This window comes from Sorex fumeus, unplaced genomic scaffold (genome assembly GCF_029834395.1).
Source record: "Sorex fumeus unplaced genomic scaffold, SorFum_2.1 ptg000098l, whole genome shotgun sequence".
NCBI lineage: Eukaryota > Metazoa > Chordata > Mammalia > Eulipotyphla > Soricidae > Sorex > Sorex fumeus.
The window spans coordinates 29,665,690-30,242,405 of NW_026606155.1; the positions used below are offsets into that span (position 1 = coordinate 29,665,690).

Here is a 576,716-nt window from a genome sequence, read left to right on the forward strand (position 1 = left end):
ATCCAGAGTCTTTAGGCAGATCTAACAAAAACTCTCCTTCTGATGAGTTTTGAGTGGTTTTGATTTTACATGCTAACAAGGAAACTGTACATAATATTGAAATATTAGGCACAGTATTTTCCAGGGGATACAGAGCCCGGCAAGCTACCGAGAGTATCCGATATGCCAGACACAGTAACAACAAAGTCTCCAATGGAGACATTACTGGGCCCGCTCAAGCAAATCGACGATCAACAGGAGGGCCTTTACCTTACCTTACCTTACAGATTCTGAAATATGTGTTGATGTTAGGTAAATATCTCTCTATATCTATATGTACATATAGATATATATCAGAGAGGGCAACATAAGACTAATGAATAATTATTCCTAAGTATATATGATTTAGTGAATTGATTTATTAATATTGCTAAGCTAAAATTTTAATACCTCAAGTCATTTCCAATAATATTTAGTAATTATCCGTATTCCAAGTAGCAATTAATTCTTTTGATGAGTCATGTGTTAGTTAATTTAATTGGCCTTATACCTTGGAAAAAATTATATCTTCATGTAATTAAACATTTCAATGAGCTATAAGGGCTTTTATGTGATTCAAATCTTTAAAAATAATTTAATGACCAAATTTTAAATATGATCTCATTCTACTCACAAAACAATTTTAAAGCCTTCCATTAAAGATATACAAGTCTTTACATTAGCTAATAATTCTAGTGGATATAAAAACATTCTCATTTATTCTTGATCACAACTGATGATATAAAAATAGGTCATATAATTTTAATAACTAGTGCATAAAGTGCAGTCTTATGGCATACATGCAATAACTAAGGGTGGACACCAGAGGGAGATAGACAGAGAGGGTGAGGAGCAAGGGAAAGATGGGACAGATATTGTATGTACTTAATGAAAAAGTTATGGGTTGACCCCTTGACTGTTCATTTATTGGAGGCCATACCAAGGCACATAATTATAAATATGCTGTTTAAATCATGTAACAATGAACTTATTATTTGGAAGGAGACTTGAGCATGCCAGGCCTATTTCTGAAGAAGAAAGAAGCTCATTACCATTTTCTCTCCCCACACCTCCCCACCTCATGCTTAGATAATGCATCCCAGTTCTCTAAATGATTCAAATACATTATCTTATTTGGGAGGCAATGTGGTGTAGCATAAAGAAAATTAGACTTGAGTCAGGGACCCTGACTTGTCATTTGCACTCTCTCTCTCTCTCCTACTACATGCCAGTGACCTTGGCTGAGACGCCTTAATCTGTCCGGGTCGAAACTTTCCCCTATATAACATGCCAGTGTTAGAGATGAGAATCTTTAATAACCTTTCTATTCTAAAACTCTCATGTCATGTTAAATCCTGTATTAATCTGATTGGAGGTGTGCATGGAGGTGTGATTGGAGGTGTGAATGTATGTACCCCACCTAAAACATGAATTCTTTCTAATAAAAGCACTGTTCAGTTCTGCCTCCACAGAAAGCATTTTCTTCTGCCTTGGAGGAGAATGCAAACATCAGGGAACTCCCAAGGAGTAGAACAGCCCCTCCGGGATTCAGCAAGCATCAAAATTGGGTTACCAAACCTAATGGGTATATGAAATGTTTCCATCAACTTATAAAATAAAAGTCCTATAAAGCAGCTGCTTTTTATTATTATTTAAATTTAGATCATCCTCTGCAACGTGGAAAACCCAAAGGCAACTGCCTGAGTTTAGCAGGATCTCCAATGAAATGGAAACAACAGAGCAAGGGAAATAGATGCATTAACCTTCATTGTCTGAAAAAAGTTATTGTTCTTAGGGTTTTGGAAGGTGTTTTTTTTTTTAACCCAGCAAACAGTACCAAGGCAGAAAACTCTTTCTAATTTTACAATTTTTTGACTCTACTGATCCATTCTAACTTCTCGAATTTCTAAATGATTTTTGTCTTAACTCAATTTCCTCTGTTATTTTCACTAAATTAACACAAAGTAATTCTCATCCCCAGTCTGGGAGTGATCCTTTGGCTCCAATATACTGCTTCTCTTCCATGTCTTTGCTCTTGGTTCCCACATTTCTGGGTCAAAACTAAAGAAACACATAATTAAATACATAAATATGTGCATATAATTACATATATACTTAGAGATCAATAGCACAGCGGGTAGGGCATTTGCCTTGCACGAGGCTAACCCAGGTTTGATTCCTCCGTCCTTCTCAGAGAGCCTGACAAGAGTATCCCGCACACAGGGCAGAGCCTGGCAAGCTCCCTGTGGCATATTTGATATGCCAAAAACTGTAACAAGTCTCACAATGGAGACATTACTGATGCCCGCTTGAGCAAATCAATGAACAACAGGACAGTGCTACAGTGCTTAGAGATAGGCTCCAAAGAGTGAGGACTATGCATTAGAAAGGTACCTGGCAAGATGGGAGCAATTGCTACAAGGATGATTAGGTGCAGTCCCTTCCCAGAGGAGGAGCTACAGCTCCAGAAGGGATCAGACCTTGCAGAATGATGAAAGGAGACTTCTCAAACTTGCTCCGTCCACAAAGGATCTACCCAGGGCTAGGTCTCTCTTCCCATAACCCCATTCCCACACAACTCACTCCTCAGAGACCCCAATCCAGACTCTACCTCCCCTTAACACTGGAAATGCCCACTCCTTCCCACAGGAGGAGGTGCTGTTCCCTACCCCTTCCAGAATCCTCAGACTCTAGCACCATAGACTTCTGACAGATGCCCTGTGGCCAATTCTTAAAAGAGAGTTAGAGGAGGAGGGACAGGGAGAGGGAGCATTTGGGTCAGCCACACAACAGGGGCATACTCGGCTTGACAGTGACATAGGGCCATGGGTACTAATCATCCAGCTATGGTCAAGTCAGTCCTTTGCCCTGACAAATGCCCACAATTCTTAAACTGACAGTGTGCACGGGGTGACTTCCCCATCAACTTGCCAATGAGGGCACAGCTGGGTTCCTTCCTGTATATGAAGAAGTATGTTTCTTCAACACAAACTCTACCTGGATAGAACTTTACTTAAAGAAAACATAGACTGTGAATACATTCTCCTGTATACATAGCTCACAGGAGAATATATTCCTCCTGGTAGCATTCTTTGACTTTTCCCTGAGAACTGGGAGTCTCTGCCCAGGTGGCCTCTGAGAATGTTGAAGAAGGAAGCACTGGTCTGGAGCTGAGCTGCCTGGTATGAATGTTAAACTTAAAGGTTGATTGTTACCCATAGAGTTTGTTTAACTCAGCTTTGTTGTCTGCCAGATGAGAACAACAGTTCTTGCCTTGAGTAAATTGGTGAGAAAATGCAAAGTTTAAGCCCAGTAGTGCTCAAGAAATTAAATTCCTCTCCTTGTAAAGGGGTTATCTTGTTTATCCTGGACTGTGAAAGATCATCCTAAACAGTAGAATGCATTTTTCACAATACCTGGTTGATGATTAGGGCCTAAAATCATAATGCAATGAGAATCTAAACAAGTATCTCTTTTTCCAAACCTCATGGTGGGGAGGGGCTGACAAGGGAGATGGCTATCAACAGCAATGCATCCCAGGAACTGCACCATAATCATATCACTTACATTCAAAGTACTCAGAAGAATACAATACTCGCTATCATTCTCAGGTGTTAATATTGTGATTCTTATCTCTTTCCGAGTCCATCCTAGAGAAACAAGAAGCCAACTTAACTTATCTTTGAAAAGACAATTATCATCAAACCCTTACTTTTTTAATCAATAGCTTTGGCATCCAGCCCCGCTAAAGTATTTTACTCAGAACTACATATAACCAAATAGTAAGGTTGATATGTTTCTGTTCATTTTTGAACCTCCTCCCTGGATTGTGACTTTGTTCTTTTATTCCATTTATTTCCCTTAATCTTTCAGGTAGAGTAAGAAAATTGCATCCTTTTTCTCCCAGTGAAATAAAAATGGTCTTTAGATGTTCAAATTATAGTAGAAATTCTCCTTCTTTACAAAATCACTGAGTGAATGAAAAATCATTATTGAAGATGTGTGTGGTATGTGAGGTGTATATGTATGAAAGCATGTATCTGTTTTGAGTAAGGTAAAGGTAAAGGTAAAGGCCCTCCTGTTGATCGTCGATTTGCTCGAGCGGGCCCAGTAACGTCTCCATTGGAGACTTTGTTGTTACTGTGTCTGGCATATCGAATACTCTCGGTAGCTTGCCGGGCTCTCCAAGAGGGGCAGAGGAATCGAACTCGGGTCGGCCATGTTGACCGCTTGTAAGGCGAACGCCCTACCCGTAGTATATATCTGGTATGTGTTGTGTACATGTGGTAGATATAGTGTGAAGGTGGGTGTATGTGAGTGTCTATGTGGGGTAGTGAGGAATATGTATATTATAGGTGCATGGTGTGTGTCTGTACACATGTGTGAGGGGAAAAACATATATGTGGTAAGGGGTATGTGTGTGTGTATGATGGCCATGTATATTGGAAAGACCTTTGTGTCAGAAATAGAGAACATGCTAAACCAAAGCTTAACATTGCTTTGGAACAAGCAACCCCTGACCTCTGAGTGATTTTCATACATATAATTTTATAAATATAATTTTGTACACATTATTTCATACATATTATTTATACAAATATTATTTATACATATTTTATATTATTTTATTACTTATACACACTTATACATGTATTATTTCATACACGTTATTTCTAAATGTACATCCACAAGAGTTGTAAACTTGCAAAGTAGAAAACTGAGTCTCAGATAAGTTAGGTAACATAACTTGTCCAAGGTCACATAGCCAGTCAGTGAAATTCAAACCAAAATTCAAAAAGGCTTAGGTAATTCCAAAATTTTCATTTTCTCAAATAGTAACTCATATTTCAGGAAACTAGAATATCAAGAAATTTAGTCAGTAGTATCTCACATAACAGTTCAGGAAACTAAAATATCAATAGGTTTAGTCAGTTCTGGATGGGATTTCATGGCTCCAGGGGAAGTCTGTGGGTGTAACTGCCTAGCTATTGTAAAATGGGGATCTGGGTGGAGGAGGCCCAGTCCCGATCTGAGCAGGCTTGGAGATATCAGCCCCAGGACCAGTGATGCAGAGTCTCCTGTCTACACACCAGGCTGTTTTCAGAGGGCCCCTCAGAGGTGGGCAGGTAGAGTTTACCTCCCTGCTCCAAGCAGAGCGCTGGCAGCCAAAGACCTCTGGAATCATCCATAGCCATGCTCAAGGCCACTCTCCACAAGCTTGAACTATCCTCATACATGAAGGAACCAGCAGAGAAACCCAGGTACGTGAGTCCCGGGGCTGAGATCTCCAAGCCTGCTCAGAACAGGACTGGACCTCCTCCACCCAGATCCCTCATTTTCCAGTAACTAGGCAGTTACACACACAAACTGCCCCCAGAGCCATGAAATCCCATCAACAGCCAAGATCTAGACTATAAAACAAAGCTCTCAGAAGCCTGTGGCCGCATATGCAACCACAAGACCTCTTATAGTCTAGTTCTCCTTCTCAGAGAATCTGGCAAGCTACTGAGGGTATTTTGCCCTCACAGCAGAGCCTGGCAAGCTCCCGTGGTATATTTGATATGCCAAAAACAATAACAAATGATGTGTCTCATTCCCCTGACCCTGAAAGAGCCTTTAATGTGGCACCATTGGGAAGAACATGTAAGGAAAGGATGCTAAAACATCAGGGCTAGGACAAATGCAGATGTTACTGGTGCCCACTTGAGCAAATTGATGAATAATGGGATGATAGTGATACAGATACAGTGATTAGTCAGTTGTTTTGTCTTTCATAGTTTCATTTTCTCAAAGTTTCTTTGCTCATGAATTTGGTTGTAGTATTAGGATTTAATTGTGAGTGGGTTTATAGGGAAGGGATCTTATAATACCTTGAACCTTAAAAGTAGGTAAAAGAAAACTCCCATAAATAGCTAAAGCAATCCTTGGGGGGGTAAAAAGATAGGAGGAATCACCATCCCCAACTTCAAAATCTACTACAAAATGGTAGTAATCAAAACAACATGATAATGGAATAAAAATAGACTGCAAACCAGTGGAATAGAGTTGAAGATCCTGGCACAGACCCTAAAATATGCAATAACTTAATCTTTGATAAGGGAGCAAGAAATATGAAGTGGAGCAAGGAAACCCTCTTTAACAGGTGGTGCTGGGAAAACTGGAAAGCCACAGGTGAAAAAATGAACTTTGACCTCTACTTAATGCCATGCACAAAGTTCAGATAAAAATGGATTAAAGACTTTAATGACAGACCTGAATCCATTAGATTCATGGAAGAAAATATAGGCAAAACCCTCCACAACATTGAAAGTCAAGGCATCTTCAAAGATGAAAAACCACAGGCCAAACAAGTGGAAGTAAAGATTAACAAATGGGACTACATTAAACTATGAAACTTCTGCACCTCAGAAGAAACAATGACCAAGACACAAAGACAGCCCCTGCACTGGGAGGTCCCAGATGGGGTAGGTGCTGTCTCCCTGCCTTCTCCAGATGGAATCCTGGTGACCATGAGCTTCTACAAACATGGCTCTGGCATGCGGGTACCAGGACTATTTTCTGAACTGCAATGGGGCTGCCCCGGCTCCCAGGCAACCTCTGATTCCGGAAGTCATGCCCACAACTCACCCCCAGCGCCATCTTACAGCACACAGCAGCAAAGAAAAAAACCGACTGGAGGGCCCCACAGCTCCCGGAGAATGCTCCGGGTCCCATCCAGAGCCAATATCACTAGGAGGTCCCAGATGGGGTAGGTGCTGTCTCCCTGCCTTCTCCAGATGAAATCCCAGTGACCATGAGCTTCTACAATCATGGCTCTTGTATGTGGGTACCAGTACATTTCCTGATAAGCAAAGTGATCAATGGAAAGTAAATGATCTAGCATTTGTCCCTGAAAATCAGCTTGAGTGGTCATGGGAAAATCTGAGCAAAAGATAATGCCCAACCGAAATACATCTGGACTGTATATTTAACTATGATGCTATGCTGCCTTGGGAGGGGAAGGGTGTCTGTCCCTCTGCCTGTCCCCCTTTGCGGTGGTGACATGGTGGCCTGCATCTTTTTGAGCCTTAATGAACAGCCAGGTATGAGACTGCATTGATGAGGCACGTGGGGCTTCATGGGATGGTGGTGGAATCGGCCCTGCTCCCCACCATGACAATGCTCCAGGTTGCCACCCTCAAACGCCTCCTCTGGCTTCTGACTGACCATGATCCCAGAGGCACACATACCAATATCAGAACCCAGGGGCTTCTGGCAGTATTCCCTCTATGTTTATTACTAAAATATCAGAAATCCAAATTCGTGTGGCCACTATTGTGGCCACATGACATCATATGCTCTTCATTATCAGCAATAGAAAACAAATTTTCTAATGATGTCTTTGTGGCAGGTCTGAATGTTGGGGAAAATTCCAAATAACAATGTTGGGTCTTTTGTCATAATATTGAATGTGATCAACATAGAGAGAGAGAGAGAGAGTAAAGTGAAAATCTGCCACACAGGTGGGGGGGTTGGGGGGGTATACTGGGTTTCTTGGTGGTGGAAAGTGTGCACTGGTGAAGGGATGGGTGTTTGATCATTGTATGACCAACGAGACTTGAACTGAAAGGCTTTGTGACTGTTCTCATGGTGATTTAATAAATAAATAAATAAAAACAAAGACAGCCCCTGGAATTAGAAAAACTATTTACACAATACCCATCTGATAAGGGACTAATATCAAAAATATACAAGGCACTTTTAGAACTTTACTTGAAAAAAAAAACACCCAACCCCATCAAAAAATGGGGGAAGAAATGAACAGAAACTTCCTCAAAGAAGAAATTTTAATGGCCAAAATGCACATAGAAAATGCTCTACATCACTAATTATCAAGGGGATGCAAATCAAAACAACAATGAGAGATCACCTCACAACACAGAGACAGGCACACATACAAATGAACAAGAACAACCAGTGCTGGTGTGGATGTGGGGAGAAAGGGACCCTCTTCATTGCTGGTAGGAATGCTGACTGGAAAACAATATTGAGATTCCTCAAAACACTAGAAATTGACCTCTCATTTTACCCAGCAATATCATTTCTGGGAACATACCTTTGGAGTCCAAAAGCACACAGCAGAAACACCCTCTACACTTCTACATTCATTGATGCACTATTCACAATAGCCAGAAGCTGGAAACAACCTTAGTAGCCGAGAACAGATGTATGGTTAAATCTACACAGTAGAGTACTACACAGCTGACAGGAAAAATGAGTTCATAAAATTTGCCTATAAATGGGTTAGACTTGGAGAGTATCATGCTGAGTGAAATGAATCAAAAGGAGAGAGACAGATATAGATAGAATGAATGCATTTATTTTGGGGTTATAAAAAAAGTATGACACTAATATTCAATGTCAGGGAAAATGGGCCATGAAGACTGGTCAATGGTTGGCCAATGATGTGGACGATGGATGGTAGTTAAGATAGAGAAGGACCATTATGATAATACTAGTAGGAAATGATCACTCTGGACAAGAATAAAGGGCTGAAAGCATGTAAAGGGACATACATGATAACCTTTCAGCATCTGTATTGCAAACCATAATGGCTAAAATGAGAGAAAGAAAAAGATATATATATTTATATATAGAGAGAGAGAGAAAGAGAGAGAACGAGAGAGAAGAGAGGTGCCTGCCATATAGGCAAACTGGTGGTGGAGTGGCTTAGAAGACTGGAGAGAAACTGGGAACACTATTGCTTGGAAATTACACTGATGGAGGGATGGGTGTTGGAACATTGTATGACTGAAACACAATCATGAACAATTTTGTAATGCTCTATCTAACAGTGGTTCAATTAAAAAATAATAATAAAGAGTGGGCAAAAATAGCAAATGGAAAGAGAGTAGAAACAATTCAAAGAGACCATCTTCAAGGAGGGGGCATGGAACAATACAATTTGTCATATATATACACACACACATACAGCGGGTAGGGCGTTCGCCTTACAAGCGGCCAACATGGCCGACCCGAGTTTGATTCCTCCGCCCCTCTCGGAGAGCCCAGCAAGCTACCGAGAGTATTTGATATGCCAAACACAGTAACAACAAAGTCTCCAATGGAGACATTACTGGGCCCGCTCGAGCAAATCGACGATCAACAGGAGGGCCTTTACCTTTACCTTTTACCTTTTATATAATATGTGAGCCAATGGTCATGGAGCACTAGCCTAAAATATCATGACATGGATAATTTGTGAAGGAACATCTTGACAGGAAGAGTTTTGAGCTAAACAAAGAGATTTGAAATAGAAAGTGAAAGCTGTGAAGGCAGAGACACCTAACAACAGTTTGACAAATTCACTAAGACCATTTGTCTTAAATATTTCCCATCCCTTCACTAAATACCTCAATTTAGTGAATACCTCATACATGTTATCTGTAAGGTCTAGAGTCTGTTTCATAGTGGGGCTTTGGAAGAGGCAATGAGTGATATGTACAGCACTAACTACTTGAAGCAATAGCCCCACCTCCATTCTTTCAGCTCTGCCACATGGTCTCTGCCACACAGTTGCCGTTTGTCTTCAGAGACTCCGAAATATCTTAAGTTTGGGCATACAGGCCAGAGAAGTCTCTGAAGCACATTGGAACAAACATTAGAGGGACTTAAAGTAGTTGGGAAGAGGAAGAAACAGATATTGCTTGAAACTTCTGTTTTGGAAAAATTAAACTGTGGAATTTTCATTTGAAGGAGATTGAAATGTTGGCAGAGAACTCTCAGATACTTACACTGAGGAAACACTAGAGAACTCATCCAGAAGACAAAAGCCTCATATCTTCATCGAGTTATGCTGCTTCTGCCCCACATGGAAGGAGGCAATAACTTCTTTCCCAGCAATATTTCTGCCTAGGAAAGAATGCTCCAACCAAAGATGAGAAGTCACCTCGCAGCTTCCTTCAATGGACTTTTCATTTATATAAGAATTTTCCTTAGGTCTATAGAGGAAGTCTAGGGTGGGAGGGGTGGAAAGAGTGTTGGGAGGGAAACTGGGGACACTGGTGGTATGACATGTACAATGGTGGAGGTATGTTGTTGGAACATTGTATGACTGAAATCTGACCATGAACAGCTTTGAAACTATGTATCTCACAGTGATTCAATTAAAAAAATTTTTTTCAAAGAATGTTCCTTATGACTGCACTCATTTGTAAAATATAAAGTAACAGAATAGGAGACTAACAGCCAAGGATAGTAGAGATAAGGACCAGGAGGATTGCTCCATGGCTTGGAAGCCGGCCTCACGTGCTGGGGGGAAAGGCAGCTGAGATAAAGAAGGGACAGCCAAGTAAAGGATGCTGAGAAGGCCCACTCGGGATGGGAGATGTGTGCTGAACATAAACTATAGACAGAAGGTGATGGCCACTTAATACCTACATTGAAAACCACAACACTCAAAAGGAGAGAGAGAATAAAAGGGAATGTGCCTGCCACAGAGGTGGGAGGGTGGGATGGGGTGGTGGTGGTGGTGGTGGTGGTGGTGGTGGTGGTGGGAGAGATACTGGGAATATTGGTGGTGATGAATGGGCACTGGTAGAGGGATGGGTGCTTGATTATTGTATGACTAAAATGTAAGCACGAAACTTTTTAAGTCTGTAACTACCTCATGGTAATTCACTAATAAAAAATATTTTTAAATAAAATAAAAATAAAGTTTGAAAAAAAAGAATGTTCCTTATTTGGGAGACTGGTGAGATAGTATAGTGGGTAGGGTACTATGCACACAGATCATGCATGCAGCCAGCCTGGGTTCAATCCTTGGCATCTCATATGGTCCCTCTGAACTCACCAGGAGTGATTCCTGAGCACAGAGCCAAGAGTAACCCTTGCACATTGCTGGGTATGGCTCCCAAAACAAAAAATTAAATTAAAAATAAAATGACAAAAAAGAGGGGACTGGAGAGATAGTATAGCAGGGAGGGTGCTTGCTTTACATGCAGTCAAATGACCTAGGTTTGATCTCCAGCATTCCTTGGATGGTCCTCTGAGCACTGCCAAGAGTGATTCCTGAGTGCAAAACCAAAAGTAAGCCTTGAGCACAGCCAGGGGTGGTCCCCGAAGCAAACAACTACAAAAATGTTACATATTTTGTTCTAGGGAAGTATGTATGACCTTTGCCATGAAACAGCACTTTATGAAGTTCATTTTGGTAATTGTTTCTAAGCAAACCCATTGTGCTGGTGAAAAAACTGACAGCTTTATGTGATTTGAGGGCAAAATATTCTCCGAGGCATCATTATCTGGTACAATTTTGAATGAACGAACACAAATGAGAATGCTAGAGAGTGTTTTGAGTTGGTAGAAATGCAAGGCAGGATTATTTCCCCCAAGGGAATCCATGGTAGATTGGTTCAATATGTTTATTCACTCAACAAATGTTTATGGGTACTTACTATGCTAAGTGTGGCTTGGGGTCTGGACATGGAAACAAGAAACACATCTCTGCTTGCTATGAAACTATATGTCAGTTGAAAGAGATATCACACAAATATAGATATATAGATCTGTGTGGATGTATCTGCATTTATATTAATTCTACCTTGAGATAGGTGTTATGAAGAAAATGAGCATGTGATGTGCTAGAGAACAAGCAGAGGTGGGAGGAGACACTCTTCCAGTGGGCTCTGCCCTCAGTGTTGAGTTCAAACCCCAATCCCAGCATTTGCTAATAACATGACTTTTGGAAAGTCACTCTTCCATGATTTATTTTCCTCATCTCCAAAACAGGGCTAATAATGCATGTTTGGCCAAGTGCCTATAATAGGGATAGAGATACATATGTGAAGCATTGGCAAAAAGCAAAACCTCAAAAAGCAAAAGTGATGATGAGGTTCTTGGCCACAAATGATAGGATTCACTCCAGCAAGTTTAAGCAGCAAAGGAATTTAAAAGATAATGCAATGAATAAATAAGAGGGCAGAGAATTAAGCCCACAGTCAGCAATAGATCACAACTGCACCTCTACTCTGTGCCTCTTGTCTCTCTTGGGAGCTATTGTGATTGAGCTTGGCTGTAGGACACTCTTTCACTGCAGCCTCAGAAAGCAGGATGTCTCTCTACTCTGCGTCAGACTGTATCCACGTGGCACTTCCTTCCTGATGCCCCAAATTTGCCTTGTGAGAGTCTGACTTACAGATCCAAAGACCAATGTTAAAAAAAGTTGATTCCTTGGAACACTGATGAAGTAGATTTATGGTTTCAGTCTAGGGAGGCATGATTTACAACATGTTTGCATGCATAAGGGAGGTGATCAACATTCTGAGCATTGTACATCTCAAGAGTTCAAGGTCAAGAGCAAAATGCACATATTCTTCAATGTAACCCCTATCTAATACTATTCCTCCAGTCTCATAAAAGAAAATAATCAGGAGAGCAAGAGATCTTTGGAGGTGTGAATTTTCTTCTTCTGACTTTATTAAAAAATGGTGATAAGGAATGGGAAAATCAACCACAAAATTCCATTTAACACCATCATATAAGCAAAACATGTCTGACAATAGCATGCACTGATGAGCATATGGAGAAAAGAAAATTCCCACAAATAGCTAACAGAAGTATGAACTTATATAGCATTTTGATATGCAATTAAGAAATAATCAATGAAATTAAAGATGTTCATGCTCTGCTGAGGAGGGAAAAGCAATGAGAAAAATTATAAAAAGAAAGAAAGATCTTGGGGAAAAAAGAAATATGCCCTAAGCTGAACAGTCTTATAGTTTAAGGCTTCCTGACAAGAGGCATCTGAATAAGCAGTTCTAATCAGCCATGTATGCACATTCAGAAATAAAAATTCTAATCTTCAGTTTCCTTTTGCTTTCATGACACTAAAAATACATAATAATACATATATCTGGTATTTACATGATGAGATTCTAATGATAAGTGCAATGTATGAACAAGCATGTAATCCTCATGTGCACAAGCAATCAGCACTAGCAGAATCAAGATATTCTAACCCAATCTTTATGTATATTCCTCCCTCTTAGTTAATTCAGCCCATAAAACCACTCCCCTACAACCCAGTAGGCAACTCCCTTATGAGAGCACCTGCACTCACTTCTTCACTTCTCAAGTATGTACATTCATTTTCATTAATTTTCATAAATCTCATCACTTAAGAAGACTCTGCTTCATACTTAAATTTTTCCTTGCTATGAAGATAAGAACCGGGTGCCTGGGATTTAGTATTTCTCTTTCTCATTCCCTCTCTCTTTCACTCTCTCTTGCTCTCTCTCTTTCCTGCCCTCTCTCTTTCCCCATCCCTCCAAAGAGTATGATCTCTCCTTAAACTTAGTTTACAAGGCTTCCCCAAATCTCAGAATCCAGAGTAATAGGGATTAATAAATTCCCGAGCTGATCAGGTCAAGTGATCCTGAGTGTACCCTGATGGTTGACTCAACAGAAATGACAGGTCAATTGCCTAGAACCAACTAGGAACTCATTAGGGTCTTTCCCTATTCCTGTGACTTCCCTGAGACTAGCCTTGACAACACTATGACCCAGAAATATATTCCTAAAGAAATTTTCAAATGTATATATGAATATGAGAACTCCCAAGAAAGCACTGTTTTTAATACTGGAAAATTAGGAATAACTAAAATGTACATTGGATGATATAAACAAAAAGGATAACATGAATTGATAATAAATAAAATAGAGGCATAAATGGATAGCATGAATATAGTACTGCACTGTAGCACTGACCTCCCGTTGTTTATCAATTTGCTCGAGCGGGCACCAGTAATGTCCCACAACAGATTGTGAGACTTGTTGTTATTGTTTTTGTCATATAGAAAACATCACAGGTAGCTTGCCAGGCTTTGCCATATGGGCGGGATACTCTCAGTAGCTTGCCAGGCTCTCCGAGAGGAGCAGAGGAATCGAACCCGGGTCAGCCACATGAAAGGCAAATGCCCTACCCTGTGCTATCGCCCCTGTCCAGCATAAATATATAATGGATAAAATTAAGGCTTATTAAATAACAAAGTTCTATTGGTCAGCTGTTGGAAACATTGGGTTGTCCTTACTCCTTCCACAAGGAGCTTAGGTTTGTTGTTACTCCCACAACAGTGCACCTGAGGTACACCCAATTCCAACAAGTACTATTAATCCAATATTGCTTTTCTCTTTCCTTTGTGTCATTTGCATGGTTTAGCAATGTCCCTTTTGTATGACACAGAAAGACAGTTCTTGCTATGCTTTTGTAACATGAGAGTTAACTGTCCCCAAATAATATTTACTCCTGGGCATACATACTCACTTGACTTAAGCCTATTGCCCTTAGTTCCTAGCATTCTAAGAGCAGGGTTCAGATGAAGGGACTGGATGGACCCAGAGCAAGTTGTAAGCTACCTTGGCATCGAAGGGGATAATCTAAGCACCACAAGTATAAGTTAAGAGCATGGTCATGGGACAAACTCTGTCATCACCCAAAAAGAAGTAACTGAATAAGGACCTTGCTGGGGTTAAGAAAGACTAACCTGGCCTGAGGACTGTTGTCTGGGATTATATAGCAAGATGTCTCCAGGAACAGGCAACCTTTAAACTTAATATATATCTTACTGTGTTCACACAAAATGATTAGAAATATTATAAGAAGTAACTTTTCTATGATTGTTTAAATGGATTACTAGCTGAGGAAAGCAGAAAGCAATACACCCTGGATGAAATCCCACCCTTGAATGGATCTCCTGAGAGATCCTTCAGATGAGATTTTGTCCTTGAGTTAATCCTCTAGAACTTCCCCTGAAGGAGTGGCTTTACCTGTTTGTTGTTATGACAATGTTCAACCTAACCTATATGTACCTCCATCCTTCGTGATTTCTAAATAACTATACTGTAAGGGGTAAGAGAAAGAGAAGACTTTGAGGTCTCTGAGAAGACTAGGATGATGAAACTATGATGACTGGGACTACAACCAAAACTACGACTATGATTGTGCGGTAAGGAGAGAGTTTGAACTAAGTGGGGGAGAGAGAAATAAACCTCTTTGAGTTACATGTTCTTCATCTGAAAAATGAGGCTAATGATACCTATTATGTTAACCCTTATGAAATTGTCTCCTTTTTTAGGATAAAATCAGTTGCATATCAACAGTCTCCATCTAACTTTATCCTGAGGTAAGGAGTAAAGAAAACTGATGCATAAGGAACCACTTTTTTGGTACTCAGTAAAACAGACACACTCAGTCACCTGGTATAAAAAGAAACTAAGCAGGAGACAAGGGACAATGTTCAGTGAAAAGAAACTTATAGACTCTTATGACAAAATGGGGGAGGGGAAGGAAAGGGTCTGGTGGACAGTGCAGGGGGCTATTGGCCCTTTGGGTAGGCAATGTGTTATAGCATTGTGCCCCTAGAGCACAAAAACATTGATACTCTTATAAACCAATGTTCTCTCAATAATTTTAAAAGCATACCTAAAAACAAACTCTCTAGCCTAGCCCTACCTATGAATAAAGGAAGGACACAGAAGATAGATGCCTGGAAGTTTTCTTATTCCCACTTGCCAGAATACTATGGAAGGCCTGGTATGACACAGAACATTGGACTCTTGAGCTCCACAGTGAAGGAGAGATATTTATTGGTATTGATTCATATAGCATGATGTTTTCCGTGACGTTTCAAATAAAAGTATGTGTTAAGGGAGGTCTTTGAAAGACTAGTGAGGCTTTCTCTGGTTGGTATCAGACGGTGAGGTCTTCAGAGACTGTTGCTTGGCTCCAGTGTGAGGCTGCTCCAGATGGGAGCCAGACTGTGATGTCAAAGCCAATCAACTTTGTCAACCCGCAAATAGGTGCTTTAAGGAGCCCTCCACCAGCCTCAAGCAGGAGCCTGGCGCCTTCTCCATAGAATCAAGCACTGAATCCTTCAAAACACTGAGTATATATCTTCATTATACTCAAAACATCCAATTGCCTAGTAAATGTTTGTGATGAATACCAGAAATAGCAGGACTAAAAAAGGTTGCTTTTATTCTAGGAGCAGGGATGGTGTTGTGGAAAGAGAAGGGGGGAGGAAAGAACTAGCAGGGTTAGTGATCAGAGTCTAAAGGGAAAAAAAAAACACTCCAAGCAATTTGTGCTCTCTGAAAATGCAGAACACCTTTAGATTATTCAAGCTTAATTGATGTTTTTGCAGAAAGGGAATGAAAGCTGTTTAATTCATATATACACTCTCAAAGGCCCATTACCAAACTGTCACCCCAATCAGCCAAGAGAGTAGGTTTCCCTTAGGCTCTCTGGCCAGTGCTCATACAATTCTTTCTCCTACCATATTCCAGTTCCTGGTCAACTGACCAGTCTATCAGGTTGTTTAAGATGAGAGAGTATAGAAAGAGCTTAAAAAAATCTGGACAGAGAATCAACACTTTGGGATCTGAAATTCAACAATTATACACTCTCATATGCTAACCTGAAACAGTACTGAAGAACATATCTCCAGTCATAGTAAATATGGGCAATAAACTTGAAATTTTCAGGCAGAGATTCACCCTTCTGGGTATCACAGCCCCTTCATTCATCTAAAAGGGGCACCTATAAAAGAGGAACACTCTTCAGAGTCATGGAAAGGGTTCTGAGTCATGGAAGACGTGTAAGAAACACACACCAGATATGGCATAAGTACTATTCATTTCTCTCTGGAATTTATGAGACTATATCATCAGTAGGATATATAGAAATTAGTTTACAAAAGAGAAAAAGATGTAAGAAAATGTGGAGCATGCAAGAGTCATTGGGTTTTGCTAAAGGCCTAATTCTTCCTACTCTGACCAAATTAATACAAGGGTTAATACCCTTGCCTACTCAGAAACCAAAGGGTGTTTCCAATAAAGCCAGCACACAAATGAACCACTGAATTTTACACAAATGAGTTAGCCCTTCAAATCACATGTGAACTGTCCAAGTGAAGAGCTTGAAACAAATAAGCAACAAAACCCTGTATTTTCTAGTAAGTGACGGCCTTTTAATTACAGCTGTTATTGCTAAAAGCTTGTTTGAAAGGGAGGGACAAAAACCAGCTATAAGGAAGGATGTTTGCACAATGGGAAAGGTTGTCCAGGCAGCACTCAGCTGTTTCCCCGGAAGCCCTTTCACCAGTAAAGGCAGCACAGGACGCATTTGCATTCAAGGAGAGCAGCCCCTCCAGCATCTCCCAAATTGCCCAGATGAGCATGCCTGGAGAATGCAAATTTAAAATAAAAACCCTAGAAAATCAATTGTGTTCTACAATGGGCATGTATTTCTTTTGTAATCAGAAGACAATAGATCTCATAAAAAAGAACTAAAGAAAGGCAAATTGATTAAGGCCATACCATTGAGGCAGTGTTTAGTAAAACCTAGTCTTTACAAACAGTTGCAGACAGACTGAGGGAACACACCAATCCTTCCAGCGTTGCAGTAGGGAAGCAGCCAAAACAGCGTTGATCCATGGGGACTCGTGAGGTAGGCAGGCTGGTATGGAACAGAAACACACACCTGAAAAGGTAAATAAAGAGGCTAGACCTAGGAGAAGCCACTGTGGCACTAAAAATACCCCAAAGAACAGAGAAGATTGATAGTCCATAATACAACTGCCCCTAAAATCATTTATAAACCAATCTATCCCCTAGGTCCTACCTGTTGTGCTGTCAAGAGCCACAATTGAACAGAGAGAGATAGCTCAGGATAGGACAGTGAGTTTATTAGAAGCTCAGCATTGAGTGCCCCAAGTCAGAAGAGAAAGAGACTTAGAGCTCTGTTTGCTGAGAGGGCCTCTCTTTTATCCTCTCACGGTAGGCTACAATCTATGTACATTCTTATCAGTGAAACAGGGGATGCAGAGGTAAAAAGTAAAAGAAAAACAATCAACACATCATTCCCACATGGTACAGTCTTCAGGTACTCAAAAGAGAAACAGTCGGTGTCAGTACATCTTGCCCATTTTTGGTGCGGCCTCCAGCTACCATCTCCCCTTCATTCCGATAAATCTGTTCAGCCCAGTGTGCTCCCATCAATCTGGTGGGCTGGTGGGCCCTTAAGTCAGTTCATTGGGGTCATAAATAGAATGCTTCTCTCTCCCTTCTCCTATTTAACTTAGAGGGTCAGTTTCAGTTTCCCAGTCCCCATCACATTTTCTTAATTTTCATTACAGTTTCATATTTCTTATTACATACAGATTCTTATTTGTGTATGTGAATTGGAGGTGGGGAGTGAGGTGAGATGGGGGGAAAGTGGATGATGTATTTCCATAATGCCAGGCTCTTTCCCTTGACTGCACTATCAGCTGTCACCTTGCTGGATTTCACTAGAGATACCTGTCTGCTGCCTCTTTGTATCTGACACCAGATACTCTTCACGGTCAGTGATCAAGTGCCATAGTTCAAGCCTACTAACTGCTTCTGCCAGAAGCTCAGGTCCCATCCAGCATCCTGATCTCCCTTTCCTCCTCAGAGTCCAGCTTCACCTGACCCTAGTCAGGAGCTTCATCTCCACAACCATGATGCTTGCATATTTCCCAGCCAGGAAGGAAAATACCACCCTTTCCTGCTCTACACTTTAAAAAAGTCTCCAAAGAAGAGCTGCTTGGGTTCCCCGGCCTAGTTTTATGGTTCCTTCCACTTTGCCACACAGTTTCCTCCTTGCAGGAGTATCACCTACACAGATTCTGGGGAGACAAAGATGAAGATAAAAGCATCCTTCCAGAGCACCAAATAAAGGGTGTTTGGAGGATCCTCCCAGGAGGGGAGATGCATGTCGAAAGTAGACTATGGACTAAACATGTTTGCCACTCAATGCCTCTTTTGCAGACCACAACACCCAAAAGGAGAGAGAGAACACAGGGGATTGCCCTGCCACAGAGGCAGGGGGGGATGGGGGGATGGGGGTGGGGGGATATTATCCATGGTGGTGGAAAATGGGCACTGGTGGAGGGATGGGTATCTGATCATTGTATAATCGAAACCCAAGCACAAAAAATTGTAAATCTACAACTGTACCTCATGGTGTTTCACTAATAAAAAAAAAAGCATCCTTCCTTAAAGAAGCCCAGAGTCCCATGGTAGTAACAGACACTTAGGTGACAAATCTGTCCATCAGTATGTCCTGTTTTGTCCCTCACTGTTGTCCCTCTACCATAATATCCTAACACCTTCCTGCTTCTTCCATGGCCCATCAATTCTACCTTCATCTGGCAGTCAGAGATTCTGCTCAAACATAAATTGGATTGTGTCACTGTTCTCCAAACTCATCCACAGTTCCTCTGACTCCCACATATCCACATGCCTTGGGTCATGTTCATTATCATTCTCTCATTCTCTCATTCTCTCTCTCTCTCTCTCTCCCTCTCTCTCTCTCTCCCTCGCTCTCTCATTAGGTCTTCAGCCTTGAATTACCGCTTTGAGCAAACATATTACTGTCTACAGATTTTTTGTCTTTATCTTGGTTTTGATCTATTACCCATCCCCATAATGTAAACCAATAAGCTAGAGCCTTTTGTCTGTTTTTCTTCAGTCTGTGTACCAAATGGTCAATAAATAATAATTGAATAAATAAATCAGTGAATTAGAAAAGAGGAGGAGATATTTCTGTTCTTGAAGAAGGAAAGAAAAGGCTTTTGCTACAACTGGCTGAATTTCAGATGGAATTCACAGGGGCTGTTTACTACCTAGTGGATTTGCCATGATCCAGAATCTCACGCTTAATCTTTTAAGCCAGAAACCAAATTTGCTCCTTCTCTAAAGAATCAGGCCCAGAGTAACCAAATTATAAAGCCAGAAATCCCATTCATTTCTTTACAACTTCACTTGATCACTTGACATCCCATTATTCATCGATTTGCTTGAGCGGGCGCCAGTAACATCTCCATTCACCCCTGTCACATGCTAATGTAGCCCAATGGCATCTGCTCATTCTAGGAACACAAAGACCCTCAAACCAATCGTTCAAGGTCTTGACGAAGAAGTCTGACCATCTCATAGGTGGGCAGCCACGCGATCTTGGCTCTAGTCCAGCAGGCATCTCCAAATCTCATTACGTGTCCAGCCCATCTGATTTTCTACACCTTGACAAACGAGACAGCGTCCCTGATTCTTGAGCGTTGATGGAGGTTGGAACTCCAGATTCTTTCTCCCATTTGAGTGAAGCATGATACTCCAAGCAAAGCTCTTACGATTCCTCTTTGGGAGACCTGAATAGTGTTCTCAACCTGTTTTCGTAGGACCCAGGTCTCTGAGGCGTATGTTCATGCAGGCAGAACAGTGGAATCGAAGAGATGTGACTGGAGTCAGAGGTTCTTTGTTCTCTTAGCTATTTCTTTGACGTTCTTGTAGGCATTCCAAACCACTCTCTTCCTCCTGCGCAACTCGGGTGCCAGGTCATTCGTCGTGTTGACTTCTCGACCTAGGTACACATAACTGTTGCATTTGGAGATGTTCATCCCGCTGAGAGTGAATGGAACGTCAGGAACAAGACCATTTCTCATAAACATTGTCTTTGTTAGATTCAGCTGTAGTCCAACCTTTCCACACTCACAGTCGAAGTCGGCCAGCATTTGTGCTACTTAGCTGATGTTTGGTGTTATAAGAATGATGTCATCAGTGAAGCAGAGGTGGTGTAGTTGCCGACTGTCTATCTTCACTCCCATTCCTTCCCATTCCAGTCATCTCATGACATTCTCAAGGGTGGCACTGAAGAGTTTCGGTGAAATAATATCACCCTGACAAACCCCTCTCTTGACATCAATGATCACCTCCCTGTATAATGGTGAGATCCTGGTAGTGAATCTGCAATACAGCTCACACAGGATCCTGATGTATTGACTTTGAATGCCCTGTTTGGCTAGGACCTCGATAACCTCTTCAGTCTCAAAAGAATCAAAGGCCTTCTTTAAATCAATGAACATTAGACAGAACTTCCAAGAAACCTCAATGAACTTGGTTATCGTGTGGATATGGTTGATTGTGCTAAATCCTTTTCGAAAACCAGCTTGCTCTCATGGTTGTTCTTCATCTAATGTTCTGCCAATCCTATTCAGGATGACTCCAGTGAAGAGCTTGTAGACGACAGACAACAGGCAGATTGGGCGATAGTTGCCAATGTGTGGATGTCTCCCTTCTTGTACAGTAGTACAGTCCTGCTGGTTTTCCACTGGGACGGAATCTTGCATTCAGACAGGTTGCATGTGAAGAGCCGAGCCAGTGTATTGATGAGTACTGACGGCAGGTTCTTCAGGTATTCGGTTCTGACCTTCTCTGGGCCAGGTTCTTTTCGCTTCTTTACTGATGAAATAGCATATTGGATTTTGGAAGGGAGAACTTTGGGGATGACATATTCATCCTGCAGAATTTGGTATGTGGGCAAGTGGACGTGGCTATCAAAGAGATCCGAGTAGAAGTCATGAATAATCTTCTCCATTGCCCTTCTGGAAGATGTAATAGATCCATCAGGACGTCGAAGGGCAGTCATCCTGGTCTTGTAGTTGGCAAAGGACAGGCAGGTATTGCAAATGCTTTTCCCAGCTTCTGCCGCATCTGCCAGCACTGCTGCTCTTCTCTCTTTGAGGTCTTCCTTGATCGCTTCTCTGCACTGCTTTGTAAGCTCGGAGGTTCATTTGCAGTTGCCTGAGGGTTGTGCCAAGTCATGTTGGTGAATAAGCTCGAGAGTTTTCGAAGACAGTTGTCTTTTTGTGGCTATCTCTCTCTTGGCGTTCCTTGCACAATCATGGAGGTGCTGAACCAGTTGATCATATTCCTCGTCAATGTTGTTAATGACGGCATCTTCACAATAGTGCCAAAGAGCTCCCAGTTGGTGGTCATTCTGGGAGTTTTCTTCTTAAAATTTTCAGTCCTTTCTTCCCGCTCTGTGAAGTAGAATTTTGCACGAAGGAGATGGTGGTTTGATCCCGTTTGGAATTTTGGGACAACAGCGACATCGGTCAGGCAAAATCATCGATTGAATGATGTGGTCAATTTCCACTACCCAGCCGTGGATGCCCTCCAGGACGCTTTCCGGACTGCACAGCCTCATTGCGGCCACGGAACATATCATAGAACACTTTGGACAAGATTACCGCACCATATTTGAATGCGTTGAAATATGGTTTGAAGCATGGAAACACCTATAAGGGTGATTAGAGGCCATCCTAAAAGCCACTATCCCTCTCAGAGAGCATGGCAAGCTACCGAGAGTGTTCCACCCGCACAGCAGAGCCTGGCAAGCTACCCGTGGTGTATTGGATATGCCAAAACCAGTAAATACAATTGGTCCCATTCTCCTTTACAACTTAAAACAATTTTTTTGTTAAGTCTACGAGGAGCCAGAGCAGTACTGCAGTGGGTATGGCACTTACCTTGCATGCTACCAACCCAAGTTCAATCCCTGGCACCCCAGATTGTCCCTGAGTGCAAAACCAGGAGTAAGCTCTGAGTACTGCTGGTTGTGCCTCCTGCCCCCAAAATAAAGGAAGAAAATGTCTATCAAATGTAAGTGACAAATTAGAGAAGACCAAACAGGAAAATCACAACATCCTAATAAATATGAGATAAAACTAAAGCAAGTTTGAGGAAACTAAGGGCAATTGTCAGCGGGCCTGTACCATGGCAACCAGAACTCTGTGGTTTCAAGTGTTAGTAACAGGGTAAAACTGGCCTAAGAAAATAGGGTTCTGCTGGTTCTGATACAGAAAAAACCAGGAGACATCAGAGCTGCCCTTCAGGATGACTTAACTGCAAGATCAGAGAGGGATTCCATTTCTCTCTTCATATTTTTGGTGTGCTCTCTTTCTTATTTCTTTTCTTCTATTTTTGGCAAGTCAAAAACAGTAGTATTTGGGGGGCTACTCCTGCCTGGAAGGACTATGTGCTGTAGGGGATTGAACCCAGGACTCCCACATATAAGACATGTACTCCAGGTCTTGGAGTCATCTTCCTAACCCCCTGCTCCCTTTTCCTGGACTCATTCTCAGATCATTTCCCTCCACAAGGTGGCAAGATGACTGCAGCAATTCCAAAGACACACAGCATTTTTTCTAGTACACCTGTACCAGACCTAAGATTCACATAGTATGGCCAAGGAATGGATGCTACTAACTATATGAGTCTCCTGTGCTTCCCCAAACAATCAAAAAATGTGTGTTCTTAGAAGAAGGAGTGGTGAATTTTATTAATATCTGAGGGCCAATTTTTTAAAAATGTGATGAGCTGATATTAGGAGGAAAATTTTTAAGTTGTGGGTCAGAGAGAAAGTATGGGGTAAGTTGCTTGCTTTTCATGGAGTTGACCCAGATTTGATCTCCATATATGGTTCCCCAATCATGCCAGAAGTGATTCTTAAGCATAGATCTAAGAGTAAACCCTGAGTGCTGCTGGGTATATAGATTCCTAAAAAATACACAATATGATAAATTTTTCCTTTGCAATTTCCTATCCTATGCAGTTGTCAATGGTGTGAACAAATTCAAAGTCAGCTGGGTAGGCCCATTGCAAGCAGTCTCCACATTACACATGTCTTTGTCAGCAGCCTGGGCATCATATCGATAGGCCGAGATTCCCTCTTCCATGGATAACACACTTCTTTCTTGCAGATCCTCTGCTGATTAACTCTCGCTAACACATTCAGTCAATCACAATCAAGACCTACTGGCAAAAGTCTTCACTCTCTCTTCCATGCATCACGCAGCCACGCAGGCACCTTTCCTTTAAAGTTTGAAGTAAGCATCACACTGATATGTAATAACGATTTTGCAACTTCTAGCAAAAAAAAGCCCTAAAAAAAATAAAAAAGGGAATTTCTAGGAAAGTGTGCCACAATCAGTTGCATTCACCTGACTCAACATCCATTTAAATGTGGATGAAATGCCACTCCCTGAACCAGGTGATGTGGCTTCCCAATATAGACCAAAACATTGAATTTGACCAGAAATGTTTGAGGTCTGATGTTCAAAAGTGACATACAAATGAACTTCCAAGGAGGAAAATGGAGATGTAGGGGGTGAGTCAGGATAGAGGTTGGGACTAGGAATCTAGGTAGGATCTGCCTGGTATAGGGATCTAGGTAGGATCTGCCTGGTATAATAAGAGAATTGCCCAGGGAATTCAAGGGGAGAAGAGAAAGACCTGAGGGGATCTCTGAGTAAGTACAAGAATGAGTACAGCCCCCACTGATGAGAAATAGAGAGGAAACAGAACCAGAAAGGCAGAATCAGGAATGTCTCTCAAGAGGCAGGGAAAACTTCAAAGGCTTCAAGCTCAAGAGAGGTCAATGGCATTTTGACTTTAGATTAACACAGAGTATCCAACTCAACTCACGGCTGCTCCTCCCAGATGGGAGTATAAAATGAGGCCCCCATAACCATGCCACCGGACTCTGCACCAGGCTGTTTTCAATCGAGGTACACCAGAGGGGGGCGTGTGAGAGCCCTCCCCACCCTAAGGGACCCAGCCCCGACAGCTAACCTCCACAACCCAATCACAGCCACACTCCAGGCCGCTTTCCAGACAACGCGACACATCATAAGACACTTCCTACCCATTTTCCATAATTACCACACCATCTTTGATGGAGTTCAGACAGTAGGCAACAAATCATAGTGAGAAATATATATATATACATACATACATACATACATACATACATACATACATATATATGCCTCTCAGAGAGCCCAGCAAGCTACCGAGAGTATGCCACCTGCAAAGGCAGAACCTGGCAAGCTCCCCGTGGTGTATTCAATATACCAAAACCAGTAATTATAACAGGTCTCATTCCCCTGACATTGAAAGTGCCTCCAATCATTTGGAAAGACGAGTAAGGAGAGGCTGCTAAAATCTCAGGGCTGGGACAAATAGAGATGTTACTGGCACCCGCTCAAGTAAACTGACAAACAACGGGATGACAGGATGACAGTGACAGTGATCCAAGTCAATATGTAGCCCTACCCAGCACAGAGGTTGACAAAATACCAAGGTTTACAGTCTGCTCTGCACAGAGACCAATATGCATTTAATTTCAGGCTACCATGGAGCACCAGGTACTTGGCATCATATCAGTACTCAGGGATGTCTCTTCTCTGCTGGGGGACACCTGGTTCAGTGAAAGGCCGGGGTCCTGAAGGCTCTCACTGCTGGCAACCTCCCACAATTAGTCATCTGCCTACAAACCTGAACAGAAAAAGGGGTGAGCAAGAGCAGAGAAAATTGCTATCTCTTTAAAGAGTTCTACCCAGTAGAGTTGCCGCTGGACAGGAGGCCAAAGCTGTTTCCATTCTTAAATCCTCTCCAGAGGAGACAGCCACCAGGGTGTTTCTAATGGAGTCCTTTGCCAGCAAGACTTCAAACCCTCCCTGTGACTGAGCTTTGAGCACGCAGAATAGGAACGAACAGGGAATTTGCAGGCACTTTGAGTGACTCCATATTCAGTTCTCCACAAGCATCCCTCCACTCATCTCTAGGAGGTGCCTGCACAGGTGCTGCTGGCTGCACTTTATTGAGGAGGAAACTGTGTCAGAAAAGAGTCAGGCAGAGCTGAGTAATATGAGAAGTTTTCAATTTCAGTAACAACTCAAGAGTTAACACATCTCTTCCACCCAAATATTTCCTTCTGACTCAGACTCACATTGACGATGAGACCTAACCCTGTTTCACAAATAAGAAATCTGAGGCCTCAAGAGGTTTTGTGACTTGTTTGAGATCTGAATGGTCCAGAGCCTCTGGCCCCTGTCTTCCATCTTCTGTTCAGGATGCTCCTCATTACTTTAGGGGACAGCTTGCAAAGCACAAAGAGGCAATTTTCTTATCATCGACCATTTCTGAAGTTGGGTGCTCCTTCCATGGCTCACTGCAGAATCTTTTTTTTTCTTGTATAAGAGTATATTTATTTTTTTTGGTACTTTTCTTTTTTAAATTAGTGAAACACCATGAGGTACAGTTGTTGACCTTACAAGTTTTTGTACTTAAGTTTCAGTTGTACAATGATTGAGTACCCATCCCTCCACCAGTGCCCATTCTCCACCACCAATGATCCCAGTAACCCTCCCACCCCTCCCATCCCCCAATCCCATCCTGCATCTGTGGCAGGGCAATCCCTTTTGTTCTTTCTCTCCTTTTGGTTTCTGAGGTTTGCAAAAGAGGCATTGAGTGGCAAACATGTTCAGTCTATAGTCTACTTTCAACATGCATCTCCCATCCTGGGAGGATCCTCCCAACACCCTTTACTTGGTGTTCCCTTCTCTGTCTGAGATGCCCTTTCCCCTAGCATGTGTTGCTGGCCTTCAAGCCATGGAGTAAACCTCCTGTAATTTATCTCGACTATTCTATGATGGTAGTCTCCTATTTTGTTACTTTATATTCCCCAGATGAATGCAATCTTTCTATGCATTCTGTCCCCATTCTGTCTGTCCCTCTCTTTCTGACTCGTTTCACTTAGCATGATACTTTCCATGTAGTACCATTTGTATGTAAATTTCATGACTTCGTCTTTTCTAACAGCTGCATAGTACTCCATTGTATAGATGTACCAAAGTTTCTTTAAACAGTCATCTGTTCTCGGGCACTTGGGTCACTGCAGAATCTTAAAACCAGTCAGATCAGACTCTGAAGTAGACTCACATGAGGGCATCCACATGGTAGAATGAATTCTCTGGGTTCAGCAAAGCCCCAGGTCATGTGCGATGGAGCCCACACACCTCCTTTCCATAGCAGCTGTTCCAAACCTAAGTTTCCTTAGGGTTGAGCAACATGGCTATCATGTGTTCTTAAAGATCAAGTTTGACAAACATGAGTCCCCACACATATGTACTTCCATCCTCTGAGATGGCTCCCCCCACTCACTCACCAGCTGACCATGGAACACCATCTGGACCCCTGTTCTTTGCATTCAGGATCTTCTCACTTAGTGTCTTCAATATATGCTTTGTGCTCAGATGTACTGGCTTGGGTGCAAGGTAGCAGCCTGAGTGCATTCATTCCTCTGTCACCAAACATGTGTCCACATCTAAAGTATTGTTTTTCAATAAACCTAATTAAAAGCCAAAAAAATTTTTTTTTTACTATCGTATCCCAAACATCCTTTTTGCTGCTAATTTTGAAGGCTTGTCAAAGGAATATTGCCAATTTCCTTCGGGAGCTCCTTTTCAAAATAGGCTGTCATGGCTGCTCCCACCTCTGGTCAGTGTTCAGTGGAGAACAGTAAATGCTTTGCCTTCTTCATGAGAGCATTAGCTTATCAATTAGAGTGGTAAAAATAGTAAATACATGAAGTATTTACAATAACTTTTTTTTTTCAGAAAAGTTACTGGATTTTGAAACTGAAAGGCACTTAGATTCTAATAGTCTCATTTACAGAGGAAGAAACAAATGAAACCCAGAGTAGCTAAAGTGACCTTTACCACACTTCTCAGTCAGGCCAACTCCAGTATCACAGAGAAGAAAACTGGGACAAAGAGAACCTCAAGTCTCAAGGGGCTCAGTGAACTCCATATGGGCAGAGTTCAGACTTCAGCTCCCCAAGCCCTGACAACTGTGGGCTCTCTCAGCCAAAGAACTACTGGAAGAGACTCCAAGGAGACTGAGTCATCCCTGGCATTAGATCTGACCTTGTAGGATGCTGGTGTGGAGAGCAGCTCACACAGACCTCTCTGCTCCAGGCATCTCCTCTGCTCCCACTCCAAGCCTCCAGTCCTTTATTAGTCGGCCTTGAGTCACAAAGTGTGAAAACCCCAAATCCTCTTTTAGAGACAACATTGAACTGAGAGCTGAATTGATTCCTGTCATTTTAATTAATGGTAAGGACATGTCTAGCATTGCCAATAACAGAAATCCTCAGAGATTCAGTAAACTTTCGCTCTAAGTGATGTCTTCTCTGACCTGGTATGGACCAATCCCTGTGGAACTGAACCTCCAGGGACTGCCATGGTGACAGGATGCTGGGTCCACATATGAGCACAGGAAGGGTCAGAGATTGGAGTTCAAAGGCAACACTCTTGCTTCTCAGGGAAGTCCATGTGAGTAGCTGCTTTTCATGTGGCCTCACAAGGCAGCTAATGACCCAGACCATAGGCAAGTGTTTGTGTGGCCCTCAACACAGATAAACCATTTTGGGCGGGGGGAACCTTTTTTTTTTGCAGGGTCACACCTGGCAAGGCTCAGGGATTACTCCTGGTAAGGCAACAACACTAGCTGCTGTATTATCACTCCAGCTCCCAAATTGAGTCTTAGATTCAGAATTCCAGCTTAATGAACTTACATCATGTTAGGAATTCAAGAGGTAAAAATCTACTATTATTTTTGCCTTTTTGGTTCTCCTTCTAGAATCAGGACCCTGATTTTTTTTGAGGACTCCTTCATCTCAGTCCATATGGTTTAGCTCTCAACCAACACTGCCTGAGGAACTCCCACTGGTTCCTTTAAGATACAGGAAAACTTGACCCAGGTTTAGAGGATTAGATAGAGCACAAGCTTCGCACATAGGAGTTCCAGACTCAATTCCTAGTACTAAGATACCCTGAGCACCAAGCCAGGAGTAGCTCCCAAGTGTGGTATGTGGAGGGTTGGGCCACGCCAGAGATGCTTGGGGGGTTGCTCTGTCACTCCAGGTAGCACTCACAGACCAGGTAGAGCCAGGGATAGAATTCAGGCCTCCTACATGCAAAGCATATACTCCAGCGCTTTGAGCCATCTCCTAGCCCTTACTTGACTCTCAAAATGAGTGACCCACTTTCTCCCAAACACCCTTAACACCCTCTTCTTTACATTTGCCCACTGAACCATAACCGTGTGATTGCGGAACATTCATTCTTTGAGACTCTCAGCTCTTTAGACCAGGGGGTGTCTATTGTTTCATTTTTATCCGCAGTTATTTGTACAGTGCTTGGTCCGTGGTAAGTGTTCAATAAATGGTTGATGGAGGGTTAAGTGACAGTTGTCACCCATAAATATAAATGATCATTTAAGTACCAGAAGGCGTACCAGATCCCACAGACTCCTGGATGTTGCATCAGCCTCTCTGAATTATGACATGAAGACTTCACTGCATTTGTCAGTTAAGCAAATGATACCCATGTGACAGGTCTATCTCCTCATGCATCAGATGGACAGTGCCAGATTAAGCTTCCAACCCTTGCAGTATCTTCAGCAACCCCGAGGCCATGCTGTGTCTAGAGCTAACAGGCTGTACCAGGAAGCCTTCACCCCAGAACAGGAATGCTCCCAGGGATCTTCCAGCGGCTCAGGGCTGGGATGGGAGAAGGGAGCATGCGGAGGAGGAGGCTGGCACCTCTGCCCTCAATTTCCTTTGTTTCTAGTTTAGAGAAACAAACTACTTTGCCTGAAGCAACTGAAGCTTGGGGGCTCTGTGGAACTGACAGCTCAAAAGCAAAATGCTTTATATCAAAAAACAGTTGCACTGCAAAATACATTCAGAGCAAGGGGTATCTCTCCTCTTGTAAATAGCACTATCATCAACAAACATTCTTCTTCCACAGCGAACAGCCCTGGGGCATCCTTGCCCCTGTGGACTCCTTTCAGCATGGTGAAAGAAGGTGAATTTACACACATTCTTGGGCAAATTCTCACTCAAATGCAATTCTTTTCCCTCTTTTCTTCTCACTTCCCACCCCCAATTTAGAATTAGTGTAATTTGCTGGTTCCCCCAAACAGGACTCAGAACGATGCCACAAATCAGTTCTTCATGGAGCTAAAATATTTCTTTAAATCCACTTTTTTGTAGGCCCTAGGCCAAAGCCCCTTATCTCCAATGGAAAGAAATTGTTTCAGTGCTCTATGATTTATATCTAGTAAATCCAGGCTCCCCTGCTGATTATCAGACAGCATTCCTGTCCTTGCACTGTTTTAGAATGACAGCCTATTGATCCAGCCATATCCTAGGATTTGAAATCATGGGAAAGGGCATTGCATTGCTCCCTCTCACTGTTTCTTGCACTTTGGGGTAGAAGGTTAATTTCACATTGCATGCACCTCCCCTCTCTCTAGGTTGAGGACTAATCTTGATGCCTACAAAGCACAATTCCAGTCACAGAGCTGGTCTCACGGTTTGCTGTGCTGAGCAGAGCTGAATCTCATGGCCTCTTTACTCTCCACTGAGACACTGCCCCTTCTCTATATTAAGAGGCGGGGATAGCAGGATACTGCTTTATTGGTGTCTTCTCTGTGCTTTGTAGAAGCCTTGCAGCCAGCAGGGAGGTTGGAAAAGCAAATGCTACTGTCATGCATGAAGGCAAGCCTGGCTCCTGGTTTTTAGAACATCTGGGAGGTTCAACACTGGGGATTTCCTAGGATGTTCTGGATTCAGGCCAGTACTCTTTCTTCAACCTTTTATCCTCAAGTTCCTCCCAAAACACCTTTCCAGTAAAGTCAGCAGTGTTACCCCACCTTGGCTTAAATAGCATTGTGGCTCTGCCCTCAGGAGCTATAGGAAATAAAGCAAGAGCTATCACTCAAGGCTGTTTCTTCATCTGATAACTGGAGCTACCAGTGCCGCAGTCCAGATTCCTTATAGCTAATGACAAGTGTATGAGATGACTAACGCTGATTCTCCTATAAAAAGTTCCCACTAGAGACACAGCCCTACATTCCTGCTCTCCATCCCCTCCCAGTCTCTGGTGATACTGAGCCCTTACCTGCTAACAGACTGGTGCCTTATCCACACAGAGTGCATCAGATGTCCTCTCTCATAGTCATCACTGTCACCTTTTCTTTTTCATTCATGTTTCACGACCCTTGGACCTAGGGATTTAAGAGCCTGGGTCAAACCTGGGCCAGCCATGTGCAAGGCAAGTGTCCTGCTTGCTGTTTCTATCTCTCCAGCCCCTCATGAAGTCTATGGGCCACTATGGGTGGCTTATGTGAGGCATGAAGGAGAGAGACAGTCACTTTCTCCCAATCCACCTCTACCACCCCAGGACCAGCCAGGAGGAGAAGGACTGATAAAGTCTACAATGAGCCCCTGCACAGCACATGCCAGATCCTGCCAGCTCTGGTGGCTGTCAAGCCACACCTGATGGCCACTTGGCCTTCTAGATACGGGAGTTGATCCCCATCACCTGATTTCTTGGGGAGCCACAGATTCAGATGGGAGTCATTGGAGATTTGTTTCTCCAAAAGCAAAGAGAGTCCCTACACACATCCAGCACTAGATCTGAAAGCATGAAAGTACACATCTCCAGAGAAGAGATGCGGGCACCACATGTGCTCGGCCGCGTGGGCACTAGTAGCACATGGGCTTGGGGAGCATATGGGCACACTTCCTTTGTTCAAGGTGACCTTTATAGGGTTTTTCCAACCTGCCCCCACATGTGGTTTCTACATAGGTGAAAGTCCATTGTACCGCGTTTGCCAGGAGCTTGAGTTAGGAGTGGTCCATGGACTTCTTTGAAATCCCTTTCCCGGCCTTTTTTTCCTGCTGCAGCTTCTCTTGGAGAGGGGTCCAGCCTTCTCTGGGTCTGTTGCTGGTGCCAGGGGAAAGTCTTATCAGGCCTGCGCTCAAAAGGTGGGCTCTTTGCAGTAGCCTCAGGCTGTTGGTTTTATTACATCTTAGGAATTCCATTGCCATGGGGACCCTTCTCTGTACTTACCTACATCACTAGGGTGCTCTCTTTAACTGCTTCTGTGACTATAATCAAATGAGTGACTTTACCCTTCTCATCTGTTAATTGGAAACAAAACAGACTAACTACTTAGGGTCATGCTGCATGCTGCATGTGAAATGCTTGCGCAGGAAGTTAGTTATGGTGATAATGCTGGTTTCTGAATAACACTTCAGACTAGCCTAATTAAACTTTTATGGGTTAGATCATATCCTTCAATTTTTTTATTTATGAAACGGTGCTCTTGAGTCCTATTTTATAATAAAAATGATGAGCTGTTTACAAGGGAACAATAGTAACAGGAATGTAGGACCTATCCAAGTACATCCCTACCACAAACCAGAAATATACTCATATTCTAGAAAATATGGCCATCACAGTTTTTTCCTTCCTGAAGGAAAGTTTAAACAGATTTAAATATTTTCTTTTGGAAAAACAATGTGAGTAATTTGAGAATAAAGGAGAAGGAAGAAGGGACTAACTATGTCCTGTCAACCATAAGCATAACCTGTCTTACTCGATGTAGCCACTCCCCAAGAATTTTAGCACTCGGCATCATCATGGCCCTGATAAAACCAGTCTGTGCACAAAGTCACATTTCAAATCCCACAGTCCCAGGGCACCCCAAAATGGCACCTCTCACCTTTACTTGTGTTTCACCAAGTTCCTGGAAAGTTGGTTCACAACTCACCACCACTCCTCTCAGAGGCCTGGTGCTGCCTGGGAACCCGTATCTGGGGTCGAACTCGACCTCCCACATGCCAAGTATATGCTTCAGCCCTTTGAGCCAACTCCCTAGCCCTCTGAAACTTGGACTCTTTCTCAAGTCCCAGCACCTGACTTCATTCCTCTGTCATCGTCACCCCAAGTCCTTTTCTCTCAATCCCTTATTTCCCTGTCACAATAGATTCTGGGTTAGGGCTGACTAAAGCTTTCCTTTTCCTGGAGGAGTGAGTGGAGCTGGGGAAACCCAGCATCCAGCCCCCTCCCTCCTTTCTTTCTGGCTGCAAACTAATTCCTTTTGATGGCAGGCAGTGCTTTAGTGGGCCTGTTGTCCAGGCTCTAACCCAGGGAGAAACAGATGACTCAGGTTAGGTGAATCAGACCTCCCACTGCATTCCAGGGTTGCCCCAATAGAGACCTTTCCTCAGCCCAGGCTACTACCCCTGTTCAGACCTCATCCTTCACTCTCCCTGTGGATCCTGGGATATTTCCAATTGATTTGTCTGCTTAATATCCGACCCATTTAGGTATCCAGCAGGCTGCTACTTAATGGCTATGGCCCTGGGCCACTGGAAACCTCAAATTAACTGAAATTGTTAATTGTTGTGCAAGGCCAAAAGTTAGCTTTGTTAAAATTGCTTTCTACTACTTTGTTGCCATTCCCCAACAAAGTCATTTGGACACAGCCAAAATTCCTAACTACCAAAGAACTAGTGGTAACTTAACCTTTTGCAAAACCTATGTTCACTGTCTAGAAGCTACTGGTAGTGATAAAAATAACATGAAGCAAAGAGTCAAAATATTTTGCCTCTTATTTCTCCTCTCTTCTTGAGTCTTCAGCTCAAACCACTAATCTCCCTGAGCTTCACCGAACCTGTGTACAAAAATGCAGGTGATACCATCCATTTCTTCCACTTCTCAAAGCTGTCCTGCGGTCCAAATTAGAAAATAAAATGGAGAGAAAAACAAATAGATAAATGCCTGAGAGTCATTAACTCTGTGGTACAGACAAAAATGAAAACTGATCACAGGCATTTTCTTCTCCTGTCATGTTTCTTTTCCTCTTAACCTGCCGGCTTAGTTGACTTCCTGCTTCTGTCCCTCCCTTACACTGTGACAGCCTCTGTAGGTAAAATTGTCATTGAAAGTCTGGATCACATGTACCCCAAGGGTCTATCAATATCTACAGTGCCATTTTCCCCCACGTAAATTCCTAATTTGTATCCACCCCCACTTGTTTTCCTTATAATTTTTTTTCAGTAGCTAAGTGGGGACCAGGGAATGAGAGCATGCCGTCCTTCATCCAACGAGGAGGGACAATGACAGACCCTCTCCCTAGATTCCCTGGGTTCCTGGGGATGGAAATTACCTCCTCTCTTTGATTTTTTTTCCTTATTATTAGAAATCAAGCTGGAGGCAATTTTTTCCCTCATTCTGCGCTCTTGAAAGTGAAGAATCATTACTCTGGTGCAACTTGATTAGCTAGAGATCTGGACCCAAATCTGTTACTATAAATGGTTTCTACTCAAATCTCTGTTTAAAAGAAACAATATTAAGCAGAACAGACAAGGGTGCCTGGGGGAGAGGGGCGCTGAGATGGAAGCATGAAAGATGAGGGCAGCAGCAAAACAGGAGCACAAGAGGCCCAGAGATGAGACACGGGTGGAACTTTGGGACCCAGGCAGAGCAGAACCCCTGGGCCCCACTCAGCTAACTCTCTGATCACAGAGCACACCCCAAGTCTGACTGCTTCTCTGCCTCCTTGTGACAAATAACTTCATGAGACCAGCTCAGGGCACTGTTACCTGTTCATTACAGCCACACCTCTCACTTTCAAACTCTCAGAATGTTCCAAGAAGCTGTACTAAGTGCTTTTTAAACCTTGGAAATAGGTAGGTACTGGGGTCAATCAAATTTCAAATATATGTTGTCCTTGGAGCTAGGAATATGGCTTAAAGGGCTGAAGCATCGGCTCTGCACGCAGGAAGCCCCAGCTCTACCCCTGGCAGTGCATGGTTCCTTTAGCACAGTGCAGGTGGTCCTCTTCCCCTATCCTACCCGGGGGCATTGAGGGGGAGGGGAGGAGGTAAAGGTCCCTTTCGCCTTCACTGATTCACTTGGTCAATGATTCTTTCACCCTCTCTCCCTTTACCGTTTGTCACTGGAATGGCCCTACTCAGGGGAAGCTGCTCTGTCAGCCTGAGTCAGCATGAACTGGACACGGAGCAGCCCGGCTGTGGCAAATACACATGATCAAGAAATCTGAAAAAGAAGCAGCGTTTGCAGGTGGTGCTTTAACATAAATGTGGCATTCTTCCACTGAGTTCCTAAAAAAAGGAAAGGGACTCTGGGAGGGTAGGTGCCCAAGATGACACTGCCAGCAGGGGGCAGCGTCCTTCCAGCTGCAGTGCTGCACTCTTCAGCACCTGGACTCCTTGGCCTTGACAACTCCTCCTCCTCCTCCTCCTCCTCCTCCTCCTCCTCCTCTTCCTCCTCCTCCTCCACTTCCTCCTTCTGCATTAAGTCCTAGGCCTCCCATTTTCTGCCCATGTTGGTCTCCATGGGGTGCTGTCTACAGCTTTCTCTTCTTCAAACTTTCCTTTGGGGGATCTCCATGACCTGTTCCTCCTGTTCCCTTGGTTTTGGCATTTCTCTTTTGCCCAAGACTGCCCTCTAAGGACAGCCCAGGCTTTAGAATCAGACAGAATCCAAAAGTCAAATCCTCAAGAGCTCCATGAATGTGGCCTTTGAATAAAGTCATTTTTATTATAGTATGTAATCAGAAAAAAAATCAGTTCCCTGCCAAGGCCCATCTGTAGGGAGTTTGCCAATTCTCCCATGTCTGTGAAAGAAAAAGCCTCAATTTACCCTTGACAGCTGCTGTGAGCACTCCTGTGTTTTGCTGACCCATCCTTACCTTTTTGACCTCCTGCAAATTCCTGAGCTTTTCTGATTAACAGGAAGTTAACAATTGTCCATCATAAAATTCTGACCCAGAGCTTAGGCTCACAGAGGGGCTAAGATAGTGGAAAATACCTGAGGCAGATGGCCAGAAAGACTCAAACCAGTCTGACCACCCGGTAAATTGCCTGCATTCTCTGTAGTACTTGTCCATTACAAGTATTACAGGGATAATATTGTGCTAAGAAATGCAAAGGTCCTTTGAAAAGGCCTACACAAAAGTGTTACTTTTAACTTAGTCCTATACTAAGTTTCTCCCCATTTGGGGAGAGCTCGGTTTCCTTTCCCTTCTACTTCCCAGTCAACTTTTCTACTTTCCAACTCTGAGTCTGAGCATCTTTATCACTCAGTATTTTCAATCTTGTAAACACTGAAGATCCTGGAAATCATGAAGGAACAGAGACCCTCGGTCACAACCCAGCATCATCTGCATCTTTTGCTGGTTTTCTCCTGGTTTTCAGGTATTCTACCATATTCCAAAGATGTAAGGGGCCTGTGAATGGTCCCAAACTAAGGGAATGCGTGAGTGTGGGTGTGAGGCAGCAAGTGTTGGTGTTAGAGTAGGTATGAATGTAGAGATGGGTGTAAGTACAATGAGGATGTAGGTGTGAGTGGGTGTAAGTAGGTGTGGATGTGGGTGTGAATTAGTGAATATGGGTGTGAGTGTAGATATAAGTGTGAGTGTGGGTACACGTGTGAGTTTGTGGACGTGGAATATGAGAGTGGGTATGAATGTGGGTGAGTGTGGATACAGGTGTGGGTTTGAACATGGGTGTGGGTGTGAGTGTGTGGATGCAGGTGTGACTGTGTCTTACCCCATCCAGGATAGATTTCCACCTGTACTCTGAACTTTGGCAAAGGGACGAACATCTCTGACCTAGACTGAGCTGCCTGGGAACGGAAGAAATGAAAAAATACAAATCATTGTTTAATGTTAGAGGCCCTTTGGTCATTAATTCAAAAGTTTGGTAAATGTTTTAATGGCCTAAAATAGACCCTAGGAATTTATTGCTTGTTTACATCTATTAGATTTTTTGATAAATTCAGCTTCATGTCTGACCATTTTGCATAAAATTGTACTTTCCAAGAATCTGTAGAGATCTCTACAATTTTCCAAGACAAGTGAAGACATTCCCATCTGAGTCCTTTGTTAAAGCAGCAGACTGGACACAAGCTCTCCCTTTCACAAAACCTGTCCACCCCCCCTCAACCATTCTCCCTGACCCAGGTCTTCTCCTTGCCCATTTGCCTGACAGGCTGCTGGTGCCCTTGGCCTATTTCTGCTCCCAAGTCTAATTTTTAGAGGTTGGTGTGGGTCCAACCTCAACAATCTCCCTAAGTTCCACCCATCAGTTGATACTTTGTCTGGGCAGTCACCCCAGTCTGTCCTCTCAACTAGGCCTCTTCCCCACCCTGCAAAGCTGAGTTCCTTCTCAACCGCCCCAACTGACAAGAGTGCTGTCGACTTCCAGTTCTCTGGTGAGAAACCCAGAAGTCCCACTACACCTCCATTTTCTTCCTTCCATCTGTCCACTGCACTTGTGAACTCCTCCCAAACCGAACTTGGAATGACCTTTCTTTTCCAGTGTCACAACCAGATCTTAGAACACACCAGGAAGTTCTTCTTTACCCCAGGCCCACCAAATCTCCACCTTAGCCCAGGGACCTCCTATATTTTTCTTCATAGCACTGAAACTGTTTTACAGCTCTACACTTGCAACCCCATGTTGCAAACCAGGACCAGGACCAGCAACCCCACACAGGAAAGCCTTTACTTCTTTCCTCCTGTGTGACCATCAACGCCATGAGGGCAGCTCTCACCAGGTGCTGGTGGGCAGATGGCTGGACCTCTCCTTTGTGTGTTTGTTCTTTCCTGCTTCTCCTCTCTCTCGGATGACAGTTTCTGAGGATGACGCTGCATTTATTGCTGCTGCTCATCCTGTGTACCCTAGTGCTCAGCACAGAGCTGAGTTCATCATGCCAGGCACGCCCCAAAGTACCATGTCCTGCTAACCACTGGACAGAAGCTGGGGGGAGCAGCAAGGGCTCACACCCGAGTAAGCAGTCCGGTCGCCACGTGCCAGCTGCCTTGTGTCCCTGAGAGCTGGGAATGCCTGTGCTCCTCTCCTGCCTCCCGATATGGCAATAATTAGGAACAGCAGTCATCCCCTCGCCCGTTCCCCCAAGCACCCCGCTGGATGCGCTGAACACATGTAGCTGCGAGACCACCTGCCAGGGAGAGAATAGAAGAATCATTTGCTGAACATGGCAGGGGTGATGGCTAAGGGGATGAGCCACTGCATAGCAAACAGCCGCCCCCTCTTCCCCAAAGCCCTAACTAATTTTTCCACACTTAAAAAAAAGATAAAAAAATACGCAATTAATTTTTCATGTGTATCGTCCCACTTGGAAGCTTGCGGAAGGACTGTGCATGCTAAGAGCCTGAGTGGAGACACCACAGTCCTCCGGCTCTGCCAAAGTCAAGAAGAAGGGGAAATAGAAAAGCCTGGGGCCCTGCTGATGTGAAGGCAGGGGGAGCCTTGTCATGGTTTTCTGCATGAAGGGACTCAGGCTGGGGTGGCTCTAGCCAGCAGGGGGCCAGGCAGGATTCTGGGGGCCCAGGACCTCCCCACAGGCATTGAGGGAGGCACTAGGGGTCCCTATGGGGCCCAAGGCAGATTCTCCTGCATGCTGTTAAGTGTTTGCACTGAGTCTCTGCGTCCCAGGAGGAAGAGCAACAAAGGAGGAGGTGAACACAATTTGGAGATACAGGTCCCATCTTTCACTCCAGGGTCCCTTTACTGGTTGTGTGGGCCTGAGTACAAGGCTCAAGGTCTCTGAGCTCATTTCCCAGGAGAGAGAGCAACGCTGAGCCGTGGGTGATCTAAGGCAACAAAATGCCTCCTCCTGCAGGTATGGCAGCTGGTCATGAAGCAAGGTGTCCCGAGCACTCTGAGGGAGCACGCTACACCACTCTGTTTCCGGTGGAGACAGCCTGAAATCCAAGCTGTCTCTTGATTCAGAGATGTGTCACATCAGCAAGCTCTACTCCCCCAAGCCCCCCACCCTGTCTCTGTGGTGTCTCCTTCCTTTTCCTCCTATGTCTATCACACTGGAGTCAGGACCAGCCCTACCTGGGCACATCCTCATCTTAACCAGTTGCAAACACAACAACCCTCATCCCAAATCAGGCCTGGTCAGGGGTGCTGGGGTGAGACGTTCAATTTTAAAAAAGAGGGGGAAATGCACGATTAAATCCGTAATTCAATTTCCCCTATAAGGAGAGGATAAGAACTCACCTACGGGGTGTTCATGAGGGGGCAACAGTTGTGGAAAGGACTCAGAACAGCTTATGGAATGGCATGTGAGTGCCTGGAGTATTACGATGGGTGGAAGAGTTCCGTTGCTCTGAAAAGATAGCTGAGGAAATGTTTTAATAGATAAAGAAGTTCTTGCTCCAGGAGAAATTGAAACATTCAGTAGCTCAGACTCTGGGCAATGTTGCACACAGTTCTCAGGCCAGAATTGGCAATCGGGTCTAGAGAGGAGCAAGGCGCATTTCCTAGGGCAAAGCACGGATTCTGGGGAGTCCGAGGGGTTTGGCTAGCTTTCCTTTCTCACACCACTCCTTTATCTAGTTGGATAACTCTTAATCATCTGTAAACATATTGGGAAACATACCGAGGTGAGGGATGAGTGTGGGGTCCATGAGGGTAAGAGCTCACTATAAGGAAAGCATTTCTCTCCATGGCATGCCTAGCATGTAACTGTTTGCTATTACTCCTGTGCTTTCCTCCCTTCACAGAGCAGTCCTGGCAGGGCCCAAATATCTTCTTGTTGCTAGAGACGTGTCCCTGACCAATGTGGGTTGGGAGCCTTGTTTTGTTGCCAAGCAGTGGCCTGATCCCTAACCAAGGCATAACCTCCATGACACACTCTCCTCTCCTCTCCTCTCTTTTCCAAACTCTATTTCCTTTTCTGGGAGAGTGGAGAAGGGGCTACATGTGGTGGTGCTCAGAGATAAATCCCAGCTCTGTGATCAGGGTTCATTCCTTGGCAGTGCTCAGCGGAGCATATGCAGTGCCAGGATTTGAAATGGTGTTGACTGCTTGCAAGGCAAGTGCCTTAACCCATGTTCTACCTCTTTGACCTTAAATTTCCTACCCCCCATTTTTTGCCAGAGAGATCCCCACACATATGAGAAATAAGTTTGCTCAAGATAAGTCCACTTCATTACTTCCCACTTTCTCTGATTTCTCAGCATCTTGATTAAGATGTACCTTTGTTATTCTGGTTTACATAATCTTTCCAGATCTAGTCCAGGACTCCTCCTTGGACCCAGGCTCCCTTGACAAGATGTATGAGTTAGCTTCCTGCTTCTGAGGCCAACAAAGCTAGTCACCTTTTCAGGACCCTTGAATGTATTGCTCCTATTCTCTAGAATGTCTTTCACCAATTTCCAAATGACCCATCTTTTCCTCTATTCTTTTTGTTCAAATATCCCTCCCCTCTCTAGAAAGACTTCCTTATCTGCCCACTGCTCTGATCACCACTCCCAGTCACACTCTGTCCTTCAACTAGGAGTTGTTTCTTACTCAATCACCGTTGAGCAATTTTCTTCTCTTCTGTTTATGAACTTATTTATTTTTTATTTACTCCTTATAGTACATAAACCATACACAGAAGAGATCTTATTCATCTGATTCACCTTAATGTTTCTGTGTTCTGAGTAAACCTGAAATTATATTTAAGATACTAATCAGTTTGGGTGGAATTAACAGATCTCTGCATAAATCCATTCTGAATCTGAGTACCATCACAGGGGCCGAGCTCCTGGGCTGCACATGCATTATGGGTCTTCCTGTGTGATTTCCACCTACCCAATACACCCTTAGGATGCTGCCAGACTCTGCTTCACCCTTAATATCTCAGACCACATTCCACAAGGGTGCTAATTGTCCTTTGAAAATTTTGTACCAGGTTTTGCTTCTCCTAGCCCTGGTTTATTGATGTTACCTAACTGCCAATAGAAGAATTCCTTACTTTCCATTGTAAACATCAGAATAACATTTTGAAGATCCAAAGAAAGCAAGCTAGTCTTCTCTCTCCTAAGTTCTGGATAGTCATAGAAATTCTCCAATCTTATTGTTTATTGTTGAATGTTATTATCACCCAAAGCAGCAAAATGATTTGTTTGCATAGGTTCAGATTATTCAAATGTTCCTTTATCTTCTCTGCAAAAGCAATTCTTTTTCTATTGCCTTAATTGTATCTTATTAGACATCTTGGCTTTTTTACATTATGTAGCCTTAGGATATGCTGATGCCTTTAAACAGCCTCACACATAGTTTAATATAGTGTAAATTATTTACACTCATTGTAACTTGTTTAGGAACTAAGAAACCATCATGGCTTACTTTCTTGAGAAGAAAAATAAAACCAAGGTAATTTTTCCTGCATCCTAAAATATATAGAGCCAGGCAAGAGCATAACTTCTTCCTGCTTCTCTTTGCATGCCAGTCTTCCCCTAGCATACTTCAGACAAAGAGAAGAGAGAAATTCCCTCCACTGTCAAAAAAGTTCTGAGCAGCATTGGGCTGGAGTCTCCAGGCTCCCTGAGCAGGGAGTTTTACACAGCCTTGTAATTAGAATGTTAATTGGTCTCTGGTCCCCCCAGCCTGCTAGAGTGGAGCTGGCTCTCAGAAGTCACCGGATGCGAGTCTCATGATAGTAGGTTTGCCTTAACTAGCTTTTTAAAATTTGATTTCTGTGGGTTTGGTTGTTTCGTGTTTCCTCTCTGTGACCCACAGACTGCTCAGTCAATCATTTGCAAAATTAAGAAATTGAGCTAAGGCTATTTAAAAGACATCAAATCCTGCTCTTGTGGCAGGAATCCTAACCTTCTGTGGCTCTTCAGAAGCTGTCCTGTTCCTAAGAATTCCTCTTCCTTCTGCCTCTGGAGGTGAGCATGGAGTCTGGTGTTTCTGAGACCTCATCAGGATGCACTTATTTCCCTGAATTGCAGGCAGGAATTATGGTTCCCCTCAACCACCATCTCTCTGCAGTCAAGAAGGGCGTCAGCTTAGGTTGACCTGAAATTAATTCCCCTCTCTAATGAATCATCCAGGGGACTTCTATTTTCCAATTTTCTTTCTGGTTGTATCATTTTCTTTAGCCACCTTTCCCTTCATTGTCTCTCAATTCTCCCTGAGTCTGGAGCTGGGATAATCAATTCTGAACCCTCATGGCTTATGTCATTGGTGCCAAAACCTCCCTGTGGCTGCTGAGTTCCCAACCATTTTCTCAGTGATGGCAAGCATCAGGTTTAGAGTGGTTTTCGTTGTCTTCTTTTCAAGCCAAGAATTGTCATCCTTGTGATTTAAGACCCTCCAGCACACTGCTAGGGTCTCCGAGAACAGTTGTTAGGTCACTGTGATAGTCCAGCTAGTAGATTTTGTGGCTTTGGTGACCTGTGACTCCCTTCAAAGGGCAAGTCATCACCCACTGCCTTGGGGACATTTTCAGAGCACTTGAAAATCTAGCTCCCACTTAGACCAAAGAGATGTTGATTAAAATGATCGACTTTAACATGCATCAAAGCTGTAAAAGCTGGATTTGTCTGTGAGGCTGACACAGGGAGGACTTGTAAAATCCAAAAACAGTTTAACCATTTGGCTGCAATGTAAGCACTTCGGGAAAAACAGGAAAAGTCATTTTCTTTGTCTTGTGTTACCAGGAGGCTCCTCCTACCCCCACTCTATCCTCTAATCTCTGTTAATGTACAGAGGTAATTATATCTCTGTTAATATACAGAGAATGGAAAACATAGCTTTGGTTGTAACAGACTCACTATGTCTCTCTCTCTCTCTCTCTCTCTCTATATATATATATATATATATACATCATCATCATCATCTCTCTCTCTCTATATATATCTATATACACACATATAGAGAGAGATGATAATGATGATGATGATGATGTATCTTCAGATATACCTTTATCTGAAGACTGTCTGAAGACTTCAGTTCTTAGACACTTTTTATAAAACCAGCACGTTTGAATGTAAGAGAAGAGGAGTAATTCAATATGCCAAAACCAATAAGAGAAGAGGAATGATTTACAAAAAAAAAATCTAAGGACAGACAGAAGATCAGATCATTCCTGGTTATATTTGGGGATATGATAAGACATTTCATTGCAGCACTATTCATAGTAGCTAAAATCTGGAAACAATCCAAATGTCCAAGAACAGGTAGATGGATAAAGAGACTATGGCATATTTACAGAATGAAATATTATTTGGTTATAAGAAAAGATGAAGCTATGCTATTTGCAGCTGCTTGGATGTATTTGGACAGTACTATCTTGAGTGAAGTTAGTCAGAGGGAGAGGGACAGACACATAATGATCTCTCTCATATGTGGGATATAAAAGAAAATTATAGGGTAATAGCAAATGTTTAAAGGCAATAGAAATGAAGAGCAGGAGAGCTGGTCCTTAGTAGTGAAGCTTGCTTTTGGGTTGGGGATGGAGAAAGGGGAATGAGTGAGAGAAGAGAACACTAAGACAATGGTGGGGGGAAAAGTGCCCACCACTGAGGCAGGTTGGGGATTAGAAGGAAGACTGAGATCATTGGTAGGAGGAAGTAGATACTAGTGAAGGGGTTATGTTAGAACATTTTACTGAAACTTAACAATGAATAACTTAAAATGGTTATCCAATGAAAAAAATTAAAAACCAACACAAAGATAAGATATGTCAAGGGTCATGGAGATAATCAAAGGTGCTTTGCATGTGAGAGCCCTGCATTCAGATACCCTGCACCACACAGTTTCCTAAGCACTCTCAGACTACTGGAGGGGACCCCTCTCCCTCACAGCACCATGCCAGAAGTAGCCCCCGGGCGCTGTTGAATGTGTCTCCAAAACAACAATAATAACAACAACAGCAACAGATAAGTCATGATCATTGGTCTTGCCTCTTCTGCACTTTAGGTATGGGTTTCTGAACAGGGCAGGTAGTGTGTGTGTGGGGGGGGGGGGGGTGGAGGCAGGGTGGTCGTGAGAGCTGACTTTGGTAGACTGAGCTTTCCATCTGCAGAGCTCTTAGCTCTTTCCTTAGTGCAGGTCTATACAATTCAGTTTCTGAGAATTAGTCAGCAACTCCTACGTGCCCAGTCAACTTTCAAGTCACCATTCAGTCTCAGCTCACTAAGTTGAAATCCTAAAACCAGCATAGAACTAACACAGGGGTCCAACCTAAGAGATTTGACATTTACAGCTAGAAATGGTATGACTGCCTGTATCAATTATATCACGACATACAAACATGTTTGTTTTCTGTAACTTTAGCAGTAACACAAAATTATTTTTTACATAGTTTTATTTATTTATTTATTTATTTTTCTTTTTATATTTATTTATTGAATCACTGTGGGAAAAGTTACTAAGCTTTCAGGTCGAAGTCTCGGTCATATAATGATCAAACACCTTTCCCTTCACCAGTACTCATTTTTCACCACCAAGAACCCCAACATATCCCCCTCCCACACCTCCCAATGCCTGTGAGGCAGATGATTTTCATGTCTCTTCTCTACATTGATTACATTCATTATTTCGACAAAAGATGCACCATTATTGTTTAGAATCCCCCCCCCCCCCCGCCAGCAATTAGAATTACTGAAAAGGCATTGTGAAATACTTTGTTTTCTGTAGCTGGTTATGAGAATCATATAATGATTTTGGATTTCTGCAAAGAGCCAGATAATTACGAGATTGGTTTCTGGGTGTGTGGTGTTATGGCTGTGCTAGAGAACCACTCGTGGGGGGCAACTCGAGACCTCGGTAGGGCATGAAGGACGAGTCGGTACCGCCCCCCACCTCCCATGAAACTGCAGTTGCCCCGTCACTGCTGGCTCATACCTGACTTTCCTATAAGCTCTGAGACAGCGGCCACTTTGCTGCTGGGGGGGGGGGGGCGGGGGGGGGGAAGCGGAAAGGAGCAACACCCTTTCTCTCTCAGGGAGGCATGGCGCCGTAGTTTAATGCATGGTCCATTCACTTTTCTGCTGCAAGCTGCCTGGCTCTGGATTAAGTCCTTTTGCCTCTGGAGCCATGGCCGTGCCAGAAAGCCACTCGTGGGGAGCAACTCGTGACCTCGGTAGGGCATGAGGGATGAGCCGATACTGCCCCCTTTCCCATGAGACTGCAGTTGCCCTGTCACCGCCGGCTCATACCTGGCTTTCCAATAAGCTCTGAGGTGGCGGCCACCTTGTATGTGTCCAGATGCATTTCTGTCAAAAGCCGCTGGGTTTCGAGATTTGTTTCTGAGTCTCTGGGATCATGGCTGTTAATCAGCTTGATCAGGAGCCAGAGAGGCCGTTTGTAGGCGGCGACTCGGGATCTCGCTGGGATGGGGAGGAAAGGGCCGTTCCCCCTCTGGTGAGGCTCTGCGTGTCTCATCACTGCAGGCCCAAACCTGACTGTCCAGTGGCCTCTGGAGGATGGCAGTCACTGGGCCGCCAAGGGGAACAGGCCAAGGCACAAAACCTACTTCCACCTAGAGTGGCCCAGCCCCAGTAACCTACTGCAGGAACAGGACGCATTTCTGCCAAAAGCCTTTGGGTTCCGAGATTCGTTTCTGAGTCTCTGGGATCATGGCCGTTAAGCAGTTCGATTAGGAACCAGAGAGGCCATGTCTCCAATTATATAGCTGAGCTCGGAGGTGGTTTGTGGGTGTGTCTCCCACATACCTAACTTTTGGCCATTTACTTTCTTGGTAAACTTTGCCCCAAGTTTTTGGGGTCTGGCCAAAGGCACAGCAGGAATTTTGGGGTATCTGAAAGTCTGACGGTGCCATCAGGCTGCTGATGCACTCGCCTCACAGGTACAGATTGACCTGCTGGCAGCACCATACCCCCACACAAAATTATTTTTAACAAAATATTTAGCATGAATTTTTTTCAAGTTCAATTCTTAGATTTAATTTCTGAGGTTGAATCCATTCACAAGCAGTTATAGAAAATTTATGCAAATATAATCTAAAATTCATTATTAAAGTAAAATTTTGATTTTACAGACTATGTATGAGCAATGTATAATGTGTATGTGGTATAACTTCTTGTGTCCAAAAATGAATACCTCATCAAAATTGTATAAAGAAAGATGAGAATTGAAGACTTTGAAGTCAGTCTTGGGGGTCAAATATATATTGTCATTTATGAATGGCAACTCTGGGCAGTAATGTGGCCTCTCAGTATTTTTGTTTAACTTTATGTAAAATAAAGCAAAATAACAAACTCATCTTGTACTCTATAGAATGGAGGCTTGATTGAGTTAATTTATGTGAATATCTTAAATCAATTTCTGACCTATTATAAAGCACTGAAGAAACAATAATCATTATTATAAAGAGGAACATGATAAATTTCAAATATGCCCATGATGATTATGAGGGGGTGGTGAGCAGGGAAGGGATCATGTAGAGAAGGAAATAAAGGATGCTATTCACACTAGGCTATTATGGCCCGCGGGGGTGTTACTGAGCTCGGAATGTGATCCTACGCAAGAGAAAGATGGGCACTGACATAAAAAAAAAAGTGCCATCCAGTAGAGTTAGAGATATGCTGCCAGAATTTTTGAAGGACTTTAACAATTAGACTTATGGACAGGGCTTTATTTGTGTGTGTGTGTGTGTGTGTGTGTGTGTGTGTGTGTGTGTATGAGAGAGAGAGAGACAGAGACAGAGACAGAGACAGAGACACAGAGACACAGAGACACAGAGACAGAGAAAGGAAATGTGAACAATGGCTCAGACCATGCAACCTGGCATTGGCGCCACAATATTTTTGTGGTCTCTTGGTTCATTAATGTGGTCTCTTGGTTGAAGCAAAAATATTTGCAGATAGACATCTCCACTTAGGAACACAGACTCCTCCACCCTCTGGAGCTCACCCTCAGGGAGCCTGCTACTTAGAATCCTTCACTGCATGTTGTACAGATGGAGCTGGATGTCTTTGTGTCAGGAGTTTTTCTAGGATAGAATTATATGTCACACTACTTAGTCTATCAAAGAGGTAGGCTGATACAGAATGGAGAAGAATCACTTGAAGAGGCTTAGTTTGAGCAAGTCATAAAATCTCAGACTCCATGGCTCAAAGGTGGTTTGATTGCACAGTTCAGACTTCACAAGGGTCACAGGTGACCTTGGCCAGACTCAACCTCCTACATATTCCTCTACGGTTAAAAAACAAAACAAAAAAAAAACACCTTAACAGTCATGATTACTATCACTATCATCCCGTTGTTCATAGATTTACTTGAGCGGGTGCTAGTATGTCTCCATTTGTCCCTGTCACATGTCAATGTAGCCCGATGGCAGATTGGGGGCTCTTTCAGGGTCAGGGGAATGAGGACCATCATTGTTACTGTTTTTGACATATTGAATACGCCACAGGCAGCTTTCCAGGCTCTGCCATGTGGGCAGGATACTCTTGGTAGCTTGCTGGGCTCTCCGAGAGGGATGGAGGCTTTTAGGGAATCCTCAAATCATCTTTACAGGTATTCCTAGTCAGGCATATATGCGGGCAGGATACTCTCAGTAGCCTGCCAGGTTCTCTGAGAGCAAAAACTAGACAATAAGAGGTCACATGGCTGCGAATGCTGCCATGCGCTTCTGGAGCCTGGTTTTATAGTCTCTGGATCTTGGCTGTTGATGGGGTTACACAACAGTTGGTGGGTGTAACTGTCTAGTTACCGGAAGATGGGATCTGGGTGGAGGAGACTCAGTCCCGAACTGAGCAGGCTTAGAGATCTCAACCCTGGGTCCCACACACCTGGGTTTCTCTGCTGGTTCCTTTATGTGTGAGGCTCCTCCGGGCATGCGGAGAGTGGTCTTAGCATGGCTGTGACTGGGTTCCAGAGGTCTTCAGCTGCCGGGGCTCTGCTCGGGGTGGAGAGGGAAACTCAACCTACCCCACTGCAAGGGACCCCAGTGGGGAGAGCCAGGCACGGGGACAGGAGACTGTGTTGTTCTTTAACAGTAGGATTGGGAAATTGAAAGTATATAGCTAGGGTCTCCTTCCCCAAATGACATTCATACTGATTCCATCAATATTGCTCTTAGGATTCTTCATCTATGTTCCATGAGTTCATCAGTTCCCTTTATTTAACATTTTTAATTATGTGGTTATCCTGTCATATGGACGTAAGATTTGATAGGTCTTATTGCAGGTCTCTGTGCCATCACAATCTATTAATATTAATTTTTCTTTGTTTTATGGGCCATGCCTGTTTGTGCTCAGGAAATACTCCCAAATGGGTGTTCAGGAGTCACTCTTGTAGGAGCCCAGGGGACTACACATTACTGGGGGATTATGCCTGAGTTTTCTGCAGGAAAAGTATGCATTTAACACATTAAGGTATCTTCTGGCCACTAATTTCAAAATTTAACTCCCCATGACAAATGAATTTTTTTTATGCATGACTTTTGGAGAAGAGTCTTGTAGTTCCACACACAGACAAGGGCCCCCCTTCCTGTGGGCATTATATTTTAATTACAGACCTACATGGAACAGAGCTATAAGAAGGCTGTTCCCACAGTGAAGGACGACAATCAAGTTGCAAACTCCTAAAGAAAAAAAGGAAAAATACATACATAGACTAAGTGAACATAGGGAAAAGAAAACTAAACTAAAGGAAGCCTGCAGCCAGGAGTTTTAGAATGGGGAAAAGATAATTGATTTCATAATAGAGATGAAGCTTCTGTAATAGCCATGCTGCGAAACCAGGCAGGTAATGCATCTATTTATGAATGACTCAAGAATAGCATTTATTCTGATTCACTTACTATTGAGCATGTCCAGCCAGACTGAGAGACTAAAGGGTTGCTTTTATTGAGGGACTTTGATACAGGGAGATGGGGCACCTAAGTGGAGATGAAACATTGATAATTGTTAATAAAGGCCAGGAATTGCTAGCACAATGCTGTAGGTCTCTGGGACCTCCAGTGCTTTAGAATCATGTGGATATTTTAAATAGAAAGTTCTTAGCATAAAATCTGAACATTGATCTTTGGAAAATGCAGATCTTCATGTTGCCCCAGGGGTGCTACTATTTGAAGTTAGATTAAAAGATACTTGAACAGAGAATGGCTTACTAGTATTCAGGCTTAAGTAAGATGCCAAGAAGGTCATGTGTGATCTAAGCATCTTTTAATGTTAGAAATGGCCAAGGTGTCCTCCGAGTGCCACTGATTCCCTGGTACATCTGGAAGACCATAATTCTTTTATCTCCTATCCTAATCCCCTTAGAATATGGCAGGTCAGTATGTGTTGACAGACCAAAAGCTGCTCTAACAGATAAGAAACATGAAAAGTTTGGTCATCTATGTGGCAGTCAAAAGAAGGTCAAGGCCATCTGGACTGAGGCAAAGTCACTTTAGGAAGCACATGTGCTCTCCTGGGGCATGTGCCCAGATGACCTGAAGGACCTGTGACACAAATCAGTCCTGGTTCTTAAGGATCCTCCTACTGTCAGGCTCGGAAAATAAACATGGAATCTTATCAGAAACAATATCTGTTTGCAATATGGAAGACTCCATCTATGTTTTCATTTCTCCATATAAGCAAAAGAATAACACCATATATCTCATAGATTATTTTATGAATGAAATGAAAGTCTATCTAATTGACTTTGTATAGCTATTAAGCAAGTTCATTAAATATAAAGGACCAAGGGAATTCAAAAAAATAGCTCTCATAAAAGTCAGTGATGATGATCATAAAGAGGAGGAGGAGGGAGGATACTTATTCAGTATCAACTAAACCCAAATTCTCTAAGATATTGGTCTTTTAAAATTTAGTAGAGAAAATTTTTCTCCAAGAGAAATTGATGAGAATGTAAACTTTTTTATCCCTCTGTTCAAAACTCTTAAACTTTAATCCTCAGTGATCACTGCGCTAATCTTCATGGGTGGAATATTTGCTTTTTTGTTTCTTTAGTCCTGATCTTCCACTTTATTAACATTGTCTTTTATGTCCTTTGTTGAAAGCTGCCTGAAATTCTTTCTGGATGCAGTGGGATATAAATGATAAGACAAGAATATAGAAGACATTCTATAAAAGTTTGCTGAATTTATTGAATTGTTCTCTCTGGTCACACAAACCATGCAGTTTTCTGAAAAACTAGTAAGAACAAAAGAGCATAATGCAAGAATATTCTTATTTTCTTGGTTATGTATCAAAATCCAGCTTTGGAGGGCAGTCTCACCCCTCTCACTTACTAGCCACAAAGAAAATCCCCTTTGTCTTATAAGAGGCTTTAAGAACCTGTGTGAGGACAGACACTGCAGAATTTGACAGGACAAGTAACACACCATCTGCTGGGACTCTGCACCTAGGAAGGTGTCATATCCTGTTGGGGTGCAACTTGCACAGCAAGTTTCAGCCTTCTCTTTTATCACCCTTCACTACTGCTCTGCCCTGCCTCATGGAGGGTGAAAGAAAAGAAAGAAGAAAATCACCCTGCACCCTCTTGGATCAAAAAGATCTCATTTGAAGCTGTTCTTGAGGTTGCCACGGTGATGAACCATTCTGACCATCAGGGTAAAGGAGCACCAATCAGCCAAGGAAACTTTGAGTGGCAGAGTTATGGATGGATAGTCACAGAGCTCCTGAAAAGTGCCTTATGGCTTGAGAAATGCCTGGCCTGTCCAGCCCACTCTCCTCTCTCCTCTGAAGCCTTTCTGATGGAAGCTCAGTCTCTCCACACTCCTATTAAGTATTACCTGGCCCTTTGCAATACCTCCCAGAATGTTTTGGAGCTCTAGTGAGTCCTTTCTCCATTATCTTCTAATGCGGCCCTGTGATGATGCACTGCAACTGGGATGGCTGTCCTCAGAGGGCTCTGACTTCAGACAAATTGAGAAGAGACAATTTCTCCTCTAATGGATCCCCAGGGGGCCTGCCATTCCTGCTGCACCCTGAAAACTATTATCCCAAGTCTGGCTCGAACCAGGACTAAATTTCACCTGTTTGAAGAGTGCCAGGAGGGTATTTCAGGCTGACAAAACTCCAGTCCCCTGAAAGTGGAGGGCTTCCTCCCCAGTGGCTGCCCTCCTCGCACTGACCCAGACATCTCTGTATTGCTCTGTCTCCAATACAACTATGTGCTTTTTTCATTTTGCAAAGGTTTTTAAAATCCATTAGAGAAAATTCACAGGCTCTCAAGATTGAATTGTTAGTGCTGACTAGAGCAAAGTAGCAAGGAGAAAATGTACCATGAATAGAAGGCAGGCAGAGAACGATCAAGCTGTGAAGCCCCTTGGAAAAGTGAAGTCTGGTAAACCCAACATACACTCCAAGTCTTATTTTCCTACTTGATTCTCCTACAATGTAAAATATCCCAAATTCTTGTTCTCCCAGTCTCTCTGCAATGTAGGAATGGCCATGAAACATTAGCCTGGCTAATGGTGCGTGTCAAGGCCTCCTGGAGGATTTTTGGTTTTCTCAAGAAAAAAGTACCACCTTTATGTTCCTTGCTTCTTCCTACCTTGAATTAATATTGGGTGGCTTGAACAAACAGCCTGGAGAAGAGAAGAAGAGTGTTAAGAGGTTCCTGGCTTTAGTCCTGATGTCATCAAATCTTTGAAGAACAATAGACTTACTATTCAAGAGAAGAAATTTTTTTTTTTTGCTTTTTGGGTCACACCTGGCGATGCACAGGGATTACTCCTGGCTCTGCACTCAGGAGTTACTCCTGGTGGTGCTCAGGGGACCATATGGGATGCTGGGAATCAAACCCGGGTCGGCCGCGTGCAAGCCAAATGCCTTACCTGCTGTGCTATCTCTCTAGTCCCAGAAAATATTTCTTTAAATCATTGTAGTCATGTCTTTCTTTTATTGGCAACTGAATGTTTTCCTCATTTGTATAAGTCCTTTAGCGTCCCTCTTTTTCCTTTGTCAAAATGTTCAAGATATAGGGAGAAACAGAAACCAATGCCCATGCAGATCCATTTAGGAATATCTAACTCAGAGGTATTCCAACTACATCATCTAATGACAAATAGTGGTACTCTCTGCCTTCTTTGTATACCTAATTTGCACACCTTCTTGATGCAGCTGACCTGAAGCCATTTCTGCTGTTTCTAAAAGCTGGATTGAATAGGAATTTTTAAGAACTTTAGAAATTTTACTATGTGTGGGCAGGGGGCAGGGGGTGGCAGGAGGGGTAATGAGAACATTGGTGGTGGAGAATGGGCACTGGTGGAGGGATGGCTACTCGATCATTATATAACTGAAACTCAAACATGAAAGCTTTGTAAGTCTGCAACTGTATCTCAAGGTGATTCATTAAAAATTTTTTTTAATTAAAAAAACAAAAATTTTACTATGTGCTATGAAGCATGGAGCAGTACCCCACATTGTGACCAAACCATTTTGAAAGAGAGGAGGGGAAGAGATACGGGAACATTAGCCCAGTAGAGTGATAACTTAGCTCTTTCATTTTTCTACAGGCATAAATGAATAAGCAAAATTCTTAAGTGACTTAATAACAAAGAGAGAAATGGTGCCTCATTTTCCTTTTTTATATGACAAGCCTCAAATTCCAAAAACTCAATGATGTTCTTTTGAGAAATTTCCACAAAGAAGGAAATATGAGGAAGCAAGAGTAAGTCCAACCCCTAGATATGACAGTGAAAGACATATTTTTTTCCAAAACCATTTTCTCTTCATTTATCTTCAGTGACGTTGCCATATACTATGATATTTCTTTTTTTATCTCCTGCCCTGGACACACAGCTCATTCAAAGGAAAGGGTCCTTATCAGCATGGTGACGAAGAACCCCAGGATTCAAGTGTTTCTTTTGTTTTTTTTTTCTTTGGGGGGCCACACCCAGAAGATCTCAGGGTTTACTCCTGGCTTTACACTTAAGGATCACTTCTGGTGGGGCTTAGGGAAACATATGTCAGCCATATGTAAGGCAAGAGCCCTGACTGTTGTTTTATTCATTGCTCCAGCCCTCTCCCTTACTCAAGTGTCTTCTTTCTTAACATTACCATGCTCCCAAGCCCTAGGACCTACAAGAATAAAACTGGCCCTCAAACTTGCCCTCCTCAGGCTTCTCATTGTTTTGTTTCTCCAAAGATTCTAACTCACTTTTCTTTCTTTCTACAAATGTGTGAACGTTCCCTGGAGGACCTCTACGTGTGTGTGTGTGTGTGTGTGTGTGTGTGTGTGTGTGTGTGTGTGGTGCACGCGCACGCACAAGTGCAGATCTTTTGTTCACCTTTGATCCAAACCTCTGAGAGAAATCTGGAAAGATAGAGAGCCAGCTTGAATCTCCTTCTATCCCCCATCTCAGATTTTCTCAAGAAGGAAAATCTTTTCTTTTGTTTTCTGGCACCATCTATGTGCCTTTGAAATATTACTACCTGGGGACCCAAGAGAAGGAAAGTCTAGGGCCTAAGCCATGGGGACCATTCCTCTCAGAAGAGCATTTGGAACCTGTGGTCAGAAGGACTTTCCTTTTGTAGAGAATAAAGGAAGAAATTTACATGAAATTCACTTAAAAAATAATCCTATGACCAATCCATAAAAGGAAAAGATAATTTTTCTACTACCTAATGAAAATATTAACCTATTCCTTCATTTAATTAAATATACTGAATGATGGCAGAATCTCCTGCCCCCGTGCCAGGCTGTCTTCACCTGGGTCCCTTGGATGAGGGGTGGGCTGACTTTACCTCCCAAACCCAAGCAGAGCCCCAGCAGCTGAAAACCTCCAGAACCCAGCCAGAGCCATGCTCAAGGCCACTCTCCACATGCTCGAATGAGCCTTACACATGAAAGAACCGGCAGCGAAAATCCAGGTATGCAGGACCCATGGCTGATATCTCCAAGCTTGCTCGGATCGGGACTGGGCCTCCTCCACCCAGATTCCCAGTTTCCAGTAGCTTGGTAGTCACACCCACAAACTGCCGCCCCACCCCCCACACCATGTAATTTCATCAAAGACCAGCTTCCAGAAGAGAGTGACGCAGTATTTCCTGGATCACCAGCCTCATTATACTCTAGCCCATTGATGTACATACCTAAAGCAGCACACATGTGTTTGGTTTTAACATACTTGTTGCATTCTCTTATATTCGGCTTAAATGGCCCCAGAATGAAATACAACAACCTTCATAAACTTCCCTCTTATTGTTGTGGGAGGATGCTCACTGGTTGGGTGGGTGTTTGAATATCATCTGTAATGAACTATTGTGAACTATAGCACTATAGCACTGTCCTCTCATTGTTCATCGATTTGCTCAAGCGGGCCTAGTAACATCTCCATTGTGAGACTTGTTACTGTGTTTGGCATATCGAATACATCATGGGTAGCTTGCCAGGCTTTGCTGTACTGGCGAGATATTCTTGGTAGCTTTCCGGGCTCTCCAAGAGGGGCTGAGGAATCGAACTCGGGTCGGCCGACACATGCAAGGCAAACGCCCTACCCTCTGTGCTATTGCTCCAGCCCACAACACAATCTCACATTGTGAACTACTTTATGAAAATAAAATGTAAAAAATTAAAAATAAATAAATAAATAAACTGAATGACTGGGGCTGGAGCGATAGCACAGCAGATAGGGCATTTGCCTTGCACACAGCCAATCCAGGTTTGATTCCTCCGCTGCTCTCGGAGAACCTGGCAAGCTACTGAGAGTATCCCACCTGCACGGCAAAGTCTGGCAAGCTCCCTGTGATGTATTCAATATGCCAAAAACAGTAACAACAAGTTTTGCAATGGAGACGTTACTGGTGCCCACTCGAGCAAATCAATAAACAACAGGAGGACAGTGAAGTGCTATTGAATGACTGCTACCTGCTAGGTGGTAGGAATAACAAATAAGACACAGAACTTTCCCAGAAGCTGTATGGAAAGAGTCCAATCTGATAACCCTAAAGCTTTACAGCAGTTTCCCCCCAGATAACTGGAATTTCTCTACAATTACATCAAGCCGCCTATGATAGGAGCAAAGGCCAAGCACATTAAGTCCACATGTGTGTTTACTCCACCACCTTGGCTCTCCTATGTACTATGCACCTCCCTGGACTGCCAACAGAGACAAATTTAACATGCTGACATGGGTGCCACAATTTGTGTTAATTAAGCCATATTCAAGTGTAAGTTGTGGGTGGAACATGCCAGTATAACCTGTTATGGTAAAAATATAAAAAATACCTGAGCAAAGTGGTACAACGTACTAGAAATGTCACACTTCTGCACAATCATGTCTTTAGGGAAAATGCCATTGTGTTGATATACCATACATCATTTAGCCAAATTCTCTGTTGTTAAACATTTAGGCTGTTTACTATTAATCATGCAGTGATGAACACCTATTAAATTTTAAGTGATATTTTGTATGATGTAGTCACAACCACTCTCAGCATCTATCTTTCATCTACCTTTAAAAACCTATCGTATTGGGGCTGGAGTGATAGCAGAGTGGATAGGGCATCTGTCTTGCACGTGGCCAGCCCGGGTTCGATTCCCAGCATCCCATGTGGTCCCCTGAGCATAGGCAGGAGTAATTCCTGAGTGCAGAGCCAGCAGTAATCCCTGAGAATCACCGGGTGTGACCCAAAAAGCAATAAATAAATAAATCTTAAAAAAAAACCTATGGTGAAGGACAAAATTGGACCTTCAACTGTGAGTTTTATGCAAAGAAGATGTAGAGTTCATTCATAATGATAAATCTAAAATATACAGTGCAATGTTACTTAAAGTATTTTTTAAAATTCAGCATTAACTTCATTATACTTGATCGAAATAAGTAATAGACTTCATCTCTGCCCTGTTAATCAGAGGTCTAACTTTGTTTTATCAGCTCTTCAATGGAAACATCAATATGTATGCTCTATATTTGAATTTCTATGCTCAAAATCCTTACCACCCACTCTCTACCCACTATATAGTGTGGTTCTGATTCATTTTTCTGTCTGCTTATTTGAGAGTCCTCCCCATAGATGCATAGGAGGCCAAGAAGTGCCCAGGAAAGAATTCAAGTTTGCATGCCTTGCATGCCTGGCAAGTGCTTCAGCTCTTTGAAATATCGCCCTAGTTCTGCAGAGTCGATCTTAGCAAATCCAAATCAAGAGCGATTGCCCTCCTCAATAAAAGAAACACCTGAAACCAAAATTTTAATTCTCAATAAATTCTGCCTTTACTGTCTCCTTTCTGACTCATTACCAGTTATTTTCAAGTCAGTGGTCTTTACAGCAGTAACCAATATAATCAGCTTTTCCTTAACAATAGGTTGCATTTGGTGATATTTGGGGAATCATTGTTTGATAAGATCTATACATTTTTGTATTTTGATATTCTCAAGCTGTTCTTTGGAATGTTTGTTCTAGTTGTGATTCTCACAAACACTGTACAGGACACCCACTTTCCCACCTCTCACCAATACAGTTCAGTAAACCTATCCTACATATTTGCTAATCCTCAATGTTATCTATAGATGTCTGATGAGCTGGACCATCCCCTGACCATCCTTAAACTATCTTAATCTTGATAGTCTGCCTTTGATTTCACTTTTATAAAATGGAGTGTTTTTGTTTGAGCACTGTAAGACATTTTTCAGAGAGAAGTGGGGTTTTTTTTTCTTTAAGTAAGTGAGGGAGAGAGAGTGGAAGATTGGAGAGAAAGAGAGAGAGGGAGAGAGAGAGAGAGATCTCTCAGTTGATTGTCTGGTTGCTTTACTTGCAGGAATTGGTTCATATAATCATGGACCAGAACCTGTGACTGGAGGCAGAAAGGTCCCAGGTTCTGCCATTGGCAAGCTTAAGACCCAAGGGGGCACCAGGCTAACAGCAACTATGGCAAGGTGTTGTCCTTGTCTCTATTAAAGAAAGGATTGTTGGGAGAATTAAATTATACAGGAAAGTGCTTGGTACCAGGTACAGGGCACACAAAAGTATTTAAGAAATTAAATACATTTGGGAAAATAAAATTTTGTAAGATTCTATAACAAATGTTGAGCTTAGCTTTTAACTTCTTGAAAGATTATTTCACCATTCTACAATTGCTTTAATGACATTAAAATTTCACATGATTAATCAAACAATTCTAGACCTGCTCTCCTCTAGCAAATGTGCTTTCATCAAAGGAAATCAGTGTCTGAACCAAAAAGGTGTCTGGTCAGTGAGGTGCTTCCCAGCTGCGTGGCTGGGTGGAGCTACCCACCCCACTGGGAAATAAAGAATCAATATGATGAGTTCCTGTTGATTTACAGTCCAACTGTTCTAGTTAAAGACTCAAATGGTAATTTTCTTCTAAATGCAAATCACAAGCCCATTCACTAAATGAATTAATTTGAATGACAATGTTGCAGAAGAGAGAATGAGGATTCTGGTTTTTGTCATAGGCCAGGACTCTATTTCTTAAAGGAAAAAAAAGGGAGGAAATTGAGGAAAGAAGTGAGTAGGATCCCTGATGTGTGGATTTACAGGTCCCAGAAATTACAAGAGCATCACTTAATCACTTAACTTCCCGTTAGTCGGCGATTTGCTAGAGCGGGCGCCAGTAACGTCTCCATTTGTCCCTGTCGCGTGCTAGTGTAGCCCAATGGCATCTGTTCGCTCCGGGAACATGAAGGGCCTCAAACCGATCGTTCATGATCTTGACGAAGAAGTCTGACCATCTGGAAGGTGGGCGGCCACGTGGTCTTTTGACATCCCGTGGAATCCAGTCGGTAACAGCTCTAACAAGAGCATAAGAGGACATAAAATTACAGCTCAAATTCCTTCAAAATGACCCTGAGTTGCTTCAGGGATTATTTAGGACACACGGTACACACACACACACACACACACACACACACAAGCACACAAGCACACAAATGAACCAAAATATATAGATTTGAACTTGAAATATGTTCTAGATTTCTGTAGTAAAAAATGGTACTGTGATTCCCAAGTCCCCTGCATCTGAATTAAAATTAAAAATTTTGAAGAAGAGCTTCAAACTCCACATGTCTGGCTCTGTTCCCTCTTGTCACTTCTAGGATTGAGGGAATAAATCTCCCCAAGTGCCACCTTCCTGACCACTTTTGGACACCCAGAAGCAGGTTGCCCTGGGACATGAGCTGAGTCGTGTGTTCATCAGTTACTAGACTTCTATGTCTAGTTCAAATGACACTCTATTTGGTACATTCCTTGAAGTGGTAACACTCAGAGGACACCAGGTTACATAGTTTAAAGACAAGAAAAATCCTTGGCTTTGAACATTGGGGATCAAACCCAGGACCTCCCATGTGCAAGGTATGTATTCTATCATGAAGCCACATGCCTGGTGAAAAAAAAATTAGAAATTTAAGAGGCATACCTAAAGTATTCCATTACTATTTTAACTATTAATTAATGGAGTTGAAAGTTGTTCATGAACACATCCCATTCTCATTCTCCTCTTTCAGAGTTGACTCATAGGGAAAGTCCATGGAGAAATTTGAATGAGACTAATGAGAGAAAGAGGAACTTAGAGATCAGGATTGAGAGAAAGGAGAAGTTGGAGGGTAAGGGCTTGAGCAGTTGTAAAATTAAGAGCAATTGCAAACTACTAAGTGGGGGAAATTCATATCTTCACTCTATTTTCTACTCCTTCTTGGTGTCAGTGTGGAGTCCCCAAGACAAGCCCAGGGTCAATGTTTTGCCAAGATTCATATAATTCCATTTTTAGTCACACTTATGGCCAAAATTTATTATGGCAAAGGGATATAAAACAAAATCAGCAAGAAGGAATTAAGTATGAATTTGCAAGAGTCCCATCTTTGTGTTATCAGACAGGACATATTCAATTACCTGCAACACATCGTGACAGCATCTTTGGTAGAATGGTACTGAAGTAGGAAGTCAGATTAGGGAGACCCACCCTACCCCATCATGGTAATGAAATTTCTAGGAAGTAATAAAGCCACTAGTCCTAAATCGAACTCGGGTCGGCCATGTTGGCCGCTTGTAAGGCGAACGCCCTACCCGCTGTGCTATCACTCCAGCCCTAAATCTGACCCACCTTCTGGGTCAGAAAGCAAAATCTGTTAAGACCTTCTCCAGCAGCAGACCCTGAGGAGACTTGACTCCTCCCTACAGAAAGGGTCTGAAGGAAATTTGAGAACCCTCAATTCCTCATTTAACATGTTAACCCTCAGCTAGCCCAGACCAAAGAAGGCTGGACCCACTGTCCAAGAGAAGATCCAGCAGGAACAAAGGTTAAAAAAAGGAGTTTTCAAAGAAGACCACTCCCACTGTTTGAAACATTCTTACCTAGTCAGAAAGACCGGTGTGGAGGTAGACTGGAGAAACCCTATAAAAGTCACCTTGAACAAAGAGAGGGCGCACATATGCTGCCCGAGCCCATGTGTTGCTTGTGCCCAGAGGGCAGAGCACATTTGGTGCCTGCATCTCCCCTCTTGAGATGTGTTCTTCGATACTTCCATATCTAATGCTGGGATCTGTACAGGAGTTCTCTCCACCTTTGGAAAAGCTCATGTTCTCTCTTGAACATATTACTCTTTCTCATTTTCTCTCCCTCCTTCCCCTTCCTAAAACACTGCAAATAAAATCTGTTTTTATGTCATTGCTCATCTACTCCTGATATTATTTTCTGCAAAGCAAGACAAGAACCTGGTAACCATGGGTCCTGGGGTGACAGAGGTAGATATGAAGAAAGTGACCCTCTCATATCTCTCTCTGGCCTCACATAAGCTATCAGTTGGAGGTCCACCAACTCTAGTACCACATAGACTAATAACCAAAAGTTTTTGCTATTTGGTGCCTTTATTTGCCACACTCTGAAAGCAAAATGAAACAGAAAGAAAAATACAAATACTAGTAGGAGCCTTGCAATTTGGAATCTGTGTCATTGCCATCTCTCTAAGAGAAGCCACAAGATACATTCTTTGGGCTTTGATGGGACCAAGAGAGTTCTGTAAACACTGCTGTGCTCAGGTACAGACCCTGGGCAGGAGAGAACTGCTCAGTGGAGACTGCTCAGTGGCATCCTCCTTGAGCTGGTCACCTTCCTCTTCACCTGGTGATGTTCCTTTGCCCTTTTTTGTACCTGAGGTGTATGTCCATTGCATGTTCTTCAACTGTCATGTCCACCTTTCCCACTCATAAATATGCACGCATTTTCCCAAAACACTACTAAGTATATCTAGACAGTTAAATCACCCTAACTCTATACCACGTAAAACGAGACTCCTGCTAGTCTGCTGGTGAGACATGCTTGCTAACTTAAGTATTTTATTTCTAAGAATGCCCCTCTTTTTGGTTGTCCTGTGTCCTCAAGATAGCCATGGAAGCCCCACTGCCTCACCTGACCCCAAGTGTCCTCAAGAAAAAGGTGGTTGAACATAAACCTCATTGTTCTCACAAAATTTTAAGCATTAGTTAGGGTGCTGGGGATCCTCTTGAAAGTCAATTGCCTAGAGGCCTGCTGGTAAGCAGGCCTTTCAAAAGACAATTGCTCCAGGCCTGCTTCGTTAATGCTTTCTGCATACCTTGCTGGGTCAGCCTAGTATCCCCTTCATGTGACCAAGAGTTCCACTCAGAGGCTGGGGCCACTGCCTGGACCCTTCAGAAAAAGGGAAACCAATTTGTGAGGCATTTATATAACACACATTTCAAGTGGCCACTCATTATGATCTCTGATATGATCTCTTTGCCACGTATTCCCCAACCCAGGCTCTACCTGTCTGCCTCCTTCTTGCTTTACTCTGTGGGTCTGAGCCTGGCTGGGTGGGTTTAGTTTTCTGACTGACCTTTAGGGATGATTGTGGAATCTTTCTGATGGCCCTTCCCATCCATAGGGAGACTTTGACCAGGCATTTACTGGGCACCCCAGGACACAAATGGGCCATGAAAATCAAAGAATGTGGAGCTGGATGCTGCTGGTGGGACAATAGTGGATGAGTTCCCCCGCACACATGCGCACATGCACACACACACACACACACACACTCAATCAATCAATGAATCAGTCAATCAAAGCTAGAAAGCATTGGTCTAGGATGTGGGGAGACTCTGGGGCCTGGGTTCTGATCCTGATCCCATGCTAATGTGGAGCCCCAAGTACCATTTTTTTGCAGAGTGGGGTTGATATGCTCTCCTGCCATATTTGTTGGAAAGATTAAGTGAGATACTCAACATGAAGTGTTGGTTCTCCTGCTTTTCATCATTTCACTACTGTAAAAAGTTCCGGGTTATTCCCAGTATCTCCACAGCTTGACTCCACTGTTAAGGGAATTAGGTGACAGCTCTGTAGTGTCAACAGCCAGTAAGGATTATACAGCCAGATAGGGTTTGATTGCTCAGCAGTAAAAGACTGATTAGAAAGCCACCCCCCCCCCCCCCAGAAATCCCAGACCCCCAGTAAGATAGACTGAAATAAAAAAGTTTAAACAAGTTCAAGCTTAGAGCAGATCACAGTCAATAGCTGTTCACAGTAACTCTTGCTCTAAGATGGCCACTGTTGGGACTAAAGAGAAATGGGAAACTGAAACCAGTCTCTTCTTCCCCAGGAAATCAGAGGTCTACTCAAAGACGGATCAAACTCTTGGAAAAATAAGACAATTGTAGGGAATAGAATCTGCCAAAACTTCTGCTACAGGGAAAACAAACTATGTAGCTGGCTAAAGGGTTAGGAAAATGACCTAGTATGGGTGAGGTGTTTCTAGTAGACAGTCTCTCACTTGACACCCCAATTTCTTAGGACTGTCTACTTTGAGGGCTAGACTTAGTGACTATTCTAACAGAAGGCAGTGCTGAGTATCCCTTCAACATTAGATTTTATAAGGACTTTACCTTCTCTTATGGGCATTCATTTTGCTCTTTCTCTCTTGCTCATTTGTTCTGAGGAAAGTTAGTCTTCATATTGCAAGAGGCCATAAGGAGAGGCACTCATGATAAGGAAGGCATCCTGCCAGTAGCTAGTGGGGAAGTGAGTGCTGTAATGAGCCTGTGAATGAACTGGACAATGGACCCCACCAGTGTAGATGAATCTGCAACACCTACCAACTGGCTTCTAATTTTTTGAGAGACTGTGATCTAGAGGTACCTATCTATGCCACACTATGATTCTTGACTCACAAAAGCTATAAGAGAATGAAAGTTTATTTTTTAAACCCACAGTCTTGGGGTGATTTGTGATGCAATAATAAATAATACAGCTGAGAAGGACAAACAGCATTGTAGGGGTGGATGGAGGAGAGGAAAGTTGAGGAGAAAAAGCATGAAGACAGAGAGAGAGAGAGAGACAGAGAGACAGAGAGAGACAGAGACAGAGACAGAGACAGAGAGGGATTGAATATGACTGAATTTCAACTGAACACATTAGTGAGAAAACTATTAAGGAGTTTAGCTTCTGGTGAGAAACCTGTGGGTAGCAATGAAAAATTCTTGCATGCCAGAGCTGGGGGAGAGTAGTGTTCCCACAGCAGGTCTGGTAAGCAGAGGAAGGGACAGTCAAGGACTCAGGCCCACTGCTAGTCAGGCTCCTTCCACATTTCACCCAGAGATGGATGTTTTCATTGTGAGGTGTATTTCAGAAACCTTGGGCAGAGGTGTTCGGAGCAGCTCCCCACATCACCTAGTAAGGCCTCCATTAGAGTGGGCAGAAGGGGGAAAAAAAAGGAAACTGCTTTCCTCAATCAGACTTAGTACACAGTACTTTTCCACTCCTAGGCCTTCCTCTCCCCTCCTTCTCCCTTCCAACCACGGAGCTGACAAAATTGCTGGTGATTTTTTTGGAGCTCCCTCTACAGGGAAACCACCCCCATATTCCAGTTGATCCACCTGATCTTTCACTCATGTGCCTTTTCTTGGGGGTACGATGGGACGGGGGTGTTGGCATATTTTCTATTTTTAGGCTCTTACTTTATGCCACTGCAGAAAGTGATGGAAGGTTTTGCCTTCCCATGTTCGCTTGTTGCTTTAATCCTTTCCAATATTTGGCAGCTCAGTGCCTTCTTATAACTCCACTCAACTTCTGATACTGTCACAAAGGTAGGGAGGAAGTAGCACTATGACCTAGGTTGAATTCAAGGTAGAAAAAAATAAGGAATAAGAACACCAGAAAATCGTGGCCTTTAGCTGAAGAAGATGAATTCCAGAAAAGGATACTAAAGCTTCTGGGTGGAAATGATAACTGCAAAGTACGTTCCTTGTCATCCAATAATTATTTTCAAGAAATTATCACTTTGGTATTACCCATTTTTTAAAATATTATTGAATCACCATCTGTGTTTGGGTTACAATCACACAATGATCAAACACCTATCCCTCCACCAGTGCACATTCCCCACTACCAATATCCCTTGTATACCCCCCCTTTCTCACCTTCCCTCTGCCTCCATGGCAGACATGATTCCCCATATTCTCTCTCTACTTTTGGGCATTATGGTTTGCAATACAGACACTGAGAGGTTATCACGTTTCCTCCTTTATCCACTTTCTGCACATATCTCCCATCACAACTGATTCCTCCAGCCATCTTTTTCTTTGTGATCCCTTCTCTATTCCAGCTGCCTTCTCCCCTTTGCTCATGAGGCAGGCTTCCAGCTATGGAGCAATCTATCTGTCCCGTGTATCTACTATCCTTAGGTGTCAGCCTCATGTTATGTTGTTTTATACTCCACAAACGAGTGCAGTCCTTCTATGTCTGTCCCTCTCTTTCTGACTCATTTCACTTAGCGTGATATTTTCTATGTCTATCCATTTATAAGCAAAGTTCATGACTTCATCTCTCCTGACAGCTGTATAGTATTCCATTGTGTAGATGTATCAAAGTTTCTTTAAGCAGTCATCTGTTCTAGGGCACTTAGGTTGTTTCCAGATTTTGGCTATTGTGAACAGTGTTGCAATGAACATATAGGTACAGATGTCATTTCTACTGTGCTTTTTTGCATCCTCAGGATAAAATCCCAGAAGTGGTATTGCAGGGTCGTATGGAAGCTCAATTTCTAGTTTTTGAAGGACAGTCCATATTGTTTTCCAGAAAGGCTGGACTAGTGGGTATTCCCACCAATAGTTGAACTCTGACCTCTGCCTAATGCCAAGCACAAAAGTCAGATCAAAGTGGATTAAAGACCTCAATGTCAGACATGAATCCATAGGCATTTAAAGGAAAATGTAGGCAGAACTCTCTACAACATTGAAGGTAAAAACATCTTTAAGGATGAAACAGCACTGACCATGCAAGTGGAAGCAAGCATAAACAAATGGAACTATATCAAACTAAGAAGCTTCTGCACTTCAAAAGAAAGAGTGACCAAAATACAGAAAGAGCCCACAGAATGGGAAAGAATATTTACCCAATACGCATCTGATAAGGGATTAATATCCAGGATATAAAAGACACTAGTAGTATTGTACAAGGAATAAACCTCCAGTCCCATCAAAAAATGGGGAGAAGAAATGAACAGAAGTTTTTTCAAAAAAGAAATACAAATGGCCAAAAGGCACATGAAAAAATGCTCCACACCACTAGCCATCAGGGAGATGCAAATCAAAACAACAATGAGATATCATCTCACACCACAGAGACTGGCACACATTCAAAAAAAAACAAAAGCAACCAGTGCTGGCGTGGATGTGGGTAGAAAGGGACACTCTTTCACTGGTATCATCCATTACAGATAGGTACAACCTCTGTCCTCTAGGCCCTGCTATTTTTTATTTTGCAAAGTATACTCCTTGGACCAGCAGCTGCAGCATTTCCTGAGAGCTTGTTGGAAATGCAGACTGGCAGGCTCCACTCAGACTCACTGTGCCATAATCTACATGCTCATAAACTGCCCACATGATCTGTATACACACTGATATTTCAGCAGGCTCATCCAAAGCAGATTAACAGATAACAAACAAAGAAAAATTCTAAAGTGTTTCTGTTGATAAAATTGAAAATTAAGGTCCATTAATTAATTCAATAACTCATTTAATATTTATTTAAAAATTTTATTGAACATATGCATTAGTCATCCAGAGCTAGGGAATAAAAAACTTTTCTCCTCAGAGAAATTAATTACAAGGACTGTCATACATAAGTGGCCAAAGGAAAAAAAAGCAGTGCTAAGGTACTACTACTGAAATATTTGTTAGCACAGAGCATTCATCCATTTTCCACTAACAATATGAAAATTAAAGAAAAACTCAAGTTGGATCTTGAAATAAGTGTTAGCCAGCACAGGGATGGACATTCAGGCTGATGTCTGTAGTAGGCTGACCCATTTGTCAAATAGTATATTGCAACTGGGGAGTGGGAATCCATGGTGGGTTTGGGGACCAAGAGACAGGACAAGTTTTTAAAGACCTTGAGTGTCCATGCTAAGGAATGTGAATTTTCTCTTGTGGATGGACAATATCATAAATTATTTTTGCACACAAATAAAAGCCCAACTGAAAGTGACTTAAGTTATAAGGATATTTAATGCTCTTATATGATAGAAAGCTATATTGGAAAGCTTCAGGAACTCATCCAGCTGGGTAGTCAGACTTCAAAAGCAATCACAGGTCCAAGAAGCGTGACTACACCAAAAAAATCTTCCAGCGAAAAATATGTTCCACAAAATGGGAGACTAACACCCAGGAGTGGCTGAGATTAGTACCAGGAATTTTGCTCCATGACTTGGAGGCCAGCCACATGTGCTAGGGGAAAAGGAAGCTCAGATAGAGAAGAGAGCACCAAATAAAGGGTGTTGTGAGGATCCTCCCAGGGTGGGAGAAGCATGCTGAAAGTAGACTATAGACCAAACATGATTGCCACTCAATGCCTCTCTTGCAAAACACAGTACCCAAAAGAAGAGAGAGAGAACAAGGGGGAATGCCCTGCCACAGAGGCAGGGTGTGATGGGGAGGATGGGGGTTGGAGGGATGCTGGGACCCATGGTGGTGGAGGATGGGCACTGGTGGAGGGATGGGTACTTGATCATTGTATAACTGAAACCCAAGCACAACAATTTATAAGTCTATAACTGTACCTCATGGTGTTTCACTAATAAAAAAAAATTAAAAAAAAAAAAAACAAAAATATGTTCCAGCCAAACATATTTTGTGAGTTTGTTTTATTCTATTCTATTTTAACTATATAACATTCACATTATAATGGTCCTTGGTGAAGGATCACAGTTCTCAGATGCTTTGAGATCTTTCTCAGATCCAGTTCATCAGAATTGGGACACAGCCCTTTTCCTGAGCTGTAAAGGAATCTGTGAGGGTGACTACATGTGACTTTTGGTATCTTTCACAGAAAACTAGCCCTACCAGCAGGGAAGAATAGTACTGGAAACAGCACTGGGAAAGGCCAAGAGCTAGGAAGTCAAGGTAAATGCCACCAATGGGTGTTGATCTAGAGAATCACATGATAATCTTGTGCCTGGAAGAGAGTTCTGGTGGCAGTATGGGAAAAGGATGGGGAGAGAAGAGAGTAATGGAAGGGCAGGTTGTAGGTTAAGGTAGATCAGTGGGAGATGGTGGATAATCAGTGTCCCCTGAAGGACCAATTTCTTCCATGCATCCATGGGAAACTGAGGCCTACACAATATATTGTGGGACATGTCCAAGGCAGAGATGCCACAGGCCGCAATCATGCTCCAAGACTTCTATGAGCTTCCAATGCTGACAGTCCTTTCTCAAAAGATTGCCTCTGATGCATTGGAATAATATCCCTTAGAATTGTAAGTACAGTTGATAGTATGCAGTTTTACATTTAAAAAAGATAAAAGAGTGGGAAGGTGGTGCAGGGAAAGGTAAAGACTTCCTTGCAACTAAGTATGTAAGTGTTTGAATTTATAGAATAGAATTTCCAGAAAGGTTTTCATCTCAATGTATCAACAGTTCACCTATGTACAAGTTGCCTGGAAAGATTTTACAAAAGGCAAAGACTTGTTTCAAAAGTCAAATTCCTGGTTTTTACCTGCTTGTTCCTAGTTTGAGGAATAAAAGACTTACATACATAGATGGGACAAGATAATGTTCTGGTTAAGGATGTTGTGGTTGGAAGGAACTAAAACAAGGGACAAAGAACTGGAGATCATGAAAATGCCAGCCAAGGGTTGTAAATGAAATAAGGCAGAGCCTCAACAAGAGCTGGTTTCATGACTCTAGGGAACACAGCACTTATACCCGTGTGTTTCTATTGATTCTACCCTCTTGCTTTTAAATCAGAACAAACAAAAAGCATAGATTTTCTGCTTACTGTTATTTGATCAAGGTCAAACACAACCAACATGCTACACAGATCTGTACAGCTTTCCAAGGTCAGCACCAATGCCAACTACTTGTCATTTCAGCATTGGGAACCAGGCCATGTCATTGGCAGAGGATTGTTCATTGACCAGGACTTCCAGGGTTCAGGTGTCTCTACTCAGTCAGCTGTACCTGGGGTCCCAAAAAGTGTGCAGGGAGGCGATAGGTGATAGCATCTGTACCTACTCATCTTGTCACCCAGCATCTAGTACACGCTGAAGGGGATACTCACTAGGCCTAAGAGATCTACAACAGAGTTTGTGGAGCAGAAGAGGAAACAGGAGTTTTCTTTTTTTTCTTTTTATTAGTGAAACACCATGAGGTACAGTTGTAGATTTACATTTTTTTGTGCTTGGGTTTCGATTATACAATGATCAAATACCCATCCCTCCACCAGTGCCCATTTTCCACCACCATGGATAATATCCCTCCCATCCCCATCCCCCCATCCCACCCTGCCTCTGTGGCAGGGCATTCCCTTTTGTTCTCTCTCTCCTTTTAGGTGTTGTGGTCGAAACAGGAGTTTTCTATCAAGTTACTCTAAATTAGAAATGTTAACCTTCTTTTTCACATAATCTCAGTTTTGTGTATGTTTTTCTAAGATGACAGTTGCACCCTAAACGTATAAACAAGAAAAGCATTAACTCTTCTCAAGCCACAGAGTAGGAAGGGAAGATTTGCTGGAACCAGACTACTCCCGAGGCCAGCTTTTCTATTTCAGTCATTCTACCTTCTGTACTTCATTTCTTCATCTAGGAAAATAAGGATCCTAACAGATTTCTAAGGGTCCTAGCTATATCACGCTATGACTATTTTTTTTTCTTTACGAAGGAGGAGGAAGAAGAAGAAAGAAGAGAAGAAGGAAGGAAAAGAAGCAGCAGCAGTCAGTAGCAAGTACTATCACAGAGAGAGGGCCTCATTACTCACTTGCTATAGTACAATGCTTTGCCAGAATTAATCACCTCTTGGGGTAAGAGAGATAGCACAGCAGGTAGGGTGATTGCCTTGCATATGGTTGACCCAGGTTTGATTGATCCTTGACACGCAATATGGTCCCCTGAATCCTCCAGGAGTGATCCTTCAACACAGAGTCAGGAGTAACCACTGAGTATGACCCCCAAACAAAACTAAAATAAAACACCCCTCCCCATAATTAATCTCTCATTTTTTAAAATAATGTGAACAAGATCTTAACTCTTAAGTGTACTTTATTTTTTTATTTATTTTTTTTCCCTTTTTTTTTTTATTTATTGAATCACCGTGGGAAAGGTTACAAAGCTTTCAGGTTTAGGTCTCAGTCATGCAAATATCAAACACATTTCCCTTTACCAAAACTTATTTTTTACCATGAAGAACCCCAATAAAACCCCACCCCCACCCCTCCCAGTCCCTGTGGAGCAGATGAATTCTAGTTAACACTCTATCTGCTTTGATGAGATTCATTGTTTCAATAAAAGATTCACCACTATTATTTAGAGTTTACCCCTCCCCCAAATCAGACATGCTGAAAAAGCATTGTGAAGTGATTTGCTTTCTACAGCTGGGTTCAAGAATTAAATGTTGGTTTTGGATTTCTGCTATTTTACTTATTGACCCTGGAAGTATTTCTACTGAAAGTCAAATAGTTAAGAAATTGGTTTCTGTGCACTGGAGACGTGGCCGTGCTGGAGAGCCGCTAGTGGGGGGCAACTGGTGGCCTCAGTAGGGTGTGAAGGGTGGACCGAAACGCCCCCCTTCCCATGAGGTTTTAGTCGCCCCCACACCCCCGGCTCATACCTGCTGTCCACAAGGCTCCCATGCGGCCACCATCTTTCTTTCCAGAGAGGAGAAGGCGACTGGGGCAACACCCTTTCCCCTCTGGACAGACCTGATGGCCTGGATTAACGCATAGTCCATTCACTTTTCTGCTCCAAGCTGCCGGGTTCTGCATTAAGTCCTTGTGCTTCTGGGGCGGTGGCCATGCTGGAGAGCCGCTCGCGGGGGGCAACTGGTGACCTCGGTAGGGCATGAAGGACGGACCGGAACGCCCCCCTTCCCATGAGGTTTTAGTCGCCCCCACATCCCCGGCTCATACCTGCTGTCCACAAGGCTCCCATGTGGCCGCCATCTTTCTTTCCAGAGGGAGGAGGGCGGAAGGGACCAACACCCTTTCCCCTCCGGGCAGACATGATGGCCTGGATTAACGCATAGTCCTTTCACTTTTCTGCTCCAAGCTGCTGGGTTCTGCATTAAGTCCTTGTGCTTCTGGGGCTGTGGCCGTGCTGGAGAGCCACTCGTGGGGGGCAACTGGTGACCTCGGTAGGGTGTGAAGGACGGACTGGAACGCCCCCCTTCCCATGAGGTTTTAGTCGCCCCCACTCCCCGGCTCATACCTGCTGTCCACAAGGCTCCCATGCGGCTGCCATCTTTCTTTCCAGAGAGGAGAAGGCGACTGGGGCAACACCCTTTCCCCTCCGGACAGACATGATGACCTGGATCAACGCATAGTCCGTTCACTTTTCTGCTCCAAGCTGTCGGGTTCTGCATTAAGTCTTAAGTGTACTTTAAAAATTACTCAAACAAGACTTCTTCCCTGGTACAATCTATTCTGGTGGAAATGGAGAAAAAAAATTCTTAAAAATCCTACTGGTGGTGAGAGAGACAGAGAGAGGAAGAGAGAGAGAGACAGACAGACAGACAGACAGAGAACACTCTGCAATGCTAACCGTGTGTGTTACTAGTCAGAAAAGGCTGAGGGAAGTATTGGGGATTACAGATTGGAGGCTGGCAGATATGAGTGAATAAAGCTGGGTTCCCCCACTAGAGGTTAAGGAAGAACTGAGCTAGAAAGAAGGGATTTTTGATAAATAGGAGGGCTTGTTAATGGGGCAGTTATTATGGAGGGGCTCTAAACTTTTACATGAATTCAGTCTCTCAGCTATGGCCCTGGATTCTGACCTAGAGGGATAGGTTCCAACTTTGGAGTTGCTGCGGCCATGTGACATCCATTAGAACCCAGCTGCCATTCTTGACAAGGATCTGGAATTTCCGGCATGCGAGTAAATTAGCTTGACCTTTAGGAGAAAAGGGAAATAAGTCACCTTCCTAAGACAGGCAGTAGGCAGCTGGTTCTGCCATGAAGAATCATCTGAGTACAGCTTCTCAAAGAGGTAGAGAAGAGTTCTAAAAATAAAGAGTGTGAATGAGAAGTTGAAATCAGATCAAAGGTACGTAGCACCAAGTTTAATTCCTAGTAGTTTCCCATGAAGCTCCTGTAAAGACCATTTTGTGAGTCTGATTTCTTTCCTCTGCAACCTTTCTTGGACACCTAATTAGCTTGTACTGAGAGCCAGGATCTTTGTGTCATTAAATTGGATTTTTCTGGGGAGGCCAGCAGTACTGAACAATTGAGTCATTTTAGAGGGTAGAGTGTTAAGAGATAGGGTTGGTTTCTGTTTGTTTGTTTTCTGAGCAGTGTTCAGGACATATTTTTTTTTCTTTCCTTTTTTAGTTTTCAGGACATCTTCTTTGCTGGCTTCATGGGAATGATAAAAAGGGAGAAAGTCAAATGCAGTGAATTCATTCTACCCACAACCCTCCTTATGAATGAGCATCATCCACTTGAGAAAGAAGTGGAAGTCAGAAGCCTCAGCCTTGTTTCCAGACCATCTCTCCAGCTTTGAGATAATTGTTCTCTCTTGCTGGAAGTGCTTAGTGGATGAGGAGCTAACAGAAAACTTCCATCTGCCTAGAATGTATATAACATCCCAGGAGGCCTCAAGGCAGGTGAAGTGGGTCAGCTCAACCTCCAGCTGAGATTTTGCTGGTTGCTGTGGGTGGTGGTTTGACATCTTAGAGCTAGAAGGGCTGGGTCTTCCTGCATAGAAAACATTCCAACTTGATGAGAGGTCCCAGGAAGCTTGCCAGGTGCCAAGGTGAGGTCTAAAGGTCTAAATGAGAAAGAAAGATACTAACTTCTCTTGTTTATTCAACTCCCCCTGGTTCAGCCCTTCTGTGAAACCTTCATGGTGACTAGCCCTCCTTGGCATTAATGGAGTGATTATCCCAATATTTATGCTATCGCTGGAGCAATAGCACAGCAGTAGGGCGTTCGCCTTACAAGCGGCCAACATGGCCGACCTGAGTCCGATTCCTCCGCCCCTCTCGGAGAGCCCGGCAAGCTACCGAGAGTATTCGATATGCCAAACACAGTAACAACAAAGTCTCCAATGGAGACGTTACTGGGCCCGCTCGAGCAAATCGACGATCAACGGGAGGGCCTTTACCTTTACCTTTACCTATGTGATCATAAATATTGAGACATAAATATTGGGAAGATGTTACTTAAGAGATAATATAGTTCAGTGGGGAACTGGGATGAGACTATTTTACTGATGAACAAATTGAGGCTTAGTCAAGTAGCTGAGCTGAGGCTGACTCCTGGTGGTGGCAGACACATTAGGACTCAGGCTTCCTACTTCTGCAGTCCCTTCTCATCTCTCACAGCCAGTAACAGATTAACAAAGGTCTTTTCATGAGTGACTCATTTCCAGTTTTGTGTTTTGTATGAGGGTCTTTGGGGATGCAACTGAAGGATGGTTGGGCCTAAGCAAAAGAAACCTTATAGAATGAGTTTTCCAATCTCACTGTGTGGGGGGTGGGGGTGGGGGGGGGAGAAAAACAATAGACTCAAAGCTTCTCTGCTCTCTCTAAGGAAGACCAAGTTATGGCAGCCTTACTCACAAACACCCTGAGAAAGGCTCACTAAGAGGGTTATATTCTTCATCTTGCCTTGTGGGGTCCCCCCCATCTAATCTAGCTTCTTAACATCAATCTTGGTAAGTCAGCCATATGTTTGTCAGGGTAAAATAATATTCTTTTATTGAGGGGCAGGGGGATGGGTGGGTGGAAGCAGGGATCAAACCCAGGTTTCATGCATGTAGGGAATACACTCTTACCATCAAGCCACATCTCTAACCCCATGCTTATGTTTGGATCCATAGTATTTTTGTTTGGTTTTGGTTTGGGATTTATATCAGTGCTGATCAGGATCTGCTCCTAGCTAAGAGCTCAGAGGTCATTCCTGGCAGTACTTGAAGGACCATGCAGTGCCAGGGATTGCATTGCTGCAAGGCACGTACTCAGCCTGATTACCTATCTCTCTGGCCTTGGAAGGCATGGGTTTTTCTCCTTTCTCTCACAGTCAAGGCCTGGTTTATCAGCTTTCCTGAAATGCATGGGTTATCTCTCTCTACCAAAGAAGAAAACTGGCCCCAATCTTCTTTTCTTGAAGAAAATAACTGTACCACTTTAATTCAAAGGAATACAATAATCATTGCTGGAATCTTTGCCAATCACCTACAATGTGACAAGTGTAGTTTTAGATAGTTTATAAACATTAGCTGACTGTATCTCCAACAACACGATGTGGAGGATAGCACATAATGAAACTGAGTCTCAAGAATATGAACATACAAAGTCAGAGCAAATGGCAGATCTAAGATTTAAATCCAGGCTGTCAAGTTCAAGAGTACAGTGGCTCAACCATGATTCAATTCTGCCTTGCAATACTCTTCATAATATAGCAATAATTATGATACTGATGCTGGTGATGACAACAGCAAAATTAATAATTCAAATCTCCATAGTGCAGGGCACATTATAAAAGACAGCTGGGATATTTCAGTTCTTTTCCTGCGCCAGGGTCTGAAGAGCCAGCCTGGGGTTTCTGAGTACTTCTGAGTTTGGCATCATGAATTAGGGAAACCCAGCTCTTAGCTGGGTGAGAGGGCCACAGCTAACATTTTCTGAAAACTCACTGTATGACAGGCACAATGCTCAGCAGTCCACAGAAATGGTTTCATTTATTCTTTACCACAATTTTATGAGGGGAAGCTATGTAATACCATTTTATGGATAGGAAAACGGATCCTTAGAAGTTAAGTAACCTGCCCTGGGGGTCCTCGGTTGTAAATGTCAGACCCATACTCTGAGCACTGCCATTCTACCTCCTCCTGATTGGTAGGCTGAGCAGCCATATTATCTTGATAGCTCTGAAGAGAAGGTAAAAGACCCGTGTGTTTAGGACTGACCACCTCCTAAGATTACTGTCCCTCACCCTTTCACTGATTTCCCACACTTCTTTCTTGGCTGGTTACCAATAGGGAGGGGCGGTGAAGTTCAGCCTTGGCTGTAACTGTGACTGCAACAGAGATTAATAAGCTGACTTGACTGCAGTCATGACTATGACCTTGCACAGTATCTCAAGCCAAAAGAACAAACTGATTCACTGGGGATGGGTAAGGTCCAAGACTAATTCCTTTTTGACTGTAATTCATTGCAGGTGGGCAAAGAGAAGGCAGTGATGCAGGGAGGAATATAATGTAATAGTTAAGTATAAAATTCCAGACTCCAGGAGCTTTAAATCCTACATCTGCTACTTACTAGCAGTATGATTTTGGAGGAAAACTATTTATTTAATCTTTCTGTAGAGAGAGTAAATGAGAATTAATGTTATTTGCTTCCTAATTATAGGGATAAAATGATATAGCATTTATAAAGCTCTAAAAATAGCATAGGTACATATATCCATTGCCATATAATGGCTGTTAAATAAGGAAGAAATGCCAAGCACATTTTTCTCTTTAAATTTACACCCAGGCTGAAGATAATTCAGAAGATTGGCCTGGATGTTTTACAAACAGGGTTTACCTTGTGGAGGTCAGTGTTTACTCAATATCAATGCATGACACCTTGGGCATCACCTGGAGTGACCTCCAAGCACCAAGTTGGGATAGCATCCTGAACATCACTGGGTTTGATCTCAAAACCATATAATTTATACTCAGTATTTTCTTTAGGCTTATAGGATGGTGGTGAATGCTGATGTTGGAGTGAAGAATAGAGATGGGGAAAAATGCCAATTCTTTGTGGCCATAAGAAAAAATTTGGGGGGGCTGGGAATATAATTAGTAGCAAAGCATTTGACTTGCATATGTGGGTTCCTGGCTTCAATTTTTGGCATAAGGCAAGACAAAGCAAAGTAACCTGTGTGAGGAGATGTCAATCACACATGGCCTGGGCTTGACTGGGCTTGCTATTACAGTTGGCCTGACTACCAATGCCCCCCCACTCCTTCCGCCCTTTGAAACAAAACAAACTTGTGATTGTAGAAAGGTGTTTTCCTGCCCGATGAATGTTAGAGGAAATACCCCAGATGCGGTATCCAAATCATTAATACTTGATATTGCATTGCATTGGTTTGATTTTAAGTGCAAGTAAAATGTGAAGTTGAAAGAAGAAAGAAGAAAGAAAGAAAGGAAGGATGGAAGGAGTGAAAGAGAAAGGAAGGAAGGAAGGAAGGAAGGAAGGAAGGAAGGAAGGGAGGGAGGGAACAAGAGAGGGAGGGAGGGAGGGAGGGAGAGAGGGAGGGAGAGAGAGAGAGAAAAAAAGAAAGAAAGAAAGAAAGAAAGAAAGAAAGAAAGAAAGAAAGAAAGAAAGAAAGAGAATGAAAGAGAAAGAGGAAGGGAGAGAGGGAGGAAGGAAGAGAGAAAGGAAGGGAGGGAATGAGGGAAGAGGAAAGGAAGGAAGGGGCCAGAGCTACAGTTGAGATGCTGTGTTGGGTACCAGCAAGTAGGGTACTTGCCTTGCACATGGCCTACTTGGGTTCAATCCCTGGCATCCCATATTCCTTTGAACAGCACCAAGAATAATCCCTGAGCATTGGTGGCAGTGCTTCGTAAACCAACAAACAACAAAGGAAAGGATAAGAAAGGGAAGGGAAGGGGAGGGGAGGGGAGAAGAGGGAAATTAAGTTGACCTTTACTGGTCTTTCCCACTAATCCAAGTATCTTAGAGGCAAGAATATATATATATATATATATATATATATATATATATATATATAATGAATCATTTTGAAATAGTTACAGACTTACAGACTTTCATGCTTATGTTTCAGTCATACAATGACCAAGTACCCATCCCTCCACAAGTGCCCTTCTCCACCACCAATATTCCCAGTATCCCTCCTACCACCACCCCCATTTCCTGCACCCCCACCCCCACCCCCGTCTCTGTGGCAGGCACATTCCCTTTTTGTCTCTCTTTTGGGTGTTAAGGTTTGCAATACAGGTAGTAAGTGGCCATCGTGTTTGGTCTATAGTCTATTTTCAGCACACACCTCCCATCTCAAGTGAACCCTCCAAGCAGCATTCACTTAGTGGTCCCTTCTCTATCCCAATTGCGTTTTTCTCCAGCATGTGAGGCCAGCTTCCAAGCCATGGAGCGATCCTCCTGCCCTTATCTCTATTATCCTTGGGTGTTAGTCTCCCATTCTGTTACTTTATATTCCACAAATGAGTGCAGTCATTCTATGTTTATCCCTCTCTCTCTGACTCATTTCACTGAGCATGATACTCTCCATGTTGATCCACTTATATGCAAATTTCATGAATTCATCGTTCCTAACAGCTGCATAGTATTCAATTGTGTATATGTAGCAAAATTTCTTTAACCAGTCATCTGTTCTTGGCACTTAGGTTTTTTCCAGAGTCTGGCTATTGTAAATAGTGCTTCAATAAACATTCAAGGGCAGATGTCATCTCTACTGTATTTTTTTTTTTTGCATCTCTGGAATATATTTCCAGATGTGGCATTGCTGGGTTAAATGGGAGCTCAATTTCTAGTTTTTTGAGAAATGTTCATATTGTTTTCCAAAAAGGCTGAGCCAGTCGGCATTCCCACCAGCAGTGAAGGAGGGTCCTCTCCCTCCGCCACACCCACGCCAACACTGGTTGCTTTTGTTCTTTTGGAAAAGAGTATATTTCTTTTTTGGAGGGTTACACATGGTTGTTCTCAGTTCTTGTTTCTGACTCTATACTTGTGGATCACTCCTGGTGTGTCTTGGGGTACCATATGCAGTGTTGGGGTTTGAACCTAAGTAAACTGCCTAAAATAAAAACAGATTACTTACTGTACTATTGCAACATTCCCAGGAATTGTATTTCTTATGAATTTCTTATGACCAAATGGGGAATAGAGTAGATGCATCAAAAACATATTGTGAAGAAGTCTATTTAGCACTCTTTGCATTTGTCACTGCTGCTATCACAGTTAACTCCAGCATTAAGGCATACCTAGATGACTGCAGATCTTCTAACTGACCTAATTGTTTGTCTACCTCTGCCTCTGACAAGTGCTGAACATAACTTCTTATGAATCTTCCCAGTACACATACCACTCCAGGTCTCAGAAACCTTTGACCATGTCTCCATCCCCCTCAATATAAGAATCTAGAATTCAGATTGTGCACAACTGGTTCTCCAGTGATATTCCTAAAACTGTTTCCCTCAACTCTGCTTACGGTACTAGTGTTCTAATCCAACTGTTATTCAATATCTACCTGTGGGTGTCTTCCACTTTTCTCTGTTGGACATTCCCGCATTTCTGTATGTTCATATTCTGCCCTACCATCAATATTTTTCAACAGAACCCAAACCTTTGGCCAGAAGGGCTTACATTGTCCTGAAGTCCATAGCACTTTACAAATAACTTGCATGCCTTTATTGGCCAGAGCTTAAGTTACTTAAGAATATAAGTTGTCTTTTCTTCTGCAAGAACTTAAGTCTTTCAGGTTAGGGTGGGTTTGTTCTTTGAGTCAGCTAGATGCAAACAGTTATTTTCTAAAAGGATGGATGGATTTATGGATAGATAAGCTCTAAAGTGATACAAAAAAGTGTCTATGGAAAGTTCTTTTTCTTTTTTCAGAACACACTGAATACCAGAAGTTGCATTCACTCATGGAGGAATAAAACTAGGACACTGAAATCTCAATTTCACTTGACTTGACATAAGTATTATTAAGTGGCTGCAAGTTTCAAGATGGTACCTTGAAGAGCAGAGAACTGAGAGTTAGTATCTCACTTTCAGACCTAAGAAAATTCATGGTCAATATTAAATCATTTGTCAGGTTACTGTAAATTGCCTTTGCCAGTACAGTTTAGAAAATAATAGCCTCCCAAACTAGTGCAAAGTTTAGAATTCACAATTGGGAGGGAAAAACATGGAATGTTTGTTGAATAATCACTTATGATCTTATAAAAATAAATAATCTATTTACAAAAAAACCTGATAAAACAGGAGCCAGAGTGATTGTACAGTGGGTAGGGCATTTCTCTTCTGTTTGATCAACCAGGTTCTATTCCCGGATCCCATATAGTTTCTAGAGCACTGCCAGGAGTAATTTCTAAGTGCAGAGCCAGGAGTAACCCCTGAGCAGTGCTGAGTGTAGCAGAAAAACAAATAAAGAACCTTGTAAAACAGGTGTTACTTTCCCCATTTTATAAATGAGAGGGTTTAAATGGCCAGCTTGCCCAATATCACATAGCTACACGATGAAGTTTAGATTTGAACTCAACACTGATATCTACAGTGGCACAAATGCTGGCTGACTTTAAATGTGAGTGTGAAAAGGTCGAAATACAGCTGAATATCATGAAAACAACGTTTATGAGAAACAGTCTCATTCCTGATGTTTCATTCACTCTCAATGGAACGAACAACTCCGAATGCAACAGTTACGTGTACCTAGGTCAAGAAGTCAACATGATGAATGACCTGGCACCTGAGTTGCGCAGGAGGAAGAGAGCAGCTTGGAATGCCTTCAAAAGCATCGAAGAAATAGCTAGGAGGACGAAGAACCTTCGGCTCCGGGCATATCTCTTCGATTCCACTGTTCTCCTTGCATTACCATATGCCTCAGAGACCTGGGCCCTATGAAAACAGGATGAGAACGCTATTTGGGTCTCCCAAAGAGGAATTGAAAGAGCTATGCTTGGAGTATCATGCTTCACTCAAATGAGAGAAAGAATCCGGAGTTCCAACCTCTTTCAATGGTCAAGAATCAGGGATACTGTCTCGTTTGCCAAGGTGTCAAAAATCAGATGGGCTGGACATGTAATGAGATTTGGAGATGACCGCTAGAGTCGTTACCGACTGGATTCCACGGGACATCAAAAGATCGCGTGGCCGCCCACCTATGAGATGGTCAGACTTCTTCGTCAAGACCCTGAACAATCAGTTTGAGGCTCTTTGTGTTCCTAGAACGAGCAGACACCATTAGGCTACACTAGCACGTGACAGGGATGAATGGAGAATTACTGGCGCCTGCTCGAGCAAATTGATGAGTAATGGGATGTCAAGTGATCAAGTGACTAATATCTAAATTCCAACTTCTTTTTCACAAGTAATAATCTTATACTTTTTTTTTAGTCCTCATTGCAGTATCACCTCTAAAGAGATGATAGGCTTCCTTATATTTACACCTTGGATACTCCACTGTTCTTGGTGGTATCCTGGTCTCTTTTCTTGACATTACTATTAATAATTCTAATTGCACTAACAAAACATTATTAAAATGTCAGTGAAACAATTCAATAAAGTTTATTTCTCACTCATATTATATCTGAATATAGGTGGGCAATTTTCCTCAAAGAAATAACTAGATAAGCAAACTTATTGCAATTTGATACAACAAAACCTTAAACTTTTCTCTTATGTTATATTGGTAAAAGGTTGTTATATGGGTAAAAAGTAGGGTGGAGGGGATGCATTTGGCTGGCTTGGACATACCGTACATGATCTTATTGGCCAAAACCCAGTGACCTGGACACAAGCTAAATTCAAAGGAGAATGGAAAACAATCTTCCTATGAATCCAAGAAAAGGAAGTAAGTTTAGTAAGAATTAGTACCTCTAACATACCCATTGTATCATTCAGTGCTCTTTTAAGAAACACTTGGCACATTTAACTGGGCTTTTGAATTTATTTATTTGTGGCGTTGTTAGTTGTTGTTAGTAGAGGTTTGGGGAGGGGGCACGTGGTGCCAAACCCAGGGCCTTGTACAATGCTCTACCTGGTAAGCCACATATCTAGCTCAGAGAAGTGAACGTCAATAAGGTCATTTGTAACGAATTTTGAGATGCCCAGAGACTAGCAAAAAAACCTGAGATTTGTATCACTGAGTTCAAAGCAAGGAGAAGTAGCCATGTAGCCATGTGCTTTGGTCCCTGTAAGAGCTAGAATTGTGGGAGTTCCTGTAAGAAAATGTCATTGCAGAGGAATCCAACCATTACCAGATCTGTAATACCAGAGCAGGAAAAGAATGAGGAAGAAATACTCTTCCATCCTCAGATCTTCGGTCAGTGTCTTCCAATGGCCAAAACCAACAAGACACCAGATTGCAAGAGTGCTTGAGTGAGTCAATGCACAGTGCCCAGCCTCCTTGAGCATGGAGAATACATAGTGGATCTGCAGAGCTGGGATTTGAAGGAATGAAAAGTACCTTAGCCATTTCATCCGCACAACTTTCCTCTGGAGAAGTTTCACTCTCCCTTACATTCTTCCCTGTATTCTCTATCCCCAATTCTGCCACTGATTCATTCACCCTCCCTGGCACTGCCAACTTTTCATAAATGGGATGAGTCAGAATGTGGAATGACCAAGACTTCTTCATTTTTTGGAAAAAATACTACTTGGAGAACCCAATATTAAATTTTATAGCAACTCATAATTCACTCTGCAAATTTGGAACTCTGAGGAGGGAAGGGAAGATCAAGGCCAAGGAACTCCTATTCTGAAAAGCCTTCATATTCCATGTCCTGAAGGACTCAATCTTCTACTATTTCCCATTGTCTCTCCATCCCCTATCCACTTTGGTTCTCCGCCTTGAGCAGCCACTCTGTGGAACCTGCACCAGACCTGGCTCAGTGCTGATTGTGATGAACTATGCATATAGATTGACAGGAACTCTGTGATATTGCAAGGCAGGTGGCAGCGGCTGTGGTAATTACAGTAGATTTCTGGAATGAAAATTAATGTTGCAGGTTCAGATCTAAAACACTCTTGTTCCTTTCATCATTAAAATACCATTAAAGGTACAACATGTATATTATTGGACTTCAAATCTACATTGATGAAAGAAGAAATGAAGCTGATAATTGTTCCCAAGGCTATTATCTTCAGTGAGTAAGGGCACACGGTACACCAAGTGAGTTGACAGAGGGTGTTCACTGACCCTGATCTACTCAGTTAAGAAAAATTGATTAAGCACATTCTATGTACCATCCTAATCAGATGTCTACTTCTGTGGCTACAACTTCTAAGAATTTGTACTACAGACTGAGCAGTCTACAGACTGAGTAGCTTTGCGAGCGTGGCAGGAGGGTGAGCTTTGCAAAGTGTTAAGCTATCACAAAAGTTTGCAACAGCAGCAAAAAAAAAGACTGAATGCCTTAGTGACCCACCAAGAGAGACAAAACCACAATGTTTAAAATACAGATTATAAAACCATCTAACAGAGTGCTTTGCATGTAATGGGTATTCAAACACTATCAGTTTTCCAAGTTAAGTTAATATACAAGTTACTATATATTAAGCAGTAGGGCATTTGCCTTGCACACAGCTGGCCAGGCCGAGCTGGGTTCGATTCCTCCACCCCTCTCGGAGAGCACGGCAAGCTCAAGGATTAACACTGTCAAAATGGCAATACATCCCAAAGCATTATATGGATTCAACGTTGTTCCTTTAAGGATACTCAGGACACTCTTCAAAGAAATACACAAAACACTCCTGAAATTCATATGTAACAATAGACCCTCAGGAATAGCTAAAGCAATCCTTGGGAAAAATAAGATGGGTGGCATCCCCTTCCCCAACTTCAAACTGTACTAAAAAGCAGTAGTAATTAAAAAAAGCATGGTGTTGGCATAGAAACAGATATGTAGACCAATGGAACAAGTTGAACATTCTGTCACAGACTCTCAAATATATGATCACTTAATCTTTGATGAAGGATCAAGAAATGTGAAGTGGAGCTGAGCACCTTCCTGTCCATCTCAATGCCACACCTGTTTTTTTCTCTCTCCCAGATCAGTGAATAATTGAACCCTGGACGCCACCATCTCCCCGCACCCACTCTCCAGACATCCTCTCGGACTCTGGGCCACCCACCCTTCCCGAGCATCTTCCTGTTGGTCCCAACGCCTTACCTGGTTTCACCACGTAGGGGGCGTGACCTCTGAAGAAGTGGGCGTGGCCTATTTGGGGGTCACAGTTATATTATCCATGCTCAGCAATCTGGTGTCACATCTCAGTCTTCATACCACCACCACCACCACCACCACCACCACCATCACCACTACCACAGGAAGAAACAGCACAAATCCCCATCACGAGGAGAGGACGATAAAGAGTCCAGAAAGAAGCCTCAATAGGTGTTACTCACAAATGTGAGCTCTCCAATAAAAAATTCAGAGATGAAGTAATGAAGATGTTCAATGAACTCAAAGAAACAGGACAGATATCCAGTAAATTAAAGGAGGACATAAAAGAAACAATGGATTGGACAATCGAGAAAATACAGGAAGAAATGAGAGCAGAAATATGCACAGAAGTGTCACGAATAAAGGATTCGGTAGATGAAATAAAAACTCAGTGTGTGCCCTCAACAGTAGAACGGCTACAGTCAAAAACAGAATCAGTGAGTTTAAAGATGAGCTCCAGGAAGCCTACAGGCAACAACAAACAATGGGAAGAGACCTCAAAATAGCTCTAGAACAAATCAGAATTGTAGGGGATGATTTCAAGAGGAAGAATCACTGGAGTACCAGAAGGTCAGGGAAGCAATCCCAATGAAAAAGCCACAGTTAAAAAAAATCATTGCTGAAAAGTTCCCAGAGCTGGAGAATGCAGGCATAAAGATTCAAGGAGCCCGAAGGGTGCCAGCTAAAAGAGACCCTAACAAAAACACTCCAAGACATATCATAGTTAGAATGATGAATGCCACGAATAGAGATACAATACTGCAAACAGTAAGGTCAAAGAAGGAAATCACATACAAAGGAGCACCCCTTAAATTCACAGCAGACCTATCAGAGGAAACCCTCCAAGCCCAAAAGCAATAGTGGGATATAGTGAAAAAACTCACTGAAATGAACGCTTCACCAGGAATAGTTTACCCGGCTAAACTCTCACTCAAACTCAAAGGAACAATACACTATTTTGTGGATAAACAACAGCTCAGAAACTTCACAGACTCAAAACCAAACCTAAAAGAAGGGCTAAAGGGGCTACTATAAGACAAGACAAATCCCTACAAGCACAAAAAACCCTTACAAAAAGATGACACAAAACCCCATAACAATAATCTTTCTCAATGTCACTGGTCTAAATTCACCAATTAAGAGACACAGAGTGTCAAAATAGATTCAGAGACAGAACCCAACATTCTATTGCCTACAAGAAACACATCTAAACAGTCAGAACAAACACAGACTCAAAGTCAAAGAATGGAAAACAGTCCTGCAAGCAAACAACCCCCTCAAAAAAGCTGCATGGTCTTACTAGTATCAGACAACATAGATTTCAGGTTGAAAAAGATTAGAAGGGACAGTGAAGGCCATTTTTTATTAATCAGGGGATATGTACAGCAGGAAGAAATCACACTCCTAAACGTATATGCACCCAATGAGGGACCAGTCAAATACCTACAACAACTGCTAACAGACCTTAAGAAGGACATTCCGAGCAACACAATAGTAGTTGGAGACTTCAACACAGCCTTATCTCCTCTGGATAGATCAAGAAGATTAAAACTCAGCAAGGACTTTCCTCAATATAGTTAAAGCCATCTACCACAAGAAAATGGCAAGCATCATCCTCAATAGGGAAAAACTAAGAGCCTTCCCTCTAAGATCAGGGAACGAGAAAAGGATGCCCACTCTCTCCACTGCTGTTCAATATAGTACTGGAAGTACTTGAAACAGTGGTTAGGCAAGGAAAAAATATTCAGAGCATTTAGGTAGGAAAGGAAGAAATCAAACTCTCACTATTTGCAGATGATATGGTACTATACTTAATGAACCCTAAAACCTCTACCAAAAAACTCCTATAAACAATAGACTTGTATAGTAAAGTTGCAGGCTATAAAATCAATACCCAAAAGTCCATGGCTTTCCTATACGCAAATAGTGAGAGGGACATTAAAAGCGTGACATTAAAAAAATAATCCCGTTCACAATCGTGCCTCAGAAAATAAAATATCTAGGAATCTGCTTAACTAAGTATGTAAAAGACCTGTACAAAGAAAACAACAAAACACTACTTCAAGAAGTAAAAGAGGACACAAGGAAATGGAAAGATATCCCCTGCTCATGGATCAGGAGAATTAACATTGTCAAAATGGCAATACTCCCCAAAGCATTGTACAAATTCAATGTGATATCAATAAGGATACCCATAACATTCTTCAAAGAAATGGAACAAACATTCCTGAAATTCATATGGAACAATAAGCACCCATGAATAGCTAAAGCAATTCTCGGGAAAAAGAAATGGGAGGAATCAACCTCCCCAACCTCAAACTCTACTTACAAAGCAGTAATAATTATAAACAGCATTTTTAGTGGAACAAAGGCAGAGCCGCAGACCAATGGAACAGGGTTGAATATACTGACACCTCCCCCCAAATATATGATCAGCTAATCTTTGATAAGGGAGCAAGAAATGTGAAGTGAAGCAAGGAAAGCCTCTTTAACAAATGGTGCTGGCAAAACTGGGCAGCTACAGGCAAAAAAGTGGGCTCAGATCTCTACCTAACACCATGTACAAAAGTAAGATCAAAATGGATTAAAGACCTCAACATCAGACCGGAATCCATAAGGTACATTGAAGACAAGGTTGGAAAAACCCTCCATGACATTGAAGTGAACAGTATTTTCAAAGATGACACGCCACTGGCCAAGCAAGTGAAAACAGAGATAGTCAAATGGGACTATCTTAAACTAAGAAGCTTCTGCACCTTAAAAGAAACAGTGACCAAAATACAAAGACAGTCTACAGAATGGGAAAGGATATTCATCCAATACCCATTCGATAAGGGGTTGATATCAAGGATATACAAAGCACTGGTTAAACTCCACAAGAAAACATCCAACACCATCAAAAAATGGGGTGACAAAATGAACAGAAACTTTCTCAAGGAAGAAATCTGAATAGCTAAAAGGCACATGAGGAAATGCTCTACATCACTAATCATCAGAGAGATGCAGATCAATACAATGAGATATCATCTCACACCACAGAGACTAGCCCACATCCAAAAAAAAAAAAAAGCAACTGGTGTTGGTGCAGATGTGGTGAGAAAGGGACCCTCCTTCACTGCTGATGGGAATGCCAACTGGTTCAACCCTTTTGGAAAATAAGTAAAGTAAAGTAAAGGCCCTCCGGTTGATCATCGATTTGCTCGAGCGGGCCCAGTAACGTCTCCATTGGAGATTTTGTTGTTACTGTGTCTGGCATATCGAATACTCTCGGTAGCCTGCTGGGCTCTCCGAGACGGACGGAGGAATCGAATGCGGGTCGGCCATGTTGGCTGCGTGCAAGGCAGATGCCCTACCTGCTGTGCTATGGACGATTCTCAAAAAATTAGAAATTGGGCTCCCATTTGACCCAGCAATACCACTCCTGGGAATATATCCCAGAGAGGCAAAAAAGTATAGTCGAAAGTACATCTGCACTTGTATGTTCATTGCAGCACTGTTCACAACAGCCAAAATTTGGAAAAAAAATCCGAGTGCTCAATAAAAGATGACTGGTTAAAGAAACTTTGGTACATCTATACAATGGAATACTATGCAGCTGTTAGAAATGATGAAGTCATGAAATTTACATACAAGTGTTGGTTCTACATGGAATGTATCGTGCTAAGCAAAATGAGCCAGAAAGAGAGGGACATACATAGAAAGACTGCACTCATCTGGGGAATATAAAGTAACAGAATGGGAGACAAACACCCAAGAATAGTTGAGATAAGTACCAGGAGGTCTGCTCCATGGCTTGGAAGCTGGCAGCACATGCTGGGGGAATAAGCAGCTCAGATGAGAAGGGAACACAAAGTAAAGGATGTTTGGAGGATTTGCTCAGGATGCGAGATGCATGTTGAAAGTAGACTATAGACTGAATTCGATAGCCACTCAATAGCTCTATTGCAAAACACAACACCCTAAAGGAAAGAGAAAGAAAAGGGAAATGCCCTGCCACAAAGGTGGGGCGGGTGGAGGGTGATGGGGTGTGGGGGTGGGAGGGCTACTGGGATTATTGGTGGTGGAGAATGGGCACTAGTGGAGGAATGAGTACTTGATCATTGCATAACTGAAACCCAAGCACTAAAGTTTGTAAGTCTACAACTGTCATGATGTTTCACTAATTAAAAGAAAAAAGAAAAGAAAAAGAAAAGAAAAAAAAGAACCATGAAATGGAGCAAGGAAAGCCTCTTCAACAAGTGGTTCTGGGAAAACTGGACAGCCACTTGCAAAAAAAAAAAAGAAAGAAAGAAAGAAAGAAAGAAAGAAAGAAAGAAAGAAAGAAAAAGAACTTAGACCTCTGTTTAACACCAGGCACAAAAGTCAGATCAAGAGGATTAAAGACCTCAATAAGGTAAAGGTAAAGGTAAACGCCCTCCCATTGATCGTCGATTTGCTCGAGCGGGCCCAGTAACGTCTCCATTGGAGACTTTGTTGTTACTGTGTCTGGCATATCGAATACTCTTGGTAGCATGCCGGGCTCTCCGAGAGGGTGGAGGAATCGAACTCGGGTCGGCCATGTTGGCCGCTTATAAAGCGAATGCCCTACCCGCTGTGCTATCGTTCCAGCCCTCAGACCTTAATTCATAAGGTATATGGAGGAAAATGTAGGCAGAACCCTTCATAACGTTGACACAAAAGACATCTTTAAGGATGAAACAGCACTGACCAAGCAAATAGAAACAAAGATAAACAAATGGGACTACATTAAACTAAAGAAACAGTTACCAAAATACAGAGAGAGCCCACTGAGTGGGAAAAACTATTTACTCAATACCAAGCAGACAAGGGGTTAATATCCAGGATATAAGGGATATTAGTAGAATTGTGGGCTGGAGAGATAGCACAGTGGTAGGGCGTTTGCCTTGCACGAGGCTGGCCCAGCCAACCTGGGTTTGATCCTTCTGCCCCTCTCGGAGAGCCTGGCAAGCTACCGAGAGTATCTCACCCACATGGCAAAGCTTGACAAGCTACCTGTGACGTATTCAATATTCTAAACACAGCAACAACAAATCTCACAATGGAGACTGGGCCAGCTCAAGCAAATTGATGAACAACGGGAGGACAGTGCTACAGTGCTACAGTAGAACTGTACAAGAAAAAAATCTCCAACCCCATCAAAAAATGGGGAGAAGAAACAAACAGAAAGTTCCTCAAAAAAGAAATACAAATGGACAAAAGGCACATGAAATGATGCTCTAAATCACTAATCATCAGGGAGATGCAAGTCGAAACAGCAATAAGATGAAACAACAATGAGGTCACACCACAAAGACTGGCACACATGAAAAAGAACAAGAACAAGCAGTGGTGGTGCAGATCTGGGAAGGAAGGGACTCCTTTCATTGTTGGTGGGAATGCCAACTGGTCCAGTCTTCTAGAAAGCAATATGGAAATTCCTCAAAATACTAGAAATTGAGCCTCCATATGACCCAGCAATACTACTATTGAGACTATTCCCCGGGAGTCCAAAAAAGCACAGTAGAAATGACATTGCAGCACTGTTCACAATAGCCAGAATCTGGAAATAACTCGAGTGCCTGAGAACAGATGACTGGTTAAAGAAACTTTGGTACATCTACATAATGGAATACTATGCAGTTGTTAGGAAAGATGAACTAACAAAATTTGCCTATAAGTGGATGGACATGGAGAGTACCATGCTAAATGAAAGAGTCAGAAAGAGAGGGACATAGAATGACTGCACTCATTTGTGGAATATAAAATATCATAATATGAGACTAACACTCAAGGGCAGGAGAGACAGGGCCAGGAAGATTGCTCCATGGTTGAAAGCCTGTCTTATGAGCTGGGGAAGAAGGTAGCTGGGATAGAGAAGGGATCACTAAGTCAGTGATGGTTGGAGGGATCGCTTAGGATGGGAGATGTGTGCTGAAAGTAAAGAACCAAACATGATGGCTTCTCAGTATTTGAATTGCAAATCATAATGCCCATAAGTAGAGAGAGAGTAAGAAGGAAATTGCCTGCCATAGACACAGGGAGTGGGGTCTGGGGTGGTGGTAGGGATACTGGGAACATTGATGGTTAGAAATGTGTACTGCTGGAGGGATGGGTGTTCGATCATTTTTTGATTGAAATTCAATCATGAAAACTTTGTAACTGTATCTCAAGGTGATTTAATTAAAAAAAGAAAGAAAAGCTTGGATAGCCTAATACCAAATAAAGGAAATGAATTGATTGGGTCTCTCAGTGGTTCTTAATATGATACAGAAAAATACTGGTAAGAACTGTGTATATCAAAATACTGGTTGAACTCCACAAGAAGAAAACATCTAACCCCATCAAAAAATGGGGCAATGAAATGAACAGAAACTTTCTCAAAGAAGAAATCCGAATGGCAAAAAAGCACATGAGAAAATGCTCTACATCATTAATCATCAGGGAGATGCAGATCAAAACCACAATGAGATACCATCTCACACCTCAGAGACTGGCCAACATTCAAAAGAACAAAAGCAACCGATGCTGGCGCGGATGTGGCGAGAAAGGGACACTCCTTCACTGTTGGTGGGAATGCCGACTAGCTCAGCCCTTTTGGAAAACAGTATGGACGTTTCTCAAAAAATTAGAAATTGAGCTCCCATTTGACCCAGCAATACCACTCCTGGGAATATATCCCAGAGAGGCAAAAATGTATAGTTGAAGTGACACCTGCACTTGTTTGTTCATTGCAGCACTCTTTACAATAGCCAGAAACTGGAAGAAACCTGAGTGCCCAAGAACAGATGACTGGTTAAAGAAACTCTGGTACATCTACACAATGGAGTACTATGTAGCTCTTAGAAAAGATGAAGTCATGAAATTTACATACAAGTGGTACAATATGGAAAGTATCATGCTAAGTGAAATGAGTCAGAAAGAAAGGGATAGACATAGAAAGAGTGCATTCATCTGGGGGATATAAAGTAACAAAATATGAGATTAATACCCAAGAATAGCTGAGATCAAGACCAGGAGGATTACTCCATAGCTTAGAGGCCAGCTGGGTATTCTAGGGGAAAGGGCAGTTCAGATAGAGAAGGGAGCACCAAATAAAGGGTGTTTGGAGGATCCTCCCAGGAGGGGAGATGCATGTTGAAAGTAGACTATGGACTGAACATGTTTGCCACTCAATGCCTCTTTTGCAGACCAAAACACCCAAAAGGAGAGAGAGAACAAAAGGGAATGCCCTGCCACAGAGGCAGGGTGGGGTGGGGGGGGATGGGGGTGGGAGGGATATTATCCATGGTGGTGGAAAATGGGCACTGGTGGAGGGATGGGTATTTGATCATTGTATAATCGAAACCCAAGCACAAAAATTTGTAAATCTACAACTGTACCTCATGGTGTTTCACTAATAAAAATTAAAAAAAGAACTGTGTATATCATATATGAGTGATTATTATGTAATATCTACTTCCCCATACCCAGGAGAGTCAAATAACAGCTTAAATTCACATGCCTAACACTCAGCAGTTCTATGTTCACTCTTGGAGTTCTTTCTGTCACCCAAGAACATTGGGTTGACAAAGTTCACTATATAGAATAAATTCACTAATATATTGATTGCCATGCTTGGTTTTTTGTAAATGTGTGGATCTAGAAGGAAGATGTTTGGACGGAACTTGACAACTTTTTGGAGGATGGAAAAGTGGGTTACCAGAGCAGTCCCTTCTCAAAATTGAGACTTAACGAAGCTACATGTGTTAAGCTGCTGTTAACTTCAGCATTATCAATGTCTTCTCAACTCTCCTCTGCAAAGCAGGAGAGAGGTCTCGAACTACATTTCCAAATCTTATATATATATATAAGATTTTATATATATATATATCTTTTATATATATAAAAGATTTGGAATATATAAAATATATATTCCAAATATATAAAATCTTATATATATATATGATTTTATATATATATCTTTTATATATATATAAAAGATTTGGAAATGTAATATGAAAAACAGAGCCACATATGGCTCTGTTTTTCATATTCTACCTGTGAGAAGCACTTCTGAGAGATTTGAGGCATAAAACAAATCATTTGGTTTAGATGTAAGTGGAGTCAAATACTATGGTAGATGGCAGAAGCAAGACAGACTGACTTCTGTGCAGGCTTCTGCAAATCACCAGCTTTGGCAGAGCAAGCAGCTGACAGAAAGTGATTCTTTGAGATCTAATCACATTTTGTTTCTGTAACTTCTAGAACTGTCTTCCCTGACCTTCATCTTCCCAACTTATCCAATGTTTTGAAGTTTCTAATTTTCTAATTCACTGTATTAAATCCTTCTTACTTGGAACAGTGGATTCTAATCTCTCCCAAGAAAGACATTGGATAAGAATTCTTATTCCAATGTCTTATCCAATTCCAGGATTCTTCTGGAAATGTGGAAGAGTTTTTCTTTCTTTTGGGCATTCTGCCTTCACTATTTACTGCTGAAGTATTTGTAAAGTAGCATGCTTGTTTAATTTCTTCATTTGTGATTATTTGGATCATTTTTGTGACTTAAAATATAGGTTTGTTTTTTTAATAAATACGGAAAGGGAAAATAGTATGAACCAGACATATCTAAATTTCCAGATATTAGACTTATAACAGAGTCTAGGAGGAAAGGCAGTCAGATCAATTGATAATATAAGTCATTGGTTAGTGTGGTAAGAGTCAGTTGAACAAATATCTTTGTGACCTATCAAAAGTATATGGTTTCCATATGCCATCACTCTTTGAATGTTTATCTCTATAAAGAGAATTACATGGATCGTCCATCATGCTTCAAGGTAACCTGTATACATGCACCTCCAGTATAACTCTGTTAGTTAAAAATCAAGTATAACAATTTTATCTGTCCTAGAAGACTGCTCTTGAAAAAAAAGGAGTGTGATTTACTTATCAAGGTTCCTGTATGTATAGGCTTAATATATGCTTGCCGAATGAATAAGTAATGAATGACTCTACACTTTAAACAGCTACATTCAGGATTATATGTATGTTCATCTTAAAATGGGAATTCTGTACCCTGTATATATCCTTGAGTATAAATGGTCTTTAATACATTAATTTCTACTATGTTTGACAAATCCTTTCCAGAGTCATAAAATGCCAGACTTCTCTTTTTTTGAATATGAAATTATGCTAATGCAATTGTCACCACAACTTAATCATGATGCATAAAGCTATGGATTAAAGAGAATAGGTAAAATGAAGTTATTAAATATGAATTTTTATTTTAGATGGAGTGAATTTGGTCTTTAATTTTGAATTCTTATAATGTTAAACTCTTTATTAATAAGTTTTCCTTAAAACTTGCTTGTAACAAGGGTGTCCTCAGATGCACTCAGCTACCCCATTCATAGAGGAATTAGGTGGATTAAACTCCTTTCTCTTTGCATTCTACATATTTCCAGCCTATCCTACTGGCCTTCAAAACATTCCTCAAATATGACCACTTGTCTTTCACTATAACTAGTCTGTAATGACCCACCTTTATCTCTAAGAAGATAATAGCAATAATATCTAATACAGAAGCAGCACTTGCCATGTGCCACTATTGTTTTACCTCATTCAATTCTTGTTATCCACCACCTCATGGTCACATTTACATTTAGTTTATTTAATCTTTACAGAAACCCCTATGATAGAGTTAAAATTCCATTCCATAGATGAGGAAATGGAGACACAGATTGTTTATGTAGTTTGCCCAAGGTCATCAGGTGGCATCTGAACTTGAATAATTTGGTTCTGAGACTCTGCACTTTCTACTTAATCTTTATCAACCTCGATGGTTCCAATATCTCCTAAATGGCTTCTCTGATTCTACCTCTACCCCCACAAACTTTTCTCGAGACAGCTACCAAAGCAATCAGTTTTATTATGTAATTCAGAAGATGTCATTCCACTGCTCAAAACCCTTCAGGAATTTTCCATTTCATTAAGCGAAGACTTTATGTTGATCTTCAAAGTCCTAGACATTCTGTATTCTGTGACCTCTTTTACTTCTTCTCTACATCTCTTTTTTCAGTCATAATATCTGCCCTACTCTTCTTGAAACAAGACAGGCTTGCTCTTGCCTCTAAGGTTCTGCTTTTACTCTTTCTTCTGCATGGGATGCTCTTCCCCTTGTTTGCCATGCTCCCCAATTTCTTATGTATTACAATTTTTGGCTCAAGTATTGCATTCTAAATAAGACCTTCTCTAACAACATTATATAAAATATTTACCCACCACTTCCACTGTAGCACCCTTTAGGCACCTTCTCTGCTTTGACTCTTTTATAATTCTTATCATTTAATATACATTCCCAATATTTATTTTTCTCTCTTCCTCTGTGATTAGATGCTCCATATGAGAAGAGATATTTCTTTGTCTTCAGTATCTGCACAAAGTATGTACTCAGTAAGCATTTGCTTAATAAACAGTATCCAAAGAATTTCCATATGACCATGTACCCAGTGACATCACATTAAAAAAAAAAATACCAGTGAGTATTAGATCAAACCCATGCCTCCTGCATGCAACACATTAAGCCTGTTTTAGCTCTCTCCAGTCCTTAAGAATATATTTTATGGAGCCAGAGGGTGAAGGTACAAGGAATAGGGCATACACAAGACCCTAGTTTGATCTCCAGCACAACATGGCCTGTTGATTGTTACTAGGGATAGCCCTGGAAGCTCCTTAAGCATTGCCAGGTGTGGTCCTAAATAAACAAATGCCAAATGCCACCAGGGTATCCTTGCCCTCTTTGACACTAGATGGCCTGAACCCCATGTAATGATGATAATGATGATTTGGGTTTTTTTTTTATTGTTGTTGTTGTTTTTGGTAGTTATTTCACAAAGGTTTTAGGATGTCTCCTAGAATCCACATTGGCCTTACCATCCACCGGAGCCTTAGCATTGAGAGGTAAGGCCAACTTCAGGTTTACTAATCAAAATCAGAAATAGTTTGATTTTCTTAAGAATTAGTTTTGTATAAGATGATATAAAATGAGAACAAAACATGGGCTTTTGATTACAGAACTGAGATGACCAAGCAGTGGAGGAGGGAAGTGGAGAGAAGGAAAGAGCAGACAAGGGGTGGTAGGGACAGTGTGTATAGGATGCTATTGCTAGATATGGTGAATGAAGGTGCAATGACTTTGTTCATCAAAATCATGAAAGTTAATATCATTGCAACCACACTACCTCAGCCTACAAACAAGAATTTGTATTGTTTATTGACTTAGAGGAAACTTTTTAGTGTCTTGATTTAGAGGGATTCTTATTGAAGGTAGGGCTGGAGTGATAGCACAGTGGTAGGGCGTTTGCCTTGCACACAGCCAACATGGCCGACCCAAGTTCGATTCCTCCGCCCCTCTCGGAGAGCCCGGCAAGCTACCGAGAGTATCTTGCCCGCACGGCAGAGCCTGGCAAGCTCCCCGTGACGTATTCGATATGCCAAACACAGTAACAACAAAGTCTCCAATGGAGACGTTACTGGGCCCGCTCGAGCAAATCGAAGATCAACGGGAGGGCCTTTACTTACTTACTTTACTTACTTATTGAAGGTGGTTCTAAACGGGTTTAATGACTTGGACAAGGAGAGCTATGAGATTACAGTAAGGAGCTAACGGAATAAAAAGGGGGCCAATGATAGTACATGGGTTAAGGCTCTGTCCAGTCATACAGTTTACCCAGATCAATGCCTATGGAATTGCATATGGAACTCTGAGCAACACTAGGGCCCACTCCTGAGCACAGGGTCAGGAACAACTCCTGAGCACTTCCATGTTTAGTTTCTCCCTGCCACACACACTTCCAAATAAATAAAAAACATGGAGATCATGAAAAATTCTGGACTCCCTGGAGCATCTCAAACTCTACACACTGATAAACCAGGAGTAGCACACCGGATTAGATGAGATATAATGTAGAAGGCAACCAATCCCAAGTAACAAAATATAAACAGAGAAGGCTTAACCTGTAATATTTTAGTAATCTCTTATATAAGGGCTTAATGGCTCCATGGGGAAATATAACAATTGTCACTTTCTTCTAAGGAAACACTTGTTGATCATTATTTTAGCAAGTTATTTATAGCAAGCAATATAAAATAAATTGTTGAGGGCCTGCAATGGAGGCAGGCTTAAAGGATGGTTGGGAAATCGGAAATAATGGTGGTGGGAAGATGCAATGGTGGTGGGATTGGTGTTAGAATATTAAATACTTGCAACAAATTATCATGAACAACTCTGTAAACCACAGTGCTTATATAAAATGTAAGGGGAGAATAAAATTTAAATTAAAAAAATGACATGAAGAAGAGCCACTAGGGAAAAAAAAAAACAGATGCAGCTGAACACACATTCAATTTTATGCAGGCATCTTTTTTCAGAGAAACTTTTTTTTTTTTGCTTTTTGGGTCACACCTGGCGATGCTCAGGGGTTACTCCTGGCTCAGGGAACATATGGGATGTTGAGAAATGAACCTGGGTTGGCCGCGTGCCAGGCAAATACCCTACCCACTGTGCTATCACTCCAGCCCCAGAGAGAAACTTTTAAGATATCTACTAAAAATGAAATGTGTGTTGGTCAAGGAGATATGATGTAATTAAGTCCTCCTGGTCTCTGAAAATTTCTAGCAATTCTGAAATCTCATAGGGAATTCAAGCAGGAATTGGAGTTCAATCTGTGGGATCCAGAGGTCAGCCTTCTCTACGAAGTCCCTGAGGTGAATTTATAAGGGGCATTCAGCACCTCCCCTACTCTTTCAGTTCACCTGATCAAATGTCAAAACAGAGGTGGTTTGAAAAGGTCCTATTTTTAAAATTATTTTTTTTTATGTCACTGCCACTTTAGCCTCTTCCCTCCCCGCCCCAGTTCCTTAATTTTCAATTCTATCACTTTTGGCTTCTTCTGTTCCTTATTAGCTGTAAATTGAGCAAATTACCTACATCCTTGAGTTACAGCTTCCTCATCTATATAGTGGAGAACATTTTACCTAGCTCATAGGATTGTTGTGTGGAACAAATGGAATTTGTCGAAAAGTACAGAGTAGGAACTCAATAAGTGAATAGTGGCTGGTGATGCTCATGATTATGCTCTGGAAATAACTGTAGGGTATTTCTAAAATGGATTTTAGCTCTAGTACAAGTAGATCACTGTAAGGCTGATACATCAACAAAGAAACGCCTCTGGTGTCATCCTAGTTTCCTCCTTGTGGTAGCTTCCTCCTCTACTCCGTGTACTCTATACTGCCCTGCATTACTTAATCTCACATCTTTTCCTTTTCACCACATTTCCCATAAAATCAGCAAAAAAGGTACCTCCGAGCTCTAATTGCCAAGCTTGTAGGAGCTCAGCACTGCTGGAAAAAGATGCAGTGGGGATACATAATGCTTAGTTCTGGATCTATTAATAAGGAACATGGCCAAGTGATAATAAGCAAAATCAGGGAGAAATGGAATTACTAGAGATGATAATATTAAGGAGTAAAGAAAATACCAAGACAGGGAAGAGGAGTGTGAAAGAGGGAGGTGGGAAGGAAATACAGACCTTGGCTTGATTCAGTGGAAACCTGCCCTATGAGGACAGTGGTCAGAACACAAGCTTAGACATCAGAGCAGGTGTGACTTTGGACTCAGATATCTTAGCTACCTAAATGAAGAAATGTGCTAAAAGTCAGCTTCCTCATCTGGAAAAAAAGGACTCATAGAAGATATCTCCACAAAACTACTTTGAAAGTTAAGTATTCTAAAGAGTTATGCACAATCCAGGAAAAAGGTAGGTGCTCAATAACTGTGTTCTTCTGTGTTCTCTGAATTCCTACAACCTTAAAACTAGGCCATAAGAATGTCTTGGAGCTAGTCCAGTCTCCTAAACTCATTCTCATCTGCAGACAAAGAAAGATGCAAGCTACTGGGAGAAAAACAGATAGAAAAGTCAGGAACTGTTGCTCCTAATTCCAATCAGAGCTAATGCTACTCATTCCCTCAAATAAACTGTAGTAAGCACATATAGTGCAACAGGCCTTTGTGATACAAAGATGAATAAAATGTGGATTTTACCCAAAGGAGAAAGAAGTGAACAAAAAAACAGAGAACCACCATAAACATGGGGATATTTAGTGCATGCACATACACGCACACATACACACACACACACACACACACACACACACACATTAATTTCAAAGAAGCTGCTTTGTACTTCCACCATCAACTTTGATTTGGGGGTTGGATCCGGGGAAAGACCTAACAATTGCTTCTGTGGGCTGAGTAAAGTTCTATAAAAGAAGAATAATGAATTTTGCTAAGAAAAGGCAGGAGAAGGCAATCAAATATTACCATATCAGGCACCAAATACTTTACACCTATTAACTTATTCAATCCTCACAACATCCTGAAAGATATGTGGTTTGAAAGTGGCAAAGTCGGAATTTGAAGTTACAGAGTCTTAAGATTGTACAGTCTTAATATCCTCTCTGAATCTTGAAGAATGGACGCTGTGGCCACTCTGAGATCTAAGGTCAATTCCCCCCACTTCCTTCATGGATAATAGAGGATAATATACAGGATAGTAGAGATTACATTTACTCATGTCATATTCAATCCATATGTAGTCTATGTAAAATTATGTAAGATTCAGAATTCTGAGGTTTAATTGAAGGAACAGGCTCCAAAGTCCTTTTCTCCACCCATGACCTCTGATCAGGGTATTTTTTATTGCCTCTAGATCCAAGAGATATTTTGAAGTCGAGACAGTGAGTTAGGGTTATAAACCCATCTCTGTTCCTTAATGTTAGTAATAAACCTGGAAGGTTAAAGATATAAAGGACTGAAATATGTGGAAACTCAAAGGATCTTCCAAAGTGTGGTTGTGTTTTTCACTTTTTTTGTTGAGTTTCTCTCCCCACCCCGAGCAAAGCCCTGGTACCTGAAGACCTCCGGAACCAGCCACAGCCATACTTAAGACCATTCTCCATGTTAGGACAAGCCTCACACATGAAGGAAGCAGCAGAGGGACCCAGATGTGTGGGACCCAGGGCTGAGATCTCCAAGCCTGCTCAGATTGGGACTGGGCCTCCTCCACCCAGATCCCCCATCTTCCAGTAGCTAGGAGTTGCACCCGGCACCATGTTATCCTATAAACGGCCAAGACCCTGGGATTATAAAACCCAGCTTCTAAATTGCACGGCCGCACAACCTCTTATTGTCTAGTTCTCACTCTTGGAGAACCCGACAGGCTACCGAGTGTATCCTTCCTGCACGGCAGAGTCTGACAAGCTTCTTGTGGTGTATTTGATATGCCAAAACCCAGTAACAATGATGGGTCTCATTCCCCTGACCCTGAAGGAACCTCCAATGTGGCACTTGCTAAAATCTCAGGGCTAGGACTAATGAAGACATTACTGGTGCCTGCTCTAGGAAATCGATGAACAACAGGATGAGAGTGACTTTCCTTTTCAAGAATGTAATTGTTACCTAAATGAATCTTCCTTGGAACAGGAAAAGGTGAAATGCTATGAGTTAAGTCGGGGGATTTAGAACCCCATTTATTCCACATTATTTATTTCCCCTTTTCTTCTCAGATGGTTCTTGAAGCCTTACCATGGAATGAAGTTTGAAATTCTTGTCCTAGATAATGTACTAGAAAAAGTCTTGATGGGGTCCTCTCCTTAGCTCTGCAGGCTGTTGTAGAATAGTCAGCATTTGCAGCAGACAAATAACATCAGGAAATCAGGGAGTCATGAATCATTGTTGTCTTCTGGAAGTTCAATGAGCATTTAATTGACTATTAATGAAATTTCCTGGGAGAGAGGAGGCTCTTATGTTCTGGATTGGGATCAAGTTGAGGGTGTCACAGACATGGACCAGGAAGAGGTATGGGAATAGTTGGAGATGAGAGTAGAGTACATGACAAATGTTTTCTCCTAGTGACAAGTGTAGAAAAGATCAAGGTAGAGTGGAAAAGGAAAACAATTAAATCAGAACTAGAGTGAAGGAAGTCTTTAAACTTGATTTTCTTCCATGTGACTGAGGACACTATCATTATATTCTGTTCACTAGGACACTCTTTAAGGGCTAGAGGACGAGCAGACTTTGGACCTATTCTATGTGCTGGTCCCCAGAATGGAAGTCCAGCACTGATTCTATAATTGATAGATACAATATATAAAAAATACAACCCAGATACAATTTTATGCATGTATTCATTCAAAGTACTAAGTATTGCAGATTGATGAAGAGATAAAGCTAGTGAGACAGACAACTTGAATTTTAGCTCTCTCACTTAACAAATATTTGACTCAGGCAAGTCAAAGTCATTCTTTAACTCTCATTTTCCTCATCAACAATGGGAACAATTCTATTTATTTTTTGCCTCATAGGACTATTGGGAGGAATACATTAGTTCATACATATAAAGCATTTTATACATACTGACATATCATTATTGTTTGTTATTATCATCATTATCAATGTCTCCCTACATAATTAACTATAGTGCTGGTTATCTTAGTGAAGTTGAGTAACTACTAAGACCATCTACTTATGTTGAAAATAACGAGGCTTAAACCCTGGCTTATCAGAATATGGGTGATTCAACAGTTAATTTTTCTTTTTAAAGTGGAATACAATTTTATCAGTCACACTATAGCCTACTGCAGGTTCATCAGTAGAGTGTGGGTTTTAATTCTGTGAAGTCATTCAGAAATCCACGCTCATTCTCCTAGGCATCATCATAGCCTAGAGTTTTGGATCCACTTTTTTTTTCTTTTTGGGTCACACCTGGTGATGCACAGGGGTTACTCCTGGCTCTGCACTCAGGAGTCACTCCTGGCAGTGCTCAAGGGACCATATGGGATGCTGGGAATCGAACCCGGGTTGGCTGCGTGCAAGGCAAACGCCCTACCCGCTGTGCTATCTCTCCAGCCCCTCACTTTCTTTGAATTTACCTTTCTTTCCTTCTTTCTTTCTTTCTTTCTTTCTTTCTTTCTTTCTCTCTCTCTCTCTCTCTCTCTCTCTCTCTCTCTCTCTCTCTCTCTTTCTAAGCCGCTGGCTTGGAGGGAAAGGATGGGAGGAAAAATTCGAGTCCTACAGAATAAGAGTGAAGTTTTGGAAGGGGCTTGCTACTTTTATTCAGTCTATTGGCTAGAATTAGTTACAAATTCTGACTGCAATCTAGCAATGTACTGAGAAAAAAAGGCAAAACTTCTTGGAGAATATTGTATCAGTCTTTGCTACATCTTTCAACAATATTTCTACTTAACTTGGAAAAAAGCTTTTTAATGGAAAATACTCAACACAGCTAAGAGACTGGTGTGACCCTCTTCTTCCATCCCCCCCTCCCCGCCCCGCCCCCCGTGGTATATCACTCATCTTAAACAATTTCATCTCATGGTCAATCTGTCTCATCCGTACTTTCACTTAACTTTCCCTTTTTTCCCATATTGCTTTACAGAAAATACAAGATACTGCATTATTAAATTTGTATTCATCACAGTATATTTGAAAGCATTTACTGCACACCAGTCTCTGTTCCTGTACTAGGAATGAAATAATATTAAATAAAATAGTTTTGTCTTTAAAAAGATATACCTGAGCAAAAACCTGATAGACTAAAGTTTAGGTATTGAAATACACTAGACCTAATACGAATGAGAATAGAAAATAGAATTCTCTTATTTGGGAGTACACATCCTCCAGCATGAATTTAAAAAACCATCTCTGAAGACAAGTGACCACAGTAATTAAAACCTTATTCCCCCCGACCTCCTTGCCTTACCATAAGTGTCCTCTCTCTTCCTAAGGAACTGCTCCTGAGAGCCTTTTTGTCTTAGAAGTTCTGCATATTATAAGGCTCAAGCTTACTTGTTTATCACCAGAGGTATCTGATAAAGTAAAGATTGCTAACAGTGGATAAGAGAAACCCATTTTAGTTCAGTTTCTGAGGTCTCCTCAAAGCAATGATCTCTGGATTGAACTCCATTTTTCTTGGAGATGGGAAAGTTAAATGAACTTCAGGACTTAAGAGGCAGAATCTTAATCAAAAGAAACTGAGTGTTGACAGCACTGGTGGCTCCAAACTAATCAGTACTCAGGACATCTTAATAGGTCACTAACCGGGCCTCAGATGTCCGCCCCATCTCACTGTCCACAAGTGAGTCACTCAGCATTGCCAGATCAAAAACAAAATAGAACAAAACCAAACACCAATCCCCTTCCCCTCAAAAAAACCAAAAAAAAAAAAAAAAAACAAAAAAAACAAAAAAACCCCAACCAAAAAAAAAAAACCAAAAAAAATCCCCAAAACAAACCCCATACCTTTCTGTATCATTCATCTTCATCATGTCTTCCTACCCTGATAATGTTTAGAGTATGAAATTCAAGTGCAAGTGAACTCGGAAACTAGACAAATAATCACTAGGTAAAACTAAACGCAGTATCAAGCTTTGTATAAAAAATGTGCTTTAAAGACTTAATGACAGACGGCCAAGATTAGTACCAGGAATTTTGCTCCATTGCTTGGAGGTCAGCCACACATGCTAGGGGAAAAGGGAGCTCAGATAGAGAATGGAGCACCAAATAAAGGGTGTGGGAGGATCCTCCCAGGATGGGAGAAGCATGCTGAAAGTAGACTATAGACTAAACATGATTGCCACTCAATGCCTCTTTTGCAAACCACAACACCCAAAAGGAGAGAGAGAACAAAAGGGAATGCCCTACCACAGAGGCAGGGTGGGGTGGGGGGTTGGGAGTGGGAGGGATACTGGGACCCGTCGTGGTGGAAAATGGGCACTGGTGGAGGGATGGGTATTTGATCATTGTATAATAGAAACCCAAGCACAAAAATCTGTAAGTCTACAACTGTACCTCATTGTGTTTCACTAAAAAATTAAATAAAAAAATAAAATAAAATAAATGAAATTAAAAAAAAAGATTTAATGACAGAGACTCCCATCAAAAATTGAGAAGTGAACAACATATAGCAGGTCAACAGGTATATGAAAAAGTGCTCTTTGTCACTTACCATCAGGGAAATAAAAATAAAGCAATAATGATATTATCACCTCACACTAGAGAGAGGCATAAAAATGACCAGAGGGATGTGGGAAAAAGAAACCCTGATCTGTTGTTGATAGGAATGTTGTCTGGTTCAGCCTCTATGAAAAAGATGAAGACTTCTCAAAAAATTAAGAATTGAGCTTCCATTTGACCCAGCATTTTTCTACTTCTTGGCATCTAACCCAAGAACTCCAAAACATTATTTCAGAATTTACTGTGTTCTGGGTCACACCTGGCAATGTTCAATGCTCTGTGCACAGGGCTTGGGAGATCATCTGGGGTGCCAAGGATGGAACCCTTGTTGGCCATGTGCAAGGCAAGTGGTCTACCAGCTGTACTCTCACCTCATCCCATGAAAACACTATCTAAAAATGATATTTGCACTGCTATGCTTATTGCATTGCTAGTCACATCATCAAGATCTGAAAAGAACCCAAGGGCCCACCAAACAGATGAGTGAATAAACCGTGGTGTGTTTATATATGTATATACATACAAATATACACACAATGGAATGCAACTCAGCTTTTAAAAACAAAATCCTGCAATTCACTGCTTCATGCATACAATTAGAGTATCATGCTGAAGGATACTCTAAAGGAGAAGGGCAAAAACAGAATAATCTGTCTCATATATGGCATATAAAGAAACACTACGGGAATTTAAAACAGCCAGTGTGAATAGACCCTGAGAGTTGGCCTGCATAAAGGACTGAGTTTGAAAAAAGGGAATGGAAGAGTCTACTGGTAAAGGAATGCTGGCACCCTGGTAATGGGTATTGGAACATTGTATACCTAAAACACTACTAATTTTAAATCATGATGACCAAGAAAAATTGGAGAAATCCCCCAAAACTATGTACTTTGTGCAAATTGAAGAAAAAAAATCTACGACAAACATACAATAAAACTCTTTCTAACATCAACTCTGGTCATAGAATTTTCACCTACATGTAATAGGGTTCTGTTGTTTCTATACAGAGATATACCCTGTAATGCACAGAGGCAAAAATAACATCTAGAATTCTTCCTGAATTTAGCAGCTGGGTGATAGTTTAATAGCCATTTATTTTAATTCAGTAACACACTCAGCCAGCACTCAACTTCCAAGGAAGGCTGCAGAGAGAGGGAAAGCAAAGGCAAGTACTTTCAGAGCACAGTGATAATCTGCTGTGTATTAACTTACAGAATCTTTGTCTACCTGCCCTGTCCTCCTGTTGTTCATCGATTTGCTGGAGCGGGCCCAGTAACATCTCCATTTTGAGACTTGTTGTTACTATGTTTAGTATATTGAATACATCACGGATAGCTTGCCAGGCTTTGCCGTGCAGGCGAGATACTCTTGGTAGATTGCCGGGTTCTCTGAGAGGGGTGGAGGAATCGAACTCGGGTGGGCTATGTTGGCTGCGTACAAGGCAAACACCCTACCGCTGTGCTATCGCTCCAGCCCCCTCACCTGCCCATTTATTTCAAATTATCCATAAGAAGAGAGTGAATAGAAGTGATTAGAATGAAGCATAGAATGTTGGTCCTAAGACTGTCGAAGCGGGTAGGATTTGAAGCAACTAAAGACCATGGTAAGAATTCACACTGAATTAATCTGAAAGACAAAAACTCAGATGATCAAATACCCGCTAAGATAAAGTCTAGGTCACACAAGTTGATTCTTCACTGCAGGAAGGCAAGACTGAACAGAAGGTAGAAGGACAGATTTCAGAAGCAGAAAGTTTGAGATCGAAACCTTGGTTCTACTCAAGCACCCATTAGCCATTTGCCACTCAAGTAACTTGAATTTTTAAAGCATAAATAGATTGCAGATGCCTCACAGAATGCTTTGAGCTATACTTTTTATGATAAAATATTCAAAACAATTTTGGAGCAATAGCACAGCAGATAGGGCATTTGCCTTGTGCGTGGCTGACCCAGGTTCGAGCCTGGCAAGCTACTGAGAGTATCCTACCTGCACAGCAGAGCCTGGCAAACTCCTCGTGGCATATTCAATATGCCAAACACAGTAACAACAAGCCTCACAATGGAGATGTTACTGGTGCCCGCTTGAGCAAATTGATGAACAATGGGAGGACAGTGCTACAGTGTTACCCATTGTCAGAGTGCAATCAGTTATATCACATACAACTTCCCTTGTCTTTCATTACATCATTTTAGCTAAACCCTTTAGATTTACAGAATTCGTTACCAAGTCACATATAAATGTCCCAAACCCCTCAAATTTATTCTAGAATACTAAATATTAGAATTTTCTGTCACCGTGGGAAAGATTGGAAAACAATTTAACCTGAATTTCCTCACATAAAAAAGGAATAAAAATTTATATATTTATAAATGTAGTATACTATGTAGAACATAATGAATCATGAATTCGTATTTGATTTTTACTGTCAGATGGAAAAATAATACTTATCTCTTAAGGCTGATGTGAAGATTATGTGAGAGCGAGTGAGTGTATCAACTCAAAGCTTGCATAAAGTAGGTGACGACCAAGTGTGATCCAGTACTATTTATCAGCTAATCAATGTTACATCCCTGAGGATCATTTTGGTGTTCAATTCTGCTTGGACATCTCCACAAGGGAGGGGTGTCCTGCAGCAGGCGATTTCTGTAACAGGAAGTTCCTGCAACAGGAAGATGCTACCTAAATATTCTCATGGCATCTCAACATAATAAATTCTTTCATTTATTATGTTTTCATTGTTGCTGCTTCTGCATACAGTAGACACATAGAACACATATTGTTTACTTTTTCACATAGCAGCTTCCCAATATGTGAAGATTTCATCAGAGTGCCAAACACAGTATCAAAAGTGAGGTTTAAGAATTCAATACCTTCCCTGTCTGGAATTCTGTGTCTTTGAAGGGGTGTCACAACCCATTAGGGGTCAATACTGTGTTTATGGGCAATTAATAATTCTTCAGTTACATCTCCACAGGCTGCACTGAGATACAATTGGGCTTCTGGATCTAAGAGTAAACCACACTTGTAAGTAGTACAGCATGTTAAATGCATTAGCATTATCTAATATAGTGATTCTCAATCCAGAGTATATACTGGATTATTTTTTCATTTTGATCTTTAAATAAGTTTCAGTCTCCTCAATTTTATCAATTTTATCTCCTCAATTTTTTAAGTTGGTAATAATTCAACAGCGGGTAGGGCGTTCGCCTTACAAGCGGCCAACATGGTCGGCCCGAGTTCGATTCCTCCGCCCCTCTCGGAGAGCCCGGCAAGCTACCGAGAGTATTCGATATGCCAGACACAGTAACAACAAAGTCTCCAATGGAGACGTTACTGGGCCCGCTCGAGCAAATCGACGATCAACGGGAGGGCCTTTACCTTTTACCTTTACCTTAATAATAATAAATACCTACTTTTTTTTTTAGCTTTGTGTCAGGCATAGGGCTAAAAGACTTTCAAGTTAGTTTTTCAACTCTCTCCAAAACTGTAAGTTAGCAGCATTGTTAGCAGTCCTCCCATTGTTCATCGATTTGCTTGAGCGGGCCCAGTAACATCTCTATTCATTGTGAGACTTGTTGTTACTGTGTTTGGCATATTGAATACATCATGGGTAGCTTGCCAGGCTTTGCCGTGCGGGCGGGATACTGTTGGTAGCTTGTTGAGCTCTCCAAGAGCGACAGAGGAATCTTACCTGGGTTGGCCACGTGCAAGGCAAATGCCCTACCTGGTGTGCTATCGCTCCAGCCCAAAACTGTAAGTAGTAGTTACTAATATTTTCATTTAATTGATGGGAAATGAAGTACAGAATGATTATTGCTCAGGGTTATAGTGGAAAAAAAAACCCCGAGAACCCAGGATATGAATCTATTTGAACCCATATAAATGGATGAACTTGTAATTTTAATGATTACATCATATGTTTTCCCATCAGTGTCCATTTTGGAAGCATTACTAGACTATATGAACATATGAGAATAGAGTTCTATAACAAGCCCAAAGAGACCTGAGTTAAGCAAACCCTTTGAATAAAGATAATCTTTAGCACAACTATGGTTAAGCAGTCTTCACTGCTCTGACTTATGCACCATACAATAGTTAGTATCATGCTGAAATGCCAGAGGCAGTATGCACAAAAGCAATATTGCTCAAAAGGTTAAAAGCTACAACCTTCATTGAATCCTGGCTCTATTTCACCATGGACAAAGTACTTAAGATTTCTATTATTCAGTTTCATCAATAAAATAGAGGTATTGATACTAATGACCTAATACAGTGATTATAAATTAACCCAGGCGAAGTGCTCAGAAACTCCCAGGAGCAAAATGTACTCAAAGAATATAGATATTATTGCAATATTTGTACTCAAAAGTCATATAAAAACAAGACTAATCTGCTATCTCTGGCTCTTGCAGCTATAATTTTTAAAATAATCTACTAGATTATCTAATTTATCAACCTGTATGTGGGAAATGTATCTTATTTTGATGCACATATTTAATCGTGTAGCACTCCTAGCTTAACATGCTTTCTCCTTTTTACTGAGTCCTAATAACTGTCTTAATAGTGTGAACCAGAGACTTGAGGCTTACTCTGATATCTTGATATCTGCGTGTAATGGAGAAAAATAGTACAAATTCCTTAACTTGGCACTTCAGTTTATAGATCATTGAGTCATTGCCTCTGAGCCTGAGCATAGAAAATCAAGATTGGTGCTCTGGAAAATTGAAACAGAACAGCTTTAGAACTTCAAGGACAAGTTTGAGTAGATCCTGGACTAAGAGTTATCACAGTACAGCTGTCCTTTAACACATGTTGAAACCCAGGATAAAGAAGATATTTCCAAAGAACTAGCACATGTGAAGCAACTGACTAGAAAGCATTGCATAGCTATTTACCATGTTACTAGAAACAAAATCTTGAGGTTAGAAAATAACATTCCAGACCTAGACCAGGGGTTGTAAACTATTAAACCACGAACCAAAAGTAGCTATGGGAGTCTTATTTGCCCTTCTTAGTGGTTTTTGTTAGCTAATATTTAAAAAAATCTGAAAAATCTATTATAGACTTGTATCACCTTAAAAACAAAGATCTAACAATATTAGAGTCTTAGGATAATAATTAATGTTGAGAAGTGACTATCCTCTTCAGATATGTAGAAACCAATTAGATAATTACATCTATCTCACTGATTAAATCCAAGCTATTCATTTCACATATGAAAATAATGGAACTCTGAAAAACTATTTTATCTATTCACACTTAATGGTAGTCAAATCAGAATGTTAAATGTCCTGAATTCCAGTTCAGAGCAGTGCTCTTTGCCCTAAAATATCTGGGCTCCAAGGATCTGTTTATCTGTTTATCTTTTTCCTAGAATATGAGTTCCAAGGCCTCCTTGTATGCACCAAAACAAAGATAAAAGGAACTAGGTTTTCAACCTTTGTACCCACTAGCCTTTACTTCCTGCTGGGCCAGAAATTCTCAGGGGCTGAAATCCAGTAGATAAGACTAGTGAGAAATTAGTCTCATCTTTCCTAAGGCAACTGACCATATCCACTTTCTAAACTATTCGTACTTTCTTACAAAGCACTCATAGCAATTCTTAGTTCCACAGCTCTCACATCCACCTGTGCAATAAACAAACCTGCTGCGTTTTCTTTTTAATGGCCTTTCTCTACCTACACAGGTAGAGAATACTAACGACTTCCAGAGGATAGTGATAAGGGAAAGGCTATAGAGAAAAGCTACAGGATGCAGGAGGTAACCATTCTGAATTCTCTTTCCTGGTCGCTTTCCCAAGATATCAAATAGCTCTGGCCAGTCTTATTACAAACTGTAAATTAAAAAAAAGGCTCTGTCTAGACAACCTTTACACAAAGAATGCATTAGCCATCTTCCTCTTGAGCACAGTGACCTTGATTTGCTAAACATTTTTAAATTTTTAACGTAAATGGCCACAGGTATTACTAGCTGTAGTTTCATCATACTGTTGGCCCTGGAATAGCCAAAACTCTCCAGGGAGATATATGGAGGCAGTTCATGTTATGAACGTTAAAAGAAAACCCAGGAAACAGATTAGGTGATCTATGATAGAAAAAATAAAGCCAAGAGATAAGGAAAGAATCTGCTCATTAGTGTTTAAAGAAATCTTAGATTAAGGCAAGGAACCTGTTCACAATAGGTAGCTGAGCAAAATCAAACTTGAATGATAAAACCAGGAATGCCTGATAGGATCTTTTACTGCTTTATCATTAATTTACAGATTTCTATTACTCAAATCCAATGAGCTCAAGCTAATAATTTTATAAATGGGCTTGGTAACAATAACATCTACACCTGTAGGATTAAAAATTTACATCTTTTTATGTGCTTGAACTCACTGGTTGCTTAGTCATTAAGGTCAACATTTTAAAAAAGCCTGCCGTAAGACCAAACAGCACTCCTATCATTCACTCCTATCGTTCTTTATCAAGTTTGAGTTTCACTTCCTGTACAGTGGTTCAAGCATTTACTGAAAATATCTTTAAATTAATAACAACGGTAAACTCTTAACAAAATACAAAACCAACACAGAGTCCACTGGAAACTAAATAGCATTCAAATTCTAAAGAGAGGTTGAAATTTGGGCCAGAGTGATAGCTCAAAAAGTTTTGTGCACACTCTGCATGCAAAAGGGCCAGTATGGATTTGATGTTCTACGTGACATGGTTTCCCAAGCACAAGTGTGGCCCCTGAGCATAAAGTTGGGAATAACCTCTGAGCACCACAGGGCACTGCCTGGCAAACAAAACAAGTTTTAAAAAAGAGGCTGAAAGAAGATAATGACACAAGATAAGTTTCCCATTCAAATTTTCAGGCTGATACAAAAACAGCTTTTTTGGGGGGGTGGGAGGTGGGGGTTGAAGAATTGGAGCAGTTACAACTGCTAGAAACTGAGTAAATTCTGTAAAAAGAGAATCATACATTTATTGGTTGGGCCTAAGCCCTGCATGTGGGTAACAAACTCCAGATAAAATTAAAATAACTGAATTGAGATTTGGGTTGCTGCCAACAGTTTACAGTTGGATTTAATGGAGTTAAATGCCTGCCTGCTAAAATGAATACTAGCCAGAGAGATACTATAGGGGTGTAGTATACTAAACTTAGATATATACTTAGATACTATAAGTGCTTGCCTTGCATGTAGCCAACCCTATTTTGATCCGTAGTATGACAGATGGTCCCCTGAGCACTACCAGGAATGATCCTTGAGCACTGTTGGATATGGGCCTCTCACCCTCCAAATGAAATAATAAAATCAGCAAAGACTATCACTCTTCAGAGAAACATATAGCATCCAAAACACAAACATTTACAACATCTAAATGTCTCAAATGTTATAAATACATCTAAAATTACTCAACTTAGTAATGATCAAAAAAATAGGACATGTTTTCTAGAAAACACAATGAAAGTAAAAGAAAATGTGTCTAAAATAAAAAATCTAAGCAGAGAAATATAATAAAAAGCAAATTCTGCAAGGTAAAACATTAAAAATTAAGTCTGCCTCCATTTGAAGACACTCCTTTTCCCTTACCTTTTTGTTCTTTGGACATTGGAATTTAGAACTATAGAATCAAAAGTTACTGATTTACTTAGGCTCTCGGCTCTCTTATAAGGGAAAAATGACTCAAAATTATTGATGTTCTGATATAGTCAGATTTAGACTATAACACATATTCAAATGTCACTCTACTCAGTTGCAGATATTTGTTTCAAATGACTTGCACTGCACTGCACCGTCCTCCTGTTGTTCATCAATTTGCTCGAGTGGGCCCAGTAACGTCTCCATTGTGAGACTTGTTGTTACTGTGTTTGGCATATCGAATATGTCACAGGTAGCTTGCCAGGCTTTGCCGTGTGGGTGAGATACTCTCAGTAGCTTGCCAGGCTCTCTGAGAGGGATGGAGGAATTGAACCCGGGTCAGCCGGGTTGGCTGCATGCAAGGCAAATGCCCTATCTGCTATGCTACAACTTATTTATACCAAAACTAAACTGAAACTTTTCTCACACTAAAGGAAATTAACCTTTGCTTTTTGAGAGTCCTCATTTTGGGGAAATTTGGTGGCTTTGAATATAGGTATTTCCATTTAGTGAGGATGCGCCTTATAGCCATTGTTTGGATTCCTGATTTTCTATAGCAGGACTGCTACTGATTCTTACATAAGCCTATTTTTTCTTTTAGAAGGTAGAATAATAGAATACATGTATGAAATACAGTTTCCAGGTATTCAAAAGAGTGAGGCTATAGAAAACAGTAAGTGCTTTTATATAGAGGAAAAAAGAGAGACCATGAAGAGTTTTAGCTTTATCTTCTGAAGTGATACTAAGAGTAGTTGAAAGAGACAACCTCACATCTATTTTTTACATAATCCCAAATCTCACACTAGTCATTCTCATTCCCAAATTCTACAAATTGTGAGGCATGTAATTCCTGCCTCTAAAAGTTTCTGATATTCTTAAATTCAAGACATGATAGAAAAGGAGCACAGAATGATTTGTGGATAAATAATAGCACCGAGGTCACAAAGTTTAAATGGCAACAATATAAATGTTCATCAAAAGCCTGAAATCTTGAGTTTGGAAATAAGTCCTGGGGGAAATAAGAATGACTGAATAAACTGTTCAAAATGAGACTAAAGCTCCCAGGATGTTCTTAGCAATTTGCTATGTGCACCAACTAAACTCAAATATCAGTATTAAAATGGACCAATGACTCTTTTAACTAAGACTGGATTAGTTCCTAAATCAGAAACAAAAAAATGTAAAGCAGAAAGACTATAAAACTATTCTTTTTATCACAGTTTTTTTTTCATAGTCACCATAAAGCTGACTACCATACCATGCAATGGAAAATTCTAGAAACTTTACAAAATTCCTCTTTTTAAAATTTATTTTTTGTTATCAAAGAATGTCCAGAAACATTAATTACTAAAGAATCTGTTCATGGCATTATTTTATAAAAGTTCTTAATGGAGAGTGAATATTTTATTTTTTGATGTATCCTTTACTTATTAATGATGAGGTGGATGAACTTAGGCAATTACTTAGAAAAAAAAATCCAAACAAAAACATCCATTCTCATTCTGAATCTGTTGAAGTGAATGCAGTGGTTATAATACCACCACTGGATAAGAATCAACTTCCACAGGGTAGGGAGTTCAGGTCTTCTTATTAGATAACGTAGGTCTTTCAGGTATAGGCACCATGTTTGAAGTCTCACACAAAAAACGTCTGTTACTTAAATAACATAATGTGGCAGTGTTTGTTTCATGGGGATATAATTTTGAAAGAAGGGGAAAATAGAAACAACCTGCTTGCATGTTATATGTGAGTACATTATCCAACTGTGCATGGATTGGGGCTCCAACAGCCCTTGTTAAAGAGGAATTCCACTAATGAAGCATCTGTTCCCAGTTGTTCCTGGTGCTAAAGGTGTCTATGCATGTAACCATGATTTGTATGGTCAGGGCTTTCCTTCATAAACAGCTTGGCTCAAATGATTTGAACGGAGTTGCTTTTCCATCTTAGCTTTATTTGTCAGCCTCAGGATATGTGGGGTACTTGACTGTTTCTATCTTCTCTCGGACTTTGTAGGAGGGGTATAGGCCAGTCCTTCCCAGCTTTCTGTTCACACCTTTAGAATAGCCATCCCAATGATTTCCTGCCACACCAATGACATCTCCAGGTTCCATAGGAATCTCGTCTAGAGTTCGAGGTTGGTGAGGATAAATGGCAATCTGGTTGTGGGCATTTTGACCCCCAAAATAGTAGATATCATCCAAAGAATGGAAGTTTGCAGAAGCATCAGGATGCAATGTTTGCATGATTTCATAGGCAACTCGACAGACCTTGAAAAAAATGAAAAATTTGTTAGTATATATGAGATCTTCATAACAATCTTCAAGACTCTTTCAAAGAAACTAGGACTAGATTAAGAGTACAACTGAGAGAAGGGGTGGATTCTAATCACATATTTTGGGTCAATTTGCTTTCAAATAATAGCACAAGTCACTCTTCATCACTGAGCTTTTATTTTTTTAACAAAAAATTTAAAGATGATTACAATTATGGTAATTTGAGAGAAAAATAAAGAGTACTTTACAAATCAGCTATTTTTATTTTGTGATAACATGGAGCAAAAACAGAACCTCCTAAGAGCAAAGGGCATCCTCTGAGCTACATCCCTGGCCGGTGGATCAACTAATTTTAATAAATATTTAATATTCACATAGTGTTCCATACTGGGCACTGATAGTATTACAACAGACCCCTCAGAAATTCAAGACAATATGAGAGGTTATTATGAACAACTTTACTGTAAATTGGAAATCTTAGAAGAAATGGATAGATTCTTAGAATCATGTAAATTTTCAACACTGAGAAGGAAATAGAGAAATCACAAGTAAGGAAATCTAAATGGTAATTAAGAATCTTCCCAAGAAGGGACTGGGGAGATAGTATAGTAGGTAGGGTGCTTGCCTTGCACATGGCTGACCTGGGTTTAATCTCTGGCATCCCATGTGGTTCCCCAAGCACTGCCAGGGTGATTCCTGAGTGCAGAGTCAGAAGTAAGCCCTGAGCATCACCAGATATAGCCCCAAAACAAACAAAACAAAATAAAACAAACACCAAGAACTAAGGAATCAACCTAACAAAAATGTGAGATATATTCCTTAAAACCATGTTACTTAATAGAGATAGAACAACTTAGGAAATAAAAAATTCCATGTTCCTGGGTTAGAAGAATCAATATTGTCAAAATGACCATCCTACCTAAATTATATTAGATTCAATATAGATTCAATGCAATCCTCATCCACATTCAGAAGAAATTCTTCAAGGACTGTATCAATCAACAACAAAGTTTGCATGAAATCATTAAAAAACAACAACAACAACAGCAAAACACCTTGATAAACAAATTCTAAGAAACAAGAACATGGGAGGTATCTCATTACCTAACCTGATATGATATTATATAGCTATAGTGATCAAAACAGCATTCTACTAGAATAAGGTAAGGCTCTCTGACCAATAGGTTAGAATGGAGTAGCTAAAGTTTTGTGACTGAAATTTCCAGGCTCTCACAGACTCAAGGATGGGCTACCTTCCCCCAACTCCCTGTTCTTCTGGAAGCCTGGCAGTCATGCCCATGAACTGCCTTTGGCACCAAATAAGTTCATTAACCGGCCATGATCTAGAGACTCATAAATTATAATCTTGAAAGAGATGAACAAGTTTTAGAGATGCCCTGCTAGGCTCTGTAGCTCAGGCACCCAGAGTCACCATTCAGTTAATAATTTTAACTCCAGCTGTATCACCCCATTCAAAATTTTTGAATTCTTGGAGCATAATGTCAAACTCTACAGCACTAATAAACCAGGAATGGCACACCACATTGGATGTGATGTAAAGTAGAAGGCAACCAATCTTGATTAAGAAAATATAAACACACAAGGCTTAGCCTGAAACACCATGTTAGTAATTTCATCTACAAGGACTTAATGGCTCCATGGTGAGATATAACAATATTCACACACTTTCTTCTAAGGAAATACCTTTTGATCATTTTTAGTGAATTATAACAAGCAATATAAAATAAATTATTAAGGGCCTGTTAAAGGGCAGGCTTAAGGGAGGTTTGGGAAAAATGGAAATAATGGTGGTGGGAAGATGCAAAGGTGGTGGTATTGGTGTTGGAATATCGAATGTAAAAAATGAACAACTTTATAAATTACAAAATTAAAAAAAATAATGAATGGAGCACCCAAAGACAATTCCCCAGAACTATAGCCAACAAATTTTGGCAAGGGAGTTCAGGTCGATGTGGATTAAAGATAGTGTCTCTTCAATAAACAGCACTGAAAAAGTCAGAAAACTACATGTAAAAAATAAAGCTACATGTAAATAAAAAATAAAACTACATGTAAAAAAAAATTTCTCACACCATACAATTGAGAACAGTCAATTCAAAGTGGATTAAAACCTTTAGATCAGACCAAAATCCATAAAGTACATAGAAGATCACACTGGCAGAACATGTCAAAATTCAGACCTCATGTGTTTTCCATGACATGATTCCATGGCAAAGGAAACAGAAACAAAAATAAATAAATGGGAATACATCAAATTTATGAATTTCTGCATGGTACGAGAAACATAGGCTGAAATTGAGAGACATCCAACCGAATGTGAGAAAATATTTGCACTCAACATATTAAAGGCATAATATGCAAGATATATAAAGAGCTAACAAAAATGAGCAAAATGATTCCAAAAACTCTATTAAAAAATTGGATGTGGAAATTAACAAACATTTCTTTACAGAAGAGAGATAACTTGCAAATTGGCACATGAAAAAGTGCTCATTTTCACTTACTGTCAGGGAAATTTGGATCAAGAGGACAATGAGATATTATTTCACACCAGTGAAAATGTCACATATGAAAAGCAAACAGAAACTGGGAACAATATATGTTGGAGGGGATGTGGAGAAAAAGGAACTCTCATTCCCTGCTGGTTGGAATGATGTATGGTTCAACCTCTAAGGAATACAGTGGAGATTTATCAGAAAAGTAATTCTACTTCTGGATATCTACCCCCAGGACACAAAAACATTCATTCAAAAGGAAACATACCACCAATATTCATTGCAGCACTTAGCACTATAGCTAGGGTATGAAATCAACCTAGGTGTCCAATAACAGGTGAGCAGATAATGAAGTTGTGGTATATATACGCAATGGAATACTACGCAGCTACAAGGAATGATGAAATTATGCAATTTTCTGCAACTTGGAGGGAACCAGAGGATATCATCTTGAGGAAAGTCAAAGAAAAATAAATGTCAGATGAACTCACTTATCTGTGGTACAAGTAGAGAGTAACAGGGAAAGGAAAGGCAAGACATTGAAAGGAGAATACCTATGTTACTCTGGAACCTGGACTGCTGAATTGAAGATAGGGAAGGAAAGAAAGAGGAAGGGGGAAAGGAGGAGTCAGATGGAAAGTAACAGGGACAGGGGCTTCAGACAGATAGGTGAAGAGGTACTATTCACTATATATCGGAACCATAATACTGACAAAACTGAAAGTAGGAGAACCAAACTATAATAACCAAATTAAAAAATACATCAAGGGGGCTGTCTGTGAGGTGGAAAGGTAAATGGGGACATTAATGGAGGAAGTTGACACTGTTGATGGTATAGATGTTGGAAAGTTGTATGCTTGAAATCCAACTATGAATAACATTGTTAATCATGGTGCCTAAATAATGATAAAAAGATAAAGACATTTAAAAATAAACATTTTTATTTTAATGTAGGTATATGAATATTAATAAAATCAACTGAGTTGCAAAAATACAGAAGTTCCCTAGTGTTCCATGTTGGGCACTTATAGTATACAACTGAGTGGAATAGCTTGTGCCTTTGAAGAATTCAAGGTTTAGGATTACAAATACATAAAACTGCTGCTTCTTTTAATTCAGTAACAATCAATAACATACTCTTTCCTCCTATTTTGGATGTGGTTTCGGGAATTCTTCCCAACAGAAATTCGCATAGTTACTGACAGCTAGTACTAGCAATAGGCTAAATATATGTGCTATCTGTTCTAAAGAGTTTTAAATGTGCTACATTGATAGTAGAGTATATTAGCCTGAAATAAACTGAGTTACCCTTTGAGGAAGATATACCTACCGTAGGCATTTAAAGCTACTTAATTTTTCTGTTCAATTGAAATTCCATAATCTGAGCACAATTCCTTGAAATTAATATTTGGTGATAAATTTAGGTTATAAATATCTCAGTGAAGAAATGCCATTTTAAGCAATTGATATAATTGTTATGGAGTTGGTTTTATAAACTTCTATAAGAACGGTAAAGACAAAAGAAATAATACTACCATTCTGTTAAAAAATCTTTATACATTCTAAAGTCTTCCTTTAACAGATAATTTAACTCAATTTTTTTCTGAAATATTAAACAATCCTGGAAGATGAAAAATTAAATGGAAATGCTCATTCTCAACTGTTATGAGCAAACTGAATCATCTTGACTTATTAGACTTGGAATTCCAGGAACTCGAGGGGCAATTTTTAAATGATATATGATTTGTAAATGATAGTCCACTTAGATAGCATTTAAAATTTTTCAGACAGGAACTAAATTACAAAGAGATGATCTGCCCCAATTTTTAAAAAATTTTTATTAGTGAAACACCGTGAGGTACAGTTGTAGACTTACAAATTTTTGTGCTTGGGTTTCAGTTATACAATGATTGAATACCCATCCCTCCACCAGTGCCCATTCTCCACCACCACTGATCCCAGTATCCCTCCTACCCCTACCTTCGGCTACACACAGAATCTAGATGTTCTGCTTTCAAACTTGCTACATTATTAACTAATTTTATACTGGGAATCTCATGGTATGATTACAAATATGGTACTATTACAAATATGAAACTACAAAAAATTAGGTTAAAAAATATTGGAGGGCCAGGGAGATGTACAACACATGCTCTGCCTAATGTCAACCCTGAGTTAGATCACTGGTATTTCATAGCACCTTGAGCATGGCCCGATGGGCTCTGGTGCCTACCTTACCACCCCTCCACAGGCTAGAGCATCACTGAGTGCCCCCAACACCCACACCAAACAGGTCTCTTGGGTGTGGCCTTTATGACATTTTTAATTGGAAACACACTTTACATTTATTTCACAGTCCAAACAGGATAAGCAAAATTAAGAAGAAACGAGATAAGGAAAAAGGTAAATACCTAAAACAAAGCTGCTCAAATATTAGTGAAGTACACCAACAATGCAATGAGTTTTTGATAATTCCAAGACATTTTTAGTATTATCAAACTTAATCGTTTCACTATCTCCATAATATTCTATCACTCATTTTATAGATATCAGGGGCCAGTTAAAACTATGCCTAAAGGTTATACAATAATTAGGGTATACATTCAGGTTTTGAACCACATCAGTCTGTCTGTGCTTATTAAATTGTTAAGCATATTTTTGGGGGTAGATCCTATTTTCTTTGTAACAAGAGAAGAAAAGAATATAAGGTCAAAGCCAGTCATAGGCAAACCTGAGAGTTGTCTTTTCAGGATCTCTCCACCCACTCTTCAATTACTCTAACAGCTATGGCAACACTGCATTGACCTTGTGATAATAATACCCACAGTGGCAATGAATTCTGATGTGTCATCTTTTTTCACTATTAAATATCTTACTCTCTTGAACTACAATTTCAGTACACTCTTCTTTTGTGGGATAGCCCTATCAATTAGCTTATGTTTTATTATCAATAGCTGTGTTTGTATTGCTGAACACGTATTTTCTTAAGCCAAATAAATAACAAACAGTAGAATTTCAGACACTCAGGTGGGCCACTATAACATTCTTTTTCATCTCATAAAAATGGTGATAATGACAGTAGCTGAGATTACTAAGTATTATGGCCCAAGATACTATTACATACTCTTTTTCTCAACTCATTTATCTCTTACAAGAACACTCTGGTGGTCACAATTCTTACTCAACATATCTTACAGAAGAAATTAAGCCACAGAAAGTTTATCTAAATTTAAAAAAGAAAGAGTTCTAATTATAACTCTTTTTGGCTCTCAACCATACATGCAGCTGTCTTAGAAAAAGTACCTATAACAAAAAAAGTACTTATAACCTATTAGGCCCCCAATAAGTAACTATTGAATGATTCAACATAATACTAGCCTGACAATACAGATGAAGTCCCCAGGTGATATACGTAATCCTCGAGATCAATATACAACATTCTGAGCCAATAAAATTATTTTCCTTGTATCAACTGAGGCAATTTACTGCCAAGGGCTAGAAAAATAACTAGTGTGATGTTTATGTAAAATTACTTACGCCTCCATGAGCTTCATAAATCCCTATCACTTGGCAGATGAGAGAATTTCCAGCTTATGTCATAACTTGGTTTTATACTTGACATGTGGAATGACCAAAATTAGCACTGTGGTTTACAAAGCAACGGCTTGACAACACATCACTGTATCACTGTCATCCTGTTGTTCATCAATTGCCTCGCGCAGGCCCCAGTAACGTATCCTTCATCCTAGCCCTGAGATTTTAAAAAGTGCCACATTCGAGGCTCTTTCAAGGTCAGGAGAATGAGACCCATCATTGTTACTGGTTTTTGGCATACTGAATACACCACTGGGAGTCTGCCAGACTCTGCTGTGTGGACAGGATACTTTTGGTAGCCTGCCAGGTTCTCCAGAGTAAGAACTAGATAATAAGATGTCGCGCGGCCACATGCGCTTCCGGGAGCAGGGTTTTATAGTCTCTGGGTCTTGGTCGTTGATGGGCTTATACAGAGCCAGGAGCAGTTGGTGGGTGTAACGCCTACATACTGGTAGATGGGGGATCTTGGTGGAGGAGGCCCCAGGCCTAATCTGAGCAGGCTTGGAGATCTAAGCCCTGGGTCCTGCACATCTGGGTTCCTCTGCAGGTTCCTTCATGCATGAGGCTTGTCCTAACATGTGGAGAGTGGTCTTAAGCATGGCTGTGGCTAGAGCTGGAGGTCTTCAGCTGCCAGGGCTCTGCTCGGGGTGGGGAGGGAAAATCAACCCACCCTCCTCCAAGGGGCCCTGGAGAGGACAGCTAGGCGCTTAAGACCACTCTCCACATGTTTAGACAACTCTGCAGAGGACCTGCAGAGGAACCCAGATGTGCGGGACCCAGGGCGTAGATCTCCAAGCCTGCTCGGATTGGGACTGGGGCCTCCTCCACCAGATCCCCCATCTTCCAGTCTGTAGGCGTTACACCTACCAACTGCCCCTGGCGCCGTGTAATCCCATCAACGGCCAAGACCCAGAGACTATAAAACCCTGACAACACATAGATGTTTTATTTAATTCTGGACCTATATGGTAATATGCCATATTTTCAACACTTTGAAGCATACAGTAATCAGTATCAGCAAAAGCCTTCCAAAGATTAAAACACAGATAAAACTTTTAATCAAACAATTAATCAGTTCATTTGTTTGAATTTTATCTTGAAGGTCTTCTGAGTTTGTGTGAACCTCCGAAGATTTTTTTTCAGACCAGATAGGACATTCTTATATTTTTATTTTTTGTAAAATAGACTCTCAGAGGAGGATCTCCTAGTGTGAGAAGTTATAAGTGCACTCGTGGTGAAGCTGAGATTTTTTTTGCACGTCTGAAAACTACTTTGTTTTGCTATTCAAAGAAAGAACACCAGCCGCTATCGTTTTTATGAGCCAGCTTCAATGGAAATTCTTATCCAGAGCCATCTGTCTGGAATAAAATCCATGTAGCATTTGGTTTCTCCTTCTAGATTATCAAAAATATGAATTCAAAGTAAAGGACGCTAGTTATATAGTGGATATGGAATAGATGACAGAGTGCCACAAGGATGTATTAAGCACCACAAAGGGAAGCGTCATAGAGGAAGGGAGAAAATAGTTTTGTCCTATTATGATTTAATGGTTAAAAGTACTGAACAATGTTGACTGCTTATTAAATAATACTGACTTCCAAATCCTTAAAGTGAGCACCTACAGACATTTTATATATTCAGATTTCTGAAAAAAACTGATTTTAATACTTAACAAACAATATTTTCAAAACAACTTTCTGAGATATTACCTGTATATAACTGAACTATAGGCTGCCATTAGTTCTCCAATTACAATATTTTTGCTCAAATTTAAGGTCACTGTCTGTCACTGTCCTCCCATTGTTCACTGATTTGCTCAAGTGGGCCCAGTAATATTATGAGATTTGTTACTATGTTTGGCATATCGAATACATCATGGGTAGCTTGCCAGGCTCCTCCGTGTGGGCAAGATACTCTCGGCAGCTTACTGAACTCTCCGAGAGGGGCGGAGGAATCGTTTTATTAAATAAGAAAATAACTTAAGTGACAAAACAGATGTGTTGGGAACTAGCAATTACTAATAACAGAGAATGTGATTTGGAATGTGACTGCATAGGCTTTCAAAATTTATCTGCTGCTCTTGAAAAATGTTAGTATTACCTCTCAAATATAGATTAAATCCTGAGAATTTTTTCTTCAATCATTTAAAAAAAACTGGGGATCATACATGGTGCTGAGGGTATATTCTTTGCTCTGTGCTCAAAATTCCCTCTGGGCAGGGAAAGGCAAGCAAGCACCTTAACTCCTATACGATCTCTCTGGTTCATGTTCTCATTCATTTAAGAAGCTTTTGAGACAAACTTATCTTTGAAAAACAGACCTGATGAAGAAATTTAGAAAACTAAGAGTCACGGTCACGGTCCTCTCGTTGTTCATCGATTTGCTCGAGCGGGCCCAGTAACGTCTCCATCATGAGACTTGTTACTGTGTTTGGCATATCGAATACATCACGGGTAGCTTGCCAGGCTCTGCCAGAGAGGTGGAGGAATCGAACTCAGGTAGGCCATGTTGGCCGCTTGTAAGGTAAACGCCCTACCGCTGTGCTATCGCTAAAATCAGAGAGTAGAACTATATTACTGGCTCTTGAGATTTTTTCATTTAAGGAATGAGAATTCCAAGAACTCAATTATTGGATACAAGACCCAGGAAGATCAGAAGTTCTAAGTCTGGAGGGTGGAGTTAATATGATAGAGAAAGGTGCTCTATGGATCACACCTGGTTGTAAATTCAATAAAACAGAAACAACAAAAGGATTGCCTAAATGACCTTGAGAGTGTGGCAAGAATGGACTTGAGAGTGTGCATGAATAACAAGCAGTTGTACAGTAACAGAACTGCATGGCTACAGAGTTGGGAAGGGACAAAGAAATTAAAAGGAAGCACTGCCTCTTAGCATGCAATGGTAGCCCATCTTGGAGGTAAAGTGAGTGCAACTTGTGGGTTGCAAAAGCAACCAAGCATGAAAGGTCTTTGAGATTTCCACCCACATAAGACCTAGGTAGTTTTCCAGGAATGAAAAAAGAGGATGCACTTAAAGGCACAGAAATTGATACTGGCCAGCGCATCAGGGAGAGGGCTCTGCCCTAGGTGGTGCCAGACAAACATAAATTATAGTACCCCGCTTGCAGATCTTATCTTAAGGCAGGCAACTAATTAGTTATAGAACAAGTTGAGTCAAAGAACTTTTAAGTTTTGGAAGGTGAGAGTCCCAAATCCAAGAAGCCAAAGTGAGTCACTTTTTTTTTTTTTAAATTGAATCACCATGAGATACACAGTTACAAGGCTATTCATGACTGAAGTTCGGTCATACAATGTTCCAATACCCATCTCTTCATCAGTGTATATTTCCTATCACCAATGAATCCAGTTATCCTCCTGCCACCCCCCATCCTCTCCCGAGGCTGGTTCCTCTCCTCTCCTTTCCTCTCCCCTCCTCTTCCCTCCCCTCCCCTCCCCTCCTACTGGGCATTATGGTTTGCAATATAGGTACTGAGAGAAGGTAAGTCACTTTGAACTTTATGTAAAATGAGCCATATTTGTGCTGTTAAGACTTATCAGCAGTTTGTCTCCACATAAACACAGCAGCACAGGCTCCTGGTGATGGAAATGCAGAATATGATTTCCCAGGCTACCTAGGCCTGAACAAAATCAGATGCTCATCCCTAGCCCCCAATGCACAGTAGACATAATGAAGAACCATTAAGAGTCCACCAAAATTTAAAAGTGAAGATGATAGCCTGGAAGGGTCCCTTAGTCCTCACCAGTTCTATAAATTTTAAGATGACAAATTCATATAAGAGTGACCTCGGTGAAGTTTTTTGGTGAAAGAAATGATAGCATAGATCTCCAATAAAGAAAGAGAAAGTATGAGAGAAGACATGAGAAAGTGGCAATCAGAAGTGACAGATCTGAAAAGCATGATAGGTAAAATATAAAACTCAGTGGAAAGCCTCAGTATCACAATGCCAGAAGCTGAAGAACAAATCAGTGAGCTCAAAGACAAAATGAAGCATCATAAAGAACAGAAGATGACACAATTTATGAAAAGAAAGTAATATACCAGAAAACTATGAAATTAGTTCAAGAATAACTATATGAGAATGTTAGGTGCCTTCAAGGAATAGGAAGGTGAGATTGATGAAGAACTACTGGTCAAAAAAAATTTCTATTTCCCCAGAGTCGAAGATTTAGTCACGTATCCAGATTCAAGAAGCCTCATCCAAGAGTGACCCTATTCCTGGATTGTGCAGCCTCATTTGCGGCCACGCAACAATTCATACCACACATACACACACCCATCACACTATATTTGATTGGGTTCTAAGTAGGAGACAATCAATCTTAGAGGGAATATATCATATCAATACAAGAAAATACACAAATTTTATGATCACATCAACAAATGCAGAGAAAGCATTTAACAAGATCTAATATTTATGATAAAATTCTCAATAAAAGTGGGGGAGGGAAAAGAACTTTCCTAAACCTATAGCTTACATCATACTCAGTTATAAAAACTGATAATCTTTCCTCTAAGATAAGGTACAAGACAGATGTTCACTATCACCACTATTAGGCAAGCTAAAGATATTAAAAGGATGCAGATCAAAAAAGAAATCAAATTAATGCTATTTGCAGATGACATCATCATTATACTCAGAAAACCCTAAAGACACTAACAAAACAAAAACAAAAACCCTCCTAGAAACAATAAACCTGTAGTTACATGGCAAACTATAAAATTAACACACAGAAATCCTTGGCATATCTATAAACAATGAAGTATAAGAGAGAAAAAAATCCCATTCACAAGTGTGTCCCCATAACAAGTACCCGAAATCAGCTCAACCAAGGTTAAAATGGTAGGTAAACAATAAAAATTGCAGGTCAGAACAGGATGGTGAGATATAAATATGCAGAAAGAAACAAACATCTCAATAGAATCTCAATAGTAAACAATAAAAACTATAAGTCACTATTGATAGAAGACCCAAAGAAATGGAAAGACATGCCCTGTTCGTGAACTGGAAGGATTAACGTTAAATACTCTTACCCAAATCTTACTGCACGGATTCAATAAAGATTTCATACAAATTCCCATGGCAATTTTAAGGAACAAAGACCAAATGCTGCTAAAATTTATGTGCAGTAATAAAACTCCTAGAGAAATCCTGGGGGAAAAATTTAGAAGGGAGGCTTTTCTATTTTCAACTTCAAATTATATTATAAAACTACAGTAATCAAGACTACATGATACTAAAATAAAGGCAGACTCTCAGACAAACAGAATAGAACTGAGAACCCATACAAAGCCCCTCAGGTATATGTACAGTTTATTTTTGACAAAATATCTAGCAATATGAAGCAGAGCAAGGAAAGACTCTTCAACAAATGATGCTGGGAAAACTGGCTACCCCCCATGTGAATATTTTTTTTTTTACAGATAAAATATATAAGCACAAAAGGTTCAACCTTTAACAACATGTTAGTAATCTTTTTACAAAAGGGCTTAATGGCCCCTGGGTGAAATACAACAATCTTCACTCTTTCCTCTAAGGAAACTTTTTTTGAACATTTTCTGTGGTTTTCCATAACAAACAATACAAAATATATTATTTCAGTTCTCCTTTGGGGTATGGGTTGGGGCTCAGGATGGAAACATCCAGAAATAAGGTAGTGGGAAGGTATAATGGTGGTGGGATTGGCATTTGAATATTAAATGTAATTAAATATTGTGAACTACTTTATAAAAAATTTAAAAAAAGAAAAGATAGAATCTTGCAATTTGCGGCTACATGGAGGATATTAAGCTGAGTGAAGTCAGAAGGAAAGGAATAAAGACAGAATAATCTACTACAGGTGGAATATGGAAAACACAACGAAGGAATAATAAAACGCTAAAGAGCAGACCTTGAGAATCAGCTGAGTTTAAAACTGAATTTACTAAGAGGGTGGAATGGGAACTTGAAACATTCCTTCCATCAATGAGTAAAATTGTTACTCTTTGATGGGCCCCTGGAGTTGCAACACTATATAACTCAAACCTTATTGTAATAGTACTGTAAATCCTGAGACTGAGGGGGGAAGAGATGAGTTTTGGGTTCCAAAAAAGAAGAAATCCTCTGAGAAGAGTGCCAAAACATTAGTGCCTGAAGTTTTGCAATCATCAATCAAGCCTTGCAATGTTCTTCACTAGCACAGCATTTCATTTTTCCCGGTATCATCTACAATAGCTCATGGCCAACAGATAAACTATTTCTCACTAATGATACATAGTAGAAAAGACCTCAAAACACAAGAAACTATAGTACATAGGAAACAGAAAGCTTACATAAATAAAACTCAAGATTGGTTAAGTAGTAAGAACAAGATATTAAATGGACTCTATCTCTTGGGAACTCAGAATATCATCAAAGAAAATTTGAAAATTGGTTGTCCATGTTTTATTCTGGGCTGAAATTTGGTTTTCAATATTTATTCTTTTGTCACTCTTCTGAATGTAAGTCATTATTCAGTAGTCTTTGTTCAGGTTTCTTCCATTTTCTAGAATATGTGACATCTCAGAATGTTTGCAGATCAATTTCCTTCAAATCAACACATATACAAGCTTACTTGTATTTATAACTCATCCTTTCAAAATAAAAAATTCACACTGTATGGTGATTTTTTTTCAATAAACAAAAGCTGAGTTGAGAAGATACACTAGTACTGAACTATTCAATATGCTAAATGTTTCTATCTATTCTTATTTGTGGAGAAATATAACCATTCAGTGCATGATCACTGTGAAAAAAATAACTGTCAAAAGTTTTTAGGAAGATTGTAATATATAAGCACTTTAGATGAAAAAAGGTCTCCCAGTAATATACTGTTTCTTCTTATAAAGTGCTAATCTAGTCCTAAGATCTGGAGAACACACTGAAATAAATATTATACATAAAATAGAACAAAGTTCTGCGAAAAGTATGCTCCTCAAGAATGAACAGATTTTCATTATCTGATATCTAGGTCAAAACTAACAGTTTTAAAAATCAATAATTCTACTACATATTCTTGAAAAGAGGGAGCACTGTAGCACTGTCCTCCCGTTGTTCACTGATTTGCTCAAGCAGGCCCAGTAACGTCTCCATTCATTGTGAGACTTGTTACTGTGTTTGGCATATCGAATACATCACAGGTAGCTTGCCAGGCTTTGCCATGCGGGCGAAATACTCTCGGTAGCTTGCCGGGCTCTCCGAGAGGGGCGGAGGAATCGAACCTGGCTCAGCTGGGTTGGCAGCTTGCAAAGCAAATGCCCTGCCGCTGTGCTATCACTCCAGCCCATGAAAAGAGGGAGAATAAATAATTTTCTTCCCGGAATGCTAACAATACCAAATGATAATGGTAGGTAGTATTAAGGAGGATTGGAAGAAGGAAATCAAAGCATAAAATACATTCCTGCAAGTTTTCTAAGGTAGGCAACTATTCAGATATGAATATATTTGATTTTATAGCTTTATAATAAGACCAGTGATTCTCAATGAAGGGCACTTTGCCTCCACTGCCCACTATTATCCTTGGGAATTTCATCAATGTCTAGAACATTTTAGGTTGTCAAAAATTGACATGGGGGGAGACTATTGGACAGAGCTACTAAGGACTCCTCAAAAATTTTAAAACAAATTATCTGTCCAAGTGTCAAAAATGCCTAGTCTGAGAAACCCTATACACTACAGGAACAGACGTTAGGTGGGACTAAAAATTGGGCTTACTGTAGGTTCAGAAGATGTGGTAAATCAAGAGACTATTTATTTATCCTTAACAATAATTATTTAAAACATAATATGTGGAGGTGTTACTCTTTATTTGCACTTCTGATAAGATAAGCACAAAATCCTGTTCTCCAAACATTTCAGTGGGACCAAGTATTTACAAAATACTACAAAAATATTAGAAAACTAAACCTGAGTAATAATATAATAAAATATACACACACAGATACAAACACTTTCTAACCATCTCTCAGGAAATTTCAAATGACTAAAAAAGTATCTCCCATTTGAAAAGTACCCTATCATCACTTACCTGGGATGAAAAAGTACACACTAGGAAGTCAGCCTGGGAGAGAAAGTGTATATCGAGGATCACTCCCCGAAGTGAATTTTCTGTGTATCGATTATGTAGTCCTGCTGACCAGGAGATAGAGTTATCACTAATAAATTCATAATTGGGGTACCTGAAAAAAAAAAGGATAAATTTATACAAGGTCACTGCAATTACACTCTACCACCAAGTAATATTCTGTAAGTGGAAGAAGACCAGCTCCTTTGACTAAAAGTTTCTCTCTTTTTGTGTGTCTGGGCTCACAAACAGTACTCAGGAAGTTTGGGAGCAACCTCCCCACCCTCTGCACATTATTCCAGCCTCAAGAGTCCTCTATGAGGGTTAAGGGAAGTTTTAATTATGATATTCAATAAAGTAGTTGGTGAGCATCTTTGAAATTATCAGAGGAGCAGAAATGATCTGGAGTTCTTTGTATACCGAGTGTTATGTGTATGAATATAAAGCATGCATAATTGCTATTAAAATGCATTTTCTTAGGGTCAAAGATTGTATAGATGTTAATGGATATGCCTTGTATACCTACTGAAAATGGATTCAAATCCTTGGCATCACATATAGTTTTCCAGCACCACCAGGGTAGTGTACACAGAGCCAGAAATAGTTCCCTGAGCACCTCTGGGTGTGGCCCAACCTCCTGACACTCAAAAAGTAAGAAATCTTTGGGTCAGATAGCATAGGAGGTGAGACACTTGAATGATGCTGACCTTGGTTTGAATCCATGGCATATGGTCCCTAAACCTCCATAAAAAGTGATCCCTGAGCACAGAGCCAGGAGTAATCCTTGGGCACCACTGGATGTAGCACAATACATTCCTTTAACCTCATCACACACACACACACACACACACACACACACACACACACACACACTTTATCACTTGATACCCCGTTATTCCTCAATTTACTCGAGCGGGTGCCAGTAACGTCTCCATTCATCCCTGTTGCGTGCTAGCGTAGCCAATGGCATCTGCTTGTTCTAGGAACATGCAGAGCCTCAAACCGATTATTCAGGGTCTTGATGAAGAAGTCTGACCATCTTGTAGGTGGGCGTCCACGCTATCTTTTGACGTCCCGTGGAATCCAGTCAGCAATGGCTCTAGTCCAGCGGTTGTCCGTAAACCTCATCATGTGTCCAGCCCATCTGATTTTTGATGCCTTGGCAAATGATACAGCGTCCCTGATTCTTGAGTATTGATGGAGATCGGAACTCCAGATTCTATCTCTCATTTGAGTGAAGTGTGATACTCCAAGCATAGCTCTTTCGATTCCTCTTTGAGAGACCTGAATAGCGTTCTCATCCTGTTTTCGTAGGGCCCAGGTCTCTGAGACATATGTTAATGCAGGAAGAACAGTGGAATCGAAGAGATGTGCTCGGAGCTGGAGGTTCTTTGTCTCTTAGTTATTTGTTCAATGCTCTTGAAGGCATTCCAAGCCGCTCTCTTCCTCCTGCATAACTCGGGTGCCAGGTCATTCATCATGTTGATTCTCGATCTAGGTATATATAACTGTTGCATTTGGAGATGGTGATTCCATTGAGAGAGAATGGAGCATCAGGAACAAGACTGTTTCTCATGAACATTGTCTTTTTGAGATTCAGTTGTAATCCGACCTTTCCACACTCACGGTCGAAGTCGTTCAGCATTTGTGCTGCTTGGCTGATGTTTGATGTTATTAGAATGATGTCATCAGCAAAGAGGAGGTGGTGTAGTTGCCAACCATCTATCTTCACTCCCATTCCTTCCCATTCCAGTTGTCACATGATGTTCTCGAGGGTGGCACTGAAGAGTTTTGGTGAAATGGTATCACCCTGCCGAACCCCTCTCTTGACATCAATGATTACTTCTTTGTAGAATGGTGAGATCCTGGTAGTGAATCCATAATAGTGCTCTCGGAGGATCCTGATGTATTGAGTTTGTATGCCCTGATTGGCTAGGGCTTCCATCTCAACAGAATCAAAGGCCTTCTTTAAATCAATGAACGTTAGACAGAGTGGCATCTTGAACTCCTGAGAAACCTCAATGAGCTTAGTTATGTGGATATGGTCGATGGTACTGAATCCTTTTCCGAACCCGGCTTGTTCACATGGTTGTTGTTCATCTAGTGTTCTGTCAATCCTATTCAGGATGACTTGAGTGAACATTTTTTAGATGACAGACAATAGGCAGATTGGGCGATAGTTGCCGATGTCGTGGATGTCACCCTTCTTGTACAGTAGTACAGTCTTGCTGGTTTTCCATTAGGATGGAACCTTGCATTCAGACAGGTAGCGTGTGAAGAGCTGAGCCAGTGTACTGATGAGTACTGATGGTAAGTTCTTCAGGTGTTCAGGTCTGACCTTGTCTGGGTCAGGTGCTCTTTGTTTCTTTACTGACGAGATGGCGTGTTGAATTTCGGAAGGGAGAACATTGGGAACGACACATCCATCGTGCGGAATTTGGTATGTGGCAAGTGGACGTGGCTATTAAAGAGATCTGAGTAGAAGTCATGAATAATCCTCTCCATTGCCCTTCTGGAAGATGTGATAGATCCATCAGGATGTCGGAGGGCAGTCATCTTGGTCTTTTAGTTGGTGAGGGACAGGCGGGCATTACAAATGCTTTTCCTGGCTTCTGCCACTACCAGCACCACTGCTCTCCTGTCTTTGAGGTCATCCTTGATCGCTTCTCTGCATTGTTTTGCCAGCTCGGACGTTCGCTTGCGGTTGCCTGAGGCATGTGCCAAGTCACGTTGGCGAATAAGTTCAAGAGTGTTCGAAGAAAGGTGGTTTTTTGTGGTAATCTCTCTCTTGGCATTCCTCGCACATTCATGGAGGTGCTGAATCATTCGATTGTATTCCTCATCAGTGTTGTCAATGACGGCATCTTCCCATGTTGCCGCAACAGAGCCAAAGAGCTCCCAGTTGGTAGTCATTCTGGGAGTTCTCTTCTTAAACTTTGCATTTTTTCTCCCCGTTCTGTGAGGTAGAGTTTTGCACAAAGGAGACGGTGGTCCGATCCCGTTTGGAATTTTGGGACAACAGCAACATCGGTTAGGGAAAACCACCGATTGAATATGATATGGTCTATTTCATTGTGGAACAGTACACTGGGAGACTCCTATGTCCAACGTTTAGATTCAGCCTTTTGGAACTGTGAGTTACCATGGATGGTCTTGGTTGACATGATGACACATACATATACACAAAATATTCCTACTTAGTTCATGACAAGGTTAAAAACAAATATTTATTATTTGTAATGAGTGACTTCTGTTTTCAAATTTGGCTATTGAGTTTTTCCTTTAGAACATAAACATGATGAAACTTCATTTAAATTTTTAATTTAGACTTTATGATAATTCTTACTTCTCTAACCCTTTTTAAATATATATAGTCATTTACTTATTTTAATTCTTAAGAACTTAGGTAATTAAACTTAATTTTTATGGTATCAATACACAAAATTACTGCACCCATCACCCTCCAAATTGTCCCCAACCATCCACTGCTGTCCACAAGTTACTCTGGTCTTGTCTTTATTCTCTTCCTTCACTCCCTGCATTACTTGACAACTGGTTGTGTATTCCAATGCCAATGGTTTGTCACTGTTTTTATTAAATAAGATTTTTAAATTGAATATCTGTGAGATAGACCATTACAAAACTGCTCATTGGGTTTCAGTCATACAATGATCCAACACCCATCCCTCCACCAGTGTACATTTCTCACCACCAATGTCCTCTGTTTCCCTCCCACCATTCCCCAACACCCGACCCTGCAGCCCAGTCTCTTTCTCTGGGAGGCACTTTTCTGCTATATCTCTGTCCATTTCCTTCAGTGCATTATAGTTTGCAGTACAGCTACTAAGAGGTCATCGTGTTTATTTAGGGAGTTTAGTATTTTTATCAGGATGGTAAGGTTGGAGAGGCTTTTTAACTGAGTGGCAGCTTTGGGTGTGGATATGACTGCAGACGCTTCTGGAGGTATAGGAGGGTGAGGGAAGGTAACCCATCCTGAACCCAAAAAAGTCTGGAGATTTTAGCCACAAACCCAAAATTTCAGCAGATTCTATCTCTGTGAGGTCCGTCCTGAGATGGTGGAATTAGGCTGCAGGCATGGCAGCGATTTTGGATTGTGGGAGCAAGCGGTTGCCATGGGCTTTGCTTGGGCAGGCCCCAGGCTAACCTACCCCTGATTTACTCTGGCCTGTTCAGCCTTGCATGGGTCAGAGATTAACTACGGCTTTTGATTTCTTTCAAGATTTATTTATAGGTCTCAAAAGCAAGGCTGATAAATTAGATTGTATAGCTGAGCTGGAGGTGGTTTGTGGATGTGACTCTCACATACCTAACTTTTGGTCTTTTAATTTCTCAGGAAACCTGATTCTGAGTTGTGGGCGTCTGGAAAGAGGCACAATGGCAATTTGGAGGCATCATTAGGCTGCTGATGCACTCATGGTTTGTCATTATTTAGTACTACTATTGTTTTAACTCTACATTTCATAGATAAGTGACAGCATTTAGTATTTTTCCTTCATCTGTCTTATTTCTCTTAACATAAATCTCTTCAGTTCAATACAAATTGCAGTGAACTGAATGACTAAATCTTTTCTTATAATTCCACTGTATTCTATTATTAACTTAATCCATTCATCCATTGTTGAAAATTTTGGTTGTTTACATATCCTGGCTACTGTTTTGAGCACTGCAATTTACACAGGTGCATATATATATATATATATATATGTATATATATTGGGTTAACTTTTTAAAAAAATTTATTTATTGAATCACCGTGAGAATAGTTACAAAGCTTTCCAGTTTAAGTCTCGGTCATACAATGATCAAACACCCATCCCTTCACCAGTGCACATTTTCCACCACCAAGAACCCCAGTATACCCCCCATCCTATCTCTCCCCCCAGCTGTGCGGTAGAAGATTTCCACTTTACTCTCCACTTTGATCATATTCAATATTACGACACAAGACCTACCATTATTATTTGAAAATTTCCCCAACAATCAGACTTGCCGAAAAGTCATCATTAGATGATTTGTTTTCTACTGCTGATTATGAAGAGCACATGATGTCACGTGGCCGCAGAAATTGGATTTCTTGTATTTCAGTAATAAGTCTGGAGGGATTTCTACCAAAAGCTGCTGGGTTCCAAGATTGGTTTGTGTGTCTCTAGGATCATGGCTGTTCAGGTTAATATTTTTATAGTTTGGGATAGATGCCAGTAAGTGGAATTGCTGGGCTGTATAGGTTCTATTCTTTTTTGAGAGATCTCCAAATTGCTTTCTTTATGCTGAACCAGATGATTTTCTCACCAACAGTGACTAAAGATCCCTTTCTCAATGTATGCCCAGCAACACTGGTTGTTTACAGTCTTTTTCATATATGCCATTCTCACTGTTGTGAGATATCTCACAGTTGTTATGATTTGCATTTCACTAAAAACAAGTGATGATGAGCACTTTTTCAGGTATTTTGTAGTCAATCGTATTTTTTGTGGAAGTGTCCATCACTCTGTATTTTTTTTAAAATAGGGTCTATTCTTCATCCTTAATGAGACATCTTAAGTAAGAATGGTAATTGAAAATTAATTATAATTATGAAAATAAACTTACAAATGTCTACTGAGTAGTATTTTAGTACTCTTGACTGGCATAACTGTTTAAAACATTAAAACAGATCAACTTTAAAAAGTCTATCATGATACATTTGCTCACCAAAGGATTCTTTTTTGAATTAGAGTTTTTATAATACCCTATGGTAAATAAAGCATCTTAGTGCCTAAGGCATAACTTCAGTTAAGCTGAAAACTTTGGGAATATAAAAAGGTGATAACAATTGTACTTACATTTTATAATTTCATAAAAACCAAATATACCAAGCAATGAAGGTATGCAAAGTACTAAGAAGAGTAGCTGGAATCTAAATGTGGAATAAATATTTACTGTGATTATTAAAACATCTCTCAGAAATCTGGTTTTATTCCTTACTTCTTTAGGTTACTATTCGTGCTAATACTGCATGATAGCAAAGATTTTAGCAGTCCCTATCTCTTTTACCTTAATTATTCTCAGTGGCTTTTGTTGTCATTGGATATTATATATATTTTCTATCTGCATTCTATAAAAAAAGCATTTCATTTGCTTTATTAACTTTACTATTCATGGAATTTACAAGAATATCTGGAATAAAATAATACATATTTACTAAGAGAATAGAAGTCCCTATTTTAACCCTGAAAGAAATATTTCCTACAAATTCTTGAAACATTTCATTATTGTTTCATATATAATGTTGATAAAAAAGAAACACAAGAACCTTGTTTCTGGCTGGGGTCCTTGCCCATGTGTATTCTGCAAGTTTTCTTACTGTCTCCATGGTTTTCTTCAAATAGTTTGGTTTCCTCACTTTTTATTGGGGAACCAAACTCAGAAGTGCTCAGGGACTACTGCTGACTCGGTGCTTAGGAGTTACTCTTAGCAGTACTCAGGGGGCCAAAGCCTGATGGGGACTGAACTCATGGTTCCTGTAAGTCAAGAATGGTCTAGTACTGTAACGCTATCTCCCTGAACCTTAGTGATGGGTACTCGATCATTGTATAACTGAAACCCAACCACAAAAATTTGTAAGTCTACAACTGTACCTCATGGTATTTCACTAATAAAAATAATAAAATAAAATGCACTAAAAACAAGAAAAATAAATAAAATTGATGGGACAACAACAACAAAAAATAAGCTATAGGTACTTAAAGCTGTTTATATCAATATGTTCTGTGTTAAAATCAATTTGTTATATACCACTTTGTTTAAAGTTTTTTTTTTTTCCAGAATCTACTGATCATATTAAGTGAGGATTTAACATAACAAATCAGTTTCTTTACAGTTTTCCCTTAAAATTGGAATCAGGCCTTATTTTTCTTTGCATTACAACATCTAGCACTCTACATAATAGCATGAGAATAAATAAGTGAGTGCTAGCTACATTTGGGGCTTTTATCCTAATTCTCTAACAACTGCTTCAGATTTCTCTCTGGATTGCACAGCCCCAAAGGAGTTTTTTGACACTGCCTCTAATAATGACTGTGAAGGCGAAGTCTCTGAGCACTGTATCATACTAGTATTCAGTGTTCAGATCCATTTGGCCTCATTATTTTTGACATTTTGCTCTCCTCAGCTCTGAATCAGGGAGATGAAGGAAATGTCACATTCATCCTAAAAAAGAAAAGTCCCCACCCACCGAAAAACCCATCTTAATGTTATTCCTCTGAAGCTGCATACCCAGGCAGGGGTAGAAACAAATAATTATGAAAAGGCGGAAGAAGAGGAACTGTTAAAATATAACAGTATAACTTTATTTTTGAATAAAGACTAACTCTGTCAGCACAATTTAGTTTCTCAGTAGAAGAAAGGAGTGATCCTTTTGCTGAGATATGACACTGACATTAATTCCCTTCCTAAAGTCCCCTTCCTGGAATCAAACCAAAGGTCACCAAAATTCCAATGTCTTATTGCCATATGCAAAAATCTCTTGAAGGATACCGAGGGCAGGAAACTCTAAAAACAACATAAAAAATAGGAAAGGGAGATTTTACAATTCTAGTAAAAGAACTTTATGCTCAAACATGTTTATATCTTGTCTTTGGCCCGCAAGTATCTTAGGAAAGGGATTCTTTCATTGTGAGGTTCCAAAGACTAGCAATGATAAAATGAAGGGTTTTTTTTTTCTCTCCCAACTTAAAAGATTTATTTTTATATTGCCACAAAGGACCCACCTGAAGTTATAAACACCAAATTTTATTTTCTATTGTCTTCCTCATAAGGGAAATAATGCTTATGATTTCAAGGTACTTGCTGTACAACTTCTTAAGAACACATACTGCAATTATATGCTCCATATATATTGCCTACCAGTTGAATACTCCCATAGGTAGTTCATATTATCATTTACTTCTTTTTGTATTTAATAAATGTGAAGAAATTTACCACTATTTACTGTTGATTCTTCATTTCACAGGACAAATAACTGTCTTGCTTTTATTTATTTAATTAACTTAATTTTACAGAGAGATCATCCTGCATTCTTGATAAAGATCATATGTACGTACTTAATCTGGGAGATTATTTTCCTCCATTTGTTTTTCTGTTGTTGCTGCAATGTACCAACAATTACTGTGATAGTACTTGGATTGCTGATGCTGGTCTCATTAACTCTAGTAGCAGCATTCTATTGCAACCTACAGAAACTTGAGGTGTAATACCAAGCAGTAAAGCACTAACTACTCATCTTCATAAAGAAGCATTACATATAAAACAATCTTATGATAAACAAACTGAAAAAGGATTCTTCTCTGTGTGAATCCTATGTATCATTTAATTCTTCATTTGTCTCATATTCTTGGTTTAGGGGCCACATCTGGTAGTTCTCAGGGCTTACTCCTGGATCTGTGCTGAGGGATTCCACCTGGAGGGGTTCAGGGGACCATGTGTGATGTCTGGGACTGAACCCAGGTGGCTGCATGCAAGCCAAGTGCTTTACTCGCTTCACTAGTTCTCCAGCCCTAAGTATTCATCTCTTTACTCTTTTGAAGCAGAATCTCTTCTGAGATTAATTTGTACTTTTGGACTCCAATAATAATGGCAAAGATTTAGGTTTTTAGATAAACCAGTTCTGGAAGGGTCTAAAACAGAGTTAAATCAGAACTTAAAAATGTTCATGTATAATAATGGAGCAAAAGAGCATTTAAATTCTGAGAAAAACTTAAAAATGACTTAGAAAATTAAAAGTAGAAGATTTATTAGGAGAAAAGATGTATATAACATGTTACAACTAGATTGATAAACGGCACATGGGCTATCATGGAAAGAACAGTGACTACTAGCTGTTGACCACAAAGAATGAATTTAAATTCTACTATTCCTACATTCCAAATAGATAAGAGAGTCTTTCACTTGTGACTTGTTTACATTGAGATCTTCAAAACAAGCATGTACTGACAGAAATTTAGATTCATTACACATTTGACTTGGAATTAATATTTGGTCACTGTGCATTCAGAACCTTATACTGATGCCATACTTTTTTGCAACCTCCACATTTATTAATGTAACCACACAGTGGGTTGCAACACAGTTTAAGAAAATAAGCAATAGATAATACTGTCACATGCACCACAACAGTTTATCATGCTCTCTGTAGATCAAAACTATAAGTTATTCTTTCTTTTCTTTTAAAAACTTTTCTGCACCCCACCTGGAAGTACTCAGAGGACCATTTTGCAGTACCAGAAATGGAACTAAGATTGGATGCATGTAAGGCAAACACATTAACCGTTGCACTATCTCTCTGGCCCCTAAGATATCTTTACTTTTACCTAAATACATCCAAGTCCAGAAATTGACCTTAAGAAAGAATGTGGATAATTTTTGGGAAACACTGGAGAAGCATTATTGATAAAAGTTAAATACCGAGAGTATTCGATATGCCAGACACAGTAACAACAAAGTCTCCAGTGGAGACGTTACTGGGCCCGCTCGAGCAAATCGACGATCGATCAACGGGAGGGCCTTTACTTTATTGTAAATAATCCATTAATCCAATATTAGGAAAATAATAGGAGAATATTAGGTAAAATAAGTAATGGTATATCCACATGTGGATACATAGTCATTACAAAAAGATACAATGATTTTTTTCAATAAACTTAGAAAACAGAGCTACTACTTATTAAGTAAAAAAGGAGTTCAAATTGTATATAATATAATCAGCTATTAAAATGTGTAATTATATAAATGAATGAGGAATGTCAATATTTAAACAGCTGTTGCCACTGGGTGATAGGGTTGTAAGTTAGTATTTTCTTCTACTTGCATACTTAGCGTCCTTCATATTTTCTAATAAGCACAAATTATTTTTCTGATTAAGCAAAAAAGAAATAAGGAAAAGAGCTTGCTAAATATTTAGGAAATAAGCTTGTAATATATCCAGAGACAAATAAAAAACGTATAAAATAGTATTAAATATTTTTCAATCAAGCTATAAATTCAGTATAGTACTTTATTTTACTTATTTATTTTTTGGTTTTAGAACAACACCAGCTGTTCTCACTACTGTCATGGCTCTGTGCTACGGAAATCACTCTTGGTAGTGCTCAGGGACTATACTGAACATGGGTCAGTCATGTGCAAAGCAAGCACCTTAACTGCTGTACTGTATCTTAGGCCTCACAGGATGGTATTTTAAAATAGAGTATGGTGAATCATTTTTATTTTGTTTCTATCTAATCCATCTGATCAAAAATGAAAAGCATATGTAAAAATAATGTATCACGAACAAATGTTTAATTAATCTGTAATTCTTACATTTATAGAATAATTATAAATATATAAATTGGCTTATTACTGTTGATAAATTTCTTGTCTTCTGTATAGAGGTATGTGAGAGAAAGTACTTAGAGATTCTAAGAAGAATAAAGCAATTTATATCAGTTGAACTTGCATTCTGAGAGGGGTAGAAAAATAATTTAAATGATTACTTACAGAATTTGATAAACACTTGCACTATAGTCTGGGGCTATTGCTGGCCTCCTTGCCTAATGGTTTGGGTCTGAAGGTTCACTGCTAAAGCAATGTGGTACTTGGGTCAAATGGTACTCAGAGGCAATTGGTGGTGCTGAGGGTGGGGGGCCTGTATGGCCAAGAATCAGACTCTCAAGATTTTCACACACAACTGGCACAGGTTCTACCATTTGAGCTATCACCCCAACTAGTAACTTCTTCCTACTCCAATTGTTACATGATACAAAAAATAATTCAGCTAAATAATTTAAATGATTGCCTACTAATATATATTTTAATTTGTGGGATTAAAAATATGATTTAATATTTATTGTGCACTTTTTAGAACAGAAGATTTGAGGCACTATGTTGAAAGTACTTATAATCTATAGAAAAAGTAAGCAAGTGCTAAATTCTAAGACCATCTTATATTTAGTCAAAAGATGATTTCTGGATTGGATGGAACCTAAGCAGAGCTAAAATTATGATTTTTTCCTTCATTCCCTATTTTCATGCACAGCTAATATGCTTTTAATTCATAGAGAGTAAATAAAGGGTATCTAGTCCATTCACCAACTACTTTGAAAATTCCTTGAGAGCAGAATTTCCAGAAGCCAGCACAATGCCTGAAATACAGGCATGATAAATAAATGATGATACTTTTCAATATGTACTAGAAGCTATTACTCTCTCATTAACAAAGTTTATTTTTGATTTATTTACTATTCTTTAGGGCTGGAGCAACAGCACAGCAGTAGGGCATTTGCCTTGTGCGCGGCTGACTGGCTGAGCTGGGTTCGATTCCACTGCCCCTCTCAGAGAGACTGGCAAGCTACCGAGAGTATCTCGCCTGCATGGCAAAGCTGGCAAGCTACCTGTGACGTATTCAATATGCCAAACACAGTAACAACAAGTCTCACAATGGAGACGTTACTGGGTCCGCTGAAGCAAGTTGATGAACAACGGGAGGAAAGTGACAGTGACAGTTACTATTCTTTAATGTAACATTCAAATTCCAGAAGATTTTATAAAATGAAAACTTATATCTTCTGTATGCTTTCAGGTTCCCATAATTCTTTTTTTAATTTTAATGTAGGAGTATTGCTATTTATTCAGCCATTGATAAGGCTCACTGAATTGGTGCCCATTAATTAATGAAAATAGTGAGACCAAAAAAGCAAGAAGCTGGAGTGTTTTATTGTTAGCAGTCCTTTATAGCAGTTCAGTGTTATAGATTGAATTCTTAGTTTTGCCTGGAATTCACGTTGAAGCCCTATTTCCCAGTGTGATAATATTTAAAGATGAAGCCTTTGGGAGGTAATGAGGGTTAGATATGGCTATGAGGATAGGGCTCTCATGATGAACTTAGTGCCCTCATAAGAAGAAAAATCAGAAAGTTTGCTCTCCAAGTGCACAAAACAGTCATATGAGTATATAGCAAGATGGCAAATGCCTATAAACCAATAGAAGGAGCGTAAGAATAAAGTTTCTCTTTGCAGGCACTTCCACTCTGATCATAATAATAGTTATACATATGTAATTATTTTGAATTAAAATTTCCTAGTAATACTTTAAATAAGTCATCCCTTAAGTCAAAGAAATTAAGGATTCTTTACAATAGAAAAGAGATCATCCCAGTTTAGAATCACTAGCTCATATCACTTACTTTGTTTTTGCCTCCTTTAATAAAGAAGGGTCATCTGTGGCCAAATATATTCTTTTTTTATCTACTTGCATTCTGCGAGCAAGAAGTTGAAAATGTTCTTCAACATGTACCATGTATTCTTCAATGGGATGAAAAGCTGCTTCTGTTCCCACTTTGTCTGTCCGTCTGACATGGACTCTGGAGGGTAGAGACATAGAGGGAGAAAGTCAGATTCTATGAAAAATGATCTGATTCATTATAGACTTTTAGGATACTCAACATTATGTCCCTTCTTTTACCCACATTTTTACCATTAGAAACAATAAAGCAAGTACCAAAAAACCAAATACATATATATACATACACATACATACTGCATGTTAACCTAATACAAAGAAAATGAGAAAATAAAGCCCTCAAAAATACTTTCTTAAAAATTGGCAAGTTAGTAAGACAGAGAAGGGACCACTCTGACAATAATAGTAGGAAATGATCACCTTGCACAAGAACTGAGTATTAAAAATAGGTAAAGTGATAAATACAACAACCTTTCAGTATTTGTATTGCAAACCACAATGCCTAAAAGGGGGAAGGAAAAGGAAGAGAGAAAGGAGAGAAAGGGAGAGAGGGAGAGGGAGGGAGAGGAAGCTGGAGAGTGAGAGAGGGAGAGGGAGAAAGGAGGGGGTAAGAGAGAGAGAGAGAGAGAGAGAGAGAGAGAGAGAGAGAGAGAGAGAGAAGTGCCTGCTATATTGGCAGGTTGGGGGGTGGGGTGTGATGGGAGGGAAATTGGAGATACTGGTGCTGGGAAATGTACATTGGTAGAGGGATGGTTGATGGAACACTGTATGACTGAAACCTAATCATGAACAGCTTTGTAAAGGTCTATCTCAGTGATTTAAAAAAATTATAATAAAATGAAAAATTAAGTTTGAGAGATAGCAAAAAATGGCAAATTAGAAATAAATGGGTGATTTCAGAGCTCTTCTATATTCTTGACAGTAAGATACTAGCCCTCCAGAAAAAGCTAGATGCAATTTTTAAGATTCTTGAAAGTAAATGATACCAAGATTCACAGTTTTTGCTTTAGAGCATATGTTTATAACATTTTGATGCAAGATTTTTGTTTTCTTCTTTTTATCCTGTATACTCATCAAAACTGCTAGTTTGTAAAATTTTAAATTCTCTGCAGAAAGCTCAGACCTTTAAGGATTCTTACAACAGCACTATAAAGGCAGAAAAATCTTTTAAGGATTTTCACTATTTTAGGTTAATGTAGCCATTTCAGCCCCTTTGTTATATACATAATGAATATACTTCCCTGATTTTCACTCTATCAAAAATAGCAGATACTGATCTCATCTATCCTTTTTAAGAGAAGCTTCAAAATGGGGACAAAGATTTACATTGTCGTGCACTGAATAAGGCACTGACTTACATACTATTTTTCTTCCAACTTCATGCTTCCAAAGTAATTTTAATAGAAATAGGAATAATTATAATATAGTTTATATTCATGAATTAAAACTATTCTTAAAATTGCCCTTTTCATAGGTCGGCAAAACCCTCAATGACACTGAAGCTAAAAGTATCTTCAAAGATAAAACACCACTGACCAAACAAGTGGAAGCAGAGTAAACATATGGAACTATCTTAAACAAAGAAGCTTCTGCACCTCAAAAGAAACTGACCAAGATACAAAGACGGCCTATGGAATAGGAAAGGGTATTCACCCAATATGCTTCTGATAAGGGGATAATATCAAGGACATACAAGGCACTGGTTGAACTCTACAAGAAGAAAACATACAATTCCATCAGAAAATGGGGCAATGAAAGTAGCCAAAAGGCACATGACAAAATGAACTTCATCACTAATTATCAGGGAGATGCAAATTAAGACAACAATGAAATATCATCTCACACTACAGAGACTGGCACACGCCCAAAAGAACAAAACCAACTGGTGTTGGCATGGATGAGGGGAGAAAGAGACTCTCCTTCACTACTAGTGGGGATATCGATTGGTCCAGTCTTTCTGGAAAACAATACAGATGTTTCTCAAAAAACTAGAAATTGAATTCCCATTTGACCTAGCAATACCACTTCTGGGAATATATTTCAAGGGTGCAAAAAGGCACAATAGAAATGATATCTGCACCTGTATGTTTATTGAAGCCCTGTTCACAATAGCCAGAATCTGCAAACAACCCAAGTGCCTGAAAACAGACAACTGGTTAAAGAAACTTTGGTACATCTATACAATGGAATACTATGAAGCCATTACATTTGCTTATGAATGGAAGGTCATGGAGAGTATCATGCTAAGTGAAATGAGTCAGAAAGAGAGAGACAGACATAGAATGACTGCGCTCATTTGTGGAATATAAAATATCATAATATGAGACTAATAATCAGGGGCAGTAGAGACAGGGCCAGGAAGATTGCTCCATGGTTGGAAGCCTGCCTTATGAGCTGGGGGAGAAGGCAGCTGGATAGAGAAGGGATCACTAAGCCAATGATGGTTGGGGGGATCGCTCAGGATGGAAGATGTGTGCTGAAAGCAGATAAAGAACCAAATATGATGGCCTCTCCTTATCTGTACTGCAAACCATAATGCCCATAAATAGAGAGAGAGCAAGAGGGAAACTGTCTGCCACAGAGGCAGGGGGAGGGGGTGGTGGTGGTTAGGGATACTGGGGACATTGGTGGTGGAAAATGTACAGTGGTGGAGGGATGGGTGTTCGTTCATTATATGACTGAAACTCAAACATGAAAGCTTTGTAAGTGTAGCTCACAGTGATTCAATAAAAAAAAATCTAAAATTTGATTCTGGAATCAAGTACCGTCAAAGACATCATTGCCACACACCTTCAAAAAAGGAAATATATTGAACTTAAGTGATTCAATATAAACAAAGCATAATAAGTTGTAAGCTCTGTAGATGACATATAATCCTTTGGTTATACGCCTCTGTTATTAAAACAATGTGACTTTAAAGGAGTAGAAATGATAACAATGTTCAAATTTAGCAGTGAATGATAAAATTGTTTTGTAGTACCAATCCAGGGAAAACCAAAATTACTGGAAGAAAAAGAGAAAAATTGCAATATATAAACACAAGGTTTGTGTTGAATAAAATGTGTATTTGCAAGTAAAAAAATATGGTGGAGTTTGGGCATGGAGGTAGTATGTGCTGTAATAGAAGAATATTAGGATTCAAGAATCTGAATATCCCAGATTTCAGTTTTTTTCATTAACAATGTACAGGACTTTAGGCAACTTACTTGATCATTCTGGTCCTTCATTACTCGCCACCCTTTCGTTATTTTTTTAAAAAATAAAAACTGTATCAAGTGGCATCTATAAAGATTTACAGTAGGTTTTCCCATAATTCAGTTACTGTGAACAACCTGGAATAAGTGAAAATGAGATGCTCTATCCTGAAGGAGCTTGATATATAATAGTAAAAGTAAGGCCATATGAAAATAACTGATTTCTTGTTAGGATTAAGTTGAAAGGCATATGAAAGAAATTAGGCTCGCTGCCTTTTGTTACCTTTATATTTACTAAAATACCTTCAGAAACATCCTTTTTCCTGTCCAATCAAGGAGTTACACTAAATTAAATGATTTCTAATATCCTGAACAAGCCTAACGTTGTTATTCTTCCATACATATTCCATCATTGTCCTTTCTCAAAGGCTTAGTTTTTAGTAGACATTGAGAAACTGAAGAAAATTGCTTAGTGATTCTTGGCCACTATCTAAAAGCTCTTCTAATCTCTGTTTTCCATGGCCATGGATATTATTCTTCTACTATATATATTTTTATATACCACAAATGAATGCAGTCATTCTATATCTGTCCCTAGGAGGACTGGTCAATGGTTGCAACTAACCACAAGTGTGTGTGGGACCGAGGGTAGGTAAGATAGGGAAGAGACCAGTATGACAATTATGGCTGGGAATGATCATGCTGGACAAGATTTGAGGGCTTAAAGTAGATATGGGATATTCTTGATAACCTTTCAGTATCAATATTGCAAAGCACAATGCCCAAGGGGGGGAGAGACAGAAAGAGAGAGAGAGAGAGAGAGAGAGAGAGAGAGAGAGAGAGAGAGAGAGAGAGAGAGAGAGAGAGCGCTTACCCTAAAGGCAGGCAGGAGGGGTGGTGGGTAATTGGAGGGAACCTGGGGACACTGGTACAGGGAAATGTACATTGGTGGAGGGACGGGTGGAGGGACAGGTGTTGAAATACTGTATGACTGAAATCCAATCATGAACAGCTTTGTAATGGTCTATCTCACAGTAATTCAATAAAAAAATGAAAAAAGAAAAATAAAAAACAAAAGCTCTTCTTCCTTTGATCCTTCCATTACTATAGCTCATTTATTTTTATTTTATTTTTTTCCTTTGTTTTTATTTTCTTTTCCCATTCTACATTTCCTTGGGCCTTCTTATCAACATTTTCATGAAATCCAGTGGAGTTATTATCTTCCACTTCAAATCTAGTTTACTGAGAGAAGCAGCAATTAATAAGGATGTAGGAAAAATGGTATTCAAATGATATCATTCATTTCTTTTTCTTTTCTTTTAGATGACAATGCTAGAATTTTTTTAGGGTTGTTTTTCAAATTTTATTGTATTAAAGCACTGTGAGTTATAAAGTTATTCATAGGGTCTTTGGCATAGAATATTTCTTCACCGATCCTGCCACCAGTGTCAACTTTCCTCCACCAGTATTCCTTTACCTATTGTTCCCCTCCTTTCATCCCAGTCCCAGCCTGCCAGTTTTTTTTCTTTATGAAAAGATGTTTTCAGGAGATTTTTTTCTTTTTCTTAAATTTTTATTAGTGAAACATCATGAGGTACACTTGCAGACTTACAAATTTTTGTGCTTGGGTTTCAGTTATACAATGATTGAATACCCATCCCTCCACCAGTGCCCATTCTCCACCACCAGTAGTCCCAGTATCTCTCCCACCCCCCCAATCCCCCATCCCACCCTACCTCTGTGGCAGGGCATTCCCTTTTGTTATCTCTCTCCTTTGGAGTGCTGTGGTTTGCAAAAGAGACATTGAGTGGCAATCTTGTTTGGTCTATAGTCTACTCTCATCACGCATTTCCCATCCTGAGAGGAACCTCCCAACACCCTTTATTTGGTGCTCCATTCTCTATCTGAGCTGCCTTTTCCCCTAGCGTGTGCCAGCCTGCCATTTTGACAAGCATCTTTTACGTTTGCTTATTAGAATTTGGTTCTTATTATTTCAGTGTTGACTCTGTGGTTTGGATGTTTAGCTCTCTCATTCCTTACCACTACAGATATACCTGAATCCCTTGCCCCTGTACTTCTCATTTATCTCTTCTCCCTCCTCCTTCATTCTATTTCTTTTTTTTTCTTTCATTCTCCTCCCTCTACTCTGGGGTCAAGGGTAATCTCAGTATTGTCACTTAAACCATTGTGTTTTCTCATCCAGTTACTCTGAAAAACACATATAAGTGATATCCTGTTATTTTCCTTTTTTTTTCTGGCTTATTTCATTTAACATGTTATCTTCCAGTTCCATCCATGTTACAACAAATTGCATGATTTGATCATTCCTTATCTCTGCATAGCATTCCATTGTATACCACATCTACATAATTCACTGACTTATCATTGGAAATCTAGGTTGATTCCAAATCTTAGCTTATCTGCTCACCATCACTTATTAGAGAAATCCACATCTCACACCAGTGAGAACGGCAGATAACAGAAATACTGAGAACAATCTATATTGACAGGAATGTGGTGAAAAATTAACTCTCATTCACTGCTGGTGGGAATGTCAACTGGTTCAACCTCTGTGTAAAACATTAGGGAGGGTTCTCAGTAAACTTAAAATTGAGCCAACATACAACCCAGCAATTCCACATTTGGGTATCTACTCCTAGGACAGAATAGCATTCATTCACTTTTGACTATTGTTTGGAAAGCAAAGGAAAGAATGGGAATGAAGATGTCAGAGTAGCACCAAAGAAATAAGCTCTTTAATCCAGGTTCATAGGAAAAGCTGGTCTTAAAATTTGACCTAGGACATGCCCATACATCTAAGGGCTTATAAGCATGTACTGTTTAACTAAAGGGAAAAAAATCCCCCTTTGTTCCTTTTATTCACCTATGAACAGTGAATTAGTAAGTGGAGGAGGAGCATGTGGAAAGGGATTTTTTTAATTGAAGCACCATAAGCTACACTTACAAAGCTTTCATGTTTGAGTTTCAGTCATACAATGATCGAACACCCATCCCTCCACCAGTGTACATTTTCTACCACCAATGTCCCCAGTATCCCTATCCCCCTCATCCCAACCTCCCCCCTGTCTCTGTGGCAGACAGTTTCCCTCTTACTCTCTCTACTTATGGGCATTATGATTTGCAATACAAATAATGAGAGGCCATCATGTTTGGTCCTTTATCTACTTTCAGCACATATCTCTCATCCCGAGTGATCCACCAACCATCATTGGCTTAGTGATACCTTCTCTATCCCAGCTGCCTTCTCCCCCAGCTCATAAGGCAGGCTTCCAACCATGGAACAATCTTCCTGGCCCTGTCTCTACTGCCCTTGCATGTTAGTCTCATATTATATTTTATATTCCACAAACGAGCACAGTAATTCTATGTCTGTTCCTCTCTTTCTGACTCATTTCACTTAGCATGATACTCTCCATGACATTCCACTCATAAGCAAACTTCATGACTTCATCTTTCCTAACAGCTGCATAGTATTCCATTGTATAGATGTACTGAAGTTTCTTTAACCAGTCGTCTGTTTTCAGGCACTTGGGTTGTTTTCAGATTCTGGCTACTGTGAACAGTGGTACAATGAACGTACAGGTGCAGATGTCACTTTTACTGTGTTTTTTTCCACCCCTGGAATATAATCCCAGAAATGGTATTGCTGCGTCATATGGAAACCCAATTTCTAGTTTCTTGAGGAATGCCCATATTGCTTTCTAGAAGGCTGGAACAGTTGGCATTCCCAGAAACAATAAGAGTTCCTTTCTCCCCACATCTGCACCAACACTGCTTGTTCCTATTCTTTCTGATGTGTGCCAGTCTCTGTGGTGTGAGATGATATCTCATTGCTGTTTTGATTTGCATCTCCCTGATGATTAGTGATGAAGAGCATTTTTTTCATGTGCCTTTTGTCCATCTGTATTCCTTTTTGGAGGAAGACTTTATTCATTTCTTCTCCCCAATGTTTGATGGCGTTGGAGATTTTTTCTTGCACAATTCTACTAGTACCTTATATATCCTGGATATTAACCCCTTATCAGATGGGTATTGGGTAAATAGTCTTTTCCATTCCGTGGGCACTCTCTGTATTTTGGTCACTGTTTCTTTTGAGGTACAGAAGCTTCTTAGTTTAATGTAGTTCCACTTGTTTATATTTGTTTCCATTTGCTTGGTCAATGGTGTTTCATCCTTAAAGATGCTTTTAGCTTCAATGTCATGGAACCTCCACCATATTAATGGACCCAGCACTACATGTCCTGGTCCTCTGCTTGCTCCCTGACCATTCTAGGTGAGATAAATCTTCCAGCTGACATCTACAGGCACCCTTTTTGGAACTAGAGGCAGTTTCCCCTCCCTTTCAGCTACGTCCAGCAGCTTCCATGCCCAACCTCCACCATACTAACAGGCCCAGAGGCCACATCTAGTATTCATTAAATTTCACACTGCTCACAGTTAAACTTCATTTTCACTGGGTGAAGACAGGCAGAGAAGGAAAGGAGAAACTCCCATTCTAATCTCCCAGAGTCTCTTATGGAGCTAACTGCAAAGATTCATTCTCAGTCCAGCAGGAACATAGCAAAAACAATAGGGAAGATGCATAGAAGTCCACCAACCACAATGAGTGAAAAACAATATAAAAAAGAAAGTCCAGTCAAAACTAACTCAGAATGACTTTAGTAACACCATGATGAGAATGCTTAATAGCTCAAAGAAACGACGGCACAGCATAGAAACGACAAAGCAAGAGAACTTCTACAGTCAAATGGTAGAAAAGAAGAACATTTGATGAGAAGTTAGGGAAGAAGAAATATGCTTTTATTGGATCAGGAAAGTTTTAGTAATAACTTCACTGTCTGAAAGAGAGAGAAAAACAAACATATTATAGCAGTTAAATTACTAAAATATCTTTAGCTACATTTCTGGAGTGATAGCACAGCGGGTAGGGTGTTCGCCTTACAAGCGGCCAACATGGCCGACCCGAGTTCGATTCCTCCGCCCCTCTCGGAGAGCCCGGCAAGCTACCGAGAGTATTCGATATGCCAGACACAGTAACAACAAAGTCTCCAATGGAGACGTTACTGGGCCCGCTCGAGCAAATCGACGATCAACGGGAGGGCCTTTACTTTACTTTACTTTACATTTCTCATTATCATATAACACAGTATTTCTCAATCAGGGCCCTATGGCTTCAAGGGAGCCCTCAAGATACTCCAAGGAGGCTACAGGTGAAAATGGAGCCACAACATAAGATTTGGAGTCAATAAGTAGGATGGAGGACCATAGGAAGAAAACAGGATCAGAAGCATTTGATGAAAACCAATAAAGAACAAATCAACAAGATTTCCCTGGAATTGAGGACTAAGATCCTAAAGTCCTGAAGGGTCCCAGCAAAACATAGACTCAACGAAGAAAACTAGTTGATCCACTGTACTCAAAACTACATATTCCAAATGTAGGGACAGAACATTGAAAGCAGAAAGATAAAAAAAAAAAAAGTACAAAGGACAGCCCATAATACTCACACCAGACCTATCAAATGAGACTCTATGAGCCGGAGAGAACGGAGGTATATGGCATTAAAAGATACCGAAATGAACACCTCATTAAGAATACTCTATCCAACAAGATTATCATTCAGATCTGAAGGAATGATACAGAGGTTCCTGGACAGGCAACAATTTAGGGGATTGATAGCCTTGAATTCAGTGTTGCCAAAAGCATTAAAAAAGCTTCCTTAAAAGACAGGACAAATTTCCCAGAACTTGACATTGAAAATAGTACTTAATCAGGGTGCTTATGGTTGCCCTCTACTAGATTAAGGAAGGTATAATTACGCCTAGATCACTAAGGCATTTTATATACTTTCAATAATGAATTAATGTTTTTTTATGGTAAATGTTTAAATTTTTCCAGGCATTTTCCTTATATATTTTATTTTTTATTATAATCAAAACAAATTTTTATTATATTTTACTTAATTTTATTACAATAAAAACAGATTTTTATTATAATCTTTTACTTATTAATAGACACTCAATATCTATAGTTTCTAATATATCCCTTTCTTAAATTAAGATAAAAAATACCTATGCAGATTTTCTCCTTAAAATTTTCTTAATTCTCTTCACTCTTACTAAATTTTATATTTGTAGGATTTTCCCATTTCATGTAAATTTCATAATGCATTAGCACAGAATCAAGTTATCACTGATTTGCAATTTTCTGGAATTTAGATTATCTATATTCATCTATGTATGTATTGATATCACGTCTCTATACAAATAAATAAAAGAGATCTTTCCTGTATGTAATAAAAAAGAAATATAGTGGGTTTTAGAGATATGACAGTGGGTAGGACACTTATCTTGCACTTGTCTGACCTGGGTTTGAACCCTGGCACCCCATAGGGTCCCTCTAGGCCTGCCAGGAGTGATGCCTGAGTGCAGAGCCAGAAGTGAGTCCTTAGTACTATCAGATATGGTTCAAAACCAAAAAGCAAACAAACAAAAATAATAAGGGCAATGGTCAAAGTGATCAGAACCAAAGATTTTGTCAATAGAACTGAGCTTACATGGGCAGAGGTGAGGGGTTTGGGAGGATACACGGATACACTGGTGAAAGGAAGTGGGTTCTCTGGTGATGGGTGTGGAAAAGAGGTAGATATGAAAAGGGTGAGTAAAAGCATTCTAAATTCTGGTACCTCAATAAAAATGATTAAAAATGCAATCTGTGGTACTTCAAATTTCTATACTGGGCCAGTTCTCTAATATACAGTTTATGAAAAATGAACACGGGTATCTTTCCAGCACACAAATATAGGAAACAGGGCTGGAGAGCTAGTACAGTGGGTCAGGTACTTGCTTTGCACACTGCTGACCTGAAATTGATCCTTGGCACCATTATGGTCTCCAAAGCCCCACCAGGGGTGTAGAACACCCAGCACCAACAGATGAGACCCCCAAAATCCAAAACAAAAATAAAAAATAACATACTAAATTTCAGTTCTTATAACAGTTTAAATTCTTAAATATTTATTTACTTCTTAAAGTTTTTGGTCCACATCTGGTGATAGTCAAGGCTTCTGATTGGCTCAAGGATCACTCACAGCAGTACTTGGGGTATCATGAGGGGGGGGATGGGATGGAATCTAAGTAGGCTGCAGGCAAACAAAGCATCTTACTGTCTTTATGGCCCTTTTATACCTACATATACTATATAGTAATAACTAGAACTAAATACTAGAAATCAAAATAGAATAGGAATTGAAAACAGACATTGACTTTAGAGTATACTTTTTCTATAATCATTATGCTATTAAGTCTTCGAAAAAGCAATTTTATAAAATGAGTTCTGTTCCCATAGAAGCAGGTATTCAATAAATGTTCTGTAAATAATTGATTAAATCAATATTAATATTAATAAATAGGTAGCTTTATTACAAACAGTATAAACTCAGAATGCCATATTCAGGGTCTATTTTCAGGAATTACTTAAGTATCAGTTATACTGAAAGGTATTAATATTTTGCACTGTAGATTTTCCACTAAAATAAAAAACAAGTTTTTATTATTATACTATTACATTATTATCTTTTAGGGCATAAAATTACCTTCCCTATTTTACAGATAGAAAAATTAAAGCCTTATTATGTAACTTTGTCTAGAATTAGAGAAAAGCCAAGAATTTACCCCGGTCATTTATAATCTAGTATTCCTTCTATTAGAAAGAAAACCTTTCCTATATGTGAAATCTGGCATCAGACTGAGAAAAACAATTCTTCCCATAACTTTTTATGCATGTGTACAGGAATATATGCTTGTGAGAGAAGATCCCTGCATGGATTTCTCTGGCTCCTGGGATTTCTTAATATATCTCTCTTAACATAAATCTGAGACTAAATACACAGCACATAGTATCTTCCAAGTAGTCAAAAGAGAGTTTATAATAACAATTTTAACATTATATTACAATTCATAGCCTTGTTGTAAAAATAGTTTTCATAAACACAAAATAGAATATGAAAAATGTAATGTTCAGTGATCATTACTGAAGTCTATTCATAAGGTACAACAGAAAAGTTACAAATGTGACAATCTCATCTAATGGTCTGTTAGGGTAACTAGAATAATGTGTTATATTCAAAACGAATGGCTGGAGCAATAGCACAGCAGTAGGGCGTTTGCCTTGTGCGTAGCCAGCCTGGCCAAGCTGGGTTCGACTCCTCCACCCTCTCGGAGAGCCAGGCAAGCTATCTGTGAAGTATTCAATATGCCAAACATAGTAACAACAAGTCTCAAAAAATAGAGACATTACTGGGCCTGCTCGAGCAAATCGATGAAGAATGGGAGGACAGTGTTTGTGTTTATTCAAAACGAGTAAATCTCATTCCAGAATCACCTACTTCCCAATTTAGGGTAATTCCTTTCTTTTACTTCATGGGTTTCTCTTCTCTTTCAGGAGAAACCAACATTCTTTTTTAAGCATGTTTTCTTCTCCTCTCACATAAAAAAAAAATTCTTTCTTTAAAAAATACTATTAAGTTTTTCTTTTTGTTTCCTAGAGGAGAATGATAATTTTAGAAATATGAATTTTTATTCAGTTGAATGAATAATTTAATAAATAAGGGTGAAAAAGAATGATGACTCAGTTACTGAAAGTAAATAAGGGATGACTGGTCTCTCTGAGGCTGATGGTGAACTCTGGTAGCTATATTTTTTGGTAGAGCTTTGAAAACTAAGCTATGTACTACAAAGTTTATAACTTATTATAAAGGGATATAGTTCTGCTACTACATATCACTTAATGATGAATAAATCATATTCTTACCCAATAACTGGATGTTTGAAGCCAAGTTTCTTGGTGGCTTCTTCTATCTCCTTTTCCAGCCAGGGTTGTGGGCGGATCAAGTATTTGACAAACTGGGACACCCACCACACTGCAGGGTCACCATGGACTCTCACAAGTCGATCTGCAAGGTCTTCTGGTACAGCCAGAGGTAAATATGGAGGACGAGGATGAAGACTGTCTACAATGGGGAGTTCGACCACCTGAACATTTTTGTCCTTTACTTCACCTAAGAGGATATCAAAATATTCCATCATCACCACATTATATTCCTAAAACAACTATCATTTAACAATAACTAACTCTTGGTGTTTATCCATGAAAAGTGAATGTGTGTGTCTTTCTAGTACATAAAAAATACAGGAAACAGGGCTGGAGAGCTAGTGTTTGCTTTTCACACGGCTGATCTGGATTTGATCCCTGATATCCATTATGGTCCCAAACAAAAACATACATATATATTTATAAAAATATATACATTTAAATTATAGAGAAGATATTCATTCTCCCAGACTTACCAGTTTTATAAAATACTGCTTTCCTCCCAAATGGAGAGGAAATAAATAAAAATAAGAAATTTTTTTGTTTGTTTTTGATTTTTGGGTCACATCTGGCAATGCACCAGGGTTACTCCTGGCTCTGCACTCAGGAATTACTCCTGGCGGTGCTCAGGGGACCATATGGGATGCTGGGAATCAAACCCAGGTCGGCTGCGTGCAAAGCAAATGCCCTACCCACTGTGCTATCGCTCCAGCCCCGAAATTTTAGCTTTTTATAATTTAATAATTACATATTATCATACAACATAGTAATTATACATATACAACTTAAAAATTACTTTCAAAAGGTAATTTTGCCAAGGTATGATTATAAAAGTAATGAAGGCGAGTTTTTAAACTTAGGTTGGTCTACTTCAAGTCCAAGACATTATCTTTTCTTTCATAATGTGTTGCCTACATATCTTTTCTTTCATAATGTGTTGCCTCAGATCCTACATAAGGATGATATCTAGCATAAAAAGTATCTACATAGAGAATATTTCTGGTACAAATAACCAGCTTGCAAAGTACTGCTGTTTTGTAATTGTTGATTAGAAGATAGTATTTTCATAACTTCTAGCTTGTCATTATAGCATATGGCATTACTTTCATTATAGAACATAATAAGTTGAGAATACTTAAACAAAACATATCTTTTGAAGAAAAGAACTGATAACACTAATGTCCTTTTTCCTTAGCCAACTAACACATTCTATATATGACAATAACAGAATCTGTGTTGTTTTCCTGTATATTACTTTAAAGTTAAGGCAGAGAATTGATACCAGTTGTTATAGGTTATTCATTTCATAACCTAAATTCTAGTTCCATAATCTAAGTTCTCTATATATTTTATCATTGTTAATTTTATATTGCAATAAAAAGAGAACAAAATGTAACAGCCTGATATAGTTTATTTTCTGAATTAAGAACCACATAGTTATAACTAGATAACAAAAAGATGCCTGAGAAATTTTGCCAATATAAAATGTACTGAATTAAATTTTCAATAACAGAAAATATTAACCTGAACATACAGATAGTTAAAATGCTGTCCTTACATTTAATGAATTAGAGAAAGTTAATCCCTGGACTACTAAATTTAAAAGGCTACTTATAGGGAATAAATCTAGAATAAGTTTAAAATATATTTACAATAAAATATGGTCCTCAAATTCAATTTTTTTGCATATGCAAAATATTTTAGAATAAGTTATAAGATCTGGGAATACAATCACTTAAAAAACTGTATGGTTGTTAGGAAATCAGTTTTTTCATAACTAAAATTTAAAAACTGTGACTAAAGCAGGGCAGTGGATGAAATGGCTCTTTAGGTAGCAAAGTTTGAAGATGAAGGGTCCTAAGTTTAAATAAAGCCAATGATGTATAATACATAGATCAAAGAATGGCCTGGCTAATATTATCTCTTTGCTATTAAAATTCATTTCAAGATTATTAGAAAAAAAATCTTTTAAAATATGACACTTCATGAGTCAACAGCAAAAAAAAAATTATAATATTACAGTTCAAGGATGCCATTAAGAAACATTTGGGAGCTGGGCTCCTGTCCTACAGACATGAGGCCCTGAGTTAGATGTCTGAAACCACCCACATGCCAAATGTGATCCTGGCAGCACAGTTCCTTTTGATCCCTGGTGTCATAACTAAGCATGAGATCTAAGGCATATTGAAACCAAGGGTGTGTGTGAGCACTGCAACTGAAGTGTGTCATCCTCACTCATCAGAACAACAGAAAATAATAAGAAAGGGAGGGGGGCAGGAAAACAGTTGGAAAGTGTTAAAAAATGATAAACTGAAATGAAGTGAAAGTACAGCCAGTAGGGTGCGTGGCTCTGCAGCACTGCTATATCCAGGTTCCTTTCCTGGCATTCCATATCATTTCCAGGAGTAATCCCTGAGTGCAGGCGGAGCCAGGAATAAGCTCTGAGCACCACTGGTGTGGCCAAAAAAAAAAAAAAAAGATAAACTGCAATAAAAAATATATGTGGGAAGGGCTAGCAATATTGCTCAGTGGTGGTGCACTTACCTTGCACATGTTGGACCCTGGGTTTTTCAAACCAACCAAACCCAAAGCTATGTGTGTGAATGGTATGCTGAATTAAGCTCGAAAAGAACCCCGTAGGTAAGGCAAGGCAAGGCAAGGCAAGACAAGGCACATCAGGGCACTTTATGTGGAAAGAAGATAAATGGTTTATTAGGAGAAAATAGAAGAGAGGCAATTTATATTTCATTGAAGAAAAAGAAAGAGAAAAAGACTGTAGTTTAGAGATGTGGTATTTCTGATGGTTGAGTACCTGCCTTGTATGTGTAAAACCCTAGGTTTGATCCTAGCAAAAGACCCTAGTCTCTCAAATATGACCATAAACAAAATTAAAGCTACCTTCCTTTTGTGATTTCTTCTTACACACACACACATGCACACATACACACATGCACGCACACGCATGTATATGTTTTTAATCCATACCTTGGGCTGGAGCGATAGCAGAGCAGAAGGCCTTGTGCGCAGCCGGTCCGGCCAAGCCAGGTTCAATTCCTCCACCCCTCTCGGAGAGCTACTGAGATTATCTAGCCCACACGGCAAGCATATTCAACATGCCAAAGACAGTAATAACAAGTCTCACAATGGAGACTTTACTGGACCTGCTCGAGCAAATTGATGAACAACGGGAGGACATTGCCACAGTGCAATCCATATCTTGCTGTGTTCAGGTCTTACTGCTAGCTCTGTAATCAGGAATTCTTCCTGGAGATGCTCAAAGGACTATATGGGGTAACTGGGCTTCAAACCCAGATGCATGCAATACCCACTATACTATTTCTCCAGTCCCATTTACAGTATTTTTCTGAATATCCAGTGAAACTAGTTCATAACTTTACTAACATGAAAGTATCACCCTTTTATTACCTTAAAGCCTCAACTTCCTTAAGCTATAACTTTTTTATAGTCCTATGTCAGCTATCAGAAAGAAGAAAAACTATGCCTATACTTTCAAGACAGAGAAATAAGTTTATTTTTATTGATTTTTTTGTTCATTCATTCTCTTGTTTAAATGTTTACTGAATACCTTCTATGCAACAAACGCTGGACTACTCAGATTATACATGATGACATGATACTTGGTCTCCAAGATTGGGGGGGGAGGGAAAGAACGGAGAGGGGAGGGAGAGAGAGAGAGTACAAAGGATTAAAGCACTTGTCTTGCTTGCTTACAACCCTGATTCAATCCCAGCACTGTGGTTTCCCAAGCACTGCCAGATGCAACCCCTGAACACAGATTTAGAAGTAGCTTCGAGCACCACTGAGTGTGGCCCCAAACCCCCAACAATTAAAAAATAAAAAGTGAAAAGCCTCTCCTAGAACCACTGCTCTCAATGAAAGAAAATAAAATATCACAATAAACTATTAAAAAGTAATCAATATTCCATCCTAGTAAGCACTGTAGCACTGTTCTCCCATTAGTTCATCGATTTGCTCGAGTGGGCACCAGTAATGTCTCCATTGTGAGACTTGTTACTGTTTTTGGCATATAAAGTACACCACAGGGTGCTTGCCAAGCTCTGCTGTGCGGGCGGGATACTCTTGGTGGCTTGCCAGTCTCTCAGAGAAGGATGGAGGAATTGAACCCAGGTCAGCCGCTTGCAAGGCCAAAGCCCTACCCGCTATGCTATTGCTCCAGCCCAGTGATATATATTATATATAAATGCAAAAAAACTGTCAAGACAAGTGCTCTACTCACTGTATTATGGCTCAAATAACTTAATCTAAACCAGAGTTGTTACTAAATTCTAGGGACCAAGAGATGGTTGAAGTGATTACTTTTCAAACAGGAGCCCTGACTGAGTTCAATCCCAGGACAGTACAGCCCCCAAGCACCAAGCTAGTAGCTGAAGTCCATGAGCAGAGCTAAGCATGGCCCCCAAACAAAAACAAAAGGATTTATATAGATATCCAATGCTTATAAATATCAAATTTTATTTCTATCTTTTTTTAAAAGAAACAGGTTTTCAGGGGCTGATGATGGTATTTCTTTTAAGGCCCTCCCGTTGATTATCGATTTGCTCGAGTGGGCCCAGTAACGTCTCCATTGGAGACTTTGTTGTTACTGTGTTTGGCATATCGAATACGTCACGGGGAGCTTGCCAGGCTCTGCCGTGTGGGCCAGATACTCTCGGTAGCTTGCCAGGCTCTCCGAGAGGGGCGGAGGAATCGAACTCAGGTCGGCCATGTTGGCTGCGTGCAAGGCAAACGCCATACCGCTGTGCTATCGCTCCATAAATTTGAATTCAAATTAGGAACAGGTAAAGAATACACTGTCAATCAAAATATCATCTTGATCACCAGAATGTAATTGAAAAACCTGGTCTTGTGTTTTGGATTTATAGTTTCATGGGTTTCCTAATAGTTCCCACCCAATCCTAAATTGAGTTTGCCCATCAGTCCTACTATGTGGTAAAGGAGGAGGAACATGCATTCTGAGAATGGGCCATAGCCATGAGAAAACATCACATGTTTAGTTCACTCTCCCACACGTATCAATTTTATGAAATACTGCTTTCCTCCCAAATGTAGAGGAAACAAAATAAAATAAAATTTAAAAAACACTGGCTTTTTAAAATTCTTTCTGTAGAAACTCTTGAGGAAGAGGACTCACAGTACTTGCACCCAAACTTCTGTCTCAATACCCCAAATAATTTTCTAGAGTTAAAGAAATTTTATAGGTACCATGATGCCAAATGGAGACTGTCTTTGACATAATCAGGAAAATTGAAAAAAAAAAGAATGCCTCTTAACCATGCAATTCTATGTATTGTTATCAGGAAAATGTCTGAAATTATGTCATATGCTATCTAACTAAAACCATCTCTAGTAATGGATGCTAAATTTTGAAGCTTGAGAATCATATTTAACTTCCACATATTACAAACACACTGAGAGGGTATGTGAATTTTTCAAAGGCAATTGTGATATATAAAAAAGTCAGGATAAGACTCTTAGTATTTACTCCATTATATATACCATAGTCTGCTACCTTAAATCTACATTTTCAAAACACACAACTAAATCCTTTGATCAAGAATATCTTTTCATTTTATTAAGACTTCAGTGTTGTAAAACGCATTCTAGCAATCTTAGAACAAGATAAATGTTACCAGTCATATAAAAATTATAACTGTTCATTTGTAATCAATTAGTGCAAACTAATTTTTTGGTGGGCTGGGTCTTACCTAGCAGGGCTCAGGGCTTACTCCTGTCTCTGCGCTCAAAGATCATCAGCTACATGTAAAAAATGTATGTAGCTCCCCAAGCTGAGTTCTCAGCTTGGGTTTTTTACCTGAGCTTTACCCTTAAATGGCTACTCAGTTCAACCTCAATTGATTTGGTCATTATTTTTTCAGGAACTAATTTTTGAGGTCATTTCCTCTTGGATAATCTTGTTTTATTTTATTTAAAATTTTTATTCCCCTTCCCCTTTACTTTGTTGTTGTTGCGATGACTGGAGTTTGCATACACACTTGGCTGTGGTGCTCACACATTTTTAGCTGTGTGTTCATACTCGCTGTAGTGTTCTCTGAAGTGTGCAATCTGTTAAACTGGGGGATTTGTACGTGCAGTTTTAGTTGATATACACAAGTTATGTGGAATTTGCTGCAGGTGATTGCCAGAGATCACACTTCCTGACTATGGTACTTGCACTTCTTATAAATTATAGGGCTTTCTGGGGGTTGCACCCCTTTTCGTGGTGTTCACACACCTGCATGAGTATGGTGTGGTCAGAAATCACTTGTACTTAAAAAGCAAACAGTAGAGCTGGGCCAAACTCAAAACAGCAGAGCGGCTAGGAACTCACTTAGCACATGTGAGACACCACTCATGATCTTACACTTGCAAGGCAGGTACTCTAAGCTACTGCACTATTGCTCCAGATCCAATAATCTTTTTATAAGACCATTCCTTTCATTAAGAGCAAATACGACTGAGAAGTTGTATTAGTACACTTTAAGTCCTCTGCAAGGAACTTAGATAAAAGGGGACTACCTTAATAGATGCAGACAAATGAGTATTTTTTAGAGAAGACCTTTCCCTAGCTAGTTAATTTACGGTGGCATCAGTTAAAATAGCCTATCATTAGCTCATGTAACATAAGACAGAGGCACTATCCCCAAACTGGCGAATCTCAATTACTAGCTTTCAGTATATTCAATAGAAAAGGCTTAAGGAATTTAATATTTATCATAGGTTCTGCTATAAATGTTTCAAGGGTAAAAACTAGGGTAAGTATCCTTGGGGTTTCATCCTGAATGATTTTTTCTTCAATTAGTTTAGCAACAGTACAGTTTAGCAAAACAAAGAAGTGTGAAAGAGGTTGCCAGTAGGAAAAAACAATTTCCTTCAAGACTTAACTGTCCGGATCTTAAATTTCAGTTGGAGAAGGAGGGGGTTTTGATCAGCTTTCTGGGTCTGAGTTCATGTCTCTTAAGAATGTTAAACATTTATTTTTTTTACTACTTACATAAGTTCACTTTTCCCCTCAAATAGGTTCAGAAGGGAATAAGGTTTTCATTCCCTTCCTAAAGGTTGCTTTGAATGGCCATAGCTGCTAGTTGTCATGATAGCCCAAAGACTGTGTCAACTGCTGGAACTCATGACCTTAATTTGAGGCTGGAGGAGGGAAAAGCATTAAACAAAATGGAGTAATGCAAATGCCTGTCCATGTAACTGTAATTCATAGTGATTAATAATACAGGCTTTACAGCCATAAAAATAAATGTCAAACTCATTATCTCTTACTGGCTATGCAATCCTGGAAGGTTATATTCAATTTCAACTTAGTTTCTTCATTTGAAAAACAGTACCGTACTCATCTATAAAATGGGATTGATTCTAAGTACCTAACTCACTTTTTTTTTTTTTGGATTGAATTGCCACTATACCACCAACGCAGGAGCGATAACACAGTGGGTAGGGCGTTTGCCTTGCACGCGGCTGATACAGCTGACCTGAGTTCCATTCTTCTGCCCCTCTCGGAGAGCACAAAAAGCTACCGAGATATCTTGCCCACACGGCAAAGCCTGGCAAGTTACCCATGATGTATTCAATACGCCAAACACAGTAACAAATCTCACAATGTTACTGGGCCTGCTCGAGCAAACTGATGAAAAATGGGGGAAAGTGACAGTGGATCGAATCACTGTGATATGTACAGTTATAAAGTTGTTATGATTTAGTTTCAGTCATACAATGTTCTAATAACTGTCCCTTCTCCACAGTACATTTCCCACCATGAATGTCCCCTGTTTCCCTCCCACCCACCCCCTATTCCCTAGTCTGCTTCTATGGCAGAAAGTCTCCTATCTCTCCCCCCTTCATTTTGGGCGTTATGGTTTGCAACACAGGTATTGAAAGGTGATCATATATGTCACTTTATCTCCTTTCAGCACTTAGTTCTTGTCCATAATGATAATTTCAAGTTATTATTATCATTATCATAGTGGTCTCATCTCTTTCTTTACTGCCGTACCCCTCACACTGTGGGCGAGTTTCCAACGGTGGATGGACCAGACCTCCTGGCCCTTGGGTATTGGTCTCATACTATGCTTCCCCCCCTCCCGCCATCTCTCACAAATGAGTGAAATCAGTCTGTTCCTCTCCCTCTGACTCATTCTGCTTAGCACCAATGCTCTATGTCCATCCATTTATAAGCAAATTTTATGATTTCATTTGTCCCAGTGGCTGTATAGTATTCCATTATGTAGATATACCATGGTTTCTTTATCCAGTCGTCTGTTCTTGGGCACTCAAGTTGTTTCCAGATTCTGGCTATTATGAACAGTGCTGTAATAAACATAGAAGTGCAGATGGCTTTTCTGAAGTATGTTTTTGGGTCCTTAGAATATATCCCCAGAAGTGGTATTGCTGGGTCGTATGAAATCTCATTTTCTAAATTTTTGAGGAATACCTCATATTGTTTTCTAAAAAGGTTGAACCAGACAGCATTCCCACCAACAATGAATGAGAGTTTCTTTATCCCCAAATCAGTACCAGCATTGGTTGTTCTTGTTCTTTTGATGTGTGCCAGTCTCTGTGGTGTGAGATTATCTTATTGCTGTTTTGATCTGCATATCCCTGATGATTTAAAAAAAAAGATGCAGAGCATTTTTTATATGCCTTTTGCCCATTTGTATTTCTTTTCTGAGAAAGTATCTGTTCAATTCAAATGGAATAATAAGCCCTCATGAATAGCTAAAGCAATTCTTAGGAAAAAGAAGATGGAAAGCATCACCTTCCCCAAATTCAAACTGCACAATAAAGTGGTAATAATTAAAACAGCATGGTATTGGAATAAAGATAGACCCTCAGATCAAAGGAATAGAGTTGAAAATCCTGACACAGAACCTCAAGCATATAAGCATTTAATCTTTGATAAAGTGCAAGAAATATGAAGTGGGAAAGGGAAAGCCTCTTCAAAAAGTGGTGCTGGAAAAACTGGACAACTACAAGTGAAAAATGAACTCAGACCTCTTTCTAATTCCATCTGAGCAAAAGTCAGATCATAATGATTAAAGACCTCAATATCATGCTTGAGTCCAGCAGGTACATAGAGAAAAACACTCCATGACAGAACTCTCCAAGACATCTTCAAAGTTGAAACACTACTGGCCAAGCAAGTTGAAGCAAAGATAAGTGGGACTACATTAAACTAAGCAACGTCTGTAACTCAAAGGCAATTGGTGACCATGATACAAAAATAGCCCATGGAATGGGAAAAATTATTTACCCAGTACCCATCTGATAAAGGGTTAATATCAATGATATGAAAAGTACTAGAAGAACTTTACAAGAAAACACATCCAACTCCATCAAAAAATGAGAAGAAATAAACAGAAACTTCTCCACAGAAGAAATACAAATGGTCAAAATATACATAAAAAATGTTCTTCATCACCAAGCTACTTTAAAGAATAAGAGGGTATAAGAGCTCAGCATGGTGTCTGACAAAGTAAATGCCAAATTCCCCTAAGGAGATAGCTCTAACTCCCCCAGAGAGATTATTCAAATGTTTTCCATACATGAGGTCCCAGCTTGATCCCTGGCACCACTTTGGTTCCTCAAGTACAATTAGGAATGACCCTGAGGACCAACTGGAAATAGTCCCTGAGTGCCACTGGGTGTGGTTCAAAAACCTAAAAAAAAAAAAAAAAAAAAAAAAAAAAAAAAAAAAAAAAAGCAGTACTTTATTTTAGAATAAATTCTCTAAAATAATCCTTAAAAACTGGCTTGATTTTGGTCCTTGAAAAGAGTATTTGCCAAAATATGTTCTCTGAAAACTATCAAAGTGTTACATTTCAGTGAGTTAAGATGCACTCTCAAATATGCTATATATATGAAATATATAGATTCAAAGTAAATCCAATAATACTGCTTGCCATAGGCAATAAAAAGAACAGCTTCCATAAGCTTCCATATATTCAAAATAATTAACAAACATTCAAATGGAAGAGAAGCAACTTCTAGCTTTGTGACTTGACTTGGTCAAAATTCTGTTCTATACTCAAAGTACAAAAAAGTAAGCTATTAAAACTAGTATAACTTTTGTTCTAGTATAGCGAAGAATCCTTGCTTAATTTACATATACAAAGATTACTTAGACTTCTGGTATTGTCATGTTCTTTAGTGGTCAAATACAATTACTTAAATTCTAGCTAAATTCTCTGAGATTTGTTAGAGGAGAAAGAATAAAAGGAGATCAAGACCAAAGCTAACGAGTTTGGTGTGATTTATAGAGGCCTGGGGGAGCTTTTGAATATTGTTGGACTCAAAGGTGGCCATTAAAAAAAAGTAACAAATGTGTGAGGTCTGTTTTGGGGTTTTTGAACAACGACATCATTAATATTTATATCCTCATTTAATGACTTAACTCCATTCTCATTTAAAATATGGAGGAAAGATATACTATTAAAAGGTAAACATCTGGGCTACTTTTCTTTTGTTTTCAACTACAGCCGTTCATAGAGATCTCTTTTTGAACTTTAATAAGCAACCATCATCTGTCATGAATTCTATCACTGTGCTTCTTAAGCAACAACTCAAAAGACTGTTATTACCGCTGGTTTGAAGCTTTCAACCAATTGAGTGAAAACTTCTAAATTCAATCACATGAAACAGTGCAGTGTTAGCAACATTCTTAAGAATTAGCATATCACACTATGGGGATAATTGTGCAGCATTCTTACGAGGTACATGCTGCTTTTACTCAAAACAGAAATGTTTTGCAGAGGCAACCAGATTCCTGGTTCACTGATCTCAATGATACTCTAGACAGCTCTGAATAGGGGAATAAAAGAATAGGATACAGTGGCTTAGGACAATGTCAAAAGAAATAAGACCAAAGAAATTTGTTTGTGATCACGCTACAAAATAGAAGTCTCCCTGCAGTCATTTTTAATGTTTCTGAAACTAATATAATCATTTAACTTTTATATACATAGTTGCTTTGCCAAGAGGCCCCAAGGTTCCATAGAGAGGTGCTCATTAAGGAAATATTGTCAATAGTTTTTTTGATTATTCAAATTACATAAATTCCATGATTAGAGGTTATTTTTTCCCCTAATAATTTAGAACTTTCTCCTTACTTCGGATCGCCTTCTCAGTCAAAGAATCCTCAAAGAATCCTAAAACAGTTTTTCTCATTGGCAAGAAATAAGACAATCGAGAAATGGAAATCATTTTGAAAGATAGGCTTCAATTTCATCAAATTTACTAAATAGTCAAATCTAAACCTCTTGCTCCATTTTATGATATAAACCACAACTTCACTCTCCAGAGTCCTCCTATTCCTTGACATATGTCACATCTATATAGGAGTAAGGACCTCAAGGTAATAACTGACTTTTACTTCTTGAGAATTCCTGAAAGATGTGGTTAAACGTGTAGGTATGCCAACAGGATCTTACAGAACAGAGCTGTCAGTTGGCATGCTGCATTCCTATTAATTCTATAGCTGCCTCTATGACAAGCACGTAAGTGGAATTAGGAATAAAATGTTTCACATTATGGGGCTGGAGTGATAGCACAGCGGGTAGGGCGCACGCCTTACAAGCGGCCAACATGGCCGACCCGAGTTCGATTCCTCCGCCCCTCTCGGAGAGCCCGGCAAGCTACCGAGAGTATTCGATATGCCAGACACAGTAACAACAAAGTCTCCAATGGAGACGTTACTGGGCCCGCTCGAGCAAATCGACGATCAACGGGAGGGCCTTGAGCAAATCGACATTGGATTACAGCTATTTGTATTTTTCTGCTAATTCTTACAAATTATGTTCAATTCAAAAGGCCCATTCTGACTTTCATGATGATAGGGCAAAGGTAATGCCTTTTATCTTATGAAACAAAAATTGCAGGGCCAGGGATGTGGCTCAATGGTGGAGTGCAATTGTTATATGTGGAGGATCTGGGTTTGACCCCTGGCACTGCAAGCTGGGATGGGAAGGGGGAGGAAAAAAAAAAAGAAAAAAGAACTGTAACTAGAAATTCTGGCCATTTCCTGGGAGAAGAAAGTGAAACTGCTTTATGATGGAAGAAGAACATAATAAAAATTAAGGGATTTATCAGATAACAGAGAAGATAGCTTAAGAAAGCAGTGTGCATAAGATGTACATAGTCTGTGGACAAAATGGGTAAGCATCTTGGTCTATTAAAACCAGGATCAGAGCAGCAAATCTCCTTCATATTATATGCCAGACCAGTGGTTTTCCAGTTTTGTGGACTGGTGCCCGTCTATAGAAATTTCCTGCTGGTCTGTGAAAAAGTTTTTATAGTTGCTACATAATCCAGGGTACTAAGTGTTAAACATCGATGGCTTTTTTTTTTTTTGCATTTGAAAAGCACTCTGCTAGACCAATTCAATTCAGTAGCTCCAAGAGTTACCTAGACATACTTCTAGCTTTGATATGCTTCCATCTGTGACTAAGAATCTATCTTTCCCCCCTCAGCTCTCTCTGCTTCCACTGCAGAAAAAAGAAGATGTGAGTGGGGTAAGGCTTTATGTGCCAAGACAGTACTGCTGGCAATCTGACATTAATCATCTGACCCTACTTTTCTCCTCTTCTGGGTTGTTACATTTCTAGAAAGAGAGACAATACTTTATAATTTATGGCCTCTGACAGCACAGTTGAAGTAATACTGTACAGAAATTACTCCCTTTGACCTGCCACAGCTTACCCCATGCTTACTCACCCATACAGCCTTGCTCTATTGATTCAACACTAAATCTCTGAGGATATGCAAGCTAAGCAACTAAAATTCATGGATACACAGCTAAGAGAACCAACCCCCCAGCTGAGAACTGCTGGACTCCCTCAGGTGTGGGGTAGGCCAAATCCCCACTATGCAGAACCCCAGCAGCCACACCCACAACCCACAGTAGCAGCCAAGCAAGGGCAACAATACCTCTTCACTACTACTGTCTGCCCAGATACCAAATGGTGGATGTCTTGGCTGAGAACTCCAGAATCTTTTCACTCATTATGCCAGACCACAGATCCTAAAGTGCCTGGACTCTGCACCCATGTGGCTGCAGGACCTTTCCAAATCTGTCAATACTGAAATTCTAGTAGGAGCATACCAAATTACAAGGAAAAGTGTATCAAAATAAATAATATGATTAAGAGGAGACTTTTTCTCAAAAGAGAAATAAAAAAATAATTTCTTTTGACTCGACTTGAAAAAGAGCAGGCATTAGGGCCAGAGAGATAGTACAGCAGGTAGGGTGTTTGCTTTGCACGTGGCTGACTTGGATTCAATCTCTGGCATCCCGTAAGGTTCCCCAAACCTCCCAGGAGATTCCGGAGCAGTAAGTTAGGAATTTGATTACTGAGGAGTAAGTCCTGAGCATTACTGGGTGTGGTCCCAAAACCAAAACAAGAATAGGCAATATTAATGAATAAAGGAAAAGCATTAAAAGGCAAAAAGCATGAAACCTTAACTAACAGAGGACATAATACAAGGCAATGAGGAGTAGCAAATAAGGGAAGGAGGAGACCTCTAAGATGATACGTAGAAGACTACTTTTAAAAGGAAATACTCTGTATAGATTTGCTACCTCACACTCTGGTTCCCATGACATTTTCATTCATGCTTAAGCCAGCATGTACCACTAGTGGCTCATATTTGGATATAGTTATATTATTAGTGTAATAATATAAATTATTACACTAGCATCAATTTGTTAAGATAGAGACAGTTACAACCACAACCACCTTTGCAACCTGGACTAGAATTTGCAAAGGGACATATCTGTCATTCATTTTTTTCAAGATATTTACTGTTTTTCCTCTTATTAAACATAGTTTTTCAAACTCTAGTACATGTGTGCCTGTAGGTGTGTGTTTATGTGCATGTGTGCATGCGTGCGTGCGTGCGTGTGTGTGTGTGTGTGTGTTTCTGCCAAAGGTCCATTTGGATATTTATAGAATTATTCAAGGATTTTACAACACAGGCAGATAGACCACAGGCAGCCAATGAAAAGCATAGGTATCTGTCAGTTAAGAACCATATGAAACAAGACCAGAATGAGTGATTTTGTGGGCCAGCAGGCCTGATCTTCCCACCTCTGATGCAGAAAGCTATAACTAGAAAGTCTTATCTGACAGAGCTCTAAACCATATCATTTTATCATAATTTTTTTTCCATCTCTCGACATAAATATTCAGGCTGGGATGAGAGTTCAGATCTTTCTTTCCTCCTTTACTCCTCTGTTTTACTAAATGACCCATTTTACAAGTTGTTTCTAAAATGCTCCATTTCCAGGGGCCAGAGAGATAGTATAGAGGATAAGGCACTTGCTTTGCATGAAGCTCACCTGGGTTCAATTCCTTGCATCCCATATAGCCCCCTGAGCACTGTCAGGATTGACTTGAACATGCAGAGCCAGGAATAACCCCTGAGCACTGCCCAGGTGTGGCCCAAATTAGACTCTGTTTCCATCCATTTGGACAGAAATTAGCTATTTGAATTAGGAGCTAATGTTCTTGAGCGATAGCACAGTGGTAGGGTGTTTGCCTTGCACGCAGCCAACATGGCCGACCCAAGTTCGATTCCTCCACCCCTCTCGGAGAGTCCGGCAACCTACCGAGAGTATCTCGCCCGCATGACAGAGCCTGGCAAGCTAACCGTGACGTACTTGATATGCCAAACACAGTAACAACAAGTCTCATGATGGAGACGTTACTGGGCCCACTCGAGAAAATCGATGAACAATGGGAGGACCGTGACTGTTCTTGAACATTTACTATATGCCATGTAGCACTGTCCTCCCGTTGTTAATCGATTGCTCATGCAGGCACCAGTAACATCTCCATTGTGAGACTCATGCCATGTACGACACTAAAAGTTTTTTATACATTATCCCAATCAATTTATAGTCTTGAGATGAATCCTTTCATCCCATTTTACAAATGAAGCTAAGCATCTTGCTCTGACTATCGAGCATGACTCCAGCAGTCAGAAATAGAAGTTTGGACTTAAACTGATTCCAGAGATTAAAATCTTATTCCATCTATACTCTTAAATGCAAAATAATGGCTCATGGAGTTAAAAGAAGGAGAAGAAGAAGAAAGACAGTAACAGTGGCTAGAGCATGTCTGACATGTGCTACACCTGGTTCAATTCCTGGCACCACACGCTCCCCCAAGTATTACCAGGTACAGCTCTGGAGGCCCCTGAGCAGAACTGGGTGTGTGGTTCAAGAGACCCAGAACTGCCAGGGTAACTAGGCTAACCCCAGTACTGTAGGGCCCACCCAAGCAACATACTAGTTAATAATGCACCCATAATAGTAGAATTTCAACAATGTTGCACACCATGCAAAAGTCAAAACTAGGAGAATTTGACCATACTGGGATAATCAGAAGAAAATATTTGGGAACTCTGTACTTTCTACTAACATGTTCTATAAATCTAAATATGCTACAAGAAATATAGTTTAGGGAAATGAAGTATAGCTCAGTGAAGGAGTGTATCATTTTTTATCAGTGATGCCCTAATTTTGATACCATCCACTATATAAATTTAAAAAAAACAATTTTAAAAAGCACATATACATTTAAAAAAGTTAAAGAATATGCGAATTCCAACAGGTACAGCCTGCCCCCAAGGGCCTGGGTTCCTCTCTGGGCACGCGCAGCTAGAAACAGCCCCTAGACAGCCGGTTTTCAACCCCTGATCTGCGTGGGACGGGCACAGAGGCCCAGCTCTGGGCAACAAAGCTGAACGGCTCCAATTCCAAACAGGAGACATTCCCAACTCCTCGCCCAGTGCCAGGGACTCTTTCCGGAGCCGCGGCCGCATCAGCGGCCGCGAAATATTTTCCCACTACATATGCCATAGGAACCATAAGCTAATTTCTTAGATGGAAACTTCTCTATTTTAGCTCAGCCACTAGAAACACAGTTGCCAATAACTCATAAGCCTATCTTAACTCACACTGCATATCAAGCAGAATAGTAATACTGAACGTGAAGGACTAAACCACACCTCTCACAATGGTAAAGCAACGCAAAAGCCCACCAAACATTCACATTGAAGAGTCTAGCCCAGATGACACCAACAGTACTGTAGTGTTAGACAACCTCTCTGACAAGGAATTCAGAAGGGAGCTACTTAGGATGCTTAGGGAATTAAAAGAAACAATGGAAAGCAATGCCAATAGAAGACAAGAGGATCTGAAGGCAGAAATGAGGAAAATGCAATCAGAAATGTCAGACCAGAAAAATCTCGTAGGCGAATTGAAAAGCTCAGTGGAAGGCCTCAGCAGCAGAGTAAGAGCGGCTGAGAACAGAATCAGTGAGCTCGAAGATGAAGTTCAGAGACTCTCCAGAAAAGAGCAGAAAATGGAAAAGAGACTCACAATTCGGAAACAGATGGCAAGAGAAGATCGTGATGAAGCCAAGAGGGGTAACATAAGAATTATTGGAGTCCCAGAGGGACAGGAAGAAAACCTCGATGAAGAAGAAACTGTCAAAGACATCATTGCTACAACATTTTCAGAGCTGAAGAAAACTTGTGACCATATTCAGGAGGCCCGAAGGGTACCAGCTAGAAGAAATCCGAATAAAAATACCCCAAGACACATTCTGATCAAAATGACCAAAACCTTAGACAGAGACAAAATTCTGAAAGCAGCAAGATCGAAGAAAGAAATCTCTTACAAAGGAGCATCCTTAAAATTCACAGCTGATTTTTCTGATGAAACCCTCATGGCCCGAAAACAGTGGTGGGACATAGTAAAAAAACTCAATGAAATAAATGCCTCCCCCAAAATACTTTTCCCAGCAAGACTCTCATTCATAATAGAAGGAACAACACACAGTTTCACAGACAAACAACAGCTCAGGAACTTCATAGACTCAAAACCATGGTTACAAGAACAACTAAATGGGCTACTTTAAGGCAAGAAAGGCCCCTCAAATACACCAAATTTTAACATAACAATGGGACAAAATTCCATAACAATAATCTCTCTCAATGTCAATGGGCTAAACGCACCAATTAAAAGACATAGAGTGGCAGGATGGATTCGAAAATTGAACCCAACATTCTGCTGCCTGCAAGAAACGCATCTCAATAGTCAAAGCAAACACAGACTCAGAGTCAAAGGCTGGAAAACAATCCTACAGGCAAACAGCTCCCATAAAAAAGCTGGGGTAGCCATCCTTATATCAGACCACATCGATTTCAGAGTGAGGAAGGTCATAAGAGACAGTGAAGGCCATTTCTTATTGGTCAGAGGATCTGTACAACAGGAAGAACTTACAATAATAAATGTATATGCACCTAATGAGAGACCAGCAAAGTACTTAAAACAACTACTCATAGATTTGGAAAAAGACATCAATAGCAACACAATACTAGTGGGAGACTTCAACACTGCTTTGTCACCTCTTGATAGATCAACCAGACTCAAGCTTAGCAAGGACATACTTCATTTGAGGGAAACAATGGAAGAAAGGGACTTAGTAGATATATACAGGACACTTCATCCACAAAAAGCTGAATACACATTCTTCTCAAGCGTACATGGAACATTCTCCAAGATAGACCACATGCTGAGCCACAAAACATGCCTCCATAAAATTAAGAAGGTAGAGATTGTATCAACAATCTTCTCAGACCATAATGCGCTGAAATTAGAAGTAAATCACACACAAAAACAGAAAACTAAATCAAACACCTGGAAATTAAACAATGCACTATTGAACAACGAGTGGATTAGACAGGAAATCAAAGAGGAAATCAAAAGATTCCTAGAAACGAATGAAAATGAGAACACGAGTTACCAAAACTTATGGGACACAGCAATGGCTGTGTTAAGAGGAAAGTTTATAGCTCTACAAGCATTCCTCAGGAAGGAGGAGCGAGCACACATAAGTAACCTAACCTCACAGCTTAAGAGCTTGGAGAAGGACCAAAAAAAGGAGCACAACCCGAACATGAGAAAGGAAATAATAAAACTCAGAGCAGAGATTAACGAGATGGAAACCCAAAAAACAATCCGAAAGATCAATGAAACCAAGAGCTGGTTCTTCGAGAAAATTAACAAGATCGATAAGCCTCTAGCAAAACTCACAAAGAAAGGGAGAGAGAAAACCCTAATAAACCGAATCAGAAATGAAAAGGGGGTCATTACAACAGAAACCACAGAAATTCAGAGGATCCTCAGGGAGTACTTTGAGAAGCTTTATGCCACGGAACATCAAAACCTCGAGGAAATGGATAAATTCCTAGACTCCTACAGACTCCCAAGGCTGAACCAAGAAGACCTGGAATACCTGCACAGACCTATCACCATCAAGGAAATTGAAATGGTAATAAAAAGTCTCCCCAAGCACAAAAGTCCTGGCCCAGATGGATTCACTAGTGAATTCTTCCAAATCTTTAAAGAGGACTTACTCCCAATGCTCTTTAAGCTTTTCCACGAAATTGAAATATCAAAAACACTTCCAAACAGTTTCTACGAAGCAAATATCACACTGATACCAAAAGCAGACAGAGATACCACAAAGAAAGAGAATTACAGGCCGATATCCCTGATGAACACAGATGCAAAGATCCTCAACAAACTACTAGCAAATAGAATCCAACTACTCATTAAAAAGATCATACACCATGACCAAGTAGGATTCATCCCAGGGATGCAAGGATGGTTTAACATTTGGAAATCAATCAACATAATCCACCATATCAACAAAAGAAAAGATAAAAAGCATATGATCATATCAATAGATGCAGAGAAAGCATTTGATAAGATCCAGCACCCCTTTATGATGAAAACCCTAGCCAAAATGGGTATAGAGGGGACCTTCCTCAACATAATTAAAGCCATCTACCACAAGCCTACAGCAAGCATCATCCTCAATGGGGAAAAACTGAGAGCCTTCCCTCTAAGATCAGGGACGAGACAGGGATGCCCACTCTCTCCACTGCTGTTCAATATAGTACTGGAAGTACTTGCAATAGCGATTAGGCAGGAAAAAGATATTAAGGGCATTCAGATAGGAAAGGAAGAAATCAAGCTCTCACTATTCGCAGATGATATGATACTCTACTTAGAGAACCCAATAACTTCCACCAAAAAACTCCTAGAAACAATAGACTCGTATAGTAAAGTTGCAGGTTATAAAATCAATACCCAAAAGTCCATGGCTTTCCTATACGCAAACAGTGAGAGAGAAGAAAGCAACATGAAAAAAACAATCCCATTCACAATTGTGCCCCAGAAAATCAAGTACCTAGGAATCAGCTTAACTAAGGAAGTAAAGGACCTGTACAAAGAAAACTACAAAACGCTACTTCAGGAAATAAAAGAGGACATGAGGAAATGGAAAGATATCCCCTGCTCATGGGTCGGGAGACTTAACATTGTCAAAATGGCAATACTACCGAAAGAACTGTACAAATTCAATGCAATTCCTATAAGGATACCCATGACATTCTTCAAAGAAATGGAGCAAACACTCTTGAAATTTATATGGAACAATAAGCCCCCACGAATAGCTAAAGCAATTCTTGGGAAAAAGAAAATGGGAGGAATCAACCTCCCGAACTTCAAACTGTACTACAAAGCAGTAATAATTAAAACAGCATGGTACTGGAACAAAGGCAGAACTGCAGACCAATGGAACAGGGTTGAATACACTGACATCTCTCCTCAATCATATGCTCATCTAATCTTTGATAAAGGTGCAAGTAATGTGAAGTGGAGTAAGGAAAGCCTCTTTAATAAATTGTGTTGGCATCACTGGACGGCTACATGCAAAAAAATAGGCTCAGAACTCTGCCTAACACCATGTACAAAAGTAAGATCAAAATGGATTAAAGACCTCAACATCAGAACAGAAACCATAAGGTACATTGAAGATAAAGTTGGCAAAACCCTCCATGACATTGAAGCTAATGGTATCTTCAAAGATGCCACGCCACTGGCCGAGCAAGTGAAAACAGAGATAGATAAATGGGACTATCTTAAACTAAGAAGCTTCTGCACCTCCAAAGAAACAGTGACCAAAATACAAAGACAGTCTACAGAATGGGAAAGGATATTCACCGAATACACATCTGACAAGGGGTTGATATCCAGGATATACAAAATACTGGTTAAACTCCACAAGAAGAAAACATCCAACCCCATCCAAAAATGGGGCAATGAAATGAACAGAAACTTTCTCAAAGAAGAAATCCGAATGGCAAAAAAGCACATGAGAAAATGCTCTACATCATTAATCATCAGGGAGATGCAGATCAAAACCACAATGAGATACCATCTCACACCTCAGAGACTGGCCCACATTCAAAAGAACAAAAGCAACCGATGCTGGCGTGGATGTGGCGAGAAAGGGACACTCCTTCACTGTTGGTGGGAATGTCCACTGGTTCAGCCCTTCTGGAAAACAGTATGGACGATTCTCAAAAAATTAGAAATTGAGCTCCCATTTGACCCAGCAATACCACTCCTGGGAATATATCCCAGAGAGGCAAAAATGTATAGTCAAAGTGACATCTGCACTTGTTTGTTCATTGCAGCACTCTTTACAATAGCCAGAAACTGGAAGAAACCTGAATGCCCAAGAACAGATGACTGGTTAAAGAAACTTTGGTACATCTACACAATGGAGTACTATGTAGCTGTTAGAAAAGATGAAGTCATGAAATTTACATACAAGTGGTACAATATGGAAAGTATCATGCTAAGCGAAATGAGTCAGAAAGAGAGGGATAGACATAGAAAGATTGCATTCATCTGGGGGATATAAAGTAACAAAGTATGAGATTAATACCCAAGAATAGCTGAGATCAGCACCAGGAGGATTACTCCATAACTTAGAGGCCAGCCGGGTATCCTAGAGGAAAGGGCTGTTCAGATAGAGAAGGGAGCACCAAATAAAGGATGTTTGGAGGATCCTCCCAGGAGGGGAGATGCATGTAGAAAGTAGACTATGGACTGAACATGTTTGCCACTCAATGCCTCTTTTGCAGACCACAACACCCAAAAGGAGAGAGAGAACACAGGGGATTGCCCTGCCACAGAGACAGGGGGGATGGGGGGATGGGGGTGGGAGGGATATTATCCATGGTGGTGGAAAATGGGCACTGGTGGAGGGATGGGTATCTGATCATTGTATAATTGAAACCAAAGCACAAAAAATTGTAAATCTACAACTTTAAAAAAAATAAAATAAAATAAAGGGGAAAAAAAAAGAAAATTAAAAAAAAGAGGTATTATGACTAAATGAATAAAAATAAATAATATAATATTAAAAAAAAGAATATGCATTCACACATGCAATTTATGTGTTTTAAAATTTTTATTACTTTTTTAAATTTTCTGGCTTTTAGCAAATTACAAAATAATTATGACAAATAGAATGTGTGAAACTGCCAATAAGAGAACAATAATATGATGTGAATGAAATTAAATTCAGAAACTTCTCATCTCTGACGTTTATCCAATTAACACAATCTCTGATCCTTTTGTTTTTTCTTGTCATAAATTATTTAATAAAATGCTACCTCTCTTTGGGGTTATTTCTGGAAAATTAAAGGAGACACTGCTCTTAAAATGATAAAAACTGTATCATAGAAACTGCTAAAATTATTAATTATGGAAATAAAGAAGCTATTTTTTTTTTCAAGAAGGGCCTGGAAAGGTTTCAATAGAAATCTCTAACCAACTGACAAAAATTACCAAAAATTTAGAAACATCATCAAAGGCTTAAAAATATATTTTTTTAAAGTCTGAACTGTAAGGCTACATAGAGAAATAGCTTAAATAAAGTACGTAAGTACTGAAACCTCACATCTTAGGAAACAATTTCTCTTCAGTGTGGATGTTTTTAAGTTCAAAATAATAAGAATTTTTTGGTCAACATTAATATGGACGTTAAGATTTGGTTTAAGTTTTAGCTTTTCTAAAGTTCTCTTTCTTTTATGGGAGACATACAAATCACCCTTATATATTAGTTTCTTAACCTCTCTTGATTGATAAAATTGATAGAATTTTAAAACAAAAAATACATAATATATAATGTATATAATACATATTATATAACATAAAGTAATATATAATCAAGTCCTTTTATCTACTTATTCTCAACTGTTAAGGACAAAAACAAAATCAAATCAAATCTTAAATAACAAATTCTCTATTGGTGTAATATCTATCTTTATTAAAAGGTTTCAACCATTCACTTAAGAACACCTAATCTATTAATTAGGTTCCATTATGATAATGAGCATTCTTTCACTCCAGCATCATGAGACACAGAGATTAATTTCATATAGAATTTTTAAATATGGATTCAAGAACAGTTGTTTGAGCCTAGATTCAGTACTGCATAACAGTTTTGTCAGGGGATAAGAATACATTTAACTTTTAATTGAAGAATACCAGACACCAGAGGCAAGTATCATGCAACTGGTACACCAATGCTAAAAAAAAAAACAGCTGCCTAAAAGGACAGACTTGCTGGCAATTACAGCTGTTGACCATTATGCAACAAAAACCTTTAATTTCTTGAGGTATAATGTGGACTATGGCCTTCATTAAGTTACTACATTAAGTTACTACAGCATGGCACAGAACTATATATAAAGGGAAAGGTAACTACTACCCTCTCACTCTTAAATAATCTAGAGTTAACATTCTTTTTTTCACCCCTGCCTCCTGAGTGGTGTTCAGGATAGCCACTCTCAGAAATACTCAGTTGAGGTTCTGCAGTAGGGGTCCATTATGGCTATACCCTATAATGCTCCAGAGGCTGTGTGGTCCTGGGGATTAAAGCTGGGTCTGCTGCATGCTTGGCTAGGTCCTAACCACTGTACTACCTCCCATACCATCTTTAAAATAAATTAGGAGAAAGCTGGTGTTATCATTCTCATTGTTCTTCATAATGGTGTCCAAAGAAAGTAGATGCTTCCCTATGGTGCTTCAAGGGAATGTCCAAATCTATCTTGCTCTTACAACTTTCCGTCCTTTTATTTCAGATCACACATAATGGTGTGTTAAGAGTTATTCTGGAGGTGCTCAGAGGACCTTGCACTGATGAGGACGGAAGCTGGGGTTCCCACATGCATTTGTTTCAGTCCTATGACTCATCTCCCATGTCCCCAAATCTCATTCTCTCTCTTTTCTGAAATTGAGATATTAGAAGGCAGAATAAAAAAAATACATAGTTTCATGTTCTAATGACAAGAGATTTTAAAATAACAGGTAAGAAAAGCTTTTATCTTTTCCATGTTAGTCATTAACTAGAAAAAGGATTCAGAAATTTTTAGTTACAAAGCAAATACCTCTATCTAACTTTCCTCAAATGATTTCCTATTTTTCTTTAATCTTCTTAATTAACACAATTAACTCCTGCTTCATTATTGTTTCATTATTGTTGTGTTGACTGGAAACTGCACAATGGGCTTGACTGTGGTGTGCTTGCATACTCAGACGAGGTGCTCACCAAGGTCCACAAACTTAAAGTCATTTCAATGGTACAGTAAATGTATTAATTAACAAAAGTGTTTCTTATGTTTTTGTGACCATCCCTCTTTTTCTTTAATTATATAGTTATTTCTACTCTCAGAGAGAAGGGTATATATAAATAGTCAAGGAGACTAGGGTTATTCTAGTAAAATTCAATCAGCACTTTTTAAAGTGACTAAAAAGGCAAATATAAAATTTTATGAAAACCAATACCAAACAAAATATTTGTACCAATATAAAAAACAAAAAATTTATTCTTCATGCATATTTTTTCAGACTAGAAAAAAAATGTTCAAAGAGTTAATGTTCAGACCAGTGATTTGTTTATATATACATTTATTAGATAATCATATGTATTTTTCAAAATAAATTGCTTAAAGCATTGTTAGAATATCAATGAATATAAACACCTATTTCTTTTATAATGGATGCTCTTCTGCACAAACTACACAGTTTGTGAAGGATGAAACAGTTCCTCCCTACTCTCATTTTTAGTGTCTTAAACACTAACTCACATAAATGTATCCTTTTATCCCTTTGATAAATATCCAACCAACTCTGACCATTTGATTATTTAACTGTCATATTTTAAATTATGTCAGCAGAAAACAACCCAATTTCCTGTACTTAATTTAAAAAGTACAAATCTTTCAGCATGACATTCACCATTTGTATCATTGCAACTCTTTACAAAGAAGGGTTCAGAAATAATAACATGGCAATCCTACATTTCCTCAATTAAATTTAAAAAAATTCCTAACAAGCACTTCTATATTAACTTGACCACCTTTGCCATTATTCAAAACCAGTTTTGTTAACCCAATCATTGGTAATGAATTATAAAGCTAAAGGTAAAGAATTATAAAGAAAATGATCACAAAACTTGCTGTTGTACTGAATGATAACATTGGTTTTAAGTTTCATCTACATAAGAATGTATATGCAAAATGCAAAGTTCATTTAAAGGAGCATTTTGCATTTTTGTGGACCCCAAGTTACTCCAAGGGGACAAAGTAGAGACAGAGAGGTAACAGGAAGGAAAAAAGGTTGAAAGCAGACCACAGTTGGAAAAAGGTTGAGAAACACTGATTTATAACACATCAGCTGGAAAAAAAAACCTGTACCTAAGTACATTCTCAGATAGTTTTGGACTCTCTTGAGAAACTCAACATAATAAATTATCAGACTGATTTTTTTTAAACTCACATTCTACTAAAAGCTAAATTGAGAAACAGACGGTTTAAGGGCTTTTTTTCCCACATAATTCAGCAATTCATATATATATATATATGTGTATATATACACACATATATATGCCCAGCAGTTCTGATACTTTGGCAGTTAGATGCCATATATAACTGACACTAAATATTTTTTATCATACTTTATTAACCACTTTAAGTGGGAAGAATTCTACACGTAGCATTTCTGGTCATTTCACAACTTTTCCAAGACCAGTTCGAAGGCCATTTCTCATTTTTCTGGCTGGAATAACTATATCTCCCAAGCCTTTGGAATTCTACTTTATTTTTAATCTCACTAACCACATATGAGACAGACTTTTAAAAGTCTGTGTTAATCTCCTGCTTGGAATGGGATATTCTTAAGAACAGACAAAAACTGTAAAACAAAAACTGATTTAATCATCTATCCTGAGAGTCACAAACTATAAAGGACAAAATAGTAAATATATTGTGCCTGGCAAGCCATGTAATCCTCTCACATATTCTTTTTTCATTTGTTTTTAACAACCATCAAAATTTGCAGTAAGCCTCACAATATCAGATTTTAGGAACTATAGTTTCCCGATACTCAAGTGTAATATTTTTAAAAATCAGTTTTTAAAGTCAGATTGGTGGTTTCCTAGCTTATTTATTACTATTTATGCTAAAAACATAAATTTTTCAATATTAACTATTTTTTCTCAGAGTTATTTTCATGTTTACCTGAAATATTACTGAGAAAAAAATTTAGACAGCCTTTTAATGTTAGAATTATTTTAGCCAATACAAATAGGTGTAGGTGCCAATATCGGACCAGAATCCATAAGGTACATTGAAGACAAGGTCAGCAAAACCCTCCACGATATCGAGGCTAACGGTATCTTCAAAGATGACATGCCACTGACCAACCAAGTGGAAACAGAGATAAAAGGGGCTATCTTAAACTCAGAAGTTTCTTCACTGCAAAAGATACAGTGACCAAAACACAAAGACAATCTACAGAATGGGAAAGGATATTCACCTAATACCCATCTGATAAGGGGTTGATATCAAGGATACACAAGGCACTGGTTGAACTCTACAAGAAGAAAACATCCAACCCTATCAGAAAGTGGGGCGATGAAATGAACAGAAACTTTCTCAAGGAAGAAATACGAATGGCAAAAAAGCACATGAAAAAATGATCTTCATCACTAATCAGGGAGATGCAGATCAAAACAACTATGAGATACCACCTCACACCACAAAGACTGGCACATATCCAAAAAAACAAAAGCAACTGGTGTTGGCGTGGATGTGGAGAGAAAGGGACTCTCCAATACTGCTGGTGGGAATGCTGACTGGTGCAGCCCTTTGGAAAACAATATGGACGATTCTCAAAAAATTAGAAATTGAGTTCCCATTTGATCCAGCAATACCACTCCTGGGAATATATCCCAGAGAGACAAAAAAGTATAGTTGAAATGACATCTGCACTTGTATGTTCATTGCAGCACTGTTAACAATTGCCAGAATCTGAAAAAAAAAAAAAAAACCGAGTGCCCAAGAACAGATGACTGGTTAAAGAAACTTTGGTACATCTACACAATGAAATACTATGCAGCTGTTAGAAAAGATGAAGTCATGAATTTTGCGTATAAATGGATCAACATGGAAAGTATCAAGATAAGTGAAATGAATCAAAAAGAGAGAGACAGACATAGAAAGATTGCACTCATCTGTGGAATATAAAGTAACAGAATAGTCGAGAGAAGTACCAGGAGGTTTGCTTCATGGCTTGGAAGCTGGCCTCACATGCTGGAGGAAAAGGCAGTTCAGATAGAGAAGGGAACACCAAGTAAAGTGTGGTTGAAGGACCCTCTTGGGATGAGAGATTCGTGCTGAGAGTAGATCATAGATCAAACACGATGGTCACTCAATACCTCTATTGCAAACCACAACACCCAAAAGGAGAGAAAGAAAAAAAGGGAATGTCCTGCCACAGAGGAGGGGTGGGCTGGGGGGGGGGGGGTGGGGATGAGTGGGGGGGTGGAGGGATACTGTGGAGCATGGACACTGGTGGAGGGATGGGTACTTGAGCATTGTATGACTGAAACACAAGCACGAAAGCTGTAAGTCTGTAATTGTACCTCAGGTGATTCACCAATAAAAAATTAAAAAAAAAGAAAATATTGAAGATCTAAATAAATGATGTTCATGGATTGGAAAAGTTTAAAAAATAAATAAAAAAAATAGGTGGAGGTGAAATTCTATCCGAGTGAAATTTGTAGGATATTAAAAGCGCTAATTTCATTAATTGTGTTATGTACAATAACAAGATTAACATATTAAAAATATATTCGAACATTTCCACACCTATGGATTCAACTGAACCTTAGCAGAAACCTGTGAATCACATAAATTAGACTGTATTTCCATTATCTGACAGATTTGGAAACGGAGATTAAAATTTTTCTAGAATTATTTTGCTTGAAGATAATTTAATACTTTTTAAAAATTAAAAATAAAAAGATTTTAGATATTAATATTTGGTACATAGAAGAAATAAATAAATTAGGTATGTTTCTCAGCAAGATTAAAAAATATCCCGAGGCTGGAGAGATAGCACACTAAGGTAGCTTGCTTTACATATAGCTGACCCAGACCTAATTATTAACACAACATAAAGTCCCCTTATGAACTGCCAGCAGTGATACCTGAGCAAGAGCAAAAGTAATCCTTGAACACTGTATGGTGTGGCCCAAAAAACTGAAACAAAACAAAAATCCTAAAACCAAAACCAAAACCAAACAAAAACCCTTCAAAATCTCAAAAAAGGATGTGAATGTAATATATAAATGTGTTGTATTTATAATGAATTAAAATGACTCAATTGAAGAAAAGTATCACACAATACATAAGACCTAAAAAAGAGAAACAATTCAAATTTTAAAATGAGTAAGACTTGAATAGATTAAGTTGGCTAAATTATCAAAACCCAATGAAACGTGCACTTAAGATTTGTTCAATTCACCATAAATTAATTTTACCTGAAGTCAGTAAGTACATGAAAAAGATTTAACAAATTCAAAACAACTGTTTACAAGTATACAATGGTTAAACTAAATTTGTTTTATAGTTATTATTTTAGAGGAAGAGCTAGCACATTTTTTTAAATATGGCTTTTTAAATAAGCCATATTAAAGCCATACTGGGCTTTGTATGATATGATCTGTTACTAGACTTTATTAAACAGTTCTTCCATTACAATGTAAAAATAAAGACAATGTTAAGAAATGGACATAGCCTTACTTCTAGTAAAACTTCCCTTACAAAAAATAGGTGGTATTCTCTTGCATTTAGATTGATTCACTCTGATTCAGGATTATTGCATTGGTAAATAAACTTTTATTGGAGCATAGCCATATTCATTTGGTCATATGGTCTAATGCCACTTTTACACTATAACAATCACAGAGAGTAGCTGTAACAAGGATTTTATGTCACACTCTCATTAACTTCCATTGATTCTTGCATATCACAAAGTACTGCAGTTCATCTTTTATAAATTCACAGCATTGTAAATATTATGCCTCTTACTGGGTCATATATTTAATTATTATTTTGTATTTCCAATGTACATCTATGTAAAACTGAGAGTAGTTGATCTTGAATTTTAGATTTCAAAAGAATAGAGGGTACTTTTTTCTTTTAAAAATATCATGAAGATATTGTAGAAAACACTAATCACAATTGTACCACTCACAGAAGAGCAATATTTAGAAAAATGAAACAGTTAACATTTACAACAATGTAAATAAAACTTAATACATATTGTCTGATATGTATGAAGCTCAGGAATAGGTAGATATAATCTCTTGGAATAAAGACTACCAAAGCAACTTCCATAACTGGTGTGAGAAAAAAGAATTTAGAAGGGACATGAAGGAAGTTCCAGAGGTAATAGAAATGTTGTGGAACTTAATGCATATTGATTATGCAGGTGTATATATATTAATTTAAACATTAAATTGATTACTTTAATCTGTGTGGCTCATTATATGGTAGTATATCTCAAAAAATACAAAATATTAAGACAAATAGAATGACTTGGATGTAGGTTATATATTAAATAACCTTGAGTTTCATAGCAGTGACTACATAGGAGTATTTTCTTAGATATTCTTAAATATCGGAACTATTTAGGAGTACAGTATCTTGAACTTACAATAACCTCTCAGCCAACAAAATTTTCTTTCAGGGTTGTGACTCTATGGCAAAATGTGCACACTGAATGCATTAGACTTGGTTTGGATCCACAATATCTCAAAATGAAAAGCTTTTGGATGCATATGTGTGGGTGTGGATGTATGAAAATAAAGGAAATAAAGCATATGTTTCAAAAAGTTAAAAAAATTAGGTGGCAGGTTAAGTCTGGCCTGAGACCAACTTGCCAGCACCTTTTACATAGCAAAACATTTTATTTGTTAAAGACAGATTTTTTTTTTTAGAGCTTAAGATTGTATTAAAAGCCATACACAATTCTGAGCTCTGTCATATGACACCAACTTCTATATGATAACGTGGGCAATAAAAATATTTTACTCATATGAAAAAGTTTGATAAGACCTTTTTTAGGGAAACTAACACAAGCAGGAGACATGCACAAAGATATTTATTCTACCATGATTTATAACTGCAAATGCTTAAAATAATTTAAATGACTATAAATGAGGGATATGAAAATCAAGACACAGATGTACAATAAATTATCTGAGTGATCTAGAGGTCCACTTATTGGCACACACATCTAAACAGGCACATCTAAAATTGTCATTTATATCAAGTTATGAGATTATCCTCTGGAACAGATATCATCACCTTTAAAATAGAGATAAGGGGCCAGAGTGATACTACAGCAGGTAGGGCATTTGCCTTGCATGCGGCTGACCTGGGTTCAATCCCTGGCATCCCATACGATGCCCCAAGCATTGCCAGGAGTAACTCCTGAGTGTAGAGCCAGGAGTAACCCCTGAGTATTGTTGGGTGTGATCCCCCAAAAGCCAAAATAAATAAATAAATAAAATAGAGATAAAATTTACTCAAAAGGCCTACTAACTTTCCAACTCAAACCAGCCACTAATGTCTCACATTTCCAAAGGATGCAGACTAACTGTACTATAGATTAATAAAAATTCTGTGTAGCTCCATAGTTGGATTAGATATGATCTAGAATAAAAAGGAAACTGTATAATCTTATTTCGCCAATCCTATTATTGGACAGTGTGAACTGCATGGAACAAGACTGGATGCAAGTATGATCATAAGCTATGTTTTGCTTGTTTCTATATTCACGGATCGTTCTTGGCAGGGTTTGGTGAACTACATGTAGTGCTAGGGAATGAATCCTGCTTGGCTGTGTGGAAGGCACATGCTTTACCAGCTACACTACCGCTCTGTCCCTAGATGAAGTTTTTATTTTTTAATTTTTTAATTAATTAATTAATTAATTGAATCACTGTGGGACAAGTTACAAAGCTTTCAGGTTTAAGTCTCGGTCATACAATGATCAAATACCTTTCCCTTCACTAGTACTAATTTTTCACCACCAAGAACCCCAATATAATCCCCCTCCTACCCTTCCCAATGCCTGAGAGGCAGATGGCTTCTACTTAACTCTTCTTCTTCTCTACATTGATTACATACATTATTTCGACAAAAGACGCACAATTATTGTTTAGAAATCCCCCCCTCCCACCAGTCAGAATTGCTGAAAAGGAATTGTGAAATACTTTGTTTTCTATAGCTGGTTATGCGAATCATACAATGTCACGCTGCCGTGATAGCGGCCACGCAATTTTGGATTTCTGATATTTTATTTAATAAGCCTGGAAGTATTTCTGCCAAGAGTCATATTATAAGATTGGTTTCTGTGGCTCTAGAGCCATGGCCGTGCCAGAGAGCTGCTCGTGGGGGGCAACTCGTGACCTTGGCAGGGCATGAAGAACGAGCCGGGACAGCCCCCCTTCCCATGAGGTTTCAGTCGCCCTGCCACGACCGGGTCATACCTGACTTTCCAAAAAGCTCTGAGGCGGCCGCCTCGATGAAGTTTTTAAACCAGTCCACTCTCCAATTTTCAATGTCCAATTTCAGTTGATAAAGCTAAGTAGCAGGGAAGCAGAAAAAAAAAAAAAAGAAAAGAAAAGTACCGGTGACCTACCCTTCTAGTTACTGTTTTTTCCAACTGCTTCTTTAAAGACATGGTGTATGTCCCTAGAGAAACCTATAATTTCTTTAGCCAGAGTTTTTTTTACCCTTTAGTGACCTACAAAACATTAACTCTCTTATGATACTTAGCAGAGCATATTTTTTATATTTATAGCTGTATGAGAATTAACATATTCACTGAAATTTCCTGAATTGTAGGCTAAATTTTACTTATCTTTGTAACATGTTATAGTTATTAAGAAACATCTGAACTTCTATTATGATAGCACAAATAGTTCACGTTAACTTTGTATTGATGTAAGAGTACAAATAGTATTGTATATAAATTGTGGATAGATTATTAATAAATTCTCACAAACACATTCAGATATATGCCATTCAAATAAACATACACAATATTATCAGCATTTCTTTTATGTCTCAGCCCAGTCAACATCCCCAAGATAATTACTAATTTCTATCACCATAAATTATATTTGCCTACTAAAATACTCTTTAAAATACAGTATTTTGTTATTTGTGTTGGGGTTTTCTCTCAGAAAGTTATATAGTGAGATTTATTCACTTCTGCAATAAAATAATTTAATTACCCTTTTAACTGTAAATTTTCCTTTGCATAAAGTGTAAAGGAACCCTATAATTAAAATATTATTAGTATTCCTATTCATATTTGCTCGAGCGGGCCCAGTAACATCTCCATTGGAGACTTTGTTGTTACTGTGTCTGGCATATCGAATACGTCACAGGGAGCTTGCCAGGCTCTGCCGTGCGGGCGAGATACTCTCGGTAGCTTGCCAGGCTCTCTGAGAGGGGCGGAGGAATCGAACTCGTTTCGGCCTTAGACCAAAACAAATACAAAGTATTTTATATTTTTAAAGATATAGAGCGATTATAATTCTGTCACTATCACTGTCCTCCCGTTGTTCATCAATTTGCTCGAGCGAGCCCAGTAATGTCTCCATTGGAGACTTTTGTTGTTACTGTGTTTGGCATATCGAATACATCACGGTTAGCTTGCCAGGCTCTGCCATGCGGGCGAGATACTCTCGGTAGCTTGCCGGGCTCTCCAAGAGGGGCGGAGGAATTGAACTCGGGTCAGCCATGTTGGCTGCGTGCAAGGCAAACGCCCTACCACTGTGCTATCGCTCCAGCCCATTATAATTCTAAGCTGTCATATCTTTTGGGAAAATCAATTTTGATTTAGCATAGTACTATTTGCAATTTCTTGCCTGTATGGAGCAATCTAATTGCATTAAGGTTGAAAACTACTTATATTAGTAAAGTTTTAAGTGAATCTTAAAGGCGTATCTTTTTAGGAAAAGGTGACAAATTCAACTTTGATCCTACACAAATGCCATGAGTATTTTTATTCCTTGCATTATGGGAAGAAAAACAGGAAAAGGTTCTGAAGACAGTAATGCACACATCTGCTAGTATACCCTGCTTCAAACAATAGCAAATGCTTAAGGCCCTCATGAGTGATACCTGAGCACAGCCTGGTGTAGCCCAAATACCACCTCATACTTCAAAAAGAAAAGAAAAACAGAAAAAAGGAAACATAATTGCTGAAGTACCACCTCTGGATATTTGAAATTTGTGACCTATTTTTGGCTTTCTACTGTCACTGTCCTCCCGTTGTTCATCGATTTGCTCTAGTGGGCCCATTGGCTTTCTACTAAAGGTAAGAAAATGCTAAAGAGGGAAAATATATTTTAAATATATTACAAGTAGAAAAATACAAACTATCACCTCACATAAGCTTCTTAAGTAAGTGTTCTTACTAGCATCATCCATTTGGAGAAGAAGAAAATTGATATGATTCTACCAAAGATTATCAACTATTATTTCCTATTCCATAGTATTGGTCTATAATTTGTGTAAATTTGAAGAACAGAGATAGGAAATTATAGATTTAAATCATACCAAGATCTCTGGCATATAAAAACAAATGAAAAGCCTGGGAGGCATTTTTAACTTTATTAAGAATTAGAAAAGTTTTTATTTGTAGACTCGTTCCATCTGTATTTATTTTTATTGAATCACCGTGAGATACAGTTACAAAGCTTTCATGTTTGAGTTTCAGCCACATAATGATCAAACACCCTCCACCAGTGCACATTCTCTACCACCATTGGGGAGTATACCGGGGTGGGAGGAAGAAAAAGGGGAGAAAGAGAGGAGAAGAAGCATGGAAAGGAAGGCAAAGGATGAAAGGGAAGAAAAGGAGAAGAGAGAAACAAAAGTGAGGAGGGTAAGAGGGAAAGAAGGAAGGAAAGAAGGAAGGAAGGAAGGATTCAGAGAACTAAGAGTCCATATTAGAAAAATGATTCCTTACTTTATGAAAGGCTTTCCTTTGGGAAACCTTTATATAGCTCTACCAGAATGCTTAAAACATGACTTGATTTGTAATAATTCAATTTATACCAAATATTTAAGAAACACATTAGTAACATAAGAGGTATAATAGTATTTATAAAAACACTTAATTTCTGAGATATAAAGGCTATGATGACACGATATCCAAGGAAATTAAAGCACCTGGGTTTTAGCTCTAGCAATCTTGGATAAGTTCTAAAAAGAATTAAGAAGGTTTTTCAAAAGCTTTCCAATGAAATTTTCCCATTCCACAGTAATTTTGTTAATTATGAATTGCTACTTTCTAAACTATATCTCTTTTCATCTCTGAACTCATTCTGCCTGAATCTTGTCTAAAAGGGGCAGAATATATTGCTAAAATGATTAATTCATAGCAAAATACTATTAGGAAATTCTACATTTGAGAAAAAAACTACAGCAAGCAGTTTAATGGTAATGATGTGAGATCTGGGTGGGTATGCGTCTAGATGTGTTTTGTTTCTTTTATAGTATTTATTGTGCTCTGCTTGAAGGGGTCAGTATTGGTTAAGTAACCCAAAAAAACAAACCCTGCTGCCATCTGAAGTTTCCTATAAGATAAACACTGAAAAATTCAAACACAAAATGGTGCTTCTTAGTTTTCCACTCCATATCAAAAGGCTCTTCATGTCAAAGAAGGATAAACATAGTATGAGGACATAAAGCCTGACAATTATCAATGGGCTAATGTTTTGTTTCAAGTTTTTCATGTTATGCCATTATCCATTCTGCTTTTCTGAAAATGATTCAATTTACCTACCAAAAATGAAACAGTTCCACAATTACCCTGGGCCAGATGCTTGTGTCTGAGTGGACATGGTGGTAAACATACAGTCAAAGGCCTTGACTGTGCTTTGCATTCCTGAAAGCTTGGGTCATAACTGAGTTTGATGCGGCAGGGTGAAGATGACTGAAAAAGGAGAACTTGTGTTTACCTCCTCCAATCTTACACATCTACACCAAAATTCGATTAATCCCTGTAGTAGAAACCAACCTCAAACCACAGAGAACAAAGCGTTCACAACAAAGGGCAAAAGGAAAATACTCACATGCTGGAGAAAACCATAGGCTTACCAAGAAAAAACCCCCAAAGGAGAGCAACAGTTTTCTCAACCTTGGTGCTAAAAAGTGACTTTGGAAGCTGATCATCATGTATTACTGCCTTTGTAGTGGTGTTGTATAACCACTGAAAGATACTTCAAACCACTGAACACAAAGTTTCCTATTCTGAATTACCATAGAGTCCATCTGGAAGAATCAGGCTGATTATACGTAGTTCAGGTTTAGGAAACACTTTGTGATAAAAATAAATCAACTGTTTTATAAGCAGCTTTAGGATAGAACTGACATCTACAGGTGATAGCAAAGGTTTTTTTTTTTTAAGTGGAAATATGGTCTTTAATAATTTACTTCATGTAGTTACTATAAATTTTTATCTAAAAGCACAAAACAATGGGAAAAATCAGAATTCAACAAAAAGGTGTGCATGCTGCAACTATTAAAATGATGAGATATGAGCCATGAAGAAACCGTCAGAGGAACCCAGGTATGCAAGACCCATGGCTGAGATCTCCAAGCCTGCTCAGATAGGGACTGGGCCTTCTCTATCCAGTTCCCCAGTTTTCCAGTAACTTGGCAGTCACACCCACACACTGCCCCCTCGGCACCATGTAATCTCATCAACGACCAAGATCCAGAAACTATAAAATAAAGCTACTGGGAAGAGAGCGATGCAGTATTTCGTGGAGTGCTCCGCCACGAATGCCGCATATGTGGCATATGCGGCCACACGACCTCCTACACTCTAGCCCTGATGTACCTAAAGTAACACATGTGTATTTGGTTTTAACATACTTGCTTGTATTCTTGTATATACGGGCTTAAATAGCCCCAGAATGAAATACAACAACCTTCACACACTTCCCTCTTATTGTGGTGGGAAGTTGCTCACTGGCAGGGTGGGTGTTTGAATATTATCTGTAATGAACTGTTGTGAACTACTTTATCAAAATAAAATGTATAAAAATCAAAATATAAAATAAAATGATCAGATGTATATACTAATTCTTGTATTCATGTCAGATTTAAACAGACATCAATAAATTCCTCATGCAAGTACATCTTAAAAGGGTATATGAAAAATAATAATATGATATTGGAGTTGCTGCTCATGAACGAGCCCTCTGGCTGCTGATAGAGCTGCTAATCGGCCATGATCCCAGAGATTCAGAATCAAAGCTCGGAACCCAGCGGCTTTTGGCAGAAATGTGTCGGGACTACACATTAGGTTTCTGGTGCCAGATCACCCCAGGTGGGAATGGATTTCATGCCTTGGCCTGTTTCCCCTAGAGGCTCAGTCACTGCAGCCATCTTCCAGAGGCCTAGAACAGCCCCATGGAAGGACCCGCAGTGATGAGAAACTCGAGGCCTCATGGGATGGTGGCAGAGCTGGCCCTCTCCCTGCCGTCCCAGCCCCCTATGAGACACTCCACCCCCCCCACCCCCGCCCAGTTGCCATGCATGAATGAGCCCTCTGGCTGCCAATTTAGCTGCTTATCAGCCATGATCCCAGAGACTCAGAAACAAAGCTTGAAACATAGCGGCTTTGGGCAGAACTCCCTCCAGATTTAAAATTATTAAAACTTCAGAATTTCTAAATCACGTGGCTATCATCATATGCAATAAATAATCAGCAATAGAAAACAAATTGTTTAATGTTGCCTTTTCGGCAGATCTCAGTGTTGGGGTATAATCCCAAATAATAATGGTGGGTGTTGAAATATTGAATGTAATCAAAGTAGAGAGAGAGTAACGTGGAAATCGTCTGTCACACAGATAGGGGGAGGGTAAGAGATGGGGGGATACTGAGGTTTCTGGTGGTGGAAAATACACACTGGTGAAGGGTCAGGTGTTTCATCATTCTATGACAGAGACTTAAACCGAAAACTTTGTAACTGCTCTCACAGTGCTTCAATAAAAGAGAGTAGCCCCTGGGGGGGGGGGGGGTAAATAATAATATCATGATTTTAAGTGCCAAGAAAAATAGCCTAAGAGTCTTTGTATATTTTAAACAAGTACAGATCTAGCTGATCTATGGCAAGCTTAAAAAGCTTATTAAAATTTATTTCTCTAATTCTAGAAAAGTTGAGATGGAAGCGGTCATGGAAGCCCTAGCCAATCAGGGCGTACAAACTCAATACATCAGGATCCTTCGTGAGCTCTATTGCGGATTCACTACCAAGATCTCACCAGGAGTGATAGCACAGCGGTAGGGCGTTCGCCTTACATGCGGCCAACATGGCCGACCCAAGTTCGATTCCTCCGCCCCTCTCGGAGAGCCCCGCAAGCTACCGAGAGCATTCGATATGCCAGACACAGTAACAACAACAATGGAGACGTTACTGGGCCCGCTCGAGCAAATCGATGATCAACGGGAGGGCCTTTACCTTTACCTTTACAAAGAAGTAATCATCCATATCAAGAGAGGGGTTCGGCAGGGTGATACCATTTCACCAAAACTCTTCAGTGCCACCCTCGAGAACATCATGCGACGACTGGAATGGGAAAGCATGGGAGTGAAGATAGATGGTCGGCAACTACACCACCTCCGCTTTGCTGATGACATTGTTCTAATAACACTAAACATCAGCCAAGCAGCACAAATGCTGAACAACTTTGACCGTGAATGTGGAAAGGTCAGACTACAGCTGAATCTTACGAAGACAATGTTTATGAGAAACAGCCTTGTTCCTGACACTCCATTCGCTCTCAACGGAACCACCATCTCCGAATGCAACAGTTATATATACCTAGGTCGAGAAATCAACATGATGAATGACCTGGCACCTGAGTTACGCAGGAGGAAGAGAGCGGCTTGGAATGCCTTCAAGAGCATTGAAGAAATAACTAAAAGGACAAAGAACCTCCAGCTATGAACACATCTCTTTGATTCCACTGTTCTTCCTGCATTAACATATGCCTCAGAGACCTGGACCCTACAAAAACAGAATGAGAACGCTATTCGGGTCTCTCAAAGAGGAATAGAAAGAACTATGCTTGGAATATCACGATTCACTCAAATGAGAGATAGAATCCACAGTTCTGATCTTCGTCAAGGCTCAAGAATCAGGGACGCTGTCTCATTTGCCAAGACATCAAAAATCAGATGGGCTGGACATGTAATGAGGTTTACAGACAACCGCTGGACTAGAGCCATTACTGATTGGATTCCACGGGACATCAAAAGATCACGTGGACGTCCACCTACAAGATGGTCAGACTTCTTTGTCAAGACCCTAAATGATCGGTTTGAGGCTCTGCATGTTCCTGAAACGAACAGATACCATTGGGCTACACTAGCATGCAACCGGGATGAATGGAGACGTTACTGACACCCACTCGAATAAATCGATGAATAATGGGGATTAAGTGATTAAGTGATTAACTGATAATTCTAGAAATAGGCTATTTACTCCAAAATGCACAAATATCGATAATGTACAAATAGGAACAGAAGTGGATGGTGATCATACCTTAAAAAAAATTAAAATAGCATAAACTCAGGTTAAAAAGAAAGAGTTCAATAGATTGGGATACAGACTTTGTATGCAGGAGACCCAGGCTCAATACTTGTACTGCATGGTCCACTGAGTACTGAGAGCCAGGAATAGATCCCGAACATTGCTGGCTGTTGCCCTAAGTCTCTTCCCTCCTTCCCTCGTCCCCTCCCTGCCAATTCTAAATTTAAACATAATCTTTTCCTTTTTTTTGGAGGTAAGATTAGCATCTAAATTAGTTATGGTAAGTTTCAAAAGTATATTAAAAATAATCCCTAGTTTAATCAAAGGTGTCCAACAGGCACAATATAATTTATTAGCATGAAAATGTATGATTTTATATAACATCTATAGTGATAAAGGAAAGATCTATTTAATTAAAATGTTAATTTTGTGCTACGCTGATAAATGACTAATCAGATAAATGACCAAGAAGAAAATACAATTGATAACTCTAGTGCTAGAAATTAAATGAAACCTTTGGGAAAAGTTACAAGATGGGGGAGAAGGAGAGACGACAAAGATATTAAAGTTAGTTATTTTATTTAACACCTAAACATTCAGAAAATCATTCTTCTAACTAAAACATTGCATTTACTGGAGAGGACTTAGTCTGTAAGTAGGTAGAAATGAATGTACCAGAAATATGCCATCAATAAACTGTACTACAGTGGATAAAACATAGTGTATACAGCAGGTTTCAAATTCTACACAAACGATGATTTCTACAACAGATTTAACTGTAATATTAAGAAATTCTGACTGTCTCAAAATAAAGCCATTATTAATTTACCTAATCTGCAGTTACCAATTCAGACTACTACATGTACTGAATTCAAAATCAAATGAAAGGGTCTGGTCTGGGGTAACTTGAAAGGATTCGGGTGCATACTTTTCAATGTGGGTGAGTTTAATTCCTAGGACCACATGGTCACTGCCCCTCAAGCAAACAAAATCAAACCAAGTGGTTTGTATAATCTACAAAACACCTAGTAGTGTAGTATATAAGCAGGGACAAACTATATACTAAATTTGATAATTTTAGTAAGGCAATGCTTCAGTTTTTATTAAATATCACTCACAAATTACTTCTAGAAAAAGTGACTACAAAGAACCTAAGCCTTCCACAGTCAAAGAAGTTTGAAACAATTAAGTCCACAATATAAAAATCAGCTTCAGTGAGCCAAAGAGAATTGCTTTTCCTGTATCTTTCTAACCTAATCTGTTTGTACCAGCTGTAAACTACAGATTGGATCAATGAAAGATGTAACCTAAAGCTCAGCTAGGTTCTAGTCTGAGAAGTTCACTTTAAAAACTGAAATAAGTTACAAATATAATTATTTTAATATATATATAGAATAAGGCCCCTTAATCATCCTATATAAGACCAAACTCATATCACCAGATAATATCTTTAACCCATATAAAATCTTTTATAAAACAACATGAAACATTCTATATAAATTATCCAATTCACTTTCCTAACACTTCCCTGAAGATTATCTTATACTTCCATTGGGAGGCAAAAAAGAAAAAAAGGAATGAAAGTTTGTCATACTGCCAATAACATATTTTCCTGCTCCACATCTAATACTCCATCTTATGAAAAAAAAAGTGTTCAGCACCATGAGAAATTAAATCAACTGAATGCCCCAGCTTTCTGAAAAATGTCTGATTTCTAAGTACAGATCAAGTATATTGTCTTGTTAGTCATTTCACTTAATCAATTAGTTGAACTTTGGACACTGTAAGCACTCATATATTTGCTCACACAATAAATAACATCATTAACAACAGCTAACAAAGATCACAGCTTAAGTGCATTACATACAATATTTCATTTAATTCTATCAACAACTAAAGCTAAGTAAATTACTATTCCTCATTTTACTGATGAGGAAACTATGGCCTTGGTTAAGCAACAAAAGATAAAGCCAGGATTTTAACAAAAGTTGCCTAATTTTAGACCCTTTTTAAAGATCATCATCATAATTTTCATTTTTTGTTTGTAGGACCATACCTGGTGATGATCAGGGGTTACTCCTGGCCCTGAACTCAGGAATTACTCCAAGCAGTACAAGGAAAGCATCTTACCTGCTGAAGTATATCACTCTAACACTCTCCCCAACCCCTCCCACTTATTTGTGTTTTGGGGGCGACACCTGGCTGTGCTCAGTGCTTATTCCTGGCTCTATGTTCTTGGCCATGCTCAGAGGGACCATATGTGGTAGAAGAATTGAACCTGAGTCAGTCACATGCAAAGCAAGTACCTTGTATACTATACTATCTCTCCAGGTGCAGGATCATCATGGTAGAAAGAAGAGATCAGCAGTAAATCAAACAAACAAAAAGCCGCTTAATCTACATTCTAGTCTTTGTAACACTAAATCTTTGGAAAGAAAGGAAATTTAGGCTTGGAGATGTGACTCAGTGATAAGAGTGTGAAGCCCTGAATTCCATTCCCAGGACTGCATGGTCCCTGAACACAGAGCTAGGAGTATCCCCAAGCACTGCTGTGGGGCCCCCAAACCAAAGTAGGAGGTTCTTGATCTTTATAATTCTTACAGTGTCTAGAAGAGGAGAAGGTACTATTTAGGTTTTCCTGAATTCACCAATAAGATGGAACTAAAAGAGATTGTAATAGACCAAATAGAACGTATCAGTGATTCCTAAGGTGAAGTTTCTAAGAAAGTTTAGCAAGACTACCTGGAAGCTCATTGCCCCCAAGCAAAGCCACTATTATAAGGTGTGGGAAGGCTTCCAAGATATACTCAAGTAGGGGGAATAATCGATAGTTAAGGCTGAGGGTGAGAGCTTCCATGAGCTGAAAACCTGGCTTGGAAAATTTCTGAGTTGCCTAGAGTGGAAACACCCCTTCCCATCCAGACATAGGTTGCTGACATAACCCTAACAGTTCCAGGGCAAATCTGAGAGAGAGGCTGATAAGTACACTTGAAAGCTCTGTGGCTTAGAGCATTCACGCTCAGAGAAGGCAGGAAAAAAGAAAATTTGTAGAGGAACACTAACAAATTTGTTTCAGCAAGAACACATGGGGAATAAACCGGCTTTGAGTTCAAAGAACAAATAAAGAGTTTTGGCTTGCAAGATTCAGAGACTATGAAATAAAGCTCCCAGAAGAGAACAACACAGAATGTCCTGACCCCGTGCCAGTCTGTCTTCACACAGGAAACTCAGAGGGGTTCGGATTGAGTTTCCCTCCCCAGCTCAGCAGAATTCCGGCAACTGAAAATCTCCAGAACTCAACTGCATAGCCATGGCTCAGGCTCAGATGAGCATCATCTAAGGGGAACCTGCAGAAAAACCCAGGTATGTGGGCCCTGTGACTGAGATCTCCAAGTTGGCTCAGAGCAGGACTGGGCCTCCTCCCTCTAGCTCCTGTTTTCCAGTAGCTTGACAGTTACACCTACAAACTGCCCCTGGCGCCATATAATCTCATCAATGGCCAAGATCCAGAGACTATGAAATAAAGCTCCAGCAAGAGAGCAACACAGGATGTCCTGGGCACGCCGCCACATTTGCGACTGTGCAACCTCTTATATTCTAGTCCCCTGGTGTACCAAAAGTAGCACACATTTGTTTGGGTTTAACATATGTTTGTAATCTCTTATACAAGGGCTTAAATGGCTCCAGGGTGAAATACAACAATCTTTACACACTTTGGTCTTATGGTGGTGGGAAGGTGCTCGGTGATGGGATTGGTGTTTGAATATTATCTGCAATGAACTATTATGAACAACTTTATAAAAATAAAATAAAATTTTAAAAAAAGAAGAGAGTTTTGGCTTGCTCTTCAAAACCGTATTCTCCCTTGAACATGTATCTCCCTGGTTGTGTCTCTGTTTCTTTGCTTATTTCCACTCTAAAGGAGCCTGTGTTCTTTCTTGAACAGACACTTCTCCCTTTCCCCTCACATCTCTCTAAATAAGTTTCAATAAAAGCTTTCTTGCAGCAAAAAGAAGAAAGGAAGGAAGGAAGAAAAGAAAACGAAAAAGAGTTTTACCAGTAATAGAGGTGTTTCTTTCACTGTACCCAGGCAAGGAATCTATCTCATTGTTATTGTTCATGCTGAATATAGCCTTTATTCTGTCTGACCAAGAAATCTAAATAGGGCAAAAGGGAAGCTGCCCTATATGATGACACTTGAAAATAAGAGTTTTTCACTCTCTGCAATGACCTCAACTGACCACAATTTTCAATGCACTCAGACCTGGTTTGGTCCCTAAATAATGAGCTGTTCCATCCTGTTGCACTTAAAGGGTAAGGTAAAGGTAAAGGTAAAGGCCCTCCCGTTGATCGTCGATTTGCTCGAGCGGGCCCAGTAACGTCTCCATTGGAGACTTTGTTGTTACTGTGTCTGGCATATCGAATACTCTCGGTAGCTTGCCGGGCTCTCCGAGAGGGGCGGAGGAATCGAACTCGGGTCGGCCATGTTGGCCGCTTGTAAGGCGAACGCCCTACCCGCTGTGCTATCGCTCCAGCCCTTAAAGGGCACTTAAAGGGTAGAGAAGATAATTAAAGGGCACTTAAAGGGTAGAGAAGATAATCCAGCACTTAAAGGGTAGAAAAGATAATTCATAGCCTCCACAGTCCCAGCCAATAGTAGCCTAAGCAGAGAATTCAGACAATATTAGAACCATCCTACAGCCTCACTTGGGAAAGGAACAGAACCAATAGCCCTTATTCAATTTTTCCAGTTGGTAACACATTCATTCAACCCTGTTTGTAGAGCTCACAATGGTTACATCCATCCAAATTAACTGATAACAGTAGCCCAACATTGCTGTACCAAGGACATTCCCAGCACTCACACCCAGAAATGCAAATTGAATTACTAGTAAAGAATTATTTCTGCCAAAGAAAAACTACTAAAGTCTGGTGGAAGACCCTGATTACCCAAATGTGCAGATACTAATGAATCAAAAATCATAAAAGGACAGGTAAGTAGTACAATACCAAAGAAACTAATAAAGCTACAATATATGTGACCCTAAAGAAATGAAGATCTAGGAATTAGAATGTTTACCTCATAGTGCCAGGAATCAAACAAGAGTCTTGCACATATACAAGGCAAGTGCTTTACTCATGAGTTACATCTCCAGCTCTAAATATTTACACTCTTGTAAACCATACCTTACATAGTTGAGATACTTCAACAACAATAGAAAGTTTAGTGCAGTGGTTACTAACTACTGGTTTGTGGACTGTAACTATCCATAGACATTTCTTGTTAGTCCAAAAAAAAGTCATTGCCACTTAAAACATGGTATATTTGGATCTTGTTGCAGTACTACTAGAGTGCAAATGTGTGAGTATTTATACATTGGTGCCCCAGGATGATCAATGGCAAAACCCATCTAACGGTGAGGCTTTGAGTGTGATCCCCAGTGCTGCCCCAAATGCACCGAACAATGTTCGAGTGATTCTGTGGTTTCAGACCTGTAGTGCTATGATAAAGAATATGATTTTCAGCATACCATGATTATGTATATGAGCCCTGCAATGAAGAGTACAAAACCACCAGCAAGTACTACACCAAATCAGTATGTCTGAAAAGAGATCTGAAGTTTGACCCTTGCCAGTAAAGGCTGATTATACAAGCATTACACTCTAATGAATGAATACAACCACCTAGAATGTATGTGCATATGTAACATCCCTTCCCTCCCCCCTCTGCTCTGCTACAACAAAAAGGAAGAAGGCGAGTGGAATTTTATAAATTAAACTGTGATCCAGAGAAATAGTTCAAGGGGCCAGAGCACATGCTTTGCCCGAGGGAGCCCTGGTTTCTATCTCTGGCATTGCAGGTCCCCTAACCAACTTGCAGGAGCAGGAGCAATCCCTTGAGCACTGACCTGGGAGCAGCCCCTAAATACCGCTGGGTATGGTGCTCTCTGCAGAAACAAAAAAATCACTCGTTTACTAGGGAAAAAAAAAAAAAACCCACCATGGGCACTGGTGGAGGGATGGGTATTTGATCATTGTATAATTGAAACCCAAGCACAAAAATTTTTAAGTCTACAACTGTACCTCATGATGTCTCACTAATGAAAATTAAAAAAAAAAACCACAAACTTAAAGAAAATTAGGATATAAAAATGTGCTCCCCGGACCTAGAAACTTTGTTAAGAGATGGAAAATTTCAGATCTCATTTCAGACATACTGATTCAGAAAACATACTGATTCAGAAATCAGAGTTTTAACAAGCTTCCATGTGATTCTTAAGCAAGCTGAAGTTTGAAGACTGCCTTATAAATTTAACATAAAAATGAAATACATCATAAAATACATTTAAAATATTGTTCTAGATTAACAATGCATTATGTAGAGAAAAAGATGACCATAAGTCATAGTTAAACCTAAAACTTGATAATTCTGGTCATGCATTTTGACCCAGAGATCTGAATGCCGCACAAGTTTCTTACCTGACCAGTGTCCAGAAGAGCTGCCAGATCTGTCCGTGCAGGTCTCACTTACAGGCCTAAACACAGTTTCCCATCCACCAGTAGCATAGCGCCAATTTTGAGATTCCAAGATGAGTGTCCGCTGCGTGCCATAGGCAATCATGAAGCAGTAGACCACATGATGGAGTTGACAGCCATAGCCACAGCCTTTGTTGATATTACATACCAGCTTTTTTGCTTTGCTGCAGTCCTTAGGATTCTGTCAAGGAGGAAAAGAAATAGAGGGGAACATAAGCTCTCCAGTGAGATCATATCTTATTAAGGAGAATGCAGTTTTTAGTATTAAAAGATTTCAAAGAATCCGCTGAAATTTTTATATGAATACATATGAATAAGGGAGTGAACAAGAGGCTACTTTGGAAATATCATTAAACAAATAAGAAATTAAGAAGTTACATTAAGGGCCAGAGATATTGTATGGGTTGGGGGTAAAGGTGGGGGGAGGTACTTTGCCTTGCATCGCCCTGATACAGATTCAATTCCCAGCACTACATATAGTTCCCTGAGCACCACATTAGGATTAGCCTCTGAGCAGCACTGTGTTGCTCCCCGCCTCAAAAAAAAAAAAGATTTTAGAAAAATATTCTACTACTCAGAATACAGGTGTGACCATCTCTGAATTTAGTGCTGAGATCTTTTAAAAAAAGTAAAAGAATTCATTAATTTCATTTGTCCTCTAGCATTCTCAGTTCACTTTCCCCTGTGACATTCAAACATTAAAAGAAAAACAAATTTACCTAATAACTCCATATGTCTCCAGATTCTATGTTTCAAAATAAAACATACTTTTTACAGAAGTTAAAGTCACACAGTAAAAGGTTATCTGAGTTCAACAATTACAAAATATCAGTCATGGGATTTGCTAAAAATAAACTGTAGATAGCTACTAATGCTTTTCACAATACTCATTCTACATTGGCCATCAAGTAACGGTTGTGGCAATTTTTAATCAAGACTGATATATACTTATATATTCTGATTCTGTAAAGCAAATAACAGTGCAATGGGGTAGTTGATATGAGAATAACTTTTTCCCCATTCTAAAGTTTCAATTCTGGGACTGGAGCGATAGCACAGAGGGTAGGGCATTTGCCTTGCATGTGGCCGACCTGGTTCGATTCCCAGCATCCCATATGGTCCCCTGGGTACCGTCAGGAGTAATTCCTGAGTGCAGAGCCAGGAGTAACCCCTGTGCATCATGCTGCGTGGCCCAAAACGCAAAAATAAATAAATAAATAAATAAATGAATAAAAAGTTTCAATTCTATCCGAATTTGTACACATTGTTACTAAATAACCCTTGACATTTTAGTTTTACAATAACACCTTAGCCTGACAAGTTTTCCAAGCTGTTTTGTCTGCAAGAGAAGAGAAAAAACTGATCCCTTTCAGAATGACAGCATTTCTCCATATACCAAAAAAAGCCAGGGAATGAGCTCTCAACTTAAATAAGCCTCAAATAAAGCAATTTTGGTAAATAGACTTGCCAGCTCCCAAATCTATAACCATATTCTAGTCTCTTGTCAAGTAGAGTCCTGGAAACAAAGGCTAGGATAGTGTAGCTATAAAATGATTCTGAAAGACAAGATCAGAAGGGAAAATGCAACAGTTATCTTCTGAAGTACCTCTTCACACTCATATGTGACAAGTAAGCTGGGGTTTCTCCAAACTAATAGAGCCTCAAGAATCTTAATAAAAATGGAGACATTATGAATTTTAAAAAGCCTAAATAAAATTAATCAAGATTTGGTCAATAATGTTTTCCTAACCAATAGACTTGATGATTCTTTGAGTTCTGAAATGCATGAGGCAATAAGCATTACCATTCCGGCTATTACAGTCATCAATGAGTTGAGAACAACATGGGGTGTGATGTCACATAGTATTGGAAGACAAATACAATTTATTTTCTGTATATTATCATCCAAAGATCCTTGTAATAAAATTATTCTTTTTTTTCCTGCTTTTTTATGGGTCACACCTGGCGATGCACAGGGGTTACTCCTGGCTTTGCATTCAGGAATTACTCCTGGCAGTGCTTGGGGCACCATATGGGATACTGAAAATCGAACTTGGGTAGGCCATGTGGAAGGCAAACACCTTACCTGCTGTACTATCACTCCAGCCCCAGTAAAATTATTCTTAAACTAATTTAAAGGCTCATTTGTGACTTGTTTTTTCAAGATATCAAAAGAGAGGAAAGAATTGTAAATAAAATTACATCTTAAAAACACTGACATCAGACTTTTCACTTTTTTGAGAAATACAGCACTGGAATATCTCTAAAATTCACATGAAAAAGAAAATGTCCACATATTTTTCAATAATTTTTTCTTTTAAATAGTTTACCTTAACAGTGTACCTTATATTGGTTTTCATATTATTTTTAAAGAAAAATAAGAGCAAGGGAAAATAATAATTGAAATGCTTGGCCTTTAGTTTTGAAACTATAAGTTTTTTTTTTTTAATTTGGAAGAAGACATATCTACATTAAGAAAAGAACCTCTTGGGTGGAAAGAGTACAGCCGGTAATGGGATTTTCTTTGCATGCAGCCAATGCCAATTTGACTCCTACTACCACAAAAATTTCCCTTGAACACTGCCAGGAGTGACACCTGAGCAGACAGCTAGAAATAAGCCCTGAGTACCACAGTATATATAGCCCACGTGTCCACTTTCTCAAAAATAAAAGCACTCTTTAAAAGTGCTTTTTAAAAGTCAAAGTTTAAAGCATAAGAATTGAGGCCTAAAAGAGGCTAGTTTTTTTTAAAAAAAAATAAAATAAAAAGGCTTCATTGAAGAGTCTTAAAATCTCTAGGCTTGCCCAGAGTCAGGAATGGGAGACCTTTCCCCACCTTCCTGGCAGTAATGCCCATTAACTGCCTCTGGCGCCATATAAGCTCAATGATGGTCATGATTCAGAGAGTCACAAATAAATCTCTCAGAAAAGAGCAACACAGAGCCACACACCAAAGAGATGCCTCCGGACCCCAAAGTCACCATCCAGTTAAAAAAAATGAAATTACCCTCAGCTATTCTGGTCGGCCATGTTGGCCGCTTGCAAGGCAAACGCCCTAGCAGTAGGGCGTTTGCCTTGCAAGCGGCCAACATGGCCGACCCGAGTTCGATTCCTCTGCCCCTCTCGGAGAGCCCGGCAAGCTACCGAGAGTATTCGATATGCCAGACACAGTAACAACAAAGTCTCCAGTGGAGATGTTACTAGGTCCGCTCGAGCAAATCCACGATCAATGGGAAGGCCTTTATACTTATACTTTATACCCTCAGCTATATAACCATAGTTAAAACTTTAGAATTCCAGGTACATACAACATGTAATGTACCAAGAGTAGCACGCCACATTTGATAGGGTGTAAAGTAGAAGGCAACCAATCTTGGGGAAGAAAAAAAAAGTATATATAAACACACAAGGCTCATCCTTAAACAATATGTCCATAATTCTCTTATATAAGGACTTAATGGCTCTAGGGTGAAATAAAACAATTTTCACACACTTTCCTCTAAGCAAACGTTTTTGGATCATTGTTAGTGAATTATTCATAAAAAGCAATACAAAAATAAATTATTTAGATCCTGCTTTGGGGCAGGATTTGGGGGTCAAGATGGAAACAATCAAAATATGTTGGTGGGAAGATGTAATGGTGGTGGGACTGGTGTTGGAATATTAAATGTAATAAATTACTGTGAGCAAGTTTATAAAATAAAATTTAAAAACAAAATAAAATCACACACAAAAAAGAATCTGTGTCTCAAATAAAGCTGATAAAAAATACAGATTTTTGGTTATTTCATAGGAAAGAGAAAAATCAGGCAAAAAATATCATGGGTGGTTCTGAAATGGGAAAGGTCCATACATACAAGGACCTTTTCTTTTTTAACCTAAAGAACTGATTAAAAGTCTAGAGAATTCAGTGTCAGGAAAATAGCTCTAAGGGATGGAATATATGACTTGCAACAGTAACAAGTTTGTTTGATCCCAGGTATAGATCTAATAGCTCTAGCATCCTTGGTTCAGAACAGCACTATTCTGTCAGACCAAGCACCAGTTGGGCACATACCACTGATATTATTGTGAGCGGCACCTGGGTCCCCAAGCACGACTGGATTATGCAAATTCAAAGTATCATCTTATAAAAGATTTTAAAAAGTACAGAGACAAAGAGAAAAAGAAGTGTTTTTGCAACACAAGATTGAGTTAACATATTAGAATAAAAACACCAGATTATTAATAAGGTAAAAGTAACAACAACTTTGAGATGAAATTTACTTTGCATGGAGTGAAATGAGTCAGAAGGAGAGGAACAGATACACAATGACTGCCTTCATTTTTGGTATATAAAAATACACAGTAGAAGACTAATATCCAAGGCCAGGGAAAACAAGGGCTAGAAGGACTGGTCAATGGTTTGCATTCACAAGTGTGTGGCGGAGGGTAAGTAAGATAGAGAAGAGACCAGCATGACAATAATAGTTGGAAATGATCACGCTGGACAAGAATTGAGTGTTAAAGGTAGGTAATGGGATATACAGGACAACCTTGTCTGTATTGGAAACTACAATGCCCAAAGATGGAGGGTATGTGGAAAGAGGGAGAGAGAGGGGATGGGAGGGGAGGGGAGGAGAGAGGAAGTGCCTGCTAAAGAGGCAGGCTGAGGTAGGGTGAAGGGAGGGAAATTGGAGACACTGGTGCTGGGAGACATACACTGGTTGAGGGATGGATGTTGGATCACTGTATGACTGAAACCTAATCATGAACAGCTTTGTAAGGGTCTCTCTCTCAATAAAGAAAAATAAATTTAAAAAAAATTTATTTTGATGTAAGGAAACCTTACTGAAATTTCGTATCTGAGTTAAGTTTTTGTTATTCACTACTATTATAGAATACCCAACAAACAAAAGGAGATTTACGGAAGTCTGTAAGAGTTGTTATTTAACACGCACAAACATATATAAAAATGTTAATATATGCAGTCTTCAACTTTCTAAACATCCATTATTGTTTACCATTTATCCAGAATGTAATACTTCCCAAAGATCTGGTTCATCCATATATAAGTACAGAAGACCCACCAGTAAAATATTTTCTTACACCATATTAAATTCCTTTTTGGGTCATACCCAGTGAAGCTCAGGGGTTACTCCTGGCTCTGCACTCAGGAATTATTCTTGGCAGTGCTCGGGCGACCACTAAGGTATGGGTCAGCCACATGCAAGGCAAATACCTACCTGCCATACTATCACTTCAGCCATACATAATATTACAATTCTTTAACATAGATATTTTTGAATAAAAGCTGTTTTTCTATTTAATCTGTACATCCAATGCTACTATACTCTTTACTATTAATTTTATCTTATGTTGCAATTCTTATCAATCCCCCTTCTCTGTCTTTTGTGTGTGTGTGTCATTGCCATCTTCTCTCACTTCACTTCCCTTTACACTGAAGGAAGTTTGTTAGGGGCTAAAAAACTGTACTATCACTTTTCTTTGGGAAAGAATCTAATTTGTTTTTCTCTGTTATTGTAAGTATAGATGAGTGGGCATCCACGGCAAGTTTTCCTTAAAACTTACCACTAAAACAAAGGTGTAATTAAAAATAAATTACCTGACTAGCCATGAAATAGCCCAAAGGCATGAAAACCACATCCCTTTGGCATGCAAATACTGAGTTCTTAGTAGATGGAGAAACTGAGGCACCACCCGAAGAAGGGAGGATTTGACAAAACAAAAACAGTAAAAACAAGTTGCTAGAGAAATTAAAAATCATGATAAGAATATGAAAAGGCCTCCATCTTCCTGAATTTATTGGAAAATCCAGCAGTGACAAGCAGTGACAACACATGCCTGGCCTCACGGGATAGGGGAGGAGCTGGTCCTTCTCCTTCCCCACCCCAAGGGGATCCTGAGATGCTGCCCATAAACAGCCCGCCCGTCTACTTATTAAATTCCTTAACAATCATGATCCCAGAGACACACGAATGAATCTCGAACTTTGAATCTTGGAACTGAGCTGCTCTTGGTAGAAATCTCTCCAGACCTAATTATTAAAATTTTAAAATTCCAAGATCTTGCGGCCATGTGACATCATATGCTATTTATAACCAGCAATAGAAAACAATTTGCCTATAATGTTGCCTTTTCAGCAGGTCTGAGTGTTGGGGGGAAATTCCAAATAACAGTGATGGGACTGTTGTCAAAATACTGAGTGTGATCAAAGTAGAGAGAAAGTAATGGGGAAATTATCTGCCACACAGGCATGGGTAGTAGTGGGATCAGGGGAATACTGGGGTTTTGGGTGGTGGAAAATGTGCACTGGTGAAGGGATGGATGTTTGATCATTGTATGACCGAGACTCAAACACAAAAGCTTTGTAACTATTCTCATGGTGATTCAATAAATAAATAAATAAATAAATAAATAAAAATATGAAAAGACCAGCTAGAAGCCAAGGCTCTTCCTCTTGACAACCTAGCAACAAACTCTTGTATAAATCCTGATCTTCCCAGCCTAAGGTTAGCTTAAATCCAATGAAAAGTGCTCATCTATGCTCCCTTAAAAAGATATGAAAAAAAGAAAGGTTTCACCTTTGTAATCTTCCATAGATGTGGGAGGCTTTCTGCTCTTTATCCCATTTTTTTGTTGTTGTTCTCTTTAAAAACTCTTCTGAATTTGGCAATTTCCTATTGTCTCTCATTCCCATCCTGACTACATAAAGATAAGAATCTGAGTATTCTGCAATACTTGTGTGCCTTCAGTTTTATTCAATGATTAAGCATAGGTCATTAGTAAATATATATACAAGGGAACTTGGGAGATGACAATCCAGTAGAATAGTAAATCATATCCACAGGGGATGAAGAGACAGTAAAGGCGCTTGCCTTGCATGTAGCTGACCAGGGTTTAATGCTTGGCATACCAAGCACTCAAATGGTCGCCTCAAGCAGTCCAGGAGTGATCCCTGAATAAAGAGCTAGCAGACAATTTGAATATTTAAGGACTGGTAGACAAGGAATTATGAAAGAGGAAGAAATCATTTTCAGGTGGGTTGAAAAGAGCTATAAATAAAATTACATTTACCGAAAAATTATATAAGGAAAAACCTTAAAAGATATAATAAACTGAGGCTGGAGTGATAGTAGAGGAGTTAAAGCTGGTTAAGGTGGCATGCAGATAACCAGGTTTGATCCCTGGCATTCAGTATGGTATACCCTGAGCACAGTCAGAAATGATCTATAAGCAGAGAGTCAGGAATAAACCCTGAGAACCAAAGGTATAGCCCATTACCTCCCCCCCCCCCAACGGTCACAGTCCTCCCGTTGTTCATCGATTTGCTTGAGCGGGCCCAGTAACGTCCCCATCATGAGACTTGTTGTTACTGTGTTTTGGCATATCGAATATGTCATGGGTAGCTTGCCAGGCTCTGCTGTGCGGGCGAGATACTTTTGGTAGCTTGCCGGGCTCTCCGAGAGGGGCGGAGGAATTGAACTCGGGTCGGCCATGTTGGCTGCTTGTAAGGCAAACGCCCTACTGCTGTGCTATCACTCCAGCCCTAACATTGTGAGACTTGTTACTGTGTTTGGCATATCGAATATGTCACGGGTAGCTTGCCAGGCTTTGCCTTGTGGGCAAGATACTCTCGGTAGCTTGCCGGGCTCTCCGAGAGGGGCGGAGGAATCGAACTCGGGTCGGCCATGTTGGCTGCATGTAAGGCAAACACCCTATCCGCTGTGCTATCTCTCCAGCCCCCCCCCCCCAACAATAGAAAAAAGATAGAAAAAAGCATAGCATGCTTAGAAAATAGAAAAAAGCATAGCATGCTTATGGAATGCTGAGTATACCTTTTCATTATTGAACTGAAGTCCCAGTTGTAAAGAATAATAGTGAGAAGCAAAATTAAGTAAAATTTTACTCAGTGTAAGATTTTCACTTTATTAATATGAGATTTCTGTATACAGGGTTTTCTTAAAGTGAGACTCATTGACAGACACATACATTTAAGCTTCATGCAATGACAATGATAATTATTTTAGAATTATGAGGTAAATTTGTCAAAATTACATGAGACATATTTAATTAAACAGCTCTGCACAGGATAACTTAAGATACAATTTTGTTCTAATTCAGCCTCTGTTATGAATTCAACTGTGTGATGTCGCTTCAATGTGTTAATTTAAAACAGAGGCAAACATTTTCTTCTTTCATCACAACTCCTCCTTGGCTATGCATCCTTCCTTTTAAGAAATACCATGAAGCTGCCATTGTGTATGCTCAGAGTTAATTTAGACATACTATTTTTCTTCATAATTTCCAAGAGACGCTATTTCATACAGGCAAAAATAAAACTTTGGTAATTTTAACTGCATTTTGTACAAGTCACCTTTATGAAAGTGATTATAAAAATTATAGCATTTTTACAGTTATACTTTTGTGACAAAGTTGACACCATTGAATACATAATCAAGGAACAAGGACTTAAGATAAAATAGAATTCTGCCTTGAGTATCTTATCCTTCAGTTTTTTTCCTTTAAGGCTTGTCTTCTGATAACTCTTATTAGTTTCTAAAAATGATCCTATCTCACTAGAACTAAAAACTTAATATGTTCTTAACCTAATAATCAACAATGGAAGTATTGAATCAATATTCCTCTAAAATGTTATATTAAGGTAACATCATGTCCTAAACACAAATGATAACTAAATCAGTAAAGATAACAGAATTATGGTGACTAAGCATGACTACTTATTTAATTTTCCATACAAATAGAAATCCCTTTAGAGTAAACATTTTTCCAACCACTAAACATTTTCCAACCTCACTTATCTACCTAGAATTACTACAGACAGGAGCAAGAAGGACAAGAACAATAGACAATGAATTGAAAATCCTGATTTCTAAATTCTGGCTTGCTTCTACACATTTAATTCAGTAAAACTAATAGTTATTATTTTTGTAAGAGATAATCAGAGATATGTTGTTGATATATGCTAATTCATCAGTTCTCTAGAATTTATTGATTCTGCACAACACATGCTGTATATTAGATCTCAAGATTTATTCATTCTGTACAACAATCTCTGTACCCTTTGACCAACATCTCTTTATCCTATTTCCTTACTGGTAACCACTGTTCTTTCCATTGCTATTATGAATATGACCTTTTCAAACTGCATGTATAAATGAGACCATGCAGCACTTTTTAAAAATCTTACTTCGCTTAGCACAATGTACCCCAAGCTCACACATGCTGTTTCAAAATAGTGTCTTTTTTAATGGTAGAATAATATTCCACTAAAAGTATATATATATATATATATATATATGTACACACATATGAAATACATTCATATATGTTGTACATGCAAAAATATGTATAATAAATATCGTACATATGTATGGATAGACATTGTACCCATTTATTCTTCTATTGAAAGACATACAGGTTTTTTTTTTTTACTTTGGCTTACTGTAAAATAATGGTGCAATGAAAATCATGGTGCTGATCTTGAAATACTGCTTTTATTTCCTTCATATATACACCCAGAAATGAAAGTGATCATATGGTAGCCTAATTTTAATTTTTTCCTTTTTAATTTGGGTTTCTGGGCAACACCCAGCAGTGCTCAGGATTTACATCTGGTTCTGCACTCAGGGATTACTACTGCAGGGCTTAGCGGGCTATATGGATTTCAGGACATTAAACATAGGTGAGCTACATGCATGGCAAGTGCACTAGTCACTGTACTATTTCTTCGGCCCCATTATAATTTAATTTTTAAGAAACCACTAACTTCTTTTTATAAGGGCTATATCAATTGTTGATATTTCATTTAATATGCAGAAGCTTTATAATTTCATGTAGTCCAGATTATTTTTATTTTTTTGTGTGTGCTTCCAGTATCACACTTGGAATATTGCCAAGACCAATGTCAAGGAGCTTTTTTCGTTTCTTTCTAGAAGTTTATAGTTGGGTGGGGTGACAGGAGAAGACTCCCAAGCCATGGTCAAAAGGCCTGGGGTCACTTAGTGCTTGGCTGTGTAGGTCAAGATGGTGAAAACTTAGGCCCAAATTGATGGTGTAGTGTCAGGCGGGCACCAAGAACCTTACTTAGCAGTGCTTAGGGAATCAGATGGTGTCAGGGACTGAATATAGGGCATTCATATACTAGGCATGTGCTATAGCCCTTGGTACTATCTTCCTAATTCCTCTCCTTTAGTCATTTTATGGTTCTCTTCAGCTCCCCTCTAACAGCATTCATTATACAGGAAAATTAATCTATAGAAACCTTATTTCCAAAGGAGAGAGGTGTGAAAAACACCTAAAAGAATGAGTCATGTTATGTTAAATTTTATTTTGCTCTCTGACTGTCCTAATCACAAGACTCGCACTTTTTATTTAAAATGAATCGCAACATCTAGGTTTGTGTTGGCAATGAAGAAAAAAATCATTATTAGTGTGGTGAAATATTTCCTTGTATTGAAAACAATCTGATTTTATTTATCCAAAATTATTTTCAGAATCAAAGCGGAGAAGGTAATGAGGCAAACAGAATTGAAGTACTGCACAGTGGTAATTAAAATGAAGACTCTGGGCATAGTTAATAACCATAAAAGAGAAAGTTAAAAAACATTCTCATTCTTAAAGCCAAGTTCAGAAATTATTGTCTCTTAGTATATTAAATGAAAATATTTCACAACAAAATTTAGATAATATCCTTTCCCCTTCCCTTAGCAAAAAACAATCTTGTTTCAAGTAGTAAGGACAACACAACTGTTGAGGTACAAGTAGTTACTAAGTGCTTCAGGAAATCCGTTTCCCTGTGGGTATTTTACAATCATTTTAATTGTAGAAACTTAATGGAGGGACCAGAGAAATAGTACAGTGTGCAAGATGCTTGCTTTGCAAACAGCAAGCCCAGGATTAATCCCCCGCACCCATTATGGTTCTCTGAGTACTGCCAGAAGGGATGCCTGAACTCAGAGTCAGGAGTGGCCCTGAGCCCTGCCAGGTGTGACCCGAAAAACAAAACCAAAAGAAAACAAAACCTTATACATAGTTTACAAACTGTTGTTTTAACAGATTAAGGTATAAACTGCTTTGGAATAAAAGATTATTCTGGAGCAACAAATGGTACATTCTAAATGGTTTTTTTAAAACGTTTGCTCCTTGCCTAGGAGCCTCTACTTCATATTTTAAGTCATTTTTTTAAAAAAGAGATGGAAATTTTATAAATCCAGTATTGTTACAAATATATATATAGGAGGTATTTTTTTTCTATTCAGGTCTACAAAACAAAGTAATCCAGATAGCCACTTACAGCTCTACCTGGATGTAAGAGCCATGTGGAAGATTTTCTGCTACTCTAAAAGCCACAAAGGCAGAGAAAGGGCGAGAGGAATCCAAGTCTTTCATCTGAGATGTAAATAAAACCCTGACCTGAGAATCTAGATTCTGCTAAATATGCATAAATGCACAGATTAATTTCCTTAAGCACCTTTGATTTTTGTCACTAAATTTATAGCCTCATTCCCAGGTCTCATTAAATAGATTTAAAACCTGGGGATATGGGTCATTAATAAAGTGCATACCTCACATGCAAGAGACCTAGGTTCAATCCCTTGCACCATAAAAAATTTCTTTTTATGCTCACAAAATTAAACCTGAATTTTAGAAAATCATCTATCATCATTTTACTTCACAGAACTCATCACAGTCTCCTCAAAACAAAACTACAAGTGTGAGAGGAGGGGCAGTATGGAAAAGTTACTAAAATTAACAATAGCAACAAAACTAGTTCATATGTCTAAAAAATAAAAAAGCACCTTGAGACTCTGAAGTAGGCAGCCTTAGTGGTTTCAACTTCCTGACAGAAAGAGGACTTTGGATAACCAGTTCCAGTCAGTCGGTGGAACTAGAAGCCTGATCTAATTTCACTTTCCCTGAAGACCAAAATACGTATTAATTTATATACCCCTAGCTGCATAATAGATGCTAATGATACATGGTATATATGAGCAAGCATGTAGTCTTTATACACATGCAAGTTTAGCACCTCCCCTTTTATGCTACTATTTCCCAAATCATGCATATGCATGCCTTGGCCAGATCACGTCTTATAAACAAACACCGGTAAAGAAACAAACAGCACCCGGCCCAGATAAGGTCAGACCTGAACACCTGAAGAACCTGCCGTCAGTACTCATCAATACACTGGCTCGGCTCTTCACTCGCTACCTGTCTGAATGCAAGGTTCCGTCCCAATGGAAAACCAGCAGGACCGTACTACTGTTCAAGAAGGGAGACATCCATGACATTGGCAACTATCGCCCGATCTGCCTATTGTCTGTCATCTACAAGTTGTTCACTCGAGTCATCCTGAATAGGATTGGCAGAACACTAGATGAAGGACAACCATGCGAGCAAGCAGGGTTCCGCAAAGGATTCAGCACCATTGACCATATCCACACGATAACCAAGCTCATTGAGGTTTCTCGGGAGTTCAAGATGCCGCTCTGCTTAACGTTCATTGATTTAAAGAAGGCCTTTGATTCTGTTGAGACGGAAGCGGTCATTGAAGCCCTAGCCAATCAGGGCATTCAAGCCCAATACATCAGGATCCTCCGTGAGCTGTATTGCGGATTCACTACCAGGATCTCACCATTCTACAAAGAAGTGATCGTTGATGTCAAGAGAGGGGTGCGGCAGGGTGATACCATTTCACCGAAACTCTTCAGTGCCACCCTCGAGAACATCATGCGACGACTGGAATGGGAAGGAATGGGAGTGAAGATAGATGGTCGGCAATTACACCACCTCCGCTTTGCTGATGATATTGTTTTAATAACACCAAACATCAGCCAAGCGGCACAAATGCTGGCCGACTTTGACCGTGAGTGTGGAAAGGTAGGACTACAGCTGAATCTTACGAAGACAATGTTTATGAGAAACAGCCTTGTTCCTGACGCCCCATTCGCTCTCAATGGAACGACCATCTCCGAATGCAACAGCTATGTCTACCTAGGTCGAGAGGTCAACATGACAAATGACCTGGCACCCGAGCTGCGCAGGAGGAAGAGAGCGGCTTGGAACGCCTTCAAGAACGTCGAAGAAATAGCTAAGAGGACGAAGAACCTCTGGCTCCGGGCACATCTCTTTGATTCCACTGTTCTTCCTGCATTAACATATGCCTCAGAGACCTGGGCCCTACGCAAACAAGATGAGAACGCCATTCAGGTCTCCCAAAGAAGAATAGAAAGAGCTATGCTTGGAATATCACGTTTCACTCAATTGAGAGAAAGAATCCGGAGTTCTGACATCCGTCGACGATCAAGGATCAGGGACGCTGTCTCATTTGCCAAGGTGTCGAAAATCAGATGGGCTGGTCACGTAATGAGATTTAAAGACGACCGTTGGACTAGAGTCGTTACTGATTGGATTCCACGGGATGTCAAGAGACCGCGTGGCCGCCCACCTACCAGATGGTCAGACTTCTTCCTGAAGATCATGAACAATCGGTTTGAGGCCCTTCATGTTCCCGGAGCGAACAGATGCCATTGGGCTACACTAGCACGCGACAGGGACAAATGGAGACGTTACTGGCGCCCGCTCGAGCAAATCGACGACTAACGGGAAGTTAAGTGATTAAGTGATTAAGTGACTGTGACACTCTTGAGAGTCACCCACCCTCTGGTTAAACTCTCTCCTTAATAAATCTCTTCATGTTATCTACACCATCTAGTACTTGAATTCTTTCCCAACAAAAGACCCAGGTACCACACTTCTACTCCTTCATGTCTTTTCCCAGTACATCTTTTGATGCCATAGAAACTTAAGATTGTTACCTAGACTCCTGACCGAATTAGTATTTTTTTTTCATTTTGTGTTTTGTGTGTATGTGTGTGTGGGGGGGTTGTAACGGGGGGAGGGGTGGTAAGGTGGTAAGTGGGGGGAAATCATACCTCTGACAGTGCTCAGGTCTTACTCCTGGCTTTGTGCTCAGGGATTACTCCTGGTGTTCTAAGGGTGGTGATATTAAGTGTCAGGGATCAAACCCTGGTCAGCAGTATGCAAGGCAAGTGCCTTAACCCCTGTACTATTTCTCAGGTCCCTGAATTATTTTCTTCAGAAAGACAAGGAACCTGGTTTCTTTGGGTGGAGGCTACTTTCACATCCTTTATTTCTTGATGTGGATGAGTTAAATCTCATTAGAACCTAAATTCTAAAGCTGTTCTAAGATTCAGGGGTATCACAAATTTATCTCCTCCTCTCACTCCCTTGAAGTCCAGAGGTAAATAAGTACTCACCCTGAATGTCCCCTACATGTATTTCTCCTCCAAATCTTATTCCTGATAATGAAAGGATGATAAAGCAAGTACTCAGGATTAGGAGGGAAAAAGGAGGAAAAACAGAATGGGGATAGAGGACATGAAGGGAAAGGGGAAAAAAAAGAGGAAGGAGAGGTAGGGAGGAAGATGAGAGAAAAAGAGAGGGATGGGTAAGATAAAAAGAGAAAACGGGGAAAAAAGTAAAAACAAATCTTAGAATAGTTAATGTAGTCTTAAATAGGATGAAAAGATGCAGCAGAGGGCTCACTGGGCTGAGCAAATGTTTTGCATGTGGGAAGTGCAGGCCCAATACCTGGCACTGCATGGTTCCTGAGCTGTGGACCCTGCTAATCCCCCTTAGGAAAAAAAATAGAAAACCCACAGACACAAGAAGAGCACTGTTGAAATGCCTTTTTTAATGCAAAGACTGCTGCAGATGCTTTCTTTAAAATAAAAGTCTGAGTAATTTATACTGCTTTGCCAGTTCTTCTACTGTGCAAAGTGTTCATTCCTGAGTAGTACTAGTACTTTTGACATTTGTTTACACTCTAGCTTTAAATTAAACCATCAAAATAATTAACCAAGTATCAAATATTGCTAACTTTTCTCCCAGAGAGGCTTTGTTCCATTTCTTTTTACAGATAGTCATGCACTGAAAATCCACTATAAGCTGAACATACACTTCTTTGAAATCAATACCATTTATAAAACAAACTCTTCAAACCACTTTTTTTCACTGCCATAGCTTAATAATGCTTTACCAATTCATGCTATTTTATTTGTTTCTAAAAATCTTCGGTACTGCACTTTTGCTGATTATACTGAAATAATTAAAGACCCACAAGAAATCACAAAATACTTTCATCAGTGAGAATCTCTGATTTAATCAACTCAATTTCAGGAAGCTGATATTATATGAAATTATTAAGTAAAATATAGATCTTATTTTCATTCGGTTTTCACATTACTTTCTGTTTTAGGAAATCCTATAAAATTTTACCACAGTCAGGATACAAACTGCTGCCTTAGAACAGAGAAATTCTCATACCAACATACTTCAACTTTTTAAAACCTGCAGATTGGCAACTGTCAGCATACTGCTCAACAAATTGGCAGCGATAGTAGACCATTGGTTTTCAAACTTTCTACACTTGTAAACCTGCACAGGTCCATGGCCCAGTAGTTGAAAACTCATCTTATATTACTTCCTTCAGAGTCACACCTTTCCCCAAACCTTAATCCCTGAAAATTACTGATATGTGCTCCAGGGCTATAATTATTTTGAGTGTACCAAATAAAATTATATTAATACTTAGCTTTTTAGATTAAATAATCATTTGATATACTACTACTCAAGATCAATCCAAGTTGTTTTGTATATCTACAGCCATTTACTGAGTGGTATTCTGCTACATTGATTTTACCAGTTTGTTCACCCATTGAAAGACATTTGGGTTGTTTTCAGTTTTGATTATGCAAAGTGAGTACTTTTACACATGAAAAAAAATTTTTGTGTAGGTATGTTTTCATTTCTATAAGATAAATTACAAGAGGGAACAACATGGTATATATCCAGAAGGCTGAATCTAAACGTTGGCCTTGGGAGTCTCCCGGTGAACAGTTCCACAACAAAATTGACCACATCAAATTCAATTGAGGGTTTTGCCTGACCGATGTCACTGTTGTCCCAAAATTCGAAATGGGATGGGACCATGTTTCCTTCATGCAAAATTCCTCTTCATGGAGCGGGGAGAAAGGGCTGTAAACTTTAAAAAGAGAACTCCCAGAATGACCACCAATACAAGTCAATACATCAGGATCCTCTGTGAACTGTGTTACAGACTCACTACCAGGATCTCACCATTCTACAAAGAAGTGATCATTCAAGTCAAGAGAGGGCTTCGGCAGAGTGGTACCATTTCACCGATACTCTTCAGTGCCACCTTCGAGAACATCATGCATCGAATGGAATGGGAAGAAGTGGGAGTGAAGATAGACATTCGGCAACTACACCACCTCTATTTTGCTGATGACATTGTTCTTATAACACCAAACATTAGCCAAGCAGCACAAATGGTGGCCGACTTCGACTGTGAGTGTGGAAAGGTCAGACTCCAGCTGAATGTCACAAAAACAATGTTTATGACGTTCCATTCACTCTCAACGGGACGAACATCTCCGAATGCAACAGCTATGTGTACCTAGGTCGAGAAGTCAACATGACAAATGACCTGGCACCCGAGCTGCGCAGGAGGAAGAGAGCGGCTTGGAACACCTTCAAGAGCATTGAAGAAACAGCTAAGAGGATGAAGAACCTCCGGCTCTGGGCACATCTCTTCGATCCCATTGTTCTTCCTGCATTAACATACGCCTCAGAGACCTGGGCCCTACGAAAACAGGATGAGAACAGTATTTGGGTCTCCAAAAGAGGAATCAAAAGAGCTATGGTTGGAGTATCACGCTTCACTCAAATGAGAGAAAGAAGCCAGAGTTCTGACCTCCATTGATGTTCAAGAATCAGGGACGCTATCTCATTTGCCAAGGTGTCGAAAATCAGATGGGCTGGACACGTAATGAGATTTGGAGATGACCACTAGACTAGAGCCATTACCAACTGGATTCCACGGGACATCAAAAGATTGTGTGGCTGCCCACCCACAAGATGGATCGACTTTTTCGTTAGGACCCTGAACGATTGGTTTGAGGCTCTTTGTGTTCCTAGAACAAGCAGACGCCACTGAGCTACATTAGCACATGACAGAAATGAATGGACACGTTACTGGGGCCCACTTGAGCAAATCGATGAGTAAAGTGAGGTCAAGTGATAAAGTAACCTGATTCTATACCAAGACTTCCCTCCACCAGTGTACATTTCCCATCACCAATATCCTGTTTCCCTCTCACTACCCTCCACACCCCAGCCTGCCTCTATGACACGCAGTTCTCTCTCTCTCTCTCTCTCTCTCTCTCTCTCTCTCTCTCTCTCTCTCTCCTCTTTCTCTCTCTCCTCTCTCTCTCGTCTTCTCTAATTTTGAACACTATGTTTTGCAATACAGATGCTAAGAAGTTATCACATTTGTTCCCTTACCTATTATTCAGCAAGATTTATAAGGCACTGGTAGAATTTTACAATAAAAAAAAAACCTAAACCCATCAAAAAATGGGGAGAAAAAATGAACAGAAACTTCCTCAAAAAAACACAAACAGCTAGAAGGCACATAAAAAATGCTCTACATCACTAATCATCAGGGAGATGCAAATCCACAGAGGGTGGCACATATCAAAAAAGAACAAGCATAATCAGTGTTGGTACAGATGTGGGGAGAAAGGGACTCTCATTCATTATTGGTGGAAATGTCAGCTAATGTTTTGTCAAGAGTTCAGAGCATGAAATGGAATAGACAGTCTTTTCAATAAACAGTGCTGGGAGAATTGGATAACCACATGCAAGAAATTAAAGCTGGATCCATATCTCACACCTCAGATGAAAATCAACTCAAAGTGGATCAAAGACCTTGAGATCAGACGTGAGTCTATTAAGAATATTAAAGAAAATATAGGTACAATGCTCTAAGGAGTTTTCAACAGTAAGTTGCCACTGTTGTAGTCAATATGCCAAACACAGTAACAACAAGTCTCACGATGGAGATATTACTGGGCCTGCTCCAGCAAATTAATGAACAACAGGAGGACCTGACCATGACCATTAAGTTGCCACTGTCAAAGGCTATAAAATCAAAACTAACAAATGGGACTACTTCAAAGTTAAATGTTTCTGTATGGCAAAAGAAACACTAAAACTAAACAATAGCTGAGTGGGAGAAAAATGTTTGCTTTTCTTTTCTTTTGCCACTTCCTTATCAATGCAGGCTTGTATTTTGTCTTCCAGTTTATCTATGTGGTTCTCTATGGCTTGCTATTGTATTCTTTTGTTCATTTAATGGAATCTCTCATTTTTAAAATCAGTTCTTTGAGTTAGTCTAATTTCCTGTCTAGTGATTGCTTAATTTCACTGGCCAATGCTTGCATAATTTCTATTGCCAATGTAGGGAGTGTTGATTTCAGGTCCTCACTGACCAAGAGTTTTAATGGTCTTGGGGATCTCTAACTGAAACAGTAGCTAGGCTCCTAGTTCCCTGACTGTTCTTTGAGTTTCATGTGGGTTAATAGTGGAGGTTTAGATTTCCAGTTACTTAAGAACTGATCTGTTCATTTGTTTATACCAGAGAGCTACTGATAATGCCTCTGTTGTTTGGATTCTTTCCTTTACCATATAGTGCTATTTGAGTGTGACAAGGGTTCTTCAATTGTCACTCTATTAAGTTAACTGGACAAGGGGTTTTTCAACTGTCACTGTTTAATTTACTGAGATTTATGACTGTATAAGGTTCATGAAGTATGGTTGTTGCATTTCATGGGCTTCAATATGATGAGTGTATTCTGTAATAATTTTGCATGAACACTCTAGCATTCACAAGATTTGGGGTTTGGATAATTAAAGCTGATGTCAAATGGTATAGTTTCCTGATCTAGGGGCTGAGAGCCATGAAGAGGAGGTTCTCAGGGTCCCAGACACAAAGCCATTTGGAACCCTGCCTCGGGGAGAGGAAGGAGTTTCCAAGCTCAGTTTTAAAATTATTTTCTATATTGATTTTGATCAGTCTCATGCATAAAATGTTCAGAAATTTTCTTATATTTTAAAGATATAGAGAAATATTTTTCAAATTCTTTTCTTTAACTCCCATCATGACCCACCACTACCATCACCACTCTAGATGGGAAGGTAAAGAAAAATGCTTCAATTCAGTGTGGCTATGATAGTTAGGGCTATGCCTAAAGTGTGTGGAGCTATGAAATTTGTTGAAATGAACTCACACTATGCACAAAAGTCGATTTAAAATGGATTAAATACCTTGACATCTGACTTGAATTGATAAATTATATTGAAGAAAACACAAGTAGAATCCTTCATGACATTTAATCTAGAGGCACCTTGAATGACTCAACACCATAGGCCAAGCAAATGGAAACAAAGATAAACAAATGGAACCTTAGCAAATTAAGAAGCTTCTATACTACAAAAGAAAAGATGACTGTAATTACAAGACATTTCACAGACTAGGAGAAAATACTCCTCTAACATTCATCTACCATGAGGTTTATATCCAAGGTATATAAAGTAACAGTAAATCTTAACAACAAGAGAAAAAATAATCATATTTTCAAAAACTGGGGTGACTGGATGAGTAGACACCTCCTTGTAGAAGACACACAGATGGCTTAGTAGTACATTTTTTAAAAAAGTTTTACATCACTTATCATCAGAGAAATGCAAATCAAAACAACAATGAACTCTACACCAGTGAAAGTGCCACAAATAAACAAACAAACAAACCAGAGTTAAAGTCGATGTGGTAAAAAAAAAAAAAGGAACCCTCATTCACTGTTGGTAGGGACGTTGACTTGCACCTCTGAGTTTAAAATCTACCTTGCATGTAATTCTTCATTCTATCATCACTAAATCAGTCATTTCATTTCATTTCATTTCATCATCCTGTTATTCATCGATTGCCTCGAGCAGGTCCCAGTAACGTCTCTTTCATCCTAGCCCTGAGATTATATTCAAGGCTCTTTAGGAGAATGAGACCCATCATTGTTACTGGTATTTGGCATATTTGGTACGCCATGGGGAGTTTGCCAGACTCTGCCCTGTGGGCAGGCTACATTCGATAGCCTGCAAGTTTGTCCAAAGTAGGAATAAGATAATAAGATGTCATAAAAAGATGTCCTGATAAGATGTCGCGCGGCCGCAAATGTGGCCGCGCGGTTCCAGGAACTGGATTTTATAGTCTCTGAGTCTTGGCCGTTGATGGGAATACACGGCGCCAGGGGGCCAGGTGGTGGGTGTGACCCCCACCTACTGGAATTTGGAGGATCTGGGTGGAGGATGCTCGACTCCAATCCGAGTAGGCTTGGAGGTCTTGGTCCCGGAACCCGCGTGGATTTGTCCCTCTGCCAGTACCTTCATGTGTGTGGAGAGTGGTCTTAGCATGGTGGTGGCTGGGCCTGGAGGTCTTCGGCTGCCGGAGCCCTGGTCGGGGCGGGGAGGAAAGCTCAACCCGCTCCCCTCCAAGGGGCCTCGGCGAGGAACAGCCAGGCGCGGGGGCAGAAGACTATCAGTCATATTTTTTGCAATTCACAGAAAGAAAATCCCCTATTATGATCAGAGAGTAGCACTGTCCTCTCGTTGTTCATCGATTTGCTTGAGCGGACACCAGTAACATTTCACAACAAATTGTGAGACTTGCTGTTACTGTTTTTGGCATATTGAATATGTCACGGGAGCTTGCCAGGCTTTGCCGTGCGGGCGAGATACTCTTGGTAGCTTGCCGGGCTCTCCAAGAGGGGCAGAGGAATCAAACCCAGGTCTGCCATGTGCAAGGCAAATACCTTACTCACTGTGCTATCATTCCAGCCCAATGAGAGAATAAAACAATTATTTTAAAAGACAAATTCCCATACAATTTCCACATCAGCAATCCTTTTGTCCTTCAAACTTATTTCAGGTATGTGTTGGGGGGAGAGTCCATACATTCTGTGAACTATCTCAGATTTCTGTATTTTCACAACAGATAATTTCTAAGAATGACAATAAACTGTTAATCACCATATGTTGATAAAACCCACATCTAAAGAACTTCATATTTAATGGTTCAATTCATTTAGATATTTAAATTTTATACTTTCATCTGTCAACTAGATATACGAGAAATGTGTCTAATCCTTTAAGGTTTCTGTTGCGAGATATGAGCAGACACAAAAGATGATGTGTTCTTCACAAATCAATAACAAAAGCAACTCTGAATATTATATTCAGTCACCTTCATTATAACACCAGGAAAAAAATAGAAATAAAAGCCTTCAAGCTATTTGTGAATAGTGAATAGAAAGATCTAAAGTTAAGAGTATATCCTCCTCCTCCCCTTTATAACACATGGTTTTACAAACACCTTAAGGTGTTTACAAAACACTTTATTCTCCTTATAAGACAATTTATTCTCCTTAATTATGCATATGACAATTAACTTGCAAAGCTACTTAGCATACAGAAAAGGCAAACATTCATTCCCAAAACTTCCTTAATATATCAAAAGCAAAGCAGTGTGTGAAGAAGAGGCGAGAATGACCCCTGGACCAACCAAAGCCTTTGCACCCCACGTCCAGCGCCCACATCCTGCCACTGTAGCCACCATGCCCAAGAGAAAGGCTGACGGGGAAGCCAAAGGAGATAAAGCCAAGGTGAAGGATGAACCACAGAGAATATCTGCAAGGTTATCAGCTAAACCTGCTCCTCCAAAGCCAGAGCCCAAGCCTATAAAGGCCCCTGAAAAGAAGGGGGAGATGGTACCCAAAGAGAAAAAGGGTAAGCCTGATGCTGGAAAGGATGGAAATAACCCTGCAGAAAATGGAGATGCCAGAAGAGACCAGGCACAGAAAGCTGACGGTGCTGGAGATGCCAAGTTAAGTGCGTGCATTTTAGATAACTGTGTACTTCTGGTGACTGTACAGTTTGAAATGCTATTTTTAATCAAGTTTATAAAAATGCAAAATTTTGTTTTACTTTTTTTTTTAAGCTATGTTGTTAGCACACAGACTTCACTGTTGTTTTGGGGGAAGGGCATAAGTCACCAATGGGTGGTCTCCAAAACTGGATCGCCCTGGGGAAAAACAACTTTTACCCACTAGTTTTGAGGGACTTTGTCTTGACTTCCAAGAGGAGGGATTCCTTGACTTGACACGGTAGCCACCCTGGCACCCAATGCCGTGTGGTGGGGAAAAACTAAAATGTGTTTCTATGTCCTGTCTCCCTCTCTGCCTTCAGCATAGACTTGACTCCCTTTGCCCCAGAGAAACCTGTTTAGCCTGGACTCCAAAAAAGTAGTTACCAAGATGTCAGGCCATCTGGACTTTGCAGTGCCCTGACAGCCCTCAAAAGAACGGTTCTTTTTTAGATTGTGGGTCTTCAGATTGATCATTCTGCCATTTTTCTTTCATTTCTTGAAAGTCAGGGTTGGCTTGTGAAAAGCTGTTAAACAACATACTAAATGTGAAATGTCAACCGTCACTCTAAACTTTCACTGTTCAGATCATCAAATGAAGATGTCGCTGGGTTTGATAGTGGCTTTTTGATTTTGGTAGTTCATTGAAGAAGGGAGTTTGAAAGTTATTGTACACTGTTAATGATTGTCTGCTCATGTCCTGCCTGAAATACCATGATTGTTTATAAAAAGTATCTTTAATAAAGCTGGATAAGGTTTGGCTTGGAAAAAATAAATATATATAAAAGAGACATATTCTTTAAAATTACCAACTAAAAGAACTTTAATAAGAAATCAAAATATGTTTTTAAAAGGAGTCAAACTTTTGAGTGTAATATAAGACCAGTGTAATAATTTGAATGTCTTAATTTTCCATAAAATGGAGAAATCAGTGAAATGGTTTTCCAAAATGAAATGAATTATGCAACTGCACATAGTTATCACAAAATTTATTATAATTTGGGAAAATCTGGGTGACAGTTCACATAAAATACTCAAACACCTAAGAACTTATTTTTTTCAAAATTTAATCACAGTGATTTAAGACAGCTATCAGAATTCCCTTTCGTCTCATATGGTCATTGAAAGTACTGTGTGACAATGAAATGGCCATCAGCAATTATGGGGTTCTTCTATGAAAAAGCTAAGCTGAAGATTCATTTGTTCAATTTACAGTTGCTTTGTACAGCTATTTGGGGAACAAGTAGGTGCATGGTACATAAGGCTGATTTGTGATGTAGATTGTGCCATAGTAATTCCAGCATAGGAATTACTAGGAAATAAGAGTCAGATCTCAGTGATGTCTATTTCACAAAGCTCTTTTCTGTCATTAATATCCTTAAAAGGGTAACATAAACAATCCAAGAGTAGCATGAATAATTATATGTCCTTATCCTTTCTTGACGAGAATACCATGAAATAGATGTGTATGAATTCTTTTTTCTGTATGGCACAAGAGAATACCATGAAATAGATGTGTGTGAATTCTTTTTTCTGTATGGCACAAACTATATCAGTACTACAAAAATAAGGAATGTCTTATATCTGAAGAGAGATTACTCTAATTAAGTTGTCTGCTTTGCATGTGGTTGACCAGAATTGGATCCCAGGTTCCCCATAGGGTCTCCTAAACCCCACCAGGAGTTAACCTGAGTGTAGAGCCAGGAGTAACCCCTGAGCACTGCTGGGCGTGGCCCCCAAACAAACATTAACAAACGGAGTGTCTATTGATATCAGCAATCAAATGAATAAGAAAAGCTGCAAATGCATCACAAATATCAACTATTTAAAAATTCTTGGTTAATCTTGCTAGAGAAAAGTACAGTCCAGTATCTATAATCTCCTGACACAAAAACAGTCAGTTCAAAGAAAATATCACAAAGCAGAATCAAGTAGTATATAGTTAGGAAATATCGGAGAGGTTAGACAGAGCTCAATGGGCTGAGGGCATCTTTACATGTGGGAGGCCTAGACTTAATCCTCTTCTATACATGGAAGAACATTACCTGAAATGACCCCCAAAAACACGTCTGAAAAATAAATGTAAGGGGAAAAGTATTATAAAGAGTATCAAGGTAATTAACAATACTTTCCTCCCAACTTTTGTGTCTTTAATATTTGTGATCTTTAAAAATGTGTAGTTTATTGGAATTCATTATAAATAGTGGATCCTCACTATCTGCAGATTAAACATTTGTAAATTTGCTTACTAGTTAAGTTTACTTGTAACCTTAAAGCCAGTACTTAAGGTGCATTCTGCACAGCACAATGAAAAATGTGAGTTATTTGATAAACACAGATCTCAGCTGAATTAAAATAAAGCAGCACTTTGTTTCATCTTGTATACTCTAAGCCTATATCCTTTTTCCAAAAATTTTGTGGTATATTTTTGCACCATTTCCAAACAATTTCAAAGTGCAGAATGGCCCTTAAACAGAGTGTACAGTGTTATCTAACTTCCTAAGAGCAAGTAAAATATTATGCGCCTCATAGAGACATTAGTGTGTTAATGAAACTTATTCAAGTATGAGTCACATTCCTGGGAAATTTATTAAAAGGATATGAAAATACTAACTTGAAGGGCATTTAAACCTTTAATGTTCATAATTTTATTATTTATAATAAAACATGGATTCAATATAAATACTCATCAGATGACAAGATAAAGAAACTGATATTTATAAAAATATATGAATAACTCAATAAGATACTACTCTATCATTAATGATAAAGTCATGCCTGCCCACAACATGGATGGACCCCAAGTTGGTAATGCTAAACAAATTAAGTCAGGAAGTAAAAGACAATTACCAGGTGGCTTCACTCATATATGGAACACAAATAATCAAAGCAACAAATGGGCAAAACACAACAAAATAAATACCCTCAAGAAACTATGATGGCTGCTATAGAGAAAGTGGAAAGTAGGTAAAAGAAAGATCATATTTTGATAGTGTAAAACCAATAAAACTTTGATGTGAGTTGTAGTCAGACGTGTACCTACAGAGGTGTGAAGATATAATAAAACTTTAGAGAACTGTAAATCAATGGTAAATCAATAAAATTTGATATACAAATAATTTGTCCTATAAGAGAAAAATGGAATCAGACACATCCGATGTTGGAGGGTTTCTCCACAATCTCAAATATATATTTAGTTTTGGGCCACATACAGCTGTATGGCCTGTTATATTCCATTCTAAAGAAAAGTTACAGTTACTGGAAGCCATACAGGAAAAGAGAAGTTAGTTACTTCTACAATATTTTTTTTTCCAGTTGAAAAGTCAAATCTCTAGCCTCCTTTAAAAAATACTGATTTTTTTCATTTTCACATCCTCATTTTTCTACTAAAAAAAGAATCATTAATCTACCAATTTCAGTAAAAGCTCTTTTCAAAACCCCTTTCCTCTTTCTACTTTTTACAGACTTTAAAACTTCCACAAGAAAATCAGTTCAATTCTCCTGAAAAATTCCTTTTTGTGCTAGGTAGCAACACTGTAGCACTGTCCTCCCATTGTTCATGGATTTGCTCAAGCAGGCACCAGTAACCAGTAACGTCTCCATTGTGAGACTCATTGTTACTGTTTTTGGCATATCGAATATGTCACAGGGAGCTTGCCAGGCTTTGCCATGCAGGTGAGATACTCTCGGTGGCTGTCTGGGCTGAGTGGGGTGGAGGAATCGAACCAGGGTTGGCCGCATGCAAGGCAAATGCCCTACATGCTGTGCTATCGCTCCAACCCTTCATGGTAGGTAGGAAAAAAAATTTAAAAGTCATCCTGTATCAGACAGATGACTTCACGATAAAATGAGAAACATCTTTGAGGCATAAGCTGTTTACCTTAATAAGAAGGTCTTTTTTACCACAGTAGCCATCTTCAAAATAAAGTTAAAGCACTAAATTATACAATCTCTTGTATTATATGAGCTGAGAATATAAAATTATAGTGTACATTCTAATAGGCACATTGACAAGTTAATCTCTTCCATGTGATGCAGAGGTCTAGGAAAAGGACAAATAGTGTTAAAATGTGTACTCAAAATGAAAATATCAACAATGTGCAATTTTATTTACTTATATGGTTTGTCTGGAGCGATACAGTAGGTAGGGCACTTGCCTTGCATGCGGCTGACCTGGGTTCGATTTCTCCATCTCTCTCAGAGAGCCTGACAATTCCTCTGGCCCTCTCGGAGAGCCCAGCAAGCTACCGAGAGTATCTCGCCTGCATGGCAAAGCCTGGCAAGCTACCCATGATGTATTCAATATGCCAAACACAGTAACAAGTGTCACAATGGAGATGTTACTAGGCCTGTTGGAGCAAATCAATGAACAAAGGGAGGACAATGACAGTGATACATACTTACATATATATATGTATACATATATATGTATACGTATTGTAGCACTTTCTCAACTGTTATTTTTTTTTTATATAGCACAAGGGTAAAGACCAATACAGCATGGCACTTAAAACAGCTAAGTAGGAATAGGCAATGTGGCTTAGGTGGACACATCCTTTGCTGATTGTCCTGGGTCAATTCCTGGCACTTGCAAGACCAAGACTTTCATCCATGTTCACCCCCAACTCTCAGAAATCACTGGGAATGTCTCCGGTCGTAAACTCTACAGGATGTGGTGCCGACAACTTTTAAAAACCTTGTTAAATATACATTCATTTGTATATGATCCTTTGCATATATATTATATGTATGTATATATGTACATGGAGCGATAGCACAGCGGGTAGGGCGTTCGCCTTACAAGCGGCCAACATGGCCGACCAGAGTTCGATTCCTCCGCCCCTCTCGGAGAGCCCGGCAAGCTGCCGAGAGTATTCGATATGCCAGACACAGTAACAACAAAGTCTCCAATGGAGACGTTACTGGGCCCGCTCGAGCAAATCGACGATCAACGGGAGGGCCTTTACCTTTACCTTTACCCTATGTTTACTTAAGAGAATCATTAACAAATGCTAAATAAATACATTTTAAATAAATAAATAAATAAAATAATCAAGTAGTACACATTCATAAATAAAAAACCTTTAAAATAAACACAAAGGGGGCTGGAGCAATAGCACAGCAGGTAGGGCATTTGCCTTGCACACGGCCGACCCGGGTTCGATTCCCAGCATCCCATATGATCCCCTGAGCACCGCCAGGGATAATTCCTGAGCGCAGAGCCAGGAATAACCCCTGCGCATTGCTGGGTGTGACCCAAGAAGCAAAAAATAAATAAATAAATAAAATAAACACACAAAAGACTAAGACCATAATATAAATACTTAGTTCATTCTGCCCAAGCCTAATAGCATATGTAGGGCAGTTATCAGACTACTATAATCTTTTGGGGGAGACTGGGGTGGTTTGGGCCACATCAGGGGTTTGGGGGGCTATTTCTGGCTCTGAGCTCAGGAGTGACTCCTGGAAGTGCTTGGGATTTGAACCAGGGACAGACACATACCTTATCTTCTACACTCTGTTTACCTCTGTTTAGTCTTTATTCTTTTGTCCTATATTTGTTTGGAGACCACATCTGGTAATGTTCCAAAGCTATTCCTGTATGGTGCTCAGAGTACCATGAACTGCCAGGGATGGAACCCAGGCTCTTGCACAGAAAGCATCCTTGCCTATCTTTTTAGTCATTTCCCAGTTTCTGGTCAGTTTAGTCTTTGTAAAATATGACATAAAGGCCTCAACTCTAATGAGAAAATAATTTTAATAAAGATAACTATGGAAAATTTTATACCACGACACTCCAGTTTCCACAGTAACCTTTTAATTTCCCAGTGTTTTGTGATATTTCTTTTCCCAAGTAAAACTAGGGTATAGGATAAATCAATGTAAGTATAAAACTGAGAACACATCTAGTAGAATTTTATGTCAAAGACTTGCATGAGACACAGTGATATTTGTTCAGTTCAAAGACTGGAAAACTGTAAAAACAAAAAAAAGAAAAAAAAGGTTTATTATGAAACTGTGGTTAACACTCATGCCTTCAATGACCCAAGTTTGATCTTCAGTACCAAGTAGTCCCCAAAGTATCACCATATGCCAACCTTGTGGCCCCCAAGCATCAGCAGGTATGTTTTTGGAGACCCCCAAGCGGCACCAAGGTGGCCCAGTACTGCAGAGCAGAAACAGCACAGCATCCTCATGCTGTGACACTGAAGGAGGCCCCAAGGCCTCCTTCGCTTCAGAGACACCTTCTTCAACCCCATAAAAATAAAATTGGGGCTGGAGCAATAGCACAGTGGGTAGGGCATTTGCCTTGCACGCGGCCGACCCGGGTTCAATTCCCAGAATCCCATATGGTCTTCTGAGCACCGCCAGGGGTAATTCCTGAGCACAGAGCCAGGAATAACCCCTGTGCATTGCCGGGTGTGACCCAAAAAGCAAAAAAATATCTATTATGGATTAAGAGTGGGGCTTCATATAAGTTGTTTTCTATGTACTATGTCCTGCCTACCTCCAGGTCTTTTAAAAAGTGCTTGTTGGTGATAAATGAGAACAGATAATAAATTACATCTGTATGACTAAAAATCTAGTAAAATAATTTCAACTAAGCAAGCAAATTGTTGAGCGTAAATTATAAAATTACTTGAATTACTACAAGGAATAAAGCATTTTAATGACTAAGTCTCCAAGTTTAAAATATTAAACATTTCGTTTTATTGTACTTCCCCCCCTAATATTTCCTAGATACAATTTATATATTATCCTATATATAGCTCCTGGCAGATGGCTAAAGCCTTCACTAGTAAGTTATATAAACTGCATTATTTTGAGTACCAGTATCAAAGTCAATGATTTTTCTTTATCCTTTTTAATTTTAAGAAATTGTAAGATGTACTCATTTTCTAAGCACTGTTAAGTCTTTTAGAATCTAAGTTGCTTAAGTAGCCTTTTTACAGTCATATTTCACTAAAAGTAACGGTATTGGAATACCAACAGATTTGAATACCAAGAAAATTATACTGGGAAGAAAATAATCACTCTTAAAAATCTATCTAAATAGCTCAATTTTTCTGATTAAACTCTCTAATCCATTTAATCTAGTGACAAGGCCAGTGATGGAACTTAGCAGTAGCGCACTTGTTTTGCTTGTGTGAGGCTGTGGGTTCATTCTGTGGCATAGCAAAAAAAAAAAAAAAAAAAAAAAACCACCAAACAAAACCAAATAAACAAAAATCAGTGAAAAATCTTTCTCTTGTTAGTAACTACAGAACCGAAAACTTAAAAAAATATGTGGGATTAATAATTCCAGTCAGAGAAAAATTCTTTACAAATATCTGATTATTTATGTTTATCTCTATTAGACTGAAAAAATGGACTCTTCTACCTAGAGAAAACCGGGTAGCATTTTTAATGTCTTGCAAATCACTGTCACTGTCCTCCCATTGTTCATCAATTTACTCAAGCAGGCCCAGTAACGTCTCCATTGTGACACTTGTTACTGTGTTTGGCATATGGAATAAGTCATGGGTAGCTTGCCGGGCTCTCCGAGAGGGGTGGAGGGATCGAACCTGGGTTGGCCAGGTCGGCTGCATGCAAGGCAAACACCCTACCTGCTATGCTATCGCTCCAATTTGTAATATGTTACAAATAATATATTAAAAATATACTTTATAAAGCTGGATAGGTAGTGCATGCTTGGCATGATGCTGATCTTGGTTCAATCCCTAGTATCACATGGTCCCTTAAACATCACCAGGTGCAGCCTTGTAAGCCCTTGAGCACTATAGGTTGTGATGCCAAGAGCTGCTGGAATGGCACCGGTAATTCCTGGCACCACAAAGTCTGAGCAGCATAGGATCCTCATGTCTTCACACTGAACTGCAAGCATGATTGTCTGAGAATTACAGGGAGGAGACCCAGTCTCTATAGAGCATTACTTGGTAAATACAAACATGATAATATGCTTTATGACACAAAAGGACTTTAGGTTTAGGAGGAACTATAAAATATTCATTTTCATAAAATCTTTTTTGTGGGATTCCCCCCCAATCTTCTTAAATATCAAAACCAGTTTTTCTTTATCAATGGAAGAAAAGTATTTGAAAGCAAGAACTGGTTCATTAATACGTGAAACTAAAGATAAGGTTAAAGTAAAATGCAAGATTAAAATAGTAGATTAGTATGATTTGCAAAGACAATTTTCTAATACTGAACTACAGATACTAGCAAATGGAGGATCAGATGTCCACTATTATTGAATGGACTTACTTGGTCATTTCAAAGTCAAAAGAGAAAAACAAAAGAAGCTAAAGTAGGTAGCAGGTACTTGTTACAAAGTGGGGCCATGAACTATGACCAAATCGTAGTTTAAATATAATTTTTGTTGGGTGTAAATTTAATGAATATGCAGAAATGGAAGAAACTCAGGAGCTATAGTTATTTCCATTTTAAATGAGGACGATAGTTCTGCACTACCAGCTGTTCATAGTTCACTGAATGAGGTTCTACTCGATAGGAGCTAATTACCTTCTCCCTACAGGAGGCGAAGTGTATCTCATTCGGCAGACATCTCTGATGAATAGCCAGGAGAGTATGAGACCAAGACAGCACGCCAAGATCAGGTTGATTTTTAATGATCTCTCTAAACACTTGATTTTCTCTTTTTTACCTACTTAAGTATAGGAAATCTGCACCTTAAAATATACAGAATCAAGTCCTGGGTATTATTTTGTTTTTAAGGCACTCAAATCTTAAAAAGAAAGCCAAGTGATTATAAATAGTAAATATACCATCAATAGTATTAGAAAAGGATGAATGTGAAGGATGTTTCTTGATCATTTCAATGTCGAATATTTTGAATTCTACTTACAAATTTCGCTTTTTTTTTCTCTTAAAGGTTATTTTATCTTTAAATTCTTTATCAGCTAGGCATAATTAGCCTAAACTACTCCAGTCATTTCAGCTCTTTCAGCTACCTGGAAGTCTATTAATTCTTTTCCCAATCAATCTCTCTAAAATTCATCTGTTTCCAAGGTATGGCTACATATTTCAGAATCTGTTACATGCAGAACAGTCCTGATAAATGGTCTCCTTGTTTCTACTCTCTTTCAAAGCTAACTGAATTTAAACAACAACAACAAAAAACTACTTTCAAATTAATAACACATTAATAACACTACAGTATCACTCTCAGCATACCACTCTCTCTTCTATTGTATATATATATTTTCAGTTTTTGGTCACATCTAGAGGTGCTCAGATCTTAAGCCTGACTCTGTGTTCAAGAATCGCCTCGGAGACCAGATGTGAGACCAGAGACCATATGCAAGATAGGTACTCTACCTGCTGTACTCCGACCCTAAAATGTAGCACATTCAAAAGAAAAAATGGTTTTATTTTCTATCATAGGGGCATGCGGTGTATGGGTAAACACAAGGAGTAGATTGTATTTTTAAAAAGCAGAAACTTTTTTTAACACTCTATATGTTTCACTTGACCCCTAACAGTATCTGTCTTAAGTAATATAAGAAAATAGTAAGTAAATGCTTTCAAATACAATAGGTAAGAAGACTAACCATCCAGAGCAACTTTTTTTTTGCTCCACCCCCACCTACACCACACCAATTAAGAGCTCTTTCTTTTATTACAATGTTTCTTCTTTTTTCACTCAAGCTTAATTCTAAATCTAACCTCTTACCTGAAGATATGTTATTCTCCGCTGGACCAGCTCTGTCAGATCTTTGGCCTCTTTTTCTCTCCAATCACCTGCTCCATCTGTTTGACTGAGGTAGTATAGATCCGTCATTATAGATCTGTAAAAGTAAACAACAATGGAGGTTAAGTTGTTTGTATTTCACAAGATAACAAAGAATTATTAAAAAGGGATTAAATTAAAATTTTCATAAAGGTTGATGTTCACCCAGTGATGCACAACAATTAATCTTTATATAAAAAATTTATTCTTATAGTCATTATTTTTAACACAGACCATGCCAGATAATGCTTGGTCCAGTGGTGTGGTCCTAACTGTGGTACTCAGTCTAATGGTGCTCGAGCAGTCATGTAGTTCCCGGAATCAAACTCAGGGCATTGCACATGCAAGGCATTTGAACTATCTCTCAGCCCTCCTTTAGTAAATCTCTACTGTTGGAAAAAAGACAAACCACGATCTTACTCCCTAGCTTAGTCAGCTAAACTTATTCCCCAACATAAAACACTGTAGAGATCAGGTTGAGATGGATACAATTAGGAAGAAACAGATTAACACAGTAGAAAGACATTAGTATGAATATTTTGTTCTTTATATAATCTTTTTTGTACCCTTTTAAATTTTCTGTTAATACTAGCAAACACTCTGAGTGGCTGGAAAAAGATCAGAGGAGATTTCTGACACCTCTTAAAAATTGATCTAAATAATCAGTGGGAACATTTTTTTTTCTGTGAAGGAACAAAAAGTAAATATCTTAAGTTTTACGAGCTTCTGTTGTCTAATAATAGAGAAATGTTATAGAGAATATATGAATAAATGTTTGTATCTGTGCACTGGTAAAACTTTGTTTAAGCTGACAACCTAAAAGCCAAATTTGGCCCTTAAGAAGCAACTTCTTATAAAATCATGCCTAAGATACTTGCTCACACTAAAATGAAAATCAATTATTTCAATTAAAATAAGGGAATTCTGAAGGGTAAGCTAAAATACCATAAAAACTAGGAAGAGAAACTTCAGGGCTAGTAGAGACAGTTTTATTTATATTAAATAAAAGGAGAATTACATTTACCAATAAAGTAAAAAGCAAGACTCCTACTTTTTTTCTAATCCCCACGCCCTCACAAGTCTGTCAGCAAATATACAACCAATTTTTGACCATGTTATCACCAAAACACTGACTGATACCAAGAAAGTCACCATCTTTTCTCACGTGGTTTAGGTAAATTAGTGTCTCTGCACATATGTGCCTGTTTTTATCCTCTACCTTTACAATCTATCTCAAAACAGTACCCCAATCCTATTAAAATACTCTCACGTTACACTTTTTTTAAACACTGAATTGTCTCTTTATTTTACTTAGTCAAAGCAAAAGTCATAATTTTGACCTACAATTCCCAAACAACATGTTTCTCTCATTATCTCTTCATCTTATTTGCTACTGTCCTTTAAAAACATCAACCAGGTGATCTTGTTACTAATGGCTGAACAAACCAAGGATGTTCCTTTATTAGGGCCTTTGCATTTGCTCTTCCCTCTCCTGGAATGTCTGTTTCTCCAAATACATACCCACATGACTCACTCAAATGTTTCTCAAGACTGGGCTTATAAAATTATTTTCTCCATTAAGCTATCCCAAATGATCTCTCTTAAAAATTCAGCACTTAATCACCATCATCATCCCATAGCTTTCCCTTTCTTCCTTTCCTCTTTTACTTTTCTCTAAGCAATTACCACCTTCTAAAGCACATCATTTATTTCTTATTTAACTAAAGAACTATGGCAATTTTCCAAAAGCTTTTTTAAAAAAAAATCAGAATTCAAAATAGTCACACAGAAAATCATAAAAATCATAAGTAGACAAATTGAAAGTAGCAAAAGAAAAATTTTCAAGAACTTTCAATGAGATAAAAATGATAATTTTCTTAATGTTGTTCTTGAGCCACACCCAGTGGTGCTCGGGGCATACTCGTGGGTCTGTAGTCAAAAATGACTCTCCATAAGGCTTTGGGGACCATATTTGGGATCCACAAAGGGTCGGCTGCATGCTAAGCATGTATCTTGATCCAGGTACTATCTTTCTAGCCAAAGAATGATAATTTTTAACTTATATAGATTCAATTTACCATGAATTTCAGAAATAATCTATAACAAGTTATAGCTCTAATGACACCATTTCTCTACTCTGTATTACGTTCTGTCTAAAAGAATGCTTAAAATATGTAATACCACATTCTTCTTCAGTGCATCTGGGACATTCTCCAAAAAAGACCACATGCTGGGCCACAAACATAAATCCATAAAATTAACAGGATAGAAATTGTATCTAGATATTTTCAGAAGATGATGTACTGAAAATAGAAGTGAATCACAAACAGAAAAGGAGAATCAAATCAAACACCTGGAAATTAAACAGCTCACTGCTGAACAACCAGTGGATTACAGAGGAAATCAAAAATCCTGGAAGCAAATGAGAATGAAGACACAAGTTACCAGAACTTATGGGACACAGCAAAAGCAGTGGTAAGAGGAAAGTTTATAGTTCTGTAAACATTCTTCAGGAAGGATGAGCGAGTCTACATAAGTAACTTCACAGCTTATGATCTTGTAAAATGACCAAAAACAGGAGCTGAAACCAGGCAGGAGGAAGGAAATAATAAAACATATTGTTTGAGCAGAAACCAACAAGCTGAAAGAAAAAAAAAATCCGAAAGATCATAGAAATGAGGAGCTGGTTCTTTGAGAAAATTAAGATTGATAAATCCCTAGCAAGACTCACAAAGAAAGAGAAAGAAGCCTAATAAACAGAATAAGAAATGAAAGAGGAACATCACAACAGAACCACAGGAGCTAGAGCAATAGCACAGCAGATAGGGCTTTTGCCTTGCACGCGGCCGACCCCAACCCGGTCAAGTCTCACAATGGAGATGTTACTGGGCCCGCTCGAGCAAATCGATAAACAATGGGAGGACAGTGCTACAACAGAGATTACTTTGAGAATCTTTATGCCACAAAATAAGAGAACCTTGTTCCGGCCCGTCCTTCATGCCCTACTGAGGTGATCAGTTGCCCCCCCATGAGCGGCTCTCCGGCATGGCCACGGCCCCAGAAGCACAAGGACTTAATACAGAAAACCAGCAGCTTGGAACAGAAAAGCGAATGCACTATGCATTAATCCACGCCATCTTGCCTGCCCGGAGGGGAAAGGATGTTGCCCCATTCGCCCTCTCCTCTCTGGAAAGAAAGATGGCGGCCACATGGGAGCCTTGTGGAGAGCAGGTCTGAGCCCATAATGTGCTAAAATTAGAAGCAAATCACACACAAAAACAGAAAACTAAATCAAACACCTGGAAATTAAACAGTGCACTATTGGACAATGAGTGGCTTAGAAAGGAAATTAAAGAGGAAATCAAAAGATTCCTAGAAATGAATGAAAATGAGGACACGAGTTACCAAAACTTATGGGACACAGCAAAAGCTGTGTTAAGAGGAAAGTTTATAGCTCTACAAGCATTCCTCAGAAAGGAGGAGCAAGCCCACATAAGTAACCTAACCTCACAGCTTAAGAGCTTGGAGAAGGACTAACAAAAGGAGCTCAACCCAAACAGGAGGAAGGAAATAATAAAATTCAGAGCAGAGATCAAAGAGATGGAAACCCAAAAAACAATCCAAAAGATCAATGAAACCAAGAGCTGGTTCTTTGAGAAAATAAACAAGATCGATAAGCCTCTAGCAAAACTCACAAACAGAGTTTTGTGAAGAGAGAAAACCCTAATAAACCGAATCAGAAATGAAAAGGGGGTCATTACAACAGAAACTACATAAATTCAAAGGATCCTCAGGGAGTACTCTGAGAAGCTTTATGCCACGGAACATGAAAACCTCGAGGAAATGGATAAATTCCTAGATTCCTATAGACTCCCAAGGCTGAACCAAGAAGACCTGGAATACCTGAACAGACCCATCACCATCAAGGAAATTGAAATGGTAATTAAAAGTCTCCACAAGCACAAAAGTTCTGTCCCAGATGGATTCATTACTGAATTCTTCCAAATCTTTAAAGAGGACTTACTCCCAATCCTCTTTAAGCTTTTCCATAAAATTAAAATATTAAAAACATTTCCAAACAGTTTCTACGAAACAAATATTATCCTGATACCAAAAGCAGACAGAGATACCAAAGAAAGAAAGAGAATTACAGTCCAATATCCCTGATGAACACAGACGCAAAGATCCTCAACAAACTACTATCAAATAGAATCTAACGACTCATCAAAAAGATCATATAACATGACCAAGTAGGATTCATCCCAGGGATCCAAGGATGATTTAACATTTGGAAATCGATCAACATAGTCTATCATATCAACAAAAGAAAAGATAAAAAGCACATAATCATATCAATAGGTGCAGAGAAAGCATTTGACAAGATCCAGCACCCGTTTATGATGAAAAAAAAAAACCCTTGCCAAAATGGGTATAGAGGGGACTTTCCTCAATATAGTTAAAGCCATCTACAAGCCAACAGCAAGCATCATCCTCAATGGGGAAAAACTGAGAGCCTTCCCTCTAAGATCAGGGACGAGACAAGGATGCCCATTCTTTCCACTGCTGTTCAATATAGTACTGAAGTACTTGCAATAGCAGTTAGGCAAGATATTGATATCAAGAGCATGCAGGTAGAAAAGGAAGAAATCAAGCTCTCACTATTCTCAGATGATATGATACTATACTTAGAGAATCCTACAACTTCTAGGAAACTCCTAGAAACAATAGACTTGTATAGTAAAATTGCAGGCGATAAAATCAATACCCAAAAGTCCATGGCTTTCCTATATGCAAACAGTGAGAGAGAAGAAAGTGACATGAATAAAAGAATCCCGTTCACAATTGTGCCACAGAAAATCAAGTACCTAGGAATCAGCTTAACTAAGGAAGTAAAAGACCTGTACAAAGAAAACTGCAAAATGCTACTTCAGGAAATAAAAGAGGACACGAGAAAATGGAAAGATATCCCCTGCTCATGGATTGGGAGAATTAACATTGTCAAAATGGCAATACTCCCCAAGGCATTGTACAAATTCAATGCGATCCCTATAAGGATACCCTTATAGGATGATAATCTTCAAAGAAATGGAGCAAACACTCCTGAAATCCTGAAATTCATATGGAACAATAGGCCCCCACGAATAGCTAAAGCAATTTTCGGGAAAAAGAAAATGGGAGGAATCAACCTCCCTAACTTCAAACTCTACTACAATGCTGTAATAATTAAAACAGCGTGGTACTGGAACAAAGGCGGAGCTGCAGACCAATGAAACAGGGTTGAATATACTGACATCTCCCCTCAAACATGATCATCTAATCTTTGATAAAGGAGCAAGAAATGTAAAGTAGAGTAAGGAAAGCCTCTTTGTGCTGGCAAAACTGGAGGGCTACATGCCAAAAAATGGGCTCAGATCTCTGCCTAACACCATGTACAAAAGTAAGATCAAAATGGATTAAAGACCTCAATATCAGACCGGAATTCATAAGGTACATTGAAGACAAAGTTGGCAAAATCCTCCATGACATTGAAGCTAATGGTATCTTCAAAGATGTCATGCCACTGGCCGAGCAAGTGAAAACAGAGATAGATAAATGGGACTATCTTAAACTAAGATGCTTCTGCACCTCAAAAGAAACAGTGACCAAAATACAAAGACAATCTACAGAATGGGAAAGGATATTCGCCGAATACACATTTGACAAGGGATTGATATCAAGGATATATAAAGTACTGGCTGAACTTCACAAGAAGAAAACATTCAGCCCCATCAAAAAATGGGGCAATGAAATGAACAGAAACTTTCTCAAAGAAATCAGAATGGCAAAAAGGCACATGAGAAAATGCTCTACATCATTAATCATCAGGGAGATGCAGATCAAAACCACAATGAGATATCATCTCACAACTCAGAGACTGGCCCACATCCAAAAGAACAAAAGCAACCAGTACTGGCATGGATGTGGCGAAAAGGGACCCTCCTTCACTGCTGGTGGGAATGTCGACTGGTTCAGCTCTTTTGGAAAACAGTATGGACGTTTCTCAAAAAATTAGAAATTGAGCTCCCATTTGACCCAGCAATACCATTCCTGGGAATATATCCCAGAGAGGCAAAAATGTATAGTCAAAGTGACATCTGGAATTGTTTGTTCATTGTAGCACTCTTTACAATAGCCAGAATCTGGAAAAAACCTGAGTGCCCGAGAACAGATGACTGGTTAAAGAAACTTTGGTACATCTACACAATGGAGTACTATGTAGCTCTTAGAAAAGATGAAGTCATAAAATTTACATACAAATGGTCACTGTCACTGTCACTGTCCTCCCATTGTTCATCCATTTGCTCGAGCAGGCCCAGTAAGTCTCCATTGGAGACTTTTGTTGTTACTCTGTGTACCTTTTACCTTGTGTCTGAAGAGTCTTTGTTAATAAATCAACAACTATGGATCTACTGAGCAAGGGTTAATAGCAATGTATGACTCAGCGCTGTATCACAATTGGAAGAGCAGGATTAATCCATGAGAAGGATTCATTTAACAGATGATGAAGCTAGCTCAAAGTAATTGTGATTTATCTAAGAGAACACTAGTTCTTCATTTCAGCTGTCTTTAATTCTTAGTTCTTAAAAAGAACTATTTAGTAAAACAAACAAACAAACAAACAAAATGCAATGCCTGCCAATTGGAAAAAAATTCCTCCGCCCCTCTCAGAGAGCCTGGAAAGCTACCGAGATACCAAGGCAAGATACCTGGCAAGATACCAAGTATCTCACCCGCATGGCAAAGCCTGGCATGCTACACATGATGTATTCAATATGCCAAACACAGTAACAAGTCTCACAATGGAGACAATACTAGACCCACTAGAGCAAATCCATGAACAAAGGGAGGACAGTGCTACAGTGCTACTATAAAAAAAAAAAATCACATTACACCTACATACATTTAAAAGAATACCTGCTAATAACCCCTTTGGGTAAAGGAAAATAAGTAGATTAGAATACTCCCTACATTGACAGTAGAGCAGCTTTACATAGTTAATAAGAGGGTCATCTGTGAAGCATTTCAGGTAAGTGTCAACATCATTCATACACAGGATACTTTGCAGCATGACTATTTTCATTCTGACCCATTTTAAACAAGACAAGAGTTTGAAATATTATGTCTCACTTATTTTTATGTTTATTATCTAAGATTTAAAAACATCTTTTTATGCAGTGATCCTAGTTGCAAAAAAAAAAAAATTGAAAGCTTACTACCTCCCTACATAATTAACCTGTGGTTTTTCACACTGAACAGAGATTTGACTTTTTATAGAGGATCCATTTCCAGAGACTCCAGGCCTAGGAGTATAGTCCTAATGGGTCAGTGCTAGAGCAGATGGTGCTCAGGGATATAAAGTACTGCAATGGTACTGCTGGGGAAAGGAATGTGGTACAGGGGTTTAAACTCAGGATCATTTAAGCTATCTCCCTGGCCTCTAGAGTTTAAATTATATATACACATGTATGTATACATACATATATATCCATACATATTAAACTGGCAAAGTCCGGACACATAAAGACACAGATGAAATTGTGAAGTTTATCATGAATATATAAAAAATCTTTAATTATATTAGTGTTATAGGGATTAAATATAAATTTATTTAATTTTTTCTCAGTTGTAAGTCCTTTCCCATCATTTTTATTATTTTTAGTATTTTTTTTCTTATATTTATTTATTGAATCACTGTGGGAAAAGTTACCAAGCCTTCAGGTTTAAGTCTCGGTCATGCAATGATCAAATACCTCTCCTTTACCAGTACTCATTTTCCCCCAATACACCCACCTTCCACCCCCAAGAACCCTAATATACCCCCCTTCCACCCCCATCAATGCCTGTGAGGCAGATGGTTTCTACTTAACTCTTCTCTACATTGATTACATTCATTATTTCGACAAAAGATGCACTATTATTGTTTAGAATTTCCCACCTAAAAAACAGAACTGCTGAAAAGGCATTGTGAAATACTTTTGTTTTCTATAGCTGGTTACGAGAATCATACAATGTCGCGCTGCCGTGATAGTGGCCGCGCAATTTTGGATTTCTGCAAAGAGCCAAATAATTACGAGATTGGTTTCTGAGCATCTGGTGTTATGGCTGCGCTGGAGAGCCACTCGTGGGGTGCAACTCATGAAATCAGTAGGGCGTGAAGGACAAGCCAGTACCACCCCCTTCCCATGAGACTGCAGTTGCCCCGTCACCACCGGCTCATACCTGGTTTTCCTATAAGCTCTCGTTGTTATTCCCTTACTGTGTTTTTTTATATCTTACATATAATAGAGATTTTTTTTCCCCTTATTTTATTTTATTTTTTTTAAAGTTGTAGATTTACAATTTTTTGTGCTTTGGCTTCAATTATACAACGATCAGATACCCATCCCTCCACCAGTGCCCATTTTCCACCACCATAGATAATATCCCTCCCACCCCCATTCCCCCATCCCCCCTGTCTCTGTGGCAGGGCAATCCCCTGTGTTCTCTCTGTCCTTTTGGGTGTTGTGGTCTGCAAAAGAGGCATTGAGTGGCAAACATGTTCAGTCCATAGTCTACTTTCGACATGCATCTCCCCTCCTGGGAGGATCCTCCAAACATCCTTTATTTGGTGCTCCCTTCTCTATCTGAGCTGCCCTTTCCTCTAGGATACCTGGCTGGCCTCTAAGTTATGGAGTAATCCTCCTGGTGCTGATCTCAGCTATTCTTGGGTATTAATCTCATACTTTGTTACTTTATATCCCCCAGATGAATGCAATCTTTCTATGTCTATCCCTCTCTTTCTGACTCATTTCGCTTAGCATGATACTTTCCATATTATACCACTTGTATGTAAATTTCATGACTTCATCTTTTCTAAGAGCTACATAGTACTCCATTGTGTAGATGTACCAAAGTTTCTTTAACCAGTCATCTGTTCTTGGGCATTCAGGTTTCTTCCAGTTTCTGGCTATTGTAAAGAGTGCTGCAATGAACAAACAAGTGCAGATGTCACTTCGACTACACATTTTTGCCTCTCTGGGATATATTCCCAGGAGTGGTATTGCTGGGTCAAATGGGAGCTCAATTTCTAATTTTTTGAGAATCGTCCATACTGTTTTCCAGAAGGGCTGAACCAGTGGACATTCCCACCAACAGTGAAGGAGTGTCCCTTTCTCGCCACATCCACGCCAGCATCGGTTGCTTTTGTTCTTTTGAATGTGGGCCAGTCTCTGAGGTGTGAGATGGTATCTCATTGTGGTTTTGATCTGCATCTCCCTGATGATTAATGATGTAGAGCATTTTCTCATGTGCTTTTTTGCCATTCGGATTTCTTCTTTGAGAAAGTTTCTGTTCATTTCATTGCCCCATTTTTGGATGGGGTTGGATGTTTTCTTCTTGTGGAGTTTAACCAGTATTTTGTATATCCTGGATATCAACCCCTTGTCAGATGTGTATTCGGTGAATATCCTTTCCCATTCTGTAGATTGTCTTTGTATTTTGGTCACTGTTTCTTTGGAGGTGCAGAAGCTTCTTAGTTTAAGATAGTCCCATATAATAGAGATTTTTAAAAATTTTTAAAAGAGGCAGTGGACATCTTGCTTCCTGAGGGGAAAAAGGTGGAAGGGAGCAACACCCCTTCCCTCCTGGGGAGGCATGGCGCCATAGTTTAACTTGTGGTCCATTCACTTTTCTGCCGCAAGCTGCCTGACTCTGAATTAAGTCCTTTTGCCTTTGGAGCCATGGCCGAGCTGGAGAGCCGCTCGTGGGGCACAACTCGTGACCTTGGTAGGGTGTAAAGGACGAGCCGGTACCGTCCCCCTTCCCATGAGACTGTAGTTGCCCTGTCACCGCTGGCTCATACCTGGCTTTCCAATAAGATCTGAGGCGGCGGCCACCTTGTATGCGGTCCAGATGCATTTCTGCCAAAAGCCACTGGGTTTTGAGATTTGTTTCTGAGTCTCTGGGATCATGGCCGTTAATCAGCTTCATCAGGAGCCAAAGAGGCCGTTTGTAGGTGGCAACTCGGGATCTCACTGGAATGGGGAGGAAAGGGCTGGTTCCTCCCCCATCCGGTGAGGCCCTGCATGTCTCGTCACTGCAGGCCCAAACCTGACTGTCCAGTGTCCTCTGGAGGATGGTGGTCACCGGGACGCCAAGGGGAACAGGCCAATGCACAAAACCTATTCCCACCTGGAGTGGCCCAGCCCCAGTAACCTACTACAGGAACAGGACGCATTTCTGCCAAAAGCCTTTGGGTTCCAAGATTCGTTTCTGAGTCTCTGGGATCATGGCCGTTAAGGAGTTTGATCAGGAACCAGATAGGACATGCCTCCAATTATATAGCGGAGCTGGAGGTGGTTTGTGGGTGTCTCCCACATACCTAACTTTTGGCCGTTTACTTTCTTGGAAAACTTTGCCCCAAGTGTTTGGGGTCTGTCCAAAGGCACAGCAGCAATTTTGGGGTATCTGAAAGTCTGATGGTGCCATCAGGCTGCTGATGCACTCGCCTCACAGGTACAGATTGACCTGCTGGCTGCACCATACCCCCATATTTTTACTATTTCATAATTTTCATGATATTTATCAAAAGTCATTAGCTTTCTTTGTATGAAGAATAAAAAATTGGTTTTGATTTAGTCTTGTGAAATTACAGGAATTTAGCTTTATTTGTTTTTATATGAGATGTTATCACTTCCACAATTAAATTTTTTAAAAATCTCTATTATATGTAAGATATAAGGAAACACAGTAAGGGAATAACAAATGGCAAAAGTCACCAAAACTCAAGATTGTGTTTACAGAACTAAGTTTGCCCTAGGAGCCAGGGAGGGGCCCTTGGGACACTGGCGTTGGGAAGTGGACACACTGGTGATGGGTGTTGTGGTGAAATGATATAGGCATGAAAAGTACAATTAACAGTACTATAACATGAAGAACCTCAATAAAAATGCAAGCCGTAAATTTATTTTTTTTGGTGAGGGCCAAACCAGCTATCCTCAGGACTTTCTCCTGGCTCTACAATCAGGTATCATTCCTGGTGGTGCTCTGAGAACTGTATGGGGTGACAGGGATCAAACCTGGGTCAGCCATATGCAAGGCAAGCAAAGCATCTGCCCTGCTTTTCTACTTCTCCAGGTCTAAAGCAATGATATTTTTAGAAATGCAATTCAATGGGATAATAAATCACTGTTTCACTGTATCACTGTCATCCTGTTGTTCTTCAATTTACTCAAGCGGGCGCCAGTAGTGTCTCCATTCATCCCAGCCCTGAGGTTTTAGCAGCCTCTCCTTACTCATCTTTCCCAATGTATGAGGCTCTTTCAGGGTCAGGAGAATGAGATGTTATGTTACTGTTATTATTACTGTTTTGGCATATCGAATATACCACGGTTAACTTGACAGGCTCTACCGTGCAGGCGGGATACTCTCAGTAACTTGTCAGGCTATCAAATATGGTGTGGCAATAATGAAAAATGGGTTAGGAGTGTCTTATGATGTGTGGCATGACCACTTTTGTAGCCACATGGTCCAGGAATATATTCACTCATATATGAGGCTTGGCCCGAGCATGTGGAAAGCAGCCTGGAATGTGGCGGCAGTTGGTTAGTGGAGGTCGGCTGCTGGGGCTGGGTACCTTGGGGCGGGAAGGGCTCTCATCTGCCCCCTTCTGGGGCACCCCTAGTGAAAAAGGCCTGGCGCAGATAAATATACCAGCAAATAAATAAATATGTCAGAAAATGCCTACTGGAGGAACAACAACAACAACAAAAAAAAAATCAGTATGTTCTGTAAGGCTTTAAACCTGCTCACACAAAGAGTATTATGAAATATGTCAAATTGTAGGTTGGAGCGATAGCACAGCAGGTAGGGAGTTTGCAGCCAACATGGCCGACTCAAGTTCAATTCCTCTGCCCCACTCGGAGAGCCCGGCAAGCTACCAAGAGTATCTCACCCACACGGCAAAGCCCGGCAAGCTACCCATGACATATTCGATATGCCAAACACAGTAACAACAAAGTCTCACGATGGAGACATTACTGAGCCTGCTCGAGAAAATCGATAAACAATGGGAGGACAGTGACAATGACAGTTCCATGAAGATAAAACTACTTTAAACCTACGATGGACAGTAGCAGAATTTTTAAAATATTAAAACTGGTAGTTTATGCTTTCATGTCATAGTAGTTTGAAGGCAGAGTTTATTTTCATAAAGTTGTTCACAATAATTCACTACATTTAATATTCAAACACCAGTCCCACCACCATTGCCCCTTCCCACTACATTTCAAATGCTTCCATCCCAAATCTTAAATCGTGCCCCCCCCACCCCCTCAAGCTGAGTATATCAGTGGTATAGAGTATGAGGTTGTGCTCCAGGAATTCTAAAATTTAGAATAAGATTCTCTCATGGGTGAGGCCTATGTTGCTCTCTTCTGGGAGTTTTATTACTGAGTCTCTGAATCATGGAGGTTGATCAGATTATATGGTGCCAGGGGCAGTTTGTTGGTGTGATTGCCAAGCTACTGGTAAACTTTGGAGATGAGCAGAGGCCCAGTTCCACTCCAAGCGAGATTGGAGATTTCAGTCATAGGTGGCGCATACCTGGGTTTTTCTACAGGTTCCGTCATGTGTGAGGCTCGTCAGAGCCTGTAGAGAGCAGCCCTGAGTATGGTGACTGTTAGTTTCTGGAAGTTTTCTACTGTCGGGGCAGGAAGGGAAACTCAATCCTCCCCCATCTGAGTTGCCCCAGTGAAGACAGCCTGGCGCAGGGTTTGGACATTCTATGACGATGGGTGTATAAATATGTTTATTGTATTTGATTCACTGGAATTTTGAAGATCTTCGGCTCTATGTTCTGGTCTGAGATTTTTTTTAGTAGTTTCTGCCAGCTTTTGGTATCAAGGTGACACTAGTCTTTAAAACAGTTTGGGAGGGTTTCTGCTGCTTCTATTCTGTGGAATAGCTTGAGAAAGATGAGTATAGGTTCTCTTTGAAGATTTGCAAGAACTCACTTGGAAGAATCAATTGGAAGAACTAATCCATCTGTCTCCTGGTCTTTATTTTGGGGAAGGTTTCTGACTACTGTCCTTGAGGGTAATAGGAATACTCAGGTTTTCTGCTTCCTCAGAAGTCTTGGGAGGATGTAGGACTCAAGAAATTTGTCTATTCCATCCAGATTTTCCAATTTAGTGGCATAAAGTTGCTCATCAGAATCTCTTTATGGTCTATATTTCTGAGGTTTCTGATATAATTTTCATTCTTTATTCAATTTATCGGTTTCCATTTTCCTTTTTGAGTCTAGTTAGGGGATTGTCATCATAGTTGGCTCGTTTTTAAAAAATCAACTCTTCACTGATATTTTGTATTGTTTTTATTTCTTTACATTGATTTGTGCTCAGATTTTTATTATCTCCCTACTTCTGCTTACTTTGGGCTCTGTTATTATTTTTCTAGTTTCTTCAAGTATGAGGTTATTTATTTGTGCCTGTTTCTGTTTCCTGAAACAAAGCATGTATTGTTATGAATGTTCCGCTAAGCACTGCTGTTGCTGTGTTCTATAAATCTGAGAGTCATATCTTCACTCCCATTTTTACCTCTAGGTTGAAATATATTTTATTTTTTGTTTTCCTCTTTGACCCAGAGATTTGTGAAGAAGTGTGCTGTTCAACTTGCAAGTATTTAAGTACTACCCTAGTTTTCTATTTGTGGCAAATGTTCATTAATAGAGAGAGCACTGTGATCTGAGAGGATACTATGAATGATTTCTATTTTCCTGGTTTTATGTAAACTTTGTGACTCAGCATGTGGCCAATCCTAAAAACTGACATAGGTGCACTGGAAAGGAATGGAGAGCCCTGTAAATGTCTATTAGGTATATCTCATCCACTTCTATCCTTAGTGACTCTTTTCTTACTAATTTCTCTATAGAGATAATCTCTCTAAGGGTGAGAAGCAACTATTCTGTTGCTTTCAATATTTTCAATTTTTCCTTAAGGCCTGATAAGAGTTGTTTTACATATCTTGAGGCACCCTCATTATGTTTATAAATGTTGATTAGGGTTAAGTCTTTATGTTGTACACTTCCATATTCTGAGTCTGTGCTTATCACAGTGGTTCAGATGTATTTCTTGTAAACCAGTAAGTGTTGGGTTCATTTTTCTGATACATATAGTCACGATATATTTTTTGATTGGTGTGTTAAGGCCATTGCTGTTTAATGAAATTGCTGAAATCCCATGTTATTTATTACCATTTTATGTGAATTTTATATGTTAGTGTAATCTTCATTTCTTTGGCCTTTTGTTTACCTTCTATAAATGCCCTTTAGTGTATCTTGCAGTACTGGTTTAGTACTGCAAGTTTAGAGATCATGAACATCCTTGGCTGCTGTTAGTCAATAAAGTATTGTGTTGCTCCTTCACATTTGAATGATAACATATTGAGACAAAGTATTTTTATTTGGATACCTTATTTGGTTAAAGTGCAGGCTATAACATACCATTCTCTCTGAGTCTTACATCTTGGTTGGTGTGTTCAGGCCATTGTTGTTTAATGAAATTGCTGGAATACCAATTCTCTTCTAGTTTTATTTATTCTTTCTGTCCTTAGAATGCTATCTCTAAGACTTTTGCCATTTTAATTATGATGTGTGTCAGTCATTTTGTTTGGGTTGGTTCTGTCTGGGAATCTTTGGATTTCCTGTATGTGATATAAAGCTGATCCTGGGTGGGTCCACCCTTGCAGGGTCTAAGAGCAGAAAGTTGGGTCAATCTGGAGCTGCCCTAGGCTAAAGCCAAGCACAGTGTTGGAGGTGCTGTCATGATTATTTCTAATTTCAAAATCATTCCTGAGTTTAAAATCACAGAAACACAGAAAAATAATATTACACAGAAGCAATGTAAGGTGGGGGTAAGCAAAATAGAATTAGCTTCACTGTATCAGACATCTTTTCCAATTAGAGATTCTTCTGCCAAAACAGATTTTATATTACATTTTTAAGTAGAAAAATATTTTTGCTAAAACTATAGCTTTTTTTAATCACTTATCACTTAATCACTTAATCCCCTTTATTTATCGATTTACTTGAGTGGGTGCCAGTAACGTCTCCATTCATCCAGTAATAAATGGATCTCATTCCCCCAGTAATAGCTTTTTTATAGGTATGTAATTTAAAAAATTAATAGTGAACAATTATGTGTTAGTAGATATTAAATTTTACATAAAAGAGATAAATCCTACAATTATAAAACTTAGAAAGATTGGAGAACTAAGAAAATTTTACAGAAAAATATAGATAGACTATGAAAGTACAACAGTATGTTTTATCCTATAAGGGAATATAGGCTTTATGTTAGCAAATATATTATAGATAATGCTTAAATATCTACATTATTAAGCAAAAGATTGTAATAAAAATCTCTACACAAGAAACAATATGGTCTGAGTAGACATAAAACATTCAATATAAGTGAAACATCTTTCATTACTGAAAAAGTATGAAATCCCTTAGCAAGCTAGGAATAAACAGTTTCCTAATCTTGTATAGGGCAAACATAAGCACCATGGGTGAATGCTATACTCTGTGGCAAAGTTTGGTAAGTTTGTCTTGTCTTTTAAAGAAGGTTCTTCCTGTTTCTATAAAACTGGTTCCAAGGCTCTGTATGAGTTCCCTAAGCTGTTGCCTGCCCCTGAAGCTCTGTATTGTTCCTCAAATCTGAATGATGATGTAGCTGCATAGGGATCCCTGGTGAGGTGTTTATTTCATTAGAATTGTTTGTTTTTAATTATATCCCACATTCAATTTAACAGGTATGTTATGAATTTTATTGGCTTTTCTTTATATACAAATTTCTTTTTTGATCCTGCTACTTTCAATATTCTGTTTCTCATATTTGACTTTTGTCACTTTGATTATAATGTGTCTTGGAGTTTTTTGTTTGTTTGTTTTTGGTTGGGGGGTCTATTTTCAGTGGGACCCTGCAAGGCCATTTAGATCTGAGTGCCTACAATCCTCAACTCTGGGAAATTCTTTGCTATGACTTTTTTAGTGGTTCTTCATCAAATTTGTCTTCTGGTTCTTCAGAAACACTGATTATTCTTATATTGCTCTTCCTGACCTCATGCTATAGTTTTCTGATGTGCTATTCTTTTCCATTCAAACCTTCTCTTCTCCCCATCTTCTGTATTTTTTTCTACAGACTTCCTGCATCTCATCTTGGAGCCTCTTTATCATTTTCTCAGATGTCATTATTCTGCTGCTCAGACCTGCAATTGTGGTTTTTATATCACCAAACATTATTTCTCTCATTTCTAAAAGTAGTATTCTCATTTCTACTCTTTTTTTTGTCCAATGGAATCACTGTGAGATATAGTTACAAAGCTGTTCATGATCAGGTTTCAGTCATAATATTCCAACACCCATCCCTCTACCAGTGTACAATTCCCACCATCAATGTCCCCAGTTTCCCTCCCACAGCACCACCCCCATCCCTATGTTACTTTTATGGCAGGCACTTTTCTTCTTTCTCTTTCTCTCTCCTTTTGGGCATTATGGTTTGCAATATAGATACTGAGAGGTGATTATGTTTGTTCTTTACCTACTTTCAGCATCCAGTTCTTATACTACTTTTGCCACCATTTTTCTGAATTCATGAAACATCCTCAACATGATTTCACTACAGTCATACAGTCACCTTCTGAGCATTTACAGAGCTGGGTGATACTTGTAGAGCCTTCTGTGTGGTTATTTTCACTCACTGAGCTTGGTGAGGTTCTATGTGTCTTTCTCATTTTTTTTTTTGTAAAATACAATGACTTTGTATTAACTTTGTAATTAGCCCAACTAAGAATGTTCCCTTACAAAAGATGAAGAATAATGTTCTTAATAGTGACTAAATGATGAGTAGAATAAAGATGACTTCTATTTTCATGATTGATGGAAGAATGATATTCTACTACTTAAAAATAAGGCTCGATTCCTTTGAAGAAAATAATATAAAATTGTGTTCCAAGAGACTAAATAACTGAAGCTTTCTACATTTCAGTTGAGTAGTCATCAGTTAAAATCGCATTTCAAAGGAATTAAGAGCTTTCCCCTCCTTCTTCTGTGTCTATGTAAATGTATGAGTAGGGCATTTAAAAAAAAAAAAGGTAGATTTGAAAGAAAAGAAAAAAGCAATATGGATGCCTGTCACCCCTGAGCAAATTTCTCAGTATAGCTCTTGGGAGACAGAGCACCTCCTTGAGTTAATCCGTCCAAAAGAATTGCTCCATTAAAAAGCTTTTCTTCTGTAAATGATCGATCACACCTGCATGCAGTCCCATACCATTAACCCCCTCAGACTGTCTATATAGGCTATTCAACTCTGGAATTAAATGGACTATTTTTACCATCTACCATGAGTCCCCTGTCTCTTTGTTACTTAGCTGGGGAGGTTTAGGAGGAAGGTTTTGGTCACAGATTGCATCCTGGGGCACCAAGACTCACACTCCACATATTATTCAAATTCCTTCCTTAAATCAAAATAATGAGGAAACTTCTGTTCATTTCTTCTCCCCATTTTTTGATGGGGTTGGAGGTTTTTTTCTTGTACAATTATACTAATGTCTTGTATATTGGATAAATATACTTTCCTATTCTGTGGGCTCTTTCTGTATTTTGGTCACTGTTCTTTTGAAGTGCAAAAGCTTCTTAGTTTGATGAAGTGCTCCACATCACTAGCCATCAGGGAGATGCAAATCAAAACAACAATGAGATATCATCTCACACCACAGAGACTGGCACACACTCAAAAGAACAAAAGCAACCAGTGCTGCTGTAGATGTGGGGGAAAAGGGACACTCTTTCACTGTTGGTGGGAATGCCCACTAGTCCAGCCTTTCTGGAAAACAACATGGACAGTTCTTTAAAACTAGAAATTGAGCTTTCATATGACCCCGCAATACCACTTCTGGGAATATATCCCGAAGATGCAAAACAGCACAGTAGAAATGACATCTGTACCTATATGTTCACTGCAGCACTGTTCACAATAGCCAAAATCTGGAAACAACCCACGTGCCCTACAACAGATGACTGGTTAAAGAAACTTTGGTACATCTACACAATGGAGTACTATGCAGCTGTACGGAGAAATGAAGTCATGGACTTTGCTTATAAATGAATAGACATGGAGAGTATCATGCTAAGTGAAATGAGTCAACAAGAGAGGGACAGACATAGAAGGACTGCACTCATTTGTGAAATATAAAACAACATAACATGGAGACAGCCGGTTTTCAACCCCTGAGCCGCGTGGGACGGGCACAGAGGCCCAGCTCTGGGCAACAAAGCTGAACGGCTCCAATTCCAACAGGTACAGCCCGCCCCCAAGGGCCTGGGTTCCTCTCTGGGCACGCGCAGCTAGAAACAGCCCCGAGACAGCCGGTTTTCAACCCCTGAGCCGCGTGGGACGGGCACAGAGGCCCAGCTCTGGGCAACAAAGCTGAACGGCTCCAATTCCAACAGGTACAGCCCGCCCCCAAGGGCCTGGGTTCCTCTCTGGGCACGCGCAGCTAGAAACAGCCCCGAGACAGCCGGTTTTCAACCCCTGAGCCGCGTGGGACGGGCACAGAGGCCCAGCTCTGGGCAACAAAGCTGAACGGCTCCAATTCCAACAGGTACAGCCCGCCCCCAAGGGCCTGGGTTCCCCTCTGGGCACGCGCAGCTAGAAACAACCCCGAGACAGCCGGTTTTCAACCCCTGAGCCGCGTGGGACGGGCACAGAGGCCCAGCTCTGGGCAACAAAGCTGAACAGCTCCAATTCCAACAGGTACAGCCCGCCCCCAAGGGCCTGGGTTCCTCTCTGGGCACGCGCAGCTAGAAACAGCCCCGAGACAGCCGGTTTTCAACCCCTGAGCCGCGTGGGACGGGCACAGAGGCCCAGCTCTGGGCAACAAAGCTGAACGGCTCCAATTCCAACAGGTACAGCCCGCCCCCAAGGGCCTGGGTTCCCCTCTGGGCACGCGCAGCTAGAAACAGCCCCGAGACAGCCGGTTTTCAACCCCTGAGCCGCGTGGGACGGGCACAGAGGCCCAGCTCTGGGCAACAAAGCTGAACGGCTCCAATTCCAACAGGTACAGCCCGCCCCCAAGGGCCTGGGTTCCTCTCTGGGCACGCGCAGCTAGAAACAGCCCCGAGACAGCCGGTTTTCAACCCCTGAGCCGCGTGGGACGGGCACAGAGGCCCAGCTCTGGGCAACTAAGCTGAACGGCTCCAATTCCAACAGGTACAGCCCGCCCCCAAGGGCCTGGGTTCCTCTCTGGGCACGCGCAGCTAGAAACAGCCCCGAGACAGCCGGTTTTCAACCCCTGAGCCGCGTGGGACGGGCACAGAGGCCCAGCTCTGGGCAACAAAGCTGAACGGCTCCAATTCCAACAGGTACAGCCCGCCCCCAAGGGCCTGGGTTCCCCTCTGGGCACGCGCAGCTAGAAACAGCCCCGAGACAGCCGGTTTTCAACCCCTGAGCCGCGTGGGACGGGCACAGAGGCCCAGCTCTGGGCAACAAAGCTGAACGGCTCCAATTCCAACAGGTACAGCCCGCCCCCAAGGGCCTGGGTTCCTCTCTGGGCACGCGCAGCTAGAAACAGCCCCGAGACAGCCGGTTTTCAACCCCTGAGCCGCGTGGGACGGGCACAGAGGCCCAGCTCTGGGCAACTAAGCTGAACGGCTCCAATTCCAACAGGTACAGCCCGCCCCCAAGGGCCTGGGTTCCCCTCTGGGCACGCGCAGCTAGAAACAGCCCCGAGACAGCCGGTTTTCAACCCCTGAGCCGCGTGGGACGGGCACAGAGGCCCAGCTCTGGGCAACAAAGCTGAACGGCTCCAATTCCAACAGGTACAGCCCGCCCCCAAGGGCCTGGGTTCCTCTCTGGGCACGCGCAGCTAGAAACATCCCCGAGACAGCCGGTTTTCAACCCCTGAGCCGCGTGGGACGGGCACAGAGGCCCAGCTCTGGGCAACTAAGCTGAACGGCTCCAATTCCAACAGGTACAGCCCGCCCCCAAGGGCCTGGGTTCCTCTCTGGGCACGCGCAGCTAGAAACAGCCCCGAGACAGCCGGTTTTCAACCCCTGAGCCGCGTGGGACGGGCACAGAGGCCCAGCTCTGGGCAACAAAGCTGAACGGCTCCAATTCCAACAGGTACAGCCCGCCCCCAAGGGCCTGGGTTCCTCTCTGGGCACGCGCAGCTAGAAACAACCCCGAGACAGCCGGTTTTCAACCCCTGAGCCGCGTGGGACGGGCACAGAGGCCCAGCTCTGGGCAACTAAGCTGAACGGCTCCAATTCCAACAGGTACAGCCCGCCCCCAAGGGCCTGGGTTCCTCTCTGGGCACGCGCAGCTAGAAACAGCCCCGAGCCAGCCGGTTTTCAACCCCTGAGCCGCGTGGGACGGGCACAGAGGCCCAGCTCTGGGCAACTAAGCTGAACGGCTCCAATTCCAACAGGTACAGCCCGCCCCCAAGGGCCTGGGTTCCTCTCTGGGCACGCGCAGCTAGAAACAGCCCCGAGACAGCCGGTTTTCAACCCCTGAGCCGCGTGGGACGGGCACAGAGGCCCAGCTCTGGGCAACAAAGCTGAACGGCTCCAATTCCAACAGGTACAGCCCGCCCCCAAGGGCCTGGGTTCCCCTCTGGGCACGCGCAGCTAGAAACAGCCCCGAGACAGCCGGTTTTCAACCCCTGAGCCGCGTGGGACGGGCACAGAGGCCCAGCTCTGGGCAACAAAGCTGAACGGCTCCAATTCCAACAGGTACAGCCCGCCCCCAAGGGCCTGGGTTCCCCTCTGGGCACGCGCAGCTAGAAACAGCCCCGAGACAGCCGGTTTTCAACCCCTGAGCCGCGTGGGACGGGCACAGAGGCCCAGCTCTGGGCAACAAAGCTGAACGGCTCCAATTCCAACAGGTACAGCCCGCCCCCAAGGGCCTGGGTTCCTCTCTGGGCACGCGCAGCTAGAAACAGCCCCGAGACAGCCGGTTTTCAACCCCTGAGCCGCGTGGGACGGGCACAGAGGCCCAGCTCTGGGCAACTAAGCTGAACGGCTCCAATTCCAACAGGTACAGCCCGCCCCCAAGGGCCTGGGTTCCTCTCTGGGCACGCGCAGCTAGAAACAGCCCCGAGACAGCCGGTTTTCAACCCCTGAGCCGCGTGGGACGGGCACAGAGGCCCAGCTCTGGGCAACTAAGCTGAACGGCTCCAATTCCAACAGGTACAGCCCGCCCCCAAGGGCCTGGGTTCCTCTCTGGGCACGCGCAGCTAGAAACAGCCCCGAGACAGCCGGTTTTCAACCCCTGAGCCGCGTGGGACGGGCACAGAGGCCCAGCTCTGGGCAACTAAGCTGAACGGCTCCAATTCCAACAGGTACAGCCCGCCCCCAAGGGCCTGGGTTCCTCTCTGGGCACGCGCAGCTAGAAACAGCCCCGAGCCAGCCGGTTTTCAACCCCTGAGCCGCGTGGGACGGGCACAGAGGCCCAGCTCTGGGCAACTAAGCTGAACGGCTCCAATTCCAACAGGTACAGCCCGCCCCCAAGGGCCTGGGTTCCTCTCTGGGCACGCGCAGCTAGAAACAGCCCCGAGACAGCCGGTTTTCAACCCCTGAGCCGCGTGGGACGGGCACAGAGGCCCAGCTCTGGGCAACAAAGCTGAACGGCTCCAATTCCAACAGGTACAGCCCGCCCCCAAGGGCCTGGGTTCCTCTCTGGGCACGCGCAGCTAGAAACAGCCCCGAGACAGCCGGTTTTCAACCCCTGAGCCGCGTGGGACGGGCACAGAGGCCCAGCTCTGGGCAACAAAGCTGAACGGCTCCAATTCCAACAGGTACAGCCCGCCCCCAAGGGCCTGGGTTCCCCTCTGGGCACGCGCAGCTAGAAACAGCCCCGAGACAGCCGGTTTTCAACCCCTGAGCCGCGTGGGACGGGCACAGAGGCCCAGCTCTGGGCAACAAAGCTGAACGGCTCCAATTCCAACAGGTACAGCCCGCCCCCAAGGGCCTGGGTTCCCCTCTGGGCACGCGCAGCTAGAAACAGCCCCGAGACAGCCGGTTTTCAACCCCTGAGCCGCGTGGGACGGGCACAGAGGCCCAGCTCTGGGCAACAAAGCTGAACGGCTCCAATTCCAACAGGTACAACCCGCCCCCAAGGGCCTGGGTTCCTCTCTGGGCACGCGCAGCTAGAAACAGCCCCGAGACAGCCGGTTTTCAACCCCTGAGCCGCGTGGGACGGGCACAGAGGCCCAGCTCTGGGCAACTAAGCTGAACGGCTCCAATTCCAACAGGTACAGCCCGCCCCCAAGGGCCTGGGTTCCTCTCTGGGCACGCGCAGCTAGAAACAGCCCCGAGCCAGCCGGTTTTCAACCCCTGAGCCGCGTGGGACGGGCACAGAGGCCCAGCTCTGGGCAACTAAGCTGAACGGCTCCAATTCCAACAGGTACAGCCCGCCCCCAAGGGCCTGGGTTCCTCTCTGGGCACGCGCAGCTAGAAACAGCCCCGAGACAGCCGGTTTTCAACCCCTGAGCCGCGTGGGACGGGCACAGAGGCCCAGCTCTGGGCAACAAAGCTGAACGGCTCCAATTCCAACAGGTACAGCCCGCCCCCAAGGGCCTGGGTTCCCCTCTGGGCACGCGCAGCTAGAAACAGCCCCGAGACAGCCGGTTTTCAACCCCTGAGCCGCGTGGGACGGGCACAGAGGCCCAGCTCTGGGCAACAAAGCTGAACGGCTCCAATTCCAACAGGTACAGCCCGCCCCCAAGGGCCTGGGTTCCTCTCTGGGCACGCGCAGCTAGAAACAGCCCCGAGACAGCCGGTTTTCAACCCCTGAGCCGCGTGGGACGGGCACAGAGGCCCAGCTCTGGGCAACTAAGCTGAACGGCTCCAATTCCAACAGGTACAGCCCGCCCCCAAGGGCCTGGGTTCCTCTCTGGGCACGCGCAGCTAGAAACAGCCCCGAGACAGCCGGTTTTCAACCCCTGAGCCGCGTGGGACGGGCACAGAGGCCCAGCTCTGGGCAACAAAGCTGAACGGCTCCAATTCCAAACAGGAGACATTCCCAACTCCTCGCCCACTGCCAGGGACTCTTTCCGGAGCCGCGGCCGCTAACGCGGCCGCGAAATATTTTCCCACTACATATGCCATAGGAACCATAAGCTAACTTCTTAGATGGAAACTTCTCTATTTTAGCTCAGCCACTAGAAATACAGTTGCCAATAACTCATAAGCCTATCTTAACTCACACTGCATATCAAGCATAATAGTAACACTGAACGTGAAGGACTAAACCACACCTCTCACAATGGTAAAGCAACGCAAAAGCCCACCAAACATTCATATTGAAGAGTCTAGCCCAGATGACACCAACAGTACTGTAGTGTTAGACAACCTCTCTGACAAGGAATTCAGAAGGGAGCTACTTAGGATGCTTAGGGAATTAAAAGAAACAATGGAAAGCAATGCCAATAGAAGACAAGAGGATCTGAAGGCAGAAATGAGGAAAATGCAATCAGAAATGTCAGACCTGAAAAATCTCGTAGGCGAATTGAAAAGCTCAGTGGAAGGCCTCAGCAGCAGAGTAACAGCGGCTGAGAACAGAATCAGTGAGCTCGAAGATGAAGTTCAGAGACTCTCCCGAAAAGAGCAGAAAATGGAAAAGAGACTCACAATTCGGGAACAGATGGCAAGAGAAGATCGTGATGAAGCCAAGAGGGGTAACATAAGAATTATTGGAGTCCCAGAGGGACAGGAAGAAAACCTCGATGAAGAAGAAACTGTCAAAGACATCATTGCTACAACATTTCCAGAGCTGAAGAAAACTTGTGACCACATTCAGGAGGCCCGAAGGGTACCAGCTAGAAGAAATCCGAATAAAAATACCCCAAGACACATTCTGATCAAAATGACCAAAACCTTAGACAGAGACAAAATTCTCAAAGCAGCAAGATCGAAGAAAGAAATCTCTTACAAAGGAGCATCCTTAAAATTCACAGCTGATTTTTCTGATGAAACCCTCATGGCCCGAAAACAGTGGTGGGACATAGTAAAAAAACTCAATGAAATAAATGCCTCCCCAAAAATACTTTTCCCAGCAAGACTCTCATTCATAATAGAAGGAACAACACACAGTTTCACAGACAAACAACAGCTCAGGAACTTCATAGACTCAAAACCATGGTTACAAGAACAACTAAATGGGCTACTTTAAGGCAAGAAAGGCCCCTCAAATACACCCAATTTTAACAGAACAATGGGACAAAATCCCATAACAATAATCTCTCTCAATGTCAATGGGCTAAACGCACCAATTAAAAGACATAGAGTGGCAGGATGGATTAGAAAATTGAACCCAACATTCTGCTGCCTGCAAGAAACGCATCTCAATAGTCAAAGCAAACACAGACTCAGAGTCAAAGGCTGGAAAACAATCCTACAGGCAAACAGCTCCCATAAAAAAGCTGGGGTAGCCATCCTTATATCAGACCACATTGATTTCAGAGTGAGGAAGGTCATAAGAGACAGTGAAGGCCATTACTTATTGATCAGAGGATCTGTACAACAGGAAGAACTTACAATAATAAATGTATATGCACCTAATGAGAGACCAGCAAAGTACTTAAAACAACTACTCATAGATTTGGAAAAAGACATCAATAGCAACACAATACTAGTGGGAGACTTCAACACTGCTTTGTCACCTCTTGATAGATCAACCAGACTCAAGCTTAGCAAGGACATACTTCATTTGAGGGAAACAATGGAAGAAAGGGACTTAGTAGATATATACAGGACACTTCATCCACAAAAAGCTGAATACACATTCTTCTCAAGCGTACATGGAACATTCTCCAAGATAGACCACATGCTGAGCCACAAAACATGCCTCCATAAAATTAAGAAGGTAGAGATTGTATCAACAATCTTCTCAGACCATAATGCGCTGAAATTAGAAGTAAATCACACACAAAAACAGAAAACTAAATCAAACACCTGGAAATTAAACAGTGCACTATTGAACAACGAGTGGATTAGACAGGAAATCAAAGAGGAAATCAAAAGATTCCTAGAAACGAATGAAAATGAGAACACGAGTTACCAAAACTTATGGGACACAGCAAAGGCTGTGTTAAGAGGAAAGTTTATAGCTCTACAAGCATTCCTCAGGAAGGAGGAGCGAGCACACATAAGTAACCTAACCTCACAGCTTAAGAGCTGGGAGAAGGACCAAAAAAAGGAGCACAACCCGAACAGGAGAAAGGAAATAATAAAACTCAGAGCAGAGATTAATGAGATGGAAACCCAAAAAACAATCCGAAAGATCAATGAAACCAAGAGCTGGTTCTTTGAGAAAATTAACAAGATCGATAAGCCTCTAGCAAAACTCACAAAGAAAGGGAGAGAGAAAACCCTAATAAACCGAATCAGAAATGAAAAGGGGGTCATTACAACAGAAACCACAGAAATTCAGAGGATCCTCAGGGAGTACTTTGAGAAGCTTTATGCCACGGAACATCAAAACCTCGAGGAAATGGATAAATTCCTAGACTCCTACAGACTCCCAAGGCTGAACCAAGAAGACCTGGAATACCTGAACAGACCTATCACCATCAAGGAAATTGAAATGGTAATAAAAAGTCTCCCCAAGCACAAAAGTCCTGGCCCGGATGGATTCACTAGTGAATTCTTCCAAATCTTTAAAGAGGACTTACTCCCAATACTCTTTAAGCTTTTCCACGAAATTGAAATATCAAAAACACTTCCAAACAGTTTCTACGAAGCAAATATCACACTGATACCAAAAGCAGACAGAGATACCACAAAGAAAGAGAATTACAGGCCGATATCCCTGATGAACACAGATGCAAAGATCCTCAACAAACTACTAGCAAATAGAATCCAACTACTCATCAAAAAGATCATACACCATGACCAAGTAGGATTCATCCCAGGGATGCAAGGATGGTTCAACATTCGGAAATCAATCAACATAATCCACCATATCAACAAAAGAAAAGATAAAAAGCATATGATCATATCAATAGATGCAGAGAAAGCATTTGATAAGATCCAGCACCCCTTTATGATGAAAACCCTAGCCAAAATGGGTATAGAGGGGACCTTCCTCAACATAATTAAAGCCATCTACCACAAGCCTACAGCAAGCATCATCCTCAATGGGGAAAAACTGAGAGCCTTCCCTCTAAGATCAGGGACGAGACAGGGATGCCCACTCTCTCCACTGCTGTTCAATATAGTACTGGAAGTACTTGCAATAGCGATTAGGCAGGAAAAAGATATTAAGGGCATTCAGGTAGGAAAGGAAGAAATCAAGCTCTCACTATTCGCAGATGATATGATACTCTACTTAGAGAACCCAATAACTTCCACCAAAAAACTCTTAGAAACAATAGACTCGTATAGTAAAGTTGCAGGTTATAAAATCAATACCCAAAAGTCCATGGCTTTCCTATACGCAAACAGTGAGAGAGAAGAAAGCAACATGAAAAAAACAATCCCATTCACAATTGTGCCCCAGAAAATCAAGTACCTAGGAATCAGCTTAACTAAGGAAGTAAAGGACCTGTACAAAGAAAACTACAAAACGCTACTTCAGGAAATAAAAGAGGACATGAGGAAATGGAAAGATATCCCCTGCTCATGGGTCGGGAGACTTAACATTGTCAAAATGGCAATACTACCAAAAGCATTGTATAAATTCAATGCAATCCCTATAAGGATACCCATGACATTCTTCAAAGAAATGGAGCAAACACTCTTGAAATTTATATGGAACAATAAGCCCCCACGAATAGCTAAAGCAATTCTTGGGAAAAAGAAAATGGGAGGAATCAACCTCCCGAACTTCAAACTGTACTACAAAGCAGTAATAATTAAAACAGCATGGTACTGGAACAAAGGCAGAACTGCAGACCAATGGAACAGGGTTGAATACACTGACATTTCTCCTCAATCATATGCTCATCTAATCTTTGATAAAGGTGCAAGTAATGTGAAGTGGAGTAAGGAAAGCCTCTTTAATAAATTGTGTTGGCATCACTGGACGGCTACATGCAAAAAAATAGGCTCAGAACTCTGCCTAACACCATGTACAAAAGTAAGATCAAAATGGATTAAAGACCTCAACATCAGACCAGAAACCATAAGGTACATTGAAGACAAAGTTGGCAAAACCCTCCATGACATTGAAGCTAATGGTATCTTCAAAGATGCCACGCCACTGGCCGAGCAAGTGAAAACAGAGATAGATAAATGGGACTATCTTAAACTAAGAAGCTTCTGCACTTCCAAAGAAACAGTGACCAAAATACAAAGACAGTCTACAGAATGGGAAAGGATATTCACCGAATACACATCTGACAAGGGGTTGATATCCAGGATATACAAAATACTGGTTAAACTCCACAAGAAGAAAACATCCAACCCCATCCAAAAATGGGGCAATGAAATGAACAGAAACTTTCTCAAAGAAGAAATCCGAATGGCAAAAAAGCACATGAGAAAATGCTCTACATCATTAATCATCAGGGAGATGCAGATCAAAACCACAATGAGATACCATCTCACACCTCAGAGACTGGCCCACATTCAAAAGAACAAAAGCAACCGATGCTGGCGTGGATGTGGCGAGAAAGGGACACTCCTTCACTGTTGGTGGGAATGTCCACTGGTTCAGCCCTTCTGGAAAACAGTATGGACGATTCTCAAAAAATTAGAAATTGAGCTCCCATTTGACCCAGCAATACCACTCCTGGGAATATATCCCAGAGAGGCAAAAATGTATAGTCGAAGTGACATCTGCACTTGTTTGTTCATTGCAGCCCTCTTTACAATAGCCAGAAACTGGAAGAAACCTGAATGCCCAAGAACAGATGACTGGTTAAAGAAACTTTGGTACATCTACACAATGGAGTACTATGTAGCTCTTAGAAAAGATGAAGTCATGAAATTTACATACAAGTGGTACAATATGGAAAGTATCATGCTAAGCGAAATGAGTCAGAAAGAGAGGGATAGACATAGAAAGATTGCATTCATCTGGGGGATATAAAGTAACAAAGTATGAGATTAATACCCAAGAATAGCTGAGATCAGCACCAGGAGGATTACTCCATAACTTAGAGGCCAGCCGGGTATCCTAGAGGAAAGGGCTATTCAGATAGAGAAGGGAGCACCAAATAAAGGATGTTTGGAGGATCCTCCCAGGAGGGGAGATGCATGTCGAAAGTAGACTATGGACTGAACATGTTTGCCACTCAATGCCTCTTTTGCAGACCACAACACCCAAAAGGAGAGAGAGAACACAGGGGATTGCCCTGCCACAGAGACGGGGGGATGGGGGGATGGGGGTGGGAGGGATATTATCCATGGTGGTGGAAAATGGGCACTGGTGGAGGGATGGGTATCTGATCATTGTATAATTGAAACCAAAGCACAAAAAATTGTAAATCTACAACTTTAAAAAAAATAAAATAAAATAAAGGGAAAAAAAAAAAAAAAGTTAAAAAAAAAAAAAAAAAAAAAAAAAAAAAAAAAAAAAAAAAAAACAACATAACATGAGGCTGATTCCTAAGGACAGAAGATACACGGGACAGATAGATTGCTACATAGCTGGAAGCTGCCTCATGAGCAAAGAGGAGAAGCTGGAATAGAGAAGGAATCACTAAAAAAAAGATGGCTGGAGGAACCAGTCGGGATGGGAGATGTGTGCAGAAAGTAGATAAAGGAGCAAACATGATAACCTCTCAAGGTCTGTATTGCAAATCATAATGCCCAAAAGTAGAGAGAGATTATGGGGAATCATATCTGCCATAGAGGCAGACGGAGGGTGGGAAAAGGGGGTTATTTTGGGGTATCTGAAAGTCTGACGGTGCCATCAGGCTGCTGATGCACTCACCTCTCAGGTACAGATTAACCTGCTTGCTGGCGGCATCATAACCGCATCTTAGAACAAAATTTTAAGAAACCTCTTTTTGAGAGACAAAAGCTTGTAATTTTACTCCTATAATATCTTCTCAACCAAAAGTGTTAAGGTGGTTAAGAACTGATAGACTTTTAACTTATTTCTAAGACAACTTATACACTGTATTTTGGGCATGTATAAAAAATTAAATGTGTTATGTAGAAATCACCAGAGGAAAATAAAATTTTCATTTCATTTTAATTCTTGAACTTAAAGATCTCAAAAATAATTAGTAAGATTGCATATTCCATATATATATGTGTATACCAATTCTATCTATTTGTTCTATCATCAGTTCTAAAGTTGATTCTCTAATGTTTGGTTGTGTTTTGCTCATTAGTTGTATCACTGCATTTTTATCTAGTTGCCTGGGGTTAAATTACTACACTCTGAAGCCAAATTCATTATAATTTATGCTTAGGAAAGCAAAAAAAGTGATCTGGGTATTTTACTTTCTATTTGTTTTCAGTATAAACATCATTATTTGTAAAGCCACTGTCAGTTTAAATATATTTTGAAAGGAACTTACTTTAAAAATAAAAGAGCGAAGGGGGTATGGTTCTGCCAGCAGGTCAATCTGTACCTGTGAGGCAAGTGCATCAGCAGCCTGATGGCGCCTTCAGACTTCCAGATACCCCAAAATTGATGCTGTGCCTTTGGCCAGACAGCAAAAACTTGGTGCAAAGTTTACCAAGAAAGTAAACAGCCAAAAGTTAGGTATGTGGGAGCCATACCCACAAACCACCTTTGGCTCAGCTATATAATTGGAGGCATGGACTCTCTGGTTCCTGATTGAACTGCTTAACTGCCATGATCCAGAGACTCAGAAACAAATGTCGAAACATAATGGCTTTTGGCAGAAATGCATCTGGTCCCTGCAGTAGGCTACCAGCGCTGGGGCACCTCAGGTGGGAATAGGTTCCCCCTGGCGGCCTGGTGGCCGTCATCCTCCAGAGGCCACTGGACAGTGAGGTTTGGGCCTGCAGTGACGAGACACGTGGGGCCTCACTGAATGGGGGTTGTGCTGGCCCTTTCCTCCCCGACCCAACGAGACACGGAGTCGCTGCCTCTCTGGCTCCTGATCAAGCTGCTTAATGGCCATGATCCCAGAGACTCAGAAACAAATCTTGAAACCCAGCGGCTTTTGGCAAAAATGCGTACAGACCATGCAGTAGGTTACTGTTGCCGGGCCATCCCAGGGGAAAAGGGTGTTGTCCCTCCGCCTGCTCCCCCTAGATGGCTCGGTGGCCACTATCTTCCAGAGGCCATTGGACAGTCAGTTTTGGGCTCACAGTGACAAAACACGTGAGGCCTAATGGGATGGGGGTGGAGCTGGCCCTTTCCTCCCGGTCCCAATGAGACCCCGAGTTGCAGTCCACAAACCGCCTCTCTGGTTTGGGCCTGCAGTGATGAGACATGCGGGGCCTCACGGGATGGGGGTGGAACCGGCCCTTTCCTCCCCATCCCAATGAGAGCCCAAGTCGCAGTCCATGAACAGCCTCTCTGGCTCCTGATCAAGCTACGTAACAGCCACGATCCCAGAGACTCAGAAACAAATCTCAAAATTCAAAAGCTTTTGGCAGAAATGCGTCTGGTCCCTGCAGTAGGTTACTGGTGCTGGGCCACCCCAGGTGGGAATAGGTTTCGTGCCATGACCTGTTCCCCCTGGTGGCCCGGTGGCCCCCATCCTCCACAGGCCAGTCAGATTTGGGCCCTCAGTGATGAGACACATGGGGCCTCTTGGGATTGGGGTGAGCCGGCCCTTTCTTCCCTATCCCAACAAGACCCCAAGTCACCACCCACAAACAGCCTCCTGGCTCCTCATCAAGCTGCTTACCGGCTATGATCCCAGAGACTCAGAAATAAATCTTGAAACCCAGCAGTTTTTGCAGAAATATATATGGACCACGCAGTAAGTTAGTTGTCGGGCCACCCCAGAGGGAAAAGGGTGCTGTCCTTCCACCTGCTACCCATTGGCGGCTCGGTTGCCGCCATCTGCCAGAGGCCACTGGACAGTGAGGTTTGGGCCTGCAGTGACGAGACACACGGGGTCTCATGGGATTGGGGTGGAGCCAGCCCTTTCCTCCCCATCCCCATGAGACTCCTAGTTGCTGCCCACAAATGGCCTCTCTGGCTCCTGATCAAGCTGATTAATGGCCATTATCCCAGAGACTCAGGAACAAATCTCGGAACCCAGCAGGTTTTGGCAAAAAATCCCTCCGGATTTAATTGTTAAAATTTTGGAATTTCAAAATCACACGGCCACTACTGCAGCCACGCGATTTCATGTTATTCATAAACAGCAATAGAAAACAAATTGTCTACTGTTGACTTTTCAGCAGATCTGAGTGTTGGTGTAAAATCCCAAATAATAATGGTGAATATGGTGTCGAAATGTTGAATGTAATCAAAGTAGAGAGAGAGTAATGTGGAAATCATCTGCCCTACAGGTATGGGGAGGGCATGGGAGGGTATACTGGGGTTTTTGGTGGTGGAGAACAAGCACTGGTACGGTACAGGTGTTTCATTGTATGACTGAGAATTAAACCCAAAAGCTTTGTAACTGCTCTCATGGTGATTCAATAAAATTATAAAAAATGGGGGGGAAAAGGTGGAGTTCATGCACAATTCAATCAGCCTAATCAGTGGCTAAGTAAACAGCAGTATTCCTACATTAATTAATAAATAAATAAGCAATACTGACCTACACCAAGTTAAATGAGTCCAATTTCTTTCATGTGTTTGTTTCTATATTTTCATTTGTACATATTGTCACAAAAATCATACAAATTATATACACAAATTATTGTTAAATAATTCTTTTAATTTTAAACAAAATAAAATTCTCAAGGAATTTAACTCAAACTATCACTGTCACTGTCCTCCCATTGTTCATCAATTTGCTTGAGCAGGCCCAGTAACGTCTCCATTTTGAGACTTGTTGTTACAGTGTTTGGCATATTGAATACATCACGGGTAGCTTGCCAGGCTTTGCCGTGCGGGTGAGATACTCTCAGTAGCTTGCCCGGCTCTCCGAAAGGGGCAGAGGAATCGAACCTGTATCAGCCGGACCGGCTACGTGCAAGGCAAATGCCCTACCACTGTGCTATCGCTCCATAAAATAAGTTAATAGTATTTTTTCAATACAATATAATCTACCCAATTCAAGCATCTTCATATCTATATTTTCTTAAGAACTATGATAAAAATACACACAAGTACACATCTGTAAAGGAAGAATACTTATATCAGCTGTAGGATAAAGAGGTATTTAGGAAAGAATTACTATGCATTTAGTCTAATGGTCTAAGTATGATTTGATTGCAAACAAGGCTAAAAATTTCAAAGAGACTGTCTAGGATGTGGTCTAATAATTCAATGACCCTTAAAATTTATGCATTTATTTCTGTACATTCATTAATGCTAAAACTAATATACTGACAGATTTTATTTGTAATTTTACTTAAAACAGCACAACAATTTTTTAAATTTACAATATTATTACTGATGATATTAATATATAAGAATCTCTGGTTGCAATTCTTTTTCTTTTCACAGTGGTAGGTCGTGGTAATATATTATTGTTCTAATTTTCTCTTATTGTTCACAGATGAGACAGCAATTGCCATCAGAATCTTACTGGGAATAAACTTAGTTATATAATGTGTCAAAAACCAGGTTTCCCTGTACTTACGATGATTCTCTGTTATATTTTTGTTATGTACAAATGTACTAATACTAAAATGTTTCTTATACATAGAAGATAAAGTGCCTAATTTAAAAATAAATAAACAGAAGAAACAAATTTAACTAGAAAAAATTAACTAGAAACAAATTTAACTAGACAAATTAGACAACAACTAATTTGATAATCTGTTAACACTAGTCAACAGATTATCAAAAAATCTGTTGACTTTTCATTGAAAATCTCCCGAAAAGTGCTATTTTATGCCCAAAAGTACAGAGAGAATATGGAGAAATTGTCTGCCATAGACACAGGGGGAGGGTTGGAAAATGGGGATATACTGGGTTCATTGGTGGTGGAGAATATGCACTGGTGGAGGGATGGGTGGTCAATCATTGCATGACTGAAACTCAAACATAAAAGCTTTGTAATTGTATCTCATGGTGATTCAATTAAAAAAAAAAAGTGCTATTTTAAAGTTTCTGATGCCAGCATCAATAGGCATTCCAGTGTACTGTAAAACTGTTTACCACTTCAAATATTAATTATACATAAATGAAACTTATAGGAACATATTTCAAAATTTAGTTAGCTGATATCATTACTTTTAAACCATAGAGGTTTATAGGAATACATTTAAATATTTCCAATGATATATTTGATTTAATGAACTAAATTTGACAATTAATGCACTTTGAGACCTTGGGTCAGGTCTCCCAAAGAAGAATAGAAAGAGCTATGCTTGGAATATCACGTTTCACTCAAATGAGAGAACGAATCCGGAGTTCTGACATCCGTCGACGATCAAGGATCAGGGATGCTGTCTCATTTGCCAAGGTGTCGAAAATCAGATGGGCTGGTCACGTAATGAGATTTAGAGACGACCGTTGGACTAGAGCTGTTACTGATTGGATTCCACGGGATGTCAAGAGACCGCGTGGCCGCCCACCTACCAGATGGTCAGACTTCTTCGTCAAGATCATGAATGATCGGTTTGAGGCCCTTCATGTTCCCGGAGTGAACAGATGCCATTGGGCTACACTAGCACGCGACAGGGACAAATGGAGACGTTACTGGCACCCGCTCGAGCAAATCGACGACTAACGGGAAGTTAAGTGATTTTTTAAGTGAGACCTTGGGTACTGTTCTTGCCATTAAATATGGTAGCTTTAAATTATCATTCAATTGGGAAATTAAAAGACTCGGTTTCTTATTCTTAGATCATAATCATCACAATAACCCAAGTGAAATGTAAAAGAAAAGAAGTACCTTTCATGATGTCCCAAATCTGACAGAAATTCATCTGCATGTCTTTGGAGTTCATTTCCTTCTAAGTTTTTTAATTTCTTCAATTCACTTTGTAAAAAAAACCAGAGCTCTTTAGCCCCATTTTCAATCCTCCGCCTTAGGATTTCATGATCCTTCCCCAGACCTGCACTCAAAGAAAATATGGTATCAGAATTTTCAGCATTTGATGAAAGGAAAATTTTAATTATTTGTTCTTCTATAGATAAACTGAAGAGGAAAAACACTGGACCAACCATTTCCAGTTTGTTTCTTATAATTTTCAATCTGTTCTTTGGCCTTCACAAGCTGTTCTTCTAAAGCACGAATTCTTCCTGATGCCGGCCCCTGATCAATGGGGCCTTCTGGTATTCTATAGTTTGGGGAAGAAAACAGAAAATATTTAGTTTATAAATTAAAAAGCAAAATGTATGACTGCTTTCCTAAAACATATTTATTGGCAACTTCAGAAGTCTCTGATTCATGTAGCATATTAGTAGTAACAGAAGAAAAGTGTAAACACTGGATGAAACAGAATAAAGAGGGGCTGGAGCCATAGCCCAGAGGGTAGGGCATTTGCCTTGCACACGGCCAACCTGACAGACCTGGGTTCAATTCCTCCGTCCCTCTTAGGGAGTCTGACAAGCTACCGAGAGTATCTCGCCCTCACAGCAAAGCCTGGCAAGCTACCCGTGACGTATTCAATATGCCAAACACAGTAACGACAAGCCTCACAATGGAGACGTTACTGGGCCCGCTCGAACAAATTGACAAAGGGAGGACAGTGACAGTAATAATTTTTCTGCAGTGTAAACCATACTGAAGTACCTTTCTATTAAAATAAAGCTCCAGCTACGAGCACATCTCTTTGATTCCACTGTTCTTCCTGCATTAACATATGCCTCAGAGACCTGGACCCTACGAAAATGGTATGAGAACGCTATTCGGGTCTCTCAAAGAGGAATCGAAAGAACTATGCTTGGAATATCACGATTCACTCAAATGAGAGACAGAATCTGGAGTTCTGATCTTCGTCAACGATCAAGAATCAGGGACGCTGTCTCATTTGCCAAGACATCAAAAATCAGATGGGCTGGACACGTAATGAGGTTTACAGACAACCGCTGGACTAGAGCCATTACTGATTGGATTCCACGGGACATCAAAAGATCACGTGGACGCCCACCTATAAGATGGTCAGACTTCTTCGTCAAGACCCTAAATGATCGGTTTGAGGCTCTGCATGTTCCTAGAACGAACAGATACCATTGGGCTACGCTAGCACGGAACTGGGATGAATGGAGACGTTACTGGCACCCGCTCGAATAAATCGATGAATAACGGGGATTAAGTGATAATAAAAAAAGTGATTCTATTAAAATGAATGTCAGAATCACACGTACATATCCAACACCCAAAACCTACATTTCTCTTGGTTAAAAAAGTATAAGAAAAGACAACAACTAATTTTCAGGTGAGATATGCCCACATTGAATACTATTCTATGTTCAAACTACCCCACCTAAAAATTCAAGGCCAACACAGAGGCAGGGTGGGATGAGGGGACGGGGGGTAGGAGGGATACTGGGATCAGTGGTGCTGGAGACTGGGCACTGGTGGAGGGATGGGTATTTGATCATTGTATAACTGAAACCCAAGTACAAAAATTTGTAAATCTACAACTGTACCTCATGGTGTTTCACTAATAAAAATCTAAAAAAAAAAAAAAAAATTTAAGGCCAAGAAAATCTAAAGATACCCGTGAGCTCTCCTGATGGCACCAAATAGTAACAATACAAGTAACAACATAGTTTGTGAAATCATAAACTATTTGAAACTTCAATAATTTAACTATCTTCATCCACTGGTGCCAAGTTGATTTGCTAATGTTAATTAATCCGGTCAAAACACCAATGAGGTAAAAATTTACCAACACTTATGGGATACTTCCTTCAAAGACTGGTACTTTACATGTAGATCACCTTGCTGCCTGGCTGAAGGTTAAAGCCACTGTCAGAACAAGAAAGTTGAAGTTCAAAAGTATTATAAGCTCTCAGAAGTAGAATCCCATATCCTTTTCATGATTCTTACATACTTCAACCTAAATTTGAATCAACATTTTTCCCTTTTACTGAAAACAATAACAAGTGATAGATACATCAAGGTAAAGTCACATCAACTATTAACACCAAAAATCAAGAGTTTCTTCAAAATGAAATAGCTAAAACTAATCCTAGACTTAAGTAACAAATGTCTATATAAAATATAAGTTAGAGGGGAACACATATACCGATGATCTCACTCATCAGTGGTATATAGAGTAATAAAAGGTAAAGGTAAAGGCCTCCCGTTGATCGTCGATTTGCTCGAGCGGGCCCAGTAACGTCTCCATTGGAGACTTTGTTGTTACTGTGTCTGGCATATCAAATACTCTCGGTAGCTTGCCGGGCTCTCCGAGAGGGGCGGAGGAATTAAACTCGGGTTGGCCATGTTGGCCGCGTGTAAGGCGAACGCCCTACCCGCTGTGCTATCGCTCTAGCGATAGAGTAATAAGGTAATAAGTAATAAGTAATAAGGTAAGGGAATGGGAGGTATACCATGATAAACCTTTGAATGGATTACAGAACTAAGAGTGGAAAGTAAGTGGGGGAGAGATGGGAGAAAGAACAACTGGAGATAACAAAGATACTGGCTGAGTGTCTGAACACTTTAGGGATGTATATCAAAACCATCAGTGTCAACATTATTGAAAGCATGTGACTCAAAAAAAATGATTTTTTAATGAATTTATTAAGGTGAGATTGGGTGGGGGTTGAAGAAACCTTGAGACATTTGTAGAGGGATGCTAACATCATTATACGGTGTGGTTAACAGTGTGTGCCTAAAACTGTTAATAGAAAATCTATGTACCTAAATAAAAATTGAAAAGAAAATAAAAAGTAAATATATTCATTCAATTATTTTATTTTTTAAGGGAAAAATATTTAGAGAAAAAAGGGGAGGAAAGGAGAAAGGTAGATAAAGAGATATGCTTAAGAAAGAACACAAACTTCTCCAGAATGAAGAGAACCAAAGGGAAAATAGGCATTAAAACATTAAAGCATGAAATCTCTTAAGAGATTTCAGGAGACATGCGAACACCTCTTCTTCTGCCATGTTTATATATAGTTATCCCAAACTATGCACTGCCCCGCCTCCTAGCCCATCACTAGGCTGGCTGCCTAGTGCGGAGAGCTAAGAGCTGTAGATGGTCTTCTTTTGATATTCCTCAGAGGACCTTTGTTCTTTTTTAAAAAAAAATTATAAAGTAGTTCACAATATTTGATTACATTTGATATTCAAACACCAATCCCACCACCATTACACCTTCCCACCACCATATTTCATGTGTTTTCATCCCAACACCCAATGACTGCCCCAAAGCAAAACCGAAATAATATATTATTTCTTTCTAAGGTTGGTTGCCTCATACTCTGAATCCTACCAAATGTGGTGCAGTACTTTTGGACTATGAGTAGGGTTAGGGTGTGTCCTATGAAGAGTCATGCGGTCCAGGGAAAGGTTCACTCATGGATGAAGCTCAGCCCCGAGTATGTGGAGAGGGGCCATGAGCAGGACAGCGGTTGAATTCCTGGAGGTTTTTGGCTGCCGGGGCTGGGCCCCTTGGAGCAGGGAGAGGTCTCACCCGTGCCCCTTGGGGCGCCCCGAGTAAAACAGCCCAGTGCAGGGCACTGGTTCAAACACTAGTGAAGTCTCTCTTCCCAGGGTCCACCTCTCCTCTCAGAAAGCCTCCCTGCACAGAGCCTGGAATTCTGCATCTCAACGGTTTTCTAAAATCCTGAAATGGGTCTTCTCATATAACTATTTTTATGAAAGAATAATTCATCATATGGCCAACTGCAAAGTATTAGAACTATTTTTATGTTTAAGTAACTATTAAAAAATTTACTTTGTTGACCAATAATTCATGCACTGGTTTCACTGTAGAATTATAAGTGTGAAAAATTTCAGGTTAGCTCCATTATCCCTTATTTCTTTCATATGCAAGCAATTGAATAATGATATTAATGAACTGAAATATTTACTAAGTTTCTAATATAGCACAGCGGGTAGGGCGTTTGCCTTGCACGCAGCCAACATGGCCTACCTGAGTTCGATTCCTCCGCCCCTCTCGGAGAGCCCGGCAAGCTACCGAGAGTATCTCGCCCTCACAGCAGAGCCTGGCAAGCTCCCCGTGATGTATTTGATATGCCAAACACAGTAACAACAAGACTCATGATAGAGACGTTACTGGGCCCGCTCGAGCAAATCGCTGAATAATGGGAGGACCGTGACTTCTAATGAAATAAAATTCTTTTAAAAAAAAAAAGTGATTTAACATAAACAAACCTACCCTGATTATCTGTAAGAACAGGAATGACCATTAACAGATTCTATGACATTCTTTTCAAAGGAACTACTGCTAAAAAGTATCCTTCTTCTGTACGTCACTGAAGAAAACTTAGAAGGGGAAAGGCAAGGAAAGACAGATTAAGGGGCTGATGAGAAATACGGAGACACAGAGAAAAAAGAGGAGCAAGAAAAAGAAAACCTGATAATATGATATGTCCATGCAACTAAGGATCACAACCAATTCTTTTGGGGGGGGGCTGGAGCGATAGCACAGCGGGTAGGGCATTTGCCTTGCACACGGCCGACCCAGGTTTGATTACCCGCATCCCATATGGTCCCTAAAGCACCGCCAGGGGTAACTCCTGAGTGCATGAGCCAGGAGTAACCCCTGTGCATCACTGGGTGTGACCCACCCTCCAAAAAAGCAAAAACATTTTTTCTAAGTGCTTGATACAAACCAGGTACTTATAAGGTATTAAGCATGAATTCGAATAACTGCTCTCATAGTTCAAAAGCTGGTGGAAAATCAAGTATGAAATATGAATAAAAGTGCATGTAACAAGCTATAATTTAGTATGAAATTTTTTTTGGTTTCTGGATTTTTGGGTGACGCCAGAAATCGAATCTAGGATCATGCACATCGTTTACCACTGAGTCACTTTCTACACCCTGGTAAGACTGGACTAAAGGACAGCAAAAGAGAGTAAAGTGATATCTGGTGTAGCTAAGGAGCCTTAAGGGAAAGCCATAGCTTAAGCTGTTCTAAAACTTAAGAGATTTTGGATAAGAAAAGACAGAGTTTTATGCAGAATAAAGAGCAAGAATAAAGGAAAAGCAGTATGAAAGAACAAAATGTATTCAAGAACTATGAGTATAATTTTATATGGATACATACAATGTAATCAGCACTATCTTAATGACTAATAAGGATCAATGACAGTGTCTCAAATGATATGTAATTAGCTCAATGAGTTTACTATTACACTTTTAGGTAAGATAAAGCAGATGGTGACAACATGTGCAATGCAAATGCAATTAATAACACTGGAGGCTCACCTTGATCTGTCCTTCCTTTCAAAGACTAATTGGAAATGAAAAGATCAGAAATTCTATAGTCCTTAGATGTTATTAACATTGTAATTTTAAACAACCATTCAAACTTTTAAGTCTGACACACGTATATACACATATATGTATATAATATATAATAAATAATAATATAATCAAGTTTTCACATTATAATTCAGTGTATACAGTATCAATGATGCCCTTTCCCAACTCTGATTAAGATATATAGGTCCTGGGACTGGAGCTATAGCACAGGGTAGGGAGTTTGCCTCACACCTGGCCTACCCGGGTTCGATTCCCAGTACCACCAAGAGTAATTCCTGAGTGCAGAACTAGGAGTAACCCCTGAGCATCACTGGGTATAACCCAAAAAGCAAAATAAATAAATAAATAAGATATATAGATCCTATAGCAATATTTCAACTAAATATTAACCCCAATATTGTCTTTAATATTAATACTGCATCTAGTCACACATCCTAAAACTGCCTTAAACATCGGTAGCGTTTTCATGACTAATATTTCTTACTGGTAACCTGCAATGTTAATATATAGCTTCTGTACATGCATCTTATGTAGATGCTATGGAATAAATTAGTGAGCAAAAAGGAACAGACTTTCAGCTATAAAATAAACTCTGGCTCTGGGAATCTAATGTATAGTATGGTGACTGGTGAATAATAATGAACTACACACACACATAAACATATATAGTTTTCTTATTTGGGATTGGCTTTTGGTCACCATCTGACAGTGCTCAGGGTTTACTCTTGGCTCTGCACTCAAGGATCACTCTTGACACATCTTAGGGGACTGAATCAAACCCAGGTCAGGAGTGTGCAAGGCAAGCAGTTTACGCAATGTACTATCTCTCCAGCCCTATGTTATGTACTTGAAAGTTGCTAAGAAAAAAATCTTAAAAGTCCTCATCACATTCCCAAATAGTGACTATGCGAAGCAATAGTGTTTTAAATAACCCTCATACTGTACATCTTAAGTGTATACAAAGACAATCTCAATAAATCAGGTGAGGAGGGTTAGGATTAAAAGAGGGAGAAGCCTTAATCACCAAAGCAATAGCAATATTAAGTCTAGTCAACTTTATTTCCAATCAAAATGAGGCAGTTTTTTATTAGTTGGCTTCTTAATAAACTCAAGAAATATAATTTTATTAGTAAGATTAATTCAATATACATAACAATTCTAGAATTATGAAATGGCACTTTGTGAACAAACAGTTTGGTTGGGGAGTTTTGGTTTTTTGGGTCACATGCAGCTATGCTCAGGGATTATTCCAACCTCTGTGTTCAGGGATCACTCCTAGCAATGCTGTATGACCTTCTGTGGTGCGAGGAACTGAACAAAGTCAGCAGAATGCAAGGCAAGACCTTGTTGCTTGCTATCTCCTGCATCCTGTAAATAACTCTTGGAATATGCAAAATTTTAATAAAATTTTAATAAAACCAGTAGTCACTACTCTTTAGAATGGAATATTGGGCATAGGTTCTGAATGACCACAGAGAGAGTATAGTGGGTAAAGCACTTGCCTTGCATGCAGCCAACCTAGTTGTCCTTGTATGATCCCCAAGCACTGCTGGGATTATCTTGAGAACCACCCCAAGCACCTCACCCCACAAAAAATAAGCAAATAAACAAATTAGTTCCTTGAGCTGATTTAGATATTCCTTAACACATGAACAAAAGATTGATCAGATTCTGCTAGAATAATGTCACAACTCACTCAAGTGATTCATTCACAAATAAGCAAAAACCCCTAAAAGGAGAAAGTGCAATCCTGGACTTCATTGGGGTTAAAAAATAATTGTCTGACATGATTGCCACCCATTGCCTCTTTTGCAAACCAAAACACCCAACAGGAGAGAGAGAGAACAAAAGGGAATGCCCTCCCACAGAGGCAGGGTGGGATAGGGGGGATGGGGAGTGGGAGGAATACTGGGATCCGTGGTGGTGGAAAATGGGCACTGGTGGAGGGATGGGTAAAATTTGATCATTGTATAATTGAAACCGAAGCACAAAAATTTGTAAATCTACAACTGTACCTCATGGTGTCTCACTAATAAAAATTAAAAAAAATAACTGTCTGTTTTCCCATCTACTTAATATTGTTTACATGTGTGGCAGAATTCAATTTGAGACTTGGTTTCACTATCACATATTAAGCATTGACACAATATGGGGAAGGAAAACTACCTTCCTTACAGACCTCCAGTTTTTGGAAGCTACTAATATATGTTTTTTTTAAAAAAAATAATAATTAATTGTCTTAGGTTGGTTTGCAACAATTTTGTATGTATGAGTACATGTATGTGCTATGCAGCACTATCAATAGTATAGAGGGAAACACACAATTATGATACTGGGAAGATGAGCCCTATTTAATACTGAAGTAACTTGAAATGTTTTTTTCTTCTCAGGTGTCCCAGGATAAGGCTTTACTTATATGACCTTGGTTCAGGAACTAGTACCTCACATAATTTCTACAAATCCCCTTAAATGACAAGGCAAGATTATATAACTTCTCTCAAGAAGGAAACATTGGTCCGAGGTATGAAAGTATTACGGTAGAATAAGAAATGAGCTTAGGTTATGCAAGACACTATCTTATGCAAACAAATATTCAGGCAGTTTGTGTTCAATCATGTATTCTAACAGTCTTAAAGAGTTAGGTTTGGGTAATTATATCTATTCCTATTCTGACTACACAAATCCCAATAATAAGTTTATATATGATTGACCAAATAAATGGAGAACTTATTTATTTATTTTTGCTTTTTGGGTCAAACCTGGCAATGCACAGGGGTTACTCCTGGCTCTGCACTCAGGAATAACTCCTGGCGGAACTCAGGAGACCATATGTGATGCTGAGAATCGAACCCGGGTCAGCTACGTGCAAGGCAAATGCCCTACACACTGCGCTATCACGCCAGCCCTAAATGGAGAACTTAAATCTAAACTTAAAGCATCTACTTTCTTCCTAGAGATCTATGACCCACATAATATTAATAATAATAAATATTAATAAATTTATTAATAAATATTAATGAGAAACATGTTAAACAAGTCATTTTTATTTATACAATTCTAAGCTATTACTATGGGTAAATTTAACAGATATTAATCTAGAGGCTTATACAGGTGTATCTATATAATCTAGAGATGTCATGATTTAAATAGGTAATTTATTATTTTGGCATATGGTAACCTCTGATTATACGTATCAAAAACCTACTGTAATTAAAAATACTATATTTTGCAGATTATCAAATTCTATATTGTTATGAATTAATACTTAAAAGATGATACATTTAAATAATTATTTTTAAAATGTCTGCATTGACAATGTACTGAGAATATAATACTACTTTATACCATTTTGAAAGAGAAAATTTTCCTACTACAGCTACTAAGTTGGAATAAAATGATTAAGTCAATTAGCTTTTCTACATATCATGTGGTAAAAAAGATACTTTTGAGGTGCAAATTAATGTAAACAAGAAATAACATTAAAGTGTACTTCTGAGTGTTCCTTTTGTCTTTATTTGCAGAAAGCACATTCTCTATTAAGTACTTCTTAATGTCTAATCCATATTAGAAATCTTACATATTTCTTATATGAAATCTCTGCCATACAACATATTTCTAAACATTTTGAGATTTAAAAATACTAGATAAAAATCAAATGGATTTACTTGAACTAGCAAAAACAAGAAAAGCAGTGAGCAATTTTATACTATACTTCCTTCTACCCATTATAATTCACAGGTTAATTCTAATATGAATTCTCTTATTCTCTTTCAGACAGTTTAGAATACCAATTTATCCAATAACCATTTCATAAGTGAATTCTAAAATGTCAATGACATTAAAAACAAAAATCTTTAGAAAAACAAAATTTCACCCAAATCACCCAAAAAAGTTTTGTCCCCAAACAATTCTCAACAGATTACATACCATCTCTATATCAAGTCATTGGAAGTGACTAATTTCTATGGTCATATTTCTTGTGGTTATTTATTTCAATTATCAATGTACTTAAAGCCATTATTAGCTTCACAAACATAAAAGAATACAGGATTAAAAATCCCTATACTTCAAATAAAGCTTATGGTGGATAATTATAATATCCATATCTAAAAGCATAATCATCTCAAAGAAACTCATATATTTCAGTGGCTGAAACAATAGTACAGCGGGTAGGGCCTTTGCCTTGCATACAGCTGACCCAGGTTCGATTACCAGCATTCATATGATCCCCCAAGCACAGCCAGGAATAATTCCTGAGTGCAGAGGTAGGAGTAACTCCTGAGCATCACTGGGTGTGACCCAAAAAGCTAAAAACAAAACAAACAAAAAAATCATATATTTCACTCATGAGCGTTAATTTATAAGAAAAAAGCACATTCACTGTACCTATTTGACCTAATTTATAATTTTAACTATTTTGTTTTTGTAAACACATACAATTTAGCTAATGCAATCATCTTTCCAAGGAATTTCTCAACAGTTTTACATTCTAGCACCACCAAGGCTAGAAATTTTCTAGGACCATACAGTGACTCAAGAATAAGTGAATTTCTGGGTTCTAATCCTTTGTGCTAAATATGACATAATCCTCTTCCTCTTTTAGAAAATCTGAAAACAAGTATTCTGAAGTCTATAAAATTATATGTTGATAAAGTTTAAATATCCAACGGTGATTAACAATCTACTATTTTTTGACAAACTACTAATACAAAGGAATTTTTATGGATTTTTTTAAACTATCATTTAAAACTTAACTGTGCAAAACAGAAAATAATTATTGTATTTTAAATGTGAAAAAAACTGAGTATCAGAAAGATTAAGTGGAAGTCAGAAAGATAGTACAATGGTCAGGGAGCTTGCCTTTCTCGCCCTGCCCAGGTTTGATCCATAGCACCACGGATCCCAGAGCAAAGTAAGTACTAATGTGGGTGTGACCCAAAATCCACCAAAACAGAAAGATTAAGTGCCTAAAAAAAAAAAAAAAAACTCAGCTCTTAAATACAAGGAGGCAAACAGAAAACTAGTACAACTGAACGCAAAAACTTAAAGTTGAAATCAGAGGTTCAAGTAAGTTTATGAAGATCTATAGTAAAATCAGCAAACACCTAAAAATAGTACTAAAAATGGAACTTGATTTGCTTTCAAAGTATCTCCATACTCACATGTAAAATATTACGTCAAAAATTATGACACAAGGGCTAATAGTAAGGACTCCTGGTTTACAAATACTTTTGGTCTATAAACTTTGTATAAAAGCTAAGGCAGCATAGTTTAGGCTTTTTGGCTATATGCTGTCTCTTGACTATTTTCCTTTTTCCCTCCAATCATTTAAAAATGTAAAACCAATTTTAGCGTATAAGCCATTAAAATAAAAGAAAACACAAGGGAGAGCTGGGATTTATCCCACTGGTCACAGTTTGCCAAAACTTATCAAAGCTCAGTAAAAATGAATACAACCACATCCCACTCTAAGAATATCTGATATAATATATAAACACATATTCCATTCGTATTTTAATAGCTTGTAATTGTTAATATAAAAAGTATCATACATGCGTCCAACTTATTAATCCCAATGTATAATTATATTACATTCTGAAAACAGAATAGTATTCATCAGAAAGACCTACTTCCAAGTAAACAGTGATAATCAACTTGTCATTACATGAATAAAAGGATAGACCATTCACAAACATGTCTTTTTGTACCTAGATCTTTAAAATTCATGACAAAAGATAAAACATGTATACAGAAGATTACAGGGATACTATATAAAAAAAATAAAATTAAAGGCAAGTTCAAAATAACTATAAGGGTTGGGGATATAGTTCAATGGTAAAACACTTGCCTTGCATGTGTGAGGTCCTGGGCTCGATCCCTGGCACTAAAAGAAAAAAAGGGGGGGGGGGGTGGAGGAAAAAATAACAACTTTTAATTACTGAGTACAGTAATTTAAAGTCAGTCTTATAATCTTACTCTTGCTATATTCAATTATTTCCATTTTGACGGAAGGTAGGACTGGGAAATTGACAGTATAACAAAGATAAATGATTTTAATACAATGGGTAAATAATTTTTAGCCACAATTTGTAGCCTTGAGCATTATAATTCATATGTGATTCTGGAACATTACATTAAAAAAAGGAAAGAGAAAAAGAAGGGATAAAGGGAGGGAGGAAAGAGAAAAAAACTCTTTATTAGAAAACAATTCATACTAAGAATAGTAGCTTTCAGAATCTAGCAACTAAAGACATCGTTCATAGAAAGAACATAATCTATTAATCTTAAAATATTTTATTAAATGAAGATAGCATGTTAAACAACTCTACCTTCAAGTTATGTCTACTATTCCTCCTGAAAAAATGTATTTCAAATTTGGCCATTATTTGCCCCTCAATCTTCATATTCAAACCATAAAAAGAAAGAAACTGACAGTGACAGAATGTTTTGTCTAAAACAGTAGTGCAAATCAATAACTAGTTGAGCAATCTGCTTCATGTAAGAATGTCTCATATCTCATCTGTGCAACTTTTAAAAGTCCACAAAAAGCAACATTTAAAACTTGTCAAATTTTGTTTTTAAAAAATTTAGTTTTTTTTTAAAGTGTAAAAATTTCACTATTACACTTCCTATTGTCAGACTGTTTAGGATCTTACATGGCTTTTAGCACTAAAAAACCAAGTGATCTATACAAAAATGTTTTATTTCTAAATAAGAAAACATGTTGGTGCTCAAGGAGAATTTGAATGTTATTATGATTATTGGGCTGGAGCGATAGCACAGAGGTAGGGCGTTTGCCTTGCACGCAGCCAACATGGCTGACCCGAGTTCGATTCCTCCGCCCCTCTCGAAGAGCCCGGCAAGCTACTGAGAGTATCTCGCCAGCATGGCAGAGCCTGGCAAGCTACCCGTGATGTATTCGATATGCCAGACACAGTAACAACAAAGTCTTCAATGGATACATTACTGGGCCCGCTCCAGCAAATTGATGAACAACGGGAGGACAATGTCACAGTGTCATTATGATTATTATTAAATACAATAAAGCATGCTAAATAGAATTAGCCTGTTGTAGAGGGTTGGTTCTGAGACACCTCCATAAATCTATGACTTTTGGTAATCAAGTCCTTGATAAATCCCCTCCCTGTGTGGGTGAGACCTATAATTTACTTAAAAGGGTAAGCACAGCTTCTGTAACTGTCTTATAAAAAAAAAGGTAAAAATTTACTTTGATATCATATTCTCTTATTCGCTAGACTACATGCAGTCTGCAAGAGATAGCAAGAAACTAAGGTCCTCAATCCAATAACCAATAAGTCAGTGAATTCTGCTAACAACCAGGTGATTTTGTTAATCTTTCCAATTAATTCTGAGATGAAAACATAGACCTAGCCAACACTTTCAGAAATCTAGTGAGAAACTGCAAAGTAGAGGTAGCAGCCAAGCGGTGAAGTCTACAGATCTGTATGTAATTCATGTTGTTTTATACCATTTTTTTTTTTTTGCTTTTTTAGGTCACGCCCGGCGATGCACAGGGGTTTCTCCTAGCTCTGCACTCAGGAATTAACCCTGGTGGTGCTCAGAGGACCATATGGGATGCTGGGAATCGAACCCGGGTTGGCCGCGTGCATGGCAAATGTCCTACCCGCTGTGCTAGTGCTCCAGCCCTGTTTTATACTAATTTTTTTATAAGTTTTTGCATAACAAGATAAAACTAATACAAGAGTTTAACAGTATAAATTTAATCAGATGAATTTTATTATTTAATTAGCTCGAAACAACCTAAAATAAATCATCAAACTTGATTCACCACTTTTTACTCCACAGTGACTTTCAGTAAGCTTTATTATTTCCTTCTTATTTATAATACCTTTTTTTCTTGCTTTTTGGGTCACACCCGGCATTGCACAGGGGTTACTCCTGGCTCACTGCACTCAGGAATTACTCCTGGCGGTGCTCAGGGAACCATATGGGATGCTGAAAATCAAACCCAGGTTGGCCGCGTACAAGGCAAACGCCCTACCTCCTGTGCTATTGCTTCAGCCCCTTATAATACTTTTAAAAAAATTAGGAGGTATAAAATATTCTAGTGGCTATTTTGCTCTTCGGAATCACATAACTAGCTCAAGAAATCCTACACACGTACTACTTCCAAATTACTAAAAGTTAATGTAATTGCCTCTGCTTGGAGATAGATGATTTTGACATCTTATATGAACTTGTTAATATGAATGATGAAATTATAAGACATGAAAATACATGATCATACCCTATATTCAATATTGCTGGCTTTTATTGATTTTTTTTTATTGCCAAATCAGGGATTGAACCCAGGGTTTCACACATGCAAGACATACACTCTACCATTTGGCCACAATTCAGCCCTTGAATCATCTTTGTTGAAAGCAGAAAATGAGCAGAGGTTGGAAAGAAAAAAAAAAATCAATCTTCTCCACAGAATGGATTTTAATGATATTTCTACAATCTAATGCTTCTTCCTGCCCCAACTCTTAATATGCATCAGCCTTCACTATTACTCCAAACAACCTCTAAGAAACTTTAAAAACCCTAACCCAGAGTATATCAGAATTGGAGGCTTTTCAATAATGAGTTTTGTACACTGCTGGATATAATATTCTGTAAATGTGAATTTAGGCTGTATTTTAATGAAATGATGTACAGATCAAATATACACTTACTAAATTCATTCTTGCTTGATTACTGAAGTGTTAGTCTCTAGCTAAATAGTGATTTTATACTTTGCTCACCTCACATATTTTTGTCTCATGAATTTGACAGTCACGTGCTTGCGTGTCAAATATTGGTATTTTGGGGTAAAAAGAAATACTATGAGGTATATTAAAGCATATGGCTTGTATGTAGGTGAACCCACTTTCATCCCTGGCATCACACAGTCCCCAAGGCATCTCTGGGTATAGGCCTGGAAGACTGCAAGTACTACTGGGGTGTCCCAGATAATCTTCAGATCAAGGCTTTGAGCAGCACTACATCCGCAGGTCCTCATAACCACCAGCCTGGTTGGGAGCTCAAATATTACCCACCTTCATCCAAAAAAGAAACCCGAAAGACAAAAAAATAATTAGGATGTTTTTCTTGGTAATGCCTCTTCTTTATCTGATATTTTCCCTTTGTTCTAAAATCTGTTCAATGCTAAACAGAGAGGAAAGGAGTCTGATAGCAAACGAGTTTTAATGGTCTATTAATGTTCTATGGTCTGAACACAAAATAAAAGGTGTTAGAAAAAGGGTTGTGACATGTATTTCTGTGCCATTAGAGTTACTTAGGCAGCAAAGATATTTGATTAACAATCTGGATTACAAAACCAGAATGCTTAAGTTTATACCCCAAATTTACGATTCATAGTTACATAACTGTTCCTCAGTCTACATACATAATTGGGAAAATGGAACAACATAATTCATAAGCCTGTTATAGAATAAAATGAAACAGTACATATAACTGCTTAGAACAGGGTCTGATATATAGAAACATATACTTAAGTACCTACTATAGTGTTACTGTCATGCTGCTTTCATTGCTGCTACCACTCTGAGGCTGTAGTAATGCCTTGATAGGGAACAACAGCATTCTGTGCAAGCAGGAAGCCTAGCTCTGATATCCTAGTCTCCTTGATTCCCATTAAAGAACCACAGGGAATGACCCCTTGGCACTGAACTAGGAGAAACACCAAGGACTGTAGAGTGTAGCCCCAAAACAAACAAAATAAGAAAAATCAAGATCTTAAGAGCAAAAGCAAAAGATAACTATTTTAATACACTAACTTCCAACTAACATTTTGTCTCCATGAAAAATAATGATTAGAGGGTTAAAAAAAATTATGACCTTAAAAAATTTTTCTGCTACATAACCAACTGTTGCATCCGTGAAAAAATGTTTTAAATGAAAAATAAAATTTCTGCCATATTAGGCTTTTGCTGAATTTCATAAAAACCAGAGATTCCCAAATTTCTTTGACCCTTTTCAGAAAAAATTATAAAAATGCTCAACATTAACCTGAAAATCTACCTTCTTTAATCAAACACAAAATATTTCCGAATTGAGCCCAATGCTACTACTAGCCCCCTAACTCTTTCCATGGCTGCCTCCAAGGATATAACTTCCTTTGGGAAAATACTGAATTATAAACATTAGAACAAATACAAATATATTAATTCTATTTCCACACATCTGCATCTCCAAATCCATGACAATGATAGGTCAATGATTCGTTGTCAAAAGGAATACCAATTTTACACTTCAGATGTGAAGAAGGAATTTTTACTTTGCTTAACACATTTTCTCACTATGGATTATTATAAAAGGTATCTTTCTCTTTTAACCCTGTCTTTTCTCCCTTAAATTCTAGACTTACTTTCCAACTTTTGATAAGATAGGTTTAGCAAGCACAATCTTTATACATCTCATCTTAATCTCTTTCTCTTATGAGGTGCACTTTATCAGTTGATGAGATAGAGATTGATCAAAGAGCTTAAATTTTCAGTCCACCAGAAACTTCTCCTTACCCTCAATCATCCAACTTGGGGTAGAATGTGAGGAAAGGTTTAAAGGAAAATCAAAAGGGGCAGCCAGAGAGATAGAGATAGATCAAAGGCTTTGCATTCAGGGGGCCCATATTTTATTCCAAGAACTGCACTAACCCCCAAGAATTGAGAAGTGTGAAACCTCCCCTCCACTAGTAATATACCCTCCACTGGTATTATACCAGGGATAGCCTTAGAACACTGCTGAATATGGCCCCCAAACCAAACAGAACAGCAAATCAAAGGAAATCCTAAAGTACTACGTCTTTAGAAGGGCAAGAGTCAGAAGAGCTCCAGAGATTTAGATGTAGGAATTAATGGCATCAACATTAGGAAAAATGAACTTCAACCATTTGAATCCAGGTAAAGTACTTCTGAGTCCAAGCATAATAATGTATACAATGGAGAACACTATTATTTCTATTAATTATAATACGTACACACAAATGCAACTTGCAAATATAATCATTTAAAAGTCAAGAGTAGGATGTACTAATAGTAAAAATAAATTAAAGTTCCAGAAAAAAGATCTGCAACTATGTTCTTACTTGGGGAAAAATCAATGATTTTAGGTATTTACTTATAAAGGTTGATATGAAACACTAAATAAATATGCAGTACTCTCCATGTTTCATGAATTCTGGGGCTCCAAGGAATTTTAGAAATTTTAAAACACTGAAATTTCTTGTAGTCTTGTGATATTATGAGACAAAATCCTGCTTGAGGTTTGAACTCACAGCTAGACTTTTCTTTGGAATTGTCAAAGTTAGCTGTTACATGGGGCAGGAGGTCTAAGAACAAAGCTTAAAACACCCAAAGGCAGGATTATGTGTGAGATACTAGATTGAACACTTACTGCTAAAAAGCAAAACTAAACTAAACCTAAAAGTAAGAGACTAACTTTCCTATACAATTTCAAATCTTAAAAGAAAAGTGTTTTCAACATAGACTTGGAAATAATTATGACTGGAGACAGAAAAAAATAGAAGTGTGCTAATTGTGACCAAAATTGCAATGCAAACATGCCCATTTCCTCACTGTAATGGATTGTAAGAATTAATGCCAGACAATATACTCCCAACAAAGGGAAGCCTTTGTAACCTCATTAGAGAGAATAATATAAAATAACAGTAGACACAAAAAGAGGTAAAAAGTATGGCCAGTAATTAAAAACAAAAATAAATTGGCGATCCAGGTACCATCTAGATATAGCAGAAAATACAACAGTCATAAATAAAGAAACATAAGATAGATGAAAATAGAATATTTATAGAGTAATAAAAAATATCCAAGGGAATAAAGTGATACTTCAGAATAAAAAGAAATTTTTAATTTAATGTATTTATCACCGCAATGAATTCAACAATAGATTAAATTAGAAGCAGTTCATTTTAAGCACATTAACAGCCATGAGCAAGACTCACAAATGAATCTCGGAAGAAAGCAACCACTGCAGAGATGCCTTCATACCCCACAACAGGCTGATCTCATCCTGGCACTAGGAGGGGGGCAGGTATGTCCTACTACCTGTCCTAAAAGAAAAGGCAGCTGCAAACCGCAAACCTCCAGAATTCAAATGCCGACACACTCACAGCTGACATTTATGGCCCTGAGGCCAACCCCCCCCACCCCCAACATGAAATTGAATCTGTTGAAAAACCCAGGTATACCAGACTTGTGACTGAAATCTTAAAGCTTCCAGAGTTGGGAATTCACCCCATTTCCCTGTGCTTCCACTTTCTTGGCAGTCACGCCCACAAACTACCTCTAGACAACTATTTAAGTACATTAATGGCCATGATCCAGACTCACAAATGAATCTCAAGAGAGAACAACATGCTGCAGAGATGCCTTTAGACCCCACAATCACCATCCAGTTAAAATATTTTTTTTTTTGCTTTTTGGGCCACACCCAGCGATGCACAAGCGTTATTCCTGGCTCTGCACTCAGGAATTACTCCTGGCGGTGCTTGGGGGACCATATGGGATGCTAGGAATCAAATCGGGTCAGCCAAGTGCAAAGCAAACAACCTATCTACTGTGCTATCACTCCAGGCCCCCAAAAATTTTAACTCCCGTACTAGCACCATATGAAAAAATTTTAGAATTACAGGAGCATGCATGAGACATCCCATACAATGATACCACTGATATACCAAGAGTAGCAGACTACATCTGATGGGTTGATGGGTTGTAAGGTAGAAGACAACCAAAATTGATATAAAAGAATTATATATTTATTTACACACACACACACACACACACACACAACTCAAACTCTAGTATGTTAGTGATCTCTATACAGGGGCTTAATGGCTCCAAGATGAGATACAACAATTTTCACACACTTTCCTCTAAGGTAATCTTTTAGGTCATTTTCAGTCAATTGTTCATAACAGACAATATAAAATAAATTATTTAGCATCTGCCTTTGGAACAGGCTTAGAAGGTGGTGGGAATATTTGAAATAATGATGTTGGGAAGGTGCAATGGTGATGGGATAGGTGTTGAAATATTAAATGTAATCAATTACTGTGAGCCCTTTGAAAATAAAATTTTAAAAAATAAATTAGAAGCAGTTCAAAGAGAAATTACATGACAAAAGACATATAAAACTCATATGAGACTCCACAAAAAGAAAACTGCTATTAGGAGAAAAACAGAGCAAAACAATTGCTGAGGATTTCCCAATACTAATAATATCAGTTACCAGAATTAAGAAATTGTGAATTTCAAGCTGAATAAAGTACAAAGCTAAATCTAGGTACATCGTGGTCAATAGTATAAAAAGAAAAACTGAAATCCAAAATTATCCAGAGAGATACATTCAATTAAAAATTCTGATTCACACAAGTGTGGCCAAGATTAGTATCAGGACGTTTGCTCCATGGCTTGGAGGCCAGCCACACACACTAGGGGAAAAGGGAGCTCAGATAGAGAAGGGAGCACCAAATAAAGGGTGTTGGGAGGATCCTCCCAGGATGGGAGAAGCATGCTGAAAGTAGACTATAGACCAAACATGATTGCCACTCAATGCCTCTTTTGCAAACCACAACACCCAAAAGGAGAGAGAGAACAAAAGGGAATGCCCTGCCACAGAGGCAGGGTGGGATGGAGGGTATGTGGGGTGGGAGGGATACTGGGTTCCGTGGTGGTGGAAAATGGGCACTGGTGGAGGGATGGGTACTTGATCATTGTATAACTAAAATCCAAGCACAAAAATTTGTAAGTCTACAACTGTACCTCATGGTGTTTCACTAATAAAAAAAAAATTCTGATTTTTCAATAGTAACCATGAAGACCATGGAAACAATGGAATACATTTAATACATTTAAAATTCTATTGTAAAAATTATTGAACTAAATTCTACCCTAGCAAAAATTCCTCAAAAACTAATTCTAAAAATGTTTTCAGAAAAAAAAATCCTATTGACATCAAACCTATATTACAAAAATACTAATGGATCTAGTTATCGGTTGCTTAAAAATGTTTATTTTCTTTGTTTTTTTCTTTTATGAACAATAAACTCTAAGTCCCAAATATTTCCTCTTGTTTTCTCCTAGAATTTTCAGAGTTTTACATTTAAATATATAAATCATTTGAAATTAATTTTTAAATAATATGTGCATTTTAGGTTAACATTTTCTCACCTACAAATGTATAATTGTCCCAGGATCACATTAAGAGATGCCACTTTATCCTTTAAATTATTTTTTGTGTGGTTTATTTCTGTGTTTTCTTTTATTCCCTTTATGTTGTTGCTCTATCTATATATCTTGCCTTAATAATAATATTTGCCTAAGTTTTGCAGTCCTCTAAGTAATGAGGTTTTAAACCAGATGAACTGATTCCTTCGGTTAGTTTGCAAATTTGTTTTAGATATACTTGTTCTCTCATTTTAATTATAAATTTTAGAGCAAGTTTCTCTCTTCTACAAAAATGTCTTACTGTGATTTTAATAAAATTTGTTGACCTATAAAAAAAAAGAATACTTAAGGATATCCTTCAATCTGAAGGAAATGATTCAACAAGGAAGAACAGAACTGCAGGAAGAAATAAAGAACATTAGAAAAAAAAATGCATGCCCAATTATGAAGATATATAATAAATTAACTCAAAATTTTAATAGCAAAATATGCAGCCTTTAATATACGTGGACTAAATTACTTGAAAATAAAAATAACAAATGTGTATTGAGGTAATAAAGATGAGCGATAGATTTAAGGAGGATAAAATTCTTGCATTGCTCCAGAAATAACAAAATTATTTAAAAATAATTTAGTGAAAATATGTTTTAAAAAACTGAAGGCAATATTAAAAGAATAAATGTATATGTAGAAATCATTTATAAGCAAAAAATAAAATAGTAAGCCAGAATCTGGAGAAAACCAGAGTGCCCAAGAACAGATGACTGGTTAAAGAAACTTTGGTATATCTACACAATGGAATACTATGCAGCTGTTAGAAAAAATGAAACCATGAAATTTGCATATAAATGAATCAACATGGAGAGTATCATGCTCAGTGAAATGAGTCAGAAAGAGAGGGATAAACACAGAATGACTGCACTCATTTGTGAAATATAAAGTACTGTAACAGAAGACTAACACCTAAGGACAGTAGAAATAAGGGTCAGGAGGATTGCCTCACAGCTTGGAAGTTGATCTCGTGCATTGGGGAAAAAGATAGCTGGGATGGAGAAAGGAGCACTAAGTAAACAATGGTTGGAGGGATCGCTCAGGATAGTAGGTGAGTGCTGAAAATAGACTATGGACCAAACATGATAGCCTCCTGATACCTGTATTGCAAACCATCACAACAAAAAGGACATAGAGAGTAAGAGGAAATGTGTCTGCCACAAAGGAAGGGGGTGAGAACGGGTGAGAGTTGGGGGAGGGATACTGGGAACATTGGTGGTAGAGAATGGGCACTGCTGGAGAGATGAGTACGTGAATACGTGAACATTGTTTGACTGAAATGCAATCATGAAAGTTTGGAAGTCTGTAACTGTATCTCACGGTGACTCAATAAAAATTTTTTTTAAAAATGTAAAAATAAATAAAATAGTACTGTCCTCCCATTGTTCATTGATTTGCTCAAGCGGGCCTGGTAACATCTCCATTGTGACAATTGTTACTGTATTTGGCATAAACGTAATTAAAAGAAAGCAACAAAGAGGAAACATGGACTAAAAAATTAGTACAAGTGGAAAAAAAATAAATTCAGTAATTGTATTAAGGTAAAGGTAAAGGTAAAGGCCCTCCCGTTGATCATCGATTTGCTCGAGCGGGCCCAGTAACGTCTCCATGGGAGACTTTGTTGTTACTGTGTCTGGCATATCGAATACTCTCGGTAGCTTGCCGGGCTCTCCGAGAGGGGCGGAGGAATCGAACTCGGGTCGGCCATGTTGGCCGCTTGTAAGGCAAACGCCCTACCCGCTGTGCTATCGCTCCAGCTTCTTAAAAATTTAGTTTGGAAAAAAATTAGTTTGGGAATATCAGGGATACTAGGGCCTCAGAAATATGAAACAAATGTTCCACCACTGTGCTACCAGTAATTATATTAAATATAAATAGACAAAATAAAACCTAAAAATTGACATTACCAGATGGCAAAACAGCAAGATCCAACTTTATTATTATAAGAAACGCTTAAAAATACTTAAGTTCATATTTACTAATTTATTACATTTTGATTTGGGGGCTACACCCTGGAGAATTCTGGGTTATTTGTGGCTTTGTAGCCATGCTCACAGGACCATATGTGGTGCCAGGCATCGAGTCAGGATACCCGTTTGTATACAAACATCTTTTAATTTTATTTTTTGCTTTTTGGGTAACACCTGAGATGAAAGTGGTTATTCTTGGTTTTTCACTCAGAGATTACTCCTGGCATTGCTCGGGGGACCATATGGGATGGATGTGGGTGATTGAACCCGGGTCTGCCTGCCAAGGCAAATGCTCTCGCCGCTCTACTATCACTCCAGCCCAAGGCTAACATCTTATGCTCTGAATTATCTCTAGTTCCTTAAGTTTAAATTTAATATAAGAAAATAAGGTTAAAAAAATTAATGAAAAATACTATCAAAAAGAAAGTTTGTACTGCACTATTAATGCCAAATAAAGTTGATATTATAGCCAAAAATGTATTACTAAAGATAAACAAAGACATTTAATAATGTCAATTAGCGTTAATACCAGAAAATAGTCCTCAACTCATAAAAACCAATCTTTATAAAAAATAAAAAGCAGTATGTTTACGATTTATAAAACAAAAACTAACAGAGGTAAAAGGAAATAGATCCACATGTGTTGGATTAATGATAACCTTATTATTAATTTTTTTAAAGAACTTAAAAATTTATAAGGGGGAAAGAGAGCACAGCAGTTTAAGCTCTTGTCTTCCAAGTGGTCAACCCTGGCTCTATCTCCTGAGCACAACCAAGAGTAACCCCTGTGCAGGGTCCGTAGCCCCTGAGAACCACTATATGTGGCCCAATTTTCCGCCCTGATAAATCTATATAAATTCAGAAAATACTAGTACCAACCTAACTTAATTGAAATGTATAGAAGAGAACATCCAACAGCAGCAATTTTTTTTTTATTTCTTCAAGTATTCACCAACAAAAGTCATTAGCTACAGGGCTAGGAAGACAACTGGAAATGATGGATGCAAGAGGCTCCAAATTCAATTCCAGACACCAGATAGCAGCCCTAAGAAGAGCCAGGTATAGCCCAAGCACTGCTGGACAGAAGCACTGCACTGGGCCCAGCCCCTAGATGTCAAGCACCACTGCAGGGCCCAGTATCACTGGGAACGACCCCTGGGGTCGCAAGCACAACTGGGAGGGAACCCTGAAAAAAATTGATGATCCAGTTAATAAATTTCAAAGAATTGGAATAATATTCTATTTGCTGAGGAACAAACTATAACTCAAAAATAGGTAAGAAGAATAACCCCAGTTAGAAATTCAGCAACACACTCCTAAATGATCTGTGACTCAAAGAAAATTAATCAAATGAAACTTGAAAATACATCTAATTATATAAGAATTAAAATAGGACGTTACTAAAACTTGTGGGGTACAAGTTAAAACTGCTAAGCAAGACAGTTAATGTTAAAATAGATTCTAGGCATGTATTTTATATTATTTAAAATCAACAGTTTAAAGAAGCAAGGTTTAAAATCAACAGAAAAGATTTTTCTGAAAAACCCTTTTTTTAAATAAACAGTAGAATATCCAAAGATAGCGAGAGGAAATTTTTATCAAATTCAGAGTGAAGAATCTATAAAATCTGTAAAATCTAAAAAAAATATAAAAGGGGTTGCAAAACTTATCTCCTTGAAAAGGTAAATGAATATATTCTTAGCAAGATAAAAGAATAAAACACAAAAAATCCACAAGAATGGAAAGGGAACACCATAACAAGATATTGCAAGTATGAAAAAAATTTGAAAGATATTACAATTATCTTTATGCTAATACATTTGGAAATGCTGGCAAATGACCACACCTCTTGAAAACTATATCTTAGCAAACAAAATCCCAGAAGATTAAAAATTAAATTCTTTATGCTTATATATCCTGCAAGGCAGAGCCTGGTAAGCTCCCTGTGGCATATTTGATATGCCAAAAACAGTAACAACTCTCACAATGGAGACGTTATTGGTGCCTGCTCGAGCAAATCAATGAACAATGGGAGGACGGCGCGACAGTGCTATGCTGGCAAATGGAAATGCTGGCAAATGAACATATCCCTTGAAAAATATATCTTAGCAAACAAAAGTCCCAGAAAATTAAAAATTAAATTTGTCCAAATTTTTAAAAATGTAAATAATCTCAATAGCCCAATTTCTAATGAAAGATCAAAATCAGAATTTAAAATTATCCAACAGGTCTTCTTTGCCCTCTAACACTAACATGGGATCCCAGTCTAGATAACTTCATTTGGTAGAATCCTAACAGATTTAAAATATAATGACGGAAGGCCAGGGGACATGACTCAAGTGGTAGAGCACTTGATGCATATATATAAGATCCTGGACTCCAGCCCCCAGTTCAATCTCCCAAGCCATAACAGTTGTCACCCTATCATGTATCATCTGGAGGTACCTAAATACCATTAGGTTCAAGTACCACAAAGACTGACCACCACTACTAAGTATGGGCCACACCATGACAATAAAAATAAATTAAATGAATACCAACTTAACATAAACCCTCTCAGAAACTACATTATCTTAAAAACAAAGCCCAAAAGATGAAATTTTTAAAATAGAAAAAAAAAAAGAAACAAAACACTAACAAATTTCATCCAGACATGGAAATGACCATCCAAAGAAAAGTAAAACATGTATACCAAAAGTGCTGATACTAGTAACAAGTATAGGATGTCAAGGGAATAATAGGGGGGGGGGGGGAGAGGTGCTTGCCATAAAGGTGGGGAGAAATGGGGAGGGGGCATCAGTGGTGGGAAATGTACACTGTTGAAGAACAGGTATTGGAACGTTGTATGACTGAAACCCAATGATGAGGAACTTTTTAATTGTGTATCTCATGGCAATTTAATTTAAAAAAATATTTTTTAAAAAATCATGAAGAAAATATTGGAAAATAACTAATGTACTTTGGAATCAAAGCCAACAAATTCAATCTTTAATTTTAACTAAGTAAGTATTACCTCATATCTAGATTAATACTGTTTCCAAGTTAATTGCACTATCACCTAGCACATGCCTCAAATCAACATGACAATCTAAATCTTCCTCAACCATTTTCACTGCATTATTCATCAGCTGAAAACCAACTACTGCACTCTATTACCAATCAAGTAAATTTTGGTTGTTCAGGATCACAATGATGTGCTCTAATCTAATCTTCTCATTATTACCTTTGAGGATAAAATACTGGGTTAAATATAACTACCAATTCTTTGCAATTTCTCCCTCTATTACTTGAATAAACTAAATGAATGTATCAGAAGTAAAGATGTGCGACTTCAAATGCTCGGACTCAAAAGGACTTGTACTTTCTGTTCTTAGTCATATTTCAGAACATTACTTCATAAGAAATCTAGTCTATCCTGGAGAAGTTGTAGAGGATGAAATCAGTTGATGGTACCAGCTCACCAAACTGCATAGTCATATGGATTGCCCAACCCTAACTGCAAGCATCAGGTTACTGCAGCCACATTACTAACCCCGCTATAATCAGAAAATGAGTAAAAATGAGGCAATCCAAACTGAATAACTAAGAGCAAACAGATGTTTGCTGTTTTAAGCCACTGTTTTTATTTTGGCAGATAGATATGTGTGTATGCATCTATCTAATTTACTTAAGGATTTTGGTCCAGGCCACATTCAATGGTACTCAGAGCTTATTCCTGGCTCCACATTCAGGGATCACTCCTGGTGTGACTTGGGAGATCACATGTGATATCAAGGATAGAACTTGAGTCAACAGGATGCAAGGCAAACATCCTACCAGCTTTACTATTGCTCTGGCCCCACAATTCATTATATGTTAAATATCAATTTTAAAATTATTCAATAAGAAAAAGCTTAATTTTTAAAGGCAAGCATTTGAATAAGCATTTGATTATTCATCATTATTCATCAAATTAGATGAATGGCAACTTCATATATTCAACACCATTAATCATAATGTAAATTATAAAAATATAAATTAAAATATAATGTAACAAAATTATAAAAATGCTGATGACTACAAAGGAAATAGGTACAAAAAAATAAATGTCATCATTTTCCTATACTAAATTAGCAGCAAATAAGATTTGCCAATATGGAGAAATTCTCTGTGTTAAACACAGAGATCGTTGGTATAAAAAATATCCAGGATACTTAAATTTTTGCAAGTAGAATGTATAGCTTTTTTTTTTTTTTAATGGTGGTCTGAACTAAAAAAAAAAAAAAGGTACATTATTCCATTCTTCAGTGTTTTGAACCTACCGGAGAGATTCTGCCATTCTCCTTAGGTCTTCATTTTGCTGTTTTAAGCGTTCAAGTTTTGCCAGAATCTTGGAAAGCTCTCTGCTAGAATGATCAGGGTGGTCATTATCTCGTACCAAATGACCACCTATATAAAACAGTAAGGTCCCCCAGGCAAAAAGAATGAGCATAATCCAACGCCAGGAACCAGTCCATGGCCGCATTTTCAGATTTTCAACTCACTCCCCTGGTTTAATGAAGTTCAAAGAATTGAAAACATGGTAATTCTGTTTCTATCTTGTGCAGAAGCAGTAGCCTTCTGTTGTTTCAACATATGATGCTTCAGATAGATTATTCTTTAGGTAGTGCTTGGCAAATCTTTCAAAGAAGTCTTCCTGGTGGTATGAGCAGGTAGTTTTATTGTCCTGTGCTTCATGGACTTTATATGCTGTAGAAAGAGTAAGAAATAGATTTAAATTATTTCAATTATGTAAAATAGCAATATGCTGAGAATCATGTAGTTAAACATAGTAGTGCTCAGTAGCTAACATGGCTGACACCCTAACTGCCTAATAACATAAAAAATCAAGAGCTTTTTGGGCCATATATATAGTACAGCTAGTAAGGTCCTTGTGCCTTGCACATACTTGAGCTGGGTTTGATCCCCAGTACTACATAAGTCCCTGACTGTTACATAAGTCTCCAGAAGTAAACCCTGAGCACACAGCCAGGAGTAAGCCCTGAGTAACACAGATATAGGCCAAAAAACAAAACAACAACAACAACAACAAAAACAGAAGCAAAAGCTTTTAAATCTGCATATTAAATCAACAATGTGCATCACACCTCAAGCAAATAAATTAACTCTAACCCTGAAAATTCTTTTGACACTATCATCACGTTCCCTTTTATAGTGTGCACTAGCTCACTTAAGAGATAGAAAGATTATAATCTTTAAATAATCAAAACCCAAACAAAATGTATTCAACAACACATTTGGAGATAATGTTCCTCTTATCTCACGCAGAGACATGTTCTCTGTATAAGTGAATTCATTCCTGAAAGTTCTCAACTTCATCCCTATCCATCTCATTGCTCAGCTGTCATTATATTCCTTAACTCTACAAATGACAAAATATCATTTTTAGAACAAATTCTAAAAGTGACACTCATGTGTTCCAAAAAGGCATACTAAAGACACAGCCATTAAACAAGCAGCTGGGACCAAAGATTTTAGTACAGGGGTTAAGGTGCTCACATTTCTATTTTGCAAACCCTGATTCAACCCCCATTTACACTTGGTACCTGAGGTGCTCAATAAAATGAATTAAAAATGTCAAGATAGAAAATATGGGGTTGGATCATGCTACACAACTTAGTTTTTGAGAACTTTCTATGCTGTTATCCAAACAAGCTAAACAAGACAACATTCCTACCAAGAGTCAATTGAGGGTTCCTTTCTCCCCACACTGCTACCAGCCCTACTTTCTTTTTCTTTTGAAGTGTGTCAACTGCACAGATGTGAAGTGGTATCTCATTATTGTTTCTATTTCATTTCCCTGATAAGTAAAATTTTGTTTACAAAATGGCCCAACTAAACACCTGCTTTGAGGAAGGATCTGTTCAGTTCTTCTCTCCTCTTTTTGATGAATTGTACTGAATTTTTGTTGTTAACTTTTGCAGCCGACCTGGCCGACCCCAGTTCGATTCCTCCACAAAGCCTGGCAAGCTACCTGTGATGTATTCCATATGCCAAACACAATAACAAGTCTCACAATGGAGCACTACTGGGTCCGCTTGAGCAAATCAATGAACAATGGCTTCCCATTGTTCATTGCAGTGCAGTGCTGACATTTACAAGTGCTTTATATACCTTGTATATGTTTGAGCAAATATTTGTAGGTGTGTGATGAGCAAATATTCTACTTCTTAGCATTGAGTCCAAGAGCCCCTATTTAAAAGACATTTTCAGTCCTCTGTTTGTTGCAACACTATTTACAATAAGCAAGATATGGAAACAGCCTCAGCACCCCAGAAGAGATTTGTGGCTAAAAAAATCCATGGTACATAATGGACTACTACTCAGCTATAGGAAAAGATAATGTATTAAGTTGCACCATAGACAGAAGCAGAGGTTATCGTGCTATGGCTATTGGGCAAGAGAACAAACAGAATAATCCCTCACAGGTGAACTATAAGAAAGCCTGGGAATAACAATAGGTCAATGATAACAGATCCTGAGAGTGGTTAGTTAATCAAGAGAACAGGGTTGGAAGCTGGAGTGTACTATGAGACATTAGTGGAGGGATGCTGACACCCTGATGGTGGATGTGGTGTTGGAACAGTGTATGCCTGAAAGTATTATAAATCACAGTGCCTAAATAAAAATTTGGGAAAGAGAAACAATAATTATTTAAAAGTTAAAATATGGATGCTAAAATATAAAAATACTTAATTGACTAGACATGAATAACTATGTCACTGTGGCACAATTATAATAACCAAGATCTGGAAACAACCCAAATGCCCAAAACAGCAGAGAAATATGCATTATAAACATAATAGAATATAATTCACTTATAAGAAAAGATGAAGCCTAACTTTCACCTTTTTTTTCTGCTATATCATGGACAGGCATTTGCCTTGCATGCCGCCGACCTGGGTTCGATTCCTCCACCCCTCTCAGAGAGCCCGGCAAGCTACCAAGAGTATTCCACCCACACGGCAAAGCCTGGCAAGCTACCCGTGACGTATTTGATATGCCAAAAACAGTAACAGCAAGTTTCACAATTTGTTGTGAGACATTACTAGTGCCCACTCGAGTAACTTGATGAACAACAGGAGGACAGTGCTATAGTGCTATATCATGGATGGAACTGGAGGATGTCATGCTAAACTAAGTGAGAAAGAAGATAACAAACACTAGATGATCTCACATATACGTGGTATATAAAGGAACAAAACAGGTGACAGAGAGTAATGAAATCATCAAACCTTGGAACCTAAAAGAATATCACAGGAAAGGATAGAAGAGTTCTGAAGTAAGAGAAACTACCCTATGGACTGTAGAAGGATATTGGCACTTTGGTAATTAGCCTAGTATGATAATACTATACAGGTAAAACGTTTAAATGTTTACACTTGAATTCAAATTTAAAAGATAAACTGAAAGCAATTTTTAAAAAGCTCATATCCATTTAAAAAAGTGCATATAATGGAATAGTCTTAGTCTTAAATATATTCACAAAACTTTCTAAAGAAAAACTCCAGGAACATTAATACTTTATGTGCAAATTCTGGGCTGGAGCAATAGCACAGAAGTAGGGCATTTGCCTTGTATGCAGCCAACATGGCTGACCCAAGTTCGACTCCTCTGCCCCTCTCGGAGAGCCTGGCAAGCTACCAAGAGTATCTCGCCCTCATGGCAAAGCTTGGCAAGCTCTCCATGATGTATTCGATATGCCAAACACAGTAACAAGTGTCACAATGGAGACGTTACTGGGCCCGTTCGAGAAAATCAATGAACAACGGGAGGGCAGTGACAGTGACAGTGACAGTGCAAATTCTAACAAACACTAGAGATGTTAACAGCAATTCTATATAAGTTTGCTCAGAAAATAGAAAAAAATGTATAACAACTTTTGGTAAATTTAATCATTACATTATGATACAGTTCAGTAATTCTACTCAGAAAAGCATATGTCATGCAAACATATTTAAATTTACAAAAGCAAAAAAAAAAGTTGACTTTACAAAACACTTTATTTGGGGGGGGGGGTCACACCCAGCGATGCACAGGGGCTACTCCTGGTTCGTGCACTCAGGAATTACTCCTGGCCATGCTTGGGGGACCATACGGGATGCTGGAAATCGAACCCAGGTTGGGGCACACACAATGCAAATGCCCCACCTGCTGTGCTATCACTCCAGCCCCTACAAAACACTTTAGAAAAATCAAGTGTAAATCAGCAGGTGAGTGAATAAACAATGCTACACAGTAATATAATGCAACATTAATCAGAGGTAAAAGAACAAATTACAAATAGAGACAAAACATGGAGGAATACAAAAACATACCTGTTGAAAGATGCCAGTGATTAAAAAAATACACATTTATATGAAATTCCTGAACAAAAAAACTAATACATAGAGACTCAAATCAAACTACTACTTTCCAGAGAGTAAGAAAGTGATTGATTAAAAAGGAAGATGACTATTTATGGATGACATGAAATCATATTTAGAAAATCCTAAAGACTACAGAAAAATTGCTAGAAACAAAAGATTTGTATGGTAATAGTGTAGGCTATAAAATTAATACACAAATGTGCATGGCTTTCTTATGTACAAATAATAAGAGATACTAAAAAAAATCCGATTCACAGTTGAATCTCAGAAACTCAAATACCTTGGAATCAGTTTCACTGAAGAGCTGAAAGACCTATACAAAGAAACTACAAAACACTACTTAAAGAAAAAAAGAGCACACAAGCAAATGGAAACACATCCCCTGCTAATAGATCAAGAGGATTAATATCATTAAAATGGAAATGCTTCCCAAAGTATTGTACAGATTCAATGCAGTCCCTGTAAGAAGCCCATGTCACTTTACAAACACCCCTGAAATTCATGTGGGACAATAACCCTTTCCCCCACCCCAAAGAGCTAAAGCATATCTTGGGAAAAAGAAGATAGAAGGCATTACTTTTCTCAACTTCAAACTGTACCACAAAACAATAGTCATTAAAACAGCATGGTATTGGAATAAAGACAGACCCACCGTAAAATGGAATATAGTTGAATATCATGAGACAAACCTTCAAGTATATATTATCAATTAACCTTTGATAAAAGAATAAAAAATATGAAGTGGAGCGGGAAACCCTCTTAAAGTGCTGCTGGGAAAACTGGTCAACTACATGCAAAAAAATAGTAATAAATAATAATAAACTAAGATCTCTTTCTAATGCCATTTACAAAAGTCAAATCAAAATTAATTAAAGACCTTGATATCAGACCTGAATCTATAAGGTACACAGACGAAAATGAACTCTCCATAACTGACGCTAAAGGCATTTTCAAGGGTAAAACACCACTACCCAAGCAAATTGAAGCAAAGATAAACCAATGGAATTACATTAAACTAAGAAGCTTCTGTACCTCAAAGGCAATGATAAGGATACAAAGACAGGCTACAGAATGGGAAAAATTATTTACCCAATACTCACCTGATAAAGTGTTGATAGTCAAGATACATAAGAACTGGACAAGAGATAAGCATAAAACTTCCTCAAGGAAGAAATACCAATTTCCAAAAGGCACATAAAAAATGGTCAACATCACTAATCACTAAGGCAACACAAATCAAAACAATGAGATATCATTTCACATCACTGAAACTAGCACAAATCATAAAGAGCAAGAACAAGTGCTATCACAGATGTGGGGAGAAAGGAACTCTCATTCACTGCTTGTGGGAATGTCGAATAACCCAATACTCTTGGAAAATAATATGGGAATTCCTAAAAAAAAAATACTAAAAATTGAGCTTCCATATGACCCAGAAAGACCACTCCTGGGAATATATCCTAGGGGCCCAAAAACATAATGCAGAACTCCCATGTTCATTGCAGCACTATTCACAATAGCCTGTTCTGGAAACAACCTAAGTGCACAAGACAGATGACTGGATTAAAAAAATTATGCTCGCAAGGGAGCCTTGTGGAGAGCAGGTCTGAGCCGGGGGTGGGGTGCGATGGACACCTCATGGGACGGGGGGGCGTTCCGGCCAGTCCTTCACGCCCTACCGAGGTCACCAGTTGACCCCCACGAGCGGCTCTCCGGCACGGCCACGGCCCCAGAAGCACAAGGACATAACACAGCAGCTTGGAGCAGAAAAGCGAACGGACTATGCATTAATCCACGCCATCTTGCCTGCCCAGACTGGAAAGGGTGTTGCTCCCTTCCGCCCTCTCCACTCTGGAAAGAAAGATGGTGGCCGCATGGGAGCCTTGTGGAGAGCAGGTCTGAGCCGGGGGTGGGGGTGCGATGGACACCTCATGGGACGGGGGGCGTTCCGGCCCGTCCTTCATGCCCTACCGAGAGGCACAGAGACCAATCTCTTAACTATCTGACTCTCAGTAGAAATACTTGCAGGGTTAATAAATAAAATAGCAGAAATTCAAAACCGCGCGGCCGCTATTGCGGCCACGCAACATCATTTAATTCTTGAACCCAGCTGTAGAAAGCAAATCATTTCACAATGCTTTTTCAGCATGGCTGATTTGGGGGGGGGGGTAAAGTCTAAATAATAATGGTGCAACTTTTATCAAAACAATGAAGCTAGTCAAAGCAGACAGAGTGTTAACTAGAATTCATCTACCCCATAGACAGTGGGGGGGGAGGTTGGGGGGTGGGGGTTCATTGGGGTTCTTCGTGGTGAAAAATAAGTATTGGTAAAGGAAAATGTGATTGATATTTGCATGACTGAGACCTAAACCTGAAAGCTTTGTAACTTTTCCCACAGCGATTCAATAAATAAAAAAACAAAACAAAACAAAACAAAAACAAAAACAAAAAAAAACTATGCTACTTCTACACAGTGGTATACTTCACAGTAATTAAGAAAACTGAGATCATGAAATTTGCTTATACATAGATAGTCATGGAGAGTATCATGCAGAGATATGAGTCAGAGGGAAGGGGACAAATATAGAATGATCACACTCATTTATGGGAGATATAAAAAAACACTATGAAAATAATAGCCAAAGACCATGGAAATGAGGGCCAGGAGGATTGGTTAATGGCAGGAAGCTTGCCATGGGGTGGAGGGAGGAGAGAGGGCAAGTAATAGGGGTGTGTGTGTGGGTGGGGGGAAAGGTCATGCAGTTAGGATGGAGGAGAGACCACTATTACAATAATAGTTGGGGGTAAAAAAAGAAAAGAAATTTTAAAAAAATAATAGTTGGAAATGATCACTCTGGACAAGAACTAAGTGCTGAAAAGAGGTGAGTCATAGCATGATACTCTTTCAGTAACAGTATTGCAAACCACAGTGCCTAAAAGAAAAGACAGGAAGAGAGGGCAAAGGGGAGGGAGAGAGGTCAAGGGGGAGGGAAAGAGGGGGAGGGAAAGGGCAAAGGAAGAGGGAGGGAGAGGAAGAGGGAGGTTTCTGTGTATCTCATGTTGATTTAATTAAAGTAAAGTAAAGTAAAGTAAAGGCCCTCCCATTGATCATCGATTTGCTCGAGCGGGCCCAGTAACGTCTCCATTGGAGACTTTGTTGTTACTGTGTCTGGCATATAGAGTACTCTCGGTAGCTTGCCGGGCTCTCCGAGAGGGGTGGAGGAATCGAACTCGGGTCGGCCATGTTGGCTGCGTGCAAGGCAGACGCCCTACCCACTGTGCTATAAATAAATTTTAAAAAATTAAAGGCTGCTGAGGGACCAGCAAGGTAGTTCAAACTGCTAATTCATATGTTTGACTGCTGAAGACCTGGGTTCAATCCCCAACACCACATGGTCTTTCTCCCAGCACCTTAAGGAGCAACTTCCCAAGCATCATGAAGTATGGCCTTAAAAGATAAATAAAATTACATTTTTTTAAAAGTTTTTAAAAATGTTTTTATTAGTGAAACAACATGAGGTACAGTTGTAGATTTACAAATTTTTGTGCTTAGGTTTCAATTATACAATGATCGAGTACCCATTCCTCCACCAGTGCCCATTTTCCACCACCTCGGATCCCAGTATCCCTCCCACCCCCCATCTCCCCCATTCCACCCTGCATCTGTGGCAGGGCATTCCCTTTTGTTCTCTCTCTCCTTTTGGGTGTTGTGGTTTTCATTGAGTGGCAATCATGTTTGGTCTATAGTCTACTTACAGCATGCATCTCCCATCCTGGGAGGATCCTCCTAACACTTTTATTTGGTGCTCCCTTCTTTATCTGAGTTGCTTTTTCCCCTAGCATGTGGGGCTGGCCTCCAAGCTATAGAGTGAACCTCCTGGTACTTATCTCCGCTATCCTTGGGTGTTAGTCTCCTATTTTGTTACTTTATGTTCCCCAGATGAATGCAATCTTTCTATGTCTGTCCCTCTCTTTCTGACTCATTTCACTTAGCATGATACTTTCCATGTAGTACCACTTGTATGTAAATTTCCTGACTTCATCTTTTCTAACAGCCTCATAGTACTCCATTGTGTAGATGTACCAAAGTTTCTTAATTTTTTTTATTTTAGCAATATTTATATTATATTTATATTACTTCTATTTTATTTTATTTTTTTAATGTAATAATTTTTTATCATTTTTTTTATTAGTGAAACACCATGAAGTACACTTATAGACTTATAAATTTTTGTGCTTGGGTTTCAGTTATACAATGATCAAGTACCCATCCCTCCACCAGTGCCCATCCTCCCCTACCACGGGTCCTAGCTTCCCTTCCACCCCCCATTCCCCCCCCCCCGTCCCACCCTGCCGCTGTGGCAGGGCATTCCCCCCTGTTCTCTCTCTCTTCTTTTGGGTACTGTGTTTTGCCAGAGAGGCATTGAGTGGCAATCATGTTTGGTCTATAGACTACTTTTAGCATGTCTCTCCCACTCTGGGAGGGTCTTCCGACAAGGGGTTGATTTCAAGGATATACAAGGTACTGGTTAAACTACACAAGAAGAAATCACCCAACCCCATCAAAAAATGGGGCGAGGAAATGAACAGAAACTTTCGCAAAGAAGAAATCCGAATGGCAAAAAGGCACATGAGAAAATGCTCTACATCACTAATCATCAGAGAGATGCAGATCAAAACAACAATGAGATATCATTTCACACCACAGAGACTGGCCCACATTCACAAGAACAAAAGCAACAGGTGCTGGCGCGGATGTGGCGAGAAAGGGACCCTCTTTCACTGCTGGTGGGAATGCAGGCTGGTCCAACCCTTTTGGAAAACAGTATGGACGATTCTCAAAAAATTAGAATTCGATCTCCCATTTGACCCAGCTATAGCACTCCTGGGAATATATCCCAGAGAGGCAAAAAGGTATAGTCGAAGTGACATCTGCAATTGTTTGTTCATTGCAGCACTCTTTACAATAGCCAGAATCTGGAAAAAACCTGAGTGCCCGAGAACAGATGACTGGTTAAAGCAGCTTTGGTACATTTACACAATGGAGTACTATGTAGCTGTTAGAAAAGATGAAGTTATGAAATTTACATACAAGTGGTACTACATGGAAAGTATCATGTTAAGCGAAATGAGTCAGAAAGAGCGGGATAGACACAGAAAGATTGCATTCATCTGGGGAACATAAAGCAACAAAACGGGAGACTAACACCCAGGAAGGGCTCAGATTAGTACCAGGAATTTTGCTCCATGACTTGAAGGCCAGCCACATGTGCTAGGTGAGAAGGAAGCTCAGATAGAGAAGAGAGCACCAAATAAAATTACATTTAAACCAAAGTATAGAGAAAAATCACCTAACACTAAACTAAAATTTACTTTATAAATTAAATCACGAATTATTTCTAGTTTGTGAACTGAAAATAGTGTCAGTTGGAAGGTGCTAATTCATTAGTTAAGTAACTGATGATTTTGCCTGAGGAAAAAAACATTCAAATCAAATAACTAGCAATATAACTAACAAACCAAAATCAGTGACAAATGTTCTTAGAGGGCTAACTTTTACTTACAGGAGAATAATGACAGATCTTTAAATAACAACTAAATAACTGTGCACATGTACATGTGGTGTTTTTAGTCAGTTCATTGTCTGTCAGTCTGTCTATGTGGAACACTCAACTGTTGGAGCCAGAGTGAAAATCAATAGTAATTAGACCTGAGGAAGCAGGATAATCACAGGAGATCAGAGTGATATGCAGTCCAGCAACTTAAAGGGTCTAGGTCTAGGTGAACTTGTTAGACCAGGTTTAAGCAAAGATTTCTTTCTCGGGGGAGAGCGAGGAAGGTCACACCTGGCTATGCACAGGGGAGTATATGGGATGCTGGGAGTTGAGCCGGGGTCGGGCACGTGCAAGGCAAAAACGCCTTACCCGCTGTGCTACCGCTCCAGTCCCTAAACAAAGATTTCTTACCAGAATGTTGAGCCTATAGAGAAAGCAAAAATTGTCAATCTAAATTTCTTATTGGAAGAACATTAATGGTTATTAACAAGTGAAATTCTTTTAAACTTAAGAATCTGTACTATCGAGGAAGAGCTGCGGAACTAAAGTCTAAAGCTAAAGTGAAATAAGAGTTCAGAGAATGCAAGAACTTATCTTACAAGATTCAGCCAATTTGAATGAAAAAATTAGGCTGTTTTACAAACAACAGAGGTACAGAAAAGCGGGTGAGGTGTTTGCCTTGCACATGGCAGACTTGGGTTCGATTCCTCCACCCCTCTCGGAGAGCCTGGCAAGCTACCAAGAGTATCTCGCCTGCATGGCAAAGCCTGGCAAGCAACCTGTGACATATTCGATATGCCAAAAAATAGTAACAAGTCTCACAATGGAGACATTACTGGTGCCTGCTTAAGCAAATCGATGAACAATGGGAGGACAGTGCTACAGTGCTAAATAACAGATATATATATATGCATATATACATATACATAAGAGAGTTCTCTTTAAATAACATATTTTCTTAATAACTGGAAGGAATAAAGGGTAAATCACTATTAGAAGTAATTCAAGGTGAATGAACTAAAAAATAGAAAAATAAAATTACTTAAAACTTTATTTTATAAGTACTATATGAGATAACAATTATAAAATATTAATTATTATTTATTAAAGGCATCAAGTTGAAAACTGAAATATTAATGCATCTTTGGAAAAAAAGCAGCAACTGATTATAAACTACAAATAAAGAGCTCTATCTATAATTTGATTTCAGATTAGCACACCCCAAACTACATCTTAAATGTTTTCTATTTGATCTCAATTCATTTAAAATTATACACTATTAAAGAATTCATTTAAAACTTTTTTAACATTGAGCCTCTATCTACAAGAAATGATATTTCATAAAATTAAGTAGTTGTTAATTTAAATTAAGTAGGAAAAAGCAATAAAAACAGTATAAATTAAAATGACTCATTTTGTTAACAGGGACCACAGACCCACATGGCAGCAACGGCAGGGTGAGGGAATTGTATATAAAAGGGATAATGAGACGTAGTGCTGGTGATTGAATCAGGAACTCGCATGCGAGCTATCTTCCCAGTCCTAAATTGATCCTCTGAAGCTATCTATAATCAACAAGCACTTTTAGAAACCATCTAAACTGAAAGGTAACAATTGAGGAGGAAAAAGGGGGAGGAAACAGAAATGAAGAAAGAGCAAAAGAGAAGAGAAAATTTTCTGAAACTCTTCTAAGATTATAAAATTCAATTTTCACTCATTACTTGTTATCCATCATATTTTCACATTGCTTATCAGTATGGTCACAATATATGCACGTGTGAAGTTAAAATGTCAGGCATCCTAATATATGTGCAAAGAAAATACACCATTAATTCACTGAACCCAAACAAAAGCATAGAAACTAATCTTTCCAGTTATGAAGTACAGGCACATAATCATTTTAATCATTTATGAGGTTTCTACAAGAGTACCTCATTCACTATAACATAACAGGTGTGTTTACTGGTGCAATTAATTTATATTACTCAAAGGGGAATCAAGAAATCTAGCATTTACCTTCAGCCAGAATAAATACCACTAAAAAGTGGTTATACTAATAAATTCAAATAAAATATATACCCCTTATTATTTTACTTGATTATAATGTGTTGATGTACATATAAGCAGCATGAAAGCATGACTAGCAGCATGGTACAGAAGGGTGATCATTTCAAATCAATCACTTGTAATGTACAAGCAGTCTACCTATCTATAAAATAGAAAAATAACAGTATACTCTTACACATTTGTGATGATTATATAAAATTAAGTTGATTTAAAAGCTGTAATATAATTTATAAATATTACTATCTTTTGCTTGGTATTTAGAAGCAAATATACCATCCTTCTGCCCATTTATGAAATATGTTAAGTTCTAACTCCTCACAGGGTTTTCATTCTTGCTCTAACTTCTACTTGAATTACAATTAACTTTTTCTTACAATTCATGTATCTTCTTAAATATCACCTCTTTTCTGAGACAGTCCCTGACAATCTAGATCAACTGACATTTTAGGATACTGTCACTGTCACTGTCCTCCCATTGTTCATTGATTTGCTCGAGCAGACCCAGTAATACTGTGAGACTTGTTACTGTGTTTGGCATATCGAATACCTCACGGGTAGCTTGCCAGGCTTTGCCCTGCGGGCGAGATACTCTCGGTTGCTTGCTGGGCTCTCCGAGAGGGGCGGAGGAATCAAACTCAGGTCGGCCATGTCAGCCGCATGCAAGGCAAATGCCCTACCCACTGTGCTATCGCTCAAGAAAAAGAAAACTGAAAATTACTTTTAGTAAAAGCTATTCTTAAAAAGAGGAAATCTGGGGCCAAAGGGACAGTACAAGAAAGGCAAGGTACCTTCCTTGCAGGTGGACGATCCAGGTTAGAGCTCCAACACTACCTATGCTCTCCTGATCACTGTCAGAATTAATGCCTGAGCACAGAGCCAGGAGTAAGCCTTGAACACACGTTATACACAATCTTATACACAAGCCCCAAATTTTTTAAGGAAAATTTTAATTTAATTGACACAGTTACTTAATTGAATCATATCAAAATAGTCAATTATATCTATTCATTTTCTATTCTCCCCTGCCTTCTTGGCCTGCTAACTTTTGTCTTCAGATTAGCTTTTTCCATGGTTATCAGGATGAATGTCTCAATCCCAGTCACATGCCATTAATAAGTAAAAGAATAATTTATAAGTCTCATTTACCTCATGTAAAGGAGAGTAAATGACTGACAAAAGTCTGCTTTGAAAGGTTTGCATATATTGTTTGCCAAGAATGAGTAATGATTATCTCATTCTACCTGGCAAAACCAAACAAAAGTAGAATAGGATAACAATTACTTGTTTAAACTAATTAACTAATAATAACTGAGTCCCTAATGGAGGCTACAGAACAAAATTAATATCTTAAAAACAAGAAATAAAAGAATCACTACAAGACTCCACAAATTCTTTAAAATCTTCCTTCTTAAAAGATTCGCCATCCACCATGATTGTCTTATTTCCTAATCTGAAAAAGACTAGGTAAAGAAGCCAGAGACATGACAAAGGAGTTAGTTACTTACCTTTCATGTGGCCTACCCAAATTCAATAATCGCACTACACATGGTCCCCTATGCACTACTAAGCACAGCCCTGAGCACAGAGCCAGGAGTTAAGCCCTGAGCACTGGAGGGTATGATGCAAAAAGCAGCCCCCAAAATAATAAATTTTGAAGGGATAATAAAATGAGTAAAGAGCTTGCCTTGTACACACCTGACCCACGTTCAATCCCTGGTATTTTATATGGTCCCGGAACACTGTCAGGAGTAATTCTGGAGTGAAAAGCCAGAAGTAACCCCTAAGCACCAGGTAGGACGCAAAAATAAAAAATATAGATACCAACTGGAGCTTTTACAGCATAGAGCCTGAATAAAGAGTGTGTTCACTTGTTGAATCTGCTATATGCTGGGTATAAAGATAAATACATGAATATAACCCATGTACCTATAGTCAAAACCTTAGGTCAATTAAAAATCAAACAATTTGAAGAATTAGAACAAAAAATCAAATTCACTTCTGCATTTAAACAGTAAATATCAAAAGTAGATGCTCAAAAGAAATATACCCAAATATAATTTCAATGATAGGCTAGTGATATATTATTGTCAAATTATCAAAAATTAATGATTTTTTAAAAAATACTACTTTGACATTTAAATAGATGAAATTGTGCTCTGTGGGACAAAATGGATGATCCTTGAGGTGATAGAAATAAAAAATTTCAAGTGAAATACATATGGAAGTGAAAAACTATTACCTGAGTGAAAACTATTTCACTCATAGGTGAAATAAAATTAAATGAAACAAACTGGCAAATGATAAAAACTGATTCCTAGACAGCGAAAACTATGATGATTTGCCAGAGGAAGGGAGTGTCTGTTTTGCAATGTGATAGCACTGGAACTTTGGTAGTAGTAGGTGCTGTGACAATTACACACATAAGAGGTATAAAACTAAATTCTTGGGGCTGGAGCGATAGCACAGCGAGTAAGGCGTTTGCCTTGCACACAGCCAACATGGCCGACACAGGTTCGATTCCCAGCATCCCATATGGTCCCCCAAGCACCGCCAGGAGCAATTCCTGAGTGCATGAGCCAGGAGTAACCCCTGAGCATCACTGGGTGTGACCCAAAAAGCAAAAAAAAACAACTAAATTCTTGAAAATCTATACTATTGTAAAAACAATTTTAAAAATGACAAATGCAGAAAATAAAAGGTTAACTATGAAGACAGAAACACATAAGGCTTGACGAAAACTCAAGATTGAGGGATTTGATAATTCTGATGGGTAACATGATACTTCAGAAAGTATAAGCTCTAAGGTCAGACAATTAAATTCTGGCAATAAAGCCAATATTGCATTAAATATGTAAATAACTGAACTAGATATACTATCTTCACTGAGTCTGAAGTTCAATTTAGGTCATTTTAGTTTTTAGTTTTAGTGGCAACTTCCAACAGTGCTCAGGGTTTACTCCTGGCTATGTTCAGGGGATCAAATGTGGTGCCAGAATCAAACCAGCCAGTCACATGAAAGACAAGAGACATTAACCCCTGCACTGAATATTTTGTAAGGACTCCTGACATAGACATACAAAATATGTATTTTTATTTTAAGAATTCCTTTCATATTTTGTATGCCAATGCCAAACACACGAATTCAATATGCCAAACACAGTAACAACAAGTCTCACGAAGGAGACATTACTGGGCCCACTCAAGCAAATCGATGAACAACGGGAGGACCATGACCGTAACCGTGAATTTCAAATGACTAAAAGAACTCTTTTCATACAGTTCTATGGTTTTTAGTACAATAATGATAATAGCTACATTTATATATTACTTCCTGAATATATGGTACTTCTCTCATTGCTTCACAATTATACTAGTATCTGATCTTCTCAGCAACTATATGATGTATCATTATACCTATCCTAGACTTGAGGAAATCAAGGCAGATTAAATATTTTTCCAAAGGAATAAAGTCAGTAAGTGGAAGAAGTATAAACCAACGATATCTATTTTTTACTGATTATTTTAAGAAAAATCTGCTAACCAAAATAACTTCAAGAGTTGATAGAAAGTATCCTACTTACTAAATATTTTTTTAAACGAACAACAGGAGACCTAGTTATAACTAGGGGTAGCACTGTAGCACTGTCCTCCCACTATTCATCGATTTGCTCGAGCAGGCAACAGTAATGTCTCACAACAAATTGTGAGACTTGTTTTTACTGTGTTTTGGCATATCGAATACCTCACGGGTAGCTTGCCAGGCTTTGCCGTGCAGTCGAGATATTCTCGGTAGCTTGCCAGGCTCACAAGTGTAATTCAGTTTATATTTAAATACCTCAAACATTCCTCCCAAATATAGAAACTAGTTAAAATAACATCATTTGGGGCTGGAGTGATAGTACAGCAAGTAGGGTGTTTGCCTTGCACACAACCTACCTGGGTTCAATCCCCAGCACCCCATATGGTTCCCCAAGCATCGCCAGGAGTTAATTCCTGAGTGCAGAGTGAGGAGCAATACCAGTGCATTGCCGGGTGTGACCCCGAAAAACCCATCAATAAAGGAGGAAAAAAAAATAACTCCATTTGACTTAGTGAAATGACTTTCAGTGCAGCTTCTCCGCATCCCTCCCAATGAAACAGTTAAAAGAGTGATCATATATCCTTCTCTCCCAGAAGGAAGTATAACATAATGCTCACCATAACCAGGCCGCCAGGCCCCGTGCAAGGCTGTTCCTGTCAGGTTGCCCCAAAGGAGGAAAGGTGAGATCTCTCCCCGCCCCAAGGGACCCAGCCCCAGCAGCCAAAAACCTCCACAACTCAACCACTGCTGCCATGCTCAGTTGCTCTCCACACGCTCAGGCCGAGCCTCACTCATGAGTGAACCCATTCATGACCACGAAACACTTCATAGGACCCACCCTACCCATAAGAGTACAGCACCCCTTTTGATGAGATTCAAAGTAAGAGGCAACCAACCTTAGAGGGAAAGATTATATTATTTCGGTTCTGCTTTGGGGCAGGGATGGGGTTTGGGATGATAACACCCGAAAAATGGTGGTGGGAAGGTGTATGGTGGTGGGATTGGTGTTTGAATCTGAAGTGGAATAAAATATTGTGTACTACTTTATAAAATAAGAATATGTAAACATTTAAAAAATTAAAAAAAGAACAGCTAAAAGCCTTAGTTAGTTGATACACAACAAACAGTTTGAATGTAAGAATCTAGAGAGTACAGTGGGTAAGGCACTTGCTTTGTTTGCAGGTGACTTGGATTCAATCCCTAGTACCCCATATGGTCCCCCCAAGATCTAACAGGTATGATCCCTGAGCACTGCTGGGTATGGTTTAAGAACAAAAATGAAAAGAAAAGAATGGGAAAGGTGGAAGGAAATGAGAGATCTGCTAGGGATCTAAATATTGAAAGAACAAAAATGAATCCTGTTGTCTTCCTTTTGCCTCATATATTCCAACATAAAAAGACTGCAATAAAAAGGCAAAAAGGCAATCATATTTTTCTTTCTCATTGGGTTGTCTCCATTATGTCTGACAGGTAAACAAAAGCATAATGCTGTCTATCATGGTCTCAAATACATGCACAAAACTAAGACATATTACAAATGAGTGTGCATAATGGGATTTTAAAAAGAAGTGAGCTTTCCACTCTATACTTAAACTGGTAAAATATGAACACTAGTACCCTGTGAGAAGTTTAATATATTTAATGCAATATACAAAGTAATCAGTAATATATTTATATAAATAAATAAATAAATATATTCAATAAAATTTAGCAATCTAAAGGTTTAATAGAAAATGAGTTTCAGGGTGAATTAAAATAGTGTTTGCCTTTTCTACTATTTTCTTGCTATGGCTATGGCCATATAATTAACTCTGAGTAAAAATCAGCACTAATAACATTCATATTGAACCAATTCACAGTAAAATATAGCTAAAATTATTTAAATATTTATTTGGCTATAAATGTAGTCAGACTATTAAAATTATTTTAAAATATTTTTATTTTTATTAATTTAAATGAATATTAAAGTAGTCGGGTTGGAGCGATAGAACAGCAGATAGGGCATTTGCCTTGCATGTGGCCGACCCAGGTTCGATTCCTCCGTCCTTCTCAGAGAAGCCAACAAGCTACCAAGAGTATCCCACCCACACGGCAGAGCCAGGCAAGCCACCCGTGGCGTATTCAATATGTCAAAACCAGTAACAACAAGTCTCACAATGGAGATATTACTGGTGCCCACGCAAGCAAATCAATAAACAACGGGACAACAGTGCTACAGTGCATTAAAGTACTCTAAAACTGAACTAGCCACAGAACTATACCAATAATTTTAAGTATCATAAGACAACCAGTGATCCTTAGTGAGTCAAGCAAGTGCCAAAAAGAACTATTATAAGTCATTAGTTATACCAACTTTAATGCATCAGTTGACAGGTAATATTCAACAAAGCAGCCAACACAGTTTTTATTTACAGAAGTGTGAGGGAAAGTAACAGAAATGTAGTTGTGTGTGGTTTTGGAATGATTTTATTCATGAAAACAAGGAGCAGCGATATTGAAAATCTTAGTATCTCAATAAAAAAGTGTAACTTCAGATAAAGTTTAAAAGGTAACAAAGGAAAAAAATAGCACTTTTTCTATCGACCTATGAAGACCTTTGTGGCTCAATAAACTTAAAAATTCTCCAAAATATCTCATCATTCATGAATTCATACATATTTATCCACTATCTAGTGTGAGTTTGGTACTACACTGAGAGAGTCTAGGTTATAACAATGAGCAAGACATACCCACTGTTTTAGTGTATCTAACTAAGAACTAACAATATACACATTGATTGTGGCTATATATTCTACTTTCTATTTAGAATAACAAGTAAAAAGGATAACAAGCAAGAAAGGATAATGGTTTAAATCAGACCTTCAGTATCTTTTCACTTTCAAAAAGCATATGTGACCAGGTATTGTGTTTTTATAAACACACACCTTTTCTTATTAGATCATTAATTTTTCAAAAACAATGAAACTTAAAAAGGGCTTTAGAACTTTTTATAACCCAAACTTATAAAGTACAATATGTATGCAATATTCACTGATATCACTGTTACTCTATGATTTTCCCAGATAACTGGTATATATAATTCACAGAATTACAACAGATCCAGCATTTATTAACAAAAAAGTAATTAAAAAATTATTGCCCAGCTTAATACTAACATGTCAGACTTCTTTTAAACATACACATGCCCCTTGGAAAAAGTGAAATTGTTTTATTTCAGTAACTACCTACTTAGTACACATATTCTAACATTGTAAAGACTTCTGTCTTGTCATAAAAATACACACAACCATAATCAATATACCCATGTCTTTAATATTCATGGGCTAGAGCGAAAGCACAGCGGTAGGGCGTTTGCCTTGCGCGCAGCCAGCCTGGCAGAGCCGGGTTTGACTCTTCCACCCTCTCGGAGAGCCCGGCAAGCTATGAGAGTATTCAATATGCCAAACACAATAACAAGAAGTCTCACAATGGAGACGTTACTGGGCCCACTCGAGCAAATCGATGAACAATGGGAGAACAGTGTTTGTTTTGTTGTTTTTTTAATATTCACATATTAGCTTCTCTACATGAATTTTTTAATCCAATTTTGATTCTATATTCTTTTATTCTTTCTTTAGAATAAACAAATGCATACAAAAAATTCTCTATTTGTGTATCTTCTTCGGGATGAATAATATGCACCTAAGCTTGAAGCATATCAAAAAAAAATGATAAAGTGAAAATTCTTAAAAGTTATAAACACACTACAAAAATAAAATCTTTAGACCAGAGTTCTGGTGCAGTAATAATGTGCTTGCTGAAAAAAAAAAAACTATTAACTCTCAATATGCTAAATTATCCCCTAGAAGTCAGAAAAATATTTTTTTTAATGTTAAATTTACTTTCCAGTCTAGGATGTGGCTCAAGAGGTACAGCAGATGACTTGCATGTAAAAGACTCTGGTGTGCTTCCTAGAATTTCATGGTTCCCAAGTACTGCTGGCTCAGTTTAACACTAATAATGTTTTAAAATTACTTTCATGCAAATAAATATATAAAGTTGATTCAAGTGTTATAAAATACAAAGGCAATGATGTCTTTCTTTGCTGCTCAATTTTTAGATGATTCACATTCAAACAAATCTAACTACAATTCATAAAATTGTAATATCCTTAAAAATGAAACCTGATTTTTTGTTCTGTAACCCTTCAATATACCACACAGATAATTTCTCCTATGAGTATGTCAAAGAAATTATAGAGTTAATATAGCTTAACTCAACAATAATTTAAATAAGTCATTTAATGTGATTCATTTATATGTCAATTTTAATTTTATAACTATTTACTATTGAATTAGTTCCTTCTCTAGCATTTACCAACTAGAAATGTCCAGTTAATCTGCCACAAAGAAATCATTATCTACTAAAGAATCATTTTAAGAAATAACCTAAAATTTAAAAATTAAAACAAAAATTTTTATGGGATGCTAAAGGAAGTTGAATCCTATACAAATTTCTTTTAGATGTAGCTATTTCAACTGACAATTTTTTTCTGGCTTTTTGGGTCACACCCGGCGATGCACAGGGGTTATTCCTGGCTTTGCACTCAGGAATCACTCCTGGCAGTGCTCAGCGGACCATATGGGATACTGGCAATTGAACCCGGGTTGGCCACGTGCAAGGCAAACGCCCTACCCACTGTGCTATCACTCCAGCCCTGACAATTGAATTTCTAATCCACCATTTCACTGTTTTTCTAATGAACTAGACTAAGCAAAAATAAAGTCTAAGAGCACAGTCTTCCCATTAAAAAAATTTCACAGTTTACATTCCTTCTACTACATATCCCTAAAATGCATTAATCTGTTGATATTCCAACAGATTAATTCAGAAATGTTCATATATTTATAGCATTCAGAAAGAGATATAACAAAAACTTCCTAACTATAGTAGGAACTGACTTCTATCACAAAAAAAAAAAAAAACAATGAAATGGGCATTTAAAATCTTATGGTCAAAGAATATGTGGCTTGCCCGACAAAATTTATGTGACTTACAATTAGTCACTAGTGAAGTTAAGGACTTGAATCCAGGTATTACTAATACTGAAAGGAAGAAGAGAGTAACACTTGCTGCATGCCAAGTATGAACTAAGCACTTTATAAACATTGCCTCATTTTTTCTTTTTTTTTTTGGCTCTTCGGGTCACAACCGACAATGCTCAGAAGTTACTCCTGGCTCTGAACTCTGCACTCAGGAATTACTCCTCGCAATGCTGGGAGACCATATGGGGTGCCAGGTATTGAACTCGGGTTGGCCACATACAAGGCAACGCCCTAACTGCTGTGCTATCACTCTAGCCCATGCCTCATTTAATTCTTATTACTGAGTAAAGGAATTAACCAGACAAATCGCTAGGGTGTTTACCTTACATGTGGCTGACATGGCCAACCCCAGTTCAATTCCTCCACCCCTCTCGGAGAGCCCAGCAAGCTACCGAGAGTATCTCGCCCACACAGCAAAGCCTGGCACGTGAGGCATTCAATATGCCAAACACAGTAACAAGTCTCACAATGTTACTGGGCCCACTCGAGCAAATCGATGAACAATGGGAGGACAGTGACAGACAGTGACAGAGACTGAGTAAGGGAAGTTCTAGCTCTAAAACTGATATAAAAAGTGACCTGACTTGATCAAGACTGGTACAACTAATCTGAATCAGAAGCCAAGATAGAATAAAGAGCCAATGAGATGCTTCAAAGCATTGGAAGGATGCTTTACATGATAAAGTTTGATACTCGGACATGTGATTATCCAAGTTTTCCCTGGTATGTACTGCCTACCTACCCCACCCAACTCCCCATCCCAAATTAAAGACATGACAGAAATGTTGATACACAATTAATAGTTCCTGTGTTTCAAATTACTACTTGTGATACAAGGAAAGAAAATTAATGTTTTATTTTGGTAGGTCTTTTTTTTTTACAAAGGATAATTTCATTCAATCTAATTATGATTTGCAATTTATTGAGATTCATCATCAAATATATTAAGAAAATCCCTGAAGGGTCACTATCAATTTATTTGTCTCCCAGGCAGGAAAATGATAATGATAATGACAAAGCATTTAACATGCAAATAAGCACCAACATAATATTAATCCAATAATTCAATAGGAGGACACTGCAAATGCCTTTGTTATTAGCATGCTCTGCAAAAAATCAGACCCTCTGATATTGAATGCCAATTCTTAAAACAACACTTCGAGCAAAAACAATGATATATAATCTCATGTCAATTAGAGTGGAATCACTGTATCACTGCCATCCTGTTGTTCATCAATATCCTCGAGCAGGCACCAGTAATGTCTCCTTCGTCCTAGCCCTGAGATTTTAAAAAGTGCCACATTCGAGGCTCTTTCAGGGTCAGGAGAATGAGACCCATCATTGTTACTGGTTTTTGGCATATTGAATACGCCACAGGGAGTTTGCCGGACTCTGCCATGTGGGCAGGATACCTTTGGTAGCCTGCCAGGTTCTCCAGAGTAAGAACTAGACAATAAGATGTCACACGGCTGCAAATGCAGCCATGCGCTTCCAGGAGCAGGGTTTTATAGTCTCTGGGTCTTGGCCATTGATGGGATTACACGGCGCTGGGGGCAGTTGGTGGGTGTAATGCCTACATACTGGAAGATTGGGGGATCTGGGTGGAGGAGGCCCCACTCCCAATCCAAGCAGGCTTGATATATTTGATATATTAGAGTGGAATATAAAAAAAAAAGTAGCACTGTAGCACTGTCCTCCCATTGTTCATGGATTTGCTTGAGCAGGCACCAGTAACATCTCCATTGTGAGACTCTTGGTAGCTTGCCGGGTTCTCTGAGAGGGATGGAGGAATTGAACCCGGGTCGGCTGTGTGCAAGGCCCTATCTGCTGTGCTATCACACCAGCCCATATAAAAAAAAATTGGGGAAAAAAAACACCAGGAGTAAAAAATAAATCCTCATTAACTATCTATGGGGATGTTGTCTGGTTGAGTTTCCATAGAAAACAATATGGAGATTTCTCAAAAAGAAAAAGTAGAGCTTTCATATAACCCATGATTTTACCTCTTGGTCTCTATCCCAAAATATAGCACTAATCCAAAAAGATATACTAACAACAGACATCACTTGCATCACTTATCACAAAAGTCAGGGCATGAAAACAACCTAAATGTCCTATGACAGATAAATTTTTTAAAAATGTGGTATATATGCACACAAAGGAATACTATACATCTAACGGAAAAGATGAAATCATGCAGTTAACAGAAAAGATGAAATCTTGCAATTCACTGCAAATTGGATGAAACTGGAAAGTATCACATTGATTAAGTAAAAGGGAGAAGGCAAATATAAGATGATTTCAGTCATCTATAGCATACATATACAGGGGCAGAGGGGAGAAGGAACAGATAATACCAAATAATAACAAACCCTTAACGTTAATCATTTTCATCTCCCCTTTAGAAAGTTAGAAATGTGTACACTGTTTTCCATTTCTCTACAAAAGTATTTAGGAGAAAAAGAGATAGCTCAAAGAGCAAGAGCAAATGCTTTGCATGCAGGACACCCAAGTTCCACACCCAACAGCACATGGTACTTCAAACACCAAGCTGGAAGTGACTTCCATGCACTTCCTAAGGTAGTATCAAAACCAGTAGAATAAATTGAATTTCATAAAAGGGCGCTCTATCCATGGTCCTTTCTCATCTGTTTCTGCTCTTCTTATAGTTCACTCAAAATAATAAATAAAATGTATGGTATTTGGAGCTCTACTATTCAAGTAGAAAGGCCAATAGTTATCAAATACTAGCCAGTCTACCAAGAATTTATATTTTCACAGTAATTTTCAAAATTTATTAGTTGTATGAGCACACCTAGTAGCAGAGAATAAAAGAAAAATGCCAACGAGGGTTTTTTTTGTGAAAATTTGTAACCTACATTATCTCTTTAATTTAGTATACAACTTTAGGCAAGAAAAATGGTAAATACTAAAATAAATGTCCTAAAATTCTTACCCTAAAGCACATAAGAGTTAAAGGGTAGAAGTAGGTGACAGTGTGTTACATTTTTTAATTGAGTCCCTCACCTTTTCTCTCAACTGTTATTTATGATGCAAATTTAAAATTATCCCTTCTTTTTTTCACCATGCTTTTATGTGTTCCAAATTGTACTGGCATATCATCAAGCTTCAAGAGATTCTACTATGAGATCTACAAATGCATCCAGAGAAATATTCTCTAATTCTATTGAAAGTATTTTGACCTGTAGCATTTCATTTTTTCTTAGATTTCTCTATTTATATTATCTACCTATTCTTGCATGTTTTCTACTTTCCCCTTTAGTTACTTTAAATACCTATTCTGATAATTCCAGTATCCCAGTCATCTCTGTATCTAATTCTAACACTTAATTCTCTTTGCTGTCCAGTACTTTCGACAAACTGGCAGGCTACCAAATGTAGTCTGCCCACACGGCAGAGTCTGGCAAACTCCCCGTGGCGTACCCAATATGCCAAATACCAGTAACAATGATGGGTCTCATTCTCCTAAAGAGCCTTGAATATAATCTCAGGGCTAGGATGAAGGAGACGTTACTAGGGCCTGCTCGAGGCAATCAACGAATAACAGGATGATTTGTTTGTGATTTGTGTCCAGTATATCTCATTGTTTTCTTGAAAGCCAGACTTGATGTATTAGGTAAAAGGAACTGCAGCAATGGGTATTTAGTAACATGAGGAAAAATGGGGAGAGAAGCATGTTACAGTTCCATAATTAGCATTTTTTAGTGAGCCTGTGCTAAGTGTGACCTCACAACTACTTCTAAATTTCATACAAGAGTTATATGGAAACAGTATGGTTAACTGGGAGTTGAGATCCATACCCAGGCCCCTTACCCCCCCACCACTCCCAGCTCTCATTTTTAATTAATTTTGTGGTTACTTTCTAAATCCCTTATATTCTGACTTTCTAATTTATGACTTTATAAATCCCTTACATGCTGAAAAGGAAATAATTCGTATCTTACTAAATGATAAATTGATATTTAATACTTTTAGGATATTAAAGAAAATGTGAAGTTCTGAATTTATCTCAGTATTACCTAAACTATGAGTGATCTGTGTGTGCCCCATAAATAATTTTAAAATGCAGATTTTCAAATACATGTTTTCATTCTTTCTGAAGCAACAAAAACCATATTGACAATCTAATATTATAGGAATCCTTTAAAGACCAATCACAATAAATTAAGGAATACAAAAACTGATTCCTAAAAGTTTGGCTAAATTTCCAGAGCTCTTGTTTTTGTTTGCTTGGGGACTACACCCAGTGTCCTCAGAGGCTACTCCTACCTCTACTCTCTGGAGTCACCCCTGGCAGTGTTGTAGCACTATAGCACTGTGCCCCCATAGTTCAGCGATTTGCTTGAGTGGGCACCAGTAACATCTCACGACAAATTGTGAGACTTGTTGTTACTGTTTTTGGCATATTGAATACGTCACAGGTAGCTTGCCAGGCTTTGCCATGTGGGCAAGATACTCTTGGTAGCTTGCCGGGCTCTCCAAGAGGGGCAGAGGAATCGAATCTGGGTCAGACGCGTGCAAGGCAAACACTCTACCCACTGTGCTATCGCTCCAGCCCTGGCAGTGCTGAGACCAAAAATTTGTGATACTGATGATCAAACCTGAGTAATATGGAAAGCAGGTGATTTAATCCCTCTACTCCAGCCCCAAGGTATTAAAAATATCTATCCATAAGTATTGCAATTTGCTGATTATCTGTACTGTTCAATTGGCAGAAAAATAAGAACTATCTCTTAATTCCTAAGGTAATTTTATAAAACCTCCAGACAAACAAGTTTTAAGACTATTCCTCTGGAGGAAAATAATAAGTATAAAACTAAATTTTTCATGTGAAAGTTGATATTTGGATGCCAAACCCAGTGTTTATTATAACCATGAGACGAATCTTTATTAAAATTTGCTTTGTAAATCAGTCTGCTGTACAGTGCCATCTATTGTAACATGAAATACATCTATTTTCCCAAATCAGAGTAAAAAAGTTCATTATTTTTTTTTTCATGTGGAAATTTTATTTTATTTTTTTTTAATTTCTTACATGTAGTTGTCCAATTTTCTTTTTTTTTTCCTTTTTTTCTTTTTTTATTAGTGAAAAACCATGAGGTACAGTTATAGGCTTACAAATTTTGTGCTTGGGTTTCAGTTATACAATGATCAAGTGCCCATCCCTCCACCAGTGCCCGTCATCCATCCCCATGGGTCCCAGCATCCCCCCCCACCCTCATGCCCCCCCCCCCCCGGTCCCATCCTGCCTCTGTGGCAGGGTATTCCCCCTTGTTCTCTCTCTCTTCTTTTGGGTACTGTGTTTTGCAAGAGAGGCTTTGAGTGGCAATCATGTTTGGTCTATCGACTACTTTTAGCATGCTTCTCCCACCCTGGGAGGACCCTGACAACACCCTTCATTTGGTACTCTCTTCTCTATCTGAGCTTCCTTTTCACCTAGAGCCTGTGGCTGGCCTTCCATTCATGGAGCAAAATTCCTGCAGCACTCTTTACAATAGCCAGAATCTGGAAAAAACCTGAGTGCCCAAGAACAGATGACTGGTTAAAGAAACTTTGGTACATTTACACAATGGAGTACTATGTAGCTGTTAGAAAAGATGAAGTTATGAAATTTACATACAAGTGGTACTACATGGAAAGTATCATGTTAAGCGAAATGAGTCAGAAAGAGCGGTATAGACACAGAAAGATTGCATTCATCTGGGGAACATAAAGCAACAAAAAGGGAGAGTAACACCCAGGAATGGCTGAGATTAGTACCAGGAATTTTGCTCCATGAAAAAGTTCATTACTTTTATGCAACTATTTTAAGTTCTATTCAACTGAACTTTAACATACTTAGCAAAATGCATGCTGATTAAATAAGGTAAATGTATCTAGGGCTGGGGGCGTACTATAAGAAGTCAGACTCTAAAACATACGATATTGATGCAACCATTTAGTATTTCTAAAAAAAGATACTATCTCTGGTGACCAAAGGATAGCTAGTAACAAAGCGCCTCTCTTGAAGATACTGCCACAAACTTAATCCCTGGACCACCCATACCAAGTGTGATCCTGGCAGCATTAAAAGATGTTTGGGATTCCCAGCGACAAAAGTGTATGATCTCCACACCACTAGCAATATTGTGTGAATACAACAACTAAAGTGTATTACCCCAGATTGTACTGCATTCAAGTAAGTGTGTGAGACCCCCAATCCTCATTACAACAAAAAGAATAGAAGGAGGAATAGTAATTCAATGATTTTTAAAATAAAGGTATTACTTTAATCTGGACCGCTAAAATTATTAACTTCAAAATGGGACCAAAGGTTTAACATTAAATATCTAAGCGTATATATATTTTTTTGTTGCTAACATGGACAAAAAACAAAACAAACCAAAAAATCTCAATTAAAATCTTATACACAAGTGTCTGCAGAAGGCTATTCACCTTTCCCTAGACAAATCCAGCCGCCCATAAGGGAAGGCTGGACCCTCAGCATTTCACCCCCAAAACTACTCCTTATGGCGTCCCTTTAAAATCTCTAACTCCAAAACCATGCAGATACACCAAAATGAAAGAGGGGACTTCATAACAGAAACCAAGAAAATTCAAAGAATCATCAGAGATTACTTTGAGAATCCTTATGCCATGAAACAAGAGAACCTCAAATTAATAAGATAAATTCCTAGACTCCTATAATATCTCAAGGCTGACTCAAAAAGATCTGGAATACCTGAACAGAACTATCACTATAGAGGAAATTGAAATAGTAATCAAAAGTCTTCCCAAAAACAAAAGCCCTGGCCCAGATGGATTTGCTAGTGAATTCCTTCAAACCTTTGAAGAGAACCTATTCTCAATACTGTTAAAGCTTCCTCAGGATATAAAAGAAAGAGAAACACTTCCAAACAGTTTCTATGAGGCAATTATTACCCTGACACCAAAAGCAGGCAGAGACAACACAAAAAAAATATAGAATTACAGGTCAATATCCCTGACAAACACAGATGCAAAGATCCTCAACAAAATGTTAGCAAATAGAATCCAATGACTCATCAAAAAGATCATACACCACAACCAAACAGAATTCATCCCAGAGATGCAAGGATGGTTTAACACTCACAAGTCAATCAACATAATACACAATATCAGTAAAAGAAAAGATTAAAATCATACAATCATATCAACAGATACTATCACTATCACTGTCCCCCCATTGTTCATCGATTTGCTCGAGCAGGCCCAGTAACATCTCCATTTTGAGACTTACTGTGTTTTGCATGTTGAATACGCCACGGGTACCTTGCCAGGCTCTGCCATGCAGGCGAGATAATCTCCGTAGCTTGCCCAGCTCTCCGAGAGGGGCAGAGGAATCGGACCCGGCTCAGCCGGGTTGGCTGCACACAAGGCAAACGCCCTACCGCTGTGCTATCACTCCTCAATAGATACAGAGAAGGTATTTGAAAAGATTCAGCATCCATTTATAGTAAAAATCTCAATAAAATGGGAGTTGAAGAAACTTTCCTCAGCATACTCAAAACCATTTGCCACAAGTTCACAGCAAGCATTATTTGCAATGGGGGAAAAACAAAAAGTCTTCCCTCTAAGATCAGGGAGAAGACACAGTTGCCGCCTCTCACTACTCCTATTTAATATAAAGCTGGAAGTACTTGCCATAGCAGTTAGACAAGAAAAAGATACTGAAGACATCCAAACAGAAATGAAGATAGTCAAGCTATCCCTATTTGCAGATGACATGATACTATACTTAGAAAATTCTAAATACTCAAAAAAAAGACCCTAGAAACAACAGGATTGTGTACTAAAAGTTTACAAAATCAATGGCTTTCCTATATGCAAATAATGAAAGAGAAAAGAGAGTTAATATAAAAACAATCCTGTTCATAATTGTGCTTCAGAAAATCAAGTACCTCAAAATCAGCTTAATTAATGAGGTGAAGGATCTGTACAGAGAAATCTATAAAACACTACCTTCAAGTAAATAAATGAGGACATGAGGAAGTGGAGATGCATCTCCTGCTCATGTATCAGAAGGATTAACATCATCAAAATGACAATACTCCCCAAAGCATTGTATAGATTCAAAGTGGTCCCTATAAACTATCCGTGACATTTTTCTAAGAAATAGACAAAATACTCCTGAAATTTTTATTGAACAATAAACTCCCACAAATAGCTAAAGCAATCCTTGGGGAAAAGAAGATGGGACGCATCACCTTCTCCAACTTCAAAATCTACTACAAAACAGTAGTAATTAAAACAATATAATATTGGAATAGAGACAGACCCGTAGACCACTGGAATAGAGTTGAGTATACTGACAGATCTTCAAATATATATTCATTTAATCATTAACAAAGGAGCAAGAAATGTGAAGTGGAGCAAAGAAAGCCTCTTCAACAAGTGGTGTTGGGAAAACTGGGCAACTACATGCAAAAAAAAAAAAAAAAGAACTCAGACTTGTCTAATGTGGGACATAAAAGTCAGATCAAAACGGGTTGGGACTGGAGTGATAGCACAGCGGGTTCCATTTCCAGCATCTCATATGGTGCCCTGAGCACCGCCAGGGGTAATTTCTGAGTGCAGAGCCAGGAGTAACCCCTGAGCATCGCCTGGTATGACCCCAAAAAAATTTTTTTTTAAAAATGGGTTAAAGACATCAATATCAGAACTGAATTCATATGATAAATTGAGAAAAATGTAGGCAGAACCCTCCATGACACTGAAGCCCAACGCATCTTTAAAGATGAAACACCACTGACCAAAGATAAATAAATGAGAATATGTTAAGAAACTTTTGCACCTCAAAAGAAATAGTGACCAAGATACAGAGATAGCCCATGAAATGGGAAAAATTACTTATCCAATATTCATCAGATAAGGGATTAATATTCAAGATACATAAGGCATTGGTAAACTTTACAAGGAAAAAACTCCAACCACATCAAAAAATGGGGAGAAGAAATGAACAGAAATTTCCTCAAAGAAATTAAAATAAATAAATAAATAAAACATTGAAACAAGTTATATATCCCTAGATAGCTCAGGAATAGTTTCTTTGACACAAAGACTGATCACACAGAACAATGTCAATATTTTTTATCATTTACGGTAAATAATTTTTAACTAAAAAATTTAATATTTATAATACTAACTTAATATTTTTCCCTAAGAAAAAGCATAAAAGTCCAGCTAGGACACAAAGGCTCCCACATTAAAAATAAAAAGGGGGAGGGAGGATTACATGAGGGGCGGGAATATTCAAACAGCTTCAAGGACAAAAAAAAGCTTTTTCACATCAGATCATATTTACAGCTCCTCATCTAGAATTCAGCTGACATACAACTGCAGCAATCAGCCAGCTTGGTAAATTAAAATAACAGTAATTTTGACAGATTATCTTCTATAAATATTCAAATATAGATGTTTATGTGCATGCAAGGGTCTCTATATGCCAATCAAATGCTTTGTTTAGACTCCTAAGATTTAGGGGTTTTTTTTTTTCATTCTTATTTTCTGAAGGAATCCCCTGAATACTTCTCTTTCATTTTTAACTTCATCACTTAAACTAATAGAGAGCAATTATTTCTCTTTATTATAGCTGGAGTTTAAGGATAGATACCCTTTCTACAAAGATGGTAATGAAAGCCAAGAAGGAATCTCCTATCCCTCATAAAGCTGAAGCCAAAACCACAGCTTTAAAGACCAAGAAAACAGTGCTAAAAAAAAATCCATAACCATAAAGAGAAGATCTGCACATCACCTACCATCCAAAGACCCAAAATGCTGCAGATGATAAGGCAGTCCAAATATCCGTGGAAGAATGTGGAAGAATGGTCACTGGAGAAACAAGCTTGACCATTATGCCATCATCAAGTTCCCTTTGACCAGTGAGTCAGCCATGAAGAAGATAGGAGATACTGTTATGTGCAAGGGTTAAATTGCAGTTTTTGTGGTTTTCCCTGTACCCTTTGAAGTAAAAAAAATACCTTATTTTGGTGTGTTATTGCAGTGATGGGAAAAGTTAGAAATGAGCAGGTAATTAAGCACAGGTAACCAGAAACACTTCCAAAAACAGGAGTCTGTACACAGAGAAAGTTCTCACAAAGGAAGCTCCATTCTGGGAAACTGGCAGAGATGAATATGTCATAAATCATAAAACCGACTAAAGCAGAAAGACCGAAACCTATCTGTTAACAAGGTGGGAAGGGAAGCAGGGTAACTTAAGCAATTAGTAATTTAAGAAACTTTTAAAAATGTATCCAAATATATGATATAATGTTTCCAAACACGAGGATTTCCAGCAACAAAGGTCCCCCCCACCAAGTCCCAAGTTGTACCCCTCCTGCCTCAATGTACCTTAGTATTGTCACTATATAACCAACAAAGAAATGTCATTCTTGTGCTCTTCTCTTTGTTTCACCACTGCTATGACTATCAGAAAAACTCCTATAAAAAAATTTCTGTACCCCTGCTCTGTGATTGTTTAGTTACAGTCTGTCTTGACCTTAAATAATTTAATCTCCTTGTTTTCTTGCTTAAAAATGGTTTTGGTGGGATTGATTAAGCAGGTTCCGTAACAACATAACAATGCACTTGTGTTCATTATGGATGTCAAGGCCACAAACACCAGGTTAAACAGAGCACCAGAACCATGAAGAAGCTCTATGACATTGATGTGGCCAAGGTTAATGTCCTTGGTCACTGGAAAAACAAACTTGACCATTAATTAGCCCTGACGGAGAAAAAAAGGCCTATGTTTGGCAGGATCCTGACCATGATGTCTTGGATGTCATCACAAAACTGGAATCATCTAAGCAGTTCAGCTAGCTAAAGTTACTGAATAATCTGTACTATTCATAAGCATAGTTCTTCATAAAATGAATTAATCTTATCATTTTTGTCTTGTTTTGTTTTGTTGTTTTAGTTTTGTTTGAGGGCCTCACTCACCTGTGATCAGGATTGTGCCTGGCTCTGTGTGTAGAGATTATTCCTGCAGGTGCTCAAGCGACCCTAAAAAACACAAGGATCAAGTGATGCATATGTACATGCAAGGCAAATGATTTACCCATTGTGTACTATCTCTCCAACCACAAGTCAGTTAGTTTTATGTCCCATTTTACAGATAAAATTGAGGTAATAATCATAAAAATAATTTGCCATAATATAGGTTACAACTACAACGAGGCAAAACTGAGAAATGAACTCATACAGTAGTGTTTAAGACTATAGACTTTTTAAAATTAATTATTTTTAATTGAATCACCATGATACAGTTACAAAGCTTTCATGATTTTCAGTTTGATCACACAATGATTTAACACACCCATTCCTCCACCAAAGACTATAGATATCTAACTACAAAATAATATTGTGCTTCTTAATGCATTCAATAGGAAAGTAGAGTTATTGATAATAAAACTTCTATCAGAGCATATTTTTAAAACTTTCTCTGGTTTCTTTGGTTAAAAAAAAAATCAGTGAGGGGCTGGGAAATTACACTGGTGGAGGGATGGGTGTCAGAACATTGTATGACTGAAATGCAGCCATGAATAATTTTATAATGCTCTATCTCACAGTGATTCAATTTAAAAAAATCCGTGAGGCTGGAGCAATAGGACAATGAGTAGGACACTTGTCCTGTATGTGGTCAACCCAGGTTCAATCCCCTGTACCACATTTGGTTCCCAGAGCACCATCAGGGATGATCCCAGAGTACAAAACAAGGAAAGAGCCCTGAGCACTGCCAGATGTGGCCCAAAAGCGAACAAAAAAAGATTTTAAAACTCAGAGCTGTAGTAGTGATATAATTACATTATACCTGTAACACAGTATAAACAAATAGTGTAATAGAGAAAAGTATAACACTGAAGATACAATTACTAGTTTAAGTAGTTTATTCATTAAAGACACCTAATATTAAAATATAACTTGAAGTGAATATAACAGGTTAAGATATTTGCCTTTTCTGTGTTTCACTGTATCAAATCCTTTACACTATATATAATCCCCCTGAGAACCACCAACAGTTATCATTGAGCACAGAGCCAGAAGAAATCTCTGAACACAGAATTAAGAGTAACCCCTGAGCATTTGGGTGTGACCCAAAAATGGAAAAAACAAATTTTCATATAAATAAATTTTTAAAAAGAAAGTCTACTCTCTCAATAACAATTTCTGATTAAAATACATACTTGACCCAGCAATACCATTCCTGGGAATTTATCCCAGAGAGGCAAAAAAGTATAGTCGAAGTGACATCTGCACTTGTTTGCTCATTGCAGCACTCTTTACAATAGCCAGAATCTGGAAAAAACCTGAGTGCCCGAGAACAGATGACTAGTTAAAGAAACTTTGGTACATCTACACAATGGAGTACTATGTAGCTGTTAGAAAAGACAAAATCATGAAATTTACATACAAGTGGTACTACATGGAAAGTATCATGTTAAGCAAAATGACTCAGAAAGAAAGGGATAGACATAGAAAGATTGCATTCATCTGGGGAACATAAAGTAATAAAATAAGAGACTAACACCCAAGAATGGCCGAGATTAGTACCATGAATTTTACTCCATGGCTTGGAGGCCAACCACACATGTTAGGGGAAAAGGGAGCTCAGATAGAGAAGGGAACACCAAATAAAGGTGTTGGGAGGATCCTCCCAGGATGGGAGAAACATGCTGAAAGTAGACTATAGACCAAACATGATTGTCACCCATTGCCTGTTTTGCAAACCACAACACCCAATAAGAGAGAGAGAACAAAAGGGAATGCCCTGCCACAGAGACAGGGTGGGATGGGGGGATGGGGGTTGGGAGGGATACTGGGATCTGTGGTGGTGGGAAATGGGCACTGGTGGAGGGATGGGCATTTGATCATTGTATAATTGAAACCCAAGCACAAAAATTTGTAAGTCTACAACTGTACCTCATATGTCTCACTAATAAAAATAAATAAATAAAAAAAATACATACTTGGAACTAACAATGAAGGGCAGAAATAGTAACCAGTTGTTGGAAATAACCCCTCTCACAAATGTAAAATATATCTAAATAGGAGATTACTTTTTTCTGCCAAGGGCTATTTGGATATTAATAGCATAATTCACACGCCATACAAAACAGACACGCAGACCACAGTCAGCTAATGAGAAGCATACATATATCAGGACTACCACAAGATTTCAAGGGCCTTATATGGTCGTTGGGTCATATGTTCCCCAAACCCAGTCTAAAAGGTAAAGAAAGACAGTTACAGAATTATAATGGTTGCTCAGAACATGTATTTATAATAATCAAAATTATGTATGAGTTTATGAATAAACTACTCTGTATTAAGGAATGTCTAATAAATATTTACTATAGAGAGTGTTTAATGTTTTCATACATTAGAATTATAAATTAGTACCAACTCTATGGGTTGGAGCGATAGCACAGCAGGTAGGGCATTTGCCTTGCACATCGCTGACCCGGGTTCCATTCCTCTACCCCTCTCGGAGAGCCCGGCAAGCTACCAAAAGTATCTCACCCGCACGGCAAGGCCTGGCAAGCTACCTGTGATGTATTTGATATGCCAAAAACAGTAACAAGTTTCACAATCTGTTGTGAAACATTACTGGTGCCCACTCAAACAAATCGATGAACAATGGGAAGACAGTGCTACAGTGCTACCAACTCTAGGACAAGGGCCAATATGATTTTTAACCAGCACAAAATATGAACAATGGGTTCTGAAACAGTCCAATCAATGTTAGCTGTTTAACTTGAAAACACGCAGTCTCATGCCTAATCACATTAGGTATTGAACCTCAAGCATCTAAAAGGATAAAGGCAAGTCACTTTAGAATAAAATAACTAAGGGATTTCCATAGTTCATTCACAAAAAATGAGTACATAATAGAAAATTAAAACACAGTCTTCAATTAATCAAGATGCCTTTAACTCAGATTTTACAAGATCAGATGTAAGTAGATTGTGTTATACAGAAATCATTTATTTTTTAACTGTCATCTCAAAACATTTTAATGTTTACATTTCAATAATTTGCTTATTACTATGTTTTATAATTTGTTTCCCTCTCATGTCAGATTTCCCCATGCTGCTATCATTTCCTTTTATTCAACTATATTTTTAGCTTGCCTTTCCCATTACCCATCCCGAAGTTAGTAAACGCTGCTTTCCAAAAAACCTCCTTCGTTACACCCAATTTAAACTAAGAATACATTCACAACAAATAAAATACAATCATGAGGGAAAGATTATATTTATATATTGATGTTATCAGCATACCACTTGTGAGTTCACAAAGTAATCTGCGGGGGCTGCTGCTGCAAAGTGCCTGTGTGTGTGCATTCGGTGGCCCTGAGCTGCCTCCCCGCCTCCCCACCTCCCCAGGGTGACACAGAGAGATGGGGAGACAGTGAGACTGGGGACCAATGTCTGATGGTGAAAATGGCCCGTTTAATGCAGAGTTGTTAGCATACTTATAGAACATCTGAAAGGGAGGTTGAGGTAAGGACAGGTGTGATTGGTCATTTACATAGATAAACATTTGGCAGAGGAAATTCTCTTGGGGAGATAAACTCAAGAACACACTCTGTCTCCCAGGGACATCTATATTGCTTTAATCTTTCCTTCTAGTTGTATTAATCATCAATACTTGCAGTTGTTTGGATAAACACAGTAAGAGACAAAGATCCCAACACTTAGTTTTCTGGGCTGACAGCAAGCAAGGCTTTTACTGTAAATCCCAGACTAAGTCCTTGGGCCAGTTCAGCTCGTCCTTCCCCATGGTGGTCCTGTCTCTTAGGTTGTAACAGTTTGCATCAAGACCATGCATTTATGCTTTCGAGATGTCCCATTTTGATGCCAGGTAGCTTTGCCACTCGCCCCGAGTCCATCCCAGGCCCATGGCAGGACCTTCCTTTTGGGGTGTTAGGAACTACAGAAACTGAAGCCTGAGTCAAGCAATTGTGACCATATAATTATGCCCAGGAGCAGACACATTTCAGAGTCAGTCAACTCCCAAATATTAGGAGCATAGCATTAATGGTCTTTCTATGTTTAACCAAAGAACACTGCTCTATAGTAAAATATAAAGAGGCTATAGGGGAGATAGAAAAGCAGATACAAATATACAGCACTTCAAATACAAAGCAGACAGATACAAGTTCAGAATTACCAGAAAGTTTTGGCTTACAAGTAACTGAGACTGACTTGGGGAACTGTGACAATGAGGGGTAAAATACAAGGGAAAGGTTAAAGATAAACTTTAACTATGTTAGGGATGCTAGCAAGGGCATGGTAAGCTACTCTGAAGAAGAAACTTCTCTGGGAAGAAGAAGAGGGACAACTCATTGATGAAGCCTAAAAGCACTTAGGGTTAATATCCAACACAAAGGAAAGGTTGAAGACAGACTAACCAAATTAGGGATGTTAGAAAGGGAAAGTTAAACTTCTCTAGGAGGAAGAAAGAGTCAATTCACTGGTGAGGCTTAAAATAGAGGGTTGATATGCAACACCACTGAAACTACAAACACACAGAACGGAAATTACTGGTGATAAAAACAGTCTAGTCTTGGGCCTGAGAGTTAGTACAGGGCTTAAGGAATTGCCTCATACACAGCTCATTCCAGTCCAACTCCCGGAACCAACAATGGTCCCACAAGTACAACCACAAGTAAGCCCCAGAGACAGCTAGGTGTAGCCCAAAAACAAACAAACAAACAAAAAGCATTTTATTCTGTCACATGAACAAAATTTCTGTGATCCGGTATTTCTCTGCAAGTAAATATAAAGAGCTATCAAGTAGCTCTAGAAATTTGCAGATAACTATAAATTTTTTTAATTAATTAAATACATTAAAATTAGGATCACTGCCAAATAGGATACACAATACAGAACAAACAAATCTCAGGAAAAACATGTAATTTCCATTTGTGCATGCTTCTTAAAGGCAACACAATCTTCACTATCTGTCTTGTACAAAGCAGTCTCAACTTTACTAGAGTGTTACTACCCAGAGAACCACAGCACCAGTGGAGGAAGCCAAAAGAGATTGTTTACCCATGCTGAAAATCTATTTATATATAAGAGCAGGCAGTTCCATTACCAAAATTCTCCTAAAGAATGCATATTTCACTTTTAGAATTAAGAAATATTGTTTAATATGACAAGTTGGGGGTGGTATTTGAGGAAAAGAAAGGTTTTTGAAATTCCTACCTGAGCAAAGTATCCTCAAATACATTCAATCCCAAAAAAGCAAATAATGAGGCTTAAAAGGGTTTTAGGAAGATGTACATGTAATCCCTAAAAAAAAAAACACTGTCCTCCCGTTGTTCACCGATTTGCTCAAGCGGGCCCAGCAACATCTCCAATTTGAGACTTGTTGTTACTGTGTTTGGCATATTGAATACGTCACAGATAGCTTGCCAAGCTTTGCCATGCTGGTGAGATACCCTCAGTAGCTTGCCGGGCTCTCCAAGAGGGGCGGAGGACTCGAACCCGGCTCGGCCAGGCTGGCTGAGCGCAATGCAAATGCCCTACCTCTGTGCTATCGCTGCAGCCACATGTAATCCCTAAACCAAAAAAATTTTAAATGACAAGTTACAAGAGTAATAATAGTATGCTACTCCTCCAAATCTACCTTTTAAAAGTGCTATGCTCTTTATATAAAACCAAAGTCTGAAATTTACATGGTAGCAAAAATTCTCTGGAATCCCCTGGAAACTGAACCTCAAATATCAGAACCCATTGAACCTCAAATATCAGAAGCCTAAATACTTGGCAAATCTTTCCCAACTCCATTTCTTCCTAAGATTAAATACATATATTTATTATATATAATATACATATATATATGCACGCTCACCTCTTAAAAAGGTCCCTAGACAATAGTGAATAGTAATACCTTTGTCTTGTAAATCTGTTAACTATATAAAACAGAAAAAGAATGTCATTGATTTGTAATTTAACAGAAAATTTTTATGAACACAGCAATATCATCTTAAATCTTCTAATAATGTGTGTGTATATATATATATATATATACATATTTACACTGTTCAGTAAGGTAGTCAATACCACTTGAGCTTCATGTGAAATATGGAAAGTTTTTAGGTAAATACAAATAAAGAAAACAATGAGAATAAGATACCATCTCCTATCAGTGAGAATGTCACTTAGCAAAAATAATAGGAACAATCTGTGTTGTCAGGGATGTGGTGAAAATGAAGTCTCATCCACTGCTATTGGGAATGTTGTCTGTCTGGTTCAACCCCTATGGAAAACAATATGGAGCATTCTCAGTAGACTTCAAATTGGGCAGTAATTCCACTTTTGGATATCAACCCCAGAGCAGAAAAACATTCACTCAAAAGGACATATGCACACCATTATTCATTGCAGCACTCAGTACAATAGCTAAAATTTGGAATCAATCTGCTGAAAAGGCAACAGTAGACAATTTGTTTTCTATTGCTGATTATGAATAATATATGATGTCACATGGCTGCAGTAGTGGCCGTGCAATTTTGAAATTTCGAAATTTTAACAAGTAAATCTGAAGGGATTTCTGCCAAACCCTGCTGGGTTCCAAGATTTATTCCTGAGCTCCAGGACTATGGCCATTAAGCAGCTTGATCAGGAGACAGAAAGGCCATTGGTGGGAGGCGACTCGGGATCATGTTGGGATGAGGAGAAAAGGGCTGGCTCCACTGCCATCCGGTGAGGCCCCATGTGTCTCGTCACTGCGGGCCCAAACCTGACTGTTCAATGGCCTCTAGTGGATGGCAGCCACCGAACTGCCAAGTGGGAGCAGGTGGAGGGACAGCACCCTTTCCCCCTGGAGTGGCCCAGCAACAGTAACCTACTGCAGGGTCCAGACGCATTTTTGCCAAAAGCCACTGGGTTTCAAGATTTGTTTCTGAGTCACTGGAATCATGACCATTAAGCAGCATGATCAGGAGCTAGAGAGGCCTTTCATGGGTGGTGACTCGGGGTCTCATTGGGACGGGGAGGAAAGGGCCGATCCACCCCCATCCTGTTAGCCCCCACGTGTGTCATTACTGCAGACCCAAACCTCACTGTCCAGTGGCCTCTGGAGGATGGGAGTCACCAGGGGGAACAGGCCAAGACACAAAACCTTTCCCACCTGGGGTGTCCCAGCGCCTGTAACCTACTGCACGGACTGGAAGTATTTCTGCCAAAAGTCGCTGGGTTTCGAGATTTGTTTCTGAATCTCTGGGATTGTGGCCATTAAGCAGTTTGATCAGGAACCAGAGAGGCCATGCCTCCAATTATATAGCTAAGCCAGAGGTGGTTTGTGGGTGTGTCTCCCACATACCTAACTTTTGGCTATTTACTTTCTTGGTAAACTTTGCCCCAAGGTTTTGGGGTCTGCACAGCAGCAATTTTGGGGTATCTGGAAGTTTGAAGGCGCCATGAGGCTGCTGATGCACTCACCTCACTGGTACAGATTGACCTGCTGGTGGCACCATAGCCCCTTCTACAATCTTAACCCTCGCCCAACAAGAAACCCTGTTCCTCACTGTGACAATCCTATTCCTCGATTCCCTCATCTGCAAAAATGAATTCTAAGTAATTATCATTTAACAGTGAGTTAATATGAGTTAATATTTCATTTAACTAATATTTATTAAAATATCAATACCATGGGTACTGGGAGTATAATATAGGAAAACTATTTAGATAGCATATGGGATTTAAGTGCTTATAACTACTAGCCAACACTATTATAACTACTTCAATTTCTGTCCTACTCAGTAAATCTATCACACTTCTCTTTCTATTCCTAGCTGACTGACAAAAAGGTTAAGCCCAGAGCACATCCAATAAGATGCAAAAGATTACTGAGGACATTTTGAGTATATATAAAAATGCAAAGACCCAGAACAAAATATAGGAAGGTCATTTGGAGCAGACAGTAACAAAGGATCCCAAATATAATAGTCCATAAAACTCCCCAAATCTTCTCCCTCTCCCCCTCTCACTGTCTCCTGACACACAGTCAATCTAGGACCATGCAAAAGGCATCTTTCAATAGACGTTTCCAAGTCTGCATTTCATTATTCTCTGCCCCATCAAAGTATCCAGGCAAGATGTTAAAAATCTAGAGCCTATCCTAATGACAATACTTAAGGCTAACATTTGAAAATTCTTTGTCACACTTTGACTCATATTCGTACAAGTAAACACTTATTGGCAATTAATGGAGAGTCCCAACTTTAGATATGCGCCACGTGGCAAGAAAAGTGAAAACATTGTTACTTACATAGAAAAGCTGAAGAAGCAAAGATATATATGGAAAAACTAAAAATGCTAACTTTGTCCCTTTTAGAGTACCATATCTTTCAGATTAAAAGCAGATTCAGGTGCACAGTTCTATAATTTAGGCCAAATCTAAATCAGTCCAATCTCTCTATTACCCTTTGCATATTCTGTCATAAAAGACATTTGCATTATATACTCTTTGTTCCCCAAAAAAGATAGTAACCTAAAGTTAAAAATTATAACTTCAACAATTTAATAGACTGGACACTGAAATATTTATTCTGCTGGATTTAGCCTATGTTTATAAAGTAATCTGTTCTTAAAACACTTTAATTTGAATTACTCCATTACCCACAATCTGATACAGTCACATCAAAAACAGTCTCATTTTTCATGAAGTAACTAAAGCTTGAAAGTTTAAGTAACTAATTGCAGTTTAGTCCCTTTTATCTTAATAAGCACATTGTAAGTCCAAACCTAAACTGGTCATAAATGACAAAGAAAAAACTGTCCTGTACACTCTCATACCACAAGGGAGTCTCTCTCAGAGAGAACTAGTACTGAAAGGAAGGAAAACAACAAAGGAAAAAATAAAAAAACAGGGCCAGAGCAATAGCACAGCAGGTAGGATGTTTGCCTACCCATATTCAATCCCAGGCACCTCATGTAGTACCCTGAGCTGAGAGCCAGAAGTAAGATCTGAGTACTGCAGGGTATGAAAGAGAGAGAGTGATGGGGAGAGGATGGGGAGAGAGAGAGGGAAAAAGAGAAGGAGAGGGAGAGAGGGAAAGCAAGAGAGAAGAAAATATTTTTTAAATGAGATAAATGATGGATGGCAAGTCTTTAGTTTCTTTTCACATTTCCTTTAGTCTATCTAAACTAAAATTTAAAAGTTTTATTTCTTACCTAAAAGCTTCTGTTATCTTCTTCCTTTATCTTTAAACATTAATTGTACTTTCATCAAGATTATACTCCATCTCAAATTTTATCAATTTTAAAACACACTTTAATAAGCCAATGTATACATTAAATATTACACAATTATTTAAACATGATTTACTAGTTATGTCTTATTTTACTTTTCATTTGAATTCAAAACTTTACTCTGAAATTGCTTTTTTCCAGTTTTACCCTCCATAATTAAAAGTTACATACTACATTAAGTCAATATTCTGCTGATATTACTACTACTCTTTTGTGAGAAAAATACTGGCAGCTTCTCTTTAAAGGTACTTGCAATGAGCAACCCATCAACATTAGCTAACATCCTAAATTATAAAAACAAACTTATCTTGCTACCTATTATCACTCATAAGCTTATATGTATAATGACCTACAAATTTCCTATTTTTAAGGCCACTCATCTTCTCTTATATTCTTTTCTTATATGCAATCAGAAAGTAGATCAAGATCTATGGAATTTATCCAAATTAAAGAATCTCTGAGTAAAACAGGCACTTAAATTGAAGTTTAACCATTCATAGTTGTTATATTATTTTATTTTACATATTTACAATCTTCTGTCTACTTTGCTTAAAAGTAAAGACCATAAATCTTTGTGCCCTTCTTACTTAAATATGTTGTTATGAATACAACATAAAGTTTGTTCCATTTGCTTTTCTACCTGAAAGTGTTAATTTATTAGTAATATAGGAAAAGAGTTTCAAAACTCCCTATGTGCAATTCAACAGCAAATTACTACAATTCTGAATCAAATTCTGAGATAATAGCACTGTAGCAATGTCCTCCCATTGTTTACTGATCTGCTCGAGCGGGCACCAGTAACATCTCCATTGTGAGACTTGCTGTTACTGTTTTTGGCATAACAAATACACCAAGGGGAGCTTGCCAGGATCTGCCGTGGGGGTGGGATACTCAATAGCTTACTGGGCTGAGAGTGACAGAGGAATAGAACCCAGCTCGGCCGCATGCATGGCAAACGCCCTACCCGCTGTGCTATATCACTCCAGCACCTCTGAGATAGTAGCGCTGTAAAAATATATGACTAGAATCCAAGTTATTATAACCTATGATCAATACTGAGCATCATTAGCATCTCCAAAAGATATCATAATTGATTGACAAAGGTAGACTGTTCCCAAACCTTGTTTTTAGCCAGAATAGACAACCACACCTCAGAACATGATGCATACCACCAGATCATAAAATAAAGAATGGATAGTTGACGAAATCACAAGTCTTGGTGTATATGTATATGTAACTTCTGGTTTATTATTAGTGGTTTCAAAATTTACAAGATTCAGCAAATGATTTATTTTGGAGCTACAATAAAAGCTGGTGGTGCTAAAGGACTACTCCTGACAATAGGTTAAAGGAAGAGAATGTTTCATCCCTGAGGTGCTTGGGGGTCCATACATGCTGGGGATTGAACCTGGAAGCACACAAAACAAGCACTACAGAACTCTGATCTCCCTGGTTCCAGGAAAATTATTTTACACAAGGTTAAAGGCAATTTCCTCCTAAATAAAATCTGAAGACAGTTCTTAAACAGATATAAGATTTTATTAAATATTTTCAGGCAATGGGTAGCAAGATCAATATTAACACAAATTCCCTGAAGGTACTTTTAGCATATTGCAAAGCTTTGATAAAAAATACTAAGTGGGGAAAAAAAAATCAACTGAACTAAGTTTGGAATACACATGTATACAAAAAATGCAGTGCAGAAACAAGTTGGAAAAAAAATATGTGAAGCATCAGGAGAACTAAAAGGTTCAAGAATCTTAATAAAGTCACTTAGAATCATCACATCTGCATGCAATTAAACATATGGCACTTAAGTTTCAGGAATGCTGAGCTTACCAAAACCTTACATCTATATTTGGGTTATTTGAAGTGAGAGGGAGATGTGAAAGTGTACCGAGAAACCTTTAAAAATTCCTGCTTCAACTAAGTCTGCAGCTATAATTACAGATATTCTAAAGCTTTTCTTTGAACTACCCAATTACAATTACATTTTTGTAAAATAATAACCAAAAGCAGATTTAATGAATAAAGAATTTGGTAGAACTTCTTCACAGTTAAAGCTATATTTGCTTTATAATTAATATTCTACTGTTTTGTTCTGCAATGAATAGTTAACAATTATATAAATATAAGCAGCTTTGTCAGCCTCCCTTGAGTTTTAGAGTTCTTAATTTTCTTTTAAAAGAAATTATATTGCACTTATTTCCTATGGTATTTTTGCAGAAACTCACATTTTATATTTTTTATCCCTTGTCATGTCATTTATTAAAATAACTATGAAACAAATCAATGATCCAAAGTATACACATTTGTCAATAAATACACAGAATCCTGTGATATTCTAAATATATTTTCTAGTGGCATATTAAAGAAGCTCCACTGTATATTAAAACAAATTAAGTCTGCGATACTTAATTCCACTGACTACAGCCCAAAAACCAAGAAAAAGACCATAAATGTTGTGCCAGTATTAGATAACAACAAAAGAGACTTTTTTTTTTTCGTCTTATATTTATTTATTGAATCACTGTGGGAAAAGTTACTAAGCTTTCAGGTTTAAGTCTCAGTCATACAATGATCAAACACCTCTCCCTTCACCAGTACTCATTTTTCACCACCAAGAACCCCAATATACCCCCCCCACTCCTTCCAATGCCTTTGAGGCAGATGATTTCCACGTAACTCTTCTCTACATTGATTACATTCATTATTTCGACAAAAGATGAACCATTATTGTTTAGAATTCCCCCCCCCCCAACAATCAGAATTGCTGAAAAGGCATTGTGAAATACTCTGTTTTCTACAGCTGGTTATGAGAATCATATAATGTTGCGCGGCCACTATTGCAGCCACGCAATTTTGGATTTCTGCAAAGAACCAGATAATCATGAGATTGGTTTCTGTGCGTCTGGTGTTATGGCTGTGTTGGAGAGCTGCTTGTGGGGGGCAGCTCAGGACCTTGCTTGGGAGGGCATGAAGGACGAGCCAGCACCTTGCTGCAGGGGAGGGGGGGGCGATGGGGCGGGGAGAAAAGGCGGAAGGGAGCAACACCCTTTCCCTCCCAGGGAGGCATGGCACCGTAGTTTAACGCATGGTCCATTCACTTTTCTCCTGCAAGCTGCCGGGGTCTGGATTAAGTCCTTTTGCCTCTGGAGCCATGGCCGTGCCGGAGAGCCACTCGTTGGGGAGCAATTCATGACCTCTATGAGGCATGAAGGACAAGCCTGTACCATCCCCCTTCCCAGGAAAATACAGTTGCCCCATCACTGCTGGCTTTCCAATAAGCTCTGAGGTGGCAGCCACCTTGCTGCCGAGGGGAGGGGCGGGGGGGGGGGAGGAGGTAGAAGGGAGCAACACCCTTTCCCTCCCAGGGAGGCATGGCACCGTAGTTTAACGCATGGTCCATTTGCTTTTCTGCCGCAAGCTGCCGGGCTCTGGATTAAATCCTTTAGCCTCTAGAGCCATTGCTGAGCCGGAGAGCCGCTCGTGGGAGGCAACTCGTGACCTCAGTGGGGCGTGAGGGACAAGCCGGGTACCGCCCCCCTTCCCATGAGACTGCAGTTGCTCCATCACTGCCGGCTCATACCTGGCTTTCCTATAAGCTCTGAGGCCACCTTGCTAGCGGGGGGGGGGGGGGGGGGGGGGGGGGGAAGAAACACCCTTTCCCTCCCAGGGAGGCATGATACCGTAGTTTAATGCATGGTCCATTCACTTTTCTGCTGCAAGCTGCTGGGCTCTTAATAAAGTCCTTTTGGCTCTGAAGCCATGGCCTTGCCAGAGAGCCATTCGTGGGGCGCAACTCGTGACCTCGGTAGGGCGTGAAGGACAAGCCAGTACCATCGCCCTTCCCATGAGACTGCAGTTGCCCCCTCACCGCCAGCTAATACCTGGCTTTCCAATAAGCAATGAGGTGGAGGCTACCTTGCAGCCGGGGGGGGGGGCGGGGGGGGAGGAGGAGGAGGAAGGTGGGAGAGACCAACACCCTTTCCCTCCCAGGGAGGCACGGTGCCATAGTTTAATGCATGGTCCATTTACTTTTCTGCCGCAAGCTGCCAGGCTCTGGATTAAGTCCTTTTGCCTCTGGAGCCATGGCCATGTATGTGGTGCAGATGCATTTCTGTCAAAAACCGCTGGGTTTCAGGACTTGTTTCTGAGTCTCTGAGATTATGACCATTAATCAGCTTGATCAGGAGCCAGAGAGGCTGTTTGTAGGTGGTGACTCGAGGTCTTGCTGGAATGGGGAGGAAAGGGCCGGTTCCACCCCCATCTCATGAGGCCTCACGTGTCTCCTCACTGCAGGCCCAAACCTGACTGTCCTCGGGCCTCTGGAGGATGACAGTCACCGGGTCCCAAGGGGAACAGACCAAGGCATGAAACCTATTCCCACCTGGAGTGGCCCAGCCCCAGTAACCTACTGCAGGAACAGGACACGTTTCTGCCAAAAGCCTTTGGGTTCCGAGATTCGCCTCTGAGTCTCTGGGATCATGGCCATTAAGTAGTTCGATCAGGAACCAGAGAGGCCATGTCTGCTATTATATACCTGAGTCAGAGGTGGTTTGTGGGTGTGTCCCACATACCTAACTTTTGGCCATTTACTTTCTTGGTAATCTTTGCCCCAAGTTTTCGGGTCTGGCCAAAGGCACAGCAGCAATTTGGGGGTATTTGAAAGTTTGACGGTGCCATCAGGCTGCTGATGAACTCACCTCACAGGTACAGATTGACCTGCTGGCAGCACCATACCCCCAAAAGAGACTTTTGAACTCATTTGTGTATACATTAAACCTTCAGCTAAACATTAAAAATGTCCCTCTGAAAGAACACAAAATAAGAACTGAGGTGAATAAGAAAAAATGAATGAATTACACTCCTAAACACATATGCACCCAGTGTGAGGCCAGAAAAATACTTAGAACAACTACTAATAGATTTCAAGGAAGACACTGGTAACAACACAATAAAAGCTGGAGACAAACACTGCTTTGTCACCCCTTGTAGATTAACAAGATTAAAATTCAGAAAGGAAATAAAGTTTTTAAAGTATAAAATGGGAGAGGGACGAAGAGAAGGACAACATGGAGGGCGGGATCCACAGATCCCGAAGGAAAAAAAAAAAAACAGGTTCCAAAAAGAGCCAAGATCATCGGGAAGTCCCAGATGGGGTAGGTACCGCATCCCGCCTCCCCCAGATGGAACCCCGGTGACCAGAAGCCTCTACAAGCACAGCTCGAGTATGCGGGAACTAGGACTTTTCCTCAAAACCACGTGGCCGCTTACGCGGCCGCGCGACGTCTCTCTATATACAAAGTGATCCATGGGAAGTAAACCACCCAACGTTTCTCTCTGAAAATCATAGTTAAGTCTGGAGCACGGCCACAGCCCCAGAAACACAAGGACTTAATGCATAACCCAGCAGCTTGGAGCAGAAAAGTGAATGGGCTATGCGTTAATCCAGGCCATCATGTCTGTCCGGAGGGGAAAGGGTGCTGCCCTATTCGCCCTCTCTTCTCTGGAAAGAAGGATGGCAGCCGCATGGGGGCCTCGTGGACAGCAGGTATGAGCCGGGGGTGTGGGGGCGACTAAAACCTCATGGGAAGGGGGGCGTTCCGGTCCGTCCTTCACACCCTACCGAGGCCACCAGTTGCCCCCCACGAGCGGCTCTCCAGCACGGCCACAGCCCCAGAAGCACAAGGACTTAATGCAGAACCCAGCAGCTTGGAGCAGAAAAGTGAAAGGACTATGCGTTAATCCAGGCCATCAAGTCGGCTGGAGGGGAAAGGGTGTTGCCCCATTCGCCCTCTCCTCTCTGGAAAGAAAGATGGCAGCCACATGGGAGCCTTGTGGACAGCAGGCATGAGCCGGGGGAGTGGGGGCGACTAAAACCTCATGGGAAGGGGGGGCGTTCCGGTCCGTCCTTCACACCCTACCGAGGTCACCAGTTGTCCCCCACGAGCGGCTCTCTAGCACGGCCACAGCCCCAGAAGCACAAGGACTTAATACAGAACCCAGCAGCTTGGAGCAGAAAAGTGAAAGGACTATGCGTTAATCCAGGCCATCAAGTCTGCCAGAGGAGAAAGGGTATTGCCCCATTTGCCCTCTCTTCTCTGGAAAGAAGGATGGTGGCCGCATGGGAGCCTTGTGGACAGCAGGTATGAGCCGGGGGTGTGGGGGCGACTAAAACCTCATGGGAAGGGGGGCGTGTCGGTCCGCCCTTCACACCCTACCGAGGTCACCAGTTGCCCCCCATGAGCGGCTCTCCAGCACGGCCACAGCCCCAGAAATACAAGGACTTAACGCAGAACCCAGCAGCTTGGAGCAGAAAAGTGAAAGGACTATGCGTTAATCCACACCATCATGTCTGCCCGGAGGAGAAAGGGTGTTGGTCCCTTCCACCCTCCTCCCTCTGGAAAGAAAGATGGCGGCCACACGGGAGCCTTGTGGACAGCAGGTATGAGCCAGGGGTGTGGGGGCGACTAAAACCTCATGGGAAGGGGGGCGTTCCGGTCCATCCTTCACGCCCTACCGACGTCACCAGTTGCCCCCCACGAGCGGCTCTCCAGCACGGCCACAGCCCCAGAAGCACAAGGACTTAATGCAGAACCCGGCAGCTTGGAGCAGAAAAGTGAACGGACTATGCGTTAATCCAGGCCATCAGGTCTATCCGGAGGGGAAAAGGTGTTGCCCCAGTCGCCTTCTCCTCTCTGAAAAGAAAGATGGCGGCCGCATGGGAGCCTTGTGGACAGCAGGTATGAGCCAGGGGAGTGGGGGCGTCTAAAACCTCATGGGAAGGGGGGCGTTTCGGTCCGCCCTTCACGCCCTACCGAGGCCACCAGTTGCCCCCCACTAGCGGCTCTCCAGCACGGCCACGACTCCAGAGCACAGAAACCAATTTCTTAACTATCTGACTTTCAGTAGAAATACTTCCAGGGTCAATAAGTAAAATAGCAGAAATCCAAAACCAACATTTAATTCTTGAACCCAGCTGTAGAAAGCAAATCACTTCACAATGCTTTTTCAGCATGTCTGATTTGGGGGGGGGGAGGTAAACTCTAAATAATAGTGGTGAATCTTTTATTGAAACAACGAATCTAATCAAAGCAGATAGAGTGTTAACTAGAATTCATCTGCCCCACAGGGACTGGGAGGGGTGGGGTTTGGGGTTTTATTGGGGTTCTTCATGGTAAAAAATAAGTATTGGTAAAGGGAAATGTGTTTGATATTTGCATGACTGAGACCTAAACCTGAAAGCTTTGTAACCTTTCCCACGGTGATTCAATAAATAAATAAATAAATAAATAAATAAAAATAAAAATAAAATGGGAGAGGGAGCTAACAGATACACATACACATACACATACACATACCCGTGTGTGTGTGTGTGTGTGTGTGTGTGTGTGTGTATGACTTCTCATCCCCCCAAAGCAGAAAATACTTTCTTATCCAGTGCACATGGAAATTCTCTAAGACAGACTACATGCTGGACCATAATGCATACTAAGAGGTTAGAAAATGTATAAGCTATTTTTTAAGACCATGAGGCACAGAAAACAGAAGTTAATCACACAAAGAAAGAGAGAATCGAATCAAACACCTGAAAATTGAATCATTAGCTACTGAGCAACCAGAGGGTTAAAGTGAAATCAAAAGATTACTGGAAACAAACAAGAATGAGGACACAAGCCACCAGAACTTGTGAGACACAGCAAAAGCAGTGTTATGAGGAAAGTTTATACCTTTTGCAAGCAGACATCCAAAAGGAAAAAAGGGTCTACATAAATAAATTGACTTCACAGCTTAAGATCTTGGAAAATGAACAACAAAAGGAGCCCAACCAATATAAAGAGTAGAAATTAACGACCTAGAATCCCAAAAGACAATCCAAATGATCAATGAAACCAAACCTGCTTTTTGAAAAAGTAAACAAGATTGATAAACCACTAACAATAATCACAAAGAAAGAGAAAGAGAGGAAAAACCCTAATAAGCAAAATCAAAAATGAAAGAGGGGACAAAACAACAGAAACCATAGAAATTCAAAGATCAGAGATTATATTGAGAATTTTTATGCCATGAAACAGGTGGACAAAGAAGAAATGGATAAATTCCAAGATTCATATAAATTCCCAAGGCCAAAGCAAGACTTGGACTACCTGAACAGATCTATCACTATCAAAGAAGTTGAAATGGTAATCAAAAATCTGGCCAGACAGATTCACTAGTGAATTCTTTGATACCTTTAAAGACCTACTGCCAAACAGTTTCTATGAGGCAAATATCACCCTGACACCAAAAGCAGACTCACCACAAAAAACAAGAATTACAGAATCACAGGCCTAATGAACACAAATTCAAATCAATATATAGAATGTTGCAAGAAAAAAAATCCAATCCAATCAAGAATTGGGGAAAAGAAATAAACAGAAATTTCCTCAAACAAGAAATACAAAAGCACATTTAAAAAATTCCTCCATCGATAATACAGGTATATGCAAATCTAAACAACAATGAGATGTCATCTCATACCACAGAAACTGGCACACATCAAAAAGAACAAGAACAACCAGTGCTGGTGTGGATGTGCGGAGAAAGGGACTCTCATTCATTGTTGGTGGAAATGTCAACTTGTTCATCTTTTTGGAAAATATGGGCATTCCTCAAAAAACTAAAAATTGAGCTCCTATTTGACCCAGCAATACCACTTCTGCGAATATGCCCCGGAGACCCAAAAACACAGCAGAAAGGCCATCTGTACTGCTACGTTCATTGTAGGACTATTCACAATGGCCAAAATCTGGAAGAAATCAAGTATCTGAAAACAGACGACTGGATAAAGAAACCCTGGTACATCCACACAATGGAATACTATGCAACTGTTAGAAAAAATGAAGTCATGATATTTGCTTATAAATGGATGGACATGGAGAGTATCATGCTGAGTGAAATGAGCCAGAAGGAGAGGGACAGATATAGAACGACTGCACTTATTTGTAGAATTTTTTTTTAAAGTATGAGACTAATATCCAAGGCCAGGAAAAACTTGGGTCAGGAGAACTGGTCAATGATTGGAATCTTGCTATAAGGTATGTCTGTGTGTGTGTGTGGGGGGGGGGGGGGGGGGAGGGGGCAGGCAGTTAGGATAGAGAAGAGACCAGTATGACAATAATAGTTAGAAATAAAAACTCAAAACAAAAACTGAGAGTTGAAAGTAAGTAAAGGGATATACATAATAACCCTTCAGTATGTATACTGCAATATTGCAAACAATAAGGCCCAAATTGAGAGAGAGAGAGAGAGAGAGAGAGAGAGAGAGAGGAGCAAGCGAAAGAAAGAAAGAAAGAAAGAAAGAAAGAAAGAAAGAAAGAAAGAAAGAAAGAACCTTTTCTTGTAGGTAGCTGGGGGTTGGTGGAGGGAAACTGGGATCATTGGTGGTGGGAAATGTGCACTGTTAAAGGGATGGGTGTTGAAACATTTGACTGGAACTCAATCATGAAGAAACAACCTTGTAACTGTGTATCTCACTGTGATTCAATTTAGCACTGTCTATAGCACTGTCCCCTCCTTGTTCATCAATTTGCTCGAGTGGGTCCAGTAACGTCTTCATTGTGTGACTTCTTATTACTGTGTTTTGCATATCAAATACGTCACGGGTAACTTGCCAGGCTTTGCTGTGTGGGTGAGATACTCTTGGTAGCTTCCCGGACTCTCCAAGAGGGGCGGAGGAATTAAACCCAGCTCCGCCAGGCTGGCCAGGGGCAAGGCAAATGCCCTATCGCTGTGCTATCTCTCCAGCCCATGATTCAATTTAAAAAGTTAAAAATTAAAAATAAAAAACTTAGCTTAGAGACAGAACAATATGACCCCATGCCAGGCTGTCTTCACTGGGGCACCTCAGAGGGGAACAGGTTGAGTTTCCCTCCCTGCCCCAAGCAGAACCCCAGCAGCCAAGAACCTCCAGAACCCAACCGCAGCCATGCTCAAGGCCTCTCTCCACAAACTCAGATGAGCCACACCTATGAAGGAAACTGCAGAGGAACCCAGATATGCAGGACCTGTAACTGAGATCTCCAAGATCGCTAGGAACAGGACTGGGCCTCCTCCCCCCAGCTCCAGTTTTCCAGTAGCTTGGCAGTCACACCCACAAACTGTCCCTGGTGCCATATAATCTCATCAACAGCTAAGATGCAGAGACTATGAAATAAAGCTCCTGGAAGAGAGCAGCACAGAACCCTGGAACATGCGGACACATTTGCAACCATGCAACCTCTTATACTCTAGTCCACTGATGGACCAAAAGCAGCACACATTTGTTTGGTTTTAACATGCATACTTGTAATCTCTTATAGAAGGGCTTCAATGTCTCTAGGATGAAATAGAACAATCTTCACAGACTTTCCTCTTATGGTGGAGGGAAGGTGTGTGGTGGTGTGATTGGTGTTTGATTATTATCTGTAATGAACTATGAACAACTTTATAAAAATAAAATTTTTTAAAAATTACATTAGAAAAAAAACAGAAAATGAATGAGTAGGAAGGATTTGAGGCACACTCAACCCAATAAACTGCAATTATGTTTCTGTAAAAAAAAATAACAAATTTTGGGCTGGTGTCACAGGGCATTAGCTTTGCACATGGTCGACCCAGGTTCGACCCCCAGCATCCCATATGGTCCCCTGAGAACCACCAGGAATAATTCCTGAGAGCACAGCCAGAAGTAACCTCTGTGCAATACTGGTGTGACCCAAAAGGCCAAAAAAAAAAAAAAAGCAAAAAAAAAATTTTTAAATCAAATATTCTAATACAATATGATACAAAGCTACAATAATTTGATACATGTTAAGGGATGGTGATAGGAAAATATTAAAAGTGCTTTCTTCTAACTTTGGTACATCTACACAATGGAGTACTATGTAGCTCTTAGAAAAGATGAAGTCATGAACTTTACATACAAGTGGTACAATATGGAAAGTATCATGCTAAGCGAAATGAGTCAGAAAGAGAGGGATAGACATAGAAAGATTGCATTCATCTGGGGGATATAAAGTAACAAAATATGAGATTAATACCCAAGAATAGCTGAGATAAACACCAGGAGAATTACTCCATAACTTAGAGGCCAGCCGGGTATTCTAGGGGAAAGGACAATTCAGATAGAAAGGGCAACATCAAGTGGAGGGTGTTTGGAGGATCCTCCCAGGAGGGGAGATGCAGGTTGAAAGTAGACTGGACTGAACATGTTCACCACTCAATGCCTCTTTTGCTGATCACAACACCCAAAAGGAGAGAGAGAACAAAAGGGAATGCCCTGCCACAGTGGCAGGGGGGGATGGGGGGATGGGGGGGAGGGATATTATCCTGGTGGTGGAAAATGGACACTGGTGGAGGGATGGGTATTTGATCGTGGTATGACCGAGATCCAAGCACAAAAATCTGTAAATCTACAACTGTACCTCATGGTGTTTCACTAATAAAAAAAAAGTGCTTTCTTCTATAATTAAACTATTATTTCTGTACAAGCAGAAAACTTTGTATGTACGGTAAAAACACTGCAACACAGATTGTTGAATGCTCTGAGCATATGCTTTACATGTAGAAGGCTCGAGTTCAATGCTGGCAGCACATGGTGCCCCAAGCAGAGCTGACAATAACACCTGGGTGTTCAGCGGTGTATCCCTGAAAATAAAAACAAAAACAAAAAAGAAATGCAAATTATAAGATACAATAGTCCTAAATCTGGACTACTGAGTAAAGGTGTTTCTGGCAGTGTTTACTAGCACTGTGGTGTGATGGTTTATGCAATGTGAAGTGCAAAATGTGTTTTGAGAACCAAGGTTACAGTGAAGTCATGCAATGTAACAGAAGAAAATTCTGCCAGAATCACATTCATTGTGCACTTGATTTTGAATTCATTTGCTGCACATTTTGAAACCTTTTATTGCTGACAATTTTTGTGACCCCCCCCCGACACACACACACACTCAGTTACACAATTCAACATAAGGTCGTGAGCCAGAGTTTAATAAGCTTTGTGTTAAACAATAGTTTTCCCATGCAACAGTAAGAATTTTCTAGAGACCGTCAGTTAAAAACTACTAGTCATACAGAATATATGACTTTATAAAATATAGCCTAATTGTACAGTAGGCTACATCATCCAGGTTTGTGTAATTACACACTATTATGATCTTACCAGGCTGGAGCGATAGCACAGCGGGTAGGGCATTTGCCTTGCACGCAGCCAACATGGCTGACCTGAGTTCAATTCCTCCGCCCCTCTCGGAGAGCCCGGCAAGCTACAGAGAGTATCTCGCCGGCACGGCAAAGCCTGGCAAGCTACCCATGACGTATTTGATATGCCAAACACAGTAACAAGTCTCACAATGTTACTGGGCCCACTCGAGCAAATCGATGAACAACGGGAGGACCGTGACCGTGACCATGATGATCTTACCCAAAAAAGGTGGTGGTCGGGGGGGGGGGGGGGGGGGGGCGACAGGGAGTGGGGGCTAATGACACACTACTCAGGATGTAAACTGTTAAGAAAATACATGGCTGTGCTACTACTATGTATCAACAAACTGAAAAACCTTGAAGAAATGGACTTATTCTTAGAACATCAAGACCAAATTGCAAAAAAAACAGAAAGTCTAAATAAACCAATTACAGGTAAACACATTAAGTAAGAAATAAAGCCTTGGAGCTGGAGTGATAGTACAGTGGGTAGAGCGTTTGCCTTGCACACAGCCGACCCAGATTTGATCGCCAGCATCCCATATGGTCCCTCAAGCACCGGCAGGAGTGATTCCTGAGTGCAGAGCCATGAGTCACCCCTGAGCATCATTGAGTGTGACCCCAATAGCCAAAAAATTAAAGAAATAAAAATAAAAATAAAAAAAAAGAAAGTCTTGCCCATGCCACCAAAAAAAAAAAAGAGAGCATCTAAGAACTGATGGCTTCCTTGGTAAGGTAAAGGTAAAGGCCCTCCCGTTGATCGTCGATTTGCTCGAGCGGGCCCAGTAACGTCTCCATTGGAGACTTTGTTGTTACTGTGTCTGGTCCTTGGTAAACTGTACAAAATATTTTTTTCAATGATGTCAATTTCACATAAACTGCTCCAAAATAATGGAGCAGACGCAACACTCTCAAACTCCTTTTGCAAGGTAAGCCTTAACTCTGATAACAAAACTAGACAAAATTTTTTTAAAAAGAAAACTATAAAGCAATACCCCTGATTAACTTAGTACCAAGAATTTGACAAAGAATTTACCAAACTTCCATATATAACAATGGCAACAACCCTCAGCCAAGTGAGAATAAAGAGAAAGGATAATTTTAATAATTAATAAAGAACAGATATGACAAGTCTACAGCTAACATCATACTCAAAGGTGAAATTGAGAACTTTTCTTCAAAGAGGAGGAACAAAATGAAGACATTAAATAGTGTCACTTAAATTCAATATAGTACTAGAAGTCCTCCCCAGAGTGATTAGGAAAAAAAGTAAGGGGAAGGAAGAAAGGATGGAAGAAAGAAAAAAACATCCAAATTAGTAAAACTGTCAATATTTATATATTACACAATAGAAAACCTTAAGATTCCACAAAAGAACTGTTATAACTAATCAATGAATTCAGTGAAAGTGCAGAATACAAAATTGATATATAAAAATCTATTGTTTCTATACATAAATTAAAGGGAATAATTAAGAAAATAATCCCTTTATAATTGTCACTAAAATGAATGAGATACCTAGGAACAGATTTAACTGAATGAAAGACCTATGTACACTTAAAACTATAACAAATTGATAAAAGGTAATGATGACACAAACAATAAAAACACAAATATCCATTCTCATTAATTGGAAAAGTACTATTGAAATATTCATACTACCCAAACCAATCTACAGAATCATTGTAATCCCTATCAAAACTGCAAGTGGCACTTTCCTCAGAAAAATTTTACAATGTATTAAGGAACATAAAAGAGGCCAAGTAACCCATCTAGAAAAAGAACAAAGCTATAGGCATCATGCTTCCTAATTTCATACATTACAAAGATATCATAATCAAAACACAAAAACAGCCATTAAAAACACACACATAGATCAACATTACAGAAAAAGCAAGTTGTAATATATGCATATATTATTACACAAGAGTAAATAATATCAAATGGGAAAAGTCTAATTTCTTCAATAAATGGTGTTGGGATGAGACTACATGGGTTAAGGATATATGCCTTGCGTGAAGTCAACCCCAGTTCAATTCCCAATTTGACATGGTCTCCAAGCATCACCAGTTGCAGCCTTGGATGGCCCGAACACCCTGAACACCACTTGTGAAATCCCTACCCCCGGCCCCATCCCAAAATAGGCTGAGCTATATCAAAGGAGTGAAACTGGACCTTTATCTTACATATACCATAAGCAATTATAATATAACTCAAATTGGACTAAAAACTTGAACTTCATAGATAAAACCGTAAAACTCAAACTTCAAATCTGAAACCATAGAAGAAAACAGAGGTAAATTCCTTGATTCTTAAAAGTAGTTTTTCTTTAACTTGGACAACCTCAAATGAAAAGTAGTAATAGCAAAATTAAGCAAGAACTATATCAACTAAGAAGCTTCTACATAGTAAAAGAAATGGTCAACAAAATTAAATAGCAACCTATATACAGGAGAAAATTTGTGGAAATTGTATATAATATGTTAATGGATCAACATTAAAAATATACACAGAATTCTTACAACTATAGAAAAAAATCAATTTTAAAGTGGGCAAAGGAACTGAGCTGACTTTTTTCCATAGAAACCCTATAAATAGCTAACAAGTATATGAATATGTGTTCAACATCACTATGAGAGAATTGTATACCAAATCCACAATGAGGTATCACCTCACACCTGTCAGAATGTTTACTGTCAAAAAGAATAAGGGATAAAGAGATAGTACAGTGAGTGGGGCTCTTGTTTTGCACATGGTTAACCCAGGATTGATCCCTGGCACCCTTTCCCCACATGGTCCCCTGTGCACGACCAGAAGTAATCCCTGAGCATCTCCAGGTGTGGTCCCAAAACAAAAACAAAACAAAACAAAACAAAACAAGTGATAAATCTTGTATAGACTATGGAGGAAAGAATAAAAATTGATGCCATCACTATGAAAAATACTGTCTTCAAAAAAATAAAAGCAGATTATATGATACAGCAATTCTACTTTGAGGAATATAACCAAAAGAGGCTAGAACAATAGCACAGCAGGTAGTGCATTTGCCTTTCAAGCGGCCAACATGGCCGACTGGAGTTCAATTCCTCCCCCCCCCCCCCCCCCCCACGTTTGGGAGAGCCCAGCAAGCTACCGGCAAGCTTCCGGCAAGCTTCCGAGAGTATCTTGCCCGCACAGCAGAGCCTGGCAAGCTACCTGTGATGTATTCGATATGCCAAACACAGTAACAACAAGTCTCATGATGGAGAGGTTACTGGGCCTGCTCGAGCAAATCGATGAATGGGAGGACTGTGACCGTGACCATGACCCAAAAGACATAATCGTGAAGCAGTATCTATAGTTCCATAATCATAGCATTATTCAGACTAGCCAAGTTGTGCAATCAATCTATGTATCATCAACATATGAATAAATAAGATTTGGTATGTGTGAATATATATGCATTCATACATATACATACATATATATGTGTTTGTGTATATATCCATATCTGTATCTATGTATACACACATACACTATGTAAAATAAATTGGAGAGAACTGGAGATTTAACACAAAGCAGTGACTACAATGCTTTGCATGAAGGAAACCCGGGTACCACAGGGCTCCCCAAGTGCTGTTGTGAGAAACCCTGAGCTGAAAGCCTGGAATGTGGGCTGGAAAGATAACACAGAAGATAGGGCACTTGTCTTGCACATAACCGACCTGGGTCTGATCCCAGATATCCCATGTAAGCTCCCAAGCACCACCAGGAGTAAATACTGAATTGAAAGCCTGGAATGCCCCTGAGCACCACCAAGTCTGACCCAAAAATTAAAATAAAGATTAACATTGCAAAGTATCATTTTTTGCATAGAATCTTGAAAAGAAACTTATAGAAACAGTAGAAAAGTAGTTTTGCCAGGAGCTGGGGAGGGAGAGGGCATGAAAATAAAAAACAATTGGTGAAAGCTTACAAATTTTCAACTCTAACATGATTAAAGAATGAGGCTCTAATGTAAAACTTGGTTACTATCATTATTAATATTATACAATTGAGATTTACTAAGAAACATTTTCTTATGCAAAAAAAGAAAATATAAGAAAATGTGCACATTAATGTTAACTCCGTCAATAATCCTTTTACTATGTTCGCATATATGAGGCTGCCATGATGTACTTAACTTTAAAAATGTTAAAACCTGTCAGTTATGTACCTCAATAAAGCTGAAATTCTTAACAAATCTGAGTAACTAAAAATAATTTACTTTCTGTTTTTTAAAATGTTTTGAATTTAACATCCTAACCAGTTGAGAATTTACTATGTTTTTATATGTCAATAACAGTAATTTCTACCAAATAAGACAAATAGTATATAGCACATTTTTTGCTGAAAAGAAATTAAAGATGGCTTTCAGATTTCCTAAGACTTATGATTATTAGTCAAATATATCCTTGCTAAAAGTGAAGATAGTGAACATTTGCTTCATGCTACCAAATATCACATGCAGATATAGATTAAAAACAAATAATATATTAAAAAGAATAGGTTCTTGCCATTGTCTTATTATTCAGACAGATAAATAAGATCTATTCAGCAGATAGATCTGTTCTCTAACTGCCTCTAAATACCTAAAAGAGAAATTAGGTGGGATGGAGACTTAAATGCAGAACTTAAGGCACTCACCTTACATGAAGTTGATCCTAGTATGGTCCTTGGCACCACAGATCCCCCAAGCATAAACAACAGTAATTCTTCACAATACTAAAATACTGATTATATTTGACACATTTATGTTGATAGTCTCAGAGTAAATCAAATACATTTTCTATACATTTATGGTATACGACCATGTCCATATGGGAGGAGGGAAGCAACCCGGAGACCCTGGTGGAGGGAAGTACACACTGGTGGTGGGACTAGTGCTGGAACAAAAAAGCCAACCACGAATAACTTTGTTAATCATGTTAATAAACATGATTTTAAAAACTGATTAATTTTAAAATTGAAAATTTTTAATTAATTAAAAGCTAAGCAAACATGGGACAGGAGGTAGCACAACAATTAAGGGTCATGCTACTCAGATTCAATTATCAGCACCACATGACCCCCCAAGTATCCCTGGATGCATCCCTGGAAGACCTCCCCAAGCACCTAAGGTGTGGATATGGAGGAACCCAGCACCTCTGGGTTTGCATCACAGAGCCCAAGAAGCACCATTATCGTCAGACACTTTCTTGAGTCATCTTGGTAAAAAAAAAAAAAACTGTAGGGTTTTTGGGCTCCTGAACACCACTTTGGGAGTCCCCATAGGACGTGAAGTCCCCTCCAAAAAAAAAGAAAGAAAAAAAACTTTAAGCAAACATTACAAGAGAAACACATGAGGCCACAAAGCAACAAACTGTCAAATAAAACAGGATTTCCATATTGAAAAGGACAAAAATAATTTAAAATTCAAAGAACTGATTATATTTACAGGTGACTGGCTATACCTATAGTCAAGAAGTATCTTATAAAAGGAGAATAAATCACATGAAGCACAAACAACAATTCACCAACTCAAGAATGAACTGTGTTAAGTAGCAACAACTAGAAACCAGTGGTGCAGTAAAACATATAATGAACAAACTGCCAAACCACCAAACTTTCCAGGTAGATCAATTCCCACGCTTTTATTCCTGTCTTTTTGCAATAGGGGCTGTAGGAGGACATTGGTTTGTCCTTCCTCCCTTGCCACAAGGAGATAGGTTTATCAGGTTATACCCATCACAGTGCTCCGGAGTCACTCCCATTCCTTTGTTTACCTGTAACCATTTCTCTCTTCCCCAACCAGTTAATCAGCTTTTTCCCCTAATCAGACTCTGTTAATTTGTAAGGTCAGATCCTTCTAGGACACTGAACTTGTATTGTAAGCTAATACTGCCTTTCTCCTCTCCTTATATCTTTTGAATAGTTTACTTTAAAGCAATGTCTTTTTTATATAGACACAGTTAGACAGTTAATATTATGCTTTTGTAACTTAGGATTTAATTGGCTTCGAATATTATTCACTCCCGGGCATCTGCTTCCTCAACGTAAGCCTTAGTTGTCCTTAGTTCCTAGTACCCCAAAAGCAGGGTCCCAACGAGGGACTGAATGTACCCAGGGCAAGCTGTGAGCTACCCTGACATCGAAATGCGCCAGGCCAAAGCACCAAGATTCTTAACTATAAGTTAAGAAACTGATCATGGACAAATGCTATCATGATCCAAAACTAACGACGAGATAAGGTCCATATTAGGGATAAGGAAAGATTAATCTGGCCTGAGCACTGTAGTCTGAGATCGAGATGACCCCAGGAGAGCAATTCCATAAGCTTAATTTATCTCTTACTGTGTCCATACAAAAAGATTAATACTACGAATGCTTATATGTGTGTTGGACCAGGAGAGGAGAAACACACCCACAGGATTCCATTCTTGGGTGGGTGGTCCTGCTGAGAGAATATCTGTCTAGAATCATCCCCGAAGGGAAAAAACTTTACCCCGATTGATTGTGACCACACCTATGTGTAAGCCCCATGCTTGGGGGATTTAACTGGACTGTAAGAGTGGGCTGGAGGGAGAAGCAGAGAGAAAGACAGAAGTGAATGGAGATGAGATTGGAATAAACTGCAACTGAGACCAACCAGCCTGGCCCTCATTCCTTCCTTCACCTGCCCATCGCCATCGACCTCCCTGGGGTGGGAAAAGCAGCCCAAGACTAACAAACGTGGGGCAGCAGAGAGAGATAGAGCACGTTGCCCCTTTTGTGTCTACACAAGGGGCGGGAAGATTCACCTCCCCCAGGCTAAATCTACCAGCCACCACATACCACCTTCTCCACCATTTAAACAGCCCAGTTTCATAGTTCCTGAAGTGCACAACCACTGAAGTGGCCATATGACACCTCCTCCAAACTTCACAGCATTAAAGCCCAACAGAAACACAGCAAATTTGACGGGAAAGTTATATAGAATCCCATGAAGCTCAATATGTGAAAATAAAAACACACAGTATAACCCTTGGGATAAGTACTCTTCTATGTACAGAAAAATATTCATAAAACTGTTTTAAGAAATGTACACAGGTATTACTAGGTAAGTGATAGTATAGCAGGTAGGGCACTTGCTTGATACAATGCTGACCAGGACTCAATGCCCAACACCAGGTACAGTCCCTCGAGTACTACCAGGAGTGATCCCTCGGTGTAAAGCCAAGAGTCAACCCTGAGCACTGCCAGATGTGCCCCCCCCAAAAGAAAAGAACCACAAATAAATAAATGTGCCCAATCAACAAAACCAGAAATCTCTCTTCTTTAAGCAAGCAAAAACAAAGTGTCCCCCAATTTTCCTGGAGGCTATCACATCCTGTATCATTCCAGCACACATACACTCATGTGGGATTGGAAGGAGTATATTGCTTGCTTTGGGAAACATTGTACTAGAGAATCTAACCAGTGAAATCAACAAAAAAGAAAAATAAAGATTAACCAGTTTGCGCTGGAAGAAGTGAAACCTTTATTCACATAATATAAAATTGTCAAGTGAAATCTACCAAAAAATTTACAAGAACTACATGAGCATTTAGCAAAACTTCAGGACATAATACCAACATATATTAGCAGTGAACAATTAGAAAGTAGAGTTGTTTAAAATGCCATTTATAAAAGCATTAAAATATATTATACTGAAGAATATCTAGCAAAATATGAGAAAGATCTGTACAATGAAAATCATAAAACACTGCTGAAAGAAACTGAACAAAAGGTGATGCCTTATTCAGAAGTCAAAGACGCAACACTATTAAGATGTCAATTCTTCCCCCACATTTACCTACAGATAGAATGCAATTTCAGTCAAAATACCAGTAGGCATTCTTTTATTGACAGTCACAAACTGCTTCTAAAATGATTATAGAATTATCAAGGGTTTAGAATAGTTCTATCACTCTAGATTCAGACATCAGCCACACAGTAATTTGAAAAGGTAAAGCATCATTAACTTTAAAAAAGGGTTTGGAATAAAAAAATCTTTTAAAGTACAAGGTAAAGGGGACTCCAAAGAACACAAGTGCACCAGTACCTCACAGGGCAAAGATAGAAGGCCCAAATAAGAGGTGATCTCCCAAATAAAGGGTGTTGGGAGGATCCTCCCAGGATGGGAGAAGCATGCTGAAAGTAGACTATAGACCAAACACTATTGCCACTCAATGCCTCTTTTGCAAACCACAACACCCAAAAGGAGAGAGAGAACAAAAGGAAATGCCCTGCCACAGAGGCAGGGTGGCATGGGGGGAAGGGGGTGGGAGGTATACTGGGACCCATGGTGGTGAAAAATGGGCACTGGTGGAGGGATGGGTATTTGATCATTGTATAACTGAAACCCAAGCACAAAAATTTGTAAATATACAACTGTACCTCATGGTGTTTCACTAATAAAAAATTTTAAAAATAAAAATTTAAAAATTTTTAAAAAAAGAAGTGCTCACAATCAGCCCAACTCCAGGTTCAAGAAACAAAGTCTGTTGGAGAGGACACAGTTCTGTCTCACAAAGTGAAAGATAAATTTGTCTGGTGCTATTCCAAAGAACTTGCTAAGAAACTGTCTTCTGGAATTTATCAGAAATTCATTCCTGGGACACTAGAAAAACATGTTCACCTAGAACTGCCCTATTAAGTAGGGCTATAAGCTCACACGAGGAAGAGATACAATAAGAAACTGCTAATCTTTGATGGCTGCTGCATTTCTGTTGCCCTCTCAGCACTGCAGAAGCATACTATAGAAAATGTCACACATGCGCCAAAAGCTATGTAGGTAGGCTAACACCGGACAAGTCTACATTGGCTGCCGGAGTCTGCTTAAAAAAGAACACTTAGGAGCTTTAAAAAAAAAATTCTTTTTCTCCTATAATGTCTTTTCAGCACTGTGTACTATCAAAGCCTATTATTGTGCCAGTCAGCAAAAGAACAATATTGCATTTTCACAGAGCAAAAAAAGGAAAAAAGCTGAGGAGCTATAAATGAATAACCAGCACAATGGTCAAAATGAAAAACGAACATAGTTAGATGAGTAACAGAACCAGTTTCATGACTTACTATAAACCATAGTAATGAAAAGAACCATGGCACTAAGATCATGAAACAAATTAGTAAGTCAGAAATAAACCTACACATATATGACCAAAATGGTTTTTGACAAAAAGGAGAATCTTTGTTCAGATTCTGATGCCTTTAACTGGTTATAATTGGCTATGTTACTTAATATTTTGCGATATCAAACATGTACTTCTGGCATTATTTTCAAACACCATTCCCAATATAATCGCTAATTCATTCTCCAGTGATGCTTTTTGTTCACTTTTCAAAAATCTGTTTGTAAATATCTTCATGATGCTGCTCTCTTAGGGATAGAAATTCCATTTATCTATACACATGAAGTCATACCTACAACCTGTTCACCCATGAGCCTACTGAGTAAAGGAGGATAGAGTCTGAACATTTATGGTAGCCTTGGGGAAAATTATGAAGTAGGGATCCCCTCACGAGCCTTGCCAGTGTACTCCAAGCAAAGATGTCTCCACACCTGTTTCTGGATCTGGGAATCTGCTTCTTTGAAGATCCCATCCAAACACACCACTAAAAGATTTTAGGAGTAGAGCCAGAGTGATAATACAGGAGTTAAAGTGCTTGTTTGCATTCAACAGAAACCAGTTCAAATTCCTGACACTATATATGGTCCCCTGAATATCACCAGAGGAGATCTCTGAGAACAGAACCAAGAGTAAGTACTGAGCACGACCAGATTGGTGCAAACCCTACCCCAACCCCTACCACATACAAACACAAAAATCAACACTGTCAATAAGATCATCATCCAAGTTTGTAAGAATCATAAAGTACCCTGAATAGCCAAAGCCATACTAAGAATCAAGCAACCAAAGACAAACAGCCCAGATCTACGGTCAACTTATTTTCAACAATGGGATTAGAAACATGAAGTGGAATAAAATAGCCTTTTCAACAAATAGTGCTAGGAAACAGGATAACCACATGTAAAAAACATGTAGATGTAGATATAGATCTAAAACACTGGATCCCTTTCTCGTACCTTGCACAAAAGTCAATTCAGAAATTCAGAATGGATCAAAGACCTTGCAATCAGACCAGAATCTATAAAATACACTGAGGAAAATATAGGCAAAACACTTCAAGATCTGGATTTCAAAGGTGTTTTCAATGATATTCTATAGGCAAAGACAATAGAAATTAAAGAAACAAGACTAAAAGAGTTTCTGCAGGGCAAAAGAATTAGAGACTAAAACTAAAAGACACTCAACTTAATGTAATAAAATATTCACACTCAACACATCAGATAAAGGGTTTATCCAGGATATATAAAGTATTCTCAAAAAAAAACCCTCAAAAATGGGGAGAGAAATGAACAGTCACTTCTAGGAAGAAGACAGATGGCCAATAGGCATATGAAAATATGCTCATCAGTTATTATTATGAAAATCAAATCAAAACAATAATGAGATATCATCTCACACCAGTGAGAATGACACATATTAAAAATGTTGGGAACAATCTGTGTTGGCAAAGATCTGGTGAAAACGGAACACTTCATCCGCTGCAACAGAAGTGTTCTCTGTTTTCCAACCCCTATGGAAAACGGTGTGAAAATTTTTCAGAAAGAAAGAATAGAGATGCCACCTGACCCAGCAATTCCAGTTTTGGGTATCTACCCATAAAACCATTCATTCAAGAGAACATATTATTCATTGCACACCATTATTCTTGCAGCACTTTGTATAATAGCTAAGATATGGAACCAACCTAGGTGTCCAACAACAGATGAGTGAATTATAAAGATGTGGTATATATAGACAGAATGGAATATACACAGCTGCAAGGAACAATTAATTCATGCAATTTGCTGCAACTAGAAGATATAATGTTAAGTGAAGTAAAGTCAGAACAAGAGGGATAAATACAGATAAATTCACTTATCAGTGGTATATAGAGTAACTGCATGAGGGTAATGCAATGTAATAAAGGGGGATGGAAGTTGATCCATTCTAAATTGACTTCTGTGAAAAGTATGAGATATAAATCCATATCTAGATCACCCCTGATCCCAGAGTATAGGGAAGAGAAAGACAGCAAAGAAAAGAAATCAAGGAGGGGGGGTTGGGGGGGTGGTAAGAAATGGCAGACAAAAAGTAAAAGGAGGGCCAGAGCGATAGTACAGCAGGTAAGGCACTTGCCTTGTATGCTTGCAACCTGGGTTCTACCCCTGGCATCCCATATGGTACCCCAAGCACCACAGGAGTGATTTCTGAGTGCAGAGCCAGGAGTAACCCCTGAGCATCACCAGGTGTGACACAAAAAACTAAACAAAATAAATAAAAATAAACCCACATGGTAATAGTAACATGGGTTTATTTGAGTTATTTGGGTAAAGGGTAAAACAAGAACAATAAAAGACTACATTGAACATAATCTTGAGTTAAGAGATGGATGATGAAACCAGAAATGCCTTACATGCAGAAGCCCAAAATTCAATCCTTAACACTACCTGCCCCTGCGCCTGGCTGTCCTCGCCAGGGCCCCTTGGAGGGGGGCTGGTTGAGTTTCCCTCCCTGCCCCGGCAGCCAAAGACCTCCAGAACCAGCCACAACCATGCTGAAACCACTCTCCACACGCATGAAGGTACCAGCAGAGGAACAAAGGCATGCGGGTCCAAGCCTGCTCGGATCGGGGCTGAGCATCCTCCACCCAGATCCTCCATCTTAAAGTAGGCAAGGATCACACCCACCAACTGCCCACCGGCGCTGTGTAATCCCATCAACGACCAAGACCCAGAGACTATAAAACCCAGCTCCCAGAAGCGCGCAGCCACATTTGCAGCTGCGCAACATCTTAGTATCTCATTCTTGCTTTGGACAACCTGGCAGGCTACCGAATGTAACCTGCCTACACGTCAGAGTCTGGCAAACTCCCCGTAGCATACCCAATATGCCAAATACCAGTAACAATGATGGGTCTCATTCTCCTAAACCTGAAAGAGCCTTGAATGTGGCACTTTTTAGAATCTCGGGGCTAGGATGAAGGAGACGTTACTGGTGCCTGCTCGAGGCAATTGATAAACAACAGGATGATCATGATCATGAACACTTCATGATCTCCCAAGCACCACAGAATATAGCCATGGTGTCTCCCAAGCACTACCAACTAAGTGGCCCCTGGCATCACCTGGCCTAGTGGTTCAATAATGCCAGGTCTGAGCACTTCAAGCCCATAGTAAGTTTCACCAGGAGTGATACAAAGCACCTGCCTGCAAGTCACCCCTCTTCAGAAAAGAAGGCAGATGACCAAAACAGTTCTAAGAATGAGTTTTTGTTTCTGACCAACCAAAGAATATTCTTAGGCTACTTCCGGATACTGATTGAGGTTACTCAACTAAACTAGATAATCTCACAGATAATGCTTAAGTAACTTTCCTGCCTCCAAATGTACACAGTTCGATTTGACCTACTAGATAGATACTGTATACCTTTAAGTAGCTGATTAAGTTCTAAAATTGTAAAGCTAACCATACTGTAAGGAAATTTTAGCATGATTACTATATTATGTGTGCTATTAACAATTTAACAGAGATAAGGCAGGAACTGAGAGCAACAATTAAATCTTATCTGTTTTATAAATTATTAAGAACGCATTGCAAATAGTTAGAAATGATCACTCTAGACAAGAATTGGGTGTTGAAAGTAGGTGAAGGGATATACATGATAAACTTTCAGTATCTGTATTATAAACCATACTGCGATAAAACCGAGAGAGACACAGAGAGAGAGAGACAGAGAGAGAGACAGAGAGACAGAACAGGAAAGAGAGAGAGAGGGAGAGAGAGAAGAAAAGTGATTGCCACAGACTCATGTGGTGGGAGGAAGGGGACATGTAAAACTGGTAAACATATACTGGTGAAGGGATGAGTTTTAAAACATTATATGACTTGAAACCCAATCATGAACAACTTTGTAACGATGTATCTCACTGTAATTTAATAAAAAAAATTTTGAATAATTCAAAATTTTTGAAGTATACTTCAAATACTTTAATTGTATACTTCCCAGGGTTTCATCAACCATTACAAAAAGTTCATAAAACTGTTGGGCTGGGGGCTGGAGCGATAGAACAGCGGGTAGGGCGTTTGCCTTGCACGCAGCCAACATGGCCGACACAGGTTCGATTCCCAGCATCCCATATGGTCCCCCAAGCACCGCCAGGAGCAATTCCTGAGTGCATGAGCCAGGAGTAACCCCTGAGCATTGCTGGGTGTGACCCAAAAAGCAAAAAAAAAAAAAAAAAAAAAAAAAACTGTTGGGCTGGGAATCAGACTAAATGTAATGAAACTGAGATGTAGTAGAGTTATTTGTATCACATAGTAAAGAATTATCTAACGAGGATCTCATGGAAATGGAACCACAACATGCTGAACAGGAAGATAATGATGAAACGGAGGATGCTTAATCACTCACAAATTTTAACAATTTAACAGTTTTCTGAGGTTTTCATCTGTAAGACAGAACTTTAGTGATTTCACTGAAAAATGCCCAGAGGAAATAAGTTCAAAAGTAAACAGATAAAACTGCTACACGGAATTAATTATACAAACAGAATAAACATGAATGACAACAAACTTTGGAAAAGTTCTTTAAAAACCCTAGCTATGGGGCTGGAGCAATAGCACAGCAGGTAAGGCGTTTGCCTTGCACACAGCCGACCGGGGTTCGATTCCCAGCATCCCACATGGTGCCCTGAGCACTGCCAGGAGTAATTCCTGAGCACAGAGCCAGGAGTAACCCCTGTGCATTGCCGGGTGTGACCCAAAAAAAGCAATAAATAAATAAATAAAAACCCTAGCTAGGATTGCTCTTCAATCCCATGTTCTTGCTCTAATCCCATGTTCTCCTTTGAACATGTGTCTTACTTGATTCTGCTTCTTTGCTGCTTATTTCCACTCTGGAGAAACTTGTGATTTCTCTCAAATACAAGTTTCTTCCTTTTGTTCCCTCACATTTTTCTAAATGTTTCAATAAAAACAATCTTGTTTCATCAAAAAAAAAAAAATAAAACCCTGAGATATCACAGTACCACAATAACACACACACACACACACACACACACACACACACACACACACCTCCCTTCCCCAGTCCTCAAAAAAACTATGTATAACTCTCCTCCAGCCTTAATCCCCAGTAAACCAGGAATTTCTTAGAGCAAACTCATGCTCACAGAAACACCAAACAATCTCTGCTTTTCAGTGATCATAACCAGGAGACAGACTTATTCTTCACTCATCTCTAATAATGAGAAAGATCTTTCTCCATACCACCAGCACTAAGATTTCACCAAAAAAAAAAAAAAAAAAAAAAAACACCCACCTTGAAAATCATTATCTTCTTGACATGGGGGTGGGGAAGCCACACCCATCTGCGTGGGAATACTCTTGGCTATATCAATGGTGCCAGGGATCAAGCCCAGGGGTTGAGGGGAGGACTTGTGGAGGGAAGTGGAGCAGTGAACTACCTACCCACCTACTTTTCCAGCCCCACACCTGTGGGGCAGTATCACACATTTAGGGCCAACCCTGCCTTAGAGACTCCATTTCATGCATTCTCTAAAAGAAGAGTGGCCCAAAATTCATTTGCTAATCCTAAGGGCAGGTAACAACCCAATTCGGTCACCTATGCAGCTATATATACCAACAGAAATCTCTGGTGCCAAGGTGAAATGACTAGGATCTAGAATTAGACAATATTTCAGCTTCATGGAGTAATTCTTATTAAATACCTATGACACCTCTGACAAGCAGGTATTTTTTATAAATTGGGGGGCACTCATTGGGTGCTTGGAAAACCATGTGATGCCCAGAATCAAACCCAGCTTATTGCAAAAAGTCTATGGTACTTAACTCTTGAGCCTTCTCCCAATAGCAGATATTTTATTTTCAAGCATATCTGTGAGAAAATATTTTATATAGACTATCAGTACACTTCCCAGTGGGAATCTGGAAATGCAATTATCATTAATTTATATGGAGAAAAATTTTAATTTCCCAGACCCCTTCTTCCCCCATAAAACCCTACTGAATCATACCATATAAGAACGCTCTGTGCAGGAGGGAAACTGGGGACATAGGTGGTGAGAAGTATACACTAGTGAAGAAACAGGTATTGGAACACTGTACGACTGAAACTCAATCATGAACAACTTTGTCACTGTGTATCTCATGGTGATTCAATTGAAAAAAAAAAGGATGTTCTACTTTTAAATAGTGGAATAAATCTGTAATATATTTATTAAAAAACACTTCCAGCTCAACTAGTAAATTATCAGTTTCCTAAAGCAGAGACTTAATCATTTTGTATCCTAAACTCAAAATAGTTATTTATTAAACTTGCTGGAAAAAAAAAATCACACAGCGGATAGGGTATTTGCCTTGCATGCGGCCAACACAGGTTCAATTCCTCTGACCTCTCGGAGAGCCCGGCAAGCTACCAAGAGTAGCCCGCCCACATGGCAGAGTCTGGCGAACTCCCCATGGCGTATTCGATATGCCAAAAACAAGTCTCACAATGGAGAAGTTACTGGTGCACGCTCAAGCAAATCAATGAACAATGGGAGGACAGTGCTACAGTGCTAGTTTTTCTAAAACTAAAACAAATAATACAAAATTCTAATTGAGGAATTGTATTATTTTTATAATAAAAATTGTAATTTTATGTAAACCTTTCTTCCCTTGGGTTCACCAAGATCTTAAGAGAAAGATGATTATCCCTAAATCATACTAAAATCTTAAAAGTAATAATATGGGCTGAAAAGAAATAATACAGGGGATAGGGCACTTGCCTTACATGTGGTCATCCTGGGTTTGATCCCTAGCACCACATATAGTACCCGCCAAGCACACTGAGTACGAAGCTAGATGTAACTCCTGAGTATCACCAGAACTTATGTAAATAACTGTCACTGTCCTCCCGTTGTTCATCGATTTGCTTAAGCGGACCCAGCAATGTCTCCATTATGAGACTTGTAGTTACTTTGTTTGGCATGTAGAATACCTCACGGGTAGCTTGCCAGGCTTTGCCCTGCAGGCGGGCGAAATACTCTCAGTAGCTTGTCCGGCTCTCTGAGAGGGGCAGAGGAATCGAACCCGGGGTGCCTGGGTTGGCCACATGCAAGGCAAACGTCCTACCTGCTGTGCTATCGCTCCAGTGAACTTAACTACCAATAATTAAAGGTAAAGGCCCTCCCAGTGTTCATCGATTTGCTCGAGCGGGCCCAGTAACGTATCCATTGGAGATTTTGTTGTTACTGTGTTTGGCATATCGAATACATCACGGGTGGCTTGCCAGGCTCTGCCGTGTGGGCAAGATACTCTCGGTAGCTTGCCGGGCTCTCCGAGAGGGGTGGAGGAATCGAACTCGGGTCAGCCATGTTGGCTGCGTGCAAGGCAAACGCCCTACCTCTGTGCTATCGCTCCAGAAAATAGAAATGCGTAGCACAGTGGGTAGGGCATTTGCCTTGCCTGCAACCAACCCCGGTTCAATTCCTCTGCCCCTCTCGAAGAGCCCAGCAAGCTACCATGAGTATCTCGCCCACACAGCAAAGCCTGGCAAACTACCCATGATGTATTAGATAAACCAAAAACAGTAACAACAAGTCTCACAATTTGTTGTGAGGCGTTACTGGTGCCCACTCAAACTTAAATAATAAAAAAATAGAAATGCATTTATAAAATGTATAACTATGGAGAAATGATTCTACAAAGAAAATCTTAAGGCATTTCTTTGATAGCTTTTATGGTGAGAAGATAGTTCAGAATTATAAGATAAAGCACCTGTTTCTAGATATTTCTATTACTACCATCTATTCAAATGGCTAGGGGACTGGAGCAATAGCACAGCGGGCAGGGCATTTGCCTTGCACGCAGCCAACATGGCCGACCGGAGTTCGATTCCTCCGCCCCTCTCGAAGAGCCCAGCAAGCTACCACGAGTATCTCGCCCGCATGGCAGAGCCTGGCAAGCTACCCGTGATGTATTCGATATGCCAAACACAGTAACAACAAAGTCTCCAGTGGAGACGTTACTGGGCCTGCTCAAGCAAATCGATGAACAACTGGAGGATAGTGACAGTGACCATCTATTCAAATGGCTAGGGGACTGGAGCAATAGCACAGCGGGCAGGGCATTTGCCTTGCGTGCAGCTTATCCAGGTTTAATTCCCAGCATCCCATATGGTCCCCTGAGCACCACCAGGAGTCATTCCTGAGTGCAGAGCCAGGAGTAACCCCTGTGCATCGCTGGGTGTGACCCAAAAAGCCAAAAAAAAGGGGGGGGGGGCTAGATTCACAGTCTTTGCTAGACAGGCCAAGGGAAAAGTCAGAATAATTTCAAACTCTAATAAATTCTGATAAATATATCAAATTAAACCCACAAATATTAATAAGGAAAAACCCAATTTGTAAAAATACAACGTTAAATTATTTGACTAAATACAATTTATAACCTATACAGTAAGTTTGACACATTCAGATGACTTATCACCCAATTGCAAACTGTCAATATTTTAAAAACATATTGCATGAATCACTCTGGCAATGTAATTCTTAAAACACTGTTCTCTAATCTTCTGAAAAGAATTCAATTTTTTAAGATCCAATAAAAAGTAACGGGCTGGAGTGATAGTACAGCACGATAGTACATGCCTTGCATGCGGCCAACCCAGGTTCGATTTCCAGCATCCCATATGTTCATAAATCCCACCACCAGGAGTAATTCCTGAGTGCATGAGCCAGGAGTAACCCCTGTGCATCGCCAGGTGTGACCCAAAAAGGAAAAAAAAAAGTAATTAGATGTATGGAAAATAACAAATATATAAAAGATTATTGGAAAGAAAGAGAGAAAATAATCTAAGAAGAAAATAATGACTCCGATCACTAGAAATCCAGTCAAGGATATGGCACAAGCACAAAAAAACCAAAATCAAATGACACAAATAAATTAAATACATGGTTTTTCACAATGGGTACAATAAATTGTCTGATAAACTTAATGGAAAACCTCACTAAATGAAAAACATTACCATTTTTTAAGAAAGTAGTAGAATGAGAAAATGCACTGCTAACTGCAAAAAAGGCATGAGTTTAAAAATAAATTATTTCCCTCCCCGCCCCACCAGAGCCCCAGCAGCTGAAAACCTCCAAAACTCAGTCAAGGTCATGCTCACAGCCGCTATCCACAGGCTCAGACGAGCCTCACCCATGAATAAAATCTGCTGTATAATCATTTTAAATTTTAGCATTCCTGAAGCATGCAGCCCTCTCACATTCTATACCACTGATGTACCAAGAGTAGCACATACAAGGGCTTACCAGCTCCAGGATGAAATACAACAATCTTCACACACTTTCCTCTAAGGAGACTTTACTGGACCATTTTTAGTGAATTATTATTACAAGCAATACAAAATTAATTGTTTTGGTTCTACTTTGGGAGGCACGGTTTGGGATTTGGGGTGGAAACATTCAAAATATGGTAGTGGGTAGGTGTAATGGTGGTGGGATTGGTGTTCAAATATTAAATGTAATGAATTATTGTGAACAACTTTATAAAAATAAAGTTAAAAAATAAAAATAATTTCAACCATATAAAAAAACTTCTATATATGATAAAGAAAGCACATATACTCAAACTATAACTAGTCAAGTCAAAATAGTAGAGTAAGGATAATTCTTATTTTAATAAAAAGCAGTCTAAATTATAACAATGATGTTTTAATGTGGTGGTTTAATCAGGAAATTTTTTAAATGTAATTTATGCATAACCTAAAACAATTTGCTTTTCTAAGCATCAAATTCATGGTGTACAGTAAGACTTTTTACCATATCATAGAATACTTAGGGATTAATATTATCCTGTTCTCTGCTCATAAAAATTAGTGGGCAATGTATTAACTAAATTAAGAAACCCCATCTAAATCAGTCACTCAATTAACTGGTTCCATAAGTCCAAAGTATTATTACAGGTTTTAAAAACCAGGCTCAGTATAGTTATCAAAGTGCAATTAGTAAAACTTGACATTGTGTAAACCCCAAAAAAAAGGTTGTGAAAATAATAAATAGTATAAATATGAAATTTTGCATATTATCCATATGAAACTAAGTTGAGTAAAATTCATATTACTCTATACACTTGCAAACAAAAGAACAGTAAAAAGATAAAAATGAGTCATTCACCAATAATAGGATTCAATACTAAAACCAATGTTACTCCTACTCTTTCTTGAAAATTAGATCACATTAACATTACTTCAAAATGAATAAGTCTGATATCAAAAGGAAATCAAATTCCAAATTCGTAAACTGCCAAGTCAAAGGAATATTAAACCAGGAATATTTAACATTACAAAACTTAACAATATTTTAATAAACTTAAGTCAAAACAATCTTTAATCAAGTTCAGCATATAAACAGCATGGAATTCATGACTCTACCCAATACAAGAAAAACAGCTAAAAAATATTTTTAAAAATTAAATTAAAATGTTTACATTTTTAAATGCTTCTTAGATCCATCAGAAAAATAAGATCAGAGGACAAATCATTAACCCTAAATATTGGAGAGACTAACAGGCAAATACTGAGAAGCACAACTGTGAGAAGCAGAAGCCCAAGAACATAAGCCATTTTCATTAGAAACACTTTAAATTGTAATTGAAGAATTACAGTTTTCAATTGCAGGAAGCTCAGTGAAGATAGCTTAAATGAAAAACTGGAGGAGAACTTTTGCCTTTGAAGAAGTTTTACCTCTCCTGTTTCTAGTCAACTGGAATTTTTCAAGACCTAATCTATAGAGATTTTATAGAGTTTGATCAATCAGCAGGAAAAGAAGCTAATTTCAATATTTTAATAACATATTGCATGAATCACTCTGGCAATATAATTCCTAAAACATTGTTTCAGGAAGAGATACCAAATCAGGCTCTTTAGTAGCACTTGTGGTGTGGTAACTTATACTTTGATATGATAAGATGGATGAAACTTATCCAGTCGTGCAAACTAACCTTAAGTCAAAAAAAAGTAAGAAAAACATAAATTACACTGCCAGTTGGTCAAGAGATGCTGGGAATAGCCCTAGACACTCAGAGCACCAAGCAAAGTAAGATAAGAGACAAAGAGACATGTAAGAGGTCTGATCACATACTGCTGAACCTTCACCCCCTTACTACCACATCAGTATAATTTCTGTACAATAACAAAGCACTATAGATAAAGAACTGAAAACCTCTAATCCTAGTAAAGGACTGTAAGTGAAACCTAAAGACAACAGCAGACAAAAACAAGAACACTAGGAGAAATACTGGTTTCTGACACTACATTTACAGTAACACAGCCTAAATCGTATTTAGATTAACATAAAAATCTCAGTGTGAAAGCCCATTTACCTTTATTTCTCTTACCCAATATTCATATTTAGTTGGAGGAGGAGGAGCTGTCCTCCCGTTGTTCATCGATTTGCTCGAGCGGGCCCAGTAACATCTCCATTGTGAGACTTCTTGTTACTGTATTTGGCGTATTGAATACTCTCAGTAGCTTGCCAGGCTCTCTGAGAGGGGTGGAGGAATCGAACCTGGCTCAGCCAGGTTGGCTGCACGCAAGGCAGATGCCCTACCGCTGTGCTATCGCTCCAGCCCATATTTAGTTAACAACGCAAAATCATAAAGCACTTTACAATAAAAATCACAATCCAAAAAAGGAAAACAAACCTCAAATGCCCAGAGATTTTAAAAATATAAAGATTTTTAGAAATTGCTCTGGGATACCACAAAGAAAGAGAATTACAGGCCGATATCCCTGATGAACACAGATGCAAAGATCCTCAACAAACTACTAGCAAATAGAATCCAACTACTCATCAAAAAGATCATACACCATGACTAAGTAGGATTCAGCCCAGGGATGAAAGGTAGGTTTAACATTCGGAAATCAATCAACATAATCAACATAATCCATCATATCAACAAAAGAAAAGATAAAAAGCATACAATCATATCAATAGATGGAGAGAAAGCATTTGACAAGATCCAGCACCCCTTTATGATGAAAACCCTAGCCAAAATGAGTAGAGGGGACTTTCCTCAACATAGTTAAAGCCATCTACCACAAGCCTACAGCAAGCATCATCCTCAATGGGGAAAAACTGAGAGCCTTCCCTCTAAGATCAGGGATGAGACAAGGATGCCCACTCTCTCCACTGCTGTTCAGTATAGTACTGGAAGTACTTGCAATGGCGATTAGGCAAGAAAAAGATATTAAGGGCATTCAGGTAGGAAAGGAAGAAATCAAGCTCTCACTATTCGCAGATGATATACATAGAGAACCCAATAACCTCCACCAAAAAACTCCTAGAAACAATAGACTTGTATAGTAAAGTTGCAGGCTATAAAATCAATAACCAAAAGTCCATGGCTTTCCTATACGCAAACAGTGAGAGAGAGGAAAGCTACATGAAAAAAACAATCCCGTTCACAATTGTGCCCCAGAAAATCAAGTACCTAGGAATCAGCTTAACTAAGGAAGTAAAGGACCTGTACAAAGAAAAGTACAAAACGCTACTTCAGGAAATAAAAGAGGACATGAGGAAATTGCAAGATATCGCCTGCTCATGGGTCGGGAGACTTAACATTGTCAAAATGGCAATACTACCGAAAGCATTGTATGAATTCAATGCAATCCCTATAAGGATACCCATGATATTCTTCAAAGAAATGGAGCAAACACTCCTGAAATTTATATGGAACAATAAGCCCCCACAAATAGCTGAAGCAATTCTTGGGAAAAAGAAAATGGGAGGAATCAACCTCCCTAAATTCAAACTCTACTACAAAGCAGTAATAATTAAAACAGCATGGTACTGGAACAAAGGCAGAACTGCAGACCAATGGAACAGGGTTGAATACACTGATATCTCCCCTCAATCATATGATCATATAATCTTTGATACAGGTGCAAGAAATGTGAAGTGGAGTAAGGAAGGCCTCTTTAACAAATTGTGCTGGCATCACTGGACGGCTACATGCAAAAAAAAATGGGCTCAGAACTCTGCCTAACACCATGTACAAAAGTAAGATCAAAATGGATTAAAGACCTCAACATCAGACCAGAAACCATAAGGCACATTGAAGACAAAGTTGGCAAAATCCTCCATGACATTGAAGCTAATGGTATTTTCAAAGATGCCATGCCACTGGCGGAGCAAGTGAAAACAGAGATAGATAAATGGGACTATCTTAAACTAAGAAGCTTCTGTACCTCAAAAGAAACAGTGACCAAAATACAAAGACAGTCTACAGAATGGGAAATGATATTCGCCGAATACACATCTGACAAGGGGTTGATATCAAGGCTTGTATACAAGGTACTGGTTGAACTCCACAAGAAGAAAACAACCAACCCCATCCAAAAATGGGGCAATGAAATGAACAGAAACTTTCTCAAAGAAGAAATCCGAATGGCAAAAAAGCACATGAGAAAATGCTCTACATCACTAATCATCAGGAAGATGAAGATCAAAACCACAATGAGATTCCATCTCACACCTCAGAGACTGGCCCACATTCAAAAGAACAAAAGCAACCAATGCTGGCGTGGATGTGGCGAAAAAGGGACACTCCTTCACTGTTGGTGGGAATGCCAACTGGTTCAGCCCTTTTGGAAAACAGTATGGACGTTTCTCAAAAAATTAGAAATTGAGCTCTCATTTGACCCAGCAATACCAGTCCTGGGAATATATCCCAGAGAGGCAAAAATGTATAGTCGAAGCGACATCTGCACTTGTCTGTTCATTGCAGCACTCTTTACAATAGCCAGAAACTGGAAGAAACCTGAGTGCCCAAGAACAGATGACTGGTTAAAGAAACTTTGGTACACCTACACAATGGAGTACTATGTAGCTGTTAGAAAAGATGAAGTCATGAAATTTACATACAAGTGGTACAACATGGAAAGTATCATGCTAAGCGAAATGAGTCAGAAAGAGAGGGATAGACATAGAAAGATTGCATTCATCTGGGGGATATAAAGTAACAAAATATGAGATTAATACCCAAGAAAAGCTGAGATCAGCACCAGGAGGATTACTCCATAGCTTAGAGGCCAGCCGGACATTCTAGGGGAAAGGGAAGCTCAGATAGAGAAGGGAGCAACAAATAAAGGGTGTTTGGAGGATCCTCCCAGGAGGGGAGATGTATGTCGAAAGTAGACTATGGACTGAACATGTTTGCCCCTCAATGCCTCTTTTGCAGACCACAACACCCAAAAGGAGAGAGAGAAAAAAAGGGAATGCCCTGCCACAGAGGCAGGGAGGGTTGGGGGGGACGGGAGTGGGAGGGATATTATCCATGGTGGTGGAAAATGGGCACTGGTGGAGGGATGGGTATTTGATCATTGTATAATCGAAACCCAAGCACAAAAATTTGTAAATCTACAACTGTACCTCATGGTGTTTCACTAATAAAAATTTTTTTAAAAAATTGCTCTGGGTCTAGAAGTGAAGTGTGTCTTAGTGGCAGAGCACTGACCTTATACATATGAGACCCTCAGTTTCATTTGGAGGCACAAAAAAATAGCACTGCACTGTCCTCCCATTGTTCAGCAACTTTCTCAAGCAGGCACCAGTAATGTCTCCATGGTGAGCCTTGTTTTTACTGTTTTTGGCATATCGAATGCATCACGGGTAGCTTGCCAGGCTCTCCAAGAGGGGTGGAGGAATCAAACCCAGGTCAGCCCCGTGCAAGGCAAACGCTCTACCTGCTCCTCGTTAGTATAGTGGTTAGTATCCCCACCTATCACAATAAAATAAAATAAAACAAACTCTGATCAAGGTACCACAGCTCTCACACAGATAACAGTGGAAAAAGTATGAGAGGGAAAGACTCCAGGCCATATGGGCATTGTTTGCTGTTGTCCCTATTTAAAATAATAATAGTTCAAGGAACTATGTTAAGGGCTGTAGCAGAACAGATAGGTAATATAAGGAGAAACATGGAAACTCTAAAAATACATCAAAAGTAAATCCTGAAAATCAACAAAACATTATTGTAACAGAAATCGACGATCAACGGGAGGGCCTTTACCTTACCTTTACCTTTAGTGACATAACAAACTAGATCCAAAAAAGCTCAGAATATATTAGAGGTAGAGCAAATACTAAAATACCTAGACAAGTTGTATTAAAACTACATAAAATACAAGAGCACAGGTCTTGTATGTGGAAAGTCCTAGTACAATCACCAACATAGTGACTACTGAGCATGGCATAGGTGCTCAAGCACCACCACCAACAAAAATTTTAAAAAATAAAAAAAAAGACAATCTTACCTATTGAGGAGGAGCAAAGTAAAAAAATAACACCAAATATCTTTGGAAACCATAAAAATAAAAAAAAATTAAAAAGCAACTATATTAAGGAGTAAAGAATGAAGTGCTAAAAGGAAAATATACCAACCTAGAATACTGTAGCCAACAAATATATGCTTTAAAAATATAAAAGAGAGGCTCTGGGTAACTGAAGGACAGAGAGTGCCTTGTTAGCATAAGATTCCAACCTCAATCACTGGAGCTTCCTCATGTGTGAAGTGTGATCCTGCCACACTCTACTGTCTTTGATTGTCAGCAATTAATTTTAGACACACTACAGCCAGATACCTGGAAGGACCACAAATAAAAGGTATGACCTTTGATGAGCATCAGGCTTATTAAAGACATAGAAGCACCATAGACATGAAGTTTAAGTCCTAGCAAGTAGGACAGTGAAAATCACAGTGATTCCCTAGGAGATTCACCCATCAGTGAGCATAGTAGCTGAATGTGCAACCACTGCAATCTGATAGACCCTTTCAGCCTATCAAATAACCAAGAATAACCAAGAAATGTTACCTTGTCATAACCAAGAAATGTTCAAACACACAGAAAGCCTTTCTCTGATAAAAGTTGTGTGAGAATAAAGGTCAGTAGACCCACCTTATAAGAAATGTTAAAAGAAGTTCTTCAAAAGAAGGAACACTACAGGCCAGAGCAATAGTACAGCAGGTAAGGCATTTGTCCTTCACTCAGCAACCTGGGTTCAATCCCTGGCATCCCATGCACAGCCAAGAGTAGTTCCTGAGTGCAGAGCCAGAAGTGACCCAAAAAGACAAAAAGACAAAGAAAAAAAAAAAGAAAAAAAAATGAACACTATACTGGGCATCTACATGGTCATGAATCTAACAGTATTACAGAAGAAAAAACTTAAGTTAAATATTTTGTTTCATAACTATATGATGGGGTAACCCAACTCTTATCAAGATAATAGAATATTTCAACGTTCTGGAAAGTTCCCTTACAACTCCTTTTTCCATTGATATCTCAGTGACAATTATATCCTTAGAGGTAACCACTGCTGATTTTTTTTCCCCACAGATTACTTTGGCCTCTTCTGGGACCTTAATATAAAGTTAATCATATAAAACTTAATGGGGCTGGAGCGATATAGTACAGCAGGTAGGGTGCTTGCCTTGCATATGACCACCAGGTTAGATCCATGACAACTCATATGGTGCCCAGAGCACTTCCAGGTGTAATTCCTGAGTGCAGAGCTTTAAGTAAACCCTTAGCAATACTGGGCATGGAACAAATATGCAGGAAAAAAAGAACAACAAACCAAGAATAAATTTTCTCAGATTTATCCAAGTTATTTATCCAAACAGTTTGTTTCTTTTAACTGAGTTGTAGTATTTTACTGCATGCATTTATGACTATTCATCATTTTTCTGTGGTAGACACCTGAGCTATTGCCAATTTTTAACTATTTTTATGAATAAAGTTCTTAAGAATATTTTTTAAAAAATTAAAATAGGGGACTGGAGTGATAGCACAGTGGGTAGGGCATTTGCCCTGAACACAGTCAACCTGGCTTCCATTCCCAGCATCCCATATGGTCCCCCAATACCGCCAGGAGTAATTTCTGGGTGCAGAGCCAGGAGTAACCCCTGTGCATCGCGGGGTATGACTCAAAAAGCAAAAATAAATAAATAAATAAATATTTTGTTTCTAACAACTGATTTAATGATAATTTGATCAAAATAATTTCACATATATTTGGTGAAAACAACTTCGAGATAAATAAATTTAATGATATGAGTGTTCTATGGGATGGAGAAAAGAATTAGGAATAGTATGTATAAGATGCTTGGGACTACCCATAAAGAAGGGTAGTTTTATTTGAAATTAACTTGATCTAGTCATAAATAAATATGCATTTGAAAATTCTGGGAAACCACTGAAGATCAAAGTTTAAAAATAAGTATGATGTTATACTATATAGGACAGAAAATGAAATTATATTAATTGTCCCATAAAATGAAAGAATAATGGAAGACTGAAATATAAACATAAAGAAACCAGTTTAAAATATGATAAGCGTTAATCCAAGTAGATCAATATTTTAAACATTAACAGTCTATACATCAACTAAAAATAATTGTCAGCATCAGAAGGGTGTCAAATACAAAACCCAACTATATATTTTCTACAAGAAACCCATTTTCAATATAAAGTACAGATACAGTGAAAGTAAAGTGATTAAAAAAAAAAAACTCTGTACCATGGTAGCACTAATCAGAAGAAAATGAGTACCTATATCAATTCCAGAAGAAACTAATTTCAGACAAGGAAAATCTTGAAAGGTAAATAAGAGTCAGTTCTTCAAGAATATATAACTATGACCTACATATTTTCACTTAACAATATTGCATCAAATACATGAGGTGGAAACTAGCAGAACTATAAAAAAGAAATGCATTAATTCACCATTATATTTAGAAATTTAAATGCAACACTCAGTAATTGACAGAATCATCAGTCAAAAAATCAGTAAAAGTATCACGTAACTGAGTTACACCATCAGTCAACTGGTTCTAATTGATATCTAGAGACTATTTCATTCATTCAACACTGCAAAATACAAAATCTTAAACTGAAAAAAGATTTGCCAAGATAGACTACCACTGTAGTTCTCACAAGGAGTCACACATTTGGTGAAGGTGCTTTGGCTGCAATGCTCATATATTTGTTAAGGTGCTTGCCATGGCCATACACTTTAGCTGATGTGCTTACACACACCAGGTCCCAAAGATCATACACTTTTATTGTGCTGCTGGGAAATATAAACATCAGTGCTACTGGGATCACTGTCACCATGTCTGACAGTGCTGGGAAATGAATTTGAAGCTACTGCCTAAAGACAAATACTCAATAACAAGCTACATTCCAGAACCACCAAAAATGATTTTAGATACAGATACAGAAAAGCCTATCCTGAAATTCATATGCAATCATAAGAAAATCCAAACAGCCAAAATCTTTAAAAAACAAAAAACAAAAACGCAGGTAGGGCACTTGCCTTGCACACAGCCAACCAAGGTTCAATTTCCGGGATTTCATACAGTCTGCAAAAATTGCCAGGAGTGATTGCTGAATGCAGAGTGAGGAGTAACCCTGAATGCTGGGTGTGAGGGGAAAAAAAAAAAAGACCCTGGACTTGCTTTCAAGTCAGTGCTCTCTCTTAAACATGTTATCTATTTCTTTCTATTTTTTCATCTCCACACCCGTATCTGTGTGTGACACAGATAGTGACAAAGTTTTCTATCTCTTCTTCTCTTTCCCCACATATCTTTAAACTTCTTTCAATAAAAACTATTTTCCTTACCAAAGAAAGAAAAGAAAACCTGAAGGAGTCACACATCTTCATTTTAAATCAGAGCCAAAGGAATCAATGGTGTGGTACTGGCATAAAGACAGTTATATAAATCAATGTAAAACAGAGCTTAAAAATAAAACCTTATGTACATGATAGGGTTGGAGCGATAGCACAGCGGTAGGACATTTGCCTTACAAGTGGCCAACCTGGCCGACCCGAGTTCGATTCCTCCACCCATCTCGGAGAGCCCGGCAAGCTACCGAGAGTATCTCACCCGCACGGCAGAGCCTGGCAAGCTACCCGTGACATATTCAATATGCCAAACACATTTTTTAACAAGTCTCATGATGGAGACGTTACTGGGCCCGCTAGAGCAAATCAATGAACAACAGGAGGACTGTGACCGTACATGATAAAAGATCTTTTTAAAAAGAGCCAAGACCATTCAACAGGAAAGGGATAGTCTTTTTAAGTAAAGCTGTTGGGAAAACTGGATTCCACACTCTAGAGAATGAAGTTGACCTTTAACTAGAAGTATATATCAAAATTAATCCAAAATGTGGGGCTGGAGCAATAGCACAGCGGGTAGGGCGTTTGCCTTGCACGCAGCCGATCCAGGTTCGATTCCCAGCATTGCATATGGTCCCCCGAGCACCTCCAGGAGTGATTCCTGAATGCAAAGCCAGGAGTAACCCCTGAACATCGCCGGGTGTGATCCAAAAAGCAAAATGTATAGGACCTAAAATAATATTACTCTTAGAAGAAAACATAAGGCAAAAAGCTAAACAACACTGAATATGGCACTGATTTCTTGGGTATGGATTACTAGCATGGGAAAACAGAAAAAAATTAAAAGAATAAAATGGACTTCATAATAATTTAAAAACGTTATGTACCACAAGATACAGAATAAAATGGCAACCAACAGTTGTGAAAATACTTACAAACCATCTATGTGACAAGGAAGAAATATAAAGAATGTGCAGAGACCCCTAAAACTCAACAAGAAAGCAACCTGATCCAAACTGAATGACTTGAATAGACATTTTTCCAAAGATATCACCCCCTAACAACAATTTAAAATGGTCAATGAAGAACATGAAAAGAGGCTCAACATTGACTACCATTAGGAAAACACAAATCAAAAATAAACTGTTACAGCACCTTAAAAGTAGTCAGAAGGTTACTCTCAAATACAAAAAAAACAAAAATGGTAATGATGATGCGGAGAAGAAGAATTCTTAAGAACTGTTTAGGTGAAATATTAAAAGGATATCACCACTATGGAAGACAGTACTGTGGTCCCTAAAAGACTTGAATATAAGGCCAGAAAGATAGTTTAAAGAGCTAGAGTACATATCCTGCATGCACAAAGCTTCAAATTCAAGCCGCAGCACAGCATCCTCTACCTCCACCCTGGCAGCACCACATCATCAGGCACTAGCACTGAACGGTCAGGCCGGTGCCACCTGGGCCCATATTGCTATGTGGGAAAAGACTCCCTCAACCACAAAATAATCATAATCATAATAAAAATATAACTAAGGGTCAAAGAGATAGTATAGGGATCCCCAGGAGTGATTCCTAAGCAGAGTCAAGCATAACTCCTAAGCACAGTCAGGTGTGGTCCAAATACACTGTAGCACTGTCCTTCCATTGTTCATCTATTTGCTCGAGCGGGCCCAGTAACATCTCTATTGTGAGTCTTGTTGTTACTGTGTTTGGTATATCGAATATGTCACGGGTATCTTGCCAGGCTTGCCATGCAGGAGAGATACTCTCAGTAGCTTGCCGGGCTCTCCAAGAGAGGCAAAGAAACTGAACCCGACTCGGCCTGGCCAGCGGCTAGCAAGGCAAACACCCTACAACTGTGCTATGGCTCCAAATACAAAAACAAGGAAAAAAACAAAAAAGAATTACTGAATGATCCAGTAATTCCACCTCTATGTATTTATACCAAAGAATAGAAAAATAGGGTTTCAAGGAGAAAATTTTTTACTTTTTTATTATTTCTATATTAAAATAAAAAATATTTATTTTATTATTTTTATATTCCCTGCACCAGGCTGTCTTCACCAGGGCACCTCGCAGGGGGGTGGGTTAAGTTTCCCTCCCTGCCCCAAGCAGAGTCCCGGGAGCTGAAAACCTCCAGAACCCAACCACGGCCATACTCAAGGCCACTCTCCACATGCTCAGATGAGCCTCATCCATGAAGGAACCGACAGAAGAACCCATCACTGAGATATCCATGCAGTTATAAGCAAATCTCATGACTTCATCTTTCCTAACAGCTGCATAGTATCCCATTGTGTAGATGTACCAGAGTTTCATCTGTTCTCGTGCACTCAAATTGTTTCCACATTTTAGCTAATGTGAACAGTGCTGCAATGAACTTATAAATGCAGATGTCATTTCTACTGTGCTTTTTTTGGACCCCTGGAATATATTCCCAGAACTGGTATTGCTGGGTTATATAGAAGCTCAATTTCTAGTTTTTTTGACGAATGTCCGTATTGTTTTCCAAAAAGGCTGAACCAGTTGGCATTCCACCAACAATGAATGAAAGTCCCTTTTTCCCTGAATCCACATCAGCACTAGTTGTTCCTGTTCTTTTTGATGTGTGCCAGTCTCTGTGGTGTGAGATACCTCACTGCTGTTTTGGTTTTCATTTCCCTGATGATTAGCGATGTAGAGAAATTTTTAATGTGCGTTTGGCCATTTATATTTCTCATAATAATCTCTTTTCTCAAAGAGAAAAGTTGATGGCTGTGTTCATAAAGCATAATTCACAAGACAAACAAGAGTCCACCAAATGGTGAATAGATAAGTGCAGCATTTACACACAATGAAATTCAGCCTTAAAAAAAAACTTCTCCAAAACCTGGAAACTCAAGAACAGACAAGTGGATAAAGAAGCTATGGTACTGCTAAAAGCAGTCTATAGACCAAACATGATTGCCACTCAATGCCTCTCTGGCAAAACACAGTACCCAAAAGAAGAGAGAGAGAACAAGGGGGAATGCCCTGCCACAGCGGCAGGGTGGGATGGTGGGGTGGGGGAGGATGGGGGGTGGGAGGGATGCTAGGACCCGTGGTGGGGAGGATGGGCACTGGTGGAGGGATGGGTATTTGATCATTGTATAACTGAAACCCAAGCACAAAAATTTATAAGTCTATAACTGTACCTCATGGTGTTTCACTAATAAAAAAAATGATTAAAAAAAAAAAGAAGCTATGGTACATCAATAAGATGAAATACTATGTAGCCATTCGAAAAAAATGAAATTAGCTGTTACATGTAAACATGGAGAGTATCATGCTGAGTAAAATAAATCAAAGGGAGAGATAGACATAGAAGGATCACATTTATTTGACAGATATAAAGAAACATAACAGGAAAATAATACCCAAAGTCAATAGAAATGAAGGCCAAGGGGACTATTTCTTTGTAAAAAGTTTGACACAATGAGAGGAGAGAGGTTAGGTCAGAGAAAGAATCACTATGGCAATGATAGTGGGAAGTGATCGCTGAAGTCCTTCATGTATATCCTTTCAGTAACAATATTGCAAATCACAGTACCTAAAAGGAAAAAAGAAAAAAATTCTGCCATAGAGGCAATCTTGGGATCAGGGACATTGGTGGAGGGAAACAAATACTAGTGATGAGATGGGTACTCAACAACAGTACTACTAAAACTCAATCATGAACAACTTTGTAACTTTGTATCTCACAGTTATTCAATTATTTTTTTCATATTTCACAAACTTTTGCAGTATAAATGAGCTTTGAGGACATTATGCTAAGAAAAGTAAGACAGTCAGAAAAAGACAAGTATCTTAAGAGTTAACTCGTAAGAGCTACTTAGAGTAGTTAAAGTCATAGATACAGTAAAATATAAAGGTGCTTGACAAGGATTAGAAGAACGGAGAGTCACTGTTTAAAAGGCATAGTGTTGATCTTTGAAACGTTCAGAATAAGAGAAGGAACACATGGAGGGTGCGGGATCCCGGAGGAAAAGAAAAAAGAAAAAACAGGTTCCAAAAAGAGCCGAGAGCACCGGGAAGTTCCAGATGGAGTAGGCGCCGCATCCCGCCTCCCCCAGATGGAACCCTGGTGACCAGAAGCCTCTACAAACACAGCTCGAGTATGCGGGAACGAGGACTTTTTCTCAAATCTGCCGGACTACACCTCCCAGGTAACCTCTGATCCCGGAAGTCATGCCCACAGCCCGCCCCCCAGCGCCATCTTTGAAACGTTCAGAATAAGAGAAGGAACACATGGAGGGTGCGGGATCCCGGAGGAAAAGAAAAAAGAAAAAACAGGTTCCAAAAAGGGCCGAGAGCACCGGGAAGTTCCAGATGGAGTAGGCGCCGCATCCCGCCTCCCCCAGATGGAACCCTGGTGACCAGAAGCCTCTACAAACACAGCTCGAGTATGCGGGAACGAGGACTTTTTCTCAAATCTGCCGGACTACACCTCCCAGGTAACCTCTGATCCCGGAAGTCATGCCCACAGCCCGCCCCCCAGCGCCATCTTTGAAACGTTCAGAATAAGAGAAGGAACACATGGAGGGTGCGGGATCCCGGAGGAAAAGAAAAAAGAAAAAACAGGTTCCAAAAAGAGCCGAGAGCACCGGGAAGTTCCAGATGGAGTAGGCGCCGCATCCCGCCTCCCCCAGATGGAACCCTGGTGACCAGAAGCCTCTACAAACACAGCTCGAGTATGCGGGAACGAGGACTTTTTCTCAAATCTGCCGGACTACACCTCCCAGGTAACCTCTGATCCCGGAAGTCATGCCCACAGCCCGCCCCCCAGCGCCATCTTTGAAACGTTCAGAATAAGAGAAGGAACACATGGAGGGTGCGGGATCCCGGAGGAAAAGAAAAAAGAAAAAACAGGTTCCAAAAAGGGCCGAGAGCACCGGGAAGTTCCAGATGGAGTAGGCGCCGCATCCCGCCTCCCCCAGATGGAACCCTGGTGACCAGAAGCCTCTACAAACACAGCTCGAGTATGCGGGAACGAGGACTTTTTCTCAAATCTGCCGGACTACACCTCCCAGGTAACCTCTGATCCCGGAAGTCATGCCCACAGCCCGCCCCCCAGCGCCATCTTTGAAACGTTCAGAATAAGAGAAGGAACACATGGAGGGTGCGGGATCCCGGAGGAAAAGAAAAAAGAAAAAACAGGTTCCAAAAAGAGCCGAGAGCACCGGGAAGTTCCAGATGGAGTAGGCGCCGCATCCCGCCTCCCCCAGATGGAACCCTGGTGACCAGAAGCCTCTACAAACACAGCTCGAGTATGCGGGAACGAGGACTTTTTCTCAAATCTGCCGGACTACACCTCCCAGGTAACCTCTGATCCCGGAAGTCATGCCCACAGCCCGCCCCCCAGCGCCATCTTTGAAACGTTCAGAATAAGAGAAGGAACACATGGAGGGTGCGGGATCCCGGAGGAAAAGAAAAAAGAAAAAACAGGTTCCAAAAAGGGCCGAGAGCACCGGGAAGTTCCAGATGGAGTAGGCGCCGCATCCCGCCTCCCCCAGATGGAACCCTGGTGACCAGAAGCCTCTACAAACACAGCTCGAGTATGCGGGAACGAGGACTTTTTCTCAAATCTGCCGGACTACACCTCCCAGGTAACCTCTGATCCCGGAAGTCATGCCCACAGCCCGCCCCCCAGCGCCATCTTTGAAACGTTCAGAATAAGAGAAGGAACACATGGAGGGTGCGGGATCCCGGAGGAAAAGAAAAAAGAAAAAACAGGTTCCAAAAAGAGCCGAGAGCACCGGGAAGTTCCAGATGGAGTAGGCGCCGCATCCCGCCTCCCCCAGATGGAACCCTGGTGACCAGAAGCCTCTACAAACACAGCTCGAGTATGCGGGAACGAGGACTTTTTCTCAAATCTGCCGGACTACACCTCCCAGGTAACCTCTGATCCCGGAAGTCATGCCCACAGCCCGCCCCCCAGCGCCATCTTTGAAACGTTCAGAATAAGAGAAGGAACACATGGAGGGTGCGGGATCCCGGAGGAAAAGAAAAAAGAAAAAACAGGTTCCAAAAAGGGCCGAGAGCACCGGGAAGTTCCAGATGGAGTAGGCGCCGCATCCCGCCTCCCCCAGATGGAACCCTGGTGACCAGAAGCCTCTACAAACACAGCTCGAGTAGGCGGGAACGAGGACTTTTTCTCAAAACCGCGCGGCCGCTTATGCGGCCGCGCGACATCTCTCTATATACAAAGTGATCAATGAGAAGTAAACCACCCAATCTTTCTCCCTGAAAATCAGAGTTAAGTTTGGAGCATGGCCACAGCCCCAGAAACACAAGGACTTAATGCAGAAACCAGCAGCTTAGAGCAGAAAAGTGAACGGACGATGCGTTAACCCAGGCCATCATTTCTGCCCAGAGGGGAAAAGGGTGTTGCCCCATTCGCCCTCTCTTCTCTGGAAAGAAGGATGGCAGCCGCATGGGAGCCTTGTGGACAGCAGGTATGAGCCGGGGGTGTGGGGGCGACTAAAACCTCATGGGAAGGGGGGCGTTCCGGTCCGTCCTTCACGCCCTACCGAGGTCACCAGTTGCCCCCCACGAGCGGCTCTCCAGCACGGCCACAGCCCCAGAAGCACAAGGGCTTAATGCAGAACCCAGCAGCTTGGAGCAGAAAAGTGAAAGGACTATGCGTTAATCCAGGCAATCATTTCTGCCCAGAGGGGAAAGGGTGTTGCTCCCTTCCGCCCTCCTCCCTCTGGAAAGAAAGATGGCGGCCACATGGGAGCCTTGTGGACAGCAGGTATGAGCCGGGGGTGTGGGGGCGACTAAAACCTCATGGGAAGAGGGGCGTTCTGGTCCGTCCTTCACGCCCTACCGAGGTCACCAGTTGCCCCCCACGAGCGGCTCCCCAGCACGGCCACAGTCCCAGAAGCACAAGGACTTAATGCAGAACCCAGCAGCTTGGAGCAGAAAAGTGAAAGGACTATGCGTTAATCCAGGCCATCAAGTCTGCCGGAGGGGAAAGGGTGTTGCCCCATTCGCCCTCTCTTCTCTGGAAAGAAGGATGGCGGCCGCATGGGAGCCTTGTGGACAGCAGGTATGAGCCGGGGGTGTGGGGGCGACTAAAACCTCATGGGAAGGGGGGCGTTCCAGTCCGTCCTTCACGCCCTACCGAGGTCACCAGTCACCCCTCACGAGCGGCTCTCCAGCACGGCCACGGCCCCAGAAGCACAAGGACTTAATGCAGAACCCAGCAGCTTGGAGCAGAAAAGTGAACGGACTATGCGTTGATCCAGCCCATCAAGTCTGCTGGAGGGGAAAGGGTGTTGCCCCATTCGCCCTCTCCTCTCTGGAAAGAAAGATGGCGGCCACATGGGAGCCTTGTGGACAGCAGGTATGAGCCGGGAGTGTGGGGGCGACTAAAACCTCATGGGAAGGGGGGCGTTCCGGTCCGTCCTTCACGCCCTACCGAGGTCACCAGTTGCCCCCCACGAACGGCTCTCCAGCACGGCCACAGCCCCAGAAGCACAAGGGCTTAATGCAGAACCCAGCAGCTTGGAGCAGAAAAGTGAAAGGACTATGCGTTAATCCAGGCAATCATTTCTGCCCAGAGGGGAAAGGGTGTTGCTCCCTTCCGCCCTCCTCCCTCTGGAAAGAAAGATGGCGGCCACATGGGGGTCTTGTGGACAGCAGATATGAGCCGGGGGTGTGGGGGCGACTAAAACCTCATGGGAAGGGGGGCGTTCTGGTCCGTCCTTCACGCCCTACCGAGGTCACCAGTTGCCCCCCGCGAGCGGCTCTCCAGCACGGCCACGACTCCAGAACACAGAAACCAATTTCTTAACTATCTGACTTTCAGTAGAAATACTTCCAGGGTCAATAGGTAAAAGAGCAGAAATCCAAAACCAACATTTAATTCTTGAACCCAGCCGTAGAAAGCAAATCACTTCACAATGCTTTTTCAGCATGTCTGATTTGGGGGGGGGGGTAAACTCTAAATAATAGTGGTGAATCTTTTATTGAAACAATGAATCTAATCAAAGCAGATAGAGTGTTAACTAGAATTCATCTGCTTCACAGGGACGGGGAGGGGTGGGGGGTGGGGTTTTATTGGGGTTCTTCATGGTAAAAAATAAGTATTGGTAAAGGGAAATGTGTTTGATATTTGCATGACTGAGACATAAACCTGAAAGCTTTGTAACCTTTCCCACAGTGATTCAATAAATAAATAAAAAAAAAAAAAAAAAAAAAAAAAAACACAGGGGATAAAGCGCAAAAAAAAAAAAAAAAAAAAAAAATAAAAGGCATAGTGTTTCAATTTTATAAGAAGAAAAGTTATGGGGATGAATGATGTTAATAACTACACAATGTAACTGATTTTTAATATCACTGAACAACACAAATATATATATATATAATTACAATTTAAAAAACTTTAAAGAAATGTAATAATCACCAAAACCTAGAAACTCCCTAAGAGTCCATCACCTGGCAACTGTCAAACTTCATAAACAATACTGAAAACAAGTAATTTTAATATATGCCAAATCTAAACAAGAAACTTTTCAAAGTCACATAAAAAATGTCAAAAAATTTTAAGACAAATTGTTCAAACCTTTAATCATTCAATGATACCAAAAGAACAATGAATCAAGGCTGATGAGCTAGGTCAAGGGTAAAGCACTAATTTCAATTCCACCACAACCGCAACAAACAGGATAAAGCATGGTAACCCCTATCACTACCATGTGGCCCTGTGTACTCCTCACCAGCAACACTGTATGGGACTTCTGTGGTACTCATTCTGAGCCTCTAGGCCAGATATTTTTTAAATTAAGTATAATGCTTCATATTCAGCACAATCTGTTTTATCTATTACAAAGCTGTTAAATAGGAAGTAAAATATTTTTCAATTCATGCACTGCAGAATATGCTTAATAAGTAATCAGAAAATATTTGTTAACTAAGTGCAATAGAGTACAAATGGTCTTATTCTTTCTACTTCTCTAGAATACACATGTAGTTTTAGACAGAAAATATTAATTTCTCTAAACATTAACATACAATTGAAATAGAGATGTGCTGACCACAAAACATACTGACCTGAGTTTGTTCAGTTAATCAAGAAAGGAAATAGAGCACTTTGTCTTGAATGAAAAAATATCATTGCTGTCCTCTTAGTGAAAGCTATAACCTAGAATAAAAGAAAAATATATGAAATTCAGCCCTACTCAAATTTTAGTTAACATTATCCTTTCTGATTGCTTTTAATTTTTCCTTTTCCTAGTTACAACATGCAATGCTTTTGTATATTCACTTCTGCAAGCAGTGCTTTTCAAGTATCAGTAAGAAATGTTTTTTTTAGAGGTTGGAGAGATAGTACAAAGGTTAAAGTATTTGCCTAGATGTAGCTGCAGCCAGAATCCTGGCTAAAACACCTTACAGCATATGGTCTCCCAAGCACTGCCAAGATTGGTGCCTAAGCACAAAACCCAGAGTGGTTCCTAAGCACTGCCAGGTATGGCAAAAAAAGTAAAAACAAAAATCAAAAAAAGGAAATGTTTCCTCATTTTGCAAATCACACTCAGCAGCAGTGAAACCCAGCATTTTAATTTTCTTCATAATGCATCATAAAGCAAGGAGAAACACATAAAAACTTACTCTGTGAACACAAAATGTTTTTGCTATTTTAACATTTAGGCAATCTGAAAATTGTCTTTTTTAACTAATGCTCAAAAACTCCTTCATCCTGATTAGTTCTTAAAAAAATTAACAATAAAACAAATAATCTCTTTTCAATATAAATTCACTTTCATGCCATTTAATTTGCTTTCTATAGAACAATTTTGCTCATTCTTGTCAGCCTGAAACACTCCATTCCTATTTTCCATAACAGGGACTTTTATCCCTTATCCTCTTTATTTATTAATGCATCTCTCTCAACTTTCTAAAATTCAACTCACCATAACTTCTCTGAATGGGAAGTATAATAGTTCTGTACTTCATCAATCTTTCTTAGAATATTGGCTGGCTTACAGATGTACCATCACATGCAGTTTTTCTGATTAGAGAATGTATCTCCTACTTCTTTTGTCACTATCATTCCCATACATACATAACCATGTTTGACACATAGAAAGTAACAATTAAGACAGACATCTTTTTCTTTCATTTTTTTTCATTGAATTACCATGAGGTATATCGTTTCAAAGTTTTTCATAATTGGGTTTCAATCATATAATGCTCCAACAGTGTACATTTTCCACCACAAATGCCCCCAGTTTCCCTGCTACCACCCTACCCCCACCCCAGCCAGCTTCTCTGGCAGGTACATATCTTCTTTCTCTCTCACTCTGTCTTTCCTTTTGGGCATAATGTTTTGCAATACAGATATTGAAAGGTTATTATGTTTTTCCCTTTACCTACTTTCAAGACTCAGTTCTTGTCCAGAGTGATCACTTTCAACTATCATTGTCCTAGTGGTCCCTTCTCTGCCCCATAGGTCAAATATTCCCTGATTATTTACGTGCAAGTCTCTGAGTATAAACACCCAAGAATAATACACAGACTCAATACATTATGGAAATGTGTTTCTGTCAGTTATTTTATTGTTACATGTGATTATTTTTAAACGCTGTTATAATTCACTGTTAGAAGCAATCTTTCTTCACTGACATCAAAGCATACTAAAACAACTTTCGGTGATCAGAAATAAAGCATGATCACCAACTTCAATTCCTCCATTCCAAAAGTATCATTGTATCACTGTCATCCCATTGATGGCCGAATTACTCGAGCGGGCGCCAGTAACATCTCTATTCCTCTCTGCCCCAACTGCCTCCCCCACCACCACTTGTGACAAGCTTCCAACAGTATACCAGTTCTCCTGGCCCTTATTTCTACTATCCTTGGGTATTAGTCACACACTCTTTTTTTATACTCCACAAATAGCTGCAATCATTCTATGTCTGCCCCTGTCCCTCTGACTCACTTCACTCAGCATGATATTCTCTATGTCCATGCATTTATGAGCAAATTTCATGACTTCATCTTCCCTGGTAGCTGCACAGTATTCTGTAGTGTAGATGTACAAAAATTTCTTTAGACCTACTCATCTATTCAAAGGTATTCAGGTTCTTTTCAGATTCTGGTTATTGTGAATAGTGCTGCAATGAACAAAGAAATGCAAATGGCACTTCTGCTGTGTGTTTTTGGACCTCCAGGATATATTCCCAGAAGCAGAATGCCTGGGTTGTACGGAAGTTCAATTTCAAATTTATTGAGGAATGCCCATATTGCTTTCCAAAAAGGCTGGACCCATCAGCATTCCCACCAACAATGAATGAGAGTCCCTTTCTCCCTGAATCCACGCCAGGACTGGTTGTTCTTGTTCTTTTTGATGTGTGTCAATCTCTGTGGTGAGAGATGATATATCATTGTTGTTCAGATTTGCATCTCCCTGATGATTAGAGGAGAGCATTTTTTCATATGCCTTTTAGCATTTGTATTTCTTCTGCTCACTCTTTCTCCCCATTTTTTGATGGGGCTGGATCTTCTCCCCATTTTTTGATGGGGTTGGATGTTTTCTTTCTTGTAAACTTCTACCAGTTCCTTATATATCTTTGCTATTAACCCTTATACAGAGGGGTACTGGGTAAATATATTCATAGGTCTTTTTTAATTCCAGTTCATTAATTTCTGTTCTTTTATTATTTCATTCTTCCTACCTGTTCTGAGCTCCTTTTGTTGGAGCTATTTTCCAATTTACATAGGCCCTTTCTTCCTTCCTCTGATGAATGCTTGCATAGCTATAAACTTTCCTCATAATAGCCCTTTTGCTGTGTCCCAAAAGTTCGGGCTGCTTGTATCCTCATTCTCATTTGTCTACAGGAATCCTTTGATTTCCTCTTTGATTTCTTCTCTGACACACTTGTTTAGTAACAAGCTGTTTAATTTCCAAGAGTTTATTTCTTTGTTTCTGTTTGTGATTGACTTCTATTTTCAGTGCATCATGCCTAAGAAGATAGCTGGAATGATTTTCATCCTCTTGACTATGTGGAGGCATGTTTTCTGTCCCAGCATAAGGTCTATGTCAGACAATGTCCCATGTGCTTTGGAAAAGAAGGTGTATTTGGATTTGGGGGGATGAAAAGTGACCGCAGGCAGGTAGGTAGGTAGGTAGGTAGGTAGGTAGGTAGGTAGGTAGATACATAGCTAAGTAGGTAGATATGTAGGTAAGTAGATAGGTATATTAAAAACTCCTCTCTTCCAACTGCTTCAAACCAACTGTTTCCTTACTGAGCTTTAGCCTAATCTATTGAGAAGTGACAGAGCAGTGTGCTGAAGTCTCCAATCACTACTGTGTTGCTCTCAATATCTTTCTTTAAATCTATTATCAGTTATTTTAAGTATTTTGCTGTTCTTTCTGGCCATAAGCATTAATTCATTCAAATGCCTAACAACCTGAATCGAACAATTACACTTGAATAGATGTGGCTCGCTGCCGGCAGTCTCTATCTTCACTGTCTATGCACCAACATCCAATTACGATGAAGGAGAAATTGAGAAGTTCTACCTGGAGCTGGAGAAGTTCTATAAAGAAAACCACACCTTCTACAAGATCATTGTCAGTGATTTTAATGCCAAGATAGGACTGAGAAGATCAGCCAAAGAACTCCACAGAGGAACCCATGGCCTAGAATGGAACGAACAGGATGACAGACTGTTTGAGTTCATCATGTCGACCAAGACCATCCATGTAACTCACAGTTCCAGAAGGCCAAATCTAAACATTGGTCACGGGAGTCTCCCAGTGGACAGTTCCAAAACGAAACTGACCACATCATATTCAATCGACAGTCTTGCCTGACCAATGTTGCTGTTGTCCCAAAATTCCAAACAGAAACAGACCACCATCTCCTTCGTGCAAAATTCTACTTCACAGAGTGAGGATAAAGGGCTGCAAAGTTTAAGAAGAGAACTGCCAGAACTACCACCAACTGGGAGCTCTTTGGCACTATTGCAGCAACATGGGAAGATGCCATCATTTATAACACTGACGAGGAATACAATTGGCTGGTTCAGCATCTCCATGATTGTGCAAAGAACGCCAAGAGAAAAAGCCACAAAAAGACGACTGTCTTCGAAAACTCTCGAACTCATTCACCAACATGGCTTGGCGCAAGCCTCAGGCAACTATAAGCGAACATCTGAGCTCACAAAGCAGTGCAGAGAAGCAATAACAGAAGACCTCAAAGAGAGAAGAGCGGCAGTGCTGGCAGATGCGGCAGAAGCCGGGAAAAGACATTCGCAACGCCTGCCTGTCCTTCGCCAACTACAAGACCAAGGTGACTGCCCTCTGACATCCTGATGGATCTATCACATCTTCCATAAGGGCAATAAAAAAGATTATCCATGACTTCTTCTCGGATCTCTGTGATAGTCACGTCCATCTGCCCACATACCAAATTCCACAGGATGGATATGACGTTCCCAACATTCTCCCTTCCAAAATCCGACACACCATTTCATCAGTAAAGTAGCAAACAGTATCCGGCCCAGACAAGGTCAGACCCGAACACCTGAAGAACCTGCTGTCAGTACTCATCAACACACAGGCTCAGCTCTTCATACACTACCTGTCTGAATGCAAGGTTCCATCCCAATGGAAAACCAGCAGGACTACTGTACAAGAAGGGAGACATCCACAACATTGGTAACTATCGCCCGATCTGCCTGTTGTCTGTCATCTACCAGCTGTTCACTCGAGTCATCCTGAATAGGAAAGGCAGAACACTAGATGAAGGACAACCATGTGAGCAAGCCAGGTTCCGAAAAGGATTCAGCACGATCGACCATATCCACACGATAACCAAGCTCATTGAGGTTTCTCGGGAGTTCAAGATGCCACTCTGTCTAAGGTTAATTGATTTAAAGAAGGCCTTGATTCTGTTGAGATGGAAGTGGTCATCGAAGCCCTAGCCAAACAGGGAGTTCAAACTCAATACATCAGGATCCTCTGTGAGCTGTATTACGGATTCACTACCAGGATCTCACCATTCTACAAGGAAGTGATCACCCATGTCAAGAGAAGGGTTCTGCAGGGTGATACCATTTCACCGAAACTCTTCAGTGCCACCCTCAAAAACGTCATGCAACGACTAGAATGGGAAGGAATGGGAGTAAAGAGAGATGGTTGGCAACTACAGCACCTCCGCTTTGCTGATGACATCATTCTCATAATACCAAACATTAGCCAAGCAGCACAAATGCTGGCCAACTTTGACCGTGAGTGTGGAAAGGTCGAAATACAGCTGAATCTCACGAAGACAATGTTTATGAGAAACAGTCTCGTTCCTGACATTCCATTTGCTCTCAACGGTATGAACATTTCCAAACGCAACAGTTATGTGTACGTAGGTGAAAAAGTCAACATGACAAATGACCTGGCAGCTGAACTGCGCAGGAGGAAGAGAGCTGCTTGGAACGCCTTCAAGAGCATCGAAGAAATAGCTAAGAGGACAAAGAACCTCAGGCTCCAGGCACATCTCTTCAATTCCACTGTTCTTCCTGCATTAACATATGACTCAAAAACCTGGGTCCTACGAAAACAGGATGAGAATGCTATTCAGGTCTCCTAAAGAGGAACTAAAAGAGCTATGCTTGAAGTATGACACTTCACTCAATTGAGAGAAAGAATCCGGAGTTCTGATTTCTGTCGAGGGTCGAGAATCAGGGACGCTGTCTCATTTGCCAAGGCACTGAAGATAAGAAGTGCTGGACACGTAATGCGATTTGGAGATGACCGCTGGACTAGAGCCATTACCGATTGGATTCCACAGAACATCAAAAGATCATATGGCCGCCCACCTACAAGATGGTCAGACTTCTTCATCAAGACCCTGAACGATCAGTTTGAGGCTCTTCATGTTCCTAGATGGAGCAGATGCCACTGGGCTACACTAGCACGCAACAGGGACAAATGGAGATGTTACTGGTATCCACTCAAGCAAATTGATGAGTAATGGGATGTCAAGTAATCAAGTTATCAAGCTGTTCTCTTATTAAATATATATATGTTTAGGAGTTTGAGTTCTTCCCGATGTGCATATCCCTTGATCATGACTCCTGCTGTCTCATAACCTTTTTGAGCTTGAAATCTATGCAGTTTAATACCAGTATGATCACTGACACTTTTTGAGAGAACTAAATAAGAAAAGTCTTCCAACCTCTGACTTTGAGTCTGTTTTCTCTGACTATGCATATGTCTTTCCTGCAAGCAGCAAATCATTGGGCTTGATTTTTCATCCTACTCCTCTGAGTCTCGTAATTGGTGCAGTTAGCTTGTTGACATTGAGATTATTGTACTGTGCCATCTTTCTGTAGAAGTTTGGTGTGCTCATGGGATTCCTCATCTTGAAGTAGCCCCTTTAGTTCTTTTATAAAGATGATTTCTAATCTATGAAGTTCCTGAGCTGTTGTTTATTCAGGAAGTTGTGCAATATTCCTTCAAATCTGAATGAGAGTCTGGCTGGGTAAAGTGTTCTGGGTGAGGGGTTCATATTTCGTTGACTTTTTTTCTTTATCACACCACTTTTTTTCAGGCCCAGATGGTTTCATTTCATAAACCTGCTGTAAATCTTAAAAGCACTCCTTTGTATGTAATTTCTTCCTTTGATATTGCTGTTTTCAATACTCTCCGGTTTTTATCATTTTGATTAGGATATTCCTTGGAATATCGGTTTGACCGGTTTGAGGCTCTTCGTGTTCATAGAAGGAACAGACGCCATTGGGCTACACTAGCACGCGACAGGGACAAATGGAGACGTTACTGGCACCCGCTTGAGCAGATCGATGATTAACGGGAAGTCAAGTGATCAAGTGATGCCTTGGAATATTTTTACATGGATCTTTTAGCTGGTGACCATCAGGCTTCCTGGATCTGGGTGCACATACTCTCCAGCTCTGGAAACGTCTCAGCAATGATGTCTTTGTTACTTCTTCTTCTGGGTTGCCTCTCTAGCCCTCTGGCAGTCCAATTCTTCCACTGTGCCTCTTGAATTCATCCCAATCCTTTTGTTACTGTTCATTTATTTTGAGGCTTTTTTTCCACGTTTTCTACTGTTGTCTAGAGGTTTTTAAACCTCATCTTGGAGCTGATTCTGTCCTCAAATACTTAATTAACTCTGCGTGTGAGGTATCTGAGTTTTATTGCCTACCAAGTTTCTCAGCTCTGTCATTTCTATTTGTAGTATTCTCATATCCTCTTCTGTTTTATTGGCTGTCCTTTTCATTGTTTCTTTGAGCTTATTGAATATCCTAAGAATTTCTACTATGCTTCTCAGAGAGATAAATAATATAGTCGGATATTACTAATTGAGTCTTTAGGATTACAATCTTCACCCACTACCCATGGTGGGATTATGTGCTGCTTTATCACGCATGGTTCCTTTGTAGTCTGGAGGTGCATCTTTTCCACTTCACCATTAGTGTCCCCATGCTAACCCCGCACCCCCCCCCCCACACACACACACACAACTCCATCATAGAGATCTCTGGGGGAACTCTATGGAGAGAAGGAAAATATCTTGTGGCTATGTTAGTGGTCACCCTCTCAGGAAACCAATCCTGCTGCTGCTCTAACCTATGGGAGGAGTCAAAAGTCCACTCCTTTAGTTAGGATCTTGCCAATTCACTAAGGTGAGGAGTTCAAACCATAGGACCACCACTCGGGAAACTACCTAGACTCAGGTTTTGATAAGGTGACAAGAATAGTCATTAGGAGTTAGCCTGACTACTAGGTATCCAAGTCCTTGGTAGCTAAACATGAAGAAAGGCTACATGAAGACACTTGATAGGATATACAATCCCTCTAAATGAATGGTTTTCTTTTCCTCTAATTGTCTTTGCTTTCTCAAATGAAAGACATGTTAAATAGGGATCAATTTGGCCCTCTTGGCAATCCACTTAGATCTAGTTTGGAATCTGATTATCTGCAACCCAGACTTCAATACATACTTCGATTTAGGTACTGATTCTCATATTCTCAGCAGGAATTCATAGTGAACTCAATAGGTACAGTAGATCCCAAAAATTAGCCAGCCTGACTTCCTAGCAAATTGCTGCATTTTTCCACTTACCTGTTGAGGACCACTAAATGTTGAGATGAGAATGCATACTGAAATGAAAGAAATTCATTTTGTTCTAAAAGATTCTTTTTCTATTTAGTTTTGATGTAAATGTACACACACACACACACACACACACACACACTTTTGAAGGAGCAACTATCTGAAAAAACTGTTTTTAAAGTTCACTGATCCTTTGACTTATTAATACTTGTTTGCACACACTTAAGATGAAATTTTATGAAGCCAGGACAAAATAAAATTTTCAGGGAGCTAAAAACATGAATAATCCGAAGTTCAAACAAAGCTGGAAACACCTAAATTCTATCCAATGCAAGCAGAAAGATCTTTTAAAATTCAAGTAATAAACAGAAATTTCAGCAGTGCTATATTAATCCCAGAATAAGAACTATTCCACAATGATCCCAGTGTAGCTTAAAAACAAACCCTGAAGAAACAACCTCAATCCTCAACTTAATATCTGTATCCAGGTAGTTAGCAAAACATAAAAACTCATAATTCAAAGCACAGCAGTTAAAGAACTCAAAAAGGTTCTATAAAAAGCAGAGATTTAAAAGCAATACCTTAAAGGATCAAAACTTTCCAAGCAACTTTAAAACATTTCAGGAAAAAGTGAAGAACTTTATAGAAAACCTAAGGAGACAATTAAATAAGAAGATAGGCCCTGAGTTCAATTCTGGACACTTCATGCCCAGGCCACAGAGCATCACTACGAGTGGATCTTAAGATTCCCTTCAGTGCCACTAGATCTAGTTCTTATTTAAAAAAAAATAAAAAAGTATACTGAGAGTCAAGAGGAATAATATAGCAGTTTATTTTAGCACACCATTGCTGCAAGCAATGGGTTATGAGTTTAAATCCTCAGCATTCCACATACACCAAATACTGGAAGTTTTCCTGTTTAAGTCTTGTAGCTCTATCTGAAATCCCTAGAGCCACAAGCAATTTCTATTCATACCAGTCAAATATATAAAGATCACAGAAAGGATTATGACCTATGGCGATCACAACTAAAAATAATGTGACAGTCACTTGCCCCTGGCAAAGCACAGATATGAGCAAAAAAAATGCAGTACAAACCTTGATGAATAACAGCAAGAGCAATGCAACCTGATATACAAACCACAGATAAAAAGGTGTAGGTACCAGAATTAGGCCTGTGAGCAGTCGTGTCAACAGTAACAAAGACAGGAGTAACAAAGAATAAGAAACTTTAAAGTCAGATAATATAGAAAACATTGAAAATATAAACATCTGTAGGAATACAGAGGGCTGGAATGATAACATAGTGGTTAGGGCATTTACCTTGCACGCGGCCGACCCAGGTTCGATTCTTGCATCCCTCTCGAAGAGACCGGCAAGCTACTAAGAGTATCTCACCCACGTGGCAAACCTGGCAAACTACCCATGACATATTCAATATGCCAAACACAGTAACAATAAGTCTCAAAATGGAGATGTTACTGGGTCCGCTCGAGCAAATTGATGAACAACAGGAGGACAGTGCTACAGTGCTACCCATAGATAATGAAGGCTGAGGACAGTGCTACCTACAGTGCTACCCATAAATAATGAAGGCTGTAACATACTTAATTAGTCAAGATAATTCAGGTTCTACAGAACTTTATATAATCAATGATCAAGGTGTCCCAAAAGTTGGCATGGAAGAACACGAAACATGAAAGTAGTATTGTACATGTAAGATTGCCAAGTTAAAGTGAGATAGGGTAGGATTGGGGACAACCAACAGGAAGCTTTTTATCTCTGTATCACTGTCCTCCCATTGTTCATCGATTTGCTCAAGCGGGCCCAGTAACAACTCCATCATGAGACTTGTTGTTACTGTGTTTGGCATATTGAATACGTCACAGGTAGCTTGCCAGGCTTTGCCGTGTGGGTGAGATACTCTCGGTAGCTTGCCGGGCTCTCCAAGAGGGGTGGAGGAATCAAACTCGGGTCGACCATGTTGGCTGCGTACAAGGCATACGCCCTACTTGTTGTGCTATCGCTCCAGCCCAGGAAGCTTTTTAATATAAATAATTTTACTGTCAAATTTTTTTCAGTCTATATTATAATTTAGAGAACTGCTGTTGGCTTAACTTTAAAAGAAAAAGAAAAATCCTTCTGTTTTTTCTTAAACACAGAACTTTAAGAAAAAACAGAAGGATTTATGAAGATAAGCAAACTGTACGTACTGTATCCCCTTCTTTCTCCTTCACCTGTATTATTAAAAAAAAATTAAATGTAGTATTTAAAATAGCTTTTTGTAAAATTCTTTGGGGCAAAGAGAAATCAGTAAAGTAGGTAATATTAAAGGGAGAGGGGGAAAGTATTTGAAATTTAATGAAAACTAAATTAAGTTTTAGGGGAAAAAAAGAACTGTTATGACCACTACTTCAAAATAAATTTATTATAAGACTCTGAAGAGCATATTTATTAGTAAGAAACCAGCTTCCTAGATAGTCCTGAAAAGTAACCGTACTCTGAACAAAATAAATAACTAAAGTGGTAATGAGGAGAAGTCCAAACTATCCTCCTCTCTTCATGAGTTTGTCTTATACTTTACACTGTCAACAGAAACTCAAACCTCAAATAACTTTATCTACAGAGCCCAATAATTTATTTTTTATTTATATAGCCTACATAAACATATCCTAATGTAGAAATTATTTAAATACAAAACTGATTCCCTTTTTACTTCCTTTAAGCTAGTGTTATATGCCAAAATTCATTTAAAACAGAACTTTAACTTGTCATCCTTATTTAATTCACACATTTGTGCAGAAAGCTTTCAGAAAAATTAAGAAAGAAAACTATAAATTATCTACTATAGCCAAGATACTTTTATGACTATTATCCTTTCAACCAGTCAGGAAGTCAGAAGGCAAAACACTAAAATTTCCATAAGTTACATCATCATTCCTTTTAAATTCTCAAAAGGAAAACTGATTAAATTTCTGAATCTTTTCAACTTGCCTTTACATTAAAATTGCTCCCCCAATTCTGTCCCTATAAGACTATATGCACTGGGGTGGTGAGAAGGAAACTGGGGTCACTGTGGTAGAAAATGTACACTAATGAAGGGACAAGTGTTGGAACATAGTATGATTGAAACCTGATTAATTTACAGCTTTGCAACTGTGTGTCTCACGGTTACTCAATAAATAAATTAGTTGGTTAATTAAAAGAGTGTATGCAGACTATGAGGGCAGTCTGTCTATTCACCTTTTGGCACAGAGGCCACACCTAGCTGTGGTCAGAGTTTATTCATGTGTTCAGGGACCACTCCTCCTGGTGCACAAGGGACCGTATATGATTCTAGGGATCAAGCTAGGGTCTTCCATGTGTAAAGCAAGCACCCCAACCCAATCATGATCTCTCTGTCCATTGTCTTTTTAATACCTTAGCAGTACTTAGCATATTGGCTTAACAAGCTAGTATTTAACATTTTCTGTTTATCAGTGTTGCATCTACTCATCTTATAAAGATACAGCAAAGATCAAACTTAGTATTTGAGAGTAACAGGTTAAATAGAACACAGATGTATGATCAGATTTATTTCATCATGATCATTCTATGTCTCATCCAGGGGAATCAGATAAACATGATAACCTCACAATAAACATGAGTTTCATGTTTATTTACTATCTCCCATATTCTACAGGTTCTAGAGTTCATTTTATTCATGGTAAAATCTTTCATAACTATATTATCCCAACACTCAGCACAACAAAAAATCTAACAATTTTTTAATTTCAGAATGAATTCATGATCTATAGTTCATAACAACTTTCTTTTTTCCCCTAAAACCTAGCTAGTTTTTCCCTCAACTGAATACAGTTAAAATCAACAAACTAGAATCTGATGATCTAATATTATGTCTGTGAAATTAAGAAAATCACTTGTGTCTTTGAAATCAATGTATCATTTTTTAAATGCCAGCATTGGGGCCAGGGAGAAGGGAAAGTCCTGAGTTCAATCCCCAGCCATGATGCCATAGCACTGCCATGTTTATCAGCACTTCTTTACCACATCACACACTAAAGCACTGAACCTTCAGACCCAATAGTCACATCCAAGTGTCACCTAGAATAGTCCCTGCACCACCCATGTACTGCCTGAAAGGACACCAATATTAAATTAAATTAAAATGCCAGTATATATGGCCTTAGTTACATTTTAAATAGAATATACCATCCGTGTATTGCTTGAAAGGACACCAATATAAAATTAAATTAAAATGCCAGTATATATGGCCTTAGTTACATTTTAAATAGAATATAAAGAATCCAGGATTTGTGTTCTCATGATTTTCAAGAGCACTCTGGCACAGAAAACAGAATTCTGAAATAGAAAATAAAAAGGCTTAGAATCTAGTATCAGTTCTGAATATCAATTTATTGCAAGATATATTTGGGGCGTGGCATATCTTGTCTATAGACTTACATTCTTCTATAACTGAGAAAATAAGAAAGCTCTATAGGTCTGTGAAATAAGCAAACAATGATCAGTTTATATCCCACCCATAACCAGATTTCCTGAATGATAGGTTCTGCCTCCTCATCCCCACACTCTCAGCATTTCAGGAACAAAAGACTAGATGGGGATGATCTTTGATGTAGACATTTTGAATGGAAATGGAAAGTGGAATAGGAAGGAGGGAAGAGAGAAACAAGATGTATCTAAGTATTAGAGAATCATTTTGATTTTGTTCTATATCATTTCATACACTTAACAAAAAAAGAAAAAAAAACATACAAATAAATGCAAATTTCTCTTAAGTACATAACAACATAGGAAAAAAAAGTTTAAAGAAAGAACCATAGCTTAGATAACATGTGTAACAATACTGTTAACATTTAGGGCTTTGATGTTTATGTATCTCACTACCATCCAAGTGCCCAAGACCCTCCACCAATGTCCCTGCATCCTCTCTAGTTCACCCCCTCCTTTATATGTCCTTTTATAATGTATCATGTGCTTTGAGATTTGGGTGCTTCAAGATTTGGGGTTTTTTTTAGGTTTTAGTGGCTTGACTGCAGTGAGTCTAAGTGTGTTTGCTGGATCTATTTCCAAAGTTTGAATTATCTGAATTTTTTTGTACCTACACACATCATCTTTAGAAAATTTCTGTCATATGCATTAAAAATTAAAACAACTCAACTTCCTTCACAAGAGCATGCTACTTGGGGGGGGAGGGGGGGTGGACAGGGAAGAGACAACAACTAAGGTCCAGGGAAGTGTTCAACCAAGAGGAGAACCTAAAAGGTAGTAAAGTGCTATGCATGAAACCCTACCAGTAATAGTTCACACCATAGTGCCAAAAGTTATTTTTAAAAAAATAGGAAAAGTGCCTTTCATAGAGGCAGACTTTTGGGATCTAATTCACAGAAGTAAATAAATTTTTTAAATAAAATAATCTAGAAATAAGTTTAACCAAGGAGGTGAGAAATCTGTATTTTGAAAGCAACAAAACTGATCAAAGAAACTGAAAAAATAAGCAAATGGAAATATATCATATTCCTAGAATGAAATTATGTTGTTGAAGTCCATATATCCCAGAGCCATCTATAGATTCAATGCAATTCTCATAAAAATCTCAATGACTTTTTTCATAAAAATAGAAAAATATCCCAAATATATAGAAGAAAAAAACAGTTAAATGGCCAAAGTAATCCTGAGAAAGAAAACGCTGGAGACATACTGATTTCAAGCTATCTCCTCCCATATGGGTCAACTAATATCGGGCAAGAAAATCAGAAATACTCAATGTAGAAGAGATATTATCTTCAATAACTGGCTTTCAGAAAATCAGCTGACAATGTACAAAAATAAAACTGAACTTCTATCTTAATATTCATAAAAATAAACTCAAAACTAGATGTACAATAACTAAAACTATAATACTCTAAGAAGAAAACATAGGTTAAGCTTGTTACTGGCACTGGTATTGGAACTATGTTTCTGAGAAACAGTAAAGCAGAAGAATCCTGTTTTTCTTAATATAGTTTATAGATTTCAGCCCAACATCAAGTCTTTAACTCATATGAATTAACTTTTGTGTATAAAATGAAGTATAGGTGTGGCTTTTGTGAGGGCACAGCCAGATGTGCTCAAGGATCACTCCTAGGGCTCATAAGATCACATGTTGTGGCACCAATCAAACCCTGGTTTGGTTGGCTGCATGCAATGAAAGAGCCTCACACACTGGATAATTTCTCTGACCCCGGGACCCAGTTTTATTTAAAATGTTTCCTCTGTGGTTTCTACATGGTTTCTATAATCAAACCACAAGTTTTGATTATTTTACTTCTGACTTGATCATACAGTTTAAAGCCAGGAACTGCAATGCCTCCCTGATTTTTTGGTTTTTTGGTTTTTACAGATTTGCTTAAGCTAAGTTGGGAGTTTTATGATTCCATACAAATTTTAGCAGAATTTGTTTTATTTCCTTAATGAATAGCATTTGAGTTTTGATGAGTGCTGCCCTGAATCTTAGTGCTTTGGGCTGGATAATTTTTTGCTTGTTTTTTGTTTTGAGGGAAGTCTCAGGGCTTACTCCTGACTCTGCACTCAAGGATCACTTCTGACAGATCAGAGTACCATATGGGTTGCCAGGAATTAAATCTGGGTGGGTTGCATGCAAGGCAAGAGCCCAGTCGGCTATGCTATGGCTCTGGCCCCATCATTTTTTTTTTTTAATTTTTATTAGTGAAACACCATGAGGTACAGTTGTAGACTTAAAAATCTGGCCCCATCATTTTTTAAGAGTTCTGGAGTCGCATCTGGTGGTGCAAGATAGCTACTCTTGGCTCAGTGCTCAGGGGGTCACTCCATGCAGTGCTATAAAGATCTTGCAGTGACAGAACATAGGCTTGCTGAATACAAAACATACCACAAAGCTAATTGGGTGGTCATTCTAACAATGTTAATTCTTCCAATTCATGATTATGGAATATGTCCATTTCCTTGTGCCTTATAATCTTGATTTATAGTTTCTGATAATTTTTTCCCACCTCATTTGTTAAACTGATATTTAGGTACCTGATTTCATTCACATAAGTGGAAATGAGATTTTGGTGTTGTGTTGTGTTTCTTTCTTTCTTTCTTTCTCATCTCTATCTTTGCATATAAAATTGCAACAGATTTGTGTTTAGTTGTATACCTTGCCACTTTACTATCTAGTTTTTTTTTTCTTTTTGGGTCACACCTGGCGATGCACAGGGGTTACTCCTGGTGGTGCTCAGGGGACCATATGGGATGCTGGGAATCGAACCCGGGTTGGCTGCGTGCAAGGCAAACAAATGCCCTACCCGCTGTGCTATCTCTCCAGCTCCACTATCTAGTTTTTTCTTAGAGATTTTTGGTGGCATTTTTTGGATTTTCTATGTATGTCTTAAGCAAATAGTAAACACCTGAATTCTTTTTTGATTTCTTACTTAATTGTTGACGCTAGGGCTTCCAATACTATGTTGAGCAACGACAGAGAAAATGGATATCCTCACCTTGTGTCTAACATTGTGTCCAATATTATGAGAAAAGGTTTTCATTTTTTCACCATTACAGAGTTAGCTATGAATTGGCTGCATATGACCTCTACTATATTGAGGTAAGTTCTTTCTATCCCCAAGACCACTTTGGCCATAGTCTCCCCATCTATTGATATAATCATGATTTTTTACCTTTCCTTTGTTGATGTGGCATATCACAATAATTGATCTGCATATTGCAAATAATCCTTGCATGTCTGAATTTATTCCATTTGGTCATAGAGTATGATACTTAAAATAACTGGCAAATCTATTAAGATATTTTTTGAGAGGGTCAAAGAGAGTTGGCAGGTAGAACACTTGCCTTGCATGTGGCCAACCCAGGGCCCATCACTGACATCTCACATGTCTCCCTGAGCCCAACCAGGCTTGGTCCCTGAACACAGAGCCAGAAATAAGTTCTGAGCAACACTCCACCTTCCCCAAGACACACATACACCTACACAAAAAGAAAAAATTTTGTTGTGAATCTTTACATCTATGTTCATTTGAGATTTCTATCTGCAATTTTCTTTTTTTTTTAGTGATGCCTTTCCCTGCTTTTGATATGAGAGTAACGCTGACCTTGGGAGGAAGCATGATTAGAAATACAATCATACAATCTTGGAGATTGCAGGATTCTAAAAATCTAGTCAATTTGGGCTTTCCAATTCCACGGCACAGTTAGCAGTTATTCATAGTAATCTTTTGCACTTCTTAATATCCACTACAACTTCCCCCTTTTATATCTAATCCAACTTAGTTTTCTCGTATTTTTCTTCCTGAGTCTTTACCTAATTTTGCTCATATTGATTGTTCTTGGAAAGGAAGGAAGGAAGGAAGGAAGGAAGGAAGGAAGGAAGGAAGGAAGGAAGGAAGGAAGGAGAGAGAAAGGCAGGCAGGCAAGCTCTCTTCATTGATACTGTGTGCTTGTTTTATTAGTTTCTGTATCAATTTTCTCTCTTTTATTATGTTTCCTTCTACTTCGGATTTCACTTCATTTTTTCTCCAGTTTCTTAAGATGGAAGGTTATTTGAGTCTTTTTTTTTGTTGTTGGCTTTTTGGGTCACACCCGGCGATGCACAGGGGTTACTCCTGGCTCTGCACTCAGGAGTCACTCCTGGCAGTGCTCTGGGAACCATATGGGATGCTGGGAATCGAACCCGGGTCGGCCGCGTGCAAGGTAAACACCTGCTGTGCTATCTCTCCAGCCCCGGTTGAGTCTTTTATTGTTTCCTGATGTAAGCCTGTACAACTACGAATTTCTCTTACAGTATAGTTTTTACTGATACATATGTTCTGGTACTTCTTGTGTTCATTTTTATTTATATCCAAGAATCTTTTTCTGCATAGCATGATTATTGACTTTTGCTTTGTATCCCAGAAAGTGGTTTATCCTGAAGAATATCCAATGTGCACTGAAGAATATGTATTTGGCTTTTTTAAGGGACAGAGAATCCTGTGTGTGTCTACTAAGCTCACCTCTTTCATTTAAGGCTGTTTCATTACTGGTTTGGTTTTCTGTCCAGCTAATCTATCTAAAAGTGAGAGGAGAGCATTAAATCTCCCACTACTATAGTATAATTCTAATTATCTTTCCTCAGGCCTTCTGCTACTTTGATGCTACACACACACACACACACACACACACACACACACACACAAATGTTAAGTCATGTTGATGTAAAGGGGCTGGAGCGATAGCACTGCGGTAGGGCGTTTGCCTTGCACGCAGCCAACATGGCCGACCCAAGTTCAATTCCTCCGCCCCTCTCGGAGAACTCGGCAAGCTACCAAGACTATCTCGCCCGCATGGCTGAGCCTGGCAAGCTACCCGTGATGTATTCGATATGCCAAACACAGTAACAACAAAAGTCTCCAATGGAGAGGTTACTGGGCCCGCTCGAGCAAATCGATGAACAATGGGAGGACAGTGACAGTGATGTTGATATGATGATGTATCCTTAAGCCTCGTAAAATATACTGTAAACCCAAAATGATAAAAGATTAAAAAACACGAAGTAACAAGAGATAAATAAAGTGCTGTGAGATACATATACAAGAATGATTATGATGCTTGTTAGTTACAGTTCCATTAACCTAAAATAGCTACTATTTGCTCATCTCACATAACCATCCTTGAACCAATAACTGTGATGATAAACTTCCATGTGAATATGTTACTAGAGCAGGATTAGGAGGAGTTTTCCAAAAAATACAGGTAAGTAGGAGGATAGGAAGATATGTGTGATCTGGGCATAATCACTAAAACTGTTGGTAGCCTTTTAACCGGCAATTTGCCTAACTGAGGAATAAGCAGAAAGAGAATTAATGGCTATACATTATTTTTTAGAAATTATGTATTTTTCATTAAGAAATTAAAAAATCTAACTACACATATATACTCCTATATTCCAGTCTAAATTCTTTCAATCAAAAATTCAGAAACTGGGGCTGGCGAGACAGTACAGTAGGTAGAGTGCTTGCCTTGCACAAAGTAAACCCAGATTCAATCCCCAGTACCCCATTGGTCATCTATCTCCTCTAGGAGTGAAGAGCCAGGAATAAGCACTGAGACAGCCTCAGTGAAGAGCCAGGAATAAGCCCTGAGACAGATGGGTGTGGCCTAAAAAACAAAAATAAATAACTTCAGAAACTATGTAAGTATCATTCACAGCAGCTTCTAAATGCGATGCTATGCCTAAGGTCAAAAATGTTAAGAAAAAAATTTCTGGAATTTACAAGTGGAAAAGTGAAATGACACCAAGACTTCAATCACTGACCAGGAAGCAGAAGAGAAACTGCCTTGCAATAGAGGTATGTGTATTGCAGATTCCAGCATGTAGAAGAAAAACCTAAGTCAACTAAATGAAATTTTATTAATGACTTATGTCATTTTATAATAATCTGAAAATGGGTAGTAAGTATTCAGAGCTGTTCAACTATGTCATGAATATATGGTGAGTATCCTTTCAACTCTCTATCCCTAGAGAACAGGCCTTTACCTCATGATTTAAGTTGCCAAGAGGGAAAATAAAGAGTTCGGAGACATAGTGCATCGGGTTGGGTGCTTGCCTTGTATGCTGCCAACTAGGGTTCAATCCCAGCATTCTGTATCGTCCCTGGAGCCCTAACAGGAGATCCTGAACACAGAGCCAGGAGTAAGCCCTGAGCTCTGCTGGGTTTGATCCAAAACAAAAATTAGGAGGAAAAAATAAATCAGTATACCTATTTGTTTAAGAAAATTGTAAAGCATATCTCACTTTCCCCAACATAAAACTTCATAAAATATTCAAATCCGTAAAAGAACCTCAAAAACTTAAGTCCTTCAGTACGTACACACCAAGTCCTTCAATAAGCACATCTGTTAACCTTGGAGAAACAACCTGATAAAGAAATTCAAAGGCAAGAAAGGAAGTCAGTGTCAGAGATGTAGCTCAGCAGTAGAGCACTTCCCTTGTGATTCCAAGGCACTGATTTTGAGCTCTGGCATTATGGGGAAAGGGGCTGGGGCAGGAAAGGAAGGCAGATATCTATGCAAACTTCCTCCTCTAACACCAGTTAATAAAAAAACATGTTTCATTGCACTAACATTAGTTTATAAAGCTGCATGTTTAGGGCTAAAATTCCATACCTGTTTTTTTTTTTTTAATGTAGGAGTACTGCTATTTATTCAGCCACTGATTAGCTGATTGAATTGGCATGAAATCCACCTTACTTTTTTTTTCATTTTTTATAATTTTATGTATTGAATCACCGTGAGAGCAGTTACAAAGCTTTCAGGTTTAACTCTCGGTCATACAATGAAACATCTGTACCTTCACCAGTGCCCATTCTCCACCACCAAAATCCCCAGTATACCCCCATCCCACACCCTCCCCCTATCTGTAGGGCAGATGATTTCCACATTACTCTCTCTACTTTGATTACATTCAATATTCTGACACCAGACCCACATTATTATTCGGGATTTTACCCCAACACTCAGATCTGCTGAAAAGGCAACAGTAGACAATTTGTTTTCTATTGCTGGTTATGAATAACATATGATGTCGCATGGCTGCAGTAGTGGCATACCTCTTTAAAATGTGTTATTAAACCATGTATACCACTCAAGAATCAGTATTATTCCATCCCTCACTGGATCCCCTACACCATTTCCATTTTCCAACAACTCTCTTCATTAACCTGAGTTCTACAAGAACTTTTGTTAGGTTTTCTCTGTTCCCTTGATTTGATTTTTTATATACCACATAAGTGAGATCATCCACTATGTCTTTCTTCTATTTTACTTAGCATCAGCCCCTTCTCCAGTTCCATCCCTTGTCACTAGGCAAGACTTCATCTTTTCGGGAGCCAAGTAGTATTTTGTCACGTGTACATATGCTACTTCTTTTTTTTTTTTTTTTTTTTTTTAGTGAAACACCATGAGGTACAGTTGGAGATTTGCAAATTTTGTGCTTCGGTTTTGGTTATACCAAGATCAAATACCCATCCCTCCACCAGTGCCCATTTTCCACCACCATGGATAATATCCCTCCCACCCATCCCCCCCATCCCACCCTGCCTCTGTGGCAGGGCAAACATATGCTACTTCTTTAACCACCCATCATCATTGAGCATTTTCCATATCTTGGCTTCTGTAAATTGAGCTGCAATGATCATATTGTGCATATTATCTTCTATAATTATTTTGTACGTATTCTTTGGATAAATACCACTCGTGGAATTGTTGGATCAGATACTATATCCATTTTTAATATTTTAATAAATCTCTATCCTGCTTTCCTAAATGACATTGAATTTACATCCTCTCCAATATTGTACAAGAGTATATTATTTCTCCACACTCCCACCAATTTGTTTCTAGACTTTTTGATACATAGCTTTTTCACAGGTGTGAAGTGATTCTATACCTTCTCACTCCCTTGACAAATGATGAGCACTTTTTTTATGTCCCTACCAGCCTTCTGTAAGACTTCTTTGGTGAAAAGTCTATTCAGTTCTCCCATTTTTAAAATGCGGTTCTTTGTTTTCTTGTTGAGTTTTGCAAGTACCTAATATATCTTGATTATTTAGTACTCTGTCAAATTTATAGAATGCAAATATTTTCTCACATTCAGGAAGATGGCTTTTCATTTTAAGGAGTTTCACTTGCAAAAGCTTTTTAAATAAACCTATCTCTGTTATTTTCTCTGTTGCTAACAGAAATCCCTGACACGAGAGATAGTTCGATTCTCACCACCTCATGATCCCCTGAGCACCACCAGAAGTAACGCAAATGCAGAGTTGGGAGTAGACTCTGAGTACAAGGGGCTGGTGTGGCCCAAAACACAAAAGAAGTTAAATCCCCAAAGATGAAGTCAAAACCCTTCAGTGAGGTGGAGGGATGGGTACTGGATCATTGTATAACTGAAACCCAAGCACAAAAATTTGTAAGTCTACAGCTGTACCTCATGGTGTTTCACTAATAAAAATTAAAAAAAAAAAAACCTTCAGTGAAGTCAATACCATGGAGTGCTCCACCAATTTTCTTCAATATATTTTATGGCTTAGGGTCTAAGATCTAAATCTTTTAGAGTTTTTATTAGAATTTTTATTTTTATTCATGGTGTAAGATAGTGATCCAGTTTTATTCTTTTGTATAGTTATTCACTTTTCTCAACACTATTAATTGAAGAGACTTTATTTTATGCTTTTGAATCTTCTAGCACAAATTAAATATGTTAGGATTTAATACTGAGCTCTCAATTCTCTACCATTGCGCTCTCTCTCTCTCTCTCTCTATATATATATATATATATATATATATATTTTCCAATAGCACTGTAGCACTGTTCTCCCGTTGTTCATCGATTTGCTCGAGCAGGGCCAGTAACAGCTTCATTGTGAGACTTATTGTTACTGTGTTTGGCATATCGAATATGTCACGGGTAGCTTGCCAGGCTTTGCCGTGTGAGCAAGATACTCTCAGTAGCTGGATGAGCTCTTGAGAGGGGTGGAAGAATTGAACCCAGGTCAGCCGGGTCGGCCACGTGCAAGGCAAACACCAATACTACAGTTTTTATTACTATGGCTTTTTAGTATAGTTTGAGTTAGAAAACATGTTATCTCCAAAATGAAGTATTTTTTATTCACTGGAGGAAAAAAAAAAGAAGATAGTTCTTTAATTCTACTTCTTAGGCTATTTTCTATTCCTCTTCATATAATTACAAAATATTCCATTTGAAAAATAACAAGAGTGAACCAAAATAATTTATATCAAAATTGGTTGTACAACATCCTTGCCATAGAGAGGTATGAAATCAACTTGTCTGTACAGAAAACACAAAGGTAATGTAATACCAAGGAAACAAAATGATACTAACACTCTCCTACTGAGATTTTCAAGTTTCAAGTTTCTAAAACTCCGAACTTTCCTCTCTATACCCAACTTCACTGCTTTATAAAAACTCACTTCTTTGGCTATCCCCAACACAGATCAAACCTGCCAAATTATCATTCTTTGGTGTTTTAAGGAGTTTATGATTATCACCATGAAATGACAACAATACTCATTGAGAATTTTAAGTTCTTTTAAGTCTTGTCAAATTCCTTGGAACTTCAGATATTCTCACTTCACTGGATAGAACCAAAGAGATCAAGTATTCATCCACAAATCTTGTCTCAAGTAAACTCCATTTTTAAAACCTGAAACATTAGGTGATACATTTGTTTATTTTTTAACACAGTCATAAAGACATTGCTGTGGTACGGTAGCAGCATATTATGAGCATTGGAAGTCCTGTGTAATAAAAATATTACCCTCTCTCCTACCATATTAAATACTAAACAACTAAGGCCAATAAAGTAATTTTTAATTTATTTTATTCCTCCTCACCCTTTTATTTTTGTTGTTACTGTTACAATGATTGGGAGCTGCACACATGCCTGTTATGGTGCTTACACATTTTGTATTAGGCTATGGAGCTCACCAGGTGAACACACATTTGGTTGTGCTATATATAAAACTTGCACCCCTTTAATTGTAGTCCTTACACACGCTCACTGGAGACCCCACTCTCAGCTGAGGCACAAAGTTATGGTTGTGTTGCTCACACGGGATCACTGCAGATCTCAAACACGTTTGCCAGAGGTCGTATTACATGACCATGGTCCATGCACATCTTTTCAGTTGTGATGCGTGCCAGGATCATACTCCTTTTTGTGATGCTTACATAAACCTGGCTGCTTTGTGGGCAGAAAGCACTATGGCATCAGGAATCAAAGAGAACTGAGCTGCCAGGCTCAAAGAGCAGAGCTGCACAGACTATAATAAGTATGTGTGGAACACAAGGAATTTGATCTTATGGTCATATGGTTGCAGAGAAGGTACTATAATGTCCTGTGCTATTCTTCCAGACCAAAGTTCTAATTTTTTTTTCATAAATACGATGTCAAAAAAATTTTAGTATTAAGTATTAAATGTTTTCCTTTTTTTTTTAACTTCATTTCTCTGGTTTGCTAGCACCCTTTGTTTGATATATATGCCTTTGAGTAATATTACACAGTGGGAAGAAATAGAAGGTAAAGTAGTGGCAACTTAAGGAGGCCACGTTGATAATTTTCTCTATATGCACAAAAGGAAGGAAATATCAACCTCATTTTGCTAAAAAAGCAACAGTCCAAAGAGAACATATTCCCAAACCCACTCATGTACAGTCAATGGCAGACCCTGATTATCTGCTATAGGCCAGTCTCCCACATCTGATCAAGGTATATAATGTCTGTAAGAACATTTTTCAGAACCTTCTCCTAGATATTTCATTTTGTAGCACTGTAGCACTGTTCTCCCATTGTTCATCAATTTGTTCAAGCGGGCACCAGTAACGTCTCCATTGTGAGACTTGTTGTTACTGTTTTTGGCATATCAAATACGCCACGAGGAGCTTGCCAGGCTCTGCCGTGCAGGCGGGATACTCTCAGTAGCTTGCCAGGCTCTCCGAGAGCGACAGAGGAATCGAACCCAGGTTGGCCACATGCAAGGCAAATGCCCTACCCGCTAAGCTATCACTCCAGCCCTTTCATTTTGTAAACAGTGAAAATGATCTTTCAGTTCTTTTTTAAATTCATGTTAGTCATTATGATTTACACCACTTTCAATGATAAGAGTTTCACGGATACAACATTCCAACACCACACATCTCAACAGTATCCATATTCCTTCACCACTGCTTCAGAGTCCCCCTCCTCTCAAATCTTCTCAAACACATCTCACTACCATAGTAAGCTCAGTTCTATAAAATAGAGCACAGGTTGTTGTTTTTGATCATTTGTTATATCCCACCATCAATGTGTCTCCCCCACTATGGTAACTGGACATATCTTTTGCCTTTCTATATTTCTTTATACCCCACAGAATGAGAACATTCTGTATCTGTCCTCTCTTCCCAGGACACTTAACTTAGCACTCATCCACTCTAGCTCTATAAACATTAGGGCAAATTGTAGAATTGGGTCTTTTCTTATAGTTGAGAATGGTAATTTCTTATAGCTGAGAATGATAATTGCCTGCAGTGTGGGCGCGCGCACACACACACACACACACACATACACACATACATACACACACACACACACACACACACACATCCTAGTTTCTTTATCCAGACATCACTGGTTTCTATTTTGGCTATTGTGAGTAGTGTTGCAATGAATACTAAAAGCAAATGTCTTTTTTTGTGGTGGGGGGGGGGGGGGTCACACCTGGCGATGCACATCAGTTATTCCTGGCTCTGCATTCAGGAATTACTCCTGGCATTGCTCAGGGGACTATATGGGATGCTGGGAATCAAATCCCAGTCGGCTGCATGCAAGGCAAATGCCCTAACCGCTGTGCTATTGCTCCAGCCCCAACAAATGTCTTTTCTGAATAAAATTGTTGTGCCCTTGAAGTGGATGCCAAGAAGCAGAATTGCTGGATCTTAAGAAAGCCCAATTTTTGTTAGAATTTCTATTTCTTTAGTTGGGAGGAGGGGGGGGTTGATAAGTGTCCATATAGTTTTCCAAAAGAGTTGACCCAATCGACATTTCCCACCAGCAGTGGATAAAGGTCCCATTGTCCCCACATTCAAACAAAAATTAGTTTTTGTTATATGCTAGTCTCACAGGTATGAAGTGAAATCAAATTATTTTTAGTTGCACTTCCCTGGTGACCAGTGATGTAGTGAATTTTTTTATTCTGTCCATCTCTTCTCATTTTCAGATAAGGTTTTGTTGTTATTGCTGTTAAATTTTACAAGTGCTAATACATTCTGGATACTAACCCTTTGTCAGGTAATTGATAGGTAAGCGTCAGGAAAATGTTTTCTGTCAGTATGTGGGGTGCCTTTTTATTCTAGTTACTGTTCTCTTTACAGTGCAGAAGTTTCTTAATCGGATATAGTCCCATTTGTTTATCTTTTCTTCCGTTCAATGTCATGAAGGGTTCTTCCCATTTTTCTCAATGTTAACTTACAGATTCAGCTCTAATATCAAGATCTTTAATCCATTTTGAATTGGTTTTTATGCATGGTGTACGATAAGGGTGTGAATTTATTTTTTTGAATGTGACTGACAAGTTTTCCCAGCATTTGTTGAAGAGGTTTTCCTTGCTCCATTCTTTGTTCTTCTGCTGAGGATTACTTGTCCATCTCAGGATCTGTCTTTGGGCTCTCAATTTCATTCCACAGTCTATGACTCTGTCTTTGTTCCAGTACCACAGTCTTTAATTAATACAGTTTTATAGTGTAATTTAAAGCTGAGAAAACGAAAGCCTCCATCTTGTTTTTTTATAGGGTTGTTTAAACTTTTCAATGGGTTTAATACTCCATATAAATTTCAAAGGCATTTGATCTATTTAAATAATGTCATGAGTTTTTATGGGGATTGTACTGAATCTATATAGTGCTTTGGGGGTAGGACTGTCATTTAATCCTCTAATATTAATATTAATCCTCTAATCTATGAACAAGGTATTTTCCCATTTCTTTGTGTCTATAGTTTTCCTTATACAAATTCTTCATTTTTTTGTTATGCTGATTCCCGGGTACTTGATTTTCTTTTTTAATATGCAGTTTTTTTTCTTTCTCTTTCACTCCATTGTTTGCACATAGGAATGCCATGGGTTTCTGTGCATTAATTTTAAACATTACTGTACAAGCTCATTGTTTCTAGAAGCCTACTACATTACTTTACAAGTTCATTGTTTCTAGGAGACTGGGTGGTTTGGTTTTGTTGGGGGGCAGTGTTTTGTTTTGGTCTTTTTTTAATAGAATCTTCTATGTTTTCTTAGTATAAATCATCTACAAAGTGTTAGTTCAACTTCTTTTCCAATCTGAAGCCTTTAATATCTCCATTTTGCCTAATTGCTATGGCATGGACTTCCAATACTCTACTGAGTAATAATGGTGAAATTGAACAACCTTGTCTTATGCCAAATCTGATATTTTAATTTTTAATTTGATAGTACTCAAACTTTCCATTGAACCTAAATCCCAATAATTCTAGTTATAAATAGCTAGAACTGCTGCAATGCACCATTCCAAGAAGCCTTTTTTATATACATGATGTTCTCTGTATTATGCAATGTAGCAGCTTTGACCTAAATGCTATCAAAGGCCTTTACAAGGTCATGTGCTGCTGTTTTAAAACAAAAAACCTGCAAACAAATAAAAAAAAAGTTGTGTTTTCAAAAAGCAGAAAAGCATTCTCAGAATGTTTAGGAAAGATTTTTAAAGCATGTGGGAACAATCAACTTCAGTTCAAGTTTGTATGACAATGATATACCTTCTATAAGTGATTCGAAAAATATATAACAGTACCGACTGCTAATATGTAAATTAACTGCATTTTTTTTGTACTTTGATAGTGGAAATCCAAACTGAAAAAGTCACTGGATCCTGGATGTAGCTCGGTTGGAAGCACAGGTCTCATATGTGTATGAGGACCTGGGCTCAATTCCTAGCACTGCAAACAATAATCATAACTCTTATTTGGAGCTAGGGATATGGCTCAAAGTGGTAGGGTACAAACCTTACATGTGTAAGGTCCTGGGGCTGGTATATCTGGCAATGCATATGGCCCATCTTACTGTACGCTGCCCTTTCACAGTAGTTCTGGCCTTCACCTAGTGTGGTTCTAGTGCCCCCATCTCCAGATTAAACAGTTTCCATCCAACCTTCACAACCACTAACAACAACAACAACAAAGCCAATAAGTGATAAACACTTTAGAAGATTTTGGTGTTTCTTATCAAATTAAGCATACACTCACCTGTAAATAAAGCAATTCCACTTCTAGGTATGTTCTACCCAAATGAAATGAAAACTTACATTCATACAAGAAAATTCATAATCATAAAAGTAGACGTTCATATATTTTCAAGAGTTTATCAAAGCTTTATTTATAATTTGCACATACATGCACACAAACCAAAAAAAAAAAAAAAACCTCAAATCATCCAAACACCTCCCAAAACTGGATTTATAAACAAACAATGATACAACCATACTATGCATTATCACTCAATAAGAAAAAGGGAAAATTTGCTGATTTTAGGGTAACAACATAAATATACCTCAAATGCACTATTCACGTGAAAGAAGCTGACTCAAAAGTCTATAACCATGATTCCATCTATATCGTCCAAAAGAAGCAAAACAGACTTCATCCAGAGAATTGTTTATCTAGGGGTCAAAGACAGAAGAGAGAGGTTAACTACAAACGAGCAACAGGAGATCTATGTCTTGATAATGGAGCAGGATACATAGTGTATAGTTCTGTCAAAAGTCACAGTGTTGTACCTCATGGTGTTTCACTAATAAAAAAAAATTTTAAAAAAAACTCACAGTGTTGTCTACCAGAAAGTGTGACATTCACTGTACATAAATTATTTTTTTAAAAAAAACTTTTTGTAAGTAGAAAAATTTAAAAAAATGCCAGGTAAGAAACTCTTTTTCAAAACTATAGTTCTAAAATGGGCTGGAGCATTGTATAACTGAAACCCAAGCACAAAAATTTGTAAGTCTACAACTATACCTCATGGTGTTTCACTAATAAAAATTGGGAAAAAAAAAAGGGGGGGGGGGCTGGAGCGATAGCACAGCTGGTAGGGCATTTGCCTTGCATGCAGCCAACCCAGGTTCGATTCCTCCATCCCTCTCAGAAAGCCCAGCAAGGTACCAAGAGTATACTGCCCACACGGCAGAGCCTGGTAAGCTCCCCGTGGTGTATCTGATATGCCAAAAACAGTAACAAGTCTCACGATGGAGACGTTACTGGTTCCCGCTCAAGCAAATCGATGAACAACAGGAGGACAGTGCTACAGTGCTAGTTCTAAAATGGTTATCTTCTGAAAATACCACCTGCCTCCATTCAGTTATAAAAACATAAAATACTTAACACAAGGCCTGCCACACAATTTGTTTTGTGTAGTGCCACAAATCAAACTGAGGGCCTCAAATGTGAAACGCAAATGCTCTCTACCACTGAGCCACATCCCAAGCTGCCACAAAAAGTTAACTGATACTACTCCCCCTTCCTATTTACCTACCTGGATGCATTTCTCTTCCCCTATATCTACACTTTTTTCCCTTTTTAAGGCTAACTATAGATTGTTTTACCTAATTTACATTTGCCTCCATTATCTGGTTAACACTATTTCCATTCTGTAAAGAACTGACTCAATTCCCATTTTATGTCAATGAGAACTGCCAGAGAATGAGCCCCGGAAATTTTGGGGCTTTTCTTCAAAAAACAAATTCTCAGCAGTCTGAGGTCATGCACATCAGACTTATGCCTTCTGACACAAGCAGAAAATAAGATGAACACCAAAGAAAGGTGAAATTGGAAAATGTCAGAAAGTATCACTTAAGATTCTGGATCTGCTTGTTCCTAGATTGTTTCATCTCTGTTCTCCCTATCTATAAAGCGAATAAATAGTCTTTTTATTTAAACTGCTTTTATTTTTTTTTGAGGTACTGATATTAACAAAAAATATTTTATAATTTGGGGCCATACCCAGGGGTTCTCAGGGCCTACACTAGACTCCTGCTCTGTTCTTAGGGGCTGGGGGAAGCGAAACTGGGATGCTCCTGGTGATGTTTTCAGGGGACCATGTGATGCCAAGGATCAAACCAGATTTTTTACAAGTGAAGGATGGAAATTAACCATTAAGTTATCTCTCCTGCCCCTTAAGCCATTTTAGAATTTTTGCTTTTTAATGCTTCCTATTGTAAAATGGGCTTTTTTTTAAATTTTTGCTTTTTAATGCTTTTTAATTTTTTTTAATTTTTGCTTTTTAATGCAAAAAAATGCAAAAAAAAATTTAATGCAAAATGCAAAAATGCAAATTTAATTTGCATTTAATAAAAAAATGTAATGCAAAAATACAAAAAAAATTTAATTTTTAATGCAAAAAAAATTTTTTTTTTAATTTTTGCTTTTTAATGCTTCCTATTGTAAAATAGGCTCCAGCCCTATAGCACAGTGGGTAGGGCGTTCGCCTTACACGCGGCCAACATGGCCGACCCGAGTTCGATTCCTCCGCCCCTCTCGGAGAGCCCGGCAAGCTACCGAGAGTATTCGATATGCCAGACACAGTAACAACAAAATCTCCAATGGAGACGTTACTGAGCCCGCTCGAGCAAATCGACGATCAACGGGAGGGCCTTTACCTTTACCTTTACCTTATTGTAAAATTACAAGACACATGGTTTGAGGGAGCAAAAACAGTAAATTAAGCTGTAGGACAATTAACACAAATATGAAAAGAGGTAAAAAGCCATACATAAATTGAAAACATACCTTCAAGACATATTCTAAATATTAGTAAAAGCTTAAATATTCAATGTCTACAATACTTGACCATTGTACATTTTTTCCTCTACTCATCCTAAGCTATGTGAAAAATATAAGTTAATATTTGTTACTATGACTTTTCATTGTTCATTCACTAATTTTCAGCATTATTTGAAGAAAGTAAAGTAAAGGCCCTCCCGTTGATCATCGATTTGCTCGAGCGGGCCCAGTAACGTCTCCATTGGAGACTTTGTTGTTACTGTGTCTGGCATATCAAATACTCTCGGTAGCTTGCCGGGCTCTCCGAGAGGGGCGGAGGAATCGAACTCGGGTCGGCCATGTTGGCTGCATGCAAGGCAAACGCCCTACCCGCTGTGCTAAATACATGCCAATAGGAAAAACATGAAATATAGAAAGGATGAAAGCAAAAGTTTTGTGACTTAACATGATAAATTTCTACCTACATCTTTATTTTTTCTACCCAGAATGCCCCTATTCTTTGATGTTAAGCTTATAAATGCCACTTCCTTACAATATAATCTTCTTCATCTAACACAAGAGAATTGTCTCTGCCTGCTTTCTCTCCCCACTATTATAGTAGTTAGTAAATTATAATTAGTAGTAGTGATCCCTATACTTCTACCAAAATCAATAAATAAAATTGAAAAGAACAAACAGAAGTTGAAAACACTGTAGTAAGAACATTTAATTTGCGAAACAAACAAATCTGAGGGGGAATTTAAAAATGATTCAGAATTCAAGTTTGAACATGAGGAAGAATAAGCCACCAATATAATAAGTAAAGTTAGAAAGAAAGATATATTTTAAGTGAAAAAATTCAGATTTGAATTTGCAGAGCTTGATGGCACGACAAAGAAGTAGAGCATTCCTCTAAAGTTTAGTTTCTGGGGCTGGAGCGATAGCACAGTGAGTAGGGCGTTTGCCTTGCACGCAGCCGACCCAGGTTCAAATCCCAGCATCCCATATGGTCCCCCAAGCACCGCCAGGAGTAATTCCTGAGAGCAGAGCCAGGAGTAACCCCTGAGCATCGCCGGGTGTGACCCAAAAAAAAGCAAAAAATAAATAAATAAATAAATAAATAAATAAAGTTGAGTTTCTTATGAGGATCATCTGAAAGAACTCACTTAAAAGCCAAATGACCAGGTAATATCTCAAAGAATCTAGAGAAAGCAAAATGTATACATCAAATACTTAAGCAACATGGGGCGGAAGGGATAGCAAAGGGGTTAAGGCACTTCCCTCACTTGTAGCAAACCCTTATTCAATACCCTGCACTACATATGGAACTCTGAGCACCATTAGGGGCCAGTCCTGAACTCCAAGCCAGAAGTAACCTGTGAGAACCAAAAACCAAATAAATAACACAAAAAAATTTTAATGACCATGTAAATAAAAAAATCAGCCCCCAAAATTACAAAATTATATGGGGAAGGTAGCAGGAAAAAGGAGTTTACAGTATCATATCAAAAGAATTAAAAGCAAGAACTAAGACTGGGGAGACCAAAGGACTAGAGCATAAGCTCTGCATGCAAGAGTCTGGATTCTATACCCAGCAACACTTGGCTACCTGATTATCACCAGGAGGGGACTGGTCAATAGGGGGAAAGGCTGAATAAAAGTCTCCATTGAAAAGTTCTTTGACAACAATAGAATAGTTTTAGTCAAAAAATACAAAACATCAAAATTGAAACAATAGTCACAATAACTTTTTTTCTCTGAACTACTGGATAACAAAACAAAAACCAACTGGAGGAGCAGGAAAAAATAAGGAAAGGTTTATTGGTCAGGAAGAGAAATCACACAATTTTCAGATAAACACAAATCTGATAAAGCTATTGCTAGATGGTTTTAATTTTCCTACTGTTTTCTAATAAATGCAAACAAACTACAAAATCTGAAAGTAGAATTGTGGGCTAGAACAAGAGTAATAAAGATATGAAAACCCTCTCAGGAAGTCAATAAGAAATGCCAACCAATATAAGCAAGTATTTTGAAATACACTTCCCAGTTTATTGTTCATCACATTTTCATATAACTAGAAAGGCACAACCTCATTAGTGTATTTTGTTATTCTTTTTCTAAAGACATTTCTGTAATCTGGTCTAAGTAATAAATGATGTTTGTCTTTTTTCAGTATGTACTAGCCACTTTGGGGTGTTACAAAACTCATTTTTACTGCTTAAATATGCTTCTAGTCTTATTCTGATGTTTTTGCTTAAATATTCAAATCTTAATTATTAAAACATTCTTAATATCTATTTTCTTAAAGGCAAGTATTTGAGAGTACTATACAAGGAAAAATTTTAAACCTATAAATAGTTATGTATTTTGACAGCTGTTCTTCACTATTGTGATTAAAAATAAAAATTTCTGGGAAAATATGAATATGATCATTTTCAATATTTTAAAGCTTCGCAAGTAATAGAAAGTATCTCTTTTCCTCTATAATGAAAATGTTCCAGTTTGATGCCCAGTACACTGATAGGAGTGATCCCTGAGCAAAGAGCAAGAGTAAGCCCTGAGAAATGCCAGGTATGCCCCAAAAACCTCTAACAAAAAATCACTTTAGGGATGATAGCTCAAATAATGCGCTATAGCACATGCCTGGCACGTGAGGTCCCAAACACTGCATCATGATCTCTCCCAAGCACTGAAGCACTGAACTGTGAATAACCTGAACATAGCTCAGTGTGGTCAAAAAAAAAAATAAGTCACTTTAGGATTCTCTAGTTCTATTGAAGAAAGTTCTTTCCATCCCCATTTCACTTAACAATTTTATTAAGAATAAGTGCTGCCATCAAATACTTTCTCTGCATATTGATATGATTTTACTTTTACCTGTGTTGATATGTATATTGCATTAATTGACCTACAATATATTAAACCATCCTTGTATCTCCAAGATAAACTGCACTGGTCATGACATACAATGTTTTTCAATGTATTACTGGATTTTGTTGAGGTTCTTGGCATCCATGTTTATCAGAGTTTATCAGAGTCTATAGTTTTCTTCTTCTGTTATGTCTCTGCCTTTGGTTTCTATGAATGTTCCTTCATATAAACTGCTGGGGAGGGTCCCTGTTCTTCAACTTTTTCAAAGGGCCTGAAAAAAAGATTAAGATTAGTACTTTGTGAGCGGTTTGAAAGAACTCACCAGTAAACCCATCTGGACCAGGACTTTTGTTTGGGGAAAGATGTGTTATTACCATTTTGATTTCTTTTATTGTTATCGATCTGTTCAGGTGTTCTGTTTCCTCTTGATTCAGTCTTGAAATGTTATAGGAATCTAGAAATTTATCCATTTCCTCTATACTTCTCCAGTTTCTCGGCATCAAGATTTCTAAAGCAATCCCTGATTCTTTGAATCTCTGTGCATCTGTTGTGACCTCTTCCCTTTCATTTCTGACTCAGTTTACTAGGAGGTTCTCTCTCTAAGTCAGGCTAACACTTTGTCAATCTTGTTTATTCTTTCAAGGAATCAACTGATTTCATTGATCTTTTAGATTATTTTTTTAATTTTCATTTTGATGTATGCTCTAAGTTTTATTATTTCCTTTCTTCTGTAGGTTTAGGTTCTTCCTGTGGGTTTTTTTCTAGCTTCTTTAGCTGTATATCCAATCTATTTATGTGGGCCTTTTTGCTTCCTACTAAGCACATGCATTGCTATAAATGTTCCTCGTAACATGCCTTTTTTTGTGTCCCATAAAGTTCTGGTAGTTCGTATCTTCATTGTCATTTTTTTCTAGGTATCTTTTGATATCCAAGTGGTTTTTTTTTGTCTGTTTGTTTGTTTGCTGCTTCTTTTTGTGATTAATGTCCATTTTCAACACATCATGCTTAGAGGTCTGTTGACACAATTTCTATCTTCTTAAGGATGAATGTTTTGTGATCCAATATATGGTCTACTGTAGGATAACACTGTTTTTGTCCTTCCTGCATAGCCTTAGGTAGTTTAGGTTTATTGGGTTGCTCCCATCATAGTACTCCCATTCCTCTGTTTTTAATTGTAACTTCTTTCTTTGTGCTCTGTTGACTTGCAAATATTGTTTTTCTCTTCTCCCTAAATCCTTTGCAAAGTTTATTCAGAACAATGTCCTTTTTTGTGTGGCACAAGAAGACGGTATATGCTATGCTTTTGTAATGTAACTCTCAGTGATATTTTCCTCCTGGGCATCTGTTCTCTCACCTGAGCCTCAGCTGCCTTTACTTCCTAGTACCCCCAAAAGCTGTTCTCTCACCTGAGCCTCAGCTGCCTTTACTTCTTATGCCCCCAAAAGCAGGTCCCGACAAGGGACTGGATGTAACTAGGGCAAGCAGTAAGCTATGTTCTACCCTGGCATCGAGATGGACCTGGCCAAAGTGCCATAATGCTTAACTATAAGTTAAAGAGCTTGGTCATGGACAGATGCTGTCACGATCCAAAAAGTAATAACTAGATTCAGACCCTGCTAGGGTTAGGAATGATTAATATGGCCTTAGTGTGTAGTCTGAGTCTGTGACAAGATGTTCCCAGGAGAGCTGCCCTACAAGCCTCAACGTTATCTCTTACTGTGTCCATACAACAAATATTAAGATGGAGAAAGAGCGAGCCCAGGCTGTGAGATGGAGCATGGGGAGATGAGCGGGAGAGATAGAAGGAGACGGGAATGAGGAGCAGTGAGAGACTAGAATGGGAGACTGGGGCAGGCGCGTGGGGAGAATGGAATAAATGGCAACTGATCAACCAACTGGCTTGGTCCTCATTTCATCCACTGTCTGCCCCATGACCTGGGCCACCCCAGCTGGGGGAGCGGCGCAGGGCCCCCCCAGAACGCGATGGCCAGAGAAGAGCCATCGGGGCCTCCTCAAAATATTTTATACAGTCTACCTTGGAGAATGTTCTATTTGCACTAGAGAAAAATATGTATTTGACTTTGGGAGGGATGTAGTAATCTGTATTTGTTTGCTAAGCCCATTTCTTCCTTCAACACCAATGCTTTCTTGTTGAGTTTTTTGTTTAGTTGATCTATCCAGAGATGATAAAGCAGTGTTGAAAACTCCCAGGATTGTGTTACTATTAATATCTTCCTTCAGCTCTTTTAGTTGTTTTAAGTATTTTGATGGTCCACTATTAGGTGCATAAATGTTTAAGAGTTCTTCATGATGTGCATATCCTTTGATCCTTAAGAAATGACCACCTCTGTACCTTATAACTTTTAAGTCTATGCTGTCTGATATGAATATTGCCACCCCAAGCTTTTTAAAAAGACTGTTCCCTTGAAATACTGTTTCCCATCTTTTAACTTTGAGCCTGAGTTTTCCCTGATAGTTCCTATGTGTCTCTTGTAGACAACAGAAAGCCCGTTATCATAAGCCCATAACAAATATCATACTCCTACTCAAACCAAAAAGTTGAGAAAGCCTTTACTCTATATTCAGGTATGAGAAAAGGATGCCCAATTTCACCACTAATATTCAACATGGTACTGGAGATCCTAACCACAGCAATTAGGCAAAAAAGCAATCTTAAGAGTATCCAGATAGAAAAGGAAGAAATTAAATTCCCACTCTATGCATTTGACATGATACTAAGAAAATCCTGAAGACTCTACAAAGGTGCACCTAGAAACAATATATCTATACAGTAAAGTGGCAGGTTACAAAATCAATGCAGAGAAATTCATTAGTTTCATATACAAAAATAATGTAATAGAAGAGAAACTGAAAGGTCAATAATGGGACCAGAGCAATAGTACAGTAGATAGGGCATCTGACTTGCACTCAGCCAAGCTGCGTTCGATCCCCAGCATTCCATATGATACTGTGAGTACCCTAAGTACTGCCAATTGTGGGGGGAAAAAAATCACCATTCTGCCTCAGAAGTCAAGGACCTAGAAATTAACTTAACAAAAGTGGCAAAAGAGTTTTATACAAAGAAATCCATAGATGCTACTGAAAAAAAAAAGTAAATAAAAGAGGACACTCAAAAATGCAAACAACCCAGATTCACAGATTAGAAAGTCAAATACTGTCAAAATGACAATCCTGCCCAAAGCACTATACAGATTCAATGCAGTCCCTATAAAAATACACATTTTTTAAAGATGTAAATCAAAGATTGTTGAAACTTATATGAAACAATGAAATTCCCAGAAAAGCCAAAGCAATTCTAGAAAAAAAAGAAGATAGGAGGATAGTTAATCTTCTATAAAGAAACAAAAAATATGAAGTGGAACAAGAAAAGCCTCTTCGAAAAATGGTGCTGAGAAAACTGATTAACCACATAAAAAAAAAAAGAACTCTGATCCCTATATAATGCCATGCACATTAGTAAAATCAAAACAGATTAAAGACTTCATATTAGACCTGAATCCATATATTGAGGAAAAACATAGTCAGAACACTTCTTGACATTGAGAAGAGGGTATCTTCAAAGATTCTAAAGTATAGGCCAAACAATCTGAAACAAAGATAAACAAATGGGACTATATCAAACTAAGAACTTTCTGCACCACAAAGGAAATGATGGTGAGAATATCCACACTGGGAGAGGATATTTTACTGCCATCCATCATATAAAGGGTTAATAACCAAGATATATAAAGTAACAGAACTCTCAAAAAAAATTTTTAATTCGATGAAGAGAACAGAAACCTGCATTAAAACATACAGATGACCAAAAAGTATAAGAAAAAATGCTCTGTATCACTCACTATGAGAAAATTGCAAAACAACAATGAAATCTCATCTCAAATCAGTGAGACTGGCACACATCACAAAGAATAAACACAACCAGTATTGGTGTTGATGTGGGGAAAACAGGATCCTCATTCACCACTGGTGAGCATGCAGAGTGATCCAATCTTTCCAGAAAAAAAAATATGAACACTTCTCAAAAAACTGGGAATTGAGTTTTCACATGACCCCACAATTCTACTTCTGGGCATCTATCCCAAGGGGCCAACAACTCAATTATGAAAAGATATGTACACTCCTATTTACTATTCACATTAGTTAAAATCTGGAAGCAATCCAATTCTTGCAATCAAATAACAAGGTCAGATGACTGAATAAAGAAAACTGTGATACTACTACTATGTTGTAAAAAATATGAAATGAAATTTGCTGTCATGTGGATGAGGCTGGAGCGATAGCACAGTGGTAGGGCATTTGCCTTGCATGTAGCCATCCCAGCTGAGCCGGGTTCGATTCCTCCGCCCCTCTCAAAGAGCCCAGCAAGCTACTAAGAGTACCTTGCCTGCACGGCAAAGCCTGGCAAGCTACCCGCGACGTATTCAATATGCCAAACACAGTAACAACAAGTCTCAAAATGGAGATGTTACTGGGTCTGCTTGAGCAAATCGATGAACAACGGGAGGATAGCGTTTATTTGTTTGTGGATGAGGAGGAGACTTCATGTTGAGTGAAGTCAGTCAGATGGAGAGGGACAAATGAATTTTCTTATATGCAGGATATGAAGAAACAGAATAGGAGAATAACAAATGTCCAAAAGCAACAGAAACTGAGAACTTGTCTTTAATAAAAAGATTACCAAATGGGTGAGGAGGGTTGATGAGGATACAGAGAATATGGTGGGGGAAAAGTGGGTACATGGATGGAGGGTATGATGTTAAAACGGTTCATGTAAAAAATCCTAGCAACAGATTATAAACCATAGTGCCCAGATTACAATTATGAAAGAAAAAAATATTGTAAATCATTGTGACCTAAAAAAATGAGATATGCAAAAAGAAAAATTTAAGTCCTATACTTTTCCTGGAATGCTGTTAATAACATAAAAAGCTTCAAGATTCAACTTTTGGGAGCTACTCCCTGTGATACTTAGCTAACAGGACCAGACAGATCAATGCTAGAATCTGGCAATGAAGCAGTACTTGAACCCAGTGGTATTGGGGGCCTTCAGGGATACATCTGACATTGCCAGGAGAGGAAAGTCCATATGGTAACAGATATCAAGCTCCCTGTTTCACACATTCACGTTCAAGGCACGTATCCTGACCCTAAGCTATCTCCCTAGCCCAGTCTTTCAAGAGGGGTCACACTCATTAATGGTAAGGCCAGTGTTAACCAGGACCACACCTGGCAGGGGCAATAATGAGGTGCCTGGGACATAATGTGGTGCCTGGGATGCAACTAGGCACCTGAGCTATCTCCCTAGTCCTCAAAATTATTCATTTTGTGGAAAAGTAGAATTCCAAAGGACAAAACTTAACCAAGTTTATACAACTGCTTATAAATGATACTAGTATATGTAATACTAGTATCCAAGTGTCCTGGTACCAAATGCAAAGCATTTCCACTTTCTCTATTCAATTACTAAAGAACAGTAAAAGAGGAACCTAACACAGAAGTTTATATTGTGTTACTCCATTAAAGTCAAATTGCTAAAAATGGCAAAACTATATACAAATACAAAGCAAATCTATGATTGTCTATGAAGATCTGAGCAGGAATTAATAAACTGAGCAAAAGGAAGCTTTGTTATTATTTTTTAATTACATACTTTTATTTATTTTGGGTCACTCCTGGCATTTCTCGGAGAACCATGCAGTTCTGGGGACTGCACCTAGATCTCTTGCAAGCAAAGAATGTGCACTAGCCCTTTATGCTGTCTCTCCAGCCCAAAGTAAGTTTTTGAGGATAAGTTTTCTAAAACTGTATTGTGATAACTCTTGCACAACCATGTTATTCACCTGAACTGTGAATGTTATGGTAAGCTTCAATAAAGCCATTTTGAAAAGTATAAGAAGGAAATCATAACTCAGCTTTAAGTTTATAGAGATTTTAAGAAATATATCCAAAATACCAGTAAAATACAAAGAAATTTCAAAATTAAGATTCTTTGCCCTTCAGTTTCTGAAACTTACAGTATCTTTCTGACCTTTCCTTGCCACGAAAACAGAAAGTGATACTTACTGCATAAATATATACATAGTAAATATGCACACCATTCATACGAAAACGCTTTATTATGGATCATTACTTTCTTTTTTGTATAATCTGCCCTACGTAGGCCTCTGCAAACAGTTTTGTCTGTCATACAGTACATGTGTTCTGAAAGAATCTAGTGGTGATTTTATTTTCAAGACATCTTTGTGTCATTATAATCTAAATACTATTAGTCTTTTTTATTAAGCAAATTCATTCCTAACTATACCTAGCAAGTTTCTGTAGCTTATTATTTGTGCATCATTAGCAGGTATACATCTCTACTGCTTATTCAGAATTCATGGCAAAATAATCTTTTATCCTATGAATACTTTTTGCCTATAAGAGTCATCAAGCTAGTATTTCTATTGCTTGCATCTTTAAAAAAATAATAATAATTAATGGAGGCCCATATGTCTGTCATATCTTTTGTCTTTTTTTACCACACCCTGCAAAATTTTATGGTCACTCTCAGCACAGTGTTTAGGGATCACTATTGCCAATGCTGTAGAACCAAGCAGGCTGGAAATAGAACCCAGGCTTCCTGCATGCAAAGCAAATGCTCCAGTCTATTGAACTATATACCCAGCTGTCTGTAATTTTATCAGAGGAATCAGTCTGGATTATTCAATATACCTTCATTTCACAAGTTACTAAGGATCAGTTTGCTGAGGCTAAAGAAAGTTCTTTCAGCCTCAAGAATTTCAACTATCACCTTCCTAATCTCTTGAGTTTCACTATACTTTCTAAAGAGAAAAAAAAAAAAATCTGAAACCCCGGGCCAGGAAATGACTCACAGGCTAAAGTCTTGCAAGTATAAGTGCCTTGCAAGCATAAGGTCACACATTCAATCTTTGGCATTGGCCCCTGCATTCGCCAGCTGTGCCACAAGCAATTTCCAGTTGTACTGCAGTCAAGTATGTAGAAGCATTACGACTACTGAAGGGTACAACCTCAGTGAGCACAACTAAACAACTTAGAGTGCAACCCCTGGAGGGCCTATATAAACATAGAAAGAACCCCCCTCTAAGTAGTTACAACCAGAATAAGCACCATACTTAACTAAATACAAACCCTAAAACAAAGTATGGTTGTGACCCCCAGTCATCACATAATCAACAGAGGGAGAGGAGCAAGGGACAGGATATGAAACTTACATAAAAGGAAAGAAAAATGTTTATCTGCTTAAATGTTGATTGCAGGGCCAGAGAAATGGTTCAATGGACTGAGCACATGCTTTGCATGCTGAAGTTTGGATTCGATCCCAGTTTACTGCGTGGTCCTCTGAATGAACACCACCGGGAGCAAGCCTAGAGCACCAAGCCAAAAACAGCCTCTGAGTACTGCCAGGCCAGGTACAGCCAAAAAATAAAGAATATACATGCTCAAAATTATAATTTTTCGGCATGTGCTAATAATGAATTAAGTAGTCAAATAACTCAAGACATGAAAAATATAATACAATCTTTAATGATAAAGTGCCACATGCTACTGATACACAGTTTCATGTGCTACATAAATTAAAGACAGTTCCCAAATGATTAGTGTCCTAATTATCAAATACACACTTTCTGAACTGGATTAATAGTATACCTATGCATAGGGACTATTGTTCATTTTACTTTAACATTTCTTTCAATTGACACAGTATTTTTCTACATTTTATTTCTGCAATGATGCACACAAAGTAGGTAAAGGAGTGGTCTAAAACCACTTAATTCCTTGTAGTCAGAAACTCCACGGATGAAAAGAGAAATAAACACGAGAATGCATTCCAGAAGATTGGAAGAGGGGATTGTGATATACTAAGTAGAGTAATAACGTGAACTGAAATCGGACTATTAACAATGAGTCATTATCTCTGTATCCCTTTTCATACGGTGTTTTAAAAAAAGGGGGGGAGGGTTGTCAGAGTACTACACATCTTTATATGGAGGATAAGGCATTTACATTGCACAGCCAATACCAGTTCAATCTGGCACTACATATGGTCCTCAGCTTTGCCAGAAGTTAGCCCTAAGCAAAGAACCAAGACTTCAGCATCAGCATGTGCCCCCATCAAAAAAAATTATAGGTTTTAGAGAACTCAAAGACTTAGTGTATGCTTCACATCAAGGAAACCCAAATTCAAACCTTGGTATTAAAATGTTAACTGAGCAATGCTGGAGCTAATTCCAAACACAGAGACAGCAACACCTTCTAAGCACCACCACCAAAAAAAACCTAAATAGATGAACAAATAAAATAATTGTAATAAATACAATAAACTTTATACCAACTAAAGTTCTTCTGCTTTCTTACCTACTGTCTCAAAAGGAAAAAAAATTCATTATAGGGGCCGGAGCAATAGCACACTGGAGAGGGCGTTTGCCTTTCATGCAGCCAACCTGGGTTCAATCCCAGGCATCCCATATGGTCCCCTGAGCATCGCCAGGAGTCATTCCTGAGTGCAGAGCCAGGAGTTACCCCTGAGCATCGCTGGGTGTGACCCAAAAAGCAAAACATAAATAAATAAATAAATTTTTTTAAAAAATCATTATAATAAAAATAACACAAAAGTTAATGTTTCCCAGAAAAGTCTATGAATTCTATTTAAAAAATATTATAAATTGATCAAGTTCCACATTTCTTACTACTGTTGAGAAAAAGAGGGCAACAAAGGAAGTTAAAGAAGTGGGAAAGAAAACCCGAAGTACTCTCCTTTACCTCCGAATAAGGCAGGTTTATCAACCAGTACATCTTCTGAATCTCCAATATCCCTCTCTTCAATGAAAGATTCAATATCACCCACAAAGAATGCAATATAGAAACTACAAATTCTATATATTTAATTTTATCACTAATTATTATAATCAATTATATTTTGAAATCATAAACTTAATTTAGAAATTAATTTATGAAATGTTAACTTAAAATAACAAACCTAGGATTTCTATTTTAAAATTGATGTAAACACTGTTTGAAAATACTGATTTTACTACAGGCATATTTATTCTGACTCCAGGTATTAATGGAACTTGATATTTCATTTAAGGGTTATAAATAACTAGGCACAAAATTAGAAAAAAATTCAAACTCACTCATGGTTCATTAACAATCTTAATTGAATAAAATCTACATAGACACAAAATAGGTTCATTTTAGCTGTATGTTTGAGGTAAATCAAGTAAGACTCTTTCATTTTCATTTTACTTTTGTTCACTTATAACTAAAACTTACACAGCATTAAAGTTCATAGTTTCTCATAACCCAAGATCCTAAAATAAGCATTAGCTTAACTTTCCACTTACACCTAAAATATCAATATTTTATTAGTAATTTTACAGTCAACTTTGTTTACACTGAAAGCAGTCATCAAAACGGAAATTTTATTTTTGTTTTTGAACGACACCCAGTGATCAGGGGTTATTTCTGGCTCTGTGCTCAGGACTGACCCCTTGGTAGTGCTCAGGGGACTAAATGTGGGTACCTAGGACTCTGGACTGAGTCAGGGTCACTGCTACTGCAGCCACCTGCATGGTAAGTACCTTACTTCTTGGATTATATCTGTCACCCCATATCATCTTACCATAAATATACTATAGGTCCTTCTTTTAGTTAGAAAACTTTTTTTTTTTAATTTAGGCATTAAGTCCTTTTCAGTCACTTTATCCCACTGGAAAACTAAGTTTTGGGGTGGGGAGTGGGGTTTAGGGGACACCTGGAACACTGTAGCTCAAGGATCATTCTTGGCAGTGCTCAAGGAATCAAACCCCAGAGATGGCTGCAAGGCAAGTGTACTGTCCCTCCAGCCCTTGGAAAAATAAATTTTAAAACCCCAATTCTAAGATACAACAAATAAAGCATATCAGTAGTGAACTTTTTAAAATATTGTTTACTTCACATATTTCTGGTGGTGATAATACTCCCTCTGCTTTTATTTAATTCTTACAGTTTAGGTCAATGTTTACAAAAGGGCCCACTTGTGGTTTTGGATTTTTTGTTTGTTTTCGAGATTTGGGGCCGTATCTTGCTCTGTTTAGATCCTAACTGTACTCAGGAATCATTCCTGGCAGTACTAGGGGAACCATATAGGATATTGGGGATTAAACCTGGGTTGGGTGAATGCAAGGCAAGCACCTTCTATCTCTCCAGCCCCTGAACCTTAAAAGATTTAGTCCAATACTTCAATAAAAGGTTATTTCACAGAACTAGCACAAAAGAAAATAATGGCAAAAGGGAGTTCGGACCACATCAATATTTGTCATATAATGGTTTGTCAATTTTTTAAAAAATTAATTACCAGAAAGGTAGAGGGTAGGAAGCAGGTAAACAAAAGTGTAAATTTTATCAGACCTGGCAGACAACTCAGACGATTAAAGAACATGCTTTGCACTCGAAGGAGCCCTGGATTTGGTCCCCGCTAAGTATCACCAGAGTGACACCCTACCCTCACACACCCCTCATCACCACCACCACCACACACACACACACACACACACACACACACACACACACACACACCAAAAAAGGATCATTTAGGTTAGAAATGTAGCTAAACTGTAGAGCACTTGCCTTGCACATGCAAGGCCTGAGTTTGATTTCTAGAACCACCCCCACCCCTTTCTAGCACTTAAAAAAAAAAAAAATTAACATCTCAGGTCATGAGGATAGCTCAAGAGCTAGTGCACATGCTTTGCCTGCTAGAGACCCAGGTTTCAGCCAAAGTACCACATGGTCCCACAAGCACTTTGCCAGGAAACCCTTAAGCTGTGTTAGGTGTGATCCAAACCTCAAAAGAAAAAAATGGGTCAATTGTAAAGTAAAATAACTGGTCATATAGCAATGAAGTTAATTTAGTACACCCACTCAGGCATTAATTTATAATAATACACACCCGAAACACTTATTTCAAGCAAAAAATATATATAATCTTAAAACTGAAAGCATGGCATTTCTGATCAAGAAGCTTATCACAAAAAAAAAGTATTTTAAATAAGTATTGAATGAAGTATTACTAGGCTTTGGCCAATAAATTGTTCTTTAAAAAAAAAAAAGAGGCCAGGGATACAGGTCAGAGGTGAAGCACTCATCTTTCATGTGTGAGACCCCAGATTTCCTCACAAAGAAAATAAATTTTTCAATTAATTTAATTCTATAATTCTACTTTGTGCAAAAAGCCTGAGTAACTCAATATGACATAATCCAATCAGTCCCTAATTGATCTTTACCCATTTAAAGAAAAAGGTAGAAAATATAAAATTTATACGTTATATGTTTAATACTGTATGTAGAGCTGCTAACAAGCTATTTACTCAAAGGGAAAAAAACTTTAGCCAGGAAAGTAATACATTTTAGTGGTTTGATTCCTGTATACCAAAGAGAAAATTGAGGGATAATGACGGGTAAGTTAAGTTGTATGAAGGTAGATGAGTAGGATGTAAACAAAAAGGAAGGTTGAGATGAGACAGGTTTCTTGAAAACACATATTAAAAATATTATATATAATGGCTAGAAAATAGTAAGTACCTCACACTTCTGTAGCTCACAATAATTTCTTTTAAACTATCTATTTTTATTTTATACACACTGAAATTTCATTTAAATAATGAAAAGCAATGGAAAGAAAAGAGCCCAACCACTATATTTAAAAAATTAAAGATTTTAGTATGTACATTATCCATTTTTAGCTTTGAATTGGAAGAATATGTGAACTGTGAGAAGTAAATTCACACACCCTATTCCCAATTATAGTTTAAAATCCTAAAGAAAAAAAAAAAGACAAAGTGCCACAGGCCAAAAAATAACTGCTTCATATTCAAAGCCACAAGTTCAAATTAAGTACATCAGCTGGACACTGCATTATATTGCAGGAGATCCAGGGGAAGAAGTGACCTTGCTAATTCTGCTCTCCAGATGTCTAAAAGGTCCATTTCTCATTTTGCTTTCAGTAAATACCCATTTTATCACACAATTTTTATATTTGTCCACGTAAAATTATAAAGGAAGAAATGATATACAAATTGCAGTTAAAACTCGTTCCTTTTTGATGCAAGAAACAAAATGCCTAAAACACTATCACAACTCTAAATTGGGGAAAGGGGCATATTTTCAGAGATTTAAGTAAGTTTAATAAACCTAATGCATTTGCCTTCATAATTCAGATCACAAAAGAATTTTTAATTAATTTGTAATATTATACATATAAAATATACACATATATCACAAGCAACAATGTACAGATATAGGTTCCTATTAACCCCCATATTCTTGAATTTAAATTTTATGTTTCTTCTAGAAGTAAAATTTTGATTTGGGGTGTTTAAACATATATTAAAAGCTACCTTTTGCTTTGGCACTAGCTCCCCCTCTAGACCAACCTACTAATAAAATTGCACTTAAAAAATAAACAAGAAACAAATTTTTTCAAAGCACCGCAAATTTCAAAACTCATCATTTTTAAACACATCCCAATTTCTTAAAATAACTGGTTAAAAAATTGTAACCAAACATCGTAGAATGGAATGATTTTTTTTAATTCTATGTATTTTTAAGTAGATTTGTAGGAAAACAAGTGACTTTTACATATAAGAGCAACCCAAGATACAAGATGCTTTATGAGAATTGTTTTGAATCACTATACTAATAAACTACAATATGTCCTTCATGAATATCATTTTTTATTTTTATGTAATCTATGCAATTTTCATTCCAGCTGTCCAGTTCTTCAAGTAGAATTCTCAGTTCATAAAGCAGAGAAAGTCCACCTCTCCAAACTACCTCTCTATAATCCTATATCGAGTATTTCTAACTTCCTATGTCTGCACATTATTTGCTGTAAAAAAAACAATTGCAATTCTAAATATCTTATTATCTACCTTAGAATAAGGACTAAGATAACATTTATCAATCAAGCAATTAATACTTCCAATACAAGTTATGATATATTTCACAAAGACAGCAATAGAGTCTAATATCTGGCACGGTATTTACGTTCCAGTTAAAGAAGGGAGAATGCAACTTCATTACTTCCGCATAGCTCTAACAAAATTTAAATTTTTTCTAAAATGTTTTTTATATGAACTCCTTAGAATTCCTAAAACGTGAAGTTTAAATCTAAGAAAATAAGCAAACCCCAGAAATAACAAGGGGGGGAGGCAGGGGAAAAAAACTATAAACATTACCTACAGTTTCTTGAAGAGAGCCAAGCCAAAGTTCAGTCACTTTCGATGAGTTAAGTCTTAACTGATAGAAAACTTTTGCTGAAATTTTCTCTGTGTTGCCTTCAAGTTTGGAGCTATCTACTGGAAATGGGAGATGGCTTTTGCTGCCTTTCCTAAATCCATATTTTTCAGTTAGCTTAAATCAGCGGTTAATTGATTAGAATTAATCCCAACACAGGAAGAAAAATCACCACCTGTCCACGCCTTTAGTCAAGGCCTCAGTGAAAAGGCTATTATATGGCCAAGCGCTCGCCACTGCCCAGAGCTAAGCCTAACTATGACACTGCCCTTTAACTTCGAAATGCACTGCGTCTCTTGCCTTGATGTGAACGAAGATGGCAATCCCCCGGCGGGAGAGCAGGTGCTGCACCCCACGACCCACTCACAGGCAGGACCGGCCTCCTGCAACTGATCCAACCGACTCATCTAACCCTCCCAAGGAAGTTGAGACACTCAGAGAGCCGCCAGCTCATCCTCTCCCACATCAAAAGGGGGTGCGAGGGGTGCAGGGGGCAATCTCGCCGTTCAGTGTCCCGGCACTGGGTCCCTGAGGAGCGCGCACCCTGGTACCGGGTCCACCCTCTGCCTTCTAGCCCGAGCACCCACCCCCTCACGAGAGCCCAGAAGGCACCGCCTGCCTCCGCCCCACAGTCCCCACAGCGACTCCGGGGACCAAGTGACCGGAGAAAGAGCAGGTGGGTGTGAAGGAGAGCGAGAAGAGAGCCACTCCCCGCCCCCACCCGCCCCCCAGCTTCTGTCCTCTACTAGGGGACCCTGCCCGGAGCAAGAATGCGCTGCCTGGAGTCCGAGTCCGCGCGACTGGGGGTCCGCGCGATGGGCGCCCCCCAGGCCGCACAAAGGCACCCGCCCGAGCGTCCCGGGGGCTCCCTCCCCACTTTTCCCAGAGCCGCTGGCTAAGCAGCAGCAGTTACAGCAACAGGCCCGGAGGGGGAGGGAGTGGGGGGTCGTCCGAGGAGAAAGAGCAACGCCAGACCCCCCCCCACCCCACCCCCGGCCCGGGCAACAGCCCCCGAGCCCGCCCCCCCCCTCCCGCTCCCGCGCGCGCCCCGCGCCAGACCCCGAGGTGCAGGGGCCCGGCTCCCCAGCCCTTACCCGAGGCTGGAGCACAGGCGGTCTCCGCCGTCCCCGGCCGCCGCCGCCACAGCCCTCCGTCCGCCGCAGCTGGCCCGCGCTGGGGGAGTGGGAGGGGAGGCGGAGTGGAGGATGCTACTCCCGACCGAAAGGAGAGCGAGAAACGGAAATAGGAACCACCGCCGCCGCCGCCGCCGCCGCCGCCAGCGCCGCCGCTTAACGGAGCCTTGGGCGCCACTGACTGAGGGAGAGCGCGGGGCGGCGCGAGCCGGGCAGTCATTGACAGCAGGAGCCCAAGAAGGAGCCGGGTCCAGGGCGCGCGACCCCGAGCAGCGCCAGCCCCATTCCGCGAAGAGGGGGACAGCGGAGGGAAGGGGGGGCGAGAGGCTGGGGAAAAGGGGGGGGGGCGGGGGCCTGAAGCTGAGGGAACCCGGCTACTCGGGTCCGCCGGAGATAACGCGCGCACGCGCCGGAGCGGCTCTGACAACAAGCGCAGGCGGGGAAGCCTCGGCTAGCGCAAGCGTGCGCGCGCGAATGGGGGCGCGCGCCCCTCAGCGTGCCAGGCGTCTGGGAGAGGGCGCGCATGCGCCGACCGCCGCCACCTACAGCGACCCTGGCAAGTGCCAGGGCTTCTCTCTCCGCCCCCCCTCCCTTCTCCGGGCGTCCAACGGAGAATCGAGCCGCAGCATCCACCGCCAGGCAGATCCGCGGGGCCACGGCGAAACTGAGAGACTTGCGGCTGGGCGGTAGCTGCGCGCTCGGGCCACCGGCTCGTACGCGAGCGTAGGCCGCCCTCTACCGCCTGAAGGCCGGAGGCTGAGGGGGCGCGAGTCCAGCCCGGCTCTCCACTCCCAGGAGCGCCACCTCCCGGGAATGCCGTAGTCTCCCGAACGAGAGTGCTTGCTCAGCCCGCGACCCGCAGGAGCACTGGTCCTGGAGGTTTGCGGCCGGCTCTCGAGTTACTTTTTTTTAAAGCAGTGGTCGCTGCTGCTCAGTCCCCGAAGCCCAGGGCGTTCAGAGGATGACATCGCGCTCCTACACAACGCCTCGCGAAACCCAGTATTATCTTGAGAGAGCTGTTGTACTCCACAGCCACTCCGACATCAAGATACCCCACGAGGGCCTGAGTTCGATGCCTGGCCTCTTTTCCCCGACCCGCGGCGGCAACAGCCCCTTCTTAAGCGGAAGTTTATTCAATACGGAAAAGAGGACCTGGAGGGGTGTGGGGAGGCTCTTCCCTAGGATGCTGCCTACCCGCTCGGACTCGGGGAATTCCTGGCGCCCGCGATGCAGAGCAAGTGGGCCGAAGAGCCAGCTTAGAGCTGACCTGCTCACACAGCTCGCTGGAAGACTAAGCGCGCCGCTTGGGCACACAAAGTAGTCGCGGGCCGAGGAGGGTGTCACGGGGACCAATCAGAGTTGCGAAGAACGTGAGTGTAGTGCAACCTAGCCAATCAGAGGCCCGGAGGATGAGCTTCCCGTACCGGACTCTTCCCTGTAGCCGCCAGACCCAGATCCCAAGCCTTGGGGCGCAGAAAGGTGGAGACGGCAAGCCGTACCCTAAAGACAAGGATTATTTTTCCAGATCTTAGCTATCTTTACTTAAATGCCCTGGCTACTTATCCAGAAAATAGCAGTGGCCTTTTGACGCTACCTGTAAAAAGGATCAAAGAAAAAAGATTTAATGGTGGTAGTGGCCTGCCAAGACTACAATCTGCCTAATGACATTCATAAATTTACGATATTTGTTGAACTCTTATTGGCCAAGAACCGTACTACAGCAATACAATTAAGATACTGCTAATTCAAAGAAGAAACCCTACTCTCAAGAAGTTGTTTCTTCTCAGAGGAGGTTTGCTAAACCTTTTGACTCTGGTATTTGTCAGCCCTTAAAACTAAACGCCCTCCACAAAGTAGTTTACAGTAATTTCTGTGATTGTTATCTCTCTGTAAGACGAAAACATTAAGAGAATTGCAGAGTGACTTTTGTAAGGTCACATACCAAAAAAAATGTACTGGAAGAGGAAGAGTTATGTTCTAGCTCAGAGCTTGGGTGTCATTCAGCAGTCATCGACTGAGTGGTTGCTGCCCTCTGCTAAAGGGATTTTTATGCCAGACTTATAAACCACAAAATTCTATAAGGGTTACATAGCTGTTGAAAATGAATAGAAATTTTAGACTTACACCATAATAAGATTAAAGGCTAACATTTTCTTTTATCAGTCATGAAGGCAGAGGTGAGATGGATATTTATATTTTAGTTTAAGCAGTACTTCAAAAAATGTTTTAACAGTATAAATTAAGTTCTTTTAAGAAAGGGAAGAACCATTTGTGCTTCACTAACATATCATAAAATAACGAATGTTAATAAAGGTTATAAAACTGAACTTGTTTAATATGGGGGTGGGGATAGAAGTTGTGCCACACCTGGCAGTGCTCAAAGGCTATTCCTGACTTAGTGCTGAGGGATTGGAATCAGGATTATAGCTGCTTCATGCAAGGCAAGTCCAGCCTCCTGTACTATCTCTCCATCCTGTGTACTATTTTAAGATCTCCAAATTTAAAACTTAACCATTAATTTGCCTTAAAACCTCAGTTATTTTGTATTGAATTTGGCTTTTGGGCCACACCCTGTGGTGCTCAAGGGCTACTCCTTTCTCAGTGCTAAGGGATTACTTCCTGTGGTAGTCTAGGAACAGTATGGTACCTAGAGAACCATGCAGGGCCTAGATAGAATCCCAAGTTCCCACGTATAAAACATGTGCTTCAGCCACTTGAACTATGTCCCCTGTCTAAAACATAGTTTTTTATTTATTTAACTTTCATATTTCCTTCCCCAAAACCTAGGAACTAAATATTAATCTTTTCTACCTCCTTCTGCTTAAAGAAAAAAATACTGTTCTAGAATGCTCATGTAAGATTTAGAGCATTTTTATGTAACTGTATAATTTATATTTAAATACCATATAACTTTAGTGACCAGATCCTTAGTGATTTTTTTCTCTGCTTTGTTGAATCAATATGCTTCTCGACCATTGTTAGAGGGGAGTAGAAGAGGAGGTTGGGAGGAATGCCAGGAAACCTAGTTAATTCCAACTGATCATTTTAAATCTCACCAGCATGGGGGAAAACATTCAAGCAATGGAAATAGGTCAGGGAGGACATAGTTAAAACATAAAAGAGAACATAGAACAGGTAACTTACTTCCTTTGACCCCATATCTGTCCCCTGGGTGAAGGGCAAGAAAATCAGTTCTCACATTTGTGCATGGCAGGAGAACAAAGGAAAGGCCAAGAGACCAAAGAGCTCCAACAACAGATCAAGAAGTCATCAAGAGCACTGAACAGCATGGAACCTGTAAACATGAGCATGTGGGACCAAACAAGAAGTGTGAACAGCAGGAGAATAGGACCTGCCTGAGGCCTGGACACTTTTCTTCTTACACAGGACATCATGGGACTGGATCTATAGCCAAGAACAACCTGAACCTACTCTAGCTATAAATAAACTATAATACAAAAACGTTTGGGGTCCATGTGATAATTTTGTATATGGCTTCCCCAAGGACCAACACCATGGAGCTAGATGAAATTTGTTATATCACTATTATCAATAGTTTTCCAGACTGGAAATAAATGTGGTGCAACTGACTTTTAAGTACAAATCCATACACGTCAAATTTCAGGGCAGAGCAATAACAATAACTCAATGTGCTAAGTACATGCTTTGCATGATGGAGGCCAAGACTCCCCAGCACTGCACTGCTAGCACCCAAAGCACAGAGCTGGGAGTAGCACCCCAGCACTGCTAGGAGTGACATCTGGGTGGGGAGGGAATCAATAAACAAGTTCTAGATCAATAGTAAATTTCAACAAAATTCACAATAGTCCTCTTTTCTAAGAAAAACATACTCCCTACATTCAGAGAAAAGTAGTTCTGAAACTTTGCCTTTCTCATGTCATGTAAAATTTCTGAGAGAGAAAACTGATTAAAGAGGGAAATTCCCTTGACTCAAAAAAATTTCTGAGAAAGACCGACAGAAAGACAATTCCCAGAAATAAGTTTCTAGAAGTAATAAATGGAATCCATCACAGTCTGAGGAGGACAGACTTGGCCTCTGCTCAAGCTGAGAGCCATCTACCCCTGTCCCCACACATTGCCCTCGGCTCTAGGCTTGGATACTCAGGTTCCAACCAAGACTTATGCCACATTGTGCGGTGGCATAAGATTATTTCTAGAAGTAATAAAGTTACCTTCTCAACCTGCCCTGAAGTAACCTAATGACATGAAAATTGAACCCATTTGGAGAGGCAGAAACTGAGAAATCGTTCAGAAAAAAGTGGTCACTCTTTAAAAAAGGAGAAGCTTCAAGAGAAACAAAAGGCTGTTATAAGAACAAAAGAGGACCACTAGAAATTCAAAATTTTCTCCTAGCAACAGACTCTTAACTATATAGAAAATCCCAAGCCAGAGAAATTTGGGAAAAGTCCTGTAAAACCAACTTCATAAAGACAAGGTATAAATCCCAATTCTGAGGTTGACTACATTCAATCTGAGATATATAATTTCATTCAGCCCTCTCTTCTCTGGAGTAGACCACATAATCTTTTTTGATGAACTGCATCTTTTGACCAACCACTCATACAACCACAGTTCTGAGCATCACTGGCTACCAAAAAACACCTCTGTCAAAGAATGTTTTCTCCAAAAGCTGAAGTCTCCATCCCTTCTCTGCCCCATTGCTTCATGAGCCTTCTTCTCTTTCTTCATTCTTCTTTCCAAAGCTCCCTTCCTCTGCCTTTCCTCACTCCTAATTTCTGATATTTGCTTAAAGTACTCCATTACTTTCTCAACCCATCCCCCATCTACTGTGCTCTAGGCCTATCTTTACTTATCCCAAAACTTACAAGTTCTGCTCAACAAAAGACCTAACAACATTCTTCTTGAGTTGCTTGAATGAAAATGGAGAGGGCCTGATCAGCATGTAATTTTCTTTTATGACCTTTGTCAAATTCTTAGTCATCAACCAGCACTACTGAGTCTTAAAAGTGACTCTTTTGTTGTTAATATTTTGTTTTGAGGTCATACCCAGTGGTGCTCAGGGATCACCCTTGGTGGATCAGGGGACAACAGGGTATGCTGAAAATTGAACCTGTGTAAACCATGTGCAAGACAAGTGCCTTACCCACTGTACTATCATTATCCAATACTAGAGTTGACTCTTAAAACAATAGAAAATATAAAAATCAAAGTTAGAGTATAGAATAGTTATTTTATTGAGATATTAGCTAGATAAAGTTAATGAATTCAAATGCTATCACATTTTCAAAGTTGTGAACATGTATATAGGAACTAATTTGAATTGAATGCTATTTTATTAATGACTACAATAAAAATAATAGTAGCCAAGGTATAATATTTTTGAGTGTCAAGTCCCATGATAATCTCTACCTCTATCATTAAATTCTCAAACCAATCCTTTCATGTACAACCTATTATTACAGCAGAGAGAGCAATAGGATTTCAGAGAAGGTGGAAGAGGCTCTTTGGAAGTGCACCAGCAGCTATTTATCACGGAGTTTAGAAATTTTTTCATTTCCACCGATGTGAAACAACTGAATGCTAGTTCTGGAAACAGTATTAATAACTCTATTTTTTTCTAATGTGTGCTCTATATTTTACTTAGAGGATTCCATTTTGCAGGCAGTCTTCTAGAGAACCCCAGTTATTGCTAGCTACATGCTAGAAAGTATGACCTTGAGATAATCATTCTATGGATTTTGAGCTGTAGTTTTCTCATTTACAAAATAAAGGAGTTGGACTAGATAGATTTAGGGTTTTGCCAGTTCTAAAACTATAAATCTAGCCAGCTTGACACACCAAGGACAGTAACTACAACAATAAAATATGAGGGAGAAAGTCTGTTTCAAATCCAATAAGTGTTTTAAGTCACTTTTGAGCCAACTCCTTAAATCTTTATATACACACACTCTTTAAGGAGCCAGAGCCAACTTTCTAATCTGAAGAGTAAATGAAATGATTGATTTAAAGGCTGATGAAACTAATCAAATTAATCCTCCCTCTTACTTTTTTTTTAATGGCTGAAATTTTCTTCTCCATTGAGATAAAACATTATATGATTCACATTGCTCATTTCTTCAACAACCTCTCATTCTAGAATTCATCATTTTCAGTTCTGTTGTTTGTGGTGGGGGAGGAGAATGGGGAGGAGATTGGGTTGGGGGCCACACCCAGCTCAGGGTTTATTTCTGGCTCTCTGCTCAATAAACATTTCTGTCAGTGCTCAGGAAAACTTATGTGGTGCTAGGATCAAAACAGAGTTGGTTGCATGCAGAGAAAGCACCGATAACCCTGTAATATGTTTCCGGCCCTGTTTCTGTTTGTTTTTTAACGACCCAAGTTTCAACTATAGATTACTAATATATTTAACCTATTTGTTAAAGACTTGTCATGCTTACCCTTTTCCCAGGCATGTAAAGAGCCTACAAATTCACATATATTTCCCTGTTTCCCACCCCTATTCATACAGTTCAGATGAATCATGTGACTAGTTAGAGCCAATATTCTAAACATTGGGTCGTGAGTTGAAGTTTATATGGAGTAAAGGAAAAGGGGAGACGAGATCAACAAGGCCTCTGATTGGCCCCCTATTTACACATGCTATCAGATGAAATTTCTTACAAACTCTTATTTGCATAAGGCATATGTGTCCTGATTGGTCACTTCCAAAAGTCTTCATTTACATAATATTTAATTTACATGGAAAGCAAAAGGAGGGGTCTCTAATCTCTATAAACTCAGGCTGTGGTATAGTTTGGGAGAAGGGAGTGTCTAAGTGCTGTATTGGATATAATGATTGCTATTGTTGGGCTGCTGCTGCTACTGTCAATGATTCCATCAAAGAGTCAACCCATAGGGATGTATGTTGCAAGCTGTAAAATAAAGAGCTAACACTAAATACTTCTGGTGGTCAGCAATCTTACACACTGTCTACAAGAGCCCAAATTAAATCCACTGAAACAAAACAGTATCTTTCACTTCCAGGTAAATTATTTTATTCCAAGTCCTTGATGATAAAGCTTTTTTAGCATAGATTCCCCAAAAAGGGCACGGTGAAACAACCTACTCTACATCATTCACAAATCAAAACAAATATATAGTTTAAGTAAAAATACAAGTTTTTATTTTTAAGTCACTGAGATTTGAAATTATTTTTCCTGCATTCTATTTTTAGAATCTAGGTTATGCTTGGTCCTAGACTATTCTAATACACCTATTTCAGTTCTGGTTCAATCAGACTAAATGAAAGAGCTGAGGATATAGATTTAAAGGAAAGGATTCTATTTCCTACTAGGTATCAAGTCTGGTTTATAGAACCAGATTGCCACTGGTAACAATTAAACAACCCTAAAAGAAACTCACCTTAAATTCAACACTCTAAGGATGGCAGATACCAAGAAAAACCCTTGAAGGTATGATTAACTGGTGGTTATATCACTGATGAAGTGATAGTTATATCACTTTTCTCTAGACTTATTATTCTGAAAGATAATTTCATTTGTTTCTCCATAATACTGCAAGAAGCTATACCTTGTATATCTTTAATTTCATCATAATACTAATGCAGATCTCACTAAAGAAGCAAACAAAAATATTTTATGAACTAAAATTTTTAAATTTAATAGCTCACACTCTTGCTTTCAAAAATAAAGTATTGCCTACATTAACAAGGGAGAAAAGTAATTTGATTCAATCCAATCTTTTTACAGATGAAGAGATTAAGATCCAGATATATTATAAAATTTGTCAATTTCAAAGAGCTTTATTATAGCAGGACTGAGGGGAGGAAAAAATCTAATAATTGCTTCATCAAAAATAACATAATTTCCAATAGAAGATAGAGAAGTAATGAACAATATATTACTCTGGTAGTTTAAAACTTTGAAGTTAACACAAATTCAACTTGGTCTCTAGTTATATGATCTTGAACAAGTTACTTAACCTTTGGTGCTCTGGATTTTCCATCTGTAAAATAAAATAATGACAATAAAGTTGTGAGGAATAGTTGTTTCAACATATAAAAAGTACTTAGCATAATGCCTGACAATAGTAAACTTTGTATATACTATATATACAGTCCTATCAAATGTCATTTATTCATAGTTACATCAATTTTTGCATTGAATAGATCCTGTTCCCCCTTATCATTCATTTAATTCAGATCACTAGTGTTTTCCCATCACATAAAATTATAGGGCAACCTAAGCCACTGGAGAGCCAGCCCCACCCTTTTATATAGGTCAAAGAGACTGTTCCTTTAATTTCCACACTTTTATCGTATGATGGCAGCAAAATGCTTGTGCTACTGATGACTACAATTGATTGGTCATTCAGTGGACACTTGACCCAAGATGGGTCAACAAAGCCATTAATCCAAAACTTTGAGACTTTGAAAGAAAAAGCATCTCAGGTTCCACACAGAAAATTTGGTAGATGTAACTGGATACGTATTGCCAAGTGAAGAAACAAAGTGAATGAAAATGGGCAGAGGGAAGTAGAGAGGATCAAGAGAGTTGTATTTATTAAAATGAAGTACTGGGTGGTCCCAGTTTTTTATTATTTGTTTTGACTTTGCTTATATCTCTGCCTTTTTTTCTATTTTCGTTTGTCTCTTCCAAGGATTTTCCCCATATATTATTTCAATATTTTCCTCCTTTTGCATAAGCTAATTTCTGGTGGGTTTAATTTTGAAGCAATTATATGCTATGTTATTGTAAAAAGTAAATAAATAGCTTGGGGAAATTATTGATTTATTCTTTTCTTTAACAGCCTAAGCAACACCTGGATTGATATAACATCAAGTTTATGAAACTGAACTAATCAATGTTTACCAAATGCAACTACATGCATGATACTTGCGGCAGAGATTTCAAATTACTTCTCTATATCTAGTCTCTCATTCTTCCATAATAATCAGCTCCTGTTTCCCTCACAGCAAATGCAACCACATAACTAAGTTCTAGTTGTTGAGATCTAAACATTGAAACTGTTCTGGGGAGTTTTCTATTAAAAAATAAGTCATTACCAGGTGAATGGAAAAAAGAAGTCATCATATATGTACAAACAGTATAGTGCAGCTATAAGGAAAGATGAAATGACACAGTTCACTGCTAAGAGAAAGGACGAGAGGGTGGCATGTTATTTAAAATCAATCAGAGTGAGTAGAGCAAATACCAAATGATGCATTCATCTGTGGTAGAGACAAAACAAGGGAACAAACAGCATCAAACTATGATAAACCCTTGTCCTTGGATTACAAAACCTATACTTCCAAGAAATGTGAGGAACAGTGAGTGATGACAAATGGAGACGCAGATTAGAGTGACAGATGGACAGGGATGCTGGGCACTTTGGTAGTAATGGGTGCATAATTGCACAGCAAAACCATAGACATTAACACTTTGGAACTATTTTATTAAAATTATTTAAAAAAATAATTTTATTCAAAGGAATAACACTTGTGAAACTTAGTTTTTTGGGGTTTTTTTTTTGGTTTTTTTTTTTTTTTTTTTTGGCCACACTTGGAAGAGCCCAGAGACTATCCCAGGGTCAGTCACTCCAATTAATGCTCATGGAACAATGCAGAGTTGGAGCTTGAAGCTATACACCAGATAGCATAAAAACGAGAGGATGAAGTTCAGTCCCTGCCAGCTTTGTGAAACCTCCAGGCCAATTCTGGAGTGCTCACTTACTTTTTTTTTTTTTTCAGCGCTGGCAATGGAACTCATTTCATTTCATCATTTCATCATCCTGTTAATCGTCAATTGCCTCAAGCAGGCCCCAGTAACGTCTCTTTCATCCTAGCCCTGAGATTATATTCACGGCTCTTTAGGAGAATAAGACCCATCATTGTTACTGGTATTTGGCATATTTGGTAGGCCACGGGGAGTTTGCCAGACTCTGCCCTGTGGGCAGGCTACATTCGATAGCCTGCAAGTTTGTCCAAAGTAGGAATGAGATAATAAGATGTCGCATTCGCGGCCGCGCGGTTCCGGGATCTGGATTTTATAGTCTCTGAGTCTTGGCCGCTGATGGGATTACACGGCGCCAGGGGGCCAGGTGGTGGGTGTGACCCCCGCCTACTGGAATTTGGAGGATCTGGGTGTAAGATGCTCGACTCCAATTCGAGTAGGCGTGGAGGTCTCGGCCCCAGAACCCGCGTGGTTGTGCCCCTCTGCCAGTACCTTCATGGGTGCGGAGAGTGGTCTCAGCATGGTGGTGGCTGGTCCTGGAGGTCTTCGGCTGCCGTAGCCCTGGTCGGGGCGGGGAGGAAAGCTCAACCCGCTCCCCTCCAAGGGACTCCGGGAAGGAACACCCAGGCGCGGGGGCAGAGACTGCACTGCTCTCGTCCGGGATCTGGATGGAAAAAAAAATCCATGGAACTCAGGCTTGACAAATCAAGGCAAAAACACTACCACTGAGCTACTACCACTACCACATCCCCACCAGTCACACCCAAAATACTTTTTTTTTTTTTGGTTTTCAGGTCACACCCAGGAATGCTCAAAGATTACTCCTGGCTCTACATTCAGGAATTACTCCTGACAGTGCACAGAGGATCATATGGGATGACAGGGTTTGAATCCAGGTCCAACTACGTCCAAGGCAAGTACTCCATCCCTCTATACAATCTCTTCACTCCCCACATCCAAAATTCTTACCTGTGATATAGGCAGAAGTTCCTATCTCATTTAAGACAATATAATTTAGGATGGTTTATTTCTTCTTTTTTTAGAAGGGGGGAAGGGGTTGTGAAGGTTTAGGGCTACATTAGCAATGCTAAGGGTTGAAACCTGGGCCAGCCACATACAAAGCAAGCACTTTAACCCCTGAACTATCTCTCTGGCCCTTTGTCTAGATTTTTCTGTTACTTGACAATGCATCCTGATGTGATGTCATAGAAGCTTGATAAGTTATATTAAGTTCAATTGTACTTTTAGTGCACTACACAAAGCGAAATCCAAAAAAGATCTTGAAATAAATTTAAAAAGACAACACAGGAGACCCAGATTGTAGGACATCTAACTTGCATAAAACCCAATTTCCATTTCCCGTACATCAACCTTCACTGAGTGAGATCCTTGCACTGCCATGTAAGAACCAGATGCCACAAGTATGATTCCTGGGACACAACAATAGCATGAATGAAAGAACCATAACCAAGAATGTATGAATACCACAACCATGTATGTGAAACCCCTGATAAATGTAAAGAAATAAAGAAAAAGCACCTACTACTACATTTAAAAATTAAGATGCAGGCTGGAAAACGTTGTGCAAAACAAAACTTTTCAGAAAAATTTCAACTGAAAGAAAAATTAATTTCCTTTATCAGTATATTATAAACGCTTGTTTCAGTTGCAATGAACATCACTGAAGTCTCAAAGTTCCAATGTTCTGCTTTGCAAGGGTAAAAACTCAATCTTACGATTTTCTCTAAGGGAAAATTAAATTCTGAGGCGAAAGACTGACTCTAACCAAACCAACAAAAGTCTGAAACACTAGAAGTCCCCTTGAGGGCAAAGACCCTACGTATCTATCTTGATCACCACTATGTAGCATATTTGTTGAATGAGATAATTAATTTTCATTGCAATGTAACTGCCAGGGAGATCAATAAACTCATAACCTCTGGTTAGTCAAGATCTTCTACAGTTTCCATGGGAACAAGTCAGTGCTGAGTCTTCATTCAGAACATAGATTTTAACAGTGTCTGAGCCTGACTGCCACTTAATAGTAATGGGACCTTTGGAAACTTAAAATTACAATGACTTGCCATTGGTTTATAATACTATAAAAATTAGGGGGATAGAGCTTCATACCTCTATATGTATATAAGTCTCACAGAACCTACCAATAAATTTCTAGTACTATTCCCACTAACAGACTGATTGATCATTTTACCTTTTCTTTTCTTCCCCTTCCCCTCCTCATCTCCTTTCACTATAGTTTGAAAAGTCAGTTATTTTTGTGTTATTTACTGTAGACACTTTTCAAAAACGTTCTGTCTCATTTTTCCATTCATATTAGAGGGGAATGATAACATCTACCTCTTAAGGTTGTCATGACCATGAAATGAGTTTTCATATGTGAGGCTCTTAAGAAACATGCCTGAGAATAGGCAAGCACACAGTTAACTGCAAGCTATTTATATAGCTATATAAAAACTCTAAGCTAAGGAAAGCTTTGTGGACACTATTGTTATTATCTAATCTAAATCCAAAGTCAAGATAACATAAAAACAGAATTTTAGGAAGAAAAAGAAATAGATGATTGACAAGATTTCCTGGACCAGAAACTAAATGTTATTTTATTTCTACTAGTTAAAGCTACAACACAACTGATGGTATTTAAAACAAAGAGTAAAGGTTCAAATAATAGCCCACTATAAATTGTGCTGGCATGATTTATAAATAGACTTACAAACTCACATAGATAGTGTCAAAGAAGCTGATTTATATCTATTTCAAGGCTGATCATTTAGCTTAAAATATACTCCCAGTCTTCTGACTTTTATACTAACATAGCAAATAGCTGAGAAATCCATTTAAATTATTTGAACTCTTAAAGATGGAAGGAACCAAGTAATTCAAATAACCTCAAGGTGGATTATGAATCCTTTTCAGTTCAAAACACACAAAATGAAACTTAAATTAGAGCTGAATTGCCATCAGATACTGAAGCATTTAGAAATCTACTCCTTACCACATCTCTCTCAGATTCCCCATGTAATTTCTGTTTGTTGGCTTTTAATACCAACTCACTTCCATTTTTTGTTCTACCTTTTGGCTTCTGCTTACAAAATTTTTGTTATCTTATAATTTCATTTTCCTCATGACATAAAATACAGTGTTAATTTTCAGATTCCTACCATTTCTTAGTTCAACACTTACTAGGTGTTTCTGCTAAAGCCTTATCACAGGTCTTCTGACTTTCCTTCTGATCTTTCTTTAATCCCAAATACTGTGTCAAGACAGTGGTGGCTACTATTTCAGTCAGATATTATGGCATGAATATAGCAGACCCTTTAACAGAGTGGGGCACACATAAGAATTGACATCTTAGGGATAAATAAATGGCTCAAAGTGTTGGAGTACATATTTTGCATGTAAGAACCACTGAGATTACCAGGAATGGTCATTATCTTAGACCAGCATTACCACCATGCTGGGGAGTAGAATCTGAGCATAGTATAACATCTCTGGCTCAGTATTGTATTCATTTCTTGAATTTTTGTTGTTATTTTTGTTTGTTTATTTGTGAGCTGCACCGGTGGTGCTCAGGACTTACTCCTGTTCTACACTCATGAATAACTCCTGGTGTAGCTCAGAGGAAAATCTGGGTACCAGGGATTGAATACAGGTTGGATACATGCAAGGTAAGCACCCTTTCCTTTGTGCTATTGCTCCAGGTCCTCTCCTTCAATTTTCTACATATTTCTTAATCACTCTGATACAGATATTACCACTTTTTCCTTCTATTTCCGCATTTAGCTATTAAACTCAGTGTAAACCTTTCATATTAGGCTTTGCAAATTCCCCAAGGCATTGTCTTCATTAAATGATCTTGGTTTGTTTTTGAAGTCAGGTTAGGTATGCTGGAGTTTGACTCCACATGGATCAGCTAGTTTCTCACCAACTAAAATGATTTCAGCCCTCCAGGTAAGCTCAAAAAAATTGTGAGTTATATAAATGCAAATGCTCATTGTTGCTTTTCAGGTTCTTAAAAAAGTAAAAGCCCTATGATAATAGAATAAAATTGTCTTCACATGGGAAAGATAGACATTTGAAAAGTTAATCTTCAAAAAACTTTTATTAAAATCTAGTTGATGGGGGGAGGTTGTGGATTTTTTAAAATTTATTATGCAATACCAGGAAATAAACCCAGGATTTCACATGTACAAGGCAGGAGCTCTTCTTCTGAGCTATATCCCTACCCTTTATATATATGCACATCTATATTTATATAATTTTTTTCTTACCTCCCCAGCAGTGCTCAGTATATCACCAGGGCCATACTTCAAGGGATATGTTGTTCTGGGGATCAAACCTAGGACCTCCACATGCAAAACATGCATTTAAAACTAACGGTATTCTGTGTTGAAACAAAGGGTTTTAGATATCTAATATGTAAATGGTGATAATATAAGTCATATGGTTCTAAATTAGCATTAGCTAAATTGGTGAAATATAGTTGAGCACATGGATTTTAATGGGCCCTCATATCTCTGCCACATTTGGTAGATCAGTGTTTATCAATCTTTTGTTAAAAATTATGGCCCCCTTCCAATCTTGTTTCCTTTCTATGGCCCCGTTGTCCTAGTAGTTTGTCCCCTCAGATGCAGTGGCCCTCAATTTATGTGATTTTCACCAGTGGGTCCTTGTAATGTTTTGAGAGTCCACTGTTGAGAAACACGTCAATAAAAGACCTATATAATACGCAGTTCATAGTCATTCAATTGATTTAAATAAGAACCAACTGAGAGAGGAAATGAATAACAGAAGGTAAATTTTAGGAATTGTGAAGGATGTAATGCCAAATTACATTAACTAAAGAAAAATTAACTAAGGGATGAAATTAAGGGTTAAGGATAAATAGTTTATACCATTAACATAATTCAAGGTTGAGTGTAATAAACTTAGAGTACAGATATTCTGATACCAAATCCAATATGCCATACTTTTTTTTCAAGTACATTATTTTGTTTAAAAGAAAACAAAGAACACAACATATTTCTAACAAAGCATCATTGAATCAGTTTGATGCACCATTCTCTCCCCAGTCTTGATAATAGTTTCTGACATATGGAGGATGCTCAAGGAATAGTTGCTGAGTAAATTGATACATGAATAACTAAAAGAAAAAAGAGACTATTTCACCAAAAAGGATTTAGCTAAATAAAAAAATCTTTACATGTTATTAGAGCTTCATGTGGTTTCCAAGTATGTTCTATTAACTTTAAATGTCTACTAAAGTGTCATAGAAAACTTTATACATACTTACGTCCACATTCCTAAGTAATAAAATAAGTATAATTAACTTTGCCTTACTTTTTATAGAAGTGTTTTTATGTTTTAAATAAGGGCCTAATAAAATAATCTATATAGCCCTTTCACTTTTAATATCATGTGTGCCTCTTAAAACAAAATATCCTTGATTAGTTTTTCTCCACATCTTACAATAAATGCATTAACCAGCTCCTCTAAGATATATATGGTTGTGGTAACCATTTATATCTCACCAAATGGAGTGAAACTAAATTTAACAACTAAATCTAATACTTCAAAATCTGAATTTTCCTGGAAAGCCTAAGATATATAGATATTACAGAGATGAATCTAATTTACTTATTTAAGCTTGACATTATAGTTATGGTTCTTTATTACCTTGCACTTAAAATGTCCTTAGTTGTATATCAGGACCACTGTTCACCAGTATGGCAAAGTTTTTATTGGTCAGTGGTCTATTTTAGTTATATATGCCCCTAAAATAGTATTTGGTGGGGAGGGGGGTTGGAAGGTTCCTCGGGTGTGGGTCAGACTTGGTAGTGTTCAGTGCTTATTCCTGGCTTTGCACTTAGAAATCCCTCATCGCAGGGCACCATATGTGGTGTTAGGGTTAGAATCCAGATTCGCTACATTCAAGGCAAGTGCCCTACCTGCTATACTATCACTTGGGCCCATACAGGAGTATTTTGAATATTCAAAGAATATATTTTTCTCTATAAGCTTAATTTACTAACACAGAGGCTCACTGAAGCTCTGGTAAACAAATTTCAGTACATATAGATTTCATTTTTGTGGTAAGAGAGTTTTTTTCAATTTATTTATTTTTTCTTTTTATTAGTTAAATACCATGAGGTACAGTTATAGACTTACAAATTTTTGTGCTTGGGTTTCAGTTATACAATGATCAAGTACACATCCCTCCACCAGCGCCCATCCTCCACCACCACAGGTCCCAGCATCCCTCCCACCCCCCATCACCCCCAATCCACCCTGCCTCTGTGGCAGGGCATTCCCCCTTGTTCTCTCTCTCTCTCTCTCTCCTTTTGGGTCCTGTGGTTTGTAAGAGAGGCATTGAGTGGCAATCATGTTTGGTCTATAGTCTACTTTCAGCATGCTTCTCCCACCCTGGGAAGATCCTCCCAACACCCTTTATTTGGTGCTCTCTTCTCTATCTGAGCTTCCTTTTCCCCTAGCACATGTGACTGTCCACCAAGTCATGGAGCAAAATTCCTGGTACTAATCTCAGCCACTCCTAGTCTCCCATTTTGTTGCTTTATGTTCCCCAGGTGAATGCAATCTTTCTGTGTCTATCCCGTTTTTTTCTGACTCATTTCGCTTAACATGATACTTTCCATGTAGTACCACTTGTATGTAATTTCATGAATTCCTCTTTTCTAACAGCTACATAGTACTCCACTGTGTAAATGTACCAAAGTTTCTTTAACCAGTCATCTGTTCTCGGGCATTCAGGTTTTTTCCAGATTCTGGCTATTGTAAAGAGTGCTGCAATGAACAAACAAGTGCAGATGTCACATGCTTTTTTGCCTCTCTGAGATATATTCCCAGGAGTGGTATTGCTGGGTCAAATGGAAGCTCAATTTCTAATTTCTTGAGAATGGTCCATACTGTTTTCCAAAAGGGTTGGACCAGTCAGCATTCCCACCAGCAGTGAAGAGAGTTTTAATCCTTCAGTACCTCCCAATTATCACTTACCCCCTCAAACACCAAAGGAATTAAAATAAATATTACAGAGACCAGAGCAGTAGTACAGCAGGCATGGCATTTGCCTTGCATATTGCCAGCCTGAGTTCTACCTCCAGCATCCTATATGATCCCCTGAACACCATCAGGAATAATTCCTGAGCACAGAGGCAGGAGAAACTCCTGAACATCATTTTGAACCTAGAATGTGAGTGTTATATGCAGATGAACTAAGTTTTGTTTGTTTTGTTTTGATACCACTCATGGTGGTGCTCAGGGAGCCATGTGATTCCAGAAATAGAACCCTGGGTCCCTATATGTAAAGGATAGACTCCAGCCTTTTGAGCATCTTCCCAGCTAATAGGATGAATTTTTCAGTTTTCAGAGATAGAAGTCAACTGAGGTATGTCTCTCTCTCTCTCTTTTTTTTTAATGATATAGGCTTGATTCTTCTCTGGCTAAGGAGCATGGTCCATATTTTGTCTGCAGATACTCCATCATTATGTACATCACTGTCACTATTTTCCATATGTAAAATGCTAGAAAAACTGAAATTTTAGATATTGCTATGCAATTAAATTAATAAAAGCTTTCAAACAAGACAAAAATGTTCTATTATAGTCAAATGAAAATTTTCCAGTTTCCCCAATATGCCTGGAGATCACACCTGACAGTGTTCAGGGGATTATTTGGTGTTGGTGAGCCAATCCAGGCCTCTCTCATGCAAAGCATGTACTCTAATCCTTTGTGCTATTTCCCCAGAATCCTGAATGAATTTTTAATTCTTTGCCTTCCTGGAAACTGTGTGTTACAAATGGTCTCTCTTGAAGATAGAGGAAGTCTACCTCATATAAGTTTCATCCAGAAGGAGAACCACCCAACAGATAAGGACTAAAACTTTATTACATCAAGCTACTAGTGCTAATTAACTAACTATAAATTTCCAAAAAAATTAATGGGTTGTTATAATCTAAGCCCTGATTTAGTCACTAAATCATGCTGCATGGCACTGTCTTTTGCCATCTTTTGCCAAAATTAATGCCCTGGTCTGCAACCCCAGAAGAACGTGCCATTTAAAATTCACATATACATACTGCATAAACTAACAATGGCCCTGATTAAATTTCCTCTCAAGTAGTCACCTCATCTCGACTCTTTCTTCCCTCTATGACCCCTCTATTTTAACCTTAAAATTTTTAACCTTTCAAATTCCTCTTTTGTTAAGCCACAGTGGGTAAGGTGTATGCCTTGCATACATTCAATCTGTGGCACTGCATATAGTCTCTGAAGCCCCGCAAGGAGTGATCCCTGAACAAAGAGCCAGGAGTAAGCCCTAAACACGGCCAGATGTGACCCAACTCTCCCAAACCTCCCTACCTTTAAGCCATCACCACCACCCCTTTTCTTTCTTTGTTTTTGTTTTGTTTTGTTTTGCTTTTTGGGTCACACCCGAAGATGAACAGAGTTACTCCTGGCTCATTCACTTAGGAATTACTCCTGGCCAGTGCTCAGGGAATCATATGGGATGCTGTAAATTGAACCCAAGGCAAACACCCTACCCTCTATGCTATTGCTCCAGTCCCACCCCCCTTCTCTTTCTAAAAGATTTGGGAGATGGGCTCTAGAGACAGAATAGCAGTCAGGGCATTTGCCTTAAATGTGCTCAACCCACTGGGGTACGGTGCAGCCAGCAGGTCAATCTGTACCTGTGAGGCGAATGCATCAGCAGCCTCATGGTGCCTTCAGACTTCCAGATACCTCAAAATTGCTGCTGTGCCTTTGGACAGACCCCAACAACTTGAAGCCAAGTTTACCAAGAAAGTAAATGGCCAAAAGTTAGATATGTGGGAGACGTAGCCACAATCCACCTCAGGCTCAGCTATATAATTGGAGGCAAGGCCTCTCTGGTTCCTGATCAAACTGCATGATCCCAGAGACTCAAAAAGAAATCTCAGAACCCAGTGGCTTTTTGCAGAAATGCATCTGGTCCCTGCAGTAGGTTACCAGTGCCGGGCCACACCATGGGGCAAAGGGTGCTATCCCTCCACCTGCTCCCCCTTGGCAGCTCAGTGGCCACCATCCTCCAGAGGCCATTGACAGTCAGGTTTGGGCCTGCAGTGATGAGACACGTGGGGCCTCAGGGGATGGAAGTGGAGCCAGCCCTTTTCTTCCCACCCCAACAAGACTTCGGGTCGCCATCCACGAATGGCCTCTCTGGCTCCTAATCAAGCGCTTAATGGCCGTGATCCCAGAGACTCAGGAACAAATCTCGGAACCCAGCAGGTTTTGGCAGAAATCCCTCCAAATTTAATTGTTAAAATTTTGGAATTCCAAAATTGCACAGCCACTACTGCAGCCACAGGACATCATATGTTATTCATAATCAGCAATAGAAAACAAATTGTCTACGGTTGTCTTTTCAGCAGATCTGATTGTTGGAGTAGCACTGTAGCATTGTCCTCCCATTGTTCATCAATTTGCTCGAGTGGGCACCAGTAATGTCTCATAACAAATTGTGAGACTTGTTGTTACTGTTTTTGGCATATTGAATACATCATGGGTAGCTTGGCCAGGCTTTGCCATGCGGGCTAGATACTCTCGGTAGTCTTGAAGTAAAATCCCAAATAATAATGGTGGGTCTGGTGTCAAAATATTGAATTTAATCAAAGTAGAGAGAGAGTAATGTGGAAATCATCTGCCCCACAGATAGGGGGAGGGTGTGAGATGTGGGGTATACTGGGGTTTTTGGTGGTGGAAAATGGGCACTGGTGAAGGGAGAGGTGTTCCATCATTGTATGACCAAGACTTAAACCTGAAAGCTTTGTAACTGCTCTCACAGTGATTCAATAAATAAACTTAGAAAAATTTTTTTAAAAAGTAAGGTGGAGTTCATGCCCAATTCAATCAGCCTAATCAATGGCCAAATAAATAGCAATACTCCTACATTAAAATTTTTTAAAAAATGTGCTCAACCCAGGTTGGATCCTCAGCACCCCCTGCATATTGTCCCTGTCAGGAGTATCCCTGAATATGGAGCCAGGAGTAAGCACTGCAAATGCTAAATGTGACCCAAAATTCAAATAAATAATAAAAATAACTTGGGGGCTGAAGGGTGGGTTGGAGCCACAAGCCACAAGCCACAAGCCACAAGCAACCTCAGTTGGCTTCTATCTCTGAAACTTAAAAAATTCATCCTACAAGCTGGTGAGATGTTCAAAGGGCTGGTCTATACCAGCTGGTCTATATTTAAGGTCTATACCTTACATATAGGGACTCAGGATTCTATCCCTGGAATCACATGGCTCCCTGGGTTGGAGATACAGTAGTAGCTCAGGGTCTACTCCTGATTCTGTGCTCAGATATTACTCTTGAAGATATGGGGGCAGGAGGGTGGATGGGTTGTGCAATGTTGGAATCAAATCAGAGTTGGCCTCAATCAAAGCAGAATTGCTTTACTGTCTCTACAATCTCTCTGACACCCCAAATTCTGTTTTTAAAGAGCTGCCAGATTATAAAGTACAACTGTTGACTTAGCGTCATGCTCAGTAACCCAGAGAAGCTCTACTGTTTCATGGATTGGTCCCCAGTTGCTTGTCAAGTTCTTCCAGACTCTCCACAATGCATTGAACAAATTCATCTATGTGTACGAATCAAAATCTCTGTATTCTCACCCATTTCAAGCATGACACAAAGCCAGTAGCCCCCTTATTCTGATTCCATGTAACAGGTACATGTACTCTAATATCCAGCATTTATTGACCTAGCTTCTGGAAACTTCACCTTCTTTACAATAATTCCTGTGATAGAGAACTTCTTCACATTCCCCAGTCTCCAGGCACCATATTTTCCCAAATTGTATGAGGTCTCCTCCATTTGCTTTTGGGAAGGGGCATAGGGGCTTCTTTCACATGTTTTTGAGTTAACACAACCTGTTCCTCTGTTCTGGCTCTGCAGCACAGCAAGAATTTTGGTGTATTTGCCCCTGTCTGTGACCTACTTATGTAGACAAGGGTTTCTTCATCTTTTCGCCTGAGAAACCCTTACTCTACTGAGCCTCTCTATTGGTGGTGGCTGTTGTTTTGGAGGAGGGTAAGGCACACCTGGCAGTCTCAGGGGCTATTCCTGACTATGCTTAGGAGTTTCTTTCAGTAGTGCTTGAGGGACCATGAGTTCCTCCTGCATGCAAAGTATATGTTCAGTCCATTGATCTATTTTTCCAGTTCCCCAGTTTCCTTTGGTTAAATTCTTTATCTTTGACTCAGAATGCTGGTGGGGAGAGAACACGACTCTTGTTGCCAATGTATAATACACCCAAACACTGCTGATTTAAATAACATTTCCTCCTTTAGTAGCAATGTTTTCTTTCTTTTATTCATGTGTTACAGTGATTTCTACTAAATAATACTTCCTATATGACAAAAATAAGCTTATTGAAGTCAGGATTCTTATTCTTTATTTTACTCTGTTTGCTGGCTGAATCTTGGATATCTCTTTCTGGCACTATCTACTTCCTGCATTGGCATTTCAAGAATTCAAGTTATCAGTAGTGCCAGAAATTTTAATGCAGATAACAGTGTCAGAAGAAAATACTTTAGGCATGTACAGTAGCACTTTTTCTAACTTGCATAATGAGCCATGCATTTTTAATTTTGAACTTACACATATGTTTCCAATTTTTCCCCAAGTCTTCCAATAAATATTTTAATGGTTTTTACCTGAGATACTTCAGGTATTTTTAGAATCAATATGTTTAGAAGTAATTCTTTTAGGATAACTTACCAGAGATGTAACTCTATACTTATAGCCAAAAACATGGTCTCCCCATTGGTAGGCTTTGTGTTGCTCTCTTTCAAATACATTTGTTCTTTTGTTCTTACTACGGAGTTAGAAGAGTAGCAACTGGCCAAATTACAATTTGTGACTCAGCATCACTGGGAAGCTCCTGCACCAGGCACTTTCTCAGTAGCTTTTAAAAAAAGCCAGAAAGATGGGTTGGTTAGATTATAAAGGTTAATTAAATGCCATAAAATGTATATAGGGTCATTAGAAACAAATGACCTTGTTCTTTCTCACAAGCACCCACATTCAAGCAAGCATTATGCTCCAGATGCCAATCACTCAGATAGCCAGCACAATGATTCTTTTCATAAGGAATAGGAAATTAATCACAGCCATAGTCACAGAGGTGCCCTGTACTTTCCTAGAATAAAAGTAGAAAGAGTAGGTGTGGTCTGGCTCTTTTAAAACACAATCTAGGGATGAAAGTACTTTCACAGGTTGCTTTAAGGAAGTTTAATCCTTTTATAGAACTTTAATTACCTCGCTGGAAAAACTATGTATTCTGTAGCAGCATTTTAAAAAGTTGATAACATGTGCATATGACAAAAAAATTGGAGGATCTAGCAAAGGCATAAAGGAAAAAGTGAGTCTCTTCCTTGCCCCCTATCTCTCCTTCCCCAAGGCACTAGTTTCATAGTGTGCATGTCCTTTTCAGTGTATTGTCTGAATATATCAGCATTTACTTGTATTACCTCAAATATTTAATATACATAGTATATCAAGTATAATATATTATATCTTAATAAGGTATATGGGGGGCTGGAGCGATAGTACAGCAGTAGGGCATTTGCCTTGCAAGCGGCCAACATGGCCGACCCAAGTTTGATTCCTCCGCCCCTCTCAGAGAGCCTGGCAAGCTACCGAGAGTATCTCACCCTCAAGGCAAAGCCTGGCAAGCTACCTGTGTGTATTCGATATGCCAAACACAGTAACAACAAGTCTCACAATGGAAGCGTTACTGGTGCCCGCTTGAGCAAATCAATGAACAATGGGAGGACAGTGTCAGTGAAGGTATATGGGCCAGAGCAATAGCATAGCAGGTAGGGCGTTTAAGTATATAAGGTAGGGGTCAGAGAGAGAATACAGTGGGTAAAGTGCTTATCTTGCATTCAGCCAGTTCATTTTCTAAACCAGGAACTACATGTGATCCCCTAAGCCCCACCAGGAGCACAGAGCCAGGATTAGGTCCTGAACACAATCAAATTTAATCCAAAAATCACAAAACAAAACAACAAGAAAAGTTCACCTGTACCAGATGTGACCAGAGAGATAATATAGTGGATAAGGTGCTTACCTTGAAAACTCTTGATCTGGTTTTTATCGCCATTACGATGTATGGTACCTAGACCCCCACTATGAGTGATCCCTGACCATAGAGGTGGGAGTAAGGCCTGAGCACAACTCAGTGTGGTCTTAAAACAAAATAGAATTATTTTTGTCAAGAAAAAAGATATGTATGTATGCTATACAATATACAAATTTTGTAATAATAAAATGACTAAGATATAGATTATGTATAACATACTATCGCATTTTCAATTCATTTTAATCATTTTACTGTGAAATATATAATAAGAGTATTAAAATATATATTTTTTATGATATTGTTTATTTTATTTAATAAACCATCTTTGAAAACATACCGTTTAAAGGCTCATCACTTTGCTTTAGTATTTTTGGCTGTTATCTAATATTTTATAATATAAATGCACTATTAGCCAATCTCATACTATGGATTTTTCATTAATTTTCTGTTTTAGCTCTATAGTGAAAGCTTTTCCATTACATTTCCCTGTTAGGAAAATTACTTCATATAACACTGAGATACTGAACAGAAATTTATAGAGCATCTATTATGCCCAGTGCATAGTACTGACATCTTCAAAACAAAAATAAAACAAAAATTAACACTATAAATTTCTCCCTTTTCAAATTGTTTGGTCATTTTATATATATATATATATATATATGTGTGTGCTATGGAATTTGTACTATTTTCCTTCCTATTTGTAACTAAACATTCCTTCACCTATTAAAACATAAATCTTCTTATCTAAATTTACTCTACTAAGGGTAAATGGGAGTTACATAGTACTATCTTTTTAAAATATTACTTTGAGGGATATTTATTAATTCTCTCTGCAAAAAAAAAAATACCAAAAGAACATCTGAGAGCTGGAGAGATAACTTCACTGACTGGAGAACCTTCTCAATCCTCAAACATGTCAGAAGCAACCCTGAGCCAACAGTCCCCTAAGCACTGCTACCTGTGACTCACTTATTTACTCATTTATCTATCTATTTATTTATTGGAGGGGTCTTTGGGTTACACCGATGGAGCTCAGGGACAACTCCCAGCTCTGTGCTCAGGGATCACTTGTGGGAGTGCTCAGAGGATTATGACTATCAGGGATCAAATCAGAAACAGTTGTATGATATGGAACAATAAGCACCCATGAATAGCTAAAGCAATTTCTGGGAAAAAGAAAATGGGAGGAATCAACCTCCCTAACTTCAATCTCTACTACAAAGCAGTAATAATTAAAACAGCGTAGTACAGGAACAAAGGCAGAGCTGCAGACCAATGGAACAGGCTTGAATATACTGATATCTCCCCCCAAGAATATGATCATCTAATGGTTGATAAGGGAGCAAGAAATGTGAAGTGGAACAAGGAAAGCCTCTTTAACAAATTGTGCTGGCAAACCTGGACAGCTACATGCAAAAAATGGGCTCAGATCTCTGCCTAACACCATGTACAAAAGTAAGATCAAAATGGATTAGAAACTTCAACATCAGACCAGAATTCATAAGGTATATTGAAGACAACGTGGGCAAAACCCTCCATGACATTGAAGCTAATGGTATCTTCAAAGATGTTACACCACTGGCCAAGCAAGTGAAAACAGAGATAGACAAATAGAACTATCTTAAACTAAGAAGCTTCTGCACCTCCAAAGAAACAGTGACCAAAATACAAAGACAGTCTACAGAATGGGAAAGGATATTCTCCCAATCCACATCCCACAAGGGGTTGATATCAAGGATATACAAAGTACTGGTTGAACTCCACAAGAAGAAAACATCCAACCCCATCAAAAAATGGGGTGACGAAATGAACAGAAACTTTCCCAAAGAAGAAATCCGAACGGCAAAAAGGCACGTGAGAAAATGCTCTAAATCATTAATCATCAGGGAGATGCAGATCAAAACAACAATCAGATATCATTTCACACCACAGCGACTGGCCCACATCCAAAAGAACAAAAGCAACCGGTGTTTGAGCAGATGTGGTGAGAGAGGGATCCTCCTTCATTGCTGGTGGGAATGCCGACTGGTTCAGCCCTTTTGGAAAACAGTATGGACGATTCTCAAAAAATTAGAAATTGAGCTCCCATTTGACCCAGCAATACCACTCCTGGGAACATAAAGTAACATAATAGGAGACTAACACCCAAGAATAGCAGAGATAAATACCAGGAGGTTTACTCCATGGCTTGGAGGTCAGCCGCACACGCTAGGGGAAAAGGCAGCTCAGGTAGAGAAGGGAGGACCAAATAAAGGGTGTTAGGAGGATCCTCCCAGGATGGGAGATGTGTGCTGAGAGTAGACTTTAGACCAAACATGATTGCTACTCAATGCCTCTTTTGTAAACCACATTACCCAAAAGGAGAGAGAGAACAAAGGGGAATGCCCTGCCACAGAGGCAGGGTGGGATGGGGGGGATGGGGCGTGGGATGGATACTGGGATCAGTGATGGTGGAGAATGGGCACTGGTAGAGGGATGGGTATTTGATCATTGTATAACTGAAACCCAAGCACAAAAATTTGTAAATCTACGACTGTACCTCATGGTGTTTCACTAATAAAAATCTAAAAAACAAAAGAAAAGGAAAAAGAAAAAAGAAACAGTTGTATGCATGTCATGTGTCTTAACTCATGTACCATCTCTCCAGCAACCCTCTCTAACATTTCTTTAAAAAAAAAAAAAAAGGACTGGAGAGATAGTACAGCAGGTAGGGCACTTGCCTTGCACATAGCTAGGCTAGCCCAAATTCTATCTGACACCACATATGGTTCTCAGAGCCACGCTGAGGAGTGATCCCTCAGTGCGGAGACAGGAGTATTCCTGGGCACCACTAGGTGTGGCTCAAACAAACATACAAACAACAAGAAACATCAAAAAAGGAAAAAAAGAAATTAAGTGAACCTATGATCACTGCAGTCACTGCCTGGTGAGATTCCAGGCACACGCAAATGTACTCCAAAAAAGTCTGTGGCGGGGGTGGGAGGTTCTGAGTTAAAGAGTTGACAAGGATAGAATTTGTAGGGTGTATCATAGAGAAGAAAGTTGCACACATACAGAAAAAGTTCTAAAGAGATATAGGCGCTTTCCCTTGAGTTTTCATCTGAGAATTGGTCAGCACACAGGTATGAGGAAACTACCAGAGGTCAGGGAAAGAAACCCATGAAAGGAGCAATTATTGGCACTCACACAAGACTGAGAAGTAGCTCAGATTCCCTTCAGTGTGAATGGAAAAGCATTCTAACACTTTGGGCATGGCTCAGTACTTAGAAAGGTATTGCCTTATTAACAGATCAGGTTTTCTAAACTGAAGACCTCTCTGCTCTTGCCTATCAGAGTTTAAATGCAATTCTCAAAAGAATCAAACTATTTCCAAGTAACCTAACTGTGTCCCATAACATAATTTAAAAACATTAAAAGAAGTATAAAAGAAGGGCCAGGAATGAACATCTCATATCTCAAACATGTAAAGCCCGAGGTTCAATCCACCATAACACAAAATGCACAACAAAACTCATACTTTCGGACCTGGAGGAATAGAGCCTTGATTTAGCAAGTCTGCCTGCAAGCTGTCTTGAGTTCAAATCCCTGTATTCCATACATATAGAGATGTTCAAGACAGTTCTGCTGTTTAAGCCTGGCAGCTATATTGTGTGTGATCCCTGGTGCCATGGGTAATTTTGGGCCACCACAGCAAAGTGTGTAGAAGCACCACAAAAAGGCATCATGTACTACACTTTTAAAAGAGCTGGACCTGGAGAAATAGCACAGTGGGTAGGGTGCTTGCTTTGCACACAGCCAAACCATTTTGGATCCTTGGCACATTATATGGTTCCCGAACCTACTCAAAAATGATCCCTGAGCACAGAACCATGAGTAAGTCCTGCACACCACTGAGTGTGGCACCCAAACAGAACAAAAGCAAATAAATAATTTTTAAAAGATGACCAGGAAGGGAAAACTCTGGTGAGTATCTGTGCGAATATTACAGCAATCCCTGGCAAGTCACATAACCATAACTTATGGTCTCAACTGAGAGTGGGGGACCCCAGAGGTCAGGAATGCAAGCACTGCAATTACAGGAATACCAACCTCAGTGAGCTCCGTAATCTGATCAAGGATCACTACAGGTAAAAATATTTGAGTGTAATATAAGTTGCAGTTGCAGACTCTGGTCATTGCAACTGCAACTAAAAACAACTTAAAAACAATGAAAGGAAAGGGATGGGTGAAGGGAATACAAAAAGGGAGTAAGTAAATGGGAAAAAAAATTATCCAGGATTCAAAATGTAAAAGTCTCAGTGTCTGGAATCCAATTATTTATCAGCAATTTTTGTGCCAGGTATGCAAATTAAAGTAAGAAAATATACCCCATAATAAGAAAAACAAATCAATCACAATAGAAACAGATCTAGAAATGATGACACAGGTGATACAATTTATTGACAAAGACATCTAGCTTAACTATACTCTCTACATGCCTAAGAAAGTAGGGGGAGGAATAAGCAAGTTAAGGAGAGAAGAGAAAGATACACAATAAAGAAAGAACAAAGTTTAAAATTTTAAGATAAAAATACAATAGATGAGATGAAAATTCAGGACTGCTATAGTTATTATTATTTTGCCATTATATTTTTCACGATCAAACCTCAAGTTATACTATAGTTGAATCTAAAAATAGTCTTTTTACATAAAAATCTGAAAGTTTCACACAAATGTGATCAAAACCATAAATACACAATGGAATTTGCATAGTAAAAAATATGTTAACTGAACTTTCACTTGGTACTTATAAAGAATAGGACCAGCCTTCTTTATATGCAAAACATGTTAAGCCAAGTATATCTTGTATTCAGGAGAGTTTAAAGTCCAACAAAAAACAAATATTGGGTTCTTTGACTTCCTTTTGAAGTTTGATGCTTTCGTAAATTAAAGAGTTTATTTGGTGCACAGGGGCTATACACAGCTCAATGCATAAGGTTGTGCCTAGTAGTACTGAGGGAAACATGCCAGTGCCAGGGAATAAACCAGGCTTCCTCCATGCAAGGAATGCCTAAGCCATCTGAATAATCTCCCTAGGTCCAGAAAAGTGTTTTTTTTAGCACCAAATAGACTTGGAATAAAACTAGAGATTTTTTAGACCCTTGTCATAATCAGTGATGGCAATATACTCAACAATTTGTTGGTGAACTAAAGCTTGTAGTGTATAACCTAAGAAACGTAATTAAGAAGAAAATTAGACAAGTATTGTAAATAAGTTTCCAGAAAAAAAACTCTTAAGAAAATTAGAAATGGAAAATATGTGAGGAGTATGGTTTACAAGTATATATGAATCTCTCTGACAGAGGCTGAGAAGGAAATAATATGAAAATGTAATTAAATCCAAGTAAAAGTAATTGAGTGCCTGTTACCTGCAAGACATGAGACTAAATGAAGCACTGTCCCTTTCCTCCAGCAGCACAAAATGCTAGAGATGGAAACATAAATAATTGTATCATAATTCAGACTGATAGCTGCAATAATGAAGACATAACAACAGCTGTCACATAAAAGGTATGCCTTGAACTGTGTCCAAGAGCTTTTACTATGTACAAAAGGGGATCATCCAGCTATTCTCCATTTAATTTGCCCCTCCCTCTTACTTTTATTCATTATCTAACTCTACCTTCCCTGCTTTGTAATCTACAGACTACTTCATCTGACCTTGGTAATTTGCTGGTTTCTAGTTGAGTTTGGCATACCAAAGACATCTGGAGATTCAAGGGCAGGAGGAGAAAGGGGCTAGAGTGCTTAGTCCTCTCCCTACCCCAGGTGCCTGATGACTGATGACTCCTTTTTCTGGTTCTAGTTATTAATAAACTGTAGTTACATATTTCATTCTCTTGATCCCTCAAGCCAAGGTAAGGCAAGAGCCTTTTTACTATATTTTGAATGTCTCAATCATTTTTTGGGTTCCCTTAACCTTGAGTGCTTTTCTATAAATGGTCCTTTCATTTGAACCATCTGAGTTGAATCCAGTATTACATGCCAAAAGAATAAGAAAAGTCAAGAAAGAATATGTCATGATTTGAGAGTCATGATTATATTACAGGAAACATTATGGGATAGGAATCTATAAAACAAAAGACTTAGGTACTGAGGTCACGAGTTGCCCCCTATGAGCAGCTCTTCGGCATGGCCATGGCTCCAGAGGCAAGAGGACTTAATCCAGAGCCCAGCAGCTTGCGGCAGAAAAGTGAATGGACTATGCGTTAAACTATGGCGCCATGCCTCCCCGGGAGGGAAAGGGTGTCTCTCCCTTCCACCTTCCACCCTGCGCCCCCGCAGCAAGGTGACCATCACCTCAGAGCTTATTAGAAAGCCAGGTATGAGCCGGCGGTTTCGGGACAACTGCAGTCGCATGGGAAGGGGGACGGTACTGGCTCATCCTTCACACCCTACTGAGGTCACGAGTTGCCCCCCACGAGCGGCTCTCCGGCACAGCCATAACACCAGACGCACAGAAACCAATCTCGTAATTATCTGGCTCTTGGCAGAAATCCCTCCAGGCTTAATTAGTAAAATATCAGAAATCCAAAATCGCGTGGCCGTGATGATAGACATCATTTGGTTCTCATAACCAGCTATAGAAAACAAATTATTTCACAATGCCTTTTCAGCAGTTCTGATTGTTGGGCGCAAACTCTCAACAATAATGGTGCATCTTTTGTCGAAATAATGAATTTAATCAAAGTAGAGAGAGAGTTAAGTAGAAATCATCTGCCTCATAGGCATTGGGAGGGGGTGGGGGTATATTGGGGTTCTTGGTAGTGAAAAATAAATACTGGCGAGGGAAAGGTGTTTGATCATTGTATGACTGAGACTTAAACCTGAAAGCTTTGTAACTTTTCCCACAGTGATTCAATAAATAAATATAACCAAAAAAAAAAAAAAAAGACTTAGGGCCCAGATTGTGAAAGACTCACTAAGAAATTTTGATTCTGTTTGTGAGTGAAAAAACCAGTGTTGGCTCTTGAGAGGTTATAATCAGATCTGTATTCTAGAAAAATCTTTCTACTTCATGTGGATATTGGAATGAAGAAGGAAGAAGTTAGACACAATGTCAGTTAAGTTATTACAAGGGCTAGAGAAACAATACAGTGGGTAAGGCATTTACCTTTCATGTAGCTGGCATAGGTATAATCCCTGCTACCACATATGGTCTCTTAGCTCAATCAGGAATAATTTCTGATTACAGAGCCATGAGGAAGCCCTGAGACAGCCAGATGTGGAAGGAGAAAGAAAAAAGAAGAAAGAAGGAAGAAGAAAAAAGAAGAAAGGAAAGAAAGAGAGAGAAAGAAAGAAAGAAAGAAAGAAAGAAAGAAAGAAAGAAAGAAAGAAAGAAAGAAGGAGGAGAAAGAAGAGGAGGAAGAATAAAAAGAAAACGACAAGAATAAAAAGAAGGGAGGGGGAGAAAATGAAGGGGAGAAAGGAAAAACAAGAAGTTACTGCAATATGATATAACATGGGGCATTTGTAGGGAGAATGGATTTTAAATGGGTCAGACACAAAATTCTTAAGACATAGCAAATAAGTGAATTAAGCAGAAAAAGAAAAAATGTGTGTTTATTTTTTTAGTTTTGGGCCATACCTACAGCCACTGCTTTGTTCAGGTGGTTCTCCTGATGTTGCTTCAGGTATCATTTGGTATCAGAGTTCAAACTTAGGCCTCCTGCATGCAGAGTATGCACACCAGCCCTTTGAGCTGTCTCCCAAGCACACAAAAAAACTTTTTAAAAAGTTATATTTGAATCATCATGAGATATACAGTTACAAAGTTGTTGGTGATTGAGTTTCAGTCATAGAGTGTCCTTTCACCAGTGCATATTCCTCACCCCTCTCAGACTGCCTCTATGACAGACATTTTTCTTCTCTCTCTCTCTCTCTCTCTCTCTCTCTCTCTCTCTCTCTCTCTCTCTCTTTCTTTCTCTCTCCCCCCCCCTCTCTCTGTCGCTGAAAAAATTTTACAGGATGGTTTCTAGGTTGCCAGTTGGAAGAGTGAGAGAAAGGAGAAAGGTAGCCCTATAAATGTAGAGATTAAGCTGGAAAGTAAAGTACTAAGGGGCATTCAAGCTCAAATGCTCAGCAAAGACTTGGAAGTCTGGGTCTAAGGAATGAGGTAAGATCTGAAGAATAGACAAAAATATTCTAGAATTGTGGTTCTTAATTCTGGCTGTACTTGACAATCATTCAGTAATTCAGTAATCATTTTCAAAATAAACACTAGAGTCCAGTCTTAGATCAATCAAATTTTATTTAATTTATGAGTGGGATCAGATATGTAATTTAATATATACATTTAATCATATTTAAGTGGATTTAATTTTGGATTTGAATGGGTTTGGGGAGAGTATGCCACATCTGGCATCTGGCATTCTTTGCAGCCTACTCCCAGTATGGTGCTCAGGGATTGCTCCCAGTGGTGCTTGGAATCATGAAATGCCAGGAATCAAACTTGGGGCTCCCACAAGCAAAGAATGTGCTCTAGCCCTTGAGTTTTCTCTCTGATCCTCTTATTAATGCTAATTTAATTTTTTTGTTTGGGGGCCATACCAGTTGTGCTCAGGGGTTACTCCTGACTCTGTAGTTGGGGATGATTCCCAGCAGTAATCATGAGACCATGTGACACTAGTACTGATGTAGGCCATTCTCTTAAGAAGTTTTGTAGGGGAGCCAGAGGGATAGCCAAATGGGTTGTACCATGTACTTTCCATGTAGGAGTCCTGGGTTTGATCGTTAGCATCACATGGTCCCTCGATCATTCTTCTGCCTATCTATGGCATGTGATGTGCTTATCTGATTTCTAATAAACATTCTTCTGTTTGCTTTTATCTGCTACACTATCATCTGTGCGCTTCATCATCTCCCTTCTCAGCACTTTAATGCTAGTATCTTGCTGTCCACTCTTAACTGCTGATATTTTAGTACTGATTAGCATGTAAGTATGACTGGAGAGCTCTTTGAATATAGAGCACTGAACCAAGAGTAACCCCTAAGTGTCACAGGGTGCAACCCCCAAGGCAAAGAAACAGTTTTGTATAAGAGGTAGAATAAAACAGCCAATAACTCACTAAGAAAAAGATTGAGAGAAAGCTTTATCAAATATTAATATTGAGTATATTAGTTGACTTAAGCTAAGAAAAGAGATGGGGAAGGAGAGGGAGAGAGAGAGAGAGAGAGAGAGAGAGAGAGAGAGAGAATCTCTAGGATACACAGCAGAGAAGTGGTTACTGAAAGAATGGAACATGAAGGGACGGAAAATAGTGGGGGTAAGTATCAAGATTATCTGAGGAGTCAGGAACCATGCTGTAATTCTACCAATTTACCTCATTCAATAATTTAATGTGCTTTTGAAGGACCAATAGCACTGGGATAAGAGGCAAAATTAGGCTGTTCTGCACAATTTCAGTCATCTAGTCACCTTACTCCTCTGGCAGCATTACTAATTAATGGTCCCTTAAATCTTGGCCTGCAATTTGTTTTAAGTTAAATGTTCATTTCTAGCTGAATAGGAAAAGATTTCAATTATAATAATATTTCCTTAGTTTAGTTTAAAAGGAGGAAACCAGAGAAGAACATTTAAGAAAAAGAAAAAAGTCTATTATTGAGAGTGCTCCATTAGTGAGAGCAAAGAGAATTTCCAAAAGAGGGTGTTTAATGGTCCAAGTTAATGGCAATCAATAAATATTTAGGAATTGGAATGAACCTGCATATTTTTAAATTACGTGCAAAAAAAGTGTAACCAGAGATTACAAATCCATCAAGGGCTAAGCCTGTGATACCACTTTCTATAATGTCTGGGTTATTGTGAGGCTCCATAAATATTAACTCAGGAGTTATCCTCCATTACCAGACCCACCACAATTATTACCACATTGTGTGGCAAGCAAGCCTATAAGCTAGATGCTTCTAAGTCCTCAGATGCAAACAGAGTCTCTAAATAGGAATGTTAGTAGTTCCTTTTCTCTTGGAAATACTTTCTAATATTGGGATAAGCAAATTCAGAAGTTATCTACCAAGGGTTCCCTTCATTCACACCTTTATGACCAAGTTGGGGCAGAGGAGTAGCTGAAATGAAGGACAGGAAAGTCTATCCACCTGCCTGATGAGACTTGGGGGAACCAAAGAAAGATGATCCTTTGACTATCAGAAATTCAGTAGGAATAGGAATAAGGAAGAGGCTACATGGGGCCTGGGGTGAAATCAGGAGAGCATTCTTACTTGCCTCTCTGCAGATTGAATACTAACTCACAACAAATTGTTTCCAAAGCAGCTCCCAGATCTCTTGTCATAGGCTGCCAGACCCTGACTTAAAAGACTACCTTATTCTCTCGCTATCCCATTTAGTCTTTATGTCTAGTTTTATGGTAACAGATTTCAGATGTTCAGACATGCCTGGTTTAAACCCAGAGCAGCAAACAGTTTTATATTCTGTGGAGATTGGATTCTGGTTGAAAGCACTAACTACTCCAATCACCAAGTAGAGTACTTGGTACACAAGGTAGTTGATGTTTACTAGATGTTTATTGAATGTCTGAACTTTGTTGATATAATCTAAATTTTTCTACCTATTATTTTTACTTGAATAAGCACCTTTTGTTAATTATTTTTAAATACAACTAAATAGACACACAGATATTTTCCTAATTTTTCTGTGAATTTATTTTGCCTAGAGTCCTGGAACTGTTCTAACCTAGGTATACGAAGGGAGTATTAATCTGAAACTGTAGGACTTTCTGTCCTTTGTTGTCTAATTAAATAGCTTTCAAGCGAAATTATTGTGGCTAGAAGACCTTCAAGGGTTATATCACCTGACATTTACTTAATGTATTTCTTTAGCATCTCCATTTCTCTGAGAGTCTTGTTCTTCTCTATTACATACCGGGAAGGTAGATACAAGACAAACATTTTCATTTCATCTCTATTGTAAAAGGTCAAAGTGATAACAAAATCAGAAGTAGAACCTACACCTTCGATTTTATCACAGATTTTATCCTACTTGACCTTGTCCATCATGCACCACATTCCCACCACCACATTCCTAGTAACAGATTATAGACGACTGACTTGAAACTTCAGTTCTCTCTCTCTCAGCCTTTTCGTTAGCAGTTCGCCTTCTAAATTCACAATAATATCAGCTCATTAGAGTGATTCCTAAACTTTAATAACAATAGAAAACTTAATTTTATATAGGCTCCTTCATACAGATTCATTACAAAATGCATTGCCATTTTAAGAGCAGTAAAATTATAAAACAGTACCACTGAATGAAATAATAGGTAACAGCCAATACTAATAATTAGTTTAATTTATGGTCTAGTAGAACTGTCACAACTGAAGCAACTCTTCCTCCACCTCTCTTTTTCCTGTCTTTCCTTCCTCCTCCCTCTCCTTTGGCAACTGCAACTAAGTGAAGTGCTGAGATTGTCATATCAAGTCACTTCTTTCTTACTCTGTACTTTTTGTCCTTACTATAGCAAGTATTCATCCTCCACCTTTTAAGAGTTGTATTACCCCATCATTTCTTGATGTCACAACAGTTTCCCCTGATGTCTCACACTTGGTGGAAGATACGGAGGTGCACTAGGGTAGACTAAAGTCTCAAGAATTTGCATCAACCTCAAAAAGTCTCTGACATTTTCAAGAGCAGGTAACAATTACTTCTCCATATGGTAACCTTGGGCTGGAGCGATAGCACAGCGGTAGGGTGTTTGCCTTGCGTGTAGTTGGCCCAGTTGAGCCAGGTTCAATTCCTCTGTCCCTCTCGGAGAGCCTGGCAAACTACCGAGAGTATCTCGCCCGCAGGGCAAAGCCTGGCAAGCTCGCCGTGACGTATTCAATATGCCAAACACAGTAACAAGTCTCACGATGGAGACGTTACTGGGCCCTCTCGAACAAATCAATGAACAACGGGAGGACCGTGACCGTGATGGTAACCTTGTGAAAAGACATGGTAATCTTGTCTTTCTTCTTTTAAGCCAAGAGTCTAGTAATTAGAAACATCACCAAGGTCATGCCAGGATTCTGTGGCAGAAATTTGTAACAAATTTTTTGCAGTGTCTATGCATGGCTTCTTTCTATGCACACTGTCTAATTTCACAAATAGTTGGGGGGAAAATCAAGAATATTGTTGTATAAGTCTGAACTATAATTTAATTCAGTATAAATTTTAGTAAAGAATGTCAGTTTTATCATGTTCATTAATCATTTATCTTCCTCTCCACAGCCTTCTCTGATCTTTGAATTCTGAAGCAAGAATTTGGGCTTTCTATACAATTAAAATGTCACTTAGTAAACATACTCTCCAGAGCCACCAAAGCTGCTCCTTTTCTAAGTATGTTCTCATGGAACGAAGGAATTAGAATTTGGAGGGTTTTTTTATATTATCTGTTGAAGAATAATTATGTAGGATAATTATCATGTCCTTTATGTTCTAATAAAATTGCCAGTTTACCTGCATGAAATGTATCTTAGTAACATTTGGTGCTGGGGAGGGGAGTCTGCGTAAGAAGCAGCACTAAGATTTTATGCACCTTTTATTATTGCATAAAAGTGATGAACTCACAATTTATTGTTAGGTTAAGACATCAAAACAATTAAAATGAACATAAAATCTAACATTACATTCTCTTCAGTAGTACCTGGAAATAACAGACATATCCATCTTTCTCCCCTCTGTGAAACTCTTCTTAAGGACTCACCTTGCTATTTAATACTATTCTAAGCCTAGAGGTGGCAGAAAGGCCCAGGTCTAGGTCCCATTAATCAGAGTTTTGTTTAAGGTTTATTTGGTTTTTGCTTTTTTTTTTTTTCAGGGTGGGGTGGGATGCTATTGGGTGTGTTTTTGTTGGTTTGTTTATTGTATTAATCAGGAATAGAGGTTTCTTGGTCTTCCTGAAGATAGCTATGCTGTCTGTCTATCTGTGTGTGTGTGTGTGTGTGTGTGTGTGTGTGTGTGTGTGTGTGCGTGCATGCGCTCTTCAACTGTGGATTGAATCAAGAAAGACTTCCATATAATCTTTCTGATTCTATATGGTAATATCACCACCAAGAGAGAAAAGCCTTCCTAATAAGTCCTTCCACTCTTACTGCCCTGCAATATTTGCTAGGGAAATTGTTTATCTTGGAAAACTACATTTGGCAATTAGACAAGAAAATTTCCTTCTGGATAAGTTTCTTTGGTTCTACCCTGTGCTTTCTCAGAATGAATATGGGCCCTTTGACTTATTAAATTCACAGGTGAGTCTAACTTCTCTGGGAATCAGTGTCTAACAAACATGAATTTAAGTAATGATGGTGCTTCTTCCCTCATACACTGGTCTCTGATTCAGCTTCATCTATAAAATGGGATCAAGTTTAATGAAAGTTGTTTGTACTCCTGTCCAATTCTTACCACTACCTTTCATTCCTTAACTGTGATCAGCCTGAATTTTACTGCCTACAATATTTGCCATATGTACCAACTAGCTCAACTAAGACAATGAGTTGGCAGAAAGAAGGTTTTTGGCAAGTCATCACACTTCTTATAAAACTTTCTGTGTTTATATCAGTATGTACCTGAGGAACTAAGAAATCTCGACTCTCACTCCTTATTGAAACTTGGGACCCCCCGCTCCCAACTTAACGAATGATCCTGAGTATTCATTTGTTTGTGACTGAAGTGGTTTTAAAAACCAATTACTCCAAGCATTTAATGCAAGCAATAAAAATATGCCCGCCTTTGTCCAACTTTATGCTCAAAGCCACAGACCTAAGGGAATGGTTAAGTTTAAAACCCACACTTGGTTAAGCTTGAAGATTTACAGGCACTCTAGTTCAGCTCTCTTTGGGGAGTCAACAGTGCCAAGGTACCAAGTCTGGAAGGTCAAAGATATAAAAGTCACCTTTGATTTTTTTCTCAGGGTGGGGGAGAAGAGAGAGAAGAAGATAAAAACTTACATTTCTCCAAACACCCCTAGGATACTTGGAACATATTAGAGACAATTTCTCCTCATATTGGTCAATAAAATAAATAGAAAAATCATTGTTGTCCAGTAAAATATGGCAAATAAAACCCTCATATTTATCTTTGTTTTTTGCTTGTTTGTCTTTTCCACAAAACTAACTCAGCCCCCAAAATTTTGTTGTTGTTTTGGGGCCACAAACAAAGGTGCTCAGAGCTTACTTCTGTCTCTGCATTACCCGTGAAGGAACTCCAGGGGTCTATAGGTAGCATGGAGATTCAACCAGGGTTGACTGCATACAAGGCATGAAACTTAACTTCTGTACTACCTCTCTGGTACCAATTTTTAAAATATATTAAATGGCATTACTCACAAAGACTAAAACAGCACTAATCAACGACATAGCAAAAGAGGGGAAAAAAGGGATATTTGAAGAAGCCTGAAAATTAAACCTATATGAGAAATAAACCAATTGTAAAATCTCATGAATCCCAGAAAGACTCAGATATTGGGCTGACATGGTTTCTTCAAAGAAAGTGGGGGGATGCTGGGTAATTCTGAAAGCAAGAGAAAATTTCATATAAAATCCATTTTAAGCCATGCCTACTATCCCTCATCAATGCTCCCAGACTTTGTTCAAAAGAGCAATGGCAGACAAGGTTTGAGCAGGTGAATGATGGCACTGAAGACATATTGGCACTTCGATGTTTTCTTAATTGGCAGAGATGGTAGTAAGCCCAGCTGCAATGTGCCCATGCCTGCTGTGGGGAGGTAGCAGGCACACATGTTTATAGTACCACCTCTCATCTGGGGCTGGGATCATACCTCAGCCTCACACATGTAAGTACTCTATTGCTGAGCAACATTTCTGCTGAGGCAGACTCTTTCCTGAAAAAACTGATAGACCCAAGAAAAATTAGCATCCCACTAGTTGACTAGGTTTCTACTAGTTAGGGTGGCCAGATTTTGTAAATAAAAATGCTGAATTCCCAGTTCAATTTGAATTTTAGACAGGCAACAAAAAACTGCTTAGTCTGAATATGCCTTATGCAAGAAACATAATTCTTTTAATTATTACTCATTTGAAATTCTGATTAAACTGAGCAGCCTGTATTTTATTTGACATCTCTATGCCCATCCCAGAATTTCACCTAACTTCTAGCATCATTTTATTGTTCCCCCTTTTTTTCCCTTTGTTGCCACTTTTGCTGTCACCATGGTTTGCTATGTTCACCTACTTAGCCCACTCATGATGCTCACCCAGAGTCTCCCAGAGTCTCACACTTTAGTTGTGGTGCTTGCATATGTGTTGACAGGGATTGTTTATAATGGTGCTTGTGCATTGCATGGTTGTAGTGCTTGAAAGGAGTGAGGTTGGGGGTCCTTGCAGTGCTCAAACTGTACTTGTGGGTGCTTGTACTCCTGGTCATAGTATAAGGAAGTAAATAAAGAGGAGAAATACCATATAACCTTGATTTTTGGGGGGGGGGAATGAGGATTTTTGGTGGGTAAAAGTCTCTGGCAGATGCAGAGTAAAAGAGAAAAGAATTTAAGAAATGTCACTGATTTTGAATCAGATTTCCTTCACTGTTCTTTTAAAGATTTGCATTTCTAAAGATTGAAATGTAGGCTTAGTTTTTTTTTGGGGGGGGAGGTCAAAACCAACAAAAACAACAAATTGTTGTTGTTGTTGTTTTGTTGTTTTCTTGACTCCCGGATTTCTTTGATGTCTTTGATTATTCTTCTGGGAAACTGAGCCTCCTGAGGATCTTAGGGTTTATTTGGGTTACTTAATTTACTAAATATTCATTGAATTAGTCCAAAAAAGCACTTTGGGTCTTTCTTTTCCCTCTCTTTCCCCCATTCTTTCTACCATTCTGATTGGGGACCCAGGATAACAAAATGAGAATACGTGGTCTATAGTGGAAGTACTATCAAGAATTCCATCCCAACCCACCACCCCTCTTCTGAACTGCGAGACCTCACTGAAGGCCCTCTGAGACTGGGGGATGATGAAAGGAGTTTCTTCCCACTGAGGATTTCTGAGTCCCTATACTCTTCATTGAAAATGAAGAAACATTTAATAGAATACCACTTTCTACTATTGATGTTTTTAATTATTCAAGCCTTCCTTTACACTTTACCTGAGGCAAATCCCAGATACACTACTCTCTTCCCTAAGGAAATCCACCTCCCAAAATATAGAGGCAATTTTTCAGGACAGGGCAGGAGAAGGGACAGATGACAGCCATGGTCATCCTCTCTAACAAATGTGCTTGATTTCCTCAAACTCTGGAGAAGTCTAAAGAAGTTACAATCCTTAGGGATTAGGTACCATACTTAAAGACACAAAACCTTTTTACTCCTCCATTTCCCCTTTCTTCAATCCTACATGTCCTTCATTTTTCCTTTTCTAGTTCTCCCCAAACTCCTCTTTCCTCTTTTCACAGTCTCTATTTATTCTTTAGAGACACAATATGTAAGCAAGACCAGTTTGCTACTTATCTGTATGAGGGTATAGTACTTTAGGCCTTTTAACTGACTTTAGAATGAAGAGCATATAAGTTAAAAAGATTTCCAGTCCCCAAGATGTAGTTGGAAAGAAAGTTCAGGGTATTTTAAGGGGTGAGAGTTCATTTTCAGTGCTTTTAAAAGTATAACACTTGAGAGATTAATTGGATAAAGTAGTTCCTTTTCATGAACCTGTTCTTAGGGACCCCTTGGTTCATTTGCCACCACTGAACCAAATGCTTTGTAAAGAACAATACATTATAATGAGTGATGCTTTGTAAGGTGGCTCAGAGCTGTGGCAGGTAAATCCTGACTACTCATTTCAGTAGAAAGCTACAGATGTTTTAGCAAAAAATAATAATGGAGCTGCTATCCTATGTAACTTTTTAATAATTCATTTTCTCTGCAAAAGAACACAAATCATCAGAGAAAAAAACTTGTGTGAAAACTTTGTAAGGCCAGTTCATTCAAGCCTCACCTTCTCAGAAATGCCTTTTCTACCCACCCAGTCTAGAACCTGATGTCTTAAACTGTGGGTCACTATTTCATAAGGGGTTGCACAACTAAATGCAAGAGTCATAAAAAAATTTATAAATAAGTTTATCTATTATTTATTATTGGTAAATAATTTATTCTATGCTTATTTCATGTATCTGAAGTCATGTAAAAATTCCTCAGGCAAAAAACAAAATGTTCAACCTGCTCTAGCAGCTCTCTAGTTCCATTTATGCTTTATAACACCTAAATCTCTCCTATTCTTGATACTGGCCATTGCCTCCAAGTTTCCTGTTTATTTAAAACTATCTTCCCAAAACTACATAAATTCTACCAAGGAAGGATATTATATATCTTGTGTTGTCTCTATAATGCTTGGTATATACTAGACACTCACTCAATAATTATTGTTGAATGACCAAGTGTGTGTGTGTGTGTGAGAGAGAGAGAGAGAGAGAGAGAGAGAGAGAGAGAGAGAGAGAGAGAGTGGAAAGGTGGAAAAATCAACAGAAAACTTGCATCAGAAGGGAAATCACAACCCTTTTTGGTCAACTGCAAATTCACAAATACTCAGAAGTAGAATATTTAATGAACCACAAGCAGTTGAGTGCATGCGGGTAGGCTCTCCACTATAAAAGAAAACAGTATGTGAACATAAATGAAGCTTGCATTATGTTCCAAGTTGAATGTAGCCCTAAAAATGTAGAATGCCCTGGAAAGGCTCTTGCCAAAAGATTCCTTTTGGTTCTTGCCAAAAGGACTCAAATAGAGTGGAGGGGAATAATGTGAAGTTAATCACTCTGAACTTCAAAAGGTACAGACTTTACCTGGGAATAAGGCCAAAGCATGAAGAGTGGGTATGAACTTCAAACCCTTAGGTGCAACCCTAGACCAAGCAAAGAACACAAAAGTGCACCAGAAATCATGCAGGATTTTAGAAAATGAAACCAAAGGGATAAATTGAAGAACCTGGAAGAAATAAACAGATCCTTAGAAATATGTAACCTCTAAAAACTGAACAAAGAAGAAATATAAAGACTAAACAGATTCTTGATTACTGTTACAAGGAAATTGTAACAGTAATCAAGAATCTCCCTAAAAATAAAAGTCCTGGTCCAGATAGATTTACTGGTGAGTTTTATCAAAACATCAGAAAGGACTTAACTGTTGTTGATCATTAAGCTCTCCCAAGATATTAAAGAAACAGGAATCCTTCCTAACACCTTCTATGAAGCTAGCATCACACTAATACCCAGAGCAGGCAGAAACATTTCTAAAAAAGAAAACATAAGAACGACCTCCTTGTTGAACATTGACGCAAAAATGCACTGTAGCACTGTCCTTCCATTGTTCATCAATTTGCTCAAACAGGGCCAGTAATATCTCCATTGTGAAACTCATTGTTACTGTGTTTGGTATATCGAATATGTCACTGGTAGCTTGCCAGGCTTTGCCATGCGGGCGAGATACTCTCGGTAGCTTTCCGGACTCTCTAAGAGGGGCAGAGGAATAGAACCTGAGTCAGCCGTGTGCAAGGCAAATGCCCCACCCACTGTGCTATCGCTGCAGCCCGACGCAAAAATACTCAACAAAATTTTAGCAAACTGAATTCAAGAGTATTTTAAAACATTATACACTATAAGCAAGTGTGATATTTTTCTCAGAGACGCACCATCACTTATTATTAGGTAAATCCAAATCAAGATGACAATGAGATACATCTTACAGCATGAGAATGGCACATGTCAAAAATAATGGAAACAATCTGTGTTGGCAAGAATGTACTGAAAAAGGAACTCTCATCCACTACTGGTAGTAGTAGTAGAAGAATGTAGTCTGGTTTAACCCCTGTGGAAAACAGTATGGGGAATTCTCAGTAATCTGAATTTTGAGCTGCCCTACAACCCAGCAATTACACTTTGGGATATCAACTCCTAGGACAGAAAACCATTTATTCAAAATGGCATATACATATCACAATTCATTGCAGCATTCAGTGTGATAGTTAAGATTGGAATCAACCTAGATGTCCAATAACAGATTAGTGTATCATGAAAATGTATCAAGAAATGGGATACTACTTAGCTGTTAGAAATTATCATGCAGTTTTCTGAAATCTGGATGGAACTGGAAGACATCATGTTAAATGAAGTATATCAGAAGAAGAAGGACAAACACAGGATGATATCACTTATATATGTGGTATTTAGAATAACTGGATAAGGAAATGCAATGGTTTAAAGGGAAGTTGCCTAGATCACCCTTGGCCACAGAGTATACGGAGGAAAAGGAAAGAAATAGAGTAAAGGGGAAGGGAGAAGACATAGATGAGAAGCAACAGGGGCAGAGATCAAGGGTATTGAGGTACATTGGTGGTGTTAAAGAATAATAGAGGTGTATATCCAAGCCACAGAGTCAACAACAATGTAATTATAAGACCCAAACTTGAATAACCAAATTTAAAAAGGTGCCTGTAAAGATGGCAGACTGAGTCTGGGGTAGGAGTGGTAGGGATAGGAGACGGATTCTGGGAACACTGGTGGAGGGAAGTTGACACTAGTGACTGGATTTGTGATAGAATATTGTCTGTCAAAACCCAACTATGAATAACTTTGTAATTCATGATACTTCAATAAAATAAAATTTTTAAAAGGGGGAAAAAGGAAAATCAAAGGGAGCATTAATGATGCTTAGGTACCAAGACTTCAAGAAGGGCTTGTGTTTATTAGGGGTCATTCCAGATACCCACTTGGTCAAAACAACAAGAATCTATGTGACCCTGCAGTTCTCTGTTGAGAAGGACATAAATCTAGGTGAACCTATTTGGACCAAGAAGTTCGAAGACAGGTCAGCGGGGCCTCTGTCCCTTGACGTCAATGCTAGAAAAACCTCATGTAGTGAAGTGAGGGGGCCTGCCAGCTGCAGTCTTCTCAACCAGGCAAGATAATGCTGAGCAAGAATGTCTGTATTTGACATGAGCTTTTACTTTAAAAAATGAGTTCATACCTGCTATTTACTTGAAACCTGTGAGGCTGGGGGTGGAAAATGGGTTAGGGGGGAGGACAGAGGGCAGTCAGTAGATGCAGTAGCTATTTTCTATTTTCTTTAAAATTTAAAAAAAAATTTTATTAGTGAGACACCATGAGGTACAGTTGTATACTTACAAATTTTGTGCTTGGGTTTCAATAATACAATGGTCAAATACCCATCCCTCCATCAGTGCCCATTTCCCATGACCATGGATCCCAGTATCCCTCCCATGCCCCATTCCCCCCATCCCACCCTGCTTCTGTGGCAGGGCATTCCCTTCTATTCTCTCGCTCCTTTTGGGTTCTGTGGTCTGCAAAAGAGGCATTGAGTGGCAATCATGTTTGTTCTATAGTCTACTTTCAGCATGCTTCTCCCATCCTGGGAGGATCATCCCAACACCCTTTATTTGGTGCTCCCTTCTCTATCTGAGCTGCCTTTTCCACTAGCATGTGTGGCTGGCCTCCAAGCCATGGAGCAAAATTCCTGGTACTAATAAAATTCTCGGCCATTTTTAGGTGTTAGTCTTCTATTTTGTTACTTTATGTTCCCCAGATGAATGCAAACTTTCTATTCTATCCCTCTCTTTCTGACTCATTTTGCTTAACATGATACTTTCTATGTAGTACACTTGTATGTAAATTTCATGACTTCGTCTTTTCTAACCGACAGTAGCTGTTTTCTTAGACATTTATGAACATGAGGATCAGAGCACAGTAAGTTTGTGCTTATCCATATCTCATCCCATATCACCCCCTGTTATTTTCAATCCAAAATTGGTTTGTAACCTTCAATCATCTAATTGTAGGCAGCTTAATAATAAATTATTTTTATGTAATGAGGGCATAATTTCTACAAGAAAGACAGATCTACACAAAATGGTTGCACTACACTTTTTTTTTAAAAAAAAAATTAACAGCATAAAATCTGCAGTCAATGTACGATGAGATCCAGGAATCTAGAGTCTATTTTCTTAAAATAGGGAAAACCTGCTCTTAGAAATACTGTTTCAGAAAACCTTGAGGAAATAGATAAATTCTTGGATTCCTATAGCCTCCTGAGGCTGAACAAAGAAGACCTGGAATACCTGAACAGACCTATCACCATCAAGGAAATTGAAACAGTAATAAAAAGTCTCCCCCAAAACAAAGGTACTGACCTAGATCAATTCACTAGTGAGAACTTACTGCAATCCTTTTCAAGCTTTTCCAGGAAATTGAAGAATCAGAAACACATTTAAACAGTTTTTATGAAGCTAATATCACCCTCATGTCAAAAGCAGACAAAGATACCACAACGAAAGAGAATTACAGGCTGATATCCCTGATGAACACAGACGTAAAGATCCTCAACAAAATATAGCTAATGGAATCCAAGGATTCATCAAAAAGATCACAAACCATGACCAAGTAAGATTCATCCTGGGGATGCAAAGATTGTTTAACATTTGCAAGTCAATCAACATAATTCATTATATAGATAAAAGAAAAGAGGGTGTTTGCCTTGCACGCAGCCAGCTTGGCCGAGCCGGGTTCGATTCCTCCGCCCCTCTCGGAGAGCCCGGCAAGCTACCGAGAGTATCTTGCCCGCATGGCAAAGCCTGGCAAGCTCCCTGTGATGTATTCGATATGCCAAACACAGTAACAAGTCTTACAATGGATGTTACTGGGCCCAATCAAGCAACTCGATGAACAACAGGAGGACAGTGCTACAGTGCTACAGATCATATCAGTAGATACAGAGAAAGCATTTGACAAGATCCAGCACCAGAGTTTATGACGAAAACTCTCAGCAAATGAGCATTGAAGTAACATTCCTAATATAGTCAAAGTCATCTTCCACAAGCCCATGGCAAGCATCATTCTCAATAGGGAGAAACAAAACCTTGCCTCTAAGATTGGGAACAAGACAAGGTTGTCCACTCTGGCCATTCCTATACAATACAGTAGTGAAAGTTCTTTCCATAGCATTTCATACAGATAAGAAAGAAAGAGGTCAAGCTATCACTATTTGTGGACAATATGATAGTATACTTAGAAAATCCTAGACTCTACAAAAGAGCTCCTAGAAAAAATAGATTTACATAGTAAAGTGGCAGGCTACAAAATCAACACCCAAAAGTCCATGGCCTTCCTATATACAAATAATGAAAGAGAAGAAAGAGATACTAAAAAAAATCCCATTCACAATAGTGTCTCAGAAAATCAAGTACCTCAGAATAAGCTTAACTAAAGAAATGAAGGACCTGCACAAAGAAAATTGCAAAACACTACTTCAATAAATAAAAGAGGATACTAGGAAATGGAGACACTTCCCCTGCTCATGGATAGGGAGGATTAACATTATCAAAATGGCAATGCTCCCCAAAGCACTATATAGATTTAATGTGGTCCCTATAAGGATACCCATGACATTCTTCAAAGAAATTGACAAAACACTCCTGAAATTCACATGGAACAATAAACCCCACGAATAGCTAAAGCAACTCTTGGGGAAAAGAAGATGGGTAATATCACCTTCCCCAACTTCAAGCTGTACTACAAAGCAGTAGTAAATAAAACAGTATGGTATTGGACTAGAAACAGACCAACAGACCAATGGAACAGAGTTGAATATTCTGTCACAGACTCTCAAATATATGATCACTTAATCTTTGATAAAGGAGTAAGAAATGTGAAGTGGAACAAGGAAAGCCTCTTCAATAAGTGGTGCTGGGAAAACTGGACAGCTACCTGCAAAAAAAAAAAAAAAAGAACTCTGATCTCTATCTAATGCCAGGCACAAAAGTCAGATCAAAGTGATTTACAGACCTCAATTCCAGGCCTGAATCCATAAGGTACATGGAGGAAAATGTAAGCAGAACCCTCCATGACATTGAAGCTAAAAGCAACTTTAAGGATGAAACACCATTGACCAAGCAAGTGGAAACAATCATAAACAAATGGGATTACATTAAACTAAAAAGCTTCTGCACCTCAGAAGAAACAGTGACCAAAAATACAGAGAGAACCCATAAAACGGGAAAGAATATTTACCCAATACCCATCTGATAAGGGGCTAATATCCAGGATATGTAAAACACTAATAGAATTGTACAAGAAAAAACCTCCAACCCCATCAAAAAATGGGGAGAAGAAATGAACAGAAGTGTCTTCAAAATGGAAATACAAATGGCCAAAAGGCACATGAGAAAATACTCTACATCACTAATCATCAGGGAGATGCAAATTCAAACAACAATGAGATACCATCTTACACACAGAGACTGGCACACATCTAAAAGAACAAGAACAACCAGTGCTGGCATGGATGTTGGGAAAAAGGGACTCTCTTTCATTGTTGGTGGAAACGCTGACTGGTCCAGCCTTTTTGGAAAACAATATGGGCTTTCCTTAAGGAGCTAGAAATTAAGCTTGCATATGACCCAGCACCTCTTTTATCACATGTTCCGAGAAATAGTTCTTCTCCAGTGTCGAAAATGGCATGATGTGATTGATGCCTCCTTGTCTCTGTCAGACCAATGATGTCGTACTTGATCTTTCGTGCTTGTACCATCAGGTCCTCAATGGATGCATCTGATGCCAGCGTACATGCATTGAAAGTACAGACAATTATTTTTGTCTTTCTTCGTTTAGGCAGCCTAGTTCAGCCTTTATATTTTATCAGCCTCTCCTTACTCATCCTTCTCAACGCTGCTGTATTGGTGACTACTTCAGGGTCAGGGGAATGAGACCCATTGTATTTACTGGTTTTGGCATATCGAATATGCCACGGATAGCTTGCCAGGCTCTGCCATGAGGGCAGCATACTCTTGGTAGCTTGCCAGGCTCTCCGAGAGGGATAGAGGCTTTTGGGGCGGCCTTTAATCAGCCTTGTAGGTGTTCTCATGGTTCAAACCATATTTGAACCCTATCAAATATGGTGTGGCAATTCTGGAAGATGGGTATTAAGTGTCTTATAATGTGTTGTGCGGCCGATTCCAGAAAGCATCCTGGAGCGTGGCAGCGGCTGGGTAGTGGAGGTAGTGGAGGTAGTGGAGGTCTGCCAGTGAGGTATTTATCTGGTACTGGTAGCAGTAGGGTGGTCTTCTGTGTGTAGTCCAATTCCTGGGTCTACAGCGGTTGGTGGAAGCAGACAGGGCAGAGTAGGGTGGGGATCCTGGTTTTAATCCCTTCATCACCTGTGGTTGGTAGGAGTAGGCAGAGGATCACTGTCCCCGGGTCCATTGAACCTGGAGTCCAAGTTCTCAGAGTTCCGCTTATCTTGTTCTGTGGGGCTTCACTCGTGAGTCTCAACCCGAGCATCCAGAAAGTGTCCTGGAGCATGGCGGTGGCTGGATAGTGGAGGTAGTGGAGGTTGGTTTTGGAGGCGTGGGTATCCTTGTCAACATGAACTTGGCCATGAGCATTGATTCATTCGAATGCCTAACAACCCGAATCGAACGATTACACTTGAATAGATGTGACTCACTGCCAGCAGTTTCTATCTTCATTGTCTACGCACCAACAACCAATTATGATTATGGAGAAATTTAGAAGTTCTACCTGGAGCTGGAGTAGTTCTATAAAGAAGACCACACCTTCTACAAGATCATTGTGGGTGATTTTAATGCCAAGATAGTACCGAGAAGATCAGTTGAAGAACTCCACACCGGGACCCATAGCCTAGAATGGAATGAACAGGGTGAGAGACTGTCTGAGTTCATCATGTCGACCAAGACCATCCACGGTAACTCACAGTTCCAGAAGGCTGAATCTAAACATTGGACATGGGAGTCTCCCGGTGGACAGTTCCACAACGAGATTGACCACCTCATATTCAATCGACAGTTTTGCCTGACTGATGTTGCTGTTGTCCCAAAATTCCAAACGGGATCGGACCATTGGCTCCTTCATGCAAAATTCTTCTTCACAGAGCAGAAAGAAAGGGCTGCAAAGTTTAAGAAGAGAACTCCCAGAATGACCACCAACTGGGAGCTCTTTGGCACTATTGCTGCAACATGAAAAGATGCCGTCATTGACAAGATTGACAAGGAATACGGTCGACTGGTTCAGCACCTCCATGATTGTGCAAGGAACGCCAAGAGAGAGATAGCCACAAAAAAACACCTGTCTTCAAAAACTCTTGAGCTTATTCACCAACGTGGTTTGGCACATGCCTCAGGCAAGCAAACTTCCGAGTTTGCAAAACAGTGCAGAGATGCGATAAAGGAAGACCTCAAAGAGAGAAGAGCAGAAGTGCTGGCACAAATGCTGGCCGACTTCGACCGTGAGTGTGGATAGGTCGGACTCCAGCTGAATCTCACCAAGACAATGTTTATGAGAAACAGTCTCGTTCCTGATGTTCCATTCGCTCTCAACGGAATGACCATCTCCGAATGCAACAATTATGTGTACCTAGGTCGAGAAGTCAACATGATGAATGACTGGCACCTGAGTTGCACAGGAGGAAGAGAGCGGCTTGGAATGCCTTCAAGAGCATTGAAGAAATAGCTAAGAGGACAAAGAATCTCCGGCTCCGGGTACATCTCTTTGATTCCACTGTTATTCCTGCACTAACATACACCTCAGAGACCTGGGCCCTATGTAAACAGGATGAGAACGCTATTCGAGTCTCCCAAAGAGGAATTGAAAGAGCTATGCTTGGAGTATCACGTTTCACTCAAATGAGAGAAAGAATCCGGAATTCCAACCTCCGTCGATGATCAAGAATCAGGGATGCTGTCTCGTTTGCCAAGGCATCAAAAATCAGAAGAACTGGACACATAATGAGATTTGAAGATGATTGCTGGACTAGAGCCGTTACCAACTGGATTCCAAGGGACGTCAAAAGACCGCTTGGCCGCCAACCTACAAGACAGTCAGACTTCTTTGTCAAGACCCTGAACGATCGGTTTGAGGCTCCTTGTGTTCCTAGAATGAACATACGCCATTGGGCTACACTAGCACGTGACAAGGACGAATGGAGACGTTACTGGCACCCACTCGAGCAAATCAATGATTAATGGGAAGTCAAGTGATCAAGTGTTGACCCAGCAATACCACTTCTAGGAATATATCCTGAGGGTGCAAAAAAACACAGTAGAAATAATACCTGCACCTGCATGTTCATTGCAGCACTGTTCACAATAACCAGAATCTGGAAACAACCTGAGTGCTTGAGAACAGACGACTGGTTAAAGAAATATTGGTACATCTATACAATGGATTATTATGTATCTTTTAGGAAAACCAAATCATAAAATTTTCTTACAAGTGGATGATCGTGGAGAGTATTATGCTAAAAAAAATGAGTCAGAAAGAGAGAGACAGACATAAAATGACTGCACTCATTTGTGGAATATGAAAGAACATAATACAAGACTAACACCCAAGGATAGTAGAGACAGGGCCAGGAGGATTGCTCCACATAAGTCTGCCTTAAAAGCTTGGGGAGAAGGCAGCTGGGATAGAGAAGGGATCACTAAGTCAATGACGATTGGAGGGATCACTTGGGATAGGAGATGTGTGTTGAAAGTAGATAAAGAATCAAACATGAATGGCCTCTCATTATCTGTATTGCAAACCATAATGCCCATATGTAGAGAGAGAGTGAGAGAGAAACTGTCTGCCATAGACACAGGGGGAGGGGTGGAATGGGGGGGGGGGATATGGATACTGGGGACATTGGTGGTGAAAAATATACACTGGTGGAGGGATAGGTGTTCTATCATTGCATGACTGAAACTCAAACATGAAAGCTTTATAAGTGTATCTCACGGTGATTCAATAAAAATAGAAATACTCGGGGGTATTGTGCCACCAGCAGGTCAATCTGTACCCGTGAGGCGAATGCATCAGCAGCCTGATGGCGCCTTCAGACTTCCAGATACCCCAAAATTGCTGCTGTGCCTTTGGCCAGACCCCAAAAACCTGGGGCAAAGTTTACCAAGAAAATAAACGGCCAAAAGTTAGGTATGTGGGAGACACACCCACAAACCACCTTTGGCTCAGCTATATAGTTGGAGGCATGGCCTCTCTGGCTCCTGATTGAACTGCTTAATGGCCATGATCCCAGAGACTCAGAAACAAATCCTGAAACCCAGCGACTTTGGGCAGAAATGCATCAAACCCTGCAGTAGGTTACTGTCACCAGGCCACCCCAGGGGGGAAAGGGTGCTGTCCCTTCATCTCCTTCCCCTTGGCTGCTTGGTGGCTGCCATCCTCCAGAGGCCATTGGACAGTCAGGTTTGGGTCTGCAGTGACGAGACAAGTGGGGCCTCACAGGATGGGGGGTGGAGCCGGCCTTTTCCTCCCCATCCCAATAAGACCCCGAATTGCCACCCACGATCGGCCTCTCTGGCTCCTGGTTAAGCTGTTTAATGACCATGATCCCAGAGACTCAGAAACAAATCTCAAAACCCAGCGGCTTTTGGCAGAAATGCGTCCAGTCCCTGTAGTAGGTTACCAGCACTGGGCCAACCCAGGTGGGAATAAGTTTCATGCCTTAGCCGGTTCCCCCTGGCAGCTTGGTGGCCGCCATCCTCCAGAGGCCATTGGACAGTCAGGTTTGGGCCCTCAGTGATGAGACACGTGGGGCCTCACGGGATGGGGGTGGAGCCGGCCCTTTTCTTCCTGTCCCAATGAGACCCTGAGTCATCGTCCACGAACGGTCTTTCTGGCTTCTGATCAAGCTGCTTAACGGCCATGATCCCAGAGACTCAGGAACAAATCTCGGAACCCAGCTGGTTTTGGTAGGAATCCCTCCAGATTTAATTATTAAAATTTTGGAATTTCAAAATTGTGCAGCCACTATTACAGCCATGTGACATCATATGTTATTCATAACCAGCAATAGAAAACAAGTTGTCTACTGTTGCCTTTTCAGCAGATCTGAGTGTAGGGTAAAATCCCGAGTAATAATGGTGGGTCTGGTGTCAAAATATTGAATGTAATCAAAGTAGAGAGAGTAATGTGGAAATCATCTGCCCCACAGGTATGGGGGAGGCTGTGAGATGGGGGCATACTGGGGTTTTTGTTGGTGGAGATTGGGCACTGGTGAAGTTACGGGTGTTTCTTTGTATGACCGAGACTTAAACCCAAAAGCTTTGTAACTGTGGAGTTCATGCCCAATTCAATTAGCTAATCAGTGGCTGAATAAATAGCAGTACTCCTACATTAAAAAAAAATAGAAACACTGTTTTGTACAAATGCAGAGCCCTGGCATCAGAATCACCTAGGAGCAGGTCTAAACTGGCACTCACAGAAGACAAACACTCTAGTAAGACACACTCTCCTAAATCAGAGGATCTCTAAGGTCAGGGTCCTGAAATCTGCACATTCATTAACAAATTATAGTTATACTAATGAATATTCATTATTTAGTCTGACATACTGTCCTTAAATTCTAAAACAATTTGTCCATTGAGCCAGTAATTCAACCCTGAGCTCTTCTTTTTAAAAAACTTGATTTCATTTTTACTTTTCCTTTGGGTTCTGTGGTCTACAAACCCAAAATAAAAATATTAGTAGGGTTTCATACATGAATTATTCCAGCATCACACCCTCCACCCAGGTGTCTGATTCCCTCCATCATTGTCCAGAAGTTCACCCCCCACCCCCTGGTTAGCTTTCTACAGAAGACAAGTTTTCAGTTTCTGTTGCCTTTGGGCATTTGTTATTTCCTACAATGGCTTGTTATATCCTGCGTATGAAAGAGATCATTCTGTGTCTATTCCTCTCATTCTGACTGACTTCACTCACCATGATATTTCCAGTTCCATCCACGTGGCAGAAAATTTTATGATTTCATTTTTTCCTTTTTGGTGGTTTGTTGTTTTGTTTGTAGAGTTCTACTAGTGATTTATATATCTTTGATCTCAACCCTTTATCCGATGATTGGTGGACAAACATCCTCTTCCAGTCTGTGGGAGTGTCTTTTTTATTCTGGCTGTCATTTTCTTTGAGATGTAGAAGCTTCTTAGTTTGATATAGTCTCACTTGTTGATCTTTGATCAACAGATTTGAATCATCGAGATACCTCTAGCTTCATCTGAGCTCTTTTTTCCCTGTATTCTTCTGAAATGGTTCTCCTTAAACTAGAAATATAGGGAGCTCCTTAGAAGAGACAACTGTCTGGTTGTATAGTGTAAACAAGAAAAATTTAAAAAAAAATTTATAGAAGAACTGAAAAAGATGACAAGGACTATTTGAAGTTTTGGTAAGGAGCTCTTGGGTAAAATAATAATAATTAAATTACAGATTTTAAACCATAACAAAATCTGGGACTCTGCTTTTTGTGGTTAATGTGACAGCTAGCTGATTAAGAGTTCCAGAACTAAAGAGAATTGACAAAGAGCTTTAGAGTCATCATAACTAGCAAAACCAAAACTCCTCTGGCAGGCCACATGGTTTTTGTAACAAGATATGCTGCAACAAGTTGTGGAGGGGAGTAATGAAAGCATTTTTCCAACAGCTGTTGAAAGTTTCCAAAGTACAGATGAGAGTCTGCCTCATTATCATCATCCAAGAAACCTTAAAGAAATACCCAGAGCCAATAGAGACAGATTTGGGAAGAGGAGGTGGAATCCATATTTTATTTTTAGTGTAAAATATTGTGAGTCTGTACCAGTTAATAAGAATAATAACATGGGGCCAGGGAGATAGCTCAAAGGTCTGCCTTGCATGTGCTTTGCACGTTGGATTTTCATATCTGGAAACCGTTTCCATGTGGTTATCAGAGCACCATTAGGAGTATCTCCCATGCACTGAACTGAGAGTAGCTTTTAGTCACTACTGGGTAAAGCCTCCAAACCAAGAAACAGTCATAGACAGTGCCCTTACTTTTATCAGGTTCTCCATCTACTGATCATTCAATTCAGAGTTTTTTTTTTGGATAATACCCAGAGGTGCTCAGTGCTCACTCTGATTCTACACTCAGGAGTCACTCCTGGTGGTTCTTGGGACCATCTGGAGTTTTGGGGATTGAACTCAGATCATTAATGTGCAAGAAAACTGCCTTACCTATTGTACTAGCTCACCAAACCCGTTCAATTCAGGTTAATACTTTGCCTTGATTCTTCTCATAGTTTGTGGGTAGCTACATAGAAAACCACACATGTTAATTTGGAATCTGTAATAATTGCCTTGAATAACAGTTCCAGAAGTATAGAACATTCATAAATTATAAATTTTTTTTATTAGTGAAGCACCATGAGGTACAGTTGTAGATTTACAAATCTTTGTGCTTGGGTTTCGGTCATACAATGATCAAATACCCATCCCTCCACCAGTGCCCATTTCCCCCCACCCCCCCTCCCACCCTGCCTCTGTGGCAGGGCATTCCCCTTTGTTCTCTCTCTCCTTTTGGGTGTTGTGGTCTGCAAAAGAGGCATTGAGTGGCAATCATGTTCAGTCCATAGTCTACTTTCAAAATGCATTTCCCCTCCTGGGAGGATCCTCCAAACACCCTTTATTTGGTGTTCCCTTCTCTATCTGAACTGCCCTTTCCCCTAGAATACCCGGCTGGCCTCTAAGCTATGGAGTAATCCTCCTGGTGTTGATCTCAGCTATTCTTAGGTATTGATCTCATATTTTGTTGCTTTATATCCCCCAGATGAATGCAATCTTTCTATGTCTATCCCTCTCTTTCTGACTCATTTCGCTTAGCATGATACTTTCCATATTGTACCACTTGTATGTAAATTTCATGACTTCATCTTTTCTAACAGCTACATAGTACTCCATTGTATAGATGTACCAAAGTTTCTTTAACCAGTTATCTGTTCTTGGGCACTCAGGTTTCTTCCAGTTTCTGGCTATTGTAAAGAGTGCTGCAATGAACAGACAAGTGCAGATGTCACTTCGACTACACATTTCTGCCTCTCTGGGGTATATTTCCAGGAGTGGTATCGCTGGGTCAAATGGGAGCTCAATTTCTAATTTTTTGAGAAACGTCCATACTGTTTTCCAAAAGGGCTGAACTAGTCGGCATTCCCACCAACAGTGAAGGAGTGTCCCTTTCTCGCCACATCCGCGCCAGCATTGGTTGCTTTTGTTCTTTTGAATGTGGGCCAGTCTTTGAGGTGTGAGATGGTATCTCCTTGTGGTTTTGATCTGCATCTCCCTAATGATTAATGATGTAGAGCATTTTCTCAAGTGCTTTTTTGCCATTCAGATTTCTTCTTTGAGAAAGTTTCTGTTCATTTCATTGCCCCATTTTTTGATGGGGTTGGATGTTTTCTTCCTGTGGAGTTCCACCAGTATTTTGTATATCCTTGTTATCAACCCCTTGTCAGATGTGTATTCGGTGAATATCCTTTCCCATTCTGTAGACTGTCTTTGTATTTTGGTCACTGTTTCTTTGGAGGTGCAGAAGCTTCTTAGCTTAAGATAGTCCCATTTATCTATCTCTGTTTTCACTTGCTCGGCCAGTGGCGTGGCATCTTTGAAAGTACCATTAGCCTCAATGTCATGGAGGGTTTTGCCAACTTTGTCTTCAATGTACCTTATGGTGTCTGGTCTGATGTTGAGGTCTTTAATCCATTTTGATCTTATTTTTGTACATGGTGTTAGGCAGAGTTCTGAGCCCATTTTTTTGCATGTAGTCGTCCAGTGATGCCAGCACAACATAAATTATAAATTTGATGAGCTTATTTTAAAATGCAACTCTGGCCACTTGTATTTAGAGACTCTTTTAGCTGAGAAAGTTTACCTTCTCACATTTTGTCACTGTATTAGAGCATAGGAATATTTTGTGAGGTGTCTGGATATAGCTTATTGGCAAAAATCACCTCCCTTGCCAGCACGAGGCCATGAGTTTAACCTCCAATGCCACACAAACATGCTGAGCAAGGTTCTAGAAATTGTTCTTTGGGATCCTCTAAGCTGCAACATAGAGTGTGATCTCTGGTACTCAATTGTCAGATGAGTGCAAGCACCATAACCAAAAGATGTATGAGTGCCACAACCAAATGTGTGGCTGTTGACAAGCTTGTACATAAGATCTACAACCAGAATGCACCAAAGCACCACAACGATGAATGTAATCCCTGATGAGCAGAAGTGCAATCGGTGCATCTAAAAGTGTGTGACCCAATGAAATACTACTTTTAGAAAAGATGAAGTCATAAAATTTGCTTATAAGTGGATGAACATGGAGAGTACCATGCTAAGTGAAATGAGTCAGAAAGAGACATAGAATAACTGCGCTCATTTGTGGAATATAAAATAACATAATATGAGACTAACACCCAAGGACAGTGGAGACAAAACCAGGAAAATTGCTCTATGGTTTGGAAACCTGCCTCATGTGCTGGGGGAAAAGGCGGCTGGGATGGAGAATGGATCACTAAGTCAATGGTGGTTGGAGGGATCACTTGTAATGGGAGATGTGTGCAGATAGTAGACTAAAGACCAAACATGATGACCTCTCAGTATCTGTATTGCAAACCATAATGACCCAAAGGCTCAAAGTAGAGAGAGAGTAAGAAGGAAGGTGCCTGACACAGAGGCAGGGGGTGGGATGGGGTGGGGGTAGCGGGAGGAATACTAGGAACATTGGTGATAGAAAATGCGCACTGATAGAGGGATGTGTGTTCAACCATTGTATGACTGAAACTCAATCATGAAATCTTTGTAACTGTATCTCACAGGGATTCAATTAAAAAATTTTAAAATAAAATTTAAAAATATAAGTGTGTGACCCTAGTGAGCTCTGCAGCCCAATGTGCCAGCTCTATGACCCAGAAAGTGTGTAACCCCTAATTACAGCAAGGACCAAGGGAAGGGAAGAGGCAAAAAATGAAATACATTTTACAGAATAAAAATCTTTGTATTATCAGGATAAATTTAATCTAGTTAGAACACAAACAGAAGTAATAACTTTTTAAGGCCAGATAAATAATACAAGGGTTAAAACACTTTGCATGCAGCTTTCCTGATTCAATCTATAGCACTGCAATATGGTCTCCTGACCACTGCAAAGAGTGATTCCTAAGCATAGAGCCAGGAGTAAGACATGAGCACCATTGCTTTCATCCACGAACCCTGTTCTCCTCCCCCCCAAAAAAAAGAAAGGAAAGAAAAAAGAAAGATGTTCTTTGAGTAACATCCAGGTTTCTTTTGATGCTAGAGACAGAATAAGTCACAGATGATGGAAAAATTAAAGAATAGTTTTATATTAGATTTTGGTAAAAGAGAGAGAATGAGAAAAGTAAATCTGAATTTAAAACAACTTTTTAAGATGAAGTTATGAAATTTACATACAAGTGGTACTACATGGAAAGTATCATGTTAAGTGAAATGAGTCAGAAAGAGCAGGATAGACACAGAAAGAATGCATTCATCTGGGGAACATAAAGCAACAAAATGGGAGACTAACACCCAGGAATGGCTGAGATTAGTACCAGGAATTTTGCTCCATGACTTGAAGGCCAGCCACATGTGCTAGGTGAAAAGGAAGCTCAGATAGCAAAGAGAGCACCAAATAAAGGGTTTGTGAGGACCCTCCCAGGGTGGGAGAGACATGCTGAAAGTAGTCTGTAGACCAAACATGATTGCCACTCAATGCCTCTCTTGCAAAACACAGTGCCCAAAAGAAGAGAGAGAGAACAAGGAAGAATGCCCTGCCACAGAGGCAGGGTGGGACGGGGGGGGGCGGGGAGGGATGGGGGGTGGGAGGGATGCTGGGACCCGTGGTGGGGGAGGATGGGCACTGGTGGAGGGATGGGTACTTGATCATTGTATAACTGAAACCCAAGCACAAAAATTTATAAGTCTATAACTGTACCTCATGGTGTTTCACTAATAAAAAAAATGATAAAAAAAAATAAAACAACTTTTTAGGGGCTTATTTTAGAAGATGGCTCTAAGGGTTGGAGTGCATGCTTGGCATGCAGGAACCCCAGGGTAGAGCCATGGCACCGTGTAGGAGAGACCTTGAAGCACCAAGTCAAAAGTAGCTCTGAACATCGCCAGGTGTGGTCTAAAAACAAAAACAAAACAACATGAAAATATGTCAAGTTTCCTTAGATGATCACTTGGAGGCGGCATGAGAACAAAAGGTAAAAGTACATATGACTTGCAGGAGTATGAACAAACATTTGTAAATGTATGTTCACAGATGCATTCTTTGTATGTGGCAGCCAAAATGGATGCAAGTAACTAAGTGTCCATTAATAGATAAGCAAAATGTAATATATACATCGCTTGATCACTTGACATCCCATTACTCATTGATTTGCTCGAGTGGACTCCAGTAACGTCTCCATGCTAGTGTAGCCCAATGGTGTCTGCTCGTTCCAGGAACACAAAGAGCTTCAAACCGTTGATCCAGGGTCTTGATGAAGAAGTCTGACCACCTTGTAGGTGGGCGGCCACGCAATCTTTTGATGTCCCATGGAATCCAGTTGGTAACGGCTCTAGTCCAGCGGTGGTCTTCAAATCGCATTTACATGTCCAGCACATCTAACTTTTGATGCCATGGCAAACAAGATAGCGTCCTTGAGTTTTGATCGTCGATGGAGGTCAGAACCCCAGATTATTTCTCTCACTGGAGTGAAGCATGATACTCCAAGAATAGCTCTCTCAATTCCTCTTTGGGAGACCCGAATAGCGTTCTTGTCCTGTTTTCATAGGTCCCAGGTCTCTAAGGCGTATTTTAGTGCAGGAAGAACGGTGGAATCAAAGAGATGTGCTCGGAGCCGGAGGTTCTTCATCCTCTTAGCTATTTCTTTGACGCTCTTGAAGGCGTTCGAAGCTGCTCTCTTCCTCCTGTGCAGCTCAGGTGCCAGGTCATTCATCATGTTGAGTTCTCGACCTACGTACACATAACTGTTGCATTTGAAGATGGTCGTTCTGTTGAGAGTGAATGGGAACATCAGGAACGAGACTGTGTCTCATAAACATTGTCTTCATGAGATTCAGCTGTAGTTCGACCTTTTCACACTCACGGTCGAAGTCAGCCAGGATTCGTGCCGCTTGACTAATGTTTGGTGTTATTAGAACGATGTCATCAGTGAAGTGGAGGTGGTGTAGTTGTATAAACATACAAAGGAATATCATGCAGCTTTTAAAAGAAAGGACATTTTGTTACAATATGTATGCAACCATGGAGACATTATGCTAAGTAAAATAAGCTAGTCACAAAGGAACAAATACAGTTCCTCTTATATGAGGTTTTTATAGTCACAAAATTGTTAGAGATAGTAGAATGATGATTAACAGGGCTATGAAGAGGAGAGAATAGGAAGGTACTGTTTTATAAACTCAGAGTTTCTCTTCAAAAAAAAAGAGAGAACAAAAAGGGAGAAACTCAATGTGTCTTGTTCTGTCTCCTCATTCATTCCCTGTGAACAATAGTACTATATGCCCTTGGGAAAGCCAGTGAATCCAGTCACGTTCTGATGACTTTCATCTTTTTTTTTCTTTTTTCAGAATACTCACACAAACCACACTATGAAGTAGCAGTGAGATAAACTTGGGATGTGGTCCATCCTGTCAGACAGATGGTGTGGAGTCTTCAAGTCTTTGTCAGCCCCACCCCCTCCAAAAAACAGAAAAAGAAAAAAATCCAGAGAGCTTGTTCTAGATTTGAAGAGAGGAAAATCACAGAATGCACACAAGAGCTGTGATTGCATATTATTAGAAAAAACAACTCTACAAGATATTTTGGGAACATGAGAAAAGCGGGAATATTAACTCAGTAGTAAATAACATTTAAAAAAATTATCACAGAGGCCAGATATTATAGCAGTTGAGGCACTTGACTGTCTGCAGCTGATCCTGTTTCGATCCCTAACCCTGCCTGAGTCTCTGAGCACAGAGTTGAGATTAGTCCCCAGCATCATCAGGTGTGGTCTCAACCCCCACCCCACCCCAAAATCATTGTCAAGAGCCAGAGAGAGAGAGAGAGAGAGAGAGAGATCAACATTCTGAAGTGCATGCTTCATAGTCAGAAGTCCTTAATTCAATTCCTGGAATCTCCTGGTCCTTGATCCCCAGTGTAAGCAATAACTGAGCACTGTACCACCACCACCCACCTCGAACCACAATTATGCACCCAACCCTTAAACAAAACTAGTACAAAGAATAGTGATGTTTTGAAACCAAAAAGCTTTGCAGAGGCATGGCCATTCAGGGATACTTATTTCAATTAAAAGGGTCTATTTAGGCAGAAAAAAAAATGATAAAAAAGCTTCTGTTACCTGGATTCTAACAGTAAGCCTGGGTTTGGGCTCCTCCCGGGGAAAATTAGAGTGTCTTACAGTAAGTATCTCATTGGTATCCAGATAGGAGCTCCTAGGCCAACTAGAAGCAAGTAGTGTTTTGGTCACAGTTGCTTGGATGTTCAGTGATCCACCTGGCTTTGGACAGCCACCACAGTAACTTACTACAGCAGTTAACATTTATGCAGCACTGGTGACTTTTCTAAGCTCATTAAACACAATAAAAAGAAAATTACAGGCTGATATCCCTGATGAACACGGAAGACCCTCAACAAAATATTAGCAAATAGAATCCAACAACTCATCAAAAAGATCATACACCACGAACAGGTGGGATTCATCGTGGGGATGCGAGGATGGTTTAACATTTATTTATTTATTTATTTATTTATTTTGCTTTTTTGGGTCACACCTGGCGATGCACAAGGGTTACTCCTGGCTCTGCACTCAGGAGTTACTCCTGGTGGTGCTCAGGGGACCATATGGGATGCTGAGAATCGAACCTGGGTCTGCCGCGTGCAAGACAAACGCCCTACCCGCTGTGCTATCTCTCCAGCCCTGGTTTAACATTTAGAAGTCAATCAACATAATCCATCATATCAATAAAAGAAAAGATAAAAACCATCTGATCACATCAGTAGATGCAGAAAAAGCATTTGACAAGATCCAGCACCCATTTTTGATGAAAACTCTCACCAAAAAGGGTATTGAAGGAACTTTCCTCAATATAATCAAAGCCATCTACCACAAGCCTATGGCAAGCATTATCCTCAATGGGGAAAAACTAAAAGCCTCTCCTATAAGTTCAGGGACAAGACAAGGATGCCCACTTTAACCACTCCTATTCAATATAATACTTTAAGTATTGCAATAGTGGTTAGGCAAGAGAAAAATATTAAGGGCATCCACATAGGAAAGGAAGAAATCAAGTCCTCACTATTTGCAGATGATATGATACTATATTTAGAGAACCCTAAAGCCTATACTAAGAAGTTCCTAGAAATAATAAGCTTGTATAGTAAAGTTGCAGGCTATAAAATCAATATCCATGACCCATGCATGACTTTCCTATATACAAACAAGGAGAGAGAAGAAAGCAATATGAAAAAAGCAATCCTGTTCACAATCATGCCTCAGAAAATCAAATACCTCAGAATCAGCTTAACTAAGGAGGTAAAGGACCTGTACAAAGAAAACTACAAAACGCTACTTCATGAAGTAAAAGAGGACACGAGGAAATCGGAACACATCTTCTGTTCATGGATTGGAAGAATTAACATTGTCAAAATGGCAATACTCCCCAAAGCATTATATAGATTCAATGCGATAAGGATATCCATGATATTCTTCAAAGAAATTGATCAAACACTCCTGAAATTCATATGGAACAACAAAGCCCCACGAATAGCTAAAGCAATTCTTGGGAAAAAGAAGATGGGAGTCATCACCTTCCCCAACCTCAAACTCTACTACAAAGCAGTAATAATTAAAACAGCATGGTATTGGAACAAAGGCAGAGCCGCAGACAAATGGAACAGGACTGAATATCTTTACACACACCCTCAAATATATGATCATCTAATCTTTAATAAGGGAGCAAGAAATGTGAAGTGGAGCAAGAAAAGCCTCTTTAACAAATGGTTCTGGCAAAACTGGACAGCTACATGCAAAAAAAATGGACTCAGACCTCTACCTAACACCATGCACAAAAGCCAGATCAAAATGGATTAAAGACCTCAACATCAGACCAGAATCCAGACCAGAATAAGGTACATTGAGGAAAAGGTCAGCAAAACCCTCCACGACATTGAAGTGAAAGGTATCTTTAAAGATGAAACACCACTGACCAAGCAAGTGGAAAAATGGATAAACAAACGGGACTACCTTAAACTAAGAAGCTTCTGTACTTCAAAAAAACAGTGACCAGAATACAAAGACTGTCTACAGAATGGGAAAGGATATTCACCTAATACCCATCTGATAAGGAGTTAATATCAAGGATATACAAGGCACTGGTTGGACTCTACAAGAAGAAAACATCCAGTCCCATCAGAAAGTGAGGAAATGATATGAATAGAAACTTTCTCAAAGAAGAGATCCTATGGTCAAAAGGCACATGAAAAAATGCTCTTCATCACTAATCATCAGGGAGATGCAGGTTAAAATAACAATGAGATAACATCTCACACCTCAGAGGCTGGCCCATATCCAAAAGAACAAGAGCAACCGGTGTTGGCATGGATAAGGGGGAGAAGGGGACTCTCCTATACTGCTGGTGGGAATGCTAACTGATTCAGTCCTTTTGGAAAACAATATGGAAATTTCTCAAAAAATTAGAAATTGAACTCCCATTTGACCCAGCAGTACCCAATACTTCTGGGAATATATCCCGGAGATGCAAAAAAGTACAGTAGAAATGACATCTGCACTTGTATATTTATTGCAGCACTATTTAAGACCTCTTATTGTCTAATTTTCACTCTCAGAGAACCCAGCAAGCTACCGAGAGTCTCCTGCCTATATATATGCCCGAGCCAGCCCGGCTGAGCTGAGTTTGATTCCTCCGCCCCTCTCAGAGAGCCAAGCAAGCTACTGAGAGTATCTTGGCCACGAAGCAAAGCCTGGCAAGCTACCCGTGACATATTCAATATGCGAAACACAGTAACAACAAGTCTCAAAATGGAGATGTTACTGGGCCCGCTAGAGCAAATCGATGAACAACAGGAGAACAGTGTTTTATTTGTTTGGGAACACCTGTAAAGGTGATTAGAGGCTGCCCCAAAAGCCTCCATGTCTCTCAGAGAGCCCGGCAAGCTACCAAGAGTATCCCGCCCACTTGGCAGAGCCTGGCAAGTTACCCATGGCGTACTCGATATGCCAAAACCAGTAACAATGATGGTCCTCATTCCCCTGACCCTGGAAGAATACCCAGTATGCCATCGGGCTACACTAGTACGTGACAGGGATGAATGGAGACTGTTGCCCGCTTGAGCAAGTTGATGAACAACGGGGTGATAGTGATAGTGATAGTAATAGTGATAGTGATAGTGATTTACAATAGCCAGAATCTGGAAAAAAACAGAGTGCCCAAGAACAGATGACTGGTTAAAGAAACTCTGGTACATCTACACAATGAAATACTATGTGGCTGTTAGAAAAGATGAAGTCACAAAATTTGCATATAAGTGGATCAACATGGAGAGTATCATGCTAAGTGAAATGAGTCAGAGAGAGAGGGACAGACATAGAATGACTGCACTCATTTGTGGAATATAAGGTAACAGAATGGGAGACTAACACGCAAGGATAGTAGAGATAAGGGTCAGGAGGATTGCTCCATGGCTTGGAAGCCAGCTTCACATGCTGGGGCAAAAGGCAGCTGAGATAGAGAAGGGACCACCAAGTAAATGATACTTGGAGGATGGGAGATGTGTGTTGAAAGTAGACTATGGACTGAACAAGATGGCCACTTAATACCTGTACTGAGAACCATAACACACACACAAAAAAGACAGAGTAAAAGGGAATGTGCCTGCTAGAGAATGGAAGCGGGGGGTCGGTGGCGGGAGGCATACTGAGAATATTGGTGGTGGAGAATGGACCCTGGTGGAGGGAATGGGTACTTGATTATTGTATGACTGAAATGTAATCACAAAAGTTTGTAAATCTGTAACTGTATCTCACAGTGATCCATTAAAATTTTTTTAAAAAAATCTATCCCACACACCTATTGAGAGAGAGTATAGTATTATACCCATTTTATGGATAAGACAATGAAGTCATGACCCCTAAATAAGACCCAAGATTGTACAGACAGTAAGTGAAAAATAGAAAAACCAATCTGTACTCCATGGCAATAAAATAAGCCTTTAGCCTCAGAGCCCTCTGCCTTATATATAATTCTCTCTGTTCTAAACATTGCTGTGTAGGTCTTTGTTAAGAAATAGAAATAATTCTCAAGTGACTTGATATCTGAGCAGATTACTCCACCTGCCTGTGGTGCTCAGCCCTAAACCAACACAGGAATAGTGCAGGCTTATCTTCAGCGGAAAGAGAAGGTTTTCTGGTGAGTCTCATATGACAGAATCACCACAGAGCCAGTAACTATACCAGTAAAATAGGGCAGAACCAGACCTCTTCCCACTCTACCCACTCAGATTCTACCCCTGCACACTGTCAGGCAATGTCAGGTAAACCTCACAGTAAGGTGCTAGCAACACCTAGTTACTCTCCCAAGGGGGCATGTTGGTATCCCTGGAGATGCCAAACAAGCAGCTTCCTACTGAGATATTTTAGCCATGATAACTGAGTGTTTATTTTTCTTCCTGCTTTAGGAAAATGAAAACCCTTTCTTCCCCTGTGGCCGTGTAGGCCCACAAATGAGCCAAGATTTTTGTACTGGTGATGTTGCTGCTAGTCTGGTCTTTGGGAATGTAGCCACTGACTTCTCAGTAACTCAAGGACCAAGCCCAATAAGGAATTGAGGGCCAGAGTGATAGTACAGCAGGTAGGACCCTTGCCTTGCATGAGGCCAACCTAGAGTTTGATTTCCAGCACCATATATGGCCCCCAGGAATAAACCCTGAATACAGCCAGGTGTGACCCCTCACACTCCACCCCCACTCCCCCACCCCACAAAAAAACCAAGATTGACTTGTCTATATAAAAAGGGTGAGGAAGGGACTGAAAGAGAGAAGTTGGAGCTTTCTGAATGGAAGAGAAAGAATTCTACAAAAGCATTAAAGAGGAGGCATCCTTAAAGTGGGGAGCCTACCTTTTCTGGGCTTAAGGCTATAGGCCTCTTGGGAAGCATTCAGGCCTAGCAGTGACCTCCAGGATGTCTCTGTAGTAGGGCCTTAAGTATAGAAAGCTGGGGAAAGACAGGCTTATGTGGCTCTACTACAGAGACACATTAATGATCTACAGTGAAGACTGGGAGATGCTGACAGAGAAAACCAGAAGGTCAAAGTCTCCTGACAGCTTCTTCCACTTACTTAAAGCTCCTTTTCTCTAAAACTTGGCACAAAACTAATGCTGAAGGAATTCTCCAGCTGAAAATATGGATGGGGCCCCAGGTGGCAGAACCTGCAAGCAAAGTAAGTGCTACAGTGGGAAACCTTTTAAGTTCAATTGCTATGTTATAACAAAACAAACAACATTCCGTAGTTGAACACTTAACTGACCATCTCAGACCCCTGTCTCATCTTCCTCTTACTAAATAGGCCCCTAGATTCTAGTATGGCCCAGAGGAAGAGAAGAGAAAATTTTAACAATAATAATAATTAATACAAGGATCCTTGGCATATTGAATACACCACGGGTAGCTTGCCAGGTTTTGCCGTGCAGGCGAGATAGTCTCTGTAGCTTGCTGGGCTCTTCGAGAGGGGCGTAGGAATCAACCCAGCTTGGCCAGGTGCACAATATGCCAAACACAGTAACAGCAAGTCTCACAATGGAGATGTTACTGGGGCTGCTCGAGCAAATCGATGAACAATGGGAGGACAGTGCTACAGTGCTACTTCATCAAGGATCCTACTAGTCAGATAGAGGGCAGAGGCAGGGTGAAGGTGGGGGGCTAGGGGGTGGACTCTGAGCGTAATTTTAGTTGAAAAATAAATGTTCATTTCCTTGTTTCCTGATGAAGTGGAACATATCCGTGGCTGTTATTAGGCATCTGTGGGAGGGCAGTGGTGGGGGAGGGAAAGTGGTTAGAGTGATCCTCAAATCACCAGGCAGCTGGGAAAGCTGCCAGGCTTTGCCCTCCTCCCTTTGCCTTTAGTTGGCAAAAGACAAATTAGCCAAGCGCCTCTTGAGCCAGAGTTTGCAATGCAGAGTCTGCAAGAATGTTTACTTGGGGAGCCACATGCTTCTTGCTCTCAGCAGGTGTAATTCCATCACATGATTGTCTTGGATCTGCTTTTCCCTGCTCCAGCTGCCCTAGCTTGCCAATTCAGACAAGCATCAGAGAAAATAAATATTTCTTCTCTGTGTCAGCCCAGAAAGCACTGGGGATCCCTTGACAAGGAACAGAGAGTGCATTTCCTGACTTCTGGACTAGAGAGGGCATTTCTCTCCTTGGCCTAAGGCCTACACACCTCAACTTTCTCTTTGCCAGCAAAACTCTGACCACTCCAAGGAAGCCAGACTGACCTCCAAGGACCCCCCTGCCCTGCCCTGAGCCTTGCAGGTTTCAGCATACCAGTCAAAGGAAGAAGAATTTAAGGGGAGGCAGAAGGCCCGATCCAGAACCACCATGTACACAGGCACAAAACCAAGCCTCTCTGGAAACTTTCTGTGCAACTCTGCTGCCCTCAGGGTTTTTCCACTGTAGCTTAAGGTTACTTTAAGAAGGTAATGCTTACTATCTGGGAACTGCTGACAGGAAAATCAATAGTAGGGGCTTCCAAGCCGAAGCACCAAAGACTCAGTCCTTTAATCCAGGAGTGGGGGCAGGTAGAGTCTTGTCATTGATGCCTGCCTGGGCCCACCACTCCCTAAAAGGCTGGGGGTCCTATGAAGCCAGATTAGAGATTGACCTACTTCTTTCAGGCTGTAGATGGATGATTTTTAAAAGTGAAGACCAGTTTGAAGACCTGGAATTCTAAACAGCTTTGATGAGGACCTAGAAAACTTAGACACCGGGGTCAACTTCCAGGACTCTTGGGAGCGGGATCAGTATTGTTTGTGACCTATATGTCAATGCTCCACATTCTCATGGAAGTATCTTTGACAATGTGAATGAATGTCATCAGAGCAGAAGCAAAAGTTTTCAAACTCTTAACACCGTTTTTAACCAATTGTTTTAACCAGTCTGTCCTCTTTTTCTACCCATAAATACACAGTTTGTGCAGATTTGTTTCCTCCACACAAATGATTGTTGTCACTGCCATAACTGAGTAACTGCTACCATTCAGGCTTTCATTTTATAGCTTAGTTGTTCTGAAAGTTGAATGTGTATCACCTGTGGTGCTTGCTCTGTGTGTGTGTGTGTGTGTGTGTGTGTGTGTGTGTGTGTGTGTGTGTGTTTGGATTTGGGGACCATATCCAGCAGCAGTGTTTGGAACTTATTTCTGAATCTTGCTCAGGGATCACTCCTTGGATTCCTTGATGCTCTGGAAACCATATGTGGTACAAGGGATCAAACTTAGCTGCAACAAAGGCGAGTGCCTTAACCCCTATGCTGTCTCTCATGTCCAAGTGCTTGTTTTAAAGTTCATATTTTGGGACTAGGGAAATGGCTCAGCAGTAGAGTACTTGCTTGTTTGAGGCTCTGGGCTTGATCCTCAGCACTGGGGGTGGGGAGGTGGGGTGGAGAGGGTTAAGAAGTTCAGATCTCTGTGCTATATAAAATAATATAATACGAGACAGACACCCAAGGACAGCAGACACAAGGACCAAGAATATTGCCCTATAGTTGGAAGCTTGTTTTATAAGCTGAGGAGAAGGCAGCTGAATAGAGAAGGGATCACTAAGACAGTGATGGTTGGCGGGATCGTTTGGGATGGGAGATGTGTGCTGAAAGTAGATAAAGGACCAAATATGATAACTTTTCAGTATCTGTATCACAGACCGTAATGCCCAAAAGTAGAGAGAGAGTATGGGGGAAATTGTCTGCCAAGGAGGCATCGGGAGGGTTGGAAAGGGGGGTGGTATACTGGGGACATTGGTGGTGGAGAATGTGCACTTGTGGAGGGATGGGTGTTTGATCATTGTATGATTGAAATTCAAACATGAAAACTTGTAACTGTATCTCACAGTGACTCAATAATAAAAACTAATGGATAAAAAAATTAGAAAAAGGAGTTCAGATCTCTGTGCCCTTTGCAGAGTGAAACTTCATTATATAGTCCAGGAGTAGAACATAAAAAAATTGGTTCCCTTTCCTATAGACCACTCCACTTAGTAGTAACTCAATTATTATAAATATGTTGTAGGGCAATTCCAACAAGATGATGATGAATAAGAATTTGCTTTATGTTTCTCTTTAGTGCTGGGAAATAAACACAATAGCCACTTCATCCCTTAGGAGACTGCTGGATGCTGGGTTTTCTCCGTGTGTCCTGTATGATTCACACTTCAATCTCCACCCCTGGCCTTTGCTCTGAAAGGATGAGCCACATGGACCACCCTGGGGGCTCTGTTTGTCCTCTAGCTTCAGGGAGGATTGACCAATGAGGATGGCGTATTCATTGGTCTAGTTTCTTCCAAAAAGATAGTCCTCTCTACCAGCTTTTGGTCCCCTTACTGGTTCCTACTCCACCTGCTTGTCCTTGCACCCTGGTGGTTGTGAAGGTTAAGCCCATCCTCTGCCTTGCCAACAGCAGATCATGCTCAAGTGACTCATTAAAAGGCTCTTTTTTTTTTTTTTTGCAAAGACTATGAGCGGTATTGCTTTAAGATGTTTTGCTTTCATAATTATTTCTAAGTAATTATAGTGAGGTTTTAAACTTAATTTTGCTCTTTCTCAAACCTTTACAAGTGAGATTTCATTTTCCCTGGTGAAAGTAATATAGTTTGCTCTTAGTAAAGCTGAAGTAGCTTTTAAAAAATTTAAAATATAGAAGATAATTTTTACTTGTTAAAAGTAAGGACCTCGCCATTCTTACTTTCAAGAGATACTTTCAAATGAAGAAAAAGAAAAGGAAATTCCTGTGAAGCTGCATTTTGAATAAGCACTTGCAGGTGGTTCTAATGCCTGCTGGGTTAAGCAGAGAGTAAGTGAGTTTTCAAGTTCTCACAAGGCAGCCTCCTATGGCATCAGCAACTTCTTCAAAGGGCCAGGAGTTCCCTCAAGAGGACCCAAATTAATTAATATGCGATAAAAGCAATTTCATGTGAAAGAACAGGCCAATATCTGGATTTTTATTTTGTTTTGCTTTTGGAAGGGACAGCCATACCTGATGGTACTCATAGACTATTATCAGCTCTGTGCTCCAGGGTCACTCCCAGCAGTGCTCGGGGAAACATACAGTTCAAGGGACCAAACCTGAGTCTCTTAATTCAAAAGAAACCAACTTGGGGCTGTAGCAATAGTATAGCGGGTAGGGCATTTTCCTTGCATGTGGCTGACCCAGGTTGGATTCCCAGCATCCCATATAGTCCCCCGAGCACTGCAAGGAGTAATTCCTGAGTGCAGAGCCAGGAGTAACCCCTGAGCATCACCGGGTGTGACCCAAAAAATTAAAAAAACAAAAAGGAAAGAAAGAAAGAAAGAAAGAAAGAAAGAGACCCATGTGGCCGAGCACATGTGGTGCCCAAGCACATGTGTCACCCGCATCTCCCCTCTTGAGATGTGTACTTTCATGCTTTCGTATCCAATGCTAGGATGTGTGTAGGGGCTCTCTCCGCCCTTTGAGAAGCCCGTGTTCTCTCTTGAGTACACTACTCTCTCTCACTCTCTCCCCCTCCACACCTTAAAATTTCTCCAAATAAAATCTATTTTTTTCAAAAAAAAAAGAAAGAAACAAACCAAAAAAATGGGGTTCACTTTATGCAAATTATGTTCTTAGCCCATTGAGCTATCTCTAGCTCTGAATTTTGGAGAGTCTGTCCTTTATGACTACTTTAGAAGCCCAGAAAATTTATGCTAACAACGGTTTTGGGTTTTTTTTTTGATACTCAAAATTTTCTTAGACTATAAATTACCTCATCTTCCTATATTTTAAATTACCCATTTGTCTCTCAACTCAACCACAGCACTCCCCTGTCAAACTCTTGCTTCTGGCGCATCTGGAATGAGAATAACACAAGTTACACTGCTTTCAGGTGCAGCTGTGCCCAACAGAAACCTGGATTCAGTCTTGTTGATTTTTGTTTTTTTCTATACCACAAGCACCTGACTCAGTATCAAAGGTGTAGAGAGGTTCTGGAATATCATCTTACCTTAGTTCACTTCTCCTAACTGTAGTCTTACCCATTTATCTTTTCCCCTACCTTATGAATTGTTTCTCAAACATTATTCCTTTATTTTTTAATTTTATTTTAGGTGCCATGGCTTCCAGTACTGTTAATGGCAATGTTTCTTGCATAAATAATTCCAACACCACACCCTCCATCAGAGTGTCTACTTCTTTCCACCACTGTCCCAGTGTCGATTCTACCCACCCCCACGCCCAACCCCTGCCATATGATTCCTTTAAAGATGCTCACTAGCAGATGTATTCTCAGTGTAGTGTGGCTGCTGTTGTTCTGAGCTTCTCGTTGGCAGGTGTTGCTAAGTCCTGCTAAGTACTAAGGTTTTTTTCCTGTTTGTTTGTACAAAGTTTGTTCCTCCATGGAAAGGAGCAAACAAACTCCTTCACTACGGTATGTGGTGTGTCCTGTTAATTCCCCTTAGAAGGCTCTGCATGGATTAGGTTAGAAAAATCTCAGCCTTTGAGAACTATGGAAAAATTTGTATCACAAGTAGTAACTTCAATAAAGAAGCAGATCTAAACTAATGTACTTTGTTACACAGAAGTATTACTTTAATATGTAGGAGTGAAATATTTTAATATTATATTTTAATGATGATAAACAATAACATTAAATAAGAATTTTTTAAGTAACCTCAAAAAGCAAGTCTCCAGACCAGATTGATAGTACAGTCGGTAAAGCACTTGCCTTCCATGTGGTGCACCTGGGTTTGATTCCTAGCACCCCATATGGTTCCCTGAGTCTACCAGAAGTGATCACTGAGTGCAGTCAGGTGTGGCCCTAGTCCCTCTCACAAACAAAGAATCAAGTCTCCTTCACTACAGTATGTGGTGTGTCCTGTTCTCATCAACAGCTTCAGGCTTGTCACTTCTTGACTGCTTACCTGAGACTAGCCTTTGGTTTTCTGACCCTTGTCTGACCTATGGAATTACATCGTCTCTGCTGTAGTCTCCAATCGCTGGTTCTCAGTTCTTGCTGCTGATCTCTAAGTCTCCTCCCAAGGAGCTCTTCCTGGCCTGCTTCCCCATCTCCCCGCCAACTGTAGCCTGGCCTGACCCTCTCTTCATGAAAGGCAGCTACACACACACACACACACACACACACACACACACACACACACATTGGGCGATGGTGGTCAGGGATTACTTCTGGCTCACACTCAGAAATTACTCCTAGCAGTGCTTGGGGGACCATACGGGAATGTCAGGGATCCAGCATTGCAAGACAAATGCCCTACCCACTGTACTATTGCTCTGGCCCCAAAGGCAATTCCCATTTGACTGTCAGCTCTAATCTAGAATAACGAAGTAACCAGAGTCACTTATATCCCACTAACTATGAAACTGGAAGGCAGGTGACAATATAATCAAAGTATTGGGGAATGCTTGAAACAATAATCTATCCTTAGTGAGACACAGACTTGCCCCTTAGCTCCATAGGGTTCAGGACACGGATACAAATGGTGGCTCAACTTCCCTATGTCCAAAAGCTATAAATCAAACTAACAAAGTCATTTTTAAATGCTCTGTGCCCCATACTAACAATTAAAGCACCACAACAAGGTGAAAGGCAGGTCCAAATATAGAATTCTTGAGTTTCTGAGTTCCATGCTGGGACATGTAAAAGAGGGAAAACTGGTCCTTAGTCTTCCTGTGTTTTTCTTCTCAGTCCTACATGAGAGCCCTTGAGCACATTCACATTGACATGTTCAAGCTCCAGCCACACTCCTACTCCCTCTTTGCAATAAACAGCTATTCCTCAGGACCTGTCCAGCCTAGGATTCAGTGGTGTGGCCTTAAAAGAAGTTACCTGGGGATAAGGGCTGGCCCAGGGTCAGGAAATTGGCTCAAAAAGGGGACTAGGGACTTAGGATGGCTACATCCCTCTAGTTCTGTGGATACCATTCTCCATGGAAAGGAGCAAACAAAGTGGGCAAGAGGAAGGGGGAGAGGCTGTTAAATCAGGGGACCCACCACAGAAAGCAGGTTAGTGAAATAAGAGAGCCTCAAGGGAGGCTACAATCAACAATGTGCCTTGCAATATCAGTTTGATCCCTACCACCATCTGCACCCCCATCCCTTCCCAGCACTGGGTGTAGTCCTGGAGGCCCTTAAACCCCAGCAATGCAAACTGGGAATTCCCCAGCACCACATTGAACTTCCAGCTCAGCTAACCAAGAATCACCGAAAGGAACCCCCAGGCTTCTTAAGAAGCACTTGAAAGTCACCCCTCCCCTAACTAGTTTTCCCCTATGTCTTACCTTTGCGTCCTATTAGTTTAGTAGACAAGAGGAGAACCTGGACTGTGAAAGCTGCAGAGCAATTTCCAGGGAGGCAATTTGCTTACAGCTTGTGAGCAGGACGGCCAATGTCTGGTTCATCCTCTGTGAGCATTTCTCAGAGACAGTCACAGAACAGAGAATTTTCAATGTTTAAAGAATGAGCCTCCAAATAGACCAACCATCCAGATGGGCTTCCTCATGTCAGAGCCTCTTTCCCACCAACACGGCCACATCCCACTCTTTCCCCACTTCACCTCCTAATCACAATTGCCGGTCTGAGGCATCTCTGTACCTGATGACCCCCATCACAGCTTCTGCAACAGCTGGTGGAATGTCAGATCCATCAACTTCTTTGCAAGTTTTTGACAAACAATCCTAGTCAGCAACATTGGGGGCCTTTAGTCAGCACTTTGGAAGATACCCCTTATGTGCACCTCATGGAAAAGTAAAAAATAATGGACAGAAAGGAAAACACTGACATTTACCTCACTTTTGGTCAGACTGTCAGAAGCACCCTGTTAAATATCAAATTCCTATTAACTTTCTCTGTGGCCCTCTCTTAAACATCTTTTCTCACTTCTCAGAAGGTGACTCTTTTTTAAAAAATATATCATGTGAGGGTCTGAGTGACAGCACAGCGGGTAGGGTGTTTGCCTTGTACGTGGCCAACCTGGATTCAATCCCTGGCACCCTATATGGTCCCCCAATCACCTCCAAGAGTAATTCCTGAGTGCAGGGCCAGGAGTAACCCCTGAGCATCGCTGAGTGTGATCTAAAAAGAAAAAAAATCTTGTGTTGCCCATGGACAAGTTTGTGTTCCACCTCAGAGAAACTGGAGGTAGTTTGCTAACCCACGTCATGCCTTTATTTTATTCACTCCTCTTAATTGCCTTGTGGAACAGGTATTGTGGTGATTTCCCTCCCACAGGAAATAAAATGTTCTGAAAAGGCCAGTGAATTGCCCAAAGCTGCTGAAGTCCTTAAATCCTGGAGTAGCATTGAATTTCTGCCTTCTGGAGCCAGAAAGAGGGCTTACTGGGTTTTGTTCCTGGTTCCATCATCCCTGGCACCACAGAGGCCCCTTGACACCACCAGGTGTGGACCCAAAACAAAAATAACAACAAAATGCATTTGATTTTGGATATTTCATTTTGCTTTATGTGCAAAAACATCATTCAATTCCAAATCTCAACCAAGAAAACATTCACAAACGTGTAAATAGGTCTCTGTTGTGGACCTATTTTTGATATGCTAAAATAAAATAATAGCAAATAGACTTCATTTCTAAAGCATGAGCTGCAGTGTTGTGCTCTGTCTGAGGGTACCATGTGCAAACCTCTCAGACCCAGTCGCTGGCCTTAAGGGGCGGGATTGTGGCAGGAGACTGACATGGAAAATCAAATTTACAACACAGCATGGTGAGGTGGCACAGGCTACCTTGGGAGCAGCAGGAAACGAGCTTGCTACCCTGCGTAGAGGAAACAAAGATGGTTCCCTTAGAGCCAATTTTGAGTAGTTGAAAGACAAATACTAGTTAGATGAGAGGATAAATAGAATCTGGCTATATCATGTAAAGAAATAGACATGTGCAAAGTTCAGGCAGTCACAGCTGATTACCCCCTACAGTCAATCCACATGTTCCTTGTTTGCAGTGGCACAATTTGTTGGAGGGTGTAGTGAAGCTAAGAGTTTCCACAACTACTTCATATCATTCAGGGGGAAGTTCTGAGAAATAGTAGTCAGTTATGAGGCTCCAGAAGCCTTACAAGTGACCTCCTGCTGGGGGATCACACTTCCGTTGAAGCGCTTACTCACATGCTCTCTGGGGGTACACTGAGCTGTGGGACTCTCACATATTCTGACTACAGTGCTCACTAGGGGTTGTTGTGATCACACATGTGCTTGGGGCAGGGGTGGGTAAGGGGCCACAAACCTGGCTGAGGTGATGGCACAACTTTTTCTTGGAATACTCACTCAGACACACGCACTTTCGTTTCACACACCCCTGACCGTGCACCTGAGATATTCTGTGCAGGCAGAGCCTCTGCAAATGGGCTCAAACTCAAGGCAGGTGTTTTTCACCATGGTGCCATCCTGAGGAGTCCCAATAATAGCTTTCAAAACTAAAAGTAGACTTGAACCAAAAAGTAACTCTACTCTTAGGTTCTTAAGCCTACAGATACACTAACGAAAATGGCATACGGAGGGAGATTAGTTCCACCTATTCAGGCAATGCAAATGACTGAAAACTGCTCATCAATAAAGAACCAATTTTTTTTTTGCTTTTTTTGGGTCACACCCAGTGATGCATAGGGCTTATTCCAGGCTCTGCACTCAGGAATTACTCCTGGCAGTGCTCGGGGGACCATATGAGATGCTGGGAATTGAACCCAGACTGGCCACGTGTAAGGCAAATGCCCTAACTGCTGTGCTATCACTCCAGTCCCCAAGAACGAATTTTTAAATTGCATTATACACATATTGAATTCTATATAACCACCATTACATAATAAAATGGTTCTATATGTATTCACATGTATATATAATAAATTTTGTTAAATGAGAAAAACTATATGCAGAGGCGTGCAGAGAGTGTTCTAGCATTTGTGTTGTGTGAGGGAATATTTAAAAATGCATAAACCATATCTGAAATTATCACAAGACCTTGTTAATGTCAGCTGCCATAAGGAAGGTCATTAAGTGAAAGAAAGTCAGAGGAAAGAGGAGACTGGAATTCACTATTTACTTCTTTTTGCCTTCTGATTGTTGTACTGTGCTCATATATTAGCTATTGAAAATGACTCATTAATAGAAGCAAGGGTTAATCCCAGTAATAAAAGAATACCTAAACTTGAGAATATCACAGGATATTAAACTAGGATATTTTTATTTCTATAAATTGAAAAAGGTATTTAATATATAATATTCATTTATTTTAAATGAATTTTTATTTTTAAATATTATTTTAAAATAATATTCATTTATTTTATTTTAAATGTTAATATTTATTTATTAATAGGTATCCGAATGTTAAGAGGCATCTTCTTAATATTATAAAAATATTATAATGTTGTACACCTTATTAAGTGGTGATTTTATAGAAACTTGTCAATCCTTAAGAATCACAATTAGTTTCTCCCAAGAAACCAGAAGTACAGTTTATCTCAAAATTCAATGACTAAAATCCCCATATCAGAATGCTGACTGGTCCAACCTTTTTGGAAAACAATATGGACATTCCTCAAAAATCTAGAAATTGAGCTCCCCTTTGACCCAGCAATACCACTCTGGGAATATACACTGGGGGCCCAAAAACAGAGCAGAAACACCATCTGCACTTTTGCACTTCTATGTTCATTGCAGCACTATTCATAATAGTCAGAATCTGGAAACAACCTAGCTGCCTGAGAACAAACAAATGGATAAAGAAACTATGGCACATTTACACAATGGAATACTATGCAGCTGTTAGAAAAAATGAAATCATGAAACTTGCATATAAATGAGTGGACATGGAGAGTATCATGCTGGGTGAAATGAGTCAGAAGGAGAGGGACAGATATAGAAAGACTGAATTCATTTGTGGATATTTATATAATATATATATACACACATATATGTGTGTGTATATATATATATATATATATATATATATATATATATGAAGACTAATATCCAAGGTCAGGGAAAACAGGGGCTAGGAGGACTAGTCAATGGTTGGAATCAGCCACAAGCATGTGTGTGGCAGATGATAAGTAAGATAAAGAAGGAAACATTGTGACAATAGCTGGAAATGATCACGTGGGACAATGCAGAACCCAGCAGCTTGGAGCAGAAAAGTGAAAGGACTATGCGTTAATCCAGGCAATCATGTCTGCCCAGAGGGGAAAGGGTGTTGCTCCCTTCCGCCCTCCTCCCTCTGGAAAGAAAGATGGCGGCCACATGGGAGCCTTGTGGACAGCAGGTATGAGCCGGGGGAGTGGGGGCGACTAAAACCTCATGGGAAGGGGGGCGTTTCGGTCCGCCCTTCACGCCCTACTAAGGTCACCAGTTGCCCCCCACGAGCGGCTCTCCAGCACGGCCACAGCCCCAGAAGCACAAGGACTTAATGCAGAACCCAGCAGCTTGGAGCAGAAAAGTGAAAGGACTATGCGTTAATCCAGGCAATCATGTCTGCCCAGAGGGGAAAGGGTGTTGCTCCCTTCCGCCCTCCTCCCTCTGGAAAGAAAGATGGCGGCCACATGGGAGCCTTGTGGACAGCAGGTATGAGCCGGGGGTGTGGGGGCAACTAAAACCTCATGGGAAGGGGGGCGTTCCGGTCCGCCCTTCACGCCCTACCGAGGCCACCAGTTGCCCCCCACGAGCAGCTCTCCAGCACGGCCACGACTCCAGAACACAGAAACCAATTTCTTAACTATCTGACTTTCAGTAGAAATACTTCCAGGGTCAATAGGTAAAATAACAGAAATCCAAAACCAACATTTAATTCTTGAACCCAGCTGTAGAAAGCAAATTACTTCACAATGCTTTTTCAGCATGTCTGATTTGGGGGTGGTAAACTCTAAATAATAGTGGTGAATCTTTTATTGAAACAATGAATCTAATCAAAGCAGATAGAGTGTTAACTAGAATTCATCTGCCTCACAGGGACAGGGAGGGGTGGGGGGTGGGGTTTTATTGGGGTTCTTCATGGTAAAAAATAAGTATTGGTAAAGGGAAATGTGTTTGATATTTGCATGACTGAGACCTAAACCTGAAAGCTTTGTAACCTTTCCCACAGTGATTCAATAAATAAAAAAATAAATAAAATAAATAAATAAATAAAAGTAGGTAAGGAATATTCCTGATAACCTTTCAGTATCTGTAATGCAAACCACAATGCCCAAAAGGCAAGCAGAGAGACTGAGAGAGGGGGGTGGAGGGAGAGATGCAAAGAGGGAGGGTGAGAGAGAAAAGGAAAAGAAAAGCACCTTCCATAGAGGCAGACTGGGGCTAGGGAGTGGGCAGGGGCGGGGGGGGGGGGGGGGGGGGAGGGGGGGGGGTGCTGGGAAATGTACACTGGTGGAGGGATGGGTGTTGGAACACTATGTAACTGAAACCTAATCATGAACAATGAACAGTTTCGTAAGGGTCTCTCTCACAGTGATTCCAAAAAAAAAAAATCCCCACATCATAAATGTGGTTATGCAGCTAAATTATACATGCAGCTAAATGTAGAGATTATAAATTTGAAACCAAATACAGAAGAGCAATGAGGTGGGTGTGGGGGTTGGGGGGTCTGGGAGTGATTTTAGGGAGACTAAGTAAAGTGCTTGTGAAACAAAAGCAGGCTTTACTCTCACCAAGGGCTGGAGCTATAGCACAGCGGTAGGGCGTTCGCATTACAAGCGGCCAACATGGCCGACCCGAGTTCGATTCCTCCGCCCTCTCGGAGAGCCCGGCAAGCTACCGAGAGTATTTGATATGCCAGACACAGTAACAACAAAGTCTCCAATGGAGACGTTACTGGGCCCACTCGAGCAAATCGACGATCAATGGGAGGGCCTTTACCTTTACCTTACCTTATTTAGGGGACACACCTAGTAGTGATCAGGTGCTATATCTCACTTATTGCTTGAAGGACACTCCCCAGAGTTCAGGGCACCATGTGATGTCAAAGATGAAACCTGGGACTCCCCCATATGCAAAGCATGTGCTCCAGACCTTTGAGCTATTTCCCTGTTTCCCTCCTATTTGTGTGTGTTGGGGTCAGAGTGGGGGGCAGTGGGAGAGGGTAGATGTGGCAAGGATTTAGGTCTGGGTCTCACACATGGAAGGCAAATGTTATACTTCTCATCTACATCACCACCTTATTTTGTCTTTACTAGCCTGACCAATGCTATTTGGTAACTCACCTCTCACAATAACACGGTGAGATGGAGAATTTTACCCTATGTGCAGGCAATAAATAAAATCTATCAGAAAGAAAACAACAAATATGAGTGTAAAGTCTTGATATAAAAAATATATAGACTCTTTGATATGTCATAAAAATATCATAAATGGGGAGGCAGAGAGATAGTGCAGTGGGCAGGGTGCTTGCCTCGCATGTGGCTGAACTGGGTTTGTTCCCTGGCACTCCACATGACATACTGGGCTCAGCATGTATATATAACACTATATATATATTAATATATATTTATATATTTTATATGTATATGTATACAATGTATTTTATATAATATATACATGTCATTAATAGGACCAGAGAGAGTATGGCAGGTAAGGCCTTGCAAGTTGCCAACCCTGGGTTCAATCCCTGGCTCTACATATAGTCCCAACATAGCCAGGAATGATCCCTGAGCACAGAGCTAGGTGTGCATCCTCAGTGCTGGGTGTGGCCCCCCATTTTTTTAAAAAGACTATATCATAAATGCACCCTATTTTTTCATTTAAAAGTTAGTAACAATGATGATATTTTAATACAATATGATAATTTGTTTTCTATAAATGGTGAAGGGATAATTGATCAGTAATTTTGGGAGGAAGGGAAACATAAACACTATATATCGATATTAATTTGTTTGGTTAAGGTTTAACTTAAATATTTAAATATGTAGAATATAAAAGAGTATTGAATATCAGAGCACTTGTGGAATTGTGGCTATATTATAGTCTCATAGCAATCATAGGTGACAATATAAAAAATTTCAGCCTGCTTTTAACAATTGAATTTTTGTTGTTATTGGTTTGGGAAACATCTTCAGCAGTGCTGGGGGATATTCTCAGCTCTGTGATTGAGGGTTACTGCCAGGGATGCTGGGGAAGTCATGTGTTGCTGGGGACTGCACCAAGCCTCCCACAGGCAAAGCAAACACACTAGCTCTTTGAGTCATCTCTCTGGTCCCTAATATTACTTTTATCTGAAGAACTAGACAAGTTAAGACCTCTTTGGGACTGAAAAGATAGCTTAATTGGCTGAACACATGCTTTGCATACAGAAGACCTGGTTTCAATCTGGAGATCATGCTGAGCAGAGTCAGGAGTGACCCCTGAGCACAAAGCCAGGAGTAAGCCACAGCACTGCCAAGAGTATCTCTAAAAATAAGCAAAATTACTTCAGCTGATACCTAAATATAGTTCAGGTAGTAGAAAACATTTCTGGCATGTTCAAGGGCATTTAATCCCCAACCAACATGTAGTTCCCTAAATATCAGGGTGATTTGTACCAAAAAAATAAAACAGGTGGATGAGAAAGATAGTCCATCAGGTATAGTGCTTACCTTGCACATGGCTTGCCCAGATTCAATCACAAGTATCCCATATGGTCCCCCAAGCACCGCCAGGAATAAGTCCTGACTTTGAGCCAGGAATAACCTCTGAGCATTGCCAGGTGTTGCCCAATACAAACAATAAAAGCACAGGGTTAGGGAGATGGTGCGAAGCGCCAGTGTACATGCTTTGCATGCAGGAGTCCTGGATTCAATCACAGCAATTCATGGTTTCCCAAGCACCACCAGGAATTATGCCCCAAGCAATACACGACTGGGTGTTGCTTAAAAATAAAAATGTTAATGAAAACTAGAAAAAAAGTAAAAGCATATAATAGATTCAGAATCTAGTCTCATTTTGCCAATTATATCCTATCAACCTAGTTCAAAACATCATTTGTACTGTAGCTTCATCACTGGCCTCAGCCTTCTCCTTTTGCCTGCCTCTGTCCTGACACAAAATGATCCTTCCATATTGAGACAGGAGAATGGCAGTGTGCATGTGGCATGGAATTGACCAAGACAAAAAAGGAATCAGAAATCTTTGCCTGTCATTGGAAAATATTCCCTTGTGAAGACACTGCAAAGTCTAACAACTGCACCATTCTGTTTTTCCCTTAAACATCTTAAACATCTATATGTTTATACAAAGACCAGTAACTGTTCGACCGAGTCTTTTAACATGTCAGCATAAATTACCTCCTCTTTCCATCTTTGATCAGTTCCCATCTTTGATCAAGCTTTTCTTGCAAGCCTGTAATCCTGGTGTGTTTCTTCCAATAAAATTAATAAATTACAAATGCTGGACCCAAAAAGGTAAAAATGTCATAAGTGGGGTGAGTGCTCAAAGAGGTAGATATTGATTAAAGCTTGCATGAGCTCCTGCAGGGTAGTATGGACAGTAAAATCCTACCAGCCTCACTAAGGCAGACATCTGAGTACCTGAGTCCTCCCTGATCTGTGAAGCATCAAAGCTGGGCCCTAACACCCACATTTTCAGGGTGGCTCAGACGGAATCAGTCCCAGTAGGCCTAGGTTCCTTATCTTTTGCTACAGAAAAGAATTTCCAGAGTAGACAAATAATGAAGTAAGCTGTTTTATTTAGGAAATATGAAAGAGTAGAGTAAGATGAGAGAAGTGAGATAAACAGAGTTCCATAAGATAAAAGAAGATAAATTACATATCTCAAGCTGTGTTTAGTATAGGTGACTTCAGAACGGAATGGACAGGGTTTTGTTCCCCAAAACTGCCATATTCTGGGGCTTTCTGTAGAGAAAATAATCCATTGCTAGGGAGATCATTCAAATGGGATAAATACAAGCTATATATACAGGAGGCCCAGGTTCAATCCCTTGCACCATCTGTCCTCTGAGCAACTCCAGGAGTGATTCCTGAGTACTGAGCTAGGAGTAGCTACTGAGTGTCTCTTGAGTATGGCCCCCAAAGGAAAAAAATTATATATATATATATATATATATATTCCTAGGTCATTGTTAAGAACTTCAAATTCTGGTAGTCTTCATATTGGGCCTTTGTTTCTGAATATCTCTTAAGGAAATCCAGTCTGGGATTTATGTTGAGTTAGTTATTTTTGTGTTTGGATTTGCTTCCTTGTTTGTTTATTTGGGGGACCACACCCAGAAATTCTCAGGGTTTACTCCTGGCTCTGCACTCAGGAATTATTCCTAGAGGTGCTCTGGTGACTACATGGGATGTCATGGACTGAACCCAGGTTGGTTACCTAGGGAAAGCGTCCTCCCCTGCTGTACTATTGCTCCACCCTATGTTGGGTCTGAAATTTAATTCTTACACTTATCTTATATCTGATAGGGTCCTTTGTAAGTTTTGTAACTTTTTGGTCCTTTATAAGTTCAAAACCTAGAGATGGTACAGGGTAGGAGTAATTCCTCTTCACATCAATTTTGATTTTATGGAAATTCCTTGCCAAGTTTCCCACACCTCCAATCCACTGCCTACTTAAAAAAAAATAAGATCTAAGACCAGATGATAGGACCATGTGACTGATAGATGACTCCCAAGTTCATTTTGCACTCTTCCTAATATATTTACTTCATATAATCACACCACTCACTTTCTGAGAGTTTATAGGTGCTGTTACCAAACCTCTCCCATACAAAAACTATCAAATACGATTAGAATCTGAACAATGCCTTGACTCTTAGAAATCACCATGTTAAAAACCTCCTTCTATGTCATACATGTCCCACTATTAATTTACCGTTCTATATCTATGCAATCTACATATTTGTTAGAAACAACATTCTCTTTTGGGTATATTCACACTCTGGCACTTAAGTGTGTATCTTTTTATTATTATTTCTTTTCTTGGGTTTTGGACAACATCCACTGATTCTTAGGGCTTACTTCTGGCTCTGTGCTCAGGGATCACTTCTGGTGAGGCTCTGGATATTAAATACAATGCTGGGGATCAAACCCGGGTCAGCCACATACAAGGCAAACACCCTACTGCTGTACTATCACTCCAGTAATGTATCAGTTGATAACTTGACTTCCCGTTAAACGGCAATTTGCTCGAGTGGGCGCCAGTAACGTCTCCATTTGTCCCTGTCACATGCTAGTGTAGCCCAATGGCGTCTGTTCATTCTAGGAATACGAAGAGCCTCAAACTGATCGTTCATGATCTTGATGAAGAATTCTGACCATCAGGTAGGTGGGCGGCCACGTGATCTTTTGACATCCCGTGGAATCCAGTCAGTAAGGGCTTTAGTCCAGTGGTCATCTCTAAATCTCATTATGTGTCCAGCCCATCTGATATTTGATGCCTTGGCAAACGAGACAGCGTCCCTGATTCTTGATGGTTGACGGAGGTCGGAACTCCGGATTCTTTCTCGAATTTGAGTGAAAGGTAATACTCCAAGCATAGCTCTTTCAATTCCTCTTTGGGAGACCCGAATAGCGTTCTCATCCTGTTTGCATAGGGCCCAGGTCTCTGAGGTGTATGTTAATGCAGGAAGAACAGTGGAATCAAAGAGATGTGCCCAGAGCTAGAGGTTCTTCATCCTCTTAGCTATTTCTTTGAAGCTCTTGAAGGCATTCCAAGCCGCTCTCTTCCTCCTGCGCAGCTCAGGTGCCAGGTCATCATTCATCATGTTGACTTCTCGACCTAGGTACATGTAATTGTTGCATTCGGAGATGGTCATTCCGTTGAGAGCGAATGGAGCATCAGGAATGAGGCTGTTTCTCATAAACATTGTCTTGGTGAGATTCAGCTGGAGTCCGACCGTTCCACACTCACGGTCGAAGTCAGCCAGCATTTGTGCCACTTGGCTAATGTTTGGTATTATTAGAACAATGTCATCAGCAAAGCGAAGGTGGTGTAGTTGCTGACCATCTATCTTCACTCCCATTCCTTCCCATTCCAGTCGTTGCATGATGTTCTTGAGAATGGCACTGAAGAGTTTCGGTGAAATGCTATCACCCTGCTGAACCCCTCTCTTGACATGGATGATCACTTCTTTGTAGAATGGTGAGATCCTGGTAGTGAATCCGTAATACAGCTCAGGGAGGATCCTGATGTATTGAGTTTGAATGCCCTGATTGGCTAGGGCTTCAATGACCACTTCCATCTCAACAGAATCAAAGACCTTCTTTAAATCAATGAACGTTAGACAGAGAGGCATCTTGAGCTCCTGAGAAACCTCAATGAGCTTGATTATCATGTGGATATGGTTGATGGTGCTGGATCCTTTGCGGAACCTGGCTTGCTCGCATGGTTGTTCTTCGTCTAGTGTTCTGCCAATCCTATTCAGGATAACTCAAGTGAACAGCTTGTAGATGACAGACAATAGGCAGATTGGGCAATAGTTGCCAATGTCTTGGATGTCTCCCTTCTTGTACAGTAGTACAGTCCTGCTGATTTTCCATTGGAATGGAACCTTGCATTTAGACAGGTAGCATGTGAAGAGCTGAGCCAGCGTATTGAGTACTGACAGCAGGTTCTTCAGGTGTTCAGGTCTGACCTTGTCTGGGCCAGGTGCTCTTCATTTCTTTACCGATGAAATGGCGTGTCGGATTTCAGAAGGGAGAACATTGGGAAGGGCATATCCATCCTGCAAAATTTGGTATGTGGGGAGGTGGACATGGCTATCGAAGAGATCTGAGTATAAGTCATGGATAATCTTCTCCATTGCCCTTCTGGAAGATGTGATAGATCCATCAGGACGTCGGAGGGCAGTCATCTTGGTCTTGTAGTTGGTGAAGGACAGGCGGGCGTTACGAATGATTTTCCCGGCTTCTGCCCTATCTACCAGCACTTCTGCTCTTCTCTCTTTGAGGTCTTCGTTGATCACATCTTTGCACTGCTTTGCGAGCTCGGACGTTCACTTGTGATTGCTGAGGCATGCGCCAAACCATGTTGGCGAATACGCTCAAGAGTTTTCGAAGGCAAGCATTTTTTTGTGGCTATCTCTCTCTTGGCGTTCCTCGCACAATCATGGAGGTGCTGAACCAGTGGATCGTATTCCTCGTCAATGTTGTCAACAATGGCATCTTTCCAGGTTGCCGCAATAGTGCCAAAGAGCTCCCAGTTGGTGGTCATTCTGGGAGTTCTTTTCTTAAACTTTGAAGCCCTTTCTCCCTGCTCTGTGAAGTTGAATTTTGCACGAAGGAGACGGTGGTCCGCCCGAGCAATGTATCTAGCCTTTAATAAACTGCTTCTCTTACTTAGAAATAATATTGGTCTTAATCAAGTATTAAGATTTTTAGTGTATGCTTTTGCTTTAATAAATTGCTTACAGTACTCTATTGGTCAGATCTGCTCTTGGATTCTTTCCTGCAACAACGTCAATAATCTAGGCTCTTGTGATAGGGCTAACAACTTTGTTCCTGACTGGATTTTCCAGACAACAATGTCACTGTTCTGTTCAAAACTTCATAATAGTTTTAGAATAAAATTCTTACCAAGGCCTCCAAGATGCTGCATGATTCTCCTTACCACCTCCCTAAACTTTATCCTATCTACACGCTCATTTAATTACCTCCACCCTCACTGGTCATTCTCAAAACACCTCCAGCACACTCCCAACCCAGGGCCTCTGCTCTTGCTATTTATTTTTAAAATTTTATTACTGAAACACCATGAGGTACAGTTGTAGACTTAAAAATTTTTGTGCTTGGGTTTCAATTATACAATGATCTAGTACCCATCCCTCCACCAGTGCCCATTCTCCACCACCACGGATCCCAGTATCCCTCCCAACCCCCCATCCCCCCAATCCTACCCTGCCTCTGTGTCAGGGCATTCCCTTTTGTTCTCTCTCTCATTTTGGATGCTGTGGTTTGCAAAAGAGAAATTGAGTGACAATCATGTTTAGTCTATAGTCTACTTTCAGCATGCATCTTCCATCCTGGAAGGATCCTCCCAACACTCTTTATTTTGTGCTCCCTTCCCTATCTGAGCTGCCTTTTCCCCTAGCATGTGCGGCTGGCCTCTAAGCCATGGAGTGAGCTTCTTGGTATACTTATCTCAGCTATTTTTGGGGTGTTAGTCCCCTATTTTGTTACTTTATATTCCCCAGATGAATGCAATCTTTCTATGTCTACCCTCTCTTTCTGACTCATTTCGCTTAGCATGATATTTTTCATGTAGTACCACTTGTATGTAAATTTCATGACTTCATCTTTTCTAACAACTACATAGTACTCCACTGTGTAGACGTACCAAAGTTTCTTTAACCAGTCATCTGTTCTCGGGCACTCAGGTTTTTTCCAGATTCTGGCTATAGTAAAGAGTGCTGCAATGAACAAACAAGTTCAGATGTCACTTCGACTATACTTTTTTGCCTCTCTGGGATATATTCCCAGAAGTGGTATTGCTGGGTCAAATGGAAGCTCAATTTCTAATTTTTTGAGAATCGTCCATACTGTTTTCCAAAAGGGCTGAACCAGTTGGCATTCCCACCAGCAATGAAGGAGGGTCCCTTTCTCGCCACATCCACACCAACACCAGTTGCTTTTGTTCTTTTGGATGTGGGCCAGTCTCTGTGGTGTGAAATGATATCTCATTGTGGTTTTTATCTGCATCTCCCTGATGATTAATGATGTAGAGCATTTTCTCATGTGCCTTTTTGCCATGGCTTTCCTATATGCAAATAATGAGAGAAGAAGGGCAATGGAGAAGATTATCCATGACTTCTACTCAGATCTCTTTGATAGCCACGTCCACCTGCCCACATACCAAATTCTGCAGGATGGATAGGTCGTTCCAATGTTCTCCCTTCTGAAATCCAACATGCCGGGGCTGGAGCGATAGCACAGTAGGTAGGGTGTTTGCCTTGCACGCAATCAACCCAGGTTTGATTACCAGCATCCCATATGGTCCCCTGCGCACTGCCAGGAGTATATCCTGAGTGCAGATCCAGGAGTAACTCCTGTGCATCGCCGGGTGTGACCTAAAAAGAAAAAAAATTGACACGCCATTTCGTTGGTAAAGAAACAAACAGCACCTGGCCCAGACAAGGTCAGACCTGAACATCTGAAGAACTTGCCATCAGTACTCATCAGTACACTGGCTCGGCTCTTCACACGCTACCTGTCTGAATGCAAGGTTCCATTCCAACGGAAAACCAGCAGGACTGTACTACTGTATAAAAAGGGAGACATCCACGACATTGGCAACTTTCGCCTGATCTGCCTATTGTCTGTCATATACAAGCTGAATGATCAGTTTGAGGCTCTTCATGTTCCTAGAATGAACTGATGCCATAGGGCTACACTAGCACGCAACAGGGACGAATGGAGACATTACTGGCGCCCGCTGGAGCAAATTGATGATTAACTGGAAGTCAAGTGATCAAGTGAGAGAGAAGAAAGTGACATGAAAAAACAATCCCATTCACAACTGTGCTCCAGAAAATCAAGTACCTAGGAATCAGCTTAACTAAGGAAGTCAAGGACCTGTACAAAGAAAACTACAAAATGCTACTTCAGGAAATAAAAGAGGACACAAGAAAATGGAAAGATATTCCCTGCTCATGCATCGGGACAATTAGCATTGTCAAAATGGCAATACTTCCCAAAGCATTGTACAAATTCAATGCAATCCCTATAATGATACCCATGTGAAGTGGAGCAAAAAAAGCCTCTTTAACAAATTGTGCTGGCAAAACTGGACAGCTACATGCAAAAAAATGGGCTCAGATCTCTGCCTAACCCATGACATTCTTCAAAGAAATGGAGCAAACACTCCTGAAATTCTTATGGAACAATAAGCCCCCACGAATAGCTAAAGCAATTCTCGGGGAAAAGAAAATGGGAGGAATCAACCTCCCTAACTTCAAACTCTACTACAAAACAGTAATAATTAAAACAGCATGTACTGGAACAAAGGCAGAACTGCAGACCAATGGAACAGGGTTGAATACACTGACATCTCCCCCCAAACATATGACCATCTAATCTTTGATAAGGGAGAAAGAAACGTGAAGTGAAGCAAAAAAAGCCTCTTTAACAAATTGTGCTGGCAAAACTGGACAGCTACATGCAAAAAAATGGGCTCAGATCTCTGCCTAACACCATGTACAAAAGATCAAAATGGATTAAAGACCTCAACATCAGACCGGAATCCATAAGGTACATTGAAGACAAAGTCGGCAAAACTCTCCATGACATTGAAGCTAATGGTATCTTCAAAGACATCACACCACTGCCAAGCAAGTGAAAACAGAGATAGACAAATGGGACTATCTCAAACTAAGAAGCTTCTGCACCTCCAAAGAAACAGTGACCAAAATACAAAAACAGTCTACAGAATGGGAAAGGATATCCGCCCAATACCCATCTGACAAGGGGTGGATATCAAGGATATAAAAAGTACTATTTGAACTCCACAAGAAGAAAACATCCAACCCCATCAAAAAATGGGGCGACAAAATGAACAGAAACTTTCTCAAAGAAGAAATCCAAATGGCAAAAAGGCACGTGAGAAAATGCTCTACATCATTGCTCTTGCTATTTAGCTTGCGTTATTCTTCCAGATACTCGGTTGACTTTTTCTCCCTCTTTCTCCAAGTTTTTTTTTTTAATTTTTATTAGTGAGACACCATGAGGTACGGTTGTAGACTTACAAATTTTGTGCTTGGGTTTCAATTATACAATGATCAAATTCCCATCCCTCCACCAGTGCCCATTCTCCACCACCACGGATCCCAGTATCCCTCCCACCCCACAGCCCACCCCCTCCATCCCACCCTTCTTCTGTGGCAGGGCATTCCCTTTTGTTCTTCTCCTCTTGGGTGTTGTAGTTGGTACATCTACACAATGGAGTACTATGTAGCTGTTAGAAAAGATGAAGTCATGAAATTTACATACAAGTGGTACTACTTGGAAAGTATCATGCTAAGCGAAATGAGTCAGAAAGAGAGGGATAGACATAGAAAGATTGCATTCATCTGGGGAACGTAAAATAACAAAATAGGAGACTAACACCCAAGAGTGTCTGGGATTAGTACCAGGAGGTTTGCTCTTTATACAAGTTTTGATTCAAATTCCTTATCTGGAAAGTCTTTCCTGATCTCCTACTTTGAAAAATCGCCTTGCTTTGTTTCATTTTCTTTTGAGGCACTTGACAGAAGATGACACATTGAATGTGTATTTATTTATATTCTGCCTTATCTCATCACACCAAGTATTAATGAAACCATGAGTTATATTTGTTGATCATTTTACCTCAGCTCTTACAGCAAAATTACATGTAGGAATAGGTACCCAATATCTAGTCACTGAAAACTGCACACTCCTCTAATCTCTGCTATCTGTTTGGTTCATTTGGCATGTTCTCGGGTTGTTATCCATGAGTGTGCATACATCCTGTCTCTTTAATGGGAACATGGGGTTCTTAAAGTTCATAGCTGAATTTTAAAGCATAATACCTAGTATAAAGAGGTTGCTCAGACATTTATATTTTGATAGGTTTGATGGGAAGACACTGTAAAGCAATAAAAGCTGTTACCATTACCATAACCCATTTTTGGCAGGATTCTAAGATAAAGTAGGAAACAGGGCAGCAGATTTAGGAGAAGGTGTTGGGCTTGAGATTCTGGCTTGAAACAGGGTTCAGACTAAGTACTTGAATAAACAGGCCAGCATCTCCACTGGTTGTGAAAAGAGAATCCAGAGGCAGATTCCTGCACGCTAGATTTCACCAGGAACTGGTCTTTCCTAGCTGTTTATCATCTAGCAATTTTTCTTCCAATTGAATAGGACCTCTTTCTTTCTTGTTAATTGGTGGCAAAGGTCTCTACTTAACAGATGCTAAATAGAAGGTAAACAAATCCAGAGTGGCTTAAGGTCACCAGGGGTCATTGCTCAACTTTAGGAAGCAAACTCAGACTTGCTCTAGTTCCCACCCTCTAGTCTCAATGCACGTCAACCTCCCAAGTGTGCTTTGGAGGTCCAAGGATGGGTATCTGAGTCCCAGGAGGACAGGTCCTGTTGGTCCACTCATAGTTCTCTCTCCCTAATTCTAGAAGAAAGGCCATTTTCCAGACTCAAGGGAACCAGGCTGCTACTTTCAAGTGTTGACAGCACTATACTTGCTGGAGGAGAAAAGGACAAATGAGGAGACTGAAGACAGTGCTTTAAAAAGAAGAAAAATACATCATTGGCTGTGCATTAACCAAAAAAGCAAATGCCAGGAATAACTGAGCATTGTTTGAAGCCAAAACTACAGAAAAGACCAGGTGGAGGAGGAGGAGGCGGAGCTGAGGTGCTCTGAGGACGCAGAGCAAATGCCCCACAGGGCAGCAAGGGGAGAGGGACGTATTTTAAGCAATCTTTAAAAACTCATTTTAGCTTTCTGCAGGAAATGAAAAGCAGATGGATTGGTTTGGAACTTGTTTACATATTCTTGGCCTGAGAAACTTCCAGGGCAGGGACTGGAAAAAAAATTGGGGGGGGGGGGTCTTTCTTAGGCAAAATATTCTTAGTCTTTGCACTGATAAAGTGGAACCTTTCCTAATTGGATCATCTGCCCCTAGAGAAACAGAATTTTAGGCCAAAGAACCCCTTTTTTATTCTAGGCTGGGGGGGGGGGGGTCTATTGGAATAAACAGGGATTTGCTTAAGTTACTGATCTGCTTGCACCTCCTTAGGGAAACTCAGGGCTAAAACAGTCTCTTCCTTTCACTTCACACCCTACTGGGCAGAGAAGCAAAATCATAGACCTGGACATGGAAAGGATATGGAGTGGTTTCCATCAAAAGTCCTTAGGTTTGCAGAAGGTATGTAAAAGCTGGATCCCAACTCCAGAATTGCTAATCAGCATATCTGGGGATGAGCCCAATGGCAACATGATAGCATCACCTCGATAGTAAAATATACTGTGAGCAGGAGAAATAATACAGCAAGTAAAGCACCTGGCAAGCATTTGGTTCCCCAGCACTGCCAGGAGTGATCCCTGGGCAGAGTTGGGAGTAAGCTCTAAGTACAGTTGAGAATGTCCCCAAAACAAAAAGGATATTAACAGCAATAATATAGTGAAGGCTGAGTACTGTTCCCAAAGATTCTGATAGTTATTGGTCTGAGGTGTAACTTGGGCATGGTTCAAAGCTCTCCAGACACTAAGGCACAACCAATGTGGAAAACCAGGGATCTACTTCTATTTTGTCTGCCATCAACATTACAATTGGAGCTAACTTCCGTTAACTTTCAAAACATGTTAGGAACACATAAGACCCTGAACTTCAAATTAGGCATCAACCTAGGTTTGGGGAAAAGAGCTAAAAAAGTAGTTATTCTCTGATTCACAAACTATCACAAATATGTGTAAATGCAGACAATTTTCCTATTATGTCATCTGTCCAGGAAATAGTGCTCTTGAAAATGTTTTGTAAGTTGTAACTAAGAGGCAGCAAAAGTAATCATTTTTAATACTTACAGAGAACTTACTATATGCCATGTCCTCTTCCTAGTACTTTCATTTTGATCTCATTTAATATTCCCTGTAACTCAGTGGTATAAATACTATAATCATCCTCCATTTAACAAATGATGAAGCCAAGGCACTGGGAGGTAAGGTAATTTAACAAGTGGCTGAATCTTAAGAGAAGGGTATATAGGATGATGATAATAGTCACCAAAATCATGCTTACTAACATACTGGACAGTCAGTTGCTTGCCAAGCTAATGAGATCACTGCTGGGTTTTAAAATGAAGACTCTAGGACTAGAGAAATATATCAACAGTCTGGAGCACATGCTATACTTTCAGGATGCCCAAGTTTGAGTACTGGCAGGACATGGTCGCCAAGTAACACCAGAAGAAACCCTCTATACTAAGCTTGGAATAGCCCCTATGTACCACCAAGTGTGGTCCCAAAATAACAATAATAATGATTACGTAAATAATACTACTAATAATACATGAAGGTTTTAAGACCAGGATGTAGCTTAGAAGTAGAGCACAGGTCTTGCTTATGTGAGGTACTGTGTTTGGTCTCCAGCACCACCACACAAAATAAAAGATTTTAGAATTAGATTATCTTAGGTTCCATTCTCGCTCCATCATTCACAATTTCAATCTGAGCAACTTTACTTATCCTTTCTATGAGCATCCATATCGTTATCTGGAAATGGGAATTATCACAGTTCAGAGGATTGATCCAAAGTCTGTAATATTGACAAACCCATTGCCAGTTCAGCAGAAAAACAGAAGGATTTATTTTTCAGAGGATGGGGTTTGAGGGGAAGGGTGAAAGTCTGTGGGTCATACCCAGTGGTGCTCAGGGTTTACTTTTGACTCTGTGTTCAGTGGGTCACTCCTCTTGGTGCTTGGGAGATCATATGGGATACTGGGAATTGGACCAAGGTCAATTGTATGAAAGGCAAGCACCTTTTCCATCTACTATCTCTTCAGCTGAAACAGAAGAATTTAGAAACAACTTTCAATATGGACTGATCTACCCTCAGGATTGAAATACTGGTTTTATAAAGTAATTGGACAAAACAACTTGTGAATTGTGGAATTTCTCTAGAAGTTCCAAAGTGGAATTGTAAAGTGGCAAGTATTTTATACCAAAATAGATCTGGGTAAATGGTTGCTTTCATGGGAAAGGACCCTGAAGGTAGAACATAGTTTACCATTGCCGGAATATTTTCCCCACCAGATCTGTTTGTTCTATTCCACCCTTCCCCTCCCCCGCCCTTGATCACCTCATTCAGTAAGATATGGCCAGATCTGAGTCTGAACCCTATTTATTTTGAACAACCTGCAGTGGGGTAATAAATGAACTAGCTTTAAAAACAATAGAGAAAGCAACTTCCCCTTATAAAAACTGATCCCCAGTAAAATGGAGAAAGGGTTATTTCAGCAGCAGGAAGCATCAATTTTAACTTATACCCCCAAATTCCACTGAAACAGAGGGAAAAACTGACAATGGAAATGGAACCAGGGACAATATTAGATGAGGAAAACTGTCCTTGCTCCAAAGTCTAAAAATAGGCAGCTTGACCTCAGTTTACCCTTTCCCCCACCTCCAAAGTCTAACCCTTTACTTTGTTTAAGTTGTTGAAAAGATGGAGATTGTCTCAGGGAACCAGACTATAAGGAGATTTTATTGTTCATACTGGTGCCTACTAGTCTAAAGCTCATCCTTTCTTCCCTATTGTCCCCCTGTAGAACCCCTTTATTGGGTACAGAGAGAAATTATTAGGGTTATAGTAGTTATTCTGGCTGTGGCCAACCCTAGTTCAATCCTCAATCCTCATGGTCCCCCAAGCACTACCAAAAGTGATCTCTGAGCATAGAGTTAGGAAAAAGCCCCGAACACCTACAGGTATGACCCCCGCACCTAACCCACATCTGCCAAAAATAAAATTTAAAAAATAAAAACTCTTCTGTGACTGTGTATGTGTAGATAAGATAGCTGCTTTAACAACTATCTTCCACCTTGTTGCCAATGAAGCTTTTTGTTTACCTATCAAAAAAGATTTGATTTAGGAGAGGGTGTTAGGTTTGTAACTTTGCCTTAAAATTGTGTTAATATTAAGTCCTTGAAGAGTGCATCCTTCTGATGCTAAAAAAAGGGTCCAGAGGAAGCCAGGTTTATGTCATTGGCGATCTTGCTATCATCAGTCTTCACTGCCCTCTCCTTTTTGACAGGCTGAGGTTGGCCTGCCCAGGCAGGTAGAGTTGCCACAGCTGAAATGGCACCAAAATGAAAAGTCCATTGCTGAACTTTTGAATTCAAATGCTATTACCTGAACACAAGACCTAGATGTGGAAGAAAAGGCTTTCTTGGCATTCAAGAGCCATTTGACTAACCAGATGGAAAATAGAACTGATCCCCCAAAAGCTCCTTCCCACTTTTCAACCCATGCCAGTCAGCATCCAAACACAATGAAAAAGTGTACTACATAGAGATGTGTGACCTTCAAAAGACACACCAGCAACACCTCTTCTCACCCTGCCCTTCCACATTGTCCTGAGAACAGGTATACTCATAGATGAAGGAACAATGGTGTGGGGATAGAATACTAGGTAAGCTTTGAAGGGAGTTACCAGAGGTGAAGCTTATGAATACTTCTTTCTAGAGAGATCAGATAATTCCACTGATTAGCTTATGCCACTGTGGTAAGGGCCAATAGAGAGATGTTTGTTCTGATGATAGAGAAAGAACTCAAGGACAATCCTGCTTCCTGTGACTCAGAAGGCCATAGAAGATTAGCATGGAAGAATATCTGGGCCCTCCTCATACCTGAGAAGAACGGAGTAAGCAGAGAGTGACAGTTGGCAGCCAAAAGTTTAATTCTGTGCAGAAACAAACCAGATGAGCAAGCGCCCACCTTAGGGGATCCGTCTGAATGCAGTAGAGCTGAACAATAGGGCAGGAGGGACAGTTGCTCATCTTGAGAGCTCAAACTTAGAACATTATGGTATGATATGGTCCCCACACTCTCACTTCCCTATCCCTTAGATTTCATCCAAAGAAAAAATGAAGGAGACAGTGTACAAATCAATCTTGGTAGTTACTAGATTAAATTTTCTGCATCAACTAAAATGAGAGCCTGGGGGTCCAGGAGATAGCTCAGTAGCAGACATCCTGCCTTGTAAGCAGGAAAACATAGTTTGAACCCCAGTGCCCCCACATATATGGAGCTTGGGCCTACAAATCTGCTGGCTGAGACCTCCCTGGGGATTCCAGCAGGATGTGTGACCAGAGTATGCAAGCACCACAACTCAAAAGTACACCTCCCCACCCCCACATATCACAACCAAAAATGTGCTTGCCCTGTGTGATGTATGAGCTCCACAACCAAGTGTGGGACCCCAAATCATCACAACAACAGCAAGGAAGGGAAGCGGGGTGGGGAAGGATGAAAAATGAAATGGCATTCTAAGATAGAAATTATGTTCTGTTTTAAAAAACACCAAAAACACATGTGAACACATCTGAAATTAATCTGTAAAAGTAATACCTGCTGGACCAGGAAGATGACTCAAAGGGTTGGAATATAGGTTTTATAGGTCAGAACCCCAGGCTTGATTGATGGCACTTTATGGTACCTTGAGCACTACCAGGAGTGTCTCTGGAGCCTCAAGCAAGCATGAGCACCGAAGTGCTGCAGATATGACCCCAAAACAAGCAGGATCCAGAGAGGTTATAGAGAGATTCAGATATCTGCCTTGCATAGAACTAAGCCATGTTCAATTTGTCACAGTCAAACACACAAACTTCCCATGTCCCACTGAAGTCCAACCTGCTCCACTGCAGTGGTATTCACCAATGACAACTCTTGCTTTTCAAACACCTAAAAGCGAACTGCACAGAGCAGCCATCTGGCTCTAGTTTGGGGAAAAGCATACCCTGTCCTGAATACCTTCACACTGGTATGTTGTTTAATAAGAAGTCCCTGGTGAGTTCATTAATGGAAGCCTCCTAGGTAGGGTTCCTGGTTTAGCTAACAATGATACAAATATTACGTGAACATGCTTATACTAAAAAAAGTATTTATTGCCTAAAATTTCAATTTAACCAATGTTTGTATTTTTTCCATTAATCCTACTAGAACCAGTTCACTGCCAGGGAGACGAACAAAATGGAGACTCTGCCTGTGTGAGTATCAGGATCAGACCTGGCTCCCAAACCTTTAGCAACATGACGGAAGCCACAGAGAACCCAGCATACCCAGAGACATAAAAACCTTGCTCTTTTCCCAGCTAGAACTCCTGCCCAGAGCCAGGATTAAAATCACACTCTCTTTTATAATCTGTATTTGCTCAAATTCTTTACATTTTCCCTCTAAATAAATAACCTTCTTTATTAAGCTTCCTGGTCTGTGTTACCGATCAATTCCAATGCCATGTCTACAACTTTGACAATAATTGCATAAAATCAAAGCCACTTCTCAGTAGCAACCAAAGGGGTAATTAACATAATCAACAATGTCAATTTTGTTGTAAAATTATTTTCCTGTAGTACCTAGTTAGACACAATTTTTAAAAATCAACTTTTAAGATGTGATCAAATATACCAAGTAGGGCACTTGCTTTGCACACACAGTCACCTTGGGGGGTTGATCCCCAATATCACACATGGTCCCCTGAGCCTCACCAGGACTGATACCTGAGCATAGAGCTAGGAGTAAGCCCCAAACACCACTGGGTGTGGCAAAAAAAATTTCATTGAGAAATTTCCTATATATTAATACATATCATGTCTTTTCCCTGATTTTTGCCTCTGTAAGAACACTTGACTTTACCGTTCATTGCACTCTTCCATCATCAGCTTTCAGACCACTTGATAGAAAAATCTGTTAATGGACCCCTGAAGGAATACTATAGTTATACTCAGGAAATATTAGAGCAGAAAGAATACCACAAAAGAATCAGAAGTGCAGATTTGATTTCTGATTCAGTGAGCAAGTAAAGATCATGCTCTTTTCCAAGCCCACTCTCCTACTAAGCACTCACTTATCACAGGATGTCAGCACTTAAGCTTGACCCTTGTTTCCCTTTGTTATTTTCTAAAGGGGTTTTGCCCATTGAAAGTCTATAGACATTCTTTATCTCCAGACCAGTTGAAGCTAAGTTCATCCCATTTGGTTCAAACTATCATAAAGTTCCTCCTTTCTGGACACAAAGTGCCTTTTTCTTGGTAAGGAACTTGAGAGTCTCTGTGGTAAAGTGTGATTTAGACCATTCCTCTAGAATTCTTATTTTAATTCATTGCTGGCATTTCTGAAGTAGTTTAGGGTGAACATCTGAGATAAATGAGTCATCTAGGTCCTTTTATTTCTTCTATTTCCCATTATTTTCTAACTCAAACATTTCAGGACTAAGGATTAATATATCCTCCCAATGCTGGCAATAGGCAAGTCATTCTGTTAAATATATTGGGAAATTAATGGACTTCCATTTGGGGAGAAGTAAACAAAAGGAGATAATATATATGCCTGTTTATCTATAGACACACAGTATTGGGAAAAGAATGGTGGAATAGTTCTAAGTCAGGCTTTTCATTAGGCTAAAAAAAAGTTTTTTTGGAAAAAAAAACATCCAAACCAGCTAACCAGCAATTTGGTTTTTCTTAAGTTGTCAATGAAAGCAGAGAGAATTAAATGCTAAATTCAACAAAAAGAGATTTGGAGGGTTTGTTTGTTTGTTTGTTTGTTTTAGAGTCACACCAATGGTTCTCAGGGGCTACCTGTGGCCCTGAACTGGATGCTGGTACTGCTCAGGGATCATGCAATGCAGGGCTTGAAATCAGGCCACCTTCATACAAAGTATGCTCTCAGCCTGTTGAACTATCCAGATACTTGAGGATGATTTATAGCTAAGAGGATGCTGTATTTGCCCTGTTTTTCTCTGCCGGGCACCCATATGCAGTGGAAAAGTGGGTTCAATTCCTACCACTGCGTGGTCTCTGAGCATCACCAGGAGCCACCCCTGAGCATCGGGCAAAGCCAGAAATAGGCTAACAGGCTCTCACCCCAGAATAAAATAGAGGAAAAAGAGGAGTGGGGGAAAGGAAGAGAGAGAGAGAGAGAGAGAGAGAGAGAGAGAGAGAGAAGAGAGAGGAAGCTAATGGGTACTAACATTCTTTTCCCCATCCTCACTTAAGAGAAGTGGTTACTGGTGTTAAACATGTAGTTTGCCATCTAGGCTTATCTATTTGGAAGACAGGATATTGACAAAAAGACAAGGAGCCCAAACCAGTAGCTTCGGCCCCATGCCCTTATCCTAGCACTATGCTGCTGGTGGCAAGTATAAAGACAGCTGTGTTAGTGAATAAGGACACCTTTTTTTCTGACAATAAAACAGATCATACATTGGTGGTCCAGTCCATATTTGGGTCCATGGATAAAAGTAGAAGACTGTCTATAGCCTTCTTCTGCCCAATTAATCACAGCTATGAATTTATAAGCATTGGGCTAAAATAGAAAAATATATTGAGTCCTGTGCCAACATCCAGGGATGTGATCAAGTTAGAGGGAAGTACAAGGATATAAATCAAGTACTACTGAGTTGAACCTCAGCACACCTACTTAATTGGTACTCTTGATATGATCTTAGGAAACCTGGCTACAGTTTTCCACTCTGTTAAATATCACTTGATCACTTGACTTCCCATTAATCATCGATTTGCTCAAGCGGGCGCCAGTAACGTTTCCATTCGTTCCTGTCACGTGCTAGTGTAGCCCAATGGCATCTGTTCATTCTAGGAACACAAAGAGCCTCAAACTGATCATTCAGGGTCTTGATGAAGAAGTCTGACCATCTGATAGGTGGGCAGCCACTCGGTCTTTTGACATCCCTTGGAATCCAGCCGGTAATGGTTCTAGTCCAGCGGTCATCTCCAAATCTCATAACATGTCTAGCCCATCTGATTTTCGACACCTTGGCAAACAAGACAGCATCCCTTATTCTTGACTGTGACAGAGGTCGGAACTCCGGATTCTTTCTCTCATTTGAGTGAAAGGTAATACTCCAAGCATAGCTCTTTCAATTCCTCTTTGGGAGACCCGAATAGCATTCTCATCCTGTTTTCGTAGGGCCCAGGTCTCTGAGTCCCATATCTCTTCCATATGTTAATGCAGGAAGAACAGTGGAATTGAAGAGATGTGCCCAGAGCCAGAGGTTCTTCGTCCTCTTAGCTATTTCTTTGACGCTCTTGAAGGCATTCCAACCCACTCTCTTCTTTCTGCGCAATTGAGGTGCCAGGTTATTCGTCATGTTGAGTTCTTGACCTAGGTACACGTAATTGTTGCATTCGGAGATGGTCATTCCGTTGAGAGCGAATGGAGCATCAGGAATGAGGCTGTTTCTCATAAACATTGTCTTGGTGAGATTCAGCTGGAGTCTGACATTTTCACACTCACGGTCGAAGTCGGCCAGCATTTGTGCCACTTGGCTAATGTTTGGTGTTATTAGAACGATGCCATCAGCAAAGCAGAAGTGGTGTAGTTGCTGACCATCTATCTTCACTCCCATTCCTTCCCATTCCAGTCGTTGCATGACATTCTCGAGGGTGGCACTGAAGAGTTTCGGTGAAATGGTATCACCCTGCCGAACCCCTCTCTTGACATGGATGATCACTTCTTTGTAGAATGGTGAGATCCTGGTAGTGAATCCGTAATACAGCTCAGGGAGGATCCTGATGTATTGAGTTTGAATGCCCTGATTTGCTAGGGCTTCAATGACTGCTTCTGTCTCAACAGAATCAAAGCCTTCTTTAAATCAATGAACGTTAGACAAAGTGGCATCTCTGCACTGCTTCGCTTGCAGTTGCCTGAGGCATGCACCAAACCATGTTGGTGAATAAGCTCAAGAGTTTTTGAAGACAGGCGTTTTTTTGTGGCTTCCTCTGTGGGAGGCACTTTCCTTCTTGCTCTCTCTTTCCTTTTCCTTTTGTGCATTATGATTTTCAGTACAGGTCCTAAGGGGTCATGGTGTTTGTCCAGGGCATTCAGTATTTTTATCGGGATGGTAAGGCTGGAGTAGCTTTTCAATTGGGTGGCTGCTCTGGAGTGTAGATGTGACTGCCGAGGCTTCCGGAAATACAGGGAGGTTGGGGGGAGGTAGCCCATCTCGACCCTGAAAAAGCTGGAGGTTTCAGTCACAAAACATGTATACCCGAATTTTCAGCAGATTATGTTTTGGTGAGGACCATCCAGCCGAAGACCTCCAGAACCAGCCAGAGCCATGCTGAGACCATCTCCACATGCATGAAGGTACCGGCAGAGGAACAAAGGCATGTGGGTCCGGAGGCTGAGATCTCCACACCTGCTCGGATGGGGGCTGAGCATCCTCCATCCAGATCCTCCATCTTCAGTAGACAGGGGTCACACCCACCAACTGGCCCCCTGGCGCCGTGTAATCCCATTAACGGCCAAGACCCAGAGACTATAAAACCCAGTTTCTGGAAGCACGTGGCCACATTCGCAGCCGCATGACATCTTATTATCTCATTCTTACTTTGGACAACCTGGCAGGCTACCAATTGTAACCTGCCCACATGGCAGAGTCTGGCAAACTTCCCGTGGCGTACCTAATATGCCAAATACCAGTAACAATGATGGACCTCATTCTCCTAACCCTGAAAGAGCCTTGAATATGGCACTTTTTAAAATCTCAGGACTAGGGCAAAGGAGATGTTATTGGTGCCTGCTTGAGGCAATCTAAGAACACAGGATAATCGTGATCTCTCTCTTGGCATTCCTCACACAATCATGGAGGTGCTGAACCAGTCAATTGTATTCCTCATCAATGTTGTCACTGAAAGTTGACACTGGAGAAGAACTGTTAAATATGTTAATAATAAAACCCACACCACTGGATTACTTCATATAAGTAATCGCTAGGAAAAATGCTGATATGGGTAGTCAGAGAAAGATACCCCCTAAGGTATAGCCAGTATGCCAATTTCATTTGAAAGTTTTACCTCTTTGTGCCATTGTAGGCCCAGTTTCAGGAACTCACAAGCTTGAATAAACTGGCTGTCTTATTTGCTAGAAAACAATATACTTTTTCGGTTCTTCTGTAATCAAATGAGGTGGTTCTGCAAAGCCCACACCCCTATGATATAAAAATTATATTGAGATAACATCAGAGAAAGGGCAGAGACTCCCAAAACTGGGTTCTTCCCTTTCTTTAAAGTCACAGTCAGTAGGACTTTTCCCCATCACCACCTGCACACTTCCAAAGACCAAGAACAGTAAAGTGCTATCATCCGCACTTTCAACACTTATTCCCCAAATTAGATAAGCATGTTGCACAAGAAAGATACTCAGTAAGTAGCCACAGTGACCATGAACTGAGGGCTATTACTTGCAAGAAACTTTCATTACTTGTTCTCACAATGATCTACACAAGAAGGGTATTATTCATTCCATTTTACAGATGAGGAAACTGAAGTTGAAGAAAACTGAGCAAATTTCCTGAGATCGTGTAGGTAGTAATGGTAGAGTTAGAATCTAAACCCACATCTCTATGACTCCAACACCCACCCTCAACACACACACCCCTTTTCCTGAGTCTAGGACATAAGTATCTTTCTATTGAATTGCTCCTCTGGTGAGTCTACCTGTCTCTCTTCAGGAATACAAACTGTCTCAGATACTTTCCATAACCACACCCAGACTTATCTGCCATTTACCTTTCAAGCCCTGTGGGACTTTGAAAAACATCTGTTTCTTGTTAATACAGCCCGAAGAAATGAAAATGAAGAAAAGATTAGTTAAAAGCAGCCACAAGAAGGAGGCTAAGAGACAGGAACCAGCCATGTTTTTTTGGCAGGGCACTTAGAGAAAGAAGGCCCTCAGGATAGTCAAGTCAGGCCCTTAAAGCAGGAAAGGCCTTTGGTCATTTTGTTCAGCCAGACAGAAGTTCAGGGCACAACTCAGAACATGAAGACTCTGGAATAAGAAGCAGCTAATTTCCCTGGGGCCTTGTAAACCCTAACCATCACCATCCTTCTCCTCCTCCTCAAAAGCATTTATTAAATCATTAAATTATTAAACAAAGCAGGTGGGAAATTGAAGGGTTGAACTGAGCTCTTCCAAAAGCCAGAAGTGATTCAGTATATGTAAGACCTCATTTGAAGAACAAAGTGGATGCTTCTAGTCTAGGCAGGTGCACTGTTAAACCTATTGCGGAACGATAGGGAAATGTTCTTTTTGCCCCTTTCAGTCACAAATAATAGTGAGCTGAGAGCTGATCTGTCAAGTTTCTAGAATCAATCTCCCAGCAAAGGTCAGAGAACTGTCATAATCATAGGGAATTAAGTTGTATTTTGGAAAATTCTAAATAAGAATTGTAAGTAGTTTAGCAGTAGAGCACTTTTCTTTCATGTATAAAGCCCTGGATTCGATTCCTGCAACCATTTAAAAAAATAGAATATTGTAAGTGGAAAGATATTTATTAGCATTTTGATCAAACTATAAACTCCCTAAGGTACGAAATTGTTCTCTATTTATTTTTTAATTGTAAGAATGAGCCCACAATCTCCAGAACCCCATATTGTCCTCTGATCATACCAGGAGTGATTCCTTGGCACAGAGCCAGGATAAGTCCTGAGCACCGCTGGAAGTAGCCTCAAAAAAGGCGAACAAAAAAAGTCCAGGGCCTCAGTTCAGTGCCTGCCACATGGTGGATGCTTCATAAATCATAACTAGAATTAAACTGAAGACAAGATCTGAGTCTTGTAAAACTTTGTATATTCCTCTCAGTGCTGAACACTGAATAAATGAGTAAATGAATGAAAAGGCTTCAATGAATGAGAAATACTAGGTTTTAGGTTTGCTTTAAAGAAAAGTATAGAGCTTTTCAAGTAGTGGTCACCAGCTGCATTAGTTAGTCTGTTTTTTTAAGTTTGAAGGCAGACTTTGACTTTTCCTCTCTAGATACAAAAGTCCTAGATGACATCTCCTTCCAATTGATGTCCAATAATGTCTTTGCTGCATTGAAAAATTATTTTTTCATTGCCCCCTTCAACTATGATTTTTGCTAGATCTTCCAATAACTTGCTGCACCTTCTGCCACTTCACCTTGCCTTTTGATGTTAAAAGAATTATTTTCCCCTAAATCTCATGAACCAAGTTCTGGTACTTTCAGATTTTGCTTCTGCAGCTTTCTCACTTCTCTCAGACTTCATATGGTTAAAGAGACTTGGCTCTGGATTAGGCTTTGGCTAAATAAAATGTTGTGGCTGGTTAGTCCTTCTATGCTTTTATGCTTTTTCTATATCTGCAATAAAACTGTTTCAGTTTTTGAGGGCAAGAAGCAGGAATTCAGAACCTGGCAGTATTCAGGACCTGGCAGTATTTAGGAGCTGGCAGTATTCAGGAGCTACTCCCAGTTTTGTGCTCGGGGTTGCTGCTAGTAGTACTCAGGAAATCTTGCAGTGCTGGGATGAAGTCTGTCCATGTTTGGAAATGTTCGGCATGCATGCTAGTTTGGTTGTTCAGCACGCATGCTAGTTCCTCAGTTGTTTCCCAGGCTTCTACCACTTATTTACATCATTCGTGTGTTCACTGGACTAGCATTTTCACTCCTCCCAATAAATTGTTTTTTGTTTTCCAACTTGACTGATTGACTCAAGAAGACCAGCTATTGACCTGTCTCAATTTTCATCATGGCTTTCTCACTAGGCTTAATCGTTTCTGATCTTTGATTGAAAGTAAGAGATGTGTGACTATTCCTTTTCACTTAAATATTTAGATGCCATTGTAGAGTTACTACTTGCTCTATTTTGAAATTGTTGCCTCAGGAAATAAGGAACCCGAGGAGGAGAGAGAACAAGCAATGGCAATACAGTGTGGCAGTCAGAACAAACAAACATTTTGGGGGTTTAAATACTCCATCTTTGAGGCTGAAGAGATAGTATAAGAGTAAGACACTTGTTTTACATTTAGTTAACCCTGATTAGATCCTCAGCCCCACACAGGGACCCTTTTGCACCAGAAGTGATCCCTGAGCACAGAGTCAGGTATAAGCCCTAAATACTACTAGGCGTGGCCCAATATCAAACAAACAAGCAAATAGATCAATAAATTCTCTGTCATACATGGGTGCAGTGTCTGATATCCTCAATCAGTTACAGTAATAATTATATATGTGAACATATTTTGGGCTGGAGCAATAGCACAGTGGGTAGGGCGTTTGCCTTGCACACGGCCAACCCGGGTTCGATTCCTCTATCCCTCTCGGAGAGCTGGGCAAGCTACGGAGAGTATCCCGCCTGCATGGCTGAGCCTGGCAAGCTCTCCCCGTGGCATATTCGATATGCCAAAAAAAACAGTAACAACAAATCTCACAATGGAGACATTACTGGTGCTCACTTGAGCAAATCGATGAACAATGGGGGAATAGTGTTACAGTGCTATATATACATTTAAAATAATAATAAGTTATTTGGGGGAGGAAACATCCAGAGGTGTTCAGAGCTTACTCCTGGCTCTGTCCTCAAGGACCACTTCTGATGGTGTTTAAATGCCAAACCTGAGTAGGCCATATACCAAGAAATTACCTTGGCCCCTGGTCCTAATTATAATATTATTACCAGCTGGTAGTTAAAAATGTATCTTACCTCATCTGGATAGTGTAGATATTTTCATTATTTTCTAATCAACGAGACAAAAATTGATGTATCATATTTTAATTTACTTTTATCAGGTTTATTAGGGTAACAACAGTTTTGGTAGTCACCAATTAAAGGGAGGAGAATATACACAAATCCCCCATGCCCAATGTCTGAACATCTAGGTTCAATAAGATACTGGTATCAATTTTTTTCAGCAGTAAAGTGGTCCCAAAGAGCATAAGTGGGTGTTTGCATAGCTTTTCCTGGTCCCTAGGTCTTACAGAGGAGCACATTATACCCAAAAGGGGAGTGAAGATAGTTGTGGAAATATTCAAATCTGTGACTTAACCTTGCTATTCTCAGTGGTATTGTTACCATTATAAACACATACTCAATTTCTGAAAAATGGTTTACCAAACTTGGTTTCTTGAAACAAACATAACAAGAATAGACCTCCCTGAGTCATAGCACTATACCTTTCCAACTTTCTGAAAAGTCCCTTTTCTTGAAGATCCTCCCTTGCTTTTATTATTTTATTTTTAGAGTGTATATTTATTTTGCAAACCACAACACCCCACCCAATAAGAGAGAGAGAACAAAAGGGAAGGCCCTGCCACAGAGGCAGGGTGGGATGGGGGAAATGGGGGGGTGAGAGGGGTACTGGGATCCGTGGTGGTAGGAAATGGGCACTGGTGGAAGGATGGGTATTTGATCATTGTATAATTGAAACCCAAGCACAAAAATTTGTAAGTCTGCAACTGTACCTCATGATGTCTCACAAAACAGAGGCAATGGAACCCAGGTCAGTTATATTCAAAGTAAATGCATTACTCATTGTACCATCACTACGGCCCCTGATTATATAATATTGTATCATACTAACTTAGGAAATACTGGACATTTTGATCATTTCAGTTTTTTTTTTCATTCCTAGTGCTCAGGAGCTACTCCTCCTGGCTTTGTACTCAGGGGACCAGGAGATATTGGGGATCAACCCAGGCAGTCCACATGCAGGCATGTGCTTAGATTTTTGACCTATCCATCTTCTAATAATTTCATGTTTAAAGAATATGTATCAAAATCATCTTTGTACAAATACCCCAGCCCCATTTTCAGTTATTTCTTTAGAGCAGAATTGCAGGGTTCATATATAGTCAGTGATATTAGTATCTCAAAAAAAATCTAAGTCTTGAATTTTATAATATTTACTTGAATTCTTCTTACAACACAGGACGCATAGAACACAAATATATAAACAATACATAGAACACAAATATATAAACAACAAATAAAAAACAGCAATAAACAAATATATAAAAATATATAAACTAATACTGTTTTGGAGCGATAGCACAGCGGTAGGGCGTTTGCCTTGCAAATGGCCAACATGGCCGACCTGAGCTCAATTCCTCTGCCCCTCTCGGAGAGCCCGGTAAGCTACTGAGAGTATCTCGCTTGCATGGCAAAGCCTGGCAAGCTACCCGTGCATGACGTGTTCAATATGCCAAACACAGTAACAGCGAGTCTCATGATGGAGACATTACTGGGCCTACTCGAGAAAATCTATGAACAACGGGAGGACCAAGACCATATTTATTTTATTTTTTTATTTATTTTTTTTCCTTAAACAAGTGATTGGATTTATGCAGAATTGCATAAAAAGCCATTCTCAGGTATGATTTCAATTTTTTAAAAATATGCAGTTTTCTGCTGCTATTGATTTTTTTAAATTTTATTGAATCACTGTGAGATAATTACAAGCTTTCATGTTTGGGTTACAATCACACAATGATCAAACACCCATCCTTCCATCAGTGCACATTCCCCATCACCAATATCCCCGGTATACCAATCCCCTTTCCTGCTCTCCCCCTACCTCCATGGCAGACAATATTTCCCATAATCTCTCTCTACTTTGGGGCATTATGATTTGCAATACAAACACTGAGAGGTTATCAAGTTTGGTTCTTTATCTACTTTCTGCACACATCTCCCATCCCGACCAATTCCTCCAGCCATCATTTTCTTAGTGATCCCTTCTCTATTCCAGCTGCCTTCTCCCCTTTGCTCATGAGGCAGGCTTCCAGCTATGGAGTAATCTACCTGTCCCATGTATCCCTTACCTTTAAATACCCTTAACTGGATGGCTCTAAAACTGTGCCTGGTCTGAAAACCACAACTAAAATCTGTTTCCCATTCTCTTCATATGTTCAATGACGATTTGCTTGGGGGTTGAAGAAGTTGTAAATTTGGACAACTGACCGCAATGCTCAGGAATTCTCAGAGCTCTGTGCTCAAGCGTTATCACTGGCAGTGCTTGGGGGGTCATATGCAATGGAAGATATCAAAGTCAGGTCAGCCCTATGCAAGCCAAGTGTCTTAACCCCTGCACTATCTCTGACTCGATTTGCATTTTTTTTCTTTACTTTATTTAAGCACCATAGTTTACAAAGTTATTTCACAATATAGTTGTTTCTGGCGCTCAGTATTGCAACATCAATCCCACCATCAGAGTGACCTCCCCTTCACCATTGTCCCCATTTTCCAAACCAACCCCCAAGTCTGTCCCCTTAACAGGCACAAAATAATTTATTTTAGATTGCTTGTTACAACTAAATGGCTAATGGAATTACCAAAACACTCCAATGAAATAAAATTTGTGAAAATTGTTATATCTCAATATGCAGTCATTAAATCCTTATCTGAGAGTTTACTAAGCTGTTTGTTTCTAGTTGGGCCTTTTATGTTATTATTTTTGTTTACTGAGTTTACTCGGCTTCTATGTTACTTTCCCATCTAATTTGTTGTGCAAATACTGGGAGTTCCAGAAACTTCAGGATCTGTAAAACTGGGCCAATGAGTTAACATGGTGGCAGATTATGGGTGTAACTTTTGGGGCTTCCAGAAGTATGGGGTGTAGTGTAGGGTGGCTGCGGAAACTGTTCCACCTACTCTGAGAAGACTCCAGAATTCTCAACCTGAAAACTGGCATGCCTGAGATTTTCATTGGTTGGGAGTCTCTCCAGAGATGAGTCAAGAAGCAGTGGAGTCAGGACATTGACAATGGCAGCTGCTGTGGAGTGTGAGTGTCAGCAGGGCAGAACTTGACCAGCCCCTGGCCCCAAAAGGGTGCTTCAGAGTTCTCAGCAAAACCAGCATACCAGTCAGATGCCCAGCTTGCATCTACTCGGAGATTTAGTCGCGATTCTGTCAAGCTGGGCCCATGGATGAATTTACATGGTGACAGCTGTGGGATGTCCTAATGTGTATTTCCTTATATAGTTGACCAGTACCTTTCCAGTGCCCATTTTTACCTTGCTGAATTATTTGTATTTTATATTTATTTATTAAAACTTTCTATTGTGTGTGGGGGGGGGGGGGGCAGGGGTATGGTGCCGCCAGCAGGTCAATCTGTACCTGTGAGGTGAGTTCATCAACAGCCTGATGGAGCCTTCAGACTTCCAGATACCCCAAAATTGCTGTTGTGCCTTTGGCCAGACCCCAACAACTTGGGGCAAAGTTTACCAAGAAAGTAAATGGCCGAAAGTTAGGTATGTGGGAGACATAGCCACAAACCACTTCTGGCCCAGCTATATAATTGGAGGCATGGCCTATCTGGTTCCTGATTGAACTGCTAAATGGCCATGATCCCAGAGACCCAGATACAAATCTTGAAACCCAACGGCTTTTGGCAGAAATGCTCCAGTCCCTGCAGTACGTTACAGGCACTGGGCCACCCCAGGTGTGAATAGGTTTCATGCCTTGGCCTGTTCCCCTTGGTGGCCCAGTGGCCTCCATCCTCCAGAGGCCACTGGACAGTCAGGTTTGGGCCCACAGTGACAAGACACACAGGGCCTTAAGGGATAGGGTGGAGCTGTCCCTTTCCTCCCCATCCCAATGAGACCTCGAGTTGCCGCCCACAAATGGCCTCTCTGACTCCTGATCAAGCTGCTTAACGGCCATGATCCCAGAAACTCAGAAACAAATCTTGAAACCCAGAAGCTTTTGGCAGAAATGTGTTTGGACCACACAGTAGGTTACTCTCTCCAGGCCACCCCAGGAGGGAAAGGATGCCTCCACCTGCTCTCCCTTGGCAGCTTGGTGGCCACCATCTGCCAGAGGCCATTGGACAGTAAGGTTTGGGCCCACAGTGACGAGACACATGGGGCCTCACGGGATGGGAGTGGAGCCAGCCCTTTCCCTCCCACACCAACGAGACCCCGAGTCGCCACCAACGAACGGCGTCTTGGCTCCTGATGCTGTTTAATGGCCATGATCCCAGAGACTCAGAAACAAATGGCGGAACCCAACAACTTTTGGCAGAAATACGTCCAGTCCCTGCAGTAGGTTACCAGCACTGGGCTAACCCAGTTGGGAATAGGTTTTGTGCCTTGGCCTGTTCCCCCTGGCAGCCCGGTGGCCGCCATCCTCCAGAGGTCACTAGACAGTCAGGTTTGGGCCCGCAGTGATGAGACATTTTGGGCCTCACAGGATGGGGGTGGAGCTGGTCCTGTCCTCCCCACCCCAACAAGACCCCAAATTGCCACCCATGAATGGCCTTCCTGGCTCCTGATAAAGCTGCTTAATGGCCATAATCCAAGAGTCTCAGGAACAAATCTCGGAACCCAGCAGTTTTGGGCAGAAATCCCTCCAGATTTAATTGTTAAAATTTTGGAATCTCAAAATCATGCAGCCACTACTGCAGCTATGTGATATCATATGTTATTCATAACCAACAATAGAAAACAAATTGTCTACTGTTGCCTTTTCAGCAGATCTGAATGTTGGGGTAAAATCCCAAATAATAATGGTGGGTCTGGTGTCAAAGTATTGCATGTAATCAAAGTAAAGAGAGAGTAATGTGGAAATCATCTGCCCTACAGGCAGGGGGAGGCTATGGGATGGGGGAATATTGGGGCTTTGGGGGGTGGAGAATGGACACTGGTGAAGGTACAGGTGTTTCATTGTATGACCGAGACTTAAACCCGAAAATTTTGTAACTTCTCTCACGGTGATTCAATAAATAAAATTATAAAAAATGAAAAAAAAAAGTAAGGTGGAGTTCATGCCCAATTCAATCAGCTAATCAGTGACTGAATAAATAGCAGTACTCCTACATAAAAAAAAAAAAACAAAAAACTTTCTATTGTGGATATAAACCCCTTGTGTATTTTATTTGTTTCTAATTGGCTGCTTTCTATTTGTCTTTGCTTACAGGATTTTTCTTATTTGTGGGGTTTGTTCTGGGGGACACACCTGGTAGTGCTTGGAGAAATCATTTGGTGCCAAGGATCAAACAGGGCTTCCACTTGCAAATCATGAGCTCCAGACTTAATAGCCATCTGCCTGCCCAATTGTTGGTATTTGATTGGTTTTTGTTTGGGAGCCACTCCTGGTGATGCTCAGGGTTTACTCCTGACTCTGTACTTGGCAATTACTCCTGGTGGTAACTCAGGGGACCATATGAGATGCTGAGTTAGCTGCATGTAAGGCAAGTGCCCTACCCATTGTGCTATCTCTCTAGCCCCAGTTTTACCACTTTTATTCAGTTATATTCATAGATATTTTCATTTATGATGTGAAATCTCATGTCTTACTTAGGAAGAGCACTTATTTTTGACCAATGACCATAGCAATATTCTCCCTGCATTTTTATCATTTTGAGTATTGTATGTTTTTAGATGTTTACTTTATTCAGAATTCTACCTAGAGAATTTTGTCTTTATTTGGGGTAAGGAGTTTGGGTCATATAACAGGCATTTTTCAGGGGCTATTCCTGACTATGTGCTCAAGAATGATTCCTGGTGGTGCTCAGAGGATCATATGTGGTGCCTGGAATTCAAACTAGGGTCACAGTCACAGCCACACCCAAGAATTTTCTGATTTTTATTGCTACTATAAGTGAGAACACTTTTTTCTCATCCCATTTTTCTGAGCACTTATTACTAGTATTCAGACTATATACTTAACTTCAATACTTAATAAGTACATACTTGAGATTCAATTTCATCATCTCCCAGAGTCCTATTGCAGTAGGGCTGAGACTTCCTTGTGGAAGGAAGATCCTCTCAGAACGATCAGCAGATCTGCTGTGTAGTTATTAAACTGTGTATCTTGACCTTCCTTTCCTTATCTGTTAAATGGGGAACTTGGACCAAATGTTCTTTGCAGTTCCTTCCTGCATTAATAATGCTAAGGTTTTAAATAACTTCTTTCTAGCCAAAAATTAGTTTAATTTCAAAGGGGAGAAAACAATCCTGTTACCCTAGTTGCTAAAGGGCATTGAGCTTCTTTACATATGAAAATGATATGGCAGGGGAGGAAGATTAGCACCCCTGCCTGCTCCTGGATTCAATCCCTGGGTTATTTTTAGCTAGATCTAGCACCCTAGGCTTGGGGACAGACACTTGCAATACAGAGCTGAGAGCAGGGGAAGCTAACCATTGTTGAACACTTCACTGCTGGCTTTCGGTGAAATAACCTGCTTTTTTATCCCAAAGAAATTGGAAGGGGAAGTTGCAGTGGTCTGCTGCTTTTAAGGAAAGTAAGTTTGCGGTTTGTGTTTTAGCTTCAGGAGCCATATTAGGTGATGCATGTGATGACAGAGATGCAACTCCAGCTTCACACATGCAAAACAGGCACTCCAATCCTTGAGCCTTGCCCCTGCCCAAGGAAAGAACATTTTGTTCAAATGATGCCTACTATAAGCAGGCCCTGACTTTAGCCCCCTACACTGCAGTACTGTGGAGTGTGCTGCCCATAATTTTTTTCTTTGGGAAGGGGAATAAAATAATTTTATTCAGAAGTATGAAAGGCATGAGAGAGAAGAGGGAACCCTCATAAAGAAAAAAAATTATACATCATAAGTTGGGCTATGGGCAATTCCAAAAGAGAACATTCCACCACATTTTTTTTCTTTCTTTTTTCTAGTAACCTGGCATAGTTTGTCAGCCTGTGGCACCATGTGACCCTATGTATCTATTTCTATCTATATCGGAAACCGAGTGACTCTAACTTTGCGGTGAAGTTGAAGTACAGGTTAGATGATCGACAATTCTTATCAAGCTTTTTAAGTTAACCTAAATTTGTGCCTACATTTTGTCATTTAAAATCATTCAGCATAGTTGATATGATTTATATGTCATCTACATAGAAAAAGAAGTCAGTTAAAATTTAGGATCACCTAAAAGAGAGGTGGTCTTTGGAGATAAATAGTATCTTAAAAACTCCAAGAAGATGGAGGCCAGCCACACATGCTAGGAGAAAAGGCTCAGATAGTGAAGGGAGCACCAAATAAAGGGTGTTGGGAGGATCGTCCCAGGATGGGAGAAGCATGCTGAAAGTAGACTATAGATCAAACATGATTGCCACTCAATGCCTCTTTTGCAAACCACAACACCCAAAAGGAGAGAGAGAACAAAGGGGAATGCCGTGCCACAGAGTCAGGGTAGGATTGGGGGGGACGGTGGGGGGTGGGTGGGAGGGATACTGGGACCCTCTGGGATCCGTGGTGGTGGGAAATGGGCACTGGTGGAGGGATGGGTATTTTATCACTGTATAATTGAAACCCAAGCACAAAATTTGTAAGTCTACAACTGTACCTCATGGTGTCTCACTAATAAAAATTAAAACAAAACAAAACAAAAAACTCCAAGCAGAGCTCTAAGTAGGGGGAAAAAAGACAAATGAAAGAAGTATACTACAACTTCAACTATCGATATAAACCAGAGGACTTGTTAATTAGCATAGCAAATGTTAGATATTAGTTTTCACTTGTATTCAAAGTTTTGTTCAGAGTGGGCACAGTAGCTGAACATCTGTAGGCACATCTACTTTACATAAACTATTTTCAAGATAATGTAAACCAAGGATTCAGTCTAGGCCTATCAAAGTCACCTAACAAAAAATTCTAGTGCCAGATTCTAGCTACAAATATCATGTAATTCTTCCAAGTTCTAGAAACAGATCTAATAATTGGTGTGATTTATGGGGCTTGGGGGTTTGGTTTCGGAGCACACTTGGTGGTGCTTAGGAGTTACTCCTGCCACAGAGCTCAGGGTTGCTCCCCAGTGGTGCTTAATATTTACTGTAATTTGGTTTTTTTAGCGGGAGGATACACCCAAAAACTTGCTCTGGGCTTACTTTTGGCACTGTGCTCAGGGATCATTCCTGGCAGTGCTCTGGGCAGTATACATGGTGGGGGATCAAAACAGGATTGGCTGCGTGCAAGCAAGTGCCTTGACCTCTGTCCAATCCCAGTCACTCTAATTTTCAGGCAGTAATGAGAATATACTAGTACTAGATAATATCAATAATTTGTTACATTTAATATTCCAACACCAATCCCACCACCATTACACCCATCCAACATTGTATTTCAAATGTTTCCACCCTCACCCCCAAGCCCTGCCCCCAAAGCAGGATCTAAATAATTTATTTTGTATTGCTTGTTATGAATAATTCGCTAAAAGTGATCCAAAAAAGTTTCCTTAGAGGAAAGCATGTGAAGATTGTTGTATCTCACCCTGGAGCCAGTAAGCCCTTGTATAAGAGATCACTAATATACAAAATGTTGAACAGCCACAAATGCAGCCACGTGCTCCAGGAATTCTAAAATTTTAAATACAGTTATAAGGTTAAAGTTAATTTAATTTTTTTAACTGGATGGTGAGCAATAGCACAGCAGGTAGGGCGTTTGCCTTGCACATGACCGACCCGGGTTCGATTCCTCTGTCCCTCTTGGAGAGCTCAGCAAGCTACTGAGGGTATCCCGCCCGCATGACAGAGCCTGGCAAGCTCCCCGTGGCGTATTCGATACGCCAAAAACAGTAACAAGAAGTCTTACAATGGAGACATTACTGGTGCCCACTCGAGCAAATTGATGAACAGCAGGTGGACAGTGCTACAGTGCTACAAAGCTACCAACTACAGTAAAATTCAAGTATCCCTGATGTCGGATGACGAAAAATCACCAACTTCTTGCCAATGATCCTGCGGCTTATTGCCTGTAGCATCTTTGAAAAAAATTTCATTTTGAAATTAGTAAAATGAACATTTATTTTTCATTCAGAACATCTCTAGATTCTACTCCCTGACCTCTGAGGTTGGAAGTGTACATGAATCAGAAAGAAACAGAAAGAAACCAGAAAGAAACTCTCTATGCCTCACCTAGAGGAAGGTGGAGAGCCAAGGATCAGTCTGGCACCTGCCAGTGGTCTCCAGTAGACCCTGTCCATTCTCAGCAGAGTCCCAACAGATGGCAGCCATGGCAGTCACCGCCCACAGCAGGTTTCCCTTGCAGCTACTCGTCCCCACATTTGCTTAATTAAATGGGCCTTTACGGGTTTGGGTTTTCGGGACTAAGTAGCCATCTGCCCTACAGCTGTATCCAAATTTTGTCTCTTACAAAACTCAGCCGCTCTCCTATGGCCGCTTTAAAGCCTGGGTTTATTGGCCAGCTGCGTCTTCTATTTTCTTCACAAACACTTCAAGGATCTTCAGAACAAAACTCAGCCCCAACTCCCACATCCCATGTCCCCAGCATTCTGAGGGATTCTGGGGTTATCCGGGGTGCAAGTGCGAGGCCCTGAGAGGCCGCTTGCTGGGCTGGGGCACTGAGCGCCCTGCCCCCACTTGGGCGGGCTTGGCTAGGGGCTTCCCCTCCTGGGCACTCCTCCTCCAGGGAGTTGACCACGCCTGCAGTGTGGTTTCCTCCTGCGGCTGCCCATTCTCTGCTTCTCCCAGATCCGAAGAGCACTCAGCAACCAGGGGAGAGAGAGCCTGTACGGGACAACTTAGTCAGACGAGCCCCTCAGAATCCGTACTCCAGGCTGGCCCCTCTGGGCAGGTTGCAAGGAGTGGGTGGGAGAAAGCTGCGCAGAGTCCTGGGAGAGACTCGCTGAGGAACTGGGTGGGGTCCCTGCCTTTCCTGCACCCTTTGGTCCTCACTCACTCAGCAGAGAGGGGAGTACCAGCGGCAGGACAAGATGGAACAGGCCTGCCTGCCTCGAGACCCCCAGGCCACATAGACAGGCTGCTCAATAGATACTTTGGACACTCCAAATGTGGTTGGACAGTGGGGTGGGGTGGGTGAGAATTTATCGTCAGATCTTATTAACCAAAGGTGACATGGAAAGATAAGAAGAACTGATGTGTGTGTGTTTGGGGGCGGGGAAGGGGGGAGGAAGGTGAAGGGGGTGGAGGGAGATTAATCTCAGAGTCTTCTCCATGCAATGCTCTGCAACTGAATTACATCCTTGACCCAAGAAAAGGAACTTTGCAAGTCATGTCCTTCCCAGCCTGGGAGCTGACTCAACAGGCTGAAGCACATGCTTTGTCTGCAGCTCAATCCCTGGTCCAGAATGGTCAACAGGACCACCACAGGACTGAACCCTGAAGTAGTCGACCAGAAGTAGCCGAAAGCACCAAATGTGGCGCGTGGAGTGTGACCCCCAAACAAAACAAGCAGCAGCCAAAATAACCCCACTCCTTGTCCTTTTCTGACTTGATCCCTTGATTTTTGAGCCTTTCTTAAAAGAGGTCCTCTCTGGGGTGCCAACTGCGGCCATTCTAGGTAGTGCCCTAGTCCCCACCCACAGAGTACAGACAAAGAGAAGCCACAATTTACCTCTCTTGAAACAAACAGTGCCATCTATAGAAGCTCATTTGTTTTCTCCCTGCAGCTGGCAGGGCTGGTGACTTTTTTCTTAAAACTATTCCTTTATATCCAGGAAATGACCCATTCTTTACAGTTAAAGTGCATATTAGGGGCCGTCCCAACAACCAGCTAACTCGGGTGCATTTCCTGCTTTTTATGCCATTAGAATCCCAGAAGAATTGTTTAATTGAGGCACTCCCTATACATGACTAGGAAAAAAAACAAAAACTGGGCTATTTCCAGCTGCCCCACCCCAAGGCCTTGCCCCTATTATCATTTGTGTTTACCTAGAATGGCTTGAAAAGGAGGCTAGGGTGAACAGCACAGGCTCTGGGAGAGCTGCTTGTCCTAACACCACCCTTCCCCATTACCTTCCACCCCACTACACAAACACACCATCTCCAGCACCCTCTCTCCCAGTCCCCAGTAAAGCTACCCACTCCAGAGTCTACAGTCAGTCATAGGAACTGATACTGTCTACCTTCCCTGTGGTGGGATGGAGGCCACATGAGCCTTTAGGCGAAAGCTGGAGTCATAGCACAGAGGGTAGGATGTTTTCCTTGCACACAGCCGACCCAGGTTCGATTCCTCCTTCCCTCTTGGAGAGCCTGACAAGCTACTGAGAGTATCCCGCCCACACGGCAGAGCCTGGCAAACTCTCCTTGGCACATTCAGTATGCCAAAACCAGTAACAAGTCTCACAATGGAGACGTTACTGGTGCCCACTTGAGCAAATAGATAAACAACGGGAGGACAGTGCTACAGTGCTACAGTTGTGTGCAAGGCAAGCATCCTACCTACTGTACTGTGGTTCCCCCCCCCACCCCGCCCTCAGTAATGATGATGGCAATACCAGCCTGCATAGTATGCAGAGAATAAAAGAGCAGTAAATGGTGCTGAACAGAATTAAGCACATATTCCAAGGCAAGCAAGTCAGAAGAGGATATTTTCAGAACTGTCCTCAGGAAATGTGAGCATCTACGAAGCACATGTAACACCCCTGGAGAAGGAGCCTCAGTAACATCATGGAGGGCTTTTGTTCTGTGTCCTCCGTGGACACCCTTGAGGAATCTCAGTCCTGGAAACACAGTGGCTGCACACAGTGGTCAATTTCCTGGTCGTTTTGAGTAACTATGAAACCTAAGCATTGAGAATTCAGGGAGATAGCAACTGCACTGGACTGCATACCTGGCATGCGTGAGGCTCTGAGTTTGATCCCCAGCACTTCATGCTCCCCATCTCTATTAGCAATGCTCTATGTAACCCGGTTCACACACTCCCCACCCCCTCCCCTTACTAACTTCCCTGAGCCTGAGTTCAGACTCCTGAGCGCCCACTGCCAGTTGCTGTACCACCAGGAGTGGCTTCCTGGTGCCCCAAGAACCACTGGAAAGAACCCCTAAAAATATCTAACCCAGTCTTACAGATGATCTGAGCTGACAGCATTACCCATAATCCCTACATCTGTGGTTGCCCAGAGAAAACCAGCCAGTTTCAGTCTGACCAAATTCTCAGCCTGTTCTCTTCTACCTCACCCTTTTTTGTCCTTCCTTTACCCATGTTCCAGTGAAGCAATGTTGGGTGCATCTGCCCACTAAGTGTTAACCTCAGGCTTTCGGCCAAGTGATTATTTAACTAGAGCCCGGACTCATATTTACTGGCACATAACTCTTTGCTTTGACAATTGTGTCCCAGTGTTTTAATGCCTGACTGGCCCTGTTGGAATGTGTTTGACCATGTTTTGAAAAGTGGCTTTGGTGCTTGTGGTGGTAATTGGCACCGCACAGAGGCTGGTGACAGGGCAGCATGACAGAGCGGAGTAATGGGAGTTCAGCAGTTTTAGTAAAACTGATTTATTTTCTGTAATTTCCTGCTGGTAGTGGTGGTGCTATTTTGTGTCCATGGGATAGATAGCTTATAGGCCAGGAAGACTGGTTCATAGGCATGCATGGGGTGTGTCGTGGGGGTTTCTCTAGATAACTTTCTAGAAATGAAACTTATCCCAAAGAGATTAAGAGCTGGATTCAAAATTGAAATCTATATAGCTTCTTTGGGCAGGGATTGTCATTGCCCTTATCTTGTCTTTCCCTCAAAAACCTAAGATAAAGACAGGTAAAACCCTTATTCAGAAGCCTTTGTTTAGTGAACCTCCTGGGAATGGCCCAGGAGGGAGTTTATTGAGCTCACTGGCGTCCACCAGTCTGCAGCTGTCTACCAGTCTGCAACCGGAGTGTCTCAAACTGTGCTTCCTGGTTCTCTTTTTTCTAAAAACTGCTTTTTCACCAAGGGGATAACTAGGGGGTGAATGGAGAGCACAAGCTTTGCATGCAGGACCCCTGAGTTTGATTCCTAATATTTTATGGTTTACTGGGCACCACTAAGAACTAAGCACCATGTTGAAAGTAGCTCCTCCACCCACCATCCCCCAAATACCTGTTTGTTTGTTTGTTTTGTGACTTTGCAGGCAAGATGGTTATTTTGAGGACGTAAGTCCACCCACTATCTTTCGGTTACCAATAAAGCCTGTTGCCCCATTCGTTGACTCTCAAGCAACAGTGGAAGAGGATCTTTGTGCTCAAAAGAAACAGCTTGTGCTTTCCAATGCTTCTAGAGGGAAGAGTTTAGGTATAATGCTTTGCTTCAGGCATTCTTGAAGGTGTCTACCAGGTTAATTTAGACAAGTCCAACTGGGAGTATGAATAGCACGGAGACACCTAAAGGAGAGAAGCAGCAGCTAATTGTATGTAGGATTTGCTGGGACATAGTGTACACTTGTGTTGGGCAGAGACTCAAAGATAGGAGTGGCAAAGTTCAAGGTGAGAAGTAGAGATATTTCAGGGGGGCTCTGCAATTGGCAGCTGTTGGCGAAGAGAAGCTGGAAATGGGTTAAACAAGAGCAGGGCACCCATGTGCGTGGGTTGAAGGGCGTATCTGACTTTTTCTGCTTCGCCCTGAGTTGGAAGTAGAAACAAATTTTAAGGAAGTTGGAGATTGTGGATTATTGTTTATAGAGGTTGTGATTGGGCAGCTTATTACAGAGGATATGGGTCACAGTTTCATTTGTATATTTATTTTCTAAATTTATTTTTGCTTTGGGGGCCACACCCAGCAGTGCTCAGGGGCCACTCCCAGCTCCAAGCTTGGGCATTCCCAGCAGTTCTAGAGAACCATGGGATCAGTATCAGGAATGGAAAGCAGGCCTTTCCCAGGCAAACCTGTGCTCAGCTTATTGAGATATCTCTCTAATACTCCAGTTCAGTTTATAAATATGAGGTGGCCACTGTTTATTAAACCCCCTCCAGAGACGGATCAAAGGTTAAGGTTTTTGCTTAGTGTATTATCAGTGTCTCCAGAAAGATCAAAGTTATGAATCCTATTTTGGATCAGATAATTTTATTTAAAGATGTAGAAAATACTGGAAACAATATCTTTTCCACAGAGCTATGCACAGAGCACGAGGATTGACATTCTCCTAAACATCCCGACAAATGGATGTCCTTTCTCTTAGTTATGGGTCTCCAGGCATCTCCCAGTTCTGTCTTGGGTCTCCCACCCTGCTCTCCGACTTCCTCTTTCTTTTCTAATTTTTCTCTTCTCTGCCTCTACCCTGTCGAAGAAAAACAGATTGTTCCTATATCATACACTAACAATCGCCATCTTTCCTATCCCTCTCATAGGAGTTGCTCTTTCTTAACGTGTCCAGGACCCAGTTAGGCTTTAAAATGACCATCATGCCTAGGGAGGGCGCAGATTACCCTCAGGGCGACAAGGCCCTTCACCTACAACGCCCTGCCTGGAGAAGGGAAGGCAGTGGATGTGGGCGTTGGCTTTTTCCAGTAACACAAGGTTGCTTGAAGATTAGAGATAGTAGTTAGAAAAACTCTCAGCACAGGCTTTAGAGGTGATTACACTAGTTTTTATCAAACAGCACCAAGGGTGTGTCTCAGAGCTTCTGAGCTCCCAGCCCCATTAGTATTCTCAGGAGATTGTGGCCAGCTCTGCAGACCCCTCCTCTGCCACAGGGGCAGGCAGGCTCTGCTGGCTGTTCTTGGAAACTACTGATTTCTCTCCACATCATCAATCATCCAATCATCCCCATCAGGGCCCCCTTTGCTTTTTCCACTGTTTCTCCCTGAAGTCCTCATTCTGTCTCTAGATATTACTTTTCCATTGATCAGCTTTCCAGAAAATTAGGCTTTTGCAATTTATTTTGTAATTCTTCCCTTTTAAAAATGTCGATCTTCCGCCTCCAGAGACGGTTCAAAGGTTAAGGTTTTTGCTTAGCAGGTGGCTGCTGAAACCACAACCCTGGGTCACTCTTGAGCACAGAGTCAGGAGTAGTCTCTGAGCAAGAACCAGATGTGGCCCCTGAGCATCACCAGGTGCGGGGGTGGGGATGGGAGGGTGGAAACAAAACGAAACATGCTGGAGCTCAAATATGTCTGATCTTGTCTGGAGGACCAGCTGGGAGGCCTGCCAGGAACCTATTTGTATGATGGACAGAGGAGCTGCCAACAAAGAACAGTTTCTAAAAGAGAGAGAAACTGGCAGGCATCAGCTACCATAGGTGTTAATGACCTTGACTTTTGGAGGCAGGCGTGGTTCTAAGTAACAGCTGGCAATGCTTCTCAGATTATTTCCTCTCCAGAACCCCTAGCATACCACTCCGAAGAAGAGGGCGGCAGCCGCAGCGGTTTCAATGCTATTAACTCAGAGTTGACATTCAAGCAGGATGCAGTGTCATTAGCAGCCTAACTGGAAGGCCTACAAAACAGTGAAAACCCAGTATCAGACAAGGCCCTCCCCCCAAAAAACCTGATTTGATAGTAGTGCAAAAGGGACCTCATACAGGAGAAGGTGGCCTCCAGAGAGAGGTTAATCTCATTCCCTGCTGGTTCACTGCTGTGTTGTCATGAAATGAGTACCCAGGGAGGCCAGGGCTGCTCAAAGTCTGCACAAGCTCTTACATGACAGAGACAGAATACAGACCTGCCTGCCAGTCTCTGAACAGCGTGGAAACTGCTTCCCATCACTGGGGTGTTCAGGGAGCTGCCAGCAAAGGTTCTCAGGCTGAGATGAGATTGTGCCCTCTTAGGAAAAGAATCAGTCCCGACCTCCACCCTGCTACCAGTTTCTCTTGTCTCTCTTGCAGAAAGTAATTTCAGGAACAGAATAGTAAAGTAGAAAAGTTTTGTGAAGGAGAAATGAAATTGAATCCATGGAGTCTGTGGGGTTCTCCAGAGAGAGAGGAGACAGTCCCAAAAGTAAAGGAACAAGATTTGTACAACTGAAGCAGAGATGTATGCCAAGATGGAGCGCCTGAGAATAAAAGGGAGGAAATGCACACCAAAGAGGGTGGAGCACACTCCAAAATGGATGCCTGGGTTGCTGTTTTAAAAGAATGAAAAGAATTAAAATAGTTTTATTTGGAAAATAAAAAAATGTAGTACTCCACATTGGATGGAGTGTAAAGTAGAAGGCAAACAATTAAATATATATATATATATATATATATATATATTAGCACACAAAGCTCAACCTTTAACAACATGTTAGTAATCTCTTATACAAGGGCTTAATGACTTAATGGCTCCAGGGTGAAATACGACAATCTTCACACCCTTTCCTCTAAGGAAAATTTTTGGATCATTTTTAGTGTATTATTCATAACAAGAAATACAAAATAAATTATTTAGGTCCTGCTTTGGAGGCAGGCTTTGGGGGCTAGGGTGGAAAAATTCGAAATATGGTGGTGGGAAGGTGTAATAGTGGTGGAACTGCTGTTGGAATAGTGAATGTAATAAATTATTATAAAAAACTTTCTAAAAATAAAATTAAATTAAAACAAAAGAGTTCTTGGGGCTGTTGTGATAGCACAGCAAATAGGGCATTTGCCTTGCACGCGGCCAACCTGGGTTCGAAACCCAGCATCCCATATGGTTCCCTAAGCACCATCAGCAGTGATTCCTGAGTGCATGAGCCAGGAGTAACCCCTGAGCATCGCTGGGTGTGACCCCCTCCCCCCCCCAAAAAAAAGAAAAGAGTTCTTGCTAGGGTCTTGTCAAAGAAAAAGGCCTTGGAGTTTGTTATTCTTCATTCTTACTGGCCTTGTTCCTGCCTAATTGTCTCTAATAGCCTTAGGTCTTGCTTGTCATTAATTCTTGAGTCAAGGAGTGGATAACTCCTTTTTATAACATATCTCTTATTTTTAAGGGGCCAAGCTGTCCACCACTGTTCAGTGGCTATGTGGGCTGCTCCCAGAGATCCCAGGTAGGGCTGTGTGGGCCTGATGATCCAATAATATGAGCTGATGGTGCTGAAGATTAACAGGACCACACTTTGTAGTGTTCAAGGTTTACCAACACAATATTCGGTGTGTTGGGAGATGGAAGAGATGGGGCCATGCACAGGGCAATGTAGGATATTGGTGCCAGGGATTTCCCCAGCCTTAGATAATTTCTTAACTCTCCAAGATTTTCTTGGTTTTATGACTTGATGAAATTAATTGCCCCACCTACCTACTTCAGAAACACAACAGACAAGGAGGAAACTAGTGGGAAATCCAAGAGAAGTGTGAGATTTTGTAAATAAAACAAACTGGTGAGTGTGCCTGAGATATCACTAAATGTTTGAGGGCAGTATTTAAAACAATACTGGCTTTTCAAGAATTTTTCTGGTAGTGACAATGTCTATAACAACTACCATATGTTGAGAGCTTGACATGAAATATTATATTTAATTTTGGATGGGGGACCACACCCAGATATGTTTAAGGTTTATTCCTGTCTGCATCCAGGAATGATCCCTGGTTCTGTGCTCAGGAGTAACACCTAACTCAGGGGACCATACACAGTACATGGGATCTAAATGTGCGATTACATGCAAGGTAAGTGCCTTAACTTCTATACTATCTATATGGCCCCACGCTTAATATTGTAACAATCTAAGAGATGGTAATTTCTTTTATTTACCAAGGAGGAAGAATAATTCAGTGAGAATAAATAACTTCCAAAGGGTAGCACATTTTATGAAGTATCCTTTTTATTTGGGGAAGAGGTGGTGGGAGAGAATTGATATTGTGGAGAAGTAGAGGTAGAGATTGGGGTCACACTTAGCTCTGTGCTCGGGTCATTTCCAGTAGTCCTCAGGAGACCTTGTGGTGGCAGTGTTTGAACATGGGCCTTCTGCATGCAAGGCATGCCCTCAGTCCTTCGAGCTATCCCTCTGACCCCAGTTAGTGAGATTTGAATCCAAGTCTCTGATTCTAAAGTCAGCGCTCCCACATTCTTATACCTGAGTATCCCAAGAGGAATAGAACGTAATTGGTATCTTCATTCAACTAACATTTGTTGCACTGGCAGGGCACTGTCCAGACATTCACTATATATTATTGAACAAAATAAATAAAATGACTCCTCAGTTTTAAAATCCAGATGTTATTAAAATTATAGCTATAATGTTTTTAGACCAGCCTGACATTGCGCACATGGGTTACATAAGGAAACCTGAATAAGTCTAAGGTTTGCAAGTAAGTTGGACTCCTAGTACATTCATTATTCAGCTACGCTTGGGCCCAGCTGCCAATGTCTCCCCCATCACTTGTCTGCTACATAATCTGCTCCATTACGTTGATTTAGGAGAAAAACAGAGTCCACTTAACTTCTGTTCTCCAAAGAATAAGAAGAACGTGTGCTGAGAGCAGTTAAGGATAGGGGAAACAGAACGCCTCACCCAAGGACAGAAATAGAGGACACAATGCTTTTGATGATTGCTGATGCAAGAATATGTTGCATTTAGAAACAGCATCAACCCATACAGTCTATACACAATCAAGTTCTAGTCCACGTTCCTTGGAACAGATGGGATATGAAGTCAGGCAGGTCATGAGCATTGTGAATATATTTTTACAATTTGCGCAATGGGAACATTGGTAAGTGGAACCTGGTGAGAATTAAACATGATACCATTGCTAGATGCTTTATACACCCAAATGAATAGGCATAGCATACATAGGATCATTATTTGATTTCCGTTTTGATGAAATCAATGACAAGGCATATATAGCAGTCAAGAGTGAACTACAGCAAAAAACGACTTGAATTTTAATCTCTTTTGACTAATTCTTTGAATAAGTTATATGACTTCCTTGCTTCAAATTACTCATCATTAAAATAAAAATAATAGGGGTTATAGAAATAATACAATAAATGGTGATTGTTTTATACACGGCTGACCTGGGTTTGACCCCTGGGACTTCAGATGTCCCTCAAGTGTGTTTCAAAAGAAGCATGGGGGTGAGGAACAAGTGTATTCGGTGGCTGAGAACCGTTCCCCTAAGTAGCCCACAGAAATGGAAGGATGAAGAATCAGGGGAATGGAGAAACAGGGTCCCAGGCTGGTTGGTAGACAGCTTATTTCTCTCTCCTCCCCATAATTTGATAGATTGAACATAGTTCAATCTCTCCCCTTACAGCATAGTAATTTCTCTTCCTTTCTCACCAGCGTAGTGTGACCTCTTCTCTTGAAGCATAATAATTTCTCTCCCTTTCCCCATCATTGTAATAGTTGTCCTAGTCGTAGTCTTAGTTGTAGTTCTAGTCATAGTCATAGTCCCCTCTCATTTCTTTTCCCTAGCCTTGTTTGTCCTCTTCCCCTTACAGCATAGTTATATAGAAATCATGAAGGGTGGGCATACACATAAGTGGGGTTAAACATTGTCATGACAACAAAGACATGTAAAGCCACTCCTTCAGGGGTAAATTCTAGGAGATTAACTCAAGGACAAGATTTCATCTGAGGGTTCAGCACTCCAGATTACTAAGAGATCTGCTCAAGGGTGGGATTTCATCTAGGGTGTATTGCTTTCTCCTTTCCTCAGCTACTAATCCATTTAAACAATCATAGAAAATTTACTTCTTATAATATTTTGTATGAACACAGTAAGAGATATATTAAGCTTAAAGGTTGGCTCTTCCTGGAGAATCTTGTTACATATACCAGACTATAGTCCTCAGGTCAGTTTAGTCTTTCCTAACCCCAGAAGGATCCTTATTCAGTTACTTCTTTTTGGGTGACAACAGAGTTTGTTCTATGACCATGCTCTTAACTTATCATACTTCTTATGACACTTACCTTGTCCCTTTCTGATGCCAGGATAGCTTACAGCTTGCCCTGGGAGAGAATCCTTGTCCCTCGCTGGGACACTCCTTTTGGGGGTAAAGGCAACTGAGGCTTAAGTCAAGTAAATATGGTGGATGCCCAGGAGTAAATATTATTTGGAGTCAATTAACTCCCATGTTACAAAAGCATAGCATTAACTGTTTTCCCCTCACTGCTTGCCTCTATGGCAGGTGCTTCTTCTCTTTCTTTCTCTTTTTCTTTCTCTCTTTCTCTCTCTCTCTCTCTCTCTCTCTAATTCTCTCTCTCTAAGACAGGTATTTCTGTATGGTGGATTAGGAAGAAAAGAAGAGGTGATTGAAGAAATTGCTACAACATTTATTTTTGCTTACATATTGATTAGTAAATAGAGTTATGTTCTTATCCTAAGATGCACATATTAGATGATATCAGTTATTTGCTGTATATAAAGAAACAAAGCAAGGGAATAGAAGTGTGGAATGATGACAAACCTTCCCTTGACTATGAGAATGACTTTGATTATGACATCGAAGTTACCAAGTAGTGGCAGGAGGGGATTTGAGGGGTTGGAGGGGGAGGAGTAGGGAGAGTCATACTAGAAGGGACATAAGGACAGTGGTGGAAGATCTCTTGCACTTTGTTCTTTCACCCACACCTGTCTATGTTCAGGACTTACTCCTGGCCCTGTACTCAGGGATCACTCCTAGTGGAGTTGAGGGGATCATATGTAGTGCCAGCAATTCAATCTAGGCTCAGTGCAAGCAAGGCAAGTGCCTTGCCTCCTGAACTATCTCTCTGGACCAATATTGAGTACTTTGATGCTCAAAATTTAACATAAATTTATTACTACACTGCTATTCAACATAACAATATTATAACCATGTTACCTAAACTATGATTCTTTGAAATACGTATTTTGTTAGTAAAAATTAAGTATTTCTATATTAGATGCTCTTCCTCTATGGGTAAGCTATAAAGTTTCTTTTCTTTTCCTTTGTTTTTTGGGCCACACCTAACAGCGCTCAGGACTTACTCCTGGCTCTGCACTCAGGGATCACTACTGGTGGGGCTCGGGACCATATTTGGTGCTGAGGATAGAACCTGGGTGTGACCACATGCAAAGCAATCCCCCTACTTGCTGTACTTTTGCTTTGGCTGTCACAAAATTTCTGAGGGCCAAGGACTATGTTTTTTATAGATATATACTAATGTTTATTTTTATTATTTTAAAAAAATTTTTTAAATATTTTTATTAGTGAAACACCATGAGGTACAGTTGTAGACTTACAACTTTTTGTGCTTGGGTTTCGATTACACAATGATCAAATACCAAACCCTCCACCAGTGCCCATTTTCCACCACCGTGGATCCCAGTATCCCTCCCACCCCCGTCCCCCCCATCCCACCCTGCCTCTGTGGCAGGGCATTCCCTTTTGTTTTCTCTATCCTTTTGGGTGTTGTGGTCTGCAAAAGAGGCATTGAGTGGCAATCATGTTCGGTCTATAGTCTACTTTCAACATGCATCTCCCATCCTGGGAAGATCCTCCAAACACCCTTTATTTGGTGCTCCCTTCTCTATCTGAGCTGCCCTTTCCCCTAGAGTGCCCGGCTGGCCTCTAAGCCATGGAGTAATCCTCCTGATACTGATCTCAGCTATTCTTGGGTATTAATCTCCTATTTTGTTATTTTATGTCCCCCAGATGAATGTGATATTTTTATGTCTGTCCCTCTCTTTCTGACTCATTTTGCTTAGCATGATATTTTCCATGTGGTACCACTTGTATGTAAAAGTCATGACTTCATCTTTTCTAACAGCTACATAGTACTCCTTTGTGTAGATGTTCCAAAGTTTCTTTAACCAGTCATCTGTTCTTGGGCACTCAGGTTTTTTCCAGATTCTGGCTATTGTAAACAGTGCTGCAATGAACAAACAAGTGCAGATGTCACACTTCAACTATACATTTTTGCCTTTCTGGGACATATTCCCAGGAGTAGTATTGCTGGGTCAAATGGGAGCTCAATTTCTAATTTCTTGAGAATGTCCACACTGTTTTCCAAAAGGGCTGAACCAGTCGGCATTCCCACCAACAGTGAAGGAGTGTCCCTTTCTCGCCACATCCGCGCCAGCATCGGTTGCTTTTGTTCTTTTGGATGTGGGCCAGTCTCTGAATATTTTTATTAATTTTTAAACTAATGATTATTTCAAACAATACACACTGAAAAGAATTTATATTTGTATATCTAATCATACAATTAAATGATGCAATAATTATGCAATTAAATCATGTAATTAAAATTTCTAATTTATTATCTCATTTAATGTTTACAATAACTAATAATCCAAATACTTGACTTAAGATTTACTCTATCATCAAGTTCAGAAAGAGATTTTAAAATACCCACTAGGTTTTGGTTTTATTTCACTAATATTTTTTGGGGGGGTCACACCCACAGCTCTCAGGGGCTACTTTAAGCCTAGTGTTTGGGGGTCACTCCTGATAGTGTACAAAATTATTGCTCCTTCACTACCACCAAAATGCCCAAAACCCTCCATTATTGTCTTTGTGTATCTGTATTTCTGTGTATCCAGCAGCCCTTTTCTGCATTTGAATGTCAGTCTGGGCACAACTATGGGCCCACTGCTAAGAGCTGAAACCTTGCAAGTGCTGCTTAAATTTAAGGACAATGTTGTTTACAAGAAGAGAGATGGTTTACTGTTTCTTTAGCCACAGCATCTAGGCAAATTCACAGTTGCTGATACTCTTAAACTGTGCCTTAGGAGGAGCAGAAAATGATCACTGAGAACCCCCTTATCCAGGGCATCATTAAGACCCCACGCAACAGTATGGAAGGATTCATGCTTACTTCAACTAGTTAGCTGAGTCAGGAGCCAGGGAACCATACCCATGGCTAGCACTACTGTAGCTTTCCTGAAGATCAGAAACAAGCTGGTCTTGAGCAAAGACGTAAAGAGAGAAGACGTGTTCTTTCTAGAAGACCCATCTGTCCTGATGTCGTTGAGGAAGTACCAGGCTGCTTTTTCCTGTCTTTTCCAATCAGCCTTTTCCATTAGTCTCCCTAAATGGAAGGATGTTTTCAGGGTGACTGTTCTTCATAGCATTTACATTTTAGTTAAGAATATAGCAAAGAAATAGAGAACTGCTGGGAAGTTATGAAGAAAACCCAAGCAGGTATGAGGGCTGAGATGGGAATTATAAAATTAGATGGCCTGAAGGGAGGAATGGATGCCTGCCATTTTTTGTGCAATGCCAATTGAGCAGAGGTTAAGTGAAGAGTAAGAGTGTAAGAGTGTCCCATGAGAGGGCACAGTTAGTGCAAATGTGGGTGAGTCCAGGTAACAGGATAAAGGAAAGAATAGGAGAAGACACCTAAGAAAACAACAGGAAAGGACAACAGGTCCTCCGGTGCTTTGTAGGTAAAAACATTTCCTTTTGACTCCTTTACCCTGTCTGTTGTCACACCATGAAAATCCCTCTTTCCACTGGGTCCCTAAATTTTGGTGGCTACCAGTGCCTTGGGCTAGAGTCATAGCACAGCTGGTAGGGCGTTTGCCTTGCACGCAGCTGGCCCAGTCGGCCCAGGTTTGATTCTTCCGCCCCTCTTAGAGAGCCCTGCAAGCTACCGAGAGTATCTCGCCTGCACTGCAAAGGCTGGCAAGTTACCCATGACGTATTCGATATGTCAAACACAGTAACAACAAGTCTCACAATGGAGACATTACTGGGCTCACTCAAGCAAATTGATGAATAACAGAAGGACAGTGCTACAGTACTACCAGTGCCCAAAGATTTTTCTTGCTTCTCATTTTAATTATTATGTTGGGTTCATTACAAGTCTTTATGACTCTTGTCTCTCCTGAATCCTGCCCAAACCTTTTACAATCCTTTTGAAAACATTCTGATTGTATTCATCATGATACCATTAGCATTCATTTATGTAGCTCTTAGTAAAAGTGAGGGACTGGGAAGGAGGGGACAGGAACAGGGAATGTGTTCCCACAACTTCTCAGCACGTCCTTGTCAGAGATAGAACTGTCAAAGTAGGTTGTCAAACATGTCAGAGTTGTGTTTAATCCCACAAAGTAAAAATTACTGATTTTTCATCAAAATAAAGAATAAATAGAAAGATGCATTAGTCAGAACCCTCTCCCCACCCCCTTTTTTTTAACAGAACCCTAATTCAAGCTGTTTTGGGGGGAGGATGGGGGTGGAGTCTCTAGAGTGACACCCGGTGCTGCTGGGAACCTCCAGAGATATACCTGGCAATGCTCAGAGAACCTTATAGTGCTGGGGACTGAACTGGGGTCAGCAGCATGTAAGGCAAGTACTGCACTATTTCTCTGGCTCTCAAGCTCTTTTTTTAAAAGGTAATATGTTAGTTCACATACTCTAAGGGATGGAGCAATAGCACAGCGGTAGAGCATTTGCCTTGCATGCAGCCAGCCTGGCCGAGCCTGGTTCAATTCCTCCTGCCCTCTTGGAGAGCCGGGCAAGCTACCGAGAGTATCTCGCCCACATCGCTCACACGGCAGAGCCTGGAAAGCTACCCGTGACATATTCAATATGCCAAACACAGTAACAACAAGACTCAAAATGGAGACGTTACTGGGCCCGCTCGAGCAAATTGATGAAAAACGGGAGGACAGTGACAGTGACAGTGACAGTGACATAATCTAAAACTCTACATATACAGGAATGGCCTGTTATGGGGGTATTCAGCAAGATCAACAAGACATCTGTGTTATCTTCTACTCCAGAAGTCAGTAATTTTCTCTTTTCTCTGTTGTCTTTATTCTTAGACAGGTTTTCCATGTAGTGGCAAAGATAGTTACCATTGACCTTGGTTTACATCTTCTCAGTCAAGCAATTCCAGGGGGAAAAGAGTGTCTTCTTCAGCAAGAAGCCCCGTGCTGACTTTCACTGATTCTCCAGGGACAAAAAGTCATTCTGACTGTGGTTAGTTAAGGGATCAAACTTAGATCAGCTGTGTATAAGGCAAGCACCTTACCTGCTGTACTGTCACACCAGGCCCTCATTTGATACTTGTCCTTTCTCTGACTAACATGGCTTAGCATGATTTCTTCCAGTTTCAACCACATTGCAGAAAACTGTCTGATTTTATCTTTGTTACAGCTACATAGTATTCCATTGTGTATATATAACACAACTTCTTTATTCATGCATATCCTTGGGCTGGAGTGATAGCACAGAGGGTAGGGCGTTTGCCTTGCACGCAGCCAACCTGGGTTCAATTCCTCTGCCCCTCTCAGAGAACCTGGCAAGCTACTGAGAGTATCCTGCCCACATGGCAAAGCCTGGCAAGCGACTCGTGATGCATTTGATATGCCAAAAACAGTAACAACAAGTCTCACAATTTGTTGTGAGACACTACTGGTGCCCGCTCAAACAAATCAATGAACAACAGGAGGACAGAGCTGCAGTGCTATATTAAGTGATCCTTACTATATTAAGTGATCCAATGACCATAGGTGTGAATACCTTTTCCAATTAATGTTACTGTGTTTGGGGAGTAGATGCCAAGAAATGGAATTACAGGGTCATATGAAAGTTCTACTCTTTTTTTTTTTTGAGAAATATCCCTAAATTCTTAAAGTGATAATTTTCAATGCAGAGCAACATCTCCCTAACCCCAACCTCTGCAGGACATCTGGTCTAGTCTGTGGAGACAGCACTGATGGTCACAACCTGTGTGTGTTGGGTGGGTTGGAGGGTGGGGGAGCAGCAATGTGCTACTAGCATCTGGTAAATTGAAACCAGAGATGTTGCTAAACAGCCCGACAACAGAGAATTATATGATCCCAAGTACCGTAATACCAAGGCTAAAAACCTAGGTTTAAGACTCAGAAACATAAGGATATTTTAAATACATAATGAAAATACTTTAGGCACATATCAAAACTAATAATTCATTTTTATAAAACACTCAGTTAATATTAAAATTTCCTCAATCATAAATAAAATTTTTAAGTTAAACCTAAGTAAAGTTCACAACTTATAGATGGTTGTGTATATCGTATATCTTATAGCTCTTTCATCATAATATTTTGGCCTCACCCAGCACTATTTGGGCTACTCCCAGTTCTGCATGAGGCTTGTGCTAAAGGGTTCTCAGAGACCATGCAATACCAGGATCACACCTTGGCCTCCTGATCTAAAGAATGGACTCCAGTCTTTTGAACTCTTTAATCAATAGATTCTCATCTATCTTTTTGAAAATGTGATTTGTCTATTATAAATCTGTTTTAATTATAAAAAATATGTGAATGCATTCTTTATTTCTTCCTTTTTTTTTTTAGCCATTCTCAACTTAGTGCTAGGGGTCACTCCCAGTGGTGCTCAAACCATGTGAGACAGGATATCAAATTGCGCCTCCTATATCAGCATTTTGATCTATTTCCTTGACCCATGAATACATTCTTGAGATTAAAATTGAAGTGTTATAGGTAAAGCAATGCCTATACCTATAAAAAATGCTTACCAGCTTAAACTAAGGTACCCCAATACTAATCCTCACCACAAAGGATAACTTATGCATAAGAAGTATGTGTGCATCAGTTAAGTTTAATGTTCAGCTGTACATTTTTCCCCAAAAGGAAGCAATTGCAACAATAAAAGTTTCAAGTTTATATTTTTTCCTCGCCAGGAAAATCAGACCCAAAGTAGGTTGTTCAAGGCTAGTGTGGTAGCTCCACAAAGTTTTTAAGTTTCAGCCTTCTTCTAGCTCTCTGTTCTCCCTTTTGCAAATGCAGCCCTCATTATCATGGCCAAAGATGGCTAATGGAGGATTTGTCATATAGTTCCATGCCTTCTCTGTTTATTGTCCCATCACTCTGGAGGCTAGAAGTCAGATATCCAAGATGTCAGTAAAAATGGTTCCTTTTGAAAGCTACGAGGAAAGTCTGTTCCATGCCTCTCCCCTTCCTTGGCAATCCTACTCTCTTCACATAAATTATCCCATTCTCTATCCTTACCTTCACAAGACCATACTCAGTGGATTAGGCCTACCCTCTAATTACTTATGTAAAGACCCTATTTTGAAATAAGACCATATTCTGAAATACTGGGATTATATGAATTTTGGAGGAACACAAGTTAGTAGTGTCTTTTAATTAGATGTCTCTTTGCCTTTATTTCTCTGATTGTAACTTGGTTCTATGATCATACCTAGCTGCAAGAGGCACTCAATAGCCAGGCTTTCACTAGCATGTGATCATCCCCCAAGTCAGTTTTCGCTAACATAAGAGGAAGGAGAAATCGATGCCAAACAACAAGAGGCAAACTGTCATAGAATGTATTCTACCAGACATTTTTCTATGTGCTAAAAACACATCTCCACATTTTTTCAGCAAAAACTTAAGTGCTGAGTTCTTCATCCCAGACAATTCTACAGCCCACCTGCTAGGAGCCAGGCACTGTCCAGAACTTGATGTTTTCCTCTGTACTTCCTAGAACCCTCTGCAAAGAGTGGAGAATTACTTTAACCTTCACAGTTTAAACTTGCACTTTCACTCACTTGCACCTGGCCCTTCCAAGCCTCACTCATAATTTTGAATGTGAAACTTTGTATATTTTTTTCTTTTGGTAGTGGGTAGGTAAACTGGGCCAAACCTGGCAGTACTCAGGGCTTACTACTAGCTCTGTGGTCACAGGTCATTCTTGATGGTGCCTCTGAGGACCATATGTGATGCTGGGAATGGAACCTGTAAGGTATGTGCCTTAACCTGTGTAATATATCTCAAATCCCTCTATTTTTATTTTCTTTAAAAGAGTTTCCAAAATTATGTGAGTTTTAGATCCTAGATCTGCCTATGAGGTCAACATTATTCCCATTTTTTTTTAACTCTCATTTAGAGGTGAGGAGTTTGAAGCATAGAAAGAGCAAGTCAGACTTGCTCTTCAAGCCTGTGCTCTCTCTTGAAGACATATTTCACTTCCTTTCTCCAGTGTCTTTCTCTCTATTTTTTGCTTTTTCCACTCTGGAGAAACCCATGTTCTCTCTCTCTCTCTCTCTCTCTCTCTCTCTCTCTCTCTCTCTCTCTCTCTCTTTTATTGAATAGCCATGAGATAGACCATTACAAAGCTGTTTATGATTGGGTTTCAGTCATATAATGTTCCAACACACATCTCTCCACCAGTGTACATTTCCCACCACCAATGTCCCCAGATTCCCTCCCACCACCTCCTCAGTCCCCCTGCCCCTCACCTGCCTTTATGGCAGGCACCTTTCTTCTCTCTCTCTCTCTCTCTCTCTCTCTCTCTCTCTCTCTCTCTCTCTCTTTTGTGCATTATGGTTTGCAATACAGGTGATAAGGGGTCATCATGTTTCTTCAGGGCATTCAGTATTTGTTCGGGAAGGAACAGTTGGAGTTGTTGTTTTTGTTTTTGTTTTTGTTTGGTTTTGTTGTTGTTGTTATGGTTTGGGTTTTTTTTTTTAACTAGGTGGCAGCTTTGGGGTGTGGACATGACTGCCAGACTTTCAGAGATACAGGGAGGTGGTAGTCCATTCTGACCCGAGAAAGTCTGGAGATTTCAGTCACAAAAACTGCATACCTGAATTTTCAGCAGATTAATATCTCTGTGAGGTCCCAAGACAGTGGAGTCTGGTTGGGGGCATGGTGGCAATTATGGATTGTGGGAGCAAGCAGATGCCAGGGACTCTGTTTGAGTGGACACCAGGCAAACCTGCCCCCCTCCAATCTACCCAGATCTATTTAGTCTTACGAAGGTCTGAGATTAACTGTGGCATTCAATCTTTTTCAAGATTTATTTATTGGTCTCTAAAGTGAGGCAAGTATAAGAGCTTACATAGTAGCGCTAGAGTTCGTTCATGGGGTGACTGCCTGGAGTATAGAGTATAGAGTACATTCCAGAGCATAGAGAAGTGAGGGGAGGTAGCCCATCCTGACTTGGAAAAAGCCTGGAGATTTCAATCTCAAAATCCAAATTTTCAGCAGATTAATATCTCTGTGAGGTCTGTCCTAAGATGATGGAGTCTGGCTGGGGGCATGGCGGCAACTTGGATTGTGGGAACAAACAGCTGCCAGGGGCTCTGTTTGAGTAGGCACCAGGAACCAGCCCCCCTCCAATCTATTCCAATTTGTTCAACCTTGCATGGATCGAAGATTAACTGTGAGTTTTGATTTCTTGAGATTTATTTATGGGTCTCTAGAGCAAGGCTGATAAATGATCTTGTGTGACTGAGCTGGAGGTGGTTTGTGGGTGTGACACCCACATACCTAACTTTTGGCAGTTTAATTTCTTGGAAAACTTGATCCTGAGTTGGAGAAGTCCAGCAGAGACATAGTGATGATTTTGGAGTGTCAGGAAGGCCAAAGGCACCATCAGACTGTTGATGCCCTCACTTTCTGTGTTCAGATTGACCCATCAGTGGTGCTGCACCCTCTGGACCCCAGTGGTAGCGACATCTGCTGCCCCAGCAGGGACCAGGACCAAGGTCAAAGCTATTACTGTACATAGCTCAGGGGCTCTGTGTGGGCCATAACCATCAGTCTGGCAGAACCTGCCCAGGGAGCACACACCCCGATCCTTGTTCTCCAGACAATTGGCACTCAGAGAGGTTTTCCTCCATAATATGCTGTGTGGCAGTGTGGACTGGTCTGAGGAAGCAATGGTGGTAGGAATGCCCTGCCAGCAGTGAGTTTCCTGAGCTGGTCTCCTATGGTGGGAACCCAGGTGTTCTCCGCTCTAGTCCTAAGCTGGACCTGAAGAGCCCTGTTCATTCATGGTACACTTCTGCCACCATAGTAGTTGGCTGCCCTTAGCACTGAGAGCTGCAGTAAGGCTGGTAGCTCTGTCTGCTTCATGAAGAGCCCGTGCAGGCGCCACAAGTCCCACTCTGTCCAGTGCTCTGCCACATGAGCCATTTGGTTCCACTTAAGACCAATCTTTTTGAGAGAAAATATTTAAAGGGGACTTACAGTCATTCACGCAGAAATTTTATGACCCAGTTGCCCTGTTATTCAGAGCGCTGAGAGCTGCTGCTGCCACACTGCCATCTCTCCTCCCTGCGCTCTCTATTGAACTTATACATCCTCTCTTTCTCTCCCCTCATGTCTTTCTAAGTTTCAGTAAAAATTATCTTGCTTCACAAAAAAAAGAAAAGGAAGGAAGGAAGGAAGGAAGGAAGGAAGGGAGGGAGGGAGGGAGGGAGGGAGGGAGGGAGGAAGGAAGGAAGGAAGGAAGGAAGGAAGGAAGAAGGAAGCGAGGGAGGGAGGGAGGAAGGGAGAGAGGAAAGACAAGTCATTTGATATCACAGAGCCAATAGTAAAGTTTGTTTGATTATTTGGTTTATTCTTTTGGGATTTGGGGGCACATCTGGTGGTGTTCAGGGGCTATTCCTGTCTCTGTGCTGAATAGTGACCCTTGGAAGTACTCAGAGGACTATATGTGGAACCAGGGATTAAACTGGAGTCAGTTGCATGCAAGGCCTTACTTCTTGTATTATCTCTCCAGTCTTGTGAAATTTTAAGTCAAGATTTGACTTAATCTAGTCAGAAGTCAGGTCACTTTTCCCACACTTTGCTTGTTGGCAGATTCTGCAAGCCACCTAGACAGTTTTGCCAGGGAAGTTCCTCAGTCACAACCCCAACTTGCATGCTTGGAATTCCTGAGATTTGGTTACAGAAGGGATTGGCTGAGACCATGGCTCTCCCATATGAGAGAAGAAAGTATATTTAAAGAAGAATGGGAGCTGGGGTCCACTGTCAGGAAGAAAGCTTTTGGTAGTTTCTAAGAGCTGCAGTAACATTGTCACTAGCAGGATGGTTTAAAGCAGCATAAATTTATGCTCTTATTGCTGGAAAATCTGAGGTGTGAGAACAATGTGTTAGATAAGCCCAGGCTCCTCAAGAAGCTCCCCGTCTTTTGGCGTCAGGTGGCACAAGAGTCCCTGGACTGGTCAAAAGGAGAGAGAACAAAAGGGAATGCCCTGATGCTGAGGTGGGGTGGGGTGGTGGGGGATGGAGTGGGGGGTGGTGGGAGGGATGCTGGGAACAGTGGTGGAGGAGAATGGGCACTGGTGGAGGGATGGGTAAACGATCATTGTACGACTATAATGCAAACATGAAAGTTTGTAAGTTTGTATCTGTACCTCACGGTGATTCACTAATAAAAAATAAAATTCAAAATAAATAAATAAGATTTAAAAAAAAAAAAAAGAGTCCCTGGGCTGGTAGTTTCATTGCTCTGATCTGTCTTTGTGTGGGAAGTCAGCTGGCTTCTCTCAGTCAGCATCTTTTCTGCTGGCTTTGGGCTTAAGCCATCCCACTCCCCCAGGCAACCAGGATCATCTTGTCTTAAGATATTTCTTTTAATTGTCTCTACCCACATGCCTTATCCAAGAAAGGTCAAATTGACAGGTTCTGGGATGTGGACATACTCTTTTGGGAACAACCATTCAATCCACTATCACTTCACTTCCTCCCAAAGCAGCAATTGCCATTTTCAGGATCAAGTGTGATGCGGAAAAATAGGACCACATGCATAGCCCTTCTGGTTCATTTTCACCGGCAGTTGCAGTGCTGCTCACTCTGGGAAAGTAAAAGTGACCCCATGGTCCAGGGCTGCTTAACATTAGAGAAACTCTGAAATCTGCCGGGGGGAGGGGGGTTGGGAATACCAAGTTTTGAATTCTTTTAGCAACATGGTAAGCTATATTAGCATGTTTTTCTGAATTTACTATTTTTAAGAAGTACCCTGTGAAATAAAAAAAAAAAATTAGTGGATGGGACCACACCTGATGGCATTCAGGAATCAACTTCTACAGGTGCCAAGGATCAAACACTGGTCCCCTGCCTGCAAAGGTACAATCAGCCCTGAGTGATTGCTCTAGCCCTAAAACAAAATTTCAACTCATAAGCCAAGTCAGAGGGCTTGAGAAAGGGAGAGGGGATGAGAAAAATATTCCCAAGTTGCTAAGGGATGAGGTACATGGCCTCACTTTTTGGTTAAAGAGCAAGGTGCTTGCTAAGGGTCATTGGTGGAAAGTTCATGATGCCAGATTGTTCATGAAGCTGCCTGTCCTTTAATTGATTAGAATTTAATTTTGGCAAGTATTTCTTACAGGGCACCAGGCTGGTCTTACTGTCCACAAACTTTACAACTATCTAGCTATTCACACTTTTGCCACTTTCCGGAACTTCAGAGAGTTTGAGGGTCTTGTTTAAGATGGCATAACTTTAAGTGCTTGAAGTGAAGGTTTTGTACTATTTTTAATCCCTAACCTGGTGCACTTTCTATCATAGGAGGAGGGATAAACATTTCTTTCTACTGCTAGCACCCATCCTGGTGAGATGGTAGAGGTGGGAGTCAGTCCATCTTCTTCCTACCTGTGCTTGAACTTCCTTCCACTTGATTATTTGGGTTTGATTTAGTTTGGGTTGGTTTAGTTTTGGGGCCACATAGGGTGGTGCTCAAGGCTTATTCCTGGCTCGGTGGCTCAGAGGTCACACCTGGCAGTGCCTGGACTTAGGGAATTTTATGTGGTACTAGAGATAAACCAGGGTCAGCTGTGTGCAAACAAGCACATGCAAGGCAATTACCTCCTGTGGTCTCTCTCTGGCAAGCACTCCCTCCCATGTGAAAGCGGAGCAGGCGCCGCCGCAGAAGGCCTGCAATCAGCGTTCCTGTCACTCTCCAGGATGCGTGGAAGGAACTGCCTAATTAAAGTCTGCAGCATGCCCAGAAGCCTCCCCAGCCTTCAGAATTGTTTCCCAGGCGTTCGCAGTGCCTGATGATGGATATCCTTTATGTTTATGTGGCCCAATACACCCTGCTCCATGAGCAAGAAGTATGAGTGAGCCAATTTTGCCATCCCTGCAGCTCCACAGCAACTTGAAGGCATTCCTCTTCTAATTTACAAGGGTCTGGCATGTGCAATCAATAGGTGCCCCATTGGTTATTAAAGAAGAGAAAGATGGTCCAGGTGGCCCAGTTTATTTACAGGGAAATGGTGTACTGGCAGCTTCTGGCTCATGGCCTCTGTGAGACTCGCATTTTCTTTTCAGTCTAGTCTTGGGGACTTCCCTTTTCATCTCAGCTCTGTTACTTAGAACAGGGGGCTGGTGGATACACAATTTAAAACTGTCTTTCCCGCCCCACAGAGCTGCCTCCTATCTGGATCAGAGGGGATCCGGGAGCTTTCAGGGTGTGTGGATCAGCCCAAAGCTTTAAAAATGTTTCTTTGTGTTTGGAGGCCCTGGAGAACAATAGCATCCAGGATGAGGTTGAGACTTAGCCAGTGGGTGTGGGTGGGTGGCTGTGAGGTCAGACCTAGAAGCAGAAAAAAAATAAGCAACTCTGACCAGGCTGCAGGGAGGGTGGAGGTGCCTGGGTCAGCCTGGCACATCTCAGAGAAACTCTCTATTTAATTAGTTTGCTCTCTTTTTGTTTGGGGTCCTTTGATTTCAGGAATCTGCAGTTCTTTTGCACTTTTCTTTACTTCTTAGCAGTTCTGCAGGAAAAGGGCACATTGAGTTTAAACACAACAGAGTGGCAGGAGAGGTGGTACAGCAGGTAAAGTGCTTGTCTTGCATGAGGCCAACTAGGTTGGATCCTCAGCATCCTATATGGTCCTCTGAGCACCATCAGGACTGATTTCTGAATACAGAATCAGAAATAATCCCTGAGCATTGCCAGGTGCGGCCCCAAGAACGAAACCAAAAATATATATAAAATAAAATAAAAGCCCACGGTTGTAATATGGGCTTATTATTGTCGGGTAAAGGGAAAAACAATTCCTCTCTCTGATTTGCTCTCCGGTTTAATTCAGCAATTCATAAACTTTTCAGGACCTAGCCTTTCTATTCTTAATATTTATGTAGGTTATGTCTAATCTAAGAAAATTTGAAATAATTATTAAATAATTAAAAATAATAAGCCCATTGAATGTTAGCATGAATAGCACTTTCACTTTAAAAAGCAACATCTTGGGGCCAGAGAGATAGTATAGCTGATAGGGGGCTCACCTTGCATGCCATCAACCTAGGTTTGATCCCCAGCAATTCATATAATCCCCTGAGCACCACCAGGAGTTATTTCTGAGTTCAGAGCCAGAAGTAACTCCTGGGCATTGCTGGGTATTCCCAAAACCAAACAAAAAATTTAATAATAAATAAATAAAAAGCCACATCTTGCAGAATAGCAACAAAAATTTAGTGAAGAGTGAAATTGCTTTCTGTTTTCACAAATGTTCAAAATATTGGATTAATAGATGATTAGATTATCGTGTCTGCTTTAGCAAACTAAGAGTATTTAATAGCCTTTTTAGGTAATTGTGGGTATTCTTTTTCCATACTATACAAAAATGCAATGAGTTTCTTGAAAGGTCAGCTGCAATGTAAAATCTGAATGTCTATCGGTGAACATTTTTTGTTGCATTAAAGTTCATTAGTTTATGGAGCAATAGCACAGCAGGTTGGGCGTTTTTGCTTGCATGCTGCTGACCTGGCCAACCCATGTTCGATTCCTCTTGGAGAGCCCAGCAAGTTACCAAGAGTATCTCGCCCGTACAGCAAAGGCTGGCAAGTTACCCATGACATATTCAATATGCCAAACACAGTAACGACAAGTCTCACAATGGAGACGTTACTGGGCCCACTTGAGCAAAGTGATGATCAATGGGAGGGCAGTGACAGTGACAGTGACAGTTTATTGTGCAGCTGCTTGATTGACAGGGAAGTAGGGAGGTTGGTTGGTTAGAAAGCCACACCAGGGAATGTTTCTGAAAGTGCTTGGAAAACAGAAACCAGAGCTCCCACATGCTTAACACGCACTCCAGCCCTTTGAGCCAGTTCCCAGCCTCTTAACTGTGCTCTTTAAGTAGGTCTTTTAACCTTGAAAGATTTTGTATAACCATGATCATTAGAAAATACTAGTTGAGTTGTGCAGACATTCTAAATGTTGACACATTTCATTGTACAACATATTTATTTGAATCACATTCATGAATGGCTGGGCCTTTGCCTTGCACGCGGCTGACCCTGCCTACCTAATTGGTTCAATTCCTCGGAGAGCTCGACAAGCTACCAAGAGTATCTCGCCCGCACAGCAAAGCCTGGCAAGCTACCCGTGATGTATTTGATATGCCAAACACAGTAACAACAAGTCTCACAATGAGACGTTACTGGGCCCGCTCGAGCAAATTGATGAACAATGGGAGGACAGTACTACAGTGCTACATTCATGAATATCACCATCGGTTTCATTGGTGATATTAATTATTATGATATTAATTATTATCCTTAATTATGGGGAAGTTGTGAAGTTCCACAGTGAAAGATAGTCATGAATTTGGTTGGGATGTTTACTCAGGGTCACAGGGGGTCACATACTTGTTGTGACACTAGGGATCCCAATGACAGTACCACCAAGATCACATTTGACAGTCAGGCAGTGCCATGGATTGAAACTCATAACCTCATGATTACAAGGCAGGCACACTATCTCTGAGTCATATCCCTAGGCCTGAAAATAGTTTCTATTATGTGAATGCCTCAGAAGTTTCTTGGCAAGCTTTGAGGACCTATGGGCCACTCTTTGAGAACAGATAATTGTCACCCCAAAACCAAGGACAGCAACTAAAAAAGAGGACTGAAATGTTGACAATTTGATCTCAGATGGGAAGAAACAAAATATCTGTCACTCATCCTTTACCCCATCCATATACTAGATCTTTACTCTTCTTCTGTAGAGTTTTAGAAGCCTGAGCCCCAGGAAAATGCACTGAAAAGCTGCCAGAGCCCAGGGAATGGAGCTTTGAAGGCATGAAAACCAAAGTGACACTGTGTTGGGGCTGCCTTAATCTGACAGATGTATTATCCAAGATGAAAGGGTTGGGGCCCCCCAACTAAGGAGGTACGTAAGAAAAGATTGCAGGGAAAATAAGAATAGTCAACAAAATACCACATAATCTTTTCCCCTGTGTTTTTAGAATAACTGGAAGAGAAAATGCAATAGTTTAAAGAGTGGGGGGTACCTAGATCATCCTTGATTCCAAAGTATAGGGACATTGAATGGAGGGCCAGGGAGAAGACACAGATGAGAAGCAACAGGGGCAAGGGGCAAGGTACATCTGTGGTGTTAAGAAATGATAGAGTTCAATATCCAAGCCACAGAGTCAACAACACGGAAATCATTAGACCCAAACTTTAACAACCAAACTTTAAAAGGTGCCTGTGAAGATGGCAGGCTGGGGATAGGAGGGAAAGAGAGGGAACTGGGAACGCTGTTAAATAGAATTTGACACTGGAGGCAGGATAGGCGCTGGAATGTTGTATGTTTAAAACCCAACTATGAATATCTTTGTAAATCACAGTGGTTTAATAAAATAAAATGGGGGGGGGGGGAGTAAAACCTGTTTTCCCCTTGATGAATTTTAATTTTTCTTTATTTGCGATGTCATGGATCAAATCTAAGAAGTTAAGCTTGTGAAGCATGTGCTGTATCATGGAGACACGTTCCCCTATCTTTATGAAAATTATTTTAAAAAAACAGCTTTGGAGGCTGGAGCAATAGTACAGTGGGTGAACTGCTTGTCTTTCACATGGCCTACCTGGGTTCAATCCCCACCTTACCCCAAGCATTGTCAGGAGTGATTCTTGAGTACAGAGTTGGGAGTAAGCCCTGAGCACTGCCAAATGTTGTCCCAAAAGAAAGAGAGAAAGAAAGAAAAAAAGAAAGAAATAGAGAGGGAAAATGACTTTGTATTAAGTATTCAAGACCCTAGTAAAAGGATGACATAAGCCACCTACAAGTTCAATTTGTATCTGGTCTGGAGAAGACAGGTGGATCAGCAACTCTCTAAACAGACCTGTACCCAACTGTGTCCTGGTTTGACGGCTGTTCTGTTTCCCATGGAAAAGCCACCAGTACTTTCGTGTGCCGGCACTCACTTAGAAGAGGTGCTCTCAGGTGCTTCTGTTCCCACAAATAGAGCTGAGTGCTCACTAGTTCCCCAAACCATTTCTGTCTGCTGCATATGCAGTTTTGTTTATGTTATTTACTTATTTCAAAAAGCCAGGGAAATGTGAGTGCAGAAAAGAGTTCTTGTCCCTGTGAAAACTGATGTTGTATACTTTGGAAAGACTTGAGAAGGACAATTCACACACACAAATTGCTATTGAATTGGTGTGGAAATGATGGGGGTGTGGTGGGTGGATAAGAATTAAACAACTTAGGAGAATTTTGTACTAGATTTGCCCTGTGTCTTTTAAGTTCTCACTCCACTTCAAAGAAACCCACACAATCTAGAAGATTCCAATTAAATGTAAGTTTCATGAGTGTTGAGACATGGTGCTGATATTTCTGAATACCCAGAGCCTAAATATACCTTGCCCATAGTAGGAACACAATAAATATGTGTAGAATAAATGAGTTGCAGGCACAGTTTACACAAGAAGCTAAAAACAGAATTCTAATGAAGAGAAGCCTGCTCATGAAAATGCAGTGATCCAGCCCTAAAAATACTGGTGCCCAAACACCTGCACAGCATTTAAGTTTCAAATATCAACTAATACTTCTCCTCTTCTTCCTCCTCTTCCTCCTACTCCTTCTTCTTTTCACCTTCTCATCCTGCTCCTTCCCCTTTTGTCTTCTCGTCATTCTTTAACCTTTATTTCCCATCTGTTGTTGTAATGACCAATGTAGTTCTGACATACTTGGATGTGGTATATACCTGAGGCTGCACATTTTGTTGTATGGCACCAGAGTTCCAAATGGCAGAGGCACCAGGACCATGATAGAAGAATATGGGGGCACCAAGGGCCAAATTTGTGATCTTGTGAAAGGGCAGGTGCTTTTGCCACTGAGCCATCCCCAGGGCTCCCTCCTGATCACTTCTTTAAATAAGATTTTGTTTTGTTTTGTTTTGTTTGGGGGTCATACTTGGTTATGCTCAGGCGACTCTATGTGGTGAGGAATGGTCATATACAGGGAAGCACCTTAATCTGTATACTATATCTCCAGTCCGTAAACAAGATCTTTCATTACTGTTCTATTTGATGCCCTGATCACACCGAAGAGGAGCGAAGGACCTGGATTCAAAAACAGGGAAATGGTTGGATTATCTAATAGGCATTGCCTTCCCCATGGCAGCAAGCTAGATAGATTTGGGGGAAACTGCCTAAGAGAGAATACCTGCATACAGACTCCTTTGATCATACCTTCTACCAGAATATGGCCAGAAAAATATTCTCTGATTCAGGAAGGAATAAATGTGATAAAAGACAGATTGTTCTGAAGAGGGATTGGTCTAGTAGACACAAACTGAAATGGAAAACCATTCCTTTGGCCGGTCTCTATAAGATTTCCATGAGGATGTGAGAGTTAAAAAATGCACCCTCACATCAGACTATGTTTATGAATTTTAGATTTGGATTTAGATTTGGATTTAGAGATCTGGGTTCAAATATATACTAATCTTGTGGGCTTTAACTACTTAGTATATTTCTCTCAACTAGAACTCCAGACCTGGTGAGGCAAAAACAGGTAAAGGTAGACTGAGATACAGGTGTGAAAGGTTCTAAAAAATGATGAGTTTTACAAATAGGCAGCCCATGTACCTAGAGTCATCCAGGCACACAAGGAGGGCTGATTGGTTCCATGTCTCTAGTTCTTGTTTCCTAACCAAGTTTCTGAATCAACAGAAAAATAAGAATGGTTGTCTAGAGGTCAAAAAATGCCACTATTTCTAATAAATCTGTTATTAGAAAGTATAATCATGGACAAATGGGTTTCCTCACATCTAATTTCAATATTATACCAAACTACCAGGCTAGTCATGGAAAACATTTCCTGCAGGGGAAGCTTGTTCGTACTCTTGCAGAGCAGTAGACTTCCGGTGGACTACTTGCTCCCAATAATTGGGGGCTGAATATGCCCTTTTTAAAATTTTTTTTGCTTTTTGGGTCACACCCAGTGATGCATAGGGGTAACTCCTTGCTCTTCACTCAGGAATTACTCCTGGGCATGCTCAGGGGACCAAATGGGATGTTGGGAATCGAACCAAGGTCAGCTGCATGCAAGGCAAACACCCAAACCACTGTGCTATCGCTCCAGCTCCTGAATATGCCCATTTTATTCTTCCAAAATTATTCAAAATAGATATGAGTCCATGTCCTCTGGGGAGTAAGTGAAGGGATAGAGGGAGAGTGGAAGTGCTACATAGCAGAGCTCCTGCCACAGGAAAGAATGAAGGAAGTCTCTTGAGATTTGAAATGAGGTTGGGTTGATTTTGTCTGTATTTCCTGACAGACTCAAATACAGAGGCAATAGATTTTTGGGTCACTGTTAGCTGAAATGCCAGGGCCTCATCTCTGGCTTTGCTGGGTACAAAAAGGCAGGAAGTAGGGTGTCATTTTTGCCAGGCAGACCAAGCAGGAATAATTGTTCTGTAGATGTTTTCTTGAGTCCTGGATGTAGGTAAAGAGGTGTGATTCTGGAGTTACACTTATGGTGGTATCCTTATTCCATCAACTTCTTGATTGGTACACAGGGAGCAGCCAACTTCACTGGCAGTTCTGTAGGGCTGATGACTGTTAGAAATATTGATTAGGACCTGTTCTCTGGCCTAGCCTAAAAAAATCTAAGCACTAATTTTATAATTAGTTTTCTGCTTAGAGTGTTCAAGTGGTGTCTATTATCCAAATCATAACAATTATCAAGGAATATTCTATCACTATTAGATTTTCCCAGAAAACTTCCTTCCTCCTTCTCCTTTGTCTGCTATCTGCATTGCTCTTTTTCATTTCTTATTGATCAGCATGAGTTCACATACTGATGCCTAAAATTATCACTTTCCAAGGGGACACAATTATAACAAAACATCAAATCACCAGTATGGAATTTTACTTTTCTATTTTTTCAATAATTAGTAGCCCAGGTTCTAATTATTGTTTGTTTCAGGGTCCTCCTGCACATATGTTTTAGAGAGAGATTATCATGTATTAAAGCCAACATTATGGTAAACTCTCTTTTCTTGAATGTGGGTCATGATCCCATAAAAGGGTCACATAATTGAATGTGGGGGGGGTAACAAAAGAAATTATTTTAAAATAAGTGTGTCACTATAACCATGCCACCGGGGCCCATGCCAGGCTGTTTCATCCAGGGCACCCCAGAGGGGCATGGGTGAGATCCCTCCCTGCCCCAAGGAACCCAGCCAAAATCCTCCAGTACTCAACCACTGCCATGCTCACAGCCATTCTCCACATGCTAGGGCTGAGCCTCACCCAGAAGTGAATGTATTTCTGGACCATGTGACAACTCATACCTCACAACACCCATACTCCAAGAGTACCGCACCACATCTGATGAGGTTTAAAATAGGAGACAACCAATCTTAGAGGGAAATATATTTTTTACATATATATGTGTCTATATGTGTCTATATGTGTCTATATGTGTCTATATATATACATATATATATATATATATATACACATATATATCACTCCAGCCCGCACAGCAGAGCCTGGCAAGCCGCCCGTGATGTATTCGATATGCCAAACACAGTAACAACAAAATCTCCAATGGAGACGTTACTGGGCCCGCTCGAGCAAATCGATGAACAACGGGAGGGCCTTTACCTTTACCTTACCTTACATATATATATGTATGTATCTGTCCCCTCTCGGAGAGCCCCACAAGTTACCAAGAGTATTCCGCCCTCATGGCAAAGCTTGGCAAGCTACCCGTGATGTATTCAATATGCCAAAAACAGTAACAACAAGTCCCACAATGGAAGCATTACTGATGCCCACTCAAGCAAATCTATGAACAATGGGAGGACAGTACTAAGGTCAGTGCTAATGTATCTGTAAAAAAATATAAACGCACACAAGACTCAACCTGTAACAACAAGTTAGTGATCTCTTATAGAAGAGCTTAATGACCCCTGGGTGAAATACAACTATCTTCATACTATTTCCTCTAATGAAACTTTTTGGAGCATTTTCAGCAGTTTTTCATAACAAACAATACAAAATAAATTTTTTGTTTCTGCTTTGGGATAGAAGTTGGGAGTTCTGGATGGAAGCATTCAAAATACGGTGGTGGGAAGGTGTAATGGTGGTGGGATTGGTGTTGGAATATTAAATGTAATCAAATACTGTGAACTACTTTATAAAATAAAAAAAATTAAATACAAAAAATAAAATAAGTGTGACTTATTATCAGAAAATGCTTGATTTGTGGCCTTGTTTTATAAACTTGGGGTCATATAAAACTTTTTTTAACAAAAGGGGTTTGAAATAGAAAAGGTTTAATAAGTCCGGTTCTAAGCTACCTCTCTAGATACTTAGCTTCATCTCAACTCATTTATTATTTGGTTTTGTTTTCAGGCCAAACCTAGCAGTAATCAGGATTTACTTCAGGCTCTGTGCTCAGGTATCTCTCCCAGGGGTGCTCAGGAAACAATATATGGTGCTGGGGATCAAACCAGGGCCAACTGCATGCAATGCAAGAGATAGTCCCTGTACTATCTCTCTGGTCCTTCTTTTGAACTTATAATCTAAGGTGTTTGAAAGCACTTTTCTGTTGAACTACACAATAAGTAACTGTTGAATTGATTTTATTTCTGAGTCTGGAAATTTCAGAAACAGTTTACTGAATATTACGGAATGGTGGTAGGAAATTTGGGTGGAACTCACTGCCTGACCCTTGTCTTCAATTCATTGCCAGAAGAACAAAGACCATTGGTCAATCAAAGTCAGGAGAGTTCCAATTTCTCTGTGGTCACTCAAAGTTTATTTTGGATTGGGGCTGGGGCGATAGCACAGCGAGTAGGGCATTTGCCTTGCACGCAGCCAACCCAGGTTCAAATTCCAACATCCCATATGGTCCCCTGAGCACCACCAGGAATAATTCCTGAGAGTAGAGCCAGGAGTAACCCCTGTGCATTACCGGGTGTGACCCCCAAAAAAAGCGAAAAAAAAGTATATTAAAAAAAATGTTCATTTTGGAGTAAGCAGGTGTTTCTTCCCTCTGTGGTCTGTGAAAATGAGGGCATCTTTGAGTATTGTAATGATTTTTAGTTAGATAATCTTTCCTCTTAGACATTCAGAAAATTAGAGCTAAGATAGATTATCTACTTCATGCAAGAATATTTGAAGGTATTGAGTACATAGCTGGGTTTGTTTGTTTGGTGAAGATGGAGCCTCACATACAAAGTATATGCAGAACCACTGAGCCACATCCCTGACCCTTCACATCTGTTTTTATCTTCATATTGTTTATAATCTGATAGGGCAGGGGCAAGAAATGCAAATAAACATAGTCCTTGCCTAATATGCAGAAAGAATACCAAAGGGAATCTGACCATCAATTCTCTTGGACCCAGAATAGTGGTTTTATTCTAGAAAAGGACTTCAAAGTTGCAATGCATAAAGTTTGCAAAACAAAATTTTTTATGAGCTGTAGTAAAAGTCCTTCCTGTCTCACCATATATATACATTCAGAAAGATTCAGAAATATGATTGTTTGGTATCTCTTTTATGACCCAGGTAGTTAAAAATAAACCTTAAAAATTGAATTATCTGGGCATTTTTGCGTAATGTATGTTTTATATGGAGACAGTTTGATATTACTCACCCTGGTTAATCTACCAATATTCTCTCTGTTCTTCCTCTGAACTGAGCCAATGCACTTGCTGCCATGTCATCAGCAGCTTCTGCTACTATTGAAACTCCTTTGAGTATTTCTCAGCTATGAATATAAACTCCTGTAAAAGCCAAGCCAAAAGGGTCCAGAGAGATTTCTCACTGGGATAAACACATACTTTACATGCAGGAGGCCCTGGTTCCATTCCTGCTCTGTGTGATTCCCTTAGGCAGCACCAGGAACATCCTACAAGCACAGAGCCAGGAGCAGCTCCTGAGAACTGCTAGGCTAGCCCCAAAACTCTTCTTCTTCCAAAAAAGGAGAAGCATTCTGAAGAAGATATGGAACTTGTTGAAATAATCAACAAGTGAGTTTTTGTTTTTATTGAAGGCACTTTACCTGATGTAGAGGCACCCTAATATTCAAGTGTTTGATCAGGGTCCTATTCATGCACTACAGAAAAAGAGCTTCCTAAATACTTAGGAGCTGAATTTTATTCTCCTAAATTCACATATTGAATTTCTAACCTCAACCATCAGTTCTCTCAGAATATAACAGTATTCAAAGATAAACATTTTTTTTCCCTTTGGGGAAGTTTTTCTTTTTGTTGGGGGTGTTGGAGGCCACAATTGGCAGTGTCAGAGATTACTCCTGGAAGTGCTTGGGGGACCTTATGCAGTTCCTAGGATTAAACCAGAGGTGGCCACAGGCAAGACAATGCCTCAACTGCTATTTCAAGTAGAGTACTGGTGCACTATTAATCCTGCCCACGGAGGTATATTTTTAAAGCACTGTAGCATTGTCCTCCCATTGTTCATAATTTACTTGAGTGGGCACCAGTAACATCTTCATTGTGAGACTTGTTACTGTTTTTTGGCATATCGAATACGCCACGGGGAGCTTGCCAGGCTTTGCTGTGCGGGGCGGGATACTCTCAGTTGCTTACTGAACTCTCTGAGAAGGAACATTTTTAAATTAAAATAAGATCACTAGAGTGGGACAAATCTGAGCCTATAGTGAGGCAATTAGAGTGAGCTTCTAAAGAAGAAGAAATCTGGATAAACAGAGGTGCCAGACATCTGTGAAAGACCATGTGAGATACAACTAGAAGGTGATTATCTTCAAGACAAGGAAGGAGGCCCCAGAGGAAAATAAACCTGTCCATAATTTGATCTTGAACTTCAAGTTTCTAGAACTGTGAGAAAATTGGAATTTTTGGTTGTTTTAGTCACTTACTCTTAGGTATTTTTTAATGGAAGCCCTAGCTCTGTGATACAGATTACAGAATTCTTCATTAGAGTAACTGCAAAGATCTGTTTGTGTGAAGCATTCATGTACTCAGTGGGTACTGTGTAATTGATATGGCATAATGAAGCATGCCCAACAGATAACACAAAACAGAGTTCACTAGAGGAAAGCAATTGGTAAGACTTTATGAAGTCTCAGGAAATTTCATACTTTTTCACGTCCAGAGCTAAAATTTTCTTACTCCTAAAAATGATTTTTTGCTTTGTATTGAGCTTTAGTTTTTTTGTTTTGTTTTGTTTGCATGTTAGTTTTGCTTTTGTTTTTGAGCCAGACCTGCCTATACTGAGGGCCTACTCCAGCCCAATCCTCAGGAACCAAGTTCAGAGATGCTCAGGAGATCATATAGTTCAGAATATTGAACTCATATGAATAATAACTCAATTTATTCATATGCAAAGCATCTTCTCAGCCCATTGAGTCATCTCCCCAGCCTGTCCCCAGCCTGGTTCTTTTAAATTTTTTTTTAAGTCCGATAGTTTCATTTAGAGAAATGTAAGGGGAAAAAGAGAGAGAGAGAGAGAGAGAGAGAGAGAGAGAGAGAGAGAGAGAGAATGAATATATTGAAAGTTTGTGATGACAGCAGCATAAAATGTGCCTAAATATTTCTATTATCTTTTCACTCTCATATCTCTTCTCTCTCCACTTTGCCACCCTTCCAGCTCTCCCTTCTCAAGCATAAATAATACCACCACCACACCCACTTGACTCCCCAGCAAGTTCTTTCACCCTTTTCTGGATTTTTGTAATAAAATAAGTAGCTGGGGCTTGAGAGGTAGTAAGGTGCTTACCTTGTATATAGTTGACCTGAGTTCAACCTCCAGCACTACATTTCGAATGACCTCTGAGCACAAAACCAGGAGTAAGCCCTAAACATAGCTTTGTCTGCTATAAAAACCAGGTAAATAAATAATAAATAAAGCTCTGTGTGTGTGTGTGTGTGTGTGTGTGTGTGTGTGTGTGTGAGCGCGCACACACACACACGCGCACGCATGCTGTTTGTATTTAAGGCTCTAAGCAGGTTTTCCCCAACCAAAAATTGGGATCAAATTTAGGAACTCTGAGAAGATACGATTTTCAACTTGGCCTCCAATCAGGAAAGATTAATTTGAAACAGTAAGTAGTAATTCTTTGATCAGAAGCAAGTTCTATTACAGGAGAAAAGGAAGACTTGGGAGGGACCTGCTCCATCTCCCAGGCAAAGCAGTGACACACAGACAGTAATCAATTCTCTGGCTAAGACCTGAGAGTAGCAGAGAGAAAGGTTTCCAGCTCAAGGCCCTGTGAAGCCAGGCTGATCCCTCCTCTACTCCAATAACTGTTTATTGGAATCTGTCTCCAACCATGAGGTAAGTACTCTTTTATAGGGCAGGACGCTTTCCAGAACAGACACATCATAAGACACTTAATACCCATCTTCCAGGATTGCTGCACCATATTTGATAGGGTTCAAATATGGTTTGAACAATGGGTGATTAGAGGCCGCTCCAAAAGCCTCTATCCTTCTTGGAGAGCCTGGCAAGCTACTGAGAGTATGCCACCCTCACAGCACAGCCTGGCAAGCTATACGTGGCATATTTGATATGCCAAAACCAATAAATACAATGGGTCTCATTCCCCTGACCCTGAAGGAGCCACAAATATGGCAGCATTGAGAAGGATGTGGAAGGAGAGACTGATAAAATCTCAAGGCCAAACTAGGCTGACAAAACAAAGAAAGACAAAAATGACTCTTTGTAATTTCAATGCACATACGCTGCCATCAGATGCATCCATCGAGGACCTGATGATACAAGCGTGAAAGATCAAGTACAACATCATTGGTCTGACCCAGACGAGAAGCCATCAATCACATCACGCCGTTTTCGACACTGGAGAAGAACTGTTCCTCAGAACATGTAACAAAAAGGCTCCGGTTTAAAGAAACTTTGGTACATTTATACAATGGAGTACTATGTAGCTGTTAGAAAAGACAAGTCACGAAATTTACATACAAGTGGTACTACATGGAAAGTATCATGTTAAGCGAAATGACTCAGAAAGAAAGGGATAGACATAGAAAGATTGCATTCATCTGGGAACATAAAGTAACAAAATAGGAGACTAACACCCAAGAATGGCCGAGATTAGTACCAGGAATTTTACTCCATGGCTTGGAGGCCAACCACACATGCTAGGGGAAAAGGGAGCTCAGAAATAGAAGGGAACACCAAATAAAGGTGTTGGGAGGATCCTCCCAGGATGGGAGAAGCATGCGGAAAGTAGACTATAGACTAAACTTGATTGTCACCCATTGCCTCTTTTGCAAAACACAACACCCAATAAGAGAGAGAGAACAAAAGGGAATGCCCTGCCACAGAGGCAGAGTGGGATGGGGGGGGATGGGGGGTGGGAGGGATACTGGGATCCGTGGTGGTGGGAAATGGGCACTGGTGTAGGGATGGGTATTTGATCATTGTATAATTGAAACCCAAGCACAAAAATGTGTAAGTCTGCAACTGTACCTCATGATGTCTCACTATTAAATAAATAAATAAATAAATAAGGCACCGGTGGTGTCGGTGGTGTCCTTGTCAACACAAACCTGACCATGAGCATTGATTCATTTGAATGCCTAACAACCCAAATCGAACAATTACACTTGAATAGATTTGGCTCACTGCCAGCAGTTTCTATCTTCGTTGTCTACACACCAACATCCAATTATGATGAAGAAGAAATTGAGAAGTTCTACATGAAGCTGAAAAAGTTCTATAAAGAAGACCACACCTTCTACAAGATCATTGTCAGTGATTTTAATGCCAAGATAGGACTGAGAAGGTCAGCCCAAGAGCTCCACATCAGGACCCATGGCCTAGAATGGAACGAACAGGGTGAGAGACTGTCTGAGTTCATCATGTCAACCAAGACCATCCATGGTAACTCACAGTTCCAAAAGGCTGAATCTAAACATTGGACATGGGAGTCTCCCAGTGGAAGGTTCCACAACGAGATTGACCACATCATATTCAATCAATGGTTTTGCCTGACTGATGTCTCTGTTGTCCCAAAATTCCAAATGGATTCAGACCACCGTCTCCTTTGTGCAAAATTCTACTTCACAAAGCAGGGGAAAAGGGCTGCAAAGTTTAAGAAGAGAACTCCCAGAATGACCACCAACTGGGAGCTCTTTGGCACTATTGCTGCAACATGGGAAGATGCCGTCATTGACATCATTGACAAGAAATACGATCGACTGGTTTAGCACCTCCATGATTGTGCAAGGAACACCAAGAGAGATAGCCACAAAAAAACACCTGTCTTTGAAAACTCTTGAGCTTATTCGCCAACGTAGCTTGGCGCATGCCTCAGGCAACCGCAAGTGAACATCCGAGCTCACAAAGCAGTGCAGAGAAGCGATAAAGGAAGACCTCAAAAAGAGAAGAGTACAAAAATTTGTAAGTCTACAACTGTACCTCATGGTGTCTCACTAATAAAAAATTAAAAAAAAAAAAGAGATAGAAGAGCAGCAGTGCTGATAGATGTGGCAGAAGCCAGGAAAAGCATTCACAACTCCCACCTGTCCTTCACCAACTACAAGACCAAGATGACTGCCCTCTGACATCCTGATGGATCTATTACATCTTCCAGAAGAGCAATGGAGAAGATTATCCATGACTTCTACTCGGATCTCTTCACCAGAACACGTCCACCTGCCCACATACCAAATTCTGCAGGATGGATGTCGTTCCCAAGGTTCTCCCTTCTGAAATCTGACACACAATTTCATCAGTAAAGAAATGAACAGCACCTGGCCAGACAAGGTCAGACCCAAACACCTGAAGACCTTGCCGTCAGTACTCATCAATACTCTGGCTCGGTTCTTCACACGTTACCTGCCCGAATGCAAGGTTTCGTCCCAGTGGAAAACCATCAGAACTGTACTACTGTACAAGAAGGGAGACATCCACGATATTGGCAACTATCTGCCCGATCTGCCTATTGTCTGTTATCTACACGCTGTTCACTCGAGTCATCCTGAATAGGATTGGCAGAACACTAGATGAAGGACAACCATGCAAGCAAGCCGGGTTCTGCAAAGGATTCAGCACCATCGACCATATCCACACAATAACCAAGCTCACTGATGTTTCTCAGGAGTTCAAGATGTCTAACATTCATTTATTTAAAGAAGGCCTTTGATTCTGTTGAGACTGAAGCAGTCATCAAAGCCCTAGCCAAACAGGGTGTTCAAACTCAATACATCAGGCTGCTTCGTGAGCTGTATTGCAGATTTACTACCAGGATCTCACTATTTTTTTTAAATTTTTATTAGTGAGACACCATGAGCTACAGTTGTAGACTTACAAATTTTGTGCTTGGGTTTCAATTATACAATGATCAACAGGGAGGTTATCATTGACATCAAGAGAGGGGTTCGATGTTTGCCACTCAATGCCTCTTTTGCAGACCACAACACCCAATAGGAGAGAGAGAACAAAAGGGAATGCCCTGCCACAGAGGCAGGGTGGGATGGGGGGTTTGGGGGGGGGAGGGATGTTATCCATGGGGGTGGAAAATGGGCACTGGTGGAGGGATGGGTATTTGATCATTGTATAACCGAAACCCAAGCACAAAAATTTGTAAGTCTACAACTGTACCTCATGGTGTTTCACTAATAAAAAAAAGATACAAAGTTAAGGAAATGTTACATTGATAATTCTATATATTCATCTTTATAGAAATGAATCACTGTGTTTATCTCCATATCTTTATCTTTCTCTCAAGTTCAGGTTTTATATATACAACTACCTACCATATACTATACATTATCTCTCAAATAGAATTTCAAATGAGGTTGCACAAAATGGAAGTAGGAATCTTTTCTTCCTATTCCTTCACCCAGTTTTTGTTTTCTAGTAACCTAAGTCAACTTTGATAAATGCTTTGGAATCTTTACTCCTTTTCCCCTTTATTCTCTAAATCCCACCAGTAACTAAATCAATTTTAATTAAAAAAAAAAGAGAGGGGTTCGGCAGAGGTGGGAACATGAAGAGCCTCAAACCGATCTTTCATAATCTTGACGAAGAAGTCTGACCATCTGGTAGGTGGGTGCCACGCGGTATTTTGACATCCCGTGGAATCCAGTCAGTAACAGCTCTAGTCCAGCGGTTGTCTTTAAATCTCATTACGTGACCAGCCCATCTGATTTTTGACACCTTGGCAAATGAGACAGCGTCCCTGATTTTTGATCATCAATGGATGTCAGAACTCCGGATTCTTTCTCTCATTTGAGTGAAACGTGATATTCCAAGCATAGCTCTTTCTATTCTTCTTTGGGAGACCTGAATAGCGTTCTCATCTTGTTTGCGTAGGGCCCAGGTCTCTGAGGCATATGTTAATGCAGGAAGAACAGTGGAATCAAAGAGATGTGCCCGGAGCCGGAGGTTCTTCGTCCTCTTAGCTATTTCTTCGACGTTCTTGAAGGAGTTCCAAGCCGCTCTCTTCCTCCTGCGCAGCTCAGGTGCCAGGTCATTTGTCATGTTGACTTCTCGACCTAGGTACACATAGCTGTTGCATTCGGAGTTGGTCGTTCCATTGAGAGCGAATGGGGCATCAGGAACGATCTCAATCCAGCACAGAATACAGAACTGAAATTCTGTCAGCTGGTGTATGATGTAATAAACCAATGAGACAAGGACCCAACATATAAGCCATAAACTATGTACTTGGAGGTGTTTTTTTTTTATGCCCATCCAAACACATTCTCTCATCAGCCTTCCATGGTCTCTGGCAAAAAGTCAGGCATGAAGTTAGTGGGATCTTCTTAAAGAGCCTGCAGCCCTAGGGATGATTTAGTGGCTAAAAGTGTTTCTTGAGCCATCAAGCCATGAGTTCAGTTCCTGGTATTGTCCACAGGCACTGAGCATATGGCCCCAGCACCTGTGCTTCCTGTGACCCCTGTTGCCACCACAGAGTATGTAATCTCTGGAACACTATCAGGTGTGTGTAGACTTCAGAGTGTGACCTCCCAACAAACCCGGCAACCAAAGATGTTTGAGCATTTGTGTCAAGGATATGACCCTTGGAGCCACTGCCAGAAGAATAATCATTAGACGAGTATAACTCCTGGTCCGCATGCGTGTAATAACCACAACTGAAGTGTGTAAACTTCAGCCACCACTGCAGCAAAATGTCAGCACCCCAATCTGACAGTGAGTTCCAAAAGCGAGAATGGCAAATGCTGGTCATCACAACAACAAAGGGAAGGGATGGGCCAGACAGAGGCAGAGTGGAGTGGGGGTAGACAGTTTCAACAATAAAGAAACAAGGCTTTTAAAAATAAATAAACCACATTTTGCAAACATTATTTCTTTAACTCTATAAAAACCCTATGATAGGCAAGAGCTATAATTAGTTGGGTTAGACAAAAAAAAAAAAAAAAAAAAACCCAGGTGTGTGGAAGGTAAGTGAGTTTCCCAAGACCACAGTTAGTTAATTACTCAAATGCAAGTCCTCTGACTCTTTTTGTTTGTTTGTTTTGTTTTGGGACACATGGTGGTGCTCAGGGCTTTCTCCTGGCTTTGAGCTCAGGGATCACTCCTGACAAGCTTAAAGGACTACATGAGGTGCTAGGGAACTGACCGCAGATCAGCCTTGTGCAGGACAAGTGCCCCACTGACTGCACTATCACTCCGGCAAGTCCTCTGACTCTTAACCTTGAGAACCTAACTACTATATTGCTATAGACAAAATCCTATCAGCAAGCTCCTCTGTACAATGCCCCGACTCATGATTTTCTCTCCATCTCATCATTCCTTCACTTCACCGTTCAAGGCATATCTAAGACATACCTCCTTTCTGAAGACTTTGCAGACTGTATCCCCTTGTATGACCCTCCAGTATTTCCTTCTGCTCTGGGCCTCCTCTTCTCTGTGACAATAATACCTGAGACTCACTCTTATGTCTTACATATTTCTAGCTGTTTGGGGATTTTGTAAGAGTTAGGCCAAGGGTCATGCATCAACCAAGACACTGCCTCAAGCCTCATGACACATCCAATTCCTGCTGAAAGCTGCTCAGTGTATTTGTCAGGGTTCCCAGAAATGGCACTCAGATGCAAGCCTTGGTGTCAAAGGAATATAAGATGGAAAATGCGAGTTCAATTGAAAGGACTAAGTCCCACTCTAACCAAGCACCCTTAAATTCTCTGTCACCTGGGCTGAGTACCATGGGGAAAATGAGAGAGTTGTAGTCAGAGTTATACCTACTCACAGATGCTGAACCCCTTTAAGACTATCTACAAAACAACTCATAAGAAAATGCAAAGGGAGCTTATAGCCCAGAGAGAAAGATTCTGAGGGTGTTAAAATGAAATGGAATACTTAGGGAAAGTTTCCTAGAGATACTAAGTAGAGTTATAGATATTAAACATAAAGTTTTCTTGGTACAAATGCCCATGACAAACAAATCACAAAATACAGACATGCAAAGAGATAAAATAAAGAAATAAAAACCCGCCCACAATCTCACCAACTCAAAGACAGCTACTATCAATACCTCAGCACCTTGACAACCAGATTTGTAGGAGGTAACATGCATAGATGGTAAACAGTTTTGGGGCAAGGGGGATGTGTGAGTCTAGAAAGGGATCCTAGATGGTCTAGTATTTAAATCTATGCTCAGGAATAAGTGATAAGATGTCTATAGTAGGGTCATCTAGTATAGACTGCTCTCTTATATGTATCTGACCCTGTTTTTATTCTAGAACCACATGGTCCCCTAAGTGCCACCCAGGTGAAATTCTGAGCACAGACAGAGTAGCCCCTGGTCACTGGGAGATGTGGCCCCAAGACTGTAATATAAATAAATAAGAGATATCTATAGATATAGAGAAATAGTACAGGAATTAAAACATTTACCTTGCACATGGATGACCCCAGTTCTGTCCCTGGCACCAATTTATGGTCCCCCAACCACTGCCATGAGTGATCGCTGAATAAAGAACCAGGAGTAAGCCCTGAGCACAGCAGGTATGGCCCCAAAACTAAAAAAAGAAATCAATATCCACAACAGCTAAAAGGTGAAAGCCCTTTACGTTCCTTCATCTTATTTAATTCTCTCAACTGTCTTATGAAGTTGGTATTCTTATCCTCATTTGAGAGACTAAAGACTGGCACACTCATCAACTCAATCTAGTGCACTTGCTGACATTTCTGTTTGGGACCACATTCAGCATTCTGCTAGCTCTGTGCTCAGTGATCACTCCTGACAATGCTCAGGTGACTATATGGGGTGCCAGAGACCAACCCCAGTTGGTAGAATGCAAGGATCTGCCTGCCATTCTATATCTCTTTGACCCCGATGAGATTTCTTACCATGCCTTATATACTCTCTCTATCATCATCAGAGTGCCCAAGTTGTTTCTTTGACTCCAAAGGGAGTTCAATGCTGCCACAAAGTCACAAATGAATATGTCAAGAAGAAGCATATGTATTGGGAAATGCTCAGGATTATTTTATGAGTAACTGATACTTCCATTTCCTTCTAAAAATGCTTGAAGGATGACAGTGACACTGACAAAGAGCCCAGTTCAAGTCTAGGACCTACAGGCTGTGCATGCCTTCTCTGTTGGGTCAATAATCCCACCACTGGAGAGAGCCTTTAACAACAAGCTGTGCTGGCCTTAGAGACAAGGTGAAGTGCAGGTGGCTCATTCCAAAGGAACTGAGCATGCAGTTCAGACCAAAGGACGAACTCAGGATTTGAAAACTAGGCTGATGGCAGAGTCAAACTGAGCTACTATCTCAGACCTTAGCCAAATCCCTGGTTTCTTTGGGTCTCTGGACCCTCCTCTGTAAAAGTGGGGAGTAAACTTTAATGATATCAAAGGTCTTCCAGTCTTGCAGTGAAAGATTCTATTAAATCCAGGCTGCATTACACCTGCTGCCTTGTTTACCCTTATGACAAGTCTAGAAGTGCAGGAGTCCTGTTGCCACCAGAGTACTGTGACATGTACAGGCTGAAGGGCATTTTCAGAGTTGAGGGAAGGGTGACCTCTAAGACACTGCTGGGAAGACCAGGCCCAGGCAGGCTGCCAGGGCCTCTCTTCATGTTGGATGACTAAAAGATCATTTGATCTTCCCTCTCCCTAATGAGGTTAGTATTTATAGTCATCCATGTGTGCCCACAAGGGAGAGAGAGAAAAAATGCTTATAGGGATGTATTTTTAAGGACACCACAGAACTGGGACCTCAAGGCAGGAAATAGGCAGTCAGGTCCCCAGGCTCTCAATTCTAGGCTGTGAGGCAGGTTTTGCAAGTTACTGGGAAAGGTTCCCCAGCAAGGCACAGGTCCCACCAACTTCCTCTTGGTCCCACTCCCTTTGGTTGGCTGACTGCCACTCAGCATGGAGCGAGCCCTCCTATTGGGCTGAGTTCTCCCCCCCCCATTCTCCCCCTCAGGCACCTGTGACAAGATAATTGCGCTACTAATTTATTTGCTGTATTTTTCCATTGGCTTCTCTTTCCAAGCAGGCACTGCTAGTCAGGCTTTCTTTTTTTTTCTTTTCTTTCTGTCTTTTTTTTTTTTTTTTTTTTTGTCTGCTTGCCTTAGGAAGTCTTACAGGATAGAAAGCAGAAACTGCTTAAAGCTGATAGAGCTTCCTGTCTTTGGTAAAAGCCATGGCTCAGAGATGAGATGATACAGTTACTCTGAGGGAAGAGAGCGTGAGGGAAGGACGCCTTTGAAGGACAGGAGAGAGCAAGAGATCCCAGAGCTCTAAGATCAGAAAGACAGAAAAAGAAAACAACTCTGATTAGGAGACTTGAACTCCTTTCAGTAGGGGCATGGGGAAGGGCAGATTTCCGGGGATGGAATGCCTTGGGCATTGAGTTTCCAGCCTCACCCAAGATTCCTTAACCCCAGTTCTGACTCAGAAATAGCAAAGTCACTGGAAGAGCCCTGAGGTTTGAATCCTGATTCAGTGGGACTCCTGGCAAAGAAACATATCAAATCCACACCCCTACACTTTTATGCACCTTGGCATTGTTTTTCCAGAGATTGAAACCCACAGGACA

At 40.0% G+C, this 576,716-nt stretch overlaps 2 protein-coding genes across 4 annotated transcripts; one reads left to right on the forward strand and one right to left on the reverse strand.

Moving 5' to 3' along the window:
* Positions 1-109,295: 109,295 nt before the first annotated feature.
* On the reverse strand, positions 109,296-420,935 carry FUT8 (fucosyltransferase 8). Of its 3 annotated transcripts, none has more exons than XM_056133859.1 (12): positions 420,768-420,935; positions 374,112-374,202; positions 304,639-304,686; positions 284,294-284,720; positions 258,514-258,629; positions 258,242-258,404; positions 224,213-224,327; positions 192,579-192,816; positions 148,147-148,393; positions 136,065-136,241; positions 123,812-123,962; positions 109,296-109,632 (listed from the first exon to the last, which is right to left on the reverse strand). In XM_056133859.1, exons 4-12 carry the CDS (start codon positions 284,494-284,496, stop codon positions 109,315-109,317), a joined length of 1,728 nt encoding a protein of 575 aa, XP_055989834.1. In that variant the 5' UTR covers positions 284,497-284,720; positions 304,639-304,686; positions 374,112-374,202; positions 420,768-420,935; the 3' UTR covers positions 109,296-109,314. The 3 variants fall into 3 exon arrangements, with proteins under 3 accessions (XP_055989834.1, XP_055989832.1, XP_055989833.1); XM_056133857.1 differs by lacking the exon at positions 420,768-420,935 and adding an exon at positions 269,610-269,645; XM_056133858.1 differs by lacking the exons at positions 304,639-304,686; positions 420,768-420,935 and adding an exon at positions 269,610-269,645.
* On the forward strand, positions 214,169-215,166 carry LOC130041155 (non-histone chromosomal protein HMG-17-like). The gene is made up of 2 exons (XM_056133202.1): positions 214,169-214,551; positions 215,106-215,166. Exons 1-2 carry the CDS (start codon positions 214,211-214,213, stop codon positions 215,164-215,166), a joined length of 402 nt encoding a protein of 133 aa, XP_055989177.1. The 5' UTR covers positions 214,169-214,210.
* Positions 420,936-576,716: the final 155,781 nt, after the last annotated feature.

Coding starts and splice junctions, on each gene's coding strand:
- LOC130041155 (XM_056133202.1), top strand. CDS start 214,211: ATGCCCAAGAGAAAGGCTGACGGGGAAGCCAAAGGAGATAAAGCCAAG. Junction 214,552..215,105: donor GAAATGCTATTTTTAATCAA/GTTTATAAAAAT, acceptor TTCACTGTTCAG/ATCATCAAATGAAGATGTCG.
- FUT8 (XM_056133858.1), bottom strand. CDS start 284,496: ATGCGGCCATGGACTGGTTCCTGGCGTTGGATTATGCTCATTCTTTTT. Junction 136,242..148,146: donor TTCAAACATCCAGTTATTGG/GTAAGAATATGA, acceptor TCTACCCTCCAG/AGTCCATGTCAGACGGACAG. Junction 109,633..123,811: donor TGTGTACTTTTTCATCCCAG/GTAAGTGATGAT, acceptor ATTTTTTTCAAG/GTCTGTCGAGTTGCCTATGA.